At 41.5% G+C, this 573,137-nt stretch overlaps 2 protein-coding genes across 13 annotated transcripts; both read right to left on the bottom strand.

The window, feature by feature from the left end:
• Window positions 1-69,114: 69,114 nt before the first annotated feature.
• On the bottom strand, window positions 69,115-390,885 carry DNER (delta/notch like EGF repeat containing). The gene is made up of 13 exons (XM_065880805.1): window positions 390,607-390,885; window positions 262,235-262,537; window positions 259,960-260,054; window positions 257,372-257,538; window positions 221,417-221,562; window positions 190,356-190,509; window positions 164,689-164,802; window positions 138,275-138,499; window positions 119,077-119,199; window positions 104,161-104,274; window positions 88,513-88,644; window positions 75,684-75,930; window positions 69,115-69,226 (listed from the first exon to the last, which is right to left on the bottom strand). The coding sequence occupies exons 1-13, from the start codon at window positions 390,883-390,885 to the stop codon at window positions 69,115-69,117; spliced, it is 2,211 nt and encodes a 736-aa protein (XP_065736877.1).
• A 36,901-nt stretch (window positions 390,886-427,786) lies between these two features.
• Window positions 427,787-533,194, bottom strand: TRIP12 (thyroid hormone receptor interactor 12). Of its 12 annotated transcripts, XM_065880445.1 has the most exons (42): window positions 533,097-533,194; window positions 517,699-517,824; window positions 516,202-516,857; window positions 516,055-516,114; window positions 498,111-498,216; window positions 495,330-495,466; window positions 489,680-489,763; window positions 488,526-488,621; window positions 477,953-478,101; window positions 474,884-474,919; window positions 474,707-474,802; window positions 473,822-473,914; window positions 473,468-473,629; window positions 470,564-470,632; window positions 470,308-470,473; window positions 467,944-468,061; window positions 467,669-467,825; window positions 465,683-465,836; window positions 463,655-463,883; window positions 463,211-463,329; window positions 460,709-460,916; window positions 458,087-458,187; window positions 457,689-457,863; window positions 456,400-456,541; window positions 455,350-455,541; window positions 453,920-454,071; window positions 452,266-452,423; window positions 451,796-451,869; window positions 451,515-451,714; window positions 450,743-450,870; window positions 449,016-449,167; window positions 447,775-447,917; window positions 446,547-446,703; window positions 445,135-445,233; window positions 438,007-438,121; window positions 437,559-437,713; window positions 436,387-436,551; window positions 433,407-433,571; window positions 431,714-431,827; window positions 429,613-429,707; window positions 429,053-429,156; window positions 427,787-428,325 (listed from the first exon to the last, which is right to left on the bottom strand). In XM_065880445.1, the coding sequence occupies exons 1-42, from the start codon at window positions 533,192-533,194 to the stop codon at window positions 428,129-428,131; spliced, it is 6,102 nt and encodes a 2,033-aa protein (XP_065736517.1). In that variant the 3' UTR covers window positions 427,787-428,128. The 12 variants fall into 12 exon arrangements, with proteins under 12 accessions (XP_065736517.1, XP_065736515.1, XP_065736513.1 ...); XM_065880443.1 differs by having other exon boundaries at window positions 452,266-452,438; window positions 465,683-465,755; window positions 516,055-516,857; XM_065880441.1 differs by having other exon boundaries at window positions 516,055-516,857.
• Between the last annotated feature and the right edge of the window lie 39,943 nt (window positions 533,195-573,137).

Below are 573,137 nucleotides of genomic sequence, written 5' to 3' on the forward strand. Positions count from 1 at the left end.
TTGGAAGTTTTAGCCATAGCAATCAGAGAAGAAAAGGAAATAAAAGGAATCTAAATCAGAAAAGAAGAAGTAAAGCTGTCACTGTTTGCAAATGACATGATACTATACATAGAGAATCCTAAAGATGCTACCAGAAAAATACCAGAGCTAATCAATGAATTTGGTAAAGTAGCAGGATACAAAATTAATGCACAGAAATCTCTGGCATTTCTGTACACTAATGATGAAATATCTGAAAGTGAAATCAAGAAAACACTCCCATTTACCATTGCAACAAAATAATAAAATATCTAGGAATAAACCTACCTAAGGAGACAAAAGACCTGTGTGCAGAAAATTATAAGACACTGATGAAAGAAATTAAAGATAATACAAATAGATGGAGAGATATACTAAGTTCTTGGATTGGAGGAATCAACATTGTGAAAATGACTCTACTACCCAAAGCAATCTACAGATTCTGTGCGATCCCTATCAAACTACCATTGGCATTTTTCACAGAACTAGAACAAAAACTTTCACAATTTGTATGGAAACACAAAAGACCCTGAATAGCCAAAGCAATCTTGAGAAAGAAAAATGGAGCTGGAGGAATCAGGCTCCCTGACTACACACTATACTACAAAGCTACAGTAATCAAGACAGTATGGTACTGGCACAGAAACAGAAAGATAGATCAATGGAACAGGATAGAAAGCCCAGAGATAAACCCACGCACATATGGTCACCTTATGTTTGATAAAGGAGGCAGGAATGTACAGTGGAGAAAGGACAGCCTCTTCAATAAATGGTGCTGGGGAAACTGGACAGGTACATGTAAAAGTATGAGATTAGATCACTCCCTAACACCATACACAAAAATAAGCTCAAAATGGATTAAAGACCTAAATGTAAGGCCAGAAACTATCAAACTCTTAGAGGAAAACATAGGCAGAACACTCTATGACATAAATCACAGCAAGATCCTTTTTGACCCACCTCCTAGAGAAATGGAAATTAAAACAAAAATAAACAAATGGGACCTAATGAAACTTCAAAGCTTTTGCACAGCAAAGGAAACCAAAAACAAGACCAAAAGACAACCCTCAGAATGGGAGAAAATATTTGCAAATGAAGCAACTGACAAAGGATTAATCTCCAAAATTTATAAGCAGCTCATGTAGCTCAATAACAAAAAAACAAAGACCCCAATCCAAAAATGGGCAGAAGACCTAAATAGACATTTCTCCAAAGAAGATATACAGAATGCCAACAAACACATGAAAGAATGCTCAACATCATTAATCATTAGAGAAATGCAAATCAAAACTACAATGAGATATCATCTCACACCAGTCAGAATGGCCATCATCAAAAAATCTAGAAACAATAAATGCTGGAGAGGGTGTGGAGAAAAGGGAACACTCTTGCACTGCTGGTGGGAATGTGAATTGGTTCAGCCACTATGGAGAACAGTATGGAGGTTCCTTAAAAAACTACAAATAGAATTACCATATGACCCAGCAATCCCACTACTGGGCATATACCCTGAGAAAACCAAAATTCAAAAATAGTCATGTACCAAAATGTTCATTACAGCTCTATTTACAATAGCCCAGAGATGGAAACAACCTAAGTGCCCATCATTGGATGAATGGATGAAGAAGATGTGGCACATATATACAATGGAATATTACTCAGCCTTAAAAAGAAACGAAATTGAGCTATTTGTAATGAGATGGATAGACCTAGAGTCTGTCATACAGAGTGAAGTAAGTCAGAAAGAAAAAGACAAATACCATATGCTAACACATATATATGGAATTTAAGGGAAAAAAATGTCATGAGGAACCTAGGGGTAAGACAGGAATAAAGACACAGACCTACTGGAGAACGGACTTGAGGATATGGGGAGTGGGAAGGGTGAGCTTTGACAGGGTGAGAGAGAGTCATGGACATATACACACTAACAAACGTAGTAAGGTAGATAGCTAGTGGGAAGCAGCCGCATGGCACAGGGATATTAGCTCGGTGCTTTGTGACAGCCTGGAGGGGTGGGATAGGGAGAGTGGGAGGGAGGGAGACGCAAGAGGGAAGACATATGGGAACATATGTATATGTATAACTGATTCACTTTGTTACAAAGCAGAAACTAACACCCCATTGTAAAGCAATTATACCCCAATAAAGATGTTAAAAAAAATTAAAAAAAAATAAATAAATAAACAAAAATAAACAAATGGGACCTAATGAAACTTCAAAGCTTTTGCACAGCAAAGGAAACCATAAACAAGACCAAAAGACAACCCTCAGAATGGGAGAAAATATTTGCAAATGAAGCAACTGACAAAGGATTAATCTCCAAAATTTATAAGCAGCTCATGCAGCTCAATAACAAAAAAACAACCCAAGCCAAAACTGGGCAGAAGACCTAAATAGATATTTCTCCAAAGAAGATATACAGACTGCCAACAAACACATGAAAGAATGCTCAACATCATTAATCATTAGAGAAATGCAAATCAAAACTACAATGAGATATCATCTCACACCAGTCAGAATGGCCATCATCAAAATATCTAGAAACAATAAATGCTGGAGAGGGTGTGGAGAAAAGGGAACACTCTTGCACTGCTGGTGGGAATATAAATTGATACAACCACTGTGGAGAACAGTATGGAGGTTCCTTAAAAAACTACAAATACAACTACCATATGACCCAGCAATCCCACTACTGGGCATATACCCTGAGAAAACTATAATTCAAAAAGAGTCCTGTACCAAAATGTTCATTGCAGCTCTATTTACAATAGCCCGGAGATGGAAACAACCTAAGTGTCCATCATCGGATGAATGGATAAAGAAGATGTGGCACATATATACAGTGGAATATTACTCAGCCATAAAAAGAAACGAAATTGAGCTATCTGTAATGAGGTGGATAGACCTAGAGTCTGTCATACAGAGTGAAGTAAGTCAGAAAGAGAAAGACAAATACCGTATGCTAACACATATATATGGAATTTAAGAAAAAAAAAAAGTCATGAAGAACCTAGGGGTAAGACAGGAATAAAGACACAGACCTACTAGAGAATGGACTTGAGGATATGGGGAGGGGGAAGGGTAAGCTGTGACAAAGCGAGAGAAAGGCATGGACATATATACACTACCAAACGCAAAATAGATAGCTAGTGGGAAGCAGCCGCATAGCACAGGGAGATCAGCTCGGTGCTTTGTGACCTCCTGGAGGGGTGGGATAGGGAGGGTGGGAGGGATGGAGACGCAAGAGAGAAGAGATATGGGAACATATGTATATGTATAACTGATTCACTTTGTTATAAAGCAGAAACTAACACACCATTGTAAAGCAATTATACTCCAATAAAGACTAAAGAAAAAAAAAAAAACCAGAAGACAGGGATGCTGTTAGAAAAATCTTCATTTGTATCAAAATGTCGCAGGAACTAATTAGGAAAAGCTCCCAAAGTCCAAAGATGGGCCAATTTGAGCATTTACAGTGAAATAAGTACACATCGAACGTGTTTAAATCCATGAGTTTATGAAGATATTTTTAAAGACAACATATATTCTTTGAAAACTCTTTACTGTTTGCCTTTGGAGGATACTAGAGAACCTATTCATTAGTATAAAAACTGATAAATAAAGTGGAAGAATCCAACATTTCTCTTGATTTACCTATACAAAGTGCATTCATGGTAAACAGTTAATGTGGCTAAGTGTTTCTCAAGTACTTCAGCTAATAAAGGAAGAAGGAATGATAGAATATTACCATTTTGCAATCTGTAATGAAATCATTGATCTAGGAAAAATATTAGCCTCTGCTCAGGGCATTAGGTAAAAAGCTGATGGGGGAATATAGCTAACATTTTATAATAACTATAAATGGAATATAATCTATAAAAATTTTGAATCACTATGCTGTACACCTGAAACTAATATAATATTGGAAATCAACTATATCTCAAAAAAACAGCTGATGGGGGACTTATAATGTGTAATTCAGTTTGTCAGCATCTGAATCCGCCAAGTAAACTAAATACCACAAAAGAGAGACACTACTTTATAGAAGCACACAACACCAGCAATGAATCACTCTTGTTTTAAAAAGTTAACAGGAATCAGATAAAGTTGCTAGAAGTTCACTGTACAATATTGTAGAATCATTAGATACATGATTTCTAAGCATTTGAAATGTGGCTAGTTTGGATTGGGATATGTTAGAAATAAATTCAAAATACGCATGGGATTTGGAAGAGTATAAAAAATAAAATATTTCAGTAATAAAATTCTGATATATATTGAAGTGATAATGTTTTGGATGTACTGAGTTAAATAAAAATTAATTTGACTTGCTGCTGATGGGAATGTCAAGTGCTATAACCACTTTGGAAAACAGTCTTGTTGCTTCTTAAAAAGTTAAACATACACCTACCACATGATCCAATCATTCCACTCATAGAAATTCACCCAAGGGAAAAGACTTGTGCATAAAAGTTCACAGCAGCTTTATTCGAAATAACTAAAAATTAGAAACAACTTAAATGTCCACCAACAGGTTAATGGATAAATTGTGATATATCAGTATTTATACAATAGAATAATACTCACCAAAAAAAGGAACAAATTATTGATACGTGCATCAACACAGATGATTCTCAAAATAATTATGTGTAGTGAAAAAAGATAGATAAAAAATGAATACATATTATATGATTTGATTTATAGAAAATCCTAGAAAATGCAAGCTCATCTATAGTGGCAGAAAACAGCTCAATAATTGCCTGTGAATGTGAAAAACTGGACAGGAGGAAGGAATTACCAAGTAAAATTAGAAAACTTTTGATGATGGATATTTTGAAAGTCTTAATTGTGGTGATGGTTTCAAATTGTACACTTTAAGTACAGTTTGTTATATGTCAATTATCCTGAATAATGTTATTATAAAATTAATTTCACCTGTTCCTTTTTATTTTTTTTAGGAAACTATTCAAAAATTTAAAATTTTGTTATGTGGCCTACATCACATTTCTACTGCATAGTGCTGATCTAGATCTAACCACCGCTTTGCAGGCAATATGGGGGACAAGGGAACATGTCAAGCAGCACCACTGGAATTCAACCAGCAAAATCCAGAATGTGGAAACTGTAGGACAAATGACCAGGTTTCTTCCACAGTTACACGACAAGGAAATCTATAGAGTAAAAAGAGACATGGGGCTTCCCTGGTGGCGCAGTGGTTGAGAGTCCACCTGCCGATGCAGGGGGACGCGGGTTTGTGCCCCAGTCCGGGAGGATCCCACATGCCGCGGAGCGGCTGGGCCCGTGAGCCATGGCCGCTGAGCCTGCCCGTCTGGAGCCTGTGCTCCGCAACGGGAGAGGCCACAACAGTGAGAGGCCCGCGTACCGCAAAAAAAAAAAAAAAAAAAAAAGAGAGACACGAAAATTAGCAATCAAATGCAACATGTGACTTTTTTAGACCCTAATTTGAACACTTGAACCAAATTAAAAATGTGGTTACTGACTAGTTTCTTTGATGCCGTTGAGAAGTCAATGTTCATTTTGTTGGGTGTGCTGGTGCCTGCGGCTTCCCTCACCTCAGCCCACCTGGGAGGACAGTCCTGCTTTCCCGTAACTTCCACATGAGCACTTTAAAAATCAGCATCACAGATGTCTGATTCTTCGTCTTCCAGAGATGCACAAAGGCTACCCAGTAAGTGCTGGAGGAAGGAGACACCGTCAGCCACAACCATCCTCAGGGAATTCAAGCTCAAATGAATAGTAGGAGCCATGGGAAAATTACCAGTGGCCGGACCAGTATCACGTATAGATTCAGTAGCAACTCCCTATCCCATTTCTTTTCCTTCTTCTTCTCCTCCTCCTTCTTTTTTCTGCAGTTCCCAGGTATGGATCTGGTTCTCTTTCACTGTAGCCACCATCCATTCTTCCTCCCATAATTCCTTCCTCAGCTCTTTTATCATAAAACATGGATAAGAGTTTTTTTCCATCTTAGAAAGAACAAACACATACATTCTCTTCTAAGCAAGACTTTTTTTTTTCCAGTGACATAAGAAATCTAGAGGTTAAATTTTTTAATGGAAAAAATATGAGGTTACAAGAAGCAAATATGAATCCCTGAGTTACCCCTCATCTTTATTTGAAAGGTGAATAAGCCTAGGTCTGTTCCTTTATTGATGCAGGTCCCTTCATTTTCTTAGTTTCTGGAACATTGCTTCTCCAAGTATGGTCTGTAAGCAGACAAGTCCAGAAATTGAGAGTAAGCATTTAGGAAGTCGTAGAGCATGTTGGCAGAGTAATTTTATGTTCTTTAAACCTAATAATAAAAAAAAATGAAATTTGTATTTTATATGCTTTATTTTAAAATTCGATTTTTCTAGTAATTCACTGTTATTATACTGGTCCATAAAGGGTTGGAAAATTTTTTTTGTTTTTTGCGGTACGCGGGCCTCTCACTGTTGTGGCCTCTCCCGTTGCGGAGCACAGGCTCCGGACGCGCAGGCTCAGCGGCCATGGCTCACGGGCCCAGCCGCTCCGCAGCATGTGGGATCTTCCCGGACTGGGACACGAACCCGTGTCCCCTGCATCAGCAGGTGGACTCTCAACCACTGCACCACCAGGGAAGCCCCAGAAAATATTTTTAATGACTTTTCATCATAGTTTGAAAACTACCGTTTCAAAAAATAGCAAATATTTTTAACCCTAGTGGACAGTATTTGTCAAAATCGGATCGGTAAACTGTCTGTCCCTGAAACAGGTAATTGTTTAAATCAGTAGGCACCCCCAGGACCTACTGAGAATGAGACCTGAGAATCTGCATTTTTGACAAGATTCCTAGGCAATCCTTATGCACAGTGACATTTGAGAACCACTGTTCCAGAGGAGCTCCGCCCAATAGAACTCTGCAGTGATGGGAACATTTTATATCTGCACCATCCAGTGCAGTAGCCACTAGCCATTGGTGGCCATTAGACACTGGAAATGCGGCTAATATTACAGAAGAACTGGACCTGACATTTTAGTAAATTTTAATTAATTTAAATTTAAATCACCACATGTGGCTAGTGCCTACCATGCTGGCCAGCACAGCCCTGGAGCCTTCGCTCTTTCTAGTAGCTTCAGATCCTAGGTGAGTGGAGGATGGAGGGCTGGAGACGCTGCTAGGTATGGGCATGGGAGGTCCCCATGGTTGGAGGTGCCCCTTGCCTGGGGACCATTAGCCAGGCCAGCTGAAAGCTAATATATCTCCTCACATGAAAAATTGTATCTTAGGTCATTCTCTGAGAGGGATTCCCAGAGTTTTTGATCTTGGAACTGAAGTGAACATTGTTAGATTCATAGAAAGAAGCATCTTCTAGATGCTTTCCTGTGCCAGTGAGTGTGGGCTCACCTTGTCCGCAATACAGTTCAGAGGTTTTATTAGTTGCTAACTCACATGGAAACCAGGAGATAAATGATAACTTGAAGCATGTACTGAATTTGTCTGAATTTGAAGTGATTGACTTAAGTGGCCAACTCTCCAATTTGTTTAGGATGGTGATGGGGGCAGGGTTTGACCTGGAATCACGGTTGCATGTGTGATGCCAATGTCGAAAAGATCTCCTTCCAATCCCCACTTAAGCAATAGGCTTGGAAAGGTCGATATCGGCAAGTGTAAATTATTTCTGTAGTTATAGAACAGTAGGATGACACAACAAGCCCAAGTACAGTGACAGAGGATCTAAGGGTACCAAAAGAATCTGTGTATTGATTCTGAATACAAGCACTGAAATTGAAATATGAGATGGATTGATGTAAGAATAACAGTCCTTACCCACTGCAGGCTACAAAGATTAATATATATTTATAATATTGCATATATAACATAAAGTTATATGTGTGTGTGTGTATATATATATATATATATATATACACACACACACACACACACACATACATATTTCAAGCCTTTCCTATACTGCAAAGTTAACCTCATAAGCAAAGAATTATTATTCATGGTTTTAGTTCTATCCCAGTGGTTTTCAAGGTGAAAAAGGAAGAGGCATGGAAATTATTCCCAGAGTGATCTGTTATGAAGAAATTCTTTTCCTGATGAAAAGGGAAAGAATGTGAAAATTAATATGCTAAGGAAACGTTTTTAAAGTAATGCTTCATGCTGAATTTACTAGAAATAGTATTGTGGAAGTTTCTAAAAGCTTTCACTTCTAACCTTCTTATACTAACTTTTCTTTCTTCACGCTCAGATTTCTTTTGTAGAAAGAATTCGTGGAGGCAGAAAAGAGGTGAGAAGGTCAAGGTAGAAGGGAACTTTTGGAACATTTTATTTGATGTCATTTGTGCACATCTCCTCATTGAATCGTCCTGAGGACACTTCGAGGTAGATATTCCTAGCCCTGGTGGAGATTTAAATTTAATAGATATTACTGTTTCGGACAAGGAAATTCCTCATAGACCAGACACACTCAAAAGACTGGTTCACAACTTTTTAAGGTGTGTGTGCAGAAATGCAAATCAATGCATTGCTTTCTCCACTGAAGTCTTAGTATGAAAAAAGGTCCTGTGAACTGAATGGTGTACTGGGGGATGTGATTTATTTACAATCTCCTTATCTCACTCAGAGTGGCAGCAAACAGCTCCCGGAAGAGCAGGCTTCTCTGCGGTGATAGTCTGAGCACACTGAGGACAGTAGGACGCTATGAATCAGAGCACAGCCTCTGGCATTAGGGTCCCGGGGCTTTCCTGGCTTCCGCCACCAAATAGCTGTGTGACTTGGGCAGGTTACTTAAGCTCTATGAATGTTTTTCCTAATTTATACAAAGGAGGTCCTAGTACTCTCTACCTTTTAGAGTTATTATAAGGATAAACTATATATATGTGTATGTGTATACATATGTAGATATACATACACGTATATACACACATACACAGTTTCTGGCACATAGAAATATTTGGAAAATGTTAAATAACTATAAACAATTTTATTATTACATAGTCTGCTGAAGGTTTCATTGTTAGTTAGATTCACAAATCTCTGTCTTCAAAAACTGTGTTTTTAACCATTGAGTATCCAGCCTCTTAAATGGCTCTCACTGCTTCTTCTAAGACCGTGGCTCTCAGTTTCAGGTACCCAGAAGTGTTCTGAATTTGGGAACTAGTACCTGCATCTAGCCAGCCACTGCAGGATGGAGGAACATCTGCATTCTTCTGAATTTCTTATGCAACAGGAACCAAGACCACGAGCCCTTAAACAAGTATCCACAGTCTGTACAGATACAGCTTGGAGACACCAGTGCACTCTATCAGCATCAGTTCTAGGGAGGCTCACAGCACAAAATTTTCAAAATAGTCAAATTAGAAAGCTGCTAATCACAGTAGGAAATAGTTCCATTGAATAGTCCTCCAACTTGCATCACGTGTGTTTTCTCAAAAGAAAACAAAAAAAGAGTCCACAGCTTTTAAAATTTGTGCATAAAATGATACAGAGAAAAGCATAAACCTTGTGTGAATAAAGGAAAAGGCAGCAAGCTCTGGTTTGATTGGGTGCCAAACACCATCTCTGGGGAATTGTAAGAACGATGGCGGGCTAGTGCTCCGCTCTGGTTCTTGCCATCCACCTTCTAGATGGACACGCTAGCATAGGGCCGGGGGTGGGGCAGACACGGATTCCTTCAATCAGAGTTGAGCGGAGTAGTTTGAGCACCTCTGAAAGAATCCCCCCATTTATGCTCCAGGAAGCAGATGGAGCTGGCTGACCGCAACTTTCCTAAATTGCATTTAGCAATTATTTTGAAAAGTGAACATCCCAGCCCAAGTGAAAAAAGCCAAGTAAGAAAAGAGACAGAAGGCCCCGCCTGGGCCAAACCTCCCATCCACGTCACAAGACTTGGCTGACATGTGACCACACATGTGGCCTGGGCTATCACTGGGATGAACTGCCCGGAAACAAGGACTCACTTTATTTAATGCACTGTGTTCTGTCCTGAGGTGACATTGTTATGCATGCTCTTTTGCAAAAGGATGCTACGTTTAAATGTCAAATCTCCATCATATTTCACTTACTTCGGCTTTTTCTAAACCTCTGTTTCACGCCACAGACCTTGAGTTTATTTTGACCAAAATAGAAGCAGATAACTTGAAAAACAAGCTCTCAATAATTTTCACATCTTTTATTTCATTGTCCAAAAGGTCAGTAATTTACATATTCCATTCTTTCATTTCAGACACTGGTAATATGTCTACAACATTCCATTTCTAGAATTAGCTGCGATTTACATGGGATCTGTCTTGCTGAAATGCAGGCTGGCTGTGTTCTTTCCTTTGATTCAAATAACAGCAATTTGTTTCCCTTAAAAAGCATATTTCTCCTTTTCAATATTTTCTTTCATTACACTGGAGAAAATATTGGTTCAGAGAATGCTTGAAAGTGTGGTTTGAGGACACTCTCCCAGGCTGATGTCTTAGCAAATAGGCTCTGTTTTCTCTGAGGAGGTCCCCTCTGTGGTTTCGCATCCTGAGTTCTCAGAAGGAAGCAGTGAGGCTCACAGAGAGGAAAAGCAGCAAGATGGCGATACTGGCGTGTGAGAAAATGAACACTAAAGTGTCCAAATGAAGTCTTGGTGATGATTCTTTAAAGGACATCCTGCCAGGTTTCCGGCAAACATTTGCTGGCTTTTGTTGTCACCTCAACTACGCTATCACAGTTCCATGTCATCGGGTACCCTTCCTCACCCCTCCTGTTGTGCCAGAAATAAAAGGGTTTGCATTCCCCTAGATTCACTGGAAAACTGGGAGGGGCAGAATAGAGGGAGAGAATTTAGGGGATACATATTCCTCATATTGAACACACATATTCTGGGAGATATATCTTCAATCGACTCAACAAAGGACCTGAGGCACCCTGAAGGGTTCAACAAGTGTTGGGGTGAGAGTGATCCTGGACTACTGGCCTTGGGGTAGACTAAACCCTCAGACCTCAGTGGCCCCATCCGTAAAAGTGAGGGGAGAGAATGAAATTGCTTCCCAACAATTCTTTCCAAGGATCATTTTTATTTGCATGTCTCCTGAGGAACATTTATTTGAAAATATTTTTCCCACGAAAAGAACTGCGTATAAAATAACAATCCAATTGTCTTCTCATTTCTTTATTCAAAGACATATATACAGCCCAGTTGGCCCTCCGTATTCACGGGTTCCATATTCGCAGGTTGGTTGAATTCGTGGATGCAGGACTCATGGGTACAGAGGGCCAACTGGGCTGTACACTATAAGGGTCTCAAGCATCTGCGGAGTTTGGTATCCGCAGGCGGTCCTGGAAGCAACCCTCTGAGGATACTGAGGGATAGACAACCACAACTGTTAATCAGAGCTTCCAATCAGCCAGAAGTCTTATTTCAGTAAGCCTGCATGTTCTTATCATAAGAAAATATATGGTTTCTGTTAAGTTCTTAGAAAAAGTGAAATGTGCTTTATGAACTCCTGTGGCTATGTAGGCAGACTCTGAAGTTGGGAGACTTTGGGACAGCTGATTCTCATGTATTACCGCCAGTGATGACCACTGCTGTCCTGTGAGTCTTCTATTCTTGCCAAATTGGGCAAGATAAACAAATGGAGACTTTTCTCCATGGTGGAAAATACCACAGCACAGAGGAGATGTAAAGAAATCTATGAAATCATTCTTTTCTTCTAATGGCCAGAAGAATAATCTTTATTATCGATTGGCAACCAACCAATTTTTTGTAGAAAGTTCAATGTTGAAAATAATAACTTTTCTCAGAGTTTTACTTAGCTTTCTTTTATCTATTTTCTTTTACAAACCAAAGGACAGCTCAGAGAGAAACATTAACTTCTAGATAACCCCTTGGGCTTACACTTGGCTTATCCTTGGTAAACCAATCATATAAAACAAACCATCAAAAATGTGTCAAGAAAAATAATGCGTTCATGCAAGAAACAAGGCTGAGTTCCATTCAACTCGAGTTTTAGGATGTAACTCTCATCTGCTGGAAGCTGATTAGCCAAGACAAAACCCTCCCGCACTCCTCCGCCCACCCTATCACGTCCCCAACGACCTCAACAATTAATACGAAAGCCAAACTCGATCTGTCAATCAAGGCTTTACAATCTAGCTTCAATCTATATCTTCAATCATACCACCTCTGCTCAGTTCAACTCAACAAATATTCTCAAGTACCTTCCATTTGCCAAATCTCATGATGGAAAATAGGGATAGAAAAATAAATGAAACACAATCCTGCCTGCCCACGAGATGCTCACAGCCTCTTATCAGAAGAGTGAGGCTATTGACACAGAGTTAACAGAAAACACAGCAGTGTCTGCCTTGTGGGGTTGTTGTGAGAATTAAATGATCTCACATAAATACAAGGCTTAACTTGGTCCTAACCACAGAGTGACAGCTGGCTAAAATGGTGTAATCAGATGTGGAGGGTCTATTTTGGGTGGCTTAGGCTTCCCTGCTCTCTTCCACTACCCACACACTCTCACACTTGCGCGCACGTGTGCGCGCGCGCACACACACACACACACACACACACACACACACACACCACACCTTGAGACCAGCAGCCCATGCCCCATCTTCCAGACAGATCCAACCGCATTGTACGAATTATTCAGATTTTACTGAAATTTTCACAAAGACGTGGGAGGAGAATTTGAAAACAAAATGTGTAATAAAACTCTTTACTAGACATTTCCCTGCTTCCCCTCAAAAATATCCTCTCCAAGTCTTGCCAGGCCATCTCTCTACCCACTCCCCTTTGCAGTTACCTGAGACAAAATCCACTTTTTTGGTCTGAGCTTCAGACCCCGGCTCGGGGGGAAAACCATCCTCATAGTTTGGGGCTCCTCCCCTTAGAAATCACTTGAACTTTGCTGTTGTTCTTGCAGGGAGGGGTGGTGGAGAGGCTTCTTTCCCTTTTCAAATTTTTCACCCAATGAAATAGCAGATTTGTTGTAGACGAGGGGAACTTGTATTGCCCTTCTAAGAAAATAAGATTTTCTCCACACTTTTGGACTCAAAAACAATAACCACCAAACTTGCTTGAATCTGAAAGTCTCACCAGATAAGGTCTGTAATTAAATGTCAACCAAGCTCTGGGGGCACGCACAGTGTCAGACAAAAGGGAATTTCTTTTCCTAGATCTCCAACCTTGAAGTTTGCCTTGGCTACTGCTTCAGGGAGCGAGAGCCCAGTGTTGCCACCTTACCCAGAGGTCCTCTCTTTGAGCCGTCTTGACCCCTCATACACTCCTTGGAAGCATTCCCACTTTCCCTAGATTTCACTACATGGTTTGCTGGTGCGGCCGAGCAGAGCCATGTAGCTTAGAGCAGAAGAGAGCACAGTCTTCCTGGAGGCACCCTGTGGTTTTCTCCTGCGCCTACCTACTCTACGTCCTCTTCCCTTCCATCTTATAGAACCAGGAAGGAACACCAGTGCTACATAAAACCCAGCAGCACCTTCCTCTGCCAAGTACACCTACCTCCATGTGTCCAGCCATGAAGCTCTTGGTTCCATCCACAACTGCCTCAGTAGAGAGAGGGTAAAACCACGTGAATACAACACCTAGTATTAAGGCTTAGTTTCATGCTCTTTTACTGAATATAACTGCATTCCTTCTTATTGTTTTGGATGCTTTAAACATTATGTAACAGTAAAGTAGCTAATGAAGTGCTACATTTTGCGACATTTGACTAGATTTTGTGATGGTGTATTCGTAATAGGAAAGGTCACTTTGTTATGACTTTAGATGACTCTCACTCCCAAGTGGACCTCTCTCCGTTTGGACTCCACCCATCTCTGGATCTTTGGGAAACTAGAAGGGAGAGACCCAAATGGGCTACTGCCCCTAGACCCCAGAAGAGCAAAAATACTCGGCCACAGAAACACACGTTCTCATTTGGAAGCCTCAGAAAGACAGCATGTGGTCACCACTGTCCTTCAGAGTTTTTGAAAACACAGTCACGGTCAGGAAAGAGCTTGCTTTGTCCTAAAGCACATGGATTTGTGTTCCAGCACCTCGAACCTCTCAGGGCTTCTGCCATGTCATCTGGGAAATTCTGCTAAAACCCAAACAACAGTGAGGAGCTGTTATCCCGCATGGCTGGCAGCTTGGAGCGCTTTGTTCACCCCACACAGCTGCTTCCCTGGGCACCCAGCCAGGGCTGGTTTCTCTTTCTCTCTTGCTATCAAAATGTTCTTTGTTTCTGATAATGACGATTAATAATAATATTTACAGGAAGGTTTCTCTGGTGGTGCACTGGTTAAGAATCCGCCTGTCAATGCAGGGTACGTACGTTTGAGCCCTGGTCCGGGAAGATCCCACATGCCGCGGAGCAACGAAGCCCATGGGACACAACTACTGAGCCTGCGCTCTAGGCCCGTGCACCACAACTACTGAGCCCGCGTGCCACAACTACTGAAGCCTGTGAGCCTAGCGTCCGTGCTCTGCAACAAGAGAAGCCACGTGATGAGAAGCCCGTGTACCACAATGAAGAGCAGCCCCCACTCACTGCAACTAGAGAAAGCCCACATGCAGCAACGAAGACCCAATGCAGCCAAAAATTGAAAAAAAAAATACATAAATTATTCTTTTTAATGTTAAAAAGAAAAAAAAATAATATTTACATGAACAAGCCTTTCATTGTGCCAAAAGATCTCTAAGTGCTTTAGACCCAGTCTGCCACAAATTCAGGGCCAGAGTGGAGCATCCAGAGTGGTCCCTGAGGGGAGCCAACTGGTACCTCGTAGAGAGCACAGAACAGAAGGGACACTTTCCGTCCACAGGACAGTGTGAGTGATCAGCTCCAGCTGAAAAGGAGCACCTAGGAACACTGTAGGGGGTGTGCACAAACTAAAAATGCTATGTATGCTCCAAGGCAGCTCCCAGTGGTAAAGAAGCCAGGTGGCTGTTGCCTTTGGGCTGCCACTCTTCCTCTCCACCTGCTTTTGAACTTTACATTCTGATTGTCTTTGGGGGGTTGGGCTCCACCTCACTGAACACAGTTGGATGGAATCCTTGCTCAAGGTGCCTTGCCCTCTCTAGCCAGGGAGTGGGCAGATGACCCCATAGAGGTCAGACGCCCAGTCCCTTCCTAACTGGAATTACGTAAGAGGGATGAAGACACTGATGTTAGTTGAAGCTGATTAATTCCAGCAGCAAAGTCTAACAAAACCCAAATAGTTCCTGCTACCAAGACTCTTTATTGTTTTCTTTTTTTTCTTTGTCTGGTTGTTTACTTGTTGTTTGTTCGTATTGCTTTGTTTTGTGCTGTTTTGTTGTTGTTGTTGTTTAATCTTGTGACCTCCTCAAAGAGCTTATATATTTAAAATTTTGTATTTATTAATTTTTGTTTAGTTTAGCCAGAGGACATTTCTGTCGCTTGCACCAAAAAGCTCTAACTGATATAAAATAGTTACATGCTTTTGGAAACACTAGGGAGATATTTTATCCTTACTTGTTTGGGACAGTATTGATATAATATAGTATGCAGTTAAAAGTTAGGATGAATGTCCATTTGCTAGAGGTAGCAGTTTCAGAAGCATAGGGTCACCCCTGTTAGGTGACTATGTGCAGGAGATGGTGCCTGATGTCACCAAACTTGAAAGTGGTTGACAACTGCAGAGAAGCTTACTTGGGCTTCATTCCCCTTTAGACACAGGCTACATCAAAACAAAAATCGGACTCCAAAATGAACTTCACAGTTTATTTGGAGTATGGGTGAATTCCAACCCAGCACTTGAACCACTGTGGCTTAAGACCTCGGAGACAAGATAACTGAAGCAGCATTTCAATGCGCTGACTTCCACAGATGCTTGATGTCCCCCCACTGGCCTGTTCAAGCCACAGCAATGGCCTGTAATGGCACTTCTTAGCCACTCTGAACCGGAACATTTCACCCAGTGGACCCTCTGGCTAATAGAAGTGCTAAATAGAAGGCTGACCAATTCCAAGTGTGTATACAGTAAAGTCTATAAAACAAGGAATGCTGGTGCTTCAAACTTCTAACATTACTATCAGCAAATGTTCACTTCTTCAAACAGGAATTTTGATTCTTCATGGAAGGAAATGTGCAGAGGTAGAATCGGAGGTTTGCTTCATTGACAAGAAGCATCTTAATTGCTATCACATAACTGGAAAAATCTTTCATATAGGTTGCTAAGAGTAAATAAAATTTCTCCTCCAAAATTTTTAGTTCGTGCTAGGTATGGAAATTCAGCCTGGTCTAAATTTGTTTCTTACTAATCATAACCAAACACATCCTAATTTATGGATAAGATCAATCAAAAGCTAATATGGGCAGTGTATTAATTTGCTAGGACTGCCTTAAATAAATACCACAAACTGGGTTGCTTAAACAACAGGAATACTAAGATCAGGAACAAGACAAGTTTGCGCACTCTCACCACTATTATTCAACATAGTTTTGGAACTTTTAGCCACAGCAATCAGAGAAGAAAAAGAAATAAAAGGAATCCAAAACAGAAAAGAAGAAGTAAAGCTGTCACTGTTTGCAGATGACATAATACTATACACAGAGAATACTAAAGATGCTACCAGAAAACTACTAGAGCTAATCATTGAATTTGGTAAAGTAGCAGGACACAAAATTAATGCACAGAAATCTCTTGCATTCTTATACGCTAATGATGAAAAATCTGAAAGAGAAATTGAGGAAACACTCCCATTTACCACTGCAACAAAAAGAATAAAATACCTAGGAATAAACCTACCTAAGGAGACAAAAGACCTGTATGCAGAAAACTAGGACACTGATGAAAGAAATTAAAGATGATACAAACAGATGGAGAGATGGACCAGGTTCTTGGATTGGAAGAATCAATGTTATGAAAATGACTATACTACCCAAAGCAATCTACAGATTCAATGCAATCCCTATCAAACTACCAATGGCATTTTCCACAGAAGTAGAACAAAAAATTTCACAATTTTTATGGAAACATGAAAGAACCCAAATAGCCAAAGCAATCTTGAGAAAGAAAAACGGAGCTGGAGGAATCAGGCTCCCTGACTTCAGACTATAATACAAAGCTACAGTAATCAAGACAGTATGGTACTGGCACAAAAACAGAAAGATAGATCAATGGAACAAGATAGAAAGCCCAGAGATAAACCCACGCACATATGGTCACCTTATGTTTGATAAAAGAGTCAAGAATATACAATGGAGAAAAGACAGCCTCTTTGATAACTGCTGCTGGGAAAACTGGACGGCTACATATAAAAGAATGAAATTAGAATACTCCTTAACACCATACACAAAAATAAACTCAAAATGGATTAAAGACCTAAATGTAAGGCCAGACATTATAAAACTCTTTGAGGAAAACATAGGCAGAACACTCTATGACATAAATCACAGCAAGATCCTTTTTGACCCACCTCCTAGAGAAATGGAAATTAAAACAAAAATAAACAAATGGGACCTAATGAAACTTCAAAGCTTTTGCACAGCAAAGGAAACCAAAAACAAGACCAAAAGACAACCCTCAGAATGGGAGAAAATATTTGCAAATGAAGCAACTGACAAAGAATTAATCTCCAAAATATACAAGCAGCTCATGCAGCTCAATATCAAAAAAACAAACAACCCAATCCAAAAATGGGCAGAAGACTTAAACAGGCATTTCTCCAAAGAAGATATACAGACTGCCAACAAACACATGGAAAGATGCTTAACATCACTAATCATTAGAGAAATGCAAATCAAAACTACAATGAGGTAACACCTCACACCAGTCAGAATGGCCATCATCAAAAAATCTAGAAACAATAAATGCTGGAGAGGGTGTGGAGAAAAGGGAACCCTCTTGCACTGTTGGTGGGAATGTAAATTGATACAGCTATTATGGAGAACAGTATGGGGGTTCCTTAAAAAACTAAAAATAGAATTACCATACAACCCAGCACCCCCACTACTGGGCATATACCCTGAGAAAACCATAATTCAAAGAGAGTCATGTACCACAATGTTCATTGCAGCACTATTTACAATAGCCAGGACACGGAACCAACCTAAATGTCCACTGACAGATGAATGGATAAAGAAGATGTGGTATATATATATATATATACAATGGAATATTACTCAGCCATAAAAAGGAATGAAATTGAGTTATTTGTAGTGAGGTGGATGGACCTAGAGTCTGTCATATAGCGTGAAGTAAGTCCGAAAGAGTAAAACAAATACCATATGCTAACACATATATATGGAATCTAAAAAAAAAAATGGTTATGAAGAACTTAGAAGCAGGACAGGAATAAAGATGCAGGTGTAGAGAACGGACTTGAGGACACAGGGAGGGGAAAGGGTAAGCTGGGGCGAAGTGGGAGAGTGACATGGACATATATACACTACAAAATGTAAAATAGCTAGTAGGAAGCAGCCGCATAGCACAGGGAGATCGGCTCGGTGCTTTGTGACCACCTAGAGGGGTGGGATAAGGAGGGTGGGAGGGAGATGCAAGAGGGAGGAGATATGGGGATATATGCATATGTATAGCTAATTCACTTTGTTATAAAGCAGAAACTAACACACCATTGTAAAGCAATCATACTCCAATAAAGATGTTAAAAAAAAAACTACTATGTATAAAATAGACAAGCAACAAGGGTGTATGTATAGCACAGGGAAATATAGCGATTATTTTGTAATAATTTTAAATGGAGTATAATGTATAAAAATACTGGAAAAAAAGCAAGTCATTGCAAAGTTTCAATGATACAGAGCTTAGCACAAATGTCTGGCACATAGTAAGTGCTCAGTAAATATTGGCCATTGTTCATCCAAATAAAAACAGGAATTTATGTTCTCACAGTTACAAGTCCAAGACCAAAGTGTTGGCAGGTTTAATACCTTCTCAGACCTCTCTGCTTGGCTGCAAAAACATTTCTTGCTGTGTCCTCACATGGTCTTTTCTCTGTGCTCACAGATCCCTTGTGTCTCTCTGTTCTGTGTGTTCTAATCTTCTCTTCTTATAAGGACACTAGTCAGGTCGGATCAGGGCCCCTCCTAACCCATTTTAATTTAAATACTTCTTTAAAGGCTCTCTCTCCAAATAACAGCTATATTCTGAGCTACTGGAGCTTGAAATTCCAACATATAATTTGTGTGTGGGAAGGTTAACACAATTAAACCCATAACAACATATGAAATACTAAAAGAACTCAGTATCGTGAACTAACATCTAGGATCCTGAAATTCAAACTTTTGTCCAAAAAGAAAGTTTGAATTCTCATTCATGGACCAATCGCATTAATACGTTGTTCAGTTGTAGTGAACAAGTAAATGACCCACATGAGAAATTCTATAGATCTTGTCATTCATCACTGACCAGTCTCTCTGCAGTCCAGAGAAACTTCAGTCATTATGAAAGTCAAATGAAATTAAAGCAACTTCTTTAAGTGAGCCCAGAGTTCTGCATTTAAAAACTCCTCTCTGCCTTGTATTGAACATTTAAACCATATCCTTTAAAGGCACTTATGAGCTATTTTGTCTTTATAACTTTATTTTCAATATTCTGAAAAGGCAGGGGGAAAAGGTATTTTGAATTAGTTCGCATTTGGATGGAGTTTCCTCTTTTTAGCTTAAGCAAAATAACAACGCTATAATTTTTAACAGCCATAAGTGATCATTTTCAATTACTGACCAGCCGTTCCCCCAGCCCCGAGTTTGCCTTCTAGAATGAGGCCTAATTCAGTGCCTGAAGAAAGACCTGAACTAAGAAAAACAAAAAACCGAACAAACAAAAATTTAATCCTCCTAATAAAAGAAAAAAGAAGTAGAAAATATACATTCTCTGATTTAGCAAAATAGAGAAAACAATTAGGAATGATGTTCCCATGACATGGAAACCGGAAATGGAGACCAAACAGATACAGGGAGAGGAATTTTCAAGCTAATTTGGCCTGCATAGTGTTGTAATTTACCCAATCCACATAAAAGTTACCGTGACAGAAAAGGCGTTATTAATCATCAGAAATAAAAGGAAGAGCCCAAATTATCTGTTTACTTTATTACCTTTTTGTAAGGGGTATATTATATCAACTTTGGAAGTTACATTCTATATACTTAACTTTTAGTTGATGCTAACAGAGACATACATGTGTGTTCATTATGTTAGTAAATACTCAACCACAAGGAAACCAGGAATGCGACAGATGTTTATACCTTGGGCAGTGCCTCTAAACTACAGTGATAAAGAAAGAAGTCACTGAGGTTAGAGGTCACATATGGGACATTTTCGTGACAAACCTCCAAACTTCTACAAACAAAAGCACGGAAGAATTACAGATTGACAAATAAGTGTAATTGTGGTGGTTTATGCATCATTTCGGTTTTGTTACTTCTCCTTCTCGTAAGTCAGAAACAGCACCTGAGAAGATAAACCAGGGGTAAGTGTGGGGTGGTGTTAATAGTTGGGCCCCCTGGCTTTCCATATGCATCAACTCAAACCAAACTCAGGTAATTCTCACTGCTGTCCTCTCTGTGCTCTATGTACACACACACACACCCTCCCCCGATTTGATCCATAAATGTGATGGTAGAAAGAGCTGAATTCAATATGCACAAGACATCTTTTGATTAGATTTTACTCCTTAGCTAGAATTATCAGGTATACAGTAATCTGCTTTTCTATGTTTTTAATTTGATTTGGCTGCTGTGAGATTTACAGTGTGTCTTTTCTCAGATATAGAAAGTTTGTACATCATGTTTTAATGTTGAAATTGCTGTGGCCCTAACAACTCCTCTTGGAAGTTTTGGAGAATGGTGGTGGAGAGAGACAAACATCAAGTCATTTCTTTTCCTTATGTCTTAAACTTTAACAGGGCAAAGTGAGAGTTATTGCTATGGGTGTGGTTTCTTCATCTTCATCTCACCAAAGCATATCTGGTGCCTCTACTTCATTCTTCCACTAAATGTGTTTCTACTAAACCTAACTGCAATAAATTGATACGTTGAGAACTCCTAACTGATTAATGACTATTGCTGTATGTAACAGCGAAATCAGAAAATTACACAAGATGATTCTGGATCAATTTGGTAAGGACAAGGGGAAGCATAGCAAATCAGTAAGCCAGTATGCTCATGGAAAAGACACTGAGTCATCTAGCCACCGAAATTACACCTTATTTTAGTGATTTTTCTCACAATAATTCTTGTTTGTGGCACCCAGTCCAATAGAGATGGGTTTCATCAAATTCTTTGTTGCCAAAATTAGAAAGCAATTTCTTTAAGCACAAAAATTGCAGAACTTGAAAATATTTATTTGCAACATTTATCCCCAAGGATCATGAGAGCAGTAGAGTTGTGAATGCCAGTTGGGGAAGTGAACTGGAGAACTGGCTTTCTTCCCTCACCAAAAAGAGAAATGACAGGATTACTCATATGTGCAGTCAGATTCTTTGTCTCACCTCCAAATGATTTGGCAGTTCCAAGACCTGGCCTAGAGTTCACTGATCACACTTCCTGATTCCATAATGAATATGCATTAGAAAGAGAATTGCATGTAGCTTCCCATCCATCTGTGATGGAATAAGTGGTAGGAGAAAAGACCCAAGAACCTTTATGGCCATCACCTTTTGACTTTTTATTGACTCTTCTCTGTTAATCCAGTAGTGCAATAAGCCAAGACTTTGTGTATTGACTGTTATGGGTCTATAAGCCTGGTCTCTAGAAGTGCTTGGCCCATGTTATTTCCACTCCCACTATTAGTTCGGAATTCTGTTGCAGACCAGTGCTCTTCTGAACCTTACAGATGGAGAGTCAGGATGTTTCTAAGTTTGGGGCCATTTTTAGCCTGTCCCTATTCATCATCTCTGTTACTGAGCCAGAAAGAGGCTTGGGTGATTAGCAAGCTCTCCTGGGCTTACCACCAAGTTCTCTTGTATTTCTCCAAGTAAGGAAAGGTAGTTAACTGTATCTCAGAATGAAATCATTGAACCAAACTCCACAGCACACAAGAGCATAACTTCAGGCTGTACTCCCCGTAAGAGATCTTGCTGGGAACCAGGAGGCTCGTGACATTGTGGGATAAATAAAGTTCACCTGCCTTTGTTGTCAACTTTATATGAACATTGTAGAGGAAAAGTAATTTCTTATTTTTATATTAAGATACATGTATGATAGGGCTTCCCTGATGGCACAGTGGTTGAGAGTCCACCTGCCAATGCAGGGGACACGGGTTCATGCCCCGGTCCGGGAAGATCCCACATGCCGCGGAGCGGCTGGGCCCGTGAGCCATGGCTGCTGAGCCTGTGCATCCGGAGCCTGTGCTCCGCAACGGGAGAGGCCACAGCGGTGAGAGGCCCGCGTACCGCAAAAAAGAAAAAAACAAAAACAGAGAACAATGGCTTGATTCTTTCTCCTTCTGAAGCTTTGGCATGGGCACTCCTTCATAATTAGGACAATGTTCCAGAGAATCATGTGATGTGCGTTTGCCAGTTGCCTCTCCAAAATCTATTTCTCCTTCCCCAAAGCTGCCTGATTTAGGGCTCCCTATGGTTTGGGTAAAGACAAAGCTAGACATGGAATGTGTCACCCTAGATCTAGATAATCGTTCTATTCCATTTCCTTGGCCATATTGAGGAAGGCCATCCAGCAAGAGTACCGGGGGCTTCCCTGGTGGCGCAGTGGTTGAGAGTCTGCCTGTCGATGCAGGGGATACGGGTTCGTGCCCCGGTTCGGGAAGATCCCACATGCCGCGGAGCGGCTGGGCCCGTGAGCCATGGCCGCTGAGCCTGTGCGTCCGGAGCCTGTGCTCCGCAGCAGAAGAGGCCACAACAGTGAGAGGCCCGCGTACCGAAAAAAAAAAAAAGAGTATTACCAGGACTTTGCTGGAAATTTTTAGGAAAGAACTTAAAAGCCATCTTGGGACTATGATGTGCCATCTCCACCCTGACGTGAGGTCACTTTACTCAAGCTTCTAACAACAGGAAGGCAACAATTCAGAGGGCTTTTATGGCAAGTTCTTCCAGACATCAAACTAAACTCAGTTTCATGTGACTTGCATACCTTCGTCCAAAAGTTTGCCCTCAGAGAAATATCGAACAAGTCTGTTGTACCTTCCTCCCTAGATCTCGTGCTCTCTTTCTGTGCCAGATATCCCCAGGTCCTCTGAGATGTCCACACGTGACATGCTTTCCAGAACTTTCCTCCAAGGCGCATCTTGGTTCATACACATCTCCAAGATGTTCTTGTTAGTATCTGATAGTAACAAAGTAGTGACTAGGTCTCTATAATTCTGCTACTGGCATGTGTCTGGATGAGCCCCTGTTCAATGTTAGCTCATACCTCCACTCAGGCTTGACATATTCCTGAGCCCAGTCAAAGCAACGGACTGTGATGATAGTGCTGGGAATAAGATAAGTAAATAAAGCATGGCCCCTGATCTTCCAAAGAAAAAGGATGGAGTGGAAGGTAGGGTAAGTGGATAAGAAAAGGAAAGGAAGAGGAGGGGAAAAAACAGGAAGAAGTATAGATGGATCTGTGGGGATTTTCTTCCATCAAAACCACATTTTCTTTATGAGTCTTCCATTTCTGCCTGTAACAACATTTCCCCTGTCACATATGAAAACCACTGTGAGACACACACACCCTTCCCTCATCTCACTTTTAACCCCTTTCTAACTGCTGCCCTATCATTCTCTTTCCTTTATTCAAGAGTGCAGGTTATTCTCACCATCTCCATTTCTCCAAACCTCTTCCCCCTTAACCTTTAGCAATTTGCCTTTTCCTCCATTTCTCCCCAAGAAGCTACATTCGCCAATGTCATTGGCAATCTAGCTTTGGATAAATCCAATGAAATATTTTACGTCTTTTATGCCGTTTGTCATTTTGGTAGTATTTGGCACTATTGGTCAATCCCTCCTCCTGAAAACTGTCCACATCTTTAACTCCTGTGCTATTAACTTTCTTTGTTGATCTCCCGTCCTCCTGGGTGTCCTCTCCTTTTCTTTTGCAGTCTCTCTTTACTAACCACTACTGGATTGCTTCCCTTCAGACTTCAGCTCTTAGCTCTCTTCTTCGTTTACTCTCCACCTGCTTCCTTGGAGACCATAGTCACTTCTTGGGCTTCAACTTCAACCTAGCTGATTGCTTTCATGCCTTGGAACTAAATCTATATTTCCAGCCAGTCTATGGGAGGGAAAAGCTTGAGGTCCGTTCAACTCTTCTATCAGACTTAGAAGTAACTTTTGCAAACAAAAGCCCAAACAGAACCCAAGATAAAGGACAATTATTAAAGCAGGGCCAGTGCAGGGGGTTTGATGAGTTTCATAACATCAACTATCATGAAAATCCAAATAGGTAAGTTTTGAGCAGCTGATTCAGGGACAAAGCCAAAGAGAGACTGGAGAACAGGGCCATGGAATCTGGGATAACAGGAAAGGGCTCAGTTATTGTGAGCATGGTGTGTAAGTAAGAACTGCAAAAATAACCTCAGAGCTAGTCTAGTAGCATGGCCAGAAATATGGATAAAAGATTACTTACATTCCTACCTAAGGCCAAAGAAATTCAAGGGGCATGCTAGTGGGCAAAACACCAGACACATGGATTCTGTAGTCAGAGTTAGAGCCTGAGGGGGTCTAAAATTTGGGCAGGTCGTTAACATTATGTATTCATGAAATTCCAAGTATAGAATTTTACATTTGCCCTTGTTAAATTTTATCTCGTTGGTTTCTGCCTAGAGTTCTAGATGTCAAAATAATTTTGAATCAGTTCTTACATCTGTCACTTTAGCTCTCTTTTTGTCTCTCAGCTTTGTATCATCTGTAAATTTTATGTGGCCTTCTATATCCTGAGCCAGACAATTGATGAAATGTTGAAGTCAGCCAAGAACGAAGCCATGTGATATTGCTCTTCAGCATTTCCTCCTGTTGATACCAACCTATTAACCAACACTTTTGGAAGTTCTTATTCAGCCAGCCACAATTCCACCTGACTGTCCAAACACCCAACTAACAGCCCATGATTGTGTTTACCAAGCTATCGGCAGAGTCTTTGGCAAGTGCTCTTTTGAAATTAAGACAGGCTTTTCTAAAGGTTTCCCCCAGTGTTTCCTGATCCACCAATCTAGGAGTGTATATAATGAAAAAAAAAAAAAAAAAGAAAAAGAGGATGATTATGAGTTTGGCATGACTTTCCCTAGTGAGTCACTGCTTCCTCTTCTCTGCTCACAAGCCATCTGTTTAATTATTCTATTTTAGAAGATTTCCCTACAATAAAATCAGATTTGCCAGTGTGTCATTTGCAGAATTCCTCTTTTTCGAAAACTGGAAGAGCATTTGTTCACCACTAATCTCCTAGCCCTGCTTTCATCCTCTGGGGTCAGATGGTTCAAAGATTCCCGATAGTGACTCTGAGCTCACACACAGGTTTGTTCATTTTAGTTCTTATAAAGTGAAGTCATCGGAGATTCCTAAACACTCTTAATATTTTCCTGCTTAAACTTTTCTTGCCATCTTATGATGAGATTATAGAACAAACTACTTTTACTAGCATTCTCCCTGTGACCAGTTAGAATCTCATCTGTCCCAAGCAATTGGACTTTGCCCAACCTATTGGCTCTGAACATCACATATCCACCCTCTATCCTTATTCATCTTCTCAGACCTCTGCTAATTTTGAGCTTTAGTCTCCTGACAGTATATTCTTACCATATTCTGGTTGCCCCAGATGCTTCTCAAGCAAGTCCTTTTTAAGAATGATTTTGTTCCAAGGCTTCCTGTGTAGCCACACCAATCCATGCTCCTCCACTATTCTGAATGCCACAAATCTCTCTTTAAAAATCTCTTTCTCCCTAAAATAGCATTACAGCATTGACTTGATACCCAGATCTTATTTAATCCTCTTGGGTCTCTTTCCACCCAAAGTGAGTGTCAGATAAGCCAGGAATCCACTGAGCTTACTTGTGTTGGTGAGTGACACGTACCTGTCCAAGATGCACTTTGGTAGAAAGGAATATCCCTTTTATTTCCAATCCAAATCCTTCCCCATAATCTCTTCTCAAACCCCTTCCAAATTCACCCCAAATCCTATCTCCAAAGTGGAAACTTGAAGGATTGCTTTGTTCCTAACTACTTTGTAATTCTTTTTCAGGTGGCTTTTCTCATTGTAAGTCATTAGCCTGAGGAGAGAACTCCATTCCTGGGTAAGAAGGACATTGCTTTTTTTTTTTTTTTTTTTGGCCGTACGCGGGCCTCTCACTGTTGTGGCCTCTCCCGTTGCGGAGCACAGGCTCCGGACGCGCAGGCTCAGCGGCCATGGCTCACGGGCCTAGCCGCTCCGCGGCATGTGGGATCCTCCCGGACCGGGGCACGAACCCGCGTCCCCTGCATTGGCAGGCGGACTCTCAACCACTGCGCCACCAGGGAAGCCCGGACATTGCTTTTTAATTAAGATCTCTGACCTCTTGTTCTGACTCTAAGTTCCTGGCTTGTGTGTTCTGCTGTGATCTTTAAGAACACAGAATCTTGACAGTATCTGTTTATATAGCCCTTGTTTTCACATACCTCACTGACCCACACATATTCTTCTAAATCTACACTTTCAGTACATTCTGTTTCTCCTAACTCAATCTTCAGAATGGTCTCAAATTTATATAAATACTTCAGTTTAGCTTTGTAAGTCTTCCAAACAAATAAATTTTATATAATTTAACACTTTTCCCTCTCCCAATTGGATAGTTTTTTTCTTCTGTTAATACTATCCTTCATATCAAGTTTAAACCAGATGGGAAGCCAGATTCTCTGAGAGAATATATATTCTAGAATGTTCTTTCTTAAAAAAGAAACCTTTTATTTTCCTGAAAAAAAGGTTTGATATCGGATTGTAAGTAGTGGCCTTTGCATTTATTTCCTACAAGTCACCCTACTGAATCTAAGAAAATGTAGGTATTTTATCTGGCTTATCAGTTGGATTTCAGCCATATCTCTCCTTGCCTGTCCTACAGATTTCGGACTTGCCAGCCTCCAAAATATATAACTTACACACACACACACACACACACACACACACACACACACACACACACACACACTAATCTCCTATTGGTTCTGTTTCTTGGAGAGCCCTGACTGATACCGATTTTGATACAGCCATAACTCCAGATCCTTAATGAAAAAGTACTTCCCTGTCAGTGAAAATGATCAATTCCTGAATTAAAATATATCTTACTTTCTGTTAGAAGATGGTCCAAAGCTACACACAGGCACAAGGCTTGCTGGGACTCCAGAGGTGAGAAAGGGAGACAAGAGCTGCCACCGAGAGAGGATGGCCAGCAGTGCATGAAACATCCACTTCGAGCTGGGTTGGCATCCATCTGGGGTGGGAGGGGTGGGAGTGGTGTGCCTTCCAAGATGTGTCCTAGTTAAAGGCAGAGAGATACACACACATCAGAGTAAGAGCCTCACAGAAATCATTTGAGTGGGGCAGTGCAGGGCTGTGTTCAGAGCTGAAGGAGAGTAGGACCAAAACCCCAGAGGCAAGGAGAAGTGAACTCAGGGCAAACTAGCCTCCACGGTGGGGTGCAGGTAGGGAGCAGGGGGCCTAGAGCTAGTGTTGAAACTGAGCAGGACCCTGTGGGGCTCATGGGCACAAAAACCCTTCTGTGTCCCCCATTTCTTGATTACAGGAAATAGGCTTCTTTCAGCCTCCCGTGACTTTCCCTGACTTCCAAAGGGCAGATTCAAACAGTTGCTAATTAGGAGAAGGTGGGGATGCAGAGATAAGGGAGGAACAGTCAAGAAACAACAGTGCAGCCTTGGGGCAGCGTCCTGGTTCCCCCTCAAGAGATACACAGAACAACACCTTTGAGCTGTTTTGCAGATACTGAAACCTCCACCAGGTGGGAGAAGTTGACTTTATGCTGCCCACAAGCACGTAGACCCCAGACCGGTTGGAACCAGGAGGTGGAGGATGCCAACTCCCACCTACCTCACCACCAACCAATCAGAAGAATGTCCACATGACCACGGCCTCTTTGAATGATTACTATGAAACTCCTCACTACCTCCTCCAAGTGGGGACACACAGTTTTGAGGGCATTAGCTCGCTGTAGCCCCCTTTGCCTGGCAAAGCAATAAAACTATACTTTTCTACTTCTCCTGAAACTCTGTCTCTGAGATTTAATTCAATGCCAGGGTACAGAGGCTGGATTTGGCTTCAGTGTGGGATTATGAAACAGGCTAGGAGATTATCTTTGAATTTACAGACACTGTCTCTAACCCTGCCTTACATCCTTAGCCTTTAATAAAGGAGATACTAAATCAATACAGGCCAGAGTCTCAGCGGTTCAGACTGGGGAGACCTGAGCCTGCTGGTAGCAGGTTATTTTAGCTGGAGCTGGGTGAAGCTGGGGCAGGAGCTAGGGGACATGATGGATGCTTCTCACGCTGCACATTTAGTCCAAATTTCCAGTTTGTGCAGGAATGGAACAATTCGAGATTGCATGTTTTTAGAAACATCTTCCAATTCAAAATTATAATAAAATTTAAAATCATGTGATTTAGCTTTTTGGCTTTGAATAAACTCATTTCAATGCTTTTCTTTGTTGAATTATTAGGCCAGTAACTCTATTTACTCAAGCTTTTCCATTTTCATTTGAAAAACTATATAAGCATACTTAAAATTTTTTCATTCTTCTTTCTCCTAAAGATTTTTAAAACAAAATTAAACACATTCACATTTTCTTGTGTCTCTGCTTTAACAGAGATTTCTCACTCAAATATTTATTTATTTGTACCAACACTTGGGAACTACCTACTGGTCCGTGACACCGCATCTGGTGTTGAAAGTGACTTGTCCAACATTTCAAACATCATCCCTCCCAAACAGATTAAATGCCCCCTGTTTATCATTCCCCACTCTCCTTATTAAAATGTACTTTAAAAGGCATCACTCTTTAATCCTTAGGAAATGTGGATATCAGCTGGCTTTGAATCAGATTATTCCTACTGTTACAAAAACACATCTGTCAAAATCTCCAACAAAGATGCCACATAATCAGTAGGCATTGTGCAGATATAGCTGTATTAAAACTCTTTGACCAAATCGAGAGACTCTTTACTCTTCTCCACTTTCTTTCATCTCTTTTATCATTTGAGTGTTTTATCAGCCTTTTAACGGGTCTTTCTTACACCTTGATATCCCCCCAGATTTTTTACCACTTTCCTCCCCAGATTACTCTGTGTGGAATTGTATTGAGTATGACTCTCCATCACTGTTGAATTGAAGCTGCATTCCGCTTTTGTTAGCGTTCTATGTGGCCACCCACATCAGTGTTCAATCTACCCACTGCCTTCTGCTAGTGATTATACTGGCCTATACTGGGGACCTGGTCGCTCACTGATATGACCCCAATTTCCTTTCTTAAACCCCCCCAAGTCGAAAGCCAGACACAAACACAGGTGTGTATTCATCCACCTTCACAGTGGCCTCCAAGCTGCCTCCCCTGGGAAGGGCCTTCTCTTCGTCCAGGTGGATGAGGCCATGTGGCCACTCCAGCCCCCTTCTGGTGACCCCTCACTACACCCTGGCTCTCGGAAGGAGGTCTCCAAGCAGCCTGGCTTCCCCTGGGCATTTATTGCGTCAATGGGCCTTGTGCCTCATTCTGCCAGCTAGCCTTCCTGGTTTGAGGGCAATAAACGCTTGCAAATATTTTTACTGTCTAAATTCACTGTAGGGAAAGAGTCTGCAGGGTTTTTCCTAACTAAAGTGGGCAATACTTATTTTACTACAGACTTTGTCATTTCCCTCTTTTCTGAAATTTCATGACCATCCTTTAACAAAGGCGGGTTTCGCCCTCCAGGGAGTCTGCCGCACCTGGCATTGCACCCACCTGGTCCAGGAACAAGCGTCCTCAGTAGCTTTCAACTACCCAGACGCTGGTTTCCCGGTAAACCCTTAATTCCTTCTGTTGTCAGAATCAGTTTAAGGGACCCCAGAGACTTCCCCCTTGCCTTTCTGGTTCCCATTTTCTGAGAAACTTCACCAGTCTTATTTCTCATTTTTATTTTGAGATGCTCTTGAGTTCATCTTTTATTCTCAGTTGTTTTAACTATATTTTATGCTCTTTGTTTCTTGACATGTTCTTGTATATCTACAGGTAAAATTCTGGTGAGGGATCACAAGGCGTGATGCCTGTCGGAGGGCTCATGGGACGCTGGTTCACAATTTGGTGATTGGAGTCATCAGAGGGTAGAATTCCAGGAAGGAAACTTAAAGATCAGCTCCACTGGAAGCCTTTTCATTTTCAACATAAGATAGATACTTTCTAATTTATTTTCTAACCTCAGCTACTTGTGCAATTTCATGTCAGCCAAAGGCATTTTATTTGAAGCACCTTTTCAGTTCTTTAGCTTCTTTCTTTTCTCGGTGATCCTTCCTTGCTTCTCTTCTTGATGGTCTTTTTCATCTCTATGGTGTGCAGCTTTCCAGAGCCACATTCCTGGGTTTGAATCCTAGCTCGAACTCGTACCAGCTTGCGACCTGGGGGGACTTCTGTGCCTCAGCTTTTTCATCTATAAAATGGGGATCATGGGCTTCCCTGGTGGCGCAGTGGTTGAGAGTCCGCCTGCCGATGCAGGGGACACGGGTTCGTGCCCCGGTCCGGGAAGATCCCACATGCCGCGGAGCGGCTGGACCCGTGAGCCACGGCCGCTGAGCCTGCGCGTCCGGAGCCTGTGCTCCGCAACGGGAGAGGCCACAAGAGTGAGAGGCCCGCGTACCGAAAAAAACAAAAACAAAATGGGGATCACAATAGTACCTACCTCAGGTAGACCTTTTAGGAAGATAAAAGGAATATGTGTATGTAAAGCACTTCAAACAAAGCATTGAACATCTTCTATATGTCAGTTATTACGGTTATTATTTTCAATATCTCTTATAACTCCTCTATGCACTGAAAGCTAACCATAGCTCATATGCTTTTATTTCACTGCCTTTGAATTATTATTTCTTGCGCTTAGCATGGTCTCCATATTTCTGAAATCCCCAAAAATATTCCAAGGAGAAATCAATGATTGATATTAAGCAATCTGAAAAGTATAACTTCTTTCTTTATGTTTCATAACTAAGGTCAACACGTTCATGAAAAGCGCTCCATCGCTTCAGTTTAGCATCTTCCTCTATCTGTCATTATGTAAGTAGTTATGTCAGTAATTTATGTAAGTACTTATATAAATCTTTATATACGCAGATAGAGTCACAGTTAATATTGGAGACATCCAGAACTTAAGAAGGTGAAACTCTAACCTTGTGGGTTGACTTCAGGAAGGACCTCACGGGGCACAAGAATTCATCCTCTGTCCCACTGTGAGAGACGGATGCTGAATTGCCAGTGGATTTAATCCAGATGGGCAGCCCTTATGTTCTCATGCCATATGATTATGTCTTGTAAGGAAAGCTAGTTTCATTGCTGCTTTCTTATGTAAATCATCCAATTACTTAAAATTTATCATCAGTTTTGTCACCCCTCCTATCATTTCTTATATAATTCCCACCACCTCCAAAGGATCTTTTTCTTGAAGCTTGAGAATAAAAGTCTATTTCCACTACAAACTTTCTTTCACTTATTTTACAGATCTATTTACTAACTTCGCATTCAGCACCCTCCACTTGACAGCTAACACCAGGCATCTTCCAGCTGGAATTCTCAAGATTTCACACACCTTTTGTATGTGGGAGAAAAAATATAAGGTGGAAGGCTTATACATCCAACTCCTTCTTACTCTTTAAATCAGGTTTTTTAATAAAACTTAGGGGCTTGTTAGTGCAGGTTCTTGGTACTACTCTCAGCCCGGGGAGTCTGCTAACTTTATTCAGCACTGCAGGTGAATCTGATGCAGGTGGTTCACGACCACACACCTTGACAAACTCCGCCTCGGGTAAACAGCCTAATCAGACCTATGCTCACAGATGTTATATCGTAGTTTAAAGACCCAACTCGGACCTTTCCTCCGAGCTGCAGATCCATCTATCTCCATTTGGGTCTCCCATAGAAAGTCCCAACACAAAGCGTTCAATGCTGTACTCGCTACCCTGCTCCTCAGACTAGCTCTTCTGAGCCCTCCATGTCAGCTGGTGTAATGACCATGTTCGGCCACCCAAGCTAAAGCTTTGGATGTTGTCCACACTTCTCCATGTCCTTCTCCCCCAAACACCATCCACCTGGTGCTATTCATTTGAGCTCCTGAAATGTTCTTGAATCAGTCCTTTCTTCTGCATATCCACAGAGGTGACATCACTCCAGGTCTGCATCACTCTCTCTGATGTATTGCAATTTCACCTGATTTATTTCAACAGACAGCTGAGTGCATCCAAGCTCCTCAAATAAACTTTCCCAGTGATGCCAGAGCGATCTTCCTATAATCCAAATTTGATCATGTAACCTGCATTGCTTTCAGGTAATCTAGAGTCTAAGATGGCACTAAGGGCCTTCTAGGAGCTGGTTACTCCAAATCTCTTTCACCTAGTTTCCTACCAGTTCTTCCCAAAGACCAATGTTAAAACCATCTCTTTGAAACCAATAGAAATTTGGAAAGGAATAAGGAGGGCCAGAAATGGGAAATATATGGATAAATATAAATGGAGTTTCTCATCTTTAAGTTATTTAAAAGATAATTCACTGTTTAAACCAAAAAATATATGTATTCTATAGGCTTAAACAAATGTAGAAGTAAAATTTATAACACCACCAAGCATGAAGGGGGAAATCAGATATACACTGTTGTAAGTCTTTCTTATGAAGTGAAGTGATATAACATATCTGAAGGTAAACTATGATTTTTTTTTTTTTTTTAGCGGTACACACGCCTCTAACTGTTGTGGCCTCTCCCATTGCGGAGCACAGGCTCCGGACGCGCAGGCTCAGCGGCCATGGCCCACGGGCCCAGCTGTTCCGCAGCATGTGGGATCCTCCCGGACCGGGGCACGAACCCGTGTCCCCTGCATCGGCAGGCAGACTCTCAACCACTGCGCCACCAGGGAAGCCCTAAACTATGATTTTTTAAGAGACATATGGCAAACCTTAAAATAAAATAAAATAGTATAAGCCTATGGAGGAGACTAAAGGGAATATGAAAAATAATTTAAAAATGAGGCAGGCAAAAGCCAAAAAAAGGACAAATTAAACAAGTATAAAACAAATAATAAAATGGTAAATATCAACACAACTTTATCGATAATTACATTGGATACAAATGACTGAAGTACTACAATTAAGTGATAGATTGTCATAATGAATAAAAAAGCAAGACCCAAATATATACTCTCTAGGAAGTCACCTAAACTATAATTACATAGCTAAGTAAAAGGAAAAGAGTGGAAATAGATATATAACAAAAACACCAATAAATTGGTGACAATATCAATAGTGAACAAAGTAAGCTATAGAATAAAGAATATTATCACGAGTAAGAATGGTTTCACAATGATAACAGAATCAACTTGTCAAACAGGCAAAACAATCCTAGCAGTTTATACATCTAATTAAAGAGATTTAATATAAATGAAGCAAAGACTAATGTAAAGAGAGTAGAGAAATCCACAATTATAGTTGGAGATTTCAATACTGAAACTGAAAGAACTGTAACCAGAAATCAGTAAGCACACTCTTACCAGGCCAGTTGACCTAATTGACATTTACAGAACACTCCATCCAATAATAGCAGAATATATATTATTTTCAACTGCCTAAGGAAAATTCTTCAATATAGACCATATTCTGCACTATTAAAAATTTCTGAACAAATTTAAAAGAACTGAAATCATAAAGATTATATTATCTGACCACAAAGGACTTAAATTAGAAGTCTATAACAGAAAACTTTCTGGAAAACTAACCTCAAAGTATATGAAAATTTAAAAGTAGTAGGGAAGAAGAAGAAATAAGACTTAAAGTTAGAAAATAGTTTGAATTAAATGTAGTTAAAGCAGTGCTTAGAACAAAATTTATACCCTGAAGGGCTTACATTGGAAAGGAACCGAGGTCTAAAATCAACCAGCTTACATCTCTTTAAGATAGAAAAAGAAGAGCAGATTAAACACAAGTAGAAAGAAAGAAAGAAAGAAAGAAAGAAAGAAAGAAAGAAAGAAAGAAAGAAAGAAAGAAGGAAGGAAGGAAGGAAGGAAGGAAGGAAAGAAAGAAAGAAGGAAGGAAGGATTAGAGCAGAAACCAATAAAATAGATAATGGACCAAAGATAGAGCAATTCAATTAAACAAAAAAATAGTTTAAGATTAATAAAATTGATAAACTCCTTTCTAAAGCAGTGTCTCTCTAACCTAGTGTTCATTAGAATCACCAGGAATGCTTGTTAAAACACAGATTGGGCTTTCCTGGTGGCACAGTGGTTGAGAGTCCGCCTGCCGATGCAGGGGACATGGGTTCAAGCCCCAGTCCGGGAAGATCCCACATGCAGCAGAGTGGCTGGGCCCATGAGCCATTGCCGCTGAGCCTGTGCGTCCGGAGCTTAAGGAACTTCTCTAGGCAAGAAACACAAGAGAAGGAAAAGACCTACAAAAACAAACCCAAGGGCTTCCCTGGTGACGCAGTGGTTGAGAGTCCGCCTGCCGATGCAGGGGACACGGGTTCGTGCCCCGGTCCGGGAAGATCCCACATGCCGCGGAGCGGCTGGGCCCGTGAGCCATGGCCGCTGAGCCTGTGCGTCCGGAGCCTGTGCCCCACAGTGGGAGAGGCCACAACAGTGAGAGGCCCGCATACAGCAAAAAAAAAAAAAAAAAAACAAACCCAAAACAATTAAGAAAATGGCAATAGGAACATACATATCGATAATTACCTTTAACGTGAATGGATTAAATGCTCCAACCAAAAGACACAGGCTCACTGAATGGATACAAAAACAAGACCCATATATATGCTGTCTACAAGAGACCCACTTCAGACCTAGGGACACATACAGCCTGAAAGTGAGGGGATGGAAAAAGACATTCCATGCAAATGGAAATCAAAAGGGAGCCGGAATAGCAATTCTCCTATCACACAAAATAGACCTCAAAGTAAAGACTATTACAAGAGACAAAGAAGGACACTACATAATGATCAAGGGGTCAATCCAAGAAAAAGATATAACAATTGTAAATATTAATGGACCCAACATAGGAGCACCTCAATACATAAGGCAAATGCTAACAGCCATAAAAGGGGAAATCAACAGTAACACAATAATACTAGGGGACTTTAACATCCCACTTTCACCAACGGACAGATCATCCAAAATGAAAATAAATAAGGAGACACAAGCTTTAAATAACACATTAGATAAGATGGAATTAATTGAAATTTATGGGATATTCCATCCAAAAACAACAGAATACACTTTCTTCTCAAGTGCTCATGGAACATTCTCCAGGATAGATCATACCTTGGATCACAAATCAAGCTTTGGTAAATTTAAGAAAATTGAAATTGTATCAAGTATATTTTCTGACCACAACACTATGAGACTAGATATCAATTACAGGAAAACAATCTGTAAAAAATACAAACACGTGAAGGCTACACAATAGGCTACTAAATAACCAAGAGATCACTGAAAAAAATCAAAGAGGAAATCAGAAAGTACCTAGAAACAAATGACAAGGAAAACACGACAAACCAAAACCTCTGGGTTGCAGCAAAAGCAGTTCTAAGAGGGAAGTTTGTAGCAATACAAGCCTACCTCAAGAAGCAAAAAAAAACCCAAATAAACAATCTAAACTTACACCTAAAGCAATTAGAGAAAGAAGAACAAAACCCCCCAAAGTTAGCAGAAGGAGAGAAATCATAAAGATCAGATCAGAAACAGATGAAACAGAAATGAAGGAAACAATAGCAAAGCTCAATGAAACTAAAAGCTGGTTCTTTGAAGAGATGAACAAAATTGATAAACCATTAGCCAGACTCAGCAAGAAAAAATGGGAGAAAACTCAAATCAACAGAATTAGAAATTAAAAAGGAGAAGTAACAACTGACACTGCAGAAATATAAAGGACCATGAGAGATTACTACAAGCAACTACATGGCAATAAAATGGACAACCTGGAAGAAATGGGCAAATTCTTAGAAAATCACAACCTTCTGAGCCTAAACCAGGAAGAAATAAAAAATATAAACAGATCAATCACAAGCACTGAAATTGAGACTGGGATTAAAAATCTTCCAACAAACAGAAGCCCAGGAGCAGATGGCTTCACAGGCAAATTCTGTCAAACATTTAGAAAAGAGCTAACACCTATCCTTCTCAAACTCTTCCAAAATATAGCAGAGGAAGGAACACTCCCAAACTCATTCTATGAGGCCACCATCACCCTGATACCAAAACCAGACAAGGATGTCACAAAGAAAGAAAACTACAGGCCAATATCACTGATGAACATAGATGCAAAAATCCTCAACAAAATACTAGTAAACAGAATCCAACAGCACATTAAAAGGATCATACACCATGATCAAGTGGGGTTTATTCCAGGAATGCAAGGATTCTTCAATATATTCAAATCAATCAACGTGATATACCATATTAGCAAACTGAAGGATAAAAATCATATGATAATATCAGTAGATGCAGAGAAAGCTTTTGACAAAATTCAACACCCATTTATGGTAAAAATTCTCCACAAAGTAGGCATATAGGGAAACTACCTCAACATAATAAAGGCCATATATGACAAACCCACAGCCAACATCGTCCACAATGGTGAAAAACTGAAATCATTTCCTCTAAGATCAGGAACAGACAACGTTACCCACTCTCACCATTATTATTCAACATAGTTTTGGAAGTTTTAGCCACAGCAGTCAGAGAAGAAAAAGAATTAAAAGGAATCCAAATGGAAAAGAAGAAGTAAAACTGTCACTGTTTGCAGATGACATGATACTATACATAGAGAATCCTAAAGATGCTACCAGAAAACTACCAGAGCTAATCAATGAATGTGGTAAAGTAGCAGGATACAAAATTAATGCACAGAAATCGCTTGCATTCCTATACACTAATGATGTAAAATCTGAAAGAGAAATTAAGGAAACACTCCCATTTACTATTGCAACAAAAAGAATAAAATACCTAGGAATAAACCTACCTTAGGAGACAAAAGACCTGTATGCCGAACACTATAAGACACTGATGAAAGAAATAAAAGATGATACAAACAGATGGAGAGATATACTATGTTCTTAGATTGGAAGAATCAACATTGTGAAAATGACTCTACTACCCAAAGCAATCTACAGATTCAATGCAATCCCTATCAAACTACCACTGGCATTTTTCACAGAACTAGAATTTAAAAATTCACAATTTGTATGGAAACACAAAAGACCCCAAATAGCCAAAGCAATCTTGAGAAAGAAAAACGGAGCTGGAGGAGTCAGGCTCCCTGAATTCAAACTGTACTGCAAAGCTACAGTAATCAAGACAGTATGGTACTGACATAAAAACAGAAATATAGATGAATGGAACAGGATAGAAAGCCCAGCGATAAACCCACTCACCTATGGTCACGTTATCTTTGATAAAGGAGTCAAAAATATACAATGGAGAAAAGACAGCCTCTTCAATAAGTGCTGCTTGGGGAAACTGGACAGCTACCTGTGAAAGAATGAAATTAGAACAGTCCCTGGCACCATGCACAAAAATAAACTCAGAATGGATTAAAGACCTTAATATAAGGACAGACACTATAAAACTCTTTGAGGAAAACATAGGCAGAACACTCTATGACATAAAACACAGCAAGATCCTTTTTGACCCCCTCCTAGAGAAATGGAAATAAAAACAAAAATAAACAAATGAGACCTAATGAAACTTCAAAGCTTTTGCACAACAAAGGAAACCATAAACAAGACGAAAAGACAGCCCTCAGAAAGGGAGAAAATATTTGCAAATGAAGTAACTGACGAAGGATTAATCTCCAAAATATACAAGGAGCTCATGCAGCTCAACATCAAAGAAACAAACAACCCAATCCAAAAATGGGCAGAAGACCTAAATAGGTATTTCTCCAAAGAAGATATACAGATTGCCAACAAACACATGAAAGGATGTTCAATGTCACTAATCATTAGAGAAACGCAAATCAAAACTACAATGAGGTATCACCTCACGCCAGTCAGAATGACCATCATCAAAAACTCTACGAACAATAAATGCTGGAGAGGGTGTGGAGAAAAGGGAACCCTCTTGCACTGTTGGGAATGTAAATACAGCCACAATGGAGAACAGTATGGAGGCTCCTTAAAATACCAAAAATAGAACTACCATACGACCCAGCAATCCCACTACAGTGCATATACCCTCTGAAAACCATAATTCAAAGAGGGTCATGTACCACAATGTTCACTGCAGCACTATTTACAATAGTCAGGACATGGAAGCAACCTAAGTGTCCATAAACAGATGAATGGATAAAGAAGATGTGGCACATATATACAATGGAATATTACTGAGCCATAAATGGAAACGAAATTGAGTTATTTGTAGTGAAATGGATGGACCTAGAGTCTGTCATACAGAGTGAAGTAAGTCAGAAAGAGGAAAACAAATACCGTATGCTAACACATATATATGGAATCTAAAATAAAAATGGTCCTGGTGAACCTAGGGGCAGGACAGGAATAACGACATAGATGTAGAGAATGGACTGAGGATACGGGGAGGGGGAAGGATAAGCTGGGATAAGCGAGAGAGTAGCATTGACATATGTACACTATCAAGTGGAAACCAGATAGGTAGTGGGAAGCAGCCGCATAGCACAGGGAGATCAGCTTCGTGCTTTGTGGCCACCTAGAGGGGTGGGATAGGGAGGGTGGGAGGGAGACGCAAGAGGAGGCAGATATGGGGATATATGTATACGTATAGCCGATTCACTTTGTTATAAAGCAGAAACTAACACACCATTATAAAGCAATTATACTCCAATAAAGGTGTTAATAAAAAATAAAATAAAGTTAAATAAAAAATAAAAGATAATGTGGTATTGGTGTATGGGTGGACATATAAAACAGTGGAACAGAATAGAATCCAGAAAGAAACTTGTTCACACACGGTCAAGTGATTTTTGGCAAAGATACCACGGCTATTCAAAAGAATATTCTTTCCAACAGTTGGTACTATATTGGTACTGTACACCCATTTATTAAAGTAAATAAATAAAGGTTAGCTCGTACTTCACTCCATTTGCAAGTTAACCCAATCATAAAATTCTAGACCTAAATGTAAAAGCTAACCTATAAAAACATCTACAAAGGAACACAGGCGAAAATCTTCATGATTTGCGGGTAGGCAAGGATTACTTACATAAGACACAGAGCATAAAGTCATAAAAGAAAAATTTATAATTGAACTACATCAAAAATAAAAACTTCTGCTTTTCAAAAAACAGCATGAAGGAAATGAAAAGGTGGACCACAGACTGGGACAAATATCTGCAAAACACGTCGGTGACAAAGGACTTGTTCCCGGGATATGTACAGAAATTGTACATATAATAAAAAAAGAAGATAAGCAACTCAATTTTTTAAATGGGCAAAAGATTTGATCAGACATGTCAGAAAACATAATATGTGCAAATGGCCAGGAGACAGGAAAAGATGCTCAATGTCACTAGCGAGATTAAAATAATAATGAGATATCGCAGTTCCACACCCGATAGAATGGCTACAAATAAAAAGACTGGTGGCACCAAAGTTTGGTGAGGATAGAAAACAACCGGAACTCCTCTGCATTTCTTGTGGGGATGCAAAATTGCGCAACCTCTTTGGAAACCACTTTGCAGTTTCTCGTAAGGTTAAGTATACACTTACCACACAACTCAACAATTTCACTTCTAAGTATTTACTCGAGAAATAAAAACATATTTCCACACAGAGCCTTGTACACATAGGATCCTAGCATCTTTTGTAATAGTCAAAAAGGAGACTCAAATGTCCATTTGCAAGTGAATGGCTGTACAAATTGTAGTATCTTTGTTCAATGAAATTAAATCTCATGAATAGATTCATAGGCAGAAAAGAATACATCCTGTATGATCCCATTTGTACAGTACAGAAAAGGTAAATCCAAGCTAGAATGGCCTAATGCAGATCAGTGATCGCTTGGAAACAGAGCTGGTGGTGATACTGTCTACAAAAGAGAATGAGGAAACTTTTTGGATGGTGGCTACATTCTACATGTTGATTGAGTTGGTTAAATCAGTTCATACTTTTATTAAAACTCATCAAACCGTATTCTTAAAATGGGTGCATCTTGACCATATATAGATATTGGACATCATTCATATTGATTTTTTTTAAAGGATGGGCATGAATTAGTAAAGAGGGTCTTAAGGAAAGTTAATCAAGCAACATGGAGGAAGCCTGGGTACTTCTGAGAATGCCCAGTGAGGAATTCCCAGGATGAGATGGTTGAAAGCCCTTTAAAGAGAGGACAGTATAATGTTACATTATGAATCATTTAAGTGTAAAACCCAGGGCCACGTACTTTCGTTAAAATCAATTGTACCTACATTTGCTTTGTGGAGCTGATGTATGTACCAGCAGCCACATAAGATTTTTAGGGCCAGTGTCCATTCTGCCTGGTGGTAGTTCAGTCCTATACTTCTGTGTCCATCTCCATACCGTTGTTTTTTAATATGACCCCCAGCTCACGTGAAGTACTTTTGTAGAAAAAGGATGAGTTCCACATCCGGGTCAGAGTGGAGCAGAGGAAAGAAAAGCTATAGAATGTGAGTCACAGTGTCCCGGAAGTTTGACATTTTTCAGGTTCTCAGCATCGGAAGGAACCACGAGTCCACAGGAGCCTAGAAATTGACAGAAATTTGGGAGAAGGCACTGACTGTTCCCTAGTCGTGAGCTGGGAGACTGGCATCTATTTTATTTAAATTTCAAAGGACCGCTGACATGTGGGCTGCACCTTCAGTGACCCCATGAGCTATGAGATCGCTCTTTGTTTCTAAAGCTCCTGGGCTTGTACAGACGCCTGTGGTTAAATCTACTGCCCTGAATGTACTAGGCACTGGCAGAGACAGTCCCTGTACTGGGCGGTGAACTGGAGGTCTAATGGACCTTTCTAGTCCCAGCACCTTGCAGAGGACTTAGCATGGAGGAGTCATTTCATAAATGATGTTGTAATAACCGTTTGGTTCTTAATACAACTAAGACTTATCATCCATCCTGTCGTGGTCCTGTTCGACTACCGTCAGTACCCAGATCAGGGTTTGTTTCCATACTTCCTCCTCCCAGTTTCCTCATTTCTTTATTTTTTCACTTACAGATGGTTCTGTGGTTTCACTTCCTACTTGGTTTCTGAACTCTGAGCACGAGTGCTGGAGTTGAGGAGCCCTTTCACTTCAGCTTTTGTAACCTTTGCTGGGGGCGATGAGCACCATATAGTTGCTGTGTGGGCACTTGGAACTTCCCCACAGACGCTTTGCTGAGAGCCGCTGTCCTGTGGAAGGGTTCTGGCACATGAGGGAGGACGCAGGGCAAAGGACCATGTTCGAATCATCGCCCCGTCTCCTATCTGCTAGGAGACTTCAGGCAAGACATCTGGTCTCCCCCACCCTCCTTCTTCTGGTGGACTTTTTGCCCTGTGTCCTGAAGGGCTCAGAAGCCACCAGGGACCCCAGGCTCTTTTCCCAGGGTCTCTGGAATGTGTTAAGTCCTGGCTTTTTGCACATTATGGAAGGAGGAGGCTGAGACCTAAGTTAGACTAAATTTGACTCGGAAAAACACATGTGGCATTTTTGTACCGAGCACTGAAAAGAAAGTCACACATTTCACACTTGAGTCCATGAGAATCATGGCCTCACTCTTCTCTCAAGAACTTGCTTTTCCATCTTTCCAGAAGACAACACAGCTAGATGTTCTCTCCACAGGGGAGGTCTCCTTCCTGCCCTCTGTGTGGGCCTGATCTGGCCCAGGGCCCACGTGAGCAGGAGTCGTCTCCCGGCACCTGGTCTTTGAGGTGGAAAGACGAGGCATGCTCACCTGTCCCACTGGTCAACACCACCTTCTTTCCAGCACCTCCAAAGTGCCTGCCCTTCGGGCATTACCTTCTTCTGCGACAAGACTGGCAGGGTTAGGTGGCAGAACACAAGTGTCCCCCTCAGGTATAACTCCTACACAGGGTTGTACCCGGTTGTATCTTTATTGAAAGCTTAGTTCCCTAACAAGTGAGGTTCCAAAGAGGCCTCTCTTTCCCTCTAATTTCAATCTTCTTAAAAGGCAAATTCAGAGGGGAACTTTTTGGCTTATATATAGGATGGGAGACCTCGGTACACATAATCTCAGAGAGGGGCAGTAGTGGAATCTAAATGCTTATCCAATTTACTGGTTCTGTTGGTGGTGACTGGTCTGTTATTATTTTTGAGTCAGATTCATTTTAAGAAATAAGTGGAAGATGGGTCTCTTGTTTTCACAGGCTCTGTGCCAAGCATTTCAGACACTTAGGAATATCGTTAGTTAATTCTCATATTTACTGTCAATAACACTCATTAATCTCACGTTGTCCTCTGAAGAGAGGAGCCCTTCAGAGCATAATTGGTGCAGGCTGAAGCATCTCTATCCCCCTAGGAAAAAATTCTATGAAATCTGCACCCCGGGATTGGTGGCGAGACCACCCCATATGCTTCTTTGGCACCATCCTCTGTAGCCCCTCAAAGTTCACAACACCGCTGCCTTCCACCAAAGCAATGGAAGCTCTTCTTTGATTCCCTTTTACCAACTTTACTGAGCTCCTTCTGTGTGTCAAATACTGTGCTAGTGATAGAAAGAGAGAGGAGACGTGTCCCCTCCCCTCAAAGGAGTTCATGGTCTCATGGTGCAGATAGAAAGACAAACAAATGATGTTGACTGTATGGCGACATCTGCAGTAGTAGAAACAGGTACATGTGGCTCAGGAAAGGGAAGGAGGAGCTCTCTCTGGAGGATGAAAAGAGTCACAGGGACAGCAATGCCTGAGTTTTAAAGGATGAATAGGAGTGTAACATGCAGATGTATCAGATAAAAGGTACAGCTACATGAGGATCCATTGCCTCTCCTCCTCTCCATCCCCACCCCTGCTCTAGTGGGAAGATCTAGGGTACATGGTAGTTGGAAAACAGGAGGAGAAAGTAGCTGTGGGATTTCACTTTGGAGAGCAAGGCACTACCAGCTGTTGAAAAAGGTGGAATGGGGGAAGGTCAAATTCATAGCAATAATAATAAGAGTAAACACCTACCTAGCACTTACTATGTGCCAGGCATAGTTCTAAGTACTTACATGTATTAACTCATCTAAACTTTGTCCCTATTTTATAAATGTGGAAATAGACTAAGTAACTTACCCAGGAACACATGGCTACGAATGGGAAAGTGGAGACTGAAACCCAGGCAGGCGGCTTCCCTAGTTTGAGAACTGTGAAACTGTAAAAGTCCAGGGATTCTCAGGCCAAGTTTAGGGAATGTTTTTATTGGGAGATGGGCTTGAGAAGAAGAGATGACATCCAGGTGAAAGATACTGAGAGTGACAAGAGTACCAAGAGCGACTTTTAAAGGGACATGGCTACTTCTTTGCCCTCACCCCTATCACACACAGCTTTAGGTATTTTCTGCACCGGCTATCCCAAAGATTAAAATTGCCTTTTGTGATCTTGTTTTCTGATGGGCTACTTTTTCTTTAAATGTGACCCCTTGTTGAGATTCATACTGGCTGCGGGGGGGTCAAGTATTATGAGGACAACATGAACCCTTCAGACAGCAGTGGCCAGTTTCAGGAGAAAGTGACAAGAGGCAGACTCAGCGTGTTCCAGGGATGGGGACAGATTATGCACGGACATGGGTTACAGCCTGGTGTCTGGGGAACTCATCTCTAACAGATGAGGCTGACTTGATTTCATTTTCAGTCTCCTCCAGATTTAGCCCAGCAACTCGATGTCCTAACAAAACCCCATCAGGTACTCACGTGGGGCAAGGGCTTGAAGGTGTCCCCAGTGTACCTTCTCCATCTGGGTGCCTCTGTTCTCTGCACAAACCCTTGATTCCCACAATGGCAAGATTCCCTCCATTAGTTTTCTTTTCATGCTTTAAAAAGCATGGCTCGTTCCCAGGCAATAAACCAGAGGACCACAGACCTCTATTTTGCTAGGGTGCAGGGGTGGGTTGGGGGTGGCACACAACTTTTTTATATTAAAAGGGCATTTGGGTTTAAACAAAGAACATCCAGATCATAAACCATGGGGTAAAAATAAACGCTACAGCATCAGAGAGACCAGTGGCTCTTAGTGTGGGGTCCATTCAAGTTTCCAAGTGTCCCAAGTGACTGGTCATTCCTGGGATCCATGTTTCTTTTGCGGTTGTGTTTACACACTGGTTACTGGCAAGGGTGCAGTGTTTGCATGTGACCTTTGGTAAAATGCAGACATCACCTCATTGGGTCTCATCAAAAGCAGAACTTGTCCTCCCATTCATCTTTGTCAGAAGAGCAGGAGAAGCCAGGCTGGGTCATCCAGGGCCACCGTCTCTCTCTCGGTGGAGGCAAAGATTTCATCCTTCGTTCTGCTAATTAGACACAGGCACAATTAAACCCCAGTGTCCCCCTTTGCATCATTTCTCACTAGGATCAGGGAGTCGTATGGACCACTGGGGTAAGTCCGGAGTTGGCTCTCAGGGAGGGGGCCGGGGTGCTCAAAGGATACAATCTTGGGCTCCTTTTGTGATGGTCTATTATACTGTTTGGAGACCCCTCTTCTCTTTCGAAAAGTGAGGTTCCTGCCAGAGATTCGGGCTTGCAGATTTCCTGGTCCCACATAGCGACTCTATCTCCACCATTCTTTATGTCTCCCATAGGATGGTTTATAGGATATTGAAATGTCCAGGGAAAGAGCCCAGTGGGGTTGCTTCCAGTCTGCCAGTCAGAAGAGAACTGTTTATCCTATTAGCAAAACCAACAGAGCTTTGCTTGGTCCTCCACTGAAAACTCCCCCCAAGGCACTGAGCAGGCTATGACAGACTGTTATGGAAACTGCTAGAAGAAGGGATTTGTTCAACATTATTTACAGTTCAATAAACCATAGCATTTCCCTGGTCTCGCCAGTTTCCTAACTGACCAGACCAAACTCTGCAAAGCTCTTCTATCACTCAGCAAATACGGGCAGCTCACAAAAGGGCTGACTGTTTTCCAGCCCAGTGTCGGAGCCCCAGTACCCAGCCACCGCAGCCCTGAGTGACATGCGTACATCTGCAGCCACACATAGTTCTGATTCCCTGGGGACAGACTGGGAGGAACGTGCTGACATGGGATGATGTGAGAACTGAGACCAATATGGGTCAAAGAAACCGCGGGACCCAAAGTGTGTATGGCTGACTTCATACCCTGCAAAGAAATGGCACAGGTGGTAGAAACTTACATGGATTAAAATAACAGTTACAAGAAACATTATATAGATAATTAATCTTACAAATGCCTCTTCAAAAAACTTAATTTCATTCACGTGCTGCGAGAGTAATACACAGTAGTTGCGATACTTGGACCAAGCCAGGCGGTCTAACGCAGTGATCCTCAAAATTGCATGTGTATTCGAAACACCTGAGGATCCTGTTATACAATGGATTCCAGCTGGGAGGTCTGGGGCGAGGCCTGAGATTCTGCATTTCAGCCAGCTCCAGGTGATGCATGTAGATGGTACTACAATGAGTCTAGTAAATCTGGGCCTCATAAACGTAAGAGTCTCCTCTATCCCCAACCCATTCAAGTCCGTCTCTCTGATTATTTTTCAGGCTATATTAATCTATAATCTGCTTTCTTAATTAACTGTAGAGGATGGGCATCCTTGCAAGTTGATACCAAAAAAAAAAAGGAACTATTCTTTTTACTACTTCTGCAGAATTCCATAGATGAAACACCATCATTTATTCACCTTGCCTCTTACAGATGGAGAGTCAGGATGTGTCTAAGTTTGGGGCCATTTTTAGTCTGTCCCTATTCATCATCTCTGTTACTGAGCCAGAAGGAGGCTTGGGTGATTAGCAAGCTCTCCTGGGCTTACCACCAAGTTCTCTTGTATTTCTCCAAGTAAGGAAAGGTAGTTAACTGTATCTCGGAATGAAAGCATTGAACCAAACTCCACAGCACACAAGAGCATAACTTCAGGCTGTACTCCCCGTAAGAGATCTTGCTTGGAACCAGGAGGCTCGTGACATTGTGGGATAAATAAAGTTCACCTGCCTTTGTTGTCAACTTTATATGAACATTGTAGAGGAAAAGTAATTTCTTATTTTTATATTAAGATACATGTATGATAGGGCTTCCCTGATGGCGCAGTGGTTGAGAGTCCGCCTGCCGATGCAGGGGACACGGGTTCATGCCCCGGTCCGGGAAGATCCCACATGCCGCGGAGCAGCTGGGCCCGTGAGCCATGGCCACTGAACCTGCGCGTCCGGAGCCTGTGCTCCACAACGGGAGAGGCCACAACAGTGAGAGGCCCGCGTACCACAAACAAACAAACAAACAAACAAAAAATACATGTATGATAAAGAGGAAAATTCACAGGAATTTTAAAGATTAAATCACGAGAGCTCAAAAATGTTTTCTTGCTTGTTGCTGGTTGCTTTAGACGCTTTGGGATACAGTTCATGCTTCTCTGCACTTAGGAAAGATTTGATGGATAATACTGAGGATCTGGAGTTGACCTGGTTTCTCACCCCACCTACAGCCGAGCAAACTGAGGTTCCAGGTGATTGGCTCGCCCACAATAACGGATTAAACGAAGCAGATCATTAAAGGAGTCCCGAGGGCTAAGACAAAAAAGTACACGAAGCTTTGCAATGCTAAAAACAGTTTAGAAGTTATTGTTTTAGCCCAGTGGCTGTTGGCCCTTTCTGTATATTAAAATCTCCAATGTTCAGGCCCAATCAAAACCAACTACATTGGGGCTTCCCTGGTGGCGCAGTGGTTGAGAGTCCGCCTGCCGATGCAGGGGATACAGGTTCGTGTCCCGGTCCGGGAAGATCCCACATGCTGCGGAGCGGCTGGGCCCGTGAGCCATGGCCACTGAGCCTGCGCGTCCGGAGCCTGTGCTCCGCAACGGGAGAGGCTACAACAGTGAGAGGCCCACGTACCACAAAAAAAAAAAAAAAAAACTACATTAAAATTTCTTAAGGTGGGACCCAGACATTAACATTGTCTGAAATTCTCAGATGATTCCAGTGTAGAGTCTATGGCTACCAGATATAGAAATAAAAGTACAGGAGGCTTAAAGTTTGAATTTCATATAACTAATAATTTTTGTAGCATAAGTATTCCCCAAATATTGCATAAGACATACATATACTAAAGGGTTATTTGTTGTTTATCTAAATTCAAATTTGACTGGGCATTCTGAGTTTCATGTGGCCACCCAAATGCAGCCAAGTTTGAGAGCTGAGCTTGAGGGAAAGTCTCTGACGGTGAGGATTCCCTTCAAGGTCAAGGTGCCAAGGTCTGGGCACTGATTGGCAACCCTAAATCCCAAATTTGTCCATTCTCAGACAGGATTCAGGACTCAGGCAGGTGGCATTTTTGGATCATCAGAGCCCTGGGCCTGACACATTTTATGACTTCTGTTGTCAATTTGAAGAGAAACAAGATGTTATTTATTAAAAGTGAGGGAAGCAAGTGGCAGGAATGACTGGTTCGTAAAGCTTTGTTGTGTGTAGCTCATAGTTTGCCAGGGCATCCTTTCATCTGGCACTGCACACATATACACGAGGTAAGTAGTTGAGCCCCTAACCAGACCCTGACAAAAGCTTAAACGCTCCCAGTAATAGCAAGTCCCTTCCCATAAACATCAATTCCCTTCCTTCACTTGGGGCCATGAGCAGCTTGGTATCTTCCAAAATGATAGATAGGAACCTCCCCTTCTTCCCACGAGCTGCTTGTCTCCCAGAACTGGCGATCAGGAAGCTGAGGAAACCTATCCACTTTTGCCAAAGTCCCTCAGGATTTAAAATTCGCACAAACCAGCAAGAAACAAAATGCCTGTATCCCAGTCAAAACAGCAGACACCAAAATGATGAGAAAAGAAAGACCAGCCCTGGGGCCCAGTTTCCTACATCCCGGGGCAGGAGGCCTGTATGCCAGGTGAAACGCTGACAAGTGGCCCTGGGAGGCTCCTTGGCCAGCAGCCACCAGTTGGTGGCTTGATTTCAGCCATGGACATGCAGGAATGGTCTAAGGCAGTCATCCAGTAAGTTTGACCTCAGAGCTCAAGCACTTCTAAACCCCTCTGCGATGTGTTAACTAGCAACTTAGTACAGGGAATGATTCCTGGGAGCTGCCCAGTCTGTAAAAGCGCTAGTGTCCTATAACCCAAACTCACAGTTCCCCAAGCAGACGGTCCTTCCCAGCACACATTTTCCTATTTTGCTCCCCATTCCCTTTAATTTCTAACCCATAAATGGTACCTGGGGAAAATAAAGGGCTCCATTCTACCTGCTCATGGAATCAGTTAAACCAAGACTAACTCCTGTTCAAACAGGCCCCAAATCCACGACAAGCAACGTGTAGGCGGGGAGAAAAAAGTGATGACGGGGGTTTTCGGAAGGGCACATGGGAAGGAAGTGGGGGCGGATGCTGGCCTTCTTCTGCCCAGGGAGCAAGCAGCTGCCTCGCCAGCCAGGATTTCCAGCCAGCGTTGGGAGACTTGAGCCTCCTACCAGAGACACACACAACCAACTAGCCCTTGTCTTGCCTCCCGGCACTCCAGGTGGCCTCTGCCAGGATGCTCCTGTGGTCCTGATGCAAACATGACTGATTACAGCCCAGAAAACTCGTGAAGACATTGGTCACCTCTGCACTTGAGACTATCAAATCCCATTTCTTCACTCAGGTCCCCCCCGATCCTCGGACTCCACAAAATGTTTCCTGGGGCAAAGAGCCCATTTCACTGGGCTGCTTGAGCTCCCTGCGGTTCTCAGTGGCCACAATGACTCATGTGTCAGCCATCCACCCACAGGCCTCCGTGGGCGAGGAGACCATCTGGCCACCGGGCACAGCACACGTGGCGCCAGGCCACCCTGGTCCCAAAGCTCCTGGAGGACCTATGAGACAGGCGCCAAGTCCCAAGAAGCACAAAGTCACCTCTAGCTCCACTGGCTGCTTAGTTGGTTCACTCCCCAAACATGTCTTGAGCTCCTGATATATTCCGATGTATTCCATACCCTACACCTGCCAACGGAGGTACCAAACGTCCAAGTCTCTGCCTCAAGAGATAACTCCATTGCGACAACCTTCATCTTCTTACCTGCAATTCCACATCCTGTGGTCTGACAAGAGGGAATCCTTAGTGAAACTAATGAAGATTTATGTACAGAGATGATCTTCGGAGTTTTACGGACAAGAGTGAAAAGTTGCAAGTCCCTTGAATGTCCAGTGATAAACATATGATTAAAATTTTAGAAAGTACGAAGAGGTATCTGTACTCCCATGCTCACTGCAGCATTATTCATAACGGCCAAGGTGTGAAAATAACCTAAATGTCCTTCAGCAGATGGTAGGATAAAGAAAATGAAGTACAGGGCTTCCCTGGTGGCGCAGTGGTTGGGAGTCTGCCTGCCGACGCAGGGGACACGGGTTCGTGACCCGGTCCGGGAAGACCCCACATGCCGCGGAGCGGTGAGCCCGTGAGCTATGGCCGCTGAGCCTGCACGTCCGGAGCCTGTGCTCCGCAGCGGGAGAGGCCACAACAGTGAGAGGCCCGTGTACTGCAAAAAAGAAAAAAAAAAAAGAAAAAAAAGAAAATGAAGTATATATACACAAAGGAATACAATTCAGCCATAAAAAAGAAGGAACTCTTTTCACCTTTGACAACATGGAAGGAATTTGATGGCATTATGCTAAGTGAAATGGGCTGGACAGAGAAAGACAAATTCTTTTTTTTTTTTTTTGCAGTACGTGGGCCTCTCACTGTTGTGGCCTCTCCCACTACGGAGCATAGGCTCCGGACACGCAGGCTCAGTGGCCATGGCTCACGGGCCCAGCCGCTCCACGGCATGTGGGATCTTCCCGGACCGGGGCACGAACCCGCGTCCCCTGCATCGGCAGGCGGACTCTCAACCACTGCGCCACCAGGGAAGCACGAAAGACAAATTCCGTATGGTATCACTTGTGTGTGCAACTGGGGTAGGGGGCCGTGGGGAGATGAGGATCCAAGGGTACAGACTTGGTATAAGATGAAGGTGTTCTGAGGATCTAACGCACAGTGCAGTAATTACAGTTATCAGTAGAGTATGGTGTACTTGAAATTTGCTGAGACTAGGAAGTGTTCTCATCACAAGAAAACAGTTACCTATGTGAGCTGATGACTGTGTTAATTATCTTGGAACTGGTAATCATTTTATATATATATATATATATATATATATATATATACACATACACACATTTTATATACTTTAAATATATATGATTATATGTCAATTATTCCTCAATAAACTTGGAACAAGATTTTTTAATTTTAGGGACTAACCGTTTTATCAGCTATTATATAGCATTCATTCATTTGCTCACTTATTCATTCAACAAACATTCGTTGAGTACCTACCCTGCACCCGTCTGAAGTCCAGGCGCTGAGGAGACAGGTGTGAGTGAAAGAGAGGAGGCTCCTGCTTTCCCACAGCTTCTAGTTTAACGGGATGCACGTGCACATGTGTGTATTTTGCAGTGATTAGTGTTAGGAGAAAACCAAGTGAGAAAGCTGTGAAGAGAGTGACAGGGGCTGCTCTTTAATACAGGTCATAGCAGGTCTCCCTGGGAAAGAAGTCTTTGAACAGCGACTTTAAAGCCTGTGTTTAATAAAGGGAAAACACTCCTGAAAAAAAAATGTTTAATTAAAAATAGGTTAACAACCAGGCATCGGTAGGATTCCAGTTTTTTTCTTAAAGTTTATATGCACTACACGCATGCACTGAGCCAAAGCCTGGGAGAGCAATGGAATAACCCTCCGCACGCCTGCCCTTCCAGTCTCCCCACCACATCTGCCCCTGTAAGGCCAAAGGCATCATCGCCATCCTCTGGTCTCTCTGCAGGTGTCACACCTAGCTGGAGTGTGCCCAAGGATGGCTTTCTTCTTTGGGGGGGGTCAAAGGGGAGCCTAATGCCTCCCTCTCATTAACGTCCTTTAATTTGACTGATCGATGTTTCATCCTCAATCTTGGGCACATGCCAACTAAACTGAACTCCACACAAGGTTTCCTAAAGCCCTATCCTCCCCCTCCCGGCCCCTCCATCAGAAGGCGGTCCTTCCCAAGTCAATTTCAGAGCTGTGCCGCCCCTCATGTGTAGGAGAGGATGGACTTTATAACTCCTGTGATGTCACCATCACACTTTGTACTTGCTCTTTTGATAAGAGGAGAGTGGCACTTCATTGTTATTTTACTTTGACTTACAAGCGAATTGGAATTCCTTTCTCTCAAGAAATACATTTGTATTTCTTCTATAAGATGAAATGTATTTTCTCAAGAAATACATTTGTATTTCTTCTATAAATTGACCATGTTCTTTTCCCACTACTCTATTGAATTTTAGGACTTTTCTAAGCTTTTTATAGAAAAAGAATATTATCGGTGCTCTAAGGACATCTGAGAAGACAGGTAATGGAAGAAGGCACAAAGGGAAAGAAGATTTATTTGTGTAAAATGTAAAGTCTTTTGCATCTTATTGAAAAACCACCTAAAAATGGAAATGCAAATCCATTTGGAAAATATATTCATCGAAAGCAAATCTTTTAAAGTACTTGGGCATCAACTGGACATGGATAGGGAGTTTCTGGACATTTGGGACAATAAATAGAAAACAGATCCTAGAACTCAAGGATCTGAAAGGACTCTGAGAATCAGGGAGACAATGGGCCCGGTGCTGGACCACACGGCAGGGGAGTGACAAGGCCATCGGGACAATCACCACGACCGCTCCTTGATGAACAAAACGGGATACTCAAAAGAAGCGGAAGTGGCCCAGTAGTAGCTTCTGCATTCTACACACTCTACAAAACCTCAAAACAGGATGCTCTGTCCACAGCAGCTCAAAATGCCTGCATTGTCACCAGAGTGGAAATCACGTGGGGCAAACCTTGCGACTTCAGATAAACCAAGCAGAGGGGACTTGTATGGACCAAGAGCTCTTAAGTCTCCCTATTGAGAACAGAGGGACTGCCCAGCAGAAGGATGCTGTGTGGACACAGAGGATAAGCCCAGGACAGAAGCCCTCATCAAGGACCCTCAGACAGATTTCTAGCTCTGCACACGGTGAAGGGTCTGTATGTCTGGACTTGGGAATAGGAGGCCTTTTAAATATAGTAGTATAGCTTAATAATATGAATACGAAGACAAAATGTCAGTTCCCTGAAGAATCTGGTTATTTGGACAAATTAAAACTTGCTGGCTAACAAGGAAATGGCTCCCCCGAAGTCACCTCTATTTTGACATGTTCTCTGGTGACACTGCTGAATGCTGGGGATCCTTGTGAGGAGGAAACGTGCTCTGGGATGTAAGAGCAAAAGTGTGGAGCTAAGGCAAGACATGAGCCAATGTTCACAGCAGCACTATTTACAATTGCCAAGATGTGGAAGCAACCTAAGCGTCCACCAACAGATCAATGGATAAAGAAGATGTGGTGTGTGTATACAGTGGAATACTGCCCAGCCATAAAAAAGAATGAAATTTTGCCATTTGCAGCGACATGGATGACCTGGAGGGTATTATGCTTAGTGAAATCAGTCAGACAGAGAAAGATAAATACTGCATTATATCACCTATATGTGGAATCTAAAAAATACAAAATAACTAGTGAATAAAATAAGCAGCTGCCTCACAGATACAGGGAACAAACTAGTGGTTACCAGTGGGGACAGGGAAGGGGGGAGGGGTAATATAGGAGTAGGGAAAATAAGAGTTATTATGGGATTATATGAAATCATGTATGTGAAACTTTTGAAAATTGTAAAGCACTATAGAATTTAAAGAATGCTTCATTCTTTAAAAAAAAAAATAGACAAGATGGAAGAGCAAAGGCTTCCAGCAACTTTTATTTAATGAGTTGCTTACAAACGACCCACTCCCAGAGCAAGGCTCAGAAAAGCTGAGTGAAGCGGAATTTGCAGGCACACCTGATTGCCAGATCCCCTCACTCCATCCTTATGTCCACAGTTTGACCAGCCAGTTATAATCACTGAGAGGTGCCCACAAGTCTGATAAAGACAAACCCAAGACCAGCCACCTTACTTCTGCCAACTTCCCTAGATCATTTCCTTGCCACAAGGGGATCTGAGATTAGCTATTATATTTGTCTGAGAGCATTTTGAACAGAAAGTTCTATTTTTTAATGCAAGTAAATTAAAGGTGTAATTTATAGATTAAAATCCTGAGGTCTTTGGAAACTAGGAGATCAGTTATTTTCTGTCACAACTAGATTTAAGCGTGCAACTGTGCTGAAAAAAATGTCTCCATTTTTTTGAGCCTAGCCCTGGCCACTTGCAAGTTCACCTCCAGTGACAGAGGACCTTTAAAAGGGCACCGAAGGCCCCAGCTCCTGAGGGTGAATTGCTAGGCACGAATTCCTGTGCCAATTGTATGGCATTAGCCACACTGATGAGCAGAGTTCAAGGAGGACGGTCAGGGATGGAGCAGAAATAACCAGCAATCATCTGTTTTACTATGCTCTCCCCCAAGATGAAAGCCTTCCTACTCTGAGCTGACCCAAAGGCCCTGCTCACGCAGCACGCCCAGCCCTGAGTACACAGAAAACTGTGTCTGGCTCTTCGACATTCTATACCCCCAGCCCCCCTCTTACCCAAAGCTTTCAATACACCCCCTCTCCAACTGTGGTTCCTCGAAGATGATCGAGCTGAGTCAATCTGCTAGAACCTGGTCCAAAACTTAGCCCAAGGCAGGCCCAGAACAGAGGTTTGTGGATCATTCTCCACTGAAGAAGGTCCTGAAGTTTGTTATTTTCACAAGTGTGCCAGTGATTTCCATAATCGGGCAAGCTTGGGAAATTGTGATTTGGTGCAAACACATTAATTTGGAGTAATGGAAATAAAAGAATTGGTATGGGAGTGTTGGGGGCAGGAAAGTATTTCCTGAGGCTCCTCAGCCACTACCCCTCCCCCTATAAGGGGACAGGAGAGGCACAGGAGGGAGCCTCAAAGACAACCAGTCAACAGATGATGGAGACACAGGATGAGTGGGACCAGGATAAAAGATAGAGCTTCACCTCAAAGGACCATACAATTGAGTTGCATAAACAAAACAGAAGGGGCGGAAGGAAAAACTGCTTGGTGCCCTGGGAGCAGTGGGTCTGGGAATGAGTCCCCCATGTGACAAAATAGCTGGTAATTGGTCCTGTCTGCATATTAAGTGGTGATTGCCTTCAAGGGAGGTACCGTGGAGGAATGGTGTAGAGATCACGCATCCTTTATGGAGGGGATCCAAACAGCTGTAGCCTTTCAAGAAAGGTTGACTCTGCTGAGCCCTGAAAATAAGGACCTGAATAGCAACCAACCCACTTGTACAATAACCTTCAACTTAACCTTAGTTTACCTTAGGATTACCAACTACCGCCAAATTAGATGATTCCGCATTTAAAACGGTTTCGATTGCAGTTCTTATTCTATTTCTCATCACTAGTGTCTATGTAAGAATTAAAGTTAATCCATTTGCAGCACACCTAACAAGTCATACAAAGAACAAAGCATGTAATTCATGTCCCTCTCTGCCTGATTTGAGGAAAGGAAGCCTTTCCGTTGGCACATCCTCCTGTCCTGAAAGCCTTCTGTACTTCATTCCCAAGTTCTTAGCTGAACCACTCACTGGTGAGTTGTCTGTTAGTTGAGCTGTGCTAACATGTCCATGTGGCAAACAAACAGTTGTATAAAGCAGCCTCTCCTGAAGCCAATTCCTGATCTCGACATACCACCTGTTGTCTTCTGCAGACACAGCTGGCCTCAGGATGGCCAATGGAGACAAGGGCCCATTAGGAGTAATAATGAGTTACCATGTATGGAATGCATCCAACGTGCCAGGAGAAGGGCCGCTCATCCTTCCAGCTACACGAACCCATCTTTTGCTTCTTCTTAGCACTTGTTTCCCCTGACCTTGGGAAAGTCATCTTCCGGTCCTCCTGGCCGGGTCTCACATGGCTCAACTGTAGAGTAAGGGTTGAGTGGAGTAATTTCCAAACACCCTTCACCTCTCAACCACAGGAAGCCTGAGTCGGTATGCAAAGCTGGGCTCTCTCTCTGAAAGTGCCTTCATATCTACTGCCTGTCCCACATGGCCCAAAGTCATCGGCCAATGGAGAAGACAACAGCAAAGACCCTACGTCCACCCGCTCCAGGGGAAGCCTCCATCTCAAGCACAGAACTCAGAGCCAACTCCTCTCCTTTGTCTTCTGAACTGAGACTCAAAAGGGAGCTTCCCGGCACCCACTACTGTTAAAAGATACAGACACAGCATCCTTGGTGAAGCTCAGGATAGTCAGGATTGGGAGCAATTCCTGGCCCACATGCTGCCATGGCGCTTCTCTCCTCCCTCACAAAGCAAACTAGAAAAGCTATTAGGGAAGGGCTAACTGGCATGTAATAGGCATTTAATAAATACTTGCTGAATTCAGGACATAGTGAAGGTCTAATGAATTAGTGATGGGTGGGTGGGTGAGTGGGTGGAGGGAGAGATGGATGGAAGGATAGATAGATGGTGATTATGAATAGGAGCTCTGGTTCCATGTCTTAAAAACTGGGACTTTCGGAAAGCTATTTAAACTCTCTAGGACTTAGTTTCTGCACCTTAAAATGGCAGTAATAAAAGTTCCTGTCTCGTTGGATTATTGTGAGGATTAAAAGTGGTAATTTGCATAAACTGATCAGCACTTTGGCCAGCTATTTTTATTGGAATGTTGAGTGCAAGTCATCATATTACAAAGGAAATCTCGAATCACTCTAAATCATGAAAAAAGAAGACACTGAATCCTTTAGAGTTAGTGGCATTTTGTTGCCTCCACACCCCTAGACCAATCATGAGACACCAGTGGGTTAGGAGTGGGTGTTTGAGAACACTACCTGTACAATGCAGGATGGGTGCTTGGAGAACATCTGTAACACGAACGGATGGAACGAACTGAATGAGTGAGAGAATGAATGGACAGATGAGGAAATGAAAAGGAATGGGAGATTGTCTAGTTCAGTAGTTCTCAACCAGGGATGATTTTGTCCTCCGGGGTATTTGACTATACCTGGAGACATTTTTGGTTGTCACAACCAGAAGATGCTACTGGCATCTAGTGGGTAGAGGTCAGAGACACTGCTAAACATCCTACAACACACAGGGCAGCCCACAAAAAAGAATAATCCAGACCAAAATATAAATAGCACAGAATTCAAGAAACCCTAGTCTACGTCACTGGTTTGGAAATGCTGCTCCTCCGTAGAATGTCTGTGTGTGTGTGTGTGTGTGTGTGTGTGTGTAAGCGTGCATGTGTGTGTGTGTGTTTTGAGTAGTATGTCTAAAACTCAGTTTGATCTAAGGACCACTTTGATGTTTATTATACCCTTTCTGTCCATAAGGGATGTATATCCACCTCACTGCAAGAAAGATCGCGCTATAATGAGTTAAACTACAAGTCCCCATGGAAGTCACATTTCTGAAAGACTGCAAGAGTCGTTTGGCTCCAAGATAAGGAAACCACAATATCAGAATTTCAAGTTAAGGGGCCTTTTGACTTGGGAAAGTAGGAAATCGCCTTATTAAAAGATCATTTGGCCATGGAGTATTTTCCACATGGGCTAGTTTAATAATAAAAGGATTTCAATTTTGTGGACATCCTCTTTAGCAATTTGGAGATTTTCAAATAAGCCAACAGAAAGATAACAACAATTGGTTTTCTGTTGGTCTGGGACTGTGTCTGTGGGTTAACTTTTAATCTGTGGATGAGAAAACTATAATAACTAGCAAGGAAACTTATCCAAGCAAAACCTACATTACAAAATCATGGAGCTGCTGATGCAATCCAGGAAACAAGGCTGATGAGGCACTAACTGAACCTCATTTCTGCTAGAACGCCCGTGGCACGGTCATCCTCCCCCACCAACACGTGACCTTCGCTTTCTTCCAGTCCTGGCACAAAACAACCCTACCCTCCACCCCAGAAGTCTTCTGGTTTCTGCCCACCTCTCCATCTTCAATTCACCCACTCTCCTTGCATTATGTTTTTAGTGACCTTATTGTTTTTAAAAATTTATCGACTTAAAAAAATTTATGTATAATAAAATGCACAGATCTCAAGTGTATATAGTCTGATGACCTTTGACAAATGTATACTCTCTTGCTATCACTTAAATCAAGATGTAGACTAGTTCTGTATCCCGCCCTTCTGGCCCCTTTCCAGTCAATCCCCTCATCCTCTGTACCCAGAGGCAGCTGCTGTTCAGATTTCTAGCACCATAAATTGGTCTTGCCTGATCTGGAATCTCACATAAACAGAATCATGAATTATGTCCTCTGCTGTGTCTGGCTTTTGGGCTCAACATTTACGCCTACAAGATTCTGATGTATTGCTACATATTTCAGTAGTTCTTTCCTTTTTATTGTTTAGTGGTATTCTGTTGTATTGGAGACTATCGTGAATAAAGTTGGTATAAACATTCTTCCACGAGACTTTTTTCAGCTCATGCTTTTGCTGCTCTTGAGCATTTATCTAGGAGTAAAATTGCTGGGTCATGGAGCAATGCATGCTTATCCTGACCTTGCACGTTGATGCTCTAGCGTGACAGTTTTTTTTTAGTTCTTCAGAAGTACCTACTCTCATTCATTACACTTCACATATCTTCCCTTCACCTGGGTAATTCTTAACCATCCTCCAGATCCCGATTTAGATGTTACATATCAAGGAGCCTTCCCTGACCTCTACAGAAATTTACCAGGTTCTCCCCACTAGGAGCTCCCATAACATCCTGGTATTGGAACCTGATGAAATGATGTATTTCAAATCTCTGTCTTCCTTCTAGCCTTTAACACCCATGGGGCAGGCATATATCTGAAGAAAATTCTAATTCAAAAAGATACACACACTCTAGTGTTCATTGCAGCATTATTTACAATAGCCAATACAGGGAAGCAACCTAAATGTCCATCAAGGGATGAATGGATAAAGAAGACGTGATATATTTATACAATGGAATATTACTCAGCCATAAAAAAGAATGAAATAACGCTATTTGCAGCAACATGGATGGACCCAGAGATTATCATACGAAGTGAAGGAAGTGAGACAGAGAAAGACAAATATATGATATTGCTTATATGTGGAATCTAAAAAAATGACACAAGTGGACTTATATACAAAACAGAAATAGACCCACAAACAAACAAACAAACAAACTTATGGTTACCAAGGGGGAAAGGGGTGGGGAGGGATAAAGTAGGACTCTGGGATTAACATATACACACTGCTATATCTATAACAGATAACCAGCAGGGACCTACTGTAGAGCACAGGGAAATATACTCAGTATTTTATAATAACCTATAAGGGAAAAGAATCTGAAAAAAAAGAGATGTATATGAATGTATAACTGAATCACTTTGCTGTACACCTGAAACTAACACAACATTGTAAATCAACTCTACTTCAATAAAAAAAAAATCCATGGGGCAAGTATTATGTCTCTGTGGTATACAGCTAATAATTACATCTGACTCACTTAGTTCCCAGCACCAGCCTCATACGTGCTCATACATTAACACCTCTTGGATAGATGAGTGGATCAAAGGATGGGGAGATGAAGAGTATTGGAGATGGATTAAGCTAGACAGACTGCCTTCTATGGGATTCTTATGGGTCTTCCTATCTTCTCAGAGACCACTGGGGTGAGGGGTAGTGAGCACATGGGGCCAAAGGGGCTGGGGACCAGGGCCCCTCAACCAAGTTAAATCAGATCATCTTGCTTATTTTAATCTGATTTATATATCACACTTCCAAGTAATATTTCATTGGAAGACAAGAATACCTTTCTAAAAAGTAGCTTTTAAAATCACTGATCTAGTCATGGGCTCCCAACACAAACATCCCCAGGGGCCAGGAAATAATGTAACTAAGTCAAAAAGGCAGGTTTTTTTGCATATCAAACACTACAAATAGCCTTCACTCCCACAAGGAACTATGCTCTCATTCTCCTTGAAACACACAGCCCACTTAATATAATAGGCAGTTACCTACTTTGAAGGCATAGCTACAGAAAAATGTTTATCCACAAAAAGAAAATAAAGCAAAAACGAAACAAACATAGCTGGACAAATAAGATTGTAAGTGGTAACTTACATTCCTTTTTAGTACCAGGGAGACAACAGAGTGGTGGGGATTGCGTGCATCTGTCTTAAAGGGGCGGCTTCACTTCAGTTTCAGTCACTTGCTGCCTTGTGGTAATATGTGTGTGTGTGTGTGTGTGTGTGTGTGTGTGTGTGTGTGTGTGTGTGTGTGAGAGAGAGAGAGAGAGAGAGAGAGAGACGGAGTCAGACTCTCATTATTTTTAAATTTTGGTTTACACACACAGTATAGGATAAACAAAAACATACCTGTGGATCAAATAACAGGTATGAAAGTCAAGCCATAACCTTTGACACTGGTCCAACTTCTCAATATCAAAAATGACAAAGCACAGTCCTGGAGAGGTGAAATGACTCGCCCAGTTCTATCAGCTTGTTAGAGAAAGAGGTAAGGTAAGGATCCAGGTTTGTAAAGTCTCGGTCTAATGCTTCTTCATCTTTCCCACTCACTCTGGTCACTCCCTTGTCTATATGTTGATGTAGAGGACATTTCCGGTGGCCTCCTAGTACCATTCGTACCTTCCCCCATCGTAATGGCACTTCCATTTTGTTCAGGTGCTTCTCCCATCCCACCACTCACTGTATATTCCGTGTGTTCACGGGTGTGATGATGGCTTTCCCAGCTCCGTGATAATCCCATGCCCTTCAACAGTGATTGGTTCAGGAATCAGGTGAGTGTATACACTTAGCCGGCCACGAGGAACGATTCCAAAGTGTGCATGAGATCCAATTTGGGCTGATGAGAGCTGAGTGATGTTTGGGAGATTCTGTGGAAGAAGTCCCCTCACTCCTAAGAGGGAGCCTCTGAGTCAACCTCCAGTTCATCCTCTAGATGTCCTGGCATTCGTTCATTCAACAACTGTTTCTTCAGAAGCCATTATGTGTCAAGCACTGTTCTAGACATTGTCAATATAGAATATGGATTTCAAATCATAGCAGGAAAAAACAGAAAATAAAGAACTGAAAAAGTAACTCAGTGTCATTCCAGATGGTGTCAAGTATGATGGAAAATATACAACATAAAAAGAAACAGAGTAGAGATGGGGTGAGTGGGTACACACCTATATAGGGCACGCAGAGTATGTTAAGACAGAAACTATCAGAGCCATTCTGCTATCATGAGAGAAACAGTCTGGTGATGAAGTCATTACACAGAGGAGGACAAGACCAAAGGAACTGCAAAGAAATACAGCCAGAACATCTAGATCAAGCTGATCCTGAAGCTTGCATTGCTTCCAGACTATCAGGTACAAGATTTCCTTATGGTTTAAGTTTGTGTGTGTGTTTGTGTGTGTGTGTGTGTGTGTGTGTGTGTGTGTGTGTGTTGGGTTGTCTGTTACCTGCAGGCAGAAGCATCTAAACAGTTACATAGATGTCATGACATATGGATAATTTAACTTTCCTGGGAGTTTTTATCAGAAGGTCCTTTCAAGAAGAGACCAGCATTTGGTTGGAAACATACTTGGTGTACATTTGAGACGAAAGGTGATTCCTAAGGATCCTGAGGATGGGAGCAATTGCTCCACGCGAAACAAAGCAAGGGATGAGTTTTCTCATGTCTCTGGAGAGGAAGAAAAGAACAAGAGAGGAAATGGGATCTGCATATAGTGGAAGGCCACTTTCACTTTCACCATGCAATGTGACCCTCTTGGCAATGCTCCCTCAAAGCCTTCAGTAAAGTCTATAAAATCCCCTCAAAGCATAGTGGCTTGCAAGGGACCAGGATAAATTGGACGAATTGAAAAAATAATATAGCCTATTGACGAGTCCAGGCCCTCAAATAGCCAAGCTAGGTCAACAGATGCAAAGGGCAGAGATCTTGCAAAGATTTTATAAATAAATGCTTAAAATCCCTTAGCCAATTCCCATTGGTGCCATATTAATATGGACCCTTTGCCTCAAATTGTTAAGACCATAGCACCTCTCTGTTGTTGTTATTACATTCACTAGTTTGTTTCATTTTTTTAGATTCCACGTATAAGTTACATCATACAGCATTTGTCTTCCTCCGTCTGACTCATTTCACTTAGCATAATACCCTCTGAGTCCATCCATGTTGTTGCAAATAGCATGATTTCATTTTTTATGGCTGAGTAGTATTCCTGTGTGTGTGTGTGTGTGTGTGTGTGTGTGTGTAAATATATACATCACATATTCTTTATCCATTCACCCGTTGATGGACACTTAGTTTGCTTCTATATCTTGGCAATTGTAAATATGCTGCAGTGAACACTAGGGTGAATGTATCTTTTCGATCAGTGCTTTCATTTTTTTCAGGTAATACCCAGGAGTGGAATTACTGGGTCATATGGTAGTTCTATTTTTAGTTTTTGAGAAACCCCCATACTGTTTTCCATGGTGTCTGCCCCAATTCACATTCCCACCAACAGCAAACAAGAGGGTTCCTTTTCTCCACATCCTTGCCAACACTTGTTACGTGTGGTCTTTTTGATGACAGCCATTCTGACAGGTGTGAGGTGATATCTCACTGTGGTCCTGATTTGCATTTCCCTCACGATTAGCAATGTTGAGCATCTTCTCGTGTGCCTATTGGCCATTTGTATCTCTTCTTCAGAAAGGAGACCATAGCACCTTAATTATTCCCCCATGTACAGTCTTCCATCCCTCTTTAACCCATTCTGCATTTTGCTATTCAATCAATCCAAACACTTAATAAAGGTTTACTGAAGGTCTGGCGGCACACCAGGCAGTGGGGTGGTAAAGCTGAATAAGACAGAGTCATTGCCCTGAAAGAGTTCACCATCTCCAGCGAGGATGGGGACACACACGTTTACCACACAGGCTCACATACAGGCCTACAATATGCGAGCACGTGCTGGTTAGGTATGTTACTTCACTTACACCTCAGAAAGCTGCTCTAAAGCTGAGGTCAGCAAACTTTATCTGCAGAAGTCCAGATAGTAAGTATTTTAAGCTTTGCTGTTCAAGATGTAAAATCAAGCATACTGTGTAGATACTTGTATTATATAACAAGAGAGGAGGCAAAGTTGCACAAAGTTGTTATTGATTCAAGTCAAAATATAATAAAAATCGAGTACAACTTTTTTGTGTAATACATGTCTACTAAAGAGAAGAATGAAATCTTTTTGGAGGAGGAGGCATTTTGCTTAATTGGGGTTCAAAATGAGTGTTTGCTGTTGTCAAATCAACTTCAAATGGTCATCTGTAAAAACCACTCTCCAAGGAACAGACTCTTTGGAGAAGTAGCTGATTCCAGGGCTGAGGCAGGACTTATATAAGATAAGCCTAGAGCATCTTGTCATGCCAGAAAACAAGGAAATACTAACACATACACACAGTTATGGGGAATATCAAAGGGACACAGGAGCCGACCGGAAGAGCTCTCAATGGCCAAAGACAACGTGAGCGACAAGATAATTAAAGTAGTATTAGATTATGCCCCAAAGTATATAATAAATATCCATGAGGCCATATTGGTATAAATAACTTATTGAATAAATGAGACAGCAATAGACACATCCGTACAGAAACATTCTAAATAATTTCTGTAACGACTCCCTGCTGGAGGACGTGCAGTGCTACTCCCAACTCCTTAAGTGTGCCTGCACACAGTGACTCAAAGAGCACAGGAGGGAGGAAGGAAAGGGTCACCTGGCAGTGGAGAAGCCTAAGGAACACTATCTCAGCCGGTGATCAAGTCCACATCAGTGGTGATAAGCCATGCGGAGAGTTCCGTACCATGTGATAAAAATGGCACTTCATCTCCAAGGTCTTCATCTCCAGAACCTATAGCCCCAGTGTGATCATGAAAAGAAACATTAGAAAAATCCCTATAGAGGGTCAGTGTACAAAGTACTTGGCCAGGACCCCTCAAAACTGTCAAAGTTGCCAAAAACAAGGAAAGTCTGAGGAATTGTCAGAGGCAAAAGTCGCCTCAGGAGACGGAGCGACTAAATACAATGCAGGAATCCTGGGACAGAAAAAGCACACCAGGTAAAAAAATAAGGAAATTTGAATTAAGTATGGACTTTAATAATAATATATATTAACAATGGTTTATGAGTTATTACAAACGTGCTATACTAATGTAGGAGGTTGATAATAAGGACAACTGGTGTGGGGTATGTGAAAACTCTCTAATATCTTCACAACTTTCCCATGAATCAAAACCTATTCTAAAATAAAGATCTCATTCAAACATACGTACACACAGCCACTCTTAGCTGGAGCACAAGCTGTACAAAAACAAGCTTTGGGGCTCCCCTGGTGGCGCAGCGGTTGGGAGTCCACCTGCCGATGCAGGGGACACGGGTTCGTGCCCCGGTCCGGGAAGATCCCACATGCCGCGGAGCGGCTGGGCCCCGTGAGCCGTGGCCACTGGGCCTGCGCGTCTGGAGCCTGCGCTCCGCAACGGGAGAGGCCACAGCACTGAGAGGCCTACGTTCCGCAAAAACAAAAACAAAAAGCAAGCTTTGGACATATTTGGCCTTTGGGCCATAGTATACCAACCCCTGCTCTAAATTAGCTACTTTCATTCCTATTTTGTAGTTGAAGACACTGAGGTTGACGAGTAAATTCAAATCTTATCAGAGTTCATCGAACCCTGTTATGAGCAATTTCAAAGTCTGTGCCCTTTCTATCTGTAGCATAAGACGCTTCTTTCCCTGCTCAAAGCCATTCATGACTCTTCGTGGACTCTAGGAAAATTCTGCACTCTACAGGCTGGTCATCCAGGCTGTCCACACCAGGACGCTCACTGACCTTCCAAGCCCCCTCTCCTCTTTCTTTCCACAGCCCCTGACTCTGATCTCTCCAAAGTATGACTGGTAAAACAATTCATCCAGTATTGCCTTATGACTCATTGTGTTATGAGCACATACACAACACAATTTCAAAAGCAGTTACATTGCTTTTGGCTGCAAGGACTAGAGTTCCCAATTTTAAATGGCTTAAACTGTCCATTAGAACATTCTGTGATGATGAACGTAATCACTGATGGGGCCGTGCTACACGGCAGACTCAGTGCATGTGGCCACTGAGCGCTTGCAACGCGCTAGTGCACGTGAGGAGCTGAAGTTTTTATTTTACTTAACTCTAATCAAAGTTTAAATTTAATGGACCATATATGGCTAGTGGCGCTGACCACCACAGAAATGCAATGCAAATCAAAACTACAATGAGATAGCACCTCACAACTCTTAGGATATCTAGTATCAAAAAGACAAGAATAAAAAATGCTGGCAAAGAAATCCTTATACAAGGGAACCCTTGTACACTGTTGGTGGGAATGTAAACTGATACAACCACCGTGGAAAACAGTATGGAGCTTCCTCAAGAAATTAGAAGTAGAACTACCACATGATCCAGCAATCCCACTTCTGGGTATATTTCCAAAGGAAGCAAAATCACTATCTCGAAAAGATTATCTGTACTCCCATGTTCATTGCAGCATAATTCACGATAGCCAAGTTATGGAAACAACCTAAGTGTCCATCAATAGATGAACAAATAAAGAAGATGTGGAATATTATTGTCTAAAATAGAAGAAAATCCTGTCATTTGTAAAAACATGGATGGGTCTGGAGGGGATTATCTTAAGTGGAACAAGCCAGACAGAGAAAAACAAATGCCTCATGGTATTACTTATATGTGGACTCTTACAAAAATTCAAACTCAAAGAAACAGAGAGTAGAAAATTGGTTGCCATGGGCTGGTGGGTGGGGAGATGGGCTGGGAATGGAGAGAGGCTGGTAAAAGGCTGAACAAACTTTCAGCCATAAGATGAATCAAGGTCTGAGGATCTAATGTATGATATGGTGACTATGGTTGATAAAACTGCATTGTATAATTGAAATTTGCCAAGAGTAGAACTTAAATGTTCTCACACACACAGAGAAAAAAGGTAAATAGGGATGTGTTAATTAACTTGATGCAGGGAATCCTTTCACATTGTATACATGTATCAAATCATCACACTGTACACTAAATATCTTGCAACTGTATTTGTCAATTACACCTCAATAACGCTGGGAAAAAAATAAAGTACCATTTTAACCACCCCCCCAATAAAAAGCTCAAGTTCGTCACTAAGCACCAGCTCTCTCCCTTCTCCTCTGACATCCTCAGAATTGCAGAGCAGCCCCCATGGATGGGGGAGGTGTGCAGTCATTTCAAGCCTCTGGTCCTTACGTAAAAGCACACAAAAGCAAGAGTAATGGGCAACAAGAGGTCCGTACTCTGTCTTCTCTCTCTTATCAGGGAGGAAAGTCATTTTAGGAAGTCCAAGGAGATTCCCTTGAAGGTCCCACTGAACAACACTGAGCCACACACTCACCCTAAAAGCAAAGGAAGCCGGGGTAGCAGATACCTGGCATTTCCACCCCATGGTGGGTTGCAAGAGGGGTAGAGAAATGGCAGTTGTGGGCGCATCCACAGTGTCTCCCAGGGTGATTGTGAGTGGTTACTTACAATTTTATAATCATTTAATGTACATCTTTCTTATGGTTTTTCTGTTTGCCCCAAGAAGTAAACTGTAAAGTCCTTTAACAGTAAAACTGTGACTTACTTATTTGCACCTGAAAAGGTTTTCAAGAGTTTTTTTTTTTTTTTAAACCTGACCAACAACATTGTTTGGAAAGAGAATCGATTCAGACTCCCAGCCACCCTTCAGTTCTTGGAGAAAATCACAGCCAGGCCAAATGGTTCAAAAAATTATAGTCCCATGAAATGAAGAAGCAGAAGGCCATAAGGGTAGGGGGCGCAGCTGGTGATCCAAGGCCAGCCTGACGTTACTAAGTAGAGACCTGGGTACAAATGTCAAAGAAACCGGCTCTTGGAAATTAAATTTAAACCACTTGGAAATGAATTATCCGTGTATGCCACTTCCTTGCAAGAATAAAGAGCTCTGAAAAAAACCACAAAATGAGTTGGAGACACTGCTGGACCATTTCTAGGGGGCGAGGATCCCTGTTGTTACATACAGTTGCCCTGTCTTGTGAGAACCCTCACAGCAGAACAGGGCAAATTCCAGCTCTGCTAAGTTGTGAGACCATCACCAGTTCAACAAGTCCTGGGTGGTGGTTTAGTCTTGCTCATTAAATGCTTTTTTCACAAAGACAGCAAAGTAGCAACGTAAACAAGATGGCGGAGCGTCTGACACATTCGGAGCTGTACTCCAACCTTTCCTCGGTGCATTAACTGCAGACCACAGATACCAAGCTTATTAACCTCCCCTGCGGTGTGGTCTGTATCTAAAATGAGAACAAAAGCAACAGCAGTAATAGCTAACCTGCTGAATGCTTAATGCATGCTGGAGGTGGGCTAAGTGATTTACACACATTCTGGTATTTCATTCTCACAATGACCCTCCAAGGGAGGTCCCATCCTTATCCCCATTTTCCAAATTACTGACGTATAGGCTCAGAGAGTTACATGTCCAAAGTTGTTAGCAAGTAAATGGTTGAAGCAAGATTCCGATCCACTCTGCTACAAACAAGCGGCTGAATGGCGGTGTTTACCTTTCCTTCACGGGGCTCTTCAAAGTATAATTCTGTACTTGTGTGATTATCAGATGAAGGTCTGGTTCAAAACAAGCTGTGAACCCCGGAGCGAGAATCTTTTTCTGAGGTCCTCGTTGCTCACCGTCTGCCTAACACTGAACAAGTGCGCAGTGAGAGGTATTATTACTGAACGTCCAAATGAATAAGCGAAGGTCTTTAAATGGGTTTGGGGTTTGCCTCAGACTGTCAGAAGGCAGATGAGTCAGCTCTCAACCTGAATGAGTGGGTTCCATTAAATTGCTTTAAAAAGACAAATTATAACTGATAAAAGACCAATAAAGGGGTATCACGTCTATTGAATTTAAACATTTGGAAGACTGAAAATTATTTGAGAGGGTGTGGTGGAAGCAGCTTCCAAATGAAGGTCCCGGCACGACTGACATTGCCCTTGGGCGTGTGGAGGAATCAACAGGAAGATGGAGTTTAACTTTCGTGGTTTCCAGGCCGTCTCTTGTGGAGGGAGGTCTCCGTGCACTGCACAACCAAGTCTTCCCCCAGAAGATGGAAGGCTTGCATGTGTTCCATGGCTGCTCAACCAGCCTCACTCATATTTTGTTCTTACTTCACTTCCTAACACTTAAACAAACTAAAAACATTACCGTATTGCACTGCATCATTTAATAATCCGAGTGTGGCTGTACTGCTATGCTGCGTGTAGGATTGGGGGCAGATGTTTTAAGGGAAGAGAAGGAAGGAAAAGCATCTTAAATACTTCTTTTTGCCTAAACCCCTCCCTTGCACCTGGTTTCAGGGCTTCTCTTGGTCTTACCAAACGTTCTCATGTGAAGACAAAGTAGGTTTTTTTAAAAAGACTCCGGGACTTAGGGGGCAGCATTGGGATGCAAAATGGAATTGAATCTAGGGGTGGCTGTAAGCTGCCTTCCAGTTTCTAAGGACCTAGGTGCTGTTTGCTAAGGCAGTTTCATTTGGCCCCCATAGGAGAACAACGTATATGTTCCTCGAAGCTGTGGGTTCTCTGCACATCACGTCTAGAAGTGTTTCTCAATTTCAACGTACCTCAATAGTTCTATGGGCTGCATTTCACTGGCAAATTCTGATGCTAGAGTTAAGATGCGAATTCTTGTTATTTCTTCCACCTTTCATGTTTACAAGACAGTACAGATGGTTCCCTGACAATTGGGAAGCCAGGAGTGCTCCCAGGAGGCACAGGGAATGGCTCCAGCAGCCACCAAAACGTACTCCTTGGAACATATAAAATGTAAAAGACAGTAGGATTGTTTGTTTGATAATCAGTATCAAACCCAAACGTTTTACATGATTAAAAAAAAAAGAGAGAGACAAGTGCATCCTTGACTTGGTAACATTTATTCAGTATTCTTTGAAATTAGCAAGAATCGGAAGAAGCACATATCAATCAAATACAGCCACAAAAATGTCCTGGATATAAATAAAGATGCACTATGAGAAATACTCACTACCGAAGGAACAGGTACGCTCTTACATTTACTACCCCTTAGCAAGGAACAACGATAAAAACCGTGACTTGTAAAGGAAAATACAGATTCAATTTGATCATAATTTGCCTCACTAGACCCTGTCATCATGTATGTTTTCAAGGCCTAGCCTGACAAATGTTACGAAAATGCCAGAAAGGAACTCAAGCGAATGTTTCCAGTTTCCGCAACGTTCAACAAAACAGTGCAGAAATAAGTTACTTACCCATGCACAGAGTAAGGCAAAGGCTAATTTCATACGGGTTAGGAATAATAAATTTAACTAGTTTCTTTTTCACAGGACAAACACTTCAGACTTCTTTTTAAGTAATGGTAATACGGTATTATGGTTCATACTCTACATGTGTTTCCTAACTCTACTCAAAAAGCCAACACTCACACGTCAAATACGAACTTGTCCTCGCTTAGGCTTATTCTGTAACAACCGCAGAAAACAATCTGGGCTTCGTAATAGTATCTACCGTGGAAAGTGCACACGCTAGTCGAAGCATATAGTTTAGAGAGCTGAAAGTACGTTAAAACGTAGTCTAATGGATGTCGCAAATTCCGTTTTTAAAATATTCTTTTCAAACCAAAAGCTGCAGAAAATTAGTTCTTAAATATTCTACCGAAAACTCTTGAGCAGCTAACGTTTTAGATTTCTTAAGCTTTTCATTTTCTTAAAAATATTTAAATGAATGTAGTAGCCCATCCTTTTGAAAAATAATCCCCCAAAAGATTACAAATCTTTTGTTTTAATCAGTGTGACCAAGGGCTTGTCATCGGGGCTGTAATCCTCATAGGCGATGGGGGTCACATCATACATCGCAGGCCGGGATTTCTTTCCAAACCTGAAATCACAGGGAGGGAGGACTCTGGTTAGAGAACTGTTGGCTCTCAAGTCCTGTTAAAGGTAATTGGTGACAATAACTTATCTTCAAGGATCAAATGGAACTATAAAAGTACTCTCAAATATCCTCTCTAGCTAGTACAGAAATTTAAGACTTCTTGATATTAACATTGAATGAGTAAAAATATTAGCCTTTGGCATGGGAGGGCAAAAATCGGATTTCACAGAACTGTAGAGTCCAAATTAATAGCGAGGCTTGTCGGTTAAATCTTGGAAGAGCAGTCAGGCGTGACGGCTCTACAACAGGTTTCCAGAAAACATGTATCGATTTGTCTTCTTCTCAGACCCAGAGCGATTTGGAGAGACAAGTTTATTTCACATCCACTCTAGTGCCTGGAATACAGAGTGGCAGGGTGGGCTTCTCTGCACTTGTGCACAGCCTCTCCCCTGGGACTTGCAGGAGGGCTGTGAGGGCTCAGAGGCCGCCTGAGGTCCCAGGACAGAGAAAGGCAGAGAGAGGAAATGACTTCAAATAACAAGGTGTTAGTCTACAATTTGTGCGGGCACCGCCCATCCGATGGCACCCACCTATCACTCCCCAACGCCCATGTACACACAGGCCATTCTTTCTTCTCTGAGCACAAAGCCATTGTCCCAACAGGCTTGTATATATCAAAAAACCCCTTGACAGCAGGACTGAAGCGCAGAAGCCAGGAGTGTCAAAATCCAATCTCAGGATTTCCCGCCAAACCAGTGTTAAAATGGCGATTATTAAAATAAACCCAATTCAACTTCTGGGTGGTCTCTTCCCTTTCAAGACCTCACCTTCCCTAAAGGCCCCTGGAGTGCAATACCATTTAAACAATCTTCCCCACTAGCCCGCCACCCTTCCTCCCTTTTATAAACAACATTTTTTAACTGTTTCAAGTCCAAGGGAGCCTATTAAAAAAGAAATTTTAAAAGAATCTCAAATTTTAAAAGGATTGCCAGGATGGGCCCCCAAGGACTTCTCCGGGCTTATTTCCCATGGCTTTAATCCCATCTCCCCACCTTTCTATCTCTTCTTTTTATATCTTGGAAAGTCTGTCTTCTCACATACAGAGATGAGAAGTAGAATCAAGTGGGAAGTGAGAAAACGTTGCCTTCTTCATATGATCTCTTATTTTTAAACATTCATCAATCTTGTATTCCAATTCACTCAAGATTTATTGGCCTTCCGGAGTTGCAAAGGCACAAATCATGCCAGACGGGCACCAAGCAAAGTGCAAAGATAAAGAGTTAAAGTATTCTGCCACCGAGAAACCACAGCTCTTGAGGCACTATTAAAAAGTCTTCAATAAAATTATGTCTAACATGTTAGCCTCACTGAAGGTCCGGAGTTGTGTGGGCATAAATATGGATTGGACTCCAGCCTGAGGTCTGTTTATCTAAACTGACTGAGGTCTGCACAATCTGAGAAGAGGAAAAGGGCAACAATATAAAAGCCAACTGGCTCTTAACACTTTCTCCCAAGTCTGAAGATTTCGGAGATTAAGATTGCTACTTAAAGGAGCAAGCATTTTGACAACCTATTTCTCATAAAATAGCTAGATACACCGGCAACAATATACCACCAATAATATTAATTTAATTAATTTAAAAAATCAGGAAATCCCAGTGTAAAGCTCTCTGTATCCAAACATGGTAGCCACGGGACGGTTTCCTGCAGGAACTCCAATGGGAGTGTCTTCGAATCCTATGCAGCCTATGAATCAATCGGTTGGCCAGCAGGAAAAATCCAAGCCACGTAATAAGTTGAATACAGGTTTACAATACCCATTTTATTTTTTATATGACTCCAGTTTGAAGAATAATCTGTTTCCTCCAAATCTAGAAAGTTAAATGCCTCCATGTTGTGCAACCCATCCACAAGCTGTAGTTCAAAGGGCCGTGATCTTACATTGCTGTCGTGGAGCTGGATATTGACAAGGCAGGTTGGAGGATGAGCGTTCCAGATCCACTGAGCACAACAAAGCAAGAGCTGAAGGCACTCAAGGGCTGCCACGTGTCCACTGTACACACACGTAGTCAACTGAAGGACGACAAGCATTGCTTTGCGCCTGCATGGGAAACTCAGCCTGGATCGCAAAGTGTAACGCTGGTGCAGGGGTACCTGGTGAAAGTACGACTAACACCCCCAGCACAATTGGAGCTGGATTCCTTGCACTATGACCTAACCAGCTCCTGAGAAGCCTCCAAATTCCTTAGGTGAGATACAGAAATCCCCACCCAAAGTGCAGCATCTACTATATGGAAGCTAAGATGTGAAATGAAGTAAGACTCTCCTTCAATCTCCCTCACCTATCAGAGTAGTGATCTCAGAGTTAGTGCAAAACAAATGTGCATTCATACTTAAATTTCCAACGCTAACAGCGTTTTATACTTCCTTAGTGTTTCAGAATTGGGTGGATGTCAAGGAATAAGCTAATACCTATAGAATTCCATTTTAAACTCTCAGGCACTAAGCCAATGTCAGAGCTTGCCTATGTTACGGCAGGAGTTTTTATGCAACTGTTCTTTTTTTAAACAATGCACTGTTTTTCCTTACCCTAAAGGGACATCTTAATTGCTTAAAAAAAAAAATTGGAAGCTAGAGAAAATTAAAATGTAGACCTTGGATTAGCAAACTATAGTCTGCAAGCTAGTAACAGCCTGTTGCTTGTTTTTTAAATAAAATTTTATTGGAACACAGTTTGTGCCCATTCATAATGCCTCTGGTGCTTTCGCACGACAAAAGCAGAGCTGGTCACAAAGACCCAGAGGCCATACGGCCCACAAAGTCTAAAATGTTTCACAGGCCATTGATGAAGACCATTGATAGGGGTCACCCACAGTCTCTCTGCAAAGGATTTCGCATCGTGTCTGGCTGTGTTAACCATCGTAGAAGCACTAACAGCAGTTGTGCAGCCGTGGTATCAACGTCACTGACAGCTCAAACGTCATAGTTGGTGACCAGTCTTGTGCGCCTTATTTTACTAAAGAAACAAAAGAAACTGAAACCAGTTATGAGGGAGGTCAAAGTATGTACATTCTTCTAGCTCATATTCCCCTGGAAGTCAACAGCTAAACAATACCTCCAGGAACGGCAGGTGGATGTGAACTTTAAAAAGGCCCACGTCGGGAGATGCTGCTTGAGAAAAAGCGACTCTGTCCTTTCCCAGCTCTCTGTTTGTTTGTTTGTTTTCTGTGATCGGGCACTTATAGCTGGTAGAGCAGTAAGCAATCAGCAAGCGAAGTGTGACCTCAGATGCAGAACTTAGAGAGCTGTAGCTTCACTCCTGCCAGTCTGTCACAGCCTGAGTGTAAGTCTTTCCAGCCTGAGTGCAAGCAAAGCGGCTGCGGAACACAGGAAAGGAGGGGCCTCCCTTCTCAACCCAGCACGAGCACCAGCCGACTGCTGACGTCAGCATCACCAGACACTTGCCGGGTCACTAGGGAACGTCACAGGTGACCCAGTCAGGATTCATCCTGCTCAGCTGCAGTCATTCTGATCCAATGTCACCTCCAGGCTAGTGGCAGGGAGACAGGCCATGAATGCATGTTAGCTACAGGCTGGTGCTCAAAACTAGGAAGAGGGGAATTGCAAAAAGGACTCCGTTTTTGTCAATGCCTTTCCAGGGTCTCCAGAAAAAGGGGCAAAAGGGCCAACCAGCCAGAGATCCAGCCAGGGCCTCTGGAGAACCATGCTGTGGAAGCCACAGGTCATAGCCGAATAAACGTTTAGGCAGGAACGTCCTCAGATATTTGGGAAGGCACTGCATCAACATCAGTGGTTTTATCTGCAGTCACTGGTGCGTGCAGGAGCTCGCTGCTCAGGAATTCTGCAGTAAATATTTTTGATGAAAATCAGTACCGAATAAGAGCCAGGTTTATAAATGCTTTCAAATTTATTCTTTCCTTCCAAGAGTATTCAGTTGAGTAGCTTTTCAGCGGGCTATATAAGCAGGAAGCCCAGAAGAACCCATCTTAACTTATTCCAGGGCTGAGATAAAATACTCTTCTTCCTCTTGAATGCAAAAGGACCTTAGTCAGAGATTCCTCCAGGGTAGGGGAGTGTGGAGGGAATCTGACTTCTTGGGTCTCCCAATACATCCCCGTATAGAGCTATGGAGTCTGCTCTTTCCTGGTGAACTAAGCCCCTTCAGGAAGACTTCTGAGAAACAAATGAATTTGTCTACTCTCCTTTTCTTTTAACATCCTCTACCTCTCATCCAATGTTTTCAAGATACTCCAAATACCCCTGCAGGCTGGTACCACTTACAAAGCTGGTGCCCTGGGATGAATCTATTTCTCAGGCAGGTCGAGACATCCTATGCCAACTCCTCACCGAGATGATCCATTCATTTCAGACCTCAAATTTTAGTGAGGTCTACCATGTGCCAGGACCCACTGGAGATACAGTAATGAAACTCACTGCTCTCTACTCAAGAGGAAAGAGTCAAATAAGCAATTAAGATGAGATTGCAGGGATTCACCTCAATGTTTCCTGGAAGCTGTGTTGCTGAGTTGTTGACTCTTAAACAAAGGCTCCCACAACGAGGCTGATCCGTAGGGCTTAACCTGGAAGAGGGTTAACTCTCTCTTCTCCCCCAAAGGTACAGAAGTAAGGCTAGTGCAGCTCCCACGAAGAAGTTGCCCTGGGCTTTGGGGCAGATGCTCTCTATCTCCCAACTTCTCTCATCCACTGGCTCCTCTCCTTGGAAGCCAGGTTCTGGTTTTTGTTTCCCCTGGACTCACTCTAAGACCTGAGTCTTAGGTTTGCGGGTTTCCTTTGGAAGAAAACTAACTTTCTGAACCTCTGAGCTTCTATGCCACTCAGACAGAATTTGGATCTGCTTGTGTCTTGAACAATATCAATCACGACGTCCCAACAAAGATGATGCAAGTAATAGTTCCCTGGAGGCTCAACCTTAAGACATCAAGCTCAGCCCACTTTTTGCTACAGCACACTCGCTTTCTGAACTGTGCGCTTTAGATCATTCTACCAACTGAAGGAAAAGATGATGCTTTTAATACACAATATCACTATTATCTTTTTAGTAAATACTCCTTGCAAAACTCAACAAAATTAGATTAACTGATTTTTTCCATGTTGTAATAGATTTAGAGAAGTAAATGTGGTGTTATCTGTTTATACAATCTTTAAATATTTGTAATTTAATTTGATTGTCATAACTCTTTAAGGAGGTAGTTCTCCCTTCCCACAGTTGAGGGAACTGTATTTGTGGAAGGTTAAATCATCGGTTTAAAATACAGTCAGGGACTTCCCTGGTGGCGCAGTGGTTAAGAATCCTCCTGCCAATGCGGGGGACACGGGTTCGAGCCCTGGTCCGGGAAGATCCCACATGCCACGGAGCAACTAAGCCCATGCGCCACAACTACTGAGCCTGCGCTCTAGAGCCCGCGAGCCACAACTACTGAGCCCATGTGCCACAACTACTGAAGCCCTTGCGCCTGGAGCCCGTGGTCCGCAACAAGAGAAGCCACCACAATGAGAAGCCTGTGCACCGCAACGAAGAGTAGCCCCTGCTTGCCGCAACTAGAGAAAGCCCACATGCAGCAACGAAGACCCAAAGCAGCCAAAAATAAATAAATCAATAATTTAATTAATTAATTAAAATAAAATACAGTCAGGTAATGGAGCAGTCAGGCTTAACGATGTCACTCCGACACCCAGACTCACGCTCTTTCTATACCACACTAATTCCTGTCTCTACAGGAGCCTTTCCTCCAGGAGAGGACACTATTTTATACAATACGAACTCTAACAGCCGAATGACCATCATTTGACTTTCTTTAAATAAGCCCTTAAATCAAATGGGTGATTTATACTCACACTGACTGTTAGAAGAACAACACAGCTAAACACATCCCCCCAAAAAATCATCAAAAAATGTCTCACAACTCCTAGACATTGTTGCCTAGGTAGTAAGGTAGTGATAAAGAAGTGAACACGTATAAGAGACCATATCAAAAAGCCAATTATGATGACATGGAGAAATAGAGGGAGTTTGGGTCCTTGAAGGTATTGTTAAGTCATGAAATGAAGCAACTCTAGCAGTATTATATTTTAGACTTCTTACGGGAGATGCAGTCATTTCAGCATAATAAGGCATGAAACAAAAAATAAATTGAGATCATAAACTATAAAAAAAAAGCTTCACACACAGTGATGAAGAGTCAGATACGTGTAACAGAGATCAACACAAAATGAATGAATGCACTCAATGAAAACAGAAAGCCAGCAGCAAATTAAAGGGGTCTGCTTATGAAACAGCCTAATTATCCGGTCCCCCAACACTACCTTGAACTTACGTTTTCTTCTTTGAAACCCTCCTTGGGGACGTAAAGTCCTGTTCATAATATACGCCTGACACTGAGGATGCAGCACCTCCCTCCCGCCTCCCCCCGCCGCCTACCTGGCATGCCGGATGGAGGCGATGGCACTGCTGAACTCGCTGTCGATGCTGCGGCAGTTGTAGAACTCCTCGTAGGCTGGCCTGGAAGAGCCCTGGTACTCGATGCGGCTGATGCGGCAAATCCCCACAATCAGGATGACGAGCATCAGGATGAAGGCGACGCAGAGGGCGCCGATGATGATGTAGAGGGAGTGCCGGGGCATGTTGGTGAGGCTCTCCGCCATGTGCCCGGACTTCCACTGGATGTCTGAAGGCAGAAATAAGCGAACGGCTGCGGATGAGTTGTGGCCTTTTGAATGGGAAGGACTTTCTTGTCCTCACATCGGGAACCTAAAATATAAGGGCTGTCCAAGCTGGGAAGAATTGTTTTCTATGGATAATCCAGACCAAGGGCCTTACTGTATACGGACCTCTTACAAATCATTAAGAAAAAACAGGAACATGCCATAGAAAAATGCACAAAGACTATAAAAATGAATTCACCAAGGAAATACAAGTAGAAAATTCTTTAGCTTCATAATTATTTTTAAAAATGCAATTCCTGTATCAGTTCCCAAATATTATTTTAAAATTTTGATGACCACAGTTGACAGGGGTACAGAAATGGGGACTGTGTGAATGGATACACAGCCCCTGTGCGGACTGCATGGAGTTTCCTTTGACCCAGAAATTTCAATGTTCCAAATTTATGCTGAGGAAATGGTCCTATAAATGCATAAAGCCCTGGGTGCAAGGATCTTCATCTCAGCAGCACAATTTTTAAATGTTAGATTATCAACTAACACACATTTAGAAAAAAGTTCAGAAAATAGCACAGACACCCATGTACTCACCACTCAAAGTTAATAAATGTTCCTATTTGACCTTCTTTGCTTTATATTTTTAAAGGTTTTTTTTTTTTAAGAAATAAAACGTTATAGATATAGCTAGAGTCTCTCAACCCCATATTCTCTCTCTACCCCACCAACAGACAACACAATTCGTAAAAGTGGAAAAATGAGAAACAACCTAAATATTCAACTCTTAGGGAGACGGAGAAATATTCACCAAATGGCAAAAGAATAAATTAAAAAAAAAGGGTTACCAAACAGAACCTAGTTGTAGAGTACAACACATATGAGCTTCCAACGTCTACCTTACTGAAAAGCTCAGGATGGAGTGATACCGATGATGAACATTTGTTGTTTTCTTACTATGCTAAGCTTTTTGAAAACATCTCATTTAATCATCACAACCCCCGGAAGATATACTATTCCTTCTCCCCACTTTACAGACAATGTCTAGGAAGCTGACGTCACTTCCCGGGTGAGCATGTTGGCAAGTCTGGGTCCAAATTCTTAGCCTCTGCCTCACACAGCAGTGTGATAACGACAGCGATCTCTGAAAAGCAGGCCTGCATGGGATTTTTATTTCCTTCTTTACACATCTCAGTCTTTTCCAACTTAAAAAAAAAGAGAGAGAAGAATGCAGTCCGTTTGTAATAATTAAAAAGTGAGCAATAAGTCATTTGAAGAAAACACCCATGGGATTATCTTCCAGCATAACTAGCAGAAGGGGTGTGAGCCTTGGGATCACACCAACCTTGCTTTCAATCCCAGCTGCAAGGTTTACTTGACCTCCCTGAGCCTCAATTTCTTCCGTTATAAGATGAAAATTGCAACATATAACCTGTAAGCTTGCTGTGAGCGTTAAGTTAGAAAACATGTAAAGAAAAGTAAGAAAGTCCACTGCTGGGCTCATGGTGGGTGGTCCCTAAGGAAGAGCAGCTGCAGTGGTGGAAGAGGGAAGGATACAGAGGAGGAGGACCCTATCCTCTGAGGCACACACTCTGAGCTGAGGATTACCGGGCATTGCCCTGTGCCCATTCAAAAAACACCAACCAGGATGGGCAGGAAAAAAGTGGATGGATGGACATCATCGCTGTATCTGGCACAGGTCAAGAGTGTCTAATTATGTCCCGTTTACAGACCTGCATACAAATGGAATGGTTCCGATGATGTGACCAGGATTTGAAAGGAAGCTGTGAAGATTAAAAAGGGCTAGATAAGATCAAAGAGAAATTCAACTTGGGAAAGAGGATGCCTTCTCTACTTCACTCACACCGCCACCTCCACCACCATCACCTCCAGGCCATGATTTCCACCTTAGGGCTCTGGGTGCTTGGAAATGGGATTCAGGGGTGGGTGGGAATGGGCCTGTCTTCCTGTGAAATCCTCAGGCCTCTTTCCACTGTCCCACTTTAGGTGAGAGTATTTGTCACCTCTGGGTCCTCATACTCTCACCTTAGCGACATCTTCAGTGACACTGGAGTCTCAGAATCAGCTGTTCTTTCCCTTGAAACGTTACGATCTGCACAAGAGCACAGGTAAACACCCAAACAAGGATCCGAGTGTGCAGACCTTTTTCCTAGAAGCCTGATGGAAAACTGACCCATGCCCTGAGCCTGGATGGTTCCTGAGAGTTTGAGAAGAACGGGATGAATGAAGTGACCTCTGAGTGTGTGTCCAGATCTTCTGGCTCCTGAGTTTTACACCAAGGCCCTCGAAGTCTGGTTTTGCCACTCGAGCCTGCCTTCCTGATCACAAAGCCCGTGCAGCCAACGCACACGCAGGCAGATGGAACGACATAAATCACTGCAAATTAATGGCCGCAGTGGAAGAGAGGGAGGGTTTTGTGAAACCAAGACTCAGTCCCAGATTGGCAGCCCTTTCATCTGGCAGTAACCTGGTGCACATGGAGAGAGACAAGTCATCTTTCTGGCTGAAAGAGAAGCATGACTCACTTGATTTCCAAGTATTTCAACATTCTCTGAAAAATTCAGTTGTAGGCCAGAGTCCAGCACTCACAGGGTGTGAGCATTGTCACGAGGGCAGCCAACACTGTTTCTACTCCAGCTCGGGGGAGCGCTCAGATCTGATCATGTGGCAGCCACACAAGTTCTTGATGAGTTCCTATGGTCAATCACACCTTCGTGTAAATAGTTTACACGTCACACTGATTGTGTATACACAGCCAGTGCACAACGGCACACGGCCACTGAAGCAGAAAACCAACGGTACTAGGTTACGGGCTCGGCACACCGCCCCAGGCCTGATGAGCTGCTTAAATCGCTTGCATTTCTGACCATCTGCTCTATTTCCCCAAACTCTGAATTCTAAGCTGTTTGGACTTTCGGGAAAACTTTCTCAAAATTTCTCCTGAACCTCTGTTTCTCCTCCCTGCCCCTGCCCCTTGCTTTTTCCACCCTACTGTCATCTAAAAGTTGTCTGATAAGTGAATGCGGCTGCTTTGTACGCTAGGTGGATTAGGAGGCAAGCAGGATCTGAATAAATCCAACGTTTGGTCTGCGAGGCAGCAAATGTATCTGTAGCAGGTGGCTGCAGCTGCCATCTCCCGGTCCGTAAGTCATCGCTCTGCCGCATACAGGGAGTCCCAGTGCATGCATCATTTACTATAGTGGCTGCGGCAGGGCTCGGAGAAAAATCATGAACCACAGCACGCTGGAAGGGATGACGTCACCAGCCCCGGCACGTGCTTGACCAGGAACGCAGGCACACCAACTGTTCAGGGAAAAAATGTCGCACTTCTGGGTCTCAGGGAGCATTTGCATTTTGGTTTAAGCTCAATCTGTTTGAGGTTTTGTATCTTCTAAAGTGCTTTCGCCTTTAACATTTCAATCGGTACGAAAATAGGAGCTACGTAGGGGCTGGACTCGGAGCCTCTGCTCAAGGTAAAGCAGGTAGTCAGCGGCCAAGCTGAGGATAAAACGAGACCCACCAACCACCTCCACTCCACCAAAGAGACCTCATTCGATAGACAAATTTAATTCTAAAATACATTTCCCGCATCTGTTTTTTCATTTACCCAGGTGAATCTAGCTTGATTAATTTGTCCACCTACTTTTAAGTCTTTTTCAGACTTAAAAAGAGTCTGAAAGTAAAGGAATGAAAGTCTGTTTTGAGTAGATGTCACTTAGATAGCTAGAGAATTTTTGAACCATCTGTGGCCTAGAATAACTGTGAGGCGGGATTTCAAATTTCTTTATGTTTTCTGTAGCTAAAAGTTCGGTGGACAATCAAAACAGTCAATGAGACTGAAAAAAGCTAACACTCTCATTAATCTTCAGAAGATGCAGAAGCGGGGGGAAAGGAAGGCACAGCTCGCCTCCCTCCTAGCGATCCCATCACTGAACCAGTTATCAATGAGCACCTACTATATGCTGAGCATGGTGCTGAGTGCCTGGGATAAGAAGCAAGGGAAAACTGAGAGAAAAGTGGGCTAAGCCACTTGGCTAAGTCCAAGTGTGCTAAGCCATGAGGGACCAGAGCGGCACTGCTTCGAGAGGGGACGAGGGATTCGCCATCTAACTGGGGATCAGGAGAGCTTTTGTGATGGGGGTCCGCAGCAAGTGTGGCTCTAAGGGTGAGTGCATAGTCACCAGGGATGGAGAACAGCAAAGTGAAGGCTGTCCCAGGCAAAGACCTGGGAGGAGGTGGAAAGCAGAGTGAGGAGCTGGAAGGAGAACAGGGTGGCCGCTCAAGGCAGCAAGGCAGAGACTGTCTGAGTGAAGACGGGGCACCTCCCCACAGTGTAGGGGCAGCCCTCCCAGTCCCATAGGCAAGAGTGTGGCCTTTGCTCTTTAGTCATTGATGTATTTTATTTATTTATTTTTTTGCGGTACACGGGCCTCTCACTGTTGTGGCCTCTCCTGTTGCAGAGCACAGGCTCCGGACGCGCAGGCTCAGCGGCCATGGCTCACGGGCCCAGCTGCTCCACGGCATGTGGGATCTTCCCGGACCGGGGCACGAACCCGTGTCCCCTGCATCAGCAGGTGGACTCCCAACCACTGCGCCACCAGGGAAGCCCCACTGATGTACTTTAATAGCAACTTGGTGTGGGCAAGGATGGAAACAGTGGTTGCAGGGAGGGTCTGAGGGTTCAGATTTGCACTTTGAAAAGATGCCTCTTCCATTTACGACCACATAGATGAACTGCAGGACATTCTGCTGAGTGAAATAGACCAGACACAGAAAGATACATATTGCATGATGTCACTTATACGTGCAACATATAGGAAAAAAACCCCCCAGACAGTAGAATGGTGGTTACCAGAGGCTGGGGAGCGGGGCGGGTGATGGACGGAAGGGAGGGAGGGAGGGAAGGTGGCTGGGCGAGATGGGGTGGAAGCATGGGCAGTCATTGTTGAATGGGTGTAGAGTTTGTCTTGCAAGATGACAAGAATTCTGAGGAAAGATGGTGGTGATGGTTGCAATATAAATAATATAAATGTACTTACACTTAAAAATGGTTAAGATAGTTATGTGTATTTTACCACAATGAAAAAATTTTTTAAATAATGAAAAGGTAAAATACTTTTGGAAAATTAAAAAGAAAGAAAGGAAGCAAAAAGAAAAGAAAGGTTGCTTCTGGCTGTATATGAAGAAAGGGTTTGAGGGGCTAGGGTGGAAGCCAGGTCAGAGGCCACTGCGGCATCTGGCGGAGCGGGTGGTGGCTTGGCCTGCGTGAGAGGGGTGGAGGCAGAGAGGTGAAGGAATGTGGGTGTGAGTCAGGGGTGGAATTCACCAGACTATCTGTGCAGCTTGTAGAGGCCAGTGAGGAGAGACAAAGGTAGTGTCAAATTTCTTGGCGTTTGGCTTGTATCCCTGGACGGATGAAGTGCCGGAGGCAAGCAGGGGACACGGCAAGACAACCAGGTTTGAGTGGAAGCTCATGAGTTTTGTTTTGTACATGCTGAATTGGAAGTGCCTTTAAGACACCCGAGGGGCGACATCAAATAGACAGTTGTATTATTTTGTTCAGCATTTTGGTTAATAAAAGCAAACGGTTATTGAGAGTTCAATGTGTGCTGAACAGTATTCTAAGTGTGTTAGGTCCTTTATTCCTCGTACGATGCTCCGAAGGGGACATTGTTACTATCTCCCTTTTATACAAGAAGCAGCTGGGACTCCAAAGAAGCCAGGGAAGGAGCAAAGTTGGTTGTCTTGGGTTTCTTCTTCCCAAAATGCGTGGAATTTAATAATGCTTGAAGAAACCCATGAAAACAGTTATGTTATATGAGCAGTCTTTATTGTACAAATAGATTCGGTTCTTTGGTTCTCATTCTGGCATAAACTAGGATTTTTAAAAAATAAAACTCATTTGGAATTAACATATACACACTGCTATATATAAAATAGATAACCAACAAGGACCTACTGTATACCACAGGGAGCTATACTCAAAATTTTGTAATAACCTATAAGGGAAAAGAATCTTGCCCAGGTTTCCACATGTAATAAGTGGCAGAACCTGAATTTGAACCACACACTTTGGCTCTAAACACTTAATAAGTAATGTTTTCCATACTGCACAATGTGGAAGTCAATGTATTGGGGCCAGACTGCATTAGAAAAAAAAGTTTAGAAAACCATATAAAAGCGTGTCACACTTGTAAAGTAAGTACTGCTTCATGTTTTGTGTGTGTGGGAGAGACACTGCATGCCATGTGCCGCATCAAAATGCAAAGTATATTCCTTACTGTGGGTTGCAGTCAAAAGGCCTGAGAAACACTTCTCTCTGCTATATGCATCCATCAGGACCCTTCAGGAAGGGAGGATGAAGATTCCCCTCATGGGATACCTGTATCTACCTTGCAACAGAAAAGTCAAGGTCTAATTACATCAATAAAACTACATATCTACAGAATGCCTGTTATCCTAAAATATTCAGTATGTTTAGAAAATCAGAAGTTATCTCAAAAACATCTAATTTATCAATATTCCACCAGAGGCGGGGAAATTTCACTTTGAATAGACACCCAGAGGCTGCTCACTGCTCAGAGAGTGACAACTGATGATAGCAACTAAGGCAACCATTTACTGAGCACTTACTGTGAACCAGGCACCATACTGCACTATGTTATTCACAGGTATTACCCCATTTATCAAGGCCTGTGGCTCAGAGCTCTTGTTTACCAGGAGTAACTACCTGAGCTGGGATTCAAAACCAGGACCGCACAAGTCCACAGTAATGTCCTTCCCGTAAACGGGCTGCTTCCCCACATCTAGCCACGATCGCTTCCCAAGAGGTCAGTGGAGGATGCAGCCTTGGTGTTCAAAGAATTTAGTAAGGTAATTGTGGATTAAGTGGGACTTGTGAGTCAACTTCAACCCCCAACACCATTGCTTCCAAGAGGAAAAGTCTTATTGGCAAAGAGCCAATATATAAATAAATGCTCATGAAAAATTCAAGAACCCCTTAATTTGACTATTCCTTTTCAAGAATTTATCCTACTGATATTCTCACACAAGAATATATAAGAATTTTCACTCTACTGCTGTTTTTAATACCAAAAACCTGAAAATGAGTTATCTATCAATAGGGGTATGATTAAATAAATAATAGAGCATCTAAAAAATGGAAATACTGTCTGGTGTTAAAAAAATTGAGGAAGATCTGCATAAGCCAACATGGATAAACACTCGAGATCTATTACTAAGCAAGATGCTGAACAGTATGTACAGAATAGTCCCATTTGTACGGGAGAAAATGGGACTTCATACAGTGACTGAAAGCATCTGGAAGAATCCACAATAAATGGGTAACAGTTGTTACCTTTGGGGAGTGAAGTGGGGAGTCTCCATGGGGAGGAAGATTAATTAATTTTATTTTGTTTGTTTTCTTTTTTATTGAAGTATAATTGATTTACAATGTTGTGTTAGTTTCAGGTGTACAGCACAGTGATTCAGTTTTATGTATATATATGTGTGTGTGTATATATATATATATATGTACATATATATATTCTTTTTCAGATTCTTTTCCCTTATAGCTTATTACAAAATATTGAGTATAGTTCCCTGTGCTATAAAGTAGGTCCTTGTTGGTTATCTATTTTATATACAGCAGTGTGTGTATGTTAATCCCAAATTAGTTTTGTTTTTTAAAAATCCTGGTTTACACAAAAATGAGAACAAAAGATCCGAATCTATTTGTACGATAAGGACTGCTCATATAACATAACTGTTTGATGGGTTTCTTCAAGCATTATTAAATTCCATGCATTTTGGGAAGAAGAAGCCCCAGACATCCAACTGTGCTCCGTCCCTGGGTTCCTGGAGCTACCTGCACGAAGTCTCACAGCAACTCCTGTCACATACGAAGACCCACCCTTGGATGAGGAGAAGGCAAGAGCTGTTTCATTAATCTTTATATCCTGGGCACTATGCTTAACATCTGACAATAAGAGGGCCTTGGTTATTCATTGAATGCATAAATCCAAGATGCCCTGTTCCCCTATTTCTCAACTGCAGAATGTCATTAATTCAATAGTTTAACCATAGATTCAACTGCTCCGTATATAGAACTAGCCAACTCTCAGTCAGCAGGACTGTCTGTAACTCTAACTGTATAGACCTTAGAGCTCCAACACAAATGATACAAAACATTCCACTATGTAGAGAATTATAAGAATTTTGAATTTTAGACTTCGATTTTAGGAAGGCAAAAGTTTTATTAAAATCCTCCCCAAATTTTTTGATCAGTCCAAAGGTGGTTAAGAACAAGCGTCAGAATTAAAATTTCAGCAGGCTTGTTTTGTTAGTTTCTAGAACTTAGGGTTTGCATTCGTCTCAGAATATGTATAAAACATCACAGCTGGGCTTCCCTGGTGGCGCAGTGGTTGCGAGTCCGCCTGCCGACGCAGGGGAGACGGGTTCGTGCCCCGGTCCGGGAAGATCCCACATGCCGCAGAGCGGCTGGGCCCGTGAGCCATGGCCGCCGAGCCTGCGTGTCCGGAGCCTGTGCTCCGCAACGGGAGAGGCCACAGCAGTGAGAGGTCCACATACCGCAAAAAAACAAACAAAAAACACATCATAGCTACTTTCATGATCCTTTTAGGATAGTTCTGGATCAATGTTTTTGATGGTTTTGATAAGTACGTGTGGTCTGCTAGACTTCTGCTTCTTATTACTGATTGGGGGCCAGATAATAACTCTAAAGGGCAAATTTCTAAAAACTATCCATTATTAGGGTAAACGTTAGGAATGCGAGGCATGGAACCACTAAAATGGTGTTAATTTGCATGTAAATCCCATTGAGGTTTCTGAATCTAGTGTTGGCTGATGACAAAGTAGACTCATTTCCACATGCAGAGCCCTTTCTTCACTGGAATCTGCACGAACTCTTCAGCGTGTGTTTGCGAGTATCACACACGTATTCTATGAATTTCTGAATTTCTCTTTTCCACGTGCAATAGGAAACGCCTGCCTTATTATAATCTGTGCTTCCTGGCAGAGTATGACGCTACTTGGAGGGTGAATCCAACAATTTTAGGGCTGGAAGGAAGAAAACTAACCATTTTATTTAATCCTTCATTTTAGGGATGAAGAGACTGAGCTCCAGAGAGATAAAATGACCTTCCTCCTGCCTGGTGATTGGCTGGGTGGCAGGAGCAACCCAGATCCCTGTTCTTAAGAGCCGCACCCATTCTATTCACCAAATCCTGCCCCTTTAATCAGTTTAAGTTATGTTTATGCGAATACCTATTACAATGATTAGGACGATGCTGTAACAGAAAAGAAGTAATGCTAAATCATCTCCAAATGTTACAATTTTTAAGAACAAATGGGAGTAATGAAACACTGCTGATAAGGTGCTATGGTAGGCCAAATAATGGTCTCACAAAGATGGACACATACTATTCCCCAGAATCTTTGATTATGCTACCTTACACGGCAAAAGGAACTCTGCAGATGAGATTAAGCTGACGGTCTTGAGATGGATAGGTTATCCTAAATTACCTTCATGGGCCCAAAGTAATCACCGGAGCCCTTATAAGTGAAAGAGGGATATGAGAGATCTGGAGAAGGAAATGTGACAATGGAAGCAGGAGTCAGAGAGACGTGATTGCTGGCTTTGAAGATGGAGTAAGGGGCCACGAGCCAAGGAAGGTAGACAGCCTCTAGAAGTTGGAAAAGGCAAAGAAGAAGGTTCTTTAGAAACTCCAGAAGGAAGACAGTCATGTTATGTTTCAAGCCATGAAATCTGTGCTAATTCGTTGCAGCCGCAGTAGGAAACAAACACAGGTGGTCAGGGAAGGCATCTGAGAAGGTGACGTTCAAGCTGAGACCTAAAAGCTGAGAAGGAGACAGCTGTGCTAAAATCGCAAGGAAGAGAGCGCCAGGCATGGGGAACAGCACAGGCAAAGGCCCTGATGGCAGGAATGAATGGGACCTGCTCAAAGAAGGGAAAGGAGGACAATGTGACTAAAGTGTAGTGAACAAGAAAGGAGGGCAGGTGAATGGCCTCAGGAAGCAGAGGTCAGGCTGGTGGGAAGCCCCATTACTGCCTTTGACAACTTGGAGCCCACCATGCTATGGAGCTACATGGGCCGCAGTTCTCCCTCTTCTCTGCTTCATCTGAGCTTTCCTGTTGAGACTTACCAACCTGACCTTGTGTCATTCAGGCACCCTCCTCTTGGTTTCTAGCCACTTCAGAAGATCACAGATGTTCAGGGTTAGAAAGGAACCTCAGAGCCATAGGTCCCATGGCTCATACAGGACAGGAGACCTCTTATATCTTCTCTGCCCACTGACAGTCCAAACTCTGCTTCCACTTCTGCTTTGAATCCATTCCATTGATCCAGATCCATTTCTCTTGGCACTGGCCACCAGCTCCACCTGTGTGTTATCACAAACCTTATATGCTTATTCTCCATTCTTATGCTCAGGTCAAGGATGGAAGCATCCAACATGGGGACCCAGTAGAGCCTAATCTGTGATGACATTTATTTTAACACCTTTGGCTGAATGGAGGGGTGCAAATGAGATCATCAAATGGCAAGTGCTACTCTGGGCGAACAGAGAACCCAGGTGTGTGCTGAGATGTGTGATGGGTCCCAGCACACCCAGCTGCTCAGAGTGGCCTGTGCCCTCTGAAAAGTGCCAAAGGCTAGTGTTTGCCAGGAGTAGCTCATAGTATAAGGGCTACGGTGGCGCAGAAGGAAAGAGAAGCAGCAGCTAACACTTATTTAGTGCCTACTGCGTAGCAGAGATCTGCACTAATTTGCCTCCGTTAAGCCTCACAGCAACTTTTCTATCACCATTTTACAAGTGAGGAAGACAAGGCTGAGGTACATTTGTCCATGACGGAGCTAGACCACGAAGCCAACTTTTGTCCTTATTATTCCATCCTTGTATATCTTTTGCCTATCTTATCCATCACCAGAAGGAAGTAAAGCTAGATTTTTTTTTATAGTTATAAGATTTTACTTCAAAACTTCTTAAGGGCATCCCCTGTGTTCCTGACTTCTTCACACCGAGGATTTTAAAATTATACATAGATATTCCTCTGCCCCAAGGCGTGAAATCTGTCATTTCACAGAATTATCAGATTTTATAACGAAAACTGGTCCTATTTTACGGATAAGTACACTGAGACCCAGCACAACTAAATGTAGCCACACCGTAAGTGCCACAGCCGGGGCGAGAACCGAGGTCCTGTCGGCCCAAATCCGGGATCCTTGCCACCAACTGATCTCACCAGACTGGGCTTAACATCCTATACCTCCTTTAGTCTTAACATCCTGCATCAGTTCACAGCCCTGAGCATCTGTACCATTGGAATCCCTTTCCTTCCCTTTCTTCAACAATAGAGTGTTTCAGTTGGTCCTAAAACCTTTCTGTATAGGGGTACTTGGAAAGGACGAGCGGGAGACCTAAAAGGAATTACTCTCTTCCTCTCTCAAGTCCTGAGCCAAGATGAAAGACAAAGAGTGAGCAGACGGGAGCCCAAACGACACCTTCATTACTGGTCAAGTTGATGCTGAAGAATATGGTCCATATGTGTGGATAAGAAGGTTTCCTGTTACTGGCCATGCCCCACTTGAGACACACACCGAGAATTAGACAAGCCCGTGCAGTCATAGGCGGTGCTGGACCACCAGTGAGGGGCCTGTTCTTGAAACATGTACAGCGTGGAGGAGTAGAGGCAGCAGACAGGCCAGCCCAAGAGGCAGACAGACAGACAGGGCTGTGTACACTGAGCTGTCTCCTTCCAAACTCACACAGCAGATGAGCTGTCTTTGCCTGATGAAGGGTAAGAGAGTGGGCGAGAGGGCCCAGGAGGGAGATTTGATGACACAGCCCAACCCAACGACCCTGACTAATTTAAATGGGAAGAAAACACACTTCAACGCTGAGCTTTTAGCGATTTACAAAACAATGAAAACCCAATTCCAGGGCAGTTCTCATTTTCACCTCAGTCCTAGCAGATACATGATTTCAACATATAAAATCCCGATCCTGACATTGTCAAACTTCTGTGAGTCCATCTGTAGAGAACACCTCGCTCTAAGCAGCTCGAAGTATTTTCCAGAGTTTCTTTCATGCGCTCATCCTCACGGAACTTTTCTCCAGGCAATTGATGGAACCTAATACGTTTGAAGACACTTGAAGACAAAAAATGCGAAGTGAATTTACATTCTGTGTGGTTTTTTTTTAATGCTTTCAACACAAAGACTCTCTTTTCTGATGCGATTCTAATGCTTCTCTGCTAAGCACATTTTTGGCTGTCTTAGCAGCCGCGAACTCTGGATGACATCTGCATATTCTCATCCTGGTGGAAAGGCTGGATTCAGACTCAGGAAGGAGGGAAGCAGCATAACACAGTGAACCAAAGTCCTCAACTGGGATCCGGGAGGCACGGGGGTCTCAGGGTACCCCTTGGGCCTCACTGCCTCACCTGTGAGTGCTGTGGGGCTGGCGCATCCTCTTCTCATTGAATGAAAATGTAACGGTAAGTCACAGTGGCTGAGCGGCAGAATACTCACGGATTTCGCAGTTTGCTCCCACCCAGCCACGTGGGCAGTGGCATGTATAACCATTGGGCTGGTCCAGGCAGGTACCGGCGTGATGGCAGGGGTTACTGTCACATTCGTTGATGTCGATGTCACACTCTTCACCTAAGGAGATGAAGAAAAGCGGCAGTGAGCCAGGCTAGCTGCCCCAGCGGCTCTGTCCCCCGTCACTTCTCCAGCTCAGCAAAGATCTAAGGCTGGGGTCATGATCTCCTGCAATGCAGCCCAACTGGCTGTTTGTATAAAGTGCAGAACTCGCCCAGAATTCCAGACAAGGGATCCTTTACTTAAGTAAAGCTTAAAAAAGAAAAAGAAATGGCACCGGTAAAAAGAATCTCCTTTAATCTTTTGAATTCATTATCTGAAGCTGATTCCCATATCTGAATAAACCTTTTGAAGTTTATCGGAAAAACAAACTTGGGCTCCTGATTTTACTAAAGAAATATATTTTGTTTTGGATTTAGTCAGCTGAATCTTCTTATTTGTTTTTCTGAAACTCCGGAAAGCCAAAGAACTCACAGTTTATGGTTCTTTTCTTTTTGTAGCTAAGTGTTTGATTGTGTAAGCCTGGGCATTTGACTATTTTCTGGATAGTTCTAGGTCACAGACGTGTGCCTAGCCTGAGTCAATTATGAAAATGTACTCCTCTTTCCAAATCCCTGGAAATGCTTCTGGGAGGGATTGAAATGCTGAGGGAGAACATCAGGGCCCCCTAAGGAATGACAGTTGTGATGTCTGGGGTGAGTCCAGTCCTGAAATAATCTCCCCTGGGAAATGGTCCCCGAGGGAAGCTCACATCTGCTCCAGTCCGTCCGTCCTTCCCCCATAATGAAAACCGTGACCTGGGGCTCCTGACGCTGCTACACCCAACATTTGTGGGCATCCTTGATCCCCTCAGAGAAAGCCTAGTTTAAACTAACAAACCAGAACATGGGCTGATATCACTGTGGTCCAAAGACCAACTTACAAGAAATAGCTTGTTAGTAGAAGTTACACAAACGAAGCCATCTTTGTGTGATTTTAAAGCGTGTGTATGAGTCAATACAAAACGGGTACACCTCTTAAAGATATCACATCGAAGCTGAAGAGAGGATACTTCAAATTGAGGCAATCTTTCTTAAAAGTGTAAAACTGAGAAAAAGAAAACTTTAAATATACCTCCATTTGCTTAGATAAATGTAAAAAGTGATATATATATATTTTTTAAATTCCTAGCATTGCTATAGTCATCGACTAAAACAAAAGAGCAAAATCAAATATTCTGTCCATTTTCAAAGGCAATATTTCAGTGTACACTTGGGTAATTACTTCCAGGCTTACTTAATTAGTATTAAAGAGCTTTTCTGTCTGCCATTGGTTTACCTCGTGTTTATAAAACCACCATATGTCACTCACAGACCATTTTCGAGGCAGAATCTCAAACTAAAATGGTTCACGTCTGTTTCACTTCACACTTTTTTCATACCTGGCAGCGGACTGTTTTATTTTTAAAGTAAAATCTGTCAAATAAAACATTTACTACGTCTAGGTCCTACTAGATTGCTTATAATTCAGTAGTGTCTAAGCGAATTTGTTTCCTGCAATAAATATAGTCATTTATATCAATACGAAAGACATGAAATTGATTGCCTCTTACTAACCTCTTTCAAAGGTTTTCTGTCTATTAATGGGGCAATCACTCTGACTGGAAAAGGGCATAGACTAAACTATTACAAATGGCATTACACGGTAGACTAGTTGAAGAGACATATAAACAGGAACGTGCTGAGAAGCAATAAAAGGATGAACTCAAAGGCCTTGACAAATACACACATCAGTACTGCTTTCCATCCACTTAGGAAGACAAGCTTAATGGAGGTATTTACTAAACAATAGCTTTCTTTTCCTGGCAATCTGAATACTGCAAATTCTGAAATAAGATGCTCTGTTACCTTTTCAGCAATAGCTACAGAAATGGCCTGACTTCTCCCTACTTCTATAGCCTAGCAAAACTCAAAAGCCCCACCCTGCTTCAGAAGTTTAATGTCAGTGGCAAACCCTTTTAATTCCCTAAATTTTGGGCAGTTCTAGAGCTGTCAGTCCAGCCCACCCAGTCCTGCTCTGGTCCAGAGCTTCCCTAGGGATGTAAATGCCAAGTTCAAGTTCAGAGCAGCCCTAATACATGTTTTGGCTCTTAGACCTCTAAGTGGCTCTAATATAGTTGAGAGAAGTCTAAGATCCTCAGATTTATCTCTTCTTGGGACTCACTGGATTGGAAGGACTTGGTAGGAATAGAGAACGGCAGGAGAAAATAGGACGAACTTTTTCTGTAGACATTCATCAAATATCTAAGACCCAGGAACCAAAGAACCATGGCCCAGAGAGGGTCCCAAACCTATCCCAGTCTGGCTTTCATCACCACAGTGTTCTTAGAGCTATACTTGGGATTCAATGACATTAGTTTATGATAAAACTCCATGCCAGTCAGGAGCCCAAATAGCTAGCAGCTATTTCCACAGCATATGTGCTCTGGAGGAACCGTGGAGCAATGCACAGTTCACAGATACCTTTAGATTGACTCTGTTGGCCCATTTTACAAACTAACATGCCTACACTTCTATTTGAATCAGTTACCCCCAACTGGCTTGCAGCTGAGGACTTCACGGTGTCACATGCTGGTGGTGAGCATATGGGGTGATTCCGATGATGGGGCCACCCAAGGAAACTTCCAACCAGAAGACTTCCAAAGAGGATTGCTCTTCTCTGCCTCACGGTGCTCATGCACTTTGCAAGGTAACTGAAGGTTTATTAAGAATTATAGAGACTGGGCTTCCCTGGTGGCGCAGTGGTTGAGAGTCCGCCTGCCGATGCAGGGGACATGGGTTCGTGCCCCGGTCTGGGAAGATTCCACATGCCGCGGAGCGGCTGGGCCCGTGGGCCATGGCCGCTGAGCCTGCGCGTCCGGAGCCTGTCCTCCGCAACGGGAGAGGCCACAACAGTGAGAGGCCCGCGTAATGCATAAAAAAAAAAAAAAAAAAAAAAAAAAAGAATTATAGAGACTAATTTTGGTTTCATTTATGTTTCCCTGTATTAGGAGTATTATGTTCTTACATACATTTCAACACCTCACCATTCCATCTCCAAGCAATATGCATTCTAGTTAATTTTAGTAGAAGAGTTCTTAGTACATTATATCACCTTTCTCCACTCATAAATACTTAATAAATATAGTAAATAATAAAAAGTACTTAATAATACTTAATAATACTTAATAAATCTTTATGCTTTTGCTGGCTTAAGCCAGATGACTTTTTCGTTGAGTTGCTTACTTTTTTATTTGAGTGGGGAAAATCAGTTAATTTTGAATCACCGTTGTGCTTGAATAACATTTGTAAAGAGAATACAAAATGAAATTTCTACTTGACTAAGGCTGGAAATCAAAGTCTGAACTTTAAACCTTTTCCTATTGCTTTTCAATCTACTACTTTCTAAGAGGCAATCTGTATAGTAGGTATCAGCTTTGGTAATATTTATGCCAATTTACAAGTGTACAGTTTAATTCGGTATGCTTTCCTCAGATAAATTAAAATGAAAAAGATAAGTCAGAAGTCTCTGCTGTCAGTATATCCTTGGGTTAACAGAGCCCACACCAAATGATATCAATGAAAATCATTATAATCATAATACCTAGTATTAAATCTAAGCCTATTATGTGCCATGCACTGGAATGGGTAATGTAAGTATAACTCCTTCATACTTCACAAGCATTTTATTCTAGATGAAATGAATCTAATGATTTACTTGGAAGTTCTGCCACAATGGAGCAACTGGAACCTGTCTTGCCCTCCCACTGTAAGTAATTACACATGTGGACAAAATATATATTTAAAAAAACACTTTAAGACATTAGACAACAGGCAGTGCATGGCTGTGATTGCTAAGAGGAGACAAACGAACAGCTGAGTACCATAACCACTCTGGCATTCTAAATTCTGAACCAATTTAAAACACAATGGTTTCACTGAAATGTGGGGAGTAACTGGAATTTGTGGAGGCTGAGGTAGCTGTAATTTGTAGGACAGACCACTACAGAAGGTAGAGCCACTCAGAAAAGGAGCATCAGAGATATAATGCATCCCTGAGTTTGTTGCTGAATACTGTGTATGAGTAGGTTGGAACTCCACAGGCATGGCAAACAAGAGGAAAGATGAACAGTTCCCAAAGCTCACAGAGGACTGGGAAGTATTCAAACTCTCACAGGTTGGAATGCAGACATTTCATTGGCCACCCAGTGCATTATGGGAGGAAAAGGTCACACCTCAGTAGTAGGACATAACTATCCCTAAAGGCTACTAGAGACTCCAAAATACAAAAAAAAACCCTGAAAGGATCAATCAGGTCAGCAAGTAACTTACCTACCTGCCGCAAAAAAGGCCAGCACTTTTAAAAGATATCCAATCACTCAACAACTTAACTCACAATGACCAGCATTCAAACAAAAAAATATCAGATGTACAAAAAAAAAAGCAAGAACATGGGACCTATAACCAGAAGGAAAATCAGTCAAAAGACAGAGGTCCAGAAGTAACAGATGATGGTGAGTAAACAAGACATTTGTTCAAAATGTGAAGGAAAACATGGGGAAAATGAGGATAAAAATGGAAGATATTAAAAAAAAACCAAATGGAATTTCTAGATGTGAAAAATTCAATATTGTCAAAGATAATATTAAAAGAGAGAGAGAGAGAAAACTACAGACGAATATCCCTCATGAATACAGACACAAAAACTCTGAACAAAATATTAGAGGCCAGGATTCAGCAATATATAAAAAGAATTATACACTATGACCAAGTGGGTTTTATTCCAGCAAGGCAAGACTAATTCAATATTTGAAAATTGATCAATATAATCCATCATAATAATATGTTAAAGAAGAAAAATCATATACTGATATCAATTGACGCAGAAAAAGCACCTGGCAAAATTCAACACCCATTCATAACTAAAGCTATCAGCAAGCAAGGAATGGAGAGTAACTTCCTCAATTTGATTTAAAAAAAAATCTAAAAATCCCTATATAGCTAACATTATACTTAATGGTGAAAGACTGAATGCTTTTCCCCTATGACTGGGAACAAAGCAAGGATGTCTGCTATCACCACTCTTACTCAAACTAGTGTGAGGAGTTCTAGCCAATGTAATAAGACAATAAAAGGAAATGAAACTTATACATATCAGAAAGGAAGAAATAAAACTGTCCCTAATTTCAGAAGACATACCTACCTATGCATAAAATCACAAGGAATCTACCCCCCCAGAATCCTAAAACTAGTAAGTTCATCAAAGTCAGAGGATACAAGATAAACATACAAAAATCAGTTGTATATCTACACACTAGCATTGAACATGTGCACACCAAACTGCAATTCTATTTGTAATCACTCAAAAAGAGAGAAATATTTAGTTGTACATGTATAGGAGTTACATGCTGAAAACTACAAAATGCTGATGAAGAAATCAAAGATCTAAATAAATGGAGTGTCATACTGTGTTCATGGACTAGAAGACTCCAAATAGTAAAGATATCAATTCTTCCCAAATTAATATACAGGTTTAATACAATTCTTATTAATACCTCATCAAAATCTTTTGTAAATATAGACAAGATTATTCTAAAATTTATATGGAAAAGCAAAGACACTAGTATAGGTGAAACAGTGTTGAAAGAAAAAGAGTAATTGAGAAGAATCATTCTGCCTGATTTCAATAGTTATTACATAACTGCAGCAATCAAGACTGAGTAGTATTGACAGAGGAACAGATACATAGATCAATGAAAAACAATACAGAATCCAACCAGACCCACACAAATATGGCCAACTGATTTTTGACAAAGGTTTAAAAGCAATTCAATGAAGGAAAGATAGCCTTTTCAACAAATGGTGCTTGAGAAACTGTACTTCTATAGGAAAAACAAAAACAAAACCACTCTAGTTGGAAGGTCCCAGGAAAGAATGCAGACTGTGAGCCAAAGCAATCTTGAGAAAGAAAAACAGAGTTGGAAGAATCAGGCTCCCTGACTTCAGACTATACTATAAAGCTACAGTAATCAAGACAGTATGGTACTGGCACAAAAACAGAAATATAGATCAATGGAGCAGGATAGAAAGCCCAGAGATAAAACCATGCACCTATGGTCAACTTATCTATGACAAAGGAGGCAAGGATATACAATGGAGAAAAGCCAGTCTCTTCAATAAGTGGTGCTGGGAAGACTGGACAGCTACATGTAAAAGAATGAAATTAGAACACTCCCTAACACCATACAGAAAAATAAACTCAAAATGGATTAAACATCTAAATGTAAGACCAGACACTATAAAACTCTTAGAGGAAAACATAGGCAGAGGACCCTATGACATAAATCTCAGCAGATCCTTTTGGACCCACCTCCTAGAGAAATGGAAATAAAAACAAAAAAAAACAAATGGGACCTAATGAAACTTAAAAGCTTTTGCACAGCAAAGGAAACCGTAAACAAGACAAAAAGACAAATCTCACGATGGAAGAAAATATTTGCAAACGAAGCAACTGGCAAAGGATTAATCTCCAAAATATACAAGCAGCTCATGCAGCTCAATATCAAAAAAACAAACAACCCAATCCAAAAATGGTTGGGAGACCTAAATAGACATTTCTCCAGAGAAGACATAAAGATTGCCAGCAAACACATGAAAAACTGTTCAACATCACTAATCATTAGAGAAATGCAAAGCAAAACCACAATGAGGTATCACCTCACACCAGTCAGAATGGTCATCATCAAAAAATCTAAATGCTGGAGAGGGTGTGGAGAACAGGGAACCCTCCTGCACTGTTGGTGGGAATGTAAATTGATACAGCCACTATGGAGAACAGTAAGGAGGTTCCTTAGAAAACTAAAAACAGAACTATCATATGAGCCAGCAATCCCGCTACTGGGCATATACCCTGAGAAAACCATAATTCAAAAAGATACATGTACCACAATGTTCATTACAGCACTCTTTACAATAGCCAGGACATGGAAGCAACCTAAGTGTCCATCGACAGATGAATGGATAAAGAAGATGTGGTACATATATACAATGGAATATTACTCAGCCATGAAAAGAAACGAAACTGAGTTATTTGTAATGAGGTGGATGGACTTAGAGCCTGTCATATAGAGTGAAGTAAGTCAGAAAGAGAAAAACAAATACCGTATGCTAACGCATATACAAGGAATCTAAAAAAACAGTACTGATGAACCTAGTGGCAGGGCAGGAATAAAGACGCAGAGGTAGAGAACGGACTTGAGGACACAGAGGGGGAAGGGGAAGCTGGGACAAAGTGAGAGAGTATCGTTGACATATATAACCTACCAAATGTAAAATGGATGGCTAGTGGGAAGCTTGCATAGCACAGGGAGATCAGCTCGGTGCTTTGAGACGACCTAGAGGGGTGGGATAGGGAGGGTGGGAGGGAGGCTCAAGAGGGAGGGGATATGGGGATATATGTGTACATATAGCTGATTTACTTTGTTGTACATCAAGAACTAACACAACAGTGTAAAGCAATTATACTCCAATAAAGATGTAAAATTTTTAAAAAAATGGATGCAGACTGTGAAAAAATAATCTAACAGTACTTACAAATGTATGAAACAACCTCACTGCTGGGTGCAGGGCAGTGCTGACCTAAGTGACTTTGGAACGAGTAGAGTTGGTAGGACTGAAGGCCGAAAGATGTATACACCAGCACTGTAGTCTAGTTTATAAAGTTGCTTCCCATAAGGATACAAGTTATGAATTCTGATACTGCTCTACATGTATATAGGAATTAAGCAAGTAAGTAAAAGGATGTTGGATGGTAGGAGCCAGGAATCTTGTTGTTGGTGTGGGAATTTACAGATAAACAGGAGAGAAGGCTGGAATGATACATGTAATAATGGAACAGAGTTGGAAAATTTAGTATAAATTCATGTTTAGCTTTATTTAGATATAGATGGTTACATATGGCAATATTTATAGACACATGGGTTAGTATACACACACATTCCCTTGCTATGGCAGCTGAGAGGATCTAGGAGCAATGACATCCCATGAACAATGAGCATAGCTAGTGCCCAGATCTTGGTTTCCAGTATCATTCTCCAATAAAAAGAACCAAGTCTCCTTGAAGAGATGGCTGATTCAAGACTGGAGCAGGAAATACACAAGATAAGACTGGAGCTTCTTGCAGTGCCAGAAAGCATGTAAGTGTTCATACACACACACACACACACACACACACACTCTCCACCAACAATGGGGTATGTCAAAGGGACACAGAAACCCAAATGAAAGAACTCTCAGTGTCCAAATCTGGAACATTTTGAGCCACAAAATAAATAAAAATATGTTGGATTATAACTCAAAGTATAAAATAAATATCCACAAGTCCACAGTGATATAAATAAATGATCAAATAAGTGGGGGAAAACAGACAAATCTCTCCTACAGAAGAATTTCACATAGTTTACGTAGCTACTCTACCCTCAAAGCGGGAAAGAAAAACTCCCGATTCCTTAAGTGTGGTCCACACATAGTAACCTTCTTTCAAAGAGTAAAGTATGCAAAGAGGGGAAAAGAGTAACATTATAGGGGAAAATCTTGATAAACACTTCCTCAGGTGATTACGATCAACATCAATGATCAGAAATCATACTTATAGTATGTAGCCTTGATATGATGGGGTACGATTAGAAAACGGACAAAGGACATGAAGAGACGTTTCGCCAAAGAGGATGTACAGATGTCGAATAATCACATGAAAAGACGTCCAATATCATTTACAATTAGGGAAATTCAAATCAAAACCACAAGATATCACTAAACACATTATCAAAATGGCTAAAATTAAAAATGAAGGCAACACAAAATGCTGGCAAGTATAGAGAGAAACTGGATCACTATACATTGTTGATGGGAAGGGAAAATGGTTAAGCCACTCTGGAAACATTCTGGCATAGTTTGGAAAACTAAACATCAACTACCATATGACCCAGCATTTGAACTCCTGGGCAACTGTTCCAGAAAAAATAAAAACTTATATTCACACAAAAACCTGTAAATGAAGGTTTACAGCAGCTTTCTTCATAATAGCTCAAAATTGGAAAGAACCCAGATTTCTTTCAACAGGGGGATAGTTAAACAAACTGTGGTATATTCATATCGTGGAACGCAGCTTAGCAATAAAAAGGAAGAAACTTGATACACATGATGATCTGGATGAATCTCCAGAGAATTATGCTAAGCGAAAAAACCACAAAAGGTTACATGCTATATGATTCCATTTACAAAACATTCTTGGAATACCAAAATTATAAAGATGCAGAACAGATTAGTGGTTTCCAGGGATTAAGAGGAAAGCTTCCTGTGGTGGAGGAGAAATGGGTGTGGCTATAAAAGGGAAGCATGAGGAATCCTTGTGATGAAAATGTTCTGCATCTCGACTGTATCAATGTTAGCATCCTGGGTGTGATATTGTACTATAGTTGTACAGCGTGTTACCATTGGGGTAAGTGGTTAAACGGTATACTGGATCCCTCTGTGTGACTTCTTAAGATAGCTTATGAAGTCTGAAGTTTCAATTATCTCAAAATAAAAAGTTTGATTTTGAAAAAACAGCCAAAGGAAGAAAAAGACATATACACAGTCAACAGTTTCCTTAAAAATGTGCTAATGAATTCCATTAGCTAGGATGTTAGGATAACTGGATACTCATATGGGGAAAAAAGTAAACTTCCATCCTTAAGTCACACCATACACACACAAAAAAATTAACTCAAAACCTAAACCTAAAGGCAAAATCTATTTTAAAAAATGCTAGAAGAAAACATTGGATAAAGTGTCATCATCATAAGGTAGGCAAAGAAAGAACAAACTAAAAAAGAAAAAAATTGATAAATCAGAGATCACCAAAAATAAAAGCACTTGCTCCCCACAAAAATGCCATTAAGAATGCATGGATGTCCTGCTGGGAAAAAAAAAAAAAAAAGAATGGATGAGCGAAATGTTTATCTGACAAAGGATTTATATCTAGAATATGTAAATAATTCTTACACCTCAGTAATATGGCAAAAATCCAATTTTTTAAAAAAATGGGCAGAAGATTTGAAAAGACCCTTCCCAAGGTAAGACATATGAATGGTCAATAATTACATGACAGATGCTCAACATCAAAGAAATGCAAATTAAAAATCTCAGTGAGAATAAAACATTGATGGCATTTGCCCATGAAAATGAGCTGGAAATTGTAGAACACTCTCTTGTGAACTAAAGGACAAATATTGAAAAGTAGCTGAGTTAGAAAACAGAGGGGAAATATAACATTATTTGACTTTTAATAATGCATATAGACTTTCTGCTATGGTGAGAGAGCAATGGGTCACTGATGTCCCGTTTGGACTACTGTTCTAGTGGCCATGGCAACGGGCCTGAAAGAACTTCGGGCTTCCCTGTTGGAGTACAGTAATCTCCAGCCTATGATTTCAGGTAGAAACAAAGCAAGTCCTGGAGAATTCATGTTGCGTGAGGGCATCCTTTCTTTCCCTCTACTAGTCCTGCCTGAGCCAAGTAATTCTAGGTGGCAGAATTATAAAGCCTCAGAGACAAGAGTGGACACAAAATAAGTTAAAAACTGAAAAATGGACAGGATGCAGGCCAGGTCTTAAGGGGACAGCTGTGTAGAAGGCCCGCAGGGGTTGAAGAGAGGGAACCTCTCTGGGTCCAGATGACCGGAGGGAGTGTATTTTCAAGGAGAAGCCTAAATTCATCAAGGAAGGGCAGAGCTCCCCACATACCTCCTCCCAGAGTTAGTCTGCTGGCCTGAGAGTGAAGTGTCTTGAGCCAACTGAAAAAGCCAGTCTCAAAAGGTAAATGTGACACTGGATGGCCTGTCTAATTAGATAACAATGAGTTGCATAATTCGCTCCACTCAGTCAAATTAGGGAGCTTTTGAGCACGTAATAGTTGGCCAAGAGTAAATTTTGCTAAACCTCAGTTATAATGAAAGAGGATTTAGTTCCAAGGTAGCGACTCAAAGAGCAGAGGCACCATGATTCCTTACATGATGAGAGCTAACTTTTTATCAGTCCCTCCCCTGGAATGCTAGTTCTCAGAATAGGTTCTTTTTTAAGGGAAAAAAAAAAAAGTTATATGATCAAATATATTTGGAAATAAACAAAGGCAAACAAGATTCTTGACTGTAAGTGCCTCTAATACGTGGGCCTTCTTTATAAACCTCCACATGGCAGGTAGCAAGTCCCCAATTTTGGGGGGCACAGTTTTTCCATGGAGTATCTCATCTGATCAGTGTTCTGTAGAACACATTAATAGTGCAGCTCTCCTAACAACCTTATGAAATAGTCTGTGGTCCCCTGCAGTTTGAAAAATTAACAGGGCTGACTAGAGACAGGCATTTGTTGTTGTCAAAGCCCAGTCAGAGTGACGTTTGAACCTCCTTCAACTGGAAGAGTCCTACCGCACCCTGCGATCAGGGTAAGGACCCTGAACAAAAGCCTAGGGGTAGACTTTCCAGCTACAGCATGTGTATGGGGGGCAGGGGAGGGACAGGGGATTGCGAGGCAGGAGGTCCGGGGCAAGAACCTCACTGAGAAGAGCCTGACATGGGTGTTCAAGAATCAAACAGCAATGGGGGTGCCCAGGAAAAGCCTGGAAAGACCAGATGGGGCCAGACCTCCCAGGTCTTGATGATCAGGTTAAGGGCTTTGCTTTTCTTCTTAAAGACAATGAAATGCCAGTAGGTGATTTTAAGTAGGGAGAGACAAGATTAGATTTTAATTTAAAAGGTCTCTTCAGTGTGGCAAATGTTTAGGGGTGAAGGGGAATGGGTGTGGGGACACCTTGCACTAGTGCAGGTGGAGGTGCAGGCAGCCTGGTGTTGGCTCTAGGAAGAAGCGAGAGGATCTAGAGGTTTCTAGGACTTGGTGGTTGGATGCAGGTAAGGAGGAAGAAGAGGAGGCATCAAAATGATGCCTCAGTTTCCATCCAGAACAGTAATATCATTTAATGAGCTGGAAAATATTTAAAGAAAGAAAGGAGAAGAAAATATATGAGTCTGAGGTGTCTCTGAGGGACATCCAAAAGTGAATGCTGAGTAGGCAGTTGGAGATTTGCTAAATATTCTAGAGAAAAGATTATATTTTATCTCCCATAAGATGCCAGGATACATTTCAAATGTATTAAATATTTGCATGACCAAAATTAACTCATACATAATTAGAAAAATATGAGTATATTTATAAAATCTTGATACCTAGGGTCTTTCTAGCATGAAACAAGAAATCAAAAGAAAATATTAAGATGTAATCGTATATAGCTAGTGGGAAGCAGCCGCACAACACAGGGAGATCAGCTCGGTGCTTTGTGACCACCTAGAGGGGTGGGACAGGGAGGGTGGAAGGGAAATGCAAGACGGAGGGGATATGGGGATATGTGTATACATATAGCTGATTCACTTTGTTATACAGCAGAAACTAACACAACATTGTAAAGCAATTATACTCCAATAAAGATGTTAAAAAAAAAAAAGAACAAATGAGATTTGCATTTCTTACTTCAGTGGTTTGGCTGAAGACCATTTTCTTTCCTGTTAAAGGGAATGCATATGTGCAAAATAAAATTAAAATACGATATACAGAATAAAATATATACATTTAAAAGACAAATGACATTGGAAAAATATTTGCACCCTATTCAGGGCTGAAGAGAAATAGGCACTGGGTATTTTCAAAGACCAGGTAGAGTAATGCTTGAACCTAGTTCAGTTGGAAGAGTCCTATGTAATCAAATGTAATATAGTCAAATGTAATATACTTAATATACAGGACGATTTCAAATCAAGAATAAAGATTAACGTGAACGATCTGGTAGAAAAGCAAGCCAAGGATAGGAATAGGGAGTTCAAGAAGAAACACAAATGACTATAAATATATTTTAAAAGTATTTAATCTCACTAGGAATCAAAGACTTACAAATTAAAACAACACAAATAGCATATAAAGCCACTAGAATGACGATTCTCAGTATGTGTGTGAGAACAAGGAAATAAAAGCTCCTTTGCACTATGGGTAGGAGTCAATACTGGTGCAAGGTATTTTCCTGGAGAGCCAATATGGAAATAAGTATGAATTCTCCTGGACCCTGGGATTCCACTCCTAAGAAATTAGCTCAAAGAAATACTCATACAAGTTCACAAAGATGTACATGCAAGAACATTCAATGCAATGTTGTTTATAATAGGAAAAAGCTCCCAACTTCCCAGAGGTTGAATTGAGGATGGGTTAAAAAAATCCTGATGTATCATGTAACGCAGCAGTCCCCAAGCTTTTTGGCACCAGGGACCGGTTTCATGGAAGACAATTTTTCCATAGCCTGGGGGGATGGGAGGGCCGGGGGTGGGGCGGTGGGGGGTGATTCAGGCAGTAATGCAAGCGATGAGGAAAGGCAGATGAAGCTTCGCTTGCTTGCTCGCCGTCCCAGGGGTTGGGGACCCCTGATGTAATGGATGACAGGACAGCCAGTAAAAATGATAAAACAGAAGTATATACCTTAATGTGAAAACACGTTTATGAAATACACATATTTTTAAATTAAAAGTAGATTGCAATATAGTGTGAACAGTATGATTCCTTTTATGTTCAAATATATGCATTTACACTATACACTACATATTATACACACATAGACCTTCAGGAAAATCCCTGGATATATGTATCAAAATGTCAACAATGGTTGTCTCCTAGTTGTGCATTTTTTTTTTAATTTATTTATTTATTTTTGGCTGTGTTGGGTCTTTGTTGTGTGGGCTTTCTTTAGTTGAGGCGAGTGGGGGCTACTCTTTGTTTTCAGTGGGCTGGTTTCTCATTGCAGTGGCTTCTCTTGTTGAGGAGCACAGGCTCTGGGCACGTGGGCTTCAGTAGTTGTGGCACGTGGGCTCAGTAGTTGTGGCTTATGGGCTCTAGAGCACAGCTCAGTAGCTGTGGCACATGGGCTTAGTTGCTCCGCGGCACGTGGGATCTTCCCGGACCAGGGCTCGAACCCGTGTCCCCTCCATTGACAGGCAGATTCTTAACCACTGTGCCACCAGGAAGTCCCCCTAGTTGTGCATTTTTAAGTGGTGGGCTTTTTTTCTATAGCACTATATTTTCTCATTTTTCTTCCATGCTTTTCATTATTTGTGGGATATAAACGTCTGGGGGGAAAAACCAGGATGCTTCCCCAGTATTATTTTTGCATCCATTGATGAGTATAAATGTCTGTGTGTGTTTATAAACCAGTCAGAAAAACAAAACCATCTGCAAATCATTTTCTGGAGTAAGCCCACTTCTAAGTCCCAGGAAAAGACGAAAGGAAAACACAGGATGTGACACAGCTATATAGAAGGAATATCAGAGGTTGTTTCTCGCACGTCTTGACTGTTGGCATCTTCCCCAGAAGCACAAATAAGGCTCCCTAGGGATGGACTGGGAGTCCAGGCTCTGTGAAATTCTCCAGGGCTAGGGAGGTGGCCACCAGGCCTTAGAGGGGAGAGGTGAGCACGTAAGGTGCTCTCTAGCCAATGATAACACGTTTTCCAGAAACTTCAGTGCCCACCTTCTTCTATCAGCACTTTATATGTCAACCTTTCCCAACTTGTAAACCAGAGCGACCCTGCTGCTTTTGCTGGTTGAGCAAGTGCTGAAAACAGAGACCTGACCTACGCTCTGCATCTCCGGACTCCTGCATTTGGCTGTCGAAGCCAAGGATGGAACCTTCTCTCCCCAGGTGGTTCATGATATCTTTTGAGAATCTGATGAAAATTTGAGAGCCTCCTCTCAGCATATACACATATATCCAACACTTCACATCTGTTTTCAGGGTTCACAAACTCGCTGAAACCCTTGAGGGGTGACTTCGAAGGAGCCCTTGTTAAGCTGGATCCCCTAGTCCAGAAGCGACCACTCAGAGGGTGCCACCGTGGCTCCTCTGGAACCCAGCCCTGTCCTCTCTCGCTGCTTTGCCATCAGCAGCTTTCTTCCCCCACCCACTCTCCCTCCCCACACCTGTACCGTCCTCACCTTCACTAATAATTCAACCGTGAACTAAGAGTAGCTCCCCCTGATGTCCCACCGCCGCCACTACCACTTCTCCGTTATTCGAATTCCAGACACTGCTGTATCTTTCAATAAAAGTAAACGTGGTCGCGTAATGCAATTTCTATAGAAGACACATCTGATCCTTCCTTTCTCCTTCCTGCTTCCATTAGCGTTGACACTTTTTCAGGTGTTAGTGTAACGGCTCATTTTTCATGTTTCAAAGCTGCAGGTCTACAAACGTATGGTAAGGGCAGTCTCAGCAGGTCTCCGAACCAAATGCTGATTTCAGAAGAGCCTTGCTTAATGACAACACAGTAGATTGTGTTTTAAAACGGTTCTTCATCCAAGCAATGCCTACTTACATTTTGCAATTCATATTTTGCAATAATGTATGCATAGAGGTTTCTGGGGTTTTTTTAACAGCTGCCATCTCAGGGATTTTGTGGTAAATTTGAAAACTTAGTTCCCAGCTCACTTGCCTGTAAACCCGGGTGCGCAGACACATGTGCCATTTAGGCCTTCACTGTCACAGGTGCCTCCGTTCAGACAGCTGACGTTAGCACAGGGGTCCTTGTAGGATTCACAGTGGATTCCTGCAGAGAAACAGATGCAAAAGGGGAGACTCATTAAGGGGTCTCCAGCTCCCATGGCCTTTAAAAGGAGAGTGTTTGAAAAGCCTTGAACAGTGTGGAGGCTGATTCCCAGAGGGGTGTGTGTGCACATGTGTATGTATTCACATGCCCACCTTTGACTTTAGGTTGTTGTAAAAACACACTTTAGGAGAAAATAACAGATTGAGTACCGGCTCGTAGGTCCCACCATCAAGTCTTTTACGTACTTTCTCTGACCACATGCCCCAAAGCCTGGGCAACAGAATGTTAGAACTTTGAAAGATAAAATTTATCAGTGATAAATGCTCTCTAAGTCTCCAAAAGAAACAGAACACAGCCAGACAGTCTACATAAAATGTCAATATAACTGATAAACAGTATCCTGAAGGTAAAGATTTGGAGTCAGATATTTAGACGAGCCCCAGTCATACTTTGGAAAATTGCAGAGGAGAGAAGGAAGTGTTTGTCCTTAGACCTCATTCCCAAAGACCAACAGGTTCACCACAGGCGAAAGGTAACATCTTGTGCACATACTACATTCCAGACCCTTGTGCTGTGCTTTACGTGTAATGTGATCCTCAGACCAGCACCATGAAACAAGTATCCAAATGCAAGGTCACCAGGCTGGCGGGGACAGAGCTGGGACCTGATGGTGCTGGCAACTTGAACGTGAGTCTGTGCTCGCTGAGTAGCTCCCCTGAGACGGAGCTCAGCCATGGAAACATACAACATTCTACGGAACTCAGTGCCCATTCAAACAAAATGGAGGTCCTGAAAAAAATCTTTAGAGCAGATACAGTTCCCATTGGTGTAAAAAAAATAGTCTACGTGTGCATGTATGTATGCAAGTGCTTGAAGCTGGACTGAGAGGAGAATGAATTACTTTGAATGTCACTTTGTGCATTTCTATATTGTTGCAATTTTTCACAGTGAGTATATAGTATTTTATTGTTTTATTAAAAAAAAAACTTTAAAAATCCAACACCATTCGAAAGGTAGAATTTCTGGTGTTGTTTCACTGGAGTGCCAGATGGATGAATAGACTAATCTCTCTCTCTTGACCCCCTACCATTTGGAGAGGAAGATAAATTACATTCTATGTAAGAATGTATATAACGATATACTCACCCTTCCCAACAGCCTCAAGAAAAAATAAGCATAAAGCAAATACTGACAGGATGGTATTACTTAATTTCCTTACTTCACTCATATCTGTACAAAGGCCTGCCACACCCAGTGACTCGCATCATTTTGTCACTGAAATTATTCTTGCTGAGATTTTTTTTCTCTCCTTTCCTTTTCAGTTGTCAGTGCCTTAAGAAGGAAGGTTCAAGAATGAGGGGGAGAAATACAAGAGAAAAAGGAAACAGAACTACCTACTTGTAGTCACATTAATGATTTATTTGAGCCTAGTAAAGCATTTTAGAATGGATGGTTTTTCATTTCTTTTTATCCTTTGCCCTCATATCCAACCTATGAACAATAATAGTCTACCAGATATTTTTCTAAAGTGTCTCTCAGATCTCTGCCTGACAATTCTCCCTGAAACCACCACCCCAAGCCCACTGCCTCACGCCAGGTGGGAGACGCTCCCGGCCCCAAGCCATCTCCTAGCTCCCTCTCTGCCTCCAGGGACGTGATGGAGCCTCCCTGACGCATCGTCCTTAACAAACCCAGGACTCAAGGTAATATTCAAGGTCAAACTAATTTAAAGATTAAAGCATAAAACTGGTAATTGTTCTTCACTTGAGTGTGTATGGCTTCTGCACCCAGAAGTCTCCATTTCCATTTTCCCATTGATTCCCAAATAGCACAGGCTGAATTGAAAGAATAAAATGCAAAAGAGCCTTTTCTGCTTCAAAATGTTCATCAGAAGACAAGCGTTCACATAGTTAGAATTTCCCAGGAGGCTGATCAATGGGAACCACGTGACAAAAAAAGGCTTTCAAATGTAATGGGAAATACAGCCACAGATCAAGGTTCAGAGATGTCTGAAACCTAAAAGATATTTCCATTAGACCTAAAATAAAAGCAATCAAGGATAATCCTTCCCGGGTTTCTACAAATACATTTGCCAATCTAACCTTATAATAGTCGTATAACTAATACATTAGCACACAAATGACCACATTCTTCAAATAGGGCTGAAAAGCACATTCTAGGCTATTTAAGCACCTTAACATTAAAAGCCTTCAGTAAGATAGATTTGATGAAAATGTCCAAGATAATAAGCAATTTCAATCTTTTGGGTGGGTTTTCTGGGCAATGACTTTTTCCTTTGTTATTTCTCTTTCTCAAAAGATAAGATATTCAGTCACTTGAAGGTCATTGAGAGTTTTCTGGCAGCAAGATGGGACAGAAGCTAATCTTCATGGCAACACAATGACTACAAAGCAAGATGGTCTTAAAGGTCCCCTGACAGCACTCTGTTGACTCCTGTTTCTATCCTCTAAGCCTCGCTAAGCCCTGTGTAAGAAATATTTATCATGTTGCTCAGGTCACTGATTAGAACTGAACAGCTATGAGCTAGAAATCTTAAATGCAGAGCAGGGACAGTCATGAATACCCCTGAGATGTCCAGGGTATGTCCCTTCCAACTCCCCTCCTAAGGCCTCCTGGGCTCCCCTTGTCTGCACCCCCAGGGCCCCTAGGCCCTTGCACAACACTGAGTGTTGGGCATCCCACGTCCTCTGACCATAACACCAGACTTCGCCCTCTCTCCCAAGCTGGTCTTCCCCCAGCACATTCTCAATGCCAAAGCCCAACTCATGGAAAGCTGAAGCTGCCTCTTCCAAGACAGAACTCCATTCTTCTGCCACTGTGTATTGAGAGCACAGTAAGATTCCACTGTTACAGAGTTTATGGTCTTAAATCATAACTTATCTGTCCTCCTGCCTGATCTCCCCAAAATCTCTGAGGTCCTTCTGAGCAGAAGCCATATCTTACCTCGCAAAAGAAATTACGGCTATACCACCAGAATCCTGTCCTTTCAGGAGGGGCGAAAGTCTGTGTACTTTGGCCGACACACAGGTAGGATTGCTACAGGAGTGAGAAGCCATTCCAAATCTGCCTCAAAAATACTCTATTTTGTCAGGGAAAATCAGGTCCACACTTCAAACTAAGCCTGTGGAATGACACATGCATCACCCATTGGCAAGGGATGGAGCACACACGATTACAAAACTTATGTTTAGTCTCAAGCAAAAATAAACTGTAATTCAGTCAAAACTAATAAAAATTCATACTTTTCATATTAAGGGATAGAGAGGAAACATTTCTGAAAAGATCTTTATTCCAACAGGGCTCTTTATAACAGTTAACTTTAGAATTAAAATGAGCAAAAATTCAAAGAGTCATGCTCCAATTATAAATCTCTGGGGTCATCACAATTCAGTCGTGGTTAATATTTTGAAAACTGAAAAATCTTTATTTTATCTCCAATAAAATTAAGCCAGGTAAAGAAAATTAACTTGAAGTATCCTTTGAAATTCCTATTCACTTGAAGACATCATCTTTTTTTTTTAAACTTAAATATTTTAGTTTTATTGTGACAGATACCTTATATACAGAAGCATGCACAAAACACTGGAGTTTACTTGAAAGAATAGTAATAAAGTACGTACCTGTGTAGCCATCATCCAGGATAAAAAGTAAAACATTTCTCCCCCTGTGCCTTTTCCCAAAGGGAAAAGGCCCACGGGTAGCAATCATCCTGACCTTTGAACAATCACTTCTTTGCTTTCCCTTTATACTCTTACCACCTTTGAATATATCTCTACATGATATAATGTTTAGTTTTGTCTGTTCTCAAATTTAATATAAATGGAATCATGCTGTTTGTGTTCCTCTGTAATTTGCTTCTTTTGTTCAACATTACATCTTTAAGATTCTTCATTGTTGATGGGTGTAGTTTCAGTTCATTCATTTCTACTGCTGTATAATATTTATCTACTCTTTTTATTTTATTTCTTTATATTTTATACAGCAGGTTCTTATTAGTCATCCATTTTATACACATCAATGTATACATGTCAATCCCAATCGCCCAATTCATCACACCACCACCACCCCCCACTGCTTTCCCCCCTTGGAGTCCATACATTTGTTCTTTACATCTGTGTCTCTATTTCTGCCTTGCAAACCAGTTCACCTGTACCATTTTTCTAGATTCCACACATATGCATTAATATATGATATTTGTTTTCTCTTTCTGACTTACTTCACTCTGTATGACAGTCTCTAGATCCATCCACATCTCTACAGATGACCCAATTTCGTTCCTTTTTATGGCTGAGTAATATTCCATTGTATATATGTGCCACATCTTCTTTATCCATTCATCTGTCAACCAGCATTTAGGTTGCTTCCGTGAGTTGGCTATTGTAAATATTGCTGCAATGAACATTGGGGTGCATGTGTCTTTTTGAATTATGGTTTTCTCTGGGTATATGCCCAGTAGTGGGATCGCTGGGTCATGTGGTAATTCTATTTGTAGTTTTTTAAGGAACCTCCATACTGTTCTCCATAGTGGCTGTATCAATTTACATTCCCACCAACAGTGCAAGAGGGCTCCCTTTTCTCCACACCCTCTCCAGCATTTATTTTTTATAGATTTTTTGATGATGGCCATTCTGACTGGTGTGAGGTGATACCGCATTGTAGTTTTGATTTGCATTTCTCTAATGATTACTGATGTTTAGCATTCTTTCATGTGTTAGTTGGCAATCTGTATATCTTCTTTGGAGAAATGTCTATTTAGGTCTTCTGCCCATTTTTGGATTGGGCTCTTTGTTTTTTTGATATTGAGCTGCATGGGCTGCTTGTAAATTTTGGAGATTAGTCCTTTGCCAGTTGCTTCATTTGCAAATATTTTCTCCCATTGTGAGGGTTGTCTTTCTGTGTTGTTTATGTTTTCCTTTGCTGTGCAAAAGCTTTTAAGTTTCATTAGGTCCCATGTGTTTATTTTTGTTATTATCTCCATTTCTCTAGGAGGTGGGTCTAACTCCATACACAAAAATAAACTCAAAATGGATTAAAGACCTAAATGTAAAGACCTCTAACACTCTTAGAGGAAAACATAGGAAGAACACTCTATGACATAAATCACAGCAAGATCCATTCTGTAATTGATTTCTAATCTCAGCATTGTGATCAGAAAAGATGCTTGATATGATTTCAATTTTCTAAAATTTACCGAGGCTTGATTTGTGACCCAAGATGTGATCTATTCTGAAGAATTCTGTGTGCACTTGAGAAGAAAGTGTAACCTGCTGTTTTTGGATGGAATGTCCTATAAATATCAATTAAATCTATCTGGTCTATTGTGTCATTTAAAGCTTGTGTTTCTTTATTAATTTTCTGTCCGCATGATCTGTCCATTTGTGTAAGTGAGGGGTTAAAGTCCCCCACTATTATTGTGTTACTGTTAATTTCTCTTTTATAGCTGTTAGCAGTTGCCTTATGTATTGAGGTGCTCCTATGTTGGGTGCATATACATATATAATTGTTATATCTTCTTCTTGGATTGATCCCTTGATCATTATGTAGTATCCTTCCTTGTCTCTTACAACATTCTTTATTTTAAGTCTATTTTATCTGATATGAGTATTGCTACTCCAATTTTCTTTTGATTTCCATTTGCATGGAATATCTTTTTCCATCCCCTCACTTTCAGTCTGTATGTGTCCCTAGGTCTGAAGTGGGTCTCTTGTAGACAGCATATATATGGGTCTTGTTCTTATATCCATTCAGTAAGCCTGTGTCTTTTGGTTGGAGCATTTAATCCATTCACATTAAAGGTAATTATTGATATGTATGCTCCTATTACCATTTTCTTAATTGTTATGGGTTTGTTTTTTTGTAGGTCCTTTTCTTCTCTTATGTTTCCCACTTAGAGAAGTTCCTTTAGCATTTGTTGTAGAGCTGGTTTGGTGGTGCTGAATTCTCTTAGCTTTTGCTTGTCTGTAAAGCTTTCGATTTCTCCATTGTCTGAATGAGATCCTTGCCGCTAGAGTAATCTTGGTTGTAGGTTTTTCCCTTTCATCCCTTTAAATATATTGTGCCACTCCCTGTGGCTTGTAGAGTTTCTGCTGAGAAATCAGCTGTTGACCTTATGGGAGTTCCCTTGTATGTTATTTGTCATTTTTCCCTTGCTGCTTTCAATAATTTTTCCTTGTCTTTAAGTTTTGTGAATTTGATTACTATGTGTCTTGGTGTGTTTCTCCTTGGGTTTATCCTGCCTGGGACTCTGCGCTTCCTGGACTTGGGTGGTTATTTCCCTTCCCATGTTAGGGAAGTTTTCAACTATAATCTCTTCAAATATTTTCTCGGGTCCTTTCTCTCTCTCTTTTCCTTCTGGGACCCCTATAAGGCAAATGTTGGTGCGTTTAATATTGTCCCAGAGGTCTCTTAGTCTGTCTTCATTTCTTTTCATTCTTCTTTCTTTATTCTGTTCCATAGCAGTGAATTCCACCATTCTGTCTTCCAGGTCACTTAATCGTTCTTCTGCCTCAGTTATTCTGCTATTGATTCCTTCTAGTGTATTTTTCATTTCAGTTATTGTATTGTTCATCTCTGTTTGTTCTTTAATTCTTCTAGTTGTTTGTTTTTTAATTCTTCTAGGTCTTTGTTAAACATTTCTTGCATCTTCTCGATCTTTGCCTCCATTACGTTTCCGAGGTCCTGGATCATCTTCGTTATCATTATTCTGAATCCTTTTTCTGGAAGGTTGCCTATCTCCACTTCATTTAGTTGTTTTTCTTGGGTTTTATCTTGTTTCTTCATCTGGTACAGAGTCCTCTACCTTTTCATTTTGTCTGTCTTCCTGTGAATGTGGTTTTCATTCCACAGGCTGCCGGATTGTAGTTCTTCTTGCTTCTGCTGTCTGCCCTCTGGTGGATGAGGCTATCTAAGAGGCTTATGCAAGCTTCCTGATGGGAGGGACTGGTGGTGGGTAGAGCTGGGTGTTGCTCTGGTGGGCAGAGCTCAGGAAAACTGTAATCCACTTGTCTGCTGATGGGTAGGGCTGAGTTGCCTCCCTGTTGGTTGGTTGGCCTGAGGGGACCCAGCACTGGAGGCTACAGGCTCTTTGGTGGGGCTAATGGTTGACTCTGGGAGGGACCATACCAAGTAGTACTTCCCAGAACTTCTGATGCCAGTGTCCTTGTCCCCACGGTGAGCCACAGCCACCACCTGCCTCTGCAGGGGACCCTCCAACACTAGCAGGTAGGTCTGGTTCAGTCTCCCCTGGGGTCACTGCTCCTTCCCCTGGGTCCCGATGTACATACTACTTTGTGTGTGCCCTCCAGGAGTGGAGTCTCTGTTTTCCCCAGTCCTGTTGAAATCCTACAGTCAAATCCCACTAGCCTTCAGACTCTGATTCTCTAGGAATTCCTCCTCCCATTGCCGGACCCCCAGGTTGGGAAGCCTGACATGGGGCTCAGAACCTTCACTCCAGTGGGTGGACTTCTGTGGTATAAGTGTTCTCCAGTTTGTGAGTCACCCCCCCAGCAGTTATGGGATTTGATTTTACTGTGATTGCCCCCCTCCTACCATCTCATTGTGGCTTCTCCTTTGTCTCTGGATGTGGGGTATGTTTTTGGTGAGTTCCAGTGTCGTCTTCTCAATGACTGTTCGGCAGTTAGTTGTGATTCCAGTGCTCTCACAGGAAGGAGTGAGCGCACGTCTTTCTACTCCACCATCTTCAACCAATCTGGACATCATCTTATTTTATTCAAACTGATTCCTTCCATGAAAAGTTTTCCAGTATTTCAACCTCACAGAGCTCAACTTTTTCTAAGCTGTTTCGGATGTTACAATTGAGATCTCGACCTTCACTTCATTATTCCTTGTGTTTGCCAGTCTCAGTCTACTCTTCTGCTTAAATAATAGCCTGATAAAGGAAAAGTCCTGACTTATCCATTTTTCTATCAATCACAGTACTTGAGAAGGGACAGGTACAGAAAATACCCAGAAATTCTTGTTCACTGGTTATACAGAGGAAATAATTCTAACCAACAAAGAAAGAGTTCACATCCTTTCAATAATAAATTTCTGTAGACTTTAAAAATAAACAATTCAGTACAACGTGATCAAACTCATAACCCAATGATCTTATTTCTGAGACTCTATCCCCCCAAAATCCAGAAAGTATGAAAATTATATGAATAAAGATGTTCATTCCAGAATTATTTCCAGTAGCTTCACTTCAGATATAGCAAGGGAATGGATAAATATTACCGCATGGGAACATCACATCGCCGTTTAAAATAGAACTAATAAAACTTGCTAACAATTTCTAAATCAAACATAAATAATGGTAAGTCTGAGAAGGGTAATACCAACTGGTAGGTATAATCAATTATAACTGTAAAAACACAGATATTAAAAAGGATGGAATTAATACAGATGATTATTGCTCTTATGTTCTGCTGTAAAGCTATGAGTTATGAAATTTTCTCAGTTTTCTAAATTGTTATCATTGTTGCTACATTATTTTCATAATTAAAAATTGAAGTATTTTCTTTCTAACTTCTGTCACCAAAAATTCCTAATGAGTATAGTCTTGACCATTAAATTTGTTCTGCTATAAATAATAATTCAACACAATGTTGGGCTGTAACTTGACTTTTTGGCACTATAATGTGATGAACACTAACTAAAGTCTTGAAAGTCTCATTGTGAATTAGCTCTGGACTAGTTTTTTTTTTTTTTTTTTTTTGTGGTACGCGGGCCTCTCACTGTTGTGGCCTCTCCCGTTGCGGAGCACAGGCTCCAGACGCACAGGCTCAGCGGCCATGGCTCACGGGCCCAGCCGCTCCGCGGCATGTGGGATCTTCCCGGACCGGGGCACGAACCCGCGTCCCCTGCATCGGCAGGCGGACTCTCAACCGCTGCGCCACCAGGGAAGCCCTGGACTAGTTTTAAAGAAGTATCAGCATTTCAGTATGTCTGAAGGGAGATTACTAGGAGTCCCTCCATGTATTTTGCTTCTAACAATTTCATGATCCACAGTGGAAACTTACTGGGAAAATGTTCGAGTTGCCTTGCTTTATTTAATTAGTGTGTTAAGCAGTAGCTTCCATTCAAGTACAGATAGCTGTGGAGCATGTGCTTTGTGTAAGCCGCCATATCAAGAGCTGATGAGCATTAAAAAAAAAAAAAAAAAAAAAAAAAAAAGAACCTGTGTAGTCACTGCCATTCAGGAGATTCTAATTTAGTGTCAGGGAAAGGAAAGTCTGGAGCCAGAAAGTACTGACTACAAGGCTGACCATAACTGTCATAGAAAATATCAAGAAAATGCTTGGAGAGTTCAGGAAAGAGAAATCACACCTGTTTGGAGATCAACGTTTCTGACAATGGATGCAGCCATAGTACTGGATAAGGGGAAAGAGGAGGAGAGAAAAAAGGGCCAAGAAGAAAAGCCTGGGAACCACTTGCATTCATGATGTCCAGAGAGCAAGGATTCATTCCAAAAAGGCCAGGAGGGAAGAGTAGGGTTGGGGGGCGAGGGTGGGGGAAGGAACGGAGCTGTGGAAGCTAAAGCAGGGTGAGTTTCAAAACGGACCCAGTGATCGTGAAGCAAAAGGGCAAGAATGTGAAGTTGGAAGCTGGAGAGGCAGGCTTTGGGGTTTCAGTCTTCAATTAGGCCACTGCTAGATCCATTTATCGGAATGGTACTGATGATATCCAAATTAAAGAAGATTAAGAAAAGAAAATTTAAGGAAATAAGAGGCATCATCTATACCAACTCTAAGGAAATTTGGTTGTAAAAGAAAAAGGAAGAAAGGGGCAAGTAAGTATAGGAGGAGGCAAAGTCAAACAAGAGTCAGTTTTTTTCACTTCATATGGAATTTATTTAGAAGTGTATGTAAGAACATTTCTTTTTTTCTGTTTAGCAACTCAGTTTTTCTAGCACCATTTATTAGAAAAGAATTCCCATCCCATTCATAGCAATTCCTTGTTAAGAGTCATATATTATTATAGGTGATGGTTTCTGGGCCATTATTCAGTTTTGGTTAGCTGTCCATTCTTGCACCCATAACATGGGGATGTAATAATAATTGCGGCATTACAATGGGTTTCAACATCTGGAATGAGTTCCCCCTCACTGCTTTCCGTTTTCAAAATGTTCTTAGCTGTCTTGCCTGACTTTCTATTGCATTCATTCTTTTTAGGAAGTTATATTCATTTGTTTAAGTTTTTTAAAAACAGAAAAGAGTAAAAAATCACCACTTAAAAAAGCACATATGTAAGTAAGAAGTTAAAGTTCCAATCCTCCCCCCAACACACCACTTATCCAAGTTCTAACTCCAGAGGTAAGTACTAGTTAAGAATTGATGCCCACCCATCTGATAGTTTCCTAAGTTTATACAGAGATCTTATATGTAAATATATGTTGGGATAAATGCTTCCAAAGAGGGAAAGAATGTCCATACCCTAAGGAGAGAAAGGCCCAGAATCTTTTGACCTCTCTCCTCCCCTCACTCACTCTTCCTCTGGATTGGAGGGCATGAATTACCCACTTCTGCTTCTCTTTAATACCTTCTACCCTACCCCTCAACATCTGCCCATCACTCTTACTTTAGAAGTTCTCTCATTTATTGCTACTTTGCTAGGGTTTACATTCCTGCTTAAACCCAAACCTAAATGTCTCTATAAATATATCAAAATGAAATATCACTTTACCTGCCCATTGAGATGAGATCTTTAACACACTTGTATGCCTTCCAATCCTTCCCAACACCCACCAACTCATGGACTTGGTTAAAATAATATGAAATTTTAGTTTGGTCATTTAAATTTTCCTTAAGAACAGATGTAGTGACACACTCTAGGGTGACCACCCTTATATAACTCCCTCCTCTTGAGTGTGAGCTTCTAATCAATAGCATTTGGCAAAGGTTAAGAGATTCTGAAGATGCTGTTACAGTATCTAATCAGTTGACTTTGAGTTAACCTTCGGTGGGCCTGACCTAACTAGGTGAGACCTTTAAGAGGGTTCAGGCCTCTCCTGGCTTTCAAGAAGCAGAATGTCAAGAATTCTACAGCTGCAAGGATATGAATTCTGCCAACCACTTGAGGGGACTTGGAAGCTGATCTTTCCCTACTTAAGCCTCAGATGAGAGCTCAGTTCAACCAACACCCTGATTCCAGCGTTGGATTCCAGACCTTGAACAGGGAATCCATTAATCCATGCCTGGACCTAGGAAACTGTTAGATAATAAAAGGGTGTTGTTTTAAGCAACTGCCTTACAATAATGCACTATGCAGCTATAATAATTAATATAGTAGGCATGTCTATTTTTTCAAGAGACTTTTCTTTACCATTAAATTAGTATTTACAATCATATGAATGTCATCTATTTAGGTTTATCCCCGCATGTAAAGATTCTGCTCAACCCTTTTCCTCCTGTTCTCCATCGCCCCCTATCTGGTTATCTTTGTTCTGATTTAGTTCCAATTTGATAAGAATACCTTGAAAAATAATTTTCTTAGAGAGGGTACATGGTGTTATGTTTTCTGTATCCTTAAATGTACAAACTGTCTTTCTTTACCCCTCAAATACAAATGAACCTTTAACAACCAGACATTTTCATTGGAAAATCTAAAACACTCTTCACTGTTGTTAGCTTCATTTTAGAGAAGAGCAGCAGTTCAATGCTGATTTGATTCTTTCTTTTGTGTGTAACTTGTACTCACTATGAAGAATCTTGTAAGAACTATTCTCAGTGTTCTTGGATTTGGAAGTTCTACCAGGAAATTGCAAATTACGTATCATCTCCCTCATTAATCCTCTGGCATTTTGTAATCCCATTCTATTTGGAAATTTCAATTTTCTTCATCTCATAGACTTCTCCCTAGTAGTTGGTTGATTCTGGTTTTATTTCCATGTGTTCTTTCTTCTTCCGCAACATCCATCATTCAGACGAAACATATCTCTTCACCTTTTCTCCACATTTTATGTCTTTTCACTCATGGTTTCCATTCCCTCATATTTTTACTTCTATCACGACATACTTCCTCCTTTTGCTTTTCCAGATCTAAATTCAATTTTGAGGTATACATTACTTTTTTTTACTTCCCTTCTTGAATGTTTAGAGTTGTGGGGTTTGTTGCAATTTTGTTTTTACTTCCTAAATTTTTTTCCCCTTGTTGAGTTGCTGGTACAGGCTCCCTGGACTGGCCAGGCTTGAGGTTGGCAACCTCAGGCAGAGAGAGATGATACTGGAGATTCTCCTCCAGTGCTGGACAGGCCAGGCAAGTTAGCCCTGTCTACATGGCCTCCCAATTTGGGGTTCTCAAGGTTCTCCAGGTGTGAGCAGGAGCTCATTCACACACACACACACACACACAAAGGACCAGCTCAGCCTAACTGCAATCCTCTTAGATGGCAGCCAGGATCCATGAGATCAGAAGAGCCCTTTGCCTCGTAGAGTCAAGTGCAGCACGTTATAGCACGTTTTCCCTCTCTATAAGCTGAAGGGTCTTTTGGGCTCAGCTGGTCATTGAGTCCTCCATTCTCTCCAGAACCCTATCCCCTAACCCTGTGGTACACAAAGGCTCCCAGCACCGCACCCTTTCCACAAAAACCCACATCCTCAAATGTGTTTGAGATCCCCTCCAGGATCTTGAGTCATCTCGAGTCGACTCTACCTTCTTGAGTTATCCACAGCAGGGCGTCTGTAACTGATGGAGGAAGGTCACAGAAAGACAGAAGGGGTGGAACAAGGAGCATATATGGAAGGATTAACCTTGAGCAGAATGGGGAGCATGTGATCAGGTAATAAGGAAGACAATAAAATCTGAGTGGTTGTGATTGCAGATGAGTTTGTACGACAGGGCTTCTCAAAGGGTGGCACAGGCCCAGCATATCAACATCCTCTGAGAACTTACCAGAAATTCAAATTCTTGGGCCCTACCCTAGATAGGGGTGGGGCCCAGCAAACTACGTTGTAAGAAGCCCACCAGCAGATTCTAACACATGCTCAAGTTTGAGAACCATTGCTCGTTGGAAAACTAGAGAAATTTGAAGACATTTACAGATTATAACCTCTCTTCCTTTCCATGAAGATGGACATGAAATTTGTTCTATCCTATGAGTGAGTGATTTAATCTGAGGCTTGAGGAAAGCAGCAAAATTCGGGAATACTCCTTGAGAAAAATGGAAGAAGGAGGTGAACAAAGCTAGGATCACAGTCCATGAATTTGTGGAGTCACTAGTGGGTCATCATATACAGTTTCGTTTTTTATTTCTTGGTCATGACAGCATGAGCAACGCTTCAAAGCCAGGAACATAAGAGGCAAATTCAGAGTACACCCAATTAATAATTCTGTCATTCATAAAGATGAAATTTACTCCATAAAACTCTGTCATGAACTAAAGAATTTTGGAATTTAAAATTTGGAAGCACATCCACCACTACTCATTCTGTCATTGAAGAATCTCAAAATCTCTCAGTAAGCATTACTGCCCTTTCTTTAAACAGACAAAATAAAGACAAGTCGGTTGAAAAGGTTGATCCAGGGTCATCAGTAATCCAATGGCACAATGAGGATGAGCTACCTAGGTCTCCTAATTCATTGCTCCTTTATTCTTTCCAGACTTGAGCAGACTCCCTATTTCTCAATGTTCTGATCTACTTAGAACTGAAATCCATGTGGATGAAGCCAGCACATCTGTCCTCACGGGAATTGGTGGAGTTTGGCTCTAAGTGGGCATTACAGTCCATGAGAAGCATCAGATGTGCCAAACATAAAGCCAAGACCTGACCCAGCTTCAGCCCCTCCATCCAGGGGCTAGGTCAAGTTCATCCATGTGCCCTACAAACCCTCGAGGCTCACCAGAAAGACCTCTAAATAAAGGTGGGTCCATGCAAAGAGAAGCAAAGTCGGCTACAATGTGAGGTCACTGGCAGATGGATGGTATCAAGTAAGCGGTGGTGGGAGAAAGAGGTTAAGTGAAATGGCTATAAATAGAGCCCTCAAAAGCATTACAAAAATCTACACCAGCCCGGGAGTCGTGACTTAGAGAAATGCGCACAAATTAGTTGATGACCCAGCGTCCTGCCACAGCGCCGGCTGAGGGTGTCAGGGCTCCAATAAAGCCACACCTGTGAGCCTGCTGGGGAGGAGATGGAAGGGCTTTCAGGACCATGCTGGCTGGGCTCCTGAGGGCTGACACTACCACCTCTCCGGTTACTGTCAGGCCTTTTTTATGAGTTCACGCACGTAAAGACTTACAACAGGGTCTGAATGTGATAAACACTCGGTGAATGTCAGCTGTTTATCCAGAGTGACTCTGACACATGTCCACTCAAATGAACTAACATGTGTCTCCCTTTTAATGACTCATTTAACGAGAGTGAACTTTTTTTCGCCAACATGTGAGACTCCACTTGCCTCCTCCACCAAAAAGCACGGCATCCTCTCCTCGTCCAGCAAGCACTGCTTTCCTCCCCGCGGATTCCATGGCTGTGTCCTCTGACCTGTGTCTGAAAGTCCACTTAGTATCATTTTTTATCGTCAGCGTTTAACACATTCAACAGAGAAGAGAGGGAGGATACAAGAAGAAGGAAAGGGCGGGAGACAGATTTTTCAGTTTATCAAGAGGAAACCAGAGACTTCCAAACTGTTCTTTTCGGCCCCATACATCATCCCACTGCCAGCATCTGACTCTTATTCTAAACAACTTCACACTCCAATTAGAGGTTTACGCATGTACGTGGAGAAATCCATGACGTCACTGAGAACCTTGCTGGCACTAGTCGGCTGCGTGATGCTCACCTTTGTACTCTGCCAGGCACACGCACTCATAGCCGTTGACAAGGTCCCTGCAGGTGGCGGCGTTCAGGCACGGGGCAGAGAGGCACTCGTCGTATTCCTCCTCACAGTAGAGGCCATGGTAGCCTGAGGGACAGAGAGAAAGGTCTGCAGTCAAACAGGTACCATTTATATGCACACCGGACCAGCCTACAGGGAAGGCGGTGGGTGTTCACTGGAAAGTAAGGCACAAATAGATGCGACTGAAGGAACTGGGTCTCTTGGGGTATGCTGAAATGTGGATTTCCAGGAAGGTTATGAAGAATCTATTCTTATCACCCTTTGTCATGCCCAACTATAAAAGAAGTGATCCCACTGATCCACCAGATGGTCCCATTATTATGTCACGTCCAGTGGTACCGGTGAACGGGAGATGTGGGTTACTAAGTGCATCAGCTGTGGTCACAGAAGGTAGCCATAGGGACAGGACTCACAGCCAAACAGCTCCTTTCAAGGATGTGGAGCCCTTTTTCTTCCAGTCAATTAGAAAAATATATCTAACTAGGGAGAATTTTATTCAAGAAGAAAAGGATCCACGGATTTCCTTTGTTTTTCAAGCCAGAAAAGAAACTCAGCTAAAAAGGCTTAACTGAACTTCCTGGCGAAATGTGGGCTGTTTTTCTTTTTGTTTGTTTGTTTATTTAAAATGACAATTATCTAAATTATAATATGGTAAGTTGTGCTTAAGTTTTTTAACTATTAAAAATAGAATAATAGCAATGAAGAAAAAGAAACCAACGATTTCTCAAGAAAGATGGCTTTTATGCTCCTTTTTGCAAAACAGGTGTTTATTCTAAAGGACAAGAAGACAACATTCTTTGAGATTCACTCACGAATGTTAGGCTGTTTTTAACTTTCAAAAACACGTGTTCCTGCCAATTTGCAGTGAATCTGGGCCATTTTTGTCTGGCCCTGTCCAAACAATGAGAAACATGTGAGCACTTTCAGAAATCACCCTATGTTGGCTCTGAATTCAGATAAGCAGAAAAAATAAACGCTTGCTCAAGTGGGCACTGGAACCGTGAGCTCCTATCCAGCAACTCAGAGCCAGCCCTCGAGCTCAGAAAGTCCTGTTAGCTCAGGCTAATGCGTTGAACTGTTCTGTTTCTGGTTCCTATCACAAAAGTAGGTTAAGATCACATTTGCATTATTTCCGGAGCACTTTTCCAGTACGTTGCCATTTCAGTTGTTTTTGAACTGCTTTCCAAATTTAGGCAGTGATAGTGGCCCCTCTGAGGGGAACTTGACCTTCCTGAGGCAAATACACTAGGGATTTCCATTCTTCTATCTTCCCCTACTTCTTGTAGTTTTACGGAAATATTTCCTATCACTCTTCATCAGATTATTTCAATCATCTAGATCAGAGTTTCTCAACCAACAGCAATTTTGTCCCCCAGAAGATATCTGGCAATGTTTGGAGACACTCTGGGTTGTCACAACCGGGGTGGAGGGGAAGGGGTTGTTACTGGCATCTGGCATAAGGATGCTGCAAGCCATCCTTCGATGTGCACAACAGCCCCCCAACAAAAACCTACCCAGCAAAAATGTTAATAGAGTTAGACGGAGAAACCCTGCTCTAGATCAGGGATCAGCAAACTGTGGTCCACAGGCCAAATCTGCCCCAGTCTGTTTTTATAAATAAAGTTTTATTGGGACACAGCCACACCCATCCAAGTATGTATTATTTATGGCTGCTTTATTCCAATGGTAGATTGAGTAGTTGCAACAGAGACCATATGGCTTGAAAAGTCAAAAATCTTTACTCTCTGACCCCTTATAGAACAAGTTTGCTGTCTTGATCTAGATTCACCCAGAAAATCTTTTTTCTTACAAGAGTTTTAGATATTAACCCCTTATCAAAGACATGGTTTGCAAATATTTTCTCCCATTCTGAAGGTTGCCTTTTACCCTGCTGATTGCTACTTTTGCTGTGTAGAAGCTTCTTAGTTTCATATAGTCCCACTTTATTTTTGCTTTTGTTACCTGTGCTTTTATTGTCATATCATTGCCAAGATCAATTTTATGAAGGTTTTCCCCTATATTTTCTTTCAGGAGTTTTACAGTTTCAGGTGTTAGGTTTAAGTCTTTAATGCACTTCGTGTTGTTTTTTGTCAATTGTGTAAGATAATATAAATGGCCAACAGGTATATAAAAAGGTGCTCAACATCACTAATCATCAGGGAAATGAAAAGCAAAACCGCAAGGAGACATCACCTCACAACTGTTAAGATGGCCATAATAAAACGAAACAAAACAAAACAGAAAATAACACGTGTTGTTGAGGATGTGGAAAAATGGGAACCTTCATATACTGTTAGTGGGAATGTAAAAGGCTGCAGCTGCTACGTAAAACATAAAAAAAAGTATAGAGATTCCTCAAAAATTAAAAATAGAATTACCATATGATCTATAATCCCACTTCTGAGTATTTATCCATAAGAACTGAAAATAAGATCTCATAGAGATATTTGCATTCCCATGTTCATTGTGGCATGATTGACAATAGCCAAGAGGTAGAAACATTCTAAATGTCCCTCAACAGATGAATGGATAGAGAAAATGTGATATGATATATACATACAATGGAATATTATTCAGTCTTTAAAAAGAAGGAAATCCTGTCATATGCTATAACATGGATGAACCTTGAGGTCATGTACTAAGTGAAATAAGCCAGTCACAGAAGGACAAATGCTTCATGATTCCACTCATATGAGGGATCTCAAGTAGTTAAACTCATAGGGGCAGAATGGAATGGTGGTATATATGTCAATACATACACTAATATGTATAAAATGGATAACTAATAAGAACCTGCTGTATAAAAAAATAAAATTTAAAAATTAAATTTAAAAAAAAATAAATAAATAAAAGAAAAAAATAGAATGGTGGTTCCTGGGGTGGAGAAGAGGGGAAATGGGGAGTTGCTGTTGAATGGATACAGAGCTTCAGTTACGCAAAACGAAAACGTTCCACAAATCTGTTGTACGACAATGAGCATATAGTTAACAATACTGTACTGTACACTTAAAAATTTGTTAACAGGATAGATTTCATGTTATTTGGTTTTTATCATTATTTTTATTTTTATTGTTTTGGCCGTGCCGCATGGCTTGCGGGATCTTAGTTCTCTGAACAGGGATCGAACCCGTGCCGACAGCAGTGAAAGCATGGAGTCATAACCACTGGACCACCACGGAATTCCCCTTATCACAATTTTTAGAAAATATACACACACACACACATAGAGTTAAGTCTCTTTTGCCTTCTTCTCAGTGTGGAACAAGGATCACCAGCAGCATCTTTTTGATCGTTTTGCCCTCCCAGCAGATCTTTCAAAAATCAACTTGGAAGGATAATATATAACCCTACAAGCATCTTCGACCTCTGAATTGTGGTGTTATTTATACAGACAGAAATCAAAAGCAAATTTCTTGAAATCTTCCACAATTGTTTTTATTTTTTGAAAACAGTATAATCATCCTTTTCCATTAGCAACATGAAAAGCAAGTGAGGAAGTTATTTTACAGAGATAATTAGGCTGACGAGGTTTTTCTTCCTTGGGGGAAAAAAATAAAGGTTTCATATTCTAAAAGTGTTTCTTTAGAGATGGTAACATTTAAATGTCTTTATGGAAATGTCAAGACACCCTTTACACTGCCAAAGAACCTAAATCGGACTGTTTGAAGAAAAAGGAATTTCTTCCATAACAGAAGGCTTCTGTGAAAATGAGACTGCCACCCCCTGCTGGTAATTAATTCGGACAAACAAATTAGCTCAGGGCAGCCCAGGGTCTAGAAAAATTAAGCTAGTCCAAAGAATTATTTTAAAATAAAATCGAAGATCAGAAGGGTGGGGTCAGAGTAGCCCCTTCTGGGGCACTGATTTTTATCACCAGTGTTCTGATCTTTGCAGGACTTGATCCTGTATATTCAGCTCCAGTCACTTTCTTAGACTTGAGAGAACAAAACAACCAACTGGATGTGGGGAGTGAGAAAGAGAGGTTAAGACGGCTGCCATGTCTAAAATGTGTGAGTAGATGATGCTGCCGTGAACACAACTATGACCAAAGGAATAACAGGTTTTAGAGGAAGTTGCCCAGTTGGATTTTGGACACGTTTAACTTGGGGCTCACGTAGCCAGGTCCATGTGGCAGTTGGGAAAATGAGCTTGAATAGCATAGAAAAAGCACTTTGGGAGCTAGATGCCTGGAAGTGATGTTGAAGTTTTCATCAAAGAAGAACATGGAGAGGAGAAAAAGAGACCAAGGCCGGATCTACGTGGATGGGCAGATGGACAGCAAGAAGCCCAATCGGGACTCGGAGCAGGGACGGAGGAAGGAGAGGGGGAAACCCCAAGGAGTGCGGTAATGGAAGCCAAGAGAGGACAGGAATCCAGGGAGGGCTGGTTAACAGTGTCAAAGGCTCTAAGAGCAAGAATGACAACTGGATAGGAGATCTGGAGGTCACTGGAGACCCTCAAAACCCTGGCTCTCAATGCGGGCTGTACTGCCCTTTAGAGGCTGTTTTGGAAATTGGGGAGGAGGAGGGATTGCTTATCATAACGACTGGAGGATTCTACTAGAATTTGGTGGGTGGGGGCCAGAGATAGTAAACACCTGGGAACATCTGGGATTCCCTTGCACAAGTGATGGCCTGGCACCCTCCACAACTCTGGACTGTTCCACTGACCATTCGTGTAGGCAAAACCGTTTACAACCTTCGAGGCCTAGAACCCAACTGCTTTACACGTACAACAGTTTTTAAGATATACTGAGTTTTCCTGGAACATATATACATATATGTATTGATATACTGGGTAAATCAAGAGAAGATTGTACTAAGAGTTGTTCCCCATTTTGGAATACCACTTCATAAGAGCAATAGCTCTTAAGTCACCAATAAAGCACACCTATATCAGCAAACAAAACAAAATAGAATAAAAATCACCTCTTCGGGTAATTTTCTAAACACACTACCCAGAGTACCTTCCCCTAACAGTTACTCATTACAGCACTCAACCGATTTCCATCACAACACTTATAAGGGTCTGAAATCATATTAACTTTGTTCTTTATCAATTATTATTTCTCTTCCTCCACTAGAATATAAGCTTGAAGGCAGAGGCTACGACTGCAGAGCTCTCAGTACAGAAAGCATGCTTAAATGATAGCTCTTGAATCAGCACCCCAAATGCCACTGATTAAATCAATACACATTTAAGATATGCCTATGATGTGCCAGAAGCTTCCAGGTACTGTGATTACAAAACTAAATGGCAAGGTCTCCAACCACAAGGGGTTTATTGTCCGGTAGCATGTGAGTGGTGTCTGCTTCATAACAGGCCCTTTACCTGTGTTAACTTGTTTAACCCTCGTGACAACCCAAAATGATAATCATGGCTAGTCCCAATTTAAAGATGAGGAATTAAGAGTCAGAGAGGTACATACTGGTCAGAATGGCCATCACTAAAAAGTCTACAAATAACAAACACTGGAGAGGATGTGGAGAAAAGAGAACCCTCCTACACTGCTGGTGGGAATATAAGTTGGTGCAGCCACTGTGGAAAACAGCGTGGAGGTTCCTCAAAAAAACTGAAAATAGAGTTGCCATATGATCCAGCAATCCCACTCCTGTGCGTATGTCTGGACAAAACTAGAATTCAAAAAGATACACCCACCCCTATGTGTGTAGCAGCACTATTCACAACAGCCAAGACATGGAAGCAACCTAAATGTCCATCGACAGATGAATGGATAAAGAAGATGTGAAACATATACACCACGTAATACTACTCAGCCACAAAAAAGAATGAAATAATGCCATTTGCAGTAACACGGATGGACTTAGAGAGTATCATACTAAGTGAAGTAAGTCAGACAGAGAAAGACAAATATAATACGATATCACTTATATGTGGAATCTAAAATATGACACAGGGGCTTCCCTGGTGGTGCAGTGGTTAAGAATCCGCCTGCCAATGCAGGGGACACAGGTTCGATCCCTGGTCCGGGAAGATCCCACATGCCGTGGAGCAACTAAGCCTGTGAGCCACAACTACTGAGCCTGCGTGCCACAACTACTGAAGCCCTCACACCTAGAGACCATGCTCCACAACAAAAGAAGCCACCCAATGAGAAGCCTGTGCACCGCAACAAAGAGTAGCCCCTACTCGCTACAACTAGAGAAAGCCCGCGCGCAGCAATGAAGACCCAACGCAGCCAAAAATAAATAAATTTAAAAATAAAATAAAATATGACACAAATGAACCTATCTATGAAACAGAAACAGACTCACATAGAGAGCAGACTTGTGGGTGCTGAGAGGGAGGGGGGTGGGGGAGGGGTGGATTAGGAGGTTGGGATTAGCAGATGCAAACTAGTATATATAGAATGGGTAGACAAGGTCCTACTGTACAGCACAGGGAACTCTACTCAATATCCTGTGATAAACCGTAATGGAAAAGAATACAGGGCTTCCCTGGTGGCGCAGTGGTTGAGAGTCCACCTGCCGATGCAGGGGACACAGGTTCGTGCCCCGGTAGGGAAGATCCCACATGCCGCGGAGCGGCTGGGCCCGTGAGCCATGGCCGCTGAGCCTGCGCGTCCGGAGCCTGTGCTCCGCAACGGGAGAGGCCACAGCGGTGAGAGGCCCGCGTACCGCAAAAAAAAAAAGAAGACAACGTGGGTACTGTAATCCTGAAATAGGCGCCCTGCCTCGAGTATACAGCAAAGGCGCTGAGCAACGTCACCCCAAAGGGCACCACTATCCCGAGTCACTGCTTCACACGGGCAGCTAAGACCACTTCCGGGAAAAACTCAAGTAGCCCCGGCCCTGAACTTCCACGATTAATTAGCCCCGCTTTCACCAGTGAGAAGTTCAAATACCTGAATTTTCCTACGTATGAAACAAAAGTCTCTTTACACTGGGCTTTTAAAAAACCTACTCTTCTCCGTTTCCTCAGCCTCATCTCCTGAGACTTACCTCTGTGCTGGATCCGGTTTCCTGCTTGGCAGTCAAACTTTGACTCACTGCTCAGTCTTTGATCCCAAACTGTGTTTTTTCTTTAACAACTGCCTGTTCTCTTCTCATTTCCTTAACACACAGGTGGGTGAATTTAGGAGATGCTCAGTCACAGTGGGTGAGGTGAATTTGCTAGGAAAAGCGGAATCATAGGGCAAAATAACCTTTGCACGCATAAATATGGAAAGTGGTTCTTTTCTTTACAAATGTCTGATTTGTACAAATACAAAAAAAAAAAAACGCCTGGAAAAATGTATTCCAAAATTGACAGTGGTTTTTGCTGGGCAATGAAACTGAGGGATTAGCTTTTGTATTTTAAATATGCCAGTTCACTTTTTCTAATTTTCCACAATAGAAATATGTTATTTACTTGTGTAACACAAAGGGATAATATAGATACTTTATGGGTATTTTATGTGTAGTATCACAACTCCAAACCAGGTTGCTGATGACCAAGGGAAATGATAGCTGTACTCTGTGTCTAACACTCGATGGGACAATAGGAGAACTGGTCAGATTAGGAAAAGTCTGACTTTATTAAGGGTTTTTTTTTTTTTTTTAAGTGGAGGGGAAGGAGATGAGGGCATTCCCATAGTGTATAGAGGGAAAAATCCAGTCTCCTTATAAGAGGACACTTTTTGAGACACGAGGGCTAGCCATCATAACAATATATAAATGATGACTATATAAATACACTAAATGTATGGTAGGAAAGCAAACAACCGCTACTCTGAGTTAGTCCTTACAAATAGTTAGCACTCTCCCGAACAAATGAAAGAATGTATTGTAGATGACACAGCTGAACTGGGACTATGCTCATGAAGGGCCTCAGAAGTCCAGAGAACTCAGCAGTGAACCCACTTAAACAGACGCTCTTGCGTATCTAAAGGCATTTTAACCTTAAAATTGTCCATCATCTTGGGAATGGTTGTTAACTGCGTAGATCTAAACATTTCTAGAAGTTTCCTCTTAGATCTGCCTTTAGAACTAGGTCACAAACTAGTCACACGAAAAATTCAGTCTCTTCATAATTTTTGAGCCTTGTCTTATGAATGTCGTTTTTGGCCATTCATGATGCTTTTGGCCACTAGAGGGTGGATTCCACCTATGATCTATATCAGTTAAAGGGAAAAAAATGTTACTCGGGAGGTTAACGAAAAGGGAAATGTGTTTTACAAAAGGGAAATATATGGCACGAGAGGATGCAAACACTTAAAGAAGAAATATTGTTTCCTTTAACAAGAAAGTTTAACATTCATCTATTTCTTTATAGTTTACAAATTCACCCATGTGCCCTATAAACATACAGCAGCTATGGTTAAAATTATCCGTGATAAAGTAGCCTATTTTTCTCACTGACTCGCTATAAAAATTATTTTTAAAAATGTAAATGCTTATAACACCATGGCTAAAGCACTAGGATTCAAGATGAAGTGTAACGACAAGATAGTATTTTCAACTTGATTTTAAAGATTATTGCGGTATGTGTGTTTAGTTATAAACAGTAAGTAACTTTTTTTTTTTTTTTTTTTTTTTTTTTTGCGGTACACGGGCCTCTCACTGTTGTGGCCTCTCCCGTTGCGGAGCGCAGGCTCCGGACGCGCAGGCTCAGCGGCCATGGCTCATGGGCCCAGCCGCTCCGCGGCATGTGGGATCTTCCCGGACCGGGGCACAAACCCGTGTCCCCTGCATCGGCAGGCGGACTCTCAACCACTGCGCCACCAGAGAAGTCCTATAAACAGTAAGTAAATTATTTTAATGGCATAATCTTATAACCTCATTGATTATCTAGGATGTTTATAAACACATGTAAAAATGGCTTGTAGTTGAGATGAGGTAGAGGATGAGGAGATCTGCAAAAGAAAAAGTAGGCATAAAGCCCTCACATTCTAGGGCTTCCCTGGTGGCGCAGTGGTTGAGAGTCCGCCTGCCGATGCAGGGGACGCGGGTTCGTGCCCCGGTCCGGGAAGATCCCACATGCCGCGGAGTGGCTGGGCCCGTGAGCCATGGCCGCTGAGCCTGTGCGTCCGGAGCCTGTGCTCCTCAACAGGAGAGGCCACAGCAGTGAGAGGCCCGCGTACCGTAAAAGCCCTCACATTCTAGAGGTTTTTAGTATGAAACAAACACACCAAGATGGACACGGGGCCCAGCACAGGCAACGGATGGGTGACAGGGCAAAATCAAAGAGTAGGGTTCTAATAGGCACCTTGGAAAGAAAATAAAACCTAGATGACTATTTTCACACAAGTATGTATGTTAACAAAGAGGAATTTTAAAAGGTTAAAGTACAGGGAAGTTTTTCAAATGTTTTATTCCTTTTAATTTATTTCACAAACTATGGTTAAATTTGATTTTAATTTGCCACTCACCCAGTGATCACAACATATTCTTTTGCGCCGTTTGCCCTCACGAGGGCGTGTGTCTGTGTTCATCACGCTAGACGGGTGGTCCACACAGTGTGGTCCCCAGACCAGCAGCATCTGCATCACCCGGGAACTTGTTAGAAATGCAAGTTCGCAGGCCACACCCAAGGCCTACTGAATCAGAAACTCTGCAGGTGGAGTCCAGAGCTCTGAGATTCAATAAGCCCACTACCTGACTCTGATCAGCACACTCAAGTTTGAGAATACCTGAGTTATAGAATAGCAATGCACACAACATCTCCCACCAACTTCTGATCCTCAAAAATGCAAGGAAATGGTAGGAGTTACGTATGGCAAGGGCTAGATATGGCATATGGTAATGCTTGGTAACAGCCATGGCCTCCCCTCAGCATATCAGTAAACCAACCATAAAACACACAGTCAGAACGTGCACCAGTCACAGGCATAGAAATAAACCAAGAGTGAAACGTGTAGTCAAATAACCTGCCAGCCACAGACACGGAGACTAAACAAAATTACACTCCTCTTGGGATTTGCTTCAGGGAAGAAAGCGATGCAAAGAAATCCCAAACCAACAGCAGATGCCAAATTTCAAGAGGAAGGCTAAAATGAGGGTAGGTAATAAGGGTATAGAGGTGGCAAGCATTTATAATTTCTCGCTGTGTGACTGGGAGTCACATATACCTGTTCAGAGGAGGAGAGATAAGTCTAAATTCAGATTAGTGAGCACAATTTTTCCCCACATCCTCTTATGCAGCTTCCTTGACCCATGGGAACAACATTTTAGCTGAAAAGAACACTATCAGAAAATGGCAGACAGAACTCAGAGAAACAGAGTAGAATGATGGTTGCCAGGGGCTGGGGAAAACGGGGAGATGTTGGTCAAAGGTACAAACTTCCTGTTATAAGATGAATACATTCTGAGGACCTAAGGTAGTACATCATGGCGATTATAGTTAATTATACACTGTATTATATACCTCAAAGTTGCTAAGCATGTAGACCTTAAATGTTCTCACCACAAAAAAGAAACAGTAATTAGGAAGGTGTTAACTAACACTCTGGAGGTGATCACTCTGCAATAACATGTATCAAATCAACACTCTGTACACCTTAAACTTAAACAAGTTATATGTCAATTAACTTTCAGTCAAGCTGAAAACAATTTTTAATTTAAAAATTTTAAGAAAATGGCAATCTACAAAGATTTTTATGAACCAAAAATTGGGAAACATGATCTGACAAAGTTGTGCTGTTTCTAGTGATAACACGCAGTCTCATGGAGACACAGTTTGGTACCAAGGTGTCTGTGTGATGGAAAACAAAACTTGTGATCGGCATTTTTCCAGAAAATTCTGGTGCATGGACTCTGCAGTGCAGACCGTAGATGTTTTTCCCCAGGTATGTTTACTTTCACACTCATATCACTGGGGACATTCAAAGAGACAATGCAACAGTGCAATCTTCTAACTCTCTATTATTAGTCATCGCTATTCTCAAGTAAACATGCTGAATCTTAAAGATTGTTAAACAATATGGAAATGCGTCATAGTCATTCAAGAGTATTTTTAGAAGCACACACCTCCCACTTGGCCACCGTCCCCAAGGGCTGTAAACTCATAAGGGCCCAAGCTGACTCTCAGAGTTAGGACTTTAACTAAAGAACTTCATGGAGAAAATTAACCACCAGAACTGTACCTCGAGGCAACCAGATTACAAAGAAAATTTCAAAATGTAAATAAGTTGGAGTCAGAACTCAATAATTTTAGTAAATCCTCAATTCTATTCCTATTGCCTCTACTGAATGCATATTAAGGATGCCTAATAATAATAAGGCATTTATTCATTTAGGAGGTCATAAAGCAGTGGAAAGTCAAAGTTCTGGACATCAGAGCTATCTCAGGCAGAGAACTAAAAAACAAAAGTCAAATATGAAGAGGAAAGAGTATTACACTTGCCTATTTGACGATTTTTTTTATAGCTAGCAAATTCAATTTTATTTTTTAAAACTCTTTATCTACCACCTGCATATCCTTTGGAACCCAGACTGTGTGTTCTGAACCCTGGCATGTTTCTAGACTGCCTCCCCTTCAGAAATACATAAATATTTGAGACCATTACTATAAAAAGAATAAAGTCAAGAGGCAAAACAGTCCCAAGACAGTGTTACTTTTAAAAATTATTTGAGATTATCTGCACCTCCGTTCCTCTTTGAAGCAAACGTAAATTTTGTGATTTTTTTTCTATTGGGAAATTTGATATTTTCAAACATATAAAAGCGCTGTGGAAGAGCAGTTTCTTTAATTAGGTGCACCCAGCAGACATCAGCTCAAGTGAAATCATGTCTCAGTTATAGGTAGCCCTCAGCATCCACTGTGAAGCCACTGAATCTGCAGTGAAACAAGACCAGAAGTGGCTCACCTACCTACCGCAGTTCGATTCCTTTGGAAGTCAAAGTCGTGCTGCCCTGTGCTGGGAAGTCAGAAACTATTGCTCAAAAGTCACTCGGACCACAATCAAGGCCACTCCTCAAGCATGGCTTTGAGGTGTCCTCTAGGAGCCCTGAAATTCGGTCCTACTCAATTCTAAGCCCAAAGCCCTTTCCTTCACACCTGGTATGAGAGGCAAGGCATGCCAAATTTCAATTCTCAATTTCCAAATTCCCAGACATTCTCAGCAAGCCAGAAAATATTAGCAATCGGATCATAATAACTTCCAACCGCAACGCAAGAGTCAGTGGCTCAGTTACAAAACAGTTTTGAACAAGTTCCCATCTGACTTCCACGGCCATGGGCTTGATAAGAATTTCCTGAAATTATGTGTTGGCAGTGCTTCAAACAGAGCCATCCTCAGAAATGCACTGGTTAGTGACGTAAGCTGTTATCAGCTGCCACTTCCGACTTCCATTCCAGGTAAGAAGATGTAAAGTGATTTCCGCCGTCCTCGCTGACCCTGCCAATTCCTACCGCCCGCTGACCCTGCCAATTCCTACCGCCCGCTGACCCTGCCAATTCCTACCGCCGGGAGGTAAATCTCATACCTTTTCAACAAGACTTCAGCCAAGAATGCATTCTGAATGATTTGAATTTGAAGTGCTGCTGTGGGGGCAGAAATCCCTCCTAATTAAAGGCCAGCTCATTAACACTTTCATCCATATGGATTAGGCATTTACAGCGAGGTTAAATAGACTGTGGATCGATTTTTAATGTCAAGAATCTCATCAAAATTCCTTCTGCAGCACCAGCAAGTGCCTTCCCGCCCTCGTATTAATCCCTCAGGCCACTAGCCTAAATTGGAAGGCAAATATCACGAAGTCTCCCTGAACACGCCCCGAAATTAGAATCAAAACAAAATGGTGATGAAGAATGGCCGCGGGGGTTAATTGTGAACACCAGGAGGACAGGTCCCTTAGTGTCTGGCCTTCCGGGCAAGGCTGACTCAGCTCCTCGCTCCTGGGCAATATCCCCCCCACCCCCACATCCTGCCCTCCCAGGAACTTCCATGGCTCGGCCTTCCCCAGAGACCCTCCCAGTCCCAGCGACCTCCTCCAACCTCTTCTGCTGCTGCCTCTAGCCCCCGCCTCAGTGCGAGAATTCCCGAACACTCTCACCAATCCTTCCCCTTTCGGTTTATACTCTCGCCCCATCTATCTTAATAGTTCCCTTGACTTTCTCTAGCACCCACACACCAGGAACTCCATCCTTACCTCCCTGGTGTCATGCTCAGGACCCAATGCCGGTCGCAAATAACAACTATTTACTGGCACATCCACTTGGTTGGCCTGCCATTCCCAAAGGCCTTCTGCACATTTCCCTGTTTCTCTGAGTTACCCAAGTTAAAGCCTCAGCAATATCTTTGACTCTACGCTCACCTCTGGTCCCTACAGTCACATGACAACCAAACTCAGATGATTCCACTCCTCCAACCGATTTCAGGTCCCTCCTTCCAGTTCCCACCACCGTTAAGTTCAAGACCTCACTTCCACTTGCCTGAGCTTTGACTGGTCTGTCTCATCATCTTTTCTTGACTGTAATATCTAATTCTATCAAAATAATCTTTCTGAAAGTCACCCAATCTTTCTTGAAATCACCCCATTCCATCAAAATAATCTTTCAAAAACACAGATCCATTCACATCCACTGCTGATGCAAAATGTTTCCAAGTCTTCATTTTCTGAACTCCTTCGCATCTAGATTCACCCCGATGTGCCCCAATCAGCATCTTCAGCCTTACTGCCCATCACTGCATCCAGTGGATCTTATCCTGCAGCCAACTGGATCTCCTGTTCTCTGAACTTCCCCCCACCCCACCCAGGACTTTTGTTCCATAGCAACCTTCCCCCATGTATAAACCCAAACAACATTTCAGTTTCCAATTCACTGGAAATTCTGACTGAACTATTGTTAATATGAAAATTCAATCAGTATTTTGAACATTTTAATCAGTTAAGTTCTGCCAATGCTCTCAAACCAAAGGCCACCAGGGACAAAACTGTAGTTGATGCAGTTGGGTTTCTTACTCATTGCCGCAAGGGGAATCTCGGGGTGTCTCGGGTCAGAGGGTGTTAGACGGGGCTTATTATAGGATTTGAACTCTGGCTGGGTGGTTTGGGAAGGAGTCACTCTGCATGCTGTCAGGAAGCAGGAGCAGTTCTACGCTTGAGTATTGCAATGAGTCTTGTCTATGGGTGGGAGTAGGCTAGAGCAAGGCTAAAGCTGTAACTGGCGAACAAGCAGCTGGCCCTCATTTGCAGTCAAAGGGGATGTTTGGTATTTTGTGGGTTGCATGGTGACCTTGTTTTTATCTGTACTTAGACAAAATTATGACACGATCTTGTTTGTCTGACTTTATCACGGCCTGTGAGTGACCGTGTCTGAGGTCGGTGTTCAGTGTGGGTGTTTACGTCTTTATGTGCAACAGGAAACACCACGGCCCAGCTGTGGTCACCAGCTCTTAACAACTCCAAGGCCTGCTTGTAAGTGTCCAACAAGCCCCCAGATGTCAGGGGCTGCTCTTCTCTTTCTCAATTCTTAGTGTCATCGTGATGGCAAGAGATTTAAACGTTTTCTTAGGTGAAGTACAGATTATGAAGAGCTGCTACTGCCGCAGCGAGGTAGACCGGATTCTATCTGGGTTTCCAATGGGGAGGGCAGTTATCGTATTTCAAAATATAACAGAGGAAGGGCATGATAATAGGGTTGGGATGTGGAGAAAGGAGGCAATATATTCTATAAAAGCAATGATACTCGAGAATAATATAATGTACAGTACAGATCGGGACCCTCCTAGAGCATGTTCAACACAAGAAGTGACTTCATCTTAGTAAGCCTGGTAAGGTTTCCTAGTTGATAAAACACGAAAATTATCCACTGTATTTATCCAGGAAGCTAAATGCAATTAGGTTTTCATTATCAAGCTAAATGTTTTCATACCATCGTAGGTGTACATTTTTCTTTACTGCTGTTAACTTGCTATTTAAATCCCGACCATTAAGTCTTATCTTAGATTCTGTTTCCAGCAGACACTATCAGAGTGCTGATGTTGCTAAGTCTGAGTCTAACAGAAGGAAGCAATGCCAACTGTGTCTTTTAGGTCATCCCGACCAGAAATGCAGCCATAGGGAAGGATGTCAAAAATAGAGAAAACAGTACCTGAGATTCTTATAAATATAATTTCCTTTAAAAAAGTTCATTTGGAAAAAGTCTAAACATCCTTTCTTTTAATCCTCTAATGCCTTATACTATAAACTCCTTAAATAGTAACTTAAGGCACACTCTGTAATAGCAAGGTTCATTCAATTCGACAAACAAGGTTGGAGTAATAACTCAAGTGTATCAGGCAGGGGCCAAGACCAGTGAACTCAAGTGAACCACTTCCCTTCTTACCAGAGATTCCTTCCAGGACTGGTCAGCACCCAAATGGCATCTCCAGATGCCACCACTTCTTGGAGAACATATGAGACATCATCTTCTACTTTCAGGGGCAACAGCAGGTCCCAGGCGACTCCAGGCCCTGTGGCCCTGCTTCCCACAGTGTTGGTTGGACTCCAGGTTCTCTCTTTCTCCAGTCCTTAGGAGATTTTAATTTGTAATTTTTTAGAGTACATGTGGCCTATCACTTAACACTGTCACTGAAAGATAACATTTCAGTGCTTACTCACTGCTGACATTTTATTATCTAATACTAAAATCCCATCAGAACTCCCTAGCGTGATAAGCTAAACATGAGGTTTGAAAATAAAGCACCTGGCAAATCTGATTTGCTGTCATCAAATGGCATTTTGTCAGATGGGAGCTAATTATCAACTTGACATGATTTCAGTCTGCTGCCACTTTATGCAACGGGGCCTGCTTGCTCTCGACAAAGAGGACCAGGCTTGCCACTCTGGAGCAAGACACCCAATTTCACCTACACTCGTGAGATTCTTCTATTATGCAAACTAGTGGTAAAGCAATTACAAGCTCCGAAAGATTAAGGCTAGAAATTTCGCATTCAGAGAATTGTCATTTTCACCTCTTACAATGTAAATTCTTGCCAGATGTTAAGATGCCTTTTTTGTTTCACACAATGTCACCTAATGATCTGAGGAAGCAACCCCTCTAAAAGCAATTTTATCTCCCAAGTTCGATGAGAGAGCTTTGACAGAGCTTCAGGGCTCTACGCCGGGGGACTGCCTACTAAATGCAGGCATCCAGGAATGGAACACACCTTTCTTCAGGCTTTTCAAGGCTCCTTAGAGGCTGGGCATTGGCTTTATCAAGCTAAATGCTCCAAAGGGACACGAATGAAGGTTGAGCAGGGAACAGCAGAGGGGAAAGAGGAGCTTCAACAGGAGACACGTCACCCTTTTGGCTTAAGGAAAAGTGTTGGAATCTCCATGGATAGAAAGAAACACTCAAGCTTACTACCCCATGAGAGGAAATGTACTGCATGTCTCTCATCTAACGCTCTTACACACGACAGAAGATCATGGTCAGCAAGAGGACGTGGTCAGTATCTTGTCCCAGGTCTAGTCTGTGACCCCAACTGCAGCTGAACTCACGAGCATCTAAGACATTATTAGTGAAAGTAAACACTGAGGCCCAGAAATGCCCTGTAAATTCCTACAGTGACAGTCAACGAGTGGGGATCTCATGGGTCCTTTCTCCCACCCTCAGCTACTGCTCCCTGGGTGGACAGAGAGACACTAGGCAGCATATTTTCTACTTAGGACCATGTAAGCATCTGCACAGATGTTGACAGACTCTACTTGGTATTACTAAAAAGCCACATGTATCTTTAAATAACCACATCCCATTTCAAGTTTTAAAAATACACCAACTAAATATAAGGGCAAGTTTAATATGTTTAAGAACGGAAGTCGGAGGGGAAGGGGAAGAGGAACAAAGCCGCCTCCCGGTCCTGTGACATGTGATTCTTCCCTTTGGGCTCCCTGAGGGAACCAGGACTCCCAGGAGACATGTGTGGAGGATGCTCTGAGGTTCTGCTGCAGATGGAGGCCAAGGGCATTATTATTACCCTGTGTGTTATGACATCCAGAGCAGGGCGCTGGGAGCGGCGTGCTCACGAGTCATGACGTGAGGAAGACTGTTCTCCCGGGACAAGGGCAGCTTATTTCATCTGCAAACACAAAGTGGTCTTGGGGCCCCACTTTCCCAACAGGCAAGGGCACCACACTGCCCGGGCTCCCCCTCAGCTCCCTGAGGCCACGGCACGTGCCTGCAAGGCACATGGAAGAACACTGGCCCCCAAGGGGGCAGCGGCTCCCATCTTCACACTGCCTGACAGGGGAGGACGCGTGTCCATGCAGAAAAGTGTCCTCGTGTCATGTGTAGGGTTGAAGAAACTCCTTCCCCACGAGGTTTATGCGAAACCCCCAAATGTTACTGGGATAGTTAATTTCACGCGTGAACTTGGCTAAGCCACAGGACCTGAATATTTGGTCAAACACCAGTCTAGATGTTGTAGTGAAGGTAGTTTTTAGGTGAGATTAGCAGTTACATCAGTAGGCTTTGATTAAATCCATTGCCCTCCGGAATGTGGGTGGGCCTCATCCAATCGGTTGAAGGTCTTAAGACCAAAGACTGAGGTTTCCCGAGGAAGGAGGAATTTGGGCTCAAAACTGTAATGTAGACTCCTTGCCTGAGTTGCCAGCCTGCCAACTTGCACTACACCTGCCAGTCCTCACAACTGCCTGAGTCAATTCCTTAAAATCGAGCAAGTTCTCTCCCTCCCTCTCCGTCTCTCCCTCCCTCTCTCTTTCTCTCTCTTCCTTTTCTCTGGAGAATCTTGCTAATGCACTTACCAGGCAGATTCAACAGCCCCATCCCCTCTGTATTTTAGAACAGAAAGGAAAGGGGCACTTGGCAAAATATCAATCCCATGATTGTTTACAAAACCAGAGAATTAAAACGTCTCCATGAAAGAGGTTTTTCAATACCCTTCAAATGCTTAGCCGCTTTTCCCACTCACCCGGTGCCTCATGAGTATGAGATGTGCCCCTTGAGAGTTCCAGACGAGGCACAGGACAGTGGAACCAGGGCACCTGGCTTGGCATCTGGACTCAGCCTGAGTGAGTGTGTGGCCGCCAACACGTGGCTGAAGCAGGAATGAGGCATTTCATACCTCGGGGAGATGCGGCTCAACAATATCCACCTGGCAGAAGGGCACTAAAAGGACCAGAGATGTGAAGCACTGAGCTCTGAAGCTCCCTAAATAGTAGCTTACTGTTATACAGAAGTTACTAACAGAACACACTTCCTCCTACCCCTCAACGGGGAGAGAGACACACACAAGGATAATTAATATAATGTTTTAAAGACCAGGAAAGGGATATTGTTGCTGACTGTAGGAACTTGGGGGAAGGAAAGCTGATTCAGCCCCAGAAGGGGAAGTCTGCAGGTGAGATGGGGTGACAGGGCAGCTGGCACCCCGGGTGGAGGGCACTGCCTGGGCAGAACCAGGAGTTAAGCAAACCAGGGGACTGGCCAGCCATACGGATGCGCCAGAGACGGGGGCAGGCGGGATCATTGTGCTGAGAAACGTTCTGAAGACCCAGCTCCCGCAAGGATGCAGACGCGGGCAGGATAGAAACCAGAGGAAAGGAGGAGCTGCCCCGTGTGCGTTTTTTTAGACCACACCAGGAGGCTGTGCGGACACAAACTTTAACCAGGAACCACTCTGACTTCTGAGTGTCAAAACTTTCACAATAAACAATCAGCGATACCAATACAGAAGAACATTTGGAAAGTAAATGATGGAACTTTTGAACATTTACACAGGAAGTCACAGGTCCTCTAACACGGACTGCGCCCCGAGTAAGAATTTTAAAAGGTGATAAAATTCTGAATGGACTGCATTCTGCTTTGCATGCCCATTAAAATGAAAAACGTTCCGTTAACCTCAGAGCCCAGTAATAAAAGATACGTAATACAGTAAAAGCTCTGGAGTGACCTGTAGTCAATTGTCCAAAATAATTAAGCTGTTATAAGATTAAGCCTGTTTTTAATTTTCTTCGTTTTGCTTACTTGTATTTTCTTCTTTTTCTACAATGACTGTGAAATGCTCATGAAAAGGGGAGAGGGTGCTTCTCAAAGCCTGCCTAGGGGAAGTCTAAAAAGAAAGGGTGTCATACATGAGTGGGGTTCACTTAGACAGGTAAACCCATACAGCGGGCCAACCTGTGCTCAGATGCAAAAGTTAAAAGGCTTTGAGATTGGGGAAAGAAAGGACTTCCGGTCCATGCATCGTACCCACCTGGGTCACAGAGGCATTTATAGCTGGTGCCCACGCTGCGGCACGTGCCATGGGCGCAGGGGCTGAGCGCACAGAAGTCCACGAGCTGCGTGCAGGCTGGGCCCGTGAAGCCCGCACTGCAGCTGCAGCCGAAGTGCAGCCCCTCGGCGAAGCAGGTCCCGTTGTTCTGGCAGGGCCCCGAGGCGCAGGGGTCCACCTTCTCCTCACAGGCAGAGCCCAGGTAGCCTGTGGGAAGATGCAGAAGCGGGGAGGGGTAAAAAAGTTAAACCGCATTACACTTAATAACCAAGAAACTGGGGCTGCTGTTCTTAACTCTTCTCCACTGTGAATTGATTAATGCACAACCCAACAAGGTGGGTTTACTTAGCTTTGGTAACCAGGGGTTAAATTATGAAGCCCTGTGCTTCCATTTTGGTTGAAATACAACACATATGCTTGCTTAGATGTACAGATGTACAGGGACATACATATATTTATATGTATACATGCATGTGTGTATGTATAGACTAGAAAGATGCCAAAAATAAATTAATGGTGATTCAGGAAGGTGGGATTGGGGTCAGTGGAGGGATTTCACCTCTTATTTAATACACATTGCTGGGGGAATTTATTCCTTATTTTGTTTTAATAGATAAAGATATAATCCTGAATTTAAAAACGAAAACCCATATAAAATAGTGAACAATGACAAAATCTTTCTCCCATCTTTCTCCCTTTGTCCCTCACTCCCTTCTCTAGAAGTACCTACTGTTAGCAGTTTCTTTAATACATGCTTTTCAAAAATGTGGTTATTGTAATGAAAAACGAACCGTGGTGTAGTCATGCAATGCAATACTATTTGGCAACAAAAAGGAATTAAGTTCTGACATGTGCTCCAACATGGATGAACCTAAAAAACATATGCTAAGTGAAAGAAGCCAAATACAAAAGATCATATATTATATAATTCCATTTATAAGGAATGTCCAGAAAAAGTAAATCTATAGATATAGAGAATAGATAAGTAGATGCCTGGGGCTGCCGTGGAAAGAGAAATTGACCAAAAATGGGCATGAAGGGTCTGCTAGGGTCGACGTAATGTCCTAATATTGGATTGTGAATTGTGGTGATGGCTGCACAATGCTGTGTATTTACTGAAAAGCACCGAATTGTACTCTTAAAATGCATGAAATTTATGCTATGTAAATGGTACCTCAATAAGGGTTTAATTTTTAAAAATTTTAAACGTATTTCTTGTACAGCTGATTTTTATTTTGTTTTGTGTATGCGTCTCAGTATTCCTCAATTTAAAAAATCATACATACTCTTACTGTATAGCACAGGGACCATATTACATATCTTGTAATGAACTACAATAGAAAAGAGTCTGAAATATATATATAACTAAATCATTTTGCTGTACGCCAGAAACTAACACAACATTGTAAATCAACTATACTTCAATTAAAAATTTGTTTTAATTGTACAGACAATTATACGTGAATCTATAGGTCTGTGTGTCCAAGTAAGTGTTTAACAATACTTTGGTAAAACCTATTCTTTTAATATTTTAAGAGCAGTTTGAAAATTAAATGAAGACTATTCAAGTTTTAGAAACAAATTTAAATAATTTTTCTCATATACAGTTCTTATTCCAATATTCTACTTCGCTTTTCGTATCTAGATTTAAATTTATGTTAACCATCTTCACACAGAACTCTCAGCAATATTGTTAATTTTTGTTGTTCAGGACACAGTGAATATATAAAACAAACAAAAATAGTTCCCAGACTTTATCTAAAGCATCACTCATAAATTGTCATAATCAACTTGATAATTTTCTGTACAGAAATAGAAAAATTTTTTAAAAATGCAATGTTATTCAACATCTTATAAACTTCTCTGTAGCTTTGACATTTTAAATATCATACTAAAAATGTACCACACAATCAGTTTTAACAACACTTGAATTCTCCAAAGAGTCCCTTTGCAGCCAAGAGTGGTATGTAACTCCATCCTTCATGAGATGTATTCCATTTCACTCTGAATGAAAAGAACATACTTAAACACATTTCACCCTATGACAAACTGAACAACCAAGGCAAGTCCTGACCTCTCTCATCTTCTACTACCTCACCCCAAAAACAGGGCTGAAATTATTTTCTTCATAAAGTTGTTATGGGTTCTAAAATGACATATATCAAAATTCCTAGAACAGTTCCCCGGTCTAATGCTGAATGAATGAATGAATGAATGAAAGAAAAATGGTAATAATAAAAGCAACAGCAGACATCCACGAGGGGCTGAGATGCACCAGACCGTTCTAAGCCTTCACGTGCATTATTTCATTTAGCCCTGGGGTAACTGCATGATACAAGAACTATTAGTAGCCCCATTTTACAGATGAGAGGATGATGACAGAGAAATGTGAGGTATCCAGTTCAAGTCTACTTAGCTCGTGGGTGGCAGAGCTAGGATACAAGGCCCAAGCTCTTAATTCTCCACTACACTGCACAGAAGAGAAGTCAATTAAGAAAATGTTATGATGTGTAAACATAACAAGGACTTGTGTTTCTATTCTTTTTTTTTTTGGGCTGTGTTGGGTCTTCGTTTCTGTGCAAGGGCTTTCTCTTGTTGCGGCAAGTGGGGGCCACTCTTCATCGCGGTGCGCAGGCCTCTCACTGTCGCGGCCTCTATTGTTGCAGAGCACAGGCTCCAGATGCGCAGGCTCAGTAGTTGTGGCGCATGGGCTCAGTAGTTGTGGCTCACGGGCTTAGTTGCTCCGCGGCATATGGGATCTTCCCGGACCAGGGCTCGTACCCATGTCCCCCGCATTAGCAGGCAGATTCTTAACCACTGCTCCACCAGGGAAGCCCCTGTGTTTCTATTCTGCTTGGATATTGGTGAAAGAAAAAATAAGAGACTTACCAATCAAGTCAAAATAAAGGAAAAATGAATTTTAGGAAAGTAATCACTCTACATTCACGTTGATATACTCGGTTACAAATATTAATATGATCCACATAGAATACTCCAAGTTGAAAGAATGGTGGATAAAAAGGTGAGGAGATGTGAAGGATCATGACTCTGGGGAGAGCCAATATTTCAATGAGGCCAAGAGGAGATGGAAAGCAAGCATGAATGAGGGCACTGGTCAGAGGCCACATCATGAACACCTTACATGCCACACTAAGGAGATTGCACTTCATTCTAAGGTCACTGGACGTCAACTATTTGCGTGGTTTTGATATGCTTAATTGCAAGCAACGTGGAGAGTGTATTAGTGGAGTCTGAGACTGGAAAGAGGAAACCAGGTGTTTACTAGAGTAACTGAAGTGAGAGGTCATAAGGACCAATTTGTAGCAATAGGGATAAAGAATGTGAGGCAGATTGGACAATTATTTTACAAGTAACATAACATTGTTAGTTCAGGGACCAACTGGATGATAGAAGAACCGAAGAGCGGGCAGGGCCTAGGGACACAATGTAACAGGAGTCAAAAACTCAAATGCCAGCAGGAGTCCAGCAGACCATGTTGATGAAGGAAGCGGGCCAACTGTAAGGCAGTAGGGAGTGGCAGGGACTGTGGCAAACTGGAAAACTCATGGCCTTCCAAAGGGGGTGGCCACCACCCCCCTGCAGCCAGCTGCTGCCATCTGAATGTGAGGCCAGTTACCAGATCTTCTAAATTTTCAAGAAATATCTGAAATCCAGATTCTTGTTTGAACCCTTACTATTTTAAAATGTTGGTAAGTCATTTCTCTGGTAAATAAAACATATCTGAGGGCCCTGTTTATGTGGCTTCTCAGTGTGACTTAATGTGAAGCACGGGCTTTGGAGCCAAAAGGAACTGGGTTCAAAAACCATCTCTGTGCACTAAACTGTGGGACCGTGGGCAAGTACTCAATCACCCTCATCTGTTTCATGGAGTGGAGATAGTAATGCCTACAACATATGGCTTTTATGAAGCCTAAATGTAAAGATCTATGGCAAACATTTGGTACAGTGACTGGCAAATAGTCACTGTTTAATAAGAAGTAGCAATAATTGCAGTGTGATTCCCAGATTAGGAAACAATGTTGGTGGTGTTGTTACCAACTGCAATGGAAAATACAGGAGGAGATTCCCCGGGGAGGCTTATGATTCCCAGGGGAGGAACAGACAGACAGATGGATAGGTGGATGGACAGACAAATGGATGGTTAAGTTTTAAGAAAGATAAGAGGAAAACCAGGAGAGGAAGGTGTCACTGAAAACAATGGAAAAGAGAACATCAAAAAGGGAGTTGTCAAAAATGTCACCGAACTCTGCCTAGAAGCCAGGTGAGCTGGCCCAAGATAGCCCGCTAGAAGACAAGAGACCTCATGAATCAAAGCAAGCCAGTCCAGTGAGGCCACCCAAGACCAGATAGCCACCAAGCAATCTGGCCTGTGACCGGCTGAAATACAGCCCAAATTGCCAACCCACAACAATCATGAGCTAAATAAATGATTGTTGTTTTTACCACGAAGTTTTGAGGTGGTTTGTTATGCAGCAAAAGCTAACTGATACAATGTAATAGGAGACACAGCACTACATCTAAATAGTAATGTGGGCCAGAAGGAAACTGTTGTTTTGCTCTGCTTTATGTAAAAGACTTGAAAGAGGAATTGATTATGTACTAGAAGAAACTTTAACTAAAGAAGGAATCAATAAATCCTTGTTGAATATCTAAAAGGTTCACTGCTGTTGAATCAGGAATCCTGCATTTTATTACTATTAAAATTTCCCTTTTCTTACCATTTCAAGAAAATAGAAAAACAAGATGAGATGCAAATAATATTTATATTTTCAGAGAATCCTAATATACCTCAGTATATACTGAAGAGAGAAGACACCTTTGACATATTATCCAGTCTAAAAATATATAATGTAATATAAAATGCCATTCTGTTATAAAGGATGATGACAAAGCAAAAATGAATTCAAGGTGTATCTCAATACACTTTATGGAGATGCATGTGATATAGGGTGATTATGGGATAATTTTCCTAGCTCACAAGATTATTAATGAACATTAGAAAGGGGATTCACAGATTAAATGCTGAGCCAATTTTCAAAATACTATTTGTTATGGACTAAATGTTTGTGTCCCCTCAAAATTAATATGTTGAAGTCCTACCCCAAAATGTGATGGCATTAGGAGGTGGGGTCTTTGGGGGGTAATTAGGATTAGATGAGGGTGGAACCCCCATGATGGAATTAGTGACCTTGTAAGAAGAAGACACACCAGAGCTTCCTCTTTCTGCCACTAAGGACACAGCAAGAAGGCAGCCAACTGCAAGTGAGGAAGACAGCCCTCACTAGAACCCGACCATGCTGGCAGCCTTATCTCAGACTTCCCAGCCTCCATAACTGTGACAAATAAATGTCTGTTGTTCAAGCCACCCAGTCAGTAGTATTTTTTTATGGAAGTTTGAGCTGACCAAGACACTGTTACTTTGATCAGCAAATTCTCTATTTCCTTCTATCACCTAAGCAATTGTTATCCTCTTACTCATATAACATTGTTTTCTAAGTGACTCACATCTTCTTCAGCCACCTCTTAAATGACCTTCCTAAGAGAGAAAAGAACAAACTTTCATAACCCAAAGAATTCAGGGCCAGGAAACCCAAGCTTGAATCTTCTTACTAGTGTATGACCTTGAGCAAGGTACTTAATCATTTTGTGCTTTAATTTCCTTACCTATAACATGGGGATGACCCCTGATGTGTAGGATCAAATAAAACTGTATGTGGAACTCAATAAATGTTGGATTCTCCTTCCTTTGAGCAGTGCTTCTGGGGAAATTCCAAGTGGCCTGTGTCCAGAGTTTGTGGTTAGGGAAACTGGAAAGAAGCTGGCCTGTCAGCCAATCTCTGGAACACAGTCAAATTTCACATTTGCATGAATCCTTCATGGTGGAGTCCTGAGTACATCTAAGAGCGAGTGTCCTGGAATCAGAGGTGCTCACGCACTTTTCTCTAAACACACACACAGTTATTGGGCCATCCGGTGAGGCTGATGCGTGGAGGTGGGGTCCTAGAGCAAACAGCTGAGGGAGGAGGGGACGAGCAGAAGCATCCGTGACAGCCTTTCTGTACAGGCTCAAAAGGACAGTCTGTTGAAACTGTTTATTAATGGCTAACACCTGTACATACCAGGCACTGTTCCAAGAGTTTCAACTATATTAACTCATTTAGTCCTGGCATCAGTTCTACGAGCTAAGTACTATCATTTCCTTTTCAGATGGAGAAACAGACACAGAGACAGATCAAGCAACTTGACCAAGGTTACACAGCTAGAAAATGGTAGCAATAGGATTTGAACCCAGGCAGTCTGACTCCCAAATCCAAGCTCCAGACCATTACTCTTAGCTGTAATACTTGATATCTGGGCTGTAGTAAACTTAGCAGAATACCAGGATACAAAGTCAATATACAAAAAATAAATTATATTTCTACTCTCTAGTAGTAAGTGACCATACATTTTTGAAAATTTAAACAGCACTTACCATATTATTAAAAAGCATAAAATACTTAGGAATAAATTTAACAATAGCTATGTAAGTCCTCTACACTGAAAACTACAAAACACTGCTTAGAGAAATGAAAAACACCCAATAAATGAAGAGCTATACCATATTCATGAATTAGAAGGCTCAATATTATTAAGATGCAACTCGATTCACTGCAATACCGATCAAAATCTCAGCTGGCTTCCTTTTGTACAAATTAACAAGGTGACTCTATAATTTATATCAACATGCAAGGGACCTAGAACACCCAAAACAATATAGAAAAAAAAAAAAAAAGGACAGATCTGGAGAATTTACACTAGCTGACTTCAAAACTTAGTATAAGGCTATAGTAATCAAATCATGATTACTGGGGTGTTTACTGTCTGCAATTCAATAAATCAAATTCTGATTGATAAACCATATCAGCACAATCAAGTAACTAGCTCTTGTACGTCTTAGCTTCCTCATTTGTTAAGAATGGAGATTACGGAATGGCTGTATATATCAAGTAGTTATAGTTGTGCTGGCAGAGAGAAAGAGAGGAATTGTGGTGCTAATAGTAACAGTAAATGTTGAATTCTTATTATATACCAGATACTACGTGAAGCAAATGGTATCCATCTTTTATTTATCACAACCACTGAATCAACTGGGGTCTACTACTATCCACTTTTACAGAAGAAGGCTTAGAGACTTTATATTAGGGAACTAGTCCCCCAGGGACACTCAGTAAGTGGGAAAAGCAATTTCAAAGTAAGATCTATCTGAAACCACATCTGTGCTCTTGAGCCCCATGTTAGGCTTCCTTGCATAAGAGTTTGCATAAAAGCACTTGAAAAGTTGAAGGTGCTATGCTAGCATAAGAAATTAGGGCCAGAATAGAGCCATTGGTGTCCTGAATTCTCAAATTTAAGGCAGCTTTAGAAAACGGAAATTACTTAGCAGTGATGAATTTTGAACGCAATGCATTTGAAATGTCCTGAACCTGACTAGTTCTCAGTATTTCCAATATCACATGGAAGATATTTTTGAAATACAAGGATAAATCTTGAATCCTAAGGAGTAAACATATCGCATACCACCTTACTTACCAACTCCTTATAAAATCAAAAGTCATCTTTAAAATCATCCAAATATAAAAAAAATCATCCAAATATCAAATTTAGAGCCACGATGCCAACCAATGCAAGCATGGCCTTCCAATGTGCTGATCCAGGCCAGATGTTGACTAGTTTATGGTCCTTGCTACAGTGCATGCTACAGGGGCATTAATGTGTAATTTTTTGAAATTTTTGAAACTAGCTTGTAAACATGATACTGATCACAGAAAGCCTGAATACTGAGTGAATGTAGTTTCAAAAGTTAAACTGCAGCCCAGATAAGAAACGTTGTATATTCAATATCTAGATATATAAATATAAGTACCTTTGGAAGTGATCCCAAACGCAGATATAGTGGTATATGAATCCGATTTCTCTGTATAAAAATATGGAAGTTGATGACCCAAGGCTACGACAAAGACTGGTATAAAATGCAGCTGTGCACTGAATTTTCAGGGTGCAGGGCAGTTCTGAGAGTGCTGGTAGAAAGATGTTTTACACCACACGGTAGAAATGGCCTTGGATCATCTATAGCTGAGATTCAGCCAGAACATATTTCATCTTTCCAAGAAACATTCTAAAAATGAACCAAGATTCTCATTCACTCTATTTTCTCCTCTGCCTCTCCCTCCATCCTCTCTCTCTCAACACATACACACAGACACACATTACAGATAAACAGCTTTAAACTCCATCTCCAATAGTAGGAACTTTTATGCATTTTCCTGTTCCTGAATAATGTTACAAGTCTAAAAGCAATTATTTTAGATAGCCTTTGGTAAAGTTTCTCTTTTTATTAGCATAACTCTTTAAGAACTTTGGTCAGTCTTTCAATAATCTCTTAAGGTAAATATTTCTGAAAATTCCTCTTGCAGAATATGCAAACCAAATTAGTTACGGTAGCAAAGGCAAGAGGGGTGAAAAACAAAATTTAACATTCTTGGGATCAGCTATGTTCCTGGATACATTCAAACCCCAAAACATGAAGAACTCTATATAGGAGAACACATGAAATACAGCTTTGTGGAATACTGTAATATAAGTAATAAAAATAATAATAGTAACGTCTCTGAGCTAAAAGATTAGTAAATTACTGGATGCTAATGGACTAGTATATCTGGATTTACAATCCTACTTGAAGAATAGAAAATGAACAACTATTTGATGACGTTAACCTAAAGGTGCAGAGAGGATGCTGAAGATGGTGAGACTTCTTGTTTGGAATAGTTTATTTCAAACCATATGAACCTCATATGATGGACATCAGGAAATATTGGAAGGAAAACACAGTAGCTCCAGAGAAAACCTCTATTTCAAACACAAGGAAGTAACTTCAAAGAGACTTGGGCTTCCCTGGTGGCGCAGTGGTTGAGAGTCCACCTGCCGATGCAGGGGACACGGGTTCGTGCCCCGGTCCGGGAAGATCCCACATGCCGCGGAGCGGCTGGGCCCGTGAGCCATGGTCGCTGAGCCTGCACTCCGCAACGGGAGAGGCCACAGCAGTGAGAGGCCCGCGTACCGCAAAAAAAAAAAAAAAAAAAAAAAAAGAGACTTAAAACAACCCAATGCAACAAAAAGAAAGTTTAGAAAAGGATGAAAGATTTAAGGATTAAATTGGAAAATAAAACAGAACTGCAAAAGAAATCTAAGCAATGAGAGGCTAATGAAAAAACTATGATTTAGCTAGTTGACTGTTGCTTCAAATTTTGTATTTGAACCAGTATTTATATGAATATGCCTGCTCAACATTTATTATGTACAGAAGAAAATCAACACCCTTGAAATATACATACACGTTATGGAAATCAGATATTTAAGACCAAAAGAAAACATTTCCAGAAGATTTTAAATTACAAGACAATAAAGTCACTCTATGTAGAAAGCTACTGAGAGGTCAGAAGTTTCTGCAATATTAATAAGGGAAATATGGAATAAAGCATTCCTTCCATGAACCTGAACATTTCATCTGCACTGCCAAAGTTACAATTATTTCTCTCCTCACCTATTATAATAGTTTCCTGTGATGAGATTCCCTGTTCTATCTTACCCCTATGACCAATTCTCCAAATAGCAATGAGCATGATTTACTTAAAATGTAAATATTATCATGGCTTCCAATTGCTCTTAGAATAAAATTTGACCTCCCTCCCATAAGCATCAAGTCCTGCGGGCTAGGACTCAGCTGACCACTCTGGCCCCTCTCTCTCTAGGAGCCAGCCCACTGGCCTCCATTCAGTTCCCCAGAAGACAAGCTACTCCCCATGCAGAGCCTTGCAACATGGCCTGGACACTGCTCCTCCTAACAGCTTCACAACTGGCTCCTTTTGGTTCTCGGCTTCAACGTTAAGACAGACAGGACTTTTCTGATCACCCCATTCTAGGTATCCCTTTCTTGTTGTGTATCACAGTGTCCTGCTCACTACCTTCATAGCACTTCCTTGAATTTGCAGTGACGTAGTTGTGGATTTCCTATCGCCTGTCTCCCAGCCCACAGGACCACGGACTTCCCGGGGAAGGAGCCGTGCTAGCTCCTCTCAACCTTGAGCCCCAGCACCCAGCATAGTGGCCACGCTGTAAATATTTATGCAATAGACGGACAAACGAATGGATGAGTGACAGAGGACACACTCTAACAGATTTATTACACACTAGGGTAATGAGTAAAACAGGATTGATAAATATGTTTTAGGTTTGGGGAGTTACAATGAGGAAATATGAAAAAGATGATTGGTCAATTGTTATTTTAATGACAGAGGTATAAATGAATAATCACTGAATCAAGATGAAGGTCGACAGTGTAGTTCATCTAAGGGGCTTGATGAACTGCAAAGGGAAGCAAAGATAAAGAAGAGCTTTGACTCTCAAAAAACTTATTCTCTAACTGAAGAGACCAGAAGGGCACATTTAGGACGATGAAGGAACAACTTGAGGCCTTTTTTTTTCTTTCTGCAAACATTTTACTGAACGATCCCAGTGTGGTATGAGCTTGGAGGGACCGGCCCAGGCTGTCAACATGGGATCAGTGTGTACAGCACAGGCTCCAGAGTGGCAGTGATTCCAAAGAAAGATGGCTTATCACCGGGGTGGGGCAGGCCAGGAAAACCTCATGGGAGAGTTGGGTTTTGTGCTGGGCTTCAAAGAAAAGCCCAAGGTTTGGCTGGGCAGAGAAGGACGAGGAATGATATTAGAATCAGAGAAGAGGTTCTGGCTGATGTTTATGGAAAACTTAATTGGAACCACATTTGTTCTGGTTCTAAGAAAGCAGACAGTTATGTAAGATAAGGAGGAAAAGGGGGAATATCTAGGAAAAGCAGTTACAAAAACATCAGACGTTAAAGGCCCAAGGCGATTACATATAAATTGTGACTTTTAATTTTTAAGAAAAGCCATTTGAGAGAGTAAAAACCACTGGAAGGACTTTCTCTTTAGGAGAATAGAAAGACAAATCTAGATCTAAGACAGGAAAATGAAAAGTAACTAGGAAATAGAGGAATGTTAAATGAACGTTCCCCCAGTTCAGCCTAAATAGAGAGAAGGCAGAAGAGATGAAAATTATTTAAAGTAGATGAATTATATGGGCAAAAATAATTGGCTATTATTAACAATGGAAATTTAGAGGTTTAGTCAGAAGGTTCTGCGATTTCCTTTGGGCATTCATTCATCTAACCTGTACTAATTGAGAACAACCATGTACCAGGCACTGCTCAAGACCTTATATTCTGGTGAGAAAAACAAATAGAAAGATAAGTAAATATATATCATTAGCTAGTGCTACATGGTACTGAAGCAGGTAAGGGGCAGAGAATAATGGGGGTCATCTTAAATAGTGTAGTTAGGGAGACCTAAATGACCAGAGGGCATGAGCCACATTCAAGCCAGGAGGAAGGGTTCCAGCAGGTGCAAATGCCCAAGGAGCAAGTTGTGTCCAGAGGTGAATGGCGCCCCTTGCAGGACAATTCTCAAGTAATTGGTGTGTTTTAAGAACAACAAGCCACCGGCAAAGAGGAGCAAGAAATGATGCTGGAGAGGCAACCAGGGATGTGTGGGCCCTGGACCACATTTTTTTTTTTTTTTTGCGGTACGCGGGCCTCTCACTGTTGTGGCCTCTCCCGTTGCGGAGCACAGGCTCTGGACGCGCAGGCTCAGCGGCCATGGCTCACGGGCCCAGCCGCTCTGCAGCATGTGGGATCTTCCCGGACCGGGGCATGAACCCGTGTCCCCTGCATCGGCAGGCGGACTCTCACCACTGCGCCACCAGGGAAGCCCTGGACCACATTTTCGATGGCAGATCACCAAGGTTTGAGAGATGGGGAGTGAAAACATGGACTTTCCATTTGAGAAGGATTACTTTGGCTATTGTGTGGAGAATAGACTGCAGGAGACAAGAATGAATCAGAAAGAGAAGCCAGGAAGCTTTCAATGAGTCCAGACAGAGCTGGAACCTAGAAGAACCCAAGAGGCTGGGAATCTTGGGCAAATGATGTAACCATTCTCTCTGACATGAAAAACAGGAACATTTCCCTGTAAGAGAGTCAGAGGATTGCCTTCCACACGTAAGAAGGATCTTGATGTCTCAACTCATGGAAATTCTAAGTCTGGAGAAAAATTAAAAAAAAAAAAAAGATAGGAGCTAAGAAATGGGACATGCAAGGGAGACACAGGTCCTGAATACCCACCATATATTACCCAGCAAGTCCATGAGATAGGCATTATGTTTTACATAGTATGAAACTGAGACCCAGAAGGGTTAAGTAACTTGACCAAAGCCATCTGGTAAGTGACAGAATTGAAATTCAACACAAGCCTGTCCCTCTCCAAGGACTTAACGAATTTTTAGCCTCAGTTTCTTCATCTGCTTTTTTTAAAAATAACACTCATTTTCATGAATTTTAAATGGGCTGATGTGTAGAAACACCTAGTTTCCACTTCCACACAAAGAAAATCAAAGGGGTGCTAGGCCCTTTTGCTAGGTTTGCCAATGTCGAGACCATACCAGGCATAGGGCCATTATCCCCTTTCTTGTGGATGTCAAGGCTTCTGTTGGCATAGAAGGCTTTACAGAACTTTCTTGGGCTGCTCCGAGTAATTAATCCCTGAGGGAACTCTGTAACTCTGCTCTTCAAGCAAGTGGCTCTCAACCCGAGCTGCACTGAAACCACCTGGAGAGTTTTTAAAAATTCAGTGCCTGGTTCCCACCTCTGGAGCTACTAACTTAATTGGCCTGAGGTGTGGCCTGCCGTCAGGATTTTTTAAGGAGGATCCACCTTTCCTTTACACAGTTTTTTTCTTGGCTGGTAGCCACAGTGTTGCTTTCTATTTGGTCATGAGGAGGGAAATGCATACACTATTACGAAGTTTCATAACTATTTTTTCTCCCAACCAAGACAGATTTAATCTTTGCATGTGGTATGATAGCACTCTACTGCTACAGTATTTATTTACTACTTTTAACCCCCCGAATTCCATTATCATTTATTTTGACAACTGTGTACCAATTTTCCTCTTTTTTTAAACCAACATGCCTCTTTCAGTCCTTATACTTCAGATGAAATGGACCCCAAATGCCAGCTCCAAGGGTGACTTTGTGTCTAAAGCCTGGCTTGCCAAAGTATTCCATACCATGGCCGCATTGGTTCAGGGCTGGGCAAATGTCTCAATTCAAAACAATCCAAGTCAGCCTCACGGCTTTTGATTTATTGGGAGAAGACAAACTCTGCTCCAGCCATTCTGACAATGGATCCAACACAGGAAAGGAGAGAGAAGATTGTTGGAGAGATAAAAACTCAGGCTTGATGATACTGAGCCCCTGGATCAAGCCATCTTGAGTTCATCCTGCATATTTGTTACATGAGCCAATGCACTCTCTTTTTTTTTCACTAGCCTATTTGAATTGGATTGTCTGTTACTTTAAAATCAAGATTTTTAATGGATACAGACATGCTCTAAAAATTATCTTGTATGGAAAACAAAAGGCTATCACCTAACCTAGCCAATTCTCCTAATAAACATATAATAATAATTTAAAAACATGAATGTATGATAAGAGTAAGGGGAAAAGGGCTTCCCTGGTGGCACAGTGGTTGAGAGTCCGCCTGCCGATGCAGGGAACATGGGTTCCTGCCCTGGTCTGGGAAGATCGCAGCTGGGCCCGTGAGCCATGGCCGCTGAGCCTGTGCGTCCAGAGCCTGCTCCGCAGCGGGAGAGGCCACAGCAGTGAGAGGCCCGCGTACCGCAAAAAAAAAAAAAAAAAAAAAAGAATAAGGGGAATGAAAGACAGACATAGAGGAACAGCTGCGGTCTGAAGAAATGCGGTAGAACAAGAAAAGCTTTCACAAGCATATTTAGGAGTTAGATGTAATTGGCTTCTTTTAGAATTCTCAAAGACTGCAAATAAAAGATAAGCATCGTTCAGTGTTTTCTAACTGACTGGTATTTCTTCAACTGAGTCTCATCTCTGCACCTGGACCACAAGGTTTCTGGGTTTGTAAAAGTTAAATACAACTTTGTAAGCCCTTTAAACAAGTAGTTCTAGTTCTAGTTCAAGTTTGTCCCACAGAACTAGATGAACAAACGCATAAAAAACACGTGTATGAAAAGTTCTCTGTAGCAGATAAAAAACAGCAAAAAGCAAAAAATCAAAAATGAATAAATGTCCCTTTGGCAGACTCCACTTCCTCAGTGATTCTTAGAAGCTGACGTTCCTCATTCTGTCCCGGCCCCTCTTCTCTTCCCCTCCGTGTTCTTTCCTGGGGGGGTCTCACACATGGCTGTGGCTGGAATTAAGACCTATAAGTAGAAACCCCCTGAACTGACCTTTCCAGCCCGGTTCTCTCCCCCATGCTCAGGTTCATTTTTCATTTGACAATTTCACAATTCCCTCTGACTCTTCCATGGGCTTCTTGTGCTCATGTCTTATCCTCCCCTCTCGAAGCTGCTCACTACCCAAGAGCACCCCCATACAAGAAGGTGCCTGCACCTTCTGAAAGCTGGCTTGCTCTGCCTGGCCCCACTCCTCCTCTCACAGCCAATCTGCCATGTCCCTCTGTCTCCATGGTACCACTCTAACTCATTCCACTATGCAGTTCACCTAAATTACAAGAGATTTCGAACAGGTTTCTCTGATTCTCGAACTCCTCTGGTCCCTTCTTCTCACTTCAGCCACAGTAATCCCTCCCGAATGTTAAAGTTCTGCCCTTCCCGGGCTAAGACTATTCCTGAAGTTACTCTCAGGTGACGCCCAATCACGTCATCATGGTGTTTAAAGGCCCACCTGAGCTGGCTCCTACGCTGTCTCCAGCCTTTACTGTCCTTCCATCACATTCTGTGTCACAGCTCTGCAGAACGTCTTTTTGTTCCTCACATATGCCACCCTCCCTCTCCCCTGCCTCATGCGGTTGGTTCTCTCTTCCTGGGAGGATCTCTCCTCTGCCCGCAGCCCTCACCGATTCACCTTGCTGCTGCTTCTCCTTCGGGTCTTGGTTGAAACATCAGCATCCTTGGAGCACTTCCTGACTTTCCTCCCAGGCCCCAGTCTCAGTGAGGCTTCCCTCTTCTCAACCACCCAATCACCCCAACACAGCTCTATCAGAGCCTTGGTCAGATCTTCATACCCGCTATTCCATAAGCACCAAGAGCTAAAGCCCCACCTGTCTTATTCACTCCCGGAGCCCTTGTGATTAGCTGCCACAAGACAGGTAATCAATAAACGGCATGTGAATGATTAAGTCTTTTAAGTACATAATGCCACATTCATATGATGGAATAAAACACAGCCATTAATAACCACCCTTTAGAAAAATAATTAACAATATAAGATTATTTGAAACACAGTGTTCACTTTTAGAAAATCATTACAAAAGAGAATGCACAGTGAGATCCAATTTCAGTTTTCTAAAACGTGCGTTAAAAAGATTTCAAAGATGTTCACCTAAAACTTAAAATGATCTCTTTTAAGGATAGAATTGTAGGGGTTTTTTTTCTTTGAGCTTATCTGAGCATAGATTCCTTTGATAATCAAGAAAAAAATGATAAAAATTACGTTAAAATGTTATATAAAGTCCTGGGCTGTAACAGAAAAGAGAGTCATAGTCGAACGCAGTGACGATGACCAGCGGTGAGTAGATCATCCCATGGGAAGGCCCTGGATCATAGTGACCAGAAGTATTGCTAAGTGTAGAATAGTTAGGAGTTGAAAATGAGGAAGGGACTCTAAAAATGGCAAATTCTTCATAGAAATTACAATAAAATATAATTGGGTCAATTTAAAACAACATTTCAGTTGCGTCCATGACCTGGCTATTGTAATTAGTGCTGCGATGAACGCTGGGGTGCATGTGTCTTTTTGACTTATGGTTTTCTCTGGGTATATACCCAATAGTGGGAATGCTGGGTCAAATGGTAATTCTATTTTTAGTTTTCTAAGGAACCTCCATACTGTTCTCCATAGTGGCTGAACTTAAATGTCCATCGACAGATGAATGGATAAAGATGTGGTGTGTGTGTGTGTATACACACACACAATGGAATATTACTCAGTCATAAAAAGGAATGAAACTGGGTCATTGGTAGAGACCTCGATGGACCTAGAAACTGTCATACAGAGTGCAGTAAGTCAGAAAGAGAAAAAGCAAGTATCGTATATTAACGCATATATGTGGAATCTAGGAAAATGGTACAGATGAACCTGTTTGCAAGGCAGAAATAGAGACAAAGATGTAGAGAACAAACGTATGGACACCACAGGGGGAAGCGGGGGGAGGATGAATTCGGAGATTGAGATTGACATATATACACTAATATGTAAAAAATAGATAACTAATAAGAACCTGCTGTCTAGCACAGGGAGCTCTACTTCACTGTACAGCAGAAACTAACACAACACTGTAAAACAACTACACCCCAACAAAAATAAGAATAAAAAATAAAAGAAGAACAGTGGGAAAATACCTGCAGAAAGGGGTTATATTAAGAAGGAGAAGCCTAAGTATCTTTCTTCAGCTGCCTTTTCACAATATATTAGGTCACATGAAATGAGAACTAGATTGGAAAAGCAGAGTCGAAGAAAAGTTTACCGAATCAAAAATAGAATATGATAAAGTCATAAACAAGCATCCTTTTACTTTCCCAGCTTTATTTGTTCAATTTCTCTCAGGCCTCGGTCTCTCTGTCAGTCCCACTTTAATATGCTGTAGGAGTCAGAGCCTAGATCTGAATAGTTCAGAATCAGACCCTGGACTGTATCGTGCGGTATTTTGGTCCAAGTTAGACAAAAATTTCACTCTAGCCTCCTCCGACTATTATGGTATAGAGTTGGGGAATGTATAAGGAGATAAAATCTGCTGCAAGAAAAAATAAAAATTCCGTTTATTTCTAGGGTATTTGTGTTTCTATTGCAAAGCATCTTTGTTGCTTTTAAGAACAATTATATGGACATTCTGCTTCTGATATGGAAAAGTAAGCTTTGAACAGACTGTCCCACAAATAACTCTAAACTCCAGACCAAAAAACCCTACACCTACCTCATGACTCTGAAGGTGAACAAAAAAAAGCAGGCAAGTTTTGAAGAGGAGTCCAAATATGGAAGCAGCAAACAGCATGGGCTGAGTTCCATGTCTGGGGAGCCCACCCTGCAGGCATTCTCAGCTGGAACTATGGCCCAGGGAGACCAAGACACTAGCATCAAACCTGCTCTTTCTGTCCAAAGGAACCCCGGGAAGGATCCCAGGACAGTCACCCCATGAGGAGTGAGGAGGTCCTGGGGAAGAAGAGAACCAGAGAAGGGGACCCCCAAAGTCTTTATCTGAACTCTTCTCGTGTCTCTGGGTGACCCCTAAACCATACACGAATGGGGCACTGAAAGGATGAGATCAAAACCCTCGCCTCCCCGCTGCTATTACTAAGTCTGCAATGAACCTAACCAGTAAGGGTCACCTGGTTACAGCAGTGAACACTGGTTAATCCACCTGGGCTACAGTTTCCTCCCACATAAAATGATACTGCTGCAACTGTTTCCAGCTATTTACTTACTCATGCATTCAACATGGCTCACAGGTACTCTAGTGCTAGGTGCTCCATGGATACAGAAGAAGTTGAGCATCACTGCCTTGAGGGAGTCTACAGTCCCATGAGAAAATGCAGACATGCACCCAAAGAGCTCTCACACAAGGCAGAACCTGATCAGAGAAGGAGCCTGGTGTAGCAGAGAGAACACGGACTCCAGAACCAGACAAAGCCGAGCTTGTGCCTTGGGTCCACCAAGACCTAGAGCCTCGGGATCTGCCCTGTTACAGCAGTCGCGGGGATTAAATAGCGGCATTCGTATACGTCGCTAGGCACTTTCTGTGCACTGTATACTCATTTAGTTCTTATAACAGTTCACTGGGCAGATATTAATACCACCCACCCTCTAGAAATGCAGAAAATAAGGTATAGGGAATTTCAGTTTACTTGCCCAAGGTCACCAAGTGCTAAGAGATCAAAGAGATTCAAACTCAAGTCTGCTCGAGCCCCAGCTGGGAGCTGCTATGTTTTGTTGAATAATAACCTCAAGTGCCAAACACAGTGCTTAACACAGAGCAGGCACTCAACAAGTGGCCAATGTCATCACAACTGTTATTATTACTGCTGCTGCTGTGCGGTTACGATGATTAGCCACAAGAGAGAAGGAGTTGAAGTTCAAGGTGTTCACCTGAAATAATGCTGAATAATCTTTATGGGCATGTCTAGACACACACCTTAAGAAATCAGAATTTGTGGTGACCTGTTTAGGTATAGCCTACCTCTTCTTACAAAGAAAAGCACCAAGTTATCATCATTTACTTCTTCACTCACTCGTCACACTGTAACTTCCAACCGCCATCTGCCACCACTAAACCGAGCATCAGAACAGTTCCCAGAGGGGAAGGAGAGATAAAAGTGAGGAACAGGACCCATCACTCACTAAAATGAGTACAGCTGGTCCCCACTGCTAATGGGAGAAGCAGACAAACAAAATTCCTTGCAGTGTTTTGAAACGATCTCAGAGAAACTGCGCTACGTGGAAAAAAGAAAAGAGAAAGAACAAAAAGGAAACATGAACTTAGCCATAAATCAAAAATTAATCAGCGTGCACCAAACACAGAAATAAAATTTTACTCACACTTAGTAAGTCTTAATAACCTGCTTTGTTTCCAAAAGATGAAACTGTATACCACTTGGAACTCCAAGGATCTCAGCTGTTATGATTCCTAAATGAAGTGGTGATTTAGGGATAATGCCAATTTTTAAAAGAATAAGAACAGTATTTTATTTGGGGCTTTTATGAGGACATGTTGCACATTTCTTAAATAAATACACGCAGTTTTGTATGATCCTAAGACAGTACTTTTACCAAATCCTACATACCAGGATACTGGAGAAAACAACCAAATCCCAGAACTATATAACTCCTAAATCCTTATTGGGTAACATGCCAGTTTCTGAACAATACACATTATCTCAGAGATAATTTTTATGACATGTGTGGCTATTGCCTATAAATCCCTTTAAGATGAAAGGTATTACCCTGACATTTGAGTTGGACAAAAGAACTTATATGGCTAGATTTCTCAAGGCTATAAAATGTAGATAAACAAATATAGTTTGGTTAAACCCTTGGAGCATGTTGCAATGGGATTTAACCTACAGGGCCTTCAGGCCAACATTAAGTTTTAGACTCAGGCCTTCCTTAGAGATTATGAAACTTTTCTCTACAAACATTGCTTGAAACAACAAGATGGATTTACTGATTCAGTAAGGGATTAGGAGCAGGGACACTTAAAGGTAATATAGTGAACCCTTTTACAACAAGGAAGCATGGCTGGAAGAGATAAAAAAGACATGGGGCTTCCCTGGTGGCGCAGTGGTTGGGAGTCCACCTGCCGATGCAGGGGACATGGGTTTGTGCCCCGGTCCGGGAAGATCCCACATGCCGTGGAGTGGCTGGGCCCGTGAGCCTGCGCGTCTGGAACCTGTGCTCCGCAACGGGAGAGGCCACAACAGTGAGAGGCCCGCGTACCGCAAAAAAAAAAAAAAAAAAGACATGACCCCCCCAAGGTGATAGGACTATAGTCATCACCACCATCATCGTCATCGTTATCATCACCATCACCATCACCATCATCATCACACCTAACATTTGTTCGACACTTACTATTTGCCAAGCACAGTGCTAAGGGTTTTTAGGGTTTTTTCTGTTCTTCATATCAACTGATAAAGGGTAAGCTACTATCGTTCTCCTTTTCTAAATGAGGAAAATGAGCCTCAGAGAAGCAAAAAGCTGTAAAAGAAGTGGGTCCAGACTTCAAACCCAAGCAGTGTGACCCAAAAAACCCACATTCATAACCACTCCACTCTCCCACTTGTCATCAAGCCCAGACTTAGGTCTCCTGAGCTCCAGGCCACAGAAGGACACCAGCTGTCCACACTTGGCAACGGAGTTTCCAAGTTACAAGATCTGCATGTCTGTACAGATGGCCAACATGCACATGAAAAGATGTTCAACATCTCTAATTATTAGAGAAATGCAAATCAGAACTACAATGAGGTACCATCTCACACCAGTCAGAACGGCCATCGTTAAAAAGTCTACAAATAACAATTCTGGAAAGGGTGCAGAGAAAAGGGGACCCTCCTACACTGTTGGTGGGAATGTAAACTAGTGCAGCCACTATGGAAAACAGTATGGAGGTTCCTCAACAAATTAAAAATAGAGCTACCATATGATTCAGCAATCCCACTCCGGGGCATATATCCGGACAAAGCTATAATTCAAAAAGATACATGCACCCCTATGTTCAATGCAGCACTATTTAGTAGCCAAGACACGGAAACAACCTAAATGTCCGTTGACAGATGAACGGGTTAACAAGATGTGGTACATATATACAGTGGAATACTGCTCAGCCATAAAAAAAGAATGAAATAATGCCATTTGCGGCAACGTGGATGGACCTAGAGATTATCATACTAAGTGAAATAAGTCAGAAAAAGAAAGACAAATAACATATGATATCACTCACATGTGGAATCTAAAATATGATACAAATGAATTTATCTACAAAACAGAAACAGACTCACAGACACAGAGAACAGACTTGTGGTTGCCAAGGGGGAGGGGGGTGGAGAAGGGATGGATTGAGAGTTTGTGATTAGCAGATGCAAACTAGTATATATAGAATGGATAAACAACAAGGTCCTACTGTGTAGCATAGGGAACTATATTTGATATCCTGTTATAAACCATAATGGAAAAGAATATGAAAAAGAATGTATGCGTGTATATATATATATATATGTATATATACATATATGTGTGTATATATATATGAATAACTGAATCACTTTACTGTACAGCAGAAATTAACACACTGTAAATCAACTATACTTCATTAAAATTAAAAAAAAATTTTTTTAAAGACCTGCATGTCTGACAGTGGATCCAACATTGCATTCTAAGAGTGAGAGGATTGAACACGAGTCCTCTACCCGGTTGCAATACTTGCCGTCATAATTGTAATGCAACAGCAGTTCATCCAAATTATATTTATCTGTAATCCTAGCCAAGGGTGTCACACCAGAAAACGTTTTTACATTCAAGGTTTTTAAGATACGTGTGATCAAATGATATTTCCTCAAAATAGTCATGAAGCCCCCTATGCTCCCTTTGTCTCTGGTTACCATATGCCTTCTCTAATAGGTGGATGCCAGGAAGGTCATTAGATTCTATGAGACGTGCCAGCACGATGCAAATGGTCACACAGGCAGGGCCGACAAATGTGCTTTACTGCTGAATGTTTTTATCACCACTGTTTTCTTTTTATTCTTTGTTCTACTTTGTTTTTCTAAGGAAAAAATTTTTAAATGAGATGCTGAAGCAAAGATGATGGCTAGACAGTAATACACAGATTTTACTTATTTGTGTGTTCAAAAATACTCATATATTTAAATACCAATAAGCGGTGATGGTAAGTATTTATAATTAGTCCTCCTCAGAGTAAAAATGCATTTAGTTCAAAATTTAAGGACCTCAAAGTTCTAAACCAAACATAAAGACAATATCAACGTAAAGAATATATACAGAGGCAATAAACCCAGCTCCCAATTATTTACCTTTGTTGTTTAAAATAAGTTAAAAATAAGAAAACACTCATGACAAGTTTACTTTTGTTTCTTAACAACCCCACTCTAACCAGAATCTGAAACTGCACTTTTCAAATATGGACCTAGCTAAAATTAAGTCGAAATTCAAAGAAAAGACAGGGCTCGTTGATGAAGGATAAAAATGTAAGTATAGAAGAGCACATACCTTCCAGAAGGAGAACTCATGTGATAATTACTGTACAAGCTGTCTCTCAGGCCTCCCCGACCTTGAACTTTTGGAGAGAGGTTAAAAAGAGATGGGTCCTCAGTAAAAAATGTAACCTCTAAGGACTCAGCCCAGAATCAGATGGAAAAGGCTCCTTGAAGGAAATAGGATGCAGATTAAAAGGACAGAAAAGAGCAAGGATGTGAATGAGCAGGGTTGAAAGCCCTGTCCAGAGGGAAAACCAGTTTTAATAGCTTTCTGGACTGGGAGAGATTATTGTAAAGGGATTTCACTGCACTTACAAAAAAAAGAAAGGAAAAAAATAATTTTTCTAGCTTTTTCCAGGCTTAAGATTTTTAAGCAGTGACATTTAAAAGTTTTAAAACCCAACAAACTGAATTTATTTTACTCATGACTGTGGTTACAAAGACCATCTCTTAAAATAAACAAAATAAAATTTACTTTAAAGAATATATTAAGAGATGGTATAGGCCAAGGGTTAAGAATGTTAGTGCTAAGTTACCTGGGTTTCAATTTCTAGCTATTTGATCTCAGGCAAGTTATTTACCCTCTCATGCCTCAGTTTCTCAATCTGTTCAATGGAAATATTAATATAATTTGCTTCATAGTGTTGTAACCTTCTAATGAGTCACTAAGCATAGTGTGAGGGACTTCTAAGTGTTGACTGTTAAAATACATTAATATACACATATTCATTAACCTCCTACTAACATAAAATATGGAACTAAAAGCGCCATGATAGTATAATGAGAGTTAGTAAGAGAGAGATGAATAAAATACATTTCCCACCCTCGAAGAATATCACAGGGAAACAGGGAAGATAGAATCCACACAAACATGCAAAGGAGCAAGTAAAAATGGGGCAGAGAGCAAATAATATTAGGAAATAATTACTTATTTTCTTTGGTGTGGTATTGTAGATATCAAGGAGAATGTTCTTATTCTGATTTATTCTGTTCTTAAACTGATTTATTTTGGGATGAAATGTGATGATGCCTATAATTTACTTTCAAATTACTTTGCAAAAAAACAAACTATAGGGGCTTCCCTGGTGGCGCAGTGGTTGAGAGTCCACCTGCCGATGCAGGGGACACGGGTTTGTGCACCGGTCCGGGAAGATCCCACGTGCGGCGGAGCGGCTGGGCCCGTGAGCCATGGCCGCTGAGCCTGCACGTCCGGAGCCTGCGCTCTGCAACAGGAGAGGCCGCAACAGTGAGAGGCCCGCGTACCGCAAAAAAAAAAAAACTATATATGTAAATACAAAGCAAACATGCCAAAATGTTAATCACTGCGGGGGGTGGGGGGGGGAAGAAAAAGAAAGAAAAGGAGGCAGTCAAGTGCTGGCTCTGAACTTTAGAACACTGTGTGGACTTGAAACGCTTTCAAACTTGTTTTCACAGCGTGGCTGAAAAGAGAAAACTCCTGGAGATGCAGGCTTTTTCTAAGTGCAAGGTGCTCTGTAAATATTAGTTTCTACAAAAAGCACCCTAAGAACAGGTCAGTGGGAGGGGCTGCTTTTAAAATGCTGGCTGCTGGGAGGCTTCAAAACATCGCAATGAATCCTTCCGTTTTATAACTGAAGACACTTTCCCTGGTCAGTCTCCAGTGAAGGTAAACCTCCGGATGAAAGTCTTCCTGTGAAGACTTGCTGGGAAATTCATCTCCATCATTTCAATTCTAGATAATCACATTTTCTCTAGGCTTTATCAAGGCAACATGGAGGAACTGATAGGCTACTGGATAAAGGAGAAGGTCTCTAGACAACCCTACTGATGGCCAGGTTTAAATGACTATAGACCAAGGTCTCTGTGTATAGACTTGGCCCAGACATCTCCACTCACTTCCAGACTCACAGCAACTGCCCAGCTGCCATCTCCACTTGAATGTCACACTCAACATGTCCAAAATAGAACACTTTTCCTCCATGTTTCTTTCTCTCCATGAATGGCACAACCAACCGTAAAGTAAGAGAAGCCGCAGACTTGCCCCGTCACTCTCCCTCCCCCTCCATATCCCATCCATCTCCAGGCCCCTCCATTTTCCCTGCCAAGTTCTCCCAAATCCATCAGCTTCTCTCCTTTTCAAATTCTACCTTCCTTTCCTAGCAGTTAACATCGATTTCCCAGATTTCTACAACAGTCCCACAAACTCTTCTGCTTACTCCCAGCCTTGTCTCTCTCCAACCCACATTCCACACTGCTCCACAGGAAAAATGTCAAATTCCTGTTTACATTTTTCAGTGGTTTAATAGTAATAATCATTATTAGGAAAACAGCCATAAGGTGCCTAATACTTACTGAGCACTTACCCAGGCACTGTGCTATAAGCACTTTACCTAAGCATCTTCTCATTCCATCCTCAGGGGCCCCAGGAAGTGGGCGTTATCACTGTCCCAATTTTACACATTAAAAAACTGAGACACAGAGAAGTATGGAATCGCTTGCCCAGGCACAGAGCTGGTGAGCAAGAGGCCAAACGGGCTTCAAACCTAAGCCTCTGGCCTCCCGTCTGGGTTGAATATGACGTGCCCCAACACCACGCACAAAGCCCTGCGAAGCCCTGAGGACTCAGCCGTCGCCACCCACTTTCTTCCCCTTTCCCTCTGCTCCCTGGTGATGCCCTCAACTGCGCCAGCCTCCTTCTTCTCGTCATTCAGGGTCTCCACACGTGGGCATCTCTCCCGGGTCCCCAAAGCTAAGCAGATCCTTGTGCGTCTTCAAGGCACTGATTCCTGCTTGTAACTATGGACTTACCTGTGTCTGCACCATGGGAGGGGCCCTTTCAGCTTTGCCAACCCTAGGGCCCAGAACCCAGCTCAGTGCCTGGCATGTAGGATGTGCTTGGCAAATCTTTATAAACTAGAAAATGGAGCATGAGTGAGCACAGAATTCCTGGGCTCTGGTTCAAGGGTCATCCTTTACTACCAGTGTGACTTTGTGCAAGTCACTACCTCTCAGAGTCTCTGGGCTGGCATCTGAACTTCCTGGCAGCAATCAGAACTATGATAATAAAGCACTTTGGAGCTTTCAAAGACCTCTCCCCAAAGTCCCATTCGATCCCAAAATGTCCCTGTGACGGAAGCAGGGTCCTCATCACACATACTCACTAGAAAAGGGAAAGGAGGATCGTTTGGGGTTGGGGAATTAATGATTTGTCAGCAGTCAATCAGCCGCTGACCCTGAAGCCCGCCCTTGACTCTAAGCACAGCCTACGACCAGTTAGATGGCAAAGGTGTAAGAAACTGCCCAGCGCTCTGTGCATTGGGTGACAATTGGTGCCGCTGACTCAGTCATCCGCCTGCCAACGTTTCCAGTTTTCCCATTTGCTTAAGACACTCAAGTGAAGAGTGGAGATGGTCCAGCACATATAACTCCATCATCATGGTAACCACATCCGTCACAAGCACACACAGCTTGGGGATAACCGAAAGAGCCACAGCCACTCGTTCCTGCCTCTGCCCAGGGGAGCAGAAGCTGGGACACAGAATTCACTTCCTTAGCCATTGCACTGTTCAGTGTTCAAAATATGGAAGGGTATGAGGCACTGTCGACAGTGGCTGCCGCCTCTGGCAACCCTGAGCCCTCGGGTTACCCAGGAGGTCGGTGGCCTTTTATCAACACCGATCTGTACCACTGCCCCACTCCAGCCTCTCAGCCAGGGGCAGTTCAGGTTATTCTGAGTAAAGAGATGTTTCCTTATACACGCAGACGCTACATTTAATCTCTTCATAGGATGTCAGCCTACTCTATGCAGTTGTCAAGGTCACTTCTGTGGATCAGGAGCTCACATGCTCCTGATTATTTTAGGGGGAAAAAAACACCTCTGATATCATGTTATTCTTACAGTATTAAAGGTTTAAAGCAATCCCTTCCATAACATCCCTCCAAGCAGAAATGGGAAGAAAACTTCCTCCAAGTACAAAATCATTCCTTGAACACCAGTTCCATAGCTGGGATTATCTGCCTGCTTCTTCAAGGTGAAACTGAAAACAGTACAACTATTTTTTTATTAAAAGTAGCTCTAAAGATGTGGCTTTCCAGGGGACTAGAAGTCTCCAAGATGTTATAAAGTTGATGTAAAGACAAAAACAGGTGAACTTTATGTTGAAATTTTTTTAACGTAAACCAAATGCATGGTTTAAAAAATAGGAATCTTAACAAGTGAAATTTGCCATTAGAAAGAAATTCCATTTTGTTATCGTTATTCATTTTCAACGTATAAATGAAAATTGCAGAAATTTTAAGATTATGTCTAATATTCAGACATAATTTCCAAGCTATTCTAGCACAGAGCTTAAAAGGAAAGTACCATCTTATATATTGTTTTATAAATGGAACAAAATAGGAAGTTCTCTTGAGTAGAGATTTTTCAGAAAATTGAAGTACAAGGTCATCAAATTAATGTATGATTTAAAATGGAAAACGTACGTTATTCCTGGGGTAATAATGTTTACCTTCTGGACACTGGCAGGTGAATCCACTGAGATTAGAAATGCAGGTTGCTCCATTTCTGCATGGGTCTAGGATACAATAGTCAATCTTGGATTGGCAAAGCTCTCCAGTATAACCTGAACAAAACAAGACAGACATTTATAAAATATTTTGTCCCAAAACTCTGATGAACCATCCCATGAATTGATGGAGTCAACTGGTACCCATCCAACCAAGGCAGCATCATTAAACTAGTCTCCCAGGCAATCCTTGATCTAATTTGGTTTTACAACAAGAAACAATCAGAGCCATTTAGAATCATAGTTCAAAAGTCATTTGCTTTGCAAAAATCTTTATTGCAGGACTTCCCTGGTGGTGCAGTGATTAAGAATCCACCTGCCAATGCAGGGAACACGGGTTCAAGCCCTGGTCTGGGACGATCCCACATGCTGCAGAGCAACTAAGCCTGTGCGCCACAACTACTGAGCCTGTGATCTAGAGCCCGCAAGCCACAACTACTGAGCCCACGTGCTGTAACTACTGAAGCCTGCATGCCTAGAGCCCATGCTCCGCAACAAGAGAAGCCACTGCAATGAGAAGCCCATGCACCACAACGAAGAGTAGCCCCCGCTCGCCACAACTAGAGAAAGCCCGCGCACCAACGAAGACCCAATGCAGCCAAAAAAAAAAAAAAAAAACTTTATGCAAAGAGATACTATTTTCAACGTTAGCTCCGAATTTTATTTTGAAATATTAGTCGGAACCTTCAGAAACTGAGCCTGAAGACCACTGTCCTTTCCTTCTGACCTAAGGAAAAACAGGCTCTGTAATGTCTTGCTTGACCACTGAGATGACGGCCACTTTCCCAAGGTCATCCCAGTACCTATTTAAAAAAGCCAGTAGGAAAATTGCCAGGTAGGTATTAAAATTTTTTAACTTTTTATATTTTACAGCTAGAAGACCCTCGGTGTTCAATTCACGCCCTATCCCTTCATTTTAAAGACAACCCTCGGTGTTCAATTCACGCCCTATCCCTTCATTTTAAAGACAAAAAGGTTGAGGCACATATAATATTAAGCACATGACTATATGCATCTTAATTCTAATTAGAAGCACAGACCCAACCCAGTAAATTTTCTCGGTGAAGCAAGCAGGCCTCCAGTGGTGATTTTTTTTTGGGGTAATAACGTAACCACATATGTGTGATGAGAGAATAAGGACTTGTATCTATTGGAATACCCATGCAGCTGAGAAGTCTCAAATAAATTCCAAATACTTTGTTAACTTTGAAAACAAAGCCCCCCCAAAAGGCAAATTTAAAAAATAACATGCAATTATGTTTTTTAGTCTAAAGTGGAAAATGATTATGAAAGAAAATTTTGAAAATACAAGATTTAAAATAGAAAGAGAAAAATGTTACCCTTAGTTACGTTATTTGAGTGACAGAATTATTAATACTTTAGAGATAATTCCTATCAGAAATGTTTATGCACAGATATTTCCTACAAAATTATAATCATACTCTAACATTTTGTGCTTTCCAGGATGTACATAAAGTACATTAAAAACTTGTCTTTCTGAATTATTCGTTTTGAAAGGCTGCGATTAGCATTTGTATTTGCAAAAATAAATCAATGTTAGGAGAAAGATGATTGGCCTGAGCTTCAATGACCTGCCAAACTAGTCTAAATTACAGACTGTGATCATGGAGGCCATTGTTTGCAATCCTACTCTTCCTTACAGGCTTTAAAACTGTCTAGGGGGGCTTCCCTGGTGGCGCAGTGGTTGAGAGTCCACCTGCCGATGCAGGGGACACGGGTTCGTGTCCCGGTCCGGGAAGATCCCACATGCCGCGGAGCGGCTGGGCCCGTGAGCCATGGCCGCTGAGCCTGCGCATCCGGAGCCTGTGCTCCGCAACGGGAGAGGCCACAACAGTGAGAGGCCCACATACTGCAAAACAAAACAAAACAAAAATAACTGTCTAGGGGACTGTAGCTAATTCATGGGTATGAGAAGAGTAAGATAATCATGTAAACTAAAAATCTAAACACGAGGACAAAAACTGACTCCAAAATTCAGAACAGAATATCTTAATATAACAATTTTATGTTAATATATTTTCAAATAAAATGTCTAAATTCAGAATTATTCACATTTTGTCCATTTAATTTCATCTAGTCTCCTCATACTTCCATATCATCCCTGTGGGTATCTTAAAGAAATTTTCTTGTCACCTATAAAGACTTCATTATGCATCCCTAACTAAAAGATATTTATTTTGAAAAGATCACTTTTACTGGCCTCCTTAATGAATGTCTGGTCCCATTTACAAATTTAGTTAAACACTCTATATTTATTAATATCAACAATTTCTTTTTAAGAACCACATTGTCTGATAATACACAAATCTTCCCATGCCTTTAATTTGCTCTTATCTAATAGATCTAAATTGCTTTTTTGTTTTTTTGGCCGCTCTGCACGGATTGCAGGATCTTTGTTCCCTGACCAGGGATTGGATCCGGGCCCCCTGCAGTGGAAGTGCAAAGTCCTAACCACTAGACAGCCAGGGAATTCCCTAACAGATCTAATATTAAATTAAAACTATAAGCAAGGTGAATCTTCAGTGCTGTTAAATGCTCCAATATTGGACTCAAGTTTAGGAAGATATCAATCCAAGAGGATAATCCACGTTTGTGATGTGGGGATGTTAGGGATTGTCATAATGGTTAGAGGGTCACACCGGCATTCCATGGTAGAGATGCTGAAGCCCTGCACTGCCTAAAATGGCCCAGAATCACACAGTTTTCTCACTCAAATGCCAGTAGTCCCCTCCAGTGAAGAACACTGCTCAAGGATCAGTCACTGTACCATTGCTTTCTGTTCCCAAGCTTTGAAAGCATTATATATTTGGGGTTTTTTTCGTGTGACTTTTTTTTTTTTAACACCTTTAATGGAATATAATTGCTTTACGTTGTTGTGTTAGTGTCTGCTGTATAACAACGTGAATCAGCTATACGTATACATATATCCCCATATCCCCTCCCTCTTGCGTTTCCCTCCCACCCCAGGGCAAGGAGCCATGAGCACACTGCATCTGACTCAAAGGGCTCTTAAACACCAGTGAGTCATTTCTTAGACCCTCAGAGAGCAGAGACTTACCTGCAGTTGTCAGACAAATCATTGACATTGAGCTATACGTGATACTCTGAGCTGGATACCTAAGCCTTGTAGATCTCCCTTCCTGTGTCTTTTGTTTTTTAATTTGATGTCATAACCACAGAGTCAAAACTAAATGAGGGATTGGTAGGACTTTAAATGAACAAAGACCATTAAAGCTTTGCCTGGGTTCTTCCTTCCACCCTGCAGAAAGCTAGTCCCTTTCTGGGGAATGAAGTAACTATGCCAATCGTGAATAATGTCTCTTTATCCTACCAAAGCAGTGACAGGCACCCAGATGACCTGGTAGAAGATGGTCAAGCCAGACTGTGATGGCGTCAACACAGTGGGTGGGGGAGGTAGTAAGTGGTGACCATTGGTGTGTGTCAGGGAGAATCTGTTCCAGCACACATACGAATGTATGTATTTCAGGCATTTCAGGCCTTGAAGATCTACATTGTAAGTTCCCAAGGGGAAGGTTGACAAAACACAGAGAAAGGCCTGTGTAAAGACACAGAAGGATGCAGAAAAGATGTGACTGTCATTTACACTTCCCTAAAAATACACAGCAGTGACAAGCTTCCTTCATTTTGGTTCCCAAATGACAGAAGTCTATACCTAACTATGGAGACCAATACCAGTAAAAATCCCCATTCCTGTCCTTCCAGCTAGCAATATGGCGCTTCCTCATAACCAAACCATAAGCACTCATGGACCGCCTTCCAAATTATCATCACAACCATATGACACCATTCATATTGTCTAGTTCCAGTCATCGCTGCCGCCCACCGGGACTCAAACAATGGTCCCCTAACTCATCTCTTGATGAGTACACTTGATGTCTTAAAATCAATTCTACATGGGAGCAGCCAGAGAGATGTTTTTAAGACATAATTTGTATCCTATTACTTTTATATTTAAAACCCTCCAGTGGTTTCCCCCAGAGCTTGGAATAAAACCCAAACATTTTACCCCATGGCTAAAAAGCACACCTGACCTGGCCCCTGCCTCCTCATCTTCACTCTCCCCATTGACCACAATGCTGCAGCCTCCTGGGGCCCTGTTCTGTTCCCAAACATGCCCAGCTCCTTCTCAGTCTTTAGCACTGTTTTCATGCTGTGGTCTCAGGACCACACAAGGACATGAGAGGGACGCTGGATACAACACAAGCAGTTATGATCCTGCCCTAGAAAGAGATGTATGGTGCAAATTTTAAACTGTCGTGTAATACAGAAATTACTAAGAAGAAAGTTAGCAACTAACTTTAGGAGGGGAGGGGGATAAGAAGGAGATGCAGCAGAATTTCATCTGGAAAATCAGGAGATAAAGACAAGAGCAGTTAGAGGATTTGGTTGAAGACGGCGAAGTAGAAGGACGTGCACTCACTCCCTCTTGTGAGAGCACAGCAATCACAATTAACTTCTAAACAAGAATCGACAGGAAGACACTGGAACTCACCAAAAAATGATGCCCCACATCCAAAGAGAGAAGACAAACTGAGATGGTAGGAGGGGCACAATCACAATAAAATCAAATCCCATAACTGCTGGGTGGGTGACTCACAAACTGGAGAACACTTAAACCACAGAGTCCACCCACTGGAGTGAAGGTTCTGAGCCCCACGTCAGGCTTCCCAACCTGGGAGTCTGGCAACGGGAGGAGGAATTCCTAGAGGATCAGACTTTGAAGCCTAGCAGGATTTGACTGTAGGACTTCGACAGGACTGGGGGAAAAAGAGACTCCACTCTGGGAGAGCACACACAAAGTAGTGTGCGCATCACGACCCAGGGGAAGGAGCAGTGACCCCATAGGAGACTGAACCAGACCTACCTGCTAGTGTTGGAGGACCTCCTGCACAGGTGGGGGTTTCTGTGGCTCACTGTGGGGACAAGGACACTGGCATCAGAAGTTCTGGGAAGTGCTACTTGGTATGGTCCCTCCCAGAGTCAACCATTAGCCCCACCAAAGAGCCTGTAGCCTCCAGTGCTGGGTCGCCTCAGGCCAACCAACAGGGAGGCAACTCAGCCCCACCCATCAGCAGACAAGTGGATTACAGTTTTCCTGAGCTCTGCCCACCAGAGCAACACCCAGCTCTACCCACCACCAGTCCCTCCCATCAGGTAGCTTGCACAAGCTTCTTAGATAGCCTCATCCGCCGGAGGGCAGACAGCAGAGGCAAGAGGAACAACAATCCTGCAGTCTGTGGAACGAAAACCACATTCACAGAAAGATAGACAAAATGAAAAGGCAGGGGACTATGTACCAGATGAAGGAACAAGATAAAACCCCAGAAAAACAACTTAATGAAGTGGAGATAGGCAACCTTCCAGAGAAAGAATTCAGAATAATGATAGTGAAGACTATCAGGACCTCGGAAAAACAATGGAGGCAAAGATCGAGAAGATGCAAGAAATGTTTAACAAAGACCTAGAAGAATTAAAGAACAAACAAACAGAGATGAACAATACAATAACTGAAATGAAAACTACACTAGAAGCAATCAATAGCAGAATAACTGAGGCAGAAGAACGGATAAGTGACCTGGAAGACAGAATGGTGGAATTCACTGAGATGGAACAGAATAAAGAAAAAACAATGAAAAGAAATGAAGACATTCTAAAAGATCTCTGGGACAATATTAAACACACCAACATTCGCCTTATAGGGGTCCCAGAAGGAGAAGAGAGAGAAAGGACCCAAGAATATATTTGAAACGATTATAGTCAAAAACTTCCCTAACATAGGAAAGGAAATAGCCACCCAAGTCAAGGAACAACAGAGAGTCCCAGGCAAGATAAATCCAAGGAGAAACATGCCGAGACACACAGTAATCAAACTGACAAAAATTAAAGACAAAGAAAAATTATTGACAGCAGCAAGGGAAAAATGACAAATAACATACAAGGGAACGCCCATAAGGTTAACAGCTGATTTCTCAGCAGAAACTCTACAAGCCAGAAGGGAGTGGCACGATATTTAAAGTGATGAAAGGGAAGAACCTACATCCAAGATTACTTTACCCAGCAAGGATCTCATTCAGATTCGATAGAGAAATCAAAAGATTTACAGACAAGCCAAAGCTAAGAGAATTCAGCACCACCAAACCAGCTCTACAACAAATGCTAAAGGAACTTCTCTAAGTGGGAAAAACAAGAGAAGAAAAGGACCTACAAAAACAAACCCATAACAATTAAAAAAATGGTAACAGCAACATATGTATCGATAATTACCTTAAATGTGAATGGATTATGCTCCAACCAAAAGACACAGGCTCACTGAATGGATACAAAAACAAGACCCATATATATGCTGTCGACAAGAGACCCACTTCAGACCTAGGTACACATACAGACTGAAAGTGAGAGGATGGAAAAAGATATTCCATGCAAATGGAAATCAAAATAGAGCTGGAATAGTAATACTTACATCAAATAAAATAGACTTTAAAATAAAGAATGTTACAAGAGACAAGGAAGGACACTACATAATGATCTAGGGATCAATCCAAGAAGAAGATATAACAATTATAAATATGTATGCACCCAACATAGAAGCACCTCAATACATAAGGCAACTGCTAGCAGCTCTAAAAGAGGAAATCCACAGTTAACACAATAATAGTGGGGGACTTTAACACCTCACTTACGCCAATGGACAGACCATCCAGACAGAAAATTAATAAAGAAACACAAGCTTTAAATGACACAATAGACCAGATAGATTTAATTGATATTTATATGACATGACATCCAAAAACAGCAGATTACACTTTCTTCTCAAGTGCACAGGGAACATTCTCCAGGATAGATCACATCTTGGGTCACAAGTAAAGCCAGGGCAAATTTAAGAAAACTGAAATCATATCAAGCATGTTTTCCCACCAGAACACTATGAGATTAGAAATAAATTACAGAGAAAAAAACGTTAGAAACACAAGCACATGGAGTTTAAACAATATGTTACTAAATAACCAAGAGATCACTGGAGAAATCAAAGAGGAAATCAAAAAATACCTAGAGACAAATGACAATGAAAACACGATGATCCAAAAACTATGGGATGCAGCAAAAGCAGTTCTAAGAGGGAAGTTTATAGCAATACAAGCCTACCTCAAGAAACAAGAAAAGACTCAAACACACAATCTAACCTTACACCTAAAGGAACTAGAGAAAGAAGAACAAACAAAACCCAAAGTTAGCAGAAGGAAAGAAATCATAAAGATCAGAGCAAAAATAAATGAAATAGAAACAAAGAAAACATTAGCAAAGATCAATAAAACTAAAAGCTGGTTCTTTGAGAAGACAAACAAAATTGATAAACATTTACCCAGTCATCAAGAAAAAGAGGGAGAGGACTCAATAAAATTAGAAATGAAAAAGGAGAAGTTACAACGGACACCACAGAAATACAAAGCATCATGAGAGACTACTACAAGCAACTCTATGCCAATAAAATGGACAACCTGGAAGAAATGGACAAATTCTTAGAAAGGTATAACCTTCCAAGACTGAACCAGGAAGAAATAGAAAATATAAACAGACCAATCACAAGTAATGAAATTGAAACTGTGATTAAAAATCTTCCAACAAACAAAAGTCCATGACCAGATGGCTTCACGGGTGAACTCTATCAAACATTTAGAGAAGAGCTAACACCCATCCTTCTCAAACTCTTCCAAAAAATTGCAGAGGAAGGAAAACTCCCAAACACATTCTACAAGGCCACCATCACCCTGATACCAAAACCAGACAAAGATATCATGAAAAAAGAAAATTGCAGACCAATATCACTGACGAATAAAGATGCAAAAATCCTCAGCAAACTACTAGCAAACAGAATCCAACAACACATTAAAAGGATCCTACACCATGATCAAATGGGATTTATCCCAGGGACACAAGGATTCTTCAATATACGCAAATCAATCAATGTGATATACCATATTAACAAACTGAAGAAGAAAAACTATATGATCATCTCAATAGATGCAGAAAAAGCTTTTGACAAAATTCAACACCCACTTATGATTAAAAACTCTCTATGGGGGCTTCCCTGGTGGCGCAGTGGTTGAGAGTCCGCCTGCCGATGCAGGGGACATGGGTTCGTGCCCTGGTCCGGGAAGATCCCACATGCCGCGGAGCGGCCGGGCCCGTGAGCCATGACCGCTAAGCCTGCGCATCCGGAACCCGTGCTCCGCAACGGGAGAGGCCACAAGAGTGAGAGGCCCACGTTCCGAGAAAAAAAAAAAAAAAAAAAAGTCACCCATAGAACCAATTAGGAAGATAAACAAATGTCTTAGGGGAGCTAAAGAAGTGTAAAATCCAGCTAAGCAGAGAAGGAGTTAGCTACAATCTTAATGGGGGTTACAAACAAAATCGGAACAGTTAGGTCAAGATGTCTCTTGAACCCAAAGACTGTGCATTGTGAAATCAGCCCCATTTGGAGAGTCCAGACCAGAGCTGACCATAGGGAGACAGTAAGGAAAAGGATGGCCCCTGTGTGTTCATCACTGGTATGAGAATTGCCCTGGATGCCCAGGTCTTGTAAGACAGCCGAAAATCTCTCTCGCAGAAACAACCTTGGTCCTCTGAGCACCAGATCTAATTCATTTGGGTCAAGAACTGCAATTAGCTAGAGATAATAAAGCTCTTCCCTTAGTGGGATGAGTCTTGTAACCCAGAAAGAGATGGAGCCAGATAAGGAGATGATGCTACAATGACAGAGATCTGAGCCCTGGGATTGTCACTTGGCATCTGGGTTAGGCTGATCTGAGCGTGTTTGTGTGCAAAGAAGTTGTCACGATGGAGAAAGTGTGGTGCGTGAGAGCCATTATCAGACTTAGGGTTCCAATTAAAACGTTTAGTTGAGAAGTTTATTTTTTTTGATGAATTTTAAGTTGAAAGACAGGGCTAAGGCAACACACATTGAGATGTTTGACAGGGCTTGAGAATCACTATAATTTCTTAGTTTAATTCTTATAAGGGAACAAACACAAAGGATCGTTTCAGATCGCCCTCCCTGTGTGCAACAGCCACTCTAGGGTATCCAAATGGACTTACACTACTGCACTGTACACTTAAAAGTGGTTACAATGGTAAGTTTTATGTCACGTTGATTTTACCACAATTTAAAAATAGTTAAAATTGTAAATTTTATGCATTGTATATTTTACCACAATTAAAAAATATATTAAAACTTCTGGAAGAACTCTAATAATAGAAACAAAACAAAACAAAACCTCAGCCCTAATGGCCCACCATCACTTTGCATCGGCTGTTCCCTCTGACCCTGTGCCCTTCCGTGGCCACCTCGTCCCATTAGTCAGGTCTCCACTCAGAAGTCACCTGCTCAGACCTTGTGCCTCTTTCCCTCCCTTATTCTTCATCTTATATCACTTACCTCTACTCAACAACACACACATCTACTGGTTACCTCCCCACCTAGAAGGTGATGCCATGGGATCAAGGCTTCAGTCCCTGGAGCCTCCTGTGGTCCCCCCAGGGTTCCTGCATGCTCCGTTACAACATATTTATCATTACCTGAAATGATATTCTTTCTTGGTTCCCTTTGGAGACCATAAACTCCCTGAGAATCAGGACTTTGTCTTGTTAATCGCTGAATCCTCAGCACTTAAACATTTCCTGGCACAAGTGAACTAACTTGCTTAAAGCTTTTCCCCTAACATCAATTATATCTTTCAAGTTAGATTTAGCTTCTCTCTAAGCAATAATACCCAGAACAGCATGGGCGAAATGTGCCAGTTACTCTTCTTCCTAATGCCCGTTAAAGTAAATGCATAGCTATTAAAATAAAAAAAAATTATCTCAAAAATGTGCTATCGAAAATCACCTTGCACTCTGGAGTGGCCTGAATTCCAATCTGGGAAAACATAATGGAGCAGTTGCCCTGCTGAAGGGCCCCTCCTTCCCCTGCTTCCTCAGCCAGACTGCCATGGGTGGAACTAGGCTGACCCTCTTCTGAATTTCAGCCTTGCTTCTCCAACTAGCATTCAGCACCTTTGACAGTTCCCTGCAATAGGCATCAACAGATCTGAAACAGAACTCCTTTCTCCTGCCAAAGCCCCTATCCAAGTTTAATCCCTTAGGTCAGTGGTTCTGCAACAGGTGACTCTCTCCCCAGGGAACATCTGACAATGTCTGGAGACATTGTTTATTGTCACACCTCTTGGGATGCTTTTAGCATCTAGTGCATAGAAGTCAGGGATGCTGCTAAACATCCTACGATACACAAGACAGTTCCCTACAGCAAAGAGTTATCCCGCCCCAAATATCCCTAATGTCAGAGTTGAGAAACCCCAGTCTAGGTCAATGAGACCTTGGTCCTTCAGACTAAAACCCTTGCTTTTATCCCAATGCCTCTTATCTGCCCTTAAACAGATGCTGATCCTTTATAAAACAGGGAAACAACACCTTCAGAACATTTTGAAAAATCAGAATCCTTAGAAACGTTTATAACTCCTAGCAAGTTAAAGACCATTTTAAAATAAATTATTTGACTCTAAAAACTTTAAGGTACTGAAGAATTTATAATTTTGATATTCGATTCATAAGTAAAATAATTGCTTCAAAAACAGATGCTATGGGACTTGCTGATCTCTTAGGGAATCACAGAGGTTTTATTGTCTCTTTGGAGAACATTCTCGTATAACAAAAAAGATGTAAGTAAAATTGTGCCTCGGGATACATATGTCTTTCAAAGACATATGGGACAATTGAGAAAGCTCTAGACTGAGGCTTAGTGCTTTTAAAGCAGTCTGACCATGAGAAATGGTGCCAGATGAAATAAAGTACATGTGCTAGTGAGTGAAGCCTGCCAGATGGAGAAGATGACTTGACACCTTTAAGGAAATGCATTGAACCAAATCATTCATTCAGTGGGTACCTTACCGGATTATCTTTGGTCTAATGTAGCCTGGGAGTATTTAATTTTACACTATTTTGTATTTAAGTATAAAATATGATTAAAATTTATCGGTGTATATAAAGAGAAAAAACAGCTATGTTTTCCTGTGAATATCAGAATGGTTCGGAGAAAACCACATCCTAGTGGTATCTCTCGATTGATAGCAATGTAACAAAAAGCTATATCCCTCAGCACCCCCAAATCACTATGGACTGGCTGTACTCTTCAAATGAAGGTAAACCTTGCAGAGTTCAATGGCAAATTACATGAAGTGTAAACACAGTTGGCTAAATGAGTCAAGGCAAGCGATCAGTTGTTTTTCTAAACATTCTCTGAAACAACTGTTTTTGTGTATGATCTTTATGATTTCTCTCCTGAAACAAAAAGTCACTTTAACTCTGTGAGGTAGAATCTAATTGTTTCTTTGCAGAGCTGTCCTGAAAGCTTCCAAGATGGGAATTGTGGTGAGAGCTATTTTTCACATTCCTGGGCTTTTAATAGCCTGTGCAGTGAGGAGAAACGCTGGATTTGTACTGAAAGCCTGATGCCACCGACAGAGCCCACCAGCCTCGGCTCTCAGCCTGGGGGGATCAGAGCAGACGGCGGGGGCCTCAGCTGCTGCTGTAGAGATGAGGGGCCTAATATTAGCACAATGAAGCAAGCAGTAACCGGCCAGAATCTGTGCTCCATCAAGACATTCAGTCTCAGAGGAATCCAATTCCAGAGTAAGGAAGGCAGAAATTATTAACAGACAAAAAAAAAAAAACTAGTAAGATCTGCTGGCAGGGGCAAAACAAACACATCTGAGCAAATGCAAACATCATTTTAAAACCAAAGGCAAAAAAAGGAAGACATAGGAGGCCCATCTGCAGAAGGCAATCAATAAAATATAATTAAAATGGGAATATGCGATAGAAAAGCATGAAAGAAAGCTGACATTCAGCAGCATTAGAAAAATTAACCTCGAGGTTAGGAGAAAAAAAAAAAGTAACCACATCTAATAAGCACAGAGGCAAGAGGCACAGTGGAAAGGACAGCGGTTTGGAGAGTCAGAGGTCTGGGATGGTGAAGCAATGATCAGCTGAGTGACAGCATCAATGCATTGATTTTGACCTTCATTCCCCTCTTGGGTGAAATGGGGATAAAGATCACACCTGGCTCCCAAGAGCACTGTAATGAATGAGATCAACCCCAAATAGCAGGAGCCATTTCTTTCCAGTGCACCCTTGGATCCATAATAGCTTGCACCATGCCTGGCACATTGTAGGTGGCTCGATATTTTTGAATGAATGAATAACTTAGGATTTTAACACTGCCGAGCATTATGCCAATATTGTTTGATCTCTCAGTTTTTAACAGGCAGTTGAGAGCAGCGGTTCTCCAAGTGTGGTCCCCAGAGCATCACCTGGGAACTTACCATAAATGCAAATTCACCAGCATCATCCCAGACCTACAGAATCAGAGACTCTGGGGGTGGGCCCAGCAATTTGAGTTTTAAGAAGCCCTCCAGGTGATTCTGACACAAGGTCCGTGCTACAGTTTGAGAACCACTGATCTGGAAAAGCAGCAGCAAACATTTTCTTTTAACATTAATGTTATTCATTTAAGAGTTACACATCTCATGCAGATAACAAAGGAAAAAGATCAGAGCGTGAAAGTCAAATACTATATCACATCAAAAAGCCTTTATTGGCTGCATGTTGACACATGTTTTTTCTTTTCATGAGTGGGAGAGCCCCTAGGCTCAATTACTGTACCTGTCACTGCATAGCTTCCAGATCTACTTTCCTATTCTTTAAGAGCATGTGTTGGTGATTTCTGTCCCCAGCCCCAAGCACAGAGCCAGGAACACTGTGGGTACTCGTTACAAAGTAATTAATGACTGCATAAGCACCATGCATTGCTATTTTTAAATAGTCTCTTTCATTCCATTTCCCTAGAACCCAAATAAGAAGTATTAATTGAGATATTAATATAGGCCAGACTATATATGACACCTGTGTCTCCTAATCTAGTGATTACAATGGGGGAGAGATTTCAAGAAAGATCCTTTCATTAAGTATGTTCTGAGAAATTGAAATCAGAAGGGAGAAGACATTAAATTAATCAAAAACTTATACCATGGGGCAGACAAGGTAAGGAATTGCCTTAAAGATATTTATCAGTTGAATTCTAAGCTTGTGTAATAACCCAGACCATAGAGGAGGTGTTCATTCATTTTTTCAGAAAGAAATTTTGTGTGGTGAACATTCACAAACGGAGAATCTAAAAGATGTTTAGAAACAGTTCCTGCCTGCAGGGAGCTTACTCCAGATGAGGAGAGAAGACACATTCACAGGAAACAATTAGACACGGTGGGAGCACAAGTCAGGAAGTAGTACCGAGTCAGGCACATTCGGTGTCACGCGAGGCTGGATTGCCTGGAGTGGGCGGGGGGAGGGCTGGGGCCGGGGAAAGCCGTGACAGCCTCAGATCCACGTGCTGAGGAGCTGGGGTCACCAGCATGGTGCCTTTGAAGGTTTCTGAACAGAGCGCAGCCATGCCGAAGCAGGGTTGTAGCATGGTCCCTTCTTGTTTGCTTTAACTTAGCGGGAGAGCTTAAGACTTTCCTCTCTTCTCCTTGGAAACAGGGGCCTCTGGTCTGGACAGAATGAGGGTCAAAGGGGCAGGCAAAACGGGGCGTAGGAGGATGGGTACAGCCTCCGGGAGGGACAGAGAACTGAAGCTCAGATCCTCCTCATCGGCTTCCTCTTACTTGTGTTTAGAAGCTACAAACCGGTGCCCTTTATGCATCACCTATTCTGAGCCAGGCGTATGCACGTGTGGATGCAGATGAGTGCTTGTGTGTGTGTATACATACATGTTTGCATGTGTGTGTATATGTTTGCATATGCACGTGTACGTGTGTGCATGTTCTCTTCAACCCCTACAAGGGCGATACCATTATTCCATTTTACAGACAAGAAAACTTGGGCTCAGAGAAACTTAATCGGTGAGTGACTCTGCCTGGAGTTAAACCCAGGACCGCAGACCCCAAACCCCACACTCGTTCTTCCTCACATGTCTTTTCTCGCCTCTTCGTGAGGCTTGTTGGGAAAGACCGTGAGAGCCAGGCCAGCCTTGAGGCAGGGAACGTGGCAGGGAGCCACTCAGGCCCAGCTCTCCTGGGTCTTAGGAGAGAAGGAAAGGATGTCCTAAGGGTCCCACGTGATCCAAGTTGGCTTCCCAGAGAGGGAGCCCACAGACGGGACCGAGGCCACATCTCCGGCCACAGGAAGTAGTGGAAGTGCTCCGTGCAGGGCATCTGGCTCTTGGCTTCACAAAAACAACGACAATAAGAGCCACTGACATTCACTGAGCACTCACTGCACACCAGGGACCCTTCTAAGCCCACCGCATGCATCACTTAACCACTGCATTGTGGGGCTTTACAGAGAGAAAGCTGAGACCCAGTGACGTTAGTTTCCCCAGAGTCTCACAGAGGATGAGCAGTGAGAGGAGGCTTTGCCCTTGGCTTGGCTGGGCTCCAGTCCTGGGCTTCTGGAATACTGCACTGCAGTCGTAAGCAAGGCAGCGTGGATGGTGATGAGGGTGACCGGCTCACCACAATCATTCAGGCAGCAGATGACAAGGCTTGAATCAGGGCACTGGCGATGGAAGAGGAAGCAGCGTGCAGGGGCAGATGGGGAATCATCGTAAACAGAGCAAACCTGGAGACAGTCCAGAAATAAACAAGATGGGGGAGTCAACAGGCAGGACTGAGCCTCCAGCCTGAGAGATGAGGGCAGTGACGGCACAGCTGATAGAAACAGGAGCCAGTCGCAGAGAGCCAGGCTTGAAAGCATGTGTGGGAGGCAGAGGGAGGGGAGTCTGGGGTTGAGTGTCAGGAGGGGCTGAGGGAGCCCAGTGGAAGTGCTGGGGCTGAAAGGAAGGGTCTGGAAGCCGTTCACTTAGAGGTGACAGCTCAGAATGAGTGACTGCTGGCCCAGGCAGGGAAAGGCAGCTGAAGGGGGTAAGGACTGACCTCTAGAGATGGAACCGGGCACAGAAGGTGGGAGGAGGGCTGGAGAGGTCCAAGGAGAACGGATGCAGGGCAGTGCTCTGTAAGCCAGGCGAGAAGGGCTGCTAGAGAGACACGAGGACTAAGAAAAAGCCCTGGAAATCAGTGAGATGCACACCACCAATGACACTGGAGAAGCAGATTCATGATATGAAGAGAAAGAGAGTTTAAATAAATGGGTAGAAAATTACTGATTGGACAGAGAGCCGTGATGAAGAGGAGGAGGAAGCTGAGCAGACAGAGCGGCCGCAAAGGCCTTACAAAATCATTACTTGTTTGAGGGACCGGTTTTTTTTTTTTTTTTAGATTTTTTTTTTGATGTGGACCTTTTTTTTTTTTTTTTGCGGTACGCGGGCCTTTCACTGTTGTGGCCTCTCCCGTTGCGGAGCACAGGCTCCGGACGTGCAGGCTCAGCGGCCATGGCTCACGGGCCCAGCCGCTCCGCGGCATGTGGGATCTTCCCGGACCGGGGCATGAACCCGTGTCCCCTGCATTGGCAGGCGGACTCTCAACCACTGCACCACCAGGGAAGCCCGATGTGGACCATTTTTTTTTTTTTTTTTTTTTTTTTTGGCGGTATGTGGGCCTCTCACCGTTGTGGCCTCTCCCGTTGCAGAGCACAGGCTCCGGACGCGCAGGCTCAGCGGCCATGGCTCACGGGCCCAGCCGCTCCGCGGCATGTGGGATCTTCCCGGACCGGGGCATGAACCCGTGTCCCCTGCATTGGCAGGCGGACTCTCAACCACTGCACCACCAGGGAAGCCCGATGTGGACCATTTTAAAGTCTTTATTGAATTGGTTACCATATTGTTTCTGTTCTATGTCTAGGTTTTTTGGCCACGAGATATGTGGGATCCCAGCTCCCCAACCAGGCATAGAACACAAACCCCCTGCATGGGAAGGCAAAGTCCCAACCACTGGGCTGCCAGGGAAGCCCATGAGGGACTGGTTTTAACTGAGACCTCCAACCCTTGCAGACGGGAGGCTGGGAAGGAAATGGGGGACAGAGAGGGGGGGATGGCAGCGAGAGGAAGACTGAAAAGTTTGGAAGCATAAGCTCGTCCTTTGGAGAAGGACGAGCATAAGAGGATGGGTTCCCAGCAGCGTCATTCACAGCAGCCGAAAGGCGGGAACAACCCACGTTCTGTCAGTGGATAAAGGATAAACAAAATGTGGTGTCTCCACGCAATGGAATATCATTCGGGCATAAAAAGGAGTGAAATACTGACACGTGCTCGACGTGGATGAACTTGAAAACATGAGGCTGCGGGAAAGAAGCCAGTCACAAAAGGCCACATATCATATTTTTCAACTTATATGAAATACCCAGCATAGGCAAATCTATAGAGACAGAGAGCAGACCAGTGGTTCCCTAGGCTGCAGTGTGTGTGTGTGTGGCAGGTTCAGAGTGCCAGCTCAAGGGGAAAGGGCTGCTGTGAGGGTGATGAACATGTTCTAAAACTGACTGTGGTGACAGTTAACACAACTCTGTGAATATATTTTAAAGACCGTTGACTTGTCCGTTTCGATGGTATGTGGATTATATCTCAATAAAACTGCTATTTTAAAAAAAGCTTTGGCATCATCCACAACTACCCACTGCCACTCACACCTCACATTCAGTCCACCAGAAGTGTCATCAGCAATCCCTTCAAATACACCCTGAATCCCAAACTCACCACTTCCAGTACCATGGTGCTCAAGCCGGCACTCTCTCTTTTCCGGAGGGTAAATGGCCTCCTGACTGGTTTCCCAATTTTCCTTCCCTATGTGTATTCTCCTTCGAGAGGAAAATCAGAGGGCCCGCTCCAGTTCACACCCTCCAATGGCTTCCTGTCACTCTCGGGATAAAATCCCTGTCCTGCCCGCATGGTCTGGTCCCAGCCAAGCGTCATCACTGGTTCTCTTAGGCTCTGTGCCCTTCACACACTCCTGGCATATTCCTGCCTCAGGACCTCTGCATGTGCTATTCCGTCTGCCATTCACTGTTCACAAGCTCATTTTATTCATTTTGGTCAGGTCTCAACACAAGCATTTCCCCTTCAAACAGGCCTCACCTAATCCCCCTGTCTACAGTCATGCTCCCAGCTCTTTATCTCTTTCCTGTATTTTATTTCTCTTCCCAGCATCTATCACCATGATGCGTTCCCTTGGCCACACACACACACACACACACCCCCCAAAGAACACACACGTGCATACTGTTGACTCATCTCCTCACTAACACACCACCTCTATGAACACAGGGTCTTTGCTATTCCACAGTGGGGTTCTTAGCATTTAGAAAATACCCAGCACATAGTGGACACTTGACAAATGACTGTTGAATGAATCAGTGATCCTCACAACAAGCCCGTATTTTAAAGATAAGGAAACCCATTTAGAGGTGCAGAGGGCACTTCAAGGTCGCACAGTTTGTAAGTAGAAGAGACTGGATCCAAGGCTGGCCACACTACAGTTCTGTTTTGCCCCCTGGACTCAACTGGCACTCTCTCTGCATCACGGTCCATGCAGTCATAGCCCGCCAGAGATGCCCATACCTCCTGCTCTACTCATAACTAGTGGAAAATTCACAGATCATGAGAATGTTGCAGTAAACACACTTTGATCCAAAGATGGACACAGCGTGAAGAAGCCTGACTTTCCCCGTGAGCTTATAGATCTTGGTCACATCCTCCACCCTCATGCAGTCATCATTACCGCCCCCGCCACTTCACGTACAGAGGCAGTTCCAAGGTTCCTTCCATTCTGAAACTGAACTAACCCACTTCTTCAAACCTGCACTCATCTGCCATTGGATTCCCCTTCTAGCTGAGTGAGACTGGGTGTAGGGACTCTGCAAATTCTACTCGGGATTCACCTCCAGGAGGAGCTGACCCATTTCTAACTCACGCTCAAAGGCACCTTGATGCCGATTTGAGCCACACCCAGTGTTTAAAAGAGTAAAGCTGGGATGGGAACACATGCTGCACTCCCCTTACCTCGGAAATGATGAGTTTTAAAAACAGGCTGAAATCAACAATTAGTTGGAACAATGAAGTGCTCTGAAGCTGAGAAGTGCTTCGTATGATACATAATATTTTGGCAGTGGTGGTTCTGAACACGCATCACAGCTATTCTTTTCAGAAAAAGTAATAGCTCCTTGGAGGAAAAATTACACTCTTGAAATTAGAAGGCTTTTATAAAATAAATCCTGATTAAAGAAGTTAAATTCCACGTCTACTGTGAGCAAAGCACAAGGCGTGGCACTGACAGGGGATGGAGAAATAAAGAGTCATGTAACACAGCAGTGCTGCCCCAGGCCAGCCCCAATCTGATGTGGGAGGGGAAAAAAATACGTGTGCTACAGGGAGAAGCCTGGGGAGAGAAGGCGGAGAGGGGAGTTAAGGGAATCCAGTCCTCGATATACATCTGGATGCCTCGGACAGAATTTCATCTTATTCTATTCATTCATTTATTCGACAAATCTTTATTGAGCACCTACTAGGTGCCATGGCTAAGTACTGGAGACATGTGTCAACAGAATTGGAGCTTGTTTTCTCATTTAATACTCATAACCAGCCGTGATGAGGGCTGTTGCCAAGTCCCTGCAAAGTCAAAGAAGCAGGCCCAGAGAGGTTGTGTAACTTGCCTAAGGAGCCCAGCTAGAAAACGGTAAGGATGGAAGCAGGATTGAGACTGCATCACGGTCCATGCAGTCATAGCCCGCCAGAGATGCCCATACCTCCCGCTCTACTCATAACTAGTGCATCAAGACAAGTCACCTCCTGCTTCCAAGAGGCTGTGGTCAAGTGGGACGGGTAGTGGTCTAGATGGGACCAGGTCTTCTGACTCTGGCACTTGGGGCTCATGTAACCTCAGGTAGCAAGCAGAGTCTCCAGGAAGTTCATTCTGAACCGGACAGTATGATAGTGGGGTGATGGGAAACAGCCCACAGTTAAGTTCTAACTGTGTGAGATTTATCCTTGTGATCAGGGCATTCTGACTCCAGAGCCTGTGCTATTAAATTGTGTGTTATAATTTTTAAAAAAAAAATATAAAAGAGACCTTTCTAATTCTGTTCTGCACACTAACTGTGCCACTAACGTTATCTTTAGAGCAGTCTGTATTTGCCACTCACTGATTCTCACATCCTGCCCATCCGTATCTGGTCACCTGGTCACTGCCAACCAGTGTCGCTTGGGAAGCTTCTAGGCCACGTGAAAACTGAGCGGCTATGACTATCTCCATATATGGTGTTGCCCTTCAGTGTGTCTGGTAACTCCGAGCCACCTTCCCTTGCTTCTGTCCCCGTATGAAGTCTTTTAGGGGAGGCCTCAAAGCTTTTGAGGCACCCTTATCACATCAGTGTAAACAGGAGGCCACCGATGGTTTGGACAAACCTGTTGCCAAAGTCAATAACCTCCTCTTAGATTCTCCCGCAGTATTTGGTGCTATTGACAACCCCCTTCTTTTTGAAAGTATTGCCAAAAATTTCAAGAAAACTATCAATCACCCTTGATAAAAATTTCCTCCCAAAACAGAAATTGGATTGACCATAATCTATAATTCATCTTATATTGTGCAACACATGTATATGACACATCAGTGTTTTACTATTTAAAAAAAAAGTCACCTCCTGCTTCCAAGAAATTGTAGTAAAAATCAAAACGGAAACTACAGCAGAGAGTTTATTACTTAATTCACTCAATATCCAACACACCATATTCATACATTTCCGGATTACCGATGACTCAAAAATCCTCTTTGTAGTGGCATTTGACGTAGAAATTAAAGCAAAACATCAACATATTAGCAAATCTGGAGCAGAAGCTTCCTTGCTGAAAGTAATATTTTTCCTTTCCAAGAAACGCTCTCTTCTCGAGAGAAATGAGTGTTGCATGAAGACAACGTCTCTGTGAAGACTTGTGGAAGTTTTGTTCTCTGGTGACAAGAACCTGGCTTGAATTCATCCATTCATCAAACAAGATCATGTCTCACGATCAGACTTGCAAACATGAAAGCACAGCGATCAATTTTCAACAGGAAGCATACTTGCCACTGCCAGAGAGTTCTTATGCACATATCTGGAGATTCGGAGGTCAATTAATTGATGTTAATTAACCTGGAAACAGTTTTTCTCACAAAGGAAATGTAGTTTTCCTATGGAAACATAAGCTTTTCAAGGACATTCAGAACTCAACTAAATAGAAAACGCCTCTTTTCAAGCATCCAGTCCCCGCTTTGGGGCAAAATGGCCTAGTATTTCTCCTCTTAAGGAGAGTCCTGTTTGATATGAGAAAGTCGAAAGCATGACGTGGTTTTGAATCACATGTTTGTACCAGGAGAGTCCTCAGCTCGCAGTGCGGCTACACACACAGGAAAAGAGAGCAGTAAAATGACCAAGAACGTGGGCTTGGGAGCCCAGCAGAGAACCTGGGTTCAAACCTCAGTCCCAACAGTTATGGGCACGTGCACCTGGCACGGCGGAGACCGTGAGAATGTTCGCCACACCGACTCCTCTTCCCAGGCAAAACCTCTAGGGACCAAGGGACCAAATTCTGGCAAACGGCATGTGGCGGAAGTGACATAACGACACGTCCAGGCACTCGTCTCAGAGCATCACACAAGACCCTCCAGATCCCTGAGTTACCACCTGGAGGCCAAGTGCCTTCATCCAACTATGACACAGCAGAAACTTAACCTCTGCTTGGAAGCCACTGAGATTTGGGGATTGGTGTGTGACTACAGTCGAGCGTCCCTCTAATATTCTTGGCCAAGTTACAAAATCCCCTGTGCCTCAGATTTCTCATCTACAAAAATGGTATAATTAAGAGCGTTTAACTAGGAGATTGTTCTAAAGAGCAGCCTTGGAAAGCACTTAGCACAGCCCTGGCACGTGGTTACACTGAATAAACACTAGCTATTAGCGTGTGCACGTGTCTGTGTGTTTGTGTGCATGTGTGTGTGTACTACAGTAAAAAGCAGGTGGAGAGGGACTTCCCTGACAGTCCAGTGGTTTAGGACCCTGGGCTTCCACTGCAGGGGGTGCGGGTTCGATCCCTGGCCTGGGAACTAAGATCCCACATGCTGTGGAGTGCGGCCAAAGAAAACAAAAGTTAAGAAGAAAAACAAAGCAGATGGAGAGACAGAGCTAGATGCTCTATAAAAGGGGAGAAAAGGGCTGTTCCCACAGGACGTGGGAACTGATAAAGTAGAAACCGGCCTAAGAGAACTGCAGGAACAAGTCAGGAGGCAGCTGAGCAAAGAGACAGTTAGGTACCAGATTTCCTAGATCTCTTCTACCTCTGCTTGGGATGTCCTAGAGCATGAGGAAAAATGGAGGCTATGGGGGAAGGAATCCCACAGCCCCAGTTCCAGGAAAGGCCAGTGAAGTTGCTACTGGAAGTCAGAGAGACCCTGATAGAAACAGGATGGCTGAGAGACCCCAGCCGATGTGAGGTCACCTTTGGATAAAGTAGAAGGTGAGAGAGATGAAGACAGAGCTACAGATTCAAGGAGAGCAGAAAAGATTTTAAATAGCTGCTGTGGTTCTCTAGCTGCTTTGCATTTCTGTTAAACAAGAAAGAATTTCTTTTATGCGCTAGGGTTTCCTCACAGATGCAAAACTGTATATAAACTCTACGCCATTCGAGAGCCAGAAAACAGCGTGATGTAAACGTCAGCGGAGATTATGTACAGTCGTTTAAACTGTGACCAGTATACAAAGGTATGTATCTCTAAAATGAAACCATATGTTATTTCATGAAAACTGGATAGATTTAAACCTGTAATATTCAGGAAATTGAAGAACAACTGTTAGAAAGTCGTTTATTAAAACCACAGCAACTTACAAATGCGGTGTTATAGTTTTGTTGTTTTAATAGAAGAAATAAAAGATGATCACTTTGTAAATCAAGACCTGTCTGCCGTATCTCAGCTTCCAGCACCCTTCTAATGAATTTACTGGAAATCACCAAACTGTCCCTGAGTCTAATTATCAAAATCCAATTCTTAAGAGTGCAACTCTCTGTTCCCGAAGCTAACCGAAAGCCAAAGTACTATTTCTATTGTTATTGTTGTTATTAGAAGAACCAAGGAGAATGCTGTATGTCTATATGTGCCACCTGGAAACACCCAGAAAAAGCCATGAGGTGCTATCCACGTGGAGGATATTAAATCATCTTAGATGATAGAGGTGAAGTTCTTCTCCCCACTAATAAGCAAAAAATAATTTACATTGCTTCTGGAAATTTCAAATCAATGGTTAAACAATGACAGTGCAGAAATGCCTGAAATGAGAGCAAGCACAGTTAAAAATGTATGACGTATCCAGTCATTCCAAATTCTATCAGCAGTTTTCTAGAGAAGGGGGCACAGTGTAAAGGTTTCATATACGATGTACTTATAGAAATGGAGTATCTCTGAAGAAGAAAAATAAAGTTAGAGTAAAAGATAAAATATCCCAATTTCAAACCATAGATACAAAAATCAAATTCATATTAATTAAATAATTTGCTGAAAATCAAAAATTTTAAATGCCTGGTAGAAAATATACTTGAATATCTTTTAGATCTTTAGGAAGGAAAATATTTTCTTAAAGAGGACACAAAATGGGGCTTCCCTGGTGGCGCAGTGGTTGAGAGTCCGCCTGCCGATGCAGGGGACGCGGGTTCGTGCCCCGGTCCGGGAGGATCCCACATGCCGCGGAGCGGCTGGGCCCGTGAGCCACGGTCGCTGAGCCTGCGCGTCCGGAGCCTGTGTTCCGCAACGGGAGAGGCCACAACAGTGAGAGGCCCGCGTACCGCAAAATAACAAAACAAACAAACAAAAAAACCCATGTAAATACTAAGATCATATAAAGAGGAAAACAAAGGACGGATCAACTCAAGATTCAGGGTGACTGTTGGCTCTGGATGGGGAAGGGAGACCGAGGGATGGGCTGACGAGGAGACTATATGGTTAGCCATCAGGTTGAACTTCCGGTTTTGGAGGTGGCTCCACCAGCGATTACTGCATATTAAAACAGCTAAGTAAATATAGAAAAGCACGCTATGGACAAGATGAGAGAGTACCACGAACCAAGCATTATGGCCATTCCAATTCTATGCACCTGAGTTCCTTTAAAAATAGAGAAATCTCCTCTGAGAACAGACCTGAATAAAATATCAAACAAATCACTTCAGTCCAAACAGTGACAAGCTCCACCTACCAGCCCTGATTGAGACTATTTATAGAAGGATCTTTATTCGTCCTAGCATCACTTGTAAGAGAGAAATAAAACTGAAACTCTCTTAAAGACCCATCAATAGAGGAGTGGTTTAAAACATCGGGCCAGGTTCATATTCGTTCATTAATCCATCTCATCAGCACATTGTCTGAGCGTCCCGGGTTCATCAGACACGGTGTGACACAATGGTGAACGGAACTGATTCAGGTCCTGCTCTCACAGGGTTGACTCTGGGGGGGGAAGACAGGCAGGAATCAAAGAATCACACGTGTACACATCCACTGCAAACAGATGAGGGCTGTGAAGGAAAGGAACGCCCAGCTATGAAAGAGGAAAAGGGAAGGAGACCTAGACTGAAGCATTCAGCTGAGACTTGCCAAGGAAAGGGGGGCATTTAACAAGGTCCAAAATAGAAACCAGGCAAAAGGGAGGCAGCAGAGAGAGCTGTCCGGGCACAGAGACGGGGAGGTGGTCCTGCAGCTGCTCATGCAGGCACGGAGATGAAAGGCCAAGGTAGCTGGTCCCGGAGCAAGGTGAGCAGTGGGGTGAGATGGGGCTGGAAAGGTGAGTGAGCGACAGATCACGGAGGAGAAACAGGATGAGGATTCTGGTCTTTATCTCAAGAGCGATGGGAAGAAGGGGATTAAATGGGAAAGCAACTACATCAGATCGGCACTGGAAAATAATCACCGAGGAGAATGGACAGTCTGGGGGCACTGACATAACGAAAGCCAGGGCCTACTTTGGCGTGATCACTCTGGCTCCAGGGCACAGCACGGTCAAGAGGAGACAGAGAAAGAGTGAGAGGTTATCTCAGTTACACAGACAAGGGGCAAAGGCAGCTAGCCTGGGAGCAGTGGCAGTGGGGCTGCAGAGAAGGGGGGGGATTTGCAAAGTCTTTTGGTGGTAAGATGGAGAACACTTGGAGGCAGAAAGGACAGAGGGTGGGGGTCACTTAGGGTGACCTGTAGATGTCTGGCTTGTAGAAATAGATGGAACACCAGAAGCTGAGCTGTGTGGAGCTGGGGATGTGATGAACTCAGTTTGGGAATGACTGGGCTTAAGGTGGCCTGGAACATCTGAATGGAGATGGCAAGTAGGCAGTAGTCTCACCTGGAGATACAAATTTAGGAGGCGTGCTATGAAATTGTTAAAATGAATAAGGTAGCCCCATATGTACTGACACGGAAAGATATGTATGATCTACTGGTAAATATACACTGAAAAAAGTAAGTTGTAGAACCATGTGTATACTATAATCACTTTTTTTAAATATATAGAAAAATACTTAATCATCTGATCTGCAAGGGAAATACACACACACACACACACACACACACACACACACACATACACACACTGATCTGGAAAAAATAAACTATTAACCTACCCTTATTATAGAGTTTGGGCTGGGATAGATGAGTGAAGGGCTTTCACTTTTTTGTTTATGAATTTCTGCATGGATGGGCCTTGCTTCTTACAATGAGCACTTAATCACCCCGACTCCCACTTCACTCCATCCCCAGCTCCTACATCACCCTGAATCCCTGCCCAGTGGCAGATGTTGGCAACAGGCTGAGATGGAAAAAGAAAGATGATGTCAGCCTTCCATGATATTGATAATAAAAAAGGAGTAATTTGGTGTTTGCTTTTAAGCTGCATCAAAACAGCTGTACCAAAATGTTCACCAATAAAACGCCATTCCTGCTCCTTGAGGGTTTATAACCGAGTTGGCTGAGCAGTAAGTCAATAAGATGACTGCCAGAGCACAGAAGTCTGTTGTCCTCTGCCCTCTCCTAAGAGGCACCCTTTGTGCTCCGAGGATCCGAAAGTCTCATGTAAGATCAATGAATCCCACATACTAACCAAGGAATATTAAAGACTCGCCCCATTGTGCAGGAAGAACTTGGAATAATGAACACACATGAACACAAGGAAATGAACACAAATGAGAGGATTGGGTGGCATTACCTAACACCCTGCGTAGTTTAGCCTAAATTCTTCTTAATAATCACTCAGCACAGTGCCAGCCCACACTCAGTACATATTTGCAGAACTGTCTTTGAAACATCCAGGCCTCTATTTGACCAGGAATATCATTAGTCCAGAACAAAAATGGTGGAATGCTAAGACAGAAGCATCCTAACGTCCGAGAGCTAGCCAAAGAACATGGTGTTTATCCCCACAGGAACTTCCTTCCTCCATTCCCATCAGCATGGGCTGATGGAACCAAATGAGACCTTAAAGTCACCTGTCCAACGATGTATGCTTAACCATCCTTAATCAATAAGTGTCTATTCTACAGAGAGACACATAGCAACTATTAACTGTGGAAACCTTACCAGCAAGGCAAACACAGGTAAAGTTGCCCCCATCTTGCTTTTCATTCGCGTCAACACAGCTTGCATTGTTCTGGCAGGGTTTCCTCTGGCAGGCGTCAAATTCTTCACAGAAAGTACCCGTGTACTGATCATCACAGTTACACGAAAAAGTTGCCTAAAACACAAACATATGGTGTATGTTACTTGAGTCCCCTAAAATGTGTGCGCTGACCGTGAAACTCAAAGTTCAAACGTACCGCTTATTTTTATAATTATACCAACACTAAGTTTTTAATCGTATCACTTATATCATGATCTGATTCAAATCACAGCTTTAAGAAACAGTCTATTTCTTTACAGTTTAATTTCAAACATGTTTTTTATTGATATGTATCGCAATGGTTTTCAACCTTCCTAAACCATAAATGGAAAGAATAATTATTTTAAGCAAAAAATCAAGTTTTGTTGACCTGACATGGAAATGAGAATTATGCCAGAGCAGATATATTGAGCTACAGTCATTAAATTAGATGTCACTCCAAATGAAACCCTTCAGCATAGATAGTGCCTGCGACAAAAGCATCGTGAAATGTGGCACGGGGCCCACCCTTCCAGATCACTGAGAGAATTTACCAAACCACTCTGTAAATGAGGCTCAGTGAGCAGCCACGCAGATGACCTGAGTGTCAGGGAAAATAAAAAGGACCGTTTTGTTTGGTTTGTTATACTAGTAAAAGACCATAACTCAGACCCAGAGAACTGCATTTGACTGGAAGCTTCATTTCTGAGGCCGTTGTAAAATCCAAATAAAACTGAGCCTTCCTGCTCTCTTCCTGATGCTGGCCTGAGGGTGGTGATGCATCTAAAAAAAACACAGATCTGGCTCCAAAGCCTTGCGTAGATGTGACTGCAGATTCTCAAGAAGAATGGAGAGGACGAAGCAAAGGAGAATGGCATAAATAAAACTTACTGCATAAAAAAACTAAAAACAAAACAGACCAAAGCACCCTTCCCAGCTCTCCCCAAGCCCCACACATCAGGCAGGTGTTTCAAAGCCCCGCCCACAGCCTCTCCCAGCCCCGCCTACCTCCCTCCCTCTGAGGCGGTGGGGGACCCAGCCCCCTGCCCTTGATCTTACAGGGACTCTCTGGGCTCCTCCAGGTATTGTTAACTCAGGATCCCACCCTGTACCCACCCGCCCCCACCAAGCACTACATCACATCTTTTCTCTTAAAAAACAAAGGGGTTGTCTTCTTTTTAATTTCTTTTGTCTCTTAATCAAGTTTTATACTTCTTGTCCATTTCTTGATTAATTTACTCCTGAATATTTAGATTTCTTTGTAGCTATTGCTAATGAGATCCTTTCCTCACCTCTTTCTTGTAATACCCACGATACTTGCTAGCGATTATTACTGACATGTAAAGTGATAACGTTATGTTACCTGTCATCACCCTGGGCTCTCATTACAGGTCAGAGGTTTTAGTTGATTCTCTTTTGAGTTTTTTGGATAAAACAAGCCCCCCCCCCCCCGCAAAAAACAAAGGGAACATCAATTGCAAATCATGATAATGTCACCTTCTCTTCTCTAGTCCTCATGGTTACATTGGTGGCACATCCAGAATAATTTTGATTTCAAAGGGAGGTTTGTAGAATTGATCACTAAAGTAGAATGCTTGGAACAATGATCAAATTTTATCAAATGCCATTTTAGCTTCTACTTTTAAAAATTATCTTTTTTATCTCTAACCTATCAGTGTGTGAATTGAATGTTTAAATTCCCTACTATTGACTCCTTACATTCCTGGCAGGAAAACCCACAGAGGTCATTAGGTAAAATTGTTTTGTGGCTGCATTCTATTTGTAGTTATATTTCTATGGCTTCCATCTAACTTGCCCTAACCCACAGACTCCTTTTCTGAGAAAAGCTGTCCCTTGCATGGTGAGATCATAGTTCACACCATAAGAGGATGCCCCTTGTCACAAGCAACTAAACCAGGAGTGGATGGAACTCTGACCTCAGCAACCAACCAAGAAGCCAGACAGTCAAACATGATATTTAGCTCAACCAAAAGAGCCAGATTTTATGTAGGTGTCTTTCTTTTGTTAGTTGAAGTTGTAGTTGTTGTTAAGGGAATAGGACACATCCTTATAAACTGCATAATCAAGTCCTCTTTAGTTTAAGGACACACTCATCAATTATATCTTAGAAACTAGACCAACTGGAATAAAAACAATGGCCTTTTCTACTTAAGTTAGAGGTAAATTTTCTGCCTTCTGTTTCTATCATCTCATACCTCCTTGTGGCAAACGGAAGTTCCCTCTGCGTTCTAGCAATAGTTGACTTCTTATCTGTTTTTTTCTTGATGCTGTGAGTTTTTTCCCCTTTTGTGTGTTTGTATAGACTTTGTAGTTGAAAGCTGGGAAAAGCTCATTAAGGACTATTAGAAAGGTAGCCTTGTAATTAGGAAACTCCTTTTCTGTCTTCTACCTAAATAGATGCTTCTCCAAAGAAGATATACAGATGGCCAAAAGGCAAATGAAAAGATGTTCAACATCGCTAATTATTAGAGAAATGCAAATCAAAGTTACAGTGAGGTATTATATTGCTCTGGTCATAATGGCCATCATTAAAAAGTCTACAAATAACAAATGCTGGAGAGGATGTGGAGAAAAGGAAACCCTCCTACACTGTTGGTGGGAATGTACATTGGTGCAGCCACTGTGGAAAACAGTATAGAGGTTCCTCAAAAAACTAAAAATAGAGTTGCCATAGGATCCAGCAATCCCATTCCTGGGCATATATCTGTAGAAAACTCTAATTTTAAAAGATAACGCACCCCAATGTTCAGGGCAGCACTATTTACAATAGCCAAGACATGGAAGCAACTTAAATGTCCATCAACAGATGAATAAAGGAGATGTGGTACATATATACAATGGAAAATTACTCAGCCATAAAAAAGAACAAAATAATGTCATTGCAGCAACATGGATGGACCTAGAGATTGTCATCCTGAGTGAAGTAAGTCAGAAGAAGAAAGACAACTACCATATGATATCACTTATATGTGAAATCTAAAATATGATACAAGCAAACTTATTTACCAAACAGAAACAGACTCACAGACATAGAAAACAAACTTATGGTCACCGAAGGGAAAAGGGGGTGGGGAAGGGATAAATTAGGAGTTTGAGATTAGCAGATACAAACTACTATATATAAACAAGGGCCTACTGTATAGCACAGGGAAGTATATTCAATGTCTTATAATAAACCATAATGGAAAAGAATATGAAAAAAAAATTCATATACACATATGTATAACTGAATCACTGCTGTACACCAGAACACAACATTGTAACTCAACTATACTTCAATGAATAAATAAAAATTAAAAAATAGATCTCTCTTCTAAGGAAAATCTTGTCCTTGCTCAAATGGACAAGAGTGCACAACATTGATATTTGCAAGAGGCTGTCTGGGGCCCCTTGTGCCTCTGCAGAGTTGTGATCGCCTTTGGATGTAAAAGCTGTGCATACCCAGCAGGCACAATTCCAAACCGGGCCTCAGCATCATAATAAATTACTCCACGTGACTACTTTTGGCAGCTGTCCACTAAAAATTACTTGGTTTGTAGCCAGTCATTCCATTTTTCAGATAAATTTCTCTGGTCATTTGGGGGATACATTTTGCATAATTCATCTGGCAAGTTCCATGGAAAATACGTTACTTGTGAAAATAAATTATTAAACGCCCCAAATCAAATGTCTTTCAGTTAGCATTGATTGAATTTATATATATATACTTTAAATGGAAGTGTAGTTGAATGAATTGAAAGATAAAACGAAAGCCGCGCATTTTGTTTGAAGAAGGAAGCTTGAAAGAAACCTTAAGAAAACGTTGAAACAATTGCTTTTGACCAAGCAAAGAACTGAATTGATTCTAAAACTTTGACTGATGAATGAGGAAGAAGATTAACAAATGTTTACGTACTCTTGACCATAAAATTTTAGTTAAATCTTTGCGTATTATGTGTCACGCTGTCCATAGAGTTAGATTTCTTCCAAAGTCTACTTTCTAAGAATGAAGAGCTTTCCTATGATATTAAAAGGATTTTTAAATAGCTTCAAGACTTTGACTTGTAAGGGGCCATAAATATTTACTAGGAAACTATGTTTTTAGCGTATTTATTGTAAAAACAAAAAAAAACTGTGTTTGATCACTGATGTATAAACTATTCTACCAACCTTGAGTTTAACCCACTGACTATGATAGCAGTAACCTATGCCCAACTGAGTTAACTGGCATAAGAGACAAAATGGACTTAGTTAAAATTAGTAGCATAGCTAAGTTACAGAGAGGGACTTCCTTGCAAAATTTTTATATATTTATAGGTAAAAATATTTTTTCAAGTAAAATGAAAAATGACCCTCAGAGATTAATTTTAAAAACCAATGCAGAATCTGTTTTTCTCAATAGCTTGAAGTCAAATGTTCCATTCGTACAGTAATGAAACTTTCTCACACAGCGGTAGGAAGCTTACTTTGAAAAGTTCTAGCTTAAAAAAATTGCAGTCATACCTGCGTTCACTTATTCACCCATATATATTGAGCACTTAGGAAGAGCCAGGCACTGTTCTGGGGACACAAAAGTGAACAAGACTCTCTCGTGGAGATTATATTCTAGTGGGAGTGACTGACAAACAAAATGATTAATAATAAATTCGGTGATAAATGCTGTGGGGAAAATTAAGTAGGGAAGGGGAAGAGAAGGGTCCTATAAGAAACATCCCTTTAAAATCTACTACTGCGTTTACCATGAGGACGTTGGCAAGAGCGTATATGCCATACATCATTTTCTACCTCATTTATAAATTTCTTCCCAAGAAAATTCACTCATTTAAAAGTGTTACTAGTCATAAGAACTGATGTTTTGTCCTCATGAATGATGGAGATTATGTGACTGCTCATTTTCTTTTCCTTTTTGATTTGGCTGCCATATACTCAGAGTCTACTAGAAGTTCAGTTTTAACAACACTCTAGGGCTCTGTGACCTATATGACTGTTTCCGCTTTCCAACTAGGATATCACTTTTTAATTTATATTTTCTCTGACTCTAACTTATTTTCTTGTATTTTTATATTTCAATACTTTACAAAATAAAGAGCCAAATTTCTGAACAAATAAATCTAAATTCCCCCACATGGCACACAGGTCATTGGCAACCTGGTCCCAGCTGACTTTTTCTGTCTCATCCTCTGCAATTTTCACCTCTCAGTAAAGCCTACTTGTCATGAACAAATCATCCCAGAGACAGAAGGGTTTTTTGTTGTTGTTTTTTGGCTGTGCTGGGTCTTCGTTGCTGTGCGCGGGCTTTACTCTAGTTGCGGCGAGTGAGGGCTACTCTTCGTTGCAGTGTGCGAGCTTCTCACTGCGGTGGATTCTCTCGTTGCAGAGCCCAGGCTCTACGCATGCAGGCTTCAGTAGTTGTGGCACACGGGCTCAGTAGTTGTGGCTTGCAGGCTCTAGAGCACAGGCTCAGTAGTTGTGGCACATGGGCTTAGTTGCTCCACAGCATGTGGGATCTTCCCGGACCAGGGATTGAACCCGTGTCCCCTGCATTGGCAGGAGAACTCTTAACCACTGAGCCACCAGGGAAGACCAGAGAGAGAAGCTTTTTGAGGAGCTTTATTTTTCTCTTTCAGAGTCAGAATTTAGCAATTCTTGTTTACTTTCTCCCTTAAACAAAGTATACAGAAAATATACATCTCTTTTTGGTGTCCCAGTGACATCAGTGAACATAAAAAACTCAGCCAACTAGACACTGAAGCTCATTGTTTATGGAGCTTGCTCACATTGAATTATCTCTTTAATCTTCCCCACATCTGTCAGGTGGGTATTCCCAGATCCATTTTAGGAGTTGAGAACAGACTCAACAGAGAGGTCAGATAAATTGTTTAAGGTGTCCCAGTTGGCAAGTGTAAGGTCAAGGCTTAAAACAATATCATCCAATTCCAAGTCCTTTTCCACTCACAGCTGCATATCATCCTATCATCACCGTGATGATCTATGGGTACCATAGACCCATGTGGGGACGTCCTTCACCCTTACTCTAAAATGACCCCCAATGATAGTAGTATTTTATTTCCAGCTCCAGATATCTGTAGCTTTTCCACCTCCTCCCTTGCTGTCTGGCTGTCTTCCCTACCAGCATCTTGACTGTTCTTTGGGTTCACTGATCCTAATTTCCTTCAGCCTTAAGAAAAATACCAACTCTATTCAAATAATGTGTCAAAATAGAGTAAAAACCTTCTTCCTGGGGGTTGAACGCATCTCTTGTACATAAAGTGCCTAATCACTCATGGACAGACTTGGAAACTTTGGGCGATTCTTCACCAGAATTGGAGGTCCTTGATGTCTGCATACATAATAGACATTTGAGTGTTCACTGAATAAAGCTGACTTTACAGTCTGCTCCTTAAAGGTAGACCTGCATGAGAGTTCTGTGCAGGGTAAGGGTCCTCTTCTCCTACTTCCCTGTCTATCTCTGATGATCTTGTGATTTATTAGAATCAGAGCCACTTACACATTCTTCATCCACATCTTCATGCTAAAGGGGATGCTGGAACAAGGATTAGGAGGACAATTCCAAACCAAAACCTCTGAAAATGGAAAGGAGCTGATTTAAGCCACGCCCACCTAACAGACCCTCAAAGCCAACTTCAACTTCCGTCCTGGATCAGCCTGATTCCAAACAACATCTGGGCGATTCACAGTTAAATGTCTGAACATCTGCAAGGTCAAAACTCTAGCTAATGAGTCGATAATTGCTGAAACCAGGCGATGCAGACATGAGAGTTTGCCAAATGACTCTCTCTACTTTTATGCATGCAGAAATTTCCCATAATAAAAAATTCGCTGTTTTTATTTTAAGAGTCTGGCTAAATCCCAGGAAAGGAAAGATAAAACTTTGAAACATTAGAATCACATTTCAGCATCCGGTGTCCAGCTCCTCCCTGCGGGATGTGCTATTGCGTTTAGTGCAGGGACGCTGTGGAGAACATTGTGTGAACATCACCGCGTCCCCGTACGTGAAGTCCCACTCCAGAAATTCATTTCACATCCGAGTGCCAGGAAAAGCTCCGCTTGCCCTAAGGGACTGACGTGTCTTCTGCTGTGGACAATATGAATCACATAACTGAGCATATTCCCCTCTGAACAGTCCAGTTTTCTTGAAGAGAAGGCTCAACCATTCCTAGGCCAAAGGAAGGCGTGCCCACCTCTCAGCTTGCCCAGCATGCCAGGGTCATGAGCAGGGCACAGCCAGCCCAGGCCACAGCTGGGAGAGAATTCTTGCTTACAGAGCCTACGGGGAAACATTCGGAAGACCTCTCTAAACTAGGAGTCCACACACGGCAGGGTCAAGAAGTAGAGTCTGTTTCCTACCGTTGCAAAGCTCTGGAATCTTTTTGCTCCCAGTTAACGGAGCGGCAATTGTCCGTGAAGATGATTCCCCCCAGTAAGGGCTTTCTGTAGCCCCCTGACAGAGTGCTTATACTGCTCTAAGAGGACTTCAGGGAAGGAAGGCAATGAATCCTGTCTAACTCACGAAACAATGAAGCATTAGATTCTAACCTGAGCTGTCCCATCATGCCAACTGCATTGACCTTGAATCTGTGGAGATGGAGGCCACAGAAGCCTCATCCTCGTCGTTCTAAACCAAGAGCTTATTATTCCAGCTCTAGCGACCACAGCAGGTGGTCATTCAGGTCTGAAATTACATAGTTGACAAACACTAAAACCTTGATAAAAAGCAGTGACCATAGCGCACATTTTAATTTCATTAAACACAGGTGGCCTGTAACTAAAGGGTCAGAAGATCAGTCTAGCAAGTTCTCTTAGACACGCAGAATTCAGCCTTTTACTAAATCCAGATTTAGTATTTCAAGAGACAGAAAGGATTATTTTAACATAAAACTTAAGAGACTATCTGGGAATTCTATTTATGATGTAAAAGTCCTTATAAATGCCTTTTCCTGAGCCCAGGCCACACAAGAACACCTGGAGCCCAGCCACAGAGACAGACTGTTGCCTCTTGTTGGGAACACAGTACGCCATCTCAAAGGAAATCTCGTTATGAATTACATTTTTAAAATTCTTGTCCATTGGCTGGGTCTCACTGTTCCATTATTCATATTTAATTTAAACAACATACTCTCATTGCTTATAGCTCATAATCTTATTTTCCCATTAGTCTTAGATATGCTATTGCTCTTCTATTTGGGTTCATTAATTTCAAATGTAGTAGCTTATTTTTTTTCAAGCAAGCTTAGAAACACGCAGATCATCTAAACATCGAATGCAAGACGTGACATTCATGAATTCCTAGAACTCGTTTCTTTGGCTTAAACATTAAATTCTAAATGACAGAAACAATAATGAATGAGACAGCCACACTCTTTCCTTCCAAAAGACTTTGCAGTTTACTTGATTGCTCAAGGGTGAAGAAGGTAAATGTCTTTCAGGAAATTTTATAAAAACTTCCTTTCTAAAACTGGATGTATGGATTGGAGGAATGAAGATGTCCACAAGCAGTTTCCAACCTTATCCATGCAACTTAGCAACCTACGTGTTCTCAGCACTCTGAGTGTGGCTGGAATTAGGCGTAAGATGTCCAGGTAATCAGCCTCGATCTCCAGTTCACTCACATCTGTGTATTTATTTGCTGCAACATCCTAATCCACTAACAAAAGTAATATTTGACTTTTAAAGAAATGGATGTCGGGCTTCCCTGGTGGCGCAGTGGTTGAGAGTCCGCCTGCCGATGCAGGGGACGCGGGTTCGTGCCCCGGTCCGGGAAGATCCCGCGTGCCGCGGAGCAGCTGGGCCCGTGAGCCATGGCCACTGAGCCTGGGCTCCGCAACGGGAGAGGCCACAAAAGTGAGAGGCCCACGTACCACAAAAAAAAAAAAAAAAAAAAAGGATGTCACTAAAAACTCATCTTTTATTGCACTTCCCTGAAAAAAATTAGCCTGATCCCACAAGTAAATGATATACCATTCTACTTTCTTATTTTAAAAATCAATTTAGGGCTTCCCTGGTGGCGCAGTGGTTGAGAGTCCGCCTGCCGATGCAGGGGACACGGGTTCGTGCCCCGGTCTGGGAAGATCCCACATGCCGCGGAGCGGCTGGGCCCGTGAGCCATGGCCGCTGAGCCTGCGCATCCGGAGCCTGTGCTCCGCAACGGGAGAGGCCACAACAGTGAGAGGCCCGCGTAACGCATTAAAAAAAAAAAAAAAAAAAAAAAATCAATTTAGCCTTCTAGTTATTTCCTTTGCTACATCAAAAGAAAATGATACAGAAAAAGCTTTAATGAAATGGACATTTTGATATATAAATTATTGATGAGAAGGATTCTTTGAAGAATAGAGATCCTTCCCAACGTCTTCTTCAAGTTCCCTCAGAAGGAAAACTCACTACGAATTATATTTTGAAATGTAAAGCTAAGATGATAAACCACTGATAGCTTTCTCCAAAGACGGAAAGCCAGTGGGGACATGGCAGGGGTCAAAACCATCATTTACTGAAGAAAGCCCCCGCCATATGCCAAGCACCGCATAAGGATTCACTTAATCCTCCCAACAGTCTTGCAAGATCGGTATGATTTTTCTATTTCACCAATGAGGAAAGAGATGTCACACTGCTAGTCAGAGGCAGAGGGAGGCAGATTTGGTATCATTGTAAAGACATTTTTACAATTTAACATATTGAGAAACACGAGAATTTAAATTACAAAGAACGAGGGGCAGAGTTCAAATGACATTCTGAGATAGGGGATGAGGGCAGCGTTTATGCACCGAGTGGGAATCTAAAGGGGCTGACCTCCAAAGGCCTCTTCCGCTCTTAGATCTGATGGACCTGGGTTTCAGTCCCAAATAAGCCATAAATCCCCACTGTCCTCTACCAAGTGATTCCATGCCACAGTGAGGTGCTAACAACCTCCTAGTGGGTTTCTTTCCTGTTCTATTAGGTTGCCAGGGGTGCCATAACAAAGTACTGAATACCACAGGCTGGGTGGCTTAAACAACAGAAATTTGGGGCTTCCCTGGTGGCGCAGTGGTTGAGAGTCCGCCTGCTGATGCAGGGGACACGGGTTCGTGCCCCAGTCCGGGAAGATCCCACGTGCCGCAGAGCGGCTGGGCCCGTGAGCCGTGGCCGCTGAGCCTGCGCGTCCGGAGCCTGTGCTCCGCAACAGGAAAGGCCACCGCAGTGAGAGGCCCGCCTACCGCAAAAAAAAAAAAAAAAAAAAAAAAGTGAACCCAGGAAATCTGATTCCAGGATCTCCCCTTTATGTAAAAGAAACTATGGTCAAAGTGAACCATGGACGACCATGTAGCTTAGTAAGAAAAAAATACTACATTGCCTGTTGAGATCCTATTCCTAGCTCTTCCATCTCTTTGACCTTGGGCAAGAAATTTACATTATTTATGACTTTGTTTCCTATTGGACCTCAGGTAATAATAGGAGAAAATGAAAGGAGATGTGCTATAACCAGAGATTCTTTTATTTATGTTGTTGGCTTTAAAATTTTAACTGTTGTAAGATCTACAACGATACAACAGATACTCGAGAGCACCTATCCAATAACAAAGGGGTTCAGCACAGTCACTTACAGATAAAATGACTGCATCAGTGACACAGAAGGACTAAGTGGTTGACTGGTCCCTCTTCCCAGTTCCTGTTTGAGTCAGGTGATGAAAATCAGCAAATCAAATCACAAGCTAGATTCAGGGACCGGGATATATAGGTGGAGATTAGAAATTAGGCTTGGGTAAGATCATCAAAACCCTCAATCTCTTTTTTCCCACTCAGATTGCACTGGCCCTTTACAAATCCTGGAGACAGGGAAGGTGAAGCGCTCAAATGGATGTGGAGACCTGGCAGGAGGTGCACTTGCACCTGACCCAGGTAAAAGGTACAGCACCTGATCCCTATAGAGAAGCCCCCAGCTCCCTTGCCCTGACTGTTCAAACATTCTGATTGCTCTGGGTCTATCCACAGATCATTCCTGAGTGACAGTTTCTGTTCTTTGGGGGATAACCCATAGAGTTCTCAAGACCTCTGTCACCATGTGACACTCTAGACCCCAAAATGGGGAGACAAACCTGAAGAACTCCACCTGATGGACACTCATTCAATGGCTTCTCTCCCAGAACATCTCTCTTGTGTGTAGTTTCTCTTTCTTCTTTCTTCCCTCCATCTTCCATCCCCGTTTCCTGTTTATCCTCATTCCCTTTGGGCTCCTTCACATACATGGTCTATTATGTTCATGGGCCAAGGCTAACCCAACATTCATCCCCAATTCCTATCTTTAGCCAGTACGTGAGCCTTTCTCTGTACATTTATAACTTTAACCTATGTTTACTTTCCTCTTGGACCTAGAATTCTCCTTTGCCTTGGTCTTCAGATCTATTTTCCTCTTAATAGGTTATTTTACAGTTTACGTACTTTTGTGGATAGTCACAAAGCCAACCCAAAGAGAGAGACTGCAAATAGACAAAAAAGTAAACCACAGCAGAGTTGGTATAAAGGATCAGTTCAGCCTTCCTTTTGGAGGGTGAATGCAATTCTTCAGCCCCTTGCTCTCCTACTGAAATGAGAATATACACATGAATCAAGATTCCTCTTCTTATTGTTATTGGTATCATAGCCTAAATTCCAAGAGGTCTGTCTTGATTACATGATCCCTGACACCACACCGTGGCATTTAACTAAAACTATTTCTTCAGTATTGAATGGGAAAAAACTCTCCTTCCATCTTATTGCGAATGATTTCCTTTATATAGAGTCCCTGACCTGATGGATGTTTTCCTTTATTGAATTTACACTCACACAAATTGAAGTAACACCAGCAGATGTGGGAAGGTCCTATCATTCATTTTAATTAAATCTTATCTCACTAAATGTTTGCTGCTTTCATGATTTTAACATTGAACAAAAGGCAGGTTATATCTAATAGATGTGTTTCTCCAGGATAATTGGAAAAGAATCATTCTAACAACTTCCAAAAGAAACTCATCAAACGATCAAACTCAGGGATGGCAAAAGAATTAGCTGAGTTCACAGGCAAGGTGAATCTTGCTTGCTTTCAAACTGTTTATATTAATCTATAATATTCTCAAGAAGCGATTTCTTTTAGGTGATAATTTAATCCTCCAATTCTGAATGAGAGAAAATCTGCATACAAATTTTTAATGTAAGAACACCAACACTGCTCATATCATCCTTCCAACAATTTCTTGGTTAGTATATTATATTTGAACCATTTTGATGCTTGAAGTTTCTTTTCTAATTCCTTTATGACTCTTAGAATAGGATATCAGGTTTAGGTTCTTTATTGGAAAAAGAAAGGTATCGCATGCTTAATTCCCTAGAGCCTCAGGACTGCCGTCATCAGAGGGTGGTAATGAAATGTCCGTGTCACAGAAAATCCTTGGGCTAGCACAGATTCATGTAAGCGCTGGAAAGAACCTTAATCTCACTTCCTGGTTCACGCGCACAGGCTTGAGGAAGGCTGATACACCTAGCAGTGCTGTCGTACAGGACAGTGCCCAGCGGAGAAGCCAATCTCAAACAATTTTCTCTAATTATAATTTTTAAATGCTTGTGTTGGAAAGGAAAAAAATTCCATGAGCTAGCCCAAATTCCTGCCTTTTCTGAGAGCGGCATATATAGGCTTCAGCTACAGAATGGGGCTCAAGGTCATTTACGGCATCGGACGAGCACTTCTAAGGCTTCTCAGACTCCTCTAAAATGAAACTAGTTTTGTTTATTTGGCATAACATCTGTCTCAGAAGTATGGCTCAAATGCCACCAGCCTCCCCTGTTTCTAAACTTAGGAAGAACTGAAAACCAAACACAAGACTCTGATTTGCTGACCAATCTGACAAATCTCACCTCCCCAAACCCAGGTCCCCCTCAGACCCAACTCCTCCAGCTGGATTCTAGAATTACCTACTCTTCTCTCTCCTACTAAAATCAGCCCCTGACTAAGCTAAGTTATTCCAGTGTTAATGACAGATAATACCTTAATGTGATACCATTTTAGGGACATTTGCATTTAAATAGGAAATCATGCCTTTATTACAAGGAATTAAGCTCAAACACCAGGATTCTGGGCATCCCCGCCAGGCTGGTGTGTCAAGGAAATTTGGGATGAAGGGACCTCCCTAGATATCCTTGAATCTTACACTAAGTCTACACTCCTAGCCCACCGTATTCTGTCCACCACAATAGGCAACTAAACTGTACCAATGTCTAGCTATACTTTTATTTTTTAAAGCATTTTTTAAAAATTTCAGTTCAGAAGTTAAAAACCCTCATAATTAAAAAAAAAAAAAAGTATCTCCTACTACTACTGCTGGCTGGTAACTATGGTTTTGCTATTTTTTAGAAGACCCTCTTATCAGGGTTCCTCTTGGCCAACAATTATACACTCATGAGTATTTCTGGCTAAAATTGGTATTTGCCAACAAATTTGTTTTTTTAACCGCAAAATTAAAAATACATTTAGCTAAACAGCGCTTGGAAACAATGGGTAAGAAGTAAAACAAACAGCTGATTGACCATTTCTGTGGCCAACTGCACCCCTCTTGTCACAGCACAGATCTTAAAGACAAAATAAAACAGAAAACACTAGTATGTAGAGCATATGCTGGTGACTTGGATTCAAAAACTCAAGTATCAACTTTCTCCCAACAATTATCCTTTAAAATGAGAGCTCTGAGAAGGAAATTAAACGTGAGTCTAGCCCCAAATGATTACCGCTGAAGTCAGTTAAAATCTGTTGTATAGGCCAGAAGCATTCCCGCGTAGTTCAAAAGAGGATGAGGGGAAGCAGAGACGTCCAAGGATAACAGGGTTGAAATGCCAAGTGCAACAAGGGCCACGGGAAGGTGGCTCTCGATGGAGGCAACAGATGCCACTTTTATGGCCTGTGTACATGTCACCTTTTATTTACGAAGCACTTTACAGAATGCTTGCACATATAGGATCCCATTTTAAATTCCAGTAGGATTTTCTCCAGCACCTCTACAGGCCTGTACTCCCAGGGTCTCCCATGCGCCACGGCCCTGTGATATGGACATTTCATGTTTCCCAATATCGGGCAGGGATACTGAGGCTCTAGGGAATTAAGTGATGTCATTTCAGTAAATGCCAGAGTCAGATCCTGACTCCTGAACTGCCCCGTGTCCACTGGCCTCCACCGGGCCACAAAGCCTCCCACTTCATCAGAATGGTCTATACAGACGCAGAAGCCCACACTGACATCGCCTGGACCGAGTACAGACACCATGTGCTCTCTTTAAGCACACCGATATGTGGTGCAGCCTTGAATTCTCTCTCCAGCTAGATGACAGTAAAAATAAGGCTCCATAGGCTTCTCAATGATCTAAACAAAACTAAAATGCTAGTTTTTGGAAGTACTACAAAATTGTAAAACTTCAACCCTTACTAAAATTAAGTCATCCCAAGAGGCTCAATATCCCCATGCAAAAATTCCAGTGAGGAAAATGTCATGTCACAGGACATGATGAATGGAAGATCCTTTCTACCAGGAAACAGCAGTGGAACTGATGTCTCATTAAGCATCTGGTGAATTTCAGCCAAGCTAAATGGAAGGCGGTATTTTTGATTAATTTGCAAAATGAATTGTTCTTGTGATAGAAATGGAAGAATAATATTATACTAATCTAAATAAGGAAGTTGCTAAAATAAATTCGAATGTATTATTTATTTTAGCAATTTGAAATAGCCCTCAGGCAAAAGTCAAATTTGGGTGCTGTGTCTGATTTTAGGCATCGCAATATGATATCTTTTTTCTTTATCCCCCAAATCTTCCATGTGTGGAGAAATCCTTAAAATAGAAGATCAGACTTTGGTTTAGAAATCAATGAAAACAATTCAAGCTAAAAGAAGGGTGACCAGATTCCAGTACAAGTTCGCACAGTCTGTGACCCTGGGCTGTGGAGCAGCCCTTCCTTAACCTAATCCAAGTCCTAACTAACCCCATGCATCTTCCATTCCAGACCCCTACAAAACTTCTGCAGCAGACTGTCCTTTCATCACTTCAGCAGGTGCTTTCATGACATATAACCCATTCCTTTAATATGTTAGTTTCCACTAACCATTAATGCCTCTTGCATCAATGTTTACTTTTCTTGATTTTTAGGACTTTGTTCAATTCTCTGCTACTGACACCACGTGACGGTGATTACCTGATAGACTTTGCTTGCCAGCACTGAAACATATACTAAAACAAACTGAGACCAGATAATAACGAAGAAAAGAATAGAGGTAAAATGTAACGAAGAAAGCATATAAAGAAATGGAAAAGGTTAATAGGAAAGACAAACCAAAAACACACCAGCGAATCCGGGAAAACACTTATTGAATTATAATGCGGAGATAGAAGGAAGGGGGAAAAGTGAAATGTTTTAACTTTTTCTACAGCTATAGACCTAAACACATGTGCATGATTATTTTGAGGAAATATAAATAATATTGTATAAGCTGCTGTGGGTATTTCCGTTCATGTGCTTCGTATTCCCCAGTCTCCTGCCAAAGCGTTGTGACCGTGTGAAAACAAGATGTGTAAATGACAGCTCTGCTGTCCTGCATAGTAATGACCTCTGAATTCTGAACAGCTCTGGAACTGTCCACATTTGCCAGGGCCTCTGCTGACTCCTGGAAGATGCTCATACTAGCATCCTCTGCACCCCTCCCTCCACACTGGAGCCCTAAACGTCCCTGCACATAACACACAGTCACCTCTGTCTGAGGCTAAGACACAGCTCAAATCTTCTGCCCAGAACCGTGTGGAAACCAACCACAGGCGTACAGAAGACTGTCGATTGCATGCACAGCGATGACCCCAAGGGGACTGCAGTACACTTGTTCTGCTTCTCCATACAGAGCAGCTGTTGTATTCCAGGGAGAGCTCTCTCATTCCCTTCCAAGCCAGTTTCTCCATCCTCTATTGACTTGGAAATAGCCTGTTTGTAACTGCAGAATTACCACTGATCTAGAAATTCTCCTCCAGTGTGAACTTGGAAGGGACACATGCTTGTGGCTCAATTAAATGCTGATCTTAGCCTCCAAAAGTCCATACGTGAGAGGAAGTTGAGCACAGAATGAGTTCCCCATTGCTGATGAGTAAAAGACACACAGGTTTGGGCCAGGTTTCTTGGGACTATTCTTGGAGTACAAGGAAAAGGCAGTCTGAGGGAAGACAGCCATACGATGGCTCATGACAGTCTGACAGGTGTTGGGGTAATGCCTGTCCTACCCCTTCCCCATGGAGATGGTGGGCTCCTGGTCAGTTTCCAGTCGAGGCAAGATTAGGGTACAGTCTTCTCTGAATCTGCTTTATCTCACATTGCCTAGAAATAAACCAAGCTTCTAAATGGTTTTCATGCCAATGATAAGCTGGGATTGAGCAGATATGCCAGCACTGACCTGGCCTAGACCAGTATTCAAGGTGGCCCAGGCAAGCAGAATCACCCGCCTCCGATCTAGGGGCAGAACAACCCGGAATCCCCAGGGGCCACTGCTCCTGAACTCGGCCACACGATGTCTGCAATTATTTCTTCTGCTGTAACCAAGACTGTGCCTCTTATAATCTCCTGCACAAAGGGATACAACTGGAATTCGGCTTTGATGGGAAAAATCAAAAAGGTATTTCAAAGACGTAAAGCACGTAATACGATTTTTTAAAAAAACTCTTATCAACAGCATTAGTTATTAGGAAAATGCAAATCAAAAACACAGTGAGCTACCACTTCACACACACTAGGATGGCAGGGATTAATTTTTTTAAAAACCCAGAAAATAGCAAGTGTTGGTGAGTACGTGGAAAACTTTAAGCCCTCATGTATTGCTGGTAAGAATGTAAAGGGGCTTGGCCACTGCGGAAAATAGTTTGGCGGTTCCTCCAAAAGCTGAACGTAGAATTACCATACGACCCGACAATTCCACTCCTTAGATAAACACCCAAAAGAACTGAAAACAGGTACTTAAATAAACCCCTGCACATGCGCGTTCATAGTGGCACCAACCACAACAGCCAAAAGCCAGAAACGTTCCAAATGTCCATCAATGGTAGATGGATAAATAAACTGTGGTATATCCGTACAATGTAATGTTATGCAGTCATAAAAAGGAATGGAGTCCTGATACATGCTACAACGTGGATGGACTGGAAAACATGACGCTCAGTGAAAGAAGCCACACACAAATGGTCACATGTTGTATGATTCCATTCATATGAAATCAAGAATAGGTAAATCTGTAGAGAGAAAATGCAGATTGCCAGGGAGTGGGGGAGGGAATGGAGAGTGACCGCTTAATGAGAACAGCATTCCTTTCGGGGTGATAAAAATGTTCTGGAACTAGATAAAAGTCCTGGTCGCAAAAACACTGTGAATGTACTGAATGCCACTCAATTGATCACATTAAAATGGTTAATTCTATATTATATGAATTTCACATCAATTAAATAAAACCTTGTTTTAAAACCTCTGTCAAGCCTGCACCTGACATCACTTGACTCACTTTTCTGAAGCCCTCCACACCTCTCCTGATTCCATCTCCTCCAGGACCTTCACCTATTAATTACACCCCACCTACCTACTCTCACATCTGCCTGTTTCTTGCCTTCAGCCTATGCCAGTTCAATGCATCCACCACTCTATAAGCAAAAACTCTTCTTTGGACCCAATTTCCCACTGAGGATACCATCCCACTCTCTCCCCCGCCATTCAATGCCAAGCTTGTCAGAAAGGCAAGGCTCCGGGCTTCCCTGGTGGTGCAGTGGTTGAGAGTCCGCCTGCCGATTGGGGGGACGTGGGTTCGTACCCCAGTCCGGGAAGATCCCACATGCCGCGGAGCGGCTGGGCCTGTGAGCCATGGCCGCTGAGCCTGCGCGTCCGGAGCCTGTGCTCCGCAACAGGAGAGGCCACAACAGTGAGAGGCCAGCGTACCGCAAAAAAAAAAAAGGCAAGGCTCACCGCTTCTCTAAGCTCTTCCTTGCTCCCTGTTACTCAGCCACCCCACCCCCCCGACCATCACTGTCCTCCCAACCGCAAGATCCAGGGGTGAATTCTGCAGCCTCTCCTCTCCAGGCGAGCAGGTCAATTTTCAGAAAGACAATTGCTCCATTTCCTTGATCCTCTTTACTATCTGTAAAGCTTGCCACAGTGTTTAACAGGAAGGTTGGTTTCAGCTGCTTTAGAAGATTTCTGTTATTTTAATTAGCCAGCTTTCACTTTATGCTTTTAACAGGATTTTGGGACTGTTCAATTGGTTTTTGATGTGGCTCTTTGCCGGCTGCTGGCAGAGAAGGAAGAAGAGAGAAGGAGGGAAGAGACGAGCCTCTGCCTTGGGGACCCGGGGGACAGTGGGCTGCTGATCCCAAGGTGGCCATTGCGGGGAGGGACGTCAAGGAGCAGACGAAGACGGAGAACTCGTCAAACTGGCTCTGAGCCAACGGAACCAGTGTTGTCACAAAGAAGCCATCTCCACGGAGAAGGGACAAAAGTTATAAAGTGCTTTTCAAGGTCAAAGAGAAAAAACAGAATTGTCCCAAACTAAACTGGAGTGTTCAGAAAAATAAGTTAAAAGTGCAGAAAGCAGGGCTTCCCTGGGGGCGCAGTGGTTGAGAGTCCGCCTGCCGATGCAGGGGACACGCGTTCGTGCTCCGGTCCGGGAGGATCCCACATGCCGCAGAGCGGCTGGGCCCGTGAGCCGTGGCCGCTGAGCCTGCGCGTCCGGAGCCTGTGCTCCGCAACGGGAGAGGCCACAGCAGTGAGAGGCCCGCGTACCGCAAAAATAAATAAATTAATTAAAAAGTGCAGAAAGCAAATAAGGAGGTCCAGAGAAAAAAGTTAGCGGGAAAGCTTGGACCAGACAAGGGTTCTCAAAATGTGGCTTCCAGACCTCAGGAGGAGGGGCCCGAGACCCTATCAGGCGGTTGCCAACTAAAACTTGTCACTCACCATCTGGCACTAGAAGGATGGAGTCACTAACCACTGCCGCCACTGACCTTCAACACACTCTGAAAGGAGTTTGGGGTGGAGACCAGGAAGGAGGCACTCGGTGCTCTGGGGAGAACTGGCACAACAAGGCTTCATAGTTAGATATTTTCAGGGGAAGATTCTATGAGCCCAATTTTTCTCTAGAAAAGCACTAAAACCATTAATGGAGACATGTGGTCCTCGTGAGTAGCATCAACCTTCTGCCAAAACGTGTTCTTGATTGCACGGGTCCCCCTTCACCAAAATCACATATTTACTGACCTCTCCCCTGCCTCTTCGGAGCACTTCCTCAGAGCTCTCTGAGAGTCTGTCTCCCAGGCCACAGTCCTCATTTTGCCCCCAGTAAAACTTAACTCACAACTCTCACGTTGTGCATTTTTTTTTTCAGTCGACAGAGTTCACAAGGTCAAAACTATCTCATAATAATAGGAAAACACAGTGTGCCTTTTTCACTGTGCTGATGCAAACACAATGGTGAGAAACCACTGATACCTCCCCACATGTCAAAGCCGTGTCTTTGCAGCAATGAACGATCTCTGAATCTTCAGCGTCTTCAGGCATTTTGCAGGGAGGGGGGGAAAAGCCAGTCTCACTTAGAATGTCCTGGATGAGGCAATCAAAATTAAAATCTGATGAAACCTCAACGGTGAACGCACGTCTTGTTTTTAACATTCCCTGTCATGAAATGGAAGGTCTGCAAGCAGCACGCCTGCTGCCCACAGACGCCCAGCAGCTGCCTCGGGAAGCACACTCATGGGATTGTTAGAGCCATGACCTAACTATCTCGTTTTTCATGGAAAACCTTTTATCCTTGAAACAATGACTAACAGACAAAGTATTGTTATTCAGACTTGGCCCTCTGGTAGATATTTCCTCTCCAGTGAACAAAGCGAGCCTGTCCCTTTAAGGAAAACCACCAATAGTTTTTGGTATCAGAGACAAAATTTGAACTTTTAAGGAAAAATTAGAATTTTGGAAAACATTTATCTTCCATTATAAGCTTGACAGATTACCAATTCTTAAAGACTCTTCTGATGAGATTGGTGGCGATATCAATCACGGATGTGATTTCTTGTTATCGTATTATGAAATGTGTCAATATTTAGAAGCTCTGTATAACTCCAATATTTTCCAAATGACCAATGTGTGATGTTATAAAAATCACTCATGGTTAGAAGATCCAAACAGCAAGACACACGTATGGATTTTAATGTGACAGACAGCAAGAACATTAATATGGTCCAGATCCCACATACAATTAACCTCTAAGAATCTGTCACTTGTCTAGTTTTGAAGTATTTTCAAGAAAAATATCCACAGGGCTTCCCTGGAGGCACAGTGGTTAAGAATCCGCCTGCCAATGGAGGGGACAAAGGTTCGAGCCCTGGTCAGGGAAGATCTCACATGCTGCAGAGCAACTAAGCCTGTGCGCCACAACTACTGCGCCCATGTGCCTAGAGCCCGTGCTCCGCAACAAAAGAAGCCCCCGCACCGCAATGAAGAGTAGCCCCCGCTCGCCGCAACTAGAGAGAGCCCGCGTGCAGCAACGAAGACCCAATGCAGCCAAAAAAATAAATAAAATAAGTAAATTTATTTTTAAAAAAAGAAAAATATCCACAATTATCTGAAAAGGCTATTAAAACACTTCTCCTTTTTCCAACTAAACATCTGTGTGAGACTGAATTTTCTTCCTATACTTCAACCAAAACAACACATTGCAATAGACTGTAAAAGCAAATGGAAAAATCCAGCTTTTTTCTCCTTTTAAGCCAGATGTTAAAGAGATTTGTAAAAATAATGCCTCGCTTCTCACTAAATTTTTTTGCTTTGGAAAACGGTTACTTTTCATTAAACAGGTGTTATTTTTGTTAACATCTGATGGGTCTATTAATTACATGAAATAATAAAGATTTTAATTCCTCAGTTTTAACTTAATGCAGTAAATGTCAACAGAAACAGCCCAATAAACAAAAGCTGTTTGGGTTCCTCAGTAATTTCTAAGAATGGAAAGGAGTGCCGAGACCAAAAAGTCAGAAAACCACTGGGTGAGTTTGGTACATAAAACTACAAACGTTGCATCCAGTGGACAAATCCTCAAGTGAGTCTGTAACTCGGTAGGTAGAAAAATGGGCAAAGATCTAAAGAAAAAGGACAAGGGAGGCCAGTGGGGAGCTATTTTGGGCCAGGAGGGCCAGGAGATTTCAAATGATACCATGTCGAAACCCCTAACTCTGCGTGCCATTAAGACACGTTAGTAACATACACCCAGAGCTCTCTGGCGTCTCTGTCTGGTTTGGGAAACATTAGGCTGCACTAACCCCTAACACATGACTTTCACTCCCAACCACCTAACGCTCCACAACTGGGAAGGATAAACTGCAGAGCCATTCACTGACCCCACTCACTGATTCTTGAAACGCGAGAGGATGTCGCAGAAGGAATGGGGCAAACACCAGAATCAAACCGAAGCTCTAATTTCCTCGACTTCAGGGAAACAGATGAGTCCATTTATACTTTAAAGCCATACTAAGAACATGGTGGGGAACATTCAAAGGGTTTTTTCCTCCTCAAAATCTGAAAGCAGTACCAAATTGCCACAAATGGTCACTGGCTAGATATTTAATTAGAGGCTGAGGAAGTTGATAATGTTTCAGAGGAGATTTGGGCATCAGGGGAAGGAAGGTCAAGTTCAGTGATTTCCAAAGCCAGTTTTCTGGCTTTTGACATCAAGAGAGCAGAGACCCTGGTGGTTTTCCTCGCCCTGTGTTGCTGGGGTGAGGCTCCGTGCCTGACACTTAGAGGTGCTCACAGAACATTGGATGAGGGATGGAAATGGGGAGAAATAAATGACTCTCCAAGATGGTAAGTGGAATGAACATGTTTTTTGTGAGCAAGTGTGGCTCACAGTTTTCAGATCCCTAAAGAAGAACGTGGTGTGCAGCCCCACCAGACGCCAGCGGCAAAGCCGCTTAGCTGTGTTATTCCCAGGGGCTTCCACTCAGCTCACTGACTTGTGGACTGAAAACTAGGACAAAAGGATAAGCATCTCAGGGAGAGGAAAGACAAGGAAAGCAAGCTCACCAAGTTCCAAACAGATGGTTTTCTCCTCTCTGGAATAAAAGTCTAGTCAGAACCTTATTTCTGTATTCTAACAGCTAGTCATTAAAATCTGAGAATAATAGTTATCTGTCTCCAATACAGAGTTATAGAATGAGTATCTCTCCTCTTTGTAAAGATCGAGAGTGTAAAGAACAGATTGTAAAATCAGGGGCTGCAAAAAACAGTCCTGGAACTTTTTTATCTTCCAAGTGGAACTTTGTAAGTCCTGGGGATGTAAGGTACAGCATGGTGACTATAGTTAACAATACTGTGTTTTACAACTGAAAGTTCTGAGAGAGTAGACCTTTTAAGTTCTCATCACAAGAAAAAAAATTGTAACTATGTGGTGATGGATGGTAACTAAACTTATTATGGTTTCACAATATATACATATATCGGATCATTTTGTTGTATACCTGAAACTAATGCAATCTTATGTCAATTACATCTCTGTAAATCTGGAGGTGGGGGGTTGTAATCTAAAAGAACAGGTTTGGGGCTACTTGTAAAAGGCTGCCTGCCACACCTATAGGGATTTTCTCTTTCCCTGCGTTCCTCATCTCACCCATACCGGGATTTTCTCAAACTTTGCTCTAGAGTAAGAGTCCCAGCGAGCTTACTCCCCTATTGTATTTTATGCCAAAGAAAACCATGGGACCCAGGTTGCTGAATCTTCTAAGTCTCTTTGGAAGGTCTTGAGTGACCGCTAACGTCTTGGTTGATTTCCATGGCATTTCACAAGGTTAACAGCATCTCATCTCAGCCTCCACCCCAGACCCACTGGTCCAGATCTGCACTTTTAACAAGATTCCCACATGTGCACATTAAACTTGGAGAAGTGCTGAACCAACAGGTCACGAGGTCAAATCATCTCAACCTGATTCTTCCCTGCGGTAAACAGTAACACTTTACGTGAAGATGCTAAACAGGCACCAAGACTCACACTGAAATGCTGAAGGTCCCGCTAGAGGCCACACTGCCCAGCAGGGGGAGCCCTGGAGCAAAAGTCCAGAAATCTCCCTTCATTCTCCTCCTGCCTCTACTATGAATTAGTTGTTGGGCTTTGGGCACATAGCTTAAATCTCCCTTAGGCCTCGGTTTCCTGGTGTTTAAAGCAAAATAGGTGAAGAGGCCTCTAAAATCACCCTCCACTCTACATGTTATGACCCTAGACACGTCACCAGTGATATAATCCTCACCCTAACATATCTGGAATGCCACCAGCCAACAATGCCTCTACAACTGTCTGTTAGCATATGGGGAGATACATTTCAACCTTCTGGGAAATGCTGATGCCAAATAGAAACTTGACAAGACATCTATCTTTTGGGACATAATTCACAATTTTTAAAAATAATTTATAATAAATGACTCAAAATGTTGTCATATTTTTGTGGAGGCAAAGATATGATCATCCTTCGGTCTGTAACATAAAAGGCAGCAATGGCTCTTTAATTACATTAGTACCAAGAATTATAATTTAGACACAAGTCCGTGAAATTCTAGACGAGCTGATCCTTGCCCATTGAAACAGCAACAACTGGGCTGAACTTACTTTCTTTTTTTTTCTTTTTTCTGTTTGCCCATTTCCAAGTTTTAGATAATTTTTCTTTTTATTTATTTTTTTAACATCTTGATTGGCGTATAATTGCTTTACAATGATGTGTTAGTTTCTGCTTTATAACAAAGTGAATCAGCTACACATATATCCCCATATCCCCTCTCTCTTGTGTCTCCCTCCCACCCTCCCTATCCCACCCCTCTAGGTGGTCACAAAGCATTGAGCTGATCTCCCTGTGCTATGTGGCTGCTTCCCACTAGCTATCTATTTTACGTTTGGTAGTGTATATGTGTCCATGCCACTCTCTCACTTCGTCCCAGCTTACCCTTCCCCCTCCCCGTGTCCTCAAGTCTATTCTCTATGTCTGTGTCTCTATTCCTGTCCTGCCTCTAGTGAACTTACTTTTATGATCTCTGTATTTAGTCTGTTTCTAATATTTATTATTCTATTTTTGTTATCCATACAAGTACTTTCTCTCTCAAAGGCCCACAAAGTGGTTTCTGCAAGTATAATCTGTGGGAGAAATCACCCATCTTTTATTAGCAAATAAATGTATCTCAAGACACCTTCATTTTGGCATTAAGCATCTATACTCTGGCTCAGATGCTTTTAATGAGCATTGTCAATAAGCTATTTGTTCAGTCAAGAGAAGGGTCCCCCTGCCCTTAGAAGAATAAATTAGTCTTTTTTTCTGTCATGTCACTAACCACTGGCTCATCAAGTATTTTCCCATCCACTAGTGTGCTACTCTGACCCTCTCTTGCTGTGTTTTGTTCCCTACTTAAAGGAGAAATTCCTCTCCAGTGCCGGCAGAACCATGGGGGACCTAACCCCACTATATACCAAACAGAACTTTTAAAAGCAACTCCACACTCTGTCAGCTGCTATTTTAATGCTCAAAAGGATACAGTGAATGCGTTTCCTTTGATGCTTTGATGGGCTTTCTCATCTATGCTGTCACTCCGTTTCTTTCTCACAACCCTACCAGGTCTCAGGCCCTTTTCAAGGTCTCATGAGGGCCTTTTTATTCACACTGATGATGGTAGAAGAATTAGCTCTCAGAGAAGTGATGGACGAAAGAATATGACATCTATTTCTGCCCCCCGGCACGTTGCTACTTCCTAACCTCAAGAGGAGTTCGCCAATGGTTTCAAACCAAGAAAAGAATGGCATCAAAGATTCCATTTGTTCAAATTATTCTGACCTATTTCTTTTTTAAATGATAGGGAAAGGATTGGCAATACTGCTTAAAATGCGCCTAAGGGGTTCCAGCAACATTCTGGATCACACAATCTGTGAGAAGGCCTCAGATCAGAAAATATAATCTGATTCGTGAGTTTATAAAACAAACACACCACGTCCTTTTCATGTTCCCATATTTACCAAACATATAACCCAAATTACATATCTAACTGAAAACCTAGAGAACTGGTTTCCCACCACATCTTTGTTCTTTTATTTATTCTGTTCATTTAGTTCATAGGCAGTTTTTGAGCATCTCCCATGCAGAAAGCACCTTGCTAGTTGTTAGAATGGATACCAAGGGGACCAGATGTGACTCCTAATGTCAAGGAACTCATCATCTGAGATGCCCCTGGGAAACTCCCAATGATCCCACATCTGAGCTGGATGTTTCTCTGGGCTCCCAGAACACCCCTACAAGACTCTCCCAAAGCACACATTCCCACTGCTCTAATCCATGATTTACTGTCCAGCTCCCAGCTCCCGAACCTCCCAGCTCCTTCCCAAAGGGCATGTCTTATATGGGCACGTGTGCATCCCCCAGAGCCTAGGGCAGTACCAGGCCCATGACAAGCAGTGACTCCGCCCGGGAAGTGGCGCATGAACTAAAGTAAACACAAATAATAATGCACGTATGAAATAGAAGCACAAACCAAATGTCATGTGTCTCATAAGAAAAGTAAAATGTACGGGGCTTGAGAGGAGGGAGTTTGCACTGAGGGACGAGGGACAGCTTCCAGAAGCAAGAAGATTTTGAGCTGAGCCTGAAATATATTTGGGCAGGTGGGAGAGCAGGGGGCAGAGGGCAGCTGAGCATTCCAGATGGAGGAAACAGCATGAACAAAACCAGGGAGATGCGCGAGAGGAATCGAGGCGGGGAGGGCGGGACATGCAGCGGTTGAGAGAGGGGCCGAGGCTGGAAGCTGGAAGGGTGACCAGGCGCCCAACTCACAGCTGGCTCGTCGCTCTGCTCTGTGAGTCAGAGCTGAAGTAAACAAACCTCAGAAACGGGAATTTACTGGGAGCCCTACCAAAGAGGCAAAAGCTTTTGAAAAAGGGAAAAAGATGGAGAGGCCTGCTGATAGGAGACAGACAGGATCCTGGAAGGATAGTGTCCCCTACCCAGACCACATGGCGTGTAGAGCAAGGACAGCAGGTGTTATCAAGCAATAGTAAAGCAACCGGTTCAGGCCAATGACTTATTTCTAAACCCAACCTAACCTGAAACACTCATCTGTAAGTGTTAAGACCAGGACTTCCTAGGGCTTCAGCCTTTGCCTTCCAAGAGTAGGCAGGGAGGTCACAGAAGGTCAGGAATCTCCGGAAGCCAACACTCCAACGCTCTGCTCACGCACGGGCCCACGCCTCAAGACAGAACTAAGCCACCAGCTCTAGAAGGGATTAAGAATGGCTCCTTGCCATGAGGCCGGCTCAATTCTTTCTCAAAACAAAGTCTGAGTAGTCAGCTCTAGTTTCCCATCTAAACAGCCTAAGGATGATGGATTCAGAAGGCAAGAGCACTAGAGAGGTTTCTAAGGAATCTTCTAAGAATGCAGGCCTGACCCCATTCACTATCAATACAGACCAGGGCCAACGAATAGGAAAGCTTTGTGATACGGATTGAACCATTATATCACTTAACAGCATTTATCTTTTCTATTGACTTCGTGTGACCTTAAAATTATTAACGATGCAATCTTGGAATAAAAATATGGTGCATATTTGCTTTAGGGAATCAGCAAGAATAGGAAGACGGTAAGCATGGCTCTTGAGACCTCTATTTCCAGAATTATGATCCACAGTCGACTTCTGCATCAGAATTGCCTGGCTGCCCAAAAAAAGGCGTCATGATCTGAGTGGTGGGGCTGGAATATTATGACTTTCGTCAGGGGCCTCAGGTAAATCTTAGGCAAAGTAAAATTTAAAACCAATCCTTTAACTTTGTTGGGCAAAAGGTGCAATTGGGTAGAAAGGGAGCAATAATGAATCAGAGAAAAAAGGTGGAGAGAATCTTGTGATGGTTAATTTTATGTGTCAACTTGGCTGGGCCATGGTGTCTAAATAATTGATCAAACATTATTCTGGATGTTTCTGTGAGGGTATGTTTGGATGAGATTTACATTTAAACCAGTGGATTTAGAGTAAAGCAGATTGCCCTCCACAATGAGGGTGGGCCTCGTCCAATCAGCTGAGGTCTGAATGGAACAAAAGGCTGACCTCCCCCAGCAAGAGGAATTCTGCCTTCAGACTTCACCTGCAACATCAGCTCTTCCTGGTTCACCAGCAGACTGTCTCTGTACTAGAACTGCAACTCTTTCCTGAGTCTCCAGCCCAGCAGCCTCCCTCATCAGATTTTGGATTCCCCAAGATGCCATAATGGTAGAGCCACAATGAACCAATTCCTCAAAATAAATCTCCTTAATTGATTGATTTATATGTGTGTGTGTGTGTATGCATGTACATATATGTAATAAATATTAAAATTACATACATAAATTTTAAATCTGTATATATATATAGATATCATATATATACATACAGAGAGAGAGAGAGAGAGAGAGAGAGAGAGAGAGAGAGAGAGATCCTATTGGTTCTATTTCTCTGGAGAACCCTGATTAATACACATCTCTTGCTCTTGAGACACAGGGTCATGGAACCCAAATGGATCTAAAGACGGCTGAAGGCCCACACCAGCAAAGAGCCCTGACAGTCACCTATAAGGTAATTAAGAAATCATCAAATAGGCAGCAGCCAACCTTGGTGACAAAGTTCAAGAAGTAGTGGTCAACAGTCGAATTTTTTTCATAAAGAGAAGATTAGAATCAACCCTTGTAACAAAAGCAGTTTTCAAACACTACAGTGTTATAGTAAACATTTTTTTTTTTTTTTTTTTTTTTTTGCGGTACGTAGGCCTCTCACTGTTGCGGCCTCTCCCGTTGTGGAGCACAGGCTCCAGACGCGCAGGCTCAGCGGCCATGGCTCACGGGCCCAGCCTCTCCGTGGCATGTGTGATCTTCCCGGACCGGGGCACAAACCCGCGTCCCCTGCATCGGCAGGCGGGCTCTCAACCACTGCGCCACCAGGGAAGCCCTATAGTAAACATTTTAAAAGACCTTCCCAGGTTGGTGGGATATCTAAGAACAGCAAGCAAAAGCTTTGTCACAAACCACCCATCACTCAAAATTGTGAAATATCCTCCAGCCAAAGCACATCTAACAAAAGAGAAATGAGTCCCATTATAAAATGAGAGTAGTGTGGAAGTAACAGAATTGCTTTTATCTTGATGAATGATCTAACAAAAAGATATAAAAATGATGAGAAACAATAAAATTAAACCACCAAATACAGTTCTTTTCGTTTTGTACGACAGATTCTTGCATTAGGTGGAAGGCTGGGCTACATAACTCCTAATTTTGAGAAACAATAAAAAGAAAGAAAGAGAACAACAGTCTTTTATTGCTAGCAACAGCGTAAGCTGCTACAACAGCCAAAACAACAATCACAGAAAACCACGGGACTCGAGTGGACACAGAAAAGATGCCCCGCCTTTCCATTCCCACTGCTGCCGCGTCTCTTCAACCCCCCACCGTCTTTTGGCGAACAGTAAGACTGGCCTCCAGATGTTTCTCATCAAGATAACAGTGTGGTAGGTCTGTAAATGGACATGGTAATTCCAGCCTGATATTTGCTTAGAGTCACCAGGGGTAATTATCATGTCTCAGACAGGATGACTGGCCACAGTTTCCTTAAATTCACTGAAGGTAAATGCAGGCTTTGACAGAATCAACAACAGCAGAGTTCTTTTAGAAGCACCTGGTGTGGAACGGGGAGGTAGGGGCAGGGGGCAGAGGGGTTATCTCGGGAAGGGGCACTCGGGAGCTGGTACCCATAACGGAGCTGTGCTGATATTAGCATGGATTCCAAGGCTTTTGAGTCATTTTCTCACAAAAAAACAAAGCACTCTGGCAATGTTTGCCAAGTTACGTGCCAGGTGCTTAATACGGCTACTGCCTTTGCAATGAGTCCATTCTGAGCCACCAGGCAGAGCCTCTTAGCTAGAGCTTTCACGAAGATGAGACCCCCGGGCAGGCTGCACGCCATCAACACGCATGTGTTAAGATAACAGGGTGACTGCTTTTCGGATGAAAAGTTTCCCCGGAAGCGTCATCCATTAGAAGAGAAAGTACACAGGGAGTCTCAACCACTGTGTCCGCCCAAGATTCTAAAGACAGCCCTCGGTTCTTTGTTGAAGACATTTCTCTTTCACCAATATGACCTTTTCAAGGGCTAATGGGGCCGCAGAATTGTTCATTGGGAATACTAAGAATGAATTTGGGCAAGACCCGTGTGCCTCCGCTTTGCAGCCTCACTTGGAGGGTCTGACCTCTTCCACCTCGAGCAGTTGCATTCCTCAGCCTCTCACGTTCACCTCTTCTAGAACCTCCTTATCAGATAAGCTCCCCACTCCTTCCATCTGACAGAGCTTGAATCTCCTAATCAGATAAGTTCCCCACTGCTTCCATGTTTTTGTACCCCTCCCTAGCCTTGATGGTCATAGAAGAACACTCAATACCCTTTACTTTGTTTATTTTTGCATAGAATGAGTTGATAAATAAAGCTTCCCCTCAGGACAGAAAAGAGGCAAGCCCAAGTTGGCCGAGACAGAAGAAAACAGGATCTACGGGGCAGGCTCGGCTTGTGAAAGAAATCTCACGCTTCACTTCCTGGCTTCACGCCAGTCACTCTCCGTTCCCCCAGGGATTTGGTTGTAGCTTTGGTTTACCCTCGTGCCCCTTTTCAAAGATTTATCAGAAATTATTATCCCTGCTACTTTCTTGGCTTCCTAACCACATTCTGCCTCCTACAGGGGACATCTTACGAGAAAATGGTATATTTAAGCCCCTGCAATGTTACACCTAAGACACAGGTTTCCCAAGACAACATGAGCGTCTTCAACAGCCCTTTTGTCCATTAGCCCCAGACCTCTCACGTCTAAGTTCACATCACTGTTAGTGCACGTGCTGACATTACCACAAGGAGGTGGCACCAAAGAAAATTTACCTGTGTTACCCTTCACGTTGGTCTAAACTAAACCATGCTCTTTGGGGATCTGGGGAACCCACTTGCACGTAGCACGAACCGCAATATAAATCTGTGTAGAACTGGAGAGAGGGGACTGGAGAGAGGGGACTGGAGAAAAAGATGCAGGAGTTGGACGTAGCAAGTGGTGAGACGGATGGGCATTCCCTGATGGAACAGGGCCCCTGGTAAGGTGCTGAGTCTCCCTGTCTCACTCTGCCCAGGTGGAGCCTGGACTCCACCTGCCGAAATTGTTCTAAGGGAGGCCTATAGTGAGGGAGACTAGCTTCCGGGACGGCTGGTCCTTTCCTGGTCTGACTCTTGGTCCCCGTCACTTGGGACATGTCCTCAGCCCCTGCCCCCTGCCCACGTGACCTCAGCTGCTAAAAAGAAGAGGGGACGGGGCTCAGGTCTTCCAGAGTTGATGGCGCTGGTCCACGAAGGCCAAACACAGTGAGTCAGCCTTTTAGCCCCTACCTCCTCCCCGTTCCTCCTCTTACTTTTCCTTTACTTCTGTAACTCTGCTGTCGGCCCTGGAGATGTGCAAAGTCTAAGGAGGGAATTGGGTCGCAACTGGGAAGGAGATGACTCTGTCTTAGCTTTTCTTTCTCCCGCTTCTCAATTCTGCTACCAGATATGATAATACTTCTCGCAAAATCCTTACGTGATACCAAAATGAGGAGGTCCAGCATTGTACAACTTTTTTAGTACTTCGTTTAAAAATTATATGGAAATTTATATATCTATATGTCGCATACAAATCACTAAAACCAGAAATTCGGGGAGACTTTCAGCAAATGCATTTGCTCTCTCCTCCTTCCTCCTTTATATATATATATACACACATACAGACACACATATGTATATGTGTGTGTGTATACGTGTGTGTGTAGGTGTGTATGTGTGTGTATTCGTGTCTGTGTGCGTGTATGTGTGTGTGTGTGTTTATATGTAAATATAGTCTTATGTAAATATACATTTTTAAAGCTCCCAGGTGTCCCCTCACCTCTGATGGCTTCGTGGTGCACCTTCCTCTTCCCGAGCACTCCAAGTCGTTTGCGTGGCTCTCCCCTGGTGCACAGGTGCTGGCCTTCACCACCAGAGTCAAGCGCAAAGCCACGATAGATTTAGTAACAGAATCATTCACAAAACCTAAAAGAAAATGGGACAATAGTAAATGTAAAGCCAACCAACATTCTTCTGACAAGACTATGACTACAGTTTACACAACATTCAAGTATGGCAAACAAAACAAAATGCAGTAAGTTAAGCCAAGGCATAAAAGCGCGTGGCCATTCAGACCTTGGGCCTTTAAGGCAGGCCACTCTTCCCAAGCATCATGAGGGATGCCGGTCGCCAAGGAAAAGGAGCGCCAGGCACTCTGTCATCACCTTGGCTGCTTTGCTTTGCTCCTGTTCCTGCCCTCTGTGGGCCACCCTGTCTCTGAATTCCATCCCTGCATTAGCAGCTTAGAATTCTCTCTGCTTTTGAACTCTTTTCCCTGGCGAGCCACGTGCTTGCATCTCCCTACTCTCTGTCTTCCTGGCTGCTCTGAATAGTCGCAAGCACTAAATCTCCCCTACCCACCCTGCTATATGGGTCTGCCCGAGCAGCTCAGTACCCTCAAGGGTGGGCATGCAACATGGATCACATTCTCTGTTGGGTTTTTTCATAAATACCTACTTGATCACCAGTCTGGCTGTGCTGTATCAATTTCAGTTATGTGGTTTTAACCATCTAAGAAAACAGGACCAATCATAGTTGAATACCGATCACAAAAGCATTAATGTGTCATATTTATCACTGAATGATCTTTATGTCAAGTGCAGTTATTTGTACATAGTTGGTAGCAATAAATATGTAATAAATAATAGTCTCCAACTGGCATGAGGGAATAATACTGTAAGTATTGTTTACCCAGAAAAGGTGCTTAAGACAAGGGGGTGGAAATGATTCTAGACAGCCATGCCTCTCTAAGCCCCAATTTTCTTTTTTTCTGGGACTCTTTTCACATCAAAAAAGAATGCTTTTTATGATGACAGCTGGACACAGGCCGGAAGTGAGGCTGTCTGGGCAATGGGGCATGATCACCCTGCTCCCTGGACCCTAAGGAACATGCAGGGACAAATCTGCAAAGGGCAAAGCACTACCTTAGTGTAAGGGATGTTTTTAACAGGCAGAAGATAGGTTCAAAACAGCAGCAGAGGATTTAATCCTGTTCACAAGCATCAAGGTTATGTTGGGAAATTTGTGCAAGTCAGAGTGGAGTGGAGACACACCTCAACTTCAAGTTTGGAATTAGGAACCAAATATCTCTTAGTGTCTCGGTAAAGACAGGCACTGCTGGTCTGACACGGAGTAGTATTTTACATCCACAGAGAACTAGTTGCTTTCTTCCTAAGATTTCCTATTGAAAACTTTACGGTAAACTGGCTTTGGGACAGAATGAAAAGGATGGTTTAGGCAAACACACCTCCTTTGTAGAGCTTTCTACTTCTTGGTCACGGTCCCACATCACACAGACACCTCAAACCTCCTCCCAGCGCCTGCAAACGCCCTGCTCATTCCAACTCTGTAAACGTTCCCATGGTGCCTCTTTGCCTGGAATACACTGTGATCCTTCTCCAGTGGTCATAGCTCAGTTCTCATCCTATTCACAAGTCTTTCCCCAATACCCCAGCCCCCTCCCAGCTCGACCATGTCCATCTGCACTCAAGTACATACTGTTCCATACAGGTCCCTGATTATTTTATGTCTTGGATGGTTACTTGTCAAAACACCTTTACTGAAACTTCCTTGAGGGCAAGGGACAAGTCTCAGAGAAGTGGCAAGTAGGAAGTCAGGATGCAGGTACGCATAGGACCAGAGCAGTAAAGACAAGTCCCAAAGAGGAGTTTCCAGAACGTACTATCATCCACCAAGTCCACTTGGAAGAACAGCCATCATTAGAATACATAAACTCCAGTTTACTAAAAACATTGCTTATCAACTTTGATAGAGAAATAGAGCCTGGTACAATGTAGGAGTGCTATCAGAATGCTCATTTTAAAGGACATTTTTACACATAAAGTAGTGGAGGTAAAATCAGGTCGTAATTATAAAGATATTTTTCAACTCTTTGCTCTGTTCTCTAGCTTCACATTAATTTGAAAAATCTATACCATCTGTCGCCTTACTAAGCATTTAGATCACAGAATGCTCTGTAATTCTCTAGAAGAGGCCTCTCTCCAAAGGTGATTTTAAAAATTCTTTTCAACTGTTAAATTTGCTGAGCCAGTAGAAATTCAATGGAGGTGGCCCTGAACCGAGATGGCGGAGTAGAAGGACGTGCGCTCACTCCCTCTTGTGAGAAGACCAGAATCACAACTAGCTGCTGGACAATCACCAACAGGAAGACACTGGAACTCACCAAAAAAGATACCCACATCCAAAGACAAAGGAGAAGCCACAGTGAGATGGTACAAGGGGCGCAATCACAGTAAAATCAAATCCCATAACTGCTGGGTGGGTGACTCACAGACTGGAGAACACTTATACCACAGAGTCCACCCACTGGAGTGAAGGTTCTGAGCCCCATGTCAGGCTTCCCAACCTGGGGGTCCGGCAATGGGAGGAGGAATTCCTGGAGAATCAGAGTCTGAAGGCTAGTGGGATTTGACTGTAGGATTTCAACAGGACTGGGGAAAACAGAGACTCCACTCCTGGAGGGCACACACAAAGTACTGTGCACATTGGGACCCAGGGGAAGGAGCAGTGACCCCAGGGGAGACTGAACCAGACCTACCTGCTAGTGTTGGAGGGTCTCCTGCAGAGGTGGGGGGTGGCTGTGGCTCACTGTGGGGACAAGGACACTAGCAGCAGAAGTTCTGGGGAAGTACTCCTTGGTGTGAGCCCTCCAAGAGGCTGTCATTAGCCCCACCAAAGAGCCCGGGTAGGCTCCAGTGTTGGGTTGACTCAGGCCAAACAACCAATAGGGAGGGAACCCTGCCCCACCCATCAGTAGTCAAGTGGATTAAAGTGTTACTGAGCTCTGCCCACCAGAGCAACAGTCAGCTCTACCCACCACCACTCCCTCCCATCAGGAAACTTGCACAAGTCTCTTAGATAGCCTCATCCACCAGAGGGCAGACAGCAGAAGCAAGAAGAATTACAATCCTGCAGCCTGTGGAACAAAAACCACATTCACAGAAAGACAGACAAGACGAAAAGGCAGAGGACTATGTACCAGATGAAGGAACAAGATAAAACCCCAGAAAAACAACTAAATGAAGTGGAGATAGGCAACCTCCCAGAAAAAGAATTCAGAATAATGATAGTGAAGACGATCCAGGATCTCGGAAAAAGAATGGAGGCAAAGATCAAGAAGATGCAAGACATGTTTAACAAACACCTAGAAGAATTAAAGAACAAACAGAGATGAGCAATACAATAACTGAAATGAAAACTACACTAGAAGGAATCAATAGCAGAATAACTGAGGCAGAAGAACGATTAAGTGACCTGGAAGACAGAATAGTGGAATTCACTGCTATGGAACAGAATAAAGAAAAAAGAATGAAAAGAAATGAAGACAGACTAAGAGACCACTGGGACAACATTAAATGCAACAACATTCGCATTATAAGGGTCCCAGAAGGAGAATAGAGAGAGAAAGGACCCAAGAAAATATCTGAAGAGATTATAGTCGAAAACCTCCCTAACATGGGAAAGGAAATAGCCACCAAAGTCCAGGAAGTGCAGCGAGTCCCATACAGGATAAACCCAAGCAGAAACAAGCCAAGACACACAATAATCAAATGGGCAAAAATTAAACACAAAGAAAAATTATTGAAAGCAGCAAGGGAAAAATGACAACTCCCATAACGAGTTATAAGGGAACTCCCATAAGGTTAACAGCTGATTTCTCAGCAGAAACTCTACAAGCCAGAAGGGAGTGGCACGATATACTTAAAGTGATGAAAGGGAAGAAACTACATCCAAGATTACTCTACCGGCAAGGATCTCATTTAGATTCAGTGGAGAAATCAAAAGCTTTACAGACAAGCAAAAGCTAAGAGAATTCAGCATCACCAAACCAGCTCTATAACAAGTGCTAAAGGAACTTCTCTAAGTGGGAAACACAAGAGAAGAAAAGGACCTACAAAAATAAACCCAAAACAACTAAGAAAATGGTAATAGGAACATACATATCAATAATTACCTCAAATGTAAATGGATTAAATGCTCCAACCAAAAGTCACAGACTGGCTGAATGGATACAAAAACAAGACCCATATATATGCTATCTACAAGAGACCCACTTCAGACCTAGGGACACATACAGACTGAAAGTGAGGGGATGGAAAAAGATGTTCGATGCAAATGGAAATCAAAAGAAAGTTGGAGTAGCAATACTTATATCAGATAAAATAGACTTTAAAATAAAGAATGTTACAAGAGACAAGGAAGAACACTACGTAATGATCAAGGGATCAATCCAAGAAGAAGATATAACAATTATAAATATATATGCACCCAACATAGGAGCACCTCAATACATAAGGCAACTGCTAACAGCTATAAAAGAGGAAATCGACAGTAACACAATAACAGTGGGGGACTTTAACACCTCACTTACACCAATGGACAGAGGAAAACAAATAAGGAAACAGAAGCTTTAAATGACACCACAGACCAGATAGATTTAATTGATATTTATAGGACATTCCATCCAAAAACAGCAGATTACACTTTCTTCTCAAGTGCGCATGGAACATTCTCCAGGATAGATCACATCCTGGGTCACAAACCAAGCCTCGGTAAATTTAAGAAAATTGAAATCATATCAAGCATCTTTTCTGACCACAACACAATGAGATTAGAAATCAATTACAGGGAAAAAAATGTAAAAAACACAAACACATGGAGGCTAAACAATACGTTACTAAATAACCAAGACATCACTGAAGAAATCAAACAGGAAATCAAAAAATACCTAGAGACAAATGACAATGAAAACACGATGATCCAAAACCTATAGGATGTAGCAAAAGCAGTTCTGAGAAGGAAGTTTATAGCTATACAAGCCTACTCAAGAAACAAGAAAAATCTCAAATAAACAATCTAACCTTACACCTAAAGGAACTAGAGAAAGAAGAACAAACAAAACCCAAAGTTAGCAGAAGGAAAAAAAACATAAAGATCAGAGCAAAAATAAATGAAATAGAAACAAAGAAAACAATAGCAAAGATCAATAAAACTAAAGCTGGTGTTTTGAGAAGATTAACAAAATTGATAAACCATTAGCCAGACTCATCAAGAAAAAGAGGGAGAGGACTCAATTCAATAAAATTAGAAATGAAAAAGGAGAAGTTCCAACGGACACTGCAGAAAGACTAAGAGACTACTACAAGCAACTCTATGCCAATAAAACGGACAACCTGGAAGACACGGACAAATTCTTAGAAAGGTATAACCTTCCAAGATTGAACCAGGAAGAATTAGAAAATATGAACAGACCAATCACAAGCAATGAAATTGAAACTGTGATTAAAAATCTTCCAGCAGGGGCTTCCCTGGTGGCACAGAGGTTGAGAGTCTGCCTGCTGATGCAGAGGACATGGGTTCGTGCCCCGGTCCAGGAAGATGCCGCGGAGTGGCTGGGCCCGTGAGCCATGGCCGCTGAGCCTGTGCATCCGGAGCCTGTGCTCTGCAACGGAAGAGGCCACAACAGTGAGAGGCCTGCGTACTGGAAAAAAAAAAAAATTCTTCCAAAAAACAAAAATCCAGGACCAGATGGTTTCCAGGTGAATTCTATCAAAGATTTAGAGAAAAGCTAACACCCATCCTTCTCAAACTCTTCCAAAAACTTGTGGAGGAAGGAACACTCCCGAACTCATTCTATGAGGCCACCATCACCCTGATACCTAAACCAGACAAAGATACTACAAAAAAAGAAAATTACAGACCAATATCACTCAAGAATATAGACACAAAAATCCTCAACAAAATACTAGCAAACAGAATCCAACAACACATTAAAAGGATCATACACCATGATCAAGTGGGATTTATCCCAGGGATGCAAGGATTCTTCAATATACACAAATCAGTCAATGTGATACACCATATTAACAAACTGAAGAATAAAAAATACATGATCATCTCAATAGATGCAGAAAAAGCTTTTGACAAAATTCAACACCAATTTATGATAAAAAGCCTCCAGAAAGTGGGCATAGAGGGAACCTACCAGAACATAATAAAGGCCATATATGCAAACCCACAGCAAACATCATTCTTAATGGTGAAAAACTGAAAGCATTTCCTCTAAGATCAGGAGCAAGACAAGGATGTCCACTCTCACCACTGTTATTCAACATTGTTTTGGAAGTCCTAGCCACGGCAGTCAGAGAAGAAAAAGAAATAAAAAGAATACAAATTGGAAAAGAAGAAGTAAAACTGTTTGCAGATGACACGATACTCTACATAGAGAATCCTAAAGAGGCCACCAGAAAACTACTAGAGCTAATCAATGAATTTGGTAAAGTTGCAGGATACAAAATTAATGCAGAGAAATCTTTTGCATTCCTATACACTAATGATGAAAAATCTGAAAGAGAAATTAAGGAAACACTCCCATTTACCACTGCAACAAAAAGAATAAAATACCTAGGTATAAACCTACCTAGGGAGACAAAAGACCTGTATGCAGAAAACTATAAGACACTGATGAAAGAAATTAAAGATGATACCAACAGATGGAGAGATATACCATGTTCTTGGATTGGAAGAATCAATATTGTGAAAATGACTATACTACCCAAAGCAATCTACAGATTCAATGAAATCCCTACCAAATTACCAATGGCATTTTTTACAGAACTAGAACAAAAAATCTTAAAATTTGAATGGAGACACAAAAGAGACCGAATAGCCAAAGCAGTCTTGAGGGAAGAAAACGGAGCTGGAGGAATCAGACTCCCTGACTTCAGACTATACTACAAAGCTACAGTAATCAAGACAATATGGTACTGGCACAAAAACAGAAACATAGATCAATGGAACAAGATAGAAAGCCCAGAGATAAACCCACAAACCTATGGTCAACTAATCTATGACAAAGGAGGCAAGGATATACAATGGAGAAAAGACAGTCTCTTCAGTAAGTGGTGCTGGGAAAACTGGACAGCTACATGTAAAAGAATGAAATCAGAACACTCCCTAACACCATACACAGAAATAAACTCAATGGATTAGAGACCTAAATGTAAGACCAGACACTATAAAACTCTTAGATGAAAACGTAGGAAGAACACTCTTTAACATAAATCACAGCAAGATCTTTTTCGATCCACCTCCTAGAGTAATGGAAATAAAAACAAAAATAAACAAATGAGACCTAATGAAACTTAAAAGCTTTTGCACAGCAAAGGAAACCATAAACAAGACGAAAAGACAACCCTCAGAATGGGAGAAAATATTTGCAAACGAATCAATGGACAAAGGATTAATCTCCAAAATATATAAACAGCTCATGCAGCTCAATATTAAAAAAAAAAACAACCCAATCCAAAAATGGGCGTAAGACCTAAATAGACATTTCTCCAAAGAAGACATACAGATGGCCAAGTAGCACATGAAAAGCTGCTCAACATCACTAATTATTAGAGAAATGCAAATCAAAACTACAGTGAGTTATCACCTCACACCAGTCAGAATGGGCATCATCAGAAAATCTACGAACAACAAATGCTGGAGAGGGTGTGGAGAAAAGGGAACCCTCTTGCACTGTTGATGGGAATGTAACTTGATACATTCACTATGGAAAACAGTATGGAGGGTCCTTAAAAAACTAAAAATAGAATTACCACGTGATCCAGCAATCCCACTACTGGGCAAATACCCAGAGAAAACCATAATTCAAAAGGACACATGCACCCCAATGTTCACTGCAGCACTATTTGCAATAGCCAGGTCATGGAAGCAACCTAAATGCCCATCGACAGATGAATGGATAAAGAAGATGTGGCACATATATACAGTGGAATATTAGTCATAAAAAGGAACGAATCTAGGTCATTTGTAGAGACGTGGATGGACCTAGGGACTGTCATACAGAGTGAAGTAAGTCAGAAAGAGAAAAACAAATATCGTATATTAACGCATATATGTGGAACCTAGAAAAATGGTACATGAACCGGTTTGCAGGGCAGAAATAGAGACACAGATGTAGAGAACAAACGTATGGACACCAAGTGGGGAAAGCGGCGGGGGGTGGGGGTGGTGGTGTGACGAACTGGGCGATTGGGATTGACATGTATACACTGATGTGTATAAAATTGATGACCAATAAGAAGCTGCTATATAAAAAAATAAATAAAATAAAATTTAAAAATAAAAAAATGCTGCTTAAAACAATAAATTAAAGCCTTCTCCTGATTCAGTCAAAAAAAGAAATTCAATTGAATGAGCAGTTTAAAATATGCACAATGTAGTTTTCTAAATAGTTCGCTTCCATTTCCTGAAAGAACATTTCCTGCGCTCACTTCTACAAACCCGGCACTGTATTAGATTCTAAGGTTACAGAGAGAAGTCACATTTGGTTTGTGCCACTCCAACCTTTGGTCAAGAGCAGTGGTCCTTAACTAGTTTAGAAACCAGAAGCTTTATATTTTTGCAGGCGCTTTTTCCAAGTACATATTTCCAGGTTCCAACATAAGTGAGTCAGTGTCAATGGTCTTGGCTGGGCCCCTGTAGGCATGTTATTTATTTTTTTAAATTTTTGTAAATAAGGTTTTATTAGAATATAATCTATTCATTTATGTACATATTGTCTGGACTTCTTTTGCACTGTGACTGAGTTGAGTAGTTGTAACAGAGACTGGATGGTCCACAAAGTCTAAAATATTTACTACCTGGAGCCACACTGAAAAGATCTGTGACCACCATGGTAGGCACTGGGCATACATGGATAAAAGATGGACGTCATATATGTCCTCGTGGAATTTACAGTCCAGCAGGGAAAACCAGAAGATAAAGTGAGCGATATAGTTATCTGGGTCAGAAGCATCTAACCCAGCCCAAGGGGAGCAAGAAAGGCTTTGTAGGGAAAGTGTGGTGAAGCTGAGTTTCAAAGGATATGTGGAAACTCATCAGGCGAAGGAAAAGGGAGAATAGTGTCACGATCAGAGGAAATAACTTTACATATGTATGTATGTGTGTGTGTCTGTGCGCATGTTTGTATGTAACATAATTTCTCTCAGTGCTTGGTGTTGTCCTCAGTACATTCTGGTTTTCAATGTCGTTGACTATCCAATAATTATTGCTTAAAAGCCCTTGACTCTGAATCTTTAGGGTAGAAACCTTCAGCTCGCTCCCTTCCAGGGGTCCCCCATTGCACAGTGAGCCCTAGTTCTAGAAGTGATTCGAGATGCCTCAGGGCAGCAGTGGGAACACTTCGTTTGAGCGCGTGAAACACTCCATATTAATAGAGTAAACAGGTGACTTCCCTGGTGGTCCAGTGGTAAGGAAACTGCCTTCTAATGTAGGGGACACGGGTTCGATCCCTGGTTGGGGAACTAAGATCCCACATACCGCAGGGCAACTAAGCCTGTGGGCCACAACTAGAGAGAGAAAAAAACTCACACACCACAACTAGAGACGAGCCCGCGCACCATAAGGAAAGATCCCATGTGCCTCAACAAAGACTCCAAGTGCCGCAACTAAGACCTGATGCAGCCAAAAAAAAAAAAAAAAAAAAAAAGACACTAAACAAATTTCTTCCTGAAAGCCCAATATACACTTTGGGAGTTTAGGCATATTATTTTTATTTATTTATTTATTTATTTATTTATTTATTTTGCGGTAAGCGGGCCTCTCACTGTTGTGGTCTCTCCCGTTGCGGAGCACAGGCTCCGGAGGCACAGGCTCAGTGGTCATGGCTCACGGGCCCAGCCGCTCTGCTGCATGTGGGATCTTCCCAGACCAGGGCACAAACACATGTCCCCTGCATCGGCAGGCGGACTCTCAACCACTGCACCACCAGGGAAGCCCTAGGCATATTATTTTAAAAGACTCCTTAAGTAATTCGGACATGTGCTTCCACTTAAGAACCACTGGTTGACAGAAAAACAAATCTAAGTCACAGAAGTAATGTTCTTGTTAAGGTAATGATCACCTTGAATTAGAGGCACGTGAGCCTCTGAAAGCACACTGTGCCTGTCTATTTTTGAAAGTCTAGGCAACTCTGTGATATTTAGGTGATATTCATATTCCCTCACTCATCATAAGTCTCTGAAGTTCCTGGAGACAACTTTGATAAAAGTTTCTACATTGGTTTTATTTGCTTAACAAGACTGAGTATTTGGGTCCTAAAATCCCTTAGTAAACTCTTAAAGAAATCAATCTTTACAGCAGTGTATCACACATTACTACATAATTTCTGATTATGTCACCTAATCCCCCCACATGAGTCAACAGCATAATAAGCATGTTATCTAAAGCAGTACTCTGTTCACATGAGGAGAACGGGGGGCGTGGTGGCTCCTTCCAGGTATAGGTGTAATTTCAGTAAGTTGTTTGCACCTCCCTTTGATCGTGTCTAAGGGAAAAATGCTTGGAGCTCCTCCTCATGAAAAGTAATCCTGTCCGTTTTAACTCTCCTCAAACTGCAGCTGGGTTAGAGCAAAGTAGCCCTCAGGAAAGCCCTCGTGCCAAGCACAGGAACTGTGTCCTTTACAAAGCAGCAGCAGGAGGAATCTGAAATAAAATAGAATTCATTTTTTTTAAAAAAAGAAGTTCTTTGGGGCTTTATGGGTGATCATTTGAGGGTTGTTGAAAAGCCAGTGTGATTTCTTTGACTCAGCCCTCAAAACGGTGGCACTTCTAACACACTTACAAGAAATGCCAAGGAAATGATCACAGTTTTTTTTCTCTTCCTTAATGGTATGAAATCAATATATGTAACATAATTCCTGAGACGGGCCTGAATAAAAAGCCTTGTCCTCATTCAGAATTCCAAGAACCATAGGGCAACTGACTAACTGAAGACAAAAACTGGTAAAGTCAGAGTGAGGGTGACACCCCAGTTTTGTCCACAGAGCTGTTAGAGAATGAGCTTTTGTCAACACCTGCACTTTCCATGGCCTTTTCAAAAACTAAAGAACTGATGCCACATAGGAGGCTATGAAGTTGCTCCAGCAAAAGCATGGTTTAAATTATAAGCAAGAAAGGGGAATAGATAGAGGAGAAATATAAAAGGGAAAGGGAAATAGAAAGAAGGAAGGAGGGAGGGATGGAGGAAGGAAGATTGAAAAAGAAAACCAAAGCATGAGATAGAAACTGCATGAGACAGAAGAAAAGGAGACACTAATACAGAAAGACAAGGAAAGCAGAAATGGAGAAAAGAAAATGAAGGCTGTCCAGCAAAAGTTTCAGGGGTTCTCCCACCGTTTTTTATGGAAGGACATCTCATCACCATCTCATGTTCGTGCCTTAGATTCCTCATTCCAACCACAACACGTGTAAAATGAGAGTTCTCTGAAACAGTTCATGGATAAACATTTGTTTGAATAACTGTGTTCAGTCCAACTCTATGATTCTGATTATGAGGCCAAAATACTGAGTCCCTCTAAGTGGAGAGATCGTGCATTCTGGGTGCATCACCCAGCTGTGGGGGGATGGGGCGGGATGGAGGGCCACCCAGGACAGAAGGAGAGCTGAGCTCACTCAGCAGGCGACGACTGAGCTCCAGGTAGCAGGCAGCGTTTAGGTTGCGTCCTGAAGGCTGCAAAAGAACCAGTGAAGAGAGCTGAGGACATCAGCGTGTCAGATGGATGAGAAGGTCAGTGTGTCAAGGGCCAGCGCCCAGATGAGGACAGAGAGGCAGGACGGGCCAGATTAGAGGGGGTCTCGTGACCCTTAGGGCAACGGGAATCCACCAAAGAGTGTGGAAAACACAGGATTTATGCTTTTTCAAAGATCACGTTTTAGAGGAAGAGCCAAGAAGACTTTCGTAAGGATTGGATGAGGGAAAAGAAGGAATCATACGTAGTGTGGTAACGGTGTGTGCAGTGGTGCTGGAAAGTGACCAGGATGTCCGCTGTGGGCAGGTTAAGTCAGAGATTCAGATGAGATGCGCCCCTCCACACACACGCAAATGGAGCGGCCAAGTTGGTGGTTCAACATAGGACACGGGTAGTTTGGAACATCAGGGCTGAAGATTTAAATCTGGGCCTCATCTGAATCTGGGGGGTTCTACACCATTGGGACAAAAGTACACTCTCAGAGAAGAGAGAGAAAGACCAGAGCCCAGAACCAAGCTTTACAGGCTAATATTCACAGAATAAACTTAGTGTTATATCGATAAATAGAGATTAGACCAGACCAGAATCATATTAGAAAATTTAACTAAAAACAAATATGACTTTTCCTTAGTAGGCTTGATTAAGAAAAGATTTCTGGGCTTCCCTGGTGGCTCAGTGGTTGAGAATCTGCCTGCTAATGCAGGGGACATGGGTTCGAGCCCCGGTCTGGGAAGATCCCACATGCCGCGGAGCAACTAGGCCCGTGCGCCACAACTACTGAGCCTGCGCGTCTGGAGCCTGTGCTCCGCAACAAGAGAGGCCGCGATAGTGAGAGGCCCGCGCACCGCGATGAAGAGTGGCCCCCGCTCGCCGCAACTAGAGAAAGCCCTCGCACAGAAACGAAGATGCAACACACAAAAAATAAGTAAATTAATAAACTCCTACCCCCAACATCTTCTTTAAAAGAAAAGAAAAGAAAAGATTTCTGCACCATGAAGGAGATAAAGAACCACAAGGAGGAGACTGCGGTCCATGACAAAGAAAAATGTCTCAAGGTCACCATTCAGCTCAAGGGTTCAGAGGCTGGGAAAGGAAGGGAAAGGGGAGGGAGGGAGGGAGGGAGGGGGAAAAGATAACACTGCACTTGAAACGTCCACTTCTACTCAGTGCACAACTGAGTGATCTCCCTAACGAGTTTTAAAACAATAACGAAGGAAAACTCTCTCCAAAGATTATCCTGGGATCTGTCAACACCCTCAGGTAACTAGTTACGATGACAAATACAGGCTGGGTTTCCTTCTCTGCACGTCCCCACTGCCCCTAACTCTTGCACGGACACACACAAACACTCTGTCCCGCCCTCGGGCCCACACTGTGCTCATTAACACGGTAATAAAATGTTCTGCCATCACTACAGTCCTTTTAGAACAGCGACTTCGCCAAACTCACTCCCTTGGTGCCAATGAGAAGCAGGGAACAACCGAAAGGGGACCCTGTCATTACCTTTGGGATGGACTGGTCCGGTATCCATTAGAGAGCGCGAGAGGGCTGGCTCCTGGCCATTAACTGCTCATCTTACCACTTGGCTTCTTCAATATTAAGACCAAAGAGTCTTAACTGGACTTAGTAGTTGAGGTCTCATTGGGATTAAGAACAAGCGAGATTTGCATTTCTTACTTCAGTGGTTTGGCTAAAGACCGTTTTCTTTCCTGTTAAAGGGAATGCATACGTCCAAAATAAAATCTCTGACCGTTGGAAACAGCCTGCTGAGTTTTCCTTTTAAGACTTGGCGAGTCATTTGGCACAAAACTATAACCTATAAAAACTGTTCACTGTCCAGGAAGTTCCATGGCTGGCACCAGCTAGGCATGAAAGCTTTAAAATATCACAGATCCAGCTCCAGCTGGAGACGCAGGGCTTTTGCATTAACTTGGGCATTGGGAAGGCAAACACCTCCAATTCCCACAATTCGATTCGCAGAAGCAGGGATAAGATGGCGTCTCTGCGCCAACGCTTTAGGAAGGTGGGATGGAGGTTAGTGCAAAGCTTAACAAGCCAGTCAGGATCCCCATGGATTTGTGACTCGATACCTGGGGGCTGGGAAGCAAAACCTGAGAAATACATCATCTTCTGACAGTATCTGGCCAAAGGCAAAAAGAGAGCTTGATGCAGGGTACAAACTTGAACCTAGACCAAATCCAGGGCAGCATGACACTAAAACAAGCCTTACTAATACACCTCCTGCTACAGGAACACAGCTGTCCTTCCACTGCACGTATGCGGATTGCAGTTAGACCACAAGTTAAGGGGGGAAGGGAAGGAACACTAAAGAGCTGTCACTACACCCAGGGACAGTTACATTGATGCTTCATTCGCTGGAGAACCTGCCCGGCCACACCCACCATCTTAGACCTCACCCAAGCTCTTTCTACCTTTTCTCAACAAAGCTCTCTTTGGACTTCCTTGTGAAAGTCTGCATTCTGTTGTTGTTCATTCGCTTGTTTGCTTGCTTTGAAGCTTTGTTGCTTGCAGCAGTAAATTGCTTTTTGGAAAATTCACCTGTCCAGAAGCTCTCATTTCCTGTGGGTTCCTAAGTAAGGTATGGCCAAAAATGCCTTCAGAATTCGAGACACAATGGCACATAACAGCAACGATCCAACTGTAATACTTTTACCATTGCCACGCATTTAAATCATCAGGTAGACTGCACCTAGCCAGATGATTAGGAGAAGTATATATTAAGTAATATCATTTGCTCTAAAGGGAAAAAGAAATTGTAAAGATAATGGGAACATACTATAGACAAAAATACATACAATCAGCTTGCTATTCCCTGAAGAGAGATTGGTTTATGCTCCACAATCTGTCAGACAGAGAAGCCCTCAACAACTACTTCCTAACTCTGCCAATATCTCAGCAGCCCCCTCTCTCTATTCATCCTGCAGAGAAAACTGAAAATTCAATATGAAACACAGGCTGAAAAAATGAACACAAAGGTTTAGGTTAAGAGTTCTTAGGTTGACGTTCTATACTTTTCCAAAACAAGTATCTATTCCCACAGTAAAGGGTTACTAGCCAGGAGTGCTATATTTTTGTTTAATTTTTTCAAGATAGTCACCCTACCACACTCCTTTTTCCACTAAAATTAAACTAAATTATTTGTCCTGAGTAAGACCTGAGTATTTGAACCATGGGAGGTTGCCCACTGTTATCCATTCTCCCCATATTCCTTTAATAACAGAATTGGGAGTTTTTGCTGGGAACAACTGGGTCACCCAGCCTCTCCTCAGTGACTTGGGGAGAGGATGCACGGCACTTCTGTGTTATACATTTAAGAAGACAAAGCAAGCGCTCTTTTTAGCCTTTCCCCCTTCCCGGTGGCTGATATGTCACTGGGGCAGCCAAGGCATCCGGTTTGAATCCAGAGATGGGATCTGTGTGCTGCCCTCCATCCTGGACCAGCTACCTCTAGATTGAAACACTGAAACGGAGCAAGACCCTATGGTCCTTCCCCACCATGTCCCCCGCCTGCATTTTGTCTGTAGAAAAACTTTAGCCAAAAAACAAGTTTATTCAGAGAAGTGAGAAAATGCATAAGCAAAGGAAAACCGTCAAACAAGACCAAATAACAATAGTTTAGTCATTAAACGAAGTCAAGGACCTTAAGTTCCTCTTCAAGGGCTATAGATAATATTCTGAGCCGTATCCTCTGAGCTGTCTTATAGACACTGAAAGCCCCACCAGGTGGAAGAAGTTAACTACGTGATGATCAGGATATAGCCACGACATAAGTTGCCACAATTCTGAGAACTGGCTTCAAAGAAATGGGAACAAACCGACTCCAGAACGGAAGATGAACTGTCCTTAAAACAACCAAGATGACGCCGATCAGACCACCGCATGACCGATTTCAAGATGACGGTCAGAGCTGACTGTGCGGTTTCTACATGTAGCCCTCTCCCTCCCTCTGCCTATATACCCCTGAGACTCCCCTTTAAAAGCTCTTGCCCCTGACTGTCAGTGGGGAGTCCACCACCACCACCCACCACCCCTGCTGTGGCCGGCCACCAAAATAATGTAAACTTTCCTTTCCACCAACCTTGCCTTTTTATTGGCTTTAGAGCCTGACCCCACTTTCTGTAACAACATGACCGAGAAATTAACATGTAACTCGTTTAAGCCACTGTATTCGCGCCATCTCTCCATTATGACAGCTTAGACTGCACCTTGACCAACACAGGCCTGCAAAGGAACCACATCAAACTCCTTCCCCTGTGCTGCATCCCCCCACCCCTACCACTTGACCCAGCAGGAATCACCATTTAGCTACAACTTGCTGTTCCAAACTGGCAACATACTAACTCCATCACTTCCCCCCTCCCTCCTCTTCCTTAATATTTCCGAGGCAGGTTTGGCCATCAAAGTGGCTCAGCTTATATCAGACACAGGAAGAGTAGGAGGGAATTGAGCACCAGTTTAGGAAAAAATACTTAATATTATTCCTTTAATCACACAGGGATATTATAAATATATATATTAACAGATGAGATATTCTAGCATTGGATTTTAACATTTAATGTACTCTGTATACAGTATATGTTTCACATTACAGAAGTGGGTAATTGTCCACCATATCTATCCATTAATTCCAAGTGAATGCGTCCTGATTAGCGGCTTTACAGTAAATACTAAAACGAGTAACCACGTGCTGACATGAGGGTAATGGGAGATTATACCAGGCTCTACCACCAGGTGGTCTGAGTTCTCACCAGCTCTGTGACTTTGGGAGAGATATTTACATCCTTCATGCCTTGGATTCCTTCCCCCGAAATAGAGATAATAACACTACCTATTTTTTACCGTGGTTGTTAACGATTAAAGATCTTAACATGGGCAAAGGTTTTAATACAGTGAAGCCTATGATAAGGACTCTATAAATCATTATAATTATCGTCATCCCCACCATTGTGTCAGTTAGCTTGGGCTGCTATGGCAGAATACCATAAGCTGGGTGACTTAAACAATAAATATTTATTTCTTACAGTTCTGGAGGCTACAAGTCTGAGATCAGGGTGCCCGCATGGTCAGGTTCTTGGGGAAGACACCTCTTCCTGGTTTACAGATAGCTGTCTTTTCTCTGTACCCTCACGCGGTGGAGAGAAAGTGCTGGTCCCTTCATCTCCTTATCAAGGCACTAATCTTACAATGAGGGCTCCATCATCATGCCTCAATCTAACTCTCATCACCTCCCAAAGGCGCCACTTCCAAATACCACGTACTGGGGGTGAGGGTTGCAACATATAAATTTGGAAGAATAGGGACACAAACATTCAGTCCCTAGCAATCAACATCACATCATCACTACCACTATCACCATCATCATCGTTATCATCACCTCCGTCATCGCCATCACCACCACCAACGTCGTTATCATTATTACCACCATCACCACCACCATCCACAGCAATACCGACAAACAACATCTACTTAAAGTTGGGTCCTGAATGAAACTTAGACTTGTGTAGGTCTGAAAAGAAGGCTCTGGGAAAGTATGTCCCCTGAGGAAACAGCAGAGCCAAGATGCAAGCAAGAAGGTCATTTAGAGAGTCGAAACTTTGAAATAAATTTTTATTATTGCTACTTTAAAAAATTATACCTAGGATTTTAAGATAATGTCCAAATAAAAGTACCTTCATAATAATGTGACTGAGGTTATCTGTCACATTTTGAATAATTCATGCCTAGGTTCTATTTTAAAAAGCTAAGCTCTAGGCTTTACTTAAAGTTGTAATATATATATATATATATTTATATATACACACATATATATGGGTGAATAAATGAGGTATGGCTACAATTTATAGGATTAAAAGACATTTTTTTTAAAAAAAGTATAACCAGCAATAACACAAGAGACACTGGCCAATACAATGACATAATGTTATAAAATATTCAAATTATAAAATCCTCTTTTGAAGCAAAATTTTCAGCTAAGCCTGTCAAATCTCTCTATGTGCCTATTTTGGGCATTAAGTAATCTCCATTTAGAAAAAAAAATTCTCATTGCATATGAAAACCACTTCCTAATTGGACACATTTTTTTAATGCCAGTTCCTGAATACCCATTGGTAGAACACGAAAAGTAATTTGTGTTTTCCTTTGAAATTTTGTTGGCTCACACAGAATATACAACTGAAATTCCTCATTTATTTAATCTCTTTTTCAATGTCTATCTGATCACCCTTTCATAATCAGTTAGAATTACATGACTTAATCTTCCATTAGTACACTTTCAACTCATCAACTACTAGTAAATCAATTGCTAAATTACTGTAGAATTCATATACAATGAACGTCCATCACGTCCAGTCATTAATACCCAATGAATGAATCCTGATTAATGACATTATCATGAATGCCAAAATAATTAATCACTTCTCTGTGCTGATGTGAGGGTAATGGGAGATTATAAATGCACAGCTAATCGGGGCTGCAGATGACTTTACAACATTAGGAAGCCAGGGGATCGGGTCTTCAGAGGAGCTAACGTGAAAAGCTGTTGATTGACATGTTTACCTTCTTGGCTGCCGTGAACACGATCTTGTGATTACCTTTGTTCTATTACATCTCTTTGCTCCGCTTTGATTCAAAACCCCACATTTAAGTGGCCACCGACAAGACTACCTGGTAACTTCAAGGTCATATGGAAGATGTGACCTGAATTTACAAGTGTTTGGTGAGATTTCTAATTTGAGATGCATTTGCTTCTTGAATTATGCACATATGTTTCTGTGCGGGTATTTACTGCACTAAAAATAGAATGAGCCAGTGTATTTCAATAATGCCCCAATGTGTGCCATGATTTGAGGGGAAAAAAAAATTGGGAGGTATGGAGAGGTTGACTCCAATTCAGCCTGTTTGGCTGGGCTATTTCTAGCTCCTATTAGCATTTTCATCACAAGAAGAGTCACACGGTCTGTCCTCAAGATGCTCAGAGGCAGCCTTCCCTACCTGTTTCATTTTCAGGGGCTCCAAGAAGGTCTCCACGACTAGGGCCCTCTCCTATCTGGCTCACAAACCCCTGGAATCAGAATTACCCACAGAGTTTATTTAATAAACTGTTATTTCTGCTCCACCCTGACCCAGTGAAGCAGAATCTCTGGGGATGTGGCCACAGATGCCTGTGGGTTTACCACTCCCCCAGATGTCTGACTGCCAGGTATGGAAGCTGCTGTCTTAAGAATGACTTCTTTTCTGCCAAGTTAAAACGCACGTATTTCAGTAGGGACCTTACACGGGACGAATGTGTCTATCAGCTCCTTCCCTTCAACAGCTCCTCACGGCCACTAGGATCTTCACACCGTCTCCAGAGCCCAGCATGTGAGGACATTTGACCCAGCCTCCGTCTCCACCACATCTCCCCCTCTCTCCCCCTTGCTCTCCGAGCTCCAGCTTTGTGGCCTTACTGCAGTTCCTCTGAAGCTATGCATTCTCTCCAGCCACAGGGCCTTCGCACATGCAGTTCCAGCTTTCTGCCTGGAAAAGTTTTCTCACTGCCTCATTAATAGCTCAGCCAAGTCATTTTCCTTCAAGGTAGCGATCCCCACTGCCCCAAGGTTAGGTCAGATTTTTATTATCTACTCTCACAGCACGTGTGCTATCACAGTTGGCATTTCCTATTTATTTGTAGAATTATTTCCTTATTACCTGTCACCCCATTAACACATAAAATTCACGAGGGCCGAGATTTTTGTTTGTTTTGTTCATTGCTCTATTGCCAGTGCCAAGCAGGTAGCTAACTCAGTAGGTACTCAATAAATATTCTGGGGAGGAAAGAAAGGGGGGAAAGGAGGACAAGCAAGCTGAGTGTGGTGCCAGCTAATACTGGATAAAAGAGGGACAAAGGAGTGAAGAGGAACAAAGAAAAGAAAGCTGGTAGTGACGGAGACCAACTTCCCTGATCTCCTGCTCTATAGCTCACAGCCTCCATGGATGCAGTGATCAATAACAGCACTGAACAGGAGCTGAGTGGCTTTAATCTCAGCCAGTAGCTGCATGCACACAGAGCCCCAAACCAATTTAGGAGGCAAGCCTCAGGCTAAACCATGCCCTACTCCAGACTACAAACAATACCACCAATCATCCTGCTTCGGGAGCTTTACCAAGAAAGAATGAATTACAGATTGTCCCAGTTCCCAATCAACTCTCTTCCGAAATTAAATTCTTTAGTTCAATGTTACCGTCAGCTCAGTGGGCTGAAAAGGGTTTCCTAAATCTGTCCCAGAACAGATTTTATTTACGCTTCAGTCTTTACGAAAGTCCTGGGAATACTATCCGATCATCGATTCTTTCTGTAGCAGTCAATGTAGCAAATTAAAAATTCTCTCCATCTCCCTTAGAACCTTTACTGTTCAAAATCCCAATCTAACTGTGTTTGGACAGGCTGCCTTCACTACTGGAAAATCTAACAGGAATCGCAGTATGTAAGGCAGAGGTCCAATACAAAACAAAACAAAACGGACCTTTGTTCATCTGTTCCCATCCGAAACAAAGAAAGAATGATTGGACAGATCACGTGGGCCTCCGTCTTCTCGAGCTGCCATTTCTAACGCTGAGTGTAGGCCCGCCCTGGTTGAGGGGCTGCCTGCCACCACAGGAGGACACCCAGCCCCCCAGTGTGAAATTCAAGCTTTTGGAATCAGGCTTGTATGCAGAAGCCAATCACACTTTCATATTCTCAAGGAAATGCTTCTTAAAATAAAAACTTAATACAAAATTAATTCATTAATTTGCTGATTGTTTTGCATTCATGAATGTTATGTACTATATTCTCCATGTAAATACTAGCGTTATTTCCAATTCTAAAAACTCTGTTTCTTTCCAAACGAATTGCTCAGTCTTATGGGTCCCCACATGCTCCCTCCTACCTGCTCCGAGCTGTATACCTTTTTATAGTTTTCCACCTATCAAGTCCTTTAAACCACATATGTGCATATACACATCTTTGCATCTCTGTATGGGCGAATCTATGTACAAGTGTGCATCTGTATATGTGTATATACACAAATGAGCATACGTGTGTATGCACATGCAACCACGTGTGTCTTACACGTACCTATGTGCACCTCTGTGTGTACATATGTATGATGGGTGGACGTAGGGGTCTGTGCATCTACATAGCTCAACAATGTATTCCTTTTTTTTTTAATATGTAGTTGTTTATTTATTTATTTACTTTGGCTGCACTGGGTCTTAGTTGCGACATGCAGGCTTCTTAGTTGAGGCATTCATGCGGGATCTAGCTCCCCGACCAGGCATTGAACCCGGGCTCCCTGCATTGGGAACACGGAGTCTTACTCACTGGACCACCAGGGAAGTCCCTCAACAATGTAGTCTATAAAATAAGATCACATGCACAAAATCTAAAACAAGCCCAAACCAAATGTTTCCGAGGGCCGTTATTCCCTTGCAGGAGGTCTGTCTGATTAAATCTCCAGGACAGCTGATTTTGACCCTTCATCTTCACCACCAAAAGTTACTCCACAGTTTTCACCATATTATCCCACCACCACTGTCACAACCTGCACTCCTCCTGCTGTAAAACTTGTTCACCACTGCCTACAAGCTAAATACAAACCCCTTAGCACAGTATGCAACCTCCTTCACTGTCTAGCTTATGCATCCTAACCGTTTCCTAATTTTCCATGCTTTATTTATTGAAATCTGCTGCTCCAGCCAAATTGATCTGTTATTTTGAAACACATGCATCCTCCCTTGCACATCATTGTTCACACCACTTCTCTTATCTCGAATGTCTTTCCCTCTCAAACTGACTCCGGAGTTCAAGGCCAAGCTCAAGATATACCTCAAGTCTAAAGCTGAACTTTCCCCTTAGTGATGACTCTGCCATTCTGCATTCATGTAGCCCTTACACTGACTGTATAATTCACCTGATAAATTTAATATACACTCCTTTATCTCCTCATTTGTCACTTTATGTGGAACATCATCTCAAAATCATTAATATCTAGCAGGAGAAGCAATGACTTATTATATGGATATTTACAATCTTTCTCTTACTTCCATTTCTCATGGGGAAGGACTCTTACTTCTTGGGTCAGTTCCCAGGCAAGTTCTTTGTAGTGAGAACCTAGGTAATGGGCAAGACAGAGAGAAGAAGTAAAAACAAACAAGCAGAGAAACTACACTGATACACAAAATAAAGAGATGCGATAACAGGAAGAGAAAGGAGGAAAAGCCTCAAAGGCTGGGTGTTGGGCTGAGATTCTGGGGAGCAGACGTTGAGAGCGGGAGAGAGAATTTCACAAAGCAAGTGTCAAGCACACAGAGGCTATTAAGAGAGCAGTGAGGAGGAGATAAGATTGGTAAGATTTTTATTGCACAACAGAAATGCATTTTCCCCACTCCTATTCATATTGCCTCAAAAAGATGAATGAAGATTTAAAGTGTTTTTAATTCATTTTTTGGCTACTGGATTTTGTTTATTCGAATGTAACTCTATGAACAAGACTGAGCCACAGGATGACAAAATTTATCTGGGTTACATATGAGTACGGAGTATGTCCTGCTTGCCTGGAGGCTAAAATCCCTCAAAGTCAGGAGTTGGGATCTTCTATGTCTTTGTATTCACTGTCCTGAACACTGTGTCCTACACATGGTAATTAATCAACAAATAGTTGTTGATGATAAGCAGGGCTGTGGATAAATGCACAGATGATACAGATCCTGTTTTTTCACATGGTCATGTTCCAGAGGCTGTCATCTGTTATTAGTGATGTAGCCAAACAGTATTTGTCAGTGTATTTATTTAAGGAGATTTTCCATTTGCCTACCAAGCAAATATAACTTTTGTAGGTCAAACTCACAATTACAGCATTAAAACAGGACAGCCAAGAGAGCATTGTACTTGTTAAGGATGCGTGTGAATACCAAAAATATCATGGCATTCGATACCCAAATGTCAAGAGACAGCACTAAAGAGGAGAAAAGAGGAGAAAGCAAGAGCGTCTTTTTGAAATTCAATCCTAATTATTTATATTCCTCACCAACAACCAGATAACCTTCTCCAGTTGACATGCCCTATTTCAGTCCATTTACTTGCTACTCTCAGTTTGATAACCAAGATCTTTGTGAAAAACAATTACAACTACCATGATTTTGTGTCAAAATCAAATGATCATCTCTAAAGCATCCCTGGTAGTTTTTCCAAATGTATGTCTTTTCTGGAAAACCCTCTGCCCCATTCTCATGGAAGAATTCTGACCTCATAAGAAGTCCATGATAAAAGGAACTTAACTATCTATCTCCAGGATATTGAAGTGGGAAAGCAAAATAATTTAAGAGAAGGAGGTGGAAATGGAATCAGGGGTTGTAGTCTTGTGGAATATATTAGTAGATGTTTTTTGCTTAGCATTAAGTGGGAGAAACATCACTAGAACCTGACGATGTGGTAGGGACCGTGAGAGCAGCAATCCCATGTTCATTCCCCATCCTCCTGTCCCCATTTTACTTTCACTCTGATGTTCAAACTCAATGCTATAATGAAACCATTACACTTACCATACTTTGAGGTGTAAATGCAATATTGTAATGAAACCACTTTGAATATCTTCCGCTTAAAGAGATTTGTACTGTCCTTTTTCTGGAAACTGATAATGACCACTTTTCTCCTCGAGGAGATCCCTAAATGTTTCAGACTGTTAAGGATGCTGCTTAGAGGTATATGTAAATTTCCAGCTGGATCTAGTTAAAAGCATCTGGTCAAAATTGATGGAAGGGGGACAAGGCACAATTCCAAAGATAAACTGGCTATCCTGAGGGAAAACTGGAAGAAGGACGAATTGATAATATATTTTAATTTGTCATTAAAATGTGCATTGATCCAGTAAATTTCATACCTGGGAATGTAACCCAAATAGATCACCAGAAAAGATACAAAGACGAGGTTATCATGATGTTTGAAATTCTGTCTAAAGACGCAAAAGAAAGGAGGAAACGAAGGAGATAATGGCCTAACAATAGCATATTGATTAAATCATAGTGCATTGATTCAGTGGAACTCTATACGGTCATTAAGAAGAATACTAAGTTTATATCGATTAACACAAAAGAATGCCAATGCTGCATTAAGTGAAAAAAAGCAAGTAACCAGACAGCTCATGAATGTGTTCTGTTTCCAGAAAAAAAGCATGTATGTACATGCACACACTGTCATATAAAGAAAGTATCTGGAAGGAAATACCACAAAATGCAAACACTGGTTGTCAGTGGCGGATGGGGAATTACAGAAAGTACATTTCAGTTTTTCTTATTCTTGTATGCATTACTTTTATGATAAGAAATAGACACTAGAGCCTTCTTTTATTTTCCAAAGGAGAGTAAATTGGAAAATTACATTCTGGCGAGAAAAAACCATACTCCCTATGTTTATATATTCAGCCTTGATAATCAATCTCTCTCTTTCTCTCTCTCCCCCCACTCCCATTCTTCTCCCACCTCTCTTCTTCACGTTCCCTCCCTCTCTCCCTCCCCTCCCCTTTGGAAAGAAGAAACAGAAGAGATCTTACGGAGAAGCAGAAAGTGGACTGTAAAAAAGGCAATGAAAGAATTTACTTTCTCATTTGAAATGTGCACTGACAGAAACTTAGAAAAACTTTTAACAGTAAACTGGCAAAGCCCTGAGAAGGTTTGTCTTTAAGTTAAAAGAAGCGGGGGAAAAAATTTTTTTAATATTTTAATCAAATTCTGTGGATAAGATTTGGGTTAAAATTCACGTTATCGATTAAGTAAAAAGGTACTAGTTAACAAGAAGTTCTTAAAAATATAAAAATAATTTTATTTATTATTTAATGTTTCCAAATTAATCTATAAGTAAAAAGCACTATCTTTATTTTTAAATAAAGGGCTGAGAGAAGGAGAGAAAAAGAATGGGAAGGCAGAATGGGAAGGGGGAGAGAGGGAGAGTTTATGGTTATAGAGACATACCTTGAGTTTGCTTCTGAAAACCACTTAATGCATTAGGCCCACATTTTAGAAGAATTACCTGCAGCCTCTCTGCTCTCCTTTTTTATTTATCTATTTTTTATTGAAATATAATTGACATATAACATTGTATCAGTTTCAGGGGTACAACGAAGTGATTTGATATTTGTATATACTGCAGAATGATCACCACAATAAGTCTAGTTAATATCCATCACCATACAGAGTTACACACTTTTTTCTTATAATGAGAAATTTTAAGATCTACCCTCTTAGCAACTTTCAAACATGCGATACGGTATTATTAACTATAGTTGCCACGCCGTGCTTTACATCGCCAGGGCTTACTTATCTTCTAACTGCAGGTTTGTCCCTTTTGACCCCCTTCATCCACTTCACCCACCCCACACCCCATCCACTGCCTCTGGCAAAACCACCAACCTATTTTCTGTAGGCCAGCAATCTGCCTTTCGACGAAGCCAGATTCCAGAGGCTGTCTTGAAGGGCAGGAGAAATGTCTCATTTATCTTCACTCACCTGCCCCAATTCCACCACAGCTTGACCAACCAATGCTCAACAGGGCCCAGTGAATATTAGACTGTCAACTCTAAGGACCATGTGTGTTTCTAATAGATTTTTTAAAAAACAATGCCTGGTTTATCACCACAATCAAGAGGTACCGATAAATAAATGATGCTGACCATGACAATATTTAGGAAGATAGCAGAGCACTGAAGTTCAAAGCCAACTAACAACTAAAAATCCTAATATTCATTACCAATGATAAAAAGATCATGGGCCTCCCTGGTGGCGCAGTGGTTCAGAGTCCGCCTGCCGATGCAGGGGACGCGGGTTCGTGCCCCGGTCCGGGAGGATCCCGCGTGCCGCAGAGCGGCTGGGCCCGTGAGCCGTGGCCGCTGGGCCTGCGCGTCCGGAGCCTGTGCTCCGCAACGGAGAGGCCGCAACAGTGAGAGGCCCGCGTACCGCAAAAAAAAAAAAAGATCAAAAAGAATAATATTGATTGCTAATAATATTGAAATGTGGATCCAATTTAAGTAAAACTTAAATGTAACAGAAAACTCCCAACTAGACAAATGTGAGCTATAACAATTTCATCTAAATTATGCTGTTCAGGACAGACTTATACTTCTGCTTCTGTTCTCTTCCAACTATTGCCTTTATTTGAACATTCCCAAGTTTTTTTTCCCCCCTGTTTCAGGGAGTTCAATAGACCATATTCAACTGTGGCTTTAAGATGAGCAATAAAAGGTGAAATATTTGCATTTTCTTTGTTAATCTTAAGCATTAAGCAAAAGCTGTATGTTAATGATGCAAGAGCTGGCATCCTTTCCAAACTTCCTTTGACTATTTTACCCCTGGCCTCCAGAGCAAGATATCTTAAAGGACAAAGTGCAAAATGTAGCTTTCCCAAAAGAATGATGAAAAGTTTCTTTCTTTCCCTTTTTTCTTCATTTGATCCTCTACTTTTAATGTAATAAACGGGGGTAAAGTTTATGTGTCACGGAGATGGGTTGTGAAAACTTACAAAGAATTCTTCAGGTTAACATTTGCAACTGGAATTCTTCTTCACATGGCATTTACTGAGCAGAATAACTGTTACATATGAACAAAATTTAATCACTCAGGTGATCATGTGACCATCATAGTACGAGGAGCTATGACATGGTTCCTTCTCTCCAGAAGTTTACAGTCTAATTAAAGACATAAAATCAACATACAAAAAGATCAAAGAGGAAAGGAATATTCAGATGCTGAGTTGTACGATGCTGGCTGCAAACGTGATTATCAAAGGGGTTGGTGAGACTTAAGTGGCTGGAAAAGTGAGGATTTTATAAAGGAGCTGGAAGAAGGGAAAGGAGACAGGACTGGGAAAAAATGATGCCAGCTACATAGAGAGAGAAATAAGTGGGAAACTTGCAGGATTGGGGTTAGATGAACATCTGGAAAGGGTGACCAGCAAGCCAAACCACACGATTCAGAAGGGGGAAAAGACAGCTCCACTCCAGGCTGGCATCAATGTGCAAGAGCTGGGGGTGGTCCAGGCAGAACTGCTGCAGTTTAAGGAAGACAGGGTCCAGACCACAGAGACGAGGGCCTACCATGGGCAGAGAAGCCGGACAAGGTGATAGCCCTGAAGGGGAACTAGAGACAGTGTGGCCTTACGCCTGCAGGAAATTAGATTTCACAGCTGAAAGCTGGAGGAGGTTCAATACTTCTGGGCTTAGAGAGGAAGATTCCAGCTCAATGTACAGCCAAGGGGCCAGGGACCTCAGAGCCCCAGATTTGGATGGTAAGATGTATACTCCATCCACCTCCACCAATAAGAGTTCATAAAATACTGCAGGTTTGTTGGAGAATGACCTGGAGACTGAAGGCTTCATGTAACTAAGCAGGTCTAGAGAAGGCAGGTTCAGACACTGCGAGAATGAAAGGGGTGATTTCAGAAAATAGTTGGGCAACAACCTGTGTACAAGAAAGATGGGTTAAGACATGTCAGAGAATCAACCCTGCTTTACTGGTTCAGAGCTATGATGCAAATACCCATCCCTATACTAATGGGTCTAAAAAATACCATACTCAATGAAGATATCATCAAGGTCTAGTAAAGAGTATTCAGAAGTTTTAAGTGCCCCAATTAATACCTTATTTCCTTATATCCTAATTCATTCTAGAAGGTCTGAGGGACTTACAGAAAATGAATACCATTAAATAGTGAAATACAAATTAAAATGGACATCAGAGCCAGGAAAAATATAACTTGAGTGCGTGCAAGAGAGCTAGGCAGGCCATAAAGTCTTCACAGTTGCAAGAGTTGCATTATCAATCTGGCTCTGCATCTCCCAGTGGCCTTTTCCAACAAGTAAGAGGAAAACTTATATAAGCAGCTTTTACTCCACATGGGAATTCTTTCTTCTGACATGTCCTGGTCTACACCTGGCCCTATTCCCACCCCCTTTCCTACCACCCTGAGTCTTCCACAGGCAGTCAGGTCCTGGGGGCTCCACATGGCCCTCATGGCCAGGGACTGGCCACAGGGAGCTTGGAGGTAGAGAAGCACAGCAGGTGGGGAGGGTCACTGTCTGGCCTATTTACCTCCTGATTCCTTTTAACTCCTGAGCAAGAAACACAAGAATTCATCAAAAAATGGCTGAGATAAAGTAAGACCCATCCAGAGAGCTGATGCCTAAATTGCTAAGAAATAGGCACAGGCAAAAAAATTAATATTGGTCATCATGCATGGCTTCAGGGAGCTCTCCAGCCAAACTGTGATGTTGAAAGAAATCTCCTGGGGCTTCCCTGGTGGTGCAGTGGTTGGGAGTCTGCCTGCCGATGCAGGGGACGCGGGTTTGTGCCCCGGTCCGGGAGGATCCCACATGCCGCAGAGCGGCTGGGCCCGTGAGCCATGGCCGCTGAGCCTGCGCGTCCGGAGCCTGTTGCTCCGCAACGGGAGAGGCCACAACAGCCAGAGGCCCGCGCACCACAAAAAAAAAAAAAAAAAAAAAAAATCTCCTGTCCCTACTTTACTATTGGAACATTTTCCCCTTTGAATACTGCCTACCACCCTTACCCCAACTAGGGAGGTCCTCATGGTGTCCCCTGGCTTTCGGGAGCACTTTTGCCCAAATCCCTCTTTTCATCAAGTTTACAGGAGGAGACACTCCAACTCCAGCTAAACTACTTTTGAAACTTACATTTTAAAGGACAAGGTTCACAGGAATAGTTTACCCAGAAGGGATGGGACAGAGAGAGGTCAACAGTAAGAAACTAGAGCTTTATTAAAAGATTCTGAAAGACTACCTGAAAAATCACATCAAAGTCTAGACTTCCTTTACCTGTTGAGGATAAACAGAGAACCCAGGAAATAAAACTCACACCTTGCGCACTTAACTTTAAAGGTATTTTTAAGATAAGAGGCAGCTGGAGGAGTGGGTGGGATTTTCTAAGGTTCTGTTATGTGCCTGTTGAAATTTAAAGTCTATTTCCAGTTGTGATGGCCATTAGACGATGTTTAGCACTATTATTAAACTCTCTTAATGACACACACTCTTGGGCCATCAAATTGTCATGCATTGCCCTTTGTACAGCCAAGAAGAATCCTTTGCCTGCCCTGTCATGCCCCCGCCCCACCCACACCTGCTCCACCCCCAGCAAAGTTACCTGCTCCTTCCTCTTTGACATGCCACTTGTCTCCACCTTTGTTGCCCCTGCACTCAGGGACCACACCTAAATCACCTTGGCATTTCCAGGTGAGCACGGTGCCTGAGAACAAGGCATGCAATGCAGATTTTCTAAAATAATAAGGAACTGAGTATTTCCCACAGCCCTGCTGCCTAAAAATGTAAATAAGTAAAACTAGGTTAAGTTCCCTGATTTGGAGACTTGGGAAGCAGGTAAATCAGTCAAAAGCAATGTCACTGAAAGAGCAGAGAATGTTGAAAATGTACACATTGTCAGATGATCACACACAGCTTAAAGAGTTGGTTCTAAAATTTTTAGAGACACAGATGTCTCTGAGAACCCACCGAAGTTTGGGCTTTCTCCAAAGAAAGATGCACAAACACATAAAAGTCTACAGTGCATTTTCAGGAGATTCATGGGATCCGTGAAGTGACCTTTGACCTCCAAAACTATTGCAAAACCAGGAGCCAACTGAGCCCAAATGAGGAACTTCTGCCTAAGAATGACAGCATCTGTTGGTTGTGTATTGAAAATTCTATTTTTTTAAACATGCCATTATAAACAGACTGCAAAAGACTATGTCTCCAAGGAAGCACCATGATGCCAGTGAAAACGAATGTAACGGGTAAGTCCCTAAAGATTGAAACCACTGGGGCTGTGAAAGTCCATTGCACCAGAGCCATCTTATTACCTCAATCAAAGTCTTAACCCTCATTGTACTTGCTCAAGTACTGGGTAATTTCTCCTTATTTCTCAAGAGAAGAAAATCAACAGAATGCACTGCTTTACAAATAATTTTGCAAGACAAGAATCTTTTTCAACTGGATATTTAGAATCAAGGAAATTTAAAGCACTCTACAGGTGTCACAAAAGGGTCATGGGCAGACTGGGAACATTTCTAATCCAGTTAAGATGGCAGTTACAAAGACCTGGAAGTCACTGATTTCCAGAGCTCTGTGGCTAATCTACTAGCTATAATCTTGAAGATGTGATCCCAGCTCCAAGGCCACCACTGTTCATTCCTTTGTGAAGTTAAAGTGGATCTAAAGTTACAAGAGCAGCTTTTTAGTAGATCATAAACGATACACCATTGGTCTATATTTAACATACAACGTACTTCTTTTTACAATATAAATTAGACATAAAAATGTACTAAAAGCTGTAAGAAAGAATGGTACAAGTGTGGTAAAAGTGATCGAAAAAGTAGTGGCTTATGAGCAGGAGAAGGGAATGAAGAAAGCAAAAAAAGACACATATAAGCGGCTCGACTACCAGAAAGAAAAGACTGGAGAGAGGATGAGCTGGATGGAAAGGAAAATAAATTCAAGGAAGAGGAAAGAGACAAAATACCAGATTGAGGTAGCAACAAACACAGACCACAGAAGTGAAAAGTAGGGGAGGGGGCAGCAGCATTCCTCTGAGCAAGCGATCGACAAGAAGTATCAGTAAAGTACACGTGCCCTGCTGGGTTTTCTGATCAGAAGGAGAGTTAACTAGGAGGATATTCCCGGATCGTCTGTGTGTTTGTAGGAAGTTGTAAGAATTTAAGGAGATTTGGGAATTCTTGTACAGCAGAATCTTTTGCTGGCTGTTTTCATCCTATACCACTCCAAGTGAGGAGAGTTTAAATGAGGTCTTGAAGCAGAGGAATGGGTAAAGAAGATGTGGTACATATCAACAATGGAATACTACTCAGTCATAAAAAAGAATGAAGTAATGCCATTTGCAGCAACATGGTTGGACCTAGAGATTATCATACTAAGTGAAGTAAGTCAGACGGAGAAAGAAAAATATCATATGATGTCATTTATATGTGGAATCTAAAAAGATGACACAAATGAACTTATTTACAAAACAGAAACAGATTCACAGTCTTCAAAAACAAATCTATGGTTACCGAAGGGGAAAGCTGGGGGCGGTGGGGAGGAGGGATAAGTTAGGAATTTGGGATTAACATATACACACTACTATGTATAAAATAAATAATCAACAAGGACCTACTGTATAGCACAGGGAACTCTACTCAATATTCTGTAATAACCTATATGGGAAAAGAACCTGAAAAAGAGTGGAGATATATATATAACTGATTCACTTTGCCGTACACCTGAAACTAACACAACATTGTAAATCAACTATACCTCAATATAAAATAAAAATTAAATTAAAAAGTAAATAAATGAGGTCTTGGGAGATTGATTTGGCCGTCTGAGGCATGGAGAGCATGGGAGGACAGGGAAGGTACAGGTGGGGGTGGCACAAGTAGCAGGTGGCTGGAGCAGAGGTCCACCGTGTGGAATTGAGGGGAAATATGCCTAAGGGCAAGGGACGAGAAGAAATAAAAGCCTAGAGAAGGAGTCCAATGCAGCTTTTACCCTAAGGAAATGGAGACCTCCAGCAGCTTTCCAACACAGAGGCAACACACCAGAGGGCCGGTTTGGACCCCACCCCTGAGATGGTCCATCATGGCAGTGTCTCCAAGCAACCACAAGTAAAACAAAAGCAAAAAATGACTCACTTCAGACAGGGGAAGCCTCAGCTGCATTTCATGAAAATGCAACTGGAACAATGAATCTCCTACTTGGGAATCGAGAGCACTGGGTGAATGGATCCCCATGAGCACCCTGGGCACCTCCAGTGGAGCAGAAGATGCTAAACCAAGGTCGATTTAGCTCTTTGCCCCCAACACACTGCATAAAGCAAAAAAGTATTTGGAAGAGACATATTTAGGGAAGACAGAAGAGATAATTAAGAAGAGGGTGGAAGAGTTGAAGTTGGGTGACAGCACAGGAGGAAAGGGGCTGGTACACTGAGGCCCAGAGGGAAGAGCCACATGTTGTATACAATGTTACATGACCTCTTTCTTCCCGTGAAAGAGGATAAATATTCATAAGGCCATGGTAGTGAAGGAAAACTGGAAAAAATTAAATGCACCAGAGCAAAGGGGAGTCCAAGGTAAATACATTCTCATCACCCGCAATGCGCAGGACATTAATGTGAGGCTGTCAGCAATAAATTTTAAAAAGGAACATTTATATGACATAGTGTTATATTCTTCAACTTATTTTTTTAAATTTGAAACTGTATCTTTGATTTTTTTTCTCCATCAAACATAATATGCTGACTTTTAAAATTGCTGCATGGTATCCCATTGTATACTCCAGCTTAACTTTTTAATCATTCACTGCTCTATTGTTAGAGATGTAGAACATCTGTACCTTTTTTTAAAAAATTTTATTGGAGTATAGTTGCTTTACTATAATGTAAATTTGTGTATTTGAAAATATTTGTATGCAATACAAAACTCAAGATTATTAATATTGGTTACTCAGAAAAGAAAGATGGAGTTTGACTGGGAATAATGATATTTATATTTTTAAAATAGCACTTTTAAATTTTTTGAATTGCTTATAACTATTATAATAAGAATGGGATCCTAGTAGTGTTTAAATAAAAGTAGATAAAATAAAATTTTATTTTATTTTAAATAAATTTAAATAAAAGTATATAACATTTTAAAATTTTAAAACATTTATGGAAAGCTGGTAATGGCAACCAAGTTTGCCTCTCAAAGACACAAAAGGGATTCCTTTGCTCTGTTGCAGAGAAATATTAAAACTCCTTAGGACCTTAGTTCTGTAAGGGAATCTACAGAGAGTGAGGGCAAGAGAGGAGACAGTTCCTGAAAGGGCCTCAAGTTTCTTTCTAGGAAGGAGCAGCCGTGACTAAACACAGCAGCACAACTCTGGAACTTTCCTCTCCCTTCAGCATGGAAGTTTTCTCCCACCTGCACTGGCATCACTTGGTTCATCCGTTGAATGAATGCCATTGTGTTCTTCAAAACAGTCTTTTGGTTCTTAGCTAAAAATGTATTCATGTCTATAGAGCCCAGTATTGTAAAAAAAAAAAAAAAAAAAAAAAAAGTAATTATTATAAGAAGCTGCTTTAAAAAAATTAAACTCTCAAAAAGAGAGTTCAACACGTGTCAATGTAGTAAGCATAAGGCTTCCACAATGATTGCAAAAGATAAATCTTGTTTCTTTACAATAAAAAGATTTTGTAAAAAGAAGTAGCTGGCCATGAGTAGGTGTTGCCAATTTATCATTGTGAGGAAGACAGGCATTCTCTCGAAAGGAGCTTATGAAACAAGACTGCTATTTTTTAAAAGAATAACACTAAACGAGGGTGAGCTCCATTACAAAGCCACATAAGACAGGAGGCTCGAGGCTTCCCTGGTGGCGCAGTGGTTGGGAGTCCGCCTGCCGATGCGGGGGACACGGGTTCGTGCCCCGGGTCCGGGAAGATCCCACATGCCACGGAGCAGCTGGGCCCGTGAGCCACGGCCGCTGAGCCTGTGCGTCTGGAGCCTGTGCTCCGCAACGGGAGAGGCCACAACAGTGAGAGGCCCGCGTACCGCAAAAAAACAAAAAACAAAAAACAAAAAACAGGAGGCTCTAGTTAGGAAACTTAAAAAGATATCAGGTCACAAATTTTCAAAGTGGAAAATAATGGTTTAGAGAAATAAAGGATCAAAATCATTGTCTCCTCATCATAACCCAAAGTATAAGCTTTGAGAAAGAATTCCTTAATTTAGTTATTAACATATCAAATTTATTTTTGGAAATTATTCCTCTAAGGAACATTTCAAACCAAAGACATGTTTTTCCATGAAATTTTCTATTAGCAAAATGAACACAAATTATGCTGGAGTTCATAAAATTTCTTGTACCTCAAAAGAATAAATAAATATTAACACTGGAAAATCTTTCTTATTAATTTTCATCCCTGATATACTCCCAATATATATACTCCCAATATCAGTCTAAATCATGGTTTTGTTAAAACCCAAAGTAGTATAAAATGTACGGTAACATTTCGAATGTAAATATTTTGGTAAAACTAATGACATTTTAAAGAGTAGTGATAACTCATACATTTTCTTGAAATGTTAGCTCCATGTCACAGAACAGGCTAATCTACTAAAAAGAAAAACTTAAAAGATTAATATAAAATAAAATTGAAACTATGGATCAAAATATACAAACTATTTCCTTTTAAATAAATTGTTACAACAGATATGGAAGCAAATAACAGTTACTTGTACTGGGGAGTAAAATTTAGATTTGACTGTTGACAACACTTCATCACACAATTTCTAACTAATAATCTAGTATTGTATCCATCTTAATAGCCAAAAACTGGTCCAAAGTTGAATACCATCCCCTCTTTTACGAGCATGTCCATTCCCCAAGCTGATTTCTTTTTACCTTCTCTCTGCCCAATAAAATCCCTGCCCCCCCACCCCCTGTTGGATTTCTGAAGATTGGGAAATGACCTTATCACCAAAGAAGGATCAAATATAAAATACAATATAAATTATACAGAGCTGAGCATTTCATTTTCCCAGTTTGTCATCATTATATTTGCATCAAACACATATCTTGGAGAATACACCTTAATGCTTCCATTTAATTTAGCAAAATATTTAGTGTACCTCAGAAAAAAAATTGTGAAAACAACCAAAAGCATCCCTAATGTTTGTGATTTATATTTTCATATCCATTTTCATTAAACCCTTTCAACACCCCTGAGAGACACGTGCTGCCTCTACCCGCTAGTTCCCTCATCCTCCAGGTGAGGACTGTTAGAATATATGATTGAACAGGACAAGGTATTAACAGCAGGATGCAGAGGGCCACTTGGGTGCACTGGACTGGAATGAGTAGAGTCTGAACTTGAGCTTGTATCTTTGAGTTGAGGCTGCAGGACGGAACAAGTCTGAATAAAGTCAGGAAGTTATCAGCATGGTAAGCGGCTAGAGTTACAAGTCCCAACCCCGGAATGAAGAAAACGGGCAGAATACAGTCAGAATGCTAAACCAGGGGAAAGTACTCTGGAAACTGCCCAAGCTTAGCCCTTGAGGGGAGCCGGAGGAGGGCGTGGGGGGGTGAGGGGAAGGGTCAGGAGGAATCATACTTTCTGAAGGTCATCTTCCTCCAGGGCAGAGGAAACTAAAAACAGCTAATTGGACATGTGGTAGTTTAGAGAGAGGTAAATGACAGATTTAACCATGTTAGAGAAAATGTGAAAACTCAGAAGTGACCCATGGGGGAAGGTGGTGTGGGCAAGAGGGACCCCAAAGAGAGTTGTGACCCCCCCCAAGTTATTCTGAGTCAGAGGTTCAGAAGTGATAAATCGTTTGCTCAGGTGCCGAGCCCAGGGCCCTGGGTCAGGCCAACATCAAGTGGAAACCAAGCTGCTTCTGAGACACCAACATTCAATGCCTCAAGTTGCCCACAATTCTGGGAGAAAGAAGATTAAAGAGTCAAAAATGAAGCCGAGGACTTCCCTGGTGGCGCAGTGGTTAAGAATCCGCTTGCCAATGCAGGGGACATGGGTTCGAGCCCTGGTCTGGGAAGATCCCACATGCTACAGAGCAACTAAGCCTGTGTGCCACAACTACTGAGCCTGCGCTCTAGAGCCCGCGAGCCACAACTACTGAGCCCATGTGCCGCAACTACTGAAGCCCGTGCTCCGCAACAAGAGAAGCCACCACAATGAGAAACTTGCGCACTGCAATGAAGAGTAGCCCTCGCTCACTGCAACTAGAGAAAGCCCGCGTGCAGCAACAAGGACCCAACGCAACAAAAATAAATTAATTAAAAAAAAAAAATGAAGCCGAGATTCACAGCATTAAGTGCCAAAGACCACACATCTAGGACTCTTTGGCCAGAAGTTGGATACAGTCTCTGGATTTCAAAGCCTACAATTTTTCAATTTTGAGCCACACTGGAAATATTATCTTAGAAGCCAATTTTGATTATAAGAAAAACCTCACCTAAAATGGAGGAAATTATGCTGATGGCTAGAATTCAGATTATCTGGGCAAAATTCCCTATATACTATCTCTAAACACCAAACCCAGGTTGGGTTGAACCAGACGCGGTTTTGGATACAAGATTTCCATAACTCACCGATGAAGTGATTGTGCCCCAAGGCAACCATCTCCTCCAAGAGGACGAGGCCCCCGGGAGTCTGGAGGAGGGTCACGCTCCGTCCATCTATGAGGGAGCACTGTTGAAATCCCGTGGCCGTGACCTTCCACAGCAAAATCAGTGAGGCAGTGGCATCTTGACGAATTCTGAAAATGAGAACGATGTCAATGGAAAGTCCCTTGCAGAAAAATTCATCTTAGAATCAGGCCATCAAATTCAAAATAAAAATAAAGACGGCACATACATCCATGAAAGTATTGGGAAATGGAGGAAATGATCTTCTAAACAGGCGCGCGCTTCATGCGGACTCACGGCCGTCATTTCCCACACTGTTAGAAACATCTGTCTCCCGCTTGATCAAAAATATACCAAAAAATCACTAATAGATAACTCACCTTTGGGCAACAATTTTCATCAATAATAAAAGGGTATATTGAGTTTAGAGACAACTCCTTCCATAAACACACAATATAAAGAGTCCTGCTAAAATTTATTATAAATGTGTAATACAACCCCAAACCACCTGAGTAGTGCTGCTAAAATAAGTGAAAGTGGGGCTTCCCTGGTGGCGCAGTGGTTGAGAGTCCGCCTGCCGACGCAGGGGACACAGGTTTGTGCCCCAGTCCGGGAAGATCCCACATGCCGTGGAGCAGCTGGGCCCGTGAGCCATGGCCACTGGGCCTGCGCGTCCGGAGCCTGTGCTCCGCAACGGGAGAGGCCACAACAGTGGGAGGCCCGCGTACCACAATAAAATAAAAAATTTTTTAAAAAAGTGAAAGTGTGTCACCTCCCATGCTTCTGGCCTCCCCTGGTTTCTTCTTGCTTTCAGGATAAAATCCAAAGAATGAGATGTCCTAGACGACCAACCCACCCCGGCCTCAGTTCCCTCTCAGCCTCTGATCCTGCAGTTCCATCCTTGCCACCTGGTGCAATGGCCACAAGGAGCTACTGTCTCTTCCCCGGGCAGGTGCTGTCCCGGGTCCCAGCCTTTGCCTCCTCCACCTGGGAGCTGTGTCATTCTTCGAGGCTTAGCCCACTAGCACCGCCCCCTCTGAGACCTTCTGCACCCATCTTCCCGGCAACCAGCAGCTGCCTGTCCTTCCTCTGTGCTGCCTGGGAAGCAGGGTCGCGGTGCACAGAGCTGCTCCCCCCAGGGCAGAGCTCCTGGCTTCCAGCAGGGGGCCCAATAAAAGGTTGATAAATGATCAAATTCATGAATAAATGAAAGCATAAGGAGCCAGTACGCCTCCCACGTGAATTCAGCACCCAGAGATCATTCAGCACTCCCATCTGGGTCAGACTCTGCTCTTTCTGTCCAGATCTGCAGCCTCAGAGAGTCTTGGGGAATTTCAGATTTTTTTGGGGGGGTGGGGGAAGAAAAAAGGCATTTAAAAGGATAGATCGGAACTATTCAGGAAGGCTTATGAAAGTAAAACAATATGACGTAGACAAGAAAGAACTGGTTTCATAAACATAAAGGCAACTAAATGATCCTGATTTCCCTGAAACCGGCTCTGGACGGTGGAGTTTCATCTTCGGTAGGAGCAACGGAACACTTAGGACAGGGGTCCCCCTACTGGCAGAACTCAGAGCTGCCTCAGATGCCACACCCTTCTCCCTACAGGGATTTCCCTGTGCCCGGAGTTCACTGCCCATCCTGGCTTTTCCTACCAGAAGATTTCAAGGCAGGGGACAGGGAATGCAGAGGCAGTGGAACAAACATTTTCAGGGACTCCGTTGTTTAGAAGGAAAGGTGGGCAAAAATGACCCTGTGTAAGTGAAGAGTGGGTCTCCAGTGCCCACTGCCCTCTTAAAATGGAGCGATGCAGCACACTGGTTAACCAGGACGAGGGCCATGTGTCCCCTGTCTTCTGAAGTCCCTGAAGGCTAGAGAGCAAATGTCCGTTTCAGTGCATGAGGGGTAGGATGGGCAGTGCCAGTTAATACCAACAGAGAGGATGGGCGGTGGGAGCTGTCAGACAGGTGCGGGGGGGGGGGGGGGGGAGAGGGCAGTGCTCCAGGCAGTGTGACTCGCCAGCAAAGCAGAGCACCTGGCGCCCTGCCGTGGGCTGTCATCACTGCTTCCCTTTGCCTCCTCTCCATCCCCACCAGTGACAACCAGCCGTGTGTAATCTGAAGGAGCTTAAATTTAAAACACAACAAAACACTCGTCTCACCTTCTTGTTTTTAAAGAGAAAATTGTAATGTTTGGGTCTTAAATTTGGGGTAAATTATGCATACGAATTTAACTAATGGTCCACTAAAATCAGAAGAAGCCAAAGAATTTGGGGAGCAAAAGTCATTTGAGAAGAGAAGGGTCTGGCTCTAGATCTTAGCTAAGGCACCTGGGTTTCTTATCTCCCACCTAACTCATCCAATCCAGCCTCCCTGGAATCTTCTCCTCTGAAATCGCTCCCTCTAGTTTTTGAGTGACAGAGGCCACATCTACACATGGAACCGTTCATGATTCTCAATGGACTGACCAGTTATGGACCAGTTATGTGAACAGACACCACCCAGCAGACAGTCACAAACATAATCATTTTTAACTGGGCGTTTATTCTTACTTGACTGAAGTGTTCTGTGGCACTTCGAAGGACACCAGACGGCCACCCGCAGAGCTGTTAGAACTGGCGTTCCCACAGGCAATATCTGGAATCACCTGGAGGAACAAAGAACAACAGAGAAGACAAGTTATGGGGGTTAATCATGGTGCAAGATAACATTAGGAAGCAAAATTCCATGAGCTGCCTCCACTCCATTCCTTTGGGTGATGCTGGGGACGGCCACTTGAGAGGCCAGGTGAAATACTATAAACTCTAACCAAAATGAAAGCTTTGCCATTTGAGTTTCTGAAAGGCAAAAGCTTTGCTGAGAGGCATCTACACATTCCCGGGATGACTACAGCCGCTAATAGGATGTTGTGCGGAAGGGCGGAAGATCTGCTCCCCTCTCTCTTTCATCCTGCAGGCAGTCACAGGCCTCTGTTCTCTGCTCAGTCTGGGGGTAATGAGGGACTAAATGCTTAGAGAACAAGGAGGTGGCCTTAAAGGACTAGCTTCCATGCCACGGGCAGAAATCTCAATGACTAGGAGAATGAGCTTTCCAGAGAGCAACAGACACGTCTGGTCTGAATGACCGTGCTCTGTGCAGCGGTGTACGTAGGAGCACATGCTAAGGCCAGGTAGCTGGGAGCTGCCCTTTTTTCCCCCTGTGGACCAGACCTTCATTTTTAGGTAACGTGTTCCGGAAAGTATTATGCTGATGTGTGCAAAAAAAGGAGCTCAAGGGGGGAAACCGTGCTCATCAGGAAGCATGTTGCTAACACTTGAGCTGTGTCCTGTGAGGTGCCTCCGACCTGTTTATTCATTCATTCCTCATGCTGTGATCGCTGTGCTCATCCCAAGAATCAAAACAAAAGGGTATTAAAAGTGTTCGCCATCGCTGAATTAACTGAGAACACAGAAATTCTCAGCACTTTCACCCCACTCCCAACATGTCGAATTTATTGTCCAGAAATATATTCACGTGTTCCCCTGGCACGTTTAACCTGCTTCTTGAACAGCCTATGAAATAACCACATGACACGAATGTGAGGCAATTCGTTTTTACATTTACCAGCTGTAGGATAGCATGCCTTTGAATGACTAGGTTGAAACGGTTGGCTGGGGAGAAATTTTCTTTAAAGGACACTTCCTTGATAAACATGGGACCAAATCTAATTCACATTCAAGAAGTGAGTCATCCAGCAAAGAGATATTAAAATCCTAACTTCAGAACATCCATTACAAATCTGAAATCAGAACAAGTTCACAGTTTTTTAGGTAGGATAAAAACACTGCCCTGGGGTCTTCACAAATTGTGTGGCAATGAAAAAAAAATGTGGGTCAACTGGTTAAAATCACCCAGAAACATCAAACAAGAAATGCTGCCTCACCTCTTTTATAACAATGATCGAAATTTCTAGACATATTCTTTGGCTCTAAAAATGCTACACAAAGATCTATATAGGTTTTTTTTTTCATTTAAGCTACAAAACCTGTAATAATATACAACCACAGGTCTATATGCAAGTCCTATAAAGGACAAGATATGGAGTGGAATGACACTTTATCAATGTTACCGCAAACTCAGGTTTTGTATCTGTTCTTCTATTCTTCTAGCTAGCAAACTTATACTTTATGTCATCTTTTAAAGGTCTGCTGGAAAATCCTCAGAATGGGACTTTTGATGAGCTTGAAAATCCAATAAGCCAAACCCAGACTGGACAAGATTCAATGAACAGAATTTGCTGTTGCCAAAATGAACAAAATTTGGAAATCTCATTCTCGAATGCACTGCCAAAATATTTTTAAAAATCAGTGATGACATTTTTTTTTTCTAAATCCCACTGAAGTGCTGCAACTTACCACCGATAGAACCTAAACAATAACAGACAACCAAAAACTGGAGCATAAAATTCCATGAAGGAAAATTAGGTCAATAATGGAGGGTCTGCAATATGTTCATTTATAATATTCTTCATTGAGCTGCCTGTCCCCAAATCTAAGATTATCTCACAGAAATGTATGTGGTTATCATTCCAGAAAATAATTTCATTCATTTGCTTCTCTTGCTTACTCGTTTTAGGCTCACAAAACAATCATAACCGAAACGTCCCATTTACGCAACCAAGAGAGATTTCCTACACACAAAGGCAGAAAGGAAAAACAGTTAGGCATATCTTTTGTTCAATATGTAACTTCAAGGTCTTGCATTTTTATTGCTGATATCAGAAACACTGGAATTATTTTAACTGTACTGGTTTCTTCCATAAAAGCACATGCACTAAAATGTTCTCACCTCCACTTGATCCCATTTCATTTCTACAACTTTCTGCCCAGTTTTCGGCTGCCACGTTGGCAGGGTGATGGTGGCCTGAGAGCGGGGCAGGATTATGTCAGGCTCCTGGGTGGTGGGGACAGGCTGAAGCTGTCTGGGTGCCATGGACTCCGTCCAGCCAGAGACGGGGACACTGGGAAGTGCCTGTTCACAGACTGGACCTTCATAGCCTTCATTGCAAATGCAGAGGTAGCCATCGCTGCTGTTGCTACTGCTGCAGTTGCCATGGTGACACGGGTTGCTGGCGCAAGGATCCGCAACAAGCTGAAACGAGACCATAAATGGGTCAATTATTCCCTCATGAGGAAAGTGGCGCCGTCTCTGGGAAATGAGCTCCGTGGCTCAGAGCTGCTGCTCTAACAGAAACGCAGCTCCTGTGGAATGTGCATTTTTAACTACTTGTGCTGTCTGGGGCAGGGGGGCCTCCCAAGGTCATCCCAACATTAACCCTTCCATAGATAACAGGCGTCCAACAAGGAAGTATGTAGTTAGTGGGGAAGAGCCTCCCCCACCCCAAGGCCCTAAATAACGTTGATTTCAGGAACACTTATTTAGAGGAATTTTCTAAGGCAAAAATAGTTAAAACTGAGGCTCCTTAGGAATATACCAACTTTGATATTTCTAGCTGTCAGTCAACTGTTTGCTAGGGATCTAAATTGAAATCTCCTCCTTCACATCCTGGACCATTCATTGCAAGGTTCCCTCATGAGAAATGACTGCCTAGTTTATCCCCCCTACAGATGCACTTACCTACGTCTTCCAATTTCCGACCTGATGAACAATTCTCTTTAAGGTGATGTTATTTAATTAAAAGCTTCCAAAAGGATCAGCTTGCGTGACAATTGCATGCTAGAAGGGAGCATGGTGGTGACTTATATTAAGCAGAGTTCTATGAGAGTTTCTACCTGATTATTTTGGAAGGTGATTACAGAGAAATGTTACCCTGCTGGATGTGGAAGATAAAATTTCAGTTGCGTATCTGTAAATTGTGCTCATGTTCTAAGGAAAGTGTTTATCGCTGAGTCCTTTGCTGACCTCTGACTTGCCATTTGTTATTACCTGGAGATGCTACAAAAACAATGTGAAATGAAGCAGCGTAACAATGCTTCTCTCCAGACAGCCCAAGGGTTCAGGCATGTTCACAGAGCTTATTCAGTTATCATTTGCTTCTGTGATAACAGAAAATTAGACCCTGGTTTCTCAGGGCTGGTAATAGAATTGAGTGAATAATAGACAACAGAGAAATGGGACCTTCAGTTTCTCTTGTTGAAATGAGTTCATACTTAAACACACATGGATAGCATTCTGCCTGGAAAAACAGCTACTCGTTCTGCTAATGATCCGTGTCACACAATTTCCAGCAAACTCCTTTAGGAAGATTAAGGGATTTGGGATTGAATAAAATGAAGCTCCAAAAATACCACATTGTTAATTCTATACTATCACTTGGCAAAACCTTCACAAAATCTCAGATAGGAGTAGATGGATTGGTATCTGAAGAAAATATTTCAAGCGAAAATAATTTAAAATATTTACAATCTTTATCAACTCAAAGTAAAATCCAAACTCCTTCCACGGCAGACAAAGCCCTCCCTGATCTGGCCCCTTCCTATCCCTGAGGTCCTCTCTTCCCACACTTTATCCTCTTCCCTTACATTCAACCCCCTTCCCCTTCTTTATGTCCCTGCACTATGCCAAGGTCATTCCCACCCCAGGGCCTTTGCACCTGCTGGGTCCTCTGCCTGGAATGCGTTTCTCTCAGACTTTGCATGGCTCTCTACCTCATTTCACAAAGTTCTCTACTCAAATGTCATCTCCTCCGAGAAGCCTTCCCTCACCGTGAAATCTAAAATAAATCCCTTTTTAGTTTCCCAAAGACACGTGAGCCCCGTCAGTGCATGGACTTATCTGCCATGTTCACAGCTCTATTCCCAGCATGTTGAGGAACACAGAAAACATGGTAGAGTTTCTTTAAAAAAGCAATGGAAAAATAAAGACAGATAGATCAATCAACATCTGAAAAGCAATGTGTGATGAGGGACAGATTGAACGGCTCCTTTTGTCCTGATACTGTTCCCATGCTTTGGATTTATTTCTAGGAAGGCTTTGTGGAATGGGTATCACCTCAAGAAGGAGGAAAAATTTAATCAGCTAGGATAAAGGAGACATATAAACCAGGTTTCTGATATCAGCTCATCTGACGGTTGACCTAGTCACAAATTAAGACCTTTAACACATGCCTAAAAACAAAGAAATACATTTAAGTCATTTTTAAAAATTGGAGAGATCATTACAAAAATCAATTCTGGAAGTGCAGACCTCCGTGGTGCAGCTTAGGTAATGACCACAAGGCAAAGACCACAAGGCAAAGACCACAAGGCAAAGACCGCAAGGCAAAGACCACAAGGCAAAGAACGCAAGGCAAAGACCACAAGGCAAAGACCGCAAGGCAAAGACCACAAGGCAAAGACCGCAAGGCAAAGACCGCAAGGCAAAGACCACAAGGCAAAGACCGCAAGGCAAAGACCACCAGGCAAAGACCGCAAGGCAAAGACCGCAAGGCAAAGACCGCAAGGCAAAGACCACCAGGCAAAGACCGCAAGGCAAAGACCGCAAGGCAAAGACCACCAGGCAAAGACCACCAGGCAAAGACCGCAAGGCAAAGACCGCAAGGCAAAGACCACCAGGCAAAGACCACCAGGCAAAGACCACCAGGCAAAGACCGCAAGGCAAAGACCACAAGGCAAAGACCGCAAGGCAAAGACCGCAAGGCAAAGACCACAAGGCAAAGACCGCAAGGCAAAGACCACCAGGCAAAGACCGCAAGGCAAAGACCGCAAGGCAAAGACCACCAGGCAAAGACCACCAGGCAAAGACCGCAAGGCAAAGACCGCAAGGCAAAGACCGCAAGGCAAAGACCACCAGGCAAAGACCACCAGGCAAAGACCGCAAGGCAAAGACCACCAGGCAAAGACCACCAGGCAAAGACCGCAAGGCAAAGACCACCAGGCAAAGACCACCAGGCAAAGACCACCAGGCAAAGACCACCAGGCAAAGACCGCAAGGCAAAGACCACCAGGCAAAGACCACCAGGCAAAGACCGCAAGGCAAAGACCGCAAGGCAAAGACCACCAGGCAAAGACCACCAGGCAAAGACCACCAGGCAAAGACCACCAGGCAAAGACCGCAAGGCAAAGACCACCAGGCAAAGACCACCAGGCAAAGACCGCAAGGCAAAGACCGCAAGGCAAAGACCACCAGGCAAAGACCACCAGGCAAAGACCACCAGGCAAAGACCGCAAGGCAAAGACCGCAAGGCAAAGACCACCAGGCAAAGACCACCAGGCAAAGACCACCAGGCAAAGACCGCAAGGCAAAGACCGCAAGGCAAAGACCACCAGGCAAAGACCGCAAGGCAAAGACCGCAAGGCAAAGACCGCAAGGCAAAGACCACCAGGCAAAGACCGCAAGGCAAAGACCGCAAGGCAAAGACCACCAGGCAAAGACCACCAGGCAAAGACCACCAGGCAAAGACCGCAAGGCAAAGACCACCAGGCAAAGACCACCAGGCAAAGACCGCAAGGCAAAGACCGCAAGGCAAAGACCACCAGGCAAAGACCACCAGGCAAAGACCGCAAGGCAAAGACCGCAAGGCAAAGACCGCAAGGCAAAGACCACCAGGCAAAGACCGCAAGGCAAAGACCGCAAGGCAAAGACCACCAGGCAAAGACCACCAGGCAAAGACCGCAAGGCAAAGACCGCAAGGCAAAGACCGCAAGGCAAAGACCGCAAGGCAAAGACCACAAGGCAAAGACCGCAAGGCAAAGACCGCAAGGCAAAGACGACCACAAGGCAAAGACCGCAAGGCAAAGACCGCAAGGCAAAGACCACAGGCAAAGACCACAAGGCAAAGACCGCAAGGCAAAGACCACAGGCAAAGACCACCAGGCAAAGACCGCAAGGCAAAGACCGCAAGGCAAAGACCACCAGGCAAAGACCACCAGGCAAAGACCACCAGGCAAAGACCGCAAGGCAAAGACCACCAGGCAAAGACCACCAGGCAAAGACCGCAAGGCAAAGACCGCAAGGCAAAGACCACCAGGCAAAGACCACCAGGCAAAGACCACCAGGCAAAGACCGCAAGGCAAAGACCGCAAGGCAAAGACCACCAGGCAAAGACCACCAGGCAAAGACCACCAGGCAAAGACCGCAAGGCAAAGACCGCAAGGCAAAGACCACCAGGCAAAGACCGCAAGGCAAAGACCGCAAGGCAAAGACCGCAAGGCAAAGACCACCAGGCAAAGACCGCAAGGCAAAGACCGCAAGGCAAAGACCACCAGGCAAAGACCACCAGGCAAAGACCACCAGGCAAAGACCGCAAGGCAAAGACCACCAGGCAAAGACCACCAGGCAAAGACCGCAAGGCAAAGACCGCAAGGCAAAGACCACCAGGCAAAGACCACCAGGCAAAGACCGCAAGGCAAAGACCGCAAGGCAAAGACCGCAAGGCAAAGACCACCAGGCAAAGACCGCAAGGCAAAGACCGCAAGGCAAAGACCACCAGGCAAAGACCACCAGGCAAAGACCGCAAGGCAAAGACCGCAAGGCAAAGACCGCAAGGCAAAGACCGCAAGGCAAAGACCACAAGGCAAAGACCGCAAGGCAAAGACCGCAAGGCAAAGACGACCACAAGGCAAAGACCGCAAGGCAAAGACCGCAAGGCAAAGACCACAGGCAAAGACCACAAGGCAAAGACCGCAAGGCAAAGACCACAGGCAAAGACCACCAGGCAAAGACCGCAAGGCAAAGACCACAAGGCAAAGACCACCAGGCAAAGACCACCAGGCAAAGACCACAAGGCAAAGACCACCCATCTGATGGCCAAAGATGCCCCAGGGCTTCTGTCCCATCGCCACAGCCTACTGCTGGAGACTGCCAGTCTCAGAGGCCATCAAGGTGAGTCACTGTGTGAAGTCCGTCCCTTCGTGGGCAGTGTCGGGGTGGGTGCTGGTGGAGACAGCTGGGTGGGAAGGGCAGGCCCCCAGGGCAAGGCCCAATTCACCAGGCCCAGGAGTCAGCTCCACCAAGTGAGGGAATAAACAGCCAAAAGAAAAATAGGCTGAGGATAAACAATACCATCTAAGTGCTGCTGTCTAGGCTTGACAGATGAGAGGAAAGCAGGAAGAGCATGGGATTCAATAAGGAATGACTAACGTCAAAGGCCAGGAGAAACGCTCTGGGTAGAGAAAAGAAGACAGAAGCTAAAAATTAAACTGTCAGTTGTATAGATTTCTAAAGGGACTCAAAACAGGGAATGATGCGATGGTGCACACACATACACACATGTACACACACATGCACTGAATACAAAGCAGGGCGTTAAATGCACTGCGAGATCATTGATCTCTTCTTTAAAATAATCATGTCATATTCATGCTACTTCCTTGGGTTTTCGCCTAGTTGCTTCACTAACAATGACAATTACCTTCCTTTCTATCCTCTAACACTTCAGACTGGTTTCATTAAAAAAAAAACAATCTTTTCAGTTGCCTAACAGCAAATACAAGATAAAATGCAATCATTAATCTTTAAGCAAAATCTTGGCATCATAAATATTTATTGTAAGTCCTGTTTTTCTGTACACAGCTTATTGAGTTGTTTTTTTAAGTCTGTATGTGTATTTTATCTCACAGGGAAGAAGTCCTGTTACAGAGGTCACTACTGCCCTTGAATCCCATTACATTTGAACTATAAGCAGAAAATAAGCAAACTGCCAAAATGAATAATGAGGCAAAATATCATAATTAATAGACCTGACTTTGGGGATGCTCAAAATTCAAGGTGATACCTTCTTGGCTATAATTTCTAGCTTCTAGTGATGGGGGGTGGGGAAGGGATGAAGACTTTGTAATATCAGCAGAAAGAGCAAAGAGAAAGCCTATGTGTTAATGGTTTACTGCTTACAGTAACCAACAAGCTCACTTATTAAATGCTGTATGTTCATTGCATCAGATTAATTCATCTATTTAAACCAAATTTTTTCACATCATAGAGCTAAGCTAAAACTATTCTTTTCACATTTTATTTTCAACTTTTCACCTATGCCAAATAATTTATACTACAATCAAGAGCACTTATGGGGGTGCATAGAGGGTGAGGTCAGAGCAAAGGTGCCTGCCAGCCCTGGGACTCATGATTTGAAGGCAGTCTCATGTGACACTTTAGCCGTGACCTGTTTTCCTTCCCTAAACTGAATGCTGCCCATGTTTTTGGCAATTCCAGTGCCCTCTGCAGCATACAAACAGAAGGATGAAAAGGTCAAACTTAAAACAGGTATAAAAGAGGCACACTGGGCTTCCCTGGTGGCGCAGTGGTTGAGAGTCCGCTTGCGATGGGGGGGACGCGGGTTCGTGCCCGGTCCGGGAAGATCCCACATGGCGCGGAGTGGCTGGGCCCGTGGGCCATGGCCGCTGAGCCTGCGCGTCCGGAGCCTGTGCTCCGCAACGGGACAGGCCACAACAGTGAGAGGCCCGCGTACCGCAAAAAAAAAAAAAAGAGGCCTACTTACAGGGTCGTTAGGATATAATACGTCAAAGCTACCAGGGTCGCTGCAAAGTGCCGCACGTGAACACCTTCGTCTGCCTTACCTGGTGATGGTGAGGCCGGGGAGAAACATAACCACCTCCTGGTGATCCCTCCATGCTAGTTTAGACACTTGGTGGACTTTGTTCCAACTTCTCCTGTACTTTTACAGAAAACTCAACATGGCTGATCAGTAATTCAAGTGCCATTTAACCGGCACATATGATGTGCCAGGTAGGATGCCTAGAAGAGGGGTCAGGAAGATAAAGAAAGCCCAGTCCCAGCCCTCAGAGAACTCTCAGTCCAAAAAAAGGGTAAGACACATGAACCTGGACGTGCCCTGAGCCGTCTAACTGTCAACTGATACCCTGCATGTATGCATGTCAACCATTACAATCGTGTGTTTGATTGAGTGAAACTTAACACCGAAAAAGAATGGGCTTGATGATTGCAGCTATGAAATGAGCAGCTTACGAGCAGGTCTCAGAAACCATCTCTTAGGTGGCAGTGGCAGCTCTCACAAAAGAAGCAGCAGAAAAGAATTTTCTAGGCAAAAATGGAGGCAGGTGAGAAGCCAGCATCCTGGTGACAGCCCTGGTGTGCACGTGGCTGAGCGGCCTGGGCGAGTTACTTGCCTGCACTGGATACACATTCCTCGCACATCCAGGGGCTGGGGTGGAACATGTCAAGTTCTGCTCCAGCTCTGCGGTTTAGGTTCCTATTGACATGACTGTTTTCAGAGGGTCCAGAGGAGCACAGAGCAAACCTGGGGTCACCTCCCTCCCTCATTTATTCCCACGTTCAGTGGGCAGAGTCATCCAAGCAATGGGAAGAGTGTCTGAGGAAACAGATGCAAAGAAGCCCAGGAGGAGAGCCTACAAACGCTGATGGAACACGCCACTTGGCCCAGGCCACGCAGGTCACCTGCGGGGAGGAAGGGACACGGTGGCCTCAGGGCACTGAAAGAGGAGTGTAGACACAGAAGGGAAATAACTGAGGGGGAGTTTGTGTGTGGCTAAGAAATAAGTAGAATGGGCCGGAGTTTTAGTAAACTGAGCAGCAGAATTAATTAAGGAACTTTTTTTTTTTTTTTTTTGCGGTATGCAGGCCTCTCACTGTCATGGCCTCTCCCGTTGCGGAGCACAGGCTCCGGACGCGCAGGCTCAGCGGCCACGGCTCACGGGCCCAGCCGCTCCGCGGCATGTGGGATCTTCCCAGACCGGGGCACGAACCCGTGTCCCCTGCATCGGCAGGCGGACTCTCAACCACTGCACCACCAGGGAAGCCCTAAGGAACTTTTAATACAGATTTTGATACAGATATTAGTATTATAGGAAGAAGAGGTGACTTATTAAGTAAGGAACAAAAACAAAAGCCTGAAAGCAGGATTTTTCAACTTGTACACTACCCTTTGGGCTGGGTATTCTTTGGTGTAGGGGTCGCCCTGTACATTGTAGGATGTTGAACAGCATCCCTCATCTCCACTTACTGGATGCCAAGAGAACCCTCCCACCAACAATGGCAGCTGTGACAACCAAAAACGTCTCCAGACATTGCCAGTGTCCCCTGGGGACAAGCCACCCCCAGCTGAGAACCACTGTCTCAAAGGAACAGACTGAAGCATTTTATTCCATCAAAAGGTTTTGAAAATCCATAAGACTCCATAAATAAAGTCAAAAGGCAACAATATGGTGGAGGAAAATATGTACCACCTATTACAAAAGACTAAGTCCTTTACAATATAGATTCCTAGACATCAATAGAAGAGAAACACCTCGGTAAAAAGGACAAAGAAACTGGCAATATGCAGAATGATTTGTACAGAATCATGCCATTTTTATACTACTTTTAAACACAATGTTACATATTCACTTGTATGTGTATAAGTACAAATACAAATTTTTTAAAGTAGAATGGACCATCATTTTAGTAATTTGTCTGAGCAGCAGAATCCTTTAAGGAACATTTTAAAATACAGATTCCCGGGCTTCCCTGGTGGTGCAGTTGTTGAGAGCCCACCTGCCAATGCAGGCGACGTGGGTTCGTGCCCCGGTCCGGGAAGATCCCACATGCCGCGGAGCGGCTGGGCCTGTGAGCCATGGCCTCTGAGCCTGCGTGTCCGGAGCCTGTGCTCCGCAATGGGAGAGGCCACAACACTGAAAGGCCCGCGTACCGCAAAAAAAAAAAAAAAAAAAAAAAAAAGAAACAGATTCCCCAGCCCCAAGCTGCTAATCAAAAACTCTGAAGGTGTGGCACTATCAAAGGAATAACTTATCTGGATAATTCACGATGAAGAAAGACCACAATAAAGGGTCATACTCCACCTCCCCTGCACTGGAAGAAATGTGGAAATTCTCCCCCTCCCCTCCCACCCAACTGAACTATATGGAGGTGAATGATGGACAGTCCACTGCAGAGGCTAAACAGAGAACAGGTGGAACCCTGGAGGAGGGTGGGTGGGGAGGAACCACCCACCCCAGGGGCCTTGAGATAGCAGGAGAGTGTCTGCATCTGCCAACTGGGGGAGAGGGACCAGGACAAAGAAGCCCCCAGAACTTGGAGTTTGGGGTTTCTGGAAAAATGATAATAATCAATTGCTCATGAAGCACTGGGATACAGCAGAGAAAGCCTGGGCTTCTACTCCCATTTGAGGGTGATCTTGGACCAGGCAAGGAAGGTTCCTGGGGCTCAAGCTCCTCAGTTGTTAAAGGAAGGGATGGGACCAGAGAACCCTAATGCCCTTTCAGTTCTTCCTATCATGTTTCTTGTCCAAAACAGGAACTACACTGGTTAGAAATGTCATCTTCATGCTTAAAGACAAATGCACACTGTTGGGGTCCAACTGTCACAGTATTTTTGTCTTAAAAAGGAATTTTTCCCACTTTCTTCAATAAAGATCTCAACTATATTGCAACACCAACTGCTTACCCACTAGGAGTAAAAATGTGCGAAAAAAAAAAAAATCACTACGGTGCTTATGCCAGTAGTAGTCTTGGCCAAGAAATGCATCCCATGAATTTTTTTTTTCCCAAATCCAAATAATAAAAGTGCTCATTCACTTTACTGAAACAAGAACTATGTATCTTAGTGAAATACACTAAATAAGCTTAATTCCCACGTGTTTTGGTATTTCTTTACTTCTGTATTAGGGACTCTAAATTACTTGAAAAATTATTCCAGGACTAATCTGGGCAGTCCACTTTTCCCTTCAATTCTGAGTCACTTTCTTGAAATCAGCCTGTCCTGGTTTTTGCATGTGGGTTGAGTCACATCTGAAAGTAGGCTAAAAGGAAATTACAAGCAGAATTCAAACTTTTGACATGAAATGAATCCATTAAAAATAAACCACTGCTTGTCCAGTTATTTTCCAACTTTTCCATGGTATCTCTTTAAAACCTGATACTTTTAGGGCTTCCCTGGTGGCCCAGTGGTTGAGAGTCCGCCTGCCGATGCAGGGGACACGGGTTCGTGCCCCGGTCCGGGAGGATCCGACATGCCGCAGAGCGGCTGGGCCCATGAGCCATGGCTGCTGAGCCTGCACGTCCGGAGCCTGTGCTCCGCAACAGGAGAGGCCACAACAGTGAGAGGCCCACGTACCTCAAAAAAAAAACCCTGATAGTTTTAGAAATTATCTTGAAATTGCACTCCCTTTGCTGTAGTCCAGCTAACACACACAGTCAATACTCATACTGATGAATCTTTAATCCCTGCTCATTGCAGATGTATCAAAATTAAATAACTGTTCTTCAGAAACTTGGCAAACCCTTTGTCGCTCGCTCTCCATATTCAACTAAATTCTAAGAGATAACATTCAACTGCATTTACTGGCATGGGCACACCAGCCTCAATGAAATGCTTTTTTTTTTTCTTTTTTCTTTTAATCGTTCAAAAACCAGTTCCTTGAATCAGAAACGTACAGAAAAATTCCAGTGCATATATTCTTGTCCCATCTCTCATCACAGACACTCATACATCCCAGCAAACTTTTTTTACAAAACAACAATGTCATGAATACAGGGAATATGTCAACTTTTACCTCCCTGCCTATTCACGAAAAGAAGCCTGCAGCAAAATGGGAATGAAACTTCCTGTGAAGATCATATGATCATCTCAACTGATGCAAGACAAGCATTTTATTAAATTCAACATCCATTTAAAATGAAGATGTTCAGAAAACTAGGAAGAGAAGAGAACTTCTTTATTCTGACAAAGAGTATCTACAGAAAAACCTTCAGAATGTAATACTTATCGGTGAAATGTTGAAAAAGTTCTCTCTGAAACTGAGAACAAAGGAAGGATTTTGCTATCACCACTTCCACTGAACACTGCACTAAAGGTCCTAGCCAGTGCAAGGAGGCAAGAGTAAAAAGAAGTTACAAGGATTGAATAGGAACAAAATTGTTATGATTCACAGACTATGTGATGAGGCATGCAGATAAGTTAGAATATGGAACTTCAGCAGGTTTGCTAGATGCAAGGTCAAAAGGTTTTTTAAAAAAGAAAAAGAACAATTGCATCTCCATGTAGCAGAAACAAAAAATAAAATCTTTTGAAAGGTGTTGTTTACAATATTTTAAAAATCCCTAGGAATAAATCAAACTAAAGAAGTGCATGGCCTCAACAAAGAGCAATAAAATAGTATTGAAAGAAATTAAAGAAGACATACACAAATGGAAGGAGAGTCTAGTTAGAGATTAGAACGCTTATTTTTTACGAAGAAGATTCAGATTTTCCCCAGTGACCTACAGATTCAATGCAACTACAACGAAAATCACAACAGTGTTTTTTGTTCTTGTGTGAAATGTCCCCAAGTAGCCTAGACACTCCTAAATAAGACGAACAATGTGGGAAGGCTTGCTCTATAAAAAATAAGGAACTTTAAAGCTGCAGTAATTAGGACAATGGAATAAAATGTCAAGAAATAGAATAACCATATATGGACAATTCATTTCTGGAATAGAGTAGTGTGATAAATATAGTCTTTTCAATAAATCGATAACCATATGGGGAAAAAAATTAAGCTTGACTCCCCCCACACACACCAGACACAAAGATCAAATTGCAAATTGCAGTTGAAACTAATATAAATCAATTATACTTCAATATTATTTTTTTAATTTAAAAATAAGTTTCTAAAATATTTCTAAATAAATAAATGCATACAATGGAATAGATAGATAGAGAGATGGCAAGTGGATTGTAGGTCTAAGAATGAAAGCCTACAGGGCGCTATGAAAAACAAAGAGTGGGGCAGTGAACTCACTAAAGGACTCCAGGAGGTCTTTCTGTGTGAAGTTAAGTGTCAAGGCTTAAAGATGAGCTACCCAAGGAAAGAAGAGCAGGAAAGGGGGCTCCTGCCAGGAAGAACAACTGCAAAGGCCCTGAGACATAAAATGGGTGGTATAAGAGGAGAACTACAAATAGTTGTATTTAACTGGAGAACATGCGAAGTGTCTGCCAGCGAGTTTTAAAAGGAGGGCTGCTGAAAACAATGAAGACCAGTGGGTAGTATATTGGACTTAGGCTCTGAAGGCAAATCCATAATGAATTTTAAGGAGAGCTGTGACAGATGAAGCACTTTAGAAAACTCCCTCTAGCAAGAATGGGATGATGCATTTGAGGGGGTCAATCTGGAGACACAAGAGTGTGGGAAGAAGCCACTGCCATCAGAGGGGTGAGGAGGGCTGCAGGCCATGCGTAGGGCTGGGTCAGCATAGACGGAAACGTGAAGGTGGGCTGGAGAGTCGGTAGGGCTGGAGACTAACTGATTAGGTATGGGGGTAAGACAGGAAAGGGACTGTGCGTGGGAACTCCTGGGATTCTGGCCTGAACAAGCAGGTGAAGGGTAAGGTCACTCACTGAAACGTGGGATTCAGAAAGAAGAGAAGTTTTGAAAGGAGCAGGAAGTCATGGTTTTGGTTTGGGGAAGGAAGGTATTTGGGTGCCTAAGGGACACTGAGCCAGGGATGCCCTTAAGAGACTGTCAGTACAGATCTGGTGCTGGGGGGGAAGGAATGAGCCAGTTACCAGCATGTTGCAGGTGGGAGAGGGGTGGCACTGCATACACACAAAATCACTGAGGGTGAGGCCTCACAGAGGCTGGGAAGGGTGGGCTGGAAGAGGCAGGAAACCATTCTCACAGAGGGGAAAAAGGAGTTACAGGCAAGAGTTAAAATGTGTTGAGGGCCCACAGGACCAGGTCCCTTATATGTCTCAACTCATTTGCTCTTAACAATCCAATGAAATAGGTAGCATCCTCACTTTATCCTGGGAGCTAAGGCTCAGAAAAGTAAGCAGCTGGTCCAGAGTCACACACAGTAGGTGTCAGAGCTGAGAGGTGAACCGAAGACTGAGTGATTCCAAATTGCAACCTCTTCCCACATTCCAAAGTGTCTTATTTTACCTCGTTAAGTCAAGGAGTGGGTTTGCGAAGGAGAGTGGGGCTAACAGCCAGAGGCCACTAGAGGAAGATAACTCGATTACTGCAAAGGGGACCCTGGGTTTGGCACTGACAAGGGCAGTTTGGGTAGCCAGAGGGGTCAGAGGCCACCTTCCAGTGGGTCAGGAAGAGGAGGGCAGGACACACAGGACACAGAGGAATAGAGGGGACCCTGGCTCCAGTCAGCTGTGAAGGGCTTCAGGCTAAAAAGACCCCAAACTCAGCTTATCAGACCTTTGAAAGAACACGAAGTGAGTGCCCTCAGCTCAGAGAGAGAGAAGACGCCCGCCCAGAGGCCCTGGTTCATGGTTCTGTTCAAGGATCCAATTCTGCATACACAGAATGCGAGATGCCTGAAGGCATGCCCAGGAGCATGGAGCCTGTACAAATACGCCGCCCTAGAGGGGGTCTGGGCAGGGTGAAGAGCTGGGAAAGGTCAGAGTTTCTTCTGCACTCATTCAAACAGCCCCAGGAAAACTTGTAGGCGCGAGTGTCTGCTGGATGAACAGCTGACCAAGTTTCAGGGATGTGCAAAAGAGCAAAGTCTGAGCCCCAAGAATACAGACAAATGGGGCTGCTCTACCCAGATAAAGTCAGAGAGAGCAGAGTACAGCGTGTAACACACCCACAGCAATGAGAGCCAAGGTGAGGGGTCTCAGGGATTCGACCCAGACAAGCCACACTGGCCGTGAGAGAAGACATAGGGGGAGGTGGCTTCTGTCCTGAGAAGAGCTAGTTCATTAAAGTCTGGGGTGGAATCGTCCACACATGTGCGGGATTACACCTTTCTGGGTGACGTTTCCCACCAAACGAAAGAAGCGTATTTTGTTTACGTCTTTTTTTTTCCCTAGGAAATGTCTTTGTCATCTGCCAACTCTGTAACCTGTGTCACAACCTGAGACACACATCCTCAGTGTCACCTGAGACGGACAGGTAGCTGCCCTCGGCAGGAGGCCCTGGTAAAGATCACACCATCAAGAGCAGTGTCAACTGTACCCCTAATTTTTTGCCTTTTCCATCTTTTTTATTGAAGTGAGTTGATTTACAACATTATATGAGTTTCAGGAACTGCATCCCTATTTTGAGAGTTTCCTGCACCCAGAGTTCCCGTTCCTGAAATATCCCTGAAGCTTCTGGCAAAGATGATGACACCAGCTTGCCTTTGCCCAAAAGTAACCTCAAGGTTCCTTCCTGACGTTTCTCCCAGATGGTGGAGCAGCACGAGGATTCCACGGAGACCCTCCAGCAACAGAAGCCACACGAGGCCACAGGAGCCAGGGAAGAGGCCCAAATACAGTAGCCTCTGTGTTATTCTAATGGGTTTGGTTGCCATCCTGGAAGCTTTGGGAAGCCAGTGAAATACATCATACCAGCGTGGGGACTGGAGTCAGTCTCCCACTTTCAAAAGAACCTTTTACGCTTCTTAGGGGCCCCAAAGGTCCCAAATATTAAAATGTGTTGATTTCTTCATTACTTAAAATAGTTGTAAATGACAAATGCTACCCTACTTCTGTAGGGTAGCAGGGAGCTGCAAAACCAGGAACGCAGTAGGCACTCAATAACTATTTATTGTCTGAAACAGAGAGGGTATTGCTTTCTTTTAGACCATTCTTCACTCGGAGCCCATACCTGCTAGGCTTGATAGCCCGGATCCTTAAGAAAAGTTGGGGGAAAATTCTAGGATACTGTGAAACCAGGGCACAAAACCTTATTTGGTGGGCTTCCCTGGTGGCGCAGTGGTTGAGAGTCCGCCTGCCGATGCAGGGGACACGGGTTCGTGCCCCGGTCCGGGAAGATCCCACATGCCGCGGAGCGGCTGGGCCCATGAGCCATGGCTGCTGAGCCTGCGCGTCTGGAGCCTGGGCTCCGCAATGGGAGAGGCCACAACAGTGAGAGGCCCGCGTAACGCAAAAAAAAAAAAAAAAAACCTTATTTGGGAAAGGCTTTTGCTCTAAGCTGTCAAGTGTTCTGTATGCTTGTGTACCTGCCTGGCCTCTTGACCACTTTGATGTGTGCTTTTCTCTCTGGAGGCACAAAAATTCTCTTTGCCCTCTTTTCAGTTTTCCTAAACTTAAGTGGAAACAGCTGCTCTAATTTTAATAGCCATCTGCTTTGGAGATGGGGACAAGAATCAGTGGCCCTGCGGATAAATCTCAAGTATTCCTCTTGTCCAACTTCATGTGCCTGGAGGTAAGCCTTCTAGAACCAGCAAGCTTCATGTAGGGATCTTCACTAAGAAGAAAAGCTAGAAAGAACAAAAAAAAATGAAATTCAAACCATCAAAAGAGCAGGGCCTGGATACCCATTAGCAATTGTTTTTAAATCCACAAAAGCCAAAGACCCCCAAAGAGCATGCATACTCATATTAGTCATCTCGGGGCACAGTTGCAAAGAAGCTCTCTGATTGGCTAACATCTACTAAAAGGCCAAGTGTTTTTCCAAGAGGAAGCTGAGAGGACCTTTAACGTTATGAAAGACAAAAGAAGCTAAAGAAAAACTAATAAAGGAATAGAACAGGGCTGAGAGTGGAAGAGGTCATCCATGAAAGCCCTGCCAACTAGAAACAGCCATGGGTTGTGAAGCACAGAAAGGAGGAAGGTCACAGAGACTGGAGTGTCTGCAGCCTGGGAGTTAGGGCAGGGAGGGGAGGCACAAGGATAGAAAACCACCACCACCTTAACTGTGCAGCCCTACGGACGGGGGAATGCTTTACCGGGAAGCAGAAGAGAGAACATTCAAAGTGTCTTCAATGCATTGTCTTTAAGACACAGAGCGGTTTCCTCGACCATGACGAGCTAAACCTTAAACCAGCAGAGAGCTGGCGCCTGTATAATTATGTCTACAGTGGTACAGCAGAGGCACTGTGGCCCTGAAGGCACTCAATACTGATAATACAAATGATCTCTTTAAATACACAAATATTTAGCGTTTCCAATTTAGGCATGAAATTAGAAGAGTAGAAAACCACACTGGAAAAACAGTCAGTAAGACATAACCATGTAGAATTAAGGGTTTTTCAGCAAACTAATTTTTGAGCACAGAGCATCCTTTGAATTGTTTTAGTATGCTGATGAAACCAATCACATTTAATAATGCTTGCCAACTTGGACTATGTGAATTAAGTTACTGCATAAAGATTATAGACACTGCCACTTTTCTTGCATATGTAAATACTACAGGCACACAGAAAATAAAAGCTTAATTGATGGGAAATTTCATTATTCAGGACTTTTATTATAACAGATTGAACTGATGGGCAGACCCTTCTCCAGCTAAAACCATTTAACAATTTTAGTTAACATAGAAAAGGCTTTAATTCAAGGGTGAGCTTTAAAAGAGGGTAGGGGAGAAGAGAAATCCTCAAGTTTCTGAAATGAAAAGAGAAGAGGACTCGAAATCAGAGCCATTAGCTCTTCATTAACCACAGGGAATATGGACCTGGAATAATACCTAAGGACTGGGCGGGGGCTGAATTCTATAAATCACACAGGGATGGGAAATGTGGCCTTGAGCCCAAGACAAGTAGGAGAGCTATACCTGAGTCCATACATAAAGCCTCTTAGAGCCACCCTGTCTGTTTATCAAAAGGCAAGTGGTCTGGAGATATATCTACCTGCAGGCCTGGAGAAACCTCTGAAAAACTGGCATAGCTCCAGGGTCTTTGGATGAAAAAAAAGAGTTGCCCTGGGAGTAGTCAAAACCTTCCATATAAATAGCCCATGAAATTAACAACATCCCCTTGATGTGGAAATCCTAAACCAAGAAATGCACATAAAAACTTGACCAGAATCAGCAGTGATGGAGTGACACTTTCACAACACAGAGCAGGTGAGATTCACACACACAAGTGCACACATAAACACTATAATGAGCTCACAAAAAATTACAGACTGCACAAGGAAACACACCACCATCAGCATGTAGAACTGCAGGTAAAGACTCAACAGAACCCTTTCCCCTACTACATCTTAAGATAAAATAAGACGATTACGGTATATCTGAAACATTTTTAGGATTCCCCACTTAATTTCCTTGCTTATTTTAATTGGCCTGATTAATTGTCCTGATACTTTTGATAAGACGGTTTCTACCAAAGAATACTAATGGTTTACATAACTCAGATTTCTGAGGGCTTACACTATGCATTGCACAGTTCCCAGCACTTTCCATGTTTTAACTCATTTCATTTTCACTATAACCCTACCCAGTTAAGTAGAATTATCTGTATGCAATTATATACAGAGAGTATATAAGGCTCAGAGAATGAGTACCCGTCCATGGTCATTAGCTAGCATGTAATAAGAATACTAATCCAGGGAATTTCCTGGTGGTGCTGTGGTTAGAACTCCACGCTTTCACTGCCGTGGGCTCCAGGTTCAATCCCTGGGGAACTAAGACCCTGCAAGTCCCATGGCGCGGACAAAAACAAAAAAAGAATACTAATCCAGACAGAAAGATACAATTCCAACCAAAATCCCATGTTCTTTTTTCTCCTAATTTGTCAAATTGATCCAAAAACTTGAACAGGAGATGAAAGGGGCAAGTATTTCCAAGATAATTTGAAGAAAAATAAAGATATATTTTCCTGACCAGATATAAAAATTTACTAGAAGTCTATAATCATTGTAACAGTATATAGTATTGATACAGGTACAGACAAATAAACAATGTGTCAGAAAAGAGCACAGAGATTTAGCATATAAAGGAACGTGTTATATAACAGGGAAGGCATTAAAAATTAATGCAAAAGGATAAACTAGTAAGTGGTATTTGAATAATTGCTGATCCCTGTAGCTAAAGTAAGTATGTAATCCATGCCATATACACCCAAACACACACAAAAAATGAATTCCAGGGCTTCCCTGGTGGCGCAGTGGTTGAGAGTCCGCCTGCCGATGCAGGGGACACGGGTTCCTGCCCCGGTCCGGGAAGATCCCACATGCCGCAGAGCGGCTGGGCCCATGAGCCATGGCCGCTGAGCCTGCGCGTCCGGAGCCTGTGCTCTGCGACGGGAAAGGCCACAGCGGTGAGAGGCCCGCGTACCGCAAAAAAAAAAAAAAAAAAAAAATATATATATATATATAAAACCTCAAAACTTTTATATCAGGGGTCAGTAAACTACAGTTCACAGACCAAATCTGGCCTATCACCTGATTTTGTAAATAAAGTTTTACTGGGACACAGTCACACCCATTAGTTTATGTATTGCCTGTGGCTGCTTTCACAGAGTTGAGTAGTTGCAAAAGAGAAAATTGGCCAGCAAAGCCTAAAATATTTACTTGCTGACTCTCTGAAGAAAAAGTTTGCTGATTCCTGCTCTAGATGAAAATATAGGAGACTATCTTTATGATATCAAAGCTGGAAAGAATCTCTTGAGTAAGACTTATAAAAGATGAATATATTGAACTGCATGAAAATTTAAATGAATGAACTAGAGTTACATCTGACAGCCAGAGAAAAAACACAGTAATGAGTGAAAAAAAAAAACAAATCAAGTTGCAGAAGGATAGATGCAGTATGACTCTCCTATAGACATTTTATATCTATGTTGTAAAAATATAAAAACACAGACAGAAAGCTTATATATCAACTCAGAATAACAGTAGTTTCTGGATAGAGAGGAAGGGAAATGGGGTCAGGGAGTTTGCAGGATACAAAATGAATACACAGAAATCTGGTGCATTTCTATACACTAACAACAAAAGATCAGAAAGAGAAATTAAGGAAACAATTCCATTCACCTTCGAATCAAAAAGAATAAAATACCTAGGAATAAACCTACCTAAGGAGACAAAATACCTGTACTCCGAAAACTATAAGACATTGATGAAAGAAATCAAAGATGATACAAACAGATGGAAAGACATACTACCATGTTCTTGGATTGGAAGAATCCATATTATCAAAATGACTATACTACCCAAGGCAATCCACAGATTCAATGCAATCCCTGTCAAATTACCAATGGCATTTTTCATAGAAGCAGAACAAAAAAAATGTTAATTTGTATGGAAACACAAAAGGCCCCGAATAGCCAAAGCAATCAGTTTTTTTTCTTTCTTTCTTTCTTTTTTTTTGGCCGCACCGTGAGGCATGTGAGAACTTAGTTCTCCAACCAGGGATTGAACCCGTGCCCTCTGCAGTGGAAGCGCAGAGTCTTAACCACTGGACAGCCAGGGAAGTCTGCCAAAGCAATCTTGAGAAATAAAAATGGAGCTGGAGGAATCAGGCTCCCTGACTTCAGACTGTACTACAAAGCTATAGTAATCAATCATATCCAAACTTTACTGAATTCATTGATGAGCTCTATTAGTTTTCTCGTAGCACTTTTAGGATTTTCTATGTATAGTATCATGTCATCTGCAAGCAGATTGGGGCTCGGGGTGGTGGGCTTTATATCTGGCTATTTTATAAAAAAATTAAAAATCTGAAGCAAATATGACAGAATGATGTCTGCTGAATCTCGGTAGTAGATGCTAATTATATTATTCTCTGTGCTTTTCTGTGTGTTTGAAATATTTCATAATAAAGATTCAGTTTAATCTGTGATCTTCATCATTAACAAATACTTACTGAGCACCTTCTGTGTGCCAGGCATTGCTCTAGCCCAGAGCTCAGAACACTTTGGCCCACAGGCCAAATCCAGCCCACCATCTATACCTATCCAGCCTGTAAAGTAAGAATGATTTTTACATTTTTTAAAGGTTGGAAAAAATCCAAAGAAAGTGACTATTTCACATCATGTGGAAAATCATATGAGATTCAAAATTCAGCGTCCATCAATAAAGTTTTACTGGAACACAAAACTTATTATTGGCTGCTTATACCCTACATCAGCAGAGTTGCCTAGCTGCCACAGACACCATGTGACTGACAAAGCCAAAAATATCCACTACCCAGCCCTTTGCAGAAACAGTTTGCTGATCCCTGCACTAGACCCTGGGAACAGCCAGAGCCTCTGCTCCCATGGTGCTGGCAGAGGGACACAGATGATAAACACTGTAGACAAATCAACACTGTCACACATCACTGCTCATATGTATCACCTAAAAGACAAAGACAATTTTCTTACATGGATTATACAATCCACTTTTTATAGCTTTAATTTCAAAAAAAAAAGGCTAAATGATTATAGAGCTCCCCCAATGAGACAGAAGTAATGCCTGGAAATATTTTTACTATCTCCTTCCCAAGAATTATATTACTGGTTCAACCCATCAGCTAGAAATATTCAGAATACGAAACTTTATCACATCCGAAATCTCCTGAGAGAAAGCAATCCACCTTGCAAAAACTACAATAGGAATTAAAATAACTGTGTAGTTATAGAGATGATTCTTTTAATGTTGTTTGTGTTTCCAGTTCTGTTCAGAGTTAAAATAGTAAAAATGACCTGGTGCCATTTGCTTTGATGATGAAAAGTTCTCAGACTTTGGAATGAGCCACACCCAATAAACCTAAGCACAGGTCCGGAAACAAACATGAAGGATGTGTGCCCTTTATCAATGAAGAGTGTGAATGGTACAGAAAAGGCGGTGTTTATGATCCACTGTGTCATGCTGCAGAATTTGATAAGAAACACTCAAAATAGCTTCAAAGTCAGTGAACGCTGAAGAAGACAGTGGTTTCCTGAAGAGCATTCAGTTCACTTAGAAGAATATTATTCAGAAAGACACCTGTTCTCCCTTCATGACTGAGATCCACGTTCAGAAGGACAGTTCCATCCAGAGGGGCATATGCAGCTGCTGCTCCTGAGGATGGCCCAGGGTCCTAGAGATCACCATCCATGGATTTCCACTGCTCCGTCTGGCCATGCACAGAGGGCATCATTTCCTTGACCACCCATAACATACTGGAAGACCATTCAGAAGGACCGGGTTCCAGACTGGGGTCCTTTCATGAGACTCGTGCACCCTGGGCAACTCCAAGCCATTTCCACACCTGTCTAATGGCAATAGCAATGCATACGCTGTGTACATCCACAGTTCCCAAAACGGGTGACAAAGCATTGTGGGCCACTGCAATGAAGGCATAGCAACACCCAGGATTATGTAGATTTTCTTCTAATTTTCAAAGGGAACACAGGATACACAACACCTGCCAGATGTCGGGAACACCCAGATAGAGGTAGTACATGGTTCCAACATTACATCCCACCACATTTTTTAAAATTTATTTTATTGAAGTATAGTTGATTTACAGTGTTGTGTTAACTTCTGCTGTACAGCAAAGTGATTCAGTTATACATATATATATATATACATTCTTTTTCATATTCTTTTGCATGATAGTTTATCACAGGATATTGAATATAGTTCCCTGTGCCATACAGTAGGACCTTGTTGTTTATCTATTCTATGTATAATAGTTTGCACCTTCTAATCCCAAACTCCCAATTCATTCCTCCCCCACACTCCCTCCCACTTGGCAACCACTAGTCTCTTCTCTGTGTCTGTGAGTCTGTTTCTGTTTAGTAGATAAGTTCATTTGTGTCATATTTTAGATTCCACGTATAAGTGATATCATATGATATTTCTCTTTCTCTTTCTGACGTACTTCACTTAGTATGGTAATCTCTAGGTCTATCCATGTTGCTGCAAATGGCATTATTTCATTTTTTATGGCTGAGTAATATTCCACTGTATATATGTACCACATCTTCTTTATCCATTCGTCTGTTGATGGATGTTTAGGTTGTTTCCATGTCTTGCCTACTGCAAACAGTGCTGCTATGAACACAGGGGTGCATGTATCTTTTTGAGTTATAGTTTTATCCAGATATATGCCCAGGGCTGGAGATCCCACTACATTTCTTTTGATGACATCAGATCTTGCCAAAGCTGGGTTTGCAGCAATTGCTGTGATAAGAAAGCAAACACCCCATGAAAGTCAACATGAACAGGAAATGAGGATGGCGGTGGTCGATTTGAGGAGCTGTGAGTACCCAGTAGGCACACGTCCCCCATTAGTATATAACCGTGGTTATTTAAGAACGAGATAAAAGTTGTGATTTTTTTTCTTTCAATGTAGGTGCTTTATTTTTTCAGTTACAACGTTGTTAGGGGCAGAGTTGCTGAGACCTAATTCTACTGACAAAGATCCTCTCCTTGACGGAACTCTCCTTAAGCTCCCTTGAATTTTTCAACTAGGTTTTGACTTTTGAACTTCTGTGTTTGTTTCTACATTCCACAATTTTAGCAAGGATCCTGTGAGGTCAGTTTAGCCAGAATCTCTCCTTGCCCTTGATGTTTCCTCTTAGTAATCTTCCATCCACTGACCCCTACCTGCTCTCTGCTATAAATTCCCACTTGCGCGGGCTGTATTCACAACTGAGCCCAGTTCTATGCTGAGGTTCCTTTTCCTCTATCGCAATTGTCCTGAATAAAATCTGTTTTTGCCACTTTACCTACTTCCAGCTCTGATTTTTCTTTAACATCATTTTGGAAATGGAGCATTATCTATTTCTTTTGGCCTAAGGTTCTGTAAAAAGTTTACTGTGATGCTAAGACCACCATAAACCAAGAAAGTTTGGGACCCTCTGGCTTATTATATCAGAGTTTGTTGTGAGGTAATACATAGAAGTTCTGCATCACACACATCACTCCGTAAATGACTTCCATAAAAAGTGAATTCCCTAAGTTCTGCCACTTAGAACTGTAGAAAGTGCAACAATCCGGATGCTCAGCTGTCTACTAGTCTTCATCTCCTAAGAAAGCCAAAGAGCTGACATTTCAAGAGAACAGTATACAGAGCACAGAGAGAACAAGTTTACTGATCAATGATTGAAATCAGCGGGTTGACAATGCATCTCTCTCTGAGAGATCCCATAACCACCTCGAGAGGCAGGCAGGCAGGCAAAAAGGTTTCATCTTCACTTCAGCGAGAAAAAATACAAGGTCCTGTGAGGTCACATGAGTTCACAGGGTCCCTAACTGCAGCTTTAAGAAAGGATGAAATCTTGCCTTTTGCAACGATACGGATGGACCTTGAGAGCGTTATGAAAAGTGAAATAAGACAGAGAAAGACAAATACCATACGATCTCACTTATATGTAGAATATTTTTGAAAAAAACAAGCCCACAGATCCACAAAACAGACTGGTGGTTGCCAATGGTGGGGGGCAGGGGCAAAATGGGTGAAGGGGATCAAAATGTACAAACTTCCAGTTACAAAATAAATAGGTCCTGGGGATGATGAGCATACGTCATAGTACTATACTGCATCTCTGAAACTTGCTAAGAGAGTAAATCTTAAAAGTTCTCATCACAAGAAGAAACATTTTCGTAGCTATGTATGGGGACGGATGTTAACTAGACCTTGTGGTGATCACCTTGCAATGTATACAAATATCAAATCTTTATGTCGTATACCTCAAACTAATATGTCAATTATACCTCAGTAAAAAGACAAATTAATTTTTTTAATGACCCAGAGAGCGATATACTGTAAAGGAAGAGCTGTGTGGTAGGACCAGCTACTGCCAGCAAGGGTGCCTCAGGTCAGGGAGAGGAGGGTTCTCGGTGCAACGTGTCAGCAGATTCTGGACCGAGGATGTGCTGGCTGCCCACGAGGGGTGTCCGCTGAGACAGCGCCAGCTCCAGCAAGCTAGCTAGCTGTGGGTCCGGCACTGACTGGAACAATTGGAGACTCACCCTCCTTTGCACTTGGCAAGAATGGACTGAAGATGGGGGTGGGGTGCAGCATCAACACGCTCAGCTCAGCTTCTGTTTTGAGCAACATTAGGGCACGGCGAGTTCCAAACCACTTATGTTTGGTCCTCTGTGCTAACCTCTAGATCCTGTGAATAAGTCTATGAATTGATTTTATTATCGCGTGTATTCACATACGGAGGGAGAACTGGGGGAGTTACTGTGAAATCTTAAAGTGGCAGCACCCCCAGCTACGTTCCTATGTATTAGAAAGCAAGAACCTAGTCCAACGTACAAAATTATTTTGACCAGAATATGTGTTTGCATATTTAAGACAAAGTACAGGGGACTTGCTATAAAATAAAACAGTGGCTCAGCTCTATCTAAAATTCAATCGCATTTGTGTCCTCATTACAACGTTTGCATCGCAACATGTCTGACGTGAGGTCCAGGTATCAGTCACTTTATTGTCTCCAACTCTGCAGGGAAGATTTCTGGCAAACAAAGCTTTACTAAAAGATCTAATTTTGATGACTGTAATATAGGTTAATAGCCAGTTCATTCAATAAATAATTGCTTCCCCAAACAGAAGTTTTGCTGGTAAAGGGAAGAAATAAAATCCAAACAGCATTACCAATAATACAGTAGCATTTTTAGTAGTTTGGCAATCAGTGCATACTACTGTAAAAAGCATAACAAAGCGTTCAAATATATGAGTGCAAAAGAGGCAGATACCTGGATTATAGTCACAGCACCCTCAACTTACGAGACATGACCCATCAGTATACTGTGTAGAAAATAAAAGTGATGATAGAAATTCTCATATACTGAGTGAATGTTCTGTAGCGGTGCTGTAAGTGTGAAAAACATGATTTCTAAATGTCGAAATAATACTGTTAGGCAAGTGTTATCAACTCCATTTTACAGGTGAGAAATCTGAGATGCAAGAGAAGTGAACACACACCACAAACATAATACATGGCATAAGTTTTTACTACATACCTCCCCCCCCCCAAAAAAAAACATAAGAGCTGCTAAGTTGTCTGGATTTTTTCTTTTACTCATTCACCTTTCAGGAAGGACAGCTGGAGCCAGGTGAATCTCAGCATACCTTGGGAAACAAATGACTATACCTACTATTAAGTCAGAAAATCATTCATCTTTATTTCGGCCACTCTTCAGAACTGCTGAGCCTTAAATTCCTAATTATACACACTAATGAAGGCCTTTATGGCACAGACAAAGAAAGTGAGGAGTAAAGCAAAAGTAATTTTATGTCTGGCCACCCAAAAAGTTTGCGTTTTATACTTGAAAGTGAGTATCTGGGAATTTGAGATACGTCAGAAAAAAAATATGAAACACAGTTAGATGGAATGTTCGAGTTTTCTCCAACCTGCCCAGCCTCACCAGAGTCCATTACCGCTGGGAGCAAGTGAGACCAGCTCGACGCTCATTCTACCCTCAGCTTTATCTCTGCCCTGCTTCCTAACCTCTTCCTAGACCCTCCTACGGGGCATTTCTTTGGCAGAATCACAATATCTTGGGGCAAGAGGTAGGTCTGTGGATCCAAAAGACTTTCTTGCCGTTTTTCTGGGCTAGACCAGGGTTATCTCTAAGTTAAAGGACCAGGCAAAGAACAGAGCTAAGAGCCTGGCCTCTTGGCCTTGGGTCCCAGCCCCACCTCCTCTACTAAGTGAACAGTGACTTTGAATTACAGTTTCATCATATAAAAAATCAAGGGACCTCGGGGCTTCCCTGGTGGTGCAGTGGTTGAGAATCTGCCTGCCAATGCAGGAGACACAGGTTCGAGCCCTGGTCTGGGAGGATCCCACATGCCGTGGAGCAACTAGGCCCGTGAGCCACAACTACTGAGCCTGTGCGTCTGAAGCCTGTGCTCCACTGCAAGAGAGGCCACAAGAGTGAGAGGGCCGTGCACTGCGATGAAGAGTGGCCCCCGCTTGCCGCAACTGGAGAAAGCCCATGCACAGAAACGAAGACCTAACACAGCCAAAAATAAATTAATTAATTAATAAAAATAAATAAATTTTAAAAAATCAAGGGACCAGTTCCCACTTTCTTCATGTCTGGTTGGGGAAATGAAATGTACAGGATAACAGATTTTACTATGAGGTTGTATTTACCTCACATGACCCAAGATACAGTCACTTGACGTCGAGCATTCTGTACAATCAGGACCAGCAGTCACACTGATAACGTCTTATTCTTGGAGTGATACACAGGAATCACCCAAGTCTGTCTAGAACAATCTGGAGAGGCGCTACACAGATTTCAAACTCTGTCTTCTATCCCCTCTCACAACCTTATGCTCCCCTTTCTTCAAACTTTCCTGATGTTTCTTAATTCCCCATGAACATGAACAGAGCTGATGCTTTCGGACAGAAGAATGGATGCCTCGAAAACATTCCCAGCAAGTGGCCGCCTGTTCCGAGGATGCTATTTTTTGAAAGGGCCCTTGGAAGCTAGTTTCTGAAGTCACAGTAGGTGCAGGCTAGAGACCGAGGCAGCTTTACTGGGTCACATTTCCCTGTCGGCTCTTCCTGCACAGCCTGCGACACCACATCTGTCACTCAGTTCTGAATCAGGGAAATTGCTTCAAACAAGCGGGAAAGGAGGGGCCCCAGGTTGACAGCCCTAATCTGCAATAAGGCAGGACAGTTAGCAACATTTTCCCACCCTGACGTGCATCTTCCAAATGGTCCAAAGCGAGGGTTTAGAATCGTTCTCTAGAGGACAAAGCACAGGGTTCCTTCGGGGGTCACCCCTGCACTATGATCCTGGGGGCCAAAAAACAATTCCTCTTGACAGTTACTACAATGCAAGCAGCTACAGGAAGAGCAGGTAAGTAAGATCCAGGAAAGAGTCAGGGTTTCGGAGAGTCTGGGTCATCAAGGAGCAGAGAAATTTATCAAACTTGAAGAAGAAAGGGACCCCTGTTACTGGCAAACAAGTAGCACAGATCCCCAGCTGACCGCAACTGAAATTGAAATTGTTGCTCAAAATGATACAAAAATATAAAATAAAAAATTTTATCAAAAATGACAAAACTAATTCAATGTAAATTAATTGAATGTAGCAGAGGATACTGTTTTGCTGTAGCCAGTTGGCTATTCACAAGGTGGCCGTATTCCATGAAGGCGCTCTTGAGCTCGCCCACCCACGCTACTACCAGGGCCGCGAGGGCCACTGTGACGTTAAATCCCCCCGCATCCTCTCGGCATTCAACCCATCTTAAAACTTTTGTCGTGTGGTGCCATGATGACTTTTGACCCTTACTTGAAGCGAGTACATCATTTATTTAGTACTGCTGTTTCTTCTCATTAGTCAATTATGGTAAAACACAATCAAGCCCTGATTCTTAGAGTATACTCAGTTATAAAGTGGTCACCTCTGATCCAGGGTGCTGTTATCAAAATGAGAGCACACATTACATATCATTTCAGCCAATCCACAGATCACCCCGAAGATACACCCCTACATAGTGTGTGTCCCTCCTTCCCTTCTCTGTGCCCAGAAACACTGCTGTAGAAGAGCGAATACTACCATGGCAAGCTCCACCCACTTACGCAGTCATCCCCGTCTCTGGTTATCACAGGTAAAAAGGATAGAGTTGTCTAGAGTCTAGATAAAGTCTAGGCCCTTGGAAGGTCTGACATCTACAATGATATTAATCCCTAATACCCTGAGGTGATGCCATTCCTGATGTACCTTAAATCATAGTGTCTACCTGGATGTGGGCCCACCCTGGTCACTGGGCCGAGAACTGGCCTGGTTATGTAGAGGGACTGATGCAGGTTGCTCTAGCTCTGGTGTGACAACCTGCCACAGAGAGGCCCTGAATATGACTGATACTTGCTGACACCAGAGCACATCCACCATAGAGATATTAACAAATGAAAAGTAGGCATTTCAACCTCACGTCAATTTCACATCACACAAATCAAACTCAGTAAACAGGAAATCCTTTATCCCACTTGGTCTTATTTATCAAAGCTCAACATCAGCGTGATGACAAAAATCAGTATAGAGATAATGGTAAATTTAAAAACAAAAAAAGAAAAAGCTCCCTTTCTTGATTCTATAACAGTAAATTTGCATTCTAGAATAGAGATTATGACACAGTTTCCAGGATTTAGATCTAATTTATTCAAATAATTTCCACCTAATTATATAGAACTATTTAAAACACTGATTTGCTTCTCATTTGAATTAAAACTTTGTCACCTGTGACAATTATTCCAAATAAGTTCTCATAATTTAGATAATGAAAAATTATTTTTCAAATTACTTTTGCTTAGATAAAACTGTTCTCAACAACTAACAGCCCTCTGGAAAGGGATCGTATCAAACACATTAGTTGTATTCCTTCAGACTTCAATTTTTTATCAAAAAAAAGGTGGCATTTGTTTTTCTAATATTTTAAGTAATTTATTTCTGTACTTCATAAAGAAGCCAGAGAAAAAGAGTGTGTAATAAGCAAGAAAAGGGTCCCAGATCAGAAAGCCAGTCCCCAGTCCTCTGAGCTTAGACAAGTCACCTGTCCCTAAGCTTTGGTTTTCTGCATCTGTCAAATGAAAATAACCACCCTTTCCCTGCATGAAAGGCTGCACGTAACGGCCTCCAGAGCCCACCAGCCCTATATCCTAAGAGGAAAATAATACATGCAGAAAGATCATAACAACCCTTTTTTTTTAAATCACATATGGTACTGGCCAGGAAATAGTGGATCCAAAATTCCATACTTTCTGGAGGTAGAAGGAAATATTTAGTGTTGTTATACAACAAAAAGCTACACGGTGTGAAGGACCCAAAAAAGACAACATTCCCAGTCTAAGAAGAAGATAACGCAAAGCCAAAACAATTCACTTGGGCAAGAGTTCTCACCACTTCCTCCCTGAGAAAAATATAGGACTGAAAAAGGGAACCACACCAGATATTTTTAATGTGTGCCTTACATGTGATTCCAGAATATCGGCAGCTCAGTCATTCTCAATGCGACCTCTGTTGGCTTCATGAAGACCCATTTTCAAGGACCCTCACGTTAAGTGAAAATGTAGCTCACCATATTTAATCAGCATCACAGAGCTGGTGCCCAAGTGACCTAAAGAGGACACACAGTCCACGTCCTTGGAATTCTGACTCCACAAGCCTTAGTTCTTCCACCGGCATCATGTTCCAGCGGCCTTTCAAATTCCAGTGTTGCGTATTTCATATTCTATTTGTGACTATTTGTAGACTGAGGTTGACTAATTTAGTAAATTTGCTTAACTTAGTAATTTGGAGGTATGCCAATTCAGGAACTTTCATACAAACCAAATGAAATGACATTCCTTTTTTTAAATTCCTTTGTGTTTTTCTTTTAACACCTCAATGTGGTCTCACAGTCCAATCAAAATTTTGTATATTAATTCACCTACTTAGCATATGCCATTAAACATAACTTAAAATCCTAATGACTTTTAAACTCATTGAACAACCATACAGTCTACTCACAGACATGGCTTTTGATCAGAATAGTTTATTCTCATTTTGAAGACGAACCTAACAAAATTGACTATCTGGTTTCACAGCCCAAAATAAATTAGAAGCAACACATTAGAAAGAGAAGTTGTTGCTATAGACTGACTCACTGACATAAGCACGGAGAAGCAGCAAAACATATAAAAGGAAGAAACATGGAATCAACATGTTGGCCGCCTGAGGCCGCTGGGTGGAGAGGCAGCAGCCCACGGCCTTCTGATCACTTGTATATGGTTGTAGCTACTGAACAATCCACAATTAATGCTCAAAACCATGCTCTTGAGTCAACAAAAAGGTTAAATTATGTTCTGTATGTTCTGCTGACACATATAGTGCACTGGGGGCCATTCCCGAAAAATGACTGCCAAGAAAAATATCAGAACTTAAAGAGTAGAGTTCAGGTATCTGGAAAACTCATTTAAAGTAACTTACCACATGCTAGGAAAATGGCCAATACTGTATTTTTCAATAATTGAATAATAGTGGATATCATATTACTACAGTGATTTCCAGTCTATTATTATATATTACTTAGATATTTATATTATTTATGAATATTTTATAATATTTTGTGGAATACCTGAAATCCATGAATGTATATTAATAGCCTATTTGCCTGTAAGTAAAACATCCGGCTGCCTCAGCATCTAAACAGAAGTAACGGAGAGGAGGAGCTTCAAGATGGCGGAAGAGTAAGACACGGAGATCATCTTCCTCCCCACAGATACACCAGAAATACATCTACACATGGAACAACTACAGAACACCTACTGAACACTGGCAGAAGACCTCAGAACTCCCAAAAGGCAAGAAACCCCCCACGTACCTGGGTAGGGAAAAAGAAAAAAGAATAAACAGAGACAAAAGGATAGGGACGGGACCTGCACCAGTGGGAGGGAGCTGTGAAGGAGGAAAGGTTTCCACACACTAGGAAGCCACTTCGCGGGTGGAGACTGCAGGTGGCGGAGGGGGGAAGCTTCACAGCCACGGAAGAGAGCATAGCCACAGGGGTGCGGAGGGCAAAGCGGGGAGATTCCCGCACAGAGGATCAGGGCCGACCGGCACTCACCAGCCCGAGAGGCTTGTCTGCTCCCCCGCCGGGGCGGGCGGGGCTGGGAGCTGAGGCTTGGGCTTCGGTCTGAGCGCAGGGAGAGGACTGGGGTTGGCGGCATGAAAACAGCCTGCAGGGGGTTAGTGCGCCACGGCTAGCCAGGAGGGAGTCCGGGGAAAAGTCTGGACCTGCCGAAGAGGCAAGAGACTTTTTCTTCCCTCTTTGTTTCCTGGTGCGCGAGAAGAGGGGATTCAGAGCGCTGCTTAAACGAGCTTCAGAGATGGGTGTGAGCCGCGGCTAAAAGCACGGACCCCAGAGACGGGCAGGAGATGCTAAGGCTGCTGCTGCCGCCACCAAGAAGCCTGTGTGCGAGCACAGGTCACTATCCACACCTCCCTTCCGGGGAGCCTGTGCGGCCCGCCACTGCCAGGGCCCCGGGATCGAGGGACAACTTCCCTGGGAGAACGCACGGTGCACCTCACGCTGGTGCAACGTCATGCTGGCCTCTGCCGCTGCAGGCCCAACCCGCACTCCGTGCCCCTCCCTCCCCCCCGGCCTGAGTGAGCCAGAGCCCCCGAATCAACGGCTCCTTTAACCCCGTCCTGTCTGAGCGAAGAACAGACGCCCTCAGGCGACCTACACGCAGAGACGGGGCCAAATCCAAAGCTGAACCCCGGGAGCTGTATGAACAAAGAAGAGAAAAGGAAATATCTCCCAGCAGCCTCAGGAGCAGCGGATTAAAGCTCCACAATCAACTTGATGTACCTGCATCTGTGGAACACCTGAAATGACAATGAATCATCCCAAAATGAGGAGGTGGACTTTGGGAGCAACAGAATATATATATATATATTTTTTTTTTTTCCCCTTTTTCTCTTTTAGTGAGTGTGTATGTGTATGCTTCTGTGTGTGATTTTGTCTGTATAGCTTTGCTTTTACCATTTGTCCCAGGGTTCTGTCTGTCCATTTTTTTTTTTTTTTTGTATAGCTTTTAGCACTTGTTATCATTGGTGAATTTGTTTTTTGGTTTGGTTGCTCTCTTCCTTCTTTTTTTTTTTTGATAACTTTAAAAAAAATTTTTAATAATTGTTTTTTAATTTTAATAATTTTATTTTACTTTATTTTAATAATTTTACTTTATTTTAATAATTTTATTTTAAAATAAAGTTATTTATAAAATAACTTTATTTTATTTTATCTTCTTCTTTCTTTCTTGTTTCTCCCTTCTATTCTGAGCCGTGTGGATGACAGGGTCTTGGTGCTCCAGCCAGGAGTCAGGGCTGTGTCTCTGAGGTGGGAGAGCCAAGTTCAGGACACTGGTCCACAAGAGACCTCCCAGCTCCACATAATATCAAACGGTGGAAATCTCCCAGAGATCTCCGTCTCAACGCCAAGACCCAGCTCCACTCAACGACCACCAATCTAGAGTGCTGGACACTCTATGCCAAACAACTAGCAAGACAGGAACACAACCCAATCCATTAGCAGAGAGGCTGCCTAAAATCATAATGAGGCCACAGACACCCCAAAACACACCACCAGACATGGACCTGCCCACCAGAAAGACAAGATCCAGCCTCATCCACCAGAACACAGGCACTAGTCCCCTCCACCAGGAAGCCTACACAATCCACTTAGCCACTGGGGACAGACACCAAAAACAACGGGAAATACGAACTTGCAGCCTGCAAAAAGGAGACCCCAAACACAGTAAGCTAAGCAAAATGAGAAGACAGAGAAACACACAGTAGATGAAGGAGCAAGGTAAAAATGCACCAGACCAAACAAATGAAGAGGAAATAGGCAGTCTACCTGAAAAAGAATTCAGAATAATGATAGTAGAGATGATCCAAAATCTTGGACATAGAATGGAGAAAATACAAGAAACGTTTAACAAGGACTTAGAAGAACTAAAGAGCAAATAAACACTGATGAACAACACAATAAATGAAATTAAAAATTCTCTAGAAGGGATCAACAGCAGAATAACTGAGGCACAAGAATGGATAAGTGACCTGGAAGATAAAATAGTGGAAATAACTACTGCAGAGCAGAATAAAGAAAAAAGAATGAAAAGAATTGAGGACAGTCTCAGAGACCTCTGAGACAACATTAAACGCACCAACATTCAAATTAGAGGGGTCCCAGAAGAAGAAGAGAAAAAGAAAGGGACTGAGAAAATATTTGAATAGATTATAGTTGAAAATTTCCCTAATATGGGAAAGGAAATAGTTAATCAAGTCCAAGAAGCACAGAGAGTTCCATACAGGATAAATCCAAGGAGAAACACGCCAAGACACATATTAATCAAACTATCAAAAATTAAATACAAAGCAAAAGTATTAAAAGCAGAAAGGGAAAAATAACACACAAGGGAATCCCCATAAGGTTAACAGCTGATCTTTCAGCAGAAACTCTGCAAGCAAGAAGGGAGTGGCAGGACATATTTAAAGTGATGAAGGAGAAAAACCTACAACCAAGATTACCAGGCAAGGATCTCATTCAGATTTGACGGAGAAATTAAAAGCTTTACAGACAAGCTAAAGATAAGAGAATTCAGCACCACCAAACCAACTTTACAACAAATGCTAAAGGAACTTCTGTAGGCAGGAAACACAAGAGAAGGAAAAGACCTACAATAACGAACCCAAAACAATTAAGAAAATGGGAATAGGAACATACATATCAATAATTACCTTAAATGTAAATAGATTAAATGCTCCAACCAAAAGACATAGAGTGGCTGCATGGATACAAAAACAAGACCCATATATTTGCTGTCTACAAGAGACGCACTTCAGACTTAGGGACACATACAGACTGAAAGTGAGGGGATGGGAAAAGATATTCCATACAAATGGAAATCAAAAGAAAGCTGGAGTAGCAATTCTCGTATCAGACAAAATAGACGTTAAAACAAAAACTATTGCAAGAGACAAAGAAGGACACTATATAATGATCAAGGGATCAATCCAAGAAGAAGATATAACAGTTGTAAATATTTATGCACCCAACTTAGGAGCACCTCAGTAGGTAAGGCAAATACTAACAGCCATAAGAGGGGAAATCGACAGTAACACAATCATAGTAGGGGACTTTAATGCCCCACTTTCACCAATGGACAAATCATCCAAAATGAAAATAAATAAACACAAGCTTTAAATGATACCTTAAACAAGATGCAGTTAATTGATATTTATAGGACATTTCATCCAAAAACAACAGATTACACATTCTTCTCAAGTGCTCATGGAACATTCTCCAGGATAGATCATATCTTGGGTCACAAATCAAGCCTTGGTAAATTTAAGAAAATTGAAATCGTATCAAGTATCTTTTCTGACCACACACTATGAGACTAGATATCAATTACAGGGAAAAAAATCTGTAAAAAATACGAACACAGGGGCTAAACAATACAATACTTAATAACCAAGAGATCACTGAAGAAATCAAAGAAGAAATAAAAAATACCTAGAAACAAATGACAATGAAAACACGACGACCCAAAACTTATGGGAAGAAACAACCTAACCTTACACCTAAAGCAATTAGAGAAAGAAGAACCAAAAAAAACACAAAGTTGGCTGAAGGAAAGAAATCGTAAAGATTAGATCCGAAATAAATGAAAAAGAAATGAGGAAATGATAGCAAAGATCAATAAAACTAAAAGCTGGTTCTTTGAGAAGATAAACAAATTTGATAAGCCATTAGCCAGACTCATCAAGAAAAACAGGGAGAAGACTCAATAGAATTAGAAATGAAAAAGGAGAAGTAACAACTGACACTGCAGAAATACAAAGGATCATGAGAGATTACTACAAGCTATATGCCAATAAAATGGACAACCTGGAAGAAATGGACAAATTCTTAGAAATGCACAACCTTCCGAGACTGAACCAGGAAGAAACAGAAAATATGAATAGACCAATCACAAGCACTGAAATTAAAACTGTGATTAAAAATCTTCCAGCAAACAAAAGCCCAAGACCAGATGGCTTCACAGGTGCATTCTATCAAACATTTAGAGAAGAGCTAACACCTATCCTTATCAAACTCTTCCAAAACATAGCAGAGGGAGGAACGCTACCAAACTCATTCTATGAGACCACCATCACCCTGATACCAAAACCAGACAAAGATGTCACAAAGAAAGAAAACTACAGGCCAATATCACTGATGAATATAGAAGCAAAAATCCTCAACAAAATACTAGCAAACAGAATCCAACAGCACATTAAAAGGATCATACACCATGATCAAGTGGGGTTTATCCGAGGAATGCAAGGATTCTTCAGTATATGCAAATCAATCAGTGTGATAAACCATATTAACAAATTGAAGGAGAAAAACCATAGGATCATCTCAATAGATGCAGAGAAAGCTTTCAACAAAATTCAACAACGGTTTATGATAAAAACCCTCCAGAAAGTAGGCATAGAGGGAACTTTCCTCAACATAATAAAGGCCATATATGAAAAACCCACAGCCAACATCGTCCTCAATGGTGAGAAACTGAAAGCATTTCCACTAAGATCAGGAACAAGACAAGGTTGCCCACTCTCACCACTATTATTCAACATAGTTTTGGAACTTTTAGCCACAGCAATCAGAGAAGAAAAAGAAATAAAAGGAATCCAAATCAGAAAAGAAGAAGTAAAGCTGTCACTGTTTGCAGATGACATGATGCTATACATACAGAATCCTAAAAATGCCACCAGAAAACTACTAGAGCTAATCAATGAATTTGGTAAAGTAACAGGATACAAAGTTAATGCACAGAAATCTCTTGCATTCCTATACACTAATGATGAAAAATCTGAAAGTGAAATTAAGAAAACACTCCCATTTACCATTGCAACAAAAAGAATAAAATATCTAGGAATAACCCTACCTAAGGAGACAAAAGACCTGTAAGCAGAAAATGATAAGACACTGATGAAAGAAATTAAAGACAATACAAATAGATGGAGAGATATACCATGTTCTTGGATTGGAAGAATCAATGTTATGAAAATGACTCTACTACCCAAAGCAATCTACAGATTCAATGCAATCCCTATCAAACTACCACTGGCATTTTTCACAGAACTAGAACAAAAAATTTCACAATTTGTATGGAAACACAAAAGACCCCGAAGAGCCAAAGCAATCTTGAGAAAGAGAAAAGGAGCTGGAGGAATCAGGCTCCCTGACTTCAGACTATACTACAAAGCCACAGTCATCAAGACAGTATGGTACTGGCACAAAAACAGAAATATAGATCAATGGAACAGAATAGAAAGCCCAGAGATAAACCCACGCACATATGGTCACCTTCTGTTGGATAAAGGAGGCAAGAATATACAGTGGAGAAAAGACAGCCTCTTCAATAAGTGGTGCTGGGAAGACTGGACAGCTACATGTAAAAGAATGAAATTAGAACACTCCCTAACACCATACACAAAACTAACTCAAAATGGATTAAAGACCTAAATGTAAGGTCAGACACTATCAAACTCTTAGAGGAAAACATAGGCAGAACACTCTATGATATAAATCACAGCAAGATCCTTTTTGACCCACCTCCTAGAGAACTGGAAATAAAAACAAAAATAAACAAATGGACCTAATGAAACTTCAAAGCTTTTGCACAGCAAAGGAAACCATAAACAAGACCAAAAGACAGCCCTCAGAATGGGAGAAAATATTTGCAAATGAAGCAACTGACAAAGGATTAATCTCCAGAATTTACAAGCAGCTCATGCAACTCAATAACAAAAAAACAAACAACCCCATCCAAAAATGGGCAGGAGACCTAAATAGACATTTCTCCAAAGAAGATATACAGATTGCCAACAAACACATGAAAGAATGCCCAACGTCATTAATCATTAGAGAAATGCAAATCAAAAGTACAATGAGATATCATCTCAAACCTGTCAGAATGGCCATCATCAAAAAATCTACAAACAGTAAATGCTGGAGAGGGTGTGGAGAAAAGGGAACCCTCTTGCACTGTTGGTGGGAATGTAAATTGATACAGCCACTATGGAGAACAGTATGGAGGTTCCTTAAAAAACTAAAAATAGAACCACCATACAACCCAGCAATCCCACTACTGGGCATATATCCTGAGAAAACCATAATTCAAAAAGAGTCATGTACCAAAATGATCATTGCAGCTCTATTTACAATAGCCAGGACACGGAAGCAACCTAAGTGTCCATCAACAGATGAATGGATAAAGAAGATGTGGCACATATATACAATGGAATATTACTCAGCCATAAAAAGAACAAAATTGAGTTATTTGTAGTGAGGTGGATGGACCTAGAGTCTGTCATACAGAGTGAAGTTAGTCAGAAAGAGAAAAACGAATACCGTATGCTAACACATATATATGGAATGTAAAAAAAAAAAAAATTGTCATGAAGAACCTAGGGGCAAGACGGGAATAAAGACACAGACCTACTAGAGAATGGACTTGAGGATACGGGGAGGGGGAAGGGTAAGCTCAGACAAAGTGCGAGAGTGGCAGAGACATATATACACTACCAAACGTAAAATAGATAGCTAGTGGGAAGCAGCCACATAGTACAGGGAGATCAGCTCCGTGCTTTGTGACCACCTAGAGGGGTGGCACAGGGAGGGTGGGAGGGAGGGAGAGGCAAGAGGGAAGAGATACGGGGACGTATGTATATGTATAACTGATTCACTTTGTTATAAATCAGAAACTAACAGAAAAATAAAATGTGTACTATTAAAACGATATTACTTTGAAAAAAAGAAGGAAAAATTATATATGTGTATATTTATATGTAACTATATATAAATAAATATATATAACTATATATATACGTATACATTTACAAACTTTATTCTGCAGGAAAATCACAAGATTACCTTCAGGATCTTTTCTAGGCAACTATGCATACATAAAAACTAAGGATAGTAAGGCAGCTATCACTACCCCGTGCCGAACTTTTCCTCTGAAGAGGATGGCACAACTAGCCCGGGTCACATATAAGAGCACTGAGACGCACAGAGGTGAAATAACTTGCACAGGTTTTCAGAGTTGGGGAATGATAAAGTCAAAAGTCAAACCCTGATCTCTCATTCTCAAAACCTGTCCTCCTAACCACCATGGAATGAATCAATGATAAAAGTAGAAACAAAAACATGTGGGGGAGAAAACTCATCCAAAGCAATCGAAAGAATGAAGAAAAATCAGGAGTCCTATGACCATCCCTGAGATCACTGCCACATCAGAGCATCGTACGGTATCTAAGTTATGTTCATAATATAAATCAAAAAATTTACATAAGAACAGCTAACATTTACTGTGTGCTTAGTGCATACCCGACACTTGACAAATATTAACTCATTTAATCCTCCCAATGTACCTACCAGGGAAACACTATCATTATTCCCATTTCACAGACCAGGAAACTGAGGTCAAGTGGTTTGACAACTTGCCAAGGGAACACAGCTACAAGTGATAAAACAAAATTGGAAGCCAGGAAGTGTCCAGAGCCTGAGGTTTTAACTGTGTAACACTGACATATTCCTTACATTAGCCACTATTTACACAATGGCTAGGAAGCGTGGAACACAATTTAGAAACTGACACTAACAAAGAATGCTTTGATAGTTAAGGAGGAAAGCTTCATTTATCTGGAAATTTCATTTTGTAGAAATGCTCACTTCTCAACATTGTTAGGTCACTTTTTTACAGTTTGAGTCCCAAACTCCTTTTTCCCACTCTTCTGAAAATTCCAACTGTTTTCATCTTGAAGATTCAAAGCATACTTTTTAAGTAAGTAAATAAAATAAAAGCTTTTTTAAATACCTTGATAAAAAAGGAAAAAAATGTTTAAATGTCCATTAACCATTGAAGGAATGCCTCTGACCCCTGAAGTTGACTGGCACTACGTATGATTTCTCTAATTATAATGAGGGCAAGAAGTATACCTTTAATCGGCTTCAAAATATATACCACACAACTGTGAGTTTTCACGGTTAAGGCATCAGTGATAACAACATAATCCTTAGTCACAATGCTTGAATATTAAAACTGAATCAAACTCAGGGGCTTTCTACCTAATCTGTATTTCATACACGCAAACAAATATATTTAAATCTTCCTCCCAAAAGTTTTAATCAAAAAAATATCAAAGTGATTTTGAAACTTGCTAAAGTTTTAATGAGGTAAAAACAGATAAACTTCCCATACCTTGATTTGCAATAATGTTACTCAGAAATGAGTGATCTGATCATTTCTGGATGTATCCACACAGCCTTTGGAGGTCCCCATGGTTTTAATGACTTGCTATTCAGGGTGAAGTCACTCACAAAGGACAAGCCTAATTTGTGCTCACTCAAAGGACAGCCCCACCGGGATACTATCAAACCCTCAAGGGGCCGAGTGAAAGAAAAGCACCCCAGGTCTTTGAAGTCTTGAAGGTCACAGCTGGAGGAGTTGTGGACGTGGACAATCTGCGAAAAGCTGCAGCTGAAACAGGGACAGATGTTTACAGAACACCTGCATGTATTGTATTGAAAGAATGGAAGGATGAATGAATGGGGACCCAATGCTGCTGATGGTTTCAAACGTGGGACAATTTAAAACCTTACCCTCTCCTTCAGCATCTTTGAATCTAATACGAAAATAGGAATTACTGATCGTAATTTTACATTGGTTATTAGCAATTCACAGTTACTTCTCAGCAGTCTAATCACTAGGTTTCTTAGAAATGACAGCAATACTGTAGACACACTGTGTTTGCTTGTTCTGCATTTGGCAGGTTAATCTGGTCTGAAAGAAGAGAATCAGGTTTTAAACAAGAAAAGTGGCCCAGGTTTTGAAATCTCTCCCTCTTGGCTTCAAGTCCTGCCCTTGTGCCTTTCTAGCTGTAAAGTGCAAGGCAAGTTTCCTATGTCTCTAAGCCTTAAAATATAGCTAATCCCAGAATGCAACTCATAAGGTTGTTTGGGATTGCTTAAGAGAGTGTATAAAAGGCACCTAGCAGGGCTTCCCTGGTGGCGCAGTGGTTGAGAGTCCGCCTGCCGATGCAGGGGACACGGGTTCGGACTGGGCCCATGAGCCATGGCCGCTGAGTCTGTGCGTCTGGAGCCTGTGCTCCACAACGGGAGAGGCCACAACAGTAAGAGGCCCACATACTGCAAAAAAAAAAAAAAAAGAAAAAAAAAGGCACCTAACAGAGTGCAGGTACAGAGGAAATACTTAAGTATGTCAGCCAGCATTAACATTATCTTGAATTCTAAGGATGCATGGATTCAACGGCAATGAGTTTATGGATAAGTAACTTTCTTTTCTAGTCTCCTGTCCCATGGGTCATTCTAAGGCCTGCTCTGCTAGTCCATCCTCACCATTGTTTTTGAACAAGGAAAAACCTTGTGAGATTATGTAATTGAGGGTACTTTTATTATTAGGAAACAGAGAGGAAGAGAAAAATCACCAAGGTGCGGTTTCTTCACACGTGAGAAAGCAGATTCATGGCGCTAATATGGGACTTTGCTCTGAACTAAAGTGACTCAGATGGAGAAGCACAGGCTTGCCAACCCTCCGGGGCCTGAATGGGGGTGAGAGAAGGGCATTGCTCCCAAGAGACTCAACGAATAGAAAATAATGGAAAAGGAATAATTCCAAAAGCAATTAAGAAACTGTCAACAGGAAGGGTTGAGCAAAACCAGACCTTAACATTACCATTTCATTTTTTTCATGTATCTTTTTGGCTCAAATGACTTTCATATCAGAATGATAATTATGGATATCACTACACTCCACGCACTGGCCTCACCACTGACAGTCTCCTTGCCCCAACCAATTAAATGTCATCCGTTCAGTTTCAGCCATCAGCATCCTTTTCAGAAAGGGTTCATGTCAATCATCCTACTATGTGTGATGAAATAAGGCACAGAACCGAGGCAGAAGTATCCCTGTACGGTGCTGGGTGCTTGGTGTCTTCCGGAGATACACACTGTTCTCCTTAGCTTTCCTGGCAGAGATCCCTGCATAATCCTGGGAGAAATACCAACATTGTGCTCTGATGGGGCACTGGTCCCTTGAGAAGTGTTATGGGCTGAATTGTGTTCCCCCAAAATTCATAAGTCGAAGTCCCAACCCCCAGTACTTCAGAATGAAACCGTATTTGGAGATAAGGTCTCTAAAGAAGTGATGAAGTTAAAATGAGATTGTTAGGGTGGGGCCCTGATCCCATAGCACTGGTCTCCTTATAAGAAAACAAAGAGACACCAGGGATGTGGGTGCACAGAGGAAAGACCATTAAGGACACAGCCAGAAGGTGGTCCACTGTGAACCAAGGAGACAGGTCTCAGCAGAAAGCAAACCTGCCAACACCTTACTCTTGGACTTCCAGCCTCCAGAACTGTAAGAAACAAATCTCTGACATTTGAGCTACCCAGTCTGTGGTATTTTGTTATGGCAGCCCTAGCAGACCAATACATGAAGGTTCTGTGAGTTTCCAACAATAAGCAAACTCCTTAACGACCACAAGACTAAGTGCTTTTACTAAGTGTTTTAGTATTACAGATATTAAAACAAAAGTGATAAATATAATCCATGAATATGTGTGGCATGAGAATTTACTGCAATAACTTTCTAATGCCTCTCCTCACGGTCAGTCTTTTCCCCACTTCAGTATAACACTGTCGAAATAAAATCTTCCCAAAGCACAGTCTTGAAAATTTCTGCTCAAAAACTTCCATGGGCTTCTCGTTGCCAACCAAATGAGACTCCCATGCAAGGCCCTGGAGACTCTGGCCCCAACACTACCTTTCCAGCCACGCCTACTACAACACTCCCTACACTTCCCTCATCCTCCAACAGGACTGCCCGCTGCCACCCGGTCACCCCTGGACTTGCCCTTACTCCTTGCCTTTCTTTCTTTCTTTCTATTTTTCTTAACCTGGAACCCATGGACCTCTACAGCTCAGAAGGCTCCAAAGGGTCTAAGAATCCACTGAAATTGTATGCAAATATTCATGTATCTCTACATACGAGCATTCTTCCAGAAAGAGAGCCCGTAATTCTCATCAGATTTTCAAAGAAATCGACAAAGTTGAATTTAACCTGAGCCCATGGTCCTGGAAAACAGTGATGGCTGAGAAACTCCAAACCTTAGTGTTCCAGGAAACTACTTACAGCAACGAGCCACCTTCCACATATGACTTAAATCTAACACTCGCCAATGACAAAGCCAGACACAGACCCTCCCAATTCCCATTCTTTGTCTCATAAATGATAGCTGAACTGAACTGTCCCCACAGACCAACCTGAACAAAATCTACTAACTTGACTTGACCAAACTCTAATCAGGCTTTCTCCCCTGCAAACCTTTGAACTTGGATCCATCCTCAGCCTGAACCAGCATCAGAATACAGAACGACCTCTTTAAGGGCCCCTAACTACAAGGTTATGGGCTGAACTGTGTTCCCCTATTTGAAGTCCAAATCCCCAGGACCTCAGCATGTGATCTTATTTGGAAACAGGGTCTTTGTGGATATAATTAGATAAAATGAGGTCACACTAATTAGTGTGGGCCCTGATCCAATATGACTGGCAAACTTACAAGAAGAGGAAACACCCAGACACCCAGGGAGAACACCATGTGAAGACAGAGGCAGACACTGGAGTGAGGCATCTATAAGCCAAGGAGGGCCAAGGCCTGCCAGCCACAACCGAAAGCCAGGAGAGAGGCATGGGAGAGTGTCTCCCTCGGGGCCTCCAGAAGGAACCAACCCTGCCAATGCCTTGATTTTGGACTTCTAGCCTCCTGAACTGTGAGAGAATAAATTTCTACTGTTTTAACGCATCTGGTTTGTGGCACTTCATTACAGCAGCCCCAGCAAATGAATACAGAAAAAAGAAAAAAAACAAAACTGTTCCACTGCCAGATCAGTCTACCTGTGAATGCTAGCCCTGTACATACAGTCCTTCTAGCCCTGTCTGCTCCCTATCCAGCCCCTTTCTGCCTCTGCCCTTTGAGACGTCTGCTGAGTTTACAGTCAGCGCATTCTCCCTACTACAAAAGCCCCCTCCTCTTATGCAATAGCTCCCCTTCTTGGCTGCAATAGCCCTTTCCAATGAAGCCTCTCCTTACCTAAGCCCAGGTTTGTTTTTTACCTGACAAGCTCTTCGGTCCCTAACTGGTTAAGAAACGACTCTCCATCCTCCCTCCCTGCAAACTGCCTGAGGCCCAGCCATCCTGCAAGGCCATTTCCCCACACATCCTGTCTGCCTCCTCTCTCACCAGCAGAAAGGGGCAGGAGAACAATGTTAAAGTATTATAACCAGTGAGTTCTGTACCCCCAAACCTCCTTGTATTCCAAGATCTCTGCCCCCAGCCCAGGCCTGAGCCGCCCGCCCTTAGAGGAGGGCTGCTACCAGGGACAGAGAAAGGAGGTGCCGAATCGTGGCTTTCAGGTTTCAAAAACCACAATAGAGAAGAAGGCAGAAAACGCTGGACAGGTCTCGATCACTCTCCACCGCAGGTGACAGAAGGAGTCCGGGGACCAGGACACGGAGACGGGCGCAGAGTTCCCTTCACTTGAGTGAGTGAAAAGCAGCTTTAGAATTCACTGAAGTTAATAGCTTTAGTGTTACTAGTGTCATGATTTAGTTGATTCTATCAATAACAGAAAATAATTGGGGAAAAACATACAAGTTGGGGATGCCAAGGTATTATTTGTTAGACTGATTGCACAACATTTTGATATTTGTAAATATCTCACATTTAAAATTAATTAGGAAAAAAGTAGTTATAAAAGGAGCCAATGTTCTCTCCCTAGCGGTTTAACAAAAGCAAATCCAAATTCGAATTCTACTCGGCAGTATCATACAGTCTCACAATGTGGAACCCCGTCACAAAGGAATGGCCATAACCTCTTCTAAAGGGCCGGGGGTGGGGAGAGTCTTGATTTTGGAGCATTTGAGAAACATCATTTTCTTAATTTTCAATTATGTAACAATAACATAAATAAACAGCAAACAATGTGAGAGCTCACAGAAATCCTGACATTCTTTAATAAATTAAAAACACCTAGAATAAGCACGATGCTAAGACCCGTTGTGTATAACGTGGGTTGCATGTAAATGCTAAGGGCTTTGAAGAATGCTTGAATTTATTTTTGTAAATGGCCTACATAATCTCTTTACAACATTAGAAACACTATTAATCTTAGCACACCATTTTCTCACAAATTATACAAATATAAACTTCAGCTCCATCTGTATTTGGATCACCATAATGAAGTCCAAATTAATCGTATCGGCGTCCCATCAGTCTGCGGTTCTACTCCAAAGAAGCAGTGGCTCTAAACTTCCTCTGATGTCAGATTCCCCTGGGAGCTGATACAGGCCCCTGGGCCCAGCATACCAGAATCTCTGGGGTGGGGACCAGACTCAGCATTCTTTTTTTTTTTGCGGTACGCAGGCCTCTCACTCTCCCGCTGCGGAGCACAGGCTCCAGACGCGCAGGCGGCCATGGCTCACGGGCCCAGGCGCTCCGCAGCACGTGGGATCTTCCCGGACCGGGGCACGAACCCGCGTCCCCTGCGTCGGCAGGCGGACTCTCAACCACTGCGCCATGAGGGAAGCCCCAGACTCAGCATTCTTAAAGCATCCCAAGTGGTTCCAATGCACAGCCAAGGGTGAGGATAACAACCCAGAGACACATCTCAACTCAGTGTTTGTCAAGGCCTGGTTTGGAAGGTCGCCTGAATCAGAATCACCTGGGCTTGTACCTAAAATGCAGGTTCCTGAATCCCACTTCAACCAACTAAAACCGACTCTCTAAAGGCGGTGCTTCAACAAGTCCCCACTGGTCCCCTCCCCGACCCCAGGGCTTCCAGTTTCCTGTTGTCCTCTGTAGAGGCCCAGCTCTTGGTCCCTCAGCTTTTAGCTATTAAAAGCTTCCTATTCACCTGGACATTGCACTGTTCACAGGATTTGCCCCCAATATACCATCCCCTTTTCTAGCCTAGTTCTAATTCCTTTTTTAAGGTAGAATTTGTTTTTAATTTACTGTCAGAAAAGATTGTTTTCTTCCCATCAATCTCATCGTTACCCATGGAGACGAGATAAAACCTTGAAAATGGACCTTGACAGGCCAAAGGGAAGATAGGAAATCTGCAGGCTTCCTGCCCACCCTGCACCTCACCCTGTTGCATTCATTCATCTCTAGGAAACGGACATTCCATTGCTAAAAGGCAACTCCTAAATGTTCAATATTGTCCAGTATTGGGTGTTATCCATTAACCTGGGCCATCAGGTTTCACATGAATACCTAACAGCTCAGACAGGGCTTCAGAGAATCACAGAGCTTCTAAGTTAGAACAGACTTTAGAAGTCTTTAAGCTCCAGCTCTCCAGCCATCCCAGCTGCTTCCCAAACATTCTTCCGACAGTGTGTTAAAAGCCTCTAGAGGGACAGCGGAAAGCTGGTACTCACCTAGTTGTTCTCCCTGAGCACCTGGTAAAGAGGTGTGTCAGGAAAATGGAATAGCAGAGAAGGAAGGTACAAATGTAACAAAAGGGAAAGCACAAGCATTGGTCAGAAGCGAAGTTAAGGAAGAGAAAAAGCAGAAAAGTGGAGTAAACCATGAGAGACCTTACAGGTCCCCAAATCCTATGGTAGCAGCTCTGGTCTTTCATTGATGGAAAAGAACAATTCTGCAACAAGGGAATTTCTTGACTAGGACACCCTATGCTAGAAAACTATTCCAAGAAGCCAAAAGTCATTTCTCTTTTCAACAGGCTCTTATAATTTTTTCTCTTTGCACTAAAAAATAAAAAGACAGGAGTGTTTGAAGCAATACAATAAACTATTTTTTTAAGTTAACTAATGGCTTTAGGACATAAAAAAGAATGATGGACCTAGAGATAATCATACTAAGTGAAGTAAATCAGACAGAGAAAGACAAATACCATATGACAACACTTATATGTGGCAACTAAAATATGAGACAAATGAACTTATCTACAAAACACACAGACTCACAGACATAGAGAACAAACTTATGATTACCAAAAGGGAAAAAGGACGAGGGAATAAATTAGGAGTTTGGGATTAGCAGACATAAACTACCACACATGACATAAACAACAAGGACCTACTGTATATGTATAGCACAGGAGACTATATTCAGTATCTTATAATAAACTATAAGAGAAAAGAATCTGAAAAACAATACATATGTATAACTGAATCACTTTGCTGTACACCAGCAACTAACACAACATTGTAAATCAACTATACTTCAATTAAAACATAATAATAATGCGCGTAAGAGACTTTCAAAACTTTTCTCCATAACCAAAATACCCATACCTCTAGCAAATTAACAGGGCATAAAATAGTCCCTCTCTTCTTAAATACAGCGGCGTGTCCTGATTTCACAAGAGCAGGTACATTTGCTGCAGGCGGTCAGCACTTTCCACCAGTACTAAAATAACCTAAAATTGTTTTTCTCTCTGCATCTTTTAGACTGTGACATTTAGCCCTCACTCCCAGGCAATCTTGACAGAGCCAGTGTTGAGCTACATCACACTGTTGTATTTGTGTACATTTCTGTAGGCTACACAAAATTATCACTTCAAATCATGCCCCTTAATTTTATCCTGCTGAGGTTAGCTCAGCGTACTCTGGGATTCCAATTTCTGTTACTCCTTTTTCAGTCGATTTCCTCAGCTTTCCAATATGTAAGCAAATCTCCTAAAGGCTTTCTATGTGAGGGTAAGAAATCCACTATTATTTCATTTTATTATATTATATTTTATTATGTATGAGAATTCTCTAGGATGATGGCATTTCTTTAAAATAGACCCCTGAGCCCAAAGCTAAAGAGAAATTGCAACCAAACCAAGAAAACCTGCTTCCCCCATGTAGTTCTTTTATTTTATTTTCATGGAAAGTCAGTGACGGCTGCCAGGGAGGAGTGGGGGAGGGGAGACCGAGTATGAATGATTGAACGCAGGCTGAGATCAGCCCTTATTCCTCCCAAGGGTCCTTCTTTTCTCCATCTAATCCCACACTTTCTCTTTTAGTCCCCTGCTTCTTCCCTTATCGCCACTTCCTCCATCCTCACTGATAACAGACCTTATCAACCCAACCTCCTCCACAGATCACATAAAACAGGACTGTCTCAGCCAGAATGGACCACAGTCATTGTCAAAGGCTGGAAGACACAGGACATGGAGGGAGAGGAAGGGCTCAAGAGCCAGAGGCCAAGTCCACTTCCTGCGTAGGCCGGATTCAAACTCTAGGACCGACACGGAGCCTCTTCTCAGAAAGCTTACAGGTTCTAAGTTCAAATATGTTATCAGCAGGAAACGTAAATTATTGAGGAAATGAATCTGACTTTGAATCGAGAGGAGAGCCTATGGGGTATGCCAAGAACGTTGTCCCCAGTGTGTAAGACAAGGTAAGTAAGGTTTGGAAGCGGGAACGCATAAAGTACCACTGAAGACCAGTAAAAGAATTCCAGCGGGGTTAGACTAGAACCAGAGAGTTGAAACACTGCTGGAGATAAAAAGCTCACAGCCTTGGGGAGGCTGGAAGAGCTATCCACTCTGTAACTTTGATGACAATGGCTGGACAAGAAGTTTCTGTTTACTCCAAGGGCTAAAAGGGAAATGCTGAGAGACGCAGAAACACATCATTCAAACCATCACATTCAACTCCATAAAATTGATCGGAAGCTAATATATATTTTGCGAGCTAAGCAAAATATGTATAGACTGGTTTTTTAAATTATATGCACAGGAGAGCTAGACAAAGCACAATTTTCATAGTTTCTCCTATTTGCTTGTACAGCCATTATTTAAGACCTTTTCTTTAGGCCTTTCAAAAAATCCAAATACATTACCAAAGCAGTTAGAGAGAATCAAGCAATTACAGAGAATCAATGTTCCTTTTATTGTAAAAACCTAATGATAGGGAAGGAGCATACAGAAGCTAGGAAATACAAAGCATTTTCCTTTCCCACATTTGCCTGTTTGGGAAACAATACGAGCTTTCCACATATGAAGGCAAATCAATAAATCCATACATTCAACAAAAAGCTACTTGTTGTTATTAGCTATTTTAACTGATTCATCATAAAGTCTGGACTTGTTCCCAGCTGTCTCTTTACTCCAAGTAAACACTGAGTAGTTCAAGAACTGAAACTGTCTTTGAATATAGTACGTACATTTTCTCCACACTAAGAAAAAAGAGATCATGTAGAAATGTCCATTTGAGAATAAGAGAAAGCCTACCCAACTCAAGTCACCCTTTTAAAATATAAGAGGATTTTAGAGCTGATAGAACCATAGATCATCGAGATGACCCCATTATCAATCAGGTTAAAAAAACAGGTCACGAGGGTTTAAATAACTCACCCAAAATCCCAGAGCAGGCAATGCCTTTTTTCTTTTCACTAAAGCACACTTTCCCAATGAGTTTCCCAGAATGTCTCTTTGTATGCAGAGTAAATCTTTCAGGTACCTCAACTTGGACTTATTTTGCCCTTCAAATTAGCCCCCAGAAACAAGGCTTGGTCCCAAACTTAGACAGGGAACTAGTGATTCACCCGTATGAATGCTTCTACTCTTTCAATTCTTTTCTGCACAAGTGCCAAGAGAGTGCTTATTGCAAATATACATATATACACATATATATTTTCCTATTGCAAATATACATATATATAGTTACCTACTGCAAATATATATATATACGCCCCCAAACTTCTAGGCTTCTACTTAGTTCCAAAGGAAATCAATTCTTAAATATTTAAAGCAAATAAACAGGCATTTACCACCTATTAACACCATGGAAGGAAGTAAGACACAAAGATTACATGAATAAAGCCATGACTGATTAGAATGCCCCGTGGAAGAAAGAGGGCTGATGAATAGGTGATGCTTTATAAATGGCTCTTGTTTACTGAAAAGTCAGGACATGAAGAAAACAAGCTGCAAACAGAAAGAAGACAAGTGGTGAGAAGGAGAAGAGAAGGAGAACCATTCAGGAGCCATTAATGAGCTGACATGCTCAGCAAGGTATGAGCAGTGTGAGTAGGGAAGGAGAGAGAGTCTCTCACAGAAAAGGAAACAAAAGACCTAAGGGAAATGGAGAGAAGCAGGTGGCAGGGAGAAACTCCAGCATCTGGGAGGGGTTAGACACTGAAATTGCACGCAGTGGTGGTGAGATACAAGAGTCTGTATCTTCCAAGATGGCGCAGCAATGGCTCCCAGCCAGCACCCTCTTCTGCAATGTGACCTCTCCTCTTTCCCATCAGGAGATGGAGTCTTTCTCTACATTCTTGAATGTGGGAGAGCCTATGGCTGCTTTGACCAATAGAGCAAGGCGGGAAGTAAGTTCACACCAATTCCAGGAAGGCTCTTACCTGGCCAAGTAGCTACTGCTTCCTGCCTCTTGGAAGGCAACCACCATGTTCAAAAGAAGACTCTCCGGAAACCACCGTACTATGAGAAGCCTAAACCACATGGAGACACCGTAAAGCACAAGACCTCAAGGCTGGAGGTGGAGGGGGAAGGGGAAACAGGCTGAGAGCACCGAAGCACCAGACTTATGCGGAAAGAAGCCATCTTAGCAGTGGATCCTCAGCCCCAGGGACACCTCACGAATCCGAGACAAATTCCTCAGCAGAGCCCTTCCTGAATTCCCAACCCACAAAATCCTGAGCAAAATAAATTGGCAGTTTTAAGCAAGTAAATTTTGGAGTAATTGGCTACACAAAAATAGATACCCAAAATACTGAGAGTACCATAGTAACAAGTCAAGTCTTACAGAGAAGCAATTTTCAACAGATTTTGAACTGCTGGATGTTTTGTCCAAAAGATACCTTATTTGGAACCCAAAGATATAAAACAGAAAAAAAACCAGAGGTGCTCTGATTTAGGGGGGCAAGGTGATAGGAGCCCCAGGAGCTCTGCACTGTAGTACAGTATGATCCTGAAACTAATTCATTCTGAACATGTCAGCTCCAGAAAGAGGACCCACCACACTCATGCAAGAAGCCCTGACTGTGACCCAGCTCGCCAAGGCAGCACCCAGATGCAGGTGGAAAGCTCTTAACCTTGGCCTCCACAGCCAGAGGGAGCCTGGTTCTAATAGTAGGTAAGAGTTAGAAAAAGATACTGCCCTTTGACTAGCCCCTTCCCCTGTCTCGCGGTCTGACCACTGACTCATCCAACTCCCATGTGGCATGATTCCTCTGACTTATTTTCAAATCATCTTAACAGTCTTTCAAAGATCCCAGCAATCCCTCACCTTGCTTCTTCCCCTTTCCTCTTCCTTCCCCTTACTCTTTTTTGCTCTCGTAAGAGAAGGGAGGAAAAGAAATGGAAAATTGTTTGGCATGGTTTTCCATGGTAGTTGGGTGACTGGACTCTGAATCCAAACTCTCTAGATTTCTGTCCTAGTTTTCCCAGTCACTAGCCGGGCCGCTGGGCCTCCATTTTCTAAGCTGTAAGATGCGTGTGATAATAACAGAACCCTGCCCATAGAATTGATGCAATACTTAAATGTAATATGTGATAGTCAGGGCTCAATAAATGTTAGGTCATGATTATTATCCTCACTAAAGCTTACAGCTTTCCGATATTCTAGTACGGAGACCGCTGTAGGTAACACCTGAGATGTACCATAGGTAATTACGCTTACATAACGTACAAGATTCTTTACACATTATTATTAGCCTTTCAAAGACTTTATTCACATTTTGCTGAGGAGGACTTACTAAGGTGACTGAACAGCACTGCCATCACCATACTAAGGCCTCACTGGGTGGAAATGCTAAGGGGAGTTTTCGGAATTGTTGTCTCCACTGGGGTCAGTCAAGTTAGCAACACCAGGGCACCGGTTTAGATGAGCCAGCCCTTAAAGGACCCTCAAGCAATACATGGAGTCTAGTGTAGCAGAGAGACAGAGAGCTTCCCATCCTTCCAAACTGAAAGTCTTCCTAGACAAGAAGACCTGGAAAATGGCAAACAAAGCAAAATGTCTGTGGAAAGCAACACAGGGTTGATTCATTTTCCCTGTATCACAGCAAAGCTAAGGAAAAGATGTTCATGTTTGAAAACTCCGAGTTGGACATTCTGGGAGAGCACCCAGAAACGCCACCAACTATACCAGGGGACCCTAGAAGTGTTACAGATTCACAGAAAGTAAAATCTTCTGACCAGATGTTTAAAATAGTCTCCTTTACTTGTGGCACATAGATTGAAAGCTAATATATCACAGGAGAAACACTTTTTATCGATAGCACCTTCTTTTCATACCTGCAGGGAAAAAAATCATTGCAAGCTATTGGCTTGCCTGGAAAAGACCAGCTGATTTATGACCAGGGTTTATTCCCATTGACAGTATCTGGTGGTGATAGGAACATCCCGACCATCTCCTTCCTCCCAGTACTTGCCTGGAACAGAAGCCAACAGGGGCACGCTTCCCTCAAGTCATAAGCTCTGCCTTCTACGTACCTTGTGCCCCCCAACTCTCTCTGAAATTTAGAAACGCTATTTAAATACAGAAGAAGAATGTCTGGAAGAAGACACTTCAAACTACCAATAAGACTTTCTTGGTGAGTGAAATAGATAAGAAGAAAGGAAAATGAGGGAATTCTTTCTTTGTGTACTTCTGCATACTGAACATTTTTGTCTTCATAACTAAAAAAAAAACTGAATAATTACCGAAACTTTCTGGACTCTGATTTTTCTCACCTGAAAGATGACAAGAGCAGACCATAACTAAATGATATGAAGACATTGCTTCCAGCTCTTAAATCCTGTGAGATCAAAAATGCTCCCCACACAGCGACTTACCAGGACTTACATTTCCACATCTTAGTGAAAAGGCAAAGAAGAAAAACAGAAGTCGCTTAATGTCTCAGTGACTCGGTTTCCTCATCTGCAAAATGGGAATAATAACAGCATCTACCTCATAGGGTTGTTTTAGAATTAAATTAGCTAAGAAAAATAACTGGCAAAAGACATCAGATGTCAGCTAGGATTATTTTTATTATTGTCATAATTATTGACTCTATATCAAGCAATAAAATATCTCTGCCAGTATTTTCCCTAACTAATATAAGCACTGTAGAATACTTTGAGCTAAAATATTCTGTCAAAATATAGCTATGATTAAGTATATCTCTCTGATTAAAATGTTAGCACCAAAGGCAGTGCCACATTGAACACAAGACAGTGATTTTAGCGGATAAGGATGAAAAGTCAAACACTGCATCATTTCAATACCAATGAAATAGTAAAGAAAGCATTCCAACCTCCAAGGAGTTCTGGAAGAAGAGCTCCTACAGAAGGCTGTGCAAATTCAAAGTTACTCATGTTTTCTATCAACATTTTACAAAACACTGAGTAGGAGATTCTGACACAGACATTCTAAAGCTAAATAAACGCTAACTATAATACAGCATTTGCATACTAAACATCCAGCAGCTCACAAAGCAAATCTGGAACTGAGACTGGAAGGAAGCATCTGAAGAACTCAATTCCACAAACATGTACCAAGACTCATCTCCTTGATAAAGGACTAATAGATGTCTGTTCTTCCAAAATTAATATGCATATTTCACTCACGTACAATCAAAACTCAAGCAGAATGTTTTGGGATGTGGGGTAGGGGCAACTCACTGAACAATTATAATTTTCATATAAAAAGTGAGGAGGGGGCTTCCCTGGTGGCGCAGTGGTTGAGAGTCCGCCTGCCGATGCAGGGGACGCGGGTTCATGCCCCAGCCCGGGAGGATCCCGCATCCGCGGAGCGGCTGGGCCCGTGAGCCATGGCCGCTGAGCCTGCGCGTCCGGAGCCTGTGCTCCGCAGTGGGAGAGGCTGCGGCCGTGAAAAGCCCGCGTACCGCAAAAAAAAAAAAAAAAAAAAAGTGAGGAGGACAGAACACATATACAGGAGGTTCTAAAAGAATTACAAAGCAGCACCACTTAAATTGTGATATTAATACAGGAAGCCCAGATCATTGAAACAGAAATATCAGTCCAGAAAGGATGCTAAATGGGAAACAAACCGGTATTCGCAGCAAAGTGCTAACATGTTTCTTATCTAAAACAGTAAGAAAAACATTAGGCCCAAATATTCAAAGAATCTAAAAAGATAATTCACAAAGTAAAAGCTCGACAAAATGAACAACCTTGGGAGAAAGTTCAATCCTACCAGTAATTAAAAATGCAAATTAAAACAAGATAGCCTCTTTCCCTACTTAATTAGCAAAAGCAAATAAATTACTAATTAGGAGTAGTATATCGAATGTCAGCAAGTGTTCAATGAAATGGCTGTTCTCAACACTATCTATGCCACTGCAAATCGGTAAAATCTTTTGGGAAACCCATCAGGCCGTAAGTAAACAAGTGGCATAAAAACAGCTTTAATTTAATATGGGAAAAGTTATAAGTTCAACATCGAACATCCAAAAAAATGTTTTAATAGCAAATTTGGAGAAAACTGAATGTGTGATACAAGAACAATTGTTAAACCAATGATGGTACGATCACCACATAGAACACTGCAACCATGAAAAGTCATAAACTCTCAAACAACGTGGAAAAATATGAACAATGGCAGGTTAAGTGAAGAAGCAAGATGTAAAGGTATTCATACACCATGCTTATGACTTGGTTAAACAGGTTGAATGTTAACAGGGAATAAACAAAAAGTATGAGTTGTATTTAGATTATGGGTATTTTTCTCTTTTTTGCTGAACTTCTTGTCATGGTATGATCCCACTTTTGTAATACAGAAATAAAAGCTTTCTTAAGGACTAAACAAATAAAGGAATAAAACTCCTTTGAGAAGCTAAAGTGAATCTAAAGTAATAAAAATTTTAAAAATTGAGGACACTAAAAATCAACCGCAAAGATTAAGGCTGAAACAAGGACACACATGAAATCTAAGCGTGTGCAGGTTGGTGCAGAAATAGGAAGGCTCCCTCCAAGCCTGGGGAAGCATGCCTACCCAGCAGCCCACCATTCAATGGCTGTCTCCCCAGGGCCAGGGCAGAGAGGACAGCAGGGCCCAAGCTACCCTAGTTTCTGGCCCCCCTGGGTCAAAGAACCCACATCCAAGAGAGGCCAGCTCCATCCATGAGTACAGCACCCTCTCTGGGCAAGGCTACTCTGTCCCCTGGACTCCTACTGTTGGGGGACTTGACTCAGGTCACAGGAGGCTGGGGACAGTATCTCATTCATGCAGAGGGCCTAAAGCAAAGAGGGCCTGAAGCTAAGCACATTAGCAGTTCCCTTAAAACACAAGATACCAGAATATCTATCCAAGTGAAAATGCCATGAAGATTCTGAGCTTCATGAGTAAATTATAAACCCCATCACTCAGCATCCATGCTACGACTTTCCCTCAACCAAGAGACAATGCCACACATATACAGCCTAGGAAAAATGTAAACAACAGCGGGTGAAGTGAGGAGGCAGGATACAAAATTAAAAGTGGACTATGATTACAAGCTTGCTTAAAACTTTTAAACAAATACGAAGGGAAAATAAGCAAAACATTATAGAGCTGTGTTTGAGTTACCGGATTTTTCCTTCCTTCCTTCCTTCCATCCTTCCTACTTTCCTTCCTTTTCTTTTTTTTTTTTCCTGCCAAACTTTCTCTGAAATGATGATGTTAACTCACTTTGTAAGGAGGAAATTAATTGGCAGGAGGTAAGATCCCCCGTTTAAGAGGAGGCAGAACCGAGGATGCCACTCAAGCCTTCTCACTCCCAGTATAAAATTCGCTATAGTCTCACTTCACCCCTGCAGTATTTCTTACTTAATAAATTTGGAGAAATGATGTTTCTCAAGCAGTTAGGTTGTCTTCAGGCTAATTTTGAAAGTAGTATGATTTTACTTGTGAATACTAGACACATCTACCCAAAGAAGAGAAAAACAGAAAAGGAGTGCATTTTATAGTGATGTATTTACATTTGTTTTTGGTGAATTATTTTCTCTTTGGAACTGATGATGTAAGACTCAAAGAGAAATCACTTTTTCTGGAGGAAAACAGATTGGCATTTACTGCCATTTCAGTCTGGGCAAAAATGGGAACTGGGGAATTGCCCATCTTTTCTGCTCTGGTGGCTTCACAAGGCTGCTGGCCCAAAGGAGTCTGTTGTCACCATGGCAACCTGGCACAGCATCTTCCAGGAAGCCAGGAAGAGGGGCCTGCCTCCCTTGTCAGGCTCACAGTGGCCTGTCTGTTCATCCTTTTCCCTCACCTGAAATGCCCTTTTTCCCTTCTGCCAATGGACCATTCAGGGCCCAGACCAAATCCATCCTCTCCACAAAGTCTTCTCCGTAACTTTCAAGAACAGCAGTGACCCGCTTCTTTGAACCGCATCTTACAATGCTTGATTGTCAGCTGCGTTTCATCTCAAGCTGCAGTGTGGTCTGTGGCAGTGGAGGTGTTGAAAACGATTCTGTGCAAGGTTAGTATTCTGTACGAGGACAGCTATACCGATTATTAACATAGTGAAATACTTCTGTTGTTCCATGCTGCTCTGAGCACCCCCATGTCTTCCCCTCTCCCTGACTCCCACTGCCTTGGACACCCTCACATTTTCCCTACAAACCCCTTGATCTCCCAACAAGCCCAGCAACTAAGGGGTTAATGCCTGGTACCACAGGGGACCTCCAGCCCTCTGGCTAGGGTTGGCTCTGCTTGGTCAAACAATACCACATGTTAAGTGTTTTGACTATAACCTCTTCCTTTGGAGGCCCTGAGGTTCAGCAGGAAAAAATTCCCACATTGATTAGCAATGTCTGCAAAGAGTATAGAAGTGGGAAGAGGGCTAGACATGCTGAAAGATGTTCAACTGATTTAAATGTCTGCAGCACTCCATCTGGCACTTTAGTACCATCCTAAGTCCCACTGTCTTTACTTCTCATGGAGGAAAAGGGACTGAAGGAGGGCAGGAGGATGAGGGTAAAGGCAGTAGGAAAGGAAGGGGAGGAGCACCCATGGTATAACTGGGGGGCAGTTTTCTATTTTCGGTGAACAGGCTGCACTGCACAACCTACTGAACCAACTGACAATTTTAAAATCACCAGATCTTGACCCTTTTTTATTTCCTGTTCACAATGCCCATAAGAGCACCATTTCCGTAAATCCTCTGTGCAATAATAATGGTATTAATAACACCATCACCAAAAACAATACTTTTTATAGCATTTACATGTATTAGTTTCCCTCCTCCTCAAAAAACACTCTGAGGGTTATTTTATATAAAAATGTTTTAAATTATATGTTTATCTTATTTTTTTAATTTTATCTTAAACAACATTTACAGAGGAGGAAACCGAGGCACAGAAAGGCTAAGTAATGTGGCCTCGGTTACACAACTCAGAAAAGCAGAGCAGTGATATGAATCCAGGCAATCTGACTCCAGAGGCTGCGTTCCTCCATGGCAACTGTAATTCCTCCAAGATGCTGTTTGCTGGGGCAAAATGTCTGCACCTGCGTATTGAACTTGGCGTTTTCCTGAGTGAAGCAAAATGAGAACAGCTTCCTGACAAACCTCTGACCTGCACCACGCACGATTCTCCCCAGACAGAACAGGTGCAGTCAGAACCCCGGAGTCAGGAGCGCCCTGGGCTCCATGGCCCTGGTCCCAATCCAGGCAGGTGGACAGAGCTGCCAAGTCATAGGAAATACAAGTTTCCACTACAGAAAAAGGTTCACATCAGGACCAACAGATAAACAAAAGCCACCCCCAGGAGACCAGAAAGGAAAGAACAGCGAATGCTGAGTAGGGAATGAATTAGCAGAGTCACAGAACTAGGGAGGACCTAGTTCAATCCCTGAATTTTACAGAGGAAGAAACTGAGGCTCAGAAAGAGGATTGGGCTTGCCCAAGAAGAGTTATTGATTAAACTTACCTAAACTCAAATCCTCTGACCTCTAGGCCGACACTCCCCAAATCATGCTGCTTCAGAACAGCTAAAAAAGTATGAAGCAATGACATGACTGGAACTGCGACCTGTTCCCCCAAATCTGCCTTGCTCCTCTCCCTGGTACACCAATGGACTACACTTCCCAGCCACTCTTGCAGCTGAGTGTGGTCATGTGACTGTGGTGAAGCCAATCAAATGGAAGAAGGAGGTGCCAGAACCACTTCCAGGCCTGGCCATACAAACCACCCCCCACCTACTGTGCCTCCAGGCTCAGTCTCTTTCCAATGACCGGAATGAAACCTCTGTGTGACCTTGCATAAAGTTGCAGAGCTGTCTTTAGCCTGGTCCCTGAATGACTGAGTGGAGCAGACACCTTCCAAAAAAGGAACAAAATCAACCATCATCACCTGGAACTGGCCTGGACTATCATTACTGCATGAGTGAGAAAGAAATTTCTGTGAGGAGCCATTACATGTTTGGATCAATATGTTACCTCACGCATCCCACCTGAATTAAGGAGAAGTTCCAGCTGATCTTCCCTGACCCACTCCCACCCCCTCAAAACACAGACACACACACACACACAGTTGCACCAATGACTTAATTAATAAAAAGATAATGCCTTCTCAGCCCCATCAGTGTAGAATTGTTGAATCAAGGATTTAAATTTACAAAACATAACAAGCCTCCTTGTATTTTGCCGTATTTGACATTAACTCTTTAACTACTAGTTCAGTTTGATATGAAAAATGCTTTACTGTTTACTCTTGGCCCACAGTGGCTTATTCCAACTTGCTAATTATGACATTTTTAAGAACTTTGTAAGCCAGTTGTTAAATACAGCCATTAAGAAAAATTAAACAAACTTACAATTAAGTAAATTATATTAAAAGCAAAGGCAATAAATACTCAAACCCATCTCTTCCTAATTATTTTACATTTTATTGTCATCTATGCTCTCGAAGTTACTCACATCTATTGTATCTGCATGATGGAAATTCTATACAATGGACTGCTAGTATGCATCTCTGTGTTGAGAGACTTCAGCTTGGTAGCCTGAAATCAGCTGTAGTGGAAGTATTTACACCACAGAAATTGGCAAATGCTACAAATCAGGGCTCCTTTTTTTTCTGTAGAGTTGGTTGTTAATATTTACCACTGCTCTTAAGAGGAAAAGCCGAGCTCTAGTATTGTTAGTAAGATGTTATGGAAAAACCCGAATGAACATTTTGGCCAACGCTATACTATCCTCTTAATTATTTTAAATGCACATGAAGGCATTTGGCTTTTGGTTAACATGAAAATACCATCATTTTTAATTTGTACATTTTACTTCAGTTAGTTTCTTTCAAAAATTACTAAGTTGCTTTAAGAAAATCATTTAACATTCTTATTACCATGTTAATAGCTTGGATAGATGCCACGTGGAACCTACTAGTGAAAATTTGAACTCATTATCTATTTTCTATTCAGAGTATACATTTGCTAATCAGAATTTCTCTTCCTTAAATTATGAGAAATCTCTTAAAACCAAAAGCTAACACGATGTGGGGGGGGGGGGGGGCGGGGGTGGATTGCAGCAGTTTACATATCAATTCTTTTCAATGGAGCTGTAGATTCCAAACAATCCTAGTTACAATCCTAGCAGGCTTTTTACAGCTATTGAAAAAAACTGATTCTAAAATTTATAAGGAAATATATAAAGGACTAAAAGAACCAATTGATTTTTGAAAAAGAATGAAGTTAGAAGATTTACACTATGTGATCTCAAAACTACCAGATAGTACAGATTACCTACAGTAAGCAAGGCAGTGTAGTATTCACCTAAAGACAGACAAATAGATCAGTGGAACAGAGTCCAGAAGTAGACACAAACAAATGGTCAACTGATTTTTGGCAAAGGCATCAAGGTAAATTAATGGAAAAAGAATACTCTTTTCAACAAAATAGTGTGGGATAACTGGCTATCCATACGGAAAACATTTCAACTCTCTTTTTCAATCTGCACCTTGTAATATGAAATCTGCATGAGTAGAAGGAAAGAGAGGCTTACAAATGAGTATCTTCCCATGTGATATGAATTTAATTTCAATCAAAATATGCAGAGATATTTTCTAATTATTTAAATAAATTGATCAAATGCAGGACCTACTTATCTACCAGGACCTGCTAAACCTGTGGCCAAAAGTCTAAAATAAAACAAAAATACTAATAGGAATTATATCCTTTCACTACTAAGTCAGACAGTCATTTCTTTGGAACAAAGTATCAGAGATTATCTAGAAAACTGTGTTGGTGAAATAATCTCACTCAACCCACTTCACAGATTAAGAAATTCCAAAGCAATGAACTCACTAATCCAAAGAACCCAAAGCCTCAGGGCCAGGTGTCCAGGCTTCTGCTCCAGGGCTGGATTCCAGAGAGTTTCTCAGTGTCTGTGACCACGTGATCCACCTGCAGCAGAACCATCTGGGGAATCCCTATGACATGTGGACACCTGGGCCCCATCCCAGCCTCCTGAATGGCAGCCACCAGAAGTGGGCCAAGCTTTATTCACCCACCATGCTCTCCAATTAGGACTAATACACACGGAAGTTAGGGACCTCTATGACCATACCATGAAGTCTCCAAGAAAAGCACAGAGAAACAAGACAAAACTATGGAAATGCAGCTTTTGGAAATGAGAAAACAGCATTTCCTACTAGAATACAAATTATCTTAGGCTGTTTTCCCTCTGACAGTTTCTTACACATTGAAACGTCTTCTCTGAAAATTTATGGACATTCAATAGAGAATAAGAGCACTGAAGGCAATTTCTGAATACATTATAAAACTAAAAATAAGCTTTTGACACTTTGTCTTTACATCCTGAAAGAGGCTAAGAGCAAAGCTCTAACGAGGCCGGGACTTCAGGCTCAATACATAAAAAACCCAAGCAGTTGGCCACCAAAGGATGGAGCCAGAAAATGAAGAACAGGGCTCAAACCCCCCAGGACTCAGGAGCAGGCCTCTGACAGTAGCTCCATGTTGGAATCAAGAGTTCACAGAACTTACATATTTTCACCAATTAAGTAACAGGGACCGCAAACTCTGGCTTCCTCCTCCAAGGGTCAGCCTTCATTTGAACTTGGACCTTAGTTACCAACAGATATTTATGAAAGAGTCCTTGAAGAAACTGCATCAGCAGAACCAGCCCCCCTCGACCCCCGCGCCAGCCCCGATTTCTTTTCATTGGGCCCTCTTCCAATGTGCCTCTTACACTACAGCACTGTGAGCTCCGTGCAGAGGCTATTTTATTTTTTTTATTTTTGTTGAAATATAGTCGATTTACAATGTTGTGTTAGTTGCAGGTGTACAGCAAAGTGCTTCAGATAGATAGACAGGTAGATAATCTTTTTTAGATTCTTTTCCATTATAGGTTATTACAAGATATTGAGTAGAGTTCCCTGTGCTGTACAGTAGGTCCCCGTTGGTTATCTATTTTATATATAGTAGTGTGTATATTTTAATCCTAAACTCCCAATTTATCCTTCTCCCCCCACCCCTCTGCAGAGGCTATTTTAAAAGGTTACAAGACTAAAAAAACTATAAAAGGCTAATATCAACCCAGGGGTGCTTTCACGAAGTAAGGTCAGCTCAACTTTGATTCTACTGTGGAAGGTCTTTGTCTCCTCAGCTCTAAGCTCGGGTCGGTACGTTTCAAGATTACACTACAGTGTGATACTTCCCACTCGTGGAATCATAGCTTTGTTGAAGGATTAATATAGAATTGTGCCAAATTATTTAAAGATAGGTGAACAGGGAGCAAAACATTACCATCAGCTGATACAAGAGAAAGTAGCCCAGCCCGTCCCACAAAAAAGCCTTCAGTAGAAACACCTTTTCCTCTGCTCGTGCTGTACAACGAGTGGGAAGGTTCAAGGCAATTTCAAATATCTATGATAGTTTCTGGAATCAAGAAAAATTTCAAATCAGTTTATTTTTACTGTACTTCTTTTCCATCAGAGTCAACACGAAGTGAAAGAGAAAGATATCACAACAGGCTCTCAGCGTGTGAGGTGGTAATTGTCTCAGAGCAATGTGTGCACGATGGAACTGAGGCTACGCCAGGAACTGGATGGCACGGACAGGTTACTGGGGCCATGGAAGGCTCTCTGGACAGGCTGAGGACCCAGGAGAGGTTGGAGGCCAGGCACACCCAGTGGCCCCCATCTCCAGGATGGGTGACTTCCCCTAGCAGAGCTCATCAGCCTGGATTTGGAACAAAGAAGGTCAACACCTGGACAGATGTGGGTTGTGGTTTGCTGAGCTGGTGCAGCAGACTGTCCAAAGGGGTAAGGATGCTGAGAGCATTGGCAAGAGGCTGGGCCAAGTGATGGGTCAGGAGACTAACTGGCAGACGGGAAAGGAAGATAGGAAGAGTTGTCTGGGGTCTGGGAGGGACTGGGCAGGAGAAAATGAAACCTTAAAAGCCCTGGAGATCTGGGCAAAGTTGACAGAGGGGTGGTGGGAGTGAGTGAATGAGGAGCTGGAGAATGCACAGCAATGGGACACTGGACTTGGAGATTCCAGAAGTCAGCGGTAGGGGACATGGTCAGGGGTGAGAATGGCTGAAACAGGGCAGGTGTGAAGGTAGATGCAGCTGAAGGGACAGGGACGCAATGAGGCTGGAGAGTTAGATGGGTTTTCCACAAGGATGTTACATCAGATCCAGTGACACTGTGACTTAAGGCTGGAGAAGAAAATGAAATCAGACATGAAAGATTTTGAGGAACATGTATACGTGACAGAGGGAGGGTAATGGCAGAAAAGAAGCCTCCAAGAAGTACAACTGCATATACAGATGTGAAAGAGCAATATTTTCACGTTACACTGGGAATCGAGGAGAATGTTCTCTCTCCTCTCTCTCTCTCTCTCTCTCTCACACACACCACACACCATACATACACACACACAAACTTAATCACCCAACAAATTAATATCAGGCCCCAAACCTGTGATCCTCAAGGCTTTTATTTTTTTCTACTTTTATTGAGGTATAATTGACTAAATCATGTATATTAAAGTGTATGATGCAATGATTTGACACACGTATACACTGTGAAATGATTACCACAATCACGTTAATTAACACATCTATCACCTTTTTTGGTACGTGTGTGATGAAAACACTTAAGGTCTACTCTCTTAGCAAATTTCAAGTATACAATATTGTTAGCTATAGTCACCATGCTGTACACTAGATCTCCAGAACTTATTCATCTTCTTAACTGAAAGTTTGAACCCTTTGACCAACATCTGCCCATTTCCCCCACCTCTCAGCCCCTGGTAACCACCATTCTACTGTTTCTGAGTTCAACTTTTTTAGACTCTACATATAGTATTTGTCTTCCTCTGTCTGGCTTATTTCACTTAACATAATGCGTAATGCCCTCCTGGTCCATTCATGTTATCACAAATGGCAGAATCTCCTTCCTTTCTATGGCTGAGTAGTATTCCATTATAGAGATAGATAGATAGATAGACAGATAGGTATCAATAGATAGATATCAATAGACAGATAGATAATCACATTTTCTTTACCCATTCATCCATCGACAGACACTTACGTGTGTTCCATATCTTGGCTATTGTGAATAACGTCGCAATGAGCACGGGAGTACAGATATCTCTTCGAGATACCAATTTTATTTCCCTTGCATATACTTCAGAGTCTTTTAAGTTAAGCAACCCCACCTGACACGGACGCAGAGAACTACGTTGTCGATCTCCTGATCCATTAGCAATATTGCACCCTTCATACTGAGAAAAATGAAGCATATAGATACATGTTATATGAATAGTCCTCCAAGAAAAGAAACAAAATCAAAAAGGAAAAACATGATGGCACTCTCCTGGGACATTTAAATTTTTCTTTTTATGCAAATTAGAAAATAATATAAAATTCTGCATTTCTGCAAGCTGGTCTCCTCTTTACTACTCAGCTCCCTCTGGAATATTGATTTTTGATGGCCTGCCCAGTGAAATCTATAGACTCCGGAGGCCTGGCCAACCTTCCTTACACTGAGATGTCATGTCAGTACATCAGGATGGGAAAGAAGAAGAAAGTTACCAGAGAAGGGGGAGAAAGGGAGCACAGCTGAGGAAGAAGGAGCAAAAAATATGAAGAAATATGATTATACAAACTCACTTTGGGGCTTCCCCGGTAGCACAGTGGTTAAGAATCCCCCTGCCAATGTAGGGGACACAGATTCAAGCCCCGGTCCAGGAAGATCCCACATGCCGCAGAGCAACTAAGTCTGTGCACCACAACTACTGAGCCTGCGCTCTAGAGCCCTCGAGCCACAACTACTGAGCCCATGTGCCACAACTACTGAAGCATGTGTGCCTAGAGCCCATGCTCCGCAACAAGAGAAGCCACCGCAATGAGAAGCCCGCGCACCACAGTGAAGAGTAGCCCCCGCTCGCCGCAACTAGAGAAAGCCCGTGCACAGCAAGGAAGACCCAACGCAGCCAAAAATAAATAAATAAATTTATTTTTTAAAATTAAAAAAAAGAAAAGGGACACCCTTCCCTCAAGCTAACTTAGTCACAGAAGTGGCAGGTCCCTGCGTGACCCACTGTCCCTCCTGTGAACACATGGTATAAAAATCACCCGAGCTGTGTGGCTCCTCTGGGGACAGGATATCCAGTCTTCCTCAATAGACGTCTGCAACAAAATCAAAAGTTTCTCCCTCCATCACATCAAATCTTCTCTGGGATAAAACATACCCTACAAATGCAGGGAACTGAATGGGAGGAATATTCTAACAGTGGTCTGAGTAGGCTGAGTAGAGGAGAACGTTACTTACATATTACCCGAGGCCATGCAGGGCCATGGAAGCACATAGAATATGGAAGCTTACAAATAATAATAAGGAATTCAAATAGTGGCTTCAAGAGTTACTAGCTGTGTGGTCTTGAGCAAGTCACATCTTCCATGGGCCTCAGTTTCGCAAGGAAGGACGTCATGATATCTATCGTGAGGGCACCTGTCTGAACCAGAGGAGATGCTATGTGTGACGGGGTCTTTGTAGTCTAGACAGAATCATGCACTTAGAATTACTGCATGGGCCTTCCTGAGTAGTAGTCTGACCTCCGATGAGCCTTGCACCAGGGAAGAGGGTAGCATAGCAGTTAGAAGGTCAGACCCTGGAACCAGTCTGCCAGGGCTTGGATCCCAGTTCTTTAGCTTCCTAGCTGTCTAACCTTGTGTGGATTACTTAAGCTCCCCATGCCTCCCTGGCAGAACAAGGGTCTTGATAATGACACTGACAATGCCTACTTTCGAGGATTGAGTTAAATCCACGTAAAGTGCCTAAGAGCCCGGAAACCAGGGGAGCCAGTAAATGTTGGCTGTATGTCATCACGGCACATGCAGTGTCATTTCTGCAACACACAGTCATGTAAAACCTTGGCCATGGGGCTTTTAATCCTTTTCCTGTTGCCACCTGAATCTGAACCTCCACATCCTGTCTCCTCTCCATGCCTCCTACAAAAACTTCAGTGAGTAAATGACAACCAGGGTTCAAGTGCCCAATTAGCCCACCGTGAGTGTGAATTATTTATACCTGCTAATTTTAAGACATTATTACAAGAAGTTGTGACTAAACCAGTCCCAAGTGCAGACTAGTACACAGCTTGGACTGCCAAGAAAAATCTGTAATAAATAATAAAATAGTCCAAAAAACCTGATTTGGAAAAACATTGTAAACACAGATGGCTCACTGCATAAAATAAATAATGCTATCCTAGTTTAATTCAGAATCCCAAATATCAAAACTGGGAAGTCAAATAACCATACATTTTTATCCGTATCTTGCTGATGCTGAGCAAGTGCATTATGCTTCTCTATGCAATTGTGCTGTTGGCATAATTTACGGGGTAAAGGCTGGAGCCAGCCATCTCTGTGTTACTGATAGGACAGACTAAACGTCTGACAGTTGCTTGTTATGTAACATTACACTCGGGTTTTCTGAAGGAATAAAGGAAAAAAAACAACATAAAAGCAATCAAATTCTTCAAGTATTTCAGGGCATCCATTTAACGTCTGCTGACTGAACACTCTCTGTGCTAGGGGACCCGATGATCTCCCTAGCCTCATGGAGCTTAACATGCAGTAGCGCAGAGACAAGAGATAAGTAATAAATATTTAAAACCAAGTGATGCTAGTAAGAAGAAGATAAAATGGGGAGAGAAGTGGTCAGAGGGTTCCAGAACGGTCTCTCGTAGGGGTTGGTGTGTAAAGAGAGAGCTGAATGCAATGCAGTGACCTGAGGGAGAGCAAATCAGGCAACGGGAAAAGCAAGGACGATATTTATCTCACCTCTGAAAAAATTAATCATTACAAAATATTTTTTTCAGAACTCAACTTGCTCACTTGTATCCATTACATTAATATTAAAACGTACATTTTGAGAATATTCACATCAATGCATATGGGAATATAAACTAGGAAACACTTGGAGACCGCAGTCTGGAAATAAGTTATCAAAAGCTATTACAATTACCATAATTCTTTGATTCAGTAATTCTGTTCCTAAGAAGATATAGTATGACTGCATTCAGAAATGTGCACAAAGATTTTTATACAAGAGTATCTATGAATATCTACATCAAAGCTACCTATAACTTACCATAGCAAAAAAATGGAAACGACCTCAAAGTCTAACAACAGAAGAAATACTAAATGAATTACAATGTCTGTATGATGAAATAGCCAATAATTAAAAAACAGGTTTTTGTACAAAATTTAATGACATGCAGAAATGCTCATGAGAAATTTAAGGGAAAAGGCAGAATATAAAATTGTGTATATAAATGATTCCAACCTGAAATCTATGACCTATTTACATATACATATAAACAATATTCTGGGGAAATGTGCTAAAAGGTGATTATCTCAGACTTGGGAGACTGCAAGCGATTTATTTTCTTTAGACTCCTCTAAAAGTTCTCATTGTTCCCCAAAGAGCATGATGTACGTTTATCAGAAAAAAAGTTAAAGAAATAAAAGTATACAATCTTACAGCATTTGCCTTTTTATATAAAAAGGAGGGGCCCGCAGTTCGAAATGTATTAGGAAAACATTAGAAATGTCCTCAGGAAGACTTAGGGTATAATTTTAGTGTACTGGGGAAGCTGAGTACTGAGTTCTTCACCTCCATTCCTGAGTTTGGATTTTTCTCTCCCATTTACTCGTGTGGTTGCTTTCCCATGATAATCATGTGTGCATCCCGAGGCTCTCTCACCATGTGTGGTACATAGTAAACGCTCGATAAATGCTAACTGAATCGTGTAAAGTTACAAGCTCGAGGTAGTTAGCCCTACTATTTAGAATCTTTTATCCACTGTCTAAATGGAGATCATTATTTTGTATTTAAGTCAGAGCATATACTATTCTTAGAGTAACACTTAAGTTGTTTTGCATCAGATTCAGTATTTAGGGCTTTCTCTTTGCAAAGCCTTTGAGTGCCTGAAATAACTGCAAGCTTTTTTGTGTTACTGGTAAGTTCTGTACTGAACCTGTTCAAAGGCACTGTAGTTATTCCATTTCTCCAAACCTTTTCTCATTACTTCACCTCAGAGATATCAAATGACTTAGATGTTTTAGAATATGTCATTTTCTAAAGAATTCTCTTTTTTCAGTCTTGAGTCTTGCGTTGGGAATTTTAAGCATATGCATGATAGTCATTATGATAATGAAACCAAGTTATAACAGCTACTAAATGGTAAACATCGCTCCATATATATGTTGTGATTATCTATGACACTGTTTCTCTCTGATTCAAATACAAAAGCTAATAGACCTTTCTCTGAAGAGTGCACTTTGCCACAGAGTAACTCATATCCTACATACTCGCTGTTCCAAACACTTTTTTTTTAATATGCAAAATCTTCCTCTGCTGAAAACGTGCTTGCAATTAACAGTAGGCTTCTTCTGACCCAGAGATAATGTGTCTCCACTAACCTGTGTCAAGAGGCCAAAATCCATGAACGAAGCATATGCTGAGCTGAACTCATTAAACTGAACAGGTGGCTGACACTTGGAATTCTTTCCAGTTGACAGAGACCAGAAGAGAGGAGGAGGTGAGAAAAGGCTAGACCACAACAGCAGGTTAAAAGGGTCTCGGCTAATACTCTCGACTTGTCTAATCCACAGTCATTTCAGGATGTATTCCTATTGCACTCAGAAAACAGCATTTTCTTTATTTTTTTTTTAAGGTAAAAAAAGTTAATAGCAAAGGTTGAGTACAAAGATGCTTTGTAAGTTTAACTATACATTTATATGCTTATCAGTATTACTTTCTAAAATGTTATCCTCCATAGCAGGGAGAGCGTTAGGTATGTAAAAGCAATACTTCAAAATGAATTATATCCAGTTATATGCAGATAAACGTTTAACAGTCAACTCTCTGAAAAAAAGTCCTGCTTTAAAGCATTTCCAATTTCCACGGTGTAAATACTCCCATCATGTCCAATTTTCAGCTACCAATGTGATGTCACTGAACTCCAGCTTGGAAAGAGATACCCGGGGTCACCCTTGCAAGCAAGCTATCAGAAGCCAGCTCCAACACACCACTGATTTTAGCTAAGAGCATTGTGGAATTACACCAGGACTACAGCAATGGAGATCATCAAAAGGAGGGTTATATTTATATCCTTCAATGTGATGACAGAAAACGTCTAACAGCTGGAGGTCATTACACTTTATATACAGTGAAGGAGAATTGTCCTTAACTCTTCCCTTTCTGCTCTCCCTTCTCACATCTTCTCTTAAGGAAAAGCATCAAAATCAGTAGCTTAGGGCTGGGCACAGTGGTTGGGAGCCCGCCTGCCGATGCAGGGGACACGAGTTCGTGTCCCAGTCCGGGAAGATCCCACGTGCCGTGGAGCGGCTGGGCCCGTGAGCCATGGCCGCTGAGCCTGCGCGTCCGGAGCCTGTGCTCCGCGACAGGAGAGGCCACAGCGGTGAGAGGCCCGCGTACCGAAAAAAAAAAAAATTATTTAAAAATCAATAGCTTAACTCCCAGGTGAACCCTACACCCACAAAACAAATTCACCTGTTACCTACTCTCCCACACACAGTAACTAAAGAGATTCCATCAGCTAGAGAGTCAATTCTTGGGCTTCCCCACTCCTGGTGACAAATGAGAATATCCCCACTAAGCTATTCTCAAGTGCTTATGCCCTAGCGTGAATGAAGTGTCTGAGCCTGGGTTGTGAAGGCAGCTTAGAGGAGACGTAACAAAAAGAGGATCTTCTGCTCTCTACTTTAATGGAGATGATCATCACCAAGGAAAGGGAAAGGGTTTTACAAATGAAAATGCATTTCCCTATTTGGCAACCCTACCTGGGGCTAGTCCTGCAAGGCAGCCTTCACCCTATCAGAACAGAACTTCTTGGGGAGAAGACCAGGCTTGCAATGCCAGATCCTCTCTCCTGAAAAGAGGGGCATCTTGATGCTAAAGCCCAGCCCTTCACCCTTGCAACCAACCCTCCATGAACCCACCACCTCCCCACCGGCCTCTACACATGTCTGCTTGCAGATTTCTTTTTGTGGATTTGCCATTACCTGGTGCCACTCTCCTAACAGAATGCGCTCTACCCGCCTGCCCAGAGTTACCCAACACTGTCCACTGTTACTTCCAAGATGGTGCTTGCCTCACCTGACAGTGTCTGTTCTCTGAGTCCCTTCCTCACTTTCCTGCTGGTTCTGAAGAGCCCTAGGACCCATCACTGTGGACAGCCGTGAAATGATTTCCATAGAATCTCTAGAACCGGTGATAAACACAGAATGTAGGGGACATATAATGATTTTGCTTGCCTCTCCTCCATTTGCCCTTCATCTGGAATGAGCGCCAGGATTTCCCTTGGGGAGGCTTAATGCACTGTCAATCTGGCCCAAAGTTTGGTCCACCACATGCCCAGTCCGTTCAGCCTCTCTCTAATTCCAGTCCAGAATCAAGTGACTGGAGGGCCGAGGCTGAATTTTCCTGAGGGCAGCTCCAGGAAAGGATGGCTCCAGGCAAGGACAGTCCCTACTTCCTGACCCGCCCTGGCTCCCCTTCTTGTCAAGGTCAATCACTCAGCTTCATCTTCAACTCTGAGAGCCGCCCTTCAGTCCAGTCAATTCCTTTTATGCTGAAATTAACAAGAGTGCATTTCTGTTGCTTGCAACCAAAGGACTCTTATTGGCATAAACACATTTATGAATGACTCCAGGAAGGATTGGGGTAGGCGGGAATAAAGTCTTAATCCTCTGTGTTTTCCTACAGTTCTCAGAAGACAACTGAGTGTCTTCATCCAAGCTCTGGCTGCGAGCAAGCCCTGGAATCACTCTCTTCTTTTGCTCTGCAGGGTCTCAGGACATTATCTGGGTCTCAGAGAAAGCAGAATTGCAGGAGAAAACCCCGTTTGGGAAGCGGGGGGTGGAGAAGGACCAATTCAGATCTCAGTCTGTTCTCAAGCTCAGAGTCCCTCCCTTCTCTACCCTCTGGGGTCTGTCTCAGGTAACTCAGCATGGAGCAAAAGATGATAAAAGACAGCGCATTTTAACAGGATAGAGATGGAGGAGTCTTTTATTCCCAAACAATGAATGAGCACAGCATTAGCCAAGGGGACCTCAAGGACCTTCTGTAGGTGACATCTCAGAGTAAGTCCCTGAGTTTCAAAGGGGATCACGAGGAAGCAACGAGCAGTCAAACGGAGACTAGACACAGAGCAGCATACAGGTTAGCACAATCCATGGGAACAATCCAAGCGTCCAAGTGCCAACAACCATGATGCTCTTAAGATGCAGCGTTACAGCCACAAAGCAGCAGTAGTGACAATTAAATCAGGCACCCTGATGGCAGAGAGAAAATCGGTGGGGGACATAATGGATTTGTCTCAAATAGAAAAGGAAGATGACAGGCATTTGACATTCTAGCTATTACCGGTCATTACTGTAGCGCTTCAGAAAAGGAACACTGTACTCCAGAGAGATTTACTTAATGATAGAACCAAAGAGCTACAACAAAACATCAACAGAAAAATGGAGACCTCCTGTTCTGCTCATTTGTCCTGCCCCGGGCAGTCAAGAACCATTTGAAATTAAGTCAGTGAGAAAGGCAGCAGGAAAAAGGAGCAGAACAGGTCTGGGATCAGAAAAACCTGGGTTCAGACTCAAGCTCTGCCATGATTAGGCAGATGGGCTGAGCTGGCCTCTGACCCTCTCCAAGCCCCCGTCTCACTTTCCTCATCTGTGCAATGGATAAGACCACCACCCTGCAGATGTATGCTACAGAATACATGAGACAACAGGTAAAGCCAACTTGCATATGAAGTTCTCCACGTGATCTGGCGAGGGCCCCAGGGGCTAATGTAACAGAACACCACAGAGGGAATGAACCATGGACCACATGCACATGTACAGTAAACCAGTCTCTTCAGTATTATGTTAGAGAGAGAGGTGGGAGAAAAGAAGAGCAGTCATTGTTATAAAATGCCACCAGGAGGGGGATGGGAGAGGTGCCATGAAAAGGAGGTGACCTGAACCACTGTCCCTCCAGCGTCTCCGGTGACAGAAGGAAGCGCCAGGCAGAAAGCAGCATGTGAAAGACAGCAGATTGCCTGAGCACAGCCGAGGGCCAAAAAAAAAAAAAAAAAAAAAAATCCCTTTTTTTCAGCCTTGCATCTTGTGTTTTAGGTGTGAAAATGCAGTAATCAACCTTGAGCTTTCAGCATGTCTAAAAATAGTTCTTCACCTGCTGCTCCTTTTTCCACTGGTTACAAAGGCTATTGTTTATTTCAGCAGATGGAAAAGAAGCTGTGAAAAGCTGTTCACATGGTGCAGAAGGGAGCACATAGAGGCAGGGCCCAGGGAGTAGTGAATGAGTGGGGTTGGGGATGATTAGTTCCACCGCTAACACACGATCTTTCTTCTCCCTGGAATTTGTTAGAGCTCCGGCATCAGCATGCTGTCATCCACAGCTCAGTGGGTACGCGGTGAGCATTAACATTGGCTTCTGGAGTCTTCCCCATCACACTCTGGAAACCCAAGGTTTCTTCTCATGTGGAACATAGTACCTTAGAAGCACTTAGAGCCGGAGAGTCAGAGGTGTCGGGAGAAAACCATCTGCATTTCCGGCTCCGGGAGGCAGCACCCCTGCTGTTGACAGCTGCCACCCAGTCCTGCTGGAGCCGGGTAGCCGAGGCTGAAGCATCTTCGTGGGGAGAGCAGTGGGAAAGGTGTTAGCTCTCCAGGGCCCCACAGTCAGCCGTGAAAGCAAATTCAGGTTTTTGTTTCAAGTGGAGTTGAGAACCATTGGCCCCAAGCCCACTGGGAGCTCACGGCTTCCCCTGAGCCACTTGCCACGAAAATAAACAGTAAACAAATTCTCCATCTACAGTTACCTTTCTCTGTGAATGGCCAGTATCTTCCGCACCGTGTGCACTTTTCATAAATATATAAACCAAGCCACGCTAGATCACAGACAACTGTGATGATCACCCTACCTTCAACAGCTCCCTGCCGAACCCAAGTGTTTTCCACTCCTTTCCTAAGCAGTTCAAATTGATGAGAAAAAATATTAACTGAGGCTCATTTTACACTAAATTAGCTAGCAAAACACACCCCCGCCCCCATCACCAAGCAGGAAACAATGGAGTCAGACCAGCTCCTGTTAAGATCTCATAAATCCACCTCCTGAGACTGACTTCTTTGCTTTTCATGCCGTTTCTTAATATTCACAGCCACGCATGTGTTTCCTAAGCCTCACACCATCTGGTTAGTCTAAGAGGAAGTAAACAACAGAGGAAAAAATACGAAGGGTTAGGACTGGCTAATGGTTGAGAATCCCTGCTGTACAATGAGCCATGCTGCAGGACACCAAAGAAAAATACAAAAGCCACAAGGAAGGTCTGCAAGATTGTCTTAAATCCATATTTAGAGGGAGGTTTAGGCAAAGGGTATGGGAGGGATTTGGTCTTATTTTGATATGTGTTTATTACAAAGACAATACTAACACCTAAGGAGAAAAGGAGTCATTTGGGAAATCCCATCCTGAGAGTATATTTCGTCTGGTTCATTACCAATGGTTGTGGCAGTTGAACCCTTTCCCAAGATGATCCTGAATTCCAACCATCTGGCCCTTTAGTACTGTTAAGCTTACGGGTCAGACAAGTCTCAGATTTTGGATTGGAATAGAAGGTTCCAGTCCCTACAACAAGACCAAGGAGTTCTTAGCTACAGAAACTACCAACAAATTAACATGTTCCACACCTTCGAGGTCAAATCAGAATGTCCTAGGGAGCCACCTGAAACTCAGCCTGAACACATTGCTGAGGTCACATTAACCAAAACACCAATGTGTCACCTTACACGAGTGAAAAGTTTAATTTTAACCCAACTGCAGGTGTTGACTTTATAGTCTCAAACTCTACAAGGAAAAAAATATCTGCATGAAGAAATACCAAAAGCATCATTAACTAGCATCTGGAAACTTGTAGAAGATCTTTCAGATACTGGTACTGAGATAAATCTAAGGAAATGAACAATTTACTGACCTAGCTCTAAAACACTGCCAAATCTCAGGACATTTCCCCATAATTGTGTGGCACTCACTGAAACGTACAGTGGACCCCTTATCACCATGAGCAAGAACCCTCGAAGCTGTACAATATCTTTAGTTAAGGCCATGCACAATCAAGAAAAATCAAAAAGAATGAAATCAAATATACAAAAAAATAGCAAAGAAGAATTTTTAAGTTAATAAATTAATAGATAAAAAAGGATGTAAAAGAAATGAAATCAAAGGAGGGACTAGTAAAAACAGGAAATAAAATGTTAATAACTAAGATCAGAAAAAAGCATCTTAAAGAACTTCTGGGGAGACGGAGGAAATAGCCATTTAAACACCATCAGATCCAGGAGAAGAAAAGAAATTTCACAAGGTCTTCACAATCCTAAGATCCAGGAGTGCAGAGGCAAATGAATACTTTCATTCCTTCAAAAAAAAAGTAACTTGGTTTCATTTGGGGTGCATAAAAAGGATGAAAAGGTATACTGTAGTGGGTTGAATCGTGGCCCCCCCCAAAGTGATATGTCCATCTCCTAACTCCCAGAGCTTATAAATTGTGACTTTGGGGGCTTCCCTGGTGGCGCAGTGGTTGAGAGTCCACCTGCCGATGCAGGGTACGCGGGTTCATGCCCCGGTCCAGGAGGATCCCGCGTGCCGCAGAGTGGCTGGGCCCGTGAGCCATGGCCGCTGAGCCTGCGCGTCTGGAGCCTGTGCTCCGCAACAGGAAAGGCCACAACAGTGAGAGGACCGCATACCGAAAAAAAAAAAAAAAAATTGTGACTGTTTGGAAAAGGGGGGGTTGAAAATGTAATTCATTCATTAAGATTTTATTAAGCACTAACAATGTGCCTGTTATTTAGGGATGAGTTGAGCTGAGGGGAGGAGATGGGAGGGGAGACCAGCACAGGGACAACAGGAAAGGCCACGTGAAAACCCACGCGAAGATGAAGGCACAGATTGTTATGCTACCACAAGCCAAGGAACTCCAAAAACCACCAGTCCCTGGAAAAGGCAAAAAAGGATCCTCCCCTAGAGTGTTTGGAGGGAGTGTGACCTGCCCACACCTTGATCTACAGCTTCTTGCCTCCAGAATTGTAAGAGAATCACTTTTCACTGTTTTGAGCCACCAAGTTTGTGGTGGTTTGTTACTGCAGCCCAGGAAACTAACACAAGCACCTTGGCCATTAATGAAATAAGTGAAAAGCCATCCTGTGCCTGTGTTAATAACTAAAACCAGAAAAAGCATCACCATAGCCTGCAATCTAGCGGGAAGGAGGTATCCTAGTGGCTGGAAGGGGAAGCTTTCAGATTGCGACCAAGCTGAACCCAGATTCTGCCAGTCACTCACTGTGTGACCTTGGATGTGTTCCTTAAACTCTCTGTGCCACAGTGTCACCTCCAAAACGGTGGACGGTAAAAACAGTCCCTGCCTCACAGTGCTGTTAGGAATAAACGAGATCATCCCTAGAAAAGTGAGTGGTCCAGGGGCAGACCAATGGTGAGATACAGTGCAAACAACCAAGCATGGGCTCAACTCAAACTCAGTGCCACCCTCGATGTGAGCGCTGGGGATTCATTAAATAAATACATAAATAAATAAATAAATAAAAAGGAAAGCTCACTGCTAATAGCATCTTCTCAGTGGACTTCTTGTCAATAATTAAAATAATTCCAAAGTCTTGATATCCACGTTTCTATTTATAAAAAATTACCAGCTTCATTCTCACTACCACACCTAAGCACTTATTCATTAATTCTCTCAGGAGGAGTTTAATTTCAGGAAATGTGTTGTTGAGATGTTTTGATGTCCTGGAGTTATGAACCTATAATGTAATTCATTTACTTTCCGAAAAACATGAAGGCAACAATTTTTCAGTTTCATAATTACACAGGTAACAAAATAAAAGTCACTATGATCCTAAAGATATTTACCCCATGATGTTTTATCGTGGTTAACTAAGTAACAGTCATCATTCATTCAAATGTTTGCGTAGCACCTACTATGTGACAAGACAACAGTATATAAAAATCGTGATTTTTGGAATGATTCATTTTGGGAAACATGCCACCTTCAACCTAGATTTCGTGTCCAGACCTTCAAAGCAGCTTCTCCATCCCAGAACTAAAATACCTGCCTGGTGTAGAAAATCAGTCATACACAGGCCAGCCGGCCCCTCTCCTAAATTCAGAGGAAGGGAGAAATTCATTCAAGAGTGCAATAATGGGGTCAGGCTTGCTACTCCCTAATTTTGAGGCATGCCTGCTGTATTAGAGCTCTCCAGAAAAACAGAACCAATAGGAGAGATCGATAGGTACATAGGTAGGTAGGTAGGCAGATAGATAGATAGATAGATAGATAGATAGATAGATAGATAGATAGATAGATGGGTGTAAGAGGAGATTTATTATACGAATTGGCTTATGTGGTTATGGAGGCTAAGAGGTCCCATGACCTACCATCTATAAGCTGGAGTCTCAGTGGTGTGATTCAGTCTGAGTCAAAAGGCCTGAGAACCAGAGGAACTGATAGTATAAATCCGAGTCCAAAGGCCCCAAAAATGGGGTGGGGGAATAATGGTTAAGTCCGGGTCCGAGTCCAAAGGCCCAAGAACCAGGACTATGGATGCCCAAGGACAGGAGAAGCTGGACGTCCCAGCTCAAGCAGAGAGCAAATTTGCCCTTCCTCTACCTTTCTGCTCTATTTGGGCCTTCAATGGATTGGACGACACCCACCCACATTGTCCCCCAAAATGATATGTCTTTACTCAAAGTTTACTAATGCAAATGCTAACCTCTTCTGGAAACACCCTCACAGACATACCTAGAACTTTTTTTTTTTTTTCCCAGCTATCTGAGCATCCCTTAGCCCAGTCAAGTTGACACATAAAATTAACCAGCTCACCTGCATTTCAAGTAAACTTCATGAGAATTAATAAAAAATAGTTCTTCCTTACAGGTCTTAGAGACATTTAAAATTTCCCAAGCCAATTATTTCCAGACAAGAAGAGAAAAAAGAAAAGAGTGAATTAAATTGGAAAAACAGAATGCTGCCAAAGTCAAGCAAAACCAGCTGAAGCTCTAGGAAGACCTCTTTCTGGTTGGGGAGGAACGAAGGCCCAGCCTTCACAAGCACACCAGCTGTAGATGTGGAGGGGTCGGACTTGACTCAGTTCCCCCTACTCTCATTCTCTCACCTGATTACATCACCTTAATATATGCAAGTTTTATCCAGGTGTCTTCTGAAGCAGTTTTTATTTTGCCTGAAGATGTCAGAGAAGCCAGGACATCCAACTGACTCTATTGGTCCCACTTAACTCTGGCTGAAGGTGCAAGTTGCCCAGGTACCGTGGATCTGGGTGTTAATAACACTCGAAGAGCCCTCAGGTACACCATGACAAAAGCAGTATCCTTCTACAGCTCTGCGAGACCCAAGCAGGACCTCTCCACAGTAAGAGCCTGGTTCCGTCTTGGAACGGTGCTTCCAACGATTCCCACAAATTAAAAATGAAGACTTGTCATTCATTCAACATGAATTCATTCATTCAGTAAGACTTAGTACTGAGCACTAACAATGTGCCTGTTACTTAGGGATATTTTGGAAAGGAGGGGTGTTTTTATTTTCCAACTGCCCATCAGAAAGACCTTCAATAAATAGATGTGGGCTTCCCTGGTGGCGCAGTGGTTGAGAGTCCGCCTGCCGATGCAGGGGACACGGGTTCGTGCCCCGGTCCGGGAAGATCCCACATGCCGCGGAGCAGCTGGGCCTCTGATCCATGGCCACTGAGCCTGCGCGTCCAGAGCCTATGCTCCGCAACAGGAGAGGCCACAACAGTGAGAGGCCCGCGTACCGCAAAAAATAAAATAAAATAAAATAAAAATAAATAAATAAATAAATCGATGTATTTTACCCCCTAATCTGAATGACAACCAATTCAAAGAATCAGTACCCAGATACCAAAAATCTAATCAGAAAATATCTTGCCTTGATCCCCTATTTTTCTAGATTCAGAAACATTAGAAACATTCTGGCCAATTTCTAAGGCTACCGTGGTTGGGAAAAAAATGGGCTTAACTTTTGTAGTTCAAATTGTACAACACGTCATTAAAAATGAGATAATAATGGAAAGTTTAAAAAGTAGACCTTAAAAAAAATAAAGATTACAAAATTAGCCAGTTTTCTATTAAAAGAAATGTGATATTTTTAAAACTTATCACTTTTCTACATCTGAATTTTGTCCTGAAGGATGCAGTGACCTATATAGAACTGACACTCTCATTATCAGGATCCTGCAGCACCCAGAACTGGCAGTCATTGAAGAAAAGCTACAGCTACAGAGGCACCCTGGAGTTTCAAAGCTAAACAAGAGTGTTTCTTTGTCCTAAGACAAGGGTCAGGTATCCTTCCAAGGTCTCTGAAACTACAGACTTTAGTAAACATTGGAAATGGGGGCCACATGGAAGAACTAGATTTTTCAGCCATTAAACTTTTTTTTAAACAGTAAGTTTACACCTTTCCATACTCACTATAGACGTACCTATAAATTACTAAAAATTTCAAGAAGATTCTGAAGAGCTTACATTTGCAAAAAGGACAGCTTCCTACCCCATTCGGTAGCAAGTCCCCAACTCCTGACAAGCATTTGATATTTATGTAGGACAGAAACATTTGACTTAATTTAACCTCACCATGATATAAACATTTCTAATTTGTAGTTTGGTCACAAGATCTGAACTGTAAGTCCTGGACCTAGGCTACCAAAAACCATGTGACCTTGAGTGAGTCAATACTTTTACCACTCAGATCTGGTATGATCTGATCTCAATGAGCATTTCTTAAACAGTCACTTTGAGAGTCTGATGTACGTTAAGGATCATCTCCACACAGACACTGAAGTTTACTATCAATTCCATGAAGTTCAGAAGGAGCCACAGATCTCAGGTTAAAAATGACGGATCTAGGGCTTCCCTGGTGGCGCAGTGGTTGGGAGTCCACCTGCCGATGCAGGGGACGTGGGTTCATGCCCCGGTCCGGGAAGATCCCACATGCCGTGGAGCGGCTGGGCCCGTGAGCCATGGCCACTGAGCCTATGCGTCCAGAGCCTGTGCTCCGCAACGGGACAGGCCACAACAGTGAGAGGCCCGCGTACCGCAAAAAAAAAAAAGACAGATCTAAAGAATCTCCGTGATCCCTCCAGAGCTGAAATTTTACTATTATTCAGGAGGGCAACCTGCTCTATATGTTACTGTATATGTTATATATTACATACCGTATAACATAATAAATGTTACCATATTATATTATGTATGCAATATATAACATATTATATGATACTATATTAATATAATTACTATATTATGCCTGCATCTTACTGTATTTATTACACCTCTAATGATAAGGCTCATGCCTTAGGTATAGATAAAAATAGACCGAACTCAAATAAAGTAGTTGGGCTATGCTCTGGCCCATCGTATAGAATAGCTGACATTTTTTAATGACTTATTTTAATGGACCAGACATGTGCTCCTTCAGTGACTGAGAATTTGTTGTCTATCAATTACATGACTTTTTCTAAGATTCTGCTCCCCAAGCCTGGTACAAACGTGGTCCCATCACAAACATGAGTGGCCGTCACCCTAACCTGTGATGCAACAGCTACATGTGATACTAATGAACATATGTTGGTGCACAAACTGGCCCCCATACACTGAGGGCAAGGAGAGACCCAAGAAAGAGGCAGATTGCTTCAGGTTGGTAGGTAGGAGGTTTAATAAGCAAGGGAACTTACATATGAGGCTCATCTTGCGTGGCTGCACTCACTGCGAAAATCCTAAGAGTTTATATAGAGGCCTTAACAGGGTTTAGTCACGTATTCAGTCCAGACGGTCTCAACAGCACCTTACTCTCTCAAGGCTGCATCCTTGAAACAGCTCCTACTGTGGGAACAGTGGGCAGAATGTACATTCCAATGATAGAGTAGGGGGTGTGGAGCTTCCGAATGCTCGGGTCCAGCTTGGTCAACCAGCAGTCTCATCCTCTCAATGACCTCTTCCAACAACATATCTGAAGCTATGCCCAAGGACAATTAGCGAAAAGTTAAAATATGGTGATTGGCTCCACGTCTAATTAGTTGGGGATGGGTGGAGAGGGTGGTAAATCCACTAGCCTTGACCTAGGGAAACTCTACACCTACATTCAGCAATTTCTAGAGACACAAACCGAAGGAGGAAGCTATGTCTTAAAGCTGCTCTGTGGAGTTTGTGGAAGACTGCAGCCCATCAGAAGAAAGGTCACTGCATTAAATAAAAACAATTTAAATTAAGAGAAAATAAATAACAAGCTAGCATGGGGATGCTGCTGGAAACCCTAATTATTCTGTTTCCTGCTTTTCTCCAACCCACAACCCCTTCGCCACCTGAATCCTCCAGCCCCTTTTTAAATGTCAGTTCCATCAGGGAAGGGACTTTTATCTTTTGTGTTTATTGATGAATCCTAAGCACGTAGTACATTGCCTTGCAGAGCAAAATACTTCTTGAAAGAATGAAACAAAGTCCTTTTACTCGTGCTAAAGACCTCAAGGTGGTTATGAGGGGTGGCTATGAGTAATAATCCATAATTACATGTATCCATAGTTACCTAGATTTTATAACCAGGTACAAAATGGAAAACTGCCTCCCCAAATTTCCTGTATATGAGCCTGAAAAAGAAACTGGTCACTCTGTACAGGGTTCACTCAGATAGTATGTGCTGAGGCTTTCTATGGAACCCAAGAGCTATCACATATTGAATCCTAAAGTTCCAAGATCAAGAATTACCAAAAGCAGAAAAGGAGATCTGACTTTAACTGGTTCTTCAGAATTCAGCTCTTTATGGATGACCCAAAGAAAGATGACCTGGACCATGGTCCTCAGTCAAACATCAGAGAGACTAAAAAGAAGACTTCATAAGAAAGACATTCATGAAAAGAAACCAAATGTTAAGAAAACAAGCAAATATCTGATTTATAAAGCAGCATAAAATCAAACCTACCAAAATTAACCTTAAAATCAGAGCAACTACCATAAGACAGCAGGAGTACAAACCTGTTTTTTAATTAAATGTTTACGTGGAACATTCAGATGCCATCATTCCATAGTGACCCCCCCCCAAGACAAGTGGAGGAAATGCTTGATTTATTGGTGTTAGGATTCATGACTCATAGTCAAGAGAAATGAAACGCCATGGCTGCATCCTCATGGTGCAATACCAAGACCTAGAAATGGAAAAATTCTGGCTTTTCTTGTCCATGACATCAAATAATTTGTTTGACTGATTTTTTTAATTCAATATTTGGTTTAGCACTGTACAGTTAGAGCCGAAGTCTTGTAATAATCTACAGCCCTAAATTTAGTCTTATTTATGTCAATTTTGCAAGAGTGTACTATTCTCCAAAGTGCTAGGTTGACAAAGGAAATCAATAAACTCACTGGTTAGAGAAGAGCACAATGTCATCAGAGGAACTAGGGCAGAACTTTCCGAGGCAGCACAGTGAAGACGTCCAAGGCCACTTTGCCCGGTAGAGACGCGGGCTATACTTAGTTCACTGACTCTGAGACCTGGAGCAGCATTATCCAAGAGGGCACACATTTTTTTTTTTTTAACCTGGAAATGAACTCTTTTTATTTATTTATTTTTAACGTCTTTATTAGAACTGTTTTACAATGCTGTGTTAGTTTCTGCTTTATAACAAAGTGAATCAGCTATACATATATCCCTATATCTCCTCCCTCTTGCGTCTCCCTCTGACCTCTATATTCCAGATGAATCTGTCACTGAAAAATGTCCTTGGGCTTTCCTGGTGGCGCAGTGGTTAAGAATCCACCTGCCAAGGCAGAGGACACGGGGTTTGAGCCCTCGTCCGGCAAGATCCCACATGCCGCGGAGCAACTAAGCCCACGCACCGCAACTACTGAGGCTGTGCTCTCCAGCCCTTGAGCCACAACTACTGAGCCCTCGTGCCACAACTACTGAAGCCCGCGCACCTACAGCCCGTGCTCTGCAACAAGAGAAGCCACCACAATGAGAAGCCCGCGCACCGCAAGGAAGAGTAGCCCCCGCTCACTGCAACTAGAGAAAGCCCACTCGCAGCAATGGAGACTCAACGTAGCCAAAAATAAAGAAAGAAAATAAAATAAAGAAAAAAGTCCTTGAACTTAACTGGCACTGTACCAGTAATTGCTTCATTATCCCTGCTCACATTTCAGCTCTTGCCTTGCACTGATTTTGAAGTGATTTGTAAATCATATGCATTTGTCTTTTTTCAACTGCAAAGATTTGTATTCAATACTGAATTATTCCAAACTGAATAGGAGTTTCCTCCCAAAGTATATGTTAAGTAAGCAATTTACCCAACGTCAGCAAAGTAAAATCGCTAAAATAAATACAGCTTTCACTAAGAGCCATTTGGCATACACTGGTAGGATGCAAGCAGAGTCCAGGGCATCAAGAATGGTAGGGCCAAGAACTGAGGGAGCAGACGTGTCCTCTGCGTAGGGCCCCACTCTAGAAGCTGCATAAAAACTGACCACAAAGACCAGTTCGTTATGCTCATCCCCGGTCCCCAGACAGGCAAACAGAAGCACAAAGCTCAATAATTCGACTTTAAAGGGATACATCAAGGATCTAGGAATTGATCCCAATGTCCACGATAAGTCTATTTCACACTGCCTTCCTTCAAAAAAAAAAAAAAACTTGGCATCCAAACTGAGAACAGCGCATTCTGCAAAGATTACTGAATTCCTTTACTGGATAGAAGAAAGGGCACTTTCAGAGCAGTCTGGCCTGAGGCCACAGAGCAATGCAATGAAAAGACCCTGAGCCTGGGTCAGGACACCTGGTATCTTACCCTACCTTACCAGCTTTTTGACGTAATTTCCCTTTAAGCTCTAGGAATACATAATTTTAAATTTCTAAAGAAATGAAAAAGAAAAGAAAATTGAACTCTGTGCAAGCAAAAAAAAGAAAAAAAGTTATATCGAACTATTTAGTCCACTGAGCAAACTTTAGAATCCTTTATCAGGAAAAGTAACAAAACAACCCCCCGCCACTTAGCCAAATCACTCAAGCAGCTTCAGGCCAGGCCCTTTAATTTGTGGACTAGCTCCTGACTAGCTTCTCAGGTCACGTGTCTTTGGGGGATGTGAACCTCATTAAAGCAAATTTCCTCTTACACAGTAGCTGGGGCTATTACCCAGCTAGATCTGATTCTGAAAGCCTGTGAAGACTGAGAAAGAAGCTCTCACAAGATGACCCGAGTGCAAATCCTAAGAAAAGTCATCAAGATAAGAAAATGAATTCAAGACAGCAAATCTTGCCAGATTTAAGACACTCATTAAAGAAGGATCCAAAAGAAAGAAAGTTGTAGTGTTGTAGTGTCAGGAGATTCCAGGAAAGCCAGTCCTTGTTCCAAGGTTCGATCACCAACTCCATGAATGGTCAAGGCAGATGGGGGACAGAGCTGGCCAGCATAGCCCCACAGCTCTACAAAGAGCTGAGGAAATTGGGCAAGCCACCAAAAACAGAGACATAAAATGGCCAATAACACCAACATTTTTTAAGTGATTCTCTAAAGCATCTATTAGAAAATACGATATGGGCACAATATATAATCAGCATGTAATAAAAAAATTTTAATATATAACTAAATGTTGACCTCAAAATAGTTATAATGCAATATTAAAGAATGCCAAAATGCCAGTGCTTAATATTTTCACCCTACTCAGCATTAGATATAGATAGTCCACCAAAGCAATGCCAAGCTGGATTTGAAGTCCAACTGGAATAGGGCCCAATATAAATGTCTGACACTGTCAGCTCTGGGATCTTCTTTGACACAGGGTTGAAGAAGAGTCCCAAATACTTAGGGTCTCTCTTTTTTTAGGCATCGTGGCTCAGAGTTCTTTCCTTCTCCATCTCTGCAAATCGTTATCAGATATACAGGTAACCTCCTACTAGCTGATCTTTCCATTCTAATCTCAACTCAATTCCAATCATTATGCACTGCAGATAGCCTGCATCACACTTTTATCTTATCCCTCTTCTATTCAAAAACCTAAACGTCTCAGACCCCACCTAACCTATTCCTAAATGGACTTGGTCTCCAAACCCCTGACTCTGAGACCCCGCCCTAGCTCCTCTTAGCACGGGGTTCCCATCCTATCTTCCATGACTTCCCATCGTGGCCCAACTGCTCACCTCACAACCTCCTGCCCAAGTCCCACTTCCCACCTTTGTTCATAACATCCCTTAATTATCTGATATCCTCTTCCCCTTCCCACTCAAAACTCCTCCTCCTTTATCTCCCCTTCTCTCTCTCTCTCTAACAGTGATGACAAGTCAAGAACTGGGGAACCTCTAGAACAGATCACTGGTATCTCTCCAACCCCCATTTCCAAAAACAATTTTATATGGCTCATCATGAAAAGCACAGTTACAAGAGAACAAACCGAATATTTTATCAGTAACCCGAAGACAAGACACAAAAATAAAAGTGAAGAAGGATGAGAGATCATATTTTTAAAAACCAAACTTAGAAAAGTTTCTATAATTGAGCACAAAAATCATCTGAGCTTCACAGCAACCAAGGCAAAGATGAAACATGATAACTAAGTAGTTTTTATCTGACTTTAATCATACAAATTCACCAGTTGAGATACAATTTCCCCAGCTCCATATTCAAAAGAAATTTCCGTGTGTATCATTAAATACATTTAACATGATGGATAATATCCTCAACAGCTGTTTTACAGAAAGTGCGAACTCATATGGCCATTTCTTACCATGACCCTCAATAAAAACTGAGGGCATATCCGCAGCAGCACGGATGGACTTAGAGATTATCATACTAAGTGAAGTAAGTCCGACAGAGAAAGACAAATATCCTATGATATCACTTACATGTGGAACCTTAAAAAAATGATACAACTGAACTTACATAAAAACAAATAGACCCACAGACCTAGAAAACAAACATGGTTACCAAAGGGGAAAGAGAGGGGGAGAAATAAGTTAGGAGTTTGGGATTAATGTACACACACTACTATAAATAAAATAGATAACCAACAAGGACCTACTGTATAGCATAGGGAACTATGCTCAATATTTTGTAATATTGTAATAGGGACAAGAATCTGAAAAAAAGATATATATGTATGTATAACTGAATCACTTTACCGGAAACCTGAAACTAACACAACATTGTAAATCAATTACACTTCAATTTAAAAAAATTAAAATAAAATTTAAAAACCCGAGGGCATAATGTTAACCTTATTCTATTAATACAATTCGGTTGGGAGCTAGAAAAATACCAGGTGCGTCGTTTTATGGTTCTGAGACTTGGTACTGGAATAGCTCCCCCTAAAGGAGTCGTTCTTACTGGGGTGAGATAGCAGGTGATTCACAATGGAAGTCACCAGCAACCACCTGAAAGGAAGTGACCAAATGCTATTCCTCTGAGGACGAAGCCAACAAATGTTTTGTTTGGGCAGGAAAATGTAAGAGTCACCTTGACAGAGACCACCTGATATCCTTGGGGAGATACATCACCTGATATCCTTGGGGAGATACATCACCAGAAAAGCCTGAAGACTAATCTAAGACTGTCTCCAAAATATCTCCATATTGTGTCTGATGCTCAAACAAGCACTCAGCTGCCCAGGACTCGTCTCCTGCATCAAAGACGTGGAAAAGCTTCCGTGGGCAGAATGACCCAAACGTCCGCTCTGTCGCAAATGGCTCAGGTAATGGCTCCTGTCCAATATTTCATTTCATCAGGACTGTAGCATCTGGAGGGGCCCACAGGATTCATCGGCAACAAAATGCCCATCGGAGTAATGAATGAGTTGAAAGAACTGTCCAGCACTATCCATCCAGATGCAGAGATGCCCCTGCCCAAAAGAGCGTTTCAGTTTGACCACTGTGCAAAGTGACACACAGAATCGTGGGAAAAGGAAGCAATGGATGAAGCTGCAGGGAGTTTCTGACAAACCAGTGCCTGTGGGAATGCTAAGCACAGGGATTTAATCAAAAAGTTCTTGGGAGCAAACAGACATCTTTAATGACTACTATACAAATTGCCCAGGGTCACGTGTACGTGGTGGTACCAGTGTTCACCACCAGCATTTTCATTCGTTTCTTTGGTTTTATGCTGTCACATTTGGGGCACAGTTACACCATCGTATGTGCCCCCAGTAAATGACAGCCATTTCAGAGCTGTGTCCCCACGCTTGCCGCTACTGCCTTTTCTGACAGGGGAGCTGTCTGTTAAAGCGACAGCTAAGATACCTCCATATGGCTTAAATATTTTCAGTAACATGAGCATATTGTTTATAATAAAAGAGAGAAACTAAAATGTTAACGTAATAAGGAAGGAGGAGGGAGGGAAGGAAGAAAGAAAAGAGGAAAAAGAAGGAAGGAGGAGGTAGGTGGGTAGGTGGGCCTGTGAACAGCAGAGAGGAATCATTTCCTCTCAGCCCCAGGAACAACAAGCTCCGGCCTCCACGCGGGAATGGGAACTGGCCCGTTTGTACATGTGGCCCCGGAGGGGTCCGTAGGAAATTACACGTCAGCAATCACGCTTTCTGGGGTCCCTGAACTCAGAGAATTGATGCCATACTGTAGCTAACAAAAGAGATGTGCTGTAGCCTTGAGTTTCTGAAAAGTGTGCCAAACCGTGTCCCTCACTTCATCCAGACTTAGTGCATCTTACAGAACGGAGGGAATTTTGAGGCCACCCCCTCATGACAGTGCCCAGCACCCTTCAGACACAAGCTATCCCAACCAGAAGGAGGCATCTAGCAGAGGCAGCTTCAGTGGGCTCGGCCTCCTAATGCGAGGCTTCTCTGAAAGGCTGCCCCGTGGGATGATGTAGACCCAGGACGCTCTCACATGGCCTTAACCTAATTTGCTTTTATATTCGCCCAAGGAAAGGTTTTTACCAGGCAGACTGTGCATCTCTGTGTAGCACAGGAGGTGAAGGAGCAGCTTCTAACACCTCAGTTCAGAAAGGGTACACAGTCTCCATACAAAACAAGAACATAGGGCTCCCCTGGTGGCGCAGTGGCTGGGAGTCCGCCTGACAATGCAGGAGACACGGGTTCGTGCCCCGGTCCGGGAAGATCCCACATGCCGCAGAGCGGCTGGGCCCGTGAGCCATGGCCACTGGGCCTGTGCGTCCGGAGCCTGTGCTCCGCAATGGGAGAGGTCACAACAGTGAGAGGCCCGCGTACTGAAAAAAAAAAAAAAAAATACCTGAGAAGTAACTGAGACAGAAGGGAAGAAATGGGGAAAGGATCATAAAATTTTTTGAATTAATTTTTATTGGAGTACTGTTGGTTTACAATGTTGTGTTAGTTTCTACTTAGAGCAAAGTGAATCAGTTATACATATACGTATATCCCCTCTTGTTTAGATTCTATTCCCATGTAGGTCATTACAGAGTACTGAGTAGAGTTCCCTGTGCTACACAGCAGGTTCTTATTAGTTATCTATTTTATATATATGTCATATATGTGTATATGTCAATCCCAATCTCACAATTTATCCCTGCCCCGCTCTTTCGCCCCTGGTAACCACAAGTGTGTTTTCTACTCTGTGACTCTATATCTGTTGTGTAAATAAGTTCATTTGTACCATCTTTTTAGATTCCACATATAAGTGATATTGTCTGATATTTCTCTTTCTCTGTCTGACTTATTTCACTCAGTACGACTAATAAAACCTTTTAAAAATAAGTGTTGTACATAAAACACAGCAGAGAGGACTTCCCTGGTGGTGCAGTGGTTAAGAAGCCACCTGCCAATGCAGGTGACACAGGTTCGAGCCATAGTCCGGGAAGATCTCACATGCCACGGAGCAACTAAGCCTGTGAGCCACAACTACTGAGCCTGCGCTCTAGAGCCTGTGAGCCACAACTACTGAGCCTGAGCTCTAGGGCCTGTGTGCCACAACTACTGAGCCTGCGCTCTACAGCCTGTGCGCCACAACTACTGAGCCTGCGCTCTAAAGCCCGCAAGCCACAACTACTGAGCCTGTGAGCCACAACTACTGAAGCCTGCGCACCTAGAGCCTGGGCTCTGCAACAAGAGGAACCACCGCAGTGAGCAGCCTGTGCTCCGCAACGAAGAGTAGCCCCCGCTCACCACAACTAGAGAAAGCCCGCGCGCAGCAACAAAGACCCAATGCAGCCAAAAATAAAATATAAATAAATAAATAAATTTTTAAAAAATTCTAAGATATTTGAGCTATTGTTATTTAGGCGTCTATATTGTCAGTGGTACTCCGTCACCACATCCAAAAAAGACAGAATTCAATCATAGTGTAGAAGAATTAAACTAATTTAAAAAAAACAAAAACCCACAACAGAGAGTTCTCACTAAGTGAGTACGAGGACACAGGCCATGCCATTCCAGAAGGGCTGTAATCAGCCCAAGAACACCAATCTTCCTTCAGGCTGCAGAGAGCTGCCTCAATGCTCTGCCTTCAAATCAATGCTTCTAGGCCAGATTCTGGTGGAGACAGGGCCCCTGGAGACCTTACGTCATTCAGAAACCATTAAAGTTCTAGAATTGGTATTGCCGCCATCCTCAGCAGGCATCAGGAAATCGTGGTTATTTCTGGTCAAAGGATCAGGCCAGATTCACGGGCATGGCTCAGGCCTGACTGACACTCACGCAGAGCTGAAGCTGACTACGCAGGGCCCTCACTAAGTCTCCCACAGGACCAAGGTGGATGAGGCCCCCATGCCTTCATGACTACACCCGTGTCCTCGGGATTCGTGCTATTAGAAGTTGCATGTGGCAATACTTGAGAGTAATCCCAGCAAAGCCCATTCATCTCAGGAAGCAAGTGACAAAGACTCTGGGGCAGTAGCTGGTTTGCACCCCTGGGAAAATACGTCTGGGGCATTCGAAACGTCAGATGAGCTTGACTGTAGGAATGAAACAGATTTTCCATGGGGTTCCCCAAGGAACCAGAGCCTTACGAAGGGAAGCTGGTATTACTGCATGAGCCATGGATATCGAAATAAACAGTAGGCAACATTGATTCTGCAGTAAGTCAAAACTTCACAGGATCCACAAATGCACTAAGAAAAATCCTCTTACACTTGAAAGCCCAGAAGTGGGCTGGTGCCTAGCACCGCACTGTCCAATAGGACTCTCTGTAATGACAGAAAGTTTCCATTCTGCACGGTCCACGTGGGAGCCACCAGCCAGGGTGGCTACTGAACGCTTGAAATGTGGTTACTGTGACTGAGAGACTGAATTTTTTTTACAACTAGTTTAATTTTAATTTAAATAACCATACATACGTGGCTACTGTCTACCGTATTGGACATCTGATCTCAACTATGAAAAAATGGCACAGTAAGAAGACTGGCAAAAAAAAAAGACTGGCAAAATGTGTGAAATGTTAATGGTGGCTGCCTGTGGGCAAATTTTTTCTTCTTTTTTATACTTTTTCTACATTTCCAAATTTTTTCTTATTGAAATATAGTTGATTTACTATGTTGTATTAGTTTCGGGTGTACAGCAAAGTGATTCAGTTATATGTATATTATATATATTATATATATATATATATATTCTTTTTCAGTCTTTTCTCATATAGGTTATTACAGAGTATTGAGTATAGTTCTCTGCACTATACAGTAGGTCTCTGTTGATTATCTAGTTTATATACAGTAGTGTGTATCCCTTAATCCCAAACTCCTAATTTATCCCTCTCCCCTCCTTTTCCCTTTGGTAACCGTAAGGTCATTTTCTATGTCTGTGAGTCTATTTCTGTTTTGTAAATAAGTTCATTTGTATCATTTTTTAGATTCCACACACAACTGATATCACAATATTTGTCTTTCTCTGTCTGACTTACTTCACTTAGTATGATAATCTATGGGTCCATCCATGTTGCTGCAAATGGCATTATTTCATTTTTATGGCTGAGTAATATTCCATTGTGTATATAAATCACATCTTCTTTATCCATTCATCTGTCAATGGACACTTAGGTTGCTTCCATGTCTTGGCTATTGTAAATAGTGCTGCAATGAACACTGGGGTGCATGTATCTTTTCAAATTAGAGTTTTCATCTTTTCTGGATATATGTCCAGGAATGGGATTGCTGGAAACTTCTTAACAAGAAGCACGTGTACTTTTGTAATCAGAAAAATAAAAATAAACGTATGTTAAAAATATTAAAAGGACAAGACATTTCAACTTCCACAATTCCTGTATCCAGTGCCTGCCATTCTATTTAGCTGAAGCTACTGTGAAATTATTGATCAATAACCAATAGATGATGAAACCACTGCTGGTGTTCACGTAACTGTCACTCATCAAGAGGCTCCAGGTTCAGATCCACCCATAGCCCACATTGCTCCAGCCACGCTAGATTTCATCTGAGTACTTGAATGTACCAAGCTTGTCTCCCATAAGGCCACTGAAGCTGCCCCCACTGCTATAAGCAATCTTTCCAAACCTCCTCTCTGGCTGCTTAAAATCCACTTCTCAGGTTAAATGTTGTCTCCTACCCAATGGAGTCAACCAGTCACCTACTATATTGTCACTTCATCTCATTCTCTGCACCGCACTTCTCACTATCTGCTATTTTCTGTTTTATCTACTTGTTTACTACCCATCTTCCCTGAACTAGAATACAAGCTCCAAGTGAGCAGAAGTCTCGTCTGTTTTGTTCATTGCCTTCTGCCCACCACCAAGCATAGTGACTGCAGTTTACTGCTGCTCAATGTATGCCCACCGAATGGATGGCTACAGTCTCCAGACCACAGAGAACCCCACTTTTTCAGATTTTACATACGAGATGGATGGGCTCTGGGGTCAAGCTGCCAGGTTCCATCTGGGTAGATAATAACTACCTTCTTCTCTACATCTGCTTCCTTGTTTGCCATTCGAGGGGGGCAGTAATAGGAGACCTCGTGGAGCTATGAGACTCCATATGAAGTAACAGAGGTAAAGCACTGAGTTCAGTGCCCGACAAGTAGACAGGCTCAACACTAGCTGTTATTACACTTCAAAGCTCTCTGGTCTGTGGGAGGAAAGTAGGACAAATGTGCAGAAATGTATCATTGAGATAAGAGAAAAGGAAATCAGAACTTCAACTGGCAGCTTCTCAGGCTACCCTTTCTGGTTGTTATCTACGGGCACGTAATGAACCATGCCAAAACTTAGAGGCTTAAAAAAATGACGGCAGTGATTTTGCCCACAAATCTATAATCTGGGTTGGGCTCAGCAGAAACAGCCCATCTCTGCTCCACTAGGCATCAGAGGTCAAAGCTGGGGCTGGTCTCATAGACAGGCTCATTCAGTCTCATGACCTTGGCAGCTGGGGGCCCTGGGACATCTCTCTCTGTCTCTGTGTGGTGCTCCCAGCATGGCAGCCTCGAAGGAGCCAAACTTCTTAGATGGCAGCTGAGGGCTCTAGGGGTGCAGAGAGAGACAGACAGAGAAACAGAGTCAGAGAAACCAAGAGAGACACAGAGAGAGAAATGGAAGCTGTATGACCTCTTCTAACCTAGAGGAGGTCACACCATGACACTCCTGCCACACTCTCTTCACAGAAGCAGTCACAAGGCTTGCACGTGTTTACGGGGAAGAGACATAGACTCAGCCCCTCAGTGGGAGAGTGGCAAGTTTCTAGAAGTACCTATGGGACTGGAAATATTGTTACAGCCACTTTGGGCAAAGACCATCTCACAGGGCTACCAACAATTCGCTAACTATTTCTTCACTCAGTGGCCACGCGCTTGCGGAGCTGCACAAGCTGCCCTCATGAGCCAGATGATCTTTCGGGAACACCCGTCACTGACCACTCTGCTGCGTTCAGGCGCACGACGCCCCAGGGGACCGAGTCACTGAACGGCAGCTGCTCAAATCCGCCACCGACGGCAGAGACCTGGGCACGAACTGACGGACTGCGCGGGAACATCTGCCCCTGCGCTGAGCCCTGGGGGCTGCTGTGTGGGCTGGTCCCCAGGCTCCCCTGCCTCTGGCCGCTGGGTCGCGAGGACCACAGGTGCACTGGCCAAGCCTGCAGAGGGAGGGGGCTGAGGGAAGGGTGTCTGTCCCCCCAGCGCCCCCATGCAGCTGGCTGCCTCCCTCCCTGAAGCGCTCTCACACCATCTGCTTGGTCTCCAGGTTCAAAGACGGCTCCTCCCTCCCTCAGCCCTCAGACCTTCTGCATAAAGGAGCCCTTGTTGGCCCTGAGGCACTGCAGCATCCCCGGTGGGTTTTTCTATGTCCTGCCCACTCCCGTGCAAACAGCTCCCTTAATAAACTCTTCTCAAAGTACACAAACTTGACAAGGTCATGTGTTTCCAGATGTGCCCCGGACTGGTCCAGACCATTGTTCCTGTGAACCAGTAAGTGGCCCAAATCCCTCTACCACCTGTGTGCTCGGCTCTCCTGGAGGGCTGTTCACCAGGGTTATGCCCTTCAGCAGGTCACGCCTCATTCATTTATCCACAGACAGCCACGAGTGCTAACAGGGACGGTACCAGCTAGATTCAGGGGTGAGGGGAGCCCTTGGGGACCCCTACTTTCACGGAGCTTACCGTCCACCTGCTATACTGGTTTTATTTGGCCAATTATTTGTCAAGCAGCCAGAAGTGGTGTCTGTTTTCCAAAACACTGAGACCTAAGGTAACGCAGATCGCCAATGGTGACTTCTGTCTTCACCCGTCACCTTCAGGGTGACACAGAACTGGAAGGGAAGCTAAGAAGTGAAGGACATTCATCAGCCATAGGCATTCGTCATCTGCCCATACAGCTCATCTCTTATATAAAAATCGCTCTCTTCTGGAAGGTGTTGATCCTGTTACGATGTGCAAATCACAGGCAGCACACCTGGGGATGGCTGACCCAGAGGGTGACGTGTGTGCATGTTCATATTGGTAGGGAAGGGGTCAGTCAGGGATACCGGCTAAAGAATCTAAAGTGAAAGTACACTGGAGAGTCGGCACACGCCATGCTACACAGCAGAAGCCACCAAAGACACCTTCCTCCCATGAGGACGTCGGGGGTACTGAAGAAGCTTTATCGGTTTCACTGGACCAGAGCGGGAGCTTCTGAACTGCTATAGCTGATGTCAGCCTGAGCTGAAGCGGACCCAGCTCCACTGTCTGCCATTTTTCCCCCGCAATCCCCACCCCCTGCCCCCCTCCCCCACAATCTACCAGCCACCCTCAGCTCTGACCCTTGGCCTGCGTTCGCTGCAGTTCAGTTTAAAGAACTTGGGGACAGGGAGTTTCTCTGAGCTGTCAAGTTTACGCTTCATTACAGCCCAGAAGCTAGCTCGGCTTAAAGGTGGCACGCAGCACAAAGGATGGGCCAAAGCAGACAACAGACACAGGCTCTGCTGGCTCCTCACTGCTCAGCGTGTCCCTCCAGGCTAGTCAACGGGAAGCGACTTTGTTATCCTACCAAAGGGATGGCACCTGAGTCACACGTCAGCCATCTCAGCTCATACGTCAGAGGAAATCACCCACCGTCCCCCTGCATTTCCTCTTTACTCTTTCACAGCATTAGTCGGGGTGGGGGTAGCATGGCTGCAGGTGGGACCCAGCCCCGCCTCCTTCAGGCCTGACAAGTTCCCAGGGCCTGCGTCCAGCCCGAAAACCGGCCAGTGAGGTCCAGGCGTGCTGGTGAGCCGTGAAGCCCGTCTGACTTCCAGGAGGGGCCAATGCAGCAGGCCTCCAGGAAGCGGGACTTCCAGGACTGCCCCACTGGCACTTCCAGGACGTCTCAGGAGAGATGCGAAGGGAAGGAAGCTGCACTTCTCTGTCGGTAGTGCTGCTTCTGCTGTGAAATCCCCATCTCCCACACTCACTGGTACCTTCCCAGAGGCAGCCTCAAAACCCAGTGCCCTTGACTACCTGCAAGAACTGACTAGTGGTGATGGATGGTGGCGAGCTCTGAACCTGCACGCAGAAGGTCCAGGCTTCAGCCCAATCGCTCAAGTGCACCTGCTGTGAGATCCCAGGCAAGCCCTTCACCTCTGTGAGCCTCAGTCCTTCCAATGGGTGTTTCAAAAGGTTGTTGTGAGGGTGAAATGCTTCTGAAAATATGTCTGACATTTGGTACATGATAGTTTAATAAGGTTGAATGAACATGAAAAAACAAGTCACGTGGTTATACATGCTGAATGGTTCAACGCCAATACTTTCGATCCTACATTTATGTGCTGCTGTGATCTTTTTTTTTTTTTTAATCCCCCCCCCCACCTTCTTCTGCTGCTGTGATCTTTGAGTGGCTCACGTTTACCCCAGTAAGCGACCGTTCTTTTAGGTCACCATCCCTTCCCTGTTTTCAGCCCCTTCGACAAAGTCCTCCTCCCTAAAAAATAAAAGTTGGATGAGAGATGTTTTTGCACAGTACCTATATTTCTCTCCCAAGAAGAACTCCTGAGATGGTCCCAAAAAGATTTCCAAAGTCACTTGTGTGCATGATTAATGAGGAACCAGGGCAAATCTGCAGCTGGGGCCATCTGGGGCTAGGGCTGGGGCAGGTGGAAGACTGGGTCTTTTTTTTTTGCAACAGTCACTGCCAGGGTGACTTGAAATTCTCATGCAGAAATGTTGCCCCCTCCATTTTATGAATGATCATGGAGCTGCATGAAATGGAAAGCACACGTTACACATTCCCCTCACCCCCAATGTAGTATGTAGTGTCGGTTGCCTTGCCCACAATAATTTACGGTCTGCAGGTGCACCTGCTCTGTGATTCAGGTGGGTGTACAGGGATGAGTCTCACTTCCCTGTTCCTTAAGCATGATTTTCCTATGAAACCCACTTCCTGTGTAGGGTTACCTACCAAATTCGTGTTCTTCCCTCCACCATTTCCTCCACGGCTCATGGCACGGGGGTTTCTTCTCCCTCACCTCCCTCTGGAAGGCCATCACTTTCATCATCTCTCAGATTCACCATCCTATCCATCCCATCTTATCTTTGAAATGTCAGCCTCTGCTTTTGTCAGACTTCTACCCTCTGGGATGACTTTGGCACCACTGCACCACTTCCCTTCCCGGTCTCCTTCACGCTTAAGGCATTTCCTTCTGCCTCACCAGGCCAGGAAGAGCTTCTCTGCTGGTAGATGGGGACTTGCATCTCCACCCGACATAATGCTCTCCACTCATGTCTTCCTGCCCTAACATGAACTAAATCACTCTGGTACAAGAAAATCTGAGATGGGAGATGCCAGTGCAAGTCCGCTCATCATTGTCCATTTCAAGGGCTTTTTCTTTAAGGTTCCAAATCCCTCCCTTGACTCTCGTTTTATACAGAACACAGAAAATCATAACTGAAAGAGGGAGGGAGTAGAAATCAGGTATGATACTCCCACAGCTCCGGGCAGCCACACTGGAAAAGCAGAGACACTCTCTTCTTTTCATCAACAGGGTAGATGAGTGATTACAATGATTTTTTTTTTTTTATCTACATTGGTTGTAATATTCCAAAAAAAGGTTCTATGGAGGCTGATGTTTCAAAGTGTTACGGTCTTCAATACACAGATGAAAGACAAAGTTGTAATTTTTTTTTGGATATAGAGGCAACACCATCATCACATCCATGCTATGAATATTTTTTTTAATTTTGGAAGAATTAAAGTGATAACTAGGTGTTCATGATCTCATCGTGATTGTTCCCTGACAGGTGGAAAATAATTTAACAGTGTATTTAATATTACGTATGCTTGTGGGGGACTTGCCCTCATTTTTAACCTAAGGGTTAATTTCACCGAGAGCTATTAATTATCCTCCTTTACCACTCTTAGTGCAGGGGAAAGGATCCTGCGCTAAGAAGACCCTAACAAGGCATCATGTGCACTTGTATCTACTCTTGTTCTCAGGCCAGTTTGGGAGCTGGGCTTCAAACAGCCTCATAATGAGCTTTGCACACAAAATGGCATATGTGAAAACTCACGCATGCCCAAAGTCCTCATCCAAAGCCATACACGACAATGACCAAGTTTGAGGCATGCGTCACCCAATACCAGTGACAGCCATTCACTCCTCTCCAATTATTTCCTAAAAACTATGATCCCTTCATATTTCCCTACAGCTTTCCCTGTCACTCCTGGATTCCTTCTACCACAAAATGGAAATACTCTGAAGAGTTCCTTTAACCTTGATGTTACTGTAGTTGGGACGGTGTTATGTGTTGAACTGACTCTCATATAATAATTGTGGCTCAAATAATATGTTGAAGTCCTAACCCCCAGTACCTAAGAATGTGACCTTATTTGGAAATAGGGTCATGACAGAGGTGATCGAGTTAAAATGATTAACTCGTGTCTCTAGGGTGGGTGCTAATACAATATGATCGATGTCCTTATAAAAAGGGGGAAGTTGGACACAGAAACAGCCACGCACAGAGGGAAGGTGATATGGAAAGACACAGGGAGAACGACATGTGAAGGCAGAGAACGGTTGTGATGCATCTACAAGCCAAGGCAAGTCTAAGACTGACGGCACCCACCAGGAGCTGTAGGAAAGGACTGGAATGGATTCTCGCTCACCACCCTCATGAGGAACCAACACTGCTGGCACCCTGATCTCAGACTTCTGGTCTCCAGAACTGTGAGGCAATCAATTTGTTATTTTAAGCCACCCAGTTTGCAGTACTAATACAGAAGGTTCCTCATTTTGGTTTTGATCTTGGTTCCGGTATTTAAGAAGCAAAATACTGTTCACGACCTTGCAGTCAGTCCATCTTCAAGCACCAGGGCAGGGTCGTGGTTCTCACCTCTGGCCGCACATTAGGACGCCCAGAAGCTACTCAAAGATTTGGATTTAACTGGCCTGGGACTTTAGAGGCTCCATGAGATTCTGACATGATTCTAAAGTGCCAGGTTGCAGGGGGGAAACCCATATATCACAAAAACTTCGGGAAAGTAACGTAACATCGCATCTGGAGGCCCCCAACTTGTATTTTCTGACTCTTCCTTATAAAAAAAATGTTTAATGTAGAAATTAGCTGCATATAAAGTGAGTGAATAAAAAGGTGTTCTGTGACTGAAGGAGCCTTGGAGAAGTCAGGTAGAGGCAATCAAAACATTCAGATGAGGCTTAGGAAACCAGGTCACCCGAGATGCTCTAATGAGCAAGGTGTGCGTTGCAAAAGCTAGACCGGCATTCTTCAACCACAGGGCATCAAATTCTGTCAACCCCCAGCACCATCTCACACAAACTGGACACCTCAATACTGCTAGCCCTGGTCCCCTTCCCTCTGGAATTTAGAGCCTTAGGAAAAAAGTACATCAACATATTTCAGCACCCACAGGCCATACATCATCACGCAAGTGTTCTGTATTGACAGTGGGAGGGGAAGTGATTGACAGAAAGATACCAAGAGACACAGTTGGAAGGACATACAATGTGTTGGATGAGAAGTGATAATGGAAAGCCATTGACATCTTTTCAAAAATGGATCCACAGAACAGGAGGCCACACCGCACACTGTTCTCAAGTGGTGTGAGGGCTTTCCAGGCTCCCTACACAGCCTGTGAGGATTTCAGCCTGCCACCACACACATGGCATGAGAAGGATTCACCATGTGTGAGAACCCCCTCTTCTAATACTCCCCCCAGCGGTCCTGTGGACACTGGTTATGTCACTTCTCTGCCCACCAGGTGCAAAGAGCCTGCCTGAAGTTTACTCCTGAACAAGAATATTAGAGGAGAAGGGAGGGGCACATTTACTATGGTATTTAGGATCCACATTGCCTTTGACCATAATTTCTCCCTAAAATAGTCCAAGAATTAATCTTCACATTTTGCCTAAACAGTAACATACGTAAGGGGAGAAGGAGTGAATAGTTATAAAAGGTACTAAACGACAATCTTTTTTTTTATTTTCAGCCGCACCGCACAGCTTATGGAATCTTAGTTCCCAGACCAGGGACTGAACCCGTGCCCTCGGCAGTGAAAGCACCGAGTCCTGACCACTGGACCGCTGGGGGATTCCCCTAAATGACATTCTTAAACACATATTTAATATGGAAATATTATTACAGAAGTACTGCATAGATTTTTAGCTTTACTTGTACAAACTTTCTCTTTGGCACTTCTCTCTCTACTAATCCTAGCTCACTCCATTTCTCTGAAGATAGGAAACAGAATTACAATCATTCACTAAAGCTCCTACAAATACAGAGTCTGACAGTTAAAAACAGTCATGTCGGGCTTCCCTGGTGGCGCAGTGGTTGAGAGTCCGCCTGCCGATGCAGGGGACGCGGGTTCGTGCCCCGGTCCGGGAAGATCCCACATGCCCATGCCGCGGAGTGGCTGGGCCCGTGAGCCATGGCCGCTGAGCCTGTGCGTCCGGAGCCTGTGCTCCACAATGGGAGAGGCCACAACAGTGAGAGGCCCGCGTACCGCAAAAAAAAAAAAAAAAAAAACAGTCATCTCAGGCATAACAGGCACTTTATCCACAGAAGCTTATCATCCAGATGTTCATCTCAGCAGAAATGTCAAGATCTGCAAAATCCACCATTGCCTTTGTTCTGCTTGTCTGATGGTCCGTCTGGCACCGGATCACATTTTGCAACTGTCTTCACGTTTACTTTGAACTCTTCTGCATTTGCTTGCCCACCTGCCATTCACTCAAAACTGAGCTTCATTACATGGCAAATTCACTCAAAACTGAGCTTCATTACCTGTCCCAACATCTCACACATCAAAGTTGAGGCCAATTCCATCCTTCCTCAGGGGCACAGCTGGCCCAAGCCCGCTCAAAAAAACGGGGTAGTTCACTTTCAGTCCAGAGGGTCTTGGCGTACAATTGCCTAAAATTAGAAGCAGTGAAAGCTACCTGACTCATTTGAAAAAAAAGGCTGTAAAAGTTAGGTCTCCCTCAATTGCAGAGAATCAGAAGGCATCTGATTCAAATGTCCACAATCATGAAGTACACAATCATGAATGATTCTGGATTTGTTCAACAAATCCTAAAATACTAGAATAGGGGGGCAGGCACCCTCTACAACTTAAAGTATAAGACAAATAAAAGGAAACCCAATGTTCACAGAGAGTAACAATAGTATGAAAGTCATTTGTCTCAAGATATGGTCCCAGGTATGTAAGAGAAAGGGGTAAGAAAGAGTAGACACATCAATATGCCACTATTAATGTGTTAATATTAATTAGTATGGGTGGCTTCTCAGAAAGACCTCATCTGTAAAGCAGCACCAAGGAAGAAAGCGTGCCTCCCGTGGTGCATCCTTGGGGGCCCCAATGGCCAACTCTTGTGTTAAATTGCCCATGGATCTCACTCTTGCTGGTGACTCCCGTGTTCCTGCATAGCAAACTGGATGCAACTGGTAATTAGTAATAATCAGGGAAGAACCACTGACCCCCAGATGCCCATGTAGTTGCTAATTTCATCTTTCCTCAGAAGTGCAGATATCATACAAGAATCTCAAGGGCTGGCAACTTGGTCCCAACACTGGAATGCCAGTCAGGCTAAACCAAGTTCTACAAACCCTTTTAAGCAACGCCATGTACCAGTGGCTACAAAATTAGTCAAGGAACTTACTTATATTTTAAACTGTTTGACTAAACTAACAATTAACTTTTCATACCGCTTATCTTTCTCTGCAATATCGTTTCTCTTGAAAATAATGGTCAAATAAATTCCTTTTCCAACAAGGAATTTGTTGGAACGTCCAATTTGGACGTTCCAACAAACGTCCAAATTGGAGAATGTGAGAACAGAGAACAGTTCCAGAAGATATGTGTATATTCAGCCAATGAATATCCATTGAAGCCTACTGTGTGCTAGGGCGCTGTGTGAGTAGCTAAGGATACCCTGATGAAGACTGCCTTCACGAAGAGGCTAGCTTCGGCAGGGGGCTGAGAGTGGGGAGGATAGGCAGTTATCAAGGAACTGAAAAAAATATTAAGCCACAATATGATAGGGTCTTCAAAGGAGAGGTAGAGGTAGTGGTATGCCCATAAAAGTTTAACAACCAGCTCTCTGGGAGGAAGGAGATCTGATCTGAAGCCTCTGCTAATTTCTATGGTGCAAACAGTCCCACCATGGCTGACTTCAAATTACCAGGATGATCTCAAGTGACTTGAAAATTTAACAATCAGCTCTCACAGACTGGTACACGCTGGCTCCAAAAGAACACTGATAAAACTATAAGAGGCAATGGACCTAGACAAGGATACGGAATGCTTGAAAAACAATAGACAGGTTCTATTGTTCTAACAGGTTCTAACACAAGGTCACAGATCCCAAACATCCCATCCCTGGTACCGTAACAGTGTAATAGTACACTAGATGCACCTGGTAATAATAATAATACCCAGAGAAGAACCACTGACTCCCAGATCACTGTGAGGGATAAGGTGACAGGTCATGGCCACGCTTTCTCCTCCCTGGTGTTACTCCTTTAAGTCCATTATGTTCTAGAAAAAGGAGTTTGGTCCCTTATAGAGAAGAGCATTCAAACTCACAAAATCAGGTATCCTATAGAATACATGATTTATTGTAAATTCTCTCCTAGTCATCCGTAACACCAAAAACCGTCATCAACATTTCTGGTCATTTTTTAAGTAAATCCTATATCCTTCACGTGGTTACTCAGTTCATTTCCTGAGTCCTGGGGAAGCCGTGCAACGCCATCCCAGAGGAAAGAGAAAGATTCAGCCAGTTCCTCCTGGAAGCATCATTCTTTCAAAATCTGTGAACCCTCACCCCATTCTTCATTCAAATTCAGTAGAGTTCATTAAGTAGGTTATGGAATATTACACCCTCCACTAAAAATCACGCATCATGTCATACATTTATAATTATAAAAACGTAATTATACATTTTTTTAGTTTAGTAAATGTCATCTCAAGAAATTGGAAACAGGCACGACAGATTGCCAGATGCTATACACACATTTCAGAGAAAATCATGTTAAAGGGGAACAGAAATCATTCAAAAATGTAAGCAAGATGAGGAGTGGGGAGATGGTGCACGAGAAGGGGGAAGAGTGTTCCAAGAATTGCAAATCTAAAGGCCACGGCTGAAGGCGACACTGCATTTAGAATCAAAATGACATTTGAACAGGTGAGAACATATTTCAAGACTAGTTTATAAATTTATCCCACACTCTCCCCCCGCCAACCCCAGTATAATATTCAACAGCCTCTAGACTGAAATTTCCTAAGAAACCTTACACACAGAATTTTTACATTACAATTTTGTTAGTATTTATTCAGCTCTCAAGAACTTCAGCATAGAAGTCAAAATTTTCTAATTACGATAACTAAGGGCAACTTTCATTTGCCTAAGTTTGCTTATCGAACTGTAGTCAAATATTTCACTGAGGTCATTAAAATATTCATGAAGACGTCACTGATCTTATTTTTTAATACTTCATACTGATACAATCAGCTAAGCAAGTTGCATTTGAAAAAGTTACACCAGTCACTTCATCTCAAAACCATGAAGTAGGGCTTCCCTGGTGGCGCAGTGGTTGAGAGTCCGCCTGCCGATGCAGGGGACACGGGTTCGTGCCCCGGTCCGGGAATATCCCGCATGCCGCGGAGCAGCTGGGCCTGTGAGCCATGGCCGCTGAGCCTGCCCATCCGGAGCCTGTTGCTCCGCAACGGGAGAGGCCACAGCGGTGAGAGGCCCGCGTACCGCAAAAAAACCAAACAAACAAACAAAAAGAAAAAACCATGAAGTAGGACAGAGAGGATAGTGAAGAATGAGTGATGACAACAAACCAAGCACAAGGAAAGGTCGGGACCGGATTATCAAAAAGGACGGGAGAATGGTTGTAAATGTAACTGCTTTCCGTAAGACTGAACTACAGAAATGCAAAGATGGGCAACAATTTCCAGGCAGACTAAGGAAATACATCTATTTTGTGAGGTAGCTAATTATTTAACATCTTAATTGTAAGATATAATAGCATGAAGTTGGTCTCTTACCATAGGTAAACAGATACGAAAAAAAAAAAAATCCAGACTGATGACAAAGCTTCATCAACTGAATAATACCTGCTATGTACTAGGTGGTTCAGTTGGTGGTTTTTACATATAATTTATTTAATCCTTACACCACCCTCCCAGATATACAGTTACGCCCATTTTATGGATGCGGAAACTGAGACTCAGAAGGTTTAGCAATTTGTCAAAGATCATGCCACCGCAAGTAATTCTGAAGTCTGAATTCCAAAGTGGGTATTCTTACCCTTGACACTTTGCTGCCTCCCCTCTAATTAAAGCCCTTACCTTTAATAGTTATCCAGCATTCACCAAGAAATTATAGAATCCATAAATTATAAATGTCAAAGAGAGTGCAAGGTAAAGAAGTCTACATTTTCTTCAATTTTCAAATTGGCTGTGCTTAAAATTTTGTTAAGTTGGTTGTCTTGAAATCAAAGCACATTTTCCTAAAGAAAAAGGGAAGGGGAGGGGAGGGGAGGGGAGGGGAGGGGAGGGGAGGGACGGGGCGGGAAATAATTGGGTTATCAAGTCAGTCCAGAAAAGCTAAATTTTTGATGATGATGGTGATGGTAGTGATGATGGTGATGCTGGTGATGATGGTGATGGTGATGGTGGTGATGATGGTGATGGTGGTGTTGATGGTGGTGATGCTCATGATGGTGATGGTGATGCTGGTGATGATGGTGATGGTGATGGTGGTGATGATGGTGATGGCGATGATGATGGCGATGATGATGGTAGTGGTGATGGTGATGGTGGTGGTGATGGTGGTGGTGATGGTGATGGTGATGGTGGTGATGATGGTGATGGCGATGATGGCGATGATGATGGTAGTGGTGATGGTGATGGTGGTGGTGATGGTGGTGGTGACGGTGGTGATGATGATGGTGGTGGTGGTGATGGTGATGGTAGTGGTGATGGCGATGGTGATGATACAAGCATGTTTGGGCACTCACCCTGTGCCAGGCACTCTGCTAAATACCTTTTACAACCACACTGTCTATCCTCAGCCCTTGAACGTATAAACGACCAGTGGTTCTCAACCAGAGGCATTTCGTAACGTGTCGGAATGATTTTTAGTTGTCATGACAACGTGAGCAGGTCCGGAGGGGGAAGGAGGCATTTAATGCCCAGAGACTCGGAAGCTGAACTCTGGAAATGTGCAGGATGGTTTTGGTGGACTGTCACTGTGGCAACAGTCAGTGAACCAGACCTCCCATGTCGGAGGCCTTATGTAGACCCATCCTCTTCAATCTGGACTGGAGCTCTGACCTGCCTCAACCCACAGCCTGAGGTGGAAGTGACACTGTGACAGTCCAGGGCTTATACTTTAAGAAGCCCCGGAGGCTTCTGCTTTTTTGCCCTGCGAGAAGCCAGCTGCCAGGCAAAAAGTCCCACTCACCTAGGCTCACCACGCTGTGAGAAGCCCAGACTAGCCCATAGAGAAGTCGTGGGGAGGAAGCAGAGGTCTTCGCTACAGCCCCAGGGAGCGTCCAGCCAAAAGCCAGCACCAGCCCACCTTTCAGTCACATGGCCCTGCAAGTGGTTCTTCCAGCCCAGTCAGACCCAGCTGACACCCTGCCTGAATTACATATTCATGAGCAAATCAATAAAATGGTAGTTGGTTTAAGCTACTATATTTTGGGGTCATTTGTTTCTCCACAGCAGATGATCACAACAGTGGTCACTGAGCCCCTGGACCCAAATGAGCCTCCATTTATCAGTGGAGGTGGGGTAGGATGGAGGAAAGAAAAGGGGTATCTATAAACTCTCCAAAAGCTCTCTACAAACTCTCCAAAAGCTCCCCAGTGTCCTCAGGATGAAATAAAAATTTGACCACAGGGACTTCCCTGGTGGCGCAGTGGTTAAGAATCCTCCTGCCAATGCAGGGGACAGGGGTTCGAGCCCTGGTCCGGGAAGATCCCACATGCTGTGGGGCAACTAAGCCCGTGCGCCACAACTACTGAGCCTGCGTTCTAGAGCCCGTGAGCGACAACTACTGAAGCCCATGCACCTAGAGCCTGTGCTCCGCAACAAGAGAAGCCACCACAGTGAGAAGCCCACACACCTCAATGAACAGTAGCCCCCGCTCACCGCAACTAGAGAAAAGCCCATGCGCAGCAGTGAAGACCCAATGCAGCCCAAAATAAATTAATTAATTTTTTAAAAAAGAAAGAAGGTAAAACCCTCTCTGTAAAAAAAAAAAAAATTGACCATAATATACAAAGCCTCCATCATCTGGCCACACACGGCACTTCTCTGATCCCATCCATTATAGGAGCTTCCCCTGTAAGGGAGACGTAATTGTTGCTCCATTTTACAGATGAAAAAACTGAGACTGACCAAATTTCAGAAACCTGCCCAAAGTTGACCAGAGAGTGACAAACTGTGCTGTGGCCTGCCTGACTCCTGGCACACTGCCCCCCGACCCAATTTTCCTGGGCCACAATCTGCAGAAAAAAAAAAAAAACCTCCTATCAAATCTGGTCTTCATGATTATGACCTACTTATAGCCCACAGTTCATCACAAATCAAAGCAGCGTGGGTTATCTTCCAAATGAAACTAATTTAAAATAATTTTTTTTGACGAATTATAATGAGAATCCACAGTTAAAGATAATGTAGATAAAAGCTGTTCTCGTGACCTAATAAAAAAAATAAAGAGACTGAGCATATGGTTTGGAATAAATGTGATTCTCTAGAATGCAATCGGGATAATCACTGCATTATTATAATTATTCTGGGGCATGTTTTTATCTTTGTTGATTTTTTCCTATCCACCGGGGCCGTGATTGAGCAATAATAACACAACAAGTTTAGAGGTCTTCAGTTGCCAAGCAACCCACAGCTCTGAAGAGGGCGAAGGATAAAGGGTCCATTGGCAAAATAATGCTGTTTGCAATTCCATTTAAAAGTTTTAGAATTATTAAAACTATTCTGCCTAAATAAAGTATGCAAATCACTACTCCACAAGATCGGTCATCATTTTTATTTCTGTCCTACCCTGAATTTGAAGTTGGCGTTAACCACCGAATGGATGATACAATTTTACTAATTTGAACAAAAATATGACAAGAACAGTGTTGACCGCGGCTCTTTCAAACTCAGACTGTCATTGTTCCTTTCATAGCAGAGCCCTTAACGTTGTTGGAAAAATTAAAGGAAAAGATGCAGGTAAATGACAAAGGACCGTGCTTATCCTGTCATGCTCGCCCAATCAGTGTTAACTGTTGTCACCGCCATCAATGTTATCAGCAAAGAGGAATGGATCAACTGGCTTGTGCGGAGAATTTAGCGAATAACATACATTCCCCAGTGAGCGCTTTTCCATTCATTCTGGTGACCGTAAATGCAGGAGTCAGTTTACATGTTCTTCATTCATTCATTTATGATTTATTCATTCAACAAATGGAGCAACTTCAGACATGAAGACCAGACATGGCGACCAGCCTCTCGGGCTCCCTAGGGTGCAGAGAGACAGGAAACAGGTACACCAACAGGTGATTCTAAGTCATGGCGAGAAATGGGAAGGAAGTGAGCTGGAGGCTAAGATCACTACACGGTGGGCAGAGGAGGACTCCTTCAGGAGGTGCTATTTAATGGGTATCTGAAGAACACAGGGGAGCCAGCCATGGACAGAGCCCAAGGGAAGAGGAGCTTTCTGGGGGAATTTCACGTACAAAGGGCCTGAGGCAGAAAAGAGCCCATGTGTTTGTGTCGGGAGCCTCTCCCAGGACGGGATACACACGGTAAGCGGGGGTGGGAGGGAGGTTGGAGAGGAAGATGGGCCTGTGTCCTTATGAAATTCCAAAAGCCACATTTTACCAGGAAAATACATCCCCATTTTCACTCCCTATGAAACGGGGGCCTGCTGATGGGGACGCCGCTGTGCATCTGGCACTGCTGCTGCCACCCCACCACCCAGGGGCCCTGCAGCCAGGTTCTGAGCCAGCTTTCACCAGCATTGGGTGTGGAGAGGTGGAGTCCCGGAACGGTCTGTGGAAGACATGAGTTTAGGCCAGCTTACCTGGCCTGGGAGAGGGAGGGAATGGTCAGAAATTCAAATAAACCAATGGAGGCGGGACTTCCCTGGTGGTCCAGTGGTTAAGAATCTGCCTTCCAATGCAGGGGACACAGGTTCAATCCCTGGCTGGGGAACTAAGATCCCACATGCCGAGGGGCAACTAAGCCCGCGTGCTGCAACTACTGAACCCGCATGCCTCAACTAGAGAGAGAAAACCCGCCGCCACAACTAGAGTGAAGCCCACGTGCTGCAACTAAGACCCAGCACAGCTAATAAAAAACTAAAATAAATAAATATTATAAACCAACGGAGGCAAACTCCAGGGGGGCCATTCTGCTCTGGCACCCCACTTGGACCCTTGCTCTGTCCACCCTCAGTGTTTGTTCAGGGGTCTCTAACCACCCACCAAGAAACCTGACTCAGGCCTGCCCTCTCCTTTCAACCCCCCGCAAGCTGCAGGCTCCCACTCAACTAGAGAACAAATCCCTGCTAGTAGAGTCATGACTGTTGACGGCTTAATGCCACCCCTGCTGCCCCCCCGACAGCCTAGACATGGGCCTTCTGGAAGCCCTTACTACCTAATCCAAACAAGTGACTTTAATCGTGGCAAAATCCCAGTCACACCAACATGTTAAGGAGGAATGTCTTTCATGGCTTTTATCATCAACTCCCTTTGAATCACAATGAAATGTGGACAGACACACTGCAAAAAGCCAAAATTTTTAAATAATTTAAAGGCATAGCATTCAATCATTTTTATAGCCACGCTGTCAAAGGACAGAGTATGTTTTGTTCCAATTTCATTTTATGCACCTTAAACTAAGTGTGATTATAGCACTGGCTCAATTTTTTTCCCTTTTTCCTTTAACATCATAAGCACAAGTTGTCTCTGAAGATATCTTTTGCAACGTCTATCTAAAACTCCATCATAAAGCTACACCGTTATTTAAACCTCCTATTAACTTGATGCTTAGGTATTTTCTAGTTTTGGACTCTTATAAATAATGTTATGAGGACTATCTCTGTTTATAAAATTTTGTTCAAATTTCCAACAACTTTCTAAGAACAAATTCCTAAAAGAGGTGCTACAGAGTCAAAAGATTTTAAGGTTTTTGATCCAGACGGTCTAATTGCTTTCCAGAAAAATAAACCAATTTTTACAATCCAGCATCCACAGAAGTACTCATTTCCCTTCTAGGGGTATTTTTAATGCAATTTGAAATTATTTTAATCTGTCACAATATTTTAATATCAGTATCTTCCAAATTTAGTCATAAGGCGAATAGAGTAATTTCCCATAATATTTGTATTTCTGGCACTGCTTTGGGCCAAAATGATCTCCAGATGGATTCTCAGCCAACTCTATCTTAACTGTCATCATTTCTTTCCTCTCTTTCTGTCCTCGTAGTTTGGCTGGTAATTAAAATTGGCCAGCAAGAGTCTGGCAAGTTTTAGTCATGATGTAGAATCTACGCCAGTCTTCTGTAATAAATTCACATCGGCAAACACATTGCCCAGAAACTTCTCATCTCTCATCAGACTCGCTTAAATAATAGTTTTCCCTAACATGTTTCGCCAGAATAGCACAATCTAGGTGTTGTGAGCACCTCTATGACAGCAGACAGCAAAAGGACCTTCCTGGAAAAGTCTGGTCCTGTCCACATGCGCTGGAGGTCAGGTCACCTTGAAGCCCAAACTTCTCTCAAGTCATTATGCTTGTCTGCACCAGCACTGAATCCCTCCTGCCCTGAATTCTCCGAAGTGATTATCAGGTAGGCCCATGACATCTGTGCAACTTTGGACTTCTGTAGCTTCAGCAACACTGAACAGGCCACTCTCCTCCCACTGAATTATGGAAATGTATCAAGAAGAAGAGAAGCTCCCCCAAGTGTTGACTCGAAGACTGAGATGTAGCAAAGTGTGAGTTGTTAAGGCAGCCCCCCACGCCCCGCTGGAACCATCTTCAGGGTCCTGGGATCCTGTGTCTGTAGTTTGCGGCAGATGCCACTAGATGGTGGATTCAATTCTCTTTAGGGACAGGACCCTCTAGGCAGCAGGATGAATCCTGAATGAAACAGCATGTTTCTAAGACTATGACCTTTAGCACATATGAGGATTTCATCTACAAGACTGCTTCCTGGGAGAGATCAGAAAGCACGTGTCACCTGAGCACATATTTTAAACAGATTCAAGAACCCAAGTTTAACATAAACGCTTGAAACCCGAGTCCCTTTGTTCCCGCTCCTCCCCACCCCACCCCACCCCCACCGCCCCCGCTTCACCCTCCCTCCTTGGCCCTGGCTTAAAGCTGTCTTCTTCCACCACGTAGGGAGTTAGCTGATTTCTACCTTGCTTCTAGCACAGCCACCGAGCAGGTGGCTTTGGCAGAGCTGTGACTTTCTAACGATGCAAAAGTTTAGACATATTTCTCCTGTGAAAACCCATCTAAACATAGGCAAAGTTTAAAACCGTTTTAAAATGTGTTTCTTCACATAGTTTATCTCAGCCTTAAAATATCCTGGTAGAAAAGAAGCAAGATGACAGTGTTCACATCAGCATACCAGCAAGCGCTGGAGACGCAACCTGGCAGAAAAACAAGCCAGAAAAAAATATATGTTGGTCCCATTTAACTCAAATTGGATGAAGAGGAAATGCCACCACCTACGAGTGTGAAACTCCCTTGGCACTCCCTGCTTTCTGAAGCACATCCACAGACAGGCATACTCTAGTTAATCAGAGGTGCTGGGCCAGTGGAGGGGGCAGATACCAGGCAAGGCCCTCTCTGGCTCCATGAGACAAATGTAAGATCTCCTACCACTGAAATGATCACAGCCTTCAAAGAGGAGCTGAAAGCCAATCTTCCATCATCGAGATGATGTAACTAAGTCCCAGAAAGGTTAGGTGGTTTGCCACTGCAAGCTACTGATAGAATCTAGCCTCCTTATTCCCCAGCGAGAACTCTTTCTAGCCTACCACCCTGGTACGGAGACACCCAAGTTTGTTCTTCTGTTCAAATGCAGGATTCCTAATATAACAACCTTTGGCAAGTGTCACTGGAGTAATTACATTTGAGGGGCATCAAATTTGATGCCATCAGTGCCAAATTTGATGCCATCAGTGGGGCATCGTTGTCTTAGAATGTTTACGAGTAAATCTTACAAAGCGTCGACCCCATGTTAAAGTTTCTTTTCCACGCTCAGGTATCAACTAAGTAGTCAACCGTGCAGCCAACTAGCTCCAGTAATTTCCCCAAAGAAACATATGCAAGATGAGAACGTGTCATGTTTATTAATCATCTGTCAAGTTCTATAGAAAAGAATGCAGAGAGGGAATTACCAGGCAAAGCCCAAATGAGCTGATTCAGGCAACAGTGTAACAGATATCTTACTTTCTCTCTAGCAACGGAAACTGAAATTTGGAACACAACAAAGCAATGGAGCCCATCTTGAGTCTCGAGGGAGATCATTCCAAGTCATGGAGGCCCTAGCAAAATGCTTCATTTGTGCTATATAATACTGGCCCTTAGGACATGTCTTCATTCACCAATTAGAGGCCAGAATTGTTCTCATCAGTAGGAATACTGAACCACAAAGCACAGATTCAGGATTCAGTGTGAAGACAACTGACCTCCCACCATAATGATTCTCATCTAAACTGAACGCAAGGGTGACAGAGACAAAGTCATCTTCACTAATCCATTCCACTCACCCCTGCAGAGCAAAACAAGTAAAAACAAACTTCTTGTCTAGTTGCTCTTAGGGGGCTCCAGACTAAAGGAACCAGGAAAAGTAAATCCTTAGATGCTTTGTAGAAACTATACCTGATGGCTCTGCAAATATTTGAGTCCATTTCCTACAGGCATTAGAGCAAAATGCACAAGAAAATTTATTTTCGAAAAAGAAAGAAAAGCTTTAGGAAATTCTTCCTTGTGGAGAAGGAAAGTTCCTGGTGGACAGAAAGGAGACAGCAGATGATGGGTCGAAGCCATGTGTTCAGACGGGACCTGCATTGCTGTCACAGTGACCAGAAGAGATACACTCGATTGGGTCTAATTTAGAGCTGAGGGAAATGAGGCTCAGAGATGGTAAGTAACTTGCTCAAGGCCACAGAACTAATATGCAAATCCTTGGGTCCAAAGAGTGAAGGGACTGGGTATGTGACATAGAATCCCACGGGTTGGATAAGCACAAGGACAGGACAATAACGCAGAATCACCAATTTAATTTGATCGCTGCCAACCCTAACCCTGCTACACTTTTCAGGGAAGGCTTACTTTGTCTTGGAGCAGACCAACAGTAGTGCAAGAAACCAAACCAAGCTCTCAATCAAGAAAGCAGAGGAAAGGTGATATTCCAGAAGGGAAAGGAACACAAACATGTGCTATGGGACCTCCACAAATAACCCGGCCAGCGGCCCTGGACCACAGGTGCCCATCAGAATCGCCTAGGGGGCTCCTTTGTTAATACGCCACTCAGACAGCACCCCCGGTGATTCTGATGTAATAGGTCTGGAGAAGGGCCCAGGCATCTGCATTTTTCAAGCTCCCCTAGGGATTTCCCTGGTGGTCCAGTGGCTAAGACTCTTGTGCTCCCAATGCAGGGGGCCCAGGTTCGATCCCTGGTCAAGGAACTAGATCCCACACGCCTCAGCTGAGAGTTCACGCGCCGCAACTAAAGATTTCGCACGCAGCAACGAAGATCCCACGTGCCGCAACTAAACCCAGTGCAGCCAAATAAATAAATAAATATTTTAAAAATAGATAAATAAATAAAGCTCTGCTAGCGCTCACCCAATATGTAGCCAGGGTTGAGGACCACTGATGGGGGGTGGCGGGGGGCAGGATGCTTTTCCCCTTTCGCCTATAAAGCAAAATATGCCTTACGGATGTCTCTTTCTGAGTCTCAAGGGATGACAGACCTTTGCTCTTCTTTGGACAAATCATTCAACCTCCTTGATTCTGCTTTCCCATCTGCCTGATAACAGCCAGGTGCAGAGAACGCATCTACTTCATCTCGGTTTGCCCAGTGCCAGGGCCTGGATGGAACCAGAGTTTGATGAAATGTTTATCGTTGAAGTGAGTGAAGCTCATTCTCTTTCAGTAAACTTTTTTACTTTTATACAGTACTTTCAGATTCACAGAAAAGTTGTAAAGAGAGTACGCAGAGTTACCATACAACCCATAATTCGTTTCTCTTATTACTAATATCTGACATTAGTTTGGTACGTTTCTCATAATTAATGAACCAATATTGACACATTATTACCAACTAAAGTCCATTCTTTATTCAGGTTTCCTTAGATTTTTCCTAATGTCCTTCTTCTGTTACAGGACCCCATATTACAGGTAGCCTTTATGGCTTCTCAGGCTCTTCTTGGCGGTGATAGATTCTTTCCCAGGCTTTCCTTGTTTTTGATGACCTTGACAATTTTGAGGAGTAACAGGTATTTTGTAGAATGTCCCTCAATTAGGACTTATCTGCCATTTTTCTTATGATTAGACTGGGATTATGGATTTGGGGAGAAGAAAACCACAGAGGTAAAGTGCCATTTTTATCACGTCATGTCAAGGGTACATGCTATGAACATGACTTATTATTTCTGATGTTGACCTTGATTACTTGGCAGAGTACCCGTCTGGTTGCTCTTAAGATCACTCTTTCCCCCCGCTTTGCACACTATATTCTTTGAGAGGAGGTCACTACACACAGTCCACAGTTAAGGAAGGGGAGTTAGGCTCCCTCCTTAGGTAAGAGTATATCCACAGATTACCTGAGATTCTTCCACACAGGAGAGTTGTCTATTCTCTTCCATCGACTGATTGATTGACTGACTGGCAATCCTCTTTTCTAGTCAGCTGTGTGAACATCTCTCCTACAAAACGATAAACTCTCTCTATATCCTAATAAGTGGCCAAACCAGAACCTGGGCTCTTCTGATTCCAAGTCTCACGCCTCCTACTATTGATGTATCAACCACTGAACTATTCCAGTCCCTGAAATAATCACTTTTGCTTCAGAGTCCATCAACTAATCAGGAAACTTTAGCTCGTTATCACCTGTGATCGTTTTTATCAATTTAAATATCTGTGTCATCAAGATGAAATGCGTATCAGCTAAACAATTCTGAACAGCTCTAGAATACCAGATATTGAAACACATACACATTTTCTAAAACTGTCTCTGTGCCTGTGTGTGTGCGTGTGTGTGTGCGTCTGTGTGCAAGGGTGGGTGTAGAAACACCTATTACAATATTTTGATCCATATACGTTCTCCAGTGTAAGGTATTAAAATCACTTAAAAGAAGGACGATAGAGACTAATATGGCAACAGGCACCATAAAGAGTGCCCCTCCAGGAAGTGTCGAGGAGACAGATCAATGGATGCAAAGAGGCAGATGGAAGGAATTCATTTTTGGCGAAACACCATTCAAATATGAAGAATAGGCATAAAGAGAAAGGCAACAGACATATTGGGAATCTGCTGACTTCATTCTCAACAGCTATTACCCCTTGTTTTGAGAATAGTATCACAATTTCCTTAAGAAAAGCCTTCCTTCCAATCTTGGACCCCAAGGTTTAACTGGGATTAGTCCTGCTGGACACATGACCCAAGCCTGGCCAATCAGCAGAATCCACCCCACCCCCCGAGCCACAATGATTGGTTCAGAGACACACACACACACGACCCACATCAATCAACTAGAGCTAATCTCAGGACTTTCCAGAGCAACTGGAAAAAGAGGCTCTCTGTTCCATTGGGGTTGCTGGCAGTAAGGATGGTGTGAGCCTGGAGCTGCCAGAGGTCACCATCTGGGGATCTGAGAATAAAGCCAATGGGGAGGAAAGTGGGGCTGAGAGATGGAGAGACTCGTGACCCAGGTGATATTATGTGAGCCCCTGACACCACAGTGTCTATACTTTTTAGTCTTGTGAACCTACAGATTTCCTTCTTGTTTAAGCTAATTGAATTGAGTTTTCTGTCGCCTGCAACCCAAGGAGTTCTAATTAATACCTACAGGTGTGGAAGAACCCTGATCTGGCCTGGTTTTCAAACCTCTCTCATCTTCATTTTCTCATTCATAAGATAAGAACGTCAGACACAGCTTAATCACTAAAGTCCTTATAGGACTTTATAGTGCTTGATGCATTCCTATTTAAGACACTACATGTCTACTTAATAAAAACTCAAATACTCCATTGTATTTCTGGTCTGTTCACACTCATACAAACACACAAAATTCACAATCGTCTTAAAATTAGTACTTCTATTGGGTTTTAGCTGTGGTCAACCAAATTACTGAGCTTTGTATCACAAGTGAGTATGCAAGTTAATTACTATTTTAATAAAACTCATTTGATTTTTAGAGGTTCTCTATATGTTAAAATAAAAAATTATACTTTGAACAGTTATCTCTGAAGGTGTTGGGCAAAAGCATTAAGCCATGCAGGAAAACTGTTTCTGATCCAGATGAAAATGGTTTTACGTTATGAGTCCGTCTTAAAACAATGGCCTGCCTATCTAAGGGTGTCCCTTAATTGCTAAAAAATAAAATGATGCAATGATGACAGTTAATATTTCACCATTCTAACCATTCTGCATAGTCTTCATCTGAACGGGATGTATTTCAGAACTGAGCTCAGCATCACGTATAATGAATTTTTCTTATACATTACAGGATGAGCAGACAGCTGTGATAATGTGAAGAAAGAACCACATTTGTAGACAGGGGACTCCACCTGCTGTATGACCTTGGTAAGTCACCAAGAACCCCTGTCCCCTCCAGTCTCCTCACCTATCAAACCAAGGAAATGCCTCCTCCAAAAAAACGTGAAGATTAAAAATACATAATATAGAGGAAGGAACCTCAAACACATCCAGGCACATAAGTAACTGAATTTGAATCTGAATGGCCGTAAGAACGTTCATGTTGTAAGTCCCCACCCACACCCGCCGGAGGACTGTCCTTGTTGTTCGGAATGTCTGAGCTTAAATACTTTGGTGAAGAGAGCCCTGGATGGGGAGTCAGCAATATTCAGCTCCTGACCCTGACATTCATCTCTTTGGCCTTCACTTTCTTCTACAAAGTTAGACAAATGGCCAAGATGAATTCTACGATGATTCTAAGCTTTAAAAGTCTACAAAATGTGTTGCCATCTGTTGGTTCGCAAGCTCGTGAGCTTCCAGGGTGAAATCTGATACTGGCCCCCATACGGTGAGGACAAGCCAGACCCCTCTGGATTGGTAGATGGCAGATTTAATAAGCAAGGGGACTTATACATGTGGTATGTCCTGGGTGCCACAAGACAAAGAGATCTCTGCACCCGCCCGCCAGAATCTTAAATTTTACACAGAGGTTCAGTCATGTATTCAGTCCAGATGGTCTCAACAACGCATTGCTCTCTCAAGGCTACAGCCTTGAACGTGGCCCTCACTATGGGAATGGTGGGCAGAATGCACATTCTAAGGACAGGGCAGGGGTAAGGAACCACTGACTGCCCGGGTTGAACTGGTGGGTCAACTAGCAGTCAATGGCCTCCTCCAACACAATTTTAATCAGTGCTAAGTGACCGCCAGTGAAAGGATGAGTTCCTCAGATTATTAACCTTGCTTTGAAAAGAATGCCACCTCCTCCACTCTCCCAGCATTCTATAAAAATGTGTCTCAGTGTCAGACTGTGATTAGGACAAGCCTGGAAGATTTCAAGTCATGGGAATGGAGGGATGAATGGGAAGCAGGAGTTCACGCTGAGCCCCTGACCGGAGGATTCAGTTTGTTTTATGAGCTTCTCTGGGCCACAGACTATCCAGAGTTGCCGGGACTGTCAGCTCCCTGAAGGCAGTTTGTCTGGGGGAGAAGCCTGTGCATTAGGGGCCATACTGAGCTCATAAAACACCCAATTCCCACTCTTTTCTAAACCACACTGCCCCCAATCCCATTCCCTGAGGACATTACCCAGGTTCAGGTTGTAGGAACCAAGTAGCCTGGGGGTGGTTGCTAAGCAACAAGTGATCTCCGGGGCCTGCAGTCCTGCCGGCCCATCATCAAGTGCAGGGGGTCCCACCTCCCCATCCACTCAGATTCCTCATTTATACTGAGCTCATTAAAAACTAGCAATATACGTGCTCTCCAGAAACCTACAGGAGCTACTTCCTTAACAAACAAATGTGCTCCCACCGTGATAACTGGGGAGGCTCCACGTTGCCTTGTGATGTATTCAATGTGCCTGATGGGTGCCAGGGCCTAGGAGAAGGGGACTGCCTAGGATACCTGAAGGTCATCCACCAGATGCCAAGACCTTTCTCAAGCTGTATGTGGCTAACTTATGATCCAGATGGCCTTGCATTATTGTTTTTTCCATTTTCTGGCCTCAGTTTTCTCCTCAGTGAAATGAAGCAACTGGACCAATAACATCTAGGGCCACTTATTCATCGTGGCTCAGGTGCCCCTGGCCAGCTCTCTATTTCTCCCAAAGGAGCTCAGCAGACAACAGGCACTGGAATGAGGGATGAATCACTGGGATGGACAGGCAGTGCTTGGGGCCCAGGCTCAGCCAGAGGACAGAGCTCTCCAGTGCACAGGCCTTCCTGGGAGGGAGCCACGGGACACTGGGCTCTTTCAAGAGACAATGGAGCTGGGCAAGCAGAGTGTCATGAGAACTGGGGCCACAGATCAGGACAGGAATGGAGTATCTGGGATGCTGTGTGCCCGGGCAAGGACAGAAGCAAGAAGACATCAATCTGGGATATGAGCAGAGGCTGCAAGTAACCACCCCGGGGAGGATCCTGGGCTCAGCCTGTATAAGAAGGTAACACAGATGGAAATGCACTTGTCAGTTCCTTGAAAAGTTAAATATAGAATTGAAATATATTCCTAGATATAGACCCAAAAGAACTAAAAACAGGTACTCAAACAATTACTTGTACAGGCATGTTCATAGCAGCACGAGTCACAATAGCCAAAAGGCAGAAACAACCCAAACGTCCAGCAACTGATGATCAGACAAATAAAGTGTCATAGAATGCAACGGAATAGCATTCAGTCATAAAAAGGAATGAAGTGCCGATACATGCTACAATGTGGAAGAATCAAAAACATTATGCTAAGTGACGACAAGCCACACACCAAAGGTCAGATATCGTATGATTCCATTTATATGAAATATCAAGAATAGGTAAATCCATAGAGACAGAATGCAGATTGGTGGTCGCTAGGGACTGGGCAGAATGGGCAGCAACTGATTAATGGGTACAACCCTGTTAGGGTGACGAAAATGTTCTGTAACTAGAGAAATGTTGAGTCCACAACATTGTGGATGTACTAAATGCCACTGAATTGTTCACCCAAAAATGGTTACGTTTCTATCATGTGAATTTGCCTCGATAAAAACAATTTTTTAAGACATCACACACCCTTGGAAATACCTGGGATGGTGTACGATACAGGCACTCTACGATTATGAAAAACCACGGGACACATCAGGACTTTACTACCTCTCTACGGCGATACACCCAACGACCACTGATGTGCCTTTCTATGCCTTTAGGTTCTTTCTAATGCACTGTGGTCAGAGCCCTAAGAATAGAATGCTAGAACTCTCCAGTAAATAGGCTTCTTTCCAGGTTTCTGTTTAGGCGTTTATATCAAGAGGCAAGCAGCTGTTCATTTGGAGTCTCCACCAAGGAAGCAGATCTGTTGGGGAACCCAGACAAGAATAAAGACTCTCTTTTCTGGGAAAGAAGATCCATCTTTGCTGAGGAGGCTATTTTCAAGGGATCCACATAGAAAAGGAAGGGAGAGGAGAGGCAGGCAGCCCAACGGCACTGTCCCCGTCAAAAGCCTTGTCACCTAAAAGGAAAAAGTGTTAAATATATAACATGAAATTAAAGTATAAGGGAATCTGCATTTTGTTGAATATTAAGATGAGTCTTTTCTGCCCAAGCCTGGATGGAGAACACTTCTTGAAATCAGAACATTACAACATCAAGAACTTCTAAGAAATACTCTATTATCCAATAATGGCCATTAAAATTAACTTGGTGATTTTAACAAAATACTAAGAAACCCATGCCAACTATTAAAGGGGAAGTGTGCTGAGCAGTTCTTTCAAAAAAATAAATGAAGCATCTTAATGCTTGCAGTGTTTCAGCTTCAAAAAAGTCAAGACAAGTAACAAGTATTTAAACATGATCTAGAAAATCTATGCTAGCCCTTCTTAAAATAGACATAAACTGGGGCTATGTTTAATTATACATTCTAAAAAGGCAATAGGATCAGTCCTATCGACATAAATCTTGGCCAAAACGGAGTTCTTTAAAAGCAAACTCCTGGTTCAAATTGGGTAATTCTCAAAATATTGTACAATGTAGTACTGGTATCAAACATTAGAATTCTAATGAAAATTTAGTGACCACCCCATGGATGAGTTTGGCTAAATAAAAACCAAAACTTATAAGCTTCTAAAGGGCAAAACAATGACTATAAGCAGAGTCAAAAGAAAAAAGATAAATAGGGAAAAAATATTAATAACACAAAGGACAAAGGACTAATTTTCTCACTAACCATGTGCTATGGGAGAACAATTTTTTTTTTTTACCACACCAGGCAGCGTGCAGGATCACAGCTCCCCAACCGGGGATCAAACCCATGCCCCCCTGCACTGGGAGCACAGAGTCTTAACCACTGAAACCCCAGGGCGGTCCCACAGCAGATCAGTTTAGAAACTGAACAACCCAAACGGAAATTGAATAGGCAATTCATTAAAAAATGTTCTCCTTCATTCATAATTTTTAAAATGCAAAGAGAACCACTGAGATACCATGTTTTACCTATCAGTTAACACACAAAAATAAAATCTGAGATACCAGTATTAACAAAAACGTGGGTGAACAGGCATTCTCAAATGCTGTTAGCAAATAAGCAAAACTGTTCAATCTTTTTGGATGGCAACTTAGCAATATTTACTAGAATGTTTAATGTATGCAACTTTTGACATACATATATATACACATATGTCATTGAATATCATTACATACATACATATATAGTCACTGCAACATCATTTATAATGGAAAAATGGAAATAGCGTATTTCAGTAAAGACTGGATACATAAATATTCACATAATGGAATACTATTCAGCCATCAAAAAGAACGAGTTTGCTTTCTGTTTTAAGATATAGTAAGATGTTCATAGTAGATTAAGAAAAAATTTGCAAAACAGTATGCACAAGATGATTTCATCTTTATATAAAATAGTTGCATGGATATATGAGTATTTACATACGCTTCACATATGTTTATATGTACAGAGAGGAAAATGTAAAGAAAGCTACACACCAAAATGTGAACAATGACTACTGCAGAGGCATGAGATTAGCAGAAGAGGGGGAGAAAGGGTAAGATAAGTTTACCAGTAGGCCTTAGTCACTATATTTTTATAGGTTTTTAATGTCCTAACACAGTTTGATGGTTGCCCTTAAAAGGGCCCAAGAAGATGTAAAACTATGAGCTAAATTATTATCTTAAATGCAAGCTAATAAAATTTGCCTTGTGTAACTATTTGGCAAGAATTTAAATTGCCATTGAGAAGCCCGTTAGAGCAAAGCTGGTAATCAGAGCAGGGATTAGTTAGGCTTTTTGGGTAAGGTTGCCAGATTTAGCAAATTAAACATAAAGAACTCCCAGTTAAATTTGAATTTCAGAAAAACAGTGTGCAATATTTGGGACACAGAAAACAAAATTCATTTTTTATCTGAAATTCAAATTTAACTGAGCATCCTGTATTTTAGCTGGCACCCCTATTTGGGGGCTACTTCATGGTCCCAGGCTGGCTCTTGGTACATACTTTCGTCCCTGCCCAGAAGTTTCTCATGTATTTAGCTAGCTGCTTCATCCTCTGTACTAGTAGTTATTTTATTGGTGGAAGACTTCTTCAAGAATCTAATGAAACTTGAGAGCCATTCCCCAGGAGAACAAATACGTACAAAAGGTGGCATCTTGGGACATCCCTGGTGGCGCAGTGGTTAAGAATCCGCCTGCCAATGCAGGGAACACGGGTTCAAGCCCTGGTCCGGGAACAGATCTCACATGCTGAGGAGCAACTAAGCCCATGTGCCACAACTACCACACCTGTGCTCTAAAGCCCACAAGCCACAACTACTGAGCCCACATGCCACAACTACTGAAGCCCGCGTGCCTAGTGCCTGCGCTCCACAACAAGAGAAGCCACCGCAATGAGAAGCCCACGCACCACAATGAAGAACAGCCCCTGCTCGCCACAACTAGAGAAAGCCTGCACGCAACAACAAAGACCCAATGTAGCCAAAAATAAATAAATAAATTTATTTTTTAAAAAAAAGTTGGCATCTCAGGACATCTGTATACTCTTGAAACCACCCGTAGATTCCAGGTTAAGAACCCTAATTTCTATCTAGATGTGACGTGCTATCCTGATTCTTGGAATTCCATGTCACCTCAACAAATTTAAAGGACTCACACAACCTGATTTCAAGACTTACTCTAAAACAACAGTAATCTAGGTCGTATGGAATTGGTGAAAGGATAGATATATAAAGTCAATGGAATGGAATAAAACAGACCCACATACGTATAGCTGAACAATTTTCAACAAAGGTGCCAAGATAATTCAGCGGAGATGGACAATCTTGTCAACAAATATTTCTGGAACAACTGGATATCCATATGCCAAAAAAATGAATAAAAACTACTCATACACTGCACCACATACAAATACAAATATTATCTCTAAATGGGTCAAAGACTTAAATGTAACACCTAAAACAATACAATTCCAGAAGAAAATATAGGAGAAATTTTTTGTGACCTTGGATTAAGCAAAGATTTCTTAGAGAGGACACAAAAAAGCACACACCATAAAAGAAAAAAATGGATAAATTAGACTTCACCAGTATTAAAAACCTGCCCTTCAAAAGACACTGTCAAGAAAATAAAAAGACAAGCCACAATTTGGGAGAAAATATTTGCAAGTCACATATGTTATAAAGGATGTACATCCAAAATCTAGAAAGAACTCTCATAACTCATTTGAACCAAACACTTCATCAAAAAAAAAAAAAGGTATGGATGGCCAATAGCACATAAAAAAATGCTCAGTATCATCTATTGTTACGAAAATGCAAATTAACACTGCAATGTGATGCCACTATACACCTATTACAATAGCTAAAATCTAAATCACCAGCAATACCAAAAACTGACAAGGATGCAAGCAACTGGAACTCTCATTTAATCCTGATTGGGATGCAAAATGACATAGTCATCCTGGGAAACAGCTTGGCAACTTCTTATAACGTTTAACATGCACTTACGCATGACCCAGCAATCCCACTCCTAGGTACTTACTAAAGAGAAATGAAAACATGTACACTTCAAGACCTGTACATGGACGTTTTACTCATAATCAGCAAAAACTGGAAACCACCCAAATGTCATGAATCGGTGAAAGGATAAATGAAATTGCGGTATATCCGTACAATGGAATACTACTCAGCAATAAAAAGAAATTATTGATGCATGCAACCTCAGAAGTATTACACTAATAGAAGCAGCACACATGTTGTGTGGTTTAATTTATATGATATTCTGGAAACTGCAAAACTGTAAGGACAGAAATCAGACCAGCAGAGGCCAGGGGCTGGGCCTGGGGAGAGGGTTTACTACAAAGGGGCATGAGGAAATTTATGGAGGTGATGAGCTATTCTATAACCTAATTGTGGTGACAGTTACACAACTATATTTCAAAAATCATAGAACTGAAGACTTAAAGGGGTGAATTTTACTGTATATCAATTATACCTTAATTTTTGAAAGAGACTGAAAATCCTTTGTGTAAGGAGTAAACAGGAAGGTCAGTTTGAAGTTAGAGAGTTTGGTTTTCTTTTCATATTTTCTAGAAAAAATGTTCCCTGTCTTGGGTAATATACTGAAGATATACTTAACATTTTTCCCATTCTAATACATTTCACTTTGCTTAAAAATTAAGGATGGGATTTTGCTCCAAATAACATATTTTGGAAATCTGACCTGAACACTGTCAGAGACTGTCAATCATCCTTACTGGGCTGTCCTTCCACTGGGCAGATATCAGCCCATTTACTACAGACTCTGGGGTTCTGATTTCCCATGGAAAAGAGGGACTAGATCCTTTCCATCTCAGGTAATCACTTCCACCACAAAATGCCTTCCCTAAAGGAGTTTCAATCTGCCTCTGAAACCCAAAAGTAATTACAAATGCTCCTTTAAATTAATTACAAGCAGCAGATAATTGTCAGCATTGGAATTCTAAAGGATGTGCCAGCTTTCAGGAACCCTTAGCAAAAGATAGCAGACATTTCTCTTTCCAAGCGCCTTTCCTTTTCAAGCGCCTTTCCTTTAAGTACACTTATTTCATTGCACAAATCCTCACTCTTTTTCAAAAGCCCTATGCCATTTCTCTCTCTTAAGAAAGAAAAACCTTAACGTTACACAAACCCAAAGCATCCCTGCAGAAACTGAAACTGCCAGGACTGGCACCGCTACCAATTTTTCCTCTGGTTCCCCTCCAGCACTCACTTTGAAAGTCACAAACAAGGAGCAGTTTGAGGCAAATGCAGTGTAATAATAGCAAAAACATTATACTTGAAGCCCCAACGCTGGCGCCCAGCTCTCCAATGCTGTCACCGAGCTGTATGACCCCAGGCAAGTTTCCTTAGCCATGAAATGGAGAGTGGTATCCACTTTTACAGAAATAGCAGTTCGTATGCACAGAGGGCCAACTCTGTGCCAGGGGGATTACGAGCTACTCTGTTCATCCTTCCAAACATCCTACGAATGAATGAGGAATTGAGGTTAAGAAAGCTAATAAGCTCCTAAGAAGCAAGAAGGACAAACAATAACAAAAAGTTTGCAAATATAAGTAAATATAAGTAGACATTTCAGCATAATAATATTACAATTGTTGAATTTGTGTTTTATAAAATCGGTCATGATTAAATTTTGAACAATTAAAAAAAAGCGGGGGGGCTTCCTTGGTGGCACAGTGGTTAAGAATCCACCTGCCAATGAAGGGGACATGGGTTCAAGCCCTGGTCCGGGAAGATCCCACACGCCGTGGAGCAACTAAGCCCGTGTGCCACAGCTACTGAGCCTGCACTCTAGAGCCCACAAGCCACAACTACTGAAGCTGACGCACCACAACTACTGAAGCCCGTGGGCCTAGGGCCCGTGCTCCGCAACAAGAGAAGCCACCGCAATGAGAAGCCCGCACACCGCAATGAAGAGTAGCCCCTGCTCGCCACAACTAGAGAAAGCTTGCGTGAAGCAACAAAGATCCAATGCAGCCAAAAATGAATAAAAATAACAAAAAAAAAAAGGTAATAAGCTTGTAGTGACCAAGTGCGGATTCTAAACCTCTAAATTCACACCCCAAACACCTACAGCAAGTGTTTCCTTTCCCTACCACACACGCCTCCCTGGAAGTAAACTAACTTCAGTGTCCAAACATATTAAACAAGGTCTGATGTACAATGAAAAGTTAAAGTCTGCCCAGGATGACTCTTGAGATGGAAGACAAGGGCTCTGTTTATCCGTTGGTATATCTCCCACTGCATCCAGCCTTAGTGGCTGGCCCTAGAGCCTGGCTATAGACACCCCTGGAGAAGAAAGGACAGAGTGAGGATAAGGGAAGGGGAAGGGGGAGCAGCCTTTATTTAGCTCAGTCAAATAAAAACGGAAGAATAAATTCTTTCCACCAACGTTTACGGAAACATTCAGCCAACCTCTTCCTTTGTCACGGGCCAGATAAATATTTTCAGCTTTACAATCCATAGTCTGTTGCAACTGCTCTACTCTGCTGGTGGAGCCCACCAGCAGATACTACTTAAACGAATGGGCGTGGCTGTGTTCCATAAAGCCTGATTGAATTTCAATTTGAAATTTGAATTTGAAAAAAGGAATTTGAATTTCATATCATTTTCATGTGTCCCAAACTCTGATTCTTATTTTGATTTGTTTCCAACCATTTTAAAATGTTAAAACCATTCTTGGCTGGTTGCCTGTCTGCTGTCCGGTGCCTGATGCTCCTGTAATCCTGAAGCTTACAGCCCTGTCAGGGGTCCTGCTCTGCCCTCACTCATCCTGGGGAGCAGGGAGGGGTGACTTAGAGAAGACCCTACTCTTTTTTTTTTTTTTTTTTTTTGCGGTACGCGGGCCTCTCACTGCTGTGGCCTCTCCCGTTGCGAAGCACAGGCTCCGGACGCGCAAGCTCAGCGTCCATGGCTCACGGGCCCAGCCGCTCCGCGGCATGTGGGATCTTCCCGGACCGGGTCACGAACCCGCGTCCCCTGCATCGGCAGGCGGACTCTCAACCACTGCGCCACCAGGGAAGCCCAGCCCCCTCCTCTTAAAGACAACTGCACTAAGACTCACAGTATGAGTGTTGACCGAAGACAGGTCAGTGTTCGAATGAAGCAATGAATGATTCCACAAAAGGCTAGGTGGCCAGCGCATGCTCAGTCCACATTGTTCTCTTACTGTTTTTGACACCCACCTGGTAAGGGGGGTACAGAGGAGGAACTAACAGAAGTGAATGCTGTAGGGAGTCAGCAGCAAAATCCCAGTTTTCTAGCATCTGATACATCACAACCAAAGAAATGAATCTCCACTGGTGGAATTTTAGTCTCTTTGGAAAACGGGTAAGAAAGAAAGATATTTTTTTTTGGTCCAAGGGAAAAACATGAAATAAACGAGTCCTCTTACAGATACGCACAATGGATACCTTTTAGTAGGTGTCTCCTCTTGGCCAGTCACTGGACTAGATACTTTTCTAAACCACAAAAACCTTCAAGGTTGACATCAGGGTCCCATTTTCACAGATGAGGGAACCACGCTGCAGAAAAACTAATTACTTCCCCGAGGACACTCAGAGTCCACCCTAGGTCTGATTCCCACATCTGGACTCAACACTGCATCACATACCACCTTCGTGGAGACTTCAAGTCCACTTTGAGATGCAAAATCTTTGCCATTGGAGGAAAGTGTGGGCCAGAAATTCCAGGCTCTGGATGCTCTTGGATGAGAAGGGCCAAGAGCGTGTGGGACTGTATTCTTTTTCTCTGCCACAGGCTACATGTTGGGCAGGCTGTCAGGGGAGATGACCAGAGTCTAGCGGGGGCTTCCCTACCCTGGTCCTACAGTAGAATTACTTGGAGGACATTTAAAAATCACAGGTGCCCAGGCCCCACCAATTAAGTCAGAACCTGGGGGATGTGGGACAGTGGGACGCAGGCACTCATTTTTGTTAAAGCTCCTGCGGGACTCTACAGGCAGCCAGGGTTCGGCACCAGTGTAGGTGAAGGAGGAAGGAGGAAATATAAAGAAATTCTATCCACAAACTTTACTGTGCTGTTGGACTTTCTGTCTGGGGGGCAAGACTCTATAGTCCCTGCCTCTGGGTTGGGCAGCGCTGACCACAACTGCCTCCTGGATCGGTAAGAAGATCTAAAAATACAGCTCAGCCATTCGGTTTTCTGACTCAAATACCCTTCGGCCTCAGATAGGTTTTCTTTCCTGTCTGATGCCTGGAATGAGGGCATAAACAAAAGCATTTTGGATGGTACCGTGTCACATGAGAAGCTTAAGCAAAGAAGCTGAAGACAGAAATGTGTTTTCGTCAGGTGGCCAAACTGAGAAAAATGATGTTTCCTAAGAATTCATCAGATAAACTAAATAAGAAAATCACTCCATTTTCATAATACCAAGGAAAACAACTGTTTCTTTCCTTTATTAAAAGTGTTCAAAGGATTCTGATGAGCTTCCTTCATTTATTTCAAAAGAAAACAAAGTCACTGAGAATTTTCTGAGAAACTATTTGTCTATTTCAGAATAAAAAGAACTATATACATTTATCAAAATTTCAGTACAATGAATTTTTTCATTTTTAAAACTGATCTTGTAGCATAACTCATCCTAGTAGGGAGAAAAAGCTGGGTCTGTTCGTTGAAGGAAAACAATCACGGGCACTGAATAGACTGGTGTAATCATATCTTATATGAGAAACAGATAATCCTTTTCCTGGTAGTATACCTTGTATTTGTGCAACATTTTACTTTTTTTCAAAATGTTTTAAATTCATTCTCCCATCCTCCTTTATATTTATCGAAAAAAATTTCACAATGTCCCCTTTATTAATTGCATCTTTTCTAAAAAGAAAATAAGACAAGCGTTCTGGTCCATTTTGGAGATATGAACACTGAAGTCCAGGGATGTTCGATTGCTCTCCCAAGGTCACAAAAAGTTAGTAGAAAAGCCAGAGAAAGAAGCAACGTCTCTTGACAGCTAATATAGGAGATTTTGCACGTATCACAATGTGAGTTTGTGTGGGTATGCGTGTGTGTGCATATGTGCAAAAAGTCCAGCAGAGAAGGCTGAAGCTGTGCAAAGAGCTAGAATTCTTTCTTGTTGTTTGTTAGCAAACTTCACTCAAAATGGATTCATCTGAAGCAGAACCATTGTTTCAAGTTCCATGTTAAATCAAAGAGAGGGTTGTAGAATCAGCTTAGTGGGTAAAACTACATAAAAAGCAGCTACACAAGCCCCTGTTTCCTCCAAGTGCAGAAACTGACACATTTTCATTCTAATCCCAAAGGATAAGATTCCTAGAGAACATGAAGAAACAAACAGGTGTCTGACTGCTTGAATATCTGGCAAAGAATTAATTCATTAAAAAAGCTGGATTAAAACAAAATAATACAAATAATACAAATTTAAATCATCTCTACCTTCGATGGAAGGCCCAATGGAAGGGAGGAGTTCCTGTACCACTCACCCGGAAAGAAAAATTGGTCCAGCAGCTGCCACCTCTGATACCTGCCTGCTTCCCCAAATGAAACAGAAAGGCAAGAACAGCAGCCTCAATTTTTTTTAATTTGAAGTTTGAAGTTTTTTCAAACCCATCAGAAATACTTATGTTTCTTTTATGTAGTGTCCATATGCTTGTCATCACGGTAAAAATAACTTCAGCCAGGACCTACAATTCTAACTCTGAGTGAAGGTCTTGCTTGGTGGGTAGCATAAGGGGAATTTGCTGTGTCTTTATCAGGCTTTTCACTCCAGCTGGGCACAGCCATCAAACTGTGTTTCAGAGCAAAACCAGGTGTTTTAAAGCAAACCCAGCCGCAGAAATCACTCCATCCCTTTTTTTACTGGTAAGACTCAAAGAGGTTAGAGCGCTAATTTAAGGTCACACAGCTAAAAATAACAGGGCCAGGACTGGACTTTCATCTCCACACCATTCGGACTCTACAGCTCTACATCAAGCCAGCTAACTGGTTCAAATCCCACACTGACTTAACAGGGTGACCTTGGGCCTCTCATTTAACTTTTCTGCACTTCATCTAAATAATGGGGATGGTTACAGCACCCAGCTCATAGGACACCGTGAGGATTGGGGAACTATATCTGTAAAGCCTCTGAAACATTGCTGGCACGTGGCAAGTGCTTGAGAAAAGAGTTAGCAATCACCATCATCACAGTCATCATTGTCATCATTTCTCTGTAGGCTAGATTTCCATATACATTTTTATTTTTTTACCATCTTTATTGGAGTATAATTGCTTTACAATGGTGTGTTAGTTTCTGCTTTATAACAAAGTGAATCAGCTATACATATACATATGTCCCCATATCTCTTCCCTCTTGCATATACATTTTTAGAATCCATTGAATGCTCATGATTTAATAGGTCTAAGTGTGTTAGAGGACTTAGAAAAGATGTATCTTAAGCATGAACAGGGGCTTGCACAGTTTGATCCTCTCACCAGCACCAAAGGAAAGAACACCTAGGCTTTCTAATCAGCTTGCCTCCATGTGGGCAGAAGGGGAAGAGGGACAGGTGTGGCTTAAAGGCTGTCAGCAGTCAAACATCAAAAAACAGAATCAGACTCTTCATCACCAACCTTGTGAGGTAGATCCCATCCTCGAAGATGGGAACCTGAGACTCGGTTTCGATCACCTGTCACAGCAGGTTCAAGGGCAGCAGCTCAGCTTCAAATGCACACATCCTCCTTCACACCACACAGTTCCCAGATTTTGTGAGTTCCTATCGCTGGGTGATACCAGAAGCACCGCCTGGACCCAGGGGCTTGCCCAAACACCAGCCAGCTGACCACACAAAAGCTGAAGACAGCCTTAATCCATTTTAATCCCAACTAGTGGTTCATGGTTTTCTTAATTTTAAACACATACTGAAAAAAGGAGGAGGAGGGGGTGGGAAGGAGAAGAGGGAGGAAGGGAGGAAGGAAGGAAGGAAGGAAGGAAGGAAGGAAGGAAGGAAGGAAGGGAGGGAGGGAGGGGGAGGGGGGAGGGGAGGGAGGGAGGAAGGGGGAGGGAGGGAGGGAGGAAGGGGGAGGGGAGGGAGGGAGGAAGGGGGAGGGGAGGGAGGGAGAGGGGAGGGAGGGGGAGGGGAGGGAGGGAGGAAGGGGAGGGGAGGGAGGGAGGGAGGGGGAGGGAGGGGGAGGGGAGGGAGGGAGGGAGGAAGGGGGAGGGAGGAAGGGAGGAAGGGGGAGGGGAGGGAGGGAGGGAGGAAGGGAGGAAGGGGGAGGGGAGGGAGGGAGGGAGGAAGGGAGGAAGGGGGAGGGGAGGGAGGGAGGGAGGGGGAGGGAGGGAGGAAGGGGGAGGGGAGGGAGGGAGGGAGGGAGGGGGAGGGAGGGAGGAAGGGGGAGGGGGAGGGAGGGAGGGAGGGGAGGGGGAGGGAGGGAGGAAGGGGGAGGGGAGGGAGGGAGGGAGGGGGAGGGGAGGGAGGGAGGGAGGGGGAGGGAGGGAGGAAGGGGGAGGGGGAGGGAGGGAGGAAGGGGGAGGGGGAGGGAGGGAGGGAGGGGAGGGGGAGGGAGGGAGGGAGGGGAGGGGGAGGGAGGGAGGGAGGGGAGGGGGAGGGAGGGGAGGGAGGGAGGGAGGGGGAGGGAGGGAGGGAGGGGGAGGGAGGGGGGAGGGAGGGGAGGGGAGGGAGGGAGGGAGGACTTCAGAGTTAGGTTCCAATGTTTTCATTGCTAACATTATCTTTGTAGTTGGGGGAGGGGTGACACTTGCTATCTACAGAATTCTCTTCACGTACAGGTAAAATTCCATTTTCAATTTACCCAGCGAGCATGCGATTCTGTTTCAGCAAGCACACTGTCTGCAACGGCTAACATCCATTTCCCTTATCTGTAATTGAGTATGTGTAAGGGGTTTTTTCCCCTCTGTTTAACTTCTCTATTGAGACTGCCTTTTTCTCCCCACAGAAAATGAGAGTCTCAAGTGTTAATGCAAGAACATGAAAGATTAAATTAAAATGATCAGGAATCAATTTTTTATGGGTGTACAAGGCTCTGAATCATCTCAGTTTAAGTTCTTCTGGGTAACCAAGCCAGAACCAGATCAGGTTCCAAATTTGCTCAGCTTTCCTGTTAGAATTAGTTACGCCAGCTCTCTTCAACTCGGAACTCCCAACCCAGTATTGCTTCTCCTCAGGTGGGCAGCATTCAGAGAGCTAAGACTGCCTCAGAAGGACCTAGAAGCCCGAATCTGTTTTGAACTAGTTAGTTCTGCAATATTTGTGTATTAGTTCATGACTCATTTCTGAATGAATACATTATATATCAAAACACTACTTAGGACAAAAAAAAATTTACGCTTCTCTGAGTCATCTCTAGGAAGCAATAAAGAGGTCTTCCCCTTTCCTGAAGATTTCTTCTATTTTTAGAATCACCAAAAAAAAAAAAAGTCTCAGAGTTGGGTTAAATCCCAAATTTCCAGTCTTTCTTCCCATTTACTTAAACTGATGTGCACTCTATCCTACCTTCTCCTGTCCATGTCTACTACGCTCTGAATCCAAATTGACTGTTTCTTTCAAGGACAGATTTCAGACATGTAAATATGAGAGTGGTTTGACAGGAGCATTCAGGCAACGCACTTCTCCAGTAAAAGTCATATAGATCATCAGTCAACAGGGGAGATTAGTAAGCAAGATTCTGTCCTAATGGTTCGTGCGGCTCCAGCAGGCATTTCCCCAAAGAGTCCTCATTCTCCAGATGAACTCCGCGGGCTCGTAGCGCGCTCTCATCATTACCCTACTCCTAATCGTCAGCATCATCTCCTTTGAGGGAATTAAAGCTTATTGGAACCAATTAACAAAGAAGAACACAACGTTGAAAAGATAGATTCAGCTTGATAATTTGCTACTACTGAGGAAAAACAGATTCTAGGAAATAGCAAAAATTGTCTGTCAAGGTCAAGTTTCTCAATCCCATTTAACTATATTAAAAAATACTGGCCTCTTACCCAAAGAAATAGAAGTGCATTTGAGCGTTTTCAAAGTAACTCTTGGGGCATTTTATCAAATTTATATGAAACAAACTCCTCCACTCCATATGTAAGAAAGAAAGCATCTGATCCCTTATACGTTCCACATTCACTTGGTTGAATTTGATAATTTCAGATAAATCCATCACTTGCCCTGCCCTGGAATAGAGACTTGGGGATTTTCTACCTGCACACACTGTGTGCCGAGTAGCCTACTGAAAATGTTGGTGTTAATAGGTTAGTAGGTTTCACCGAGCTTTTAACAAACTTGTAAGCCAGCCTTGTTTATTATCTGCCAAATTCTCCTGGAAATCCCAAATCCACGGTTAGCAGCTGGGCATCATCTCCCATCCCTAGCATGGCCCCACGCTTCCTTGAAGCTTCCCGGTGCCCAGCTCACTCCCTGGCTGCCTACCCCAAACATGCGCCTCCAGGAGCGTCCAGCAGGGAAGGCGACACAACAAGCCCAACTCGCAACGTCCCCTCCAATGCTTCCTGCTGCTCCAACACTCCTCCTAAGCTCAGAAAGGGCTGGTCGCAGGCCGCGGGTAGGCAGCTGACCTCTCGGCCTCCGGCGGCTTTGTTAGAGCCCTCAAGGGTGTTGGAAAGGAATGAAAATGCCCGACCCCTGGGCACGTAGCCCGCCACTCCCTGCCGCCCATACGGCTCACCCTCGACACACGCAGGATCCGGCGGGACAAGGAACGGGGGCCACCTGGACATGAACCCCGCCAGGGACGCTTGGAGCTGGTCCCTCTGCGCTGCCAGAACGGGTACCAAGACCCGGCTCTGGCGGAGTGTGGCTCGGCCCGGGCCGAGATGGGCGCGCCACTTGGCGGCTAATGGTCGTGCCAGGAGTACCAGAGCTAGCTAGCTAGGGTGGCTGCCAGGCCATGAGGCGGCGCGCTCCGAGAACCCCGGGCCGGCACGGCCGGAGTACCAGGGTGGGCAGAGAAGCGACACTTGCAAGGTCGGCCAGGGGTCCGCGTCCACGTGGGCCGAGAGGCCAGATCCATCCCCTACCCGAAGGGGGAAAAGCTCCTGTCAGGCACCCTGGAGCTCCGCACCGGGTAGCGCGCAGTGGCCGGCGGGGAGAGGCTGCGGGTCCCCGGCCCGCGCCCGCCGCCGAGCCCGCCGCCGCGCCCGCCGCGTCCACTCACCTGGCAGTTGGCGCCAGAGATCCCGGCGGGGCAGGTGCAGCTGTAGCCGGGGTCGCCGGCGGCGTCCGGGGACTGCGGGCCGGGCGCGGGGCGCGGGGTGCACACACCCCCGTTCCGGCAGGGCTGTGCGCCGCATGGCCCCGACACGGACAAGGACGCGGCAGGCACCGGGCTGGCCAGACAGCCGCTGCGGGGCCCCGCGCCGAGCAGCAGCAGCAGCAGCACGGCGGGCGCGGGCAGCAGCTGCGCACCGGGCGCCGGGGCGCGGCGGGGCAGCATGGCCGACGGAGCGGGCGCGGGAGCGGGAGCCGGGGCTGAGGCGCGGCGGCGGCCCTGGCGGCGGGAGCGGCGGTGCTGGCGTCGAGAACTGCTCCGCGGCGCCGGGCGCTTCCTGCAGCTGCGGGATCCGCGGTTCCCGGGGCAACGGCGGGCGGGGCTTGTGGGCGGGGCAAGCGGGGGCGGGGCGCCGGGCGTGCGTGGGAGGAGAGGGTCGTGAGGACCCTTCCCCCACGGGGAATTGAGCCAGGGGGAGCAGAAAGGCCGTCCGGGGCCCCCAGCCCAGAGGGATGCGGTCAGAGTCGTGGGTGTGTCCAAAAGAACCTCGAGAGGTCAGTGGTGGCGGCGCGGCCCCGGCGGGGAGCTAAGGCGAGGCTCGGGAGGGAAAGGGGGTGGAGGAGGTCAACGCAGGCGCGGGGAGGACTTTACGGGGCCTCCAGGTGCAGAGCAGCGCTGCGCCCGCCAAGGGCCGGACAGGGGCGGGCGGGGGCGCCGCGCCCGACTGGCAGGAACCGCCCTCGGCCTCTTGGCGCAGAATCTGCGAGATCGCAGGGGGCCCGGCCTCACTTCATTCCCCGGGGCTGCTCCCCCAGCTTTCACCACTTCCTCAGCACACACGGCCCTCCCCGCGCCGCCTCCAAACCCTGGCGCCCAGACACCCGCAGAGGAGCGGGACTGGCTAAGAAGTGACCTTGCGTCTGCGCAGCGCGCCCCGGGGCCCTTGTCCTTGGTGCTGACCGAGAGCTTCCCCTCTCGCGGGCCCTTCCCGGAGGGCGGAACCGGCCGCGCCGCTCAGAGGTGTCTGACTGTGGCGCGCGAGAGCTGAAAGAGGCCTCGGGATCAGAGTGTCTAACCCTGTTGCTGAACAGAGGAGGAAACTGAGGCCCAGACAGGCTGGACTGGACCCCAGTGGGTCACTTGACTGCCAGCCCAGAACAATGTCAGTTTTCTGAAAGAGCAGTTCAGAAGAGCAGGTTCGAGAAGGCACTGCTCGCGTTTACTATCGAGCTCTTCGTAGTTTGACAGCCAAGGAGGTCAGGCGCTGCTGAGGAAACGCAGCCCACCTCGTCCCCCCCCCCCCCACCTCCCCGACCTTTCACAGCCTCTGCTGTGTATAGGCTCCCAGGAACTGGTCACCCTGTCTTCAGGGTGGCCACGTGAGAGAAGAAAATGGGACCCTCTTGGATTAACAGTTTGGCAAATTTTCTAGGGCGCACAAATATAGTTTTGTAAAAGCTGGGCAAATAAGGTAGAGACTGCACATGAACCCAGCATGGAGGTGCCACAGACGAGCAGCCAGGGGCTGATAGAAAGTCTCCAGTGCAGACAGGAGCCAAACTACACAGCCTCTCCCAGTCTCGCTCAGACACAGGAGCAAGTGTCAGGCGTTTGTGCTTTAGGAGATGCCTAAAATCCATGTGGCCATCACAAGAAATCACTGAAACCCAGACAGATCTGCATGCAGCGGGGAAATTCATACCTCCAAGCGGACCCAAACAGTTATTACATTTCCCTCACACCTGCTGTCTTCTAGCCCAGACCTCCTCTTTTTAAAAAATCTCAATTTTGTGCCACACCAGCACCCTCTGCTGGTACTTGTCTCATCGATCAGGTGTTTCTTCCACTTTCTGTGCCCCTGGAGTGTGCATTTTCCTGAAACTAACTTTTCTTACCTTAAATCCTGGAATAATGGACAAGTGCTGCTCATGCCTTTCCATTAACACACACGCAACAAATGAAGCAACATGAAGTGTACGAAAGGTCGTGGGCTAATTAAAATCACACTTCTGTTTACTATGTTTTTGCCTAACCACCTCCCTTGTGGGTGAATTTCATATCACTTTGACATACGGAAGAACTAACAGTGGTTTTATTTTTTGGATGCTGATTTCTGAATTTTCCAGCTAATATTGAACTTTTAAAAATATATATATTCTCGGGCTTCCCTGGTGGCGCAGCGGTTGGGAGTCCGCCTGCCGATGCAGGGGACATGGGTTCGTGACCCGGTCCGGGAAGATCACACATGCCGCGGAGCGGCTGGGCCCGTGGACCATGGCCGCTGAGCCTGCGCGTCCGGAGCCTGTGCTCCGCAACGGGAGAGGCCACAACAGTGAGAGGCCCGCGTACCGCAAAAAAAAAAAAAAAAAAAAAAGGCGTATTATGAAAGAGACAATTCAAGACCATTTTTCTCCACGCTAAAAAGGAAGGCTAAATCTCCCAGCCCCCTTGGTTATAAGAGGAGCTATGTGATTAGTTCTGAACAATTGGACATGGCATTATGTGCCCTGGCTTCAAAACGTCCACACAGTAAATACCATGCAAGTGTTCCCTATTATTATTACTGTTATCACTCTCGGAGAAGTGGGTCTTTTCTTTGGTTCTGAAGGTTGATTTGGTACTTGGCTGACAGTTTCCAGCCATCTGCAAGACCTCCAAATACCTAAGCAAAGAGTCCAACTAATATATTATCGTGTCTTATTAACCGAAGTTATTAAAATAATGTTGGCTCTATGTTTAAATGAAAACTAAAAATTCAATTATCCAGACCTTTGGTTCATATTATTCCAAACTTACAGAACATCAAATCTTCCCCCTAACCCACCTTATTTCCTTTTTTGATAGAGACCCTACTTTAATAAATCAAGGGCAAAATACCCAAACAATGTGTCTTTGCTGTGATTTCAGCAAAGACTGTTACAGAATTTCTCATGATTCCCCTTATGGAGAAAGTGGACTTGAAACCGTTGAACAACTGTAGTCTGGATGTACTAGTCAGTGAATCACTACCAGGCTGGAGGAAGTTTTTAGCGAAATGCCATAGACTCTCAAAATTTGGCAGCTAATACAATTCATAACAGAATCAAGATATAAAAATATTTCAGCCAGTTAAAATGCTGAGCTAAAATAAAGAAAATGGAATATTAATGAACAACTGTGTGTTTGGCCTTAACTGCTATTTGCCAATATTTCTACCTCTACTCCTTCCAAGAACTTCTTTGTAGGATTGTACCTTCCTGCCCTCTTGAAGTTAGGTGTAATCACATGACCTGTCTTGGCCAATGAAATATAAGGGGCAATAGCATGCACCACTTCTAGACTGAAGCCTTTAAAATTCAGTGCTTGAATTGAAGCCTTTAAAGTCGGAAGCCTTTAAAATTCAGTGCATGGTCACTCACGTGACCATGGGGATCATCAAGATTCCAAAAGGTGGAGCCGGTGTCCCTGAGGGAGTGCAGTGTGGTGAAGCAACAGGAACCTGCAATGGGCATGTGGTGTAAGACATAAACCATCGTCATTTTAAGCCACTGAGCCCCAGCGGTGTTAAAAAACTCCAGACCACATACAAGAAAGTGGCAAGGCAGGACTGACTGTTCCCAATGAGCCATGCAGCTTGACCTGCTATCTCACATGTGCTATTCCTGCGAGATAGAAGGCTGGGTCCAATTCGGATTCCAGGGCCTCTGAATTTGATGGAACAGAGACATTTTAAGAAACAATTTGGCTCGTTTTTTTCATGGATGTACGCCAGAGTTACAACCCAACTGCAGCATACTTTAGATGTTACAAAAATGTTACAAACCAATGCAAACACAACTGTGTTTATGTTTTGCTTTTTGTCACAACAGGAGAAAAACATCTTCCCAGGCCAGCCCAGGTTCGTGGGCAGCCATTTGGGAAGCACTGAGCTCAGTGAGAGTAACATTCCTTCTAATAATGAGGTTCCTATGCTCTGTGACCTCCAGAGCATCCTGTGGGAATGCCAGCCTGATACACGGTGTGATGATCCATAGACTAAGAATCTCATCTTTAGAAAAAACCACAAAAGTTACCTGGTATCACCTCCCAAAATTTGAACTAAGATCCAAACAGGAACTACATGGGGTGATATACCACCTTCAGCTCACCTGGAGTTCCACAGGTGCTAACATACAGGCATAGCGCCCTTCATTGCACTTCAATTTACTGTGCTCCACAGATACCGCGTCTTTTACAAATTGAAGATTTGCGGCAACCCTGTTTCAAGCAAGTCTATTGGCACCATTTTTCCAACAGCGTTTGCTCACTTCCTGTCTGTGTCACATTTTGGTAATTCTCGCGATATTTCAGACTTTTTCATTATTGTTATATTTGTTACGGTGATGTGTGATCAATGACCTTTGATGTGACTACCATGACTCACCAGAAGCTCAGATAATGGTTAGCATTTTTTTAGCAATAAAGTAATTAAGGTATGGACTTTTTTTTTAGCCGTAACACTATTTCACACAATAGCAAAGTGCAAACATAACCTTTATGTGCACTGGGACACCAAAAAATTCCTGTGTCTTGCTTTATTGTGATATTCACTTTATTGTGGTAGTCTGGAATGGACCCACAGTAGCTCAGAGCTGTGCCCATGTGCATCTATCAATTATTTAGCACCCACCTTCTCCCCCAGAGCACCTAAGCTTTCTGCAGTCATTGGCAAGTTGGACTGTTCGCCTTTCTCTGCACCCAGAGTTGCCTGTAGGCGGTGACGTCATCACTGCTCACTCTTCCCACATTCAGTTACCTCTAAGGTTATAAAGAGAACATTTTTTTTTTTTTTTTTTTTTTAGCGGTACGCAGGCCTCTCACTGTTGTGGCCTTTCCCGTTGCGAAGCACAGGCTCCGGACGCGCAGGCTTAGCGGCCATGGCTCACGGGCCTAGCCGCTCCGTGGCATGTGGGATCTTCCCAGACCGGGGCACGAACCCGTGTCCCCTGCATCGGCAGGCGGACTCTCAACACTGTGCCACCAGGAAGCCCAAGGGAACATTCTTGCCCCCTGCAAAGGGTGGGTCTGGGTGCCGGATTTGAAGCTGGAGTCAGCTTGAAAAGAAAAACTCAGCCACACGACCCAGACAGGGAACACATTGCCTGGCGAAAATGTTCTGCCATAGAGAACGGCACCAAACTGCCTACTCAGACCAGAACAGTTGTATCAGGACCCTTGATGTTGTTGGGCAAATTAGACTCTGACCTTCAGATGCCATGTGATATGAGACAGAAATACCTGTGTTGGAGGCGGTCATCCAGGGGACGGGACCGCAGGTTGACCTGTGAGTCGAACCCAGGCAATCAGAGGCTCCTCACCCCTCCCGTCCTTGGAATGTACCCTCAACCCACCCCCACAGGGAGCTGTTTCAAGGACGGAGACTTGAGAGAAGGTGTCGCTGAGACCATCTCGACTGAACATGTGACTAAACCTAGTTAAGGCCTCTGTATCAACTTTTAAGATTCTGGTGGTAGATACAGGGATCTACTTTGTCTTGCAGTGCCCAAGATGTGCCTCATATATAAGTTCCTCACTTATTAACGCTGCCATCCACCAATGTGGAGTGGTCTGCCTCGCTTCTCTGTCTTGCCTTGCCCTCTGTGTTATAGGGCCAGTTTCAGATTTCCCCCAGGAAGTCGCTGAGAGTTTGAACCAACACCGTACTTTATAAAGATCTTGGGAGAATTCAATGGGATGATAGTGGTGATGAGTAGAGTATGGACTGGGCATTAATATTAGTGTATTTTACATATTACCTCATTTAATCCTAATGCCAGCACCATGAGGTAGAAACTAGGATTTGTGCCCAATTTTAAAAGGACAAAATTGAGCTGCAGTGAGGTTAAGTAAAAGGACCTCTGCCCAGGGATGCAGTACATGGTGGGTCCCAACTGGCACCAACTCTTCGATGTGGTCCTGTCCAGGCGCAAGCCTTTCAGAAAACTTGATGAGAAGGGCTCACTGCATTGGGACCAGGAAAAAAGAAAAAAAAAAGGTCTAAGGTCACCCAGCAGGTAGAGTGGCCGGGAGTCTGGAGGAAGAGTCCGCACTTGGAAGCAGTACTCTGCATCTGCTATATGAATCTCCTGCAATGCAGGGCTGATACTTGGTAGATGCTGCAATACATGTGTGTATATATATACGTATATGTATGTGTGTGTATAATGCACGTATGATGTATGCATCATATCTGTGTGTCTATATGATGTGTGTTTCATATATGATACTTGATGTGTATTACGCGTGTGTGGGATGTGTCCTGTGTCTATGATACATACTGTGTGTATCATGTATATGTATGAGTGAATATATGGTTTGATGCACAGTGACCGCTGGACTTCGGTTTATTGTTGAGGGAGGCTCTTGAAGGTTTAGTTTTGTCGCTCACTTGCATTCCTTGTAAGGTGCACTACTGCTCCTGACTTGTGGAATTACAGGATGTGAAAATGGGATGGGACTTTGACAATCTTTTCTGAAGAGGAGGATGAAGCACTGAGAAAACAAACCACTGCTCCAGGCTGGGCAGCAGCAGAACCTGAATGAGACCCCAGTCCTCTGAAGTCCACAGTTTATGCTCTTTCAGTAAGGCTCATACTGCCTTTCCTCCGCTCCCAGTGTCTCCTACATAAGAGGCAATCAAATCAAAAGGCAGTGTAAAAATGTAAATACCGAGTCCATGGGAGTTCTAAGTGCCTTTGAAGAATCGTCACAAAGAATAAATATGATTTGCATATGTTCCAGTCACAAGTACCAGAACTACTATCTTATTCCTTTAATTAGTAGCATCCTTTTTGTAATTCGTCATTTAAGTGTTTTAGCATATATATCCAGATTATTTTACTCTGAATTATCCTTGAACAATTCCTAAATGCTGTGTTTAAGATATGTTCATGTTTACTTTCTTCCCTGTATGCTTGCCCTCATTTGAATTAAACTGCTATTCTAGCAGCTGTTTAAAACAGTTTTAATTTCTTTTACATTATTACTCTAATATTGATTTGATCTAGGTCAAGTTAAATGAGAAGTCTTGAATAAAAAGACAGCAAGGAAGCATATCTTCCCTCTATAAATATTTCATAAAGCACTTCGACTATCACCAAATGGAAATCAGATCTTTTCACAAAAACTCCTGAGAACATGAGAACTATGTTAAACTCAATAATTGTTTTCGGTTCCAACTTTTTGTTATTGAGAGAAATGTACCATACTGGAATACAGGACTGTTTTCAAGAAGGAATCTACATCCACTGGCTTGAAAATAAGGAGGTTCAGTTCAAGACCTCCCCTTTGCTCCTGAATTCACTCCGCGACCTTGAAATAGAACACCATGAAATAGCTCTAGTGCATTCCCCAGTGGCAATGGAATTGCCCACATTGGCTTTGCTGACATAAAAAAAATTTCCTGCTTTTATTTCCATATGGAAGATGTTTTTCTTAATGACTCAAACAAATTAGGAGTTTATTCTCCCACATGAAAGGAGTCTGGACATTGTCAATCCAGAGCTAATAAGAGTTCTCCTGATGACCCACATAAGTATCAGCAGAGAAACTTCCTATGTCCACTGCAAATGCAGCTAGAAATATCCAAGCTGGATTATTGCTAACTCTGCCTGGGGTGGGTCTGTTGTTTTCTCCACCTATTACCCCTCCTTCTTTTGGTAACTGGGTCCCAATTTTGCTTTGGGGGAACCAACCCTATCCAACTCTGAGTTCATGTACTTCAAGTGAAATTGACCCCAACAAAACATAGAGGAAAATCTTCTTGACAGTGGTGTTGGCAGTGATTTCTTGGATATAACACTAAAAGCACAGGCAACAAAAGAAAAAATAGACAAGTAGGTCTATGTCAAATGGAAAGGCTTCCGCACAGCAAGGGAAACAATCAACAAAATGAAAAGGGAACGTATGGAATGGGAGAAAATATTTGCAAGCCACATATCTGATACGGGGTTAATGTTCAAACTGTATAAGGAACCTCTGCAACTCAATAACAACAACAACAAATCCAAAGAACCCAGTTTAAAAATGGGCAGTGGTATCGGATCAATGCAGCTCTCAACGAAGACACACAAATGGCCAGAGGTATATGAAAAGGTGCTCTGCATCACTCACTAATCACTAGGGAATGTCACATCAGAACCACCGTGAGATGTCACATCACACCTGTTAGGATGTTTATTATAAAAAAATAGTAAGTGTTGGCGAGGATGTAGAGAAAAGGGAGCCCTGGTACACTGTTGGCAGAAACAAATTGGTATGGTCACTATGGAAAACAGTACGGATGGTCCTCAAAAACTGAAAAATGGAACTACTGTATAATCCAGCAATTCCCCTCTTTTGGGTATATATCCAAATGCATTGAAATCAGGATCTCAAAGAGATACCTGAATCCCCTGTGATCAAGGTAGCATTATTCACAATATCCAAGACATAGAAGCAACCTAAATGTCCATCAACAGACGAATGGATAAAGGAAATGTGTATACACACACACACTGTGTGTGTGTGTGTGTGTGTGGGTGTATACACATTTCCTTTATCCATTCGTCTTATAAAAGAAAAGGAAATCCGTCATTTGCTTGCATATATATGAACATGGGACATTATGCAAAAGGTGAATAATGCTACCTTGATCACAGGGGATTCAGTATACTCTTTGAGATCCTGATTTCAATGCATTTGGATATATACCCAAAAGAGGGGAATTGCTGGCTGCCGGGGACTGAGGGGAGGAGGAAAAGGGGAGGTATTAGTCAAAGAGTACAAAGTTTCAGTTATGCAAGATGAATAAGTCCTAGAGATCTACTGTACAGCTTGGAGCCTATAGTTAACAAGTCTATATTGTATACTTAAAAATTTCCTGAGAGTAGCTCTTATGTTAAGTGTTCTTATCAATAATAATAATAAGAGGACAGGAGGAAACTGTTAGAGGTGATAGATATGTTTATGGCATAGATTGTGGTGATGGTTTCACAGATATATACTTACCTCCCAACTCATCAAGTTGTGTACATTAAACATGTACAGCTTTTTGTATGTAAATCATACCTCAATAAAGTGGTTTAATAAATCAATAAATAAGAAACTGACCCCACCCCCAGATCCAAGAGTGGTCATGTGATCTAGGCCTGAGCAGTCCCCTGGTAACAGAGATCAACCCGTAGCTGAGCATATGATCCCAGTCCCATCTTGTTGTTTTTAATAAAGTATATAAACCGCTGACACTAGAACTCAACAAAGGTAGCAGACACATCCAAAAAGAAATTGACGTAAAGATCCTTAAAACTCAGCAAAATAATCCAGCAAATGATTTAAAAATTAATATATAGTGACCATGTGGGGTTTATTCCCCAAATAAAAGCATGATTACATATCATAACATCTATTCACCTATATTAATAGATTTAAGAAGGAAAAATCCTATGACCTTCATAAATGCTGAAAAGGCATTTGATAAAATTCAACATAAATTCTTGCTAAAACTCTTAATAAAATGAGAAAAAATGGGTACTTTCTTATAATACAATGTATCTACCTCCACCCGAAAGTCAGCACCATGATTAATGAGGGATTACTAGACGTGACCTCATTAAAGATGAAAATGAGGCAACACACACCATCACCATTATCATCTGATATTCTTCTTGAGGTATTAGGCCAAGCAAGTATTACAGATATAAAATTGGAAAGGAGGAAAAGCTATCATTCTATGCAGACAATATGGTTACATGCCTAGAGAACCCAACTGGAATTATATTACAGACAATAAGAGAATTCCATATAATGTCCGGGTACAAAATAAATATATAGAATCAAAAACCTTCATATTTACAAATGACAAGGAGCTAATAGATATAGAAATGGGGAATTCACATTTACATTAGAAACAAACAAACAAACAAAAACCTAGTAATAAACATAACAAAAATGTGAAATACCCGTTGAAGAAGACATTAAAGTATTACTGAAGAACACGAAATAGCCTTGAACAAATATAAAGGCATATCATGCACTTGGATAGGAAGACTTAACATCATAAAATAGAAATGCCCCTAAACTAATCTGTAAATTTAACATGATAAATTAGTTCACCAATGAGATTTTAGACAATGGAATTAGACAAGCTGTTTTTAAAGTTCACAGGAAAAATAAACAATCTAGGAGAGTCAGGAAACTTCTGAACAAGAAGGCAACAAGGTGAGATTAACTTGACTAACAAAACCTAAAACAAAATTACAATAATTTAAAAAGTGTGGTCCATTGAATGCATGGAAAACTTTATGAAGCAGACTAGGGATTCCAGAGAACTAAATATTTTTGAGAATTCAGTATACGCTATGAGCTGGATGAATTGCTCAATGCATAGTATTGAAAAACCTGAGTCACCACATGGAAAAATAATAGTATTGAATAGATAACTCACAAGTTACACCTAAATAAACTCCAAAGGGACCCAAAATTTAAATGTAAGCAAAAATTAAGCCCCCAAACAATAAGACAAAAAAGAAGAAACCAAGGCAGAGTATTTTTATGATCTTGGGAGTATGACACATATCCAGAAGCCATTTGAAAAAAAGATCAAAACATTTGTCAACATAAAATTACAAAATTTCACACGGCAAAAATCACCATATGCAAAGTAAAAACACTGAGAAAAAACATTTGCAACTTTTATCTAAATCAAAGGACTAATTATCACCAGTTAAAAAGTACCTCCTAAAATATATTCTACAGGACACTGGTTCCTTTGGATATTAGCAGACTGGTTGGATAAATACTCACAAGTGATCATTTTTATTCCACACAGCAGGAATGTGCATTTATAATTTTAATAGATACTGTCAGATTGCCCTCCTTATAGAAATTCTACCAGTTGACATTACCACCAGAAATGTGTAAGATTCCCTGTTTTCCTCTCCATCATAAGATTCCATCAAATTTTTTGATCTTTGGAAGTCTAACAGGTGAAAAAAATATCTCAGTTTTCAAATATATTTCTCTTCATGAGTCAAGCTGAGCATCTTTTCATATACTTCAGAAACGTATATTTTCTTTTCTGTAGACTGATTATTGTGAGAATCAGGACCATCCACCCTTATACACAGCTTGGACCTGAGTTGAAACTATCTTACCCACACACATGTGCATCCTACAATCTGCAGTGTAGACTCTACAGACTTCACTATTCCCTAGTCTTCCCTGGCAACACTTTACTATTCCAGGCCATGCCTTTCCAGGCAAATAACTTGATTATCCATTACAGAAACTTCCCCAAAGACCCATCCATTCTTTAATTAAAACCACCAACAGTTCAAGCCCTAAAACTCTGCCTCAAAATACTCGCCTTGCTGTTTCCACCTATCCAAATCCTGGTGTAGCACAAGTCTTACCCAATCCTCATTAAGCCCCTGCAGACTTGCCTTAAACCAAACTTCAGATTCCCTGCAGAATCCAGCTTTGCCTTTCCCCTTCTGAGATATTGCCAACAGTCTGCAGCGCAATAAACTCAGTCTCGGAGCCACTACCTGTTCTGCTGTGTTATGAGTTTCTTCCGTATTTGTAGGAGCTGGTTCATGAAACTGACGTAAACCCAACCCAGCTGCCGGAACACGAGCAAGAGGGAGCTAGAGAAAACCAGGGTGGTGGGGCCATGACGTGGAGCTTGGATTTGTTTTTTCTTCCAGTGGGGAAGCCAGGGACCTATACGATTGAATTAGCATCGTAAGAAGATCAGTGTGACTCCATGTGGATGGAGGGACTGCCAAGGAGAGCAGACAGGGGAAGTGACGGTGAGTAGCTTCAACGAGGGGGCAGTGCTGGAGGTGGGAAGAAGTGGACAGTTTGGGATGTACTGGGGCCGTAGAAGCAACAATGGATGCACTGGCCACGGGGTATGATTTAGAGAGAGGAGTCAAAGACGACCCCCAGATGTGGGTGCTGAACAGCTGGGTGAATGGAGTTGCCATTTCCTGGGCTGAGTTGGGGCGAGCAGTAGGGGGGTGTTTGTGATGGAAGCAGAGAAATAGATGCTTCAGTGGGGCCACCTTCACAGGCAGTGCTGAGTGACAGGTGACAGGGTTAAGCTAAATAAGGGCAGAGTGATTCAAGAGGGATGGAAGTGATGCTAAAGATTGACTTCTATCTCATATCCCGAACATGAAGCGTTTTGTTATCTACATCTAATTATTTTATCAGTAAACGTAAATTTGACACCCGAATTGCTATTTTAAACCCAGAAAATCATTTTATTTTAGTTGGTACATGCAGTACTTTCCTATCACACATTTCCAAAAATAGTGCCAGGGTTTGGACTCATGTCCTTACCGGGCAAGTCTCGTACTCCTACCGAAGGGACAAGTGTGTCCCTTCACATATTTGTTAGAAATCTTTTCAAAGACACTAATGAACTAAGAGGATGCTGATTTTAAAACAAAGAAAGAAAGAAAGAAAGAAAGACATCTAGAAAGTGTTAGGCTTAACTGTTCTCCGAGTAAAATCAGCAGCTCAGAAGAAAGATTGTACACATCCTATTTTTGCTGACAGGGCACAAGAGACGGCACATTTATTTTATGGAAACTAATTAAATTACAAGGAAAATCTAATGGGCTGCTAACAGGCAGGAGTTTTTCCCTCTGAGCCTCGAGAGCTCCAGCTTTCCTGGGCTGACGTGTCACTCTCCCTGGTCATTAGCTGAAGCATTAGGGCCATGTCACCATCAACGTCATCACAGCATCATGTGATCTTTTGTGTGTGGGGGTAAAGCGTAGTCCCTAGCATCCTTCAAAGAACGAGCTGTGAATATTAAAGGACATTCTTGTAACTGTGAACCATACCAACTGCAATCATTTTTCTCAAGATTAAGCCAATTAATTTAGATGCAGATGTCACGGACTGATTAAAAACTACTCAGTAGCAAAGATCCAATTTGCTGCTGAGATGAGAATTAATAGATACAAGACAGACAGCATTTATATACGCATGACAGTTCATCAGGGAGCGCGGCACAGGCTCAGTCATTTTTCTGAATGTACAAATTAGCCCAAGGTGAGCCCGCCCCCTCTTCTACTGAAAACTGCTTGAATGAATGCCCATAATTGCAGCTTTTACTACACTGCATTATAAAGCTCTCAGGATTTTGTATCACCATCTGGTTATCAACTACGGTGAATTTTGGAAATCAAACATTTAGGAATGCTCACCACACAATCCAGGGTCCACCGGATAGTTTTCAGTTCCAGAAAAAATAGATTTTTTTTTTTTTGATGCTGACTCATGCTTACATTCTGGGAATAAATCCCGAAGGACCATGGATGGAACTAAATGCTTCGGCACTGTGGGATCTGAATGGGGCTCAGGGATGGTGGCAGGGGGCACATTACCGGCTTCCAGCTGCAGAGCCAGGAGCTAAAGGTGAGGCAACAGGCAGCATCCAGGGACAAACAGTCCAACCAAGGGGTCAGCTCAAAGGGACCCCAGCCCAGGTGCAGGGGTTGGATGAGAACCAGGGCCTTCGGATGAGGCAAAACAAAGAGCCTCCGGGCAGGCTGTTCAGCGCACGGTTCTGCTGCGCTGCTGTTTACAAACCTGCAGACATTTTGATTCTCTCCAACAGAGCGATGCCTAGAAAAGACAAACGGTAACACTGGTCCCAACTTGGGTTTTCGCTGAGCAAGAGGATGTTTGCTTTTTATTTTAAATACGTTTTAAAATACACGATAGAAAGAACAGGATATGATATCGCTTATATGTGGAATCTAAAGCAAATGGTACAAAGGAACTTATTTACAAAGCAGAAATAGAGTCACAGATGTAGAAAACAAACTTACGGTTACCAAGGGGGAAAGAGCGGAGCAGGGATAAATTGTGAGATTGGGATCAACATATACACATACATGACATATATATAAAATAGATAACTAATAAGAATCTACTGTTTAGCACAGGAAATTCTACTCAATACTCTGTAATGACCTATATGGGGAAAGAATCTAAAAAAAAAGTGTGTATATGTATGTGTGTAACTGATTCACTTTGCTGTACAGCAGAAACCAAGACAACATTGTAAATCAACTATACTCCAATAAAAATAAATTTAAAAAATAAAGAAGGAACATGATGGCCATTCCAAAAGTCTGACATCTCCTTGAGGATGGAGAATGTATCAAAAATACACATCTAAATACTGACCTTTCTCCTTAAAGAGAAGAAATTAGCAACAAGTTTACCATAGAGTCCTAGATTTATGGAGCCAGAATTTGATAACTTCTAGCAAGTAAAATCAATAACATATGTTCATTAAAAATTAAAATTCCAACTGCAAAGCACAGTCTTAAAAAATAAGAGGAAAAAGAAAAATAAGAGGAGAATTCACTAAAGGGGATATTCAAAGGGCCAGTAAATATATGAAAAGAAGCTCATCAGCATTAGTCATCAGGGAAATGCTAATTAAAACCAAAATAAATAATATCACACATCCCACCAGAATGGCTAAAATTAAAAAGGCTGACAATGACATGTGTTGACAAGGATGCAGGGAGGTGGGGTCTTGCAGACACTGCTGGGAGGATGTAAATTGGTACAACTACTTTGGATAACTTTTTAGTAGTACCTGCTAACGTCCAACATAAACATACCCTGTGACTTGGCAATTTCACTGCAAGGTTTTACTCACATCCCACAGAAATGCAGATCAAAAGCACCAAAACACATGGTCATTGCAATTTTATTTGTAATAGCCAAAAACTGGAAATAACCAATATATCCATCAGGTAAATAGATGAACAAATTATGGTGGACTCATTTACTGGAATAAAAATGAACAAATTACAACTCCATGCAACAACATAGTTGAATCTCACAAAATATAGAACAAAATTAATACATAATGTTAGAAGTCAGGATAAGGGTATCTTTCGGGGCAGGGAATAGCTGACGATGGGAGAAGGCAATACCAGCATTCTGGGGAGCTGGTGTTGCTTCAGTTTTTATACGGATCATGGTTACATGGTACGTGAGAATTCACAGAGCTGTGTCCCCTTATGATTTGTGCACTTCTCTGTGTGTTTGTTTTACTTTAATAATAACGTTTTAAGTTTAAAAAAATAGGAGGAGGGCTTCCCTGGTGGCGCAGTGGTTAGGAATCCGCCTGCCAATGCAGGAGACACAGGTTCGATCCCTGGTCCAGGAAGATCCCACATGCCGTGGAGCAACTGAGCCTGTGCGCCACAACTACTGAGCCTGTGCCCTAGAGCCTTCGAACCACTGCTACTGAAGCCTGTGCGCCTAGAGCCCGTGCTCCGCAACAACAGAAGCCACCTCAGTAAGAACCCACGCACAGCAATGAAGACCCAACGCAGCCATAAATAAATTTATTTTTTAAAAAAATAGGAGGAAAACTTATAAAGAGCAACTTCAGGAAAGCCCCAGTGACTACACAAATTTTTCCTTACTTGTTGACCTGAGTCTTCAGAACCAACCACTGGATTCATTCCTTTAAGCTGTTTCTCTATGCAACGTACATTAATTCACCAAATATTTATGGAGGGCTTATTATGGGCCAGGCATTATGCCAGAATACAAAGATGAATAAGATAGGTTTGAAAATTCACAGTCTAGGAAAGCTCAACTGCTTTCTCATCCCACACTCTTCTAAACATTTTACACACACCTTCTCATTTAATTCACATCTTCTCTTGAATTCTCTCAGGAGCCCAGTCCATAAGTCAGTGGCAGAGGTCATAATCAAACCCAGTTCAGAGGAACTGCACAACAGATATCTTCCTTGTACACCAGGCTTAGCAATGTGTCGTGTTTACCATGGTAACTCTTGCTAACCCACAGCAGACATGACTAAACACCATACGCTTCACTCCCTGGCTTTGATGCGGCCTCCCCATCAGGGCTCACTTGACAATCATGATAGAACAAGGAGCATCAGCCCACTGGGTGTCACTTTTCTGCTATTCTTGATACTTTGTTACTTTGTCCCTCTTCATTTGAAAATACTCTCGGGAAGAGCTGCAAACTATTATCAGTCATTTGCCTCTGGCTAGGAATAGAGCATTTGAGGGTATATTTGGACCCAAGAGCAGAGCAGAAAGCATGCAATCAACACAGGTCTAGAGCTTTCAGGGGGGTGCTGCAGGATGGTTAAGGCCCTGCAGGAAACTTATTTAACCCACTATATTGCCTCAAGTAGGATTAGCCTTGGTGATAAACAGTAGGCTGATAAAGTAATCCTCCTGGAAACATAGGGCGACTGAAAGCGATCCCAAGGTCAACAGTGTGAATTTCAGCTCCTATTATGTGCAAACATTCTGGGCTGTTAAAAACTCAACTCCTGATGTCAGCAGAACTCCCCATCAGTTCTCAAGTAAGAGGATTTACCAACATTCTTTATTTGTGCCCTACACAGCCATCCATCTTTCATTATTAATGTTGGTGACAGTGACCCATCCTATCCGTGTGTAATCTGAACTCAGCAGAGTGAGAGGCTGCCTCCTTCCTCCAATGAGACACACCATGCTCGGTCCCCAGAAGAAAAGGCCACAATGGGGGAAGTTGCTGGGCCAGGACATTTGTTCCAACACTAAAGGTAAACAGTAAAGGTGCCACAGGTCAATGTGGGACTCAGTAGTTCTTTTGTTTCATTGTGCATATAAAAGGGAAAAATACTTCCAAAAAATAAGTTCAAAAAAAAGTTTCAAGCTCTTACTAGTTCACTTTAAATGTGGTTTGCTATATTTTGCAGACTTCTACCTCATAGGACTTTAGAATTTCTAGCCAGAAATACTTTAGACTAGCTCATCAACCTTGTTTTCATGGACATTAAAACTGAAGCAGAAGGGACTTCCTTGGTGGCGCAGTGGTTGAGAATCTGCCTGCTAATGCAGGGGACACGGGTTCGAGCCCTGGTCTGGGAGGATCCCACATGCCGCGGAGCAGCTAAGCCCGTGAGCCACAACTACTGAGCCTGCGCGTCTGGAGCCTGTGCTCCGCAACAAGAGAGGCCGCGATAGTGAAGAGGCCTGCGCACTGCGATGAAGAGTGGCCCCTGCTCGCCGCAACTAGAGAAAGCCCTCACACAGAAACGAAGACCCAACACAGCCAAAAATAAATATATAAATAAATAAATGATTACTATTAAACAAAACAAAACCTTGGATGGTAGATAGGTCACTTAACCTGTCTCTGAACTTTAAAAAAAAAAAAAAAACTGAAGCAGAAAGAGGGACTCACCCATGCATGACTTAGAAGAGTGGGTTCCTGCCTTCAGACTTGCAGTTGTGGACGAAGAAAGTTGCCTGCCATATCAGTAAACAAAGATGTTATGGCCATCATGCCATAGCCACTGCAGCCAATGACCCCGCTCCACAGTGTAGCCTGAGGGAATTCAGGATGGAAAAAAACAAGATACCGGCCCTAGATAGCTAAGGTGCATTTCAAAGGCATGATTGCAGGGAGCCCTGACTCTTGCATCTTCCCATAAAGAGAAGCCACTAAGTTCATTAATTTGATTATGTCTGTTTCTTCTTTAATTAACAGTAATCTTTTGCTGCTGACCACCTGGTTTTTGCTGCAAAAACTCCTATATACCCTGGCTCCTCCCTTACCTCTTTGGAAACGTCCCTCAGAGCTATCTGAGAGGCTGCCTCCCAGGCTTAATTCCTCAGTATGTCTGCTGAATAAAACATAATCCTTAGCTTTTAGAGTGTGCTTTTTTTTTTTCAGTCGACACAGTCCAGGAGCCTGTACACCTCCTCTTCTGTGATTTTCTAACCATGAACAAACACACATGCATGCACGCGTGCACACATACACCACCCCCCATCTACATGGAGGGACTTCTCAGGTAATTTGGAAAATAGGAGATCTCTGTCTTCAGTGCCTCCGTCTTCTTCCTTTTCATTCTGACTTCTCACCAACCCCCATCTCCACTCTGGTCAAGTTCTCATTCAGAGAATTTCCTTCCAGCTAAGAAGAGAAACAACTGGGTGAACTCTGCCTATCTTTCTCACAGTCATGTGCATTTAAAAAAAAGAAGTCAGGTAGAGTTAGTTACACACACACACCATCCCCGCCAGAAGAACAGCTCCCTAAGGGTGGAATTTTAGATCTAAGCAAGGAATTTATTACAGTCCGCCCTCCATATCCAGGTTCAGCATGGAGAGCCAACGGTACTAAACCATCTTATATAAGAGACTTGAGCATCTGCGGATTTTGGTGTCCATGGGTTGGGGTCCTGGAACCAGCTCCCTGTGGACACCAAGGGACAACTGTACTTTTTTTTTTTTTTTAAACATCTTTATTGGGGTATAATTGCTTTACAATGGTGTGTTAGTTTCTGCTTTATAACAAAGTGAATCAGCTATATGGGACAACTGTACTTTTATCGTGAGGTAGGGGGAACTTTTTACAGACTGCTCCTACCTTGGTCTACAAGTGAAACCATATTCACATCCACAATGTGGTCTCTCTCTCTCACTCTCTCTCTCTCCCCGGCCCCCTCCTTTATATATATATATATATATATATATATATATATACACACACACACATGCACACACACACATTTATTACCTAATCACTGTAGAAACATTTCTGAAATTGTGGAGTAAGGCCCTCAAACAATCCACTCCTCCATGAAAGCAATGAGAACACTGGAAAAATTGTCAGAAACAACATTTGTTAGAACTCTGGAAATTAACCAAAGGTGTGCAATCATCTGAGGAACACTAATTCAAGAAAACCTGCTGAATCTCAGTAAGAACAGTGAACCCTATATTTTTCCTTGCCCTAATCCCATCCCCATTTCCCCAGCTCCATGGTAGCCTTGAAAACTAACAGCCCCACAACTATGATAGCTGTGAAAATGGTCAGCCTAGCAGCCACTGGAGGGAGGAAAGAGGGTCTGGAGCTCCTCAAAGCCTATCCTCAAGAGAACTGTCACTATTTGATCTGCCTAGAAGCATCCTGAAAAGTACTCTTCTCAAGGTTATCATTATATGACCTTACTCAAAACTCATTCTATTCAAACAACCCTATTCCCAGGGCATTTGTAAACAAACGAAAAACTATATGTGTCAGTTGTTTAACATTGCAGCTGACTGAGATAACAATAGCACTTGGGACTGAACAAAAAACTTTTTAAAAGCTGGGAAATGAGATGCCCACAGGGGGCTTGGAAAAGCTCTGACATATTCCTGGGGATCTAGAAGACTGTATGCATTTGTAGAGCTGTGAAAAGGCCCTAATCCCTCCCCTCTGGCTGACTTTGAGGCTCTGCATGAGCCAGAAGTGAAGCTAAAGCAGAGTAGTAAACTGCCTGCCTGTGAATTGAAGGCATGTCCCAATATGCATACATACACACAGAGGCCCCGCAAAGACTGACTTACCACTGCATGCATTTAAAGAAACCTGTGTCCAATCATTAGCTGCCCATCAAACTAACCAAGCAGAGACTTCAGTGGCCACATATGAGCAAAAATACAGATTATACAGAATTAGCCCAGAGAAGCCACTAAACAAACAACAACAAACAACAACAACATCTAACAGCAACAACAACAAACCCTGCAAGGGGGGAGATATGATTTATGATATTATGAAAACTATCCAATCTTCAACAAACAAATACAAGACATGCAAAGAAACATACACAGTGGGGGGAGGGAGAGTAGGCAATAGAAAGTTAGACGTCTGACTTGTTAAAGATTTTTAAAGAGCTATAATAAATATATTCAAAGAATTAAAAGAAACCACCTATCAAAAATTAAAGGAAGGACTGAGAAAAATATTACAAAAAATAGAGAATATCAATTAAATCATATAAATTATGAAAAAAAGAAATTCTGAAGCAGAAAAGTACAATAACTGAAATGAAAAATTCACTAGAGGGTAAATGCATCCGGAAGACATAACAAGCTATAAACATACACGCACCTGACAACAAAGCCCAAAAAGCATGAAGCAAAACTGACAGAACCGGTTTCCCTGGTGGCACAGTGGTTGAGAATCTGCCTGCTAATGCAGGGGACACGGGTTCGAGCCCTGGTCTGGGAAGATCCCACATGCCACAGAGCAACTGGGCCCGTGAGCCACAACTACTGAGCCTGCGCATCTGGAGCCTGTGCTCTGCAACAAGAGAGGCCGCGATAGTGAGAGGTCCGCGCACTGCGATGAAGAGTGGCCCCCGCTTGCCACAACTAGAGAAAGCCCTCACACAGAAACGAAGACCCAACACAGCAAAAATAAATTAATTAATTAAAAAAAAAAAAAACCTGACAGAACCAAAGGGAGAACTAAACAATAACAGAGACTTCATACTTCACTTCAGTAATGAGTAGACAGCTAAGCAGAAGAGCAACAAAGAAAGAGAAGACTTCAACAACAGTGTAAACCAGTTAGTCCTAACAGCTGTGTCTATAGAACCCTCCGCCCAGCAACAGCATAACGCTCATTCTTCCCAAGTGCACGTGGAACATCCTCCAGGATAGACCATATGCTAGACATAAAGCAAGCCACTGAATGAGAAAGGACTGAAACCAAGCAAAGAATGTTCTCTGATCACAATGGAATTAAATTAAAAATCAATAACCAAAGAAAGTTTGGGAAATTCGCAAATATGTGGTAATTAAACAGCACACTATTAAATAAGCCAAAAATGAAATCATAAGGAAAATTAGAAAATGCTTGGAGATTAATAGAAACAAAAACACATCGTAGCAAAAGGTATGGTATTGAAGGAAAGCAGTGCTTGGAGGGAAATATGTAGCTGTAACACCCATATTAAAGAAAGAAGAAGGGCCTCATATAAATAACCTAACCTTCCACCTTAGGAAGCTAGAAAAAGAAGGGCAGTCTAAATGCAAAGCATGAAGGAAGGACATAGTGAAGCTTAGAATGGAAATAATAGTCACTGTGTGTTATCTCTAAGAAAGTGGGCATGTGAGAGGAGACAACCACCTTCATAAGCAATGTGTCAGGGCAATGATAGCTTATTTCTGAACCTAGAGTTTGGGGTGTTATATTTCCACAGACAGTCATTGTTGCAAAGGCACTTGAGCAAGTGATGAGACAAAGAGACAATATGAGATAAAAGCCTACACTGTGCATTTCCTATCCCCAGGGGCAAGGTCCAGACTCCATGCTTTGAGAGCTCTAAGAGGATCATACCTCAGATTGCCCTGACTGTGTTCTTCTCAACTCCCATCACTAGCCCGTTTCACTTTTGGTCATGGTAAGAGATGGTTTCCCATCCTCTGCAAAACCATAAACAAATTGCTGGATCAGCAGAGACAAGGAGACAGGAGACCCTCGACAGAGAAACTCTGCTCCTGCAGGGGTGAGACAGGTAGGGGGCAGGGCACAACCTTTAAAAGGATGACATAGCCAGAGGACATGACATAAACTGGTTAGAACCAACTAGGTCCAAGATAGCAGACAAGTCGACTTCCAATAAATCCTGAGCCTCAGTATGCGCTCATTGTAACACACCAGCACGCTAAATGACACACCCACAGGAGCCATGGGCGGTGGCCCAATTCCTGGAGATCCCCACCCCTTCCCCAGAAGAGCTGGAATACTCCTCACACTCATTAGCCTGTGAAATTACCCACCCCGTACCCTGGCACTATTCTCACCTTCCAAGATGGCCCACACTCTGTCTGTGGAGTGTGTTTCTCCCTGAATAAACATTCTTTCACTTTACTATGGCTTGCTCTTGAATTCTTCCCTGCATGAAGCCAAGAACCCACACTCAGCAGCCGTCCCAGGAACTCACCTGAGACCTAGGACGTGACCATCCTCTCGCACCACACTTTGTTTCCTGCCAACAGGGGCAACAGCAAAAGTTGGGAAGGATCAAGGAACGCATTACAGACAAGAGTAAGGAATCTGGATTGGAAGAAGGGAGAGACAAGTGGCTGGAAATGTCTCTAGTTCTGCACACTGAGGAGCCCCAGGCTCAAACCATCCATTCTCCACATTCAGTCCCAGGGACCATTACCCCAAATCTCTCTGAACCAAGGGTAAACAAGTATTATGAGTCACTGCTATGCTGAGGACCACCCAACCCATTGGCCACTTAGGCAGGCTCTAGAATAGTCTCTCTGTAGCAGCAGTGATTAGCTCATCAAGCTAATGTGATTCACATAGCAGCAGTGATTCACCCGTCAAGACCAACATTAACTATTTCACTGTCCCTGAACCCTTCCTCATATTTCCCCCAGATCCTGTCTCCCACTAGTGTTTGTTCACTGAGGTTTCACCACTACAATAATCGTATGTCCTGGATGTGTTTTTAGTAAAGGTGATTTACATTATTTTATCACTTTAATCTTCACAGCAAAACTACAAGGCAGGGACTTCCCTGATGGTCCAGTGGTTAAGACTCTGCACTCCCAAAGCAGGGGGGCCTGGGTTCAAACCCTGGTCAGGGAACTAAGATCCCACATGCCGCACAACATGGCTTGGAAAAAAAAAAAAGGAAAACTACAAGACAGATATTATTACTCTTGTCTTCTGACTTAGGGAGCTGAGTCTCAGAAAGTTTCAGTTTCAGAGGCAGCCTGGGATGAGAATTTAGGAATAATTCACCTCAAAATTTGCAGTTTTCTCAACTGACCAGCCTCCCACTCCTGGTACCCTAAAACCATCCTTAACTCTTTTTATGGAGACCCATTATAAAAAGTACATTCTCCCAAAAGGGAAAAAAGTCTCATAATCAAGAATGGATGTAAGAAGTTAGCCAAAACCTTCCATTAAGAGCAATCTCAAATGAGAGTTAAAATGAAGAACAAGCTGAGGGTAATAAATAGGCAAAAAACAATGAAGAGTGATTTTCTTTCTTTCCAATCTGTATACATTCTATTTCTTTTTCTTGTCCTATTGAGTAGCTAAGACTTCCAGTATTATGTTGAATAGGAGTGATAAAAGAGGATCTTAGGGAGAAAGTATCCAGATTCTCACCATTATATATGTTAGCTGTACATTTTTTATATATGTTCTTTATCAAGTTGAGGAAGTTCCGTTTTATTCTTAGTTTTTCTGAGAGTTTGTAAATTGAGAGTTTGTATAATGAATGGCTGTTGGATTTTATCAAATGCTTTTTCTGCATTTGACTGTAAGACTGATTTTTCTAATTTGGCTTATTGATGTGATGGATGGATTACATTAACTGATTTTTTTTTTTTTTTAACATTGAACCAGCCTTGAATATCTGGAATAAATCCTGTTTGTGGTACCTCATTTTTAATACATTATTGGATTTATATCCAACAAGATATATCAATATAGAAAATGTTAAGTCATGTTGGGCCCCCAAATTCAACAGTGCCTGTGTGAAAAGACTTGGAGAAAAAATAGGTATGGAAGAAAACACAGCAGACTTCTAGTATTAGCATTCTAAGGGTGCACAGGGAAGGCAGGGTTATTGTGAGGAGATTGTAGAGGGAAGGAAAGGAGAGGGGAAGAGGAAGTGAAAGGAGAAGAACTTCAACAAATGGGAAAAAAAGGTAGAGAACAATGTTAACTAAAAACAAGTGTTAATGTTTGCTGAGCACTTTTACTATAAGCTAGACACTGTCCTAAGTGCCTTTTAGTATATTTAGATGAATTCATAACTGGCTAAATAGCCTAATCTCAAGAGACAGAGGGTTGATGGAAACTATCTTTCTCCATTTTATCTACAAGGATGTCAAGAGAGACCCTAATCAAATGTTTTTCAGAATTACTTCATGTACTTGTGAAGCATGCATCATCATCTTCCTCAGCCTTTGGGTGGGGAAAGGTGAGATCACAGTTTACACAGAGACAAAGCAGCTCAGTGAGCTGCTTTGGCCTCACACATCTGCCTCCTGAGTTCAAGGGCTCAGCCTCCATGAGAATATACTGTCTGCCACAGAGAATATAAACGTCTATCTGTAAAATTATTCTAAACACGTAAACCTCGAATATGCCAGGGACCAGGTCTAGAATGGGACATGGACAGATGGAAACATCAAGCTGGAAGAAAATAGACTGGGAGTGATGTCAACCACATGTTCAGTATTAATTAACAGTGTGATGTGGTGGCCAAGAAAGTGAATGTGATCTCAGGCTCTGGGGATGGAGGTAAAGGGTCTGTAATGAGAGAGCCTCTCACTGTGGTCTGTGTCAGGCAGACACCACAGGACTATTCTTTTAGTGTAAGTATGACCATTTGAAGAAGGGACACAAACAATGACAAGATGTCAGGAACTTGAGGGAGAGTGAGTGACTCTGGCATTGTGTCAAACGGACAGGGTGAGACGTCACCGGGAATTAAAGGAAATGTGTGAGGTGGAGCTTAGAGGAGAAAAATATTGGGATGGAGAAATCAAAAGAAATGAGAGGGTACTTCAAATATTTTAAGGAGTACCTCATGGAAAGGGGATTAGATGTTACCTAGAATGATTTCAAAAGATTGGACCAGAATGAAAATTGCCAGGAGAAAGGAGGCGTTACTGAACTCAGGTTTGTCTGCTCATCGCTCAAGAATCCAATACTGAAAGACAAGTGTTGGTCAAAGGAAAGATAGCTTTATTGAGGAAGCCAGGTATCCTGTGGAGAAGGTGGACTCATGTCCCAAAGAACCAACTCCCTACTCCCCAGCTTGTGCTCAGAGATGGTAGAGGGAAAAGAGGAAGGGGCTATGTACTGGGGAGGGGGCAATCTTCTGTTTTCAGAGATGATCCTCTCCATCTCAAGGTTCCAAGTAGCCGTCAGGTCTCATTTCAGGTTGGAACATTATCTGAGCCATAAATTTTTGGTCAGCTAGTCCTGGCGAATAAGGAACAAGGGTGAAGCCTAGAGAACAACTAATCTTCAATCTCCATATGCATCAACAGCTTTCTCCATCAGCAGCAAGCTAAGCTAAGTCAATGGTAAACTAGGGTAGAAGTCAGGCATCATAAGCATAAGATCACGGCCGTATCACAACTAAGAACTTGAGTCGGAATAGTGCTGAGTCCCTAGTTACAGTCTCACTACTTCAGTTACAGAGGCAGATTCAACTTCTCAAGATGAGCTTTTCTACCCAGACTCAACCTCCTCCTTTTGTTAGAATTCAGTCTTAACATTAACTCAAAACCATTTAGGTGAGAGACCTATGCTTACTATTCCCTTGGGTAGTAGTAGCTTAGGCAAGATTTCTGTAAAATTACTGATAATAAATTCAGGGAAAATGGAAGGAGAGCAGAGAGAAAAACTCCCTAGGAAGAGTCATTTTCTAGAAACCATCCATTTTTCCAATAATAAAGAAATAAAACTAAAAGAGCAAAGACTTCTATTAGGTGTTTTTGTCACAGGATTTGGAAACTAGACATAAAATGTGGGGTGGGGATGAAGTGGGAGATTGGGATTGACATGTATACACTAATATGTATAAAATAGATAACTAATAAGAACCTGCTGTATAAAAAAATAAAATAAAATTCAAAAAGAACCACATAAAATGTTTTTCCAGCAGAAGTTATTACAAAAATTGGAAGACTTTTAATAATTAGAGCTTTCGAAGAATGGATTGAGAAGCAGGAGGGGTCAACAGGTGAAGAAGAGGATCCTGGTTGAGGACACTGGGAAACAGAGTTCGTGTTGAATAGGAGGAGGTGGGTAACGCTGATGCCCCATCCTGAGCTTCCAGGAGTCCAGGGCTCACAAACAGAGCCCAGGGCTCGGAGTCTTAGTCTCCACCTACAGCTCTGCTACTTACCAGCTACCTGATCAAGTCCCTGGACCCTTCTTGACTTCTTTTGTCATCTGAAACATGAGAAATCTGGACCAGATGATTGCTGAGAAATTTGCTAGCTCTAAATGATAGGATTCAGAGGGTTACCAGATAGAGGCCAGCTCTACACACCTTCCGCATCCATTTAACAATGAAACTGGACCAACGCTGAGACGGTTGCCATACTACAATCATAGAAATGTTTTAAGAGAGCAGCTAAACCAGGATGAAATGAATATATAAAAATGCTTGCACACCTGTTCAAAATTGACGTCACCCTAAAAGGGACTATGACCCCATCAGCCAGCTAATGACATCAAACTGTAACTACAAAGGTAACCAAACCCTTAAAAAAAAAAAAAAAAAAGAGTAACTCCTTTTTTTTTTTGAGCTACAAGTGATTCACAGCATGTTTTGTCACTGGCACACGGAGAAAAGAAATGCCTGTGAATATTTGAACACGGTTTTAAAATACTAAGCGCCTCCCCCAGGGAGTGGAAGTGGTACGTGGGTGTGCTTATCCGGAGTCATTCTCTCTCTGGGCACCGCCTGCACGTATTCACGACCTGCAGACACACGTTGGATGTCCTTTTAACGGGAGGAGGATCCCACGTTACAGCAACCTCTTGTTTGCCTGGGCGGCTGCCTGGGTCCACTTGAAAGATGAGTGGACAGTTAGGAGCTGATCTGACCAGGCCTGAGACCTACTGTCCTGGCTCTATAGGGACCTGAACAAAGGGGTTGCGGAAGGGGCCCTGCCCTCGATTTTTTCTACTTGAGCTCGACACATTTTTATTTCCCTTTTCTCAATTTTCAGTAAGTCCCTAAGTGAGGGTATTTTTTTTTTTTTTAATCTGGTAGGAAAAATAGAGACGGTATTCATTTTCAAACTTAGATAATGCCAAGGTTCTGTTTTTTGTTTTAGTTTTAGTTTTTTTGGTCAAATACCTGAGAAGCCTTAATGGCTGTGATGGTGACCTTGGTAATACTTCAGTACCATTCAGGTAGAAGAGGCTGTTACTTTGTTTTCTGTGGCTGTGAGTTGATTTATTTTATACACACACACACACACACACACAGAAAGATACAAACAGCTACCTTATTATTTTCTTCCCTTTCAGGTAGAACTGGGACTCAAACAGTGTTGACCCAAGGGGAGAAAAACCAGGCTGGGCCCTCAATCACTTTTCTAACTTCTCCCTACAGGATTCATGGTATATTAGAATCTAATATAAACGCCTTTGGGAATTCCCTGGTGGTCCAGTGGTTAGGATTCTGTGTTCTCACTGCTGAGGGCCCGGGTTCAATCCCTGGTCGGGGAACTAAGACCCTGCAAGCATGCTGCAGCCACAAACAAACAAACAAAATGCCTTCCTCTCCCATTCATATCTCGTATCTAGCAGAGAGGAGAGAAGGAAGTGGGATTTTTTTTTTCTCTTTTTTGAGAAATTGGGAGAAAGTTGATTGGAAGTCCATGGAGCAGGAAAGAATAAGAAGTTACAGAACAAAAGTTGTTTCCCTTTTTTAAAATAAATTAATTTTATTTATTTTTGGCTGCATTGGGTCTCCATTGCTGCACGGGCTTCTCTCTAGTTGTGGAGAGCGGGGGCTGCTCTTTGTTGCAGTGCGCGGGCTTCTCATTGTGGTGGCTTCTCCTGTTGCGAAGCACGGGCTCTAGGCGCACAGGCTTCAGTAGTTGTGGCTCGTGGGCTCTAGAGCGCAGGCTCAGTAGTGGTGTCGCACGGGCTTAGTTGCTCCGCGGCACGTGGGATCTTCCTGGACCAGGGCTCGAACCCGTGTCCTCTGCACTGGCAGGCGGATTCTTAACCACTGTGCCACCAGGGAAGCCCCAGAACAAAAGTTTTATGGCAAACTTAATCTTACAAAACAGAAAGCGGCTGTGTTCAGTGGATGGTATGTAATACCTAAAAGCAAAAGCTCATCTCAGCAGCCACCGTTCTATTCCTCCCATCGCTGGTGTGTGTAAACAAGAAAAGCAAACTCATCTACCAAGTGGAATCCTAAATTAAGCTGAATTTATTAAATTGCTTCTTTGTTCTGGCAAAATGAAAAAATGCGTATTTGGAGGGTTTCTCTGTGGTTTCCACGGAAAGCTGAGAACCAGGCCCTAGAGGAAGGTGATTGTGTCAGCAAATCCAGCAAAACTCACGAGCCATTCTCTCCTGCCCCGTTGGGGACTCCGCCCGCCTGGGTTGTGAGCGCTGTGTGACTTCTCAGGGACATGCCGTAATTTCTTCCTCCTCGTTTCCTGCTCCGTCTCCCTAGTTGACTTCCCAGCGGCTCGAATTTTTATCTCCCGTTACGTGGCAGTAAAACTATCCTTACAATCCCATAGAGTGTTTGCTCTGAATCACTGAGGCTTTGGCTACTGACATGCAAAAGCCCAGCTTTGGGTATTCAAAAAATAAAACAAAAAACAGACATAAGCGTGCACACGCGCGCGCACACACACACACACACACACACACACACACTTCCCCTGCCAAAAAGCCTTGTGTTCTGTTTTTTAGGCGGGGTGTTTGCAATGAGAAGCTGTAATTATAAGACTGCTATCCATGATAGATGTTCTATTTAGAAACCCGGAAGCCAGAAATTCTCTTTATTTTCTCCATGGTCTTCCTCCCTAAGATTCAACATACACAGGAAGCTCCTGCTCGTGCTGAGTGGCTGGGGAAGAAATGGGAAGGAAGGGATGGAAGGAGGGTTGAGGGCAAAACCTTGGTTTAACACCTTAGCGTGATATCCTGTCCCTTTGGGCACTGAGAGAGCCTGTATACCCCTTCCTGTGGGAGGGGTCTTAATTGCCAGTGTGTCACCCATCTGGAAAATAACAAGTATGTGATCTTGAGGAAGGTATGCCAACTCAATCATTTTTTAAAATTTATTTATTTTATTTATGGCCGCCCCCCTCAGCTTGTGGGATCCCTGACCAGGGATTGGACCTGAACCCTTGGCAGTGAAAGCACAGAGCCCTAACCACTGGACCGCCAGAGAATTCCCAACTCAATCATTTTTAAAAATAGAAGGTTGGTTTGCCTTCCTAACGACTCCCAGATCTGAGAATCTGCACATCTCTAGGTTTTGAAGAAGAATCTAACCAATGGCATTGGTTATTAGCATCTCAATCCTAGCCAATGCCACTGCCTGACCTGACACATGGTAACTAAACAAACCAACAGAAAATCCACTAGAACAAAACACTAAGAAGGATTTTAAAGACCCAAGCATAGAATCAAAATATTTCCTGAGCCAGTTTAATACCTGGTGTTAATCAGTGACCAAAAGCAGCTTCAGAGTGTTTCCAAAATAGATCAGTACTTTTCTTTTGGCAAATTCAACCTATGTAGGAAACAGTTATGTTATTTTGTTCAACTTAACTAGAAGAGGACCTATGTACCCTCTTAAATCAGTTGAGTTGATCTGAAAAGAAGGTCCAAGGATCATGACAGGTGTTAGAAGCTTAGAATTTGAGAGCAGGATATTAATCTCATCTGCTCCCATGATTTCACAGGTAAGGAAACACTCAGCGAAAATTATCCGAGGTCAAATTGAAAAAAGAACCTCAGTTCTCGAAATGTAGAGCCCAGGCATCTTTCTAAACTGCCATGGCAGATAAAAAGAAATCTTCATAACAAGATTTATAAATATCAGAAAAGGGTTTAATATTGCAATTTCACAGTATTTTATCGATAGTTACAAAACTCTGAATGGAAACAAAAAGCAGATTTGAGTTTAAAAAGTTATTATCGTCAAAAAAAAAAAAAAAAGAAAAAGAAAACATAACTGATAGAACCGGACCCTCTAAATATATTGGCAATTGGAAAAAGTCAGTTTGTTGACTTTCCCTCTCTCCTGGGTTGTCTGCACTAACTGTATTTCGAAAGAAGTATTTCACAATTTTCTACTCGTAATCCTCAAGCTGATTTTACAAAATTCGTTTGTTTTCAGAATGGACTTTTGCTTCTCCTTGTATCATATCCAGTCTGGCAATAGGAATACCAAGGTCATTTTTTCATTCATTTGTTCTAGCAATGCTTTTTTATTTTGATCAGCACTAATATTCCTTAATAATTCCTAGGTGATCCTACATAGCCATGAAATCTGTTTCCTTCCTGAACAAACTCTGATTTTGTTTTGTTTCTACTGACCCACGTCAACTATTTACCGAAAAACACAATAGGACTGTGTCAACAGCACATTTCAGCACAGAATAAGGTGTATCTCTGGTTATAGACCTGGCTGTTACACTGCTCTTGGTGGTGGTGGTGTTGAGAGGTAGTTTTTCTAACTCAGCGAAATTCTAACCATCGATGGTCCTAGTTCTCCTTCTTTGGATTTATACAAATTCACATAATTTAGCACTTACCTGTGTACATAGTTGTTTTGGTTCCACGTTGCTTTCTACCTGGATCTTAAACTCCTTGAAGTCAAAGAGCACAGATTCCACAAACAATCTGACTGGCAGAGAGGGAACAACACAGGTGACGAATTCCCCATTCATTCCTCTGTGCCTGTTTGAATGCCATCGAGGCCGGGCATCATGCCAGGCACCAGAGATAAGGCTAGAGTTTGGCATCTCCTGCAGATGATAAAACAGGAGGACTGAACACATCACATTGAAACATTTGCAGTATGCTTCACTGACCATGCACTCCTCGTGAAAATCTCCATGTAAAGGAAAAACGCTTTTTTTAAAAAAACCTACTTCTTTTTAATTCATCCACTTTGTGGTGAATGTCAGGTTGATCAGTAATTGATTAGATTCCCTGTCTCACCTCTGCTCACCCCCAGGGGTGTTGTGAGACGGGGCAAGGAAAATGGTACGTTGAAGGAAAATGGTACGTTGGAGAGAAAGACCACAAAAATCTCAACTTCTTCCGTTTGTCAAAACACCATTTAATGCTTTGGGAGGAAACTGATCCTGTATTCTTTCCATCACTCTGGAACATTACGTGTCAGAACAATGGGAGCAAAGGAATCTATGACAGCGCTGAACTGTCCATGGAGGAAAGGAAGCTTATTGGCCCACTCCATTAGCGCATAATGCAATGCTGAGAGACCAACTTCTTTTAAGTAATTCTAGAACGTTGAAAACACTGGCTTGAATCTTTACTTAACATCCTCTAACGTCGGTTAGAACTACTGGACTTTTCTCAATGAATTTAGTTAAGACTGTTTTTAAATTGGAAAAGCGACAATGGCCATGACATTTTCTGAATTTAAAATTCTCTGAAAGTTATATTTGGTACAAGAGGATGTCCTTTTCCCAACACTGCAGAAGTTCTCACCTAAGGTGGATGTCAGAGCAGTAAGGATGAATTCCTCCTGATGGAAAGGAGAGGCACATTGTGTGTGTGTGTGTGTGTGTGTGTGTGTGTGTGTATGTGCGCGTGGAAGGGGAGGACAGAATTGTGGCTTTTTCTGACTAAATAATTTTTCTGTTCCTCTTCTTATCCCTAAGTTGCGCCCGCTCCTAAGTGCTGCAATATTTTGATTTGTTATTAACCATAATTACTGGCTGAATATAAAACTTGGATCGCTTTCCAAAAGCTGCAACACATAATCACTGCTTCTCAGCTGGGGGGTAACACCCTGATATTTGCGATGCTGGAAAGCATTAGAGGGCGTTTCAAGTCGTCCCAATGACTAGAGAGTGAGTGCTGCTGACACTCAGAGCCAGAGAAGCCAGAAGCTCTGCGGGAAGAACCGTGCCAACCCAAATGCTACGATGCCTTCGTGGAGAAACACCGGGAGACGTTGCAAAGACTCACACCCAAGATTGTATGAGTATTACCATTAAAACGTGACCTTAGGGCTTCCCTGGTGGCGCAGTGGTTGGGAGTCCGCCTGCCGACGCAGGGGACACAGGTTCGTGCCCCGGTCCGGGAAGATCCCACATGCCGCGGAGCGGCTGGGCCCGTGAGCCATGGCCGCTGAGCCTGCGCGTCCGGAGCCTGTGCTCCGCAACAGGAGAGGCCACAGCAGTGAGAGGCCCGCGCACCACAAAAAAAGAAAAAACAAAAAACCAACCAAAAAAAGTGACCTTAGAGGTGACTGAATTGGTTTGACAAGTGCAGAGGATAAGGGCCAGCGAGGTTAGGGGTCATGACACTACCCAGGAAGAGGGGCCAGGGCCGGGTCAGGCCTGAATGTCCAGGCCTCTTCCTGCGCCAACACTTGTTCTTCCACAAAGCCCTTCACACAGCTCTGGGCGAGTATACCGGGATGCCTCGGTTCTAAGAGATGTTAAGTCCTATGGCACTAAGTGACGTCGGGACGCACTGTGGGAGTCGAGTGGGGCTGACAGGATGGGTCTCAACGGAGGCCCAGATTCCCTTATTAAGAAGTGCACGCCAAATGGAGTGCACTGGACTTTCCATGGACCACTGTTAATTTTTTACGATCATTTCAAATAACCACTTTTTCATGTCAACTGCACACGTAGCATTAAACAGTGTAAACACGGACCTGACCCTTAAGCCATCTCGACTTGTGTCTTCTGCCCTCATATTCCTTAGCACAATTTTCTTAATAAATTCTTACTATAGTGTCCCTAATGAATGTTTCCATGTATCTTAGTCACAGAGAGGAAAATGTATTTCTGCAGCCTGAATTCCCAGGGAGAGTGCAATCACTGCGTGCCTGGGCCTTGAAGCCACAACAGGGTATCTGAGGTACAAACACCTCTGGTGTCTGTCAAGGTTGCCTCAAGTCCCCAGGCAAACTCTTGCGGGTTGTGGGCCCCGCTCCCTGGCAGCTCTTCGCAAAGGCGGGACGGCACCGTTTCAGGCACCAGCACCGCCACTCTTCCTGTGCTTCTCACGCAGAGTCGGGGGGCGGGTGGGGCGCCGGGAGAGTGACCAGATAACCTTGAGGTCACTAACCTGGCTGAGAACGAGGAATGGCACAGGCTTCAGCAAGCATGCCTGTTGTGAGAACTGTCATGAAATGCACCCCATCCCCCGAGCACTGGTCTCAAGAGGGTCTGAAGGGACACTTTTCTAGTGGAAACAACTGCCGCTGAGATTTGAAACCTCTGTATAACTCGACATGCCAATGTCAATTTGTAGAATTACATCAACCAAAACTGTGATGCTCCACGGCCCCACCCTGGAATTGGTGATACAGATGCTCTGGTGCTTACAGACTTCCCGTACAGGCCGGTCTGGTGGCCGGCTGGTATTGCACAGCACCCTCCACCTGTAATTCAGTCGTCTCACGGACCAAGAGATTCATCAAGAGAAAAATATGGTTATACCTAGGCAGTTACACCAAGACAATACAGAAGAATACACGAGTGCGTATATACGTGTGCTGTGCTGTGTACTTACGAGAGTGTATGAAATGTATACATTTCATTCACTTGTTCTCTTAAAAATAACAAGAAAAAAACCCCTACATTCAATCACCACTCTTAAAAAACAAACAAAAAACAAAACGAGCAAACGAAACCCTCACCTCCCTTGCTTTCCTAAATCGATTTGACTTTTCTTTTCTTGTTTCAGTGGAATAGGCTGATGATCCAGACCTTGGTCAAGGGCAGAGCAACCAGTCATGAAAGCCAAGAACAGTGACTTCAAGGGGTTCCAACCAGGAGGCTCTACTGTCTGTGCACAGGGGCAAGCATCTCCCCACCCCAGGGGTCCCACTTCACCACTGCAGAGTAGCTTACAACGCAAGTGCCCGTCTCTCTCCACCAACAAGCAAGTATTCGGGTCATCTCTCTGCATACATCTGGCTCCTATAACTTTCTCCACTATCTGCCTCCCACAAAGGCTAAGATTACTGTGTTACTTACCACACTAGGAAGCTTTCCAAAGCCACCCATACAAGCATACCACTCCTCAGAAGAACCCTCTGGTTGTGCATAATTTAATAAAACTGACCATGTAGGATAATGCTGTTTATTAAAAATATATTCAGGGAGAAGGAAGTCAGTGCATTTATGCAATTTTACATACACATCTGTAGTTTGAGGTTCCATTATTCCAACAGTTCATATAAATCACTGTTTCAGATAAGAGAAAAAAATGCTTTACACAGGAGATCAGCAATTGGTTATAGGTTTGGTAATATGAGTAGGCTTGTTGTAAAAATAAAACCACCTCTTCCATTATTAAAGAGTGTCTCCTTATGCAGAACAAGTCTTTAGAGTTAAGAACTTTTTCTTGCACAAGAATTAACTTGAAGTTCTTGGAAAACAGCCAATCCTCCATTTTCTATAAATATAAATGCTATATTTTGTCTGGAATTTTTTTTCTTTTGAGGTAACAAAGGAAGCATTTTCAGTGATTTGTCACTAGGTTATCCCTTACTGGGTATGCCAACTACTGCAGCGTCAAACCTAAGACCCATACAAAAGCATTTCTCAGAGTAAGAAATACAGAGTATGACATTTTCAAACAATGTTCTCATTACAATAGGGAAAATAATGTGGGTCAAAAAAACAAAGCCCAAGATAAATGAATTAAAGGCTCGATCATCTTTGCTAATGAAGAATGAACAAGAGCATCCAGAATCCCCCCGGAAGGACTTGGTTTCTGAACGCACAGTTATGTCTTTCCCCAGCAAGTCTCCTTTTTCATCACATTCTTCCGTGGACTATCAGAAACATTCCCATCTCCTGAATTTACTGGCAGGAATCGGGAGCACAGCCTTAACGCCTGGGAAACTAAAGGAAAGACACACTCACAAGTCGCTGGCGATAATCCTTACTGCGGAAAATCAAGAGTTGAATCTAACTTCTTGGATGCAGAAGTTGGGGCTTTTTGTCCCTCGGCCTTATGGCCTTTACGCACAGGATGCCCTGAAGAAGGGCAGGAAGTGACGTCAGCCAGCCAGCCGCACCTCTCCTTTTCATGTTATGTACCAAACTTGCAAGAGTAGCCAAATGCAGGACAGACTTTACTCTCTTCTTTATGGAATATAAGGGAAAGACAGTTCTCGATCAGTACAAACACAGGGAACCAGAGCCGAAGCACAGGAAGAGAAAGAAGAGTCTGTATCCAATGAGAAGCTGTGTGAGAGGTTTCTTCTGCTGGGTTTGGCTAAGGCATCTAGAATTTTCTCCATGTCTGTTCCTGATGAGACTACCTAGCATTTACAATTCATTCACTTGTTGGGGGGGGGGGCTGGGAGGAGGGGAATACATTTAACCAACTCTTCCTTCTTAAATAGTGAGGACTATGTTTTCATAAACAAAGCAGATCAAATCAGTAACTGTCTAAATGACAACGCCATAGTCGGTGTTAGCTGTGACTAACGTCTGACTGACTCCACCTCAGCAAACACTAAAAGACAACAAAATCTTAGCCACTATCCAGACTGTCTACGTGTGTAAAGCATAGAGAGTAGTGCTTGTTGACAGGATTACTCAGCAAATAAATTTAAGGCATAACTGGAGGAACAGCAGATGAAGTCTATTTTTCCCGATGATGTAAATTAAGGCCTCTGCCAAGAGAGATTGCTTTCAAGTGGGAAGTCTTCTTGCCCCTAATTAACCAAGCGTCCCAAAATTAAGGAGTAAGCTAAAGACTGAAAGCTTTTAAACAGAGAACTACCGACTTTGAAACAATCAAGCTCCACAGTGCGATTCAAAACCATCCAATGTACTCACTCCTTAGACGCTGAAATCAATGAGGCCAAATCTGCCAGGGCCGTGATGTGGATAAAATGTTAAATACAGAAGATATCTGAATATGATGTGTTACTTTGTTTATACATACGTCTAAATTTTAACGACAGAACCCTTTAAAAAATGAGGAACAAAAAGGTTATGTTCACGCAAATCTGTTTTGCGCTTAGTCTGTAAAAAGGTATCAGAACAATTTAAAACAAACTGGTTCATTCTTTAACACTAGTTTCACTTGATTATTAACTGCACAGGTCCTACGGTGTCGTCCATGTTAGAACTGCAGAAACACAACTCCCTCCTCTGATGTCAAAGGGAAGCGGCTCACTCTCCAGAGCCTCTGCAAGGACCAGGGAGAGACACTCCGAGTTCCTCTCACAGCTCCGTCCCACCTAAGGGGGGTGGGTCACTGCCCAGGTGCACTGAGACGAGGGGATGCTCCTATAAGGCCATTTCAGTGGAAGCGACAGAGTAATCTAAATAAAATAAGCCACGGAGTTTCTTTTAAGTGGTGAAATAGGGGACAAAGGGGTTTTGACATCAATTAAATAAGACTTTAGAACAGTCAAACAAAAGAAAATTGATTTCTCAAAGTCCAATAAGAAAACAGTTAGCTCATCTCTCATTTTCAGAAAGATGAATGATGGAAATTCTCTCAAATTTATGCAACAGGCTTAATTTTGAACCTTAGGAATGAAGGAAGGAGTCCCCTCTCATTCTCTTTCTACATTTTATGTTCTTCAGTTGCTATTCTGAATTCTTTGAATAGCGAAATCAGCCATGAGCTGTGATGGTCTGCCTGCATTGAGATACATCTCTACAACTAAAAGTTATGCATACAGCACAGAACTATAAACAAAACAGGTGAAGCAAACTTTATTTATTTTCAGGTAAAAACATGAACCTGATGAATTATTGCAGATTTGAGAAATCAGCACAGAAAACAACTGGACAGAGCATTGCCTACAGGTGCTTTGATGTGTGTCGAGACAAAGGCTGAGCTGTTTGTCCCGCGTGAGCACTGGGAGGAGGGGGAGAGAAGAGCGGAACAGCGAAAGAAGACACCGGACGAAAACTTAAAAAGAGAAAAAGGGGGGAAAACTTTTTCTTTACTCCAACAGGGAATGAAAACTGCTAACATTGCTTAAAACCGTATACATCAATTCAAAATGCTCTGGCCACAGAATAATAAATACTGGCCAGCCCAAGCTGCAGACTTTTTAACCTACACAAAAGAAACGAATGAGCTCTCCTTGCCTCCATCACAGAGGCGGTGGTTGCCAGAATCACCACGTAAACAGTCCTAGTGCGTCCCTGGTACAAGGCCAGTGATACCCTACAACTATATTAAAACTAAGCTATAAGAAAAGCCTACCTAGTTACAAAGGCTGAATTATATTGACAACATATTTCAATTCCATGAATTTTAAATTATATCTTAATTTGAGAGAGAACAGGGAACAACGAAAGCCCACGGCTGACGAAGATGTACCAACTGTGGGTTCTGTATACAAAAAACCTGTGTGAGCGGCACAGACAGTACACGGATCAGGGCGGGGAAACTCAGGGGAAGTGAAAAGCACACAGAGCTCACCTCCTAAACTGTATTTGTCAAATACATGGGAGCTTTGATTTCTGTACTTATGTACAAGAGTTGTCTGTGGAGGAAACAAAACTGCAGACTTAGCTAGATGGATACACACAGCCCAGAGTTAAACTGCAGAGCGACATTTATTGTTTCAGCCTGGAAAAACATCCCTTTTTTAAATTTCACACAGCAAAGCAAGTTAAAAACTTCACTCGTCAAATAAATGATAATTTAAACAAGAACTTGCTAAAGAAACCTCATCACAACAACGTTTTAGGGCCTGATCACTTTAAGTCCATGGGGCCATTAATGAATAGGAACCAAGTGTCTCTTTTATAATCTGCAAGCCGTTTTCCTACAACAAGAAGGCGTAACATGTTTCCTTGACTCAGGTGATACATTTAGAAAAGAAATCATGATTTTTCTCTTTTGCTGTAACAGGCAGACACTGCGTTTCTCATTGTGATCAGGAAAGATGGAACGACTGCTGCCCTTCCCTCGCTGCCATCAACAGCTTTTCTCGCATTATCTCGATGCTCGAATAGTCCGGCAACTTAAGGTAGTTCACACAGGTCATTACGGAGGGCAGGAAGTCATCTGGGTTCTCTGTTGATTCGAAGGTCTTCCGGACAATTGTCAAAGGTGGATTCAAGCTCCGGAAGCCTGATGAAGAGGGAAGAAAGGAGGACAGAGGAACTTGGCACGTTTACGGGATGCCCGCCAGCTAGCTCAGGGAAACCCGCCTCTCATCCATAAGGAGAATGGGTCTGGAAGCACAAGTATACGTACCCTTTCTTATCTGCCCCCATCAGAAACACACTACACTGCTCTAATACACAGCGTTACCAAACACAGAGGTACTCTTTCCTGCTGGGCAATGAACTCTACCCATTCAAGATACGTCGAGGGTACGGAACCTGGTACGTGCTTTATTTACAATCAAAAGTCACCGTATAACATGGAGGCAAACCGTTCTTTATGCTTCCCTTATGCTTTTAAAAGAGCGCCAATTCAACTCATATTAGGATTCATTTCTGAAAAAAACAGACTTCATAATGCCTTTTCATCTAAGCCATCTAAGGGTTTATAATGTACGTGTGTCTGAGAATTTTCTGTAGAGAAGCAGCATTACATGTACATTAGCAGTCCTACTTCAGCGTGTTTAAGTCAACCCCTACGAATTGTCCTGCCAGTGACATCCCTTAACACACTGCAGAAGAAACTGAAAACTTAGGAACATTCTGATACTGAAATAACTAAGAGGCACTCAGGTCAAATGAAGAATATCCTGCTGTCGGCACTGAGGTTTTGCGTGCGTTCTCCACCCACCCCCCCTCACACACACACATACACTCACTCATAGCTACAATAAATCAACCGCTGTACCCACCTCCAACAGGCAATCTTGGGCTACCTGTCACAAACTGGAGAAATAACCTCTGCTGCTCATTATCAAAACTACTGAGAATCTCAAACAAGAACTTCACAGCCCGACTATAACAGAAATAAATATACCATAGTTACTTCATCGTATTAAAATACAGTTTTGACTCTCACAATTAGCTAGAGACTATCAAATGTAAATATGACTACATATGAATTCACATTGTAATGCACTCAAATATGTTTCTGTTGTTACAGTTGGAATTCAAGTGGAATGATTACTGTTGTAATAAATAAGACCTGTCTGGGATTGCACAGATATTTCCACTTTACTATACGTAAAAATGGGTAATGGGGTCACAGTGGGATTCCCCACCTTTCCTCCTCCCGCCCATTTTCACAGAAATACTTGGGGCAAAAAAAAAACAAAAAACCTTTCGGTCCTAAAGTTGCAGTCTTGAGAGAAATGAAGCCAAAATATTAGAAAGCCTCCTTTAATAAGTAAACAAATTTTAAAATGTATATATATGTGTGTGTATCTGAAAACTGGCAGAACCCAGGACTTACCTGTCATGAGTATAACCGTGATCTGGCCTGCAGCATTCCATCAGTGTCTTTGCATCCCAAGTGTCTGCTTTACTGCCACACAGGAGCTGATCCAGCTGTGTGTTTAAACACGGGCAACAGATTACTAAGGACACAGCTGTGTAACTGACTGAAAATGCACACATGTTCTGTTCTGTGGCGTGCCAATATAAAGGTCTACAGAAGCCCCAAAACTTCAGCTTGGTACTCTTTACAATGTGCTTTTCTAGTATATTTACAGATTCAAGCTCTTCTTCAGCTGACATGAACAGGTGCGCTGCCCATTTGCATGAACTAGGTTCTAGGGAGCCTTTAATCTAAGACAGAACATACCTGAGACCAACCCTTAATTGAAGTTCTCCTAATTCTTCTCGTTTCTTAAGAGGCTTTAACTCAATATGTACTTCTAACCAGGGAGATTTCATAAATCCTGGCTTTTAGAAACACGAGGGCACACCATAACGGAAACCAAGAGACAGAACAGTGAGCTGGAGACAGAAGTGGGAGAGGAGAGCTGAACTGAGACACAACAAATGGGTAGGTTTTCCCACTTTGCGAAGAAAGGCAATTCTGTGCCACGTGGTCGTCTAGGACCACGCTAGTCATTCCAGAACAGATATCAGAAAGCAAAAAATGCCTGTGTGTCCTTGGAAAATCTAACATGAGTTTCCAATTAAACCATCTCTCACCTGGTAGACTGCCCATTTGCAGGATGACTCGTACACTCTGAGAAAATCCATTTGGAGCATGTGAAATTTGGTATCTACTACGTGTCATTCACTGTCAGGTACTTTATGTATCTTGTTCAGTAAGAGAGAGGTTATCTCAATCTTATGAATGAGCCAGTCAGCTCAGATAGGACAAGCTGGGTAAGGTCACACCGCTAAGTAGTGGGGACCAGGATCCAATTCCAAAAGGAACACTTGCTGTTTTCAATTCCAGGTGACACTTAGTGCCTAAAAGTGCCAGGTACACCACATGTTTTAATAAGCAGCAAATCAAAGTGGGCATAAAAATAATAATTGAGATGAAAACGCTAAGTCATTTAAAGATTTCCAGATTCAGTCAGTAATAAAGGTGAGGTCTAAAGCTAGTACTCAAAAAAAGAAACAAAAAGGTTTCCAACCTGGGGAAACCAAACACCTTCCAGACCCTTTCTATGACACCTCACTATCAGTAAGTACTTTTCTGAGATTCTTGTTGCACTTTAAGTAAAGATGGCTGGAAAAAAATGATGCACATAAACTCATTAACTCCATTCTCACAAGTGTTCTCTGGATTTGGCAACTAGGTAATTTGCCACATTTCCTTAAAACTTCAAGGACTAACCTCACTCATTAAACAATCAACATCTCAGCGAATCCAGAAAGTTTAGCTTAAAAACAACAACAAGTAACCTCCCTAGTGTCACTTTCGTTACTATGGACCCATGGCTCTCCCCACCAGCCACAGGTGTACAGAAACCCAAGTCCCACTCTCCACCAAGCAGCGTCGAGGGTCAGCTGACAAGAATGCTATGCCTGGGACTTCCCTGGTGGCGCAGTGGTTAAGAATCCACCTGCCAATGCAGGGGACACGGGTTCGAGCCCTGGTCCGGGAAGATCCCACATGCCTCGGAGCAACTAAGTCCATGCGCCACAACTACTGAAGCCTGCGCTCCACAACAAGAGAAGCCACTGCAATGAGAAGCCCGCACACCTCAATGAAGAGTAGCCCCCGCTCGCCGCAACTAGAGAAAACCCGTGCGCAGCAACGAAGATCCAACAGAGCCAAAAAAAAAACAAACAAAAAGAAAAACAGACTGCTATGCTTACTCAATCACACATGGATCCCATGCTCTTTTATACTATATTTAATACTTATTTATATATGTTATACATTATACTTATTATATTTAATATTCTTCCTCACTCAGGAAATGATCTTATCTTTCCCAAACATCCACCCCGCCACCGCACACAACCATCTACCTTTCTGTTTGCAACAATGGGGTCTCTGACTAAATAGCAAAGAGAGACCCCACTAAGATAATTATAGGTACAGAACTAGAGACGACCATTTCTTTTACACACAAGCTACTCACTTCTTCCGGATAGAAGTACTGAAGGTGACTGAGTGGGAAGACTGATTCAAATCCATCTCTGAATGAATCAAACTGCCTGGAAACGCCTTCATTTAGTGCCCAGAATATAACCAGCTGCAAAAAGAAAACTCTTTCAAAATCTGCGACAAGATTTCAAATTTCTTTCCTATTTAATATTTGGCAAACTACAGTGAAACATCCTTCCTGATCACTTAAAAAAAAAAAAAATGAAGTCTTTAAAATATCTCCCAGTAAATTACGTAAGTAAAAGACAAGTCAGGTCAACTTCTAATTCAGGGTCTGGCCAATAAGAAAATGTAAAAAATGCCATGTGTGTTATAAGTTAATATATTTAGTGTGTTTTAAAATTCATTTATCAGTACATAAAATCCCTATGAGTTATACTTTACCTTACCAGATGAGAAGCAGATGAAACTTCCGAAGAGGATAAAATGTTATTGAGAATTAAAGATAATGTTTCAAGAGTCAAAATTACCAACTGTTAAGTGTTTTAAATTTTTAATGTGCAATTTTTAGTTCTAAACCCTGTTAAGTTCTTAGAGCCCAATCCTTCTGCAGTATGTGCCTCCACTTAGAAAAAGGTAAACTCTGGAATGCAGTCACATGAAACTGAAGGGTCACAGAAAGCATCTGTTATTGGTCCAACATCTCCTAGTCATCAATGACTTTGGCTAACCCTTTGGATTCAGAAATAGGGGACCTACTCAGATAAAAATGAAAACAATAGCGTACTGTTGACAGAAAAACACAAGCATTATTACAAATATTTTCAGAGAACCTAGTTTGGAGTTAACTCATCATTTACTAGTAAGCTGAAAGATTAATTTTCTCAAAGTAGGTAGTATGAGAACACAGCCCTACTGACTGTTAAAGGAACTACTTAGGAATCACAGAACTGTTAGGCATACTAAATAATAGAGGTCCTCTCTGCTATCTTCTTCTCTCAAACTGATGAAGAAACTGGAGTTGAAATTTTTCAGAGGTTCTATCTAAAATCCCACAGTAAGTTAGTGGAAAAGTCAGGTCTAGGAGGTATAGGTGGTATTTTGTCTGGAACCCAATGCTCTTTTCATTCAATGTCAGGAATAAACCAAAAGAAACTTTTCCAAAAGTAGTGATAATAAAGACTTACATAGGTTGTAATCTAAAACATAATTTGTATTCAGTACAAAATTGTTTTCCTTAGCTTAACAAATATGGTCAAGGATCATGAAAGGCCTCACCAAACCCATAAATGTGTGCGCGCACGCACGCGTGGACAGCGTTAAAGGTTATTAGGTCAAGTTAGGTGGCTTGATAGAAAGGTAGAAATGCAGTTTAGTGACAACACAAGGGATGGCTGCTTTTCACTGATTTCTTCAAACTAAGAAAATGAGATGTTATTAGATAGTATTCAAGCTTGAAGAGAGAGAGTTCAAGGTTATAGAAGGTACTGCAAGATATCTGACATGTTCTCTCAAGAGCAAACAGAAGCGAAGGTCAGGAGAAGTGGACTTCGTGCAGTGATCCCGGGCGTCAAAGGTCTCACACCAGGGTGTGCAGCAGCTACCGGACACGCACCTGTGCTTCTCTCGACCCTCCCTTCCCTCCCTCACCTCAAAGCAGGCCCCCCGGGCCCAGCCCCGCATGGCCACAGCTGGCCTTCGCCCCAGGGGGCGCTGCGAGTACATACTCTTAGATACTCCTCCAAATTGTGGATGGTGACCGGTATATCCTTTCCTCCTTTCTTCAGTTCGATGTTGGGAAACCCTGGCAGAGTGAAATCCAATCCTAGATCTTCAACTGAGCAGCCATTCATAGTCAGGGTTTCTAATGCATACTGTAGACTCTCTTTGGTCTAAAAAAAAGGGGGCGGGGGGTCAAGCCCAGTAATTCAGTCAGTTATGTTTGTGTTTATGAAATAAAAGATATGCTAATAAATTTTATGGGTTCCCTTAGCTCTTCTTTCTTTCTTTCTTTTTTGTCATAATCTACACAAAAATAAGTCACTGAGGTCACAAAGGAAATAATCTTAAACACTTCAAAATCCAATTATTTTTATATGAGAAAACAAGATAGCCTGAGTGCTCCTCCGCAATGAGGTGTCCGCTACCCAGTCTGACCACATTCAGTCAGATTTCACAGAAAGGCCATAATCATTTGCACAGTGGTCAGTTTAAGAGGGTAGGCTCTATAGAGCCAGACAAACGTTTTATAAATTCTAGGCTAATCTTAATGAATCCAATACATGTATATAGCAAAGACTGAGTAACACAGTGCCGTTAGGAAATTGTAAATACAAATAATGCACTATCTAGTATAAATAAATTTTTTCTCTGCAAGCTCAAGTCTAAAGAATACCCAGAGATTCTTCATTCGATTACTGTAGGCCAGCATTAACAAATTTGTATTCATACAGCAACAGTGTGATGAAAAAAGGCTCTAAGCAAACCCCTAAGAAAAGTCAACTCCTACTCTGAAGACAAATGTTAAAAAGTTTGTATTATTCACTTTTTAAAATGTTTAAGATCATGAAAGGCTTATATAAAATATAATTTCTGAATCAAAGACCAACACACAAAACTGCAAATTCTATCTGAAAATGAAGGTATCCAGTATAGGAGAAAGAAGGTAAATGACTTTCCGAATTAAAGATGCCTCCGAGTATGAAATTCCTAATGGCTAAACAGTCAAAGTGCAGAAAATCATTTAAACAAAAAAAAGGCTGCAAAGTTCTGGTTAACAGTCATTTTTTAAAGAGGAAAGTGAAAGCTGCGTAGGATTACAGATAATTCAAAACACAGAGGAGGGTTAGGGTTAAGGTAAAATACATTGTTGAGAATTTTTACTCCTCTGCAAAAATACATGTTTAGGTCTCTCTCAGTTTCAGGAAAATCATTGGATGACACACAAAGAAAGACTTTTCATTTTACATTTGAAATATTCTTCAGCAAAAGGACTTAAACTCTCCATTTTAACGTTCTCTGACTAGAAAGCTCTCCAAAATGCTATCATTGATAGGAATCTAGAATATACAATATGTCCTTGAGATGTTTAAAAGGAATTAGCTGTCCGTTTCTCTAGACCTTACACGTTAAATTGAAAGCCAAGTTTTAGCCCATTTTCCATGTGCCTTTCAAGAATTTAAACTGCCCAGTGGAAACTCAGCCAGGACAACTTGCTCCATCTGAATGCTTTATAAATAATGAGGTGAGGTGTGTGAGAATACCACCAGTCCTCATGTTCCAGTTGCCAGTTTCTGGAGTGTGGTTTCTGTGCTATGGATTTTATATTTTTAAATCGGTAACATCAGGAATAATAAAGATTAGAAGAACAAATCTCCAAAGATTTGAGAAAGAGAACTGTGGCAGCATACTGCACTGGAGACAAGGGTAAGTAAGAGAGCTTGCAAAAGCTGTCAGAGTGTGGGCTCCAGAGCACACAGCCTGGGTTTCAGTTCTAGCTCTCCGGTGTTCTAGGTATGTGACCGTGGTCAGGTTACTCAACCATCTGCCTTGGGTTTCTCATGTGTAAAGTAGGGGTAACGGGAATATCTAAATCTCACAGCAGATTAAATGAATGAGTACACGTAAGGCTCGTGGAAGAGCACCACGAGCTGTCCTGTATCTGGAGCGGGCGGGGCTGTCTGTGGTGGTGTTCGCGTTATTTTCCTAAGAGATGATCTTAAATAAGATGACAGTAGTTTAAAATTTAAACCTTAAAAGTTGGTGAGCATAAACCTTACTAAAAATCCCAAGACAACAGGTTTTATATGGAAAAGAGGGACCTGGCTTCTTTAAACACCAATTTCTCTTAATAAACATTTACCCCAAAATTACCATTAATAATTACCGATTAATATGGGAGATAAAATTAATTTTCTTACAAATCACCTCCTTCCCTGACAAAAAGTATTCTAAAAAACCCATCTACTATAAGCTCCTCTATCTTAAGAGATGTGACACTTTTTCTAGCTACAGAATCTTAAATCTCTATTCTTATTTTATGTAATTTATAAAATGGGAGTTGATTTAACACTGGTCCATGTTACCTGCCCCCATACAAGACGTCTGACTCTATGCCACTTTTTAAAAATACAACTTTGTCTTCTTCCAATTATTCTCAAATGATTTAATTTTGTTAATGTATAGAGAACATACATTAATGATTTAAAGATCAAGATTACCCATGAGATCTAACAAGAGAAACCTTAACAGATGTTACCAAGAAACAGTGATACCTACCATGACCTTCAAAAATATCTTCCTGAGATCTCTCTAGAAACAGATGAACTGTTCCTAAATTAAGCCATCTTTCTGGAAAATCAATCTGTCCTGCAAATAGCCTTATTGATTCAAACGCTTACTAAAAGAACTCAGTATGATAGAGTATCTGCCCAGTTACATAATGTCCATCTAAAATATAATAAACAAGAGCCCTATGGTTTTAGTTAGGGGTGTATTTTATTTGCTGGTCAAGCTGTCTGTTCAACACCTGCTGTTATTACAGGTCATCTTACCAACTGTAAAATCATATGCTTCAGTTATTATAATAAAAATTTAAACTCTTCCAATATAAAATAATAACTGGACCAAATACAAATCATTAACAAAGAACTCATCTTTCTACAAAAAGAAACTGATCCACTTGACTGTCTCATTTTCTAAGCCTACCTGGGATTTATCTTGTTCAAGTCTTTTCTTCTGTCTGACAATGTCTTCTAGGTGATACACTGATCTGGCTACAACTGGGTCAATGTCAAACAAATCGTGTGACGTCAGCGAAGTTTCTTGCCGTAGCATCCATTTATAAAAAGGTAAGCCCAGGGGAAGGTCCACCTGAAAGAGAAGGTGCAAATATCACAACAGTCACACCAAGCTTCTAGCACTGCCTCAATTCTTTAAGTGATACTTCAAGAGGTCATTTTAAAAGGTCAAGTAATCCCCAGGGGAAAAAAACATATTTAAAGAACTGTTTCTCTCAGTACATGAAACTGTCCCCATTTAAGCTCAATTTGGGGGCTGATATTGTTAAAAAAAAAAAAATTCGAATACTGACGATTCCTATTGAAACACTGGCCCTAAAATAGAAGTTTTCAATGATGGACATACATTCTCCATATGGACCTCAACACCAAGAGATGTTTAGAGGAGTCTTACTCAACTTTGGACCAAGTGAACTTAATTCCACTTCAGTCTGTATTATTGCATATTTGGAAGGAAGAATGTAGAAGACCAATTAGTTATAACTAAAATGAAAAAATGGAACTTCAAAAATAAATGATTAACAGCACGTTCTTTCAACAACAATGAAATTGTAAGCCCGACATCAGATGAAAACGTCTTACACATACTGACAAAGTATCTCAGAAAACATGAGAAGAAAAAAATGAAGAAAAGTCCAGAAACATTCAAACCTCTGTGAATACTAGTTTTTGGGGTTATTCTCACTCCTGCACGTTAATGGAAATTTACTGCAGTTTAGCCACATGTTCACACTTTTCCTACTGAATTAAAAATCTAACTCAAACACTTAAAAATATATATAATTAAAACCACGCTTAATGTTGCCTGATTCTCTGAACCCTTGCTACTAAAGGAACGGTCCACAGACTGGCACTTGGGTATCACCTGAATGCTGGTAAGAAAATGTGGAAACCTGGGCCTGACCCATGAACTGCTGAATCAAAACTGGCTTTTTAAATAAATTCTCCAAGCAATTCATATGCGCATTAAGGTTTGTGAAGCAGTGTTTTAAAATATAGCATTAAATGCAGGGGATTAAGGTACCGTCATAGCACACAGGTACAAAAAAATTGTAGAAAGAAAGGTAATTCTATACTTACCAATCTGAAATCCATGATAGCCTTGGCCATTAATTTTCCTAAGAAGCGAAACTTCATCTTAACTTTTGCGATATGAGCTGGCTTAGCTGTCCTACCAAAGGGAAGCGCAAACAGGCCTTGGAGGTTTTGAATATACTTGGTCCCTTCTTGGCTTCCTATAAAATGAGTAAATCACCAAACTTTAGATGCTATTTCCCAAAACAAGACAGACCCGGTAATTAAGAACATTTAAGAAATTCAGTATTCTCAAAATCAGATAGCAGATCACAGAATGAAGTCCTCTAGAGCTGGAAGGGCCTCCCTTATTTGATAAATGAGAAAACAAAGGTGAAAAGAAACTAGGTCAAAGAGCCAGGCCCTCTACTATACGCTAAATATATATAATGAATTGTAAGGGCCCTTTACCTGAACTGGATAACAAACTGACTTAGTCACAGATTAGTATTACCTTTTGGATTGCTAAGAGTTACTTCTTCCCCTCTCCAGAGACCCAAGTCAGCTCTCTGTAGTTCCTGAGATACAAGTGCATAAAACTCCAGTGTAGGCCCCAGACCTGTGCCAACCTACAGAGGAACAAAAGTAGGACAAGTCAAAGTTTAGAATCTGTGCTGCCCTTTTTTTAACCTGCCAACCTTCTGGCAATGGGTACTAATCGCAACTGTTCACCAGAACGTATTAGAGATTATTTCCCAAACTGTCCTGTCTTCCCTCAGCCCAGGTCACCTGGAACGAGAACCAGCAACCCTTTACTATTTCCTGCTTCCTGTGGCCCCAACATTTTAATTGTATGGTTCAAACTCATATACTAATACGAGTACCCTTGCAGCTATATACCGTGCCCTCAGGGAACAGATGGCACTGTCTGGAATGGATTTCTTTCCCATTCTCTCTCTGGTGAACTGTTCCCCTGGAACCAACTCAAATGTCTACTCCTCAGGAGAAGCCTCTTTATCTGCCCAAGCAGTTACTTTGCTTCTTTTTCAGAACTTACATTTTGGCTACTTAAGTACTCACCACATTAGACTACCATGATTTCATTACATGCTTGCATACCTCACTGAGGGGTAACTTTAATTCACCTTGTATCCATTGTAATGCCTGGGCAAACACCAGCCATTTAATAGAGGTTTGTTGAATAAAACACAAAAGAAGGAACGTCTGGACCCACACCAGCACCCACAGTTATTCCTTCATGTTCTACCAAGGTCCTATCAGCTCACACCATAAATTAGATATGCAAGTAAAGATAAGTTAATTCCATAGTTTATAAGCCTAATCTAACCACAGTCCTGTCAGGAAGGTTATATTTCACTTACTGATTACTTGTAAATAATGAGTATTATTTCAGCATTAACACAGTTTCTTTCCCCACTAGCTTAAAGGATTCGACGTAGTCCACAAAACGGTTAACTGTAACTTTCCAAACAGTGACCTGCTTGGGTCTGGCAAAGCCTTCTAGACCCAGCTCCACGTCTCTGTCAGTACTCCACAGCTGTAACTGGCATCAGTATTCACCTCCTGCTGCAACCAAAGCCTTGGAGCCACCCGTGATGCTTCCCTTTCTGGCGCCTTAACAACCCATCATTAAACACTGTAAGCCCCACCTTCAGAATATGTTCCAAACTGGTCACCATAGCATCTCTTATCTGGCCCAGTGCTAGAGGCTCCTAAGTGGTCTCTGCAATGGCGCTCTCCACACCTCATGTCCTACTCTCACAGCGTGAGAGTGGATCCTCATATAACCTAAGTTCACATCATTCCTCCACAGCCTCCAAAGGCTCCCCATCTCGTTCAAGCAAAAGCTCAAATTCTTAGCTTGGCCTGGGTGTCCTATGTGATCCCTTGACTCCTATTTCTAGCCACTGTCATCCTCCAACAGGCAGGGAATTCTGCCTCAGGGCTTTTGCTTCACTTTTCTTTTGCTAAGAGATAGCCTTTGCCCTAGATAGTAATGACTACTGCTCAAATGTCACCTCATTCCACCCTATCCTCTCCCCATCATGCTCTATCTTCTTATTTTGCTTTAGTTCTTCAGCACACATCCTACATACATGTACGAATGAGTGTGTGTGTGTGTGTGTGTGTGTGCTAAAACTAAAAGCTCCATGACAGTAAGGACTTTGTGTATTTTGTTCTCCACTCACTCGTGAGCCTAGGAGGAAGGTAGGGAAAGAAGAAAAGAAAAAAGCTGCAGTAACACCTGGTATCCACCAGATGGTGCTTTAAAGCCAGTTGATCCTTAGCTCCTTTTAGCATAATTATCCCAGGTTAAACAGAAATCATAGATTAGATCAGCCTATTTCCTTCATCCAAATACTGTTACTGCTAACAGTAAAACAGACTTAACTTAAAATATTAAGTGACATGGGCAAAACTGTATACACTTTCATCCCAGGAAGCCTCTGTGAGGGTGGAAGGACCAGGTCACACCTGCTCTGGCGAGTCACCCCTGCACTGGGCTGGCCAGCAACCCCGTAGATAGACCTGACCTTTCCAGGGATCTTTATCCTACCCAGCCACTCCCTTAAAAAAAAAGATAGGTACTGTGGTTTTGCTTCATTTGTTTTGAAAGGAATGAAGAGATTCAAAATTTGCCAGCCCAAAATGTCTCTTTGGCATGCGGATTATTTACAGCTGAAAACAATCAAGGCCCAAAAGACTCAGGAAGAAACTGACTTACTCTCTAACTGCCTAAAAGAATTTTGATAAAGGGCCGGTTCCCACAACAGAGCTATCACCAGAGGTATCTGCAAAGAATATGGGCTAGGGATGGTGGGAGGAAAACAGGGCCTAGGGATCGGAGTCCACTCTGGGTCCCATTGTCTCTGCCTGGCCTGGCAAATATTTGTTTACCAAACATTTGCTCCATGTGGACTGCCTTCCTCCCGCCTTTGAAGTCCCAAACCACTACCCCCAACATCCTCTTTTGTCTTTGGCTGAAGACAGTATTTAAGAGGAGGGTTTTGGCCATTTTGGTGAGTTACTCAGACTTCCTGTGACCAGCCAGAAGAACCCAGAAGGGTAGAGGAAAATGTCTTCCAAAAGGAAGGAAAAGCATAAAGCTCTAGAAACAAACACAGAAAAACAAAAAAGTTTGACAACTTGTGTTATTTGAAACTTTCAAAGTCTTTCTCTTTCAAAAGCTAATGCTTATATACTAGCATATACCACGTAACAGATAATGTTGTGTTTTACACATTTTAGCATTTAATCACTTAAACAACATAATGAGGTAGGCAGGCACAGTCACTGTGCCCTTTGTTGGGTTATTACTGGGAGTTTACATAACTAGCCCGACTTCATACAGCTAGTAAGCGGCAGCACCAGGCTCCCCAGCCCACGCTCCTAACCTGTCATAGTCCTGGCGGCATATACCACGTGACAGGTAATGGGCTTAAGTGGTTTGCTGAGCCCAGAGACTGGCTTAGTTCCTCCCTGGCTTACCAGTCATCTCTATTCAAGAATGGAGCCCATTCTGTTCTGACATTTTGGTCAGGATTCTTCTAGAGCCAGTTAGAAAGGCTTCCTAACAGACACCAGCTGACTTGTACGGCTGAATCTGGTTGACAACCCGAGGCTTCCTAAGCATATATAAAACCAGCACTCCAACCCTTCTTCTTCAATGAAGTCGGCTCACAGAATTTTTTCCAGAGTCATCAGGAAAGACCCATCAGTGAAAATCATAAAATTGTGATTTCTGTATCAGCATTTCAATCCTGACCCGTGGAACAATCAGCGTGATGCTATTCTGAACTTAAGTTTAGGTTTCATGTAAGACGCAATCTGAACAGGGGCATGAAGGATGAGAGAGTAAAGACGTTCATTCCTGACGAGAGAAAAATATGTTGGAGTAAAACGAAGTAGAAAAAGCGTGTTTAGATAACCAAGCAGAACAAGCTGGCTACAGCAAAGGTCTTACAGTTTCATGAGTAAGAAATCTGGACATGTAAACATATAAGAGCTGTATCCTCTGAGCAACAGGCATGACCGGGGTAGATTCAAAAGACCCAAATTTCTTATCCCAGCTTCCATTCCATCTGCCTCCCGTCCCCTCCAGAGCTACTCCCTTCTGCTATTCACCACCAAGCCTGATCCTCTGTTCAAGCTACACCCTTTGATTCCTTAACTCTCCCCTCTCTTTCCTGAAACAGGCTCCTCATCTGAAAGGCTCATTCACTTGGTACCTATACCACTCACTTTCCACACCCATTCGCACTCTGTCCTGCGTCCCCCCCAACTATGCTGTGATCCTGGGAATGCAGGAACTCTGCCATAACCTGGATCCTGGCACTCTGTATACTTAGTATGTAACTACTTACAATTTTAAATTTGATGATTAAATACTGTCAACTATTCAAAAGTCTTAATGAGGAGGAGAAAATGCTTAAGAAAACGAGTGAAAAATCAAAGTCAGGATTAAAATCACTTGGTTAACTACAGACAGCTTTGTAGATTAAACTGCTCCATACGCACAGTGCTCACCAAGAGCCCGGCACGGTTCTAACTCTTCACCACATGAACTGTCACAACTCTGAGGCTGTACTACAACCCACACTTCACAGATAAGAAAACTGGGAGGCAAAGTTGTTGGCTTTTATAAATAAATAATAAGTAAATGGAGTATTTGGAAATGTCATGTCCATAAGTTTCAGATGTCCAAAAACTTAAGTTTTGTCTTAAAAAAAAAAAAAATTAAGATACTTCACTGCTGGTCCAATGCGTTAAGACTCTGTGCTCCCAACGCAGGGGGCCCACGTTCGATGCCTGCTCAGGGAACTAGATCCTGTATGCATGCTGCAGCTAAGAGTCTGCATGCCACAACTAAAGGAGCTCGCATGCTGCAACTAAGAATTCCTCATGCCGCAACTAAAAAAAGATCCCACATGCTGCAACTAAGACTCGGCGCAGCCAAAATAAATAAATAATAAATAAATAAAATATAAATATTTTTAAAAAATTAAGGGAAAGAGGAAGGAAAGTATCCCCAGGAGACTCAATACTTCAGAGTCAATTATAGAAAATCATTATTTTGAGTCTTTTGGCATACTGGCCTGGCTATTTAAAAACGTCTCAAAAGAAACGAAAGATTAGAAAGAAAGTAAAGCTGTCTTTTTTCATGGGTGACATGACTGTCTACAACATGGAACAGCAAATTACAGCTCAGGCCCTACTGCCTGTTTTGTACAGTCTGTAGGCTAAGAATGGGCTTTACAATATTAGACGGTTGAAAAAATCCTTGAATAATATCTCACAATGTGTGAAAATTATATGACTTCAAATTTCAGTGACTATCAATAAAGTTTTATTGGAAAACAGCCCTGCTCATTCATGTTTGTATTGTGTACGGCCACTTTCACGCTACAAAGCCAGAAGTGAGGAGCTGTGATGAAGACCACATGGTCCACAAAGCCTGAAACATTTATTATCTTGCTCTTCACAGAAAAGTTGCCCAAGCCCCGTATCTACAACAATCCTAAATGATCTATTTAAAATTTTTAGAACCAATAATTAAGTTATCAAGGTCACAGAAAACAAGGTCAACAAAGAAAACTTTACTTCTACAAACTAACAGCAACTGGAAATTGAAAAGAAAGAACAATATTATTTTCAAAACCATCAAAAAACATGAGCTATTTGGGAGGAACTTAATAAAACATGTACACGAGAGACCTCTAGACTGCAGTTATGAAGCATACTGAGAGAAGTTAAAGACCTAAATCAGAGAAAGGCTATGCTGTATTCACGCACTGCAAGATTCAATACCATAAAACATCAACTCTCTCCCAAACTGATCATGATTCAACACAAACCTAATCAACATCCTGTGAGAGACTTCCCTGGTGGCGCAGTGGTTAAGAATCTGCCTGCCAATGCAGGGGACACAGGTTTGAAACCTGGTCCGGGAAGACCCCACATGCCGTGTGGAGCAACTAACCCAGTGCACCACAACTACTGAGCCTGTGTGCCACACCTACTGAAGCCTGCACGCCTTAGAGCCTGTGCTCGGCAACAAGAGACGCTACCGCAATGAGAAGCCCGCGCACCGCAGTGAAGAGTAGCCCCCGCTCACGGCAACTGGAGAGAGCCCGCGCGCTGCAACAAAGACCCAATGCAGCTAAAAAAAAAAAAAAAAAAAACTCAAAACAGATCGTAGGCCTAAATATAAGAGTTAAAACTATACAACTTCTAAAAAAACAAATAAGAAAAAATGTTTGAGACCACGGTTTAATGGAAATTTTCTTGGGATACAAAAAGCATAAACCAGAAAGGAAAAAAATTGATAAACTGGATTTCATCAAAATTAACAACTTCTGCTCTTTCAAAGATATTTCATCAGGAAATGAAAAGATAAACAACAGGCTGAAAGAAAATATTTGCAAAACACTTATCTCATAAAGGACTTGTATGCAGAATGTATAAAGAATTCCTAAAAGCTCTGATAAAACAAAACCCAATGAAAAAGTGGGCAGAATTCCTGGACACTTCCTCCAAAGAAGATAAGAAATGAAAAGATAGAAAAGATAGTATCATTAATCATCAGTGAAATACAAATTAAAACTACAGTAAATCCACTAGAATAACTAAAATTTAAAAGACTGGCAATAACCAAGTTTTGGTAAGCATGTGAAGCAACTGAAATTCACATACTACATTACTGGTGGGAAGGAAAAATGGGGCAGTTACTCTGGAAAACGGTTTGGTGTTTCATATAAAGTCAAAACATACCTTACCAAAAGATTTAGCCATTCAACCCTGAAGTATTTTATATTTTACCCAAGAGAAATGAAAACCTATGTCTACACGACGACTTGTACAGAAATGTTCACAGCAGCATTACTCATAAGAGCTAAGAAAGTGGAAACACCTCAAATGTGCATCAACTGATGGTTAGGTAAACATATGATGGTATGTCCACGTAATGGACTATTACTATTATTCAGCAATAAACGGAAACAAACTGATACACGCAACAACATGAATTAGCATTACACTAAGTGAAAGCAGAGTAACACAAATGGCTACGTACTATACGACTCCATTTATTATGATACTGTACAAAGACAAAACTGGAGGGACAGAATACAGATCAGTGGTTGCCAGGGACTGGGGATGAAGGCTGGGGACTGACTGCAAAACGGTCTAAGACAACTTTCTGTGGTGATGGGATTTTTTCTTTATCTTGATGTGGTTGTGGTTATAGACTGTATACATTTGTCAACACTTAGAAATGTGTATCTTAAAAGTGTGCATTTATGATATATGAGTTGTATCTCAATAAACCTGATTTTTTTGAAAACGCAGTTCAAACATTTTGAAAGTTATGTTTAAAACCTTTCACTTTATCAACCTAAAGATTACACAAACACTTGCTCTTATGCCAGGAAAAAAAAAACCCTTTTATTATGCAATTTAACCTCGAAAAATGGAGAACTTAGAACAAATCATTCAAGAGAAAACAGAGTACATCTCAAGTTTTGAGATAAACTTCCCAATCGTCTTTTAGAATTTCACAGGACCAAGAAACTCTAGGGACATTTTATCAAGAGCACAAGTCAACACAGCCTCATAAGCTCACCTCATTTTCATACTGAATTTCTAACATGGCCCGTGAGCTGCCGAGATCCTGCATCACAGACTCTGCTTGTTTCAGCAGCTCCTCTCTGTTCACAGTACGCTGCAAAGAAAAGTACAAATGTGAAGAAACTTTGATAAACAGGTGGCATTTCTCTCAGTGCAAAAAAAAAAAAAAAAAAAAAATTCAATCGTTAAAAATTATTTCTTAAAAAAGAAGCACACCTCAGAAGAGGTTTTAAGACATAGCTGCAGTGCTATAAACATTGACAGCATCCTGCTGTACGTGAAGAAAAGCTAGATGTGAGTGTAGTTATTAGCTTGAGCCCATGGCAAATTCAGAAAATTCAAGTTGTTGAAGAAAGGATCTCTGTAACCTTCTCAAACATCAATGCAATTCAGGGCTGTGGCTCCATGAAATCTCGCTGTGTACATTTATAGTTTGGTGATGGAGAAATAGGTGTGGAGGTGACAGGTGAGCTGGAAACATACTGGCTCTGACCAGCAGAGATCCTACAAGCACCACTGCAAACATCTATTAATGAGATGCAGGGGGATGAGAAAGGTCTTGATAGATTTCCAAATTCTACCTACACCTTGTTTATGGAATCCTAGCGATACAAATAAAGATAGGATTTAAGAACAATGTTTTTTTGTTTTGCTTCTCATTCCTCCCACTCCCCCTTTTTAAGCCATTACTAATGGCTTCTGTGAGACTTTTGGAGATAGAAGTTTGTAGGAAGACAGACTTGAATAAGAATCCTCAGCAAGAAAAAGGTAGATGAACAAAGAAGTCCTAAGGAAAAGGCAGTGCAGTGTGAGAAGTGCAGAACTAGTCTCAGATGTAAATGGCCCAGGGCTGTGTGGTTTAGAGTTATCACCATGGGGCCAGGATTAGAAGCACAAGAAGATGCAGTCAGCAATACAAGGCTGACGGGTACAGAGACAGGAACTATATCAAGGATTTTGTTTGTCTCTTCTAATTGGAGTGATTTGCTAAGAGGATGATGTGGATATGATTAATTCTACCTACTGCATAAAGGGATCAATTATAAAAGGGAGATATGGTTAGAGTTCTTAATTTAGAAAGGAAAGGAAGGAGGTCTCAATGAAAGAAGAGAAGATTCTTCCTTGGCACAAGAGTTATGGAGACTAAAAGAGAAAAACAACTGTAGAAATCATTACAGAAACTGGGGTGGGAGGGAAGGACTCTTACTGGAGAATAAAGAAGAATCCCAAGAGATCCCAAGAGACTGACAGGAAAATATGGCTAACACATATGATAAGAAGGTAAGCAAAGAGATAACTGTGACTAAGATAAACCTCTAAACCAATAGGGATAATTAGATGCATCACATTTCTAGTTTTCCCATTATCAGTATGACTTATCTTTAAATATTTTCGGGAGAAACTTACTTTTTTTCTATCCAATCTAGGTGCAACTCTGCTATCTTGAGAATCAGACTGGTTGATTTCTGGGTTGGTATCAAGTAATCTTTGCATTGCTCGGTCCCGATCAAATGCAGTTACATAAAAAAGCATTTGCCGGGTATCAAAAGGGAAGAAAAACGGGCTGTAAAAAGATGCGATATAAATTTATTAACTGAATTAGAATCAGAAACCATTAAAAAACCCTGGCTTAGAAACAACTTTTGATATGATACAGATTAATAATTATAATGTAACCAATAAAAATGATCTACTCAACTAATTTTGAAGAATTTTCATAATTCTTGCATGAAATTTCTAAGTGATCAAGTAATAATGCATTAAGTAGCCATTCACTATGAAATCTGAAATTCAACCATTAAAATCAAGTCCATCCAAGATCATCTTTAATCTCCCAATGACCTTCAGTAAGCATAACATGACTAGTGAAGGTGAAATTTTAAACTATAATCACCACCTCACCAGGTTGCCAACCCATCCCATTCCACATACACACAAGTAATGGTTTCACTAAGTTCATGATTTTCCTCTGGGCTTTGGCATTTGTTAAGTCACTCAAAACTGCCCAAAGGCAGCTGCTTATCTTTAAAGAATGAACTCTGCAGTACCAAGGCCCCGCTGCCTCTTGAATATGATTTTGGCAGTTCTTGACACAGAACTGTCCAGAGCACTTCCTATGATTATCTAAGCATCCAGCATCTATTCTGTACAATATGAGTAGCCACGCAAGGATGTGGTAGTGTGACTAAAAATCTCCCATTTAAAAATTTTCATTTTAATTCATCTAAACGTAAATACAGCTACATGTGGCTGGTGGCTCCCGTATCCATCAGTGCAGTCCTATAGTCTCCAAGAATGTAGGTCTGGACCCAAACAGGCTCAGAGAGAGAATCAACCAAACTCCACCTCTGGTGTCCAATTTTATGATGGAAGAGGGCTGAATCTCCTCACTAAAAATCCTTGTGTACTTCCCTATTTCATATATAAAGATACTATCAAGTAGACCTAGTGCCAGCCCCAGCTCATCTAGCCTGTTTGGATGCTGAAGCTACACAATTAAGCTATGATCAAAAATCACATTAACTAAACACATTTAAATAGGTTTGCTAAAGACTACGTTTTTGTAACAAGGTATATAAAGATCAACACAATGATAACACCCCCAAGCCCACCACTACAGAAGTGATTGTCTTACCAGGTTTTTCCTAGTTCAGTAAGCCATGTTGGGATGTTTCCCGTCATGATTACTAAAGGATCCTGAAGCTGCCTATTTGCTTTTGCTGTCAACTTACTGTTAATAAATTCACTAGTTGGAATAATTTCCTTGCACACTGCATTCTGTAAAATGTTAAAAAAAAAAAAAGTCTATTATGTAGTAAAACATTAGGATTATAGTCACCATCGTTTCCTTTATTCCCAAATACGTATGCAGAGTGCCGAGATTTCCCCTGCTGGTTTCCAACATACAGCTTCTTGTTGGTATGTCCCAACCTGAATGACAGCTTTCACAACGTACAGCTGAGACAGCCCAACCCCACGCGCCACTGACATAGCGAACGCTTCATGCAGGGCCAGCTCCTTCACTCTTCCCCCCACTAGCGAAGTATCAAAGACAAGCATTCAACTTTCACTTGAATTTAATACACATCTTAAATAAATGAACTTTTAACTAAAGGTACCTGAAGATTTTTTAACTAATAATGTTCAATTTTTATGTGGTAGCTTAATTTTATAAATTATAGCTAGAGAATATTTACAAGTCTGCCAAGAGAGCTAGGTCTTCCTAGAGAACTAAATTAAATGTATGTATATTTCATTATATTGCTCTTAAGACTACGGAGGTGGCAGTTTAATTCTTAGAAACAATAAAATAAAGCATAAATACTATTTTGCCTAGATGAATTTTTACCTAATGATGACACATTTGGGAGAATGCAGAATTTTTCTTGTTGATACAGCTTTTACAGTAAAATAGATTCACGTTTTTGGAGATTAAAACCAGCAAGTTGAACGTTAATATTTCTAAAGTGGTATGACTGTTCAGAGTATTCTATAGTATTTTGGGGAAATATCAGTTGCAAAGACTAAGAAACTACTTAATATTCATCTTGCCCTGTAAAAACCACTTGCTCAAGTTACTGTATAAATACTACCACTGAAATATAAATGCAAAAGATAATTTGACCATATTTTTAAACTCAAAATAGGTGACTTTACTGTATGAAGTATACAGAGCTGCTTTACGCTTTGTTCTTACTAACATACTGGAAGAGTATCTTTCATACATGCTGGGCTAGGATCTGTGCTGTTCAGCTGAATCATTGTTTCTATTTCTAGTACAACAGGAAACTGATCAAGCACTAGACAGACACTAAGAAAAAACATGTAATGGACAACACATCAGGGAAAAGTTCGAAAGTAGACAACATTACTCACATCATACAAGTAATACCAGTATCGACTGATGGCATGTAAAACTCTTAAAAGAAGAATCACATCTAATGAAGGGTCTTCAAAAGTTATATTTTCAGGTGGTGTGGGTATGAGGTAAACTTCTAAAGGATTTGATACTGACGGGCACACTCCATCTAGAGGGCAAAAGATCAAAGTTTGATCAAAGTGTTGATCAAAGTTAGAAAGGCAGAGTCAATGAAGCCAGCATCATCTCAACATGCCTAAAAACAGTAACCAAGAGTGGTTAAGATTTAACGCTCGGTATCTTACTAGTAGAGTACTGACAGCTTGAACAATTTTTTTCCCCTTTTTATCTTATAGATAAATCATCCAGGCTTAGGAAAATTTCACTGTCTCTCCCATACTCATACATTGTAAAGGAGAAAAACTGACTCCTTTGCATTTCTCCTTTATATCAGAAAAATAACTGACAATAAAATGGCCAGAGAGGAGTAAAGAAAAGGTGTTTAAATTAAGTTCACTGTTACAGAAATTTCCTGGATTTTTTTATATCCGGTTTAAAATGGCCATATAAGATAAACAAATACTCCCAAGTTATAAATCTGATAAAAATAAGATTTGGTTATTTAATCCAAGACTTAGATGATAGACTGTGATAGTTTCCAAGTAGGATCTGCAATTCCTTTGTTCTTAGATCTCATAAAGTAATAGCATTAAAAAAAGAGAGAGAGATTGAAACTGTTGCCATTTACTTCTACCAAGCAAAGAAATCAAAAATCACAACACTATCTCTGCATAAAAGGGCAATTGTTTTAATACCAAAAACATAGAAAACAAATATCTCAAACACCCCTTCATATAGAAAAAACTGAGTTTTATGAAAAACAAAGTTGCTACAATGCCCTTACTTCTGTGGACCAGGGAAAATTTCATCAACAACACCAGTGTTTGGAAATCCCTGATAGGAGCTGGTCCCCAAGGACTGCAGCCTATTGGTAAGGCACTGTAACCATCTTATAAAAAAGAAAGGGAGAGGGGCTTCCCTGGTGGCGCAGTGGTTGAGAGTCCGCCTGCCGATGCAGGGGATACGGGTTCGTGCCCCGGTCCGGGAGGATCCCACATGCCACGGAGTGGCTGGGCCCGTGAGCCATGGCCGCTGAGCCTGCGCGTCCGGAGCCTGTGCTCCGTGGCGGGAGAGGCCATAGCAGTGAGAGGCCCGCATACCGCAAAAAAAAAAAAGAAAAAAAAAAAGAAAGAAAGAAAGGGAGGAAATGAGCAAAGTTAGACTGGAAGGAACTACTACAAAAGAAGGTAAGCCAATTGGGAGGTTTTACTACTTTCTGTAGTCATTTTATAACCTAGCAAAACTTTTTATTCCCTCTATAATTGGTGGATCACACTATTATAATGAATAACAATAAAAATTAAGGGTCACCCTGCCAATGTTCAGCCTCTTCTTTAGTGCATATGTTCTACTAATGAAATTTGTTTTTGTTTTCATAAAAACATGAATTCTTCACGGAAAGAATGGTAAGTTTTCCCACAAATTCTTTCAAGATAACTTTTCACTTTCTAGACATTAAAGTCAAGGGTTCAATTAAAAGCAGCCAAGCATTTGTAGTAATTCATATTTTTATAAATTATATTAAAAGATTTTACTACTAGATATAAATCACTCTGTCAAAACCTTCAAGACAGGAAGACTACTGCCCCATGGCGATCTCCTTGCCCCTCTAGACATCACTTACCGTTCCACAACTCATCGTGCTTTTTTGCATTTCTAGGGGAAGTTTTTGTTGGAGCTGTTTGGGCTCTTCCTCTTTTGCCACCAACACAATCTTTATTGCTTTCTTCATCCTCTCTCACGGGTTTGTACCTAAAGTAATAAGAGTATGTAAACCGAAAGTAGATTTTAAAATGGCAAATTATTCTGCAAGGCCAAAGTGCAAGCCACAGACACCACCGAGTTACCAGAACAACTCTCTGAGGGCTATCCTCTCTCTCCCTAGTTGTGGATTTGGAGAACTGCCAATGGGACTGCTTCCTAGAAAAGATCACCTAGGAGGGGCCACCTGAGAAACTCCAGGGGGTGGCTCTGAGAAGAATCACCCTGTTTAAATAAGTAGTAGACATTCACCAACAATGCAGGAAGCTGCATCCAAATGCGTCTAAGGGCTCAGAGATGCCAAACTTCGTACTACCTAAAGGAACATCACCTTATGGAGACATTTTTGCCTTATTTAAAGACTTGAAATGAAGCTACTAGAAAAGTGGGTGCAAATTATGATTATTTATTGCCCAAACACATTTTCAAGTAGACTTAATGAGGAAGCTAAATATACACACATACACACACATGCACACACACAAGATGGAACGTGTGAAGTGGCTTTTAATAATAAAACATAGAATTTAGAGTCCCCTCTCTCCTTATGCAAGCCAGCCAGTAACAGGAATTCCAAAACACACAAACAGTATCAATGCTGATGAAAAACCAAACAAAATCATTTTCAGACTTGCCATATTGTATGAGTTTTCGTCCAAATACCAGCTCTTCCTAGAGGATTGCTCTCATCATCCGTGGATTCCCGTTCATCTTCGGCCTGTATACTGAACTGCCGTACTGCCTGATACACAGTCATGTTATACGGTAGCAAATGTTCTCCGATGTAAAACTGTAGCCTGTGTCGTACATTTCCTGAATTTAAGAATTGAGCAGCCTAAATAAAGCAAAACAAAATCCATTGAAGCTACAGGCCCTGAACTTTACACATTAAAACTTGGTAAGAACAGCAGCTTACCAGAGACTCGTCTATTTCCTCATCAGAGCCATCATCGTCACTGTCTTCATCATCTTCTCTTACTCTTCCATACCCTAAGGACCCAAGAAGTCTCTTAAACTCCTAGCAATTTCATGTGGCAAAGAAAAGCCTATATATACTGGCTAAACTAACATATTCCTAGAAAAACATGTATATTACATTTTGATCTACAAAGCAGAAAGATTAAGAAAACTGTCAGATACAAAATGTGATTTCTATTACATTCCACCAGGATAAAGTAACTCATCACCCAATCAACCAAGTAAGCAGTCAATCCCTACAAAATTTAACATTTCTACATACTACATATAAAATAAATGATGAGTACAGAAGTTCCTGATGCTAGGTTTTGACAGAAGCAGCAATAGGGAAATAATTTATATATCCCTTAATATTAATTTCATCCCAAATGTACACATAAACACACAATATACATGTACAGAAAGTACCTCTAACTACAAGGTATCTCTCGATTGCTTGCACCAAAGCCAGAGGGTCAATCTTGACAGGTCCACCCTTCCACTGCTTCACATTTGCACAGTCTGGATGTCTTTGTAACTGGCATTTTAACTGATGTGTGTTGAAAAATTTTAAAGCCTGTGATCCTCTGTTGAGAGAAAAGCTCAAGATAATTTATGAAAAAAAAGTTATTCTATTATTTTCAAAACCAACATACACTAACTAAAATAAAAGCAAGATAATACAAACTCTGCATTTTTCTTGAGACACAAAGTAGCACTTACCAGTTATGTATATAGTAATGCTAGCAATTCCAAGTTATTGGAAAAAACATTTTATGATAAAATAAGAAATAAAAGAGGATGTGTACGCATGCATATGAAAACGTTAAATCAACCTTCCATCTCTGTCCCACCATGAATCTATGTAAGTGGAAATACCTCACGATCGAGATTTAATTATTTCCGCAGGATAAAAATTCCTGAACCATTCGGGCACGCTCACTTCTGCAATATTTTGCCATTGCCTACGAAACCCTATTTATTTAAAAACAAACAACAAACCCTCTCATTTTTGCTTTCAAAGATTTCAGCTACAAAATTACTTTAAAAACTAACCTTTAAATTTTACTTTGCTATAGTCTTTTGAGTGAAGCAGTTTAATAGCTATACCAGTCTAGACCTGGTAATGATATTCAACTGCTCATTTCTGAAAAGGTCTGGCAAGAGTAAGACGAGTTTAAAATGCAGTTATCTACAAGGTTCCATAACGCATGCAAACAGGGGTATGGGAAAGAATATTCCATTATCTTGATATATACATATGTAAACATACATATTTTACACAAATTTAGATAAAAATGTAAAACACTATGGTTTTCTCAAATATATTTGAAAGTGTCCCTTTATTTCATAAAAATCTTCCAGGACAGTTTAATAATCAAAATTAAATACCACTCTCTACATTAAGTTTCAAAGCAGAAAAAAACCTAGTCCACACTGATCACTTCATTATTCAATAATGCATAGTGTTTTAATTCAGTCAGAATTTTAAATGTCTTTAAAACACACCAGACTGTGTTTTTCAAACCCAAACTACTTTTTAAAATTTTCTAGGCTGCTAGTCGTAATATTCCAGGAAGCATGTAACATTCTGTAAGAACACAACAATGAACTTAATGAATGCTTTCTGCAGCGCTTCATGAGTCCTGTAAAACTACTTTATTATGGAAAAAAAATAAAACTGATTTGTTAAAGCCCATCAAAATGCAAAGTTTTTGCAAAACCACTTATAATGAAATCACATTATTGCACAGAAAGTAAACATTTTATTATCCATATCTACAAAGTTCTTGGAGAAAAGCTTTATATATTAAAGTACATCAATTTAAGGAAAACTAAGCCTATTACAACTTTCCAGCACAAGTTGGTTTTATATTTTCAAAACATCATGTTTAAGATACGGGGTACGACTTTAGGGATAAAAATTATTTGATTCACACTTTAGAATATTTAATTTCTTCGGTCCTTATAGATGAATGTTCTTTGAGCAGACCAAGATGTCACTAGACCTCTTGCCACCTTACCTCAACAAAATAAAGCATAAAGTCCAATGGCAAGGGCACACCTAGGCAATGATCCTTACCTGCCTCCTGTGCCATTTCCACTCGGAAAGTCATGCACTTTGACTGGAAACTGTTCCATCTGGCTGAGGCAGTTGTTCATCTTGTGAACTAATGCCAACAAAGGTGCATTACCCACTGGTTCTACTCTTCCAGTGGGCTCCTCTCCAGGAAGCTGAAGTTATAAATAAACCAATAGGTTAAGCAAGGCCTCGTGAAAATGGAATGCTCAACAAGAAAATTTAATAGGCAGTTTTACAAGATCTAATCTACTGAACCTTTTTTGATGGATTTGGTTAGAACAGTGTTTCCAAAGAAATTATTTCAATAAAGACATTCTTTCTGTATAGGCCCACAATCCCATATTCACAATTCCCAAGTCCAAAAGGCTTGAAAACACAACTCATTTAGTGGCAAAACCCGACTCAGACAGACACAAGGCCATTTGCAGTCTTTATTCAACCTTTATTTAGTGGGAATAGTCCTATGTTTTGCTGCAAAAATATTTAATGTGTACAAAGTACTGTTCAGAATCCACTGGGGATATATCAGGTAATACATGCTGTATATACTGTATGGTAGAACTCGTGAAACCCATCCAGCCCCAAGGAGTTTCAGATAAGAGATTACAGACCTGCACATAATTTTAAGCATGGTATAAAACTATATCCGATATTGCTACACATCTAATGATTCTCAAATAAACATCAATTCTGCTTTAGGTAGCTGCACAAGTTAAAATAATATAAGCAATGCCTGCAAACACTGAAAAGACATGGTGACACAGTTTCACACAGGAGACTTGTCCTTAGCCCTATTACACAGCTGAACCGGAGAATCTTCCCTAGGGATGCCTTCTCTTAAGCCATTAGGAACAAGCAGAGTGATGCTGAGTCAACAGTACTCAGGTTACTCTCTTGCTCTCACTCACTGAGGGTGAAGGAACTGAAGCTGCTCTGTGGCTTCTGGTCTCATAATCCACATTATAAATGGTGATTAAGTACTCTTCAATGAAATTGTTAGTTCTGTGTTTTACATACAAAATAGAAATGTATATGTGTCTACTCTAATGTCTATAGCTACACTATGTCTACTGTATTTCCCTTAAAAAATATACTGCAAACTGCAATATGTTTAAAAACAGATATTGAGAATAAAATACATTCACAAGTGAGAGACTACTATTAACGGCTTGCCTGACAGAAAAACAAAGACTCAGGATTCATCAACCACAGAACAGGCCCTTGCTTCAAGTCACCATTTCGTTGTTTTATTATTTACCTGATGTATAAAAGACTAATGAATCCAACTGTGTATAATAAGCAAGCTAAACACTTTACCTCAATATCTTGACCAAAAACTACTCGAAATTACTACTGGGATGAAAATATACACACTAGTGAGCAATGACGCTTAAAGTAAGACACACAGGCATTATTATTAGATAACTTACTGGAGAAGAAAAAAATACATGAAGGAATCTCTTTAATCTGATCTCTCTGCTCACAGCATCCTTTTCGCTTTTAGATGTCAAATAAAGCAATAGCTGCTTCACAAATCCACTATGTTGGATTTCAAATGATGAAACATCTGACTCTGAGACTATGCTACGGATTTCTACAAGGCACTCAGCTCCACCATCCACCTGAAAGAGTTGAAAACAATATTTACTGATTTAGACAGCCTTTACTAAATGCACAATTCACATTTCCCCAAAAGCAATTGGATACTTTCTTAACACCTTTAAAAAAGAAGGCAGGGGCAGGTGGTGCATTCTTGGTAGAGCTTTGAAAAATAACATCTTACCTACACACACATTCACGAAATGTTACTACTTCATGACAAAAAACCAGCATCCATACTAACATTAAAAAAAAACAAAAACCTTCATATTCAACCAATGGAATTGTGTTAAAAAATTAAAAAAAGACAAAGGATGAGAATACGAATGGAGGAATGGAGCTACAATACCAAAATGAAAAGAGATATAACAAGAGTTCAAGGTATGGCTTTACATTAGTACATTTAAAGTATGAATGAAACAGACAATTTCTTGGAAAACATGTACTACGCATATTGCTCAAAGTATATAAAAAATGCAAACAGAGTCAAATGAAACACAAAAGGCTTAGTTATGACATCTCTATCCTCTCTGAGTACTCTCAGGCCACAGGTAAAGAGGGGTTAAGGAAGGTCTTCTCAATGCTAACACCTGCAGCTGAAGAGGACTGAGAGAAGAGATGTGCTTGAGGGACATTTTCTAAAGTCTCTTCATTTGTCAAGAAATAAGGGAGGTGAAGGAAAGAAAGTCAAAGACCAGATGTCTAGCCCATCTAATGATAAAGTGATGCACGAAAAGTCAAGGGACGAGTTAAAGAAACGTCAGCAGCAAAGGTACATGTCTGGCTAAAAAGCTAGAGAGTCACCAAGGAAAAGAAGAGCAGGACGGAAGAGACGCCGGAAGAGACAGAAGTGAACCGGCCAGATGCACCAGTCACGGTACCTGGAGGTTGAGTTGTTCGGTTGCAGCACAAAGTCTCTGAAGGACATTCAATGCAGGGTTGCTTCCATCCATGTTCTCAGAACTGAAATAACGCTCTACAAATTTATGCGCCTGCTCTTTAATCCAACCTTTGATTTTTTCTCTGCCAGAAGGAAAAAGATATTAAAGTCTCAGTGTAAACAGAAAGGATTTCAATTATAACTTCTGGTCAAAGGCAAATAGTTGCTACATTTAAAATCCTTTTTGGCCTATGCTTATAGACTAGTAAATTCAGATTCCACATTAACCTAATTAAGTTTCAGTTTGAAGGTGGGCTAAGATATACCTAGAGAAATGCACAGGTACTTAAAATACATTTCAGGTCATTACATGAAGACCAAAGAAACAGTTCTAACTTCTAGGGACTCTACAACCTAAGAGTTTCCTGAGTGTTCACCTGAAAGCAATTTTACATGACTGTTCTCTAAGGTACAGACATATCTGCACTGTCCTTTATTTATGTTCCCTGGAGAGCTGAAGTAAAGAACTATAGACAAGAAACATCCACCTATTAGGTGCACAATTAGCTATGACAGCTGAGACCTCGCTGTTTAAATTACAAATTCTCATGGCTTCAGAAATCTATTTGCTTAATTATTTTTATTAACTGAAGTTCAGAACCACCAACCAACCAAAGCAATCAACCAAACAAAAAGAACTTCCTTGTTTTCCCAATGGAATTTGATTTTTGTAAATGTCTTATTTGCAGAAGAAGCACTCCTTGCTGGTATGTTACATCCAGAGCCAAAAGACAAAACAATCCATAGGATTTTAAAGAAATAATTTTTTAATGCCATAAACTGGTGTGAAATCGTTTAGCTGACAGAATTCTAAGTTTCTAAAAAAGGGCTCTGCTCTAAGAGCCTTACCTTCCATTGTAAAGGGTAGAGGAGGTTTATCATAAAAGAGCGCGCACGTATGTGTACAAAAAATACGTCCGCTTTCTTTTTCTAGAACAGAACGACGGGACAGGTTCAATGGGAAACCTATTTGTTTGGCTCTGAACATACACAACTCCCAAGTAGACGTGTTGAAAGGAATTTTAAAATGTGAGACTGGAATGCAGGACAAAGCCAGACACAGGGTTCAAGAATTGAGAATCGGCTCCATCCTTGAGCTATGCCACCACCTCTGAGCATAAATTAAAGATCTGTGTCCATGTTTCATCTCCATATAATAAATATGCTGACCGAAAAATGGGAAGTTTTTCTGACCTGAGAACAGAGGTGACACAGAACCCCCCACCTTACCTGTTATTGGATATGGTGTCCTTTGAGGCGGCCCTGGCAAGACCACTAACTCCCGCAGCTCGGGCCGGTTCAATGTTGTTGCTGTGAGACTGTGCGCTTAACCTTCCCCACGTTTTTGGATTCAAGCTTGCCAGGAAAGAAGATTTAGGTGACTGAGTAGTGGTGGGGCTTTTAGCTATGAAAAGAGAATGATGATTAAATCATTTCAGTGCAATCGATGAAAACCAACTGAATTTTAAGATTCCCACTCTTAATAAATTAGCTAAAAGAACTAACAACACTGGGAATTCAGGAAACTCAGGCATGCTTCAAAGCTATCAGCAATTTTAATGAAGTATGTATCCTTAACTGCTACCACCTTTCCCTTTACTGCCTCATAGTTTCATCACAAAAATTACCTTGATTGTCTACTTTGTCATCATCTCTTGGAGGTGAATACTTTGGCCTTCTTGATCCTCGTTTTGGCAGTCGTTTTCTCTTTAGAACATCACTTAATCGACTGTCACGTGGGAAAACATGGGGTAAGTTTAGCGCTTACCATGATTTAGTATCATCACTCATTTAAAAGCAAGCTAAAATGGCAGAATATTGTTATAACACGGTATTTTTCATTTAGTGATTATTTAACGCCAACTCTGCACCAATGTTCTAGAAGTGTACAAGACACAGAAAATGATTAGTTCAGAAAATAGCTAGCTATTTGACTATACTGAACTACTAAAAAGAAAACCAGGGACTTCTCTGGTGGTGCAGTGGTTAAGAATCCACCTGCCAATGCAGGGGACACAGGTTTGAGCCCTAGTCCAGGAAGATCCCACATGCCGTGGAGCAACTAAGCCCGTGCGCCACAACTACTGAAGCCCGCGCGCCTAGAGCCCGAGCTCTGCAACAAGAGAAGCCACCGCAATGAGAAGCCCACATGCCACACTGAAGAGTAGCCCCCGCTCGCCGCAACTAGAGAAAGCCGGCGCACAGCAACGAAGACCCAACGCTACCAAATATAAATAAAGAAATAAAGAAAGAAATTAATTTTAAAAAAGAAAACCAAATAGAATATCTCATTAATCCTGTGTTAAACTCCATTATTAAATGCAGTACATACATAAAGCATAGGAAACAAATATGCAATGCATAAACTAGAAAAAGAATATGTTGAATTTGGGTACCTTATTTCTTCCCTAACCTAAATGACAATAAGTAAAATATACATAGCACTGAGTGTTAATATTATCAAAATACTTTCCAATACCACCCAAAGGAATTTCATGGTGTGTAATGGCAATAACATCCTAAATGAATGCATTTATAAGTACTTTTTTAAAAAATTCAAAATGATCTGTAAACAAATGTGGCAAGTGATAGTCTGAGTAGCCTACTTTGAATTAGAATATATGAAACAGAACGTATGTAGCCTTTGCGTACTATTTTCACTATCTTTAACAACACAAGAAATAGTTTAAAATATCATCCTTCAAATAACAAAGCTACATCAAGTGGGGAAGAAGAAAAAAAGTTCTGGTTCAGTTGGTCTATGACCCAAGTAAGAAAAAGTTTGAAAAAAATATTTAAAGTCTCCCAACATCTGACATGTCTCCTGAAAACACTTAATAGTGTGGTCAATATACCTGACGATCAGGACAAGTGAACTTTCAAGGAATAAACTTAAAATTAAACAATTCCACCTTTACGAATTTATATAAACTTTTCATTTAAAACCATATTAGAAGAGAAAGGAATCACTTAAAAACTCTGAAAGTATTTTAAGAAAAAGGTCCTTTCCTCTTTCTTTAAGAGTATCAACTGTCAGAACCTATAATCATATAGGTTCTTTGCACTGCATATTTGTTTCATATGTTTTACGTATGTAGCTCAGAAATGCGGCATTTGTCTGAGCCGCATCATATTTTACCAAGTGCCTGTGCTAATAATATAGTATTGGGCTGGCCAAAAAAGTTAGATCGGATTTTTCCATAACATCTGCAATGACTTAAGGTCACTGCAGCAGCTGTGGGAGGGAGCAGGGCTCGGGAGGAAGTAGAGAGGCAGGCAAGGCTGGGAGGGAAAATGGCAAGATAATCCAACTTGAAAACAGTGAAGGTGGGGGGGGTCTCTGGCATTCTCAAACTCCTTGGACTGTGCCCACTACATGGTACCACTTAAACCCAGCAGCTTCCTAAAATTAACAGTGGCTGTGCCAGAAGCCACAGAACTGCCAAAATTCATACTTAAACCAGGCTGGACAACTGCCACCAAGGGGCACCAGAAGCAGCTGGGGTTCGGAGTGGGCTAGCTTCACAGGACAATGCTACCTTGCAGCTTATAAGATTAAATGTTTGGACCCCACTTATTAAGTATAATGTTTTACCAAGATCTACTTTACAGCTTACATCAAAGAAACAAAAACACTTTTAGAGTGTGACTTGTTTCAACACAACAAAATGAAAACCAACACGAGGGTTTGGTAATGTTCTCAGCAGCACAGTACAACAAAGGAATTAAAAAAGAGGTGGAAGCAGAGAACTTAGAACTCTCATTTGCCTTTATTAACAGCAAAAGTTCCCATATGCCAATTAAAGGTAAATGGGAAATCGGGATCTTTTTTCCTTTACAGTCTAAAAATTCCGACTTTTAATATTTTTCACTATATTAAATATCTGGATTTCTTAAAGCTGGTATGTATGCTGCAATACAGTAAATAATCGCAAGATTATGGAATCAGAAATGAGGGCTCAAATCCCGCATCTGCAAAATAAGTACATGACACTATACCAGTCACTTAGCTTCTCTGAGCCTTAGTTCCCTTGTATGGAAACACCATGTATCTCTTGTGGTTCCTAAACAGGGCTCAATACAACAGTTTTCTTCCCATTCCCATTAAATATCTAACACAATATACATGGAAAAATAGAAAACGTACACTCTCCATAATATTTTACCATTTACTTCCCTGTGTGAGTCTCAGGTACCAGGGCAGAGTTAAAGGCAAAGAGCACAAAAATCACTGCAAAACTCTGACTTACCCTTGAGGGCTCAGATCTAAAGAATCATCTCTGCTGTGCTGCAAGCTGGGGGATCCCAAGTCAGCTGAGGCGTTAGTGGCAGCCGTGGCTGTTCCACTGCTGACAGACGTCGTGGACCCCAAGGATCCTGACCCATTCGTACATGCCTTTGGTGGACTTGTCAACAATGATTCCGATTCTGCTAAGTGTTTTACTTGATGCATTACACCTTTACAGAGCGGAGATTAAAGAGAGTATGTGTTAATCAGGACCACCTCCCCACCATTATAAGATCCCTAAATGCTAACACGGATTCACAAGGAATGAATAAAAAGTACCCGGCAAACAGGAAAATAACTTTAGGTGCCAGAGTCTTCAACTTGACTCCAAAGAAAAGTAGTAGGCAAATTCAAAATTAAAGAAAAGATATTTATACAGACTGTCTGCCAATACTCAAAACCCGAATGTAGGATACGTAATGGGGTCACATGTAAATTCCTACTGGAAATAAAATACCCTTTATAAAAACAATAAGCAATTACAGAAATGCAGTGCACCTGTGGCTTGATAGCCAGAAGGAAGAAAAAGACCTACAGTCATTAACTTCAAATACTACAATGAGATAAGATCACAGTAACACTACTGCCAAAAAAGGAGAACACCAGCTATTGAAGGATGGTGATTTTCACATCCTTGGAGGTGTATGAGGAGAAATGAACAGTAACTTATAAGGCAGGGTTTATATTTGGGGTTGGACTGTGGCAAGATGTACATGAGAGGAGGGGGGAATATAAAGGTGTGTGTCTGAATATCGGTGTGTAAAACTATATGCAAATCTGTGTGTCTGAATGTATGTGAGTGCATGTTCACACAATCATATTTTTCTGGGGAAGAGTTCAGAGCTTTCCATCAGATTCTTTTATTAAAAAAAAAGTCTGAATGAATTCAAACTGCAGGCATTCGTTCCATGAGTATTATTTGCAGCAATCATATGCCAGACCGTGTGCTAGGGACTAAGGATATGGCGCCGTGGCTAAGAGAAAAGGATTCAGGGCACTTATTAACTAATGAGAAAGATACATCTAACAAGAAACTACAAATAAAGACTGAACTGCTTATGAAAAAGAAAATACAGTGCTGTTGGAGCATACAATCGGGAGATGTAACAGTCTAGAAGGCAGGCTAGATCTTTAGGAGTAAGTGACATTTAAGTGGAACCTGAAAGAACAGTGAGACAAGCCAGATGCAAAGGGGTAGAACCAATCTACATTCCTCCATAAACTTCATAATGTACATGCTATATAAATATTTGGGGGCGGGAAATTCAACCTGACGGCATAGTTGATTCTACCAAAGTTTTTAAAAAAATCATTGAGAAAAAAGACCGATTCTGATATGCTTCCAAATCAGAAAGCAACCAAAAGCAAACAACAACAAAAACAGAAAACCAAAAACAAAATACAGAATGTAAAATACAAGATAATCTAAGGCTAAAAATAAGAATACATACCAGGCATTTATGTGAGCATAGAAAATCTGATTTGTTAACCATAGTTACTATCTCTGGGAAATGGAGAGAGTTTGCCTTCTATTTCACATAAATGTGTAGTGCTGTATTTTTTTTTTGAAAACTCACTGCTATTTGAACAGAGCTAATAAGAAATAGTGAAAACTTCTTCCCATCTGATTCAATACTATTACACTAGCATGTCTGTTACATTCTCAAGATGTAAAGAGAGATGAATCCAGCATAAGAAAAGGTGATCAAAAGAATGGAAAACAGATCATATGCATAAAGAACCAGGACTGTTTCTAAGACTGAAGATAAAGTATTACGTGAGGGGAAAACACCATCATTTTCTGCATCCTCACAAGACCAAAGTAACCTAATAGACCAAGAAGACCCATAAAGAGATTTCTGTTGACGAGAAGGAACTTTTGTTATCTTGGCAGGTTTAAAAAGAATAAAACACCCAAATGAGTGATACAGTTTCATCTTTGAGGTCTTCAAGAAAAGAATGGAAAAGTATCATGTCCCCTAGGCTGATTTCGACATTGAAATTCCTCAAATTAGAGGACTACACCAATTGCATTCTGAAGATTATTCCAAGCCTTGAAATATTCCATTATCTACATAGTGAAGTAAAAAAATAATCCCTTTTACAGCTGTTCTGATCTACTAACAGGATTCCTTGGGAAAGTGACCTCTGACTTTTTCAAAAAATTTTTATGGGCAACTATATGTTATCAGCATAAAAAGAAAATTCAATGATTGCTTCTGGGCCATAAACACTCAAATCATTGAAACTTACTAAGTGTTCATCAACAGACAGTGAATCTCATACAATCTATAACAAAAGATTTATAAAAGATGCTCTATATGTATTAAAGCTGTAAGCATGCAAATATCTTACATAAAAATAACAGTTTAATTTTTTTTCTATAGAGTATAACTATACTTCTACTGAAATAATGTTTAGACTAAAAGATTAACCATGAATTAACTATCATGAACGGCATTACCTTCTCTTCTGAAATAAACACTAAAAATATCAGGTAACTTCTGCATTAAGATCTCTGCCATCTGAAGTGCTCCAACTACTATCTTCAGGTCTTGGCTTGATAGCATGGAAGCAATATGACTAAAAAAAGAAAGCATTTGTATATAAAACATTTGTCTGAATTTGATAATTACTGCTGGCCATCCTACTTTAAATTTGAGAGCAAAATATTTTAAGTGTCAAACCAATCCACCAGAACAAGAATTTTTCTTAAATGCTCAACTTCTGCATTTAATTTATTCTTTATCAAAGGTGTTTGTGAATACAGAAAGACAACGAAGGGCTCAAAATATTCCAAATGAACTGTTTTGTGCATATTTTTTCTGTACTATTTCTTTAAAGATTTCTGAAGTTACTTGCAGAGACTTGGATTTCTAAAGCGTTTTCACCACTTTCATGAACACACCTTGAAACAGCATGATTTTTCAGGACATCCTTTAGAAGTTCGGCATCCGCGAAATAAATTATCCTAAGAATTGCTCTAAGGCACTTATGTCTGACCGCAGGTCCTGCTGAGGAACTATACACTTCATAAAGAACACCAAATAATGTCTTAATAAAAGACTTAGCCAGTTCCGGATCCTCTTTCATAAGCTGTGCTCGAGCATCATCCTTCTTTAACTCTGAATATCCACCTGTAATAAAAAAAGTATAATCCTAAAGCTACAGACTTCAGAAACACAATAAAGTAAATAACATAAAGCATTCAAGCTGATGTAATTATCTGAAATGCTACAAAAATTTTTTGGTTATAAAGCAAATTAACTTACCTAATGCAATCAACTGGGGTCTATAAATGGCATTAAGACAAATTTCAGCCAAGCAGCTAAAAAACCACCGGCCATTCTGGCCAGCTGAAAAGCACAAGGCACCACTACACTGGGTCTCTTATTTTTACTAATATATGTTCCACAAAATATTGGAGATGTTTCAGTATTAGCCAGTTAAACCACTGGTAAGAAATAAACAGAGCTGAAAAATTGGACAGTGAGTATGTAGCAAGAAATTGGAAAAACAAGATGACCTGTCACTTTGATTAGAAGGAATAAGGTGCAGGGGAAAGGTAACAGATGAAAAGCGCTAGAACAGGGATTGGCAAAGTATGGTCCAAAGGCCCAATCCCCCCACCACCTATTTTTGTAAATAAATTTCATCGGAACACAACCACATATATTTGTTTACATATCGTATATGGTTGTTTGGCAGCTACAAGAGCAGTGCTGAATACAGAGACTGCATGGCCTGCAAAGGTTAAAATATTTACTATCTGGTCCTTTTCAGAAACAGTATGCTGACCCTTGCACGCTAGCCTAGACCTGCAAAAGCAATGAACTAAATCCCTCAGGAAAGGAACAAATGACAGAAACCTGAAAAGAAAAAAAAAAAATCACAATCACCTATTCTTCATTAATTAAGAGAATTTTGGTGGGAAAGTATAAAATAAAAGGTTGTAAAGAACTAATATGATGGGGTGTGAGTGGATCCAAAGATAAAACAGGGATAAAAGGATCGGATTTAAAAAACTGCATGGGCTGCAGAGAACAAACTGGCGGTTGCCAAAGGGGAGGGGGTGAGGGGAGAAAAGCAGCAAGTGAGGGAGATTAGGGGAACAAACTTCCAGGTGCAGAATAAAGGAGGCATGAGTAAGAAATGTACAGCATGGGGAATACAGTCACTTACTGTTGTATATAATAACTTTGGTGACAGATAGTAAGTAGACTTATCATGGCGATCATTTAAAATGTATAGAAGTACTGAATCACTATGTTGTGTAACGGGAGCTAACATAGTGTTGTAAGTTCATTATACTTCAAAACCAAACTCAAAGAGATCTGATTTGTGGTTACTGGGGCAGGGGCTGGGGGGGGGGGCGACGGGGGGTGGACTGGATGAATGCAGTCAAAAGGTATAAGCTTTTCCAGTTATAAGGTAAATTAGTACTAGGGATGTAACGTACATGACAAATGTAGTTAACACTGCTGATGTTATATATGAACGTTAAGAGTTTCTTACCACAAACAAAATTTTTTTCTCTATTTCTTTAATTTCTATCTATGAGAAGCTGGATGTTCACTCAACTTATGTGATAATCATTTCATGACGTAAGTCAAGCCATTATGTTGTACACCTTAAACTTACACAGTGCTGTGTGTCAATTATATCTCAATAACACTGGAAGGCGGTGGTGGGGAAAGGGATGCACAGGACAATTCTGACTAGAGTCCAGGACACTGCAAATCACAGAAGTAGGAAAATCTTGGGGAAGATGCCAGTTAATATTGGCTCATTTGCCGATTAAAGCAACAACAAAAAATTAATCACTACTGTGCAACTGCCTTAAGTTTAATAATAACACTCCATAAAACAATTATTTGTTATTGCAAATACTACTCACAGACAATACAGTACTACTTTTAACTCAAAAGATACTTACTACTGTTAGTATTGGCTAAGGGGTTAGGTTTTCTCTGAATGGCACGTGCTGTTCCCGTGTCCTCATTGATTTGCTGCATAGAATTAAAATCAATAGTATAAACTCGTCCCAGAGTGGACAAGCTTATCTCATCCTCACCGACCTGATGGGCTGCCTGAGAGCAAAGAGAGAGAAACCTTGAATATAAACATGGAGAAATTTATCAACTTAAGACACAGTGGGAACCCTCAATAAATGCTAACTTACATATTTGTTTCATCAGGTTTTAGATGGTGAAGTAACTGAATATACAAGTTTTAATAGTGTGGATGTGACAAAACTCATTCACTCAACAAACCGTTTTTAATTAAACACAAATATATATTACAGGACCTATCAGGTCCCCTGAGACAAATACAGGTAAAATCCTGATGAAGGATCCAGTCATGCAGAATCACTGACATGAAGACGACACTATTTGTGTTAAAAAGGCCTTGAAGACATTGCTGACAGAAAAAAATTGTTATCCATAAATCTTAGTATCTAATTCTTAGGTTAAAATGTTATTTACAGCATGGATTCCTAGCAGCCCATCAAAATCCTCCTTTAAACAAAATGATTCTATAAAATTATCCTTAGGAAACAAAAAAGACTTTACATTTAAATGATGCCCTAAGATTGAAAGGGACACAACTGGAACTAAAGAAAGTAATCCCCAGGGGTGGCAAATATTACAAAGTATGTATCTCAAATGAGATAATATGATTAACACTGTTTGCTTGATTTTAGACAGCCTAAAGAAGTGATAAAATATTCATTCTTATGGAATTCCTTGGTTGAATGGAAGACAGGACTCTTAGGAAATATAAGACAGTTAACTAACAGTGAAAATACAATTATCGGGAAAATGCTAAAAAGAAGAATGCTTAGCGTTAGAGACCACGACCTACTTATAAACTAAGGCTAACAATGCACAAAGACCAGTCACCTTTAACTGCCTCATAACATAACAGCTAGCTCTGAATTTAGGTATTTTCATAGATCTTCCAATCTTGTAACATGTTTTTCACAAACTCATTTTTAGAAACTAACTAGGGGAAGGGACCTTAAAGAAAAAAAAAGTCTAAGTGTCATGTCCTAAAAAATTCTGATTACACAGGTTGAAATTAGAAATTATATTAATACTTAAAGTAACTTATATATGAAAACATTAGTAAATGATGCTTAACATCTCAGATAATGCAGTGACCCAACACTTCCTAAACTAGGGCAAATATTTTCTTAACCTGAGGAATTTTTGAAATATTTCTGTGCAAACTTAATATGAAGAAGTATGGAAAAAAGAATAAAATCACACATAAAAACCTTCACAGAAAAATCACGAAATATTTTAGTGTGCTTCTTTCCTTTGCCATTATTCTTCTTTTCTTTTGCAGAGTTCCCAAGAGTCAGTCACATAATTTTTTTGAACATTTTGTTTTCATTTATAGCATATCGTATTTTAAGTCATTAAAATCTATCCCATTACGGTCTGGATTATATACAAACCTATGTATATTTCACAATTTACTTAATCATTCATCTAAAGCTATATATTTAGATTGTTTCCATATTTTTGCTCTTTAAAAATACTGAGAAGCAGCTACTTGTATGTAATCTTTGCTTTTGAGAGATTTCTTCTGGATAGGAGACAGAAGGGACTTTTAGAAACATGTAGCCTAACTCCCTCTCATGTTTCCTTTCAGAAATGAGGAAACTATGGAACAAAGATCTTAAATTACTTGCTCCAAGTCAATCAGGTAGTGAGCAGCAGAAGCAGGACTAGAACACCATGTTTTCTGACCTGAACAGAAATGAGGACCTTGTTCTCAGGAGACAAAATGAGAAAATCTTGAGTTAATTCAACATTGAGCACATTTAAGTACACAAGTCCACCTCCCCACTCCAGCCCTACACCCACTCTCCACCAAAATAAGACATATTTAAACGGTACGATGAAACTACTACCTCAATGATCCGGCTGTCAATCCTGTTATAGGGATGCCAAAGGCCCCGGTCATCACGCCACTGCCATATCGCACCATCTGTGTTCTGTGCATTTCCCTTCTTAAGCATGGTATCAACTGCAAAAATGCCTTCTTTTGGTAAACATGGCATAAGTTCACTGAAAACAAAGGGTGCAATTATTTTAATAAGTAGCTTCCTGAGCTGTCAGTAAATACCAGGTTTCTAAAGTAAAATACCCTCATATAAACCACAGTTATTACTGGCCCAATCTTTACCAGATCAGAGATGTCAGTTCATACAGTTCTTGAGGACTTCGTGGAACAAGATCAATCTGTTCCAGACAACTTCCATTGGAGGCACCACACAGGAGAAAGTGAAGAGTTTCTGCAATGTCTGTAAAACCAACAACAAAAAGCAAAACCCTATGAAACTACTTATATCGCCATATTTAAAAGGCAATCATTGCCTAGGGGTGAAACAATTAGAAATATTTTCTTGTACAGCTATATACCACAGAAATTAAAGTGAAAAATCCAAATGAGTTGTCATTAAAACCTTAAAAAAATTATGAAGATTTAAACAATTTCTTTCTGAGGACTTAAAGTTTGAGTCCTAACCTTCCAGCAAGACACCTAATCACAAATCCACTGCAGAGACTTCAGGGATCTTGTATTACTTTCCTTGAGGAGTTTTGCAAAAAAGTGTACTAAACATATTTTATCCTCGACTCAAGTATATTTGTATATTTGTCTTCAATTCAAATATGCTGAAAACATGTGACCAACAGAACAAAACACAGCAGTTAAAAGCATCTGAAATTACCATATTGTGATCAGGAAAACCTTTACCTTAAATGACAGTAAGCATGCCAACTAAATTTAAAGATCATTAAAATATCCTCTACCACAAGCTTCCATCCCCAGAAGACATCAGTTTATGGAAGAATTTCCATGAGAACTAGTTTAGTGTACTGACACTGACAGTGAGTGGAGGAAGCCCCCAGGCTCCAAAGGTTTTGGTCATTCTAACAGCTACGCCCTAAAGACAGGGCTGTGTCTCTATTGGTATCTATAAAATACTACACATATGCAAAATATACATAAACATTTCATTGAAATGTTCTGCCAGTAATCAGTAAGTTCTGTTGTCAAGGAAAGTGTTCACCATTAATTTGGGCAGAGAGGTGTGGATAAATCTCTGACTCACTGAAACTTCACAAACAGTGATTAAAATTTTTAAACAGTCCTTGAAAAAGTCATTTTGCCAACTTCCTTAAGAAATATGAATAGATGGCAACGGTACATTATTAATTTCTTCTTTTTTAAAGAGACCAGAGGATGACAACAAAATGGAAAGAACCAGAGAGGTTCGCGTTACTGAAGTAGAATGATTATGCGGCAAACTTCCTAAAGTATGCAGAAGAGGTGAAAACATTCATCATGCTAAAGAAAAAATTCCAAAACGTTAAAACAAAAGTCAGACAGGAATTTCCCAAACCAGGATATAGGAAAATGCTGTGCCACACCACACGGTAACAAGAGATAATCCTGTAGGCAAACTTCAAGAAATGGGAAAATTCAAGGGGGCCCTAGGGATTTTAATAAGCAAAGTACATTATGACTACGCAAAAAAAGAGTTAAACCTTTCCCAGGCTTATCTAGGCAGAGAGGACTTTGTTCATGGCATAAGCAAAACAGTATTCTCTGGGATACTAAGTTCAGGAAAGACTCAATGCTGTAAGAGGAATTTCTTCAATAAAGCACCTCAGCAACACTATTTTTCTACAAAATTCTGTGCCATGTGCTAAAATTCATAAGTAATGTGAAATACAAAACTGAGTCCCCCCCCATCCGCCCCCAAAAAGGTCCTCTTATACCACTTAATATACCGTTTGAAGTGGTGGGACAAAAACTATTTTGTCAGTGAGTGTCATCACTGACTCCCAAGGTAACGTCCTCAGAGATTAGAAGTATGGACATGAAATTAACCACAATGATAGGTGCTTCATAAAAAAGTGATCAACGCTCTACCAGCAATAATCACAACAATCTGACATTAACTTGTGAAATCTAAGGTTTAAGAGAGTGATGGGCAATGGCAATGGCAGTGCAATAAAACTCGATACCCTGCACATGTAAGTTTGGGAAAGGCTTAGAAATATTAAAGTAGCAAAGATCAGAGACATTCATCTGTGTAAATAAGTTCCAGCACTTTGAGGGAAGAAAGCATTCTGGGATCATAAACTGCTGGAAAATCTAATGTGGGAAAAAAGGACTACCTATAAGCAAAAGGGAAGCAGTTACTGGTAACATAAAACTCAGAATTCTCCTAATGAAGCATCATTACTTAATTGATATTGTACAGAAAGCAATGACTTTGGGTCTTTAGCCCTACACCAAGGGTAAAATTTTAATATATTATATACTTTAAAAATTGTATGTAGGCAGCATTACTATATTGTCACAACACAAATTTATTACATATTAACATTTTTCTTCCTTTACTATCCAGGGCCTGTGATATTAGCCATTTCTACTTGCTTATGTTGACTTTACTTATTAACAGAGATTAAACTCACGCACACACACAAACACAAGCTGTTTTTCCCGTATAAAATAGAATAATAAAATAGCACTTACTTTGCTTCATAAGTTGAACAGCTAAAGTGGGACAGTTGGAACACATCAAAGAAAACATGCGAACCACCATTATAAACATCCCAGAACTTAGAATTGGTGGAGTTACTACCAATAGTTGTTGAACATTTGTTAGCAGATCTTTGGAGGCAACCTGCTGGAGTAAATTCTTCACAAACACAAGAAAGAAAAAACTGTTACTTCATGAGGCAGCAATTTAACAACTTCATGAAAATACCAACGAAGACTAAACGCTTACCTCCTCATGTTGAAAGTTGTCCACTAGACGTGCAAAACAAAGGCAAGTGCTTTCTACTGACTTTTTGTCCTTTTTAATAAAGGAAAATAAAGTTTGTTAATATAAAACATTTTCACTGTCGTACGTCACTCCCTTATCCTCTTCCTAACCCCAAATTCTTCAAGACTTGCTTAACTAGATATGAGCTTTGAAAATGCTGTGGCCCTAATAAGCAAACAATCAGTAATGTCATGATTTCAAAGCAAAGGGAATCATACTGATAGAACCTCTCTCCTCCATTAAGAACCCAACATATAAAAAGCAAATACAAAGAAAGGGAACAACTTTTGTACTTCTATAATTTCAATACCTAAACAAAAACTATAATAAAGAAAAAATAAACATCCTACCATTCTAAAAAGCCTTACAAGTAGAAGTGCTTAAAACATGCATTCACTAAAAAGTTGTAAGTAGTTAAGTATGTGTGTGAGCCAGAGGTTTACTGATAATAAGAAAAACCTGATACAGATTTGCTCTATCATTATGAAAACAATCTAAATACTATTAGACTGATCTTAATGAGAAAACATTTGGAATAACTCTCATAAGAAAAGAAAGAACAATTTAATGGTATAGTTTGATAGACTTCGTTTTTTTCTAATTGATAAATGGGCTTCAGATGTAAAAACTAGGCTTAGCTGTGTAAAAATGAAAGTAATTCTGGTATTATAGAAGTCCTACACCTTTGCTGTCATGATTTAAGTCTAGAAAGAATGCTACAACAACAGGACCCATTATTTAACTTCTCTGATTCTTGGGCCATACTTCCAAAATAAGGTAAACTCACACCTAACTAGAGAACATTTCTAGCCCCCATAAAGTAAAGGTTATCTCAGCCTGCTAAGTTTTTTAAAATAAATAAAAAATGATTGGCACTACTTGTGTCTTGATCATCTTAGAAGCAAAATCCTCCAGTGATTCAATAATCAATATTATTTCACCTATCTTATGTAAACACCTTATTTAATATAGGTATACCTCATTTTATTGTGCTTCCCTTTAGTGCACTTCGCAGATACTGCATTTTTGACAAATTGAAGGTGTGTGGAAGCCCTGCACCCAGCAAGTCTGTTGGCACTATTTGTCCAACAGCACTCCCTCACTTCCTGTCTCTGTATTACATTGTGGTAATTCTCCCAACATTTTTTTTTTTTGCAGTACGCGGGCCTCTCACTGTTGTGGCCTCTCCCGTTGCAGAGCACAGGCTCCAGACGCGCAGGCCCAGCGGCCATGGCTCACGGGCCCAGCCGCTCTGCGGCATGTGGGATCCTCCCGGACCGGGGCACGAACCCGCGTCCCCTGCATCGGCAGGTGGACTCTCTGCCACTGTGCCACCAGGGAAGCCCTCTCCCAACATTTTAAACCCTCTTCCCCTCCACCAGCAAAAAGGTTACGAGTCCCTGACAGATCAAATAATGGTTAGCATTTTTTAACAATGAAGGATTTCTTAATTAAGGTATGTACTTTTTTTCTTAGACACAATGCTATTGTGAATAGACTACATCAGCGGTCCCCAACCTTTTTGGCACCAGGGACCAGTTTCATGGAAGACAATTTTCCCACAGATTTGGGGGGGGGGGGCGGTGTTTCGGGATGATTCAAGCTCATTACACTTACTGTGCACTTTCTTTCTTTCTATTATTATCACACTGTAATATATAATGAAATCATTATACAACTCACCATAACGCAGAAGCAGTGGGAGCCCTGAGCTTGTTTTCCTGCAACTACATGGTTCCACCTGGGGGTGATGGGACCGACTCAGCTCCACCTCAGGTCAACAGGCCCTGAATTCTCATAAGGAACGCGTGATCTAGATCGCTCGCGTGCACAGTTCACGGTCCTATGAGAATCTAACGCCACCGCTGATCTGACAGGAGGCAGAGCTCAGGTGGTGCTGCGAGCCATGGGGAGCGGCTGTAAATACAGATGACGCTTCGCTCACTCACCCGCTGCTCACCTCCTGCTGTGCGGCCCAGTTCCTAACAGGCCACAGGCCACCACTACCGGTCTGTCGCGTGGGGATTGGGGCGACTACATTACAGTGTAAAAAGAACTTTCATACGCACTGGGAAACCAAAAAATTCTTGTGACTTGCTTTATTGTGATATTTCGCTTTACTGCAGTGGTCAGAACTGAACCCACGGTATCTCCGAGGTATGCCTGTATGTTTTATGTACCCAATTTTCCCCAAGAAGATTTTAAGCACACTTTGTAAAGGTGACTTACAAGTCAGATCTCTAAAAAGCTCTTTAGCAATAACAACACTTTGAAACATTACAAGAATATTCAATTTCTCTAAAATCTCGAAGCTTAACTCATGAACTGTCCTCCACTGGGGGCTCTATAAGCTCTGCTTCTCATACTGCAACACCAGGCCCACTGATTCCATCTACTAATTGCTCCTGTTCTTCTCCAACCCCAGACAGCTGCAGTCTGCATTTCTTATTTCATTTCTATCTGGCACATACATAGTCTCATCTCTCTTCTGATCTTAACCCATACCCTCCTAGTCTTGCCTGCCTAACCCAATACCTTTCAGGAAACGGTGATCTTTCTAAAAGGAAATTCTGATCATATTACATAGGAAACACTCAGTGTTTGCTGAAATAATAAATTTGCCCCTGAAGTCAAAATAGTTGAAGATATCATAAACGAAGAAGTACTGTTCATTTGGGTAAATCCACTGAAATTTCATAAAATAACCTAATATAGAGTACATGACTAGGTAACAGGAAAAAACACAGATCAGAACATTTCCAAGTTACATATCCAGTTGGAAGATTTAAGGCCCTAGTTGAAATCAGCATTTAAAAAAATGTAATACAAACGTTTTATGATACATAAAATAGGTTCATGTTTTACCTGGTGGGTTAGCCTTTGGGTTAGCAATGGGAGGGAATCTGCCACAAAATGAAATTCATCTGGTGTGATACTCTGGCAGCAATTGGCCGCAATTGCTAGTGCATTCCGTTGGGCGTTTATGCTGAAGAACTCTAGATACAGCAAGCAGTCTGCCAAGCCACCCTAAAATACAGGAAACTGTTAAAGCCAAGAAATACCCTTTTATCAGCAATTAAAAAAAAAAGCCTACTAAAAGTCTAGCACATCACTTGGAAACAGCATGTGTACCTTACAGAGACTGCAATCTAGGAACTAATACAAATGTGGATCTAAAATCCAACATTAAATGAAATATAGTCCTTCAGTAACACTCACCGCCTGTAGAATGGCTTTACTGTGTCTCCGTGATAACATCTCCAAGGCCGTCAAGGCCTGCTCTGCCACGTCAATACACTGAATAACCTGCAGCTGGGAACATATACAAAGGAAACTTAAGGTTATCATTCAAGTTTTTTACTCGTTGCTCATCTTTGCATGAATAAACAACACCTTCTCTAATTTCCATCAATCTATACTGCCTCTAACCTGAAACCCACCATAGGAAACCAGCGATTTATGCGCTTAAGCCAAACATACTGGCAATACTTTTCTTTTCCTTCCAACTACTTTAAAGATATTGAAAAATATGTTTCACATAGAGAATAAACTAAATTCAATTATATAACTTTAAATCTTCATATTTAAAATAAACAGGTTGGTTTAGACAACAAATTTTAAAAATCAAGTTTTAAACTTTATACCATATTCCAAAGTTATCAGATAATGCAAATTTTACTGTGCTATGACCCTGAGCAAGGCACTTTGTCTCAGCCTTCTCAGCTGTAAAATGAGGGTATAAATAGCTATCAACCTCACCGGGATGTTTTCTAGAAATAATGAGATTATTTTTAATCAAGTGCTTTAAGTTCTCTGAAAGATTTATACTAAGGCAGTAATTGCTATTATTAAAAAATTATAATACTGGGTTGATTTTACAAATGCTTTATTAGCGTCAACTTTAAACTGCCGCTCTGCTAGACGTAAAACATTTTTCTGGAACCTTGGTTAAAAAATATACTTTAGTTAGATAATGGATACTAAAAAATGTCTTTTAATGTGGCCTCACAATTTGATATACTACTTTAGAATTCAACAGTCAAGAGTTCTCAACTTGATTCCCCTATGCCTGCTTTCGAACAAGTTGGGCAAAAGTAGGATTACCTTTTCTAAAAAGACAGGAATTGCATCTACTACAACAGCAGATGATCGAGGAAGTGCTTCCATCATGTATGTTAAGGCTCGACAAGCATGGTTCATCTAGAAAAGAAGTCATTTTTACTCAATAAAAACTCAAAATTTAAATTTGGAGTGGTTTTTAAAAACACGGTACATACTTACAATATCAAAATTATGCTCCATCTGCAGTAATGTTATCTGTTTAAAAAGATTATAACAAAGTATTAGAAGTCCTAGAAGTATTTCTTCTACTTCAACTGAAATAGAACTATATGATCCAAGAATATTACCATACAAAAATAATATCAAGTTAAAACCTAGCATGCATACACAAGAAATGATTATGCTTAGGAGGGCATGACACATACACTGAAGCACTCACTGACTTGGAATAATCATCAATGATCCAGGTCAAATGCAAAGCCTGCCTGCTGCTTACAACCAACCCTCCTGGTGCCTCTATTCCCCCATTCAGAAGCTCATTAACGTGTCACTGAGGGCTTAACAGGTGTCAATAAGTTCTATACATAAGTAAACAGACCAGCAATGCACTGACATTTGTTAACTTAACAACTATCAGTACAGATTCAATATCATAGCTTAAACTCTTGTAAATTAGCTTCTCTAAAAGTTGAGCGAAGCACCATTTAACTCAGCTGTAAAGTACACAGCAGTATAGGATTTAAACACGATATTGATCACATCAAAAATGAATTATGCGCTAATTAAAACTCAAAGTAATCTAATTATTTTACAGATGCATGAGTTAGTCTAAACATCTGATTTTATTTTAGTTTTTCTTGTGGGAAACACCTTAAGCAGATTTTAACCATGTTTTTCAAAGGAGGGGATGCAAAACTACTACAGATATACACTCCATCTTCCTGAAGCAGCCAAAGCTAACCAAAGAAATTTCCTACCTGGGGAAAGAGACAATCATTCATTGTCTTCTAGTTCAATGGAAATTTTAAATGCATTGAATTTAAGCTGTAAAGTACCTTTCAATTAAATGTACGTCAGACATCAGATATCCTAATGCAATATTCATTTAATATGAATGTCTTCTCAGCTCTGAATTATGCTTGGTAAAATATATCTATACACCAGAGATCCTGATAACTGTTTTTGTTAAACACACAACATAAACACACACACACATGCACAAGCGTGCACACTCTGTCTCAAATCACCTACAAATCAGTCACTTATAAAACACCTACTCTAAATTAAAGTGGTTGTTATGCTAACAGAAAAAGTAGTAAGTTCTCCAATTCTTTAAGGTGGCATGAACCTTGTAATACCACATTTGGGAAGAACTGCTGTAAACAGATTCTTCACCAAAAATGACCGTTTATGGTCACACAGGTGTATGGTGATTGATGGATATATATTTATAATATTCAACTGTGATGAAAGATAAATCTGGACAATTCATTATTAACAGCATGAGCTGACTTGTGCAGGTCTGCCAAGTACTTATCAATACCACCAGCAAATTAAGAAAATTGGATTATGCTAATGTTTCTGCCTAGATTTAACAACGTCTTTATTTAACCAATAAAAACTGCAGTTTAACAGAGATAAGTACATGGTAAACCTAGTCCTTTGTTACTATTTATTTTTAAATGAACAAAAACAAACAAGGAAGTTTAATTCAGGTCATAAAAGCCAGCTATTGAAGAAATCAATAATTTGAGCATGAATATAAACATAGGTAAATGTCAGAGTACAAAGGCTAATACTGCTTTCATGAAACATTAAAAAATTAATACGCGAACCTGTAGAGTGGAACTGGTAAGACTTGAGAGCTAGCTTTTGTTACCAGGAGGTCTGCATGGCAGAAGGTAAAGAGACTGCTCTATCCTTTATCACTTCCTGCCAGAGCAGAGCCATCCAACAAATAAGAACAGGCCGAATAAAGACTATGTCATCTTGTATTTGACTGGTCTTCACTCAGTTCTCTCCGTAATGTGATAATGTGATCAAATGAGACAATCTGATACTCCAATCACAGTTTCATTTTTGTCAACTTTACTAGATGTGTAAACAAAGACTTGAATGACATTTAGCTTCCAAAGTAAAATACACTATGAATGTATATTCATGCTTATGTTAGTCTTTTGTTACTATTTCATTCAGACTTAATTTTACTCTTAAATTACAGCCTATTTCTTTAATCTAGCATTGAGAAAATTACCAAGCCACTATCTGAAAGATGTATTATGCTCAAGGGCCTACATTTAGCAATGGCAATTTCTCTTCCTGTTGTTTTCACATTAAAAAGCTTAAGCGATTAAGATATTAATAAACTCTAAATATCAACTCACAACTGTGTTGAAAAATCATTAAGATTTAAAAAATTGTTTTTCTATTGTTGAGTACTGTTTTGTTTCTTTTGTTTTTGCTCAACATAAAACCTTTTTTTTTAGCTGGAGGATCCATGTAGTGTTCTGGCTTGACTGCTCTGCCATGCACACTGCTATCAAGCATGAAACCTTGATGGCCCACAAAGAGAACCCACAAGTGAGCTGCTTGTTACTGTCCTGTGAATCACCAGTTTAAAAGAAAAAAGCATATAAGTTTTGGCATAGTACGTCAAGGTATCACCTGATGGGGCTAACAACTTAAAATTTAAAACCACGTAGTCATTGAAGTATCAAAGATAGCATAACTATTCATCAAGAAATGGTTTAGGGTTTCCCTGGTGGCACTGTGGTTAAGAACCCGCCTGCCAATGCAGGGGACACAGGTTCGAGCCCTGGTCCGGGAAGATCCCACATGCTGTGGAGCAACTGAGCCCGTGTGCCACAACTACTGAGCCCACGTGCCACAACTACTGAAGCCTGTGCGCCTAGAGCCCGTGCTCTGCAACAGGAGAAGCCACCGCAAGGAGAAGCCCGTGCACTGCAACGAAGAGCAGCCCCCGCTCGCCAAAACTACAGAAAGCCTGTGCACAGCAACGAAGACCCAGCGCAGCCAAAAATAAAATAAAAATAAAAAATAAATTTATAAAAAAAAAGAAATGGTTTAGAAATTTTACTCATTCATCATTAACAGTCACGCACAATCTCTATAAAGCATGAAATAAAAGCACTAAGCCACACTCTACTATCTCTTAGTTCTATCCTATTTTAAAATTCTTAACGACAATAATGTTTTTTAGTAAAAAAGAAAAAATATGGGCAGCATTCAGAGGATGACTGGGATAAAATGAGGGGAAGACTCTCTTACCAAAGCTGGAACTACACTCTTGACAGGAAACCCTCCCAGTGTCTCCTCATTTCCCATGACCAATAACTGACACATCTCAATAACTGCCTGGAGTTGCTGGCTTTCATCGCTTGCTTGCAGTCCTTGCAGAAGCTGCTGGGCCTTAGAACCTTCATATGGAAAAAAGAAAATCATTATTTTTAAACACTTAACATTATTACTAGGTGTTAAGTGTGACTTTACATGCTGGCTGCTTTTCTTCTTTGGATCCCAATTAAAGGCTAGGTCTATACCAGTGTTAAGACAGGCTGCTGATTATCCAAGATGTAACTATGGCAGAGTAAATCCAGTTAATTTAAAGTAATGTCACAGTTATTTATATTTTTCTCTTTTAAGTTTTATCTTTTTAAATGAGAGAAGCTGATTGGTATTTAACAGCTGAAACAAAAATTAATATCCATAAGACTAATATGAACTGCTACCTTTAACATACATGCTTTCAAAGATATGTATATCTAGTGAGCAAAAGGCCTTCTGCAATAATAAAAACCTGGCATACAATGATGCCCAGGCATCAAAGGAAATGTTATATACCTCTAAATACCTCCATCAGAATAAATGGAATCCAAGTAACAGTGAAAAGGGCAAGGAAATAGACAAACAGAACAATGCATCTAACAAAAGGGAATGAAAAGAATGAAATATTTTCTAAAAACAGCAAAAGACTGGCCTTTTCACCTCCTCTCATTTCATGTGCAGATGCTGCTATCAGAGTGCTTTAGAGTACTTCTACTTTTAAGGGTCAATTCCATCGCCCAAACATTTGAAAAATGCTAAGGCTCAACTACCACAATAAATAAGTTATCAATAAACCGAGTAAGACACTCAAAAATAAAGTCTACAAATGTGTTTCAAATTTTCCTGGACACCCTCCTTCTTGTAACCATGATCAACTCCATTAATGCGTATAAACTTATACCTGAGATTACTTTCAAGTCCTTTCCCTTCTGAGACCTTCAGTTTATTGTTTGTATTATTTGGATTTTTTCCATTAAGTACTGAAATGCTTAGAAATGATATATGTTTGGAAACTGTCAATGAATGTGGAATTCATATGAACATCAAAAAAATTTTTTCCCTATGAAGCATCAATGATCTTCTGGGAGGGCATAAACCTTTCAAAGGGATACACAATAATCCTGACAAGGTCTGTTTTCTCTATTACTTAAGGCTGTGGCTAATGAACTGCATAACTATCACTGCCTAACTCCCTTTACCATAATTAAGAGTCTGTCCAAAAATACACTGCAAGACATTCAAGTTCAAAGGGACAGCATCTTTAAAGTTTTCAAACTAAATACTATCAGTTCCAGTTAGGGCAGGCTTAACATTTTGGGGTTGAAATAATGTGGAAGGAAGAACAAAATGAAGGGAAAGTAACTATGAAAACAAAAGAATCTTCAGCTGCTTCTAGATTTGTTTTTAAAGAATGAAATAGTTCAAACAGAGTATACCCTAATAACAACCACCAAAAATAGGAAAAACTGACGCAAGTCGTTGGATGCTCTATCAACACTGAGGCTGGCAAGTCGAAGCGCATGGATCATTTCAGCATGCTCAAACAAATCACCAGGAATACCACTGGACTTCTGGGATGTCCCTAAAAGGACCTTAGGCCAAATGACAACAAAAAGTCACTGCCATTATTTTCCTCTGACATGTGAAGAGAAACCACCTCATACAGATCAGTCAGTTTTGGATTTAAGGGTAATTTTACACTCCTGAAAATTACCGAGACCCCATGTGTGTGGTTTAGATCTACTGTTATTTATAAAATGTGTCTGGAACTAAAAGAGAAACATTTTGAAATACTTGGTTAAGGCATTACATATTAAACAAAAACTTGTGAAAAAGATCACAATTTTCCAAAACAACAGAAACAAGATACCGTGGCGAGTAGCACTGTTTTGCTGCTGCCGTTGCAAACGGCCTGAGCGCAAGGCTGAATGAGAGAGCTGTGCGCTCACCCCTGCTCCCTCTTCCAAGCCGAGAAACTAGTTTACGAGAGACTAAGCGTGTGGAAAAACGGGCCTACTCTGCCACAAAGACTATTTAAAAGACATGGATGCGTTAGTAAAGACAAAATTAATGACTGTGTTTTGGAAGCGCATCCTTATGTAAACATGGAGCTTTTTACTAGGACCATGTGACACTGAAAATTAAAATACCTCCCAGTAGTCTGGTGCCACTGCCTTGACTCTAATTAAGGCACCAGCAGTTTTACACCCACAACAGCTTTTGCACTTTTAGTTCAAACATGAACAAAGTAGAAAAGGAAAGACCTTAGTAGTCATTATCAGTCTTGGCCTTATGAATTCAATGTAAGGATCTCAGGAACCAGCTTGGAATTTACAGGCCACACTCTGAAAACCACTATCATACATCAGGGGTTGGTAGGCAAACATCTTCTACAAAGAGCCAGAGAGTAAATATTTTGGGTTCTGCAGACCACAAGGTCACTGCTGCCACTACTCGACCCTGGCACTGTGGCACAAAAGCACACACAGCCAGTACATGATCCGAGCATGGCTATATTCCAATCAAACTGCATTTTCAGACACTGAAAATTGAATTTCATTTAATTTTCAAGTCACAAAACAATTTTTAAACTTTTTCAGCCATTTAAAAAGTAAACATCACTGTTAGTTCACAGGCTATATCAAAACAAAGAGGAGGCCGATTTGGCCCTTGGGCAGTAGTTTGCCAACTGCTGATACAGAGAGAAAGAGAACCCACAGCCTTTCAGGGCATCACAGGAGGCTGATGTGTTCAATCGAATCGACCCCACTGGACATTTGCTGAGTTCCGAGGCTGTGAAGAGGGCTGGGGGTTGAGTCAGAAGTTTTGGTAAGACACAGTGAAAACTCCTGCAGTCTCAGGGTGCTCAGAGGACAAAATCCCCACAGAGGAAGGAGGCCTGACTCATACACAGCCAGTGCCCTGCCTTCAGACATCTGCTACACTGTGAAACTGCATAAAGAATAGAAAGTTTAAGCAGACAGACTTGCAAGGTTCTCAGTCAAAAAAAACCCTGGGAAACGGTTCCCTGGTGGTCCAGTGGTTAGGACTATGAGCTTCCTCTGCTGAGGGCCTGGGTTCAATCCCTGGTTGGGGAACTAAGATCCCACAAGCCACACACTGCAGCCAAATTCAAAACAAACAAAAACAAACACACAAAAAAACCCTGGTAGGGTCACAACAGAGAAACACGGATGAGCTAGAGGTGAAATGAGTCATAAAAAAATAACTTGGTCAAAACAAGCTAAAGCCCTGACTAGAGCAAAGGGATCAGCTTCTGACCCTTTAACACAGAAAAAGAGAAAACACTTACTGGTAGAAAACATCACTTGGGGTCTCTTCCATTCACATAATCAATGATCAGACATATGAAGAGGCAGAGGAATATGTGACTAACAATCAAAAGAGGAAAAAAGACAATAGAAGCAGACTAACACCCCTAGAAATTATAAAGTAAGTATTCTATAACTATGATTAATAAATTGAAAATATAAGCGTGGATGGACAAAATGGGTAAGAATGTAAAGAATTTCAACAGTGGGACTTCCCTGGCGGTGCAGTGGTTAAGAATCTACCTACCAATGCAGGGGACACAGGTTCAATCCCTGGTCCAGGAAGATCCCACATGCCGCAGAGCAACTAGGCCTGTGCGCCACAACTGCTGAGCCTGTGTTCTAGAGAACGCAAGCTGCAACTTGCGTGGCACGCAAGCCCCCGTGCCACAATTACTGAGCCCGCACACCTAGAGTCCGTGCTCTGCAACAAGAGAAACCACCTCAATGAGAAGCCCGTGCACCGCAACAAGGAGTAGCCCCTGCTCACGGCAACTAGAGAAAGCCCTCGCGCAGCAACGAAGACCCAACGCAGCCATAAACAAATAAATAAATAAATAAATAAATAAATAAATAAATAAATAAAAAATAAATTTAAAGGAAAAAAAAGAATTTCAACAGAGAATTGGAATCTATTTTTAAAAATCAAAGAACTGTCTAGAACTGGAAAACAGAGTATCTGAAATTTAAAATTCATTGATGAGTTTAACCAAATACTGAAGAAGACAGCAGAAAAAAGAATTAGTGAATTTGAAATACGGTCAACAGAAAGTTTTCAAACTGGGGGGAAAAGAAAAACCTGGGAAAAACAAAAACAAAAACAAAAACAGAGCTAGAGAGACATGGTGGATCAAGTCCAAAGTCTGAACATGTACAATCTTGATACTCCCAGAAGAAAAGGAAGGAGAATATCTGAAGAGATGGTAAGTGAAACAACATATGAAGACATAACGGCCAACAATCTTCCAAAGCTGATGAAAGTTATCAACTCAGAGATTCAAAGGCTCGGTGGAACCTGAGCAAATTAAAAATGAAAGAAAATGTCACACAGGCTTAATATAGTCAAATTATTAAAAATTAATAATGGTTTGAAAAAGCAAATCTTAAAAGAAGCTGGGAGAAAAGAACTGCCTTGGAAGGGTAACAGTAAGACTTTTAAACAGAAACTATGGAAACCAGAAGAGCACTACAAAGTACTAATATGAGATTTTATACCTGGGGAAATTACCTTTTAAAAATTAAGGCATAACACATATATATGGAATCTTTAAAAAAGAAATGGTTCTGAAGAACCTAGGGGCAGAACAGGAACAAAGACGCAGACATAGAGAATGGACTTGGGAGGAAGTGAGAGTGGCATTGACATATACACACTACCAAATGTAAAATAGCTAGCTAGTGGGAAGCAGCCGCATAGCACAGGGACATAAGCTGACAGGGACAACAGCTCGGTGCTTTGTGACCACCTAGAGGGGTGGGATAGGGAGGGTGGGAGGGAGACGCAGGAGGGAGGGGATATGGGGATATATGTATACGTATAGCTGATTCACTCTGTTATACAGCAGAAACTAACGCAACACTGTAAAGCAATTACACTCCAATAAAGATGTTAAAAAAAAAATTAAGGCAAATCAAGGATTTCTCCAACAAAAGCAGAGAGAAATCATTACTAGCAGTCACTCACTGTATAAAAAAAGTTCTTTAGGCTGAAGGGAAACAATCCTGATAGAAGAAAGGGACTTCAGGAAAGAATTAAGAACACTGGAAATGGTATATATGTGGGCAAAAATAAAAGAATATGGATGTTCTAAAACAACAATTGTCTTATTGTGTTTATAGCACATGTGTAAGTAAAACTAAATAACAGCATAAAGGATGGCAGGAGAAAAAGAGTTAAATTGCTGTAAGGTGGTTGCACTGTTTGGGATATGATAACGTATTACGATATGGTAGGCTATATATGATAAGCCAAGGATATGCATTATAATCTCCAAAAGAGGCTGATTTACAACATCTGCCAAAATGTTGTACACATTTACCCTTTACACAGCAATCTCCTTTCTAGAAATCTATCCTGAAGATAACACAGGTAAAAACAGGAAAGCTGTATTTCACTGCAACACAACCAAGACTGGAAATAACCCAAATGTCTAACAGGAGACTGGCAAAATAAACTGTACATTCACACACTGCAGCACTGTGGCAGCTTTACAAAAGGAATGGGGAATCTCTCTTTCTCTCTCTCTCTCTGAGCATGTGCGTGACGCGCACAGCAGCCATGATAAGTGAACACCAAAACATACTGTTAAAAGCAAGGCAAAGTATGTAAAATTTACTACTCTTATCTAAGAAAGTCAGTGTGTGTGAAGTAGATAATACGGATTTGTTTTTGTTTTCTTAAATAAATAACAAAAGGACAGGCCACAAACTTACAAAGGTTATTTGTGTGGGAGGAGGAAAACAGGCTAAAGGGATAGCAAAAGATAAGACTTTTAAAAATTTGTAGATTTGACTTCAGGAACCATGTAAATATAACAAATTATAAAAGCAAGACTACATTTTAAAGTCAACCCCTAAAAATTAAAAGCAAAATAAAGCAAATGTGCTAAACCAGCCTGGTGGCATGAATGTAAAGAATTATTTCAGGTGACTCTAAAACACAAAAAAATGACCACAAAGTGAGATATATCCCAAGAACAAAAAAAGAACTATTACAAAATTAAAATTTTCTCAATAATACTATTTTTGGTGTTAGGTTGGAATTTTGTACTGTAGGATAAAGCAAATAAATATCACTGGGAACTGAAACTTTTGGCACGAGGGAAAGATACAAGATAAATAAAACCCCTGCAGCCCTGAATGTGAATTGGCAGTATCAGTATGAACTCATGATTTTTAATCTTAAAAGATTAAATACAATTATTTCCTACTTTTGTCCATTAAAAGTTTCTAACAACAATTATCAACCCAGTAGCAAATACGCCAACAGCCCAGACTGTGGAATCTAAATATCATTTCCTATAAAGAAAACCAGGGCTCTCTGAGGCAATGCCTGATTTCAGGTTGGTGGGGTAGGGGGTGTTCAACTTGGCTCATCAGAAAGCAAAGAGGGCATCAAAAACTACTGAGATCACATCAGAAAGATCAGATGATGACTAGACAATTTCATCATCAGTGAAAATCAATGAAATGGCTAAAACACATCTCAACCCAATTGACAATGATACTTAAAACAAAAACAACAGCACTTTGAAGGATGCAAAACTGGTAAATAAAGGGTAGGAAATGTTTTTCCTGTACCAACTATTCTCCTGGGTAACCAAATAGAAGGGAGAGATATTCTTTATATATTTCAACTAAATTACTTCTTTTACTTCGAATAAATGAAGACTGATCATTAGATATGAAATGCTTTCCTTTTTAATCCCTGTTGTCTAGACTTTGTGGGCTTCCTAATACTAGAAATCACTACCACTTTTGCATAGTCTTTCCTCACCAGAGGAAGAAAATAAAGAACCAAACTTGAACGTGAAAAAGCCTCTAGATCCAACTACCTGTTTAACAAGAAGTTTACTTTTTTTTTTTTTTTAACTTTTCCATTTGAGCAATGGAAATCTGACTGAATGGGTATCTATCAATAAGGAATTACTGGTTTCTTCTTCAGATATAATAATAGTAATGTGGATGTACGCATGCATGTGTATGTGTGTTTTAAGGGACATTATCTTGAGCTACATGATGAAATGTTTATAGATAAAATTATATAATGTCTGGGATTCATTTCAAATTAATACAAGAGGAGGGATGTTGGTGCGTGTAAAGACAGACTGGCCATGAAGCAGGCACTGCTGAAGCTGGGTCATGGGCATGGGGGTGTGTCACTGTTTTCTACTCTGGTTCTAGTCTATCGTTTATACTCATTTCATGTGCAATAGTCAAGCCTTAATATGGATTTCCGATGTTTAATGCTAATATTCTTGGGTAGCTCTGAAACAATTTTTCTTCCCAGCCTTCTCCCCCAAAATAAATGAAGTGGAAAAATAAATGAAATCAAATTTCTCTTAAAAAATAAAAAAGTACACACATTAAAAATATGATCTATACTTTGCCATCAGTTAAATTAAAGTTTTTAAAATATTTATGTGAGGACTGGAACATTTGAATTCTAGATACTTACTAAGGATTTTCTTAATATAAACTTTTTTAGACAGTACTGTGGTTATGTCCTTATTTTTACAGATATAAATTCAAATATATGCAAATGGCAAAAGTTAAAAAAAATAAACTTGGGAGTAGGGAGAACCGAGGATATAAATGAAACAATGGTCAGGTCATGTGGATCGATAATTGTTGATGGGTTCATGGATGTTATTATACTACTAATAATACTCTCAACTTTTGTGTATGCTTGATCTTTTTCATAATACAGATAAATCCTGATTACCCTTAGTTTAAATCCCACACTTGCTGCTGGCCTGCTGCAAAGGTCCAACATGACCTGGCAAGCACCTACACCTCTCAGATTTCATCTTCTACCACTCTCCTTTCACTTTCCATAGGCACCTCCTGCTGTCTCATGAGCATGCCAAACTCATTTCCACCTGCGGCCTTGCACTTCCTTTTTCCCTCAGATCCCTGCAGAGCTGGTTTTCTCACTCCATTTTGTTCTCCACAAAATCACCTCAGAAAAGGTTTCTTTAACCAGCCTATCATCACACCAACAAACGCCTTCCTAACTCTGCTTTGTTTTCCTTCACTGCATTGACACGACCTGAAATTTTACTATATAGTAATTGTTTATTGCCAGGGTCACTCTCTAACAGGGAAGCTTCCACGTGGGAAACAACTCTGCTTATTATCCTATCCATGACTCTGTATATCCCAGTGCCTAATAAACAACACTGAATAAAAATGCATACTCAAGGGTTCTCGAGAACTTTGCAGGAGGCTATGTTATTTGAGAGATGAGTATCAGGGCAGCAAAAGCAAAGCAAAACAAAACAAAAACAAAAATACCAGCTGCCTCAGAATGGGAGAAAATATTTGCAAACGAATCAACGGACAAAGGATTCATCTCCAAAAATATAAACAGCTCATGAAGCTCAATATTAAAAAAACAAACAACCCAATCCAAAAATGGGCAGAAGACCTAAATAGACATTTCTCCAAAGAAGACATACAAATGGCCAAGAAGCACATGAAAAGGTGCTCAACATCACTAGTTATTAGAGAAATGCAAATCAAAACTACAATGAGGTATCACCTCACACCAGTCAGAATGGGCATCATCAGAAAATCTACGAACAACAAATGCCGGAGAGGGTGTGGAGAAAAGGGAACCCTCTTTCACTGTTGGTGGGAATGTAAATTGATACAGTCGCTATGGAGAACAGTATGGAGGTTCCTTAAAAAATGAAAAATAGGGCTTCCCTGGTGGCGCAATGGTTGAGAGTCCACCTGCCGATGCAGGGGACACGCGTTCGTGCCCCGGTCCGGGAAGATCCCACATGCCACAGAGCGGCTGGGCCTGTGAGCCACGGCCGCTGAGCCTGCGCGTCTGGAGCCTGTGCTCCGCAACTGGAGAGGCTGCAACAGTGAGAGGCCCACGTACCGCAAATAAAAACAAACAAAAAAAAACCAAACAATAGAATTACCGTATGACCCAGCGATCCCACTACTGGGCATATACCCAGAGAAAACCATAATTCAAAGAAACACATGCACCCCAATGTTCATTGCAGCACTATTTACAATAGCCAGGTCATGGAAGCAACGTAAATGCCCATTGACAGACGAATGGATAAAGAAGATGTGGTAGATATATACAATGGAATATTACTCAGCCATAAAAAGGAACGAAATTGGGGTCATTTGTAGAGACGTGAATGGATCTAGAGACTGTCATACAGAGTGAAGTCAATCAGAAGGAGAAAAACAAATATCGTGTATTAACGCATATATGTGGAACCTAGAAAAATGGTACAGGTACAGATGAACTGGTTTGCAGGGCAGAAATAGAGATACAGATGTAGAGAACAAACGTATGGACACCAAGCGGGGGAAGTGGCGGGGGGTGGGGGTGGGATGGATTGGGAGATTGGGATTGACGTGTATATACTAATATGTATGGAATGGATAACTAATAAGAACCTGCTGTATAAAAAAATAAAATAAAATTCAAAAATTAAAAATAAAATACCCGCTGCTTCTTAAAATCCTCAAGTACAAGTACACATAATATGAGCACATGTACACACATTGCATTATTTTTTTTTAAACTTAGAATATTTAATGGAAAATTATACAAGTACAAATTTATTTGTAAGGTCAGAGTTAACAACCTTCGGTAACACTTCAGAAATTTTGAAATTAATCAAGACTGAAGTCTGCAAGTAGCCTACTGATTCTATGGAAATATTATTGATGAAGTAAAAAAGAATGTGTGTGTGTGTGTGTGTGTGTGTGTATATATAAAACTGAGTCACTTTGCTGTACAGCAGAAATTAACACAACATTGTAAATCAACTATACTTCAATTTTTAAAAATGCTTAAATGTAAATTTTATTGCTTAAGGAAGCTAAAGGTAATATTCTATACCAGACAGAATTTAACTGAACTTGTGATTATGCAAAATCATATTCTTAGTTACAAACTGAGACTTAAACAATCACTCTTATATCCAGCATATATGATAAGATCTCTGGGTTATATTAATTTGATTAAATGAGTCTAGTTACTGGTAATTCTGCTGAGAAATCTTTCCTCTCAGGCTCATTTTATAATCAACTGCCTAATGGGTTAAATTTTATTATACCATAAAAATCTCAAGACACAAATCTGTGCAAAGCATGCAATCAGATGCTATAATAATGTAATCACCTGAGATCCTACACTCTTCTATAGTTCAAAAACAAACAAAATGAAGGGTCAATCTTGTTGTAAACGTTGGAGGGTTTTCTAATGGTTCCAGTTCAGTAATCAAAAATAAAAGGAGAAAATCTTGAAGAGTTGCTATTATTTAAGGCAAGAATGTGAAGAAACTCTGTTTTTTAAAACAGGTTAACGTTCATGAAAGCTTCCTTATGTGAAAACTCTCTTACATGAATAGGTAAACAGTAGAAACAGCACTCAACTAATTACTAAGAGTTCTGAGGGGAGGACAAATTTAAAAGTATTCACTTACTAGCTCCGCTTCCAATTGTTCTATGGAAAAGTTGTGACATCCGAGGACCAAGAGGACCAAACAGGTGAGGAGGAAGACCCCTGGCCTCTAAGAGAGCTAAGGAAAAAAGAAGGGCAGGAGGAGTAGTCGAAGTGTTAATACAACTGATCTTATCTAGAAGTTTCGAACAACGGATTCATCACATAATTGACTTAAACAATTACTTTCCATTTTGAACTTTAAGTTACATTAAACTTTTCAAGACCACTTGTATGTATTAATATAATTAATATAAGTTACAACACCCGTGTGTCTACTCCAGGGCATCTTAAGGTTTTATGGAGATATTAAATATCCGTGCCAGCAGGGACTATGTAAATGGTCCAAGAGAAACCCAGAGTAAACATTTATTTTGAAGAAGTTATGTTAAGCACCTTAGCTATTTCACTCTATTATTTCCCAGTCAGATACTGATCATGAGATCCTCTAAAAACATAGAAAAAAAATCATTTTTCTCAGTTCCCAAAAGTGAGAAAAACTGTTCATAAGAGTTCTAGTCAAAAAGTGATTGCTATAAGTTCCTCCAGGAACTTAAAAGCAATCTGAAACTGATTCATTAATGTTTCTTGTAAGCCTCACACTGGGGATCTATTCTATAAATCAGCTGTCTGAAGATAATAAAAATACATATCCATGTACTTGTAAATAATGTATACATAATATAAAGCTGCTTTTTAAAAGCACTTACAACATTATAATACCTTGAGTTTATGTATACAATCTACATTCATTTTCAAACAGTTGATCAAGCATCCTACTAGATGCAATATGTCATTAGGTACCAGAGCACAACATATTAAGCTACCCCTTGTTCAATATCTCCCTTAATGTATTACTAGCTATACATGCAACCATAATGAAAAAAAAATTTTAAACATAAAAAATAAATATACTATATAAGATTTTTATCTAGTTAAACAGTAAAGATGAAGAGCCAAACGGATCATCTTCCAATTCCAAATCATCAAATCACCACTACATAGAAAGCTTTTTTTGGAGGTATGGGCACTGCTACATTATACTTTTAAGAGCTTATCCGAATTAACTTCAACAAATGAATGGTAGTAACAGGCAGCCCATGACGAGTTTCTTGTAAGCTCAGTAACTCTCTTTACCTTGCAATCGTCCCATCTCGGAATCATCCGATTCACTCTCCCCAGAAGTGGTCATGCCCACAGCCCCTGCAACAGAACTAGAGGCTTCGAAGAGGGGGGGGGAAAGGTGAGGGTTAGGAGAGGAACATTTAAATTCATTATGTCTGGTTTATCTTAAAAAAGAAAAAGCAGAGTTTTACAGACAACAATGAATAAAGGCAAACGTGTCTGCCCACTGCACACCAGCTGTTATTCTAGACTTCATCATGTAGGTTTTATGGAAAAAAGATGGCTCAACTACATTAGAAACAAGCATAATATACAAGCTTTGCATTTCACTCGTACATGGTTTTCATAGTTTCCTCCTGTCTTTGAAACTGTTCCTGAATTGAGTCTTATCCTGAACTCCTCTACCAAAAGTCCATAAACGTAACACTGCTAAAAAACCATTGTGATATTTAATAGATGGGCAATTAGTCACAAACAGAAAAGCAAAACTGACATTTGGGGAAAATGTTCCATGTAGATGTGTGCCTTCTTCAGTCTGCTTTATTCCTGGACTATAGTCTGGATACGATCGTTTGCCGTGTTTTCTTTCATTTCAAGACTGTGCAAAGATTACGCTCTCTTATTTCCAGGACAAAACATTGAAGAAACACATTACAACTGACAGAAGACTGCAAAACACTGAAGTACAAAAGACAGGGCAACTAACACGTCACAACAAATGCAGAATGAAGAGTTCAGATTCAGAAGGATTCTACTACCCAAAATGCTAACCTGATCGATAATTCAGTCTAAGTAAATAGTGGCTGATTCTACAATATTATAAATCTGACCAGGAGATGAAAATATATTCCTATAAAACTAGCAGTTTTACTGTCCCCTCCTCTCAGTGTCTGTTGAGTCCTAAAGCATTTTTTGTACACAGACGATTCTCAGCTGTGTATGACCACATCATCCACAATACCTTAAGTCCTGTCCACTTGACAGATGGTGACAGAATGCAAGGCAGGAAGAATATTTTTGTCATTATTAAAAGAGGCACATGGATCACGTATGTGAATGTAAAGAGTTTTTCTGAAGAAAGAGATGTAAATACACCAGCCACCAACTCTGTTTTCTTAATACTTTTCTTCACCCCTCATTTAAGTATTCTAACATTTCACCGGGATTTTTAAAAAACTTGTAGAAAAATGTATGGTTTAGAACAGGAATCAGCAAACTGTGGCCCACGGGCCAAATCCAGTCCAGCACACCACTTTGCAAATAAAATTTTGTTAAAACATACGCAAACTCATTCACTTACATACCTGTGGCTGCTTTTGTGCTACAACCACAGAGTTGTTCCAACAGAGCCTGCATAAAGCCTAAAACATCAATTATCTGGCCCTTCACAGAAAACGCTGGCAACCCCGTGGTTTAGAGTAACAGGCTAAGTAGAAATGCTAATATTAAGGAGTAATGGAGTTTAGCAAAATCCACACTTCTCATGGAAAAAAAGGAAATAACAACTGTACTTATATATATATATAAGGCTACTTGTAGGTAGCACTCATTAAATGCGGACTGTATGGAGAACGTGTCCATGTGTTTGCTCTCAACCATACAGAGAAGTATTACAAGCTCTACCACGCACATGGGGAAACCAAGGCTTTGTGTCTTTGAGTGCTTGCCCAAGGTCGGACAACTGACCACGGGCGTGAGACGTGAGCCCAGGCAGTCTGACTTCGCAGGCCGCACTCGTACGAGCTGCACCTACCAGCGCCTCGCACTTACCCTCCAGCACTCGTTCCTGATTTCAGTGCCGCTGCTTCTTCGCGCTATACAGAAACCACGCCAACCAGCCCTGCTATCAGGTCCCAATTGTGACTGAACTTAGTCAAGTGGCTCTTAAACTTACTTTGAAACTTTTACAAAATGTGGAAAGCAAATACTAAGTTTTGGCAAACAAAATTGTTGGTTTTTCTTTCTTTCCTGCTCCCCACCCCCACAAAGGCACACTCTGGAACCACACATTTTTTAAGAAAAAAAAAATCACAAGTTCACTTAAGGTAATGCTGGTTTTTTTTTAAAGCGTATCAGAGGTTCTACTAGTTTGACTTTAAACCAGCCTACAAATCTACAACTTACAATTTTAAAGGTTTAACCTTAAGTGACTTCTTAAATATATTATTCTAAGAACTGACATAATGAATAATAAATACCTCAAATTGCCCTGACACAAAGACATTAACCAAGACGTAAAACTTGTAAAAGCACAGAATTAAAAGAGCTGTTAAGAGTATTATAGGGAGGGTCCCAACCTTAAGGGAGCCACAGACCCACTACAAGGAGGAGCAGGGATATTCTGGTTTTTAATCAAGTCGAGGACCTATTTTGACACAAATCAGTTACTGGACCCAAGGAAAAAGATCCTTTCCAGCTGCCATCCCTTTGATGGCAAGTATTAATAGGCGTTTGCTTACCATAGCTCCCTTTTTTCTAAGTTTTACAAAATTAGATCAACCAAACTAGCTTACTGTGAGCGGCTGTTTGTAAAGTCATGCAGGTAAGGAAATGTAACCCATTAATAGCAGTCAGCGAGAAAGTTGCTTCAATCAAGGCATCAAACCTTGGGCAACACACACAAAATCCATCCCAACACAAATATAAAAGCAAGGCTATCAAACAGAGAAAATCCAATGCCAGATTTTAAGAGGTGTCAATCTTTTTTTTTTGTTTAAACTGGTATCTCTCCCATCTAGTCTCAGCCTATCTTCACAGCACCATGTAAGGCAGTTTCCAACACACAGTTAAAGCTGATAGAATTCACTTTTACTTGACAGGAACTGCTAAGGGTTTACCAAATACCTAAGTATAGGAGGCAACAGGAAGACATTTTTAGTGTCACGAAAACTTTTGAGCTAGGCCAGAAGAATGGTTGTTTGGAATATAATTACACCTTATATGGGCCTTGGCATCTGGTGATATGGTAGCAATCTAATTTTTAGTGGTACTAACCAAAAATAATGAGGGAGAGAAAAATTTACAAAACTGAGTTGCTTTCTTTTTACAATCTGACCCTGTTCATTTCTTGTGAAATTAAGATTCCCAATGCCAAATGCAGGTGTCAGAACATTTTTCCTTACTTTGATTGATTTCTGGGTATGAAGAAGACTGCTTGATTCCCCACCTTAGTATTACTAAGATTTGCAAGACTTTATCAGCACTATAAAGGGATGCTCAGTTCTAATGAAGTCTAAAACGAAACCCTTCAGCTCTTGGGACAATGTGGGGAACACTTAACTTTCAACTTCAAGAGCTGACATTTCTTCTATAAAGAGCTAGAGGGGTTGCACTCCACATCACAGTAAACTTCAGAGTGACCCAAAGGGACACCATTATCAACAAACTTTCCTAAATGTCAACAACACTGGCAAAGTCAGGGTGATAGAAGCAAGTATTCCAAAGATGGAGCAATGCTTTAATATCTACATGTGAAAAAAGAAATACACTTATATCAACGAGGCCACTGAAATAAGTCAGGAAGAAATGATCTCTAAAAATAAAGAAACACTGAAAAATGAATACATACATAAGACTGAAGAGATTAATCTTTTTAAATTAGTAAAAACATTATTTCAAAATAAATGTTTCAGATGAAGTGAGTCTTATACCAACTGTACAAGAACTGTCTGAGAATGGACACTTGCCATAAGACGCTCTAAGTTACCACCATCAGTTTGTACTCTACACGAACTTAGAGGGTTTTATTTTTCTTTAAATTCCAGTTTTACATACTGAGAAACGAAAGCACATTACACTGAAGAACTTAATATAAAGCTAGTAATAAGTAATCTGCCTCCTTCCCCAGAAGCACTTTAGTGGGCTGGCAGAGGAACCCCTGTAGTACGTACAAAGGATCCAGCCTCCAAAAGGTAATAAAGTTAGTGCTGCTCTAACACCAGTGAACATGCACATGTATCTTTTACATAAACTCAGAAAGCACCTAGATCACAATGGGATTTCAAATATGGATGACAATGAAACACGGGCGAGCCTTTCGGAGGGCAATCGCGTGAACCTAATCCCTTGAAGCTTTTATCCTCTTTGGCAAATATACCAGGGAACAAAATTTTACACACCACCCCCTCATTCTGGCCTCCAATTACACCCCTATGAATTAAACAAACTCGAGTAACCACAGGGAAGCAGAACACCACAGCTGTTATAACTGTGCACTTCTCTTCTCTAAGACCTGGATTTGAGAGTCACACATCCTAGTTTGTAACCCTGGCAAGCTTAACCATTATGCATCTCAGTTGTTCTCATTTATAAAATGAGGATAACAGCACCTCACAGCTCAGCAGGTTGTTCTGAATATTAAATGAGAATATATGTAAAGTGCTCAATAGTGTGTCTGCAATGGAGTGTACGCTCTGTAAATGTTAGCTATTGTAATTACCGTAATGAGTCCACTTGAACAACACACTCAGCAGCTGGCTCTCAAAGTGTCATCCATATGGGAATTGCTCCACTTCCATATTCAGACTTGGAATAAACATTAAAACACTGGGAAGCATAGGCTGTGTGTCCTACAGAGCTGCAGTGAGTTGCATGTGCAATGCCGTGTATGTTTCCAAAAATCTACCATTTAACCCTTCAGAAAAACTATTCTGGGAAAAAGGCACCACCAGAAGAGATGCCGTAAGTTCGCCATGTAATCTATCATACAAAACCAGGAAAGACAAGTTGGTAAAGATGTTAAGCTGGACAGAAAGCTGAGACAGAAGGCACAGAACATGGACAGCAGTGGGCAAACCAGAACCTTCCTGGTAAATGAGGATATACCAACCATAGGCATTAAAGAAAACTGGCACCTATTCTGATACTAACAGTAATACATGAAAGAACTCTGTTCAAAAGTAAGAACATGCCTACGCCTAAAGCTACACATATCATCCAGATTTAAGGGACTCAACTCAGACCCATATGTTCATAATGATGACTTATAATATTTTTGTATCTGTTCTTAGTGTTGGTGAGAAATGCTTATAACAAGCTACTGTTTAAACCCGTTAGCCACAATCAAGCCGTGGAGTGTCAGCTGCCTTCTGGCACTGGAAATGGGTACATACTTGGGGTGGGGCGGGGGGCCTAATTTTTGCTGGGCTAAGACATCTAGGAGAATAAAAATAAGAAACCCAGAACAGGAATACTAGTCTTAAAGCTGCTTAGATTCAAACTGAATACTTGTTATTTTTTAGGGACTACAACGTTCTAAATTAAAATTTAGACTTGTATGAAGCAATTTAAGCCACATCCTTACGTTTTTACTATGAATTTAAAGTTTTACAGTCAATCAGTAGGCAACTATTATATGTACTGATCAATATTTAAGAAGCTTAAACAGAAAGGGACTTACTGCTTCTTAAAAGGCCTCTGAATGTAATTAGTACAAATTTGGATTTGGAAAAAGATTAAACAGCAACAACAACAAATGAATACAACTAATCAAAACACCAAATCTATAAAGCGGAACAAAAGCGAACAAGTGTGATGGCTAACATCTTAAGATGTATCTGTCTCCTCTCTTCCATTATATTTGGTGTACCTAAAAAGTAAGCTATCTCCAAATAAATCTGGAAGATACATAAATGCTTTTTAGGCTTAAGAAGTGCCAATCTACCTGCCGCTCCTTGGGGAGTTTCGTCCGTCCGTGCAGCTGAAGAATTCACTGTCTCCTGGTTGCCTTCAGGGTCTGCCATCTTCTCCTGTCGACGAGCTTCAGCTGCTCCTCTTTTGCCCAGGCCAGAGCCTCGCCGACTACAACAGAAAAATACCATCATAGGCAGCACTCCCAGTGACCAGGAGCAATGCCCACACAGCACAAAGCTCCAATGCATGGAACACAGAGCTAGTTTCTTCTTTTTACATAAAAATTGTTGTAGAAAATCACTATGGGTAACAACCAAGACTTTGTATATTTAAAACTCATCCAAGCTATATCACATTGACAATACAAGCTTTTGTGTTGCTATGAGCTGTTGTCATCCTTACAAACAGAAGTGATTTTTAAACACTTCAACTACATGGAAAAGTGATTCCTTCTGCAGAGACAATTCAATTCATTTAAAATAGATCCCTAATTCCTGGGTAAATAGTGGACCACTATATGGACTTTCAGACTGATACTTGAAAATGGGGGCAGGACAGGGGGAGAGAAGAAGATGGGAAAAATTCCCATCACTTAAGTCCCGGATTACTTAAATCATCAAAAAATTACTATCCTAATAATGGACAATAGCTCTAGCCTTTAAAATAAAAGAAATGAGTATTTAATATTTATAAATAAATACAGATGACATCTGGGAAGACACTTGTTCTGACTGAGGCATAGTGTAAGATATGGAAAAAGGAATCATCAGTCATTTATCATGAAGCAGATTATATTTTATTGATGACTTTCTTTCTATTTTAATAGCGAAATCAGTAAGCAAATCAGGTAGAGAAAGAAGACTTCCAAAATTACAACAACTTAATTTTGTTTAAAGGCAGCTCCCCAAATGACCTCAGAAAGTGCAAAAATCTACTACTAAAGAAATGTTTTAGACTAAAGTAAACTACAGTGAAATTAGATGTTGCCTAGTAAAGAACAAGAAGGAACCAGGCATAAGTGACATGTAAATGAAAGCTCTGAATCACCAAAGAGTTCTTGAAGAGTTTATTCTCTCAATTATTAAAACTCCTCCCTAAGCAGGGATTTACTTTGCCAACCTTTCATTCACAGGGGAAAAAAGCTCACTCCAAACCCCAATTACCAAGCTATAAATTAGTGGGATTCAAATTAAGTCATTTATTTAACATTTAATTTGTATCAACCATGTGACACACTCTGTGCTGAACATTTGGTTGCTGCCTTCAAGGTGTGTTAGTCTAAAGAGACCAAGCCGCAGCTGTGATCGACAACGAAAGCACTAAATTTAAGAGGAATCTCAACTAATTCAGAAAAGTTTGAGATGAAGAGCACTGCAGGCAGGCGGCTAGACAGCTTGTGTGTAGCACGTAAGTAACTTCTCGTTCATCAAGACAGTGGGCCCGAGGAGAAGGAGAGAATGCTGCAGAGAAAGATAGGACGCTAGATTACCTGACGCCACATACAGCTTAAAATTAATTTTCAACTACAGTGAATTTGGTTTATATCTAAGATTATAAACCTTGGGTAAACTGGATTCAAAGTTTGGCCCAAAACAGGACAAAAGCCCTAAAGAACTAAGAAATTTTCTCAGAGGTCCTCATAAAAGTACTGCCAAAAAACTTCAAAGGCAAACAGGTGTACTAACTCCAGATATTTCAGACAATCCTGACAGAACTAGGAAATAAGTGGAAGAGTAGAGATTAAAGTGGCAAGAGTCCATTTCTTATGACTTATTAGGTAACAAGTCATACTGTTTCCTTGTGTTACTACTGTACCCACGGCCAAGAGTATAAAGTCGATTACCTCAGAGAAGAACAAAAAGAAGTGCTTAAAGCCTTTCTACTGACCTAAGTTAGACTAGGGAAAAGGTAAACTAAAATCAGTCACCTGCATCACTGGTTTCTGGCACATTTAGTAGAGAGAACGGAGTACATATAAGAGCAAACTACATCCTAGTAAAAGGATGGAGAAGTCCCATACAGCTGTGATTACCAGCACAAGACCAAAACTGACCAAGCCTGAAAATCTGAGATGAAATTCCAACAAAAAGATTTTTAACTTTATCCTAAGGTTCTGAATCAGTTAATAATGTACATGAAATAATACACTGTATCATATGTGAAAGGTAGATCATTTTCTGAAAAGGGGCTCCAAAATAGCAACCAGGAGGAATGGGAACTGGAGATGTGAGAGAACACAAACCAAACCTACATTCTTCTGTGAGGAGAGGTACTGGAACACAAAATGAAAATTAAGTACATCTCTCCCCCTCACCCATTAAACTCAATAACTTGTGCCAACACTTTTAGAAACTAATTAGGCAATATTACAGCCATTACAATATTACAGGCATCCCTTCTGATCCATTCATCACACTACTGGGAAATTTAGCTACCTTTAAAAATAACCCAAATCTGCATAAAGATGCTCATTAGAGATTTCTTTGGCAGACTAGAACTCTGAAAGCAACCAGACTTTCAACTATTGGCAATAACTCTGTGCAAATAATGTAACAGCAGAGGAAAAGGTAGAAGACAAAGGTGTTGCCCAAAAAAGGCATGATTAAAACTTAGCAAAAAAAAAGGTAAATAAATATTGGGGAAGAATTCACGAAAATATACAGCAATACTAGCTATATTAAAATAAATTTCTTTGCTCAACATTCAAGAGAAAATTTTAATAATTTTTAAAAACTTGCAAAATTAAGGGTTTTGCTGAAAGCTGAACACAGATAACGAGCTAATCATATACTGGCAAAGCCCAGACTATTACCTGGCACTAGCACAGGAGCCCGTGGTCTTTTGGCGTGTGCTCCGCCTCAAACTGGGGAGCTCAGCAGGTGGGGATTCGCTGCGCTTCTTGGTAGATTTTCTTAAACCTATACATGTGAAATGCAAAAGTAAACATTTTAAAAGAGCAGTTACCTTAAATTAAAAATGACAATAATTCTTCAGGTCATCATCCGGTCAAAAATCCATGGTCTCTTCCACGGCCTCTCTAGCAGTCTCCAGGTTTACTTCCATAGTTTGACTTTACTGCACCTGCTCATACTGGGGAAGTTCATGTGGTGCTTGGCATTCCTGTTCAGGAGAAATCTTCTCACTCTGGCCTAACCCTGACGCAAGCTAACCAACACCATGAATGACAGCCCCTCTCCTCTCAAACCATCCTCTTGAAAAGTTCCTATCACAACTCTACTCTTCCACTACTCTTCTCCACTAACTAAAGCCAAGAGATTTTTTTTTGTATATACTATGTATTTCAGGACTTTACTGTATTTCATTCAGCACTTTACTGCATTCTCTTTGCACTGTCCCATTTCACCTAGTTTATATGAGGCTCATCAATAAGGCCACGAGAGAACAAAATGTTTCCTTTCACCAACTCAATGGCAAGAAATATACATTTGAACCGAAGGTTATTCGAATGTCCAATTTACAGAATACTGTATAATTAGGGGGAGAAAGTCAATCAAGCACACTTTACATGTTATTCTGGAATCTAACTAAATACCTTTATAGGGATAACGGATTCTGAAAAGTTACAGCAACTGAGAAAAGTTTATTGCTAGTTCATGAACAATGGGGAAGCCATCAGAGCATCGTCTACTGCCCCCCGGCCCCCAAACAACACTGTTACTCTACACCATACATGACATGACAACACACTGGGTGGTGAGCTCTATCTAAACACAGACCCCCAGCAGTGAGAGGTCTCCAAAGTCAACAGAGCATACTTCCACTGGAACTTCTGGCATCATCTTAAATAGATGGTAACTTTCTCAGAGGCCAACTGTACAACAACAGTTCTCCAGATCATTTGTTTCTTCTCCAATTTTAATTTTTTTCCACTTTACTGCTTTAAAAAGTGTAAAGATAAGAAATTCCTTACTCTTGATTTTGTTAAAAACACCACTAAAGGTTCTGGGAAAGAGGGGGCAAAAAGGATTCTAGACATCTTCTTGACCTTTTAGACTCTTCATTTAAAAACTTCAGTTCATCCAATTTGCACTTAAACTATACATGATGAAAGTTGCTAGGTGAAAAGCAAGCCATTAAAAACTCTTTAAACACAAAGCAGAAAGTATAAGGACAAAAATCTATGTTCAGACAGGCATTACCATTTAGAAATCTAAACCAGACCTTTTGGGCCCTTCTCCCTCTACCTCCCACCCCAAAGAACTTCTGTGAAAGATTATCTAGACTCTTCAAACCAGCATAAAAGGATCAAAGAGTGAAACTTAAAGTGACAAAAGAAGACTGGCCTAAGCGTTTCTTAAATTTCAGTTTTATTTTAAGGTTGATTTTCTATATAGCTGTCACCAGAATTATTTGATGTGATCACAAAGCTGTATCTGACATCCTATATACTATTTTATCTTTGCCTAGCTGGATACACACCCCAGACACCTGAAAGATGGACATGGCATGTAGACGGATTATGGAGCTAGCTTAATATATTCAGCTAATAATGTCACTATTTTTTAATATTTAAAAAATTTAGAAATTTTATAATATTTCAGAAAATATTAAATTACACTTATCTATCTGAATTATGTGACTAAGTTGGACTAAAAAACGTACAATTTAGAGGGAAAAAGCCATCAGTGCACATTATATTAAAACTGCAAAAAAACATAAGGTACTTTCACTTATTAGGCACTTTAAAAACCTTTGTATTATTGTCACTAATATTACTTAGTTCATGTAATACTAAAGTATCTATAAATACCATGATACAGTAATAGAGACACTAATACAAATTTTTACATCTATTTAGTGACATTCAAAATAATATTCAACAATGTATTGTGGGCTACTGCTTTATTGCTAATCTGTGGTGACAGTATACTTTTTGACACTTTCACTACTCATGTCCTATTTTAGACTTTGGTGTTTAACTCTCTCTTAAACAACTTCATTCAAATGTAATTTCCGTATGATAAAATGTACTCATTTTAAGTGCACGGGGTTCAATGAGTTTGACAAACTTATTCACGCATATAACCAACACCACAATCAAGACATAGAACGTTTCCATCACTTTAAAAAGTTCCTTTATGGTCCTTGCAATTAATCCCCCCCTCACACTTCAAGTCCCTGGCAATCACTGGTCTTCTTTTCTGCTGCTATTGTCTACTTTGGAGTTTCATATAAATGGAATCACAGTGTCGTGGGGATGAACTCATGGTGTTGCACGTATTGGTCCATTCCTTTTGATTGCAAAGTGGTATTCCTTTGTGTGGATGTGCCACAATCTCTCTATCCATTCTTGGTGTTAGACTTTAAAAGAACTGTACTAAGTTACAGAGAAGTAGGGCAGAGAAAAACCAAAACAAGAGTGAACAGAAAGCTATTTATAACTGATATCACAAAACCATAATGTAAAACGACTCTCAGGCTAATTGACATTAACTCCATCCAGCCTGATAAAGTAAGAGAACCCCCAACATTTTGTTCTCTAAACTTCCTTAGAGGAGAACTACATAAATTCTTCCAAAAGTCTAAAACATGTTTAGAAGATAGAAAGGTCATAAATTCTGGGACAAAGGAAAGCTGAAGCACAAACTTCAGCTTGGTAGATAAAGCATTTCCTAGAAAACCAGGACAGCTTAACCTTCTTTTGGTCATTCGGCAAACTGGCAATGCTAGCACATACTATCTTCACAATTTTATTTATTTATTCTTTAATATTTATTTATTTGGCTGCTCTGGGTCTTAGCTGTGGCATGTGGGATCTAGTTCCCTGACCAGGGATTGAACCCAGGCCCCCTGCATGGACAGCACGGAGTCTTAACCACTGGACCACCAGGGAAGTCCCTATTTCACAATTTTAGATCGGTTATGGAGATTTTCAAAAGCACTTTCAGATATAAAGTTGTAATAATTCTCATTTTTCAGACACAAAAATATTAACTGACTTGCTTACAAGTACATAACCCAAACAACTACACAATTCTAAGCTTATTTTAAAGCAGAACAGAGAGTACTACATCTTCAATATACTTGGCAAGGTGTTAAAATTTTGCTCTACTGGTTCGTTTAGAAAACTTTAAACTCTCTGCATAAAAATAGAGTATTTTTGTAGAACTGAAATGTTTCCTATCATTCTACTGGTCAAATATGGAGTATTTTAATAAATGGTGGGAACATGGAAAAGTGTAAACCTACAACCTACTGAAAACCGATTAAAACACCTGTGCATGGGAACACACATACCACAAACACATCTCCCTGTCCCAGGCTCTGTAATGCAGCAAAACTGCATTATCTTTTATTTTTATGATGCCACTTTGAGAAGCAACCAGAATATCACTGATCAAATTAATATATTCTTATCCACAAAGCCTTTATGTAATAAAGTTAGGTATAAATCTTGTATCAAAGCTCTTATTACAGTTGACCCTTGAACAATGCAGGGTCCACTTATACTCAGGTATTTTTCAGTAAACCGTAAATACTACAGTACTACACGGTCTGTGGCTGGTTGAATCCAAGGATGTGGAGGAACCATGGATAAGGACAGGCAGCTATTAGTTACATGCAGACTAACCCCTCATTGTTCAAGGATCAACTGTATTACCGGTATAAGAATATGTGCACTTGTACCTACAAATATATTCCTATAATCTTTATTCCTTTGGATAAAGGTGAAACTAGCAGTTAGTATTCTCTTAAAATTCCTAATTGATTTGTCTTCTACAATATAGGTATGTCTTACTCTTTTTCTTTTTTTTTTTTTTGAAAAAGTATTCCTAAGCAAAACTGATTTACACAAAGTCCAGGGCTTCAGCCTTAAAAAAAAAAAAAAAAGTCCTTTTTTTAAAGTGTGACATTTTTAAAGTGTGACATTTGAAATGTGAAATAATTAAACCTCTTATATATCCAACTGTAAGCTTGGATTTTTAAAAATATAACAACATTTTAAAAGAATCAACAAATTAAGGGCCTTGGACATTTTACTTTCTGGACCCTTACTAATGTAAAAATAGTTAAGATGTTCGTGGGTGCCTTCTACTTATGACTGATTTTTCTTTTCGACTTGAAATATTAAAACTATTTCTCATTACCTTAACATCTCAGTACAAAAGTATTTCTCTTGGAAAAGGTACGGTTTTCACTCTTAACTGTGTCAAATTACTTTAAAAGTAGCAATAGACAACTGGGCAATACACATTCACTATCAGCTTTCATTCTATTTTTAATTCTCACATGATCTGTTACAGGTATGCTAATCTTTGACATGATATACACATATAATCGAACCTACTACACAGTTCTATAATGAAAATATAGCACTCCTCTCAATAATAAAATATTCTAGCAATGCAATAATTAAACTTCCCAATTTCCTGAAAGATTCCTTCTGCTGTACAAGAGTAAACATGAATGTCAATGTATTTCATAAGGTTGTTTGAAAATCAAGCAGAGGAGGAGCGGGAGACTGACCTAACATCTTTATTCAGTGAATAATGACTCCATTCAAATAAATGAACACTTTTATTCTGCAACTTATATAATCATTTTAAAGTGACAGTAAAAGATGATCAAACAGACATCTACTGTATATTATCTAGCAGCCCTTTTTCTGAGCACCTGCCTTTTTCTTTTAAAAATTCTTTGCAGAGCTATCTCCTAACCCTTCTCCATGTGGTACTGATGGAACTGTCATCCACAATACACTCCCACTATATGAGTGAGACTCAAACTGTTGTATTTTCATCATCTACAATTACAACTCCTCCACCACTATCCCCTCCCCCTCACCATACTAAATCATTTAAGGACAGGCATATGACCCGAGGATATAAGAGACTTTCGTATAGAAATATAAATGATTGGACAGTGTTTTGGGGAAAGAGGGGGAATGAGGGTGTCATAAGTCACAGACTTGGGACTGACAGGACCATCTTCATTTGAGCTCCTGGATCCAGCCAAGCCTGAAGCTAGACAACCTCTTGGCTTTACCAGTCATGTGAGCTGACTTCCATTTAATTTTAATTGAATATGCATCACATATAACCCCAAATCTTCTGATTATAAGTCATTACTGTATTATAATTTGTAGTCTAGAGTAGGTATGGACCAAATCCTGCTGGTAGCCTGTTTCTGTACAGCTCACTAGCTAAGAATGCTTTTTATATTTTTAGAGAGTTGTAATAAAATAAGAATATGTGACAAAGGCTGTATGTGGTCAGTAGACCCTAAAATATTTACTATATGGGTCTTTACAGAAAACGTTTATTGACCTGGACTTTCAGGAGAAATAGGAAGAAAAGTATAAGGACTTGCCTGAAGTTTAGGGGAAAAAAACAGTCCCTCACCAACCCCTCCCCCCCCCCCCCAAAAACCTCTCCAAAACAAAATCTCTTTGTTTGGAAAAAGAAAAATCAAAAACCAAACAAGATCTAAGCTAAACAATATCTTAGTAATAAAAAAAGTTTCAGGGCTTCCCTGGTGGCGCGGTGGTTGAGAATCTGCCTGCCGATGCAGGGGACACGGATTCGAGCCCTGGTCTGGGAAGATCCCACATGCCGCGGAGCAACTAGGCCCGTGAGCCACAACTACTGGGCCTGCGCTCTGCAACAAGAGAGGCCACGATAGTGAGAGGCCTGCACACCGCGATGAAGAGTAGCCCCCGCTTGCCACAACTGGAGAAAGCCCTCGCACAGAAACGGGGACCAACACAGCCAAAAATAAATAAATAAACAAACCAATGAACCGACATTTAAAAAAAAAAAGTTTCAGTACTAATTTTTCTACAATATTACGTATCTTGATTTTTTTTTTTTTTTTTTTTTACTTACAGTTTTTGGCATATTCCTATAGAGAGTAAATACATTCCATTTTAAAATGGAGTAGACAAACTTATGAATAAGGAACACAAGCTAATACCTTAAACAAGGGTAGATATCTAGAAAAATCACTACAATTCATTTACATTTATAGATATCAAAAGATGACTAGACTGATCTTTTAAACACAAATCCCCTATTTGTTTAATATTAAAAAGAGCAGACTTCCCTGGCGGCACAGTGGTTAACAATCCGCCTGTCAATGAAGGGGACATGGGTTCGAGCCCTGGTCCAGGAAGATCCCACATGCTGCGGAGCAACTAAGCCCATGCACCACAACTACTGACCCTGTGCTCTAAAGCTCGAGGGCCGCATCTACTGAGCCCGCGGGCCACAACAACTGAAGCCCGCATGCCTAGAGCCCATGATCTGCAATAAGAGAAGCCACCGCAATGAGAAGCCCGCGCACCGCAACGAAGACCTAATGCAGCCAAAAAGTAAATTAATTAATTTTTTTAAAAATGTTAAAAATAAAAAGTAAAAAGAGCCTTCAAGTAACTACTTTAAAGATCCATTTACATATAAAATCTGTTTCAATGGGTTTTCAGAACCACTCCTTTTTCCTTCATAAAAGAAAAAAAAGCACCAAATAACAGGACTATTACCACACATGAGGAGTTCAATTTAGAATCATGTAACTGGATTGCTTTGCTACAGGAAAAACTGGGCCCCATAAAGAGAATTAATTAATGATGGGTGTATTTTCAGTGGCTAACTCAATTCCTCCAGCCCCTGAAGAACCATGAGAACCTGGTGTATCTTGATATTGTTGTGCATCTATGTTCAAGTACATGCATCTCTATCAAAGGCTGCTTTTCTAAAATAAATTCACAAAATGAAAAGTAACCTATCATATAAAAGGGATCATAGATGTTTATTTTAAAATCAGTAACAATAAAAGTTGTGCAGATGACAGTGAGCTAAAATCCAAATGGAATTTCCTAAGCCAAATTTTTATTTCCTAGTAAATGCACAGCAATTTCGTTCATTGATTTGGCAATATGAATTAAAAACTTAGAAACGTGCAAATATATTCATCTAACCACTATAATAATGAGAAACTGGAAAAGAACTAAATGTCCAATAATAAGGAATGGTTAAATAAACATCAGTATGGTAATAAAAACTGCAGGAACACAGTGTTAGTTAATGAGGATGTGAACAAATGGGCATTTTTAAATTATTTATTTATTTATTTATTTATGGCTGCATTGGGTCTTTGTTGCTGCGCACGGGCTTTCTCTACCTGCCGTGAGCAGGGGCTACTCTTCATTCCTGTGCACGGGCTTTAGGCGTGCAGGCTTCAGTAGTCGTGGCTCGCGGGCTCTAGAGCACAGGCTCAGTAGTTGTGGCGCACGGGCTTAGCTGCTCCGTGCCATGTGGGATCTTCCGGGACCAGGGCTCAAACCCATGTCCCCTGCATTGGCAGGTGGATTCTTAACCACTGTGCCACCAGGGAAGTCCCCAAATTGGCATGTTTACACTACTAGTGAGAATATAAATTCATATATTTCTAGGGGGAATTTAAAATATACATCAATATTTAAAAGAAACATAACCAATGTTAAGTTTCTTATCTTATATCCTACAAGAAAATAATGAATTACAAAGCTATAGTCAATTAAAAAATTTAGAAGAACAATGTAAATGCCTCTTAGTTGGCAATGGGCTAAGAGGTACATCCATATACAGTTATTAAAAAGACATGATTGGACTTCCCTGGTGGCGCAGTGGTTAAGAACCTGCCTGCAAATGCAGGGGACACGAGTTTGATCCCTGGTCCGGGAAGATTCCACATGCCGCAGAGCAACTAAGCCCGTGCGCCAGAACTACTGAGCCTGCGCTCTAGAGCCCGTGAGCCACAACTACTGAGCCCGCATGCCACAACTACTGAAGCCCGTGCGCCTGGAGCCCGTGCTCCACAACATGAGAAGCCACTGCAATGAGAGGCCCGCGCACCGCAACGAAGAGTAGCCCCTGCTCCCTGCAACTAGAGAAAGCCCACGCACAGCAGTGAAGACCCCAACACAGCCATAAAAGAAAAAATGACATGATTTATAGCTTATTTTTTGAAAGGAAAAATGTCAGTTAAAATCATTTAGGCAGATAAAGCACTTTGGTTTCTTCATACCTAAAACATGGATACTAGATCATAATGAAATTTAATTTCTGTGATCATAATGAAATTTAATGTATGTCAACTGTCTAGTATGGAGCCTGGCTTATAATAGGCACTCAAAAAGCAACGCCTACTGTCATGCAGAGTGAGCTCCTACTTTTGAAAAAAATATGTGCATATACATAGAAAAGTGTCTGCCTCTGGGTAAAGACAAAAGAATGACCCACATGCATTCACTCTGTCCTCTAGTGAAACTCCACTAAAATAGCATTAAAAGAATCTGAGGCATAAATTCACAAGGATGGGAAGAATGGAAGAGACAACCATCACAACACGACACAATTTTAGAAGATGAAAAAGCAGTAACTCCAGTGCTAAATACACTGGGAAGACCAGAAGACTGAAGGTAGAAAACTGAGATAAATTACCAATTAGATTGACACTCAGAATCCCACAAAGGCTTAAGAATTGATGACACCAGGTACTTCTGGGACGACCTCAGAGTTTAAACTGAGGATTGCCTCCATAGGCTATTTATGAAGCAGTCAGATCCCCAGATTCCCTCCCCAACTTGTACAGCTGGGTAAATGTCCCTCTCCTGAGGCAGGTAAACATAAAACCTTTATTCCTTAGAAAGTACAAAATAAAGAAATCCTCCATTAAAGTACACAGTTGCAAATAGGTGCATCATACCAAAAATGAGAGGGGGGAGGATCAAATATATACAGACAAACTGGATGACATATGGCCTCTTTCCTAGGCCTCTCCTCCCATTTAGTCCCCAGAACTCTGGCAGTTAGGCTTTCACCTCCAGGCAGGAGTCTGAAAGAATCTTCCCTGTGGAATTTTACCAGCCAAAGAAGAAAGATCTGAAAATGATCATAGCCCAATTAGTTCATTAGATAGTGAATCTCAGTCAAGTCTCATCCATGTGCTCAGAGCTTGCAAGTTAGATTTTTGGTTCCCCTACTCTTGAGTATGAGGAGACACCCAGGAATTACCTTAATTTGAGGAAAGTTCCTAGTATGAAAGCCAAAACCAGAGTAAACACCCCCCCCCCAAAAAAATTACGTAAGAGGACTCTGTAAGAAAAGAAAACTCGCTCTTAATGGGGAGGGGGGGAATATGCATCTATAATTAAAAACAATATTCAGGGCAGGACTATTCACAATATCCAAGACATGGAAGCAACCCAAGTGCCTGGCAATAAATGACTAGATTAAGAAGATGTGGTGTGTGTGTGTGTGTGTATAATTAATACACACACACACACAATGGAATATTACTTAGCCATAAAAAATGAACTATTGCCATTTGCAGCAACATGGATGGACCTAGAGAATATTATGCTTAGTGACATAAGTCAGATAGAGAAAGACAAATACAATATATCGCTTATATGCAGAACTAAAAAATAACACAAATAAATGTATATACAAAACAGAAACAGACTCACAGACATAAAAAACAAACTTGTGGTTACAGTGGCAGTGGGAGGGGGGGCAAAATTACAGATTACAGGTATGAGATTGACAGATATAGACTACTACATATAAAATACATAAGCAACAAGGACTTACTGCATAGCACAGGGAATTATATCCAATACCTTGTAATAACCCATAAAGTAATATAACCTGCAAAAAAAAGGAATCACTATGCTGTACACCTGAAACTAACACAATATTGTAAATCAACTATACTTCAATTAAAGAAAGAAAAAGAGCAGGGGGAAGGAAACCTTTTTTTTAAAAAAAAAAAGGAAATGAGAACAAAATAACCTCTTGAAAAGAAAAACAAAGATAGCGAACATGAAATAAAAAATCAATACAAAGGTTGGAAGAAGCTGCAGAAATCTACCAGAAAGTAGAACAAAAAAGGAAAGCAAAAACAAAAAGATAAGACCAGAACCTTCCAAAAGGACAATTACCCAAAATAATAGGTGATCCAGAAAGAGAAAAGAAGCAAAGATCGGGTGACCAACTGTCCTGGTTTGCATGGGATTCTCGTAGTTTTAAGGCTAAAAGTTGGTCTTGGGGAACGCCCCAAATCCACGGGAAACCAGGACTTCAGATCACCCTAACAAGGAATGAAACAAATGCACAGCTATGCCTATGTCACGACATTTCTAAATAACTGAGGCAAAGATCTGTAAGTTTCCAGAAAAACAGGTTATATATACAGATCAGGAATCAGAATGCTTGCAGTACTGAAATCTAAATAACATAATTCTTCAAAATTCTGATGGAGAATAATTTCCAACCCAGAACTGTATTTTCAATCAGTCTGTCAAATAAGTATCAAGGTTGTAGATTTTCACATTCAAAACCTGAAAAAACAAAAAACTTAAAAAAATCTCATATGTACTTTTTCTTAGAAAGCAAGTGGAAGACATGTTCACCAAAACAAAACAGTAAATCAAGAAAGAAGATGCAGGATCTAGAAGCAGGAAACTAAATAGAAGACTAAAGAAATACCTGAAGCTAAAAGCAATGTAACCAGGCATAAAAAGGGCAGCCATCCAGAGGCCTCCTTTCTTCAGGAAAATGAAACAAATCCATGTAGACAGCTTGAGAAAAGATTTAGACAATGCATAATGAGTTTGGAGTTGAGTGACGGAGTCAAAGAAAAGGAAAACAACAAAATAATTATTAAGCTCAGTAAAAAAAAAAAAAAAAAAAAAAGTTGTAAGAAAAGAAAAGTTCCTACAGACTCAGTGTTAACTGAGCAACGATCATGACTGGAAAAATGTGAAGCATGTACAGTATGCGTTTGGTGGGTGAATAGGTGTGGTAAATCTCCCATATAGGCCACACAGTAGTGCTCTAAGTGAAAAACTTCAACAAATAGACATATGAGCACATACGTCTCACATTATAGATACGGAAGTAAATACCAAAATGACTGGCTATGCGGAAAGGCAATGTGGCAGGAAGCCTGCTATTTTTTAATAATAAATCTTATATCACTTGACTTTAAACTACACATTAAGTATTGATTAATATGAAGGAAAATTTTTAGCAGGATACACACAGGAAGAAAGAGACAGCCCTTAGGGATGGGATTAAGTTATTATTTTTTCTTCTTTGTACGTTTTAACATTTTCTGGATTTTTCATTTTTGATAACACTTTATAATCAGAAGTATCAAAATATTATAGAACACAGAGGCATGAGTAAGAAAAAGCAATTTTCATTTAACTGAAATATAAGTTTAGTAAAATGTAATTTGGCTGAATTAATTCTTACTCTGACCTGGTACGGTTGTTTAAAATTCACAGTATAAAACAAAGCCAAGCCGTAAAGAGGTCAATAATATTTGTTTCCATTTAATATTCCTTTTTAAAAAATCTGGCAACTCATTTTTGGTAAATTACTATTGGTAATATGTGGTTACAGATTAGTACTATAAAAGTTTTAAGTACTAAATTATTTTAACAGTTGCTTTATAATACAGAAAACTCTTAACACTCAATCCTTTTTCCTTTAAGCTCCTCACCCAATACATCACCAGGCTAAAAGATAATTCAATTTTTAAAAACTCAGCGGGTATGGCCCTCTAAGACCCAACTAGGTAAAACCAAGAGTTTACTTTTAAATTATTCTGTCCTGCTTGACTCATTCTTCTTTCCTCTCTCCGTGCTAGAGGCACAAAGTACCATGTCTCTTAGCAGAATTACCTTCCCAGAATTCGGCATCTGCCTGGTTCTTTTCTAGTTCTAATAATGGCTACAGGCTGCACGCAAGTCACAGAAGAGTATGAAACTCAAGCTGAAAATGAGCTGGTAACTACTGCTGACTATGTTATTAATAATGTGCACATGATGTCTACTTTAAATAATGGAAAGTGAACTGGACCTACAAATAGACATATCGAACTGGAAACATAACACCTTTAAATTTTTCTATAAATACATTCCATAATTAATCGCAGATTCTGATCACAAACTGTTTCTTACATGTCTATGCCATCCATCACCTTCTACCATTAAGACAGTACATACTTTGAAATAGTCAAATTACTTCAAAATTAGCCTAAAGAGAAGATAGATTAGCAGAATATTATAAGAATATTTTTAAATATTACATCAAAATATCACTGAATATTTTAAAAAATCATTTGTATCATTACACTGCCCCACTGGTTTTACATGCTACATAAATTTGTTAAGACTGTTTGCTAAGATTAAACAACGCAAAGCAAGAATAATTTCCAAATGCAGATTAAAAATTGTCATATAACACTATCCTTTCTGGGGTATTCTCAAAACCCAATTGGGCTTCCCTGGTGGCACAGTGGTTAAGAATCCGCCTGCCAATGCAGGGGGACATGGGTTTGAGCCCTGGTCCGGGAAGATCCCACATGCCGCGAACAACTAAGCCCATGCGCCACAACTACTGAGCCTGCGCTCTAGAGCCCGCGAGCCACAACTACTGAGCCCACGTGCCACAACTACTGAAGCCAGCGCACCTAGAGCACCTGCTCTGCAACAAGAGAAGTCACCACAATGAGAAGCCCATGCACCGCAATGAAGAGTAGCCCCTGCTCACTGCAACTAGAGAAAGCCTGCACGCAGCAACGAAGACCCAATGCAGCAAAAAATTTATAAACTTTTACCAACTGACACAAGGTGACCTTTGTCCCACAGCTATCTTGACCAGCTGCAGTTGGCAAGCCACAGTCTTCCGGTAGCCCACCACAAAGAGCTGTTTCTCTAGTTCTCCTGCCAGCCCTAGTTCCTCGCCAGAAACTTGTTCAACAGATGCCAAATCAGCACACCAGGAAAGGTCTTCCTGCTTCAGTGACCCGATTAAATGTGTCATTTCCCAAAGCGTGTTCCATGGACCACTGCTGTCTCCCAAGGTAACAGGTGGTCAAACAGATTTATAAAATAATGGGTTAAACAGAAGTGACCGTAAGAATTCTCACAGCTTTCAAATACTAAAGCATATCCTGAATCTCCTTGAGTGATATCTGACCATGGGGAAATGGGTTTTCACAAAGCATCATGTAAGTACTGTTATTCCTACAATTTGAAAAAAACTTCCTTTACCAGGAAGTTTTACTGACCAATCGTATCTTAGAATGAGCCTATACCTGAGGAGACATATCACCTTCTAATTAACAGGTTCACTGAGTCCTAAAAGTTGAAGAAAACAACCTACCCAATTTGGAATGCTTTCTATCTCACAAAATGTCCACTCCATTTTTTAGTTAACTGACATATTTTTTTACCCAGAGTTGCTAACCCACTGAATGGACTGTAACCACTGAATCTAATTCTGCCCCCAGATTAAGGTTAAATTAAAAAAAAAAATCAAACTAATTCCTAATGCATACAAAAGCTCTTCAAATCTATCGCAACAGTTCTCAATTCACATTTTATGTTTATATGGTATTTTAATTTTACAAAGTTGTTTTCACATACATTCTTTCATTTATGCTTCACAAGAATGAATATTATCATTCTGCAGAGATCAGGGATTAGGTTGCTATCATAATTGTAGTTCAATGATTTGCCCAACCCCACAAAACTACCAGAAGACAACAGAACTTTAAATCAGGCTCTTCCAAATCTAAAGACAGTATGTTAAACTGATCAATAGCTAGGATTTATATCAATCCTTCATCTTCAAAACGATGCTCCTGAATGCTCTGTCCTAAGATACTCAATTTCAGCTGTGCACCCTAAATTTCGCGGTGCATCCTATGTACTATCGGCGCTGTGCTCAGGCTCCTCACATATTCATTCCTCAAATAGCTACTGTGCCCATTTTACAACGAAAAGGTTGCCAACTTTCTCGTAGCCACCAGCTGATAAAATGGCAGAACTAGGATTCAAATCTAGGATTTTTAGCTCTAAATTAAGAGCTCTCTCTCCCCAAAATACCATTACTTGAAGCCCAGGGATTCCTCTAAGATACTTCATTTTGCCTCTATATTCTTAAATAAAATTACCAAGTACTGCCAATCCTCTTGCAGTACTCCTCCTTACATAAACTCTTTCCTAAAGTGACCTATTTAATCATACCTAAAATTCACCCTGCCCTGTGTGACTCCAGGAAGCCTGCCTGGATTTAGCTCACCCAATCTACTCAATCCTCTGCACCCTATTCTCACAACTAATTTCTGGAATCACATGGCCTGGGTTTGACTCTTGGCTCTGTCACTTCTTAGTTCTGTGACCTTGGACAGGTAACCTGACCTCAATGACCCTGAGTTTCTTTACCTGTAAGAAGTGAATAACAGTACCTGCCACACAGGGCTGATGAGGAGTAAATGAGATGATCCATGTCAACTATTTACAAGTTGTCAGGCACTTGTAAGCACTTTAAGTATTTGCTATTATTTTGTTTTGAAATGTTTTTCACTTATTTGTATAAAGAAGCAAACACACAGTTAATGGTATAATATGAACCCCTGGGTTCACACAGTATTCACCCCTAAAGATGAATCAATACCAGTAAAGAAGGATCAAATAAAAGTTCATCTCCTCTGGGGTCTTAACATCTCTTAATGACCCAAATAGACTGCAACAATAAAACACAAACAACTAACATGGATGAAAAATAAGTGACATAGCAAAGAAAACAAAGGCTTCAAAGTCACACATACCCACCCCATCTTCAAATCCTAACTGTCACTTATGAGATATGTTACTCTGGCAAGTTATTTCACCTCCTTGGAATAAATTTCCTTAATAACTATCATCAAGCACCAATTTTTTGGAAAAGTAAATGTTACTGCCTATGTAAAATACGTGGCACTTTTAGATGTGAAACAAATGCTGGTTCCCTTCTCTTGCTTCAACAGCTTAGGCTACAATTAGAGCTTAGAACTAGGGTAGAGGCAATGAAAATGGGAAAGTGATATTAGTGACCACAGAACGCACAGATTTTGTGAAAGCAGGAAAAGCAACTATGAAGTGCGCATATCTGCACTGGTTTTATTACGGCACAGGGGCAGCATCAAAACCCTCGGGGCTTCCTGTTTGAGAGCAACCTCACAACCAAGAAAACCCCGCTGATCGGCCACTGGTAGGGTCAGGTTTTCTTTTAAAGATTGCACTAACTGACATGTACAAAAAGAAAGCTGGTCTCTGAGAAGAGTTAAGGACACAACACTCGAGAACAATCTGCTCAGGGCTTCCCTGGTGGCACAGTGGTTAACAGTTTGCCTGCCAATGCAGGGGACACGGGTTCAAGCCTTGGTCCGGGAAGATCCCACATGCTGCAGAGCAACTAAGCCCGTGTGCCACAACTACTGAACCTGCGCTCTAGAGCCCGCAAGCCACAACTACTGAGCCCGTGTGCCACAACTACTGAAGCCCGTGTGCCTAGAGCCCGTGCTCCACAAATAAGAGAGGCCACCGCGATGAGAAGCCTGCACACCACAACGAAGAGTAGCTCCCACTCACCGCAACTAGAGAAAGCCCGTGCACAGCAACAAAGACCCAATGCAGCCAAAAATAAGTAAATAAGATACATAAATTAAAAAAAAAAAGAGCAATCTGCTCTCACCTGTGCCAGGACCCTCCTAGAAATAAGAATTGAAAGAGATGAGCTCTTCAAATGAGGTAGGCTGGAAGGGTTAGAGTGAATCCCTTGGACCATGCTGTAAACTCAACCTGGGCCACTGACTGTGGATATCACACAGCTACTACACACAATGGAGACACACAAGCACGCAAATACAGATGCACTTAAAAGTAGACAGAGGAAGAGGTATAAAAGCAGAGATAAATAACTCCAACTGTCAAGAAAACCTTGTCTGGACCGATGGACAAACGGCTGTGTCCCTTTTTACCCAACCTTTTACTTCCTTTTGACTTCGGGATACCAATCTTCATCTTCATCCGATATTTATATTCACATTCAAAAGATTTTATACAGATATACTGCATATTTAAAATAACAAATAGAACAAATTCTATAATTTAAGAGAAAGAGATGTTACCTTCACAATCACCCTATGATACAGGTTAAACAAAATTTTACAATAATGTCTACTAGTATTCTTGTCAAAATGTTGCTAATATTGAACCAACTGAAAATAGTTTATAGATTGTAGAATTAAACTAAACAGAGCTAACAGCTCTGATTCAACACTAGGTTAGGCTGGTTCAGTATTAAACTTTCACAAGAATACTAGTAGACACTATATAAAGTCTTCCAAAGACCAAAAAACATTCTAGCCCTATCAAAATGTGGACCTGAAATTTTCTTTGTGGGCTCAAAAGGAGAAAAGATGGTCAAAAACAAGCTTCTTGGTTAAGTATTACAAAAATTAAATGCTCTGAAAACCATAGGAAGTGCTGTTTTGTTCTCTGTTATGTGCATCATTTAGATTTCTCAAAATAGAAAAAAAATGCACTTCATCATTACAGTAGTCATGTAATTGAAGAGGGTCACCACGATTTTTTATCAGTTCTAATGAAGTTAACGTTTGGCTTCCTGAAGAAGTCTTTTTTGGAAAAAAGAGGGAGAAAAGTGCCTCAGGATGCCTTATCTACTGTTTGTTTCTTTGCTTGAATGTATTATTCTCAAACATTAGTTCTTTCTGCTCCACTATACGCTTCAAGAAGGCAATTTCTTTCCCATTTACCTAGGACCCAGAGCCCAGCGCAATGAACGTAAGAGGTATTCATCTTTAGTCTAAGCTCCTTAAAGGCCATAAAATATTACATGTGAATAAAGTTTAATTAATACTAGGGTACATTTATTCTAATAACTTAGCTCAGGATTTCCACACATCAAGAATGTGTGGAACAGTGGTCTCACACACAGTGTTAGAATCCCTGGTGCCAAAGTGGTTAAGAAAGCACCTGCCAATGCAGGGGACACGTGTCTGAGCCCTGGTCTGGGAAGATCCCACATGCCACGGAGCAACTACGCCCGTGCGCCACAATTACTGAGCCTGCGCTCTAGAGCCAGCGAACCACAACTACTGAGCCCACGTGCTACAACTACTGAAGCCTGCGCGCCTAGAGCTTGTATTCCGTAACGAGAAGCCACTGCAATGAGAAACCTGCGCACCGCAATGAAGAGTAGCTCCCGCTCGCTGCAACTAGAGAAAACCCGCGCAGAGCAATGAAGAGACCCAAAGCAGCCCTAAATAAATAAATAAATAAATTTATTTAAAAAAACAAAAAATGTACAATACCAAAAAAGAGTATTTGATCTCCAACTGTGGTCATGACCAACTCATAACTAGAACAGTTTTGTTTCTGGTTATAGGAGAAAAACCAACTTGCTGTCCTACTCTGACATTAGAAAATAAGTGGCGGGCTTTCCTGGTGGCGCAGTGGTTGAGAGTCCACCTGCCGATGCAGGGGGACGCGGGTTCGTGCCCCTGTCTGGGAAGATCCCACATACTGCGGAGCGGCTGGCCCCGTGAGCCATGGCCGCTGAGCCTGCGCTCCGCAACAGGAAAGGCCGCAACACTGAGAGGCCCGCGTACCAAAAAAAAAAAAAAAAAAGAAAAAAGAAAAGAAGTAGCAAATGCTGCAAAGATAAAGATACTAAAACATGACAATTTAGTAATAAGGCGGGAGCATTCCTTATCCATCTCCATAAAACTAAATGTGGTGTATCAATTATTATACACTTTGTGTACAGATACAGGTACAGTAATAAATCTAAAACTGCCTCAGACTGACTACCTTGAAAACCTGATCCCTCTTGACAAACCCAGAGAAATTTTCTTTAATTAAAAAAAAACAAAAATCTTTCGAGTAAACTTACTTGCTAATTTGGCCTGTAATCCAGAAGGTCCAGGTTTTGATGTCTCTGACTTAGAAGACCCTGGAAGAGACAGTTTTGTTTTAGGAAGGCTAACTTTAGGGCTGAAACGAGCAGCCCAATCAAATTTTGAAGAGCCACCAGTTTTACTCTGTTCCTTTTCCCTGCTACTTCTTCTTGGACTGGGACTGGATGCTGAACGGGAACGTCTGGCCTTGTTCTGGTCTTTTCCTTGTTTCACCCTGGCACCTGGTGGAACAGTAGAGGAGGCCGAGGCTACAGCAGAAGATGAGGAGGAAGTAGAGGCAGCAGAAGAAGAATCGGTGATGGTGCTACACCCAGCTTTGGCTGAGGCGGCCGATTTTGAAGCCAGCTTGGTAGGTTTTGCAGATCTCTCTTCGGCACCAGTTGCTTCCGACACAGAACCACTCTTTATACAAGAACTCTCTGTCCTCTTTCTTTTCTGACTCCGTGAACTAGCAGTGGCCCCACTCTTCCTGGTATGAGCCTTGCTTGTTGATGGAGACTGTGCAGATTTCAGTTGTTGCTCCTGGTCTAAATGTCTCTTCTTTGACTTACTGTGTGGCTTACTTGTTTCTGAGGGAGATTCAGTATGCTGAAGTGCTCTGGGTTTCTTTGCAGAGTTAGGAGAACTGGTCCTGTTGTAGTCTGGACTAGCACTGCGTTTCACTCCTCGAGAACTGTCTTTCTTAGGCACCTGCCCCGTTTTCTGCCTTTCTGAAGTATTGGCTCTGTCTGGATCCTCTGGTTGTGGGACTATGACAGCAGATGATGAACTGCAGCTTCTAAGAGGTTAGATAAAACAAGAGTTAATATCAGCCTGCCATCGTTAAACCTGTCGTATAATACTTATTTATTAACTTCTCAAATCTGTGGAAGTAAGATTTTTTTAAGTGAAAAAAATTTCCTGGTAAGTCCAGTAACTAAATAAACATAGGCTCGCAAACGGTTCAAAATTGAGGGATAAAAAAGGGGTGGGGGTGGGGGGAGAGTGACACTTTGGATGGTAAAATATTAGAAGATCAGGCTAATTCTTTAGCCCAAAGATTACTGACACTAACTCCCCTAATCATAAAACAAGAATTAGGATTACAAGAAAAAGAATGCTTACTTAGTAGTTCAGAACCAGTTGAAACTAGAATACCGATACTCTATTTACAAACACAACTTCTTTGTCAAAGCTTAAAATAAATAAGCATTAACATATACACTTTCAAATTGAAGATTAGAAAGTTTTATATTGTAGTATCAAATATTTACAGTCACATTCCTTTCCAAAGACTCCTATCAATTAGATCTTAAGACATCACTGATCTGTGGCTCTGACAATAAAAAAACTAAGAAATACTGGATTTAAAATGGCATTTCAGATGCCTATAATGGTTTGTTAGGCAAAAGGAGAAACTCGCAGCTCTCTAATCAAGGAGGATAAAGCACTATCTGGGGTATGTTGCACTGACATCACTGCAGAGGTGATTCACTATTAATCCTAAAAGTTATACCCGGATAATAATGAAAACATGTATCGCAACATTTTGGCATAACCTGGTACGTTTTAATATTATGCAATGATTCAAATGCAAATAATTCTGCCTTGAAAAATGTATAAGCAATGTGAAGATTTACCTTTTAGAAAGGTGTCCCCTTGACAGTTCAGAAGTAGTATTAGACTGCACTTTGGGTGCCTTAGAATTAGATTTTCTACTCTCAGGAGGGCTATATCCCTTATGTTTTGCCTGCCCTAAATGTGACCTGTCAGCAGAAAACCAAAACAGAAATCTATCAGGAAAATGAGATGCAAATACAACACTGAAAGTGAAATCTTTTTTCATTAAAAAAAAAAAAAAGCTTCCCAATTCTTCATTATTGACTCTACCCTTTCCCCAAATATTTCTATAATTAAATTATTATTCCATCAAATAATCTGGCCAAAGAAATTACCTTTTAGAACCAACCCTCTCAATACCCAAGAGTTAAGATTTTTTTATAACCAGCTGAAGTACACCAAAAAACCAAGTCCCAGATAAAAAGGTAAAGAATTTACCACAAAATATTCCAAACACATTCAAAACAATTGCACCATTGATACATGGTTGGGTTATATTTATAATAAATCAAATCCTTATGCCAACATTGTTTTAAGAGCAAGTTTGAGGGACATGAAGAAACTGTTTTCAGTTGTTAGATGTTTAACCTCTGGCAAAGGTCACATGAGATTTACACAAGCAAAAGGAAGCACGCACGAACATATACCCAGAAAAGTTGGTGCTCCAGAGGTGAGATATTAACGGAACAGATGCAATTTATGTAATTAATGGCCAACATCCATCCTTCATGTAAGTAACATAAAAGAGCATATTCTAATGAGAATAATAAAGTTCCATTAATGCCAAAGCTGTTTACTTTGTGAAAAAAAAACTTTTAAAGGCCTTCAGTCTGAAATGATCTCAAAGGAATTCAGAAATGAGTCACTGAACGCTTACACGATAACTCTAACTGAACATATAAGGATGCCGTACAGTTCTTAACATATCATACGTGTTCCACCATCTCTTCAAAAAGATGATCTAAGGTTTCTGGTCTCAGTATCTTTATTGTTTTCTTTCATTATTGCAGAAGAACTCAACACTGGATTCTTGAAAGAAGATATGGCATTAGCTTCTCAATGAAAGTGAATATTTCTTGGGTCCGTACTATCATTTTCATTTTTAAGGTTTTAATCCAAAGAAGAATAGTACTTTCTAAACATTTAACTAGATCAACTACTAAAAAACTATAGTAACCTATAGTCTTTTGTGTGTCGTAGTCTTTGCTTTAGTAATGATTTTTCCCCCCACGGTATATGTTATATTTTCTCTGGGTGTATCCAAGCTGAACCTTATAGGAGTTTTATATACTATGATTTAGTTTTTATTTTTCCTAGATATTCTTACATTGGCAGACCGAAATTTTGCTTTATCCCATGAGTTTCTTGTGAGAGATTTAGTTTCTAGGACTTGCTTTTGTTTTTGTTACATTTCTAGTAACAGATATGAGAGTTCTACTTTTTTTTTTTAAAAAGGAATAAGATTGAGTCAATTTGCAAATCATTTCATAGTTATTTTTTAAAAAGGGAGGTAAAATGTTGTTTTCAGGTATACAATTTAATATCCACGGAATAATATTTATAAATTACATCATTCAGGTTCTCTACATTCTTATTTTTGTAAAGTTTGCCACAGATTAATCTTTTAATTGAATCAATTTCTACTTCACTTCATAATAAAATTTAAAATATTCGTTGCTGTATTCCTTGAAAATTTAAAAATCATATTAAAAGAAAACCTTATCCATTCAAAGTGATAACGTTCAAGTAGTTAAGTAGTTAAATGTCAACCCTTTAAAAATAAAAACAACAGAAAAACAAAAAAAAAACACCATAACATATTCCTAAGTAAGTCTCTTTGTCGACAGAAATTGACCAACACTAACCTAATGCTGATCCCACTGCAGAGGCAGCACTCCTCCTCGTCTCGACCAAATAAATTGTCCTCTGGTTTTAAAATACATCTAACTTTATAGCCACCCAAACCCACTCCTGCATTTTTCATGTCCTTACTAACACTTTCAAGGAACTTAAGAATTTAGCAGGTAAAGTCTCAATATGTATGAAAGGGGGAGGGGAAGGGAGGAAAAAGAACAGAAAAAAAACAGTATCCAATCATCTGAGAAAGTGAGGCTCACAAAACTGGCTTAAATCCCACACTTATCTAATTCTACCTTTCCTAAAATTATTTTTAAGTGTGATATTCTGAGGCCTTGTCTAAAAATTGTTTTAAATATTATGAAACACTGACCATTTATGTCCTTCTGACTATTGTTTAGCATGATCTTAATATTGATACATTTTCTGTAGAGGGTAGTAAAATACTTCCAGCTTTCTGGGAGGTACTATGTGTCACAAAAGCAGGTATAAACAACACAAACAAATGGGCATGGCTATGTTCCAACCAAATTTTTATTTACAAAAGCAGGCAGTAGGCTGGATCTGACCCATGGGTTTTCCAACCCCTGACTTACCACAAGAGGAGTAAGCAACCAGATGGTCACCATAAGTAACTATGGGCCCTCCCAAAGTGGGACTCTATTTTATCATGCCCATTTATAAATTATTAATGCTCAGATACTGTAAGGAAATCTCCATAAAATAATAATGCCCAATTAGAACAGCCAATTAGAGTATAACAGCATTCAGCACTAAACGAGTCTTGATGCCTTTTAGCTCATTTTACCAACTCCCTCATTTATCAAACCTTATTGTTTAACATTAATTTTTATTAAAAAACATAATCTCTTTAAGACCTGTAAAAGTTATATCCAGTGTAAATCAAATTTGCAAGAACAAGACAATAAAATTCATGACAAACTCTTAAGTAGCACCAGAAGGAGCCCATTTAGTGAATTACAGCCCAAGATAGTTGGGTGGGTGGATGGAGCGGGGGCACAAGTATATTCAGGAGCTTCTACATCAACCTATGGATGTTGCTGGAAAAAAAAAAAATCTCATGCTCTGCAAAATCACCCACTAAAAATAACTGGACTAATGGTGAAAATAAGATTGGAAACAGAGCACTCAAACCTATGTTATTTTGCAGTGTGAGTACTAACAAAAATGTCATCAATTTTAATAAAAGATTAAACCTTCACTAACATTTGCACCAATAATCCCAGTTGGTCCACTCATTAGAGTTTTATTTTTGTACTTTCTCCTTTAAGTGTAAATTTTTCAAGATATTTTCTTTCAGGACCAGCTTCGACAAAATTAAAAATACAATTCTGGGCGAGACTTCCCTTTTTGACATTTTCTTTCTTTATAAATATAGGAGTAAATGGTTTTGAGCTTCCTGGGAGTGTTACCAGTGCGAAGTGTGGTAGTTCTGGAAGCCACTGAACTAGCTATTTCTTGCACTAAATGATTTCTTTAACCCATTTCTGCACTATTTCCAGGTCTTTCATAAGACTTCATAGATTACCAGTTCATATATTAACACTATAGGAAAAACTGCCTATGACCTGACACTACTTCCACATCATACCGACATCATTTTCCTATTTACCAAGTACCTGCGTGCCAACTCATGTTAAAGAAACCCAGGTTGCAAACAGCATACTATAATCAACTCTGGGTTATGGGCTTTCAACATTAACTTGAAAGCAAGTCTCAAACACGCCTCTTGCTGACTTTTAGGCAAATTGTAGTCACTGTCCCTTCTAGATACTCAAATTGTAGTGACTGTCCCTTCTAGATACTTAATTTGGTAGTTTTAAAGACTAGACTTGGTAGTATTAAAGATTAGAAACCATCTCTAGTCCAGAGGACAACTAAAAGAGGCCCAAACCTTGTAGCAAAAAGTATTCTTATTCTAATCTTAGACAAAATGAGGAAGGTGGCTAGTTACAAGGAGCTAACTAATTCCTTGTATTACAGTTCCTGGATTTTCTTTGAAATTAGTATCTATGCCAGACATACAACTCAAATATATGTACATATTACCAAATATAAATAATTTGGTACTTAATTATATCTCCAAATTTGTTTGTGCATGTGTATACAGACATACAGACATTTTTATGCTCTTATATTTTATATACAGAATTATAACATTATAGCTTTGTGTTCCAAAGATTAAATGCTTTGTTTATAACGCTATAAAATGCATATTATAAATAAGACCCTGATTTTCAATAATCAAAGTGGAAAGTTCACTTAAACCACTTTAAACAAAAAACTAATGTTCTCTGTAAAATATACTAGTTTCTATTTCAGTCATAAGACAGAAGCTGAGTAAGTCTGACCAATGTTCCTATGTTCAGTTATGGAGAAATGCTAGCCCAAATAATTCTGTAATTTAGAACTCCTTATTTATCTTAAAAAGCAGCGGTTTAAAAAAAAAAAAAAACAACAGTAGTGGTTCCTCCTCTGGGGAGTATTCTGAAACAGTATGTTGGGGAACAGTGGTGCTGTTGGCATTTTTAGCAGGTAAGGACTAGAGGTAGAAGATGTCATGCAATACACAGAACCATGAGACACAGTGAAAAACTGTCTCATCACCCATATATTTCGAATAGCCTTGATAATATATGAAGACCTCATGAAAAAACTTAAAATCTGGCCATGACATAGGGGAAAAATAGGCTTATAATTTCTCAGTTTAGATTTGTTTTGCATGGTTTTCTATATACTTAAATTCTGCAGGAATGCATGGGAATCCACAAAAGACTGTATCTGTTTTTTGCAGCTTGACCAAGAGTCATGCATCATTTTGGAAAAATTTATAATGAAAATGCTGCTTACTGCATTTAAGTCTGTTGTTGCAGCTGTCACATTCAATAAATTCAAATACAGATGCAAGCATCTGAATATAGTGTCATCTTCTGTCAAGCACCCGCATTTACCTACTGAAATAATGTTATTTTGTTATCAACTGTTTTCCTTGTTTATTTTCACCTTTGTAAAATGCTTGTACATTATTATATTCATGTTTCTAAACTGTGGAGGGAGGCTTTTTATATACTTCTTAATTCAAGATACTAAAGTAGCATCAAAATAAAGATGTTTACATTATATGATACACATTATAGACTGGGAGCACTGGATCGAATAGAGTTGAGAACTACTGTGCCAAGCTACTCAATTCATACTTGCACTTACTTGGTTTCCCAACTCAAGTATATGCAAGTCACGACAGGGCACATAAATACTGACAACACACTACACTGTGTCCCGTCCTCAAAGAGGTTAGAATTCATAAAACAAAGAGATCTACCAAGTGCTACAAAGTTCACAACAAAGGGAGAAATTACTCTTAGCGGGAAAATACAGGTTTTATAGACCACATGGCATTTAAACCACACCCTGAAGAATGAAAAGCTGAGGAAAAAGAGTGTTCCGCTTAAAGCAGCATAGACAAGGGCAGAGAGGCAGCAAATTTTAAAACCCACCTGGCAAATGATATGAATTTCCCTGAGCACAGAGACACATTAGGAAACAAGGTTGGAAGGACAGGCTAGGGCTTAAATGCCTTTTGGAAAGATTTTGTTCTTAATCATAGCTTGGAGTAAGAGACTAACAACAGGGTTGGAAACATGCAAAGCCAAAATTTTTTATGTTCAACAATCTGGGTATACTGAGAAAGGGTGAGTAAACTACAATAACTTTAAGTTATTATGCAAAGAAAAAAAGGCAGAGGGACTGAAAATCAAAACCATATATATACACTAATATGTATAAAATAGATAACTAATAAGAACCTGCTGTATTTTTTTAAATAAATAAAATAAAATTCATATTTAAATAAACAAACAAACGAAAACCATGGAAAAAGATGCCCACACCCCCAAACGGAATCTCACAGCTCAATTTACTTTTGCCCCTACCTTTCACAAATAAATTAGTTGGGTGAGGGGTATAAACACTGAGATAATAAAAGTAAATTAGTGATTAGTGATAGATTAGTGATACAATACTATCTCATGAACTGCACTGGCTTTTATAAATACCTGGATAAAAATGTATTAAGATGACCACAGAGGACTTCCCTGGTGGCACAGTGGTTAAGAATCCACCTGCAAATGCAGGGGACACGGGTTCAGTCCCTGAACCGGGAATATCCCACAGGCTGTGAAGCAACTAAGCCTGTGTGCCACAACTACTGAAGCCCGTGAGCCCTGGAGCCCACGTGCCGCAACTACAGAGCCCACGTGCTGCAACTACTAAGCCCACGTGCCACAACTACTGAGCCCACACGCCGCAACTACTGAAGCCTGCACGCTCTAGGGCCTGCATGCCACAACTACTGAGCCCATGTGCTGCAACCACCGAAGCCCACGTGCCTAGAGCCCATGCTCCACAACAAGAGAAGCCACTGCAATGAGAAGCCCGCAGAGCGCAACAAAGAGTAGCCTAGCCCCTGATCGCCACAACTAGAGAAAGCCCGTGCGCAGCAACAAAGACCCAACGCAGCCAAAAAAAAGAGTAAAAAATTAAAAAAAAAAATAATCCAAAGAAACCCAAAAACACAGAATAAATAATTTTAAAGGTGTGATTATGTGATAAGCTTTATACTGATTCTTTAAAGACATTATCTAGCTTAATCCTCAAATGACACCAGAGGCAGGTATATTTCCATTTTAAAGATGTAAGAATGGAGGCTTGCCCAAAATCACCCAGCCCTTGGGCAGGAAAGGTGAGATTGAGCCCATGTATTCCAAATCCCTAAATTTGAAACACCACTGTTACATCTAGGGGCTTAGTGGTGAAAGTAAAAAGCCAGTATCTAGTTATTAAATTTTCCCTACCCATGCTGGTATTTCTGTTCCTGACTGTATATGTCAAAATAAATGGCTTAAGGCTTTGGAGATACTATATGAGAAAAATAGAAGAAAACAATCACGTTTTCCCTTCTGCTTCAAAAGCAATAGCCTTCCATATATGATATTGAAACTTGCTGTACAATTACTGAAGAAGCATTTGCACATATTTAGTTTTTTAGTCACACTGATACTCCAGGAAAGCATTCTGAGACTGAGAAAGCATTTGGAAAAAGTGGTATGGAACATCAGATTCCTTCAGTACTGAGGGACAGGAGAATCAGAGCAAATCGTCAGTTAAGATATGAAATAATCTATGGCAGCTGATGCCTTATAGGTTTCCAATAAGCTTACGAAGTGACTTTTGGACAAAATTTCACATTTGATGATTAAAGCAAGAAATATATAATGCAGAGAAAATTACACAACATATAAAATATTACTTTGTTGGTCCAAGAAATAATTTAACATGGATACTATTAAGAACCCAAAGCACACAACTTCTACCTAGAAAAAAGTAGCCTCTGTTCCTCTTTAGACCAAGACAACCATGCCACTGTTGAACGTAACACTGTCAATCTTGCCTCCCAGCACAAGGCCTGATGGGACAGACCAGCCTTCTGAGCATTACCAAAGCAGCCCAAAAAGTGGAAAAGCATGTGCACACGTGGTTCTTTGGGTGAAACTCAAAGTGCATAATTATGCAGTAAGATTTGCCATTACTGAAAGGAGCAAGTGACAAGTTACTGGGCCAACTCTAGTATAAATTGTTTTTTAAAGTGGTTTCAATTTAGTCCTAAGAAACAATGACGTCATTGTCACATCACACTGTCTCCCCTTAACATTCATTCTCCTCCTCCCAAAGATGAGGAAGCTTGCACTTCCATCTGACTGAGCAAAGGTCAGGATATAAAAAGAGACAGAAGGAACACCAAAAAAGGAATATTTAAAAAGGCAGGGTTTCCCTGGTGGCGCAGTGGTTAAGAATCCGCCTGCCAATGCACGGGACACAGGTTCGATCCCTGGTCCGGGAAGATCCCACATGCCGCGGAGCAACTAAGCCCATGTGCCACAACTACTGAGCCTGTGCTCTAGAGCCCACGAGCCACAACTACTGAGCCCATGTGCCACAACTACTGAAGCCCGCGCACCTAGAGCCCGTGCTCCACAACAAGAGAAGTCACCGCAATGAGAAACCCGCGCACCGCAACTAAGAGTAGCCCCCGCTCGCCACAACTAAAGAAAGCCCGCATGCAGCAATGAAGACCCAACGCAGCCAAAAATAAATAAATAAATAAATTTTAAAGATGAAAATTAAAAGGCACCCATACTGGTTAATTAAGTAGGAGAATGAAGAGAACAACACACAACTGCATGGCCATGCTGCCCTAAGTGGAATTTAGGGAAATAAACGGTTTGTTGCAGACATGGGAGCAAGAATAAAAAATTTTAAATGGTGTTAAACAGCCTGCGATAGCTACCAGGTGCTGTCTGCAAATATTCCATCTCTCTTCTTTCTAGACACACAGTAGGATGATACTTGCCAAACCACCTGGAAGTTATGTGCAGCCGTGTAAGTTGCTCTGGTCAAGGAACGTGAGTGGAAATGGATCACTTCTGAGGGAAGCCTTGGACAGCCAGAGAGCAAGTCAGCATATTCTCTTGCCGCTACAGCAGTGATACCTGAATACCTGAATGTGCGGACACAGAGCACAGCCCGCAGGTAACGCAGGATGGACAAGTTTCCTAGTGGTTAGATTGTTATACTAATATTTAGGAGCTGTTTGTTACTGTAGCACAATCCAGGCACCTTGTCGCATAGCCCATTTAAACCAGGCCCTATTTCAACTGGCCTTCACTCCAGTCAATGACCTTTTCACAACCATTTCAGTAAAAGAAAGTCACATATCTGTGCCTAAAAATGCCAAGGAAGTAAATCTCCTAATTTAAACACTAGTATTTGCTGAACACCTACTACTTGTGAGCAAGGTAACAAGAGACACAGAAAAATGAGAAATCAAATCCACTCTGGACGTAACTAATGATTCCACATCTCAAGTAGAGACAAATATGGCTGACACGTACCATTTTACAACTCCTTCTTCAGCCTTCAAAGCCCCATCAATGAGGTCATCACTAGAAATGTTTCTCACTTGACTTTAATAACCTACATGCCCATTTCCCCTACTGAATTGGAAACTGCTTGTGACAAAGGCTATTCTACTCTAATTTTTATAATTACCGTCTAGCATGGTGCTTACTACTATGGTGTTCTACAAATGGATGAATACAATCTTTTTTTTTTGCAGTACACGGGCCGCTCACTGTTGTGGCCTCTCCCGTTGCGGAGCACAGGCTCCGGACACGCAGGCTCAGCAGCCATGGCTCACGGGCCCAGCCACTCCGCGGCATGTGGGATCTTCCCGGACCGGGACATGAACCTGTGTCCCCTGCATCGGCAGGTGGACTCTCAACCACTGCGCCACCAGGGAAGCCCCATGAATACAATCTTATACTGAGTTTGTACTGCAAGTACATCAAGGCAGGACTCTTTAGCTCTAAAGCCGAAAACAGAGGCTTTATTAAAATAAGGCACGCATACCTCCAGAATCCAAATAGTTAAATAAGCATGTCTAGAGAAAAGAGTCAATAGAGCTCTGAAGAACTAAGGAATTGAAACTAGTCAGAACTTTAATCACACATAATCTCTAATATATTTGCTTTTCTCTGACTGTCCATCATCTTCCATAAGGCAGGAGACATGCAGTTGGCAACTTCAGATTCACATCTTCCCTGTGCTACCAGAAAGGGAAAAGCTTTCAGTTTTTTCCTGCGTGGATCATATGACCACTTCAGTCCCGTCACTGAGCTCAGAATAAATGAAGACTGCAGATTCTCCCAGTTTTGGCAAAAGGCAATGGGGAGCCAGGAGCAGAGTAAGATCACGGTGGAAAAAATTAACTACCACTCAAAATACATGGGTGAAGAACTGAGGGAAATCATTACACAAGAAGAGGGGCTAGGGCTTCCCTGGTGGCGCAGTGGTTGAGAGTCCGCCTGCCAATGCAGGGGAGACGGGTTCATGCCCCGGTCCGGGAAGATCCCACATGCCGCGGAGCGGCTGGGCCCGTGAGCCATGGCCGCTGAGCCTGCGCGTCTGGAGCGGGTGCTCCGCAACGGGAGAGGCCACAACAGTGAGAGGCCCGCATACCGCAAAAAAAAAAAAAAAGAAGAGGGGCTAATCTCAGCTGAACAAATTAGAAGTTCAGTTCTCCTGTATCGTGGTTCAAAGGAAGATTAACAACATGTGAAAACTTATTAGTACATTTACATCAAGAAGTATTCTCACTCAGATCTCACTCCTTAAACCTATTTTTCTAATGTTTAACATCTCATTACTATAGAAACACCAATAAAATGAAATCAATGCAATTTTTCCAGATCAAATTAGCAGGAAAATGCAAAATGGAGATAACACAAATAGAATGATGAGAAAAAGCACTCTTTTTCCTAACGGTGATAAGTAAATTGGAGAAAAAAATTTATGTGAAATAAGTTGACCATAAAAAACTCGCTTTGACCAAGCAATTTCACTTCTGGGAACATATCTCTTAAGAGATGCCAAAATTGCAAACATTTAAGCATAAGCGAAAACTTTTCCCACTGCAACCATCTAACTATCCAAAAAATGAAAATTAATAGTGGAAAATGTTGCACACTGATTCAGCAAATCATGTGACCATCTGTAAACAATTACCAAAAGAATCATAATGATAAGAGAAGATGTTTGTTAGGATACTGAGTGAAAAAAGTAGGATCCAAAAGTATCTACAGTGTTATCAGCTACATGCTAAATTGTATTTTAAAGACAGATAGGGACTTCCCTGCAGGGGGCACGGGTTCAATCACTGGTCAGGGAACTCAGATCCTCCCCCCTCCCAAAAAATAGCAGATAAAGACAGATAAAAATCAAAATATTAACACAGACAATCTCGGGATGATATCTATTTTCTTTCTGTGTTTTTCTGTATCCCACCCCTTTGAAATAGTTTTTTAAGCAAAATACAAATCTATTTCTTCCTGTATAATTAATGCTGGCTTAAAAAAATCCCTGCTTTGACAATGTTAACAGAAAGCTATAACCTTTAGATTTCATAAAATTTTATTACTCAGTAATAAATAATTATCAAAACTTTGCAGACAAATTTTGTACTGGGTAGGGAAGGTGGGGTGGATTGGATTCAAGCATTTCCTCACACCATTAAAAAAACATTGACAGATTACAATAAAATGTAAAAATGGAACCATAAAAGAACTGAGAAGAAAGTTTTATTCTGGGTATGGAGAAGGCAAAGGAAGAAAAGAAACAAAGAGCTGATAGACTTGACTATCTAAATTTAAAATCTACTATAAATTAAAACAAACCAGAACAAGTAATAAAACTAGCAAAAAATACTTGCCCATGTCATTAGGTTGATACCCTTCCCATAAAGGGTTCTAATAAAAGAGCAAGCATCTCCAAAATTAAAACAAAGGACACTAATAGACAACTCATAAAATAAGTAAAAATGGCCAATATGTGGGGAAGATCTTCAACTCTGAAGTAACCAAAGAAATGGTAACTTTAACCAAAGGAACCCTTTTTTCCACAAACTCTGATTAAAAATGGTGTGCTGGGGCTTCCCTGGTGGCACAGTGGTTGAGAGTCCACCTGCCGATGCAGGGGACACGGGTTCGTGCCCCGGTCCGGGAAGATCCCACATGTCGCGGAGCGGCTGGGCCCGTGAGCCACGGCCGCTGAGCCTGCGCGTCTGGAGCCTGTACTCCGCAATGGGAGAGGCCACAACAGTGAGAGGTCCGCGTACCGCAAAAAAAAAAAAAAAAAATGGTGTGCTGTACTGACTAGGATTTGGCGAAATAGGCATTCTCACAAAGTATTAGTAGGAGTATAAACTGGTTTAATCAAAAAAGGAAAAAAGATAAAGTGGTTCAATCTTTCTGAAACACAATTTAGCATTCTGTTAAAAGTCTTCAAAATATTCATATCCAAAGTGGTTCAATCTTTCTGAAACACAATTTAGCATTCTGTTAAAAGTCTTCAAAATATTCATATCCAAAGTGGTTCAATCTTTCTGAAACACAATTTAGCATTCTGTTAAAAGTCTTCAAAATATTCATATCCTTAGGTCCTATGAACCCATTTCAGGAATTTGACTTGATAAAATCAGAATAATACTCAAATGTGATAGGCACAGCAGTAATATATTTTACAGAAAAAAACTGGGGTGGGGGGGGAGAATGGGACTAGAGGCCCTAATTTATATCATGGGCTTTCATATCAAGGAAAATCATGGAGTAGAAATACTAACCATCATTATCTTTCCGTGGATGGATTGAATTTATCTTAATTCTTTTATTTTCCTGAAGCATCCCAATTTTCTTTTCTCAACATGCTGTGTTTTTATAACAAAAACAATGTAGAAGAAACCTTCACTACAGTAATGTCAACCAAAGTTGCTATAATATTGAATTCAATCCCACCGCTGACATTTGAGAAAAAAAAGAAAAAGCACATGATACAATGAAAATGCTACTGCATGGCAAAGAGAGAGGGAGAGCCTACAAATACCTGTGCTAGAAGTGGGAAAGACTAGGTAGTATCCCTGAGAACAAGCCCACAGACAAGCAGTGGAGGTGAGTGATTTCCTAAAGAAGAAAAGGAGAACAGAAAAGAGAGGAACAAAGCAACGATAACCCAAAAAATTAAGGAAGAAAGGAAAAGATAAAAACAATAGATGAGGAGGGAGATAATCTAGCTCAATTATGGACAGAGATGAAGGATAGGTGAAAAAGAATAGAGGGAATAATAAGGAGAAAATAAATATATCCCAAATATCCAACTTTCTTTTATCCTAAAGGTGAACTAAAACTTTTCTTCTTTAAAAAAAAAAAAAGTAAGTGAGCTTGATTTAGGAAAAGGGCAGGAGTGGTCACAGGAAGGAAGCTACACATAGAAGACAACTTAACGCAAGTTCGGGAGGAAACAGAGTGATTCAAAAATGAATGAATTAAAAAATTCTAGGAGGGAAAAACTGCTCCTTAAATTCTAAACTGAATAGTTAATACTCTTCAATTCTAAGCACTTCATACCCTCCTCTAAGTCCTTCTTCATCATTTGGATCAAGTGGTTTGTGCAGTAAAAACAGTTGGGCACAATGAAAGGAATCACCAACTTGCAAGTCAAGAGGTCAGGAATCAAGTCCTGACTCTACATACCAGCCACGTAAAGCTGAGCAAGCTACCACATTTAGAAAACAGGGGCTACATACTTAGCACACAGAGTTTCTGTGAGTCTCAAATTGAAAGAATATGTATAAAAAATGGCTTAACTAAAAATACTCCACCAGTGCTGTTGTAGTAGGTGCTGTTATTTATTACCACTATTTGAATCACTGTATTACTATGAATACATTCACAAGACCAAAGCCACTATTTTTTGGAAACAAAAGCCACAATAACAGCGCTTTACTTATAGGAAATCTAAGCAACAGAAGTTAGATTAAAAGAATAAAAATACAGTTGTAATTGCTCTTTCCCAATTAACCCCAATCCACTCACTCCCCAAAATGACTGGAGAGGTTTCTCAGAGGTTAGATAATTGTTAGCATAGTACACTCTACTGGGGCTTCAAAAATCAGTCTGGGGTTTGATGAAAAGGTCCCTTCCAGCTCTGAGACTGTATCACAAACAAAAGAATCAAGCTGTCTAAAATGGCAAAATGAAATTCAGATGTGCAAATATCTTCTAATTTGCATTCTTAGCCAAACTGATAAGACTTTTTGGCTAAAGTTCTAAATTGCTATGCCCTGATCATAATTATACTTATCCACATAAAAATAGGGAAAATCTATATATTCAAAGTTATTACTAAATTATGGTATTAACCACACACAATTGAACATGAAGACTTTAAAAGTCCTGTTTTTAAACAATTTTTAAAGACAGAGGAAACAACACATATGATACTAGGTTTTAAAAAAGTGAATAGGCCCTCTTTTGTGTACTACTTTTGTGGGGAAATGTTTTTTAAAGACATGTAAAAGTTGAAATCATGAGAGCCGAAATGGGGCCACATTACTGAAAGGGAGGAGAGATTAAAGCTATAAAAACCCTAATTATACCTTGCTTTATATTCTTTGGTGTGTTTCTCCATTCGAAACACGCTTTGAAATTTTATTATTTTCCTTCACAACTGAGCATATCATCGATTGTCTTAAAGCACATGAACTTCAGGGAAACATCTGCCATTCTACAAATCTGACTGAGTTCCATCCTGATTACAACTTTTAAGCCAATGCATTTTAATAACTAGTATTAACCATGTCCATTTGTTTTCCACTCATATTGTTAAATACATAATATAATAAAACATTTAAATAATTTTACAACATTATCACTGACATGTAGAAAAGATAATGGTGCTGAAACGTCACTGTGGATTTAGAAGTAATATACTGTGTGACAGTGCAAAATGTTTGTCGATCATATGCAAGGGTCTAAATATAACCTGAGGATTAATATGTACAAAACTGTAATTGTTCGAAAGGTGTGCGTAACTTAGGTGCACATGCGTGCACATGTATACACACATACATGCCTTAAAAAAAAAAGAGCAACTAAGGAGGAATAGGCCAGTGTTAACAGTGACTACAAGTGGACTGTGAAACTGTGATGCTTTTCTTCATACTTTTCTATATTTTCCAAATTCTGTAAAATATGTAACATTTTTATAATGGGGGAGTGATTTTTCTAATCAACAGCATAAATAAAGTTAAGTGTGGCTGCTCCCAAAGAACAATCTAAATGTAAAAAAGCAAAAAAATCTAGAACAGAACTCTGTACTAAGCACTGCTCTCAGTTTAACATGTTAACAATACTGAAGTTAACTAGTAACCCTATGAAACAGATACCCCCACTGTGTGGACTAAAAAATTGAGGTTTCCTGAAAGATATAACAAAGTACACATAGCTATTTAAAGGCAGAGGCAGAAATTGCACACGAAGCTGTCCTAGTCCAAAGTCCAAACGTTTAACCAATTAAAGCACCTGACATGAACAAGAAGTATTTCAATATCTTCTTTACATTTGACATTTACCATTTTTTTTATAATTTAGTAGACAATATACATGGTAATATCTCAAAATGTTGCATCAGGTAATCTTATTAGAGTTTAGCCATAATCTATTATAATCTAACCATGATTAGTCCATGGACTGAAAATTAGGCTCAAGTAATTCTGAGTATTTTATGCATAAAATGACAGTTCTTAGCTAAATCAGACACGAAATCTTGCATTCAAGAGAATGTATCGATTGTTCACACTACCTCCTATACAACGACTCCAACTAAAAAGATCAGCTCAACACCACACGCTGAGAATCGATGCGCTAACACAAGTCAGACAGACTTGCCAGCCTGTCAGTGTCCATGTGTTGTCAAAAAGTAAGATGGGGAAAAAACTCAAAAAGCTAGCTATCAAAACTCAAGATCTTAAAACAAAGAAGCTTCCTTTCAATAAGGTAAATAAATCAAGTCACAACATACATAAAGGAAGGGATCACAAAGGGTTGAAATTACCATTTAAATTACCATTTAATTACCATTAAATACATACCTTCCTCCTATCGAGTCGTCTTGTGGTTGGGCCCCGGCAGTGTTCCTCTGTGAACGTCGCAGTGACCCCCCTGGATTGTTATTAGGCCGGTTGGACATTGGCACCTCTCTCTTGAAGGGACATACCCTTTCTAGACACTACCATTCACTAAAAGGGGGAAAAAAAGGAGAAAAAATAAAATGTCAACTATACATAGTACAACACCAGAAACAAATGAGGGGCACCAAAGACGAAGGGGAAATGTAAACAATTTGATTGCAGAGCCTGCACCAATGCTGCAGTGTCTTATTAAACCGTGAAGTCTGGCTGATTACTGTGTTATAAAGTGTCAGGAATATATCAAATTCAAGGCCTGAGGTCCAGAATCCCGCACATAGAATTAACTTACATTTCTCATGGAACGCCCAAGAAATCCCCAATTCAAAAAAACACAGCACAAGTAGAAATCTGTTTCCACATCTAGTACTACATGGTAAAGGGCACTGCACCTAAAGTCAGAACACCTTGGCTCAAGTCCTGTGATAGAATGGGTAACTAAAGGAGTCTGCCTTTGTACAAACCATAACCTCTAGCCTCAGATTCCTCAGGCACAGAATAAAAGCAACAAGCAACATACACCATGCTTACTTCACAGCACTGCTGTGAACAAATGAAATAACGAATACAAAGGAAATGGTAAAACTATAATATCTTAATGGAGTAACAAGGAAAAAGCAGCTCAAGGACAGTAAATTGAGAAATGGTCCTAGATCTCCTAGATTTCAACATCAGCTGTGCTGACTGTGACTCTGGACAAGAAGCTTGACCTCTAGATTTTGTTTACCTCTTCTGTAAAATCGGTATATTATCTACCTCATGGAGATGTTAGCAACAAGAAATGGTGAACACCATTCATAAGCTTAACAATTTAGTTCAAAACCCAGTTATTAATTAATTTGAACTTATCTTTCTGTAAGAAATTGTTATACAGGAAAAAATGCTGACACTCAAAGAAAATGAGTTTAACTGACAAAACAGGTCAATATTACTATCACAGAAAGAAAGAATTGCGATTTTTATAAATCAAATCTGACACGATTTTTCTTAAGCCTCCAGTCAAATTCCAGGTAGAGTTCTTTAATTACGTCTATTGATTGGGGAGGGAAGAGAAGGAACGATCATATGACATTACAGAAACTTGTGCCAAAAAGAATGTAAATTAACCATAACTAAATCTATTACTGGATTTTAAGAGAGTCCATGCAATGTAACAGGAAACTGGGTTTTCTTTTGAGTTACATGTTGACCCAATTCAGTAGAAAAGGACTGTTTCTTTCTGTCACACATGCCCACATCACCAATTAATATACCAAATAAACTCAGTCAAAAAAAATAAAATAAAATAAAATAAACTCAGTCAGAAAGTTCAAATTACTAATATAATTACTCTCAATTTTAGAAAGAAAAAAAGAGGAAATACTATATAAACATTAAAAGAGAAAGAGGAAGGTTCAGTTTACAAGTACTGATGGAAAGAAAGATCTCTCCAAGATATGCTTTGGGAAAAACAGTATAATTCCCATCTATGTGTACACATATATTTAAAAGGTTTGCATACGTATCTTTATATAGTATTTGCTCGTTAAAAATTGGTGGCAATAAATTCATACAACAGACACTGTTAACAACCCGCCCCCCACGCGCCTTATCACCAGTTTCGCTTTCCATGGTTTCAGTTACCTACCTGCAACCCTGGTACAAAAATATTAAATTGAAAATTCCAAAAATAAATAATTCATAAGTTTTAAATTGTACAACATTCCTTGTAGCTGGTGAAATCTCATGCCATCCCTCTCCGTCCCGCTCAGGATGTGAATCATCCCTCTGCCCAATGTATCTACTATATACGCTCCCCACCAATTAGTATATGAAAAAACATAGTATATACAGGATTTGGTATTATCCACGGTTTCAGGCATCACTGGGGAGCTTGAAACGTATCCTCTGTAGATGGTACTGACTAACTTTGAGAAAGAGGACTGGGGGTCTGAAGTCTGAAACGAAAGGAGTCATTTTTGTTACTTATCCTTTGAAAGCAGTAAGGTAGGTCACTGGATTACAAATGCTGGGCTCTGGAGTTAAATGGCCTCTCACTGAGTTCAAATCTTAACTCCTATACTAACAAAATGTATGACCTCGTACATAAAAGTCCTCTGTGCTTCAGTCTATCGAATGGGGATAAAGAACTTATCCTATAGAGTAGCTGTGAGCATTAAATGAGAAGATCCATACAAACCACTTAACACAGTGCCTATCACATTGCAAGGGCTCAGTACACACCAACTATTATTATTACTATAAACATTTATTCAGAATAAAAAAATACTTGTAATAAAATTATGTTGGCAGAAACTGCCATAAAACCCACGGGTCAACATGAGTCTTAAACTTCTAGCAATATCGTTTCAAAAGTGAATTTTGGGGCTTCCCTGGTGGCGCAGTGGTTGAGAGTCCGCCTGCCAATGCAGGGGACACGGGTTCGTGCCCCGGTCCGGGAAGATCCCACATGTCGCGGAGCAGCTGGGCCCGTGAGCCACGGCCACTGAGCCTACGCGTCTAGAGCCTGTGCTCCGCGACGGGAGAGGCCACAGCAGTGAGGGGCCCGCGTACCGCAAAAAAAAAAAAAAAGTGAATTTTGCTACAAAGAAAACACAGTGTTCTTTTTTTTTTTTTTTTTTTTTTTATGCGTTACGCGGGCCTCTCACTGTTGTGGCCTCTCCCGTCGCGGAGGACAGGCTCCGGACGCGCAGGCTCAGCGGCCATGGCTCACGGGCCCAGCCGCTCCGCGGCATGTGGGATCTTCCCAGACCAGGGCACGAACCCGCGTCCCCTGCATCGGCAGGCGGACTCCCAACCACTGCGCCACCAGGGAAGCCCCACAGTGTTCTTAATTAAGGGTGAGCATCACAATCACCTGAGAAGCTTTGTCAAAAAATGAATGCCTGACCTCTGCCCTCAGAGATTCTGATTCTGTGGGTGCAGAAATTGGACATACATTTTGAAAGGACTCTCCTGGTTGTACTGATCTAAAGAACAATTGTATCCCATTCAAGAACTAAATAAAAAGACCAATCTATTTCAGAATTCATCCAACAAGTTTTACTACTTCAAACACCATCTCAATGTCATCTTGCTTGGACGCTAAACAGTATGGACACAAGAGAATAGCATGATACTGTTCCTTTCACTTTAAAAAGCAAAGAATACTATTATTAAACAGGGTTAGGAGATCTGGGCTTCCCTAGTGGTGCAGTGGTTAAGAACCCTCCTGCCAGGGGACTTCCCTGGCGGTCCAGTGGTTAAGCCTCTGCCTTCCAATGCAGGGGGCGCGGGTTCAATTCCTGGTCAGGGAGCTAAGATCCCACATGCCTCGAGGCCAAAAAACCAAAAAAAAAAAAGAATCCTCCTGCCAATGCAGGGAACACGGGTTTGAGCCCTGGTCTGGGAAGATCCCACATGCCGTGGAGCAACTAAGCCCGTGCATCACAACTACTGAGCGTGTGCTCTAGAGCCCGCGAACCACAACTACTTAAGCCCACGCGCCTAGAGCCCGTGCTCGGCAAAAAGAGAAGCCACCACAATGAGAAGCCCGCCCACCCCAACGAAGAGTAGCTCCCGCTCACCGCAACTAGAGAAAGCCCGCTCGCAACAACGGAAACCCAAAGCAGCCAAAAATAAATAAATTAAATAAATAAATTTATATAAAAATTATAAAAAAGGGTTAGGAGATCTCACCTGCCCACTTCCTGCTATTAAATGCCTACTGTATGTCATAGGGTGTTAAGTGATTCAAATGAATATAAGTCACACTGGTTAATTTGACCTATAGCTAGCAAAGTAACCTTAATAATGCTCCCAACACCTTCAGAGCTTGTCAACCAGCACCAGGTGGTTCATGGATCAATTCTTGGAATTGAAGAGAGGAAAAGTGGCAAATAAGACACTTATTTATCAAAGTGCTACCTGCTTTTAAAGCATAAATTGAACTTTAAGGAACATGGCCGGACTCTGTAAAACTTTGGAGTCTGAATTGCCCACAAGTAAATATAAGAGTCACATATAATACACATAGGATCTCCCCCCAACGCCCCTACCCGGTGTCAACAAATCCAGAGACAGAAGGGACCCTTGGGGGTGATCAAGTTCAAGCCCTTACATTACAGACAATTCCAAATGAAGCAAGATCAAAGTCATCTGATAAGGAACTCGTCCTCTGAACCCTGATATGGAGAAGACCTATCACCTCCAGAGATCACCATTACCTCAAATTCACAAAATTTAACTCCTCTTTTGACTCCAGATAAGAGCCTAAAAATCACCATGCAATGATTTCCTTCTTGTTATGTGGATATTCCATGCTGTCTTCACCAATTAGTACACCTACCATATTTTATTAATTAAATTTTAAAACATACAAGTGAGTTATAAAAACTCACTTGTATGTGTTTTAATAATAAAAAAATACATTACTATAAATTGTTTTGATAAACTGAAATGAATATGAACTCAAAGATTCCATCTTAATAGGTATCTCACAATGTTGAAACTAGAAGGTTTAAGTCCAGTCTATTAATAACCCTATCAAGTCCTGAAATATACTACTCTTCTAACCATGGATATATGCCTTCCTTTCAGTGGAAACAATCATCGATATTTTTCACATGAAACCGTTGACGTTAATTCCTAAAGCACTGAAATAAAAGAGATGGCATATATGACTCTGAATTCAATAGAAAAAGCACAGAAACACTGACACATTCAAGACGGAAAGCGAACTCACAGAACAGATTGACATTTACCAGAGGCAGGATAGGGGGTGGGTCAAATGGGTAAAGCAAGTCAAAAGGTACAAACTTCCAGTTGTAAAATAAATAAGTCTTATTACTATGGGGATGTCATGTACAGCATGGAGATTAAAAGTTAATACTACTGTATTGCATGTTTGAAAGTTGCTACGAAAACACATCTTAAAAAAAAAAATTCTGTATGTATGGTGACAGATGTTAACCAGACTTAGTGTTACTGATCATTTTGCAATATATACAAATATCAAATCACTGTTGTGCACCTGAAACTAATATGATGGTGGATGTCAATTATACCTCAATTTAAAAAAAACTACTTGCCCTGAAAACAAACTCATGATAACTTTGTCCACAGCTCTAAGCATCAACAAACTTGCTCACTGATCAGGTTAAATGGCACATGAATTTTATGTGAAAACGTATTTACCTCTTCAGGCAAACAATTTCTTCAGGAAAAAAAGAAATGCATATTAATCTACATTTTAAAATTCATTTTCAAAGTTTTATAAGAAGGACATTCTTTCTAGGAAACTTCAACTGCAAACATTCTGGAAATTGATTTTTCCTTTAATTTCTCAACTCAGAATCAGAAGAGAGGTTAAGGCTAGGGAAAAAAATTAACTTTAGGATTCTTCCCAGTCAAATGGCCAAAAGTATGAAATGAAAACAAAGGTTATCATTTGTGCAAAGTTTTTTTTCACATGAAGGAAGCTGGATAGACTGGAGAACATATCTCCAATTTAGTGACCAAGAGCAGTCATGAACAGTCCCAAACCAAGCTAATACATTTCTATTATCTATTATTTGATAGGCAACTCTAAAAACTGAAGGAAAGTTGCATTATTTTCACAGTAAAGATAACATTTTTCTAAAAATCTAACATCCCAACGCAGTATCTGTAGCAAGTTTTCAGAAGTGACATTTAATGGGAATCTTATTTATCCATTGTGTCCCCCCCGCCCCTTTCCCGCCAATTTCTTATGGCTTCTATTTAGATGTGGTCCTCCAAAGAGACTTGGTTTGGCTTCAGACTGTAAAACTGGAGTTTAATAGCAACAGTAATAAACACAATTTCCATAACACTTTATTCATATGTTTATTCTAATAAGCAAAATTTAAATGTGCCAATGGGCCTTTATTAACCATGTTGTTTACTATTCCTACTTTACAAACAAGGAAACTGAAGTGTTACAAAATTAAGTTGCCTGCATGCAACAAGTAACAGCATCCAGACCTGCAGGCTGCAAGCAATAGCAGATGTAAACAACTGCATACACCAGATCAAAAAAGGATATGACTACATCTTAGGAGAAAGGACAGGAAGTTAAACGTACCAGGGGCAGTATTAAACAACTCTACAATGAAATGGAATGCAAGTCACTCTTGCTTATAACAGGAATCATTCTTGCTTAAGTAAAAATGGCAAGGACTTCAAACACGACTGTCTTTAAAATGGGAATGAATATCCTTTAAGCTTCCCTAAGAGCAAGGGATTGAGATATAGAGGCAAATAAAACAATCCCTGCTCACAAGGAGCTTACTGCTCTATATCCCCACACTAGACTAAATCCTGGCTCTGCTACTTAATAAAAATGAGACATATACAATACTTTACACCTTCATCTGTTTCTCCATTAAACTAGAGATAACACTATTAATTTAGGGTTTGGGTACTACAGACAACATATATTAAGGCTCTTGGAATGGTGCCAGACGCATACAGCAGTCATTTAATGAGTGCCTATTAGCACAATTAAATGACTGGTGAATCTGGGGAAGAAAGGGGGGTTCATCAAGTCTACATCAAGTCCAACATCTTGAAAGGAAAGGAATTAGGGAGGAAAAAAATGACCCCCAAAATTCTATAAAACCATTTAGGACAGTTTGTATTTCACTTTGATTTAGGAAGGAGGTGAAAAAAACAAAAACAAAAAAACACTAGTTAGCATGTATAGTATAGTTACAAGTCAAATGTCAAACTCTTAGTAGTTGTATCTGTTATACAACAGTGCAACCTGGTTCATGAACCTTTAATGAACAAAGCATTAGTTTAGAAAGCTAAACATTAGTCTGCATTAGGGAAATGGACAGAAATGTATTGTCTTTCTTCCAGTTAATCAGAAAAGTTCCGAAGAGAAAAAATAAGAGTAAGAGCCACTGAGTACAGGGGAAAGAGCTAGCTTATCTGAGAATGGGGTCTCTGGCATTTAATTCAATTTAGGGGCAATGAAACCATTCCAATGTCATTTTGGGATGTTGTGCAACATGTAAAAATAGTATTTCCAAATTATATTTTCCAAAATTATATTTTTTGTAACACTAGAAAAGAACATTTACTGGCAAAAATACATGTTTTAAAGTGAATATTAAAATAAAATGATTATGGGTAATGTTTATTTTGTGCTTACCATGTCCCTGGCAAAGTGCCTCTTCGTTTAATTTTCACAACCTTACAAAATTGGTAGGACAAGAAATAACCTTCCTTTAGAGAAACTGTGGCACACAGTAAGTTGTAATAACCCTAAGGCTGCTGTTACAAGGCCAGCACTCAAACACAGGTTTGACCTAAAGTCCACGCTTTTTATGACTATACTATATGACTGAACAAATGAAGAAAAAATAATTCTACGTTTCCCTTTTTTAAAAAGTCAAAACACTAAGAGAACATGACACTGCAAGCTAGGAAGGATATCTAGAAGGTCCTAATCCTTTTATATTTCCTTGAGATAATCAGTTTAACTGAACAATCCTTAAATGAGTAATAATCATAAAACATGCTAAATGATATGAGAAGTAATATCAAAGGTAATACTGTAAATAAAAACAACAAAAAAAAGGTAACTTAATTTCATCCTCAGCAGGTTGAAAAGGTCCAGTTTAAAAGGTTAGAGGACTTCCCTGGTGGCACAGTGGTTAAGAATCCGCCTGCCAATGCAGAGGACACGAGTTCGAGCCCTGGTCCTGGAAGATCCCACATGCCGCGGAGCAACTAAGCCGCACGGAACAACTAAGCCCGCGCGCCCCAACTACTGAGCCTGCGTTCTAAAGCCTGTGAGCCACAGCTACTGAGCCCGCGTGCTGCAACTACTGTAGCCCGCGTGCCTACAGCCCGTGCTCCGCAACAAGTGAAACAACCACAATGAGAAGCCTACGCACCGCAAAGAAGAGTAGCCCCCACTCGCCGCACCTAGAGAGAGCCCGCACCTGTGAAGACCCAACGCAGCCAAAAATAAATAAATATATTTAAAAAAAAAATCTGGGAAGAACATGGACCTAAGAAATAAGTCTGAACTGTATCATGAAGGGCCTAAAGCTAAAAACTTGGGGTTTAAGACCTACAGATAAGCAGACCAACTATTAAGTTACCAAACAGACTTAAGGGTGGATGAGGGTCCGATAACAATGGAAAGTGAATGAAGAGACAGGAATCAGGAAACATTTAGACAATAAAATCTATACCATGAGGAGAAAAAAAAAAATGTCTAGGATTGTGTTTCTCAAACTTCAGCATATATATGAATGGGGACATTAAAATGTCAAGTTTCTTACTCTGGTGACAAGGGTTAAGAAAAGTTATTTAAAACATATGAAGAAAGAAGATGACTGCATACCCTTTCAATGCCATATGAAACACTACTTAACAGGCTCAGCTAGGAACTATTTAATTTTTCTAGAAGACAGAAGCATTAATTTGCTATTTCCTATTAATTAGGGTTTCAGACAATGAATTTACATGGTATCTTGCAGATGTGTATGTAGAAGAAATACAAACAACAGTACCAGTAGACAGAATCCCAAAGACTGCAGTTTTCTGCCCAATAGGACATTACCATCTAAAGTTCTTTATTAAATTGCCTATAAATATCCAGTTCCTCAAATGCTATATGAATCAGCTTATCCTAACAGGTTCCCTTAATTAATTAGTGAGTTGAATAAATCTTTACTATGTGTTTACTCCATAGTACTAAGTTATGCTTTTAACTTTAGAAAATTTTAAAAAACAGATGGTAGTAACGTTACCAAATGGTACACATGGGGTAGAAAAATACAGTGTTAAACATGTCAAATGAGCTTGTAGGCTTTGTAGATAAAGAGTTCCACTATGTAGATGCAAATAAAGATCTAGAATTAAGTAGGTAACTGAATCTGCAGATGGAAGAAATTATCAGCAGGCAAGAGATAGATGAAACCAAGATAATCAATGAGATTTCATTTTCTCTAGGTAAAGCATGCAGCATAAAGAGAAGAACAAGCCCAGGGTGGAACTTTGGGAAAGACTAAAATCTAAAGAAAACAGAAAAGAAAGAATCTAGTTGAGGAGAATCAGGGACTCATCAGAAGTACAGGGAATAAACGATGAAGGTATACAAAAAAACAAAACAAAAAGTATGAGGGGAAAAAATTAGGATGGTAGTACTGAAGACACGAATGAATAAAAAAATGGATAGGAAGAGTTCAAATGTCACAGAAAGGGCAGACACACGAAACTGCAACATGTCCATCAGATTAAGAAATCTGTGAGAGCTGCTTCTAGAAATGGTGGGGGAGGAGAGGGTGTGGTTAAGTTAGGTAGACAGTAAAGACGAACTTTCTCGAGCAAAGGCTAGAAGACACAGAAGAGAAAATAGCCAACGAGGTAAGGGGAAGCAGGACTGACAAAGGCTGTGTGTGCAGGAGTGTTCGTGATTTTCCTATTTTTCCTTTTTTAAAAAAATAAGTCTTGGGCATATTTATATATGTAAAGAAAATTACTGAAAGAAAAAGGCTGGGAATAAGGTATAGTTTACTAATGAGATCCTACAGGAGAAAAAGAAAGAATTAAGAGCATAAGCCTTAGAGCAGAGGAAAAGCATATCACATCAATCTCAAAGGCACGAGATGACAAATGGCAGCAAGGATGTGCATGCCTAGCTTAACAGAACCTGTGATTTTAAGGTATGAAACCAGTAAGGGAGAATGGAGATTTCAAAGAGTTACCTAATACAGAACAGGGAAAGGGGATGACTATGGGCAAAGAGGACTACAGAGTGGCATGAAGAACCTACTGAGAGTAGAAACCATAAACGTAAGTGGCAGCCCACACCTGATGTAATTTTCTCGTTTATGTAAGAGGAAATTCTCAACCAGAGTGAACTGCAGCGGAGCATACATCTATTTAGGGACACACCTAACAGCCGAATCCAGCTCTCCAGAATGCCAGTGCAAGGTATACTTTCCATTATGCCATTCTAAACATGAATTTAACCACTTTCTGTTTATTGATTTGTTGACAGCTAATCCATTTAGAGAGATGGAAATAGAACACAATTGACCCTCCAGAGTCCAAACTCTGAATAATTTCTATACTATGCCTTCATTTACAAAGTGCAAATAACTAAAGTGCTTGCAGCAAACACCTGAAAAACTTGAAAGATCAAGTATCACTCAACACTGAACAACAAAATTCCGCACTGGGCACACAAACTGGTGCCAGCATCCACATTTTATGACTGCAATAGGCCTTGAGAATCCACCTTCCCGTCATCTGGCAAGAGTCAATGAGATTAATTTTGGCATCATTTTCACAAAGAATACATTTTTTGAGTATTAAGCCATACAATTCATGCTATAGCTCTCTTAGAAATGTCCATTTCTTTGTTCAGCAGAAATTAAGATTCACAATTGTCTCTGTTAATACATTAATTACGCATAATAGAGACTCCAATACTCCTTGAGTCTAAGCACACTTGATTCAAAAGATTTTAAAATGTAACCCAGATATTATTACAAGAATAGAAATAGGAGATAGCAGGGTAATGACTCTTTTTCTTGATTTCCTCCCTGAAATAAAGAAAAATGAATAAATGCTTTAAAAATTCGGAAGAAATCTCCACATATAATGAAACTAGAGAAAAGTTGGCTACACGCTAACTCATAGAAGAAAATTTGCCAGATACAATAAAATCTGTACCAAAAACAAGGAAGAGGTAAAGACCAGAGCTTAAAAAATAAAAAAAAATAAAAGGTAAGAAGATGATCTTAAAGGTTCCTATCAGTGACCCTTTCGTTGAAAAAACTAAACTGTGGAGCAAGGGCAACAAAAGATCAAAAGTACCCCCTCCCGGGAGCCAGCTTCCCAGGCCAGAACCGCAAGGGAGGTGAGGCACCTAAAAAAGGAGGCAGTGGCGTGTTTGTATTGAACAGTGCCCTGGTTAACCAAGACAAAGAACAGCCTAAACTGGAGGAGGGAAGCAGGGAAGAGAAAGAGCAACTCCAAAATTAAGATCAGCGGGGCAAACAATCACTAAGCCACCAAGCAAAAGGTACTGCAATGGCTCTCCACCAAAATGATCTGCTCTGATCAAAGGGAGAAAATAACCAAACTCAAAACTGAGAATTCTACCAGGCAGAGGAAGCAATTCAAAATGGTGGAAAGATGTTCTGAAACAAAAACAACTTGAAGGGTACTAAAAGGGAGGCCATGGTTAATAAAAGAAACAGAAGAAAAAAATACTATTGCATAATTGTAAAAGTAAGTTATAAAACAGGAAGAAGACAACTTTAAGAGTTGTTTATCTCTGCCACAATTAGAAGGAAAATGCTGTATACACTAAAAATGGAACTACTGTCAAGGTTTTGTTAAGCAAAACAGCAGGCACAGAGTACTGGGCACAGAATATGTTATGTCAACATATATATTACTACATTTGTAATTATCATTGGCATAAATATTATCAATAGAGAATACATTAAAAAAAACTATTTAAATCAGCTACCTTGTTCGAATAGGACCCGATAAGGCCTTTTACATTTTGAATCATGTACTATTTCCCTACACAATAAATTCTTTAAACAATTATGTATGTTGTAATTTTAACTCTATAGATGATACTTAGTAGGTAAAAGTAACCAGAAAAAATAACTCAAATATTAGCCATTTTTAGAACATTCTTTTCTCATTTTCATTTTTTAAAATTATGTGATCTCATTACTAAAAACGGGAGAAACAGAGTATTTTCACAGGTTTCTATATCCCAGGCACATGTTCATCTTCAAAAAAAAAAAAACTAATTTTGTAATACAAATCCTGTTTCCAAGAAAATGGAGTTCTTAACTGCCTAAAACACAGTCTATAGAGAATGACATACTGAATCAGCCAGAGATCTTTTATCTATGCCTGGCACCGGAAGTTTCTTTTGTACAACACTGTAATATAATCATCAATCAATTTATCACAGATACAGCCCAGCCCAGCCACTTCTAAGATTCAGAGCAACTCAAATCCCTAATATAAATCCTATCTTAACTCATACAGCTTATATAATCCTTCAGACTACTAATTACATTTAGAAGACTATTTTTTCTTCTTCTTAAAGTCTCCAGGATTATAAACTAGTCAGCAACTTTTAGTCCATATGCCCAAGATTGCTCACAGGTCCAGTTTTAACAGGTCCAAGTCTGTTGGCTACCATAATTCGCCAGTCAGTGGGGGCTGAAGGTCAGCTTACACTAGCATTTTTAGTACATCCTCTTAAAGATGTTCCTCTCTACGTAGCCAGGAATGAACAGACAAACGGGAAAGGTTACTGAACTGATAGTCTCTAAAATCTGGTTCAGCTCTATTTTTATAAGACCCTAACCTAACATTCATTTTCACTTTTCCTAAATAGAGTACTTTTAAGTAAAGATCTAGGAACACCACTATCAGACACAGTGATTATCAAAAGGGAAGAACTATATTGAGGGAGGGAGGAGAGAATGATTTGTAAATGCCTCTCTCCACCAAGGGACAGAGAGATGCCTGCTGTGTAAGAATCACTGTTATTGAAAATAAAATACAAGGTATCCTGCAGATTACACCAAGGTGCTCCCTATGGACAAAAGCAATTTATGTTTGGTAAATGACCTTCAGAGCATAGGGACACACATAAGGTAATACTTTCAGAATACTCTTCAATACATATTCTTGTCACTGCTGTGTACTCCACCATCATAATGAAATCACAGAGGTTAATCTCTTTAACATAGCTTGTATTAGAAAGAATGCCTGCCTTGCAACAAAAATTATTTCAACATTGTGATCATCACAGATTGGTACAAACTCTTGGAAACAACAGGTATGTAGCTTGTCATTAACAGTGATAGAATCTGGAGAATTTTCAGCCACAGATATGACTAAGTTTGTGGTAAGGCTCAAGAGAAAGAAAGCAATGAAATGTAACTCAAAGTTGGGGAGAAAAGATACAGACCATTACTTTAATGCAAGGTGAACAATGAACAGTGCCAAATTTTTGTTTAAGATCATGTATGTCATAGGGATTGTGTCTAAATTCAGAAAGTCTCAGAAAGTATTTCTCAAAGGTTAAAAAAAAAAAACCCCACATTTAGAACGTCATACTCTAATGACCAGTTCCTTACATTTCTATAAATAGTAGCATTTTTACCAAAAATAAGTAGGTGCTAATGACTGCCTCTATACTGAGCCAAAACATGTACAAACCTATAGCCAGGAAAAATATAAAAGTTGTTATTCCCCAAATTAAGTTTTTAATACAGATTTCAGGGCCCTATCAGGACACGGGTAAGGAAAAATCAAACTATTATTCAAAAGCCCCTTGCACTATTCTAATTATCAGCTAGGTTTAAGAGCTGACACAGTTACACTTTTTCTGCTATCATTACATATCACCTAATCCTATGCAAACTGTACATGACTCCCCATATCCCATAATTAAAAACTGCCACTAATGTCCTTAGAATCCACAATCCCACTTCTAGGAATCTTCCAGGAAGCTAACCTAAAGAAACACTTGCACAAGTCTGCAAGCATATATGTAATCAAGATGCTTGCTGCAGTATGTCATAGAGGAAAAAAACTGAAGATCCAAAAGTTCTTAGTTGGGAAATGGTTAAATAAGCACACTGTAGCAATTCTATGGCATGCTTAGAGGTCCTTAAAAACAGAGGTAGATTTGTAAATACTACACTGATAGGAAAGGCAGGAACACTGTTAATTTCTTCAACAAATATTTAGCAGCCTATCTGACAGGCATCAACAGACATAATCTTTGCCTTGATGAAGCTCATGATCAACTGGAAAGACACAAAATAATCTAGCTTTTTGCACATTGTGGTAAGTGCTATGAAAGATGGAATAGGAGAAAAACAGGAAGTATAGAGAATAAGGAAGGGGGAAGAAAAAAGCTACTTGAGGTTGACTCACCAGGTAATACCTCTCTGAAGAGATATCTTAAGCTGAGACCTGAAGGATAATAAAGAAGAAGGGGGGAATATTGATATTTGTTTATATATGCATAGGAAAAAATGTTCTGAAAAAATATTACCTAAATGTCTACAGTAAAGAAGAGAAGAAGTGGTAAAGAGTACCTAGGTCTTGAGTCAGTTCAAAATCTGGCTCCACCAGAAACCATGTTAACTTAGAGGAATGTCTTACTCTATCAAAGCCTTAGTTTCCTCAACTATAAAAGGAAGATAAGTATATTTCATTAAGTTATGAAAATTAACTGAAACACTTAGAAAATATAGTAAGCAAGTTACAGGTGGAAAAAGGAAGACAGAACCTACATATTCAGTTTTAACAGATATCAAAGAAACAAAAGTATGGAAAATATGAACACTGACTCGACAGTTACAAATGTTAAGGAACTGTCTATTTTTTATTATACGATCAGGGTACTAGCTTACGTCTTTAAAAAGAGTTCTTGGGCTTCCCTGGTGGCGCAGTGGTTGGGAGTCCGCCTGCCGATGCAGAGGACGCGGGTTCGTGCCCCGGTCTGGGAAGATCCCACATGCCACGGAGCGGCTGGGCCCGTGAGCCATGGCCGCTGGGCCTGCGCGTCGGGAGCCTGTGCTCCGCAACGGGAGAGGCCACGGCAGTGAGAGGCCCGCGTAACACAAAAAAAAAAAAAAAAAAAAAGAGTTCTTAACTTTTAGAGAAGCAGTCTGAAATATTTACAGATCATGTAACAACTAAAATTCGCTTCCAAGTAATTGGGGTAGGGGTAAAAGTATGGGTGAAAAATAGTGGCCATGAGTTGATGGTGTCATAGCTGGGTGTTGGGTATTCCTGAGGTTCTTTATACTATTCTATTTTTGTGTATGTTTGAAATATCCCATAATAAAAGTCTTTTATAAAAAGAATAAGCACTCAATTATATGCTGTAATTATCTTTGGAAAGAAGGAACTGTTGCTTTTGTTTGCTTTCAAAGAATCATCACCACTGGCTTTTTTAAAAAAAATATGCCCATAGAGATTTCACCTTTATTAGAAATAAGAAAAATTAAGCTTCTGGATATAGAGCAAATCATCCTTGACCTAAATGTGTCAACCTACATTTCATTAATTCATCCTTTAAATTCCTTGTCTCCCAACTCTAACACAGTGTGAAATTATCAACGAAAACATTATACCTTTCAGAGGTGAAGATACAAAAGAAAAACCCTACCCCCCACCCACTTGAGAAGTGGCCACAATGACCCTATCCATCTTCCACTGGTTCTGTTTTCAGAGCTCCTGAGTGTAGAAGAATTCCTTCCTCATACATTACAAGAAGTCAGGCACAGTCTTCCGATAATACGGGATACAACCACCTAACAGTGAACTTCAGAGGACGCAGAATCAATTCAACACTTCACCTAACTCTTTGCCATGGTGCTAAGCAGCTATTATACCACTCCATTCTGGCAAAAGACAGAACATCTCCACTTAAAGCTTCAGGCCTTCTGCTAAATCTTAAGTACTGACTAAGCGCGCCTTAAACATTTCACCCAGTATTGCTAAGACATAACGTAAACATGGAATACGCTGAAAACAAAGTCAAATACCCAGGTGGACCCATAAATTAAGGTATATTAACAAAAGTTTTTCTCCCACACTGAGCCGTGGATCTTTCACTTACGTGTACATATAAGTGGATACAGAGAGCAATAAAGATGAGCTACGAAGGGTCTTTGGCATACTAACAGAGATAAGGACCAATGTTTCTCAAATTTTCTAGCCTAAAACACAATGTTTTCAGCTAAATAATGTGATTAAATAAAAAATAAGTAAAAAACCACAATCAAATCAATAAGACCACAGTTACCACTCTTAAAATGGGCGCAAATTTGAACAAAATTTGTAAAACAGGATAATTGTACAAATTCAGTCCCCTCCTGAACTTTCCATCTTAATTCCTTCACCTCTTACCACCTTCCTAAGTTTATGATGAAAAATTTCAAAACAGAAAGAGATTTGAGAGCTGTTCGATAAATAGCCATATTCCATCACCCAGCTTTTACCAGTAACAGTGCCTGGCCGAAGAGCCAACATATTTTTTGATGCATTTCAAAGTAAGCTTACAGACATCGTTACACTTTGTGTGTACTGTTAATTAGTGCTCAAATTGTCTCATGTTTTCAGTTAAGTTTACACACAGTGAAATGCACGGATCTTAAGTATAAAATCCACTGAGTTTTGACAGATGCACACGCCTGTGCAACCTAACTCCTTATCAAGACACAGAACGGCACCCAAGAAAACTTCCTTGTGCTCCTCCCAGCCAACCCCTGTACTTCTCCTCCCAACTCTAAAACCACTGTTCTGAGTTTCCTCAGAGATTAGTTTTACTTGTTCTACAATTTCTTATAAGTGGAACCATAGTATATGTCCTCTTTCGCATAAAACTCGTTTGACCCAGCAATGATATGTGAGTCATTCATGCGGTTCGGTGTGCACATTCTTATTGCTGAGGAGTATTCCACTGTACGACTGCATCACATTGCTTATCCATTCTTCTACTGATGGACACTGGATGGTTTCTAGGTTTTGGCCATCATGAATAAAGCTGGTACAAGCATCCGTCTACGAGTCTTTCTATGGACATGTGCTTTTATTTGTCTTGAGTAAATACCAAGAGAAGAATCAGATCATCAGGAAGATTATGATTAAGTTTTAAAGAAATCACCAGACCTTTCTCCGAATCAGCTATAGTATCTTACAATCCTAACAGTAAGTATAAAAGTTCCAGTTGCTCCATAACCATGCCAAAACATGGTGCTCTCAGTTTTTCACATTTTAGCCCTTCTGATGGGTATGTAGTGGCATTTCATTGTTGTTCGGACTTAGATTTCCCTAACGACAAGTGATGTTGGTCACTTTTGCTTGAAGCTCTTCCCACTCCACTCTCCAAACCCAAAATACTCAAGAACTTAATTTTATTCCAAACTATTTTTTAGTCTTTATCAATTCATGAAGTTAAAATCTAAAAATCTGTACATGTCTGGTCAAGATTTGTAATATTCTGAATAATCTGGATGACCCAAGAAACTTCAAGCCAGCATAACTCAAACTTATGAATCTCAGTGCAGTGCTGCTCAATATTTAGTATGCCTAAGAATCACCTATGCATCTTGTTTAAAAATACAGATTCTTATTAAAATACAGATATGAGACCTGAGGTACTGCATTTCTAACAAGCTCCCTTGCCAGTCAGAAAACTATACCTTGGGTAGCAAGGTCTGAACGCTTCAATAATTAAATACTTGACAGAAGTAAAATACATCTTCTCTGGATAAAGGCACCTTTATTCCAGGCCTCAGGAAAACTCTACAAATAAACTAAAGACAGCACATAAGTAAACAAGGCACCATGAATAAGAACTTGGAAAAACAAGAGAAACGGTCACACATATTTCAGATATTAGAACTGTCCGACAGATAAATGTTCCCTATGTTTAAGGACAGAAAGGACAAACTTGCAAAAGCTGAAGGAAACAATATTAAAGTGACAGATTTGAAAAAGAACCAAACAGAACTTCTAATATGAAAAATAAAGCTTAATAAACAGGTCTGGCAGCATATCAGACAAAGAACTTAGCAAAGCATAAGACAGAGCAGAAGAAATTATGCAGACTGCAGCACAGAAAGGCCGAAAGATTAAAAATGAAGAAGATATACAGAGGACAAAGTGAGAAGATCAGACGTATGTTTAATCAGAATTTCAGAAGTACAAGAGTGAAAACAAGGCAGAGGCAGATTTAAACATTTAATGGCTGGGAATTTTCTGGAACTAGTGAAAGAGCCCAACCCATAAATTCAAGGGGCCCAAATGATCCTAAACAAGATAAATAAAAAGACATTTACATCTAGACATGTCTTAGTGAAACCACAAAGTAGCAAAAATAGAGAAAACCTTAAAGCCTAAGAGGCGGGAGAGGTGTTTATTTTTTGACAGACTGTTAGTGGACCTCTTGACAGAAACAATAGAAGCCAGAAAACAGTGGAATTAGTTTCTTCAGCACACTAAAGACAGGTGTCAATCGAGAATTCTACACCAAATGAAATTATCTTTTAAGAATGAAGTTTGTGTCCGATAAAAACTGTTAAGAGTTTTCCCACCAGCGATAAAATGAAAGCGATCCCAAACACAGTATTGAGATATAAGAAGAAATAAAGGTGACAAACACAGATAAATGTAAATGAACATCAACTCTATAAAATTATACCATCCAGTTAGGTTTTAAAAACTGATTAAAGTAAAATAGCTATTTTTAAAGTCAAGAGAAGCTTGGTAAACTGAGTTACTATTCTAAATCTTTGCCTTTTCCATAAGAAGTAAAGGTACCAGTTAATTACAGACCTTGTTAGACACACTGTTTTAGTTTCTAAAATAACCAAAAACTAGAATCACACCTCTATTAAAAATAATTAATTCAGGGCTTCCCTGGTGGCGCAGTGGTTGAGAGTTCGCCTGACGATGCAGGGGACACCGGTTCATGCCCTGGTCTGGGAAGATCCCACATGCCGCGGAGCGGCAGGGCCCGTAAGCCATGGCCGCTGAGCCTGCGCATCTGGAGCCTGTGCTCCGCAGCGGGAGAGCACACAACCGTAAGAGGCCCGCGTACCGCAAAAAAAAAAAATAATTAATTCAAATGAAAGCAACAAATTAAAAAAATAAAATGGTAAAAACTCACTCTCTAGTTAAGATTATTAAACTGGATTTTTAAAGCATTTCAACTACAAGAGACAGATCTAAACACAAGGATACAGAAAGGAAGAAGACGGAAAAGTATCACGCAAACATTAGACAAAAGAAAGCTGGTGTAGCTATATTAGTATCAAAAAATTTGACTTTATAAATTTTTAAAAAGACATTATTTGGAGGTAAAAAGGGTACCTTCATAATGATAAAAGGTTCAATTCAGGAAGACAGCAATTCTTAATCAGTTTTTAAAACCTTAAAACAAAAATTTTAAAACACACTAATCCGGACTGAATTTTAAAACACCTCTCTCTCTGATATCAACAAGACAAACCAAAAAATAAGTAAGGATACAGATAACTCGAATAACACTGTTATCAACAGAATTAATGGACAACTGCAAATACATATTCTTTTCAAGCACACAGAATACTGACAGAAACTATTCATATTCTGGACCTCATAAAGTAAATCAGCAAATTCAAAGAACTGAAACCATACCGAGCACATTCTCTAACCACAATGAATAGAAATCAGTAAATCAACTATATTTCAATAAAAATTAAAAAAAATAATGATGCACAAAGGCAGACTATAAAGCATCAATGGAGAATCAGAATAAATAGAATATAAAAAGATGAATATAAATTTTCAAATGTATTTTATAAATAAAAAATCAAATCAAAATAAAGGGGTTGTCAGGTCAAGGGGGAAAAAAGGGAGTCAATAACAAAAAAAGATAACTAAAAAAACAATCCCATTGTTGGAAAGTAAGCACACTTCTAGAGCAACTATGTAAATACTTTTAACATCCAAATGGCAATTAACCCAGAGTTCCCTACCCATCAGCACAGCTGTGACTGAGTTTCCCCTAATTCATTACCTTGCACTTGCCCCCACGAAGTTCACCTGAAATCTTGCCTATTCACATTTTACAAAATCTTCTTGCGTTAAATTTCTCAAAGTTTCTGCACATAACAACTCCAAAGAGCTCTATGGCACTTTGCAAAATTAAGACATTTCACTGGATGCTGGAAGTACAATTAAGTGTTTGCAGTCTTGTTTTCTCTAAGAAATTCTCTATGGATGTCACAACTGTTATACTGAACAAATATTTATAATTATGCACTTGCATAACACTGAAATAAAAACTTTAGCATGAAAAGAAAACAAACTACTTGTATTAGACAACCGTTTGTAATATACATAACCATCTGCCTCTTCTATCCACTGTATCCCATAGAGCCTATGGAAGCTGTCACATACTAGGTGACAAATTCCCATATCCTACAACACCGACCACAGGTTAACTAGGGTTTATACTCTGCAAATGACCTATGACGGATCAACCAGAGTCATTCCCCAAGACTCTTTGGGTACCTTGGTTGTTAAGTGTAAAGCTTGGCACTATAATGGCTATCCTTGGCTAACACAGTCACATTAGGAAACAGTCTTGAGAGACAGAGAAATAAAGCAGACATACCACAGTAAAGATAACAGGTATCTGAATTGTTGGTTTCAGTTCTTTGTTCCTAAGACCCAGCTGCCTGTTTTCATCCTTAAAGATTTCATTAGACACAAATGGGTAATCGATCTCAAACGTGTCCAATCAAAGTCTGCATGTTTTTACATCCTACTTTATTTTTTATGCTCCAAATTTGTGGCACTGCTGCTCTTTAAAACCTGACTCGTGTGTGGAGATTCAATATTTCCTCCAATAACAAAGACAAAACTATTAATATTAAGTCTTTGTATATTTGTGTTCTATACAAATACTTTGTATTCTTCTGATATGGGTCTCTCTCTTAAATCCTAACAGCCCCAGAATTATAGAAAGAAAAAAGTTACTCATATTTAACAGAAGAGAGGCTCAAAGTAAATTCATCTAGGCTCAACTATCTACGCTTAAAATCAGATTAGCAGTCTCCTGACTCTTGCACCAATTTTCTATTACACTGTCCTTTAAAAGGATAAATTCATACCCACCAAACCCAGTTTATAACTTTCCATTTGTAGTATGTTATATAAATGTTTAAAAATCAACATTTTTAAGTGATAACACATTCAGTATCACTAAAATAAGGTTCCACTCTAAAAACTGTACCAAATAGCACTACTGAATAGATTAAAATCAATATCAAGAAATCATAAAATTTGTTAACTCTTTTCCCATCCTTTATTAAACTTTAAAAAGAAGAAAAATACGAAGATGAACCTTGTATTAGACAAGAGAAAGAACTGAACAAAACCAGAGCCATCAAATTTCTATGCTCAATCATTTCTCACTCACAAATAGAAAAATAACCAAAATAAACTAGAGGGAGAGGTAGAAAGAGAAAGTACTGCCACACCTGTAGTATGTCAAACAGGACAGTTAAGTTTCTTCTGTGAGGGAAAAAAAAATTGACAAAAACCAACAAGAATAAACCAGAAGTGCCAAAGGGGTTCCGGAAGATTCCATCATGTGCTGTGCTGAGACATCAGCTAGCCCTGGCCTTCTTTTAAAGACAACTCAGAGGTGAGCAGGTTGGGGACTCTGGTAGGATGCATGCAAGATTTAAAGGGACTCTGAGAGGCTCAGAACAATGGAAGACCAAACTGTTAACAACTGGAGTAAAAGATGATATGCATTTCTCTAATGATTAATGATGTTGAGCATTCTTTCATGTGTTTGTTGGCAGTCTGTATATCTTCTTTGGAGAAATGTCTATTTAGGTCTTCTGCCCATTTTTGGATTGGGTTGTTTGTTTTTTTGTTATTGAGCTGCATGAGCTGCTTATAAATTTTGGAGATTAATCCTTTGTCATTTGCTTCATTTGCAAATATTTTCTCCCATTCTGAGGGTTGTCTTTTCATCTTGTTTATGGTTTCCTTTGCTGTGCAAAAGTTTTTAAGTTTCATTAGGTCCCATTTGTTTATTTTTGTTTTTATTTTCATTTCTCTAGGAGGTGGGTCAAAAAGGATTTTGCTGTGATTTATGTCATAGAGTGTTCTGCCTATGTTTTCCTCTACGAGTTTGACAGTTTCTGGCCTTATGCTAACATATATATGGAATTTAAGAAAAAAAAAGTCATGAAGAACCTAGGGGTAAGACAGGAATAAAGACACAGACCTACTAGAGAATGGACTTGAGGATATGGGGAGGGGGAAGGGTAAGCTGTGACAAAGCGAGAGAGAGGCATGGACATATATACACTACCAAACGCAAAACAGATAGCTAGTGGGAAGCAGCCACATAGCACAGGGAGATCAGCTCGGTGCTTTGTGACCGCCTGGAGGGTGGGAGGGAGGGAGGGAGGGAGGGAGACGCAAGAGGGAAGAGATATGGGAACATATGTATAACTGATTCACTTTGTTATAAAGCAGAAACTAACACCATTGTAAAGCAATTATACTCTAATAAAGATGTTAAAAAAAAAAGATGATAGATTACTACCTTAAGAACTGTTACACAAGAGCAACCCAAGCCCTCAGAGAGCCAAAAACCTCCCAGGGGTGGAAATATGAAAACTGTTATGGATAAAAAGTTATGTGCCCAGGACAGAAGGGAGCTGTTAGGAATGGAATGCAAAAGGGGTGTTCCACACAGAGAAACTGCTTCAGAAAAGCCTAGGAGCATGAATGAATGAACAGATGAACAGCAAACAGCTGGAGATGGGTCTGAGAGGAAAGCCTGACAACACCCTAACAATTAAAATGACAAAAGACACCCCAAACACACAACTCCTTAAAGATTTCATTAGACACATGAAATCTAAACTCTTCCAACCAAACTGCACACCAAATGTAAGAATGCGGAATGTGCTAACAGGTCTTTTAAAACAAAACATTCCAAAATATTCCATATTCCATGGATAGAAGTTTGTAAGATCCAATCACAAATTTTATTTCTACCTGTTAGTTGGACTTCTACAACAACTGTGGAATATCAAAAAGAACTGGTAAATTGCTCCCTGACAAGTAGAAACACCACTCTGAGTTTGATTCTGAAGTGAACTTGGCATCTTCCAAGAACAATTTCCTATTCAGCCTTCAAGTGACAGTCATCACAGTTAACAAATAAGCATTACCTTCCAGTTAACAGAATGTTTAAATTCAAATAACAATTTTAAGTAGAAACAGTAAGTCAAAACTGCCAAAAGGGATGAGCCCTCCTAGGAGGAGAAAGCCAAGTAACAGGTGGTTTCCATCTACACAACAGGGCAAGATTGCTGGGGACAGGGGACTGGTTAAGATTTTAACCAACAGGAAGACACTACCTCACAATGGAACTGTCAATTCTAAAACTTAACCTAAAAGTTTGTAGAATCCAACAAACAGAGGAACGGTTTCTTTTTGGAGTGATGAAAATGTTCTGTAGTTAGATAGTGGTGATACTTGCACAACTCTGAGAATATTAAACACATTATGCACTTTAAATGGGTGAACTGCCTGGCATATGAATTATATCTCAATAAAGCCACTTTTAAAAAAAAACTACTTTGCTCTGAAAATATTTCCTGTCTTCCAAAGTACTGTATAAAAAGGAAAACCTTGAATGTGTTGCTTTTAAACCTTCAAATATGCCAACGAAGCGTGATATGCCAGACTCTTCCCCCAACAGGTATTGGGAGGTACTGTAAACCAACTGACATTTTAAAGATAAATAATCATCATCTGTTAAGAATGAAAAGACTCCTAAATACAGCAGAGTGCATTTTTTAAGGCAGTTACTAAACCTCACTGATAATCTGATTTCCTTACTACTTACACCACATCTTCCTATTCTCTAGTTTAAACAAATGACAGCTTCTCACTTCACAGTCCATAAAATATAAAAATAAAATGAAAACCAAAAGTATTTGCATAGGAACTAACAAACATTTTACTGTTAAATTCCACAATACCAAATGTTGAATGAATTTAAGCACTATGACTTTTTCTAAAGCAAACAACAATAAATCCAACAGGGATAATATCACGTATCTGTCCCAAAAGAAGTTCTAGGGTTCACAAAGCCCTGTGATCCAAAAGAAATTACTAGTTTACCTTTTAACTAAACTTTTTAACTAAACCTGAAGATTGAGGAGTAGATATTCAAGACAGTTACGAGGACCAGAGAAAATGTATTCTATCAACAGATGTTCACGTTCTAATTGTGCAAAGGCACTGATATGTCTTATAAGTCAGGGATATTGTTTTAAGAAAACTTTTTAAGTGTGGTTAACCACCAACTTAAAACAAAAATTTAATGATAGCAACCAATTCTTTCAGCACTTTCATTAATCAGGTTTGCTGCATTTTAAGTCAACCCATTTTAAAAAGGGGGGAAAAAAAAACGCCTGTTGAAGAGAAAGCAGATTGCTTTAAGGTTAAAGGGGGGGTGGGGGGTAAATGTTAACTCCAGGGAGATTTAGATTAATGTCCTTAGACTACAATTCTTTACAGAGAATAATTTTCTTTTTATTTCTCCTATACTAATTTTTAAAAATATCTCTGCTCCTGGTTTACAAACCGTCTGAGATATACCCACACTTCTAAAAATGCAACGTGGGGAACCACATGAACACAAGTCATTTTACAACCTTCCATTAAGGAAAAAAAACCATCTCATTTGCATAGCACTTCATAGCAGTGACTTTACATAAATGATCTCACTTTTAAGCCTTTACATCAGGTGCACGTGTTTTGGGGGATGGAGGGGAGAATTAGAGGACATCCAGGCCCAGTCTTGTTAGCTGATATATGGGAGTGCTGGGTCTTATTCAGCTACTCATTTACTTAACGAATATTTATTGATTACCCTACTTCACAGGTTTTAGGCCCTGGGAGAAAGGGGTAAACAAAACAGTCTCTCCCCTCTCAGAACTGATATTCTACTAGGGAAGGCAGGCAAACAGCAAACAAGATAGTACTGTGAGAAAATTAAGCACTCAGGAGAATAAAGGAGGAGACTACAGTCAGGAAAAGAAGACAGTGTTCCCGACCCAAACCCCATGCGACCCACCTCTCCTCCCTGCTCAAAGAACCCTACTTTACATGGGGTACAAACCCTTTCACCTCCAAGGAAGTAAGCTACTCCCCTGGCCCTAGAGGATGAGTCATGATTTGTATTTTCCTCAAACTGCAAGATTAGCACCTTGGAAGCAATTTAGACCAGAGGTTCATAATCAGGAGTTCACAAGCGTGGATTGAAAAAAATAATTTCACTATAACCTCTAACTGAAAAACTTTTCCTTCTATCATGAACAGGCAACAAACCACAATATTACAGGCAGTACCTTTGACTTTGCACTAAGAGAAGTCACAGATATTATCATATCACATTACAATTGTTGCAGATACCTCAAAATATCATTTACACTCATCACTACTTTGAACAGCTGCTAGATCATGTTATTGAAAGGGCTAATAAAGAAACATATTACTATACTACAAGAAACTAGTTTAACAGTTTGAGAGCCAGATTTTAACATTCTGACATATTTGGGTTTTGTCTTAAGCATTCATTTTATGAGTTTAAAAATACTACTTTGAGGAGTCCAGAGCCTCAGATTGCTAAAGGGTCCTCATCACAAAGAAGGTTAAGAATCCTCCATCTTAAAAGGTCATAACCAGAAATTTTAAGCAAAGTAGAGAATAGAAAGTAGCAGCATGTGTAATGGTTAAGTGTCATTTGTGAAACTTATTTCAGTTACATACATGTATCTACATATACACTGGTGACGCAAAGTAAGGCATTTATCATGGACTGCAGATCAAAAGAATTTTTAAAAGGCAGTGGTCTAAACCTACCTTTGTACAAAAATACCATTACATTTCTATATTTGCCAGAGGTGTGGCCTAGTTCTCCCCAGTAAGAGGTATGCTGAGGTACGCTAATCATCCTCCACGAGCACTTTTGCTTTCCGTATAATAAAAACCCAAAAACCTCATCCTCTCCTTCCTGCCTCCAATATGAGATGGACACAATGACTTCAAGCCATGACAGTTATCTGGTGTCCAAGAGAACCACTTGCTAAGGAAGGCAGAGCAGAAAAACACACAGAGCCTGGTCCTTGCTGGAACCACTGTACAGCTGAACCATGCTGTATGAGGAAAAATGAACCCCAGTCTGTTTAAGACACTGTTAGTCACGTCTTCTAGTACTTGCAGGTGAAATGTTCCTATCTGATAAATGAATTACTATGAATAGGGTGACCAAGTAAGGTCTCTTTGAGGGGTAACATCTGAGCCAAGACCTCATGCATGAGGCAACAAACAGCCAGGTAAGATCTAGAAGAGCATTGCAGGCCAACAAGAAAAGCCAGTAAAAGGTGAAAGAAGTAGGAGATGACATCAAAGAGGTGGGCAAGAGCCAGCCCACGCAGGACGCTGAAAGTCATGAGGAGCCTTCCAACTCTTCCCACGGACTGCCACAGCACACACACGTCTCACATACATACGAGAACACTTCCCAAGTTAATACAAAACACAAGGGAGGAAGACACCCCATTTAAAAAATTGGCTTTAGGTACAAAACTATTCCTTGTAACAGTTTTTTAAAAAATCTAACAAAGGACTAGAAGATTGGATAAATTATGGTTAAGTCAAATAAATACAAAGCAAACTAATGAAGAACTCATAATGAAATAGGAAAATGTTCATCATAATAGCAGGGGGAAACACATAATATGGACCCGTTTTTATTAAAACAAAAGCTAGAAGAAAATACAAAAATGTTTATATAAGATGGTAAGATTATGTATGGTGCTTAATTTTCTTATATTTTTCTTTATTCAGATTTTAACTATCACTTTGTACTTTATAATGAGAAACACATGCCTCAAAAATTCTGAGTTTTTAAAAGTTGCTCACTAAATGTAATGTAGTGCGGCAACCTGGATGGGATCCTGGAACAGAAAGACATTAGGTAAAAACTAAGGAAGTCCAGGGCTTCCCTGGTGGTGCAGTGGTTAAGAATCCGCCTGCCAATGCAGGGGACACGGGTTCGAGCCCTGGTCCGGGAAGATCCTACATGCCTCGGAGCAACTAAGCCCAGGCGCCACAACTACTGAGCCTGCACTCTAGAGCCCGTCAGCCACAACTACTGAAGCCCGCGTGCCTAGAGCCCGTGCTCCCAACAAGAAAAGCCACCGCAATGAGAAGCCTGCGCACAGCAACAGAGTAGCCTCCACTCTCAGCAACTAGAGAGAACCGCGTGCAGCAGCGAAGACCCAACGCAGCCAAAAATTAAATAAGTGAATAAATAAATAAATTGATAAAAAAGAAAACTAAGCAAGTCCAAATAAAATGTAAGTAGTAATAATGTATCGGTATTGGCTCATTAGTTGAGTCAAATATATCACAGTAATGGAAGATCTTAAAAAAACTGGGTGAGGAGTATAGGGTAACCATCTTCGCAACTTTTCTGTAAATTTGAAACTATTGTAAACTTAGAAGTTTATTTTTTTAAATATTTAAGTCCTCTTACCTAAGACTCTTCAAGCAGGCAAGTACAGATAGTAGGAGCCATTACTAAGGAATGGTAGGCAAAGGGAAAAACATTTAGGAATTCAGGAAATTTAGGATTAAAATTAGTAACTTTAGGCATTTAGGAAGAGAAGATATGACAAGAAAGTTAAGGGCAAAAGGTTTTGCATATGTCTGCCTGGTATACAACAGGCCCTTACCTACTTCAGATAAAGGTACTTACTTTTTTTTTCTTTACTATTATCAGAAGCCAGAGGTTTAAAGTATCTGTTTTAAAAAGGCCTTACTGATCCCCTCAACTAAAAAGAAAAGTACTGAAATACCTTTGAGCTACAAGAATTATCACTCTTAAAACCACGTGACACAAGCCCTCACTCTCAACTTACCCACTTAATACACAATTCTAGCAAGTAGTTTTGCAACTCAACACTACAAAGCTAGAGAGTAGGGTCTAAACATATCCAAGCCCACCGACTAGTAAGGACGGGGAAGCGGGGCAGCACTCATTGAGCAAAGCAATGCAAGTAAGTCCCTTAAAAAGCAGGGTATTTAGGAATGTCCAACTGCCAATGAGGACCTTAAGAATTCGTATAATAATGTTCACCAATGATGGCCAAGAGTCAGGACCAAGACATTCCAGCGCATTCACAGCGCTATGAAAAGTGAATAAGCACTGGTAAAGAGCCACATGAAAAAAAAAAAAGTGTTCACCACATTGACCTTTTTTCAGTAGATTTTACCACAACTATTTCTTAAGAAAAAAAAGTTTTTGATTAAAAAATTTGAAAACAAATTTATCTTCTAACAACAACAATAAAACCTTGAACTTGAGAGTAGATAAAGGGAATATGGGATACTCCTTATACTACTTTTATAACATTTTTATAAACCTGTGAACCTAGATCAAAAGAAGAAACTCGGGGCTTCCCTGGTGGCGCAGTGGTTGAGAGTCTGCCTGCCGATACAGGGGACGCGGGTTCATGCCTCGGTCCAGGAGGATCCCACATGCCACAGAGCGGCTGGGCCCGTGAGCCATGGCCACTGAGCCTGCAAGTCCGGAGCCTGTGCTCCGCAACGGGAAAGGCCACAATAGTGAGAGGCCCGCGTACCGCAAAAAAAAAAAAAAAAAAAGAAGAAGAAACTGCCCCCCAAAAAGCTTTTCAAAACACTTAATGTAATACCAGGTCAGGGATATTTTTCCTTCAATCTTTAAAGTTTCATCTTAACTATTAAATGTACTCAACACCAAAATTATAACATCTTAAAAATAATAAATTCACACTGTCAACTTTATACATTAATACAACTGTGGAAAAAAGTCATCATTTAAAAGAAATATTAGAATAAAAGCTACTATTAAATTCCTCCTAGGAGCCAATATCCTAATCAAAAAAATGTAACATAGCTACTTAACTGTGAACTAGGCAGTGTGCTTTAATACTTCACTTTCATTAAAAACTCAGAGAAGGGACTTCCCTGGTGGTCCAGTGGTTAAGAATCCACCTTCCAATGCAGGGGACGTGGGTTCAATCCCTGGTGGGGGAACTAAGGTCCCACATGCCGTGAGGCAACTAAGCCCGCGTGCCACAACTAAAGAGCCCGCATGCCACAACTATTGAGCCGTGCACTGCAACTAGAGACGAGCCCGTGCACTGCAACTAGAGACAAGCCTGTGCGCCGCAACGAAAAGATCCTGCGTGCCACAACGAAGACGTGATGCAGCCAAAAATAAATAAATAAATATTTTAAAAACCTCAAAGGAATCCTGTAAATTATGTATTTTCTATAATTTACACATTAAGCAACTTGCCCAAGGTCAAACAACTAGGAAACTAGAACCCAAGTCCATCTTGTTGCAGAGTCTACCAACACTCTCAACTGATCTCCTCCTTCAAAGCCTAAAACTCTGTCACTCAAGTAATTCCAAGATGATTCAGAGAAATCCATCTTCTCTTCTCAAACCTGTTGTTTTAGATAGGCTATCAATAAAGGAAAGGAAAATAAAAATGCTTCCCTTCAAAAAGAATGGTTACTGACAACAGTTAACACACTGAGCACTTATCCTGTACCAGGCACTGTTCTAAAAGTTTTACGTATTAACTAATTTAATCCTCACAACAAACCTATTATTATTATTATTCCCATTTTACAGGTGGGGAAACTGAAGACAAAATGAAGTGACTTACTGCAGGTCATACTGCTAATAGCATTAGAGCCAAAATTTAAGTTGAATCCCAATCTTTTTTTAAAAAAAATAAATTTATTTATTTATTTTTGGCTACATTGGGTCTTGATTGCCGCGCACGGGCTTCCTCTAGTTGCAGCACGCGGGCTTTCTCTAGTTGCGGCAAGCAGGGGCTACTCTTTGTTGCAGTGCGCAGGCTTCTCATTGCGGTGGCTTCTCTTGTTGTGGAGCACAGGCTCTAGGCACGCGGGCTTCAGGAGTTGTGGAACGCGGGCTCAACAGTTATGGCTCGCGGGCTCTAGAGCGCAGGCTCAGTAGTTGTGGCACACAGGCTTGGTAGCTCTGAGGCATGTGGAATCATTCCAGACCAGAGCTCAAACCCGTGTCCCCTGCATTGGCAGGCGGATTCTTAACCACTGCACCACCAGGGAAGTCCTGAATCTCAATCTTTGCTCTCAACCACTTACCCTAAAGTCCTTTATCACTTAGACATTATCATGTAATCTTTGAAACATATAGATAGCGTTTTAAATTCCTATGAACAAAGTAAACAGTGGCAAGTAATATTCTGGAACAGAGGTTGGCAAATTACAGCCCACAGGCCAAATCTGGCCAACCACTTCACTTTGTAAAGTTTCAGGAGAACAGGGTCAATGGCTGCTTTCACCCTACAAGAGCTGACCTGCAAGGCCAAAAACATTCACCATCTGGCGCCTTGCAAAAAACGTTTCCTGATCCCTGTTCTGAAAGATGATATTGTGTAAACCCTCCCCTAAGTAGTCAAATTAACATACATTTTTTTATTTATCACTATAAATAAAAATAGTAGCAGCTACTATTTATCAAGTATATACTATTTATGTAAGATGCTAACAGCAACCCATTTTATACCCAAGTAAACTAAGCCTCAGAGAGTTTAAATGACTTGCCCAAGATCACACAGCTGGCATATGGGGACCCTGTTTAAACAGTGTCTAGCCTCAAAGCCCATATTCTTTCTAAATGACACTTCCTTCAAAATATATAAATGTGCGTAGCCATGGAAAAGCAAAATTTTCTATGAAAACTGATTAAAATTACATGATAAAAATGCCAACGTTAAGGAGAAATGTTCATGTAAATGTATACACAGATACTGAGTCACACTTCCATCTTATTTTCTATTATATTTATATTTTTGCTGTTATTCCAATTGGCGTTATAACCCAGGGATACTCAAAGCATAGGAAGAATATGGCTATCTTCCTTATGTAAAGATATGGGACAAAGAAGTCATTAAAACACACACAGAATGCAGAATATATTTACTTAGCACAGTTAACTCTCCTCTGCCACTTCTGAAAATTTATATCCTCTTCTGATACAGACTCATTTGCCCTCATTACACTCCTTGTCCAGAATGTACGACTCTTCAGTTCACCCACTCACCTATCCATCTCCACCCCACCCCACCCCACCCCCAGAGACTCTGTTAACCCATGTAAAATACCACTGTACCAAGGAAAGAATTCAATAGAGGTTAGTTGCTGTAGCTTTTATTCATGAAGCCTTACTATTATTATGCCATTAATCTCCCATACCACTGGACTGATTTATATCACTACGGACTATACTAAACATACTTACAGCGAAAGTCACATCACAAGGGTAATGAAACGAGGAACTGAATTCAGAATTCTATGTGGGCAAGTATACATGGATGCAGATAACACGACTATTCTGAGAAATATCTTGGTAATATTTTTACCATATTCTCTATTCCAAACAGCTAGTCACCTGATAAGGCATCTGACTTATGTCTCAGAATTCAGCTTAAGAGTTTTCATGGTTAATTTTGTCCCCAAGTTTACCACCCCCTCCTAATGAGACTATAAACTCAAGGTCAAGGACCACATCTGTATATCTTAACCTATAATAACAGGTTTGAAATAATAAGTGTTCAAAACTACTTACAATAATACATACCAGTTGCTTATTATTCACATATATTAATTCCATCTCCACTGCTAACTTCAGACTAACTTCACTGAGGAGAAAGATGTCTTAAATGGTTGTTTTTCTAGATTTGAGAGTGTTGCTTATTCAATTAAAGAAACACCTTTAAAAATCAATGCAGCAGTTGCTGAAACCAAGATAATTTCTTCCCTCGTACCATGATGCTAATACCAGCCCTTAAAACAGAAATAATTGCAGAATTTTTTAGAATTATAGTTTTACTAAGTCCTTGGCTTCACATACCTTAAAAACATATGGATTAAGCCATTCCTAATTTTAAAACTCTTAAGTAATATGGAAACTTCCCAAATCCTTTACTATATAGCATTATATGTTCAAGTAAACTCAGCAAGTATCCTGAAAAAGTTCTAAGTTTCTCTAAATATAGTAAACTCAAGTTAACTGCACAATTATGAATCCTCTTAATTTTAGTAACAAAAACCAAAGCATTAATATGCTGAATATAAGTAAACACATGAGTGAAGCAGAAGGCCCAGCCCACAGAAGAGGCAGAATAGCTGCTATTCCAGCAAACATGAAGTTTACCAAAACCTCAGCTGATGCAAGAAATATAAATTGAATACCACCTAAAACAGGTGCTACAATGAAGACCCCAAATGACGGTCTGTTATCTCTTCAGTGATTCCTCTTAGTAGTTTGTGTAATGAGAAAGATACCTGGGAAAAAAATGGCGTGGCCTAATATCCAGGCAGCTGGAAAGTAATACTAGCTGGTTAGAAGAGGCAGAAGCAGATTATCTTACAGTGCCACACCAAAGGCTGAAATTCCCCAAGTCTTACCTCATAGCAGTAACTGGAAGGGCAAAACTTGTCAAAAGGCAGGGTGAAGAGGAGATGAACTCTGCAATTAAAAGTCTAGTTTTCTGACAAAAGTATTTTGAGGCCAAAATGTGAAAATCAATACTAAAATTCCTAATGACAGTTGAGAAATAATTAGCAAACAGGTCTGATCACGAAGTTAAGAACTACGGAATCTTCTCAAAAACGAGCCTAGTGGGCTTCCCTGGTGGCTCAGTGGTTGAGAGTCCGCCTGCCGATGCAGGGGACATGGGTTCGTGCCCCGGTCCGGGAAGATCCCACATGCCGCGGAGTGGCTGGGCCCGTGAGCCATAGCTGCTGAGCCTGCGCGTCCCACAATGGGAGAGGCCGCAACAGTGAGATGCCCGCGTACAGGAAAAAAACAAAAACAAAAAAACGAGGCTAATTTTTGCCATCTACTGAGAGAAGGGCCCAAATACTTTTTGATCTGAGATGGAAGGGCAGACATCAGGTCTAATTTCCTCTGGAGACTAACCCACCCGCTTTCCCTAGGTGGGCAGAAGAAATGGAAATACATGCTTAATAAAGGAAAAAACTAGGAAGCTGCATGACTGTCTTGCAGAAAAATAAGCACTACTGCCTGTTGCAGCAGTAAAATACAGAGACTTCACAAATGTTTTTATTCTGAAGTCCACAAAACCCCACAAATTTTGTACTATGCAACCTTAACGTATTATTTTACGTCATAAACTTGCACTAACAGCTAGCATCTCTGCTATCCCCACATAAGGAAAAATCAAGTTAATTCAAACTACAGACAGCAGTCTACAAGAACATATTAGAAACAAAAGCTGCTAAAGAAAGCTAAACATTATGGCTACCAGACCCCCAAATAAAATATTCTCTTTGGCTTTATTTTCCCTTCAGCCACATGTAACCTGATTTCCCATGTTTGAAATCCTGTTGTACATACTTTTGTAAAAGTAAAAGGGGTAACAAATAGTCTACTGTGACATAAACCAGAGTGCGAGGTAAATATTTTATTAAAATATTTAACTTGATTAATATTGATTTGCACCTTTTGAAAACTACGTAAAAACTTAAACCACAATTTGCTTTTGTTTTAAACATTTTTTTAGTGCATTAGATACTAAGCAAAAGGTTTTCCTATAAATAAGACTTGACAACTGAGTAACTCACAAAAAACACGTATTAATTCTTAAACAGTACTGACTTTTTAAAAATCTCTGAATAAACAATAGTTGAATGAGTTAAGGGAAAATGACTGCCAGCTTCCACTAAAGGAAGAATTCTGTGACTGAACAGAGGGGCAGTGGAAGTCGACACTTAACCAGCTCCTGCTTACAGAACAAAACTTTTTAAACTATTAAGCAGGGAAACTGAACAAAAAGTAAGTTTGACCTCCACTGCTTTTATTGCCCCAAAACTTACCACAAAGACCCTTATATACAGTCCTAGAAAGGGAAGCAATTTCATAAAAAGATAAATAAGATCTAAAAGCACGTTTAGTTTTCTTTTCAGTTCATTTACAAATTAAATATCTTTCCATGTTGTCACTGCCTATTCATGTATCTACCGTAACTTCAACACGTCTATTTAAATTTAAATTTCTTAATCTCCCATTTAAGAACCTCAATAATCTCAGCCCAAATTTCCTGTTATTTCATAAACGTGGACCCTCTACTCCAGAGGGCCATTAGACCCTCACCACAACTACTCCTTGAAGCTCCCGGTCCTTTCTACACCTATCCGAACAATCAGGGCCAGCTCAAGCCCCTCCTCTCTCTATAAATTCTTCCTCAATAACTTCAGTCTCTCTCTAAACTTCTGAGTATTCACTGTATAAAACTCAACTTTATACTTAAAAACAAATATGCACAATGTTATATTCTTTTGACACAATTTGAATTTATCTGCAATATTAGTACATTTTGAAATAAGAGATCTCATTTTATAAGTCTCTTATTTCTCCTCAGCGCTCTCCAAGAGGGTAAACCTTATATGGAACCAGAAATGCACATGCATTCGTTACTGATGAAATATGTGTACAATGAAGGCACTTCCAACAATTTATTCAGTACAGCCAAAAAAGCATGCCCTAATTCATCTGTTTCTTAAATTAGACTCTCATATCAGGTTTTCTAAATGCAGAAAACTTGCATTTAGAGTATTTACAGAATACTTCTCTATGCTAATTATACATAGTTATCAAGTCAGTTTAAGAATAAAAGTGATTATCAACTAAATGAAACATAATGAAACTCAAAGGACAAAAACTAAGTCATTTTTGTATTCTTCCCAGCACAGTCCTGTGGTGCACAGTAAGCACTCGATAAAAACTTGTAATGATATAAACAAACTTTCATCTACTAATGAACATAATCCCCAAATGCTAAACCTGGAGTAACCAAGTCACTCAAACAGTCCAGTGCCTTAACAATCCCTTAAGTACCTGATTTTAATGAGCCTAATTCTGAAAATTTTATATTCTAGGATCCTACACTCAGCTACCAAGCCCTGAAAAACTAAAATAAGCCAGTTGAGGGAATTCCCTGGCAGTCCAGTGGTTAGGACTCTGCACTTTCACTGCTGAGGGCCCAGGGTTCGATCCCTGGTTGGGGAACTAAGATCCTGCAAGCTGCCAAAAAATAAAATAAAATAAAATAAGCAAGTTCACAGTAAACTGTGCCAATACTTTACTATTATTTCACAATATAGTTTCTCAATGTGTCACCAAAATGAACTCTACCACTGCCACCTACCATGTACAATACATTATGTTGGAGCCTTGTGCCAACCTCTGTGAGGAGAGAAGAATGGGACCTCTACCCCCAAGAAGCCAAAGATATCGTAAGAAAGATGTAAACAACTAATAAGACAGACTGTGAAAGCCATAACTGAAACAAATAAAATGTTGCAGAACGGAGAAGGGGAGAAGAGAGTGAAGACTGAAAGTCTTACAGGAGCTACTGAAAGAAAGTTAAGGGTGTTTGGATAATATGTATAAAATGGATAACTAATAAGAACCTGCTGTATAAATAAATAAATAAAATAAAATTTTTTAAAAAAAGAAAGTTAAGGGTGTACATGTAGCTACAAAAGGTACAAGATGGGGGAGGGGTGACAACCCAGGTAGATAGACAATCAAAGCCAAGGCAAGAATGAAGTTCCTGGGTGTGTTCAGAGAGGAACAAACAGCCCAATCTGACTGCATGCAGCCAAGAGTGCAAAACAGGATTACAAAATACTGGGGCCATAGAAGTTACAGAATTTTCACACATTTGCTGTTTACAAGGCAACTACAAGCACTTGGGTTTTACAAATTTTTTTTAAAAAGGGGGCTGGGGGAGGCCCTCCATATGATCTCCATGAACCTACTCTCTAAGGACACAAAGCAGCTTAAATTACAACTCAACAGTGAATTTCAAATAGGCTATCTGTACAAACTCACTTTGGGTTTCCAGGGCATCACACATGTTTACCAGTACGAGGACTTCAAAATGAGTTAATGTGACCTTAGGATGGCACAAGGTACATCTATTTATTCAGAATGCTGCCCATGGGTGGAATGAGTAGGAGTTGTGAAGTCAGGGTGGAACTCACTGGTTTTGACAGCCAACAAGTTGATTAAGATACACATTGAAATGCTGTAACTTGAAGTCTTGAAGGCTTGTTGATAGACACTTCAGCTTATAAATAGCATTCAAGAATCCATGTAGGGGTAATAACATATTTATAGAAATAAATACACCCTTTCTAAAAAGAAACAGAGTAAGCTAAAATGTATAAAACTCAATTTTGGGACTTCCCTGGTGGCGCAGTGGTTGGGAGTTCTCCTGCCAGTGTGGGGGACGCGGGTTTGGGCCCTGGTTGGGGAGGATCCCACGTGTCATGGAGCGGCTGGGCCCGTGCGCCACAGCTGCTGGGCCCGTGCGCCACAGCTGCTGGGCCTGCGCTCCTAGAGCCCGTGCTCCACAAGAGCAGCCACTGCAATGAGGAGTGGCCCCCGCTCTCCGCGGCTGTAGGGGGCCCGCGTGCAGCGGCAGGGACCCAACACAGCCAAAAGTAAATAAATAAATTTATTAAAACAAAAAACAAAAACAAAAAATACCCCTCAATTTTATACTTAACAAACACGCACACTGTCTCAAAACATACTTAGGGCCTCATGAAGCATTTAAGAGATCAACTAGTACATGCAAATAATGGACAACTGAAGAATATGAAATGGCTTGCCCTAAGTTTTTTTAATATATATGATTCAAAGTAACTTACAGTCTCTAAAATATATACCAACAGATTAAGAAGAAAACTCCCAAAATCTTGTTAGCATTAATAGTGATCCAAAATGTTTATCAAAACAAATCAAATAGGACATTACATTAAACCATTACAAAATATTTTCACTTTCAGAATCATCTTATTCACACAAGACTTATTCCTTTAATAAACATTTAAAGAATATTTATTAAGGGCCAGGCACTGTGCTAGATTCTAGGAATAAAAGAGGAATGACTAACTTCAAGGAATTCATAATCAACTAAGGAATACTATTCTATGCTCAAAATAGTTTCAAGTAGAATACCTACATACATAACATTGATAAAAGTATGTTCTAGGCAGAACAGTGTTAACAAATGAGGGAATGGTCAATGCAGCAATGAACCAGTGGAGGAAGGGCTCTGTGTTCCAATCCATCTCTGTAGCCTAATCTCCTGAAGAGTGTTGAGCATTTATATGACAATTACCTCTAGGGTCGGTGGCCATAACCACATATTTCAGGTTAGGCACCTGAAGCTCACAAAGGTTAAATTACTTGCCCAAGGTCACAAACATAGAAAAGGCATTGCTAGAACTGGAACCCAAGTCTTTTACCCTCACATCAGATATTCACTTGAACAGTGCTGTTCATTAATGAAAGAACAGAGTAACAGGCAGCTTTTTTACTCTAGACCCCTAGAATGACTTTTTATATCAAGCGTAACTGCAAAACTATTAACAGCTCCTGCACACTCAAGACAAAACCGGTAAGTCTGAAAAATCGCCAAGAAGATTTTTCTTCTGGCTAATCCAGTTTAATGAAACTACTGAAGAATCAAAACCAAAATCTCTAAGTCCTCAGAGAAAAACTATCGAGCAGACTTGTTTCAGTCTACGAAACAACTTCTTTTGCCTATACCCTGAAACTATCAATAAACTGGGATAAAGAACTGCATTTTTAAAAATCCAGGACATCAGCCAAGTTAAGTTTTACTCACATAAAAGTCAAAAGACTGGTTCGGCATCAGTATGCTTATCTATTTACCATAAATAACAGCAAGCACACACTGTGTACAGAGTAACCTAGCAGACCAGGTCGAGACTGTAAAGAACAATTTGCTAGAGGTTTATGTCTTTAAGAAATCTGTAGCATAGCTGTCTGAACTATACCCAGGCACTAAAAGAAAATACACAAATGTAAAGCTAACACTACATGTTAAGAACTACAAGCACCAAAATTATGTAACAACCTACAAATTACATGTCTTATATAATATCCACCAAATTCTTACTCTTCCACCCTACCCAGGCACTCTGATGGCACAGTAGTGAGGAAGATGTCAGAGGCTGTGAGCCCTACGCCAAACAGCATCCTGAGAAATCTGTTGGGGCCAAGAACCTTTCCAAGCAGGAAGACTGGCTGCATAGCCAGCAAGGCCAGGGTAACATTACTGGTTGGAGTGGGGAGGAAAATGGGTGTTATTTTCAATCAGGTTTATGAGTATACCTTCAGGCATAACACAATGACATTTAGATAATCCTTGCCCTCAGGAAGCATATAATTCAGTCAGGGGAACAAAAGCAAGGCATGTCCACAAACCCAGCACTATAATCACAAAATGAAGCACATACAGATAACAAAGAAATAAAAGGAAAGGGTCATGGGGTAGAAACTTCAGAGGAAGTGCTTGTGAGTTGCAGTGAACCTAAAATGATTCAAATGTGGGAAAAGTGCATGTCAGGCTGGCAGTAGCAAGAACCTGAATGAAGACGAAAAGCAACAAGCAGGTTGCTTTTTCAATCTGAGTCCATCAAATTACCTCAGGAAAAAGGCAAAAATAAAGTGGCAATTGGTATCACATTTGCTCACAAAGAACCCCACCCATCCACTTAAAAGAATTAAAAACAAAAAACTCCCCAGATTCCGTAAAGAAAACAGATCAAGATTCAGAAATGTTTTTCCTTAATTGTAGTCTCTGATATTAGAAAGTCAATTTCATAAGAGCCACAAACCAGAATAGGTATAAATTTTGTCCATAATAAAAACACAAAGAAATCTGTCTGAAGTTTCTCTCAACAGAATTAACAATGTTTGGGGAACAAGCATACTGATGCAAAAAAAAAATTACTGTAACATAAAAATTGGGCCCAAGTTCCACTACCAATCTAGCAGAAACTTCAAATTATAAAGCGCTATAAACTTCATATCTCCAACCTACCTTACGTAGACACCGCCCACCACCACCACTGAGGAAAGTTATCTTTTTGTAATCACCTCAAAATAGATAATGTAATTTTCTAAAGCTAATGACAATTGTCTTTAACTTACTTAGCAGTTTGTAGTTTTTCACAGCCCTTATGTCCACTGGATCTCACAACCAGCTGGTAGGCAAGATAGGGATACCCACCCCCATTTTACAGATTAAAATAAATGGAGGCCAGATAGGGTCAGAGAATAGCTCAAGGTCACACAGCTACTAACTGGCAGTGTTATGAATTCCCAGGCCAGCATGTGTCTTCTTTGCTAGGATGATGTCCTTAAAATAGGATCATACAACCTTAACCAGATAACAAATGCGGTAAGCTTGAAAGTTAGAATGGAAAAGTAAACATTCCTTCAAATTTACTTTGCTAGGTGAAAGCACTGATTTTACCCTGGCCTAGCATCCCATTCATCTTAAAAATATTTGTTTAGCACCTTCAGGAACTCTAGCTGCCAAAAGTGTTCTAAAACTTTTAGAAAGTAAATGAAAAATAAAACAAAAAGCCTGTTCACGGACACAAATTAAATAGGAAACGTCAGCTGAACAGACTTAAAAACCACTCAAACTCCTGAAAAAACTGGGAAGCGAATGGAAACAATGATAATCTTCATTACAGTTCTTCAATTCTTATGGATATTGGCACATTCACAGAAAGGCAGATGTGGACAAAGTCCACAACCCCCAGCCATGTTAATGTGCTCCATTAAGCTTAAAATAAATGAAATAAAAGCTCCCCAATTTCACAAAGATGACATAAAAGCTGGGGCTGAATGTGGAGCAGGGAGTTTCTAAAACAATTGGAAACTGTGTCTCCTCTAAAATTCACACTTAATACTGATCTCTTCGCATGCTCTAAATATGAAAATAAGCCTCAATAAAACCCTCTGCCATTTATCGTCTCTAAACCTCTGATAATATCACTCCTCAGCTCTAACTGCTCCCCGCCCCACCCCACCCCCCGCCCCGGGTAAATGCGACACACACAGGCCTCATACATAGGCCTCTTGCCTTTTTCTCTAACAACTAGGACCTTTGTTCCGAACGTCGGTTTTTTACCCCACTCAATAGCTCTTTCAACTTTCTACCCCGTATTTTTCTGTTTTGTTTTGCTTTTGGGGAGGAGATTCTGAGCCTCAACTTTCCAGGTCTTTAACAAATGAACTGCCAAAAATAGCTAAAGAGACTGGAGAGGAACAGAAAGTTCAACACACCACGGAAGGGCCTACAAACCAGAGGAAAGCCCGGGGATCGGGTGAGCTGGCAGTCCAGGCAAGATCGGGGA

This window comes from Phocoena phocoena, chromosome 7, assembly GCF_963924675.1.
Source record: "Phocoena phocoena chromosome 7, mPhoPho1.1, whole genome shotgun sequence".
NCBI classification, from domain to species: domain Eukaryota; kingdom Metazoa; phylum Chordata; class Mammalia; order Artiodactyla; family Phocoenidae; genus Phocoena; species Phocoena phocoena.

Excerpts from the sequence above, each read along its gene's own strand:
- DNER (XM_065880805.1), bottom strand. The coding sequence starts at position 390,885 with ATGCTGCCCCGCCGCGCCCCGGCGCCCGGTGCGCAGCTGCTGCCCGCG. Across the intron at positions 262,538-390,606 it reads TCTCTGGCGCCAACTGCCAG|CTTGTTGCGGATCCTTGCGC; the intron begins GTGAGTGGACGC and ends GTCTCGTTTCAG. Across the intron at positions 104,275-119,076 it reads GTGCCTGGCAGAGTACAAAG|GAATCCACTGTGAATCCTAC; the intron begins GTGAGCATCACG and ends GTTTCTCTGCAG.
- TRIP12 (XM_065880438.1), bottom strand. The coding sequence starts at position 533,194 with ATGTCCAACCGGCCTAATAACAATCCAGGGGGGTCACTGCGACGTTCA. Across the intron at positions 498,217-516,054 it reads ATTACAGGCCAAATTAGCAA|GTTTAAGAAAATCTACCAAG; the intron begins GTAAGTTTACTC and ends TCACATGTATAG. Across the intron at positions 467,826-467,943 it reads GAACTGACATCTCTGATCTG|TGAACTTATGCCATGTTTAC; the intron begins GTAAAGATTGGG and ends CTTTGTTTTCAG.